The sequence below is a fragment of the Micropterus salmoides genome, unplaced genomic scaffold, assembly GCF_014851395.1.
Source record: "Micropterus salmoides isolate LMB-PRFRI ecotype aquatic unplaced genomic scaffold, ASM1485139v1 Ms_hic_scaffold_9, whole genome shotgun sequence".
Taxonomy (NCBI): Eukaryota; Metazoa; Chordata; class Actinopteri; order Centrarchiformes; family Centrarchidae; genus Micropterus; species Micropterus salmoides.
Window position 1 is genome coordinate 34,039,393 of NW_024044681.1, and position 487,913 is coordinate 34,527,305.

General features: G+C 40.3%; 7 protein-coding genes, 1 long non-coding RNA gene and 1 pseudogene across 11 annotated transcripts; 4 read left to right on the forward strand and 5 right to left on the reverse strand.

The window, feature by feature from the left end:
* Positions 1-3,113: 3,113 nt before the first annotated feature.
* Positions 3,114-12,965, reverse strand: vps26bl (vacuolar protein sorting 26 homolog B, like). The gene is made up of 6 exons (XM_038708011.1): positions 12,457-12,965; positions 9,705-9,861; positions 8,848-9,012; positions 8,551-8,726; positions 8,323-8,465; positions 3,114-6,871 (listed from the first exon to the last, which is right to left on the reverse strand). The coding sequence occupies exons 1-6, from the start codon at positions 12,677-12,679 to the stop codon at positions 6,734-6,736; spliced, it is 1,002 nt and encodes a 333-aa protein (XP_038563939.1). The 5' UTR covers positions 12,680-12,965; the 3' UTR covers positions 3,114-6,733.
* A 3,167-nt stretch (positions 12,966-16,132) lies between these two features.
* LOC119895586 (junctional adhesion molecule 3B-like) lies at positions 16,133-52,068 on the reverse strand. The gene is made up of 9 exons (XM_038708787.1): positions 51,935-52,068; positions 24,211-24,279; positions 23,988-24,101; positions 23,746-23,898; positions 22,583-22,785; positions 21,255-21,354; positions 20,958-21,087; positions 20,787-20,841; positions 16,133-19,242 (listed from the first exon to the last, which is right to left on the reverse strand). Exons 1-9 carry the CDS (start codon positions 51,981-51,983, stop codon positions 19,207-19,209), a joined length of 909 nt encoding a protein of 302 aa, XP_038564715.1. The 5' UTR covers positions 51,984-52,068; the 3' UTR covers positions 16,133-19,206.
* A 66,630-nt stretch (positions 52,069-118,698) lies between these two features.
* On the forward strand, positions 118,699-126,328 carry LOC119896169 (annotated as a pseudogene).
* Positions 126,329-131,287: 4,959 nt separating this feature from the next.
* LOC119894844 lies at positions 131,288-149,603 on the reverse strand. 2 transcript variants are annotated; one of them, XR_005442984.1, is made up of 4 exons: positions 149,050-149,603; positions 134,298-134,393; positions 133,597-133,728; positions 131,288-132,790 (listed from the first exon to the last, which is right to left on the reverse strand). It is a non-coding gene; the product is annotated as an uncharacterized LOC119894844 (long non-coding RNA). The 2 variants fall into 2 exon arrangements; XR_005442983.1 differs by lacking the exons at positions 131,288-132,790; positions 133,597-133,728; positions 134,298-134,393 and adding an exon at positions 141,180-141,451 and having other exon boundaries at positions 149,050-149,271.
* Positions 149,604-149,902: 299 nt separating this feature from the next.
* LOC119895740 (protein turtle homolog B-like) lies at positions 149,903-293,317 on the forward strand. 2 transcript variants are annotated; one of them, XM_038709038.1, is made up of 20 exons: positions 149,903-150,193; positions 182,979-183,170; positions 196,758-196,904; positions 211,354-211,505; positions 214,267-214,384; positions 223,630-223,771; positions 229,038-229,183; positions 234,084-234,226; positions 234,436-234,576; positions 234,691-234,807; positions 235,345-235,495; positions 237,596-237,719; positions 240,453-240,628; positions 241,685-241,911; positions 249,059-249,143; positions 252,181-252,345; positions 253,032-253,077; positions 268,552-270,189; positions 275,612-275,739; positions 283,830-293,317. In XM_038709038.1, exons 1-20 carry the CDS (start codon positions 150,130-150,132, stop codon positions 284,042-284,044), a joined length of 4,317 nt encoding a protein of 1,438 aa, XP_038564966.1. In that variant the 5' UTR covers positions 149,903-150,129; the 3' UTR covers positions 284,045-293,317. The 2 variants fall into 2 exon arrangements, with proteins under 2 accessions (XP_038564966.1, XP_038564967.1); XM_038709039.1 differs by having other exon boundaries at positions 237,596-237,707.
* Positions 293,318-294,614: 1,297 nt separating this feature from the next.
* On the forward strand, positions 294,615-308,634 carry cfap58 (cilia and flagella associated protein 58). The gene is made up of 18 exons (XM_038707561.1): positions 294,615-294,670; positions 295,200-295,469; positions 295,629-295,777; positions 295,868-296,018; positions 296,156-296,350; positions 297,079-297,216; positions 298,362-298,521; positions 299,498-299,580; positions 299,693-299,884; positions 300,026-300,187; positions 300,581-300,727; positions 301,574-301,714; positions 301,813-302,036; positions 302,592-302,700; positions 302,879-302,983; positions 307,365-307,484; positions 307,997-308,121; positions 308,271-308,634. The coding sequence occupies exons 1-18, from the start codon at positions 294,665-294,667 to the stop codon at positions 308,380-308,382; spliced, it is 2,589 nt and encodes an 862-aa protein (XP_038563489.1). The 5' UTR covers positions 294,615-294,664; the 3' UTR covers positions 308,383-308,634.
* Positions 308,635-313,455: 4,821 nt separating this feature from the next.
* Positions 313,456-329,667, forward strand: fez1 (fasciculation and elongation protein zeta 1 (zygin I)). Of its 2 annotated transcripts, XM_038709496.1 has the most exons (11): positions 313,456-313,756; positions 316,621-316,975; positions 321,075-321,162; positions 322,837-322,923; positions 323,737-323,902; positions 325,649-325,962; positions 327,300-327,380; positions 328,095-328,170; positions 328,261-328,326; positions 328,436-328,483; positions 328,628-329,667. In XM_038709496.1, the coding sequence occupies exons 2-11, from the start codon at positions 316,650-316,652 to the stop codon at positions 328,642-328,644; spliced, it is 1,269 nt and encodes a 422-aa protein (XP_038565424.1). In that variant the 5' UTR covers positions 313,456-313,756; positions 316,621-316,649; the 3' UTR covers positions 328,645-329,667. The 2 variants fall into 2 exon arrangements, with proteins under 2 accessions (XP_038565424.1, XP_038565425.1); XM_038709497.1 differs by lacking the exon at positions 328,436-328,483 and having other exon boundaries at positions 313,458-313,756.
* Positions 329,668-331,338: 1,671 nt separating this feature from the next.
* esama (endothelial cell adhesion molecule a) lies at positions 331,339-384,365 on the reverse strand. The gene is made up of 7 exons (XM_038708607.1): positions 383,954-384,365; positions 339,955-340,106; positions 337,832-338,033; positions 337,530-337,685; positions 336,771-336,893; positions 336,424-336,556; positions 331,339-334,346 (listed from the first exon to the last, which is right to left on the reverse strand). The coding sequence occupies exons 1-7, from the start codon at positions 384,015-384,017 to the stop codon at positions 333,815-333,817; spliced, it is 1,362 nt and encodes a 453-aa protein (XP_038564535.1). The 5' UTR covers positions 384,018-384,365; the 3' UTR covers positions 331,339-333,814.
* A 4,349-nt stretch (positions 384,366-388,714) lies between these two features.
* Positions 388,715-395,173, reverse strand: LOC119895980 (myb/SANT-like DNA-binding domain-containing protein 2). Its single transcript, XM_038709426.1, has 4 exons — positions 394,625-395,173; positions 392,531-392,786; positions 392,375-392,438; positions 388,715-391,573 (listed from the first exon to the last, which is right to left on the reverse strand). The coding sequence occupies exons 1-4, from the start codon at positions 395,054-395,056 to the stop codon at positions 390,658-390,660; spliced, it is 1,668 nt and encodes a 555-aa protein (XP_038565354.1). The 5' UTR covers positions 395,057-395,173; the 3' UTR covers positions 388,715-390,657.
* Between the last annotated feature and the right edge of the window lie 92,740 nt (positions 395,174-487,913).

The following is a 487,913-nucleotide window of genomic DNA, read 5'->3' on the forward strand; positions in this document are numbered from 1 at the left end:
AATCTCTCTTTTCTGTGGAGTGACTAGTAACTAGTAACTAGCCAGACATAGTACACAAATGAACCATTTGTAGTCACAGTTCTAGTGAATAAATGCTATTGTTCTCAGCCTAAATGGCCAAGAGCGTTTACCTCCAATTTGACTGCCAGGCTGGGCAATGTATCACCCACAGGGCCTTAAACAGAGGCAATACATTTGTAGTAATTCTAAAGTTAGATGGTAGGAACCTATGACAGGAACAGATGAGGTGTACCTGAAGGCAGCATGCAAGTAGCAAAGTGCGACTAAGAGCCCATCTGTGTTATGGGGGCTGATGCACCGTTTTAATAAGGCCTCCATCTGCAACAATAGCGAGGGAAACATAATTAAACTGTCAGAGCATACGTTTTTTTCAAGAATGAACTTCCACACTCAAAGAAGAGTCTTGGTTTTCTTACTAAACTATTGGTTAAAGCTTCTCTTAAGCTTTTAGTGTTAGCATTTAGTGTTATATAGTAAAAAAAACAAACACTGGCTCTTATGTAGCATTTATTTAGTATCACAGTATATGAAACGACCTGGGTGTTTGGAAGATAACAGCTTTGCTGCATTAACACATTGTTTAGTTTTCTCCAACAGCTTAGTGTTTGTGCTGTGCAGCTTGTTCAGCCAGGGTGCATAAACAGCTGCTGTAGATGGTCAGATGAACAATGTAACTCCACTCTTCCTACACAGTTTGCACATCATTTTAACACAAACAACTCACAAGAAAAGTGTCAATTAAGCCAGAGACAGCAGATTTAACCATGTGAAATGTTGTGAGAGATGTTGTAATCACAGATTTGAGAAGTGAGAGCTGTTTCAGTCACATGCTCATATAGATACTGTACAAAGGCAATGTGATCTGAGAGCTACACACTTCCCTTCGGAGGATGATTCAAAGATAGAACTGAGTCCAGCACATACGGCTGTGATATGACAGCTAAGTACATTTTTTGGCCCCTATTTTCCCTCACCAGTGTCACTCACACATCTCAGTTATTCAGTGTCAGTGCTCTCAACTACAAACCTCACCTTCTTGGTCTTTCATATTAATAGCCCCTGTGTCCACTAGGATGTCCCTGTTTTTTGTCAGCACCACTAAACAGAAGCTGATCCTGGATCACACTGTTGTTTGAAAAAAGCTTCTTCCTATAAAAGCAGAAATATTCGTCATCTGAAACTGAACAGAGGCTCCGTCACACAAAGAATAGGCATTAATGCAAGATGTTTTTAATGACCTGAAACAATGCTGAACAGAGGAATGGTCCAAAACACATTTTAACTTTTATCCAAGTCTGGTCATCAGTTACATGCATGTTGTCATTTTTAGGTATGTTCTTGCCTATGTCCAGCCAGAAGAAACGTCCAGCAGTGAAATAAATGACCAGCAACCACCAAATACTGACCAGTAATGGATTTCTGCACCTGCATGCTTGACTTCATTCTCTAACGCACACTAACAAACTCTGCCTGTATGAGTCATACATTTTGTACTTGCTCTTTTAACTCACATATAAAAGGTTCTGTCAGTCATGTACTAATGGCATGAGTGACTTCTTTCATTTTAATAAGCCAGTGGTGGAATGTAAGTACATTTACTCAAGTACTACTCAAGTACAAATTCAAGGTACTTACAATGTATTTCCATTCCATTTTATGCAACTTTATACTTTTGCTACGCTACATCTCAGAGGCAAATCTTGTATTTTTTCCTCCGCGACATTTACTACGAGTTAGGCCTTCCAGTCAATTCAAATTATTCATATGCTTCCTGTCTAATGAAAACCATGTTCTGATAACATGAAGGATTAAGTGTTCCTTTGAGAAGAGTCTCCTACTGCTTCAGCTAAATAAACTATTTAAGCCCCACTTGAATCAGCTGGAAAGTGCATCACCACAGAGCTGAAAACTGGCCGGTTTTTCTGAGCTCAGGAACAGCTCACTTTTTAGAGATACGATGTGACAGAGCTTTTACTTAAGTAAGGTTTTGAACTCAGGACTTTTACTTGTGTATTTTCACAGTGTGGTATTGCTACTTTTACCTGAGTTTAGGTTTAGAGGTAATGGATGTGAATACTTCTTGCACCACTGCAATAAGGTAGGCTACATGATGTACTTGTTAAATGGGTATACTGTATATTACTCTCTCGCTTTATAACACATTCTTTATTAATGTTCATTTCTCCTTTGGCAACTCAAAGGCATGCTGTCATTACATTTGTTCATTTGCACAGCTAAGCTGCGAAGCCGAAGCTGCTGCTCGGGCTGGCTAAGCAAATTTGACCAGGTGTAGCCATTTGGACATTTGCATCTAATTACAGTTATGATCCATGTGAGGACAGAAAGTAGAAGAGTAGCATTGTACTGGGGGGAAAGAGCCTTCTTCCACTGCTTTCCATACTGCTTCAATCTGTTTCAGCTTACATCCAGATCTGGCAATTGTTGCTTCTGTCTCGTCAACAGCATTTTGGTGATGTCCGTTTTTTCTTGTGCCACTATGCAACAACTCTCATCGCCCTTTCTGTCCAACACAAGGAATGACAGATGCACCATGAGATAATAGAACCTTCACTCTGTATTCCTTTTTCTTTACCAGCAAGGTTTCCTTTAACATAGGATACATTCTTTCTAGATATCGAGAAAGAACACTCATCACGATAAATCTTGTGAAATCTGATACGATTTTAGCTGTCTGCACACTGCATTAAAGCAAAAGATTTTTCTCAGGAGTGACACGTTTCTGCTTTATTTCTTCTCTTTGTAGGGCTGTAAATTTTAAATAACACATTTAACAGATGTAGCAATTGCAGGCTATCATTTTCTACATCACTAACCAGCCCGTCTTTACTAATCATCTGTTACTCTCCGATTAATGTAGGTTGGCCTTTCCTTACATAAATGATTTTATTTTTTATCCAGAAAATCTACTTCATAAAGACATTTGATCCAAACCTGCCCTCTAGTGTCAGCATTAGCTCCATGCAGTCACAACTGTACTGTGGGCATGCCATATGCCCATCAGCGTGGCATTTACTGATGACAATCTTGATGCATTTGCATAAACTAAACACGCAGTGATCAAGCACATCAGCTTTATGTACAAAGGATTTATTGTAGTGAAAGCTGCTGTATGATATTTATCAGTTTGAATTTTTTTTAAGTAAGAAAAATATGCAAAACCAACCACAATGTGCCTGCATCCATGTCATGTTAGCGAGAGAGAAGTTAGCTTGGGTTACAGATAATCAGATAGCGTCTCTCAGTTACAGTAGGTGTGAATTTCTTTGTGACTGACACACTGAGACAATAGATGTGTTAATCAGAAAGAGAAGCCCAGGAAGTTTTGTACAAATCATGCCATGCCATTTAAGATGCATTTTTCAGTTACTCCCTTTTAATTCAAAGTAAAACAAGAATATAAAATGATTCAAATCCACATTTATAGACAGGAAGATCAAATATGACATGAACATAAACAAAAGGAGGGAGGAGGGTTGCATTTACATTGTGCATTTACACTGTACATTTCATCATTCTGTCCTATTTTAATCTCAGTTCACGCTCTCTTAGATACTGTGTCTGTACCAGTACTGGCAAAAATGAAAATCAGTCACATAAAAGAACAACAAAAAATATGAATAATATAATGTTGCTTTGGGTTTCTTGAATGGTACTTTTTGTCCCTTCAGCAGATTTCAGTGAAATGGTATTGTATCGATGAACGTAACTGCCAAAATAAAGGATGTCAAGTTAGGCAAGGAAATAATGCAGAATACAGTCTATACAATTTATAGACTGTAAAAAATGATTAGGGGGAAAGGTGGGGATTTTTGCTGAAGGGAGGTTGGCTGAAGGAAAGGATCTTGAATTTTTCCATGCCCCAGATTTATATTTTATTTAGGATATGCAGAAGATTTTTGCTCAAGTTGAAACATTTTCAACTAGCATGTCTTTGTGTCAATTTGCGCCGCCTCCGTCAAATTTATGTCTAGCTGCATATTACATACACTCTGTATGCAATTGTGTGACCTATAAAATTTGCCTAATGTTCTATAAAGCGCCATTTGTTTCACAAGCCAGTGGTCACCTACAAAACGTTAAATGTACAGTATCATATAAAATTAATCTATAATATCATGCATGTTCAGCAGTCTAGTGTTCCACCAAGAGGTGAAGCAAAAATATTACAATGTTGCCTCTTGTTGGCTAATTCATAGACAGCGTTAATAACTGTTCATTAACTTTTCAAAAACAGAGAGCAGCTGGAATGCTGGGTAAACAGAACGCTCTATTTGTTATGTTTACCATAAATTTGGCAATTACCAATTCAACTCCTAATGTATGATCTGAGCTATTCTTGGTTCATTAACACATTAAGCTTGAAATCAGGGTTGAGTTGAGAAATTAGGAGTAAAAAGTGTTTTGTTTTTTTACAAGGGGAAGGGAGGGTCCAAACAAATATTAATAACCCTGGGGAGGGTCTTATCTTTTTTAAAGTACATATTTTTCATTTTATAGTATAAAGTATTTGTTTAGGGCTTTTTGGCCTTTATTTATGACAGGACAGTTGAGACAGACAGGAAATGTGGGGGAGAGAAAGAGGGATGACATGCAGCAAAAAGCCTCAGGTCGGACTCAAACCCGGGCCGCTGTGGCAAGGACTCACGCTCTAGCAGTGAGCTAGCTGGCGCCCATTTTAAAGTAAAAAGTAAAGTTTGTCCCCTCCTCCCTACCCAAATCCTTTTGGTACAGTCCCTTAATGAAAATTAAGTTTCAGAAGAGACTGTGAAACAGCTCACAAGGCAGTGATTTCTACCACCATCAATAACACGCCACAGGAAGAAACTCTAAAGCAGGAAACCTGTCACCTGTTAAGTCAAGCTACATGAATCAAAATAAAAGTGTCTTGTTGGCTGAAATCAACCCGTTAGGCTGGTGTAGCCTAGGTGTGTGATGGCGATATTGAAGCAGTTACCTGAACAGCAGTCTGGCGACCATGGACATGTTGCTCTTAGTGCAACAACAGTGTAGTAAAATGTACCTTACTGCCAGGAAAAGAAATATAAAAATGTCTGTAACTTGATACACAGTGATAGAATTAGCAAAGTTGCACAGCGTTAGCTTGTCAAGCCAAATGTTGCAGTTATAAGGACAGCAGGCTGAGTGCTGGGGTTCAGTGTTTCACACTTTGTAGGGTAGAGAAAATATATTTTAGAAAAGGAAACAAAATAAAATGGCACAGAAATAAAATCATCTACTTTGCCTGACCAGAAGCAACAAAACACCTGATTATGCTTATTTAGAAAATATACAGAGTTTGGGACTGAATTTTAGTTGCTCAATTTGACTGAGTACTGAGTAGCCTTTCTTATACATTCATTTTTTCCCCACTATAACATTTTTTGAAGCCACTTAACCCATTTGTTTAACATCATGAAAAGAGATTGTAGTGAATAAACTGATGAGCACAGTCTAAATGAAAAGAGGGTGCAGCAGTACACTGTGGCAGTTGTTCTCTAATATTGCACTAAAACATTTTGGCAATAAACCCTCAGGCACAAAGCTAACTAAGACCCCAGTCAGCCCCAGCTGCCCTGTGGGAGGCAGGACTCACAAGCATCTATGTCCACTTTGCCACTAAACACAGGTGTAATACTGTCTATATTAGATATTAAGTGATACCCGGGATGGTGAAGACAGATTTTCACTCTACTCCTGAACCCTGGCATGAGTCCACTGAGCTCATAAATGCACTGAGAGCAGAAAATAAGCAGAATGAGATCATAGTGCAAATAAGAAAGCAGGACTTCAAACTATCAGGGACTGTAAAAATTAGTGCTCACAAGTGCCACGTTTGTTTTAGCAGCAGTGGCAACACCTGAAACCGAGCCACGACCAACTGATGCATCAAACATGTAAAACCTTGGTTAAAAATCAAATTTTGCTAAAAAAATAAATTCTCTACAGTCACGCCTATTTCAGATGAGCCTTGGAATGTATGAAAATATTTTTAAGCACTGTCTTACACAAAAATGTATTTCCTTTCATTTGAAGTATTTTAAAGTCTTATACTTCTGTTTATTTTCTAATAGCCATTGCACATTTTTCAAAAGAAAGAGGCCAAAACATTTAAACAAATTAAAACCAAATGAGGAGAGCTGTTTGTTCCTGCCAAGTAAGAAGTTTGAAGGAAAGCTGGAAACACACCCGAGGCACCTCTTTGCGACACACTGTACATTCATACACACACGTGAATTCAACATATTGGTCAAACAGTATTTGCAGATGGTATTTAAGTGCATCTAATGGGTGAAGTTTGCCCCACTGAACTGTATAGTAAATGCCAAAAAATAGTTAAGCACCTTAAAGCCAATTGGTGTAGTTTCTTTGCGACACAGAAATTAGATGACACTGTCTAATCAGTCTTAATGTGGTAAACTCCACCCAGTTGGTGCTTCAAGGTAGTTAAAACAAACACTCAAGATTACTTGCAACTACAGTCTTTAGTCTGGTCTGACTGTTTGTTCCCTTGACACACACACACATAGTCATATCTCAAAGCCTCACTCACTCACACACACACACTGAAAAACACTGCAGCTCACTCTATCTCGATGCAAACAAACGGTATTCACATTCAGAAGACGCTGACAATTTCTGCACTGTGTTCGCTCGGACACTCACTACACGGGGGTGCAGTATGAGCCGGGCTTTAGCTGTTGTCCTCGTCATTGCTCTGCGGCTGGGACTTCTCTGGGTTGGAGGAGCCTTCGAAGCGCTGGGAGGCGATGGCTGCTTGGTGAGACATACTCTTCCTCACTATGTCACCTTTCCTCCACAGGGTGATCTCCTGCAACGACACAATACAAGCCTAATGATTTACAGGACGGTATAGGAGATTTCTCACACCTACAGTGTTGTGAAGGGTCAAAATGTTTACATACAATGAACAAATATTGTACTTTCTGATGGCTGAATAACAGCGAGTTTTTGACAAAATTACACCCATGAGAGCTGTTGAATGAAAACAATTCATAGTGTTAACACTGTTTTAGATATTTAGCCTATGTGCTGATGTCAAACATGTTTACCTGTATGCGCAAAAACATGTTGCATGGTTAATAATGAGATACAATATATCAGGGCTCGGCAAATAAGTCAGGCATCGGGCCAGAACATCGTCAATTTATCATTTATAATCTGTTAGATGTGCCTGTTTAGCTCAGTCAGTCAGAGCACAGGACTCTCAGTCAAAGGGTTGTGTGTTCAATCCCCACTTGCTGCTAGAATTATTTTTCTCCCCTTTCAACAAATTGATTATGAAGAGATCTTTTTACAAGTTCTCAATTAAGCATATCCAGGAGAGTGTGCCTCCCAGCGGTTGGTCCACATCAACCCATGGACATTTATTTTCATTTCCCCAGTTATCTCCAGGCAGAGGAAATTCCTGTGTTTCTCATTCAGGGGCATCAGATGTCACGTTTTCTGATGGCTTTTTTAGAGGTGTGTCAAGCAAGCCAGGGACTCTTTCCTTCAGAACTTTTCAAAGTAAAAGCTCTCAATTAAATTTTGGCCAGCTTTGGCCCCCAGCCTGCCTATTGCCAACCACTGCTATATATCCTGTGGAGGAACTAGGACTGGAACTAACATTAATGTCCCTATGGATTAAATTATTTTTAATCGTGAAGTATACATTTTTTGAAAATTATCACAGTATCTCAGAGCCCATGGTGACATCTTCGAATCGCTCGTTTTGTCCAACCAAAAAAAACAAAAACAAAAAAAAACTAAGATATAAAGTTGTTTGGCATTTTTGCTTGTAAAATGTCTGAAATGATTAAATGATTTGAAATTGAATCAAAACAGTTGCTGACAAATGTTCCTGATGATCGACTGAATCGTTGCAGTTTCAGTTTGAGCTGTACGATGTGCAGAAAAAACACATTAAGACACACATTATTGTTCCAAACAGACTATTTGTATACGTTTAAATACATCTAGGATCCGTCTGGACCAGATGTTTAAGTCTCAACCTCAATCGGATTTACTGTAATCCTGTTGAAACCATCAGGGGTATATTTTTCTAACTAGAGAAAGTTTGCCAGAGACACAGAAGACATTACACAGCTGTTTTCTTCTCCTCTTCCTCTCCTCGTGACGAGTAAACTGAACTTGGTGAGTAAACTCAGTAGAATGCTCTTTTAACCTTCAGGTAGGTGCACTGCATCCTGAGGTTTTCAGCTGAGTGAAGAAGAGAGCGACAGCTCACTAATAGAATTAACCACAGTGCAGTAAGCGTACCTGCTGTTTGAAATAGCGTCTTTCCTCCTCATCTATGAGGACCAGGTTGAGGTAGTACTTCACCGAGAACTTCTTGTTAATGTCCCTCATGGTGGGTGTCATCTCGTAGCCTGCTAGGAACAGCCTGATGGGGATGGACTCTCCTGTAGCACGAGCAGTCAGAAACAGATGTAGTGTGCAACACTGTTGAAGTTACAACAAAAACACGGTAAAAAGCCTGGTGATTACCTCTGACCGGTGCGCCGTCCATGATTTCGTACTTTGCTATGGTGTCGTTCTCGTGGTAGACGTTTGGCCCCGTGCCGGTGGTCTCGCGCTTGATGATGTCAATCTCCATATGTTTGATCTTAATCCTCACCAGCAGGAAGTAAATCTTCCCTACAATCACATCTTTAAGATGATACCTGCACGCAAACGGTATGATCTGTCAAAACCGACTCGCTTATATGAAGGAAACAGGTCCAATTCTGATCAAAAAGGAAGTCTAAGTTATTTTAGTTGATTCTTGTATAAAGAAAATCATACTTGGACTTATTGTACTCAAACTCTATGTGTAGACAGTCCTCGATCCCCACTTCCATCTTGATGGAGGAGTTGAGCTCAGGGTAGGTGCTGAGTGTGTGAACCACAATGTCCAGCTCTTTGCTGATGTCATTCAGTCTCCGGCTTACTGTCGCCCTCAGAAAGTAGCTGGAAGAAGAAAAATAAATAAATCACATGACTATCAAACAAGAGTACAAGACTGTAACACTGTAACCAGCGAGTGGGCCTGTACTGCTCAATACACAACTAATAGAAGCTGAAAAACGGAAAAATTGACAGTTTTAATATTCTTAGATTCTTACCACTGCTGGGACGAAAATAGCAACATATGCAATAATGTTAGCGTTAATACTTCAGTATATTGGGAGATACACTTTTTTGCCAAGAGTTAGACTCATACCACCGTCACCCTCATATTTAACCCGTGACAGGAGCCAGGAGACCGTTTAGCTTAGCAAAAAGACCAGAAACAGCTAACCTGGCTCTGTCCAAAGGTAAAAAATAAATCAGCCTACCAGCACCTCTAAAGCTTATTAAAATGTTATATCACATAACACAACAAGTTGTGGTTTTACGGGTAGTGGCCAAGAAAAAGCCCTGCATAAAGCCCCACATAACAGCCAAATATGGGAGTGCTACTGATCAGGAGACTTATCAAATTTAGACTTCATTAAGATTTGAGTTAGTGGAAAACCGTTTAACTGCCAACATGAATGTTCTCATGAACTATTATGTACAGTGTTGATGAATAAAAGTGTTGTGTATGGGAGAAATTTCTACTAAATCTATATTGCAAATGAATCATGCACACCACGCACAGAGCACACAGTAGAGCTTACCGTAATTTGACGTTCTGACCGGTGTAAGACTCGTAGGGTTTCTCAACATGTGTGAACTCAAAGTCAAACGTCTGTGACTGTGTGAGCTCCCCTGGCCGAGCCAAGTCTTTCACAAGAGAAACAAACTCGTGGTGGTTTCCTCTGTCATAGTATAGCTCTGGAAAAGACACATTAATAGCATCAGGCAACAACAGTTGGGCAGTTTTATAAACTCTGATAAAGCGTTTGTACAAGCATTTATGCCTTAAGGATCTGAAGAGGACAAAGTAAGAGGAACTTCCTACAGTTGCTGCAGACTGCTTCACGGGACACACTGCATTTTAATACATTACAAAAGAACTTGAGTAACATTATGTACCTTTGAAAAAATGCAAACACGCTGTAGCTAGACTGAAAGAATGATGTTTTCCTAAGCAAGTGGGTCCTGAGGCTGGCTTTTCTGACTGTGTTAAAATAAACATCAAATGGAGAAAGTGTTCCGTCTGTCTTGGAGATCATGTGTCTGAGAAACGTGACATCTGTTTTGAGGTTGTACAAGGGAGCTGCCTTTGTCCATTAATAATTTCACTTTACATGCCGCCATTGGGTGGCAGTATACATCATTACAGAGCACAATGTATGTTTTCATAGTTATGCAGATGATATGCTACTGTAAATTCCTGCTGACCCAAATGATGTTGCAGCCACTCTGTTACTACCTGTCTTTAGACAAATGAATAAATGAATGAGCAATAAGTTAAACGAGGACAGAAATGTAATCCTACTAGTCGGCCCTAAAACAAAAAGATAGATGCTGCTTTCATTAAATATGAGGTTGTAAGTCTTATCTAAGATTCTGATCCGAGCTTTAAGTCCCACATTAACAAGCCAATGAAAACATTAATTCAGAAACAAGCTAAAGTACGCTTACATTACGTTATAAATCAAAAAGATTCATTTCTTTCAAACCAACCTGATTACTGTAACAAACCTGTTAGTTTAGAATAGTTAGTTTAGATCGCTATGCTTTGAATTGACTGTAAGGTCCTCGTCCAGATATACAAAGCCTAATGGTGGATAAGACGCATGCCTTCGGTGTGAGACACCCAGGATCAGTTCCCCACTGTGACCCATCCACCAAAGTGTCCCTGAGCAAGACACTTACCCCTAGTTGCTCCTGGCTTGCAACCTCTGACATAAATAGCAATTGTGTTTTTTTCTCTCTAAGGAACACACTATCTATAGATCCAGGGAAGCTAAAAACGTGTCTCTGCACTTCAGCCTTTAACTAGCTGTGACTTTCATGATGCAGGCATGAAATTCTTTTTGCACTTCACATGTATGCACTTTATTATTCAGTTGTTTTTATTTTTCCTATGTTATTCATTACTCATTTTTATCTTTATATTATATCCATTATATTTATATTATCTTTCCATCTCTTTATTTTACATTTAAGTATGGTATTCTTTCCTGTTTTTGGTCAATGTGCATCATTAATTTATATATATCATTTTACATAGCTCTAACACAAGTAAAAGTTCACCATGTATATTTTCAACCAACCTATCAGACTTTTAAACTCTAATTGAGTTACAAACTCAATTTCACACCAAAACCTTTTGTTGTAATGAGACAAATAAATCTACCCTGCACAGCTGACCTTGTGATTTAAGGGCACACTCTGGTGACTGGTGAAAGAAGAATTCAGATCCTTGACAGGAATAACTACAGTATGTAAAAATACTCAATTCTCAGGAAGTCCTGCATTCAAAATCTTACTTATATAAAAAGTACAAAAGTCTTATGTACTTTAAAAGCAATAGTACACGTTATTTACCTGAATGGTACAAAATCTGTCAATGTTACATTTTTAATATATTGTTTTGGGTTATTATTACTAATGCATTAACATGTAAAAGCATGATGCAGCTGGTCAAAGTGGAGATAATATTAACTAGCCTACTTTATAAAGTATTGGGCAGTGTGATATGTAACCATTAATTATATTTTATAAGCACATAATGTTTTGTATGTAGAATCTTAATTTGCAATATAACTAGTAACTATAGCTGTCAGAGAAATGTAGTGGAGTAAAAGTATCAAGTAATTACAAGTATCTCAAAAGAACAGGGTCTTTTTGATTGAAGTACTGTAAATACATTATGTGGCCCCCTGGTAGAGTTTCTACTGTTGTTGTTGTTGTTACAGTAGCTAATGTGGATCAAAATAAACAAACCAACTTCAGGAAATGTACTTTGTCACACCCAACTACTGCTGCTTTTGTGAGAATCATCCAGCAGAAACGTGTGTTTGTATCATCTGAAATATTCCAGTCTGCTAACAGCACAACAGCAGCTTTTATCTGCAGCCTGCTGCTAATTGCAGTGTGTGTAAGGATAGCCCTGGACTTCAATAGGCAAGCTACTTCTCAGTCTGAAAGTCACAGCTCTAATCTGAAAGAACGCCACATTAAAAGAAGGGGTCGAAGGTCAGTACCGCAGCTAGCCAATGGCTGATGTGTCAGCTGATGTTAGCTTGCACCCGCGTTTGTCACGAGACCTGACACTTGTTACGACAGTTCAGTAGTCTGTGGTTGGCCGGTGTGAAGTGGTTCAAATGTTATTTAGTAAGATAAATGTGAAATACCACACAGTGTGAGTGTTTAGTGGCGTATTCCTCGCCTGTAGCTAGCTCCCTAACATCTCCTGTCATACTTTGGCTACTTCTGTCGGCGGGCTCAGTGTGAAACGCAGGCCCGCCAGTCGCTCACCTATCTGGCCGATAAACTCAATCTTGATGCCGTTGTGCTCCAGCCTCTTTCCCGGGTACTTGAGCGTAACGTTGACTTTCCCCGACACCGTTTCCCCGTCGTAGAAGAGGAAATACTTGTCCTTCCTGCCGTCTTCGCTTTTATGCTCGGCTTTCTTTCTCGTTTCGGCGTCATTCAGAACTATATCGATGTCCGCACTTTGACCAAAACCGAAGAAGCTCATGGCTGCTCGTCAGTCAAGCTGTCACTGGATCCTGCTCCCTGTTCTCCAAAGAAGCACACTAGTTTGTTCGCGTTTTGCTGTGAGATGTCCAACGCAAACAGCTTCCCAGATTATTGAATACTCCGAGTTACAACCGGTTGACTGCGCATGCGTTGGCAGTCGTGAAGGAAAGCTGTATTTATCAAACGGCTTTTCGTCTTTGTCTTTTCCTTTTACCTGTTGATATAAACTACACTCTCAGTGGTGGACTAGCACAACAATATATGGTTGAATGTGATCATTTTAAATGCTAGTATCTTTTCTCCTTACAATATGTCTGCACTTTTTTGGCGCAGTATCAACAGGCTGAAGAAACAACAAGCCGTATGAAGCTTCACTGAGACTTTGCTGCCCGGAGTTCAGCCTTTCAGGCAGGCGTGCCGTTCATATTCTGAACCATGTCACGATAGGCAATAGACCTCATGTGGACATTCTTGGTGCAGTGGCTTTAATATGAGTTATTCTTTCTCAGATTCTTTCATTTGATGGATTTTTAGGCGCATAAAGAGAAGTGAAAGTATCCACAAGCAGAAGAAAAAAATTATGTAAAAATATATATAATAAATGAAATCTTTAATTATCCTGTTACTGTGATGTATTTTGGGACCTGAAAAATGAAAAAGATGTTTCTCAAGTTTTAAACGTCAAAGGCTAAACAATGGCTGCTACATAGCTGTCCTTCATAGAATATGGAGATCTTGCTATCAGAATATTTTTATTGGCCAGGTATGGATTTTGAGCTGACTCATATTTACCTTCTACTTCACTGATATTTGCTTCACTACAACGTTTTCAACTCTTGTATTTCTTAACAGTTTTTATCAATTGTTTGCCCATATAATTTACATGTTTTAGTTCTTCATGTCAGACATTGACTGTCTGTCTCCATCTAAATAAAGGTTGGTGGAATTTGCAAACACCAGAGACAATGATGGAACAAGTTCTAAATATTCTATTTATGTTGTTTATTTTATCTATAACCAAAACCAAACTCATAATGATGAAATGATGATAGGGCCAAATGGATCAGGACAGTCTTTTTGTAACGTTCATTTGAAACTCTTGTTACTGGGTATGTCTTCAAGAATGTGCCAAAACACCTTCCAACACTTAACACCATGTTGCACAAGAGGTCAATTTTCATGTGGTCTATCAAGCTCATGTTAAACTCAATTTGGTGTCTGGAATCGTCACATTAATAATAAATGCATCTGTGTATCAGAATTAACATTTAACAGCGAATTTCAAATGTTCCTTGCGTCTGCTGTAGCCCAAACTTTCAGTCTTTCCAGTGGGTGAAAAAAGAAAGCCATTTTGGACACAGGTCTGTGACGGCAGTGCTGCACCACTAGAGGGCAGAGTTAAATAACAACAGGAGACAGATCAACCCCAGTGCCCTCTTCAGCTCAACTTCACTGAAGAAGGTTTTTGCATTCCTTATATTTTGTACCATACCATGCCAAATTCCTTACTATATATCATTTTATAAGCCTTACATATTATTATTATTATTATTATTATTATTATTATTATTATTATTATTGTTATTATTATAAGCCTTTTAGTTTTCTTTTTTCGTCCTAGATTTGAATTCCTGTTAGGATGGAAAAGCCTCTTAAACTTCAGAAAGGTTTCCTTTGACAACCCGTGCACAGGTCAGTATCACATTTTAAGCCAAATATGCCTAAGCAAGAGCTTCATCAGTTATTCTACTATACGCCAACAGCAGTAGTCATAGGAAATATGTGTATAGAGGAAGAAACAAGTTATTACGAGTGTGTGTGTGTGTGTGTCTCACATTAGCTCATTAGGAGGCTCCTCTGGGAACAGCTTCTTTTAACTGCATAATTAGTTCTGGTGACTTATGAAAAAAAATATTGTGATCCCTCATTTTACAAACAGTTTTATGATCAAACTTGGCAACAGTTAAATGACTCCCCTGGGGCTTTTACATTGCATGAACCAAGACCTAACAATATTCTTTCATAACAATGACTCATTTTTGAGACGGTAAAAAAAAATTCTAAATTTGTCCCTCAACAGCTTGCTGAGGCATCTGAGTGTCATATGTTGAAATTCTGCAACTCCTTCTCATGTTTGGACAGATTACTCTGAACAAGCAGAGCCCTTCTGGCTGTCTTGAAATGGCTGACACCAATTATTCGTGTGCGGTTGAGAGGTGCAGCTGTAGCCCTGCTCTGATACAGACAAACATCTTGTCAATGTGTCAGTTCATCACATCATGCTGTGATATTTTCTAAATAGGCTCCATCTTTCTCTCAAGTACGATTTTCTGTTGTCTTTATGTATTTGTTCACTTCAGCCAAATCAACAGAGAAACTGGAATGTAACTATGCCATCTATTGATATTAGCATAAGAATGATCTGAATCAGCCGATGTAACAGTGTTCCAGAGATTCCCTACCACTCCGAAGGGCTCCCTGCTAATCCTTAAAAAAAAAAAGATCACCCTGCATCAGAATGAACAGTTTGAGTCAGATGTAACTTAACTGCGGTTTCACTGGCTTTTTAAACATTACAATAATAAGTACAGGTGGTACTTTATCCCTATAAGGATACAACAGATTATTTAGTCTGAAACACTCCAATGTGTGTTGCAGAGTAACTGAAGAGTGTCACAAGTCTCTGTGATGCCATTGTTGAATTGCTTTGTACAGATAAACGCCACTGATTGTATTGATGTGGTTTGAATTTCCTTCAATCAAAAATCATCAGAAGATACCTTGAATTTACTAACACTGATTAAGCATGTAGGAGTGATAGTACATTACGGGCAGTACATACCAGCACAATTAACTACACATCTGACTTTCTAGCAGGACTGTGAGAAACTCTCATTTTATCTCAACTATAGCATCAAAGGAGGACTGCACAGCGACGAGTCAGCTGCCACTGTGTTAAATGTTTGAAAAATTTCATTTTCATTTAATTTAATCTCAATGTGAGATGATCCAGAAAGGTGTTTTTTCATCCCACATTGAACCAAATTAGAGACCCACACTTGAATAGATTTTTCTGTGAATTAAATAAAGCTGTCCACTGGATCTTGCTGCAAACTACAATATATTCTCCCTGCTCCCTCATTGATTCTAATGCTCTCTATCCAGGAACTGGCTGCCAGTTGGCACAGTACCAGAGAAGAACAAGAACGCTGTTTTCAGCGCAGAAAGTGGAAATGGCTTAACTCCCACTAATAGATTACGGCTTTTGATGCTGTCAGTGGGATATTTGATGGACTTTCATACTGAATAGGATTTCTGTGAACAGCGGGAGACTCTTGAGTAGTCGAGGAGGATTGGGAGTAGCAGAGAAATTATGAAATGACAAGACTGACAGCACAGATGCAAAATCTTTACTTCTCTCACACACACACAAAAAGCAAACACAGATGTCTCCAGTAATATTAGAAGTGAGTTTTATTAATCACAAATAGAGTGGTTCTAAAATGAACAGAAACAACCCCAGCAGGCCCCAAATGGACATTCTACTGTATGTGAGTTTGGTTCAGAAAATCATGTTTCCTTACATGATGTACTAGTCCTCAGTCAGTAACAGTTTTACAGTGCTGGATCAGTGGAGCGCTGCCATCCTTGAGTTGAAACACAGTGGTGAGCTTGGTTTAACTTTCTCCCCTAATGCTGAACACACCGTGGAAACCATTGCTCACTGCGAAGTAAATATAATCTCTATCAGCGCTGCCTTACATCTAACCAGACTACAGACACGTTCAGGACTGCCTGTGGGCTAGCTGTAAGCCTACGTATAGCTGCTGTATATGAATTCCTGTTTGTTGTCTGAGGCTGACGCTTTGCATGAACTCCAATTTTTAAAAAAAACAAAAAACAAAACGGTTCCTACTGCCTGAACAATGTCAGCTCCATTACAGCTGCATGACACCTTCATGAATACTGAGTCAACTCTTGGTTTGAGCATTGGGTTCATTTCTGAAAGCAGTTGTGGGTCAAATTCCCCCGGCTGTCAGTGTTATGAATGAAAACAGACCTCAGTTAACCAGGAGAATGGGTCTTTTTGAACGTGTTATAAAATGTCCCTGCTTTGGGTATCCATCTTTTTCTTTTGCCTAATAGTGCTATGTGTGTTTACCAAAAATAATTCCCACTATATTTAGGCACTAATATATTTCTATTCTACTTCAACGTGTCTACACCTTCATATCTATGAAAAATGCTATTTACAAATTTGCAGATACGCATGTAAAGAAGGAGAAGGGGGAAATTTGAGGTGATATCATTCCTCTCAAACGCCGTGCTTGTGGTTAAATGAATGCAAAACACAAAGCCTCCGACCATTGAGTATCATAGAAAGTGGGAGAGAGCATGGCTGTAGAGAAACTGGACTACTTTAAAGGCAGAAGGCACTTAAGAGGAATGAAATTTGTACAAATGAGCAGGGGAAATGTGTGCATCTGTGTGAGCTGCGTGACTTGTATCTCACCACACGATATTCCTGTAACAGGAGTCATTTGTGAACTTAAGCACACTTAGAAATGTTTTCTCTTGGTTCCTTAATGCAACATGTTAACTTGGAAAAAGACTGAGCAGTGTTGACAACTTCCTATGTGCAAATGATGGGCAGATCGTCTCTACCATGACTGATATTCAGGTAACATTTTACCAGGCTTGCCGATAAAAACATTCATAACATTCATCTTCTGGTCAGCATTTTTAAGACTGACACACGGATTGAATCATGACTGAATTTGCTGTTTCTGCTGTTAGGAAGCTGTTGTTCATGTGTTATGAATGACGTGACAAAATGTTACCTTTTCTCTGTCTTACAAATGGAAAGAGTTTCATGTCGCCTCAAATAGGAAATGTTTACATTTTTCACCACTTTACATATTCTTGAGAGAGAGAGAGAGAGAGAGAGAGAGAGAGAGAGAGAGAGAGAGAGAGGAAAAAAGAAATATCTATATACAATCAGTACAGCTGTTAACCCTCCAGACCCCAGCTGTATGTTACTGTAACACTCGGGTGTAGAATCAGATCTGTGTGCCTTTAGCTGAGAGGAATGAGTACAATATGAGCTTCAGTGGAACCGAACATGATTTTCTTTCCATCTAAAACATTTAGTCACAACTAAAGGTTAGAAATGTTAGATAAGGTCTACTGTACTAATCAACACACGTATTAGCAAAAACAGGTCTGTAAACAGATTGGACCAGGATTCGTGTCAGAGATTGTATATTGTGATTACTCTGGTCGATCTGACTGCAGTACTCTGTGTGTGTACTATACAGCTGGGTCTTTTTCACCAGTGTTGTTGATACCTTTTGTAATTGTAGCTTAAAAATAAGTGACTCAGTAGTTAAAATAACAAAGTCCTGATAACAGGTTTGAGCTGTCACTCACAGTAACAAACAGATCTTTCTATTCCAAATTCTGAATAGAGACTTTTACACCATGTCTACAGTATTACAACTTATCATGGAGTTTTGTTTGGTCTGGAAGGTTAACTTACAAACCCTGTCTAATAAGTATTATACTAGTATTATTATAGTGTAACACTGAACATACGTACGACAGCAAAACTCTATCCTGGACAGCAAATTCAATATATACAAGATTAACAGCAAGCAAAGAAGGACACTTAAAAATCAAGAAAATGCGGCACTGATTGTGTACAGTGTTTCACAGCATTTGACTGGCACTCTTCAAAGCCTCTATACAAAGACTATCTACAAACATCAACGTGGAAGTCTCTCACAACAGAAACTGGGCATTCCCAGCGGAGAAATTAAATATGTAAGACCGCTGATCAAGAACCACATCTTGATATGCTAATACAAGTCATTTTTCATTTGTCTTTCTTTCTTCCGATTGCAAAGGTGTAAAAGCTTACAGCTTGATGCAAAGTGGTTAAAGTGTTCCATATTTTTTTATCCACAACCAAAAAAAAAAAAAAAAAAACACATGTTAGTATTTTACAAATATTTAAAAAAGTAAACCTTTATCTATAGGCATTTTAAAATATATTCCATCAAAAATAGTCCGACAAATTTCAACAGTAGAAAAGAAATGTTATACAAATGACAAAAGGCTTGAAGCTAAATGTTTTACAGTAGAAAGATGTCATGATCGGCTGGCGGTGGAGGAAAGAGACTCCGCCGTTTCTACCTGGCAGGGCAAAGAAATGTTTCCGCTTTCTCCGCCTCGACTGGTGTTTAAAACCATGCAACGACTGTAAAGTAAAAACTCCCTAATTTAGCAAAAGAATTCAGTTGGTGGTGATAAACGTTGACAAATGAATCACAGTCCCTACATGTGTAATAGTTTTAGATATTGTTGTCCTGTGGAATCTTGTCACCTTTGGCAAACTTGAGTGGTTGGGTTTCAGCCGAGCTCAGAGCATGAACTGGGGCAGCTCTGTGGTCAGACAGCGTGGAGAGCAGTCCCGCGTGTCACGTCTTTCGCTCAGCAAAATGCCCCTCATCATCCTCTCCCATTTCAGATCACAAATGACGACTTGTGTCGGAAATCCCCCTGCAGAGAACACAGAGAAGCAATATTTAATAATTCATCATATGGCAGAAGTGGTTCCACAGTAATACAGATATTCTTTGCCATTTTCCTCCTACTCTTTAATGAAAATACTCTACACTCATATTGACCGTTGCTTTCTCTAACAGCTCAACTCTTACTTGGCAGTTTACTGCTCTACAAAACAGGAAATAGCAATAGTTTAACTTCTCGTATTATATAAACAATCTAAGTACCAAAGTAGGCGATGAGCCACATCCCATTCAGAAACCACAGTGTAGATCTACAGATATGCATTCTTTTCATCAGATAAAAAGTGCCTGCTCGACCACTCGGTAGAACTTCAAAGAAGAAGTGCAATTTTACCGACTGTGCCCCATCAGCAAGGTTTTCCAACACTGCCAGAGCTGCTGTCATTATGCCTGACTGTGTTATTTATAGCAACCATTAATTCATCACATGTGCCCGTTAACCATCATCGGCGGCTAACAGGTTTTTTATTATTTAGACATCGAGAAAGATAATCAATTTAGTTTAGACTGCTCATATTAAACAGGCTACAAAGTGCTTCACAATAAAGGATAACATGAAAAGAATATAAACACAAGGAAAATAACAACAAACAAACAACCGGACCAGACCAGTGATCGCTCAGAGGAGAGGAAAGAGAGCAGGAGAGCAGCCATGCTGGCCCAGCTTGGACTTAATTCTGCCCCTAAAGAACTGGTCTGGACAAAATGGCACTCATGTTGACCAGACAACTGAATTCAGAGACTGTTGTGCCCACATCCTTACAGAGACCTGCCCCATCAACATCCCGGATCAAGCACACGGCAGGTGGTCCGCGCTCCGAGCTGTCAGCGCAAGACTCCGGCAAGATGAGAGGAAGTGGACTCAACACAGTCAAGATGGACTCCAAATGTCAGACTGTTTATTGTGAAGATGAAACTTTCATATTATCATCTGGCTGCTGCTCTTTACATTCACCCCAGATGCAAAATCAAAAAATGCACTTCAGAGTGTTCGGGGTGTTTACGCGTATGTATATATGTATATAAATAACTGTATATATTGTTTTATTTTATATGTTACCATATTTTAATGTAGGCCTACACTTAATTATATGTTTTGTGTGTAGCATGAAGGAACTACACATTTTGTTTCGTTATGCAGCCTTGTGCTGTATAATGACTAATAAACAACCTTGTACCTTGTAATAAAATAACGATAGTTTGGAAAATTGCCGTCATTATTTGTCTTTTATAAATACCACTTCATATACAGGGAAATGGTGTATGCATGGTTTTGGTGCGCACACATCATGTATCCATCTGGCCTGTGGTGTCTGGTAGATGCAGACCAGGTGTGGCTCATTAAAGGAGCACAAAGGTGGCTCTGCCAGTTTAAGCCCATTAACCATAATTTATAATCTTTGTATTACTGCTGAATGGACGATCCTTCAGCAGTTTCAAAATGATCTATATTCTCTTTTAAGAGCATCATTTGTAAATTCTATAGGCCTATAGACCTAACTGCTATATACAAACCTCGTCCTCCGTCCTGACGTAATCCACCCCATCTCCTTTAGCTGGAACTTTGTAACTGAAAGACACAAAGCAGATCAGGGTGTTATGGATGATAGGTTAAAGCAGTGCTGGTTAGAGAGGAAAACATGTGTTTGTGGATCACGTGAATGAGAGGATGTCTTGATCTCTTACTTGTTTCCCGTCTGTTTTTGGCTGGAGAAGAAGCCTCGCTTGTACGCACAGCAGATCCCCACTGTTATACACAACAGCACTGCGACCACCACCAGCACTCCCAGTACAATCCCAACAACGTCAATATCATCTGTGGAGTTGAAGTAAGAATGGAGAAATTAAACACTGACATTTTTAGTTTACCTGACCTTTAAAGACTGAGTGACACAGTGGAGTCTTCATTGTGTCTTTAAATCAGCTCTGATGATTTTTTTCATCACCACACAGGATGCGTATTTGTATCTGTGACAAACTTACAGACTTCCATCTGCTGGGCTGGACACTCGGAGTGTCCTGCATCGTTCTTCGCTCTGCAGAAGTACTCGCCTGCATCTTCTTTTCTGACTGCGCTGAATTTCTGCAATGGACAAGTCACATGCATAAATGTGTAAATGTGATTAATGCAAGTCCAAATCTAATGCTCATACTGTCAACGTTTCTTCAGTCAACAGCTGATTATAGAAGATCAATTGATCAATTCTATTATGATCTGTATGGACTGATATATTGATGTTAAATAAAGTCAGTATAAAGTCGCAGATGTGGATACAGTCAGCACGAAGGGAAATAATAGTCCTGGCAGTTACTGTGTGTAGAGGACTGACCTTCACACCATATTTACATTCTTTATGATGGGAGACAAAATGTCATTACCAAATCAGGGGATGTTAAATATGACCGTTAAACAGAACTGGATTTCCTTGCTGTCTGTTTCTGATTAAAGAGTGAACTCAGCGGCCAGAGGTGTTCTTTGCCGATATCACATTAAATCCTCTGGGATTCAGTGAAGGAAGAGAAGAAGTACATATACTACTAAACGCAACAGTGCTGTCAGTCTTTAAGGCGACATACCAGAGAAGCTTGCTACATTACATTAGCCTTTTCAAAACTACTTTGTTGGTGATAGATGTACAGAGAAGTTTAACTTGAGGTTTAAAAGAAGATTTCTAAAATATTTACATGTATTATTGTTGTTATTTATTTTTAGGTAACAACTTGGTATTGTATGTTTCCTTTTAGTTATCCCCCCCCCCCCCCTTTGTTATGTGTATACACTTATGTATGTGAATTTTTTTTTTTTATTTATGTTTAAGCTTAAAGATATTTAAATACTGTACAACTGCAGAAAAACAAAATAATAATACATTTCACAAATTCCACTCTCTACATCGGCTGGTGGGCATTATTTCCTCACATGGGAGCGATAATTGTGGGAAAAAACATCCTCCAAACGTCATTAGTTTCTGACTGTAGACTTAAATCGTTTGTTCCATTTCAGCTTCACATAAAGACTAACTGTGTAGCGTGCTCTGGTGTGTCACATCTTAGAGGCCAGCGTGAAGCTTGATAGCAGAGTGTTGGAGGCGAGGCGCTGAGCACATCGAGCCGTGCTGGACAGCAAGCGAGAATTGAGGAATGTGCAAACGAGGACAGCAGATTCCCCTCGTGGCTCGAGCCCTCTCGCACCATCAACTGTCTCCCCAAAATATCTGCCCCCACCCCTGGGCGTCAGGCCACCGTCCTCGCTGCCCCGCCCTTGCCGCTCATGCGTGTCCTTGTACAAACACATGCGCAAGCATACTAACCAGAGTTCCTGTTTCTGCGTTGAGCGTGTATGTGGAGTTGAAGAACTTGAGGCTGGTCTTAGGGTCGTTGGGGATCTCCTCCCTGTTCTTGAACCACTGGTACTGAGACTTGGGGAAGCCCTCCTCCTCCACACAGCTCAGCTCAGCTGACTTCCCAAAAGGCACTGATTTTGGGACACTGCATTTTGGCACCACCGGCTTTACTGTGGTGACAGAAAACACATGACCAGAGTTACCATCATACCATAGTATCAGTGGTGGAATATAACTACATTAACTCAAGTACTCCACTACATCTCAGAGGCAAACGAAAAATGAACTTTTGAGACGTAGGTGGTTCTCTACAGACATATGATGATCTTATAGAATACGATGCATTGCTGTAGATTAAACTACCCATCAGGATATAGTAGTTAAAATCTGCTCAACCTTCAACATCTACAGCAGTAAAATGCAACACACATTAATGTAGCAGTAATATTATTGCAGAAACATTCTTATAGTAAAACACTGATGCAGAGCCCATTTCTGCACAATGAATACTTCTGATACTTTAAGTACATTTTACTAATAATACTTCTATACTTGTACTTAAAGGCTCTGATACTCCCACTGGTCACTACACGAAGTCTTTCTACTTCAGCTGAGTTTTTTATGTTCTGCAAGCATCACAGTGATGAACAAACTGACACATTCTTTCATGATGCTGCTGGGTCTATGTTTGACTTTGATGCTTTTAAAAAAACAATGTCACCCTGACCCCTTATGGTTCACTGGCCTGACAGCATTGACAGGACCGGACGGGTACATGATTTTTGGCCTGTGCCAAAAAACGCCACCAAAACATGCAGTGCTTGCTTTCTTTAGCACTGCAATTCAGAGCAGATGCAGTTTCAGAGGTTTCCTCTTATAGCCCAGAACACGCCTTTGCAGCTGGGCAGGTCTGGTCATAACACATCCTCGTATGTATGCCAAGGGGATGGTGCGACCTACAACACGGTTTCATCTTACAGCATCTAAAGTGTGAATCACTGAGCAAGGTCTCTCTTTAAGGGCATTATAATGACTTGTTTTCTCCATTTAGAAGAATCTTTGTCATATTTTCATATGTCTGTCTCACATGGCCTAAAACACACTGATTAATAAATGATGCAGGTAAGTACCTCTTACAACAAGGTCAATCACAATCTCATCAAATGACTTGTGGTCATCAGCGGCAGTGACCTCGCAACGGTATTTCGCTGTGTCCGATCTTGTGGCGTTGGTTATCAGTAATGTGGCAGGTTCTCTGATCATCGCTCTGTTCTCCAGGTCACCTGTCGAAGGAAAAAAAATGTCAGTAACAAATGTAGAAACTGTAGAAACTAGAAGAGACTGAAATTTGACTTTTTTTGCCCAATTGTACCTGAGATCTTCTTGTCAAAGTACACATAACTTGGTCCCTCGGTTGTTATCTTCTTCCATTCAATTCTGGGATTGGTTGTAGTAATGGACTCAATTATGCATGATAACTCAATTTCTGCAGGATAGAGAAAAATGGAGTGATATGACAGGGGAGTCATTCAAGACTGATGTGAAATAAACAATCTGTTAGTTTTTAGTGGTGGTATTTCTTCACAAGCTCTTACTGTCAAACTCATCAGTCCACGGGGATTCGTTACTTGTTTTCAGGACCACTGCTAGTGTGTTGAAGTAGCCTGCAAAACAAGAGAGAAGAGGCAATACAACATGAGACGCTCCAGAGCATGAATTTTCATGATACAGGGATGATCTCATGCTATATGCACAATACCAGCTGACATCTACTGATGTGCTGGGCTTATTTTAACACTCTCCTTGGGGATGTTTGTAACACCTTCACTCATTTTCAATTTCACAAACACAATTAAAGTGAAGCTCAATGTCAATTCCACATCACTGTGATGATTTTAACATCCTGGTGCTCCATCTTCCATTTTTAGTTGTGTTGGTCAAACCATTGTGTGTGTGTGTATTGAGGGTGGGGGTGCTGTTTCTATGCACAGTGGATAATTGCGCAGGGAGGCATGTGCCCTTTTCAGGGCAGGCTCACCATGCCAGGAGTTCAACCGCCTGGCGAGCCCTTCTCTCTCTCTCTCTCTCTCTCTCTGTCTTACTCTCTCTCTGAGCCTGATGCTGTTTCCCATGTGGGACTAATGGTGCAAAAGCACCCCCGAAAGATCTGTGTTGGTATGTGGTGGAGGGCTAGGGCCTTGGGAGGGGGCACTGCTGAATCATCCTGACAGCCTATGTCCACAAACAAATCCGCACAAAGTCACTTCCACATGAATGTTAACTGAGGAACACACTCATGAACCCTTGCAGAGACATTAAAGGATGGTCTGGCTCTTGGATGCAGGGTCACTTGTGCAGATTGTACTGTCACTGAAAATCTATGGAATGCCTAATCTCCATTTGTGGAACCTCTCTTGCTGCTAACCTCTGAATCTTAAAATAGAAAAAGTGAATTGTAACATGATTTATACCTCCTGTCATCGATTTTATTTGCTAAACATACACCTCAGCATTTAGTGCATTTAATTTACAGTATACAGGCCACTCAAGCAATGACACAACTGAGTGGTCTATTGTATAGAAATGGATTATAACATCAAGCTGACCTGGATTATGATTAATTGACTAACGCATATTTGTTTCAGTAGTCAAACTTTGGAGACAACCCCCACCCCCCCCCAATAGTAGTTGGCTTATTACTGCATAGGGGCCCAGGGCCCTTGGACCAGAACCTCTGTGTGAAGTTACAATTTCTTTTTGGAAAGTCAAACAACTACAGAGCAGAAAACAACCAAAAAGGAAGGCAAAAGGACCACAGAGACAAAAAACTACTAAAATGGCTGCAAAGAGACAAAGTGATTCCAAAGAGATGCGAAATGACCACAAACAACAAACAAACGACCGCAAATGACAACAGATGCAAAATGATGACAGAGACAAAAAACTATGGATGCACCAATCAACCGGCTGGGGACCGGTTTTCAGCTTAATCGGTGATGATTAATCGCCGCCAAGCAGCGCCAAATGTGTGCTGGTCACACTAACATTACACGTGTGCTGCACTTGACGGCGTAAGACAATAATCGGATAGTGTCACAGCTACACACATATATACACACACACACACACACACACACACACGCTAAAACATGTCGCAGGCGAGGAAGTTCTTCACTGGGAGTGAAGAACACACAACGTTTGCAATGTACACCTGCAGAGAAACACACAGAGACGCTATCTTGTATTAGGCTACGGTAGAAGAAGCGGACACGGTGGATATTTTACAAGCACGGAGCAGGCAAAGACACAGTGAACACAGCTTTCAGTGTACAGTCGCTAATTAAATCATGGGTGACAAAAAATATAAACACCAGTTGGTGCTGTCAAATAAAGTCACCAGAGCAGACAGATACAGGGAGAGAGAGGTGTAGGTGTGTGTGTCTGAAGGGAAAAGCAAGGTGTGCAGAATTATTGAAGTTGTAGTTGTCTGAGTAAACACTAAAATAAGGTGTAGAATTAGAATTTAAATGGTGAGATAAGAAATAGTATATACTACTAGAAATAGGGTAATGTATTCTTCCAAATATTTTCAAATAAAAATGACAAATATAGCCCTCCCCCTTACAGTTACATTGTCATTCAGTTTGACCTGGAGCGTTTTATATTTTGAGATGTCTGAGTGAGTAAAATGCTAAATTATTTAATAGTGTTTATTAATGAACATACAGTTAAATGGATCCAAGTCAGAAAAGGAAATATTAATGGAAACAAAATACACAAAAATGTTTGTTTACGCTGTCAATTATAGTTTTTAGAAAGAAGGAAAATCAGAATCAGCCAAAATCGGAGTCAAATGCAATCGATACACAAAAAAACAACCCAAAGAAGATAAGACAAGCAACACAGGGACACTGAATGCACACAGTACACAGGCGTAGTCTGCTACTAATTAGTGGTGGAAATGCTCATGGGCCTGTAATTTAAAAAAAATGGGGATAACCTGACCTCCACCAACTGTCATCTGGATACATAGCTTCTGTGTCTAGGGTCACCTGCCAGAGCAGACAGGGTAAGCTGATTAGCCCACGGTCTTTCTGGAGATCATGACAAGACGACAGCTTGTTTGTAGCCACTGCTGACTATCCGTGTAATAACACGCATGCAGGTCAAAAGTAGGTCACACCTACGTTTGACAATAAGAGCTCCGCCCTGAGGAAGTCTGGATTGTTCAAAGTTTGGAGCTCATGCTGGGACTTTTTATTGTTATTCATGGATCAGATACAATGTGGGTATGAACATATAAAATCATTTTCACAGGCCAATGTGATCGATTCTACATGAAAGCGGAAAGGCAACATTCTTTCTATCAAGGTTACCTAAACTATGAAGAAAAGTCAATTAAGAAACTTGGTTCTAAGCAGCCTACACAAACATCTTCCCCGCTGAAGAGTCCAGGAGCAAAACCCTGAAACCCAACCAGGGTGCTGCTGGGATCTCCAGGGGGTTACAAGTTACAACAATAAACTATTACATTATTATTTGAAGCTACCTAGAGAGAAATATAGCTCAACAGTACAACAATTTAGGACAACAATGAAACTGATTTTCTTCTTATTTGCAACTTACTGCTAACGTTAATTTAAAAAAAATCGAAATATTTGATCTGGCTTTGCATCTCAGGACATTATTTATAATAATAATAAGTTTAGCCCCAGAGCACTGAAAAAAAGTTCTTGACAACCTACACAAGTACTGTTTTCTAACTAAGACCTTTAACAAAGAATTGCTGAGGATGAGAATCTGCACTCATTTTCAGAAATGTGACAGTTGAAACAGCGCCAATCCAGTCAAAGCCTGTCACCTGTTTGACTCCCTCTCCACACTGCTTCATGCAGAAAAGCCCACACACTTCTGGCAGAATTAAAAGCTGTACACAGAGGAGGAATGCTATTTAATTCCCACAGTTTCTGAGAGCTGCTTATACTGTTAGATTCTAGATGCTAGATTCTTGTGATAATGAAATGTAAACCGTCTTCTGAATACCTGTTCTTCAATAACAGTCCATGTCAGGTAATTTTATTCATCCATGTGCTTAATGCTATAAATATGCTGTTTACTGTTCCTGCCAATACTTGTGTATGTGATGTTTAGTGTGCTGTATGTACTTGTGTAACTTATTGCAAATCTAACTGGGCCAAGTATGCCAAGAGTCCAGACTATCAGAATATGGTGTGTGAAATAGAATCCAAAGCTGATGTGATAGATGATAACAAATTATTCCAGGTGATTCATTTAGTACTATGACTTTCCAGTAAATGCAACACTCAGTTTTACCCCCCTCCCCCCCTTTTAATTCGGAGAGTATTAGTGCAGATTAGGTGCCTAAGTGAGCTTGACGTAGAGATAAAAAGCTTGAGAGGTCTGCCATGGAAACAGCTGTCCAGGAAAACACATGAGACCCCCGGCTCAAACGACTAAAGTTCATCTACGACAATAACTCAAGCAACGACACAGGAAGAACTAAACGGAAATGAAAACAAATCTTGACAGTTATTGTTGTGTGTAACAGAAGAATCCCAGAGACCATTTGGTTTGGAAAGAAGCATGCAATGTATTGTGCAGCATCATCGAAATTGTGAATTTATATGATGCTGCAGTGTTACAATGATATTTCTGACTAACCCTTCGCTCCAACGTTACACAACGGGCCACACCTGTATTCCAACAGCTTTCAGGTGGCACTGTCTTGGATATGAGTATTTTGAAAAAAGTGTTTATTGTTTTTTTTCTCTGATTACAATCTCTCTCTCTTTGAATCATCTCTGATTTAATGGAGGGGGCAGTGGACAAACAGAATTTTAAATTAGACTGGATATTACAGCAGACACTGTACAGCAAGCTGAAACAAAAAGTCAATTATTTGATTGACAAACCAACAAACAAGAAATTCAACTGCAACTATTTAAATAACTGATTCATTGTGTGAGTAATTTAGCAAAAATGCTAACATGTGCTTGTTCGAGCCGCTCAAACAATATTTACTATTTTTTTTGCTGTATTTAATCTATGATAATAAAATTATTCTCTTTGGGGTTTGGACGGTTGGACACAACTGAAGACTCTTTAGGAATTCCTGATGTCTTTCATAATTTCTCACCTTTTTCTGGAGAAAACAATCTCAATCAACACAAATATGTAATTTACTGATGCTAAGGTCTCTCACCTCAAAGCAATAACAAAAGACGTAGTTTGATGAAGTCGTGAAGCAGCATGGGATTGTGGGAGTTGTCTTCACAACCATTGCTTTAATTGCATTCAGCTTCTGCCGGTTAGTTTTCCTTCAATGGTCATCATTCAGGAGGTTTTTACCGGAAGCTGAATTATCTGCAGAGGTCTCCTCTCCAAAATAAACTGACCCCGTGATTAAAACTCTGATAACAGAAAATCTAAACGTCCAATGACTAAAATCTTTCATCCAGTTAAAATATATAGATAAAAATGGAGGTCTGGTCAATTTAGACATAAAGTTACATATTATGTCTTTAACTGAGAAAAGAATTGGCAGAATAAGAGATGAATAAAAGAAAATTGTTAGTTGCAGTCTGGTAATTTACAAAGTCTTTAAGGCGGTTCCTAATCATTTACTGGTGTGGCTGAGCGAATGAAGTGACTTCCAATATACGTAGCTTTTCATAAATGATTAAATAATTCATCATTTTCTATAACATATATATTTCATCATTTAATATAACGCTCATCCTAAATATCTGAGCAACGAATTAAACAACTGCATTCTTCTGGCTATCCTTTCACCAAAGGTTGCATCTTTTTCTAGCTGGTAGCAGTGAGAAACAGCTGGACTGTCTGGTATCTGAGCTTGATGAAAGCTCAGGAAGTGCTGACTGCGTGTTATGAGAGCGCTGTCTCTCTCCTCCAATGCGTCTGGCACATCCTTCCCTGATCATGTCGTACCCATCCTGTCTGTGTTCTTGTCTCATCTCTCGTACCAATGGAGCCAATGATAACTACCAGTTATTCTTTTTGTTTTTTTCTCTTACCCTCTGACACACTAGAACCAAGTGTCAGGTGTGTGCGTAAGATGTGTGTGATATAGATGATTAGCTTTGCGTGCAGGTGCTCAGTGACCTACATAAGCCATGCATTTCATTCCTCTGTTTCCCTTCTTCCCGTTTTTTTCCTTCTTGGTTGGACACAGCTGTGTGAGATCCGCAAATCTGCATCAAAGTTTCTTTTTTTTTTTTTTTTAATCTCCCCCCATTCTGGGCGCAGGGTTTTCTCTGTAATCTTAGTGTAATGCCCTCATAAACCCCCCACAGGTTTTACATCACTGAATAATACAATAGGCACAGAGGAGCGGGGTATTTCCTTATGCCTGCACCGTGTAATGAATCCCTCCTTTTTTCTGTTGCTCCCCCTGGGACACTGCGCTTGTTTCCTGCACCGCTGCTCGGTGAATCCAGAGAGGTGAGGCCGCTATCATAAATAGAAAGATTCAATTAGGCAACCTAGTGATATTCCCTGTGGAACACCTCCGCCTCGTGCCTGTGGAGAATATTCCCACGCCCCTTTGGAACATCTCAGACATCAAAGTCCACACACCCAGTTTCACTTGCTATCAACCAGTTGCTGTTTGAAAACTCTTCAAGTAGTTGAGTGCTGCTCGAGTGGCGGCCCTGTCAGGCTTTCTGTGAGGAGATGAGCTGTTGATATCACCCACCACAAGGCTGTTTTATTATTATTATATTTTTATTCATTATTCTTCTCACTCTGAATCGCTGGAGTGCTGTCTGTTTAATAAGTACAGATTGAGCAGTTTATTTCTTCTCTTGTCCGACAGAAATGACCGTTGATCTCAATAAAACACTCCTGCATGCTCACCAACCTGTCATATCAACCACTGACATCTCCAAGGCCGTGGCCTTCAAATGATATATTATAATGATATAACACTTTATAAAAATGACAACAGGAGAGAACATACTGCAAGTGTCACACATTTTCTGAACCACATTAAGGACATCTCACCTTATATAAGCGAGGTAGAATGAGCATGTGCATCCAAACACACACATTTGGATCAGGTGCATGGATACAAGAACATACATGCTACATATCACTGCACGTAGCTAATGTTACATGAATAACATGGCCTAGATACCACTGATATGTATTCAGCACCATGTTTCCAATTTAAACAAGCAAACCAAGGAAGCAAACAACAATTTGGCTGGTGAGGAGTTAAAGCACGCTAATAATTCTTTTCAATTAATAATCATTTCATCCAAAATAGTGTTGTGTCCAAGGTGACATCTACAAATGACTTGTTTGGGAACCTCAGAGAGATGGATAAAGACCTGCCCCTGACAATTCATACTGTGTTAAGTGGTTTGCCATGTCGCCTGTGGGGTTTCACCTGTGCATCCCTTTAAGGAGTCTCTGTTGAGACAAAGCACACAGAACCATCTTTAAACGTGTGAGAATATTTATGTGCTCCCACAAACTAGGTTTGGGTTTTTGGCACTGCACACATGAACACTAGGTTTCTGGTCACACTCGAAAGTTCAAAGTCAGCCCCGAGCACAATATGGCCTGGCCAGGAAAGGGTAATTTCCAAAGTGTTCGAAAGGAAAAGTCTAAAGGAAGAAAAAATAAAACTGTCTACTGTGCTGTGAGATTTAGAGATGGTGTCACAATGATGTCATCATGAGGATGACTGAATTAAAAGTAAAAAAAACATGAATAAACAGCCTAGCGTCATTAGCTTACTTTCACACACATTATAATGTTTTTTCTCAGTATAACAAATCTAAAATCTTTCAGTGGATTATTATGTTATGCCAAGTTATAAACAAATTCTATGTCTGTGAATCATTAGTGAAATGGGCCTTTATAGAATTTATAAAACGTGCACTGTAACAGTGGGGTAGTGATGGGAGGCAAGCAAAAAGTTCAACAGTGTATTGCTCATGTCTTGCATACTTTACCCTGAGGACACGCTAATTTCTACTGGATAAAAGTCTATGATGTCAGCTGGGACACAAAGCCTGACAAATTAATTCATAAGAGCATCACATATTACCATAAGCTTCTTTCTGAGAGACGATTACAGCCAGATCCTAGACAAAGCGTGCTCTGGTGCTCCAGTTCCCATAGCAATATTGGTGATATTTCCATAGTAACTGGATTCTCCTTCTGTCTTACTTGCAGTTTCCCTTCCTTGACAGGATCCCACCTGTTTTAGTAGCTGTGGGAGAAAGTGACCGAACAGACCTCACAAGTCTTCTTCCATGAAAACAGTAAGCTCGTGACATAATGACAATGAGAGAGAGGTTTTAGGGCTGAGCCGGCAGGGAGACCAGACCCCAGGTTGTATTGTCACAGCTGTGGTCATCCACCAGTGTCGGACTCTTCTTGAAGTGTTTGTTCAACTTTCTTCTCCCCTTTCCCTTTTTTCTACTTTTACCTCCCTAGTGTCAGTATGTTGTGATAGCTCTGTAGAAACTCATGGACACACACAAGAACTATTTATGAGTTAAAAATAAACCCTTATAAGATTGATGATTGACTGGAGAAAATACCCTTCTTTTAGTTAGAAAAATTTTATTGTGTTCTTTATTTCATTAAATACTGAAGCTTTCCACAGACTTTTGCTTCTAAACCTGAGCTGAACTAAAAAAATCATTTAAGGCACAAGCATAGGTGATTTTGTTCCTTTTTCTCATGTTAGTAGTCTATATTCACTTTATCTATTACTTGACTCAAAGAGCCTCTTGGAAGAACTGTCCAAAATTGTGTCAAAGGATGAAGTCTAAAATGCACGTGTAGAGTGGTTAAAACAAAGATCACCACGTGCCTAAATATGTAGCTGTATTAAAACTGCGCATGAATGTACTGCATGCTGAACAGGAGTGGAGTGGTCGACTAAAGGCATGGCTTGCTTATGTCGGTATTTGGGTCATGGTTTGATGGTTTCCTGTAAAGGGCAGGAAAGAAAGCTAACCTCTTCCATGCCTTACCATTTCTGTCTTTGATGTGGCTGGTCAACATAAATGACAAGGTGAAAAAATATTGATAATTTAATAGAATATTAGCAAACTATTCAAATGTTTTTTAAGGAATAGTTTGATATTTTGGAAGAAAACTGCAAATTGCAGGTGGAGGTAAAGGAGGGACGTATACATCTGCCTATGTACACAATGGCCCTTCAGCTGAGTATGGATGAAAAGCCATCTGAATACAGAAAAGGTTATCTAAAAGGTTGAATTTAAATTAAACTAAGCTAGAGACCCACGGTTGAACTAAAAGTCACCCTGTTTATCCTGAACTCAGGGTGATGTCCCAGACAGGTTTTTTTATTTCCACCAACCATTCTACCCTGGTGGATAAACTCATTCTGTCTGATTAGAAAGTTGTATCCTGGTATCAGGAGTTCATTCAAATGCACCCTATCTTTTCCAGGTGTTCTCAAACACGGTTCCACTTTCCCCACAAGGGCTCCTTGTGTATTCATTTATTCTGCATTTACATATGAGGCTGCTGCAGGCCCTGATCTGTGAGCCCAGTCAGGCTGGGGCAACCCATGTACCATGCTGCTGGTGAGCCCTCTGATCTAGGCAGGGTCAAAGACTAGGCCTGAGCCAACGTGAGGGTGGAGGGGAGGAGCCGATGGTGTCACTGAATGCCTGGGAACCTGTCACTTTGTGTCAGTGTTAGCGTCTGCATCTGGCCTGCTCTCACTTTCACCTCAAGCTAAGTACGACTAGCTCACAGGACTGGACCACAGAGTGGGAAAAGCAACTTTTACTCTTCCACCTTAAACGCAATGCCTTTTGCTTCCCGCCATGCCAGTCGATACGTTGAGCCATCACTTCACAGACTCACAAGATTCCAAATTAAATGGCTGTTCAGGAAATACACACATGTCTAACAATACTAATATATTCCTCAATCTCAGTCCACTTTAAACTGTTCTCACACGACTCAGGTCTCACTGATCTATTTCCCATTTAAGCCTTATATTCCTAATGCAATTACTACAAGACATTGCAGTTGGCATAAACAGTATCTTCAAAAGTTTTATTGTTCAGAGCGTGGATAGGTGGACTCTCCTGACATCCTAGGGCTGGACGATAAAAAGTTTAACATCTTTTGATATCAATAATTATCACGTTAAGTATCAAGTCGTTATTTCTTTGATTTTAGCTCCTGAGTGAAAATTGAAGAAACCTGATGGTCGATTGTGGTTTAAACTTTTCTTTATGGTCAACACTTGAGGCCAAACGGTGGATCACTTCACAAATCTGAGGTAGAACATTCAAAACAATTATGATCAAATCTTTGTCAACAAATATTCATGAATAAAATTAAGTAAAAGCTTTTTTCAGTCCTTTTTCCTCAACAAAATAAACATCTTAATAAAAAAACAAGTCCTAATTCGTGTATGATTCAAGTGAATAAAATCAAACATTTATTGAATATTTACTGAGCAATTGTTATATTGTTATTGAAAAAAATGATAACGCTATAATTATTGTTATTGCTTTATTGTCCAGCTCTATGACATCCTGCCAAATTTCTTTACCACTGTCACACATCAATTATTTGTTTTCAATTTCGTCACATGTTGCCAACAAATATAACTTAATATGTACTGACAGCATTAATGTGCATTGTTTACTTTTTATATAAAACTTGCAAACACATTTCCATTTCCATTCCTAAACCCTGATGTGTCAAAGTTGTATAAGCTATATAGGCACCGAAATGATTTCATGTCGACAAGTGTGCATTATATAATTGTTAATATTAGATGCTGTTTTTTAATTATAATTCTTTTAATCCCTTTATTTTTTTATATCACACGCTGCAACACTACTGACAAAGTGAGCACACAGTCTGACTGATATGCCTTAAAACGCGAGGCCGCTGTTCTTTAGCCATGTATCCTCTCATGCTGCCAAAGCTGTTCTTGACAATAAGGCATTTAGAAGGGACTGATCGTCACTGATCTTCAGTGACAATATTACTCATTCATTAAGTCATGTGAAACATCTTGGCCCTGAGATAATCAGATCCTGGTAGCTGTATAAAAATAGTACTGTTGTTTGGTGTCACACTGCCTCTTCACATGGTCCCAGCAGCAACGCATGCCAATGGAGACCTTTGTTTTGTGACACAGTTTCAGGCAGTAGGAGAGAATGAATGCTTAATTAAGCAGAACAATGTTCGATGGGTTCTGTGACTGAAGACACAATAACCATGGACCACATACACTGTGGAAGAGTGGGACTAAATCTATTGACCAAAAATCCAGTCATGGCATCCTGGGAAAACATGATACTCCACAGAGTTATATTTGAGATGCAGTGTAATTCTAGTATTGCACTCTCTGCTGAAACACTGTGCCCCATCCTCTGGCTGTCTGAATGTGAATTATTAGCAACATGACTATATCTGTCACCGACATTAATTATGTTTTACGAAAATCAAAATGTAAGAATTTAAACACCACTAGAAAATGTAACCCCAGCCCTTGTGTTTTCAATATTACCTTAAAATAAAAAATACTGTGTTCACAGTATCAGTGACAGTGATAATGTCAATGCAAAATCTAATTCTTATCACTGCTGCTATAGAAAAATCTCCCTTAATGCAATATCGGGGACTCTGCTGCCGATCTCGCTAGCTACCTGTTAAAACAAAGTGCAGCGAAGACACAGACGGCATGGAACAGCTCCAGGGTACTCCAGGTCCACTCCTCTTTATCAAAGGAGACACCCTCTTTGTCTTTATGGGCAGTCTGTTATTTAAACAAACTGAACGGTGTAAAATCCAATAGGGACGGGGGGACATGTGCTCCCCACCCCCAAACACACTTTTTTTAATCCAGCAAAGCCAGCAAGTTTGATGTATTTCTTTAAAAGAAAGAAAGGAGACTTTGGTTGATAAAAAAAATAAAAAAAACATGTATTCTGAATTACAGTGAGAACGTATAATCAGAATGTACTCCACATAATAAAGAGTACGAAACACAACGTTCATTTTCATTTATGACTTCTAAATATATATTTACAGTATCTTTCATATTTTCATACATTTCTTATATGTTGTTACTGACACTGTGAGATCCAATATTTTTCAATGTTAAGCTTATATCCCTAATTGAGTATGCACAGTGAAACATTTTCAAGTAACACAGAGTTTATTAACAATTCAACCATTTATTACATACATATTTATACAGTGTGTGTGTGTGTGTGTATTCCTTCTCCTTGTGTGTAATAAGGATGTGACTATGGCAGTAAAGACCCTGGTATATGGATAGCTGTCATGGGCCTTAGAATATTGACAAAGCTTGTTAAAATATTGAAACAGATTTCTTTGAATATTTGACACATTTCTAACTGCTTTTAAAACACCGATCATTCATCTCAATGTTGAGTGAAAACACAGAGAAAACTCATGCTGTGATTGGTGCATTGTGGCTTGTGGAATGTGGGACTTGCAGTTTTTGAACCAGTTATGCATAACATAATACACCAGCACCATATACACAACCCACACCAAGCTTTATGCAAACAAGATATCATTAAAATATTTTAACAAATAACTTTAGTAACAAGGATGTAAAATGGAACAAGGCAAAACAGTTGAACTGGTATTGAGGATCTCGAGCAGGAGGCTGTAGGCTGGTGCATAATCAATAATCGCTCTTGTTTTGTATAACGGCCTGCTCAACCGGCCCACAGAGTGACCAGCCCACCGGGATTTCTCCTGGTGCTCCCAATGGCCAGACCAACTATGTTTTGAATGATTAGCAGCAGGGGGAAAGAAGATTACACTGGGTAGTAATCTTTACTTGCACTCTATGCTCATAAATCATTTTTTCGGTTTGCACTTATCTATTTTTAGGGGCAAATGCGAATGAAATACTCAATATTTACATGTACCACTGTTCTGGCAGAATGATTAAACTAAGCGTGATAGCCATCTTAATCATAGGTGCGCGATACACTACTTTAAAATTATTCAATTTTGCGCATAACTATGCGATTCAAAATTTTACTTGTTGCTCAGCACTAGTCTTAAGCGGCTTCTCATGTCAGCGAACGTGCTAAATATCTCCGTGCACCGCTGCTGGAAGAAAGTCCTATGGCAAACATGGAAGCCTATAAGTGTAGAAACTCAGCAGTTTATGATGGTGTGGACAATTGCAGGTAATATCCTACAATCGTGAGCTGCTAGAGTGAGAACAGGTTAGCATTCAAAATGCCCTGGCGCTATTTATAGAGGCTGTCAGCACCAGCCAGAGCCCCCGCAGTCTACTAATTGGGATCCCTCCCAGGTAAGAAGTGTAAGCAGCGGTAGCTCTCCCTGCCTCTCACAGGCATCCAGGGAAACCACGACTTCATGATGGAATAATGGGCCACTCATTTTTCTAGCCCAGGTCAGCCTCTTGAGGGAGACAGTGAGAAGGCCTTGTCAAAACAGATCGAAGCATAAGGCCAAGAGGGTGAGCGGGCCTCCCCTGGCGCAGAATCTCTGTTATGCGAACAATCTGACATGCCACACATGTTGGATGTCCACATGAATAGGGGAGCTCCATGGCGTCAGCTTAAAGAAGATCTAACAGGAGGAGGTGGGGGCTAATTCAACTCAGGGCAACAGTTTTTTGGGCTGTACTTCCAGTCAAATCCCATGCTTGAATTGAAGCTGCTACCACAAAAATCTGTGTTAAATCGCGCCACACTCGGTGCCAGAATTAGCTCCTCACCACACTCTGCACAGATGGCATCAACGGCGCTCATTGCAAATGCTTCACATTCTAGTCCAGGCTGCCTGACCCCTTCCTTAATCCTAATTAGGAATGCAATTTCCACACAGGCATTTTTCAAGCATGATGAAAATAAACGTTTGTATGGCTAAGGCAGTGGCTTATGGATAGTATAATTTCATGATTGTGACGCCATTTTAACCCGATCACCAGGGCAGGGTTTTATAAATGACTACTGCTACTGTGCGCTAACCTACATCCTCCTTGCGAGTCAACAATAAACTGGTCTGATAATAATACATGGTGATAAATCCCTGGATAACATCCCCCTGCCCGTCCTTTCAACCACACACACCAAAACCTCCCCCTCCCGGTGCACTTACACCCGCACACAGAGACACACACACACAATAAACACACACATTCGATCCTCAATAGAAATATTCACCCTTTTCTAAAGCACTCTATCAGCAGTGACGCCACAAAGGATTAACCAATGATTCCTCTACAACATATAAAGATCTGGAAACACTCACATCTGCAGATATCAGGCTAATCTGGATGCTGGGATATTAACATGGGCCTTTTTTTGACCAGCCAGCAGTTCCTTTACCTAATAATGCTCATTGCCCGGCACACTGACAGAGAGATGGGGGGGGGCTGAGCCACTCTGCCGCAGCCTGCAGAGATAAACGCTCATTGTTGAATGCGTGGACGGTGAGCGTAGCTGACCACGATGAGCTAAGGCTCGACTGACAACAGAACAATAATACAACAGCACGCAGCAGAGACGTGTTGACTTAGCAGGTCCAAAAGGTTTAATCTGCCTCACTTCCTGCGTGCTCCAAGGATGCCCGCTGTGGCCTCCAAAGAGCTGAACTGAAAGGGTACTTTATGCGATGCAGCCGTTAGTGATACAACAACTTTTTATACAACTTTTATTCAGAGCTTTTTTCATGCTGTGTGTATTCTACCAACCTGCACATCTCTACAGCGCAGGCAGCAGTTCAGTGTTTATTTAATGCCTGCACCGGGAGTCCTCTCATCTGGGGTCATTGTAACTAAATTACACTAACCAACTAAGCATGAATGCCAACAGACAGATGTAATACACAACAGGAGTGTAGCCAAATGCACTCCTGTCTTGAACATTATAGCTACACATTTATGGCACTCAGGAGCATAATGTGTGAGTAGGCAGCAGGAAGCTTATAAAGTCTTCATAATAGGGCCTCCCAGCAGCATTCAGCTCAGTCATCAAGATGCTTTCAGCTCTGAAACAGCAGGCCTAGGACAAATCCCAGTATTTCTAAAGTTGACTCTAACAACAGCGGCTTTCCCACAGCCCAGGCTACTAACTGGTCTTCGGAACAGGAGCCATCTTGCATAGTGGAATGGTCTGATCATCAGGGCAAGCATGGCGTTTAGATTGACATGATGCATGTCTGATCACTGATGGAGATGATATTTTCTGAAAGTCTCTCTTTCCCAGGTTTACTAGTAATAAAATGTGTTCTCAGAGCCCTTTTTTTATTTTGAAGCAGCATGGCTTTTGTTTTTTCAACAGATGACTCAGAAGTCTTCCACTAACCTGTTCATGTTCTAAAAAACGATACATATGCCATTTGATTTAACTGTTTCCCACAGACAACGGGCTGCACAGAGATCAGGAACAGTCTCCAGCACTAGCAGCTGATGTACCGTTTAACTTCAGTGAATCATCAGGGAGGCTTCTAAAAATCAGGCTATGAGCTGTATTATAATATCTACAATATTCAGCAGAAGGGAATGCCTGCTGACTCTGTGGGAGGAAAAGGCTCAAGTCAATAGAATGGTCAAGCAAAGAAGTAAGGGTCAAACATGTTACTGCTGCAAAGATTTACTCTTTAACAAAGACACCCCCCCCCCCATAAACTATGGCAACTGGCCTGCATGTTGTTTAATGCTGTGGGAAGCACTTCTGACTGTTTCATTGTTCCTTAGTAAGCACTAATGTGGAGTACATGAGGAGGAGTGCAGAATGTAAGGTCGCCAAAAGTGTGTGACTGTGTGGGGATGACTGGTCACAGGTGAAAGGAGCTTCAACAGACATGCGTGGTTGGAGGGACTGGGGGTCACTCGATGCCTCCGCATTTTTAACACAAGACTTTAAATGGAGAAAGTGTTGGCACAGGGGCATGATTGTTTAGAGAAAGAGACACAACTTTCTCCTCCGAGTTTGTTTAGGAGCCCCTTTGGGAAGCTCTTTCGTGCTGATGTCCAAACTTTGTGGAATATGTATATTACACAGCAAGCAATTATTTATTGCTTAAGTATTTAAACCACAACAAAGCTTGAAGTTGAGAGAGCTGCAATTAAACATTTACTAATCTACACGGCTTCACAGAATTCTAACGATATTTAAGCATTCAACTTTGTGTTTTGCTGCATGTTTATTTCTCTGAAATAACTCCTAATTAAAAGGGTGGAGACGCCTGCTCTTATAACCCACACTCTGAAGACAGGCTTCCAAATTCCATTTTGCAAGACACATAACTGGGAATAAATCACAACTGTTACTCATTTCAACCGGCAGTTGTTTATGAACATTCTGTGCCTATTATGTCAAAAAAAACAAAACAACTAAAATAAATATTGAGACATCAAAGTGTCTGATTTCCAAGAAAGAATTTGCCAACAAGCAGCCCCCTCAGACAACAAATGTGCATAAAGACTCAAATGGTTTGCACAGGCTGGCTGAGCTGTGGGACAGGGAATGTTGCTTAAACAACAGCTGGGGAGGGAAACCATGTGAGGCTCCTGCTGCTGACTCCCCCCCTGCTGGAGCCGCACTTCTATCACCTGCTCAGGGAGGAATCCTTGATGGGTATCCGTGGGAAATACCAGGCAAAGGCATCAGACAGCCGAACCGCCAAACATTTCTGGCCTCCCTGTCTGCCTCTAAAGTCAACTATGCCACCACGAGTACAGTCACACAGGAAGTAAAGGTGTGCTGTACACAGTTACAGCGCAGCCTACAGGTCCGGGAAACAATGGCTAAGTTCCAAAGTGCTTTCATGGTAAGAATAGAGGACAGCTGGCGACCCCAGTCACCTGCTGTCTCTGCTTGCGTCAAACATAAATGCTCTGTGCCGTTCTCCACACTGAGCATGGCATACACGCGCTGCCCTGTTCAATATCTTGTTGATCACACTGAAAAGTATGTCATATGTGGCAATCAAGAAAGAGTTTCATGTCACACACACGCATGGAAATAATGAGAAAAAACGAGTTTGGATTGAATCTGTTTCTCCTCTTATTGCTAAGAATGTAAGACTATTTTACTAAGCAGATTATAATGCACTTTCTGGTGTTTACATGCAAATACAAAAAAACAAAAACCTGCACACATCTGGCACTTGATCCAGTAATGCAATCCAAACCTCATGCACTTTACCTCTGCCTTACTTTTGGCTGCCCAAATGACGCAGATTTTCCTGCTTCACATGCAGCATAAACGTGGAATGACTCAGCTGTGTGTAGGAAAAATTAACCTGTTGTCTAATTACACATGAACATTAGTCACAGTGAGCAGGATATTCCATCAATTAGAAACTAGTCACTTGTCTCCCTGTTGCCTCCAGTAAGGAAAATCCAGGCTGCACTTAATTCTGTGGATGTGGGCTCAGCAGTCCCAGCCCTGATAAGCCATGACTACAACTGATTGGCAAAATGCCAGGCTCAATCTGCTTAAATGCATCTGTGTCAACACTGACAAAAATACTGTATAATACAGCAGGCATAAGTGGTTCAGTCCAGTTCATTAGGGTTGTGTAGTGAGATCTGACTGGGACCTTTAGGTCGGACACCAGCACATCACAGCAGTTCTTTAGAGCTTCTCACTGAATAACGTTAGCACACTAAAAATCGCCCCAAAGGAAGCTACCCTCAGATGAGTGTTGATGATCTGAGATAAAACAGTACAGTCCATCGGTTCTGCATGAGTGATCCTTGGCGAGGGAGGGGGAGGATGGAGGGATTGGAGATGTGAGTGGGGGACTCATTACACTGAGCACTGGCTGGTGGAGGCCATGCAAAGACTGGTCAGCACAGAGCTACAGATTCCCTTTGAAAGTATGGAGGAACGCTCCACCATCAAAGATCATTGTTCTGGCTCAAACAAGATCAGGCCAGAATAAATGGCTGAGAGGGAGTTCTGGGTTCAACTTTGGGGTGGAGTGCGGTGGATGCAGGAGCTGGTGGCGTGTTTTCCCTCTTGTTCCCCACTCACACACACATATTGTAAGGCCTCGTGTGCGCACTGTAAACTTTACCCCTGCCGACTAAATGGCTTTTGTTCTCTTGCTTTCTGCTGTTGTCTTTTATTTTTTCAATAAATTATTTGTTGGCTCTTTGCTTGTGTATGTTGAATATTTTAGGGGCCGCACATCTGTGCTCTCTGTATTCTTGGGTTCAAGACTGTAACTTTGAGATGTGGCTTTGTTGTTAAAGATGAGCAAGACAAGAAGCAGAGTGCAACTAATCAACAAACTAGACAAGCACCGAAAGAACCAGGTGTAATTTTGTCTTAGCAAGGTCTTCTATTTGTTAAGAATAAAAAGTCTCCTGCTGGTGCTCCTGGCAAAATGGCTATCCCAAGATTTTTTATTTTTTTTACCAAAATTATACGCGATTCCGATTTCCTGTCCAGCAGTAGGTGCACCCAGCTTCACTATACCTAATGGGGAACTCCACTAATTTTACACATTGAAGTGTCTTTACAGGCCGTGTGGAGTACTTCTGCATGTGAAAAAAAGTTGTATAGAACCTTTGTCTGAAATTACCTCAAGTGATGTCACTCAGCAATCAACCTGCATTGAGGGTAATGTAGTTGCCAGGTTTTGAAATGGAAGAAGAATGCATCGAATAAAATGAGTGCTAATCCTTTGATTTTTTATTTTCATTTTCGGTCCTTTCTGCGTATCTTTAAAATAAGATAATATAGTAATTCACAAGGAGCAATAGAATGTGGCCATATATACTGTCTTGTTTAAGCTAAAATATAAATATGTTAACCCCTGTCCATTAAACTCAGTGGCCTGAGTTTTTTCCATTAGTTATCCACACAACGAGGACAGTTTTAAGTCTTGGAAAATCCCGTATAATAATGCTCTGTGCAGAATCTGCACATTCTAGATGGGGTTTTTTTGAGGTTACCTTTTAAGCTCTGATAACGAACATTGTATAAATATATTAATCTGACTTTGGAAGTGGAGCAGTCTTGTGAAAGGAAATGGCAGAGTAGATAACATGGTCATTTTGGGAATGACTCTGCTCCTCTACAGGATATGAGGTTTAATGTAGAGAAACTGACAATTTAGTTTAATTACAACAGCAAAACAACCCACAAAAAACCCAGGAAATTCCTTAACTCAGACGGGCTGTGAAATATTCACAGGTTCATGCTCCGTTTCTATGTAATTTCTGGCCCTTTTCTTGTTTTCCACCATTTAGCCCAGGTCAACACGGAGCACATGTAAAATAATATGCTCCTCTAAGCACTGCTGTTTGGTGGACGGTCTTGTTCACGGTTCACTTAAGTCTCCATGAAGGTTTTGTAGCTAAAATGATAGGACAGTCACAGCTTAATACTTAAGTCTCTGATCAGCACTGAGGCTGCAGCCTGGCCATTTTGAGTGACCTGTTAGAAGGATGACAAATGCCTGACAAACCACTGAGTCAAGATGAAATCCATCTAAATTGCTTTCTCCTCTATTGCTTTCTATGACACAGAAAGCAAGCAGACCCGCATGCAAAGCCCCCCCCCCCCCCCCCATTGGAGCTCAGACAGGGGCCAGCAACCATGTTACAAACGCGTCGCCTATGTCTGGCATCCTGACAAATATCTGAGGCACTTACTTACCCAAAGTATGCCCTCACACACATGTGGCAACAGCGCTGTGTACGCTGAGCTTCTACACAAGCATGATTCACAGCAGAGCCTCAAAAACACGAGCGTGATCCTTTCTGACAGAATCATGAAATTCCATTAATGCTCCTGGATATCAAGTATTTCAACTCTCTTTAAGTATTTATTCCTGTTCCATCCAACAACACTGTGAATGAGGACAGTTCTTCACACAGCTGATGAGGATGTTTTAGAGGATTTAGAGGAGGAAGAGCATTCCGCTGAAGGTTTTCATGATCATCTTGTTGTCTGATCCTTTCAACACTTGACCTAAAAGGCACTGGTGTTAAGATATCAATACCATTCAGATCAATGCCATTTGGATTACTTTCTACCAACGTTTTTTGTTTTTTTTTGGCAAGCTCTAAAACAGTGCCATCAATTCCAGTTCAATCTCAACATATTTACCACTAAGCGGCCCAGAAGGGGTAGCCGTCACACCATATGGCCAGATGGTCTGGTTACAATCTGCCAACTCTATCTGTCCAGTCAGCTGAATGCACACTGTATTTCTGACAGTACTGGTCAGCTATCGCTCTTTTCTCATCTAACTCTGTGCCAGAAAGTGAATAACTGTATTTCCCAAAATGTTGAACGATAACATTTAATATGAATACGTATGTTTGGAGCACCCTCTGACTAATACATGAACAATAAATGTTTTTGGAACAGGTTCCTTTGCTCATGATTGCACATGATTTTAACTTGATTACATTTACACCTGGAATTAATATGTCTCCAGGGTCCACACTGAGATGCGTCCGCTCTGTCCAGCTCAAACAATCAAATGTCACATCCTTCTCTTACGTGAGCTGGTCTAAAAAAGCTCTATAACAATAGACTGTATAATGACTTTCTGAAGCGTCTCTGAACCGGCTTTCCATTGCAATTTGTGAGCATGAGCAGGCAGTGCGCCCAACGCACTCTTTCAGCAGGTTCATCCACATCGCCTGTCTGTGGCGTCAAACTTTAGTTTTATTTGCAGAAGACTGACCTGTACGTATATCCGCCCTTGTAGTCGTTGTATGTGGACAGACAATGCATTTACATAACCCTTGTGTTCCATGTTGTCACAATCCGTCCCTGACCACCTCTAGAGGTGGTTTGGCTGATCGGATCACAATCTGTCCTCAATACATCTTGGGTGCATTTACACCTGTACTGTCATGACATCAAGCGCTATCCGATTGCAATCCAATCATTTTAATGCCAGGGGTAAATGGCCTCAAATAGTCAAAGTGACATTTGAATTCCATTAGGCTGCAAACACCCAAGCGCAGGCTAAGGCAGTTGCTGCAAACTAATTTAAACCAAAATCTAATCTGTGATTTATTTTTCGCGGTCAGCAGGGTGCTGTATTATTTTAAGCGGAACTTGAGATGGTGTTGATGGTGATGATGTTGACTGCAGATGATTTCATGCTAAGCTTGTACCTCATCGTACCTCAATTGTGAATGTCTCACTGGACTGAGAAAGCTACAAAGCCGATACAGGACTAGCAAGAAACATTTTACAGAGATCCACTGCACCACCATTATTTCTCTACACACACACACACACACACACACACACACACACACACACACACACACACACACAAATTAATCGCCACTAATAACTAATTTGGATGAGCACCAAGATTTCTGTGTCATGTCTTACCCCAAGCACTCTGAAGTCTCCTCACTGCAGACTGTCCTGCCAAGAATGAAGCTACTGAGTCTCTCTTTTAAGAGATGCAGACTAAGGCCCCATCCACACTACTCTGTTTTTGTTTAAAAACGGAGTTTTAAAATGGATACGATCTCTGTCCACACCAGCGTTTTAGCTGCATATCAGTGTTGATCTCTGTCTATATTAAAACGCACATCTAGCGGCTGTTCCCGTACACTGGGCATGCGCGTGCCGGTGTAAACATGAAGCAGATGGTCTATTCCCTAGTTACAGAAGATTTGGCTAAAGAATAAAGTAATGCAGACGAACAATCACACCAGATTTTTTGGGGGGACCAATAACGAGCTTGGACTCTTACTGAATGTAACACGGGAGTTTAGAGCTGCTGTGCTAGCGGAAAAGAGACTGGGAGTCATCGCAAAGTAAATACGGCGACATGCACAGTCCAAGTGCAGGCTGTAAATGTTGAGTCAAAAACTCTGTCAGCAGCACTGTGTTTCTGCTGTGAATGACTTATAAGACCCAATCAGAGAGCCAAACGTGAGCGTCTGCATCATTGTTTCTAAAGTCCTCCTTTTTAGCCCGTCTGCACTAAAACGTTACCCGGAGTTTTGAAACGAAAAACGGTGTTGGCAGGTGGACGGAAGGTTCAAACGCAGCAAGGTCTTCCTTTTAAAATGAAAACGCAGTAGTATGGATGGGGCCTAAGATCGGTCTTTGACATGGATTTCTAACCACTAAGAAACTTATATGTTTGTCCCTTTCAATTAGAAGGGTGTTTTAGATTCCTAAGCTACATTCAGTGCTTGCTGAGTCTGAAAAAGCCAGAATGTAATAAATAATTTCCTCCTTTTATTTATTTTTTAGTTAGGAGCATCAAGGTCTATGTCTCGCTCACTGACCAAGCTTCATCTATCATTTCTATGCTGTGGTGTTTTGAACCCATTTTGCACTGCCTCCCAGAGGATGCCGGTAACTCACGTCACGTCCTCTATGTGACATTTAGTGTCTCTGCTAAACTGGCTGGATTTAATTCAAACCATTAGCAGGGCCTGTCAGACAGCCTGTTTCAAACACCACACCATGTGCCTGAAATTACTTAAACTAGATGTTACATGCCGTTTCTTTTGATAGCCACATTCCCACCCCCATACCGCCTCCACAGTAGCACAGCATGCCTGACATTAACCAGGAGGGGGTGGATGGAGGTGTCGATACCCCCCTAATTACAGACTACAGGTTGGAAGAAAAAGAAATGAGCTTCAAGCCCACCTGATAACAGAGGGAGTTATTGGTGATAGTAACTAGTAATATACAAGTGGTTGCTACATTGTAGCAATAATATCGATGAGAGGTCCAGCTCCTTAGATGAAATCTCATTTCTCTTCAGCTTCCTCAACCTGTACTGAGAGGCAGGACATTATGTTCAACATGTCTGTGTACTGAAGCTGGAGAGCTGATCACCGATATCTTCTTCTTATTGTGACTGTTATCAGAGTGACAAACATCAGAGATTTAAAAAAAAAAAAAAAAAATAAACCTCTGAAAGTGAAACTCTAAATATGTATAAAAGCCTGACTGCTGTCTGTTGTGTCTCTAGCACATTCAAAATGTGTCATCAAAGCTTTTACCCAGACACTTGTTGTCTTTAGAGTTGATTTTAATATTTTAGTTTGATATATTGGCTCACCTGGGTCTGGTTCCTGCATTTAGTCCATTATGTGAGCTGACATTTAATCATCACATTTAAATGAGTGAAAAAAAGTTTCCTGGAACAGAAACTAAACGGAGGACGTTGTTTGAAGTTGTTGGAGGAAGATATTGTTGAGCTACTGTATATAAGTTTGTATATCACAGTAGATGTTTTTAATGATGGGTCCAATGGTGATGGCTGTGCCTTGTGGCTATTTTTAGACAGTAATTGCCCTTTTGTTACAGCCTGGTAAACAAAAGATGAATCCAGAGCGATTATCTGGTTATGACTCTGTGGGAGGGCAGCCCCGAGCTTTTTCCTTTCAGAGCGACAGCGGCTGAGCTACATGTAGTTCATTGCTTCTGCCATGTCATTAATGAAACCCCTAATTATTTCACTAAGCTGACAGCATCCCAATGTTTGATCGATGGCGGTCTCTTTTGACTTATTGATGTACTCCAGTATCCAGTGAACACACGAGCAGCAGGGCTGCTGTGGCGCTTCCTGCCTCCAGGGACCATGTGACCACAGATAAAGATCATCAAACAGGAAAGCTCTCTTGTGCTGCCCTAAGCTCAGGCAGACAGCAACCAGGCATCTTGGAGATTATCCTGTTGATCTATAGAGTAGCCTAAACATCGAATAATAATGCCCTGTCAAAACAAACATCCACTTCAGCCATCATCAAGAGCCATCATTTCCAAAAAAGTCATTATGCTAAACAGGATGACAATTAACTTCTTTTCCTCATGAACCCCTCTCTTGTTTGAACCTCTGAATGTTAATCTATTCAAGTTTATCGGCAAAACTTTACAAGACAAATTCCTTTTCCACACTAAGACCATTATTATATTTTCATATGGAGTTAATGGGCAGTATATGCTGCCTGGAGGCTGGTTCTTTGACATGGCAGTGTTATTGACATTTGAAGCACGCACATGCCATTGCCGTTACTGGAACGTGAGCATGTTAGGCTAGTGTTTGCCTTTCAACCTCAGCATCTGCTGTAGCTTACTGCGAGTGAAAAAATTATAAAAGTAGGCCAGGGAGCTGAATCCTTCTCTGTGTCAAGTTAAAATGGATTTCTGTCTCAGGAGATGTATCGACACACCCAGCTTGTTTTTTCAGCGCCTTCAACTAGCAACACTGCTGAGCTTTCTTCACAGCTCCTCCTTTCTGCTCCGACCTCAGCCAACTCATCAACAGGGGTCTCTTTTATCTCTTCGGAAAACAGGTGGTTATGATTGTTAGTCAGTGCACATATGATGAGAGCGTTTCTGCCTCCATGTGTTTCCTATTTGGAATGCTGCATTTGCTAACACGCACACTCAGGTTTGGGAGGGACGCAGCAGATATTTCTGGTTACGCCTGCGATGCTGCTTGAAACACCACCACCCACGCCTGCTCAGCTGTTTCGGGTCATTCCACAGTAAGGGCCATGTGCCACTTTGACTTTAGTCCATGGAGGGACTGTTGTCGCACCGATATCCACATGGCTGACTGCTGTGATAAAAAAAAAAAGATTACAAATTACCTGTAATTTTCATAAGTAATTACAGAACTCTCAGTTAGGCCCACAGTAACTGTAGAATTCCTTCCTTCCGTTCCATCTGAGCTGAGACCAAAATGACAAATGTATTACGCCGCTGACACCTCTCACTCAGGGGTGTCTGGAGAGAACGCCTGACTTGTAACAAACAAACGCTCAGCAGCAAGGGACTCCTTTCTGTTCGTCTGTCCCTGTTTTACTCTACCATTTACTGTCTCTGCAGTAAAATGTCAGACTGTATGTGACTTGCCCACAGGGGCCGTACATGCCATTCAGAGAGTGCTCCAAACATTTGCTCACAAGCTTTGGGTGGGTAAGGAAACATCTGACAACATCCACCTCCTAGGGGAGCCACTATCTGCAGTTATCTTGGGGTGCACTGACTCCTGCCGCGCCAAACGGCTACGCCACACATACCAAACAATGAAAAAAGGGCCGACACTTGGCTCTAATTTAGACAAATGTTTGAAGAGCGCGCTGGGCAATGTGAGCAGATGAGCACCCAGTTATGAGTGGGTTAGCGGACGTTCAAAGCTCTGTGAGTGATGCACTGACTTATCAGCAGAGAACACGGGGAGGCTCAACAACGTAGTGGACTGCTTTCTCCCTTATCTTATCCATTCAGATAGAGGTGGGGCTCCAACTGGATTAGGCTGACAGCCATGAGTGAAAACAAAGATAATGTCAAGTCATAAAAATGTAAATTGTCCAGGAAGAGAAATCAATCAATCTCAACACTTGAGCTGAGTCTGAACCAAAATTCTGGTATTTACTGTGAATAATCAGGTTTTCAAAACTGATATGTTTTGTTAAGATGATGATGTTTGCTTTTGTTGATCCACACAATTTAAAAAACACAGCAACAAGGTCTGAAATGCATCTCTCTCCACAGGTGTTTCTTATAAAAATCAAAGCAGTGATCTCAAAGTTTATATTTGCTGAGTACTAATCCACTTTGAGCATCTTCCAAGCTCCCACATATCTTGGCCATGCTCTTCGCAGGAGGGCTCTGGCAGATGTCCTCTTGAAGTGCGTAGCCACTTTCTTTGGAATATTTTGAAGTGAAATGGCTCAGGTGAAGCCAACAATGGAAAACGTCAATGCATTCCATTAGATCAGAACGGAAAGTCCGGTGTGAGCATGTGTAGCCTACTTAAAATAACAACGGCCCTCGTCTTTTCGCTCCGCTGACAGATGACTGGGCTGATATTTGCAGCTATGTTCAGCCCTGCTGGGTTTAGCCTTCACTTGGAATGACCAGGCTTGCGTGGCCATTAAGATGATAACTAGCCAAAGAATGTCACGGATTGAAAATAACAAGCACATCTCACAGACACAGAAACAACAAATAACACAGTGTGACCTACAAGAACAAGAAGCAAAGCAAACAACACACTCATGCCTCTCTGAATTTCTTACTTATGAAACATCAAAAACTGCATTTGGAGCAGAGCTTTTCCAAAATACAAGAAGCATCCTAATTACAGTCAGTACCTATTAGGAATCAGCGCCCATCAGTACCAAGTAGTAATTCATAGCACGGCTTGTGGCTAGCTTTAGTCTCGCCAGATTTGTCCTGTTTCTAAAGACATGGCGATGCTGGCTGGGAGCCAGTCGGCCACATGGTTAAGCCCTGTCCAGGCAAGACAAAAGATATTCTTAAATATTTGCCAGCTCACTGCCCCCCCTGAAAATGTCAATTGTGCTGCTACCATGCCCTGACACAGATTTACTCAGGGGAACATAATTAAGGACTGACTTTGAAATGTATCCTTTGAAAAATAAAAACCCAGCACACAGCCTCAAGGTATGTCAAGAGAGACAGTGTGTTGATAGTACAGCAACAGATTTCAAATAAGCCCCACTGCTATTCCTAATTAAAGTAAAGAGAATAAGCCCATTCACACACTTGAGAGATCACAGGAGGTCCTTGTGTCTGTGCTTCGCTTTGATCTGTAAGTCTGTCCTCTCACACCTTGCTCAATCTACCTCCACAGGGAAACCAGAGAAAAACAAGCAGTACATTTCATGCCAAAACTGTTGGTAAACGTAGAAGCAAAGCACAGATGCCTGGACAGAAAAAGAGAATGATGTTTGTAAATGCATTCCTAAGATTTTTAAAGTCAAATGTTTCTCAAAAAGAAATCGTTACACTTGAGTTAAAATAAAATGTCTTCTTATATATATTATACAAACGAACAACCTCCCATGCCCAAATTATCAAAACGTCTTTAAATCAATTTCCTAAATGAAAGCAGAAAACTAAAGCTATGGCCAAGCACAAGATATTTATCAGAGATGCAATGAATGGTAAATCGCTTCATTTGATGAATAATAGCCCATTCTTTTTAAATCTCAAGCAAATCTATCTAAAACAGTGTTAACTGTTTGGCTTTACACAGTCCTGGTTTAAAAAAATAAACTAGGCTCACAGTTTGGGTGCAGCTCAGAGTATTTATCAGGCTAAAAGAAAAGAGCAACGAGGAGTAAAAGGGGAGTTAAACTATCTTGATTTATCTAAAATAAATTGCTACACAGCACAGCAACAAGTGGCTTATTGCTTTTCTATAATACAAATAAACCGGCGGAGAAAATGTTTGATTTATAAGAAGAAGACGTAATGATTTAACTTTGCTATTCTGCCGAATATCGTCAAAACACGTCTGTCATTCACGTCAAAAGTATGATTTGGGCTTTACGGCTCCTGCCTCAGTATTTAACGCCAGGCTCTTACAGGTGTGCGTCTCTCGCTGCCAACTGTAGGACTGAAAAAGTGGGGGTCTTTACGGGTGGGATACTGTCACGAATTGGTTTACCGACGGCTGTTTGTGTTTACCAGCTCGGCTCCGGTGTGGTCTGAAAGGGTCCAGCCGCAGCGGGAGGAGGCTCACTGGCCTGGCTGGCTCCTCCCGCGGACAGCCTGCTTTATCCCGCCGCAGGAAAAACCGTTATCTCGCATCACTACTTCCAACATCTCTGCCATCACCACGGCTCCAAACCCGCGTTAAATAGTTAACGGCATGGGCTACGAAACTGACTTGATACATATTTAATTCACAAACACAAAGTCTCTCTCCAAAGTTGCGAGGCTTAAACTTTTGACAGAGTGAGGACAAAAAACGTGGTGGCGCAACCAGACTGAAATGTAACTTACCGCTAACTGAACTGATGGAAGAGGTGAACCTTTCGGTCAGTTAAGTTACCGTTAGTCCCGCTACACTAACGTGAGGCTTCATCCACACACTTTATTATTTTACACAAAGCTGCATTACTCCGATGAAAACATTAAGGGAGAGTAACGTTGGGCGATGGATTTGAGAAACAATAGCTGCTTAAACCATCGCTCCGCCCGGAACGCTACATTTGCGAGTCATGTTGATAAGTTGTATCAAAAATGGCGACTATATTTGACATTTCGTTAACAGAATAAATAACGATATTTACTTCACGTCGGAGAAACTGTTGTTGCTGTCAGTCTGGACTGAGTTTAACGTTAGTTGCGTCCAGATAGGGTTACTAGTTACTTGAGGCAAAATCTATTTTTTGCCTAACGCTGGTGTAAAATCTCCACCAAAGAGATGCAGAAGTAAACAGCATTTGGTGGTCACGTTCCTCGTGGCGAAAACGGGAAAAGAAGAGCCAGTTGCCGTAATTTTTGTACTTACAGTGAGTTGAGAGGAGAGTCAGGAGGTAAGCCAGACGTGTTTTCGCCATCTTGGAGTCGATGCAATGCTAGGTTTGACTGGGCGTGCATGCGCAAAGTAGCTTAAAGCGCTTTGGTGTGGACGGAGAGAGGGAGAGAGACCTAGGCAGAGAGAGAGGGAAGAGAGAGAGAGAGGGCGAGAGAGAGAGGGGAGGGGGGGTGCATTATATTAGGTTTCCATAGCTACCGAAAGCATCACTCACACAGACAAGAATTTATAGTTGACACGATGTGGGAGGCTTTTACTACTGTGGCCTTACTGTAGGTAGGCAGCAGCTGGGAGCTCAGAGGGAAAACCACCAGCCTACACTCGTTTGTGTTTTGTGAGACAGAAGAGAGATGTTGCTCGTCTCAGTCTATTTTAAAGACCACCTTCCCAGTTTTCCTTTTTAAAATGAAAGGAAAAGGGTCACAGTTATTATATGTAGGCCTATATGTAAAATTAATTAGCAGTGGGGGAGAAAAGTATTAACATCCTTTACTTATGTAAAGGGAAAATAAATGCCCCTGTGTAAAATGTCCATGTCCTCATCCATTAACGTAAAAGCGGGCTTTTACTGTTGTAGTCGGTTGAGATGGAGTTCATTTCTAACTATTTTGTATCCCATGGCAAGTAAGGATTATTTTCATTATGGATTAATTTGCTGTTTAATTTGTCTATTAATTGATTAGTTGGTTTGTAAAAATATAGAAAATAGTAAGAAATGCCATCACAATTAGCGCCCAAAGTGACACCTTCACAGTGCTTGTTTAGTCCAACCAACAGTCCTTAAAAAAGTAATGAAAATGACATAAAACGTTATTAACAGTTGTCAATTAATTTTCAGCTAATTAATTAAACAATTAATCATTTCAGCTGTACTTGTGTGTTAGTTTGAGTTATAAAGGAGCATCATACTTTTTTTTAAAGTTCTTAATATGCTTTGTATGTAAAATTCTGAGTTTATAAAGTGACCACTGCAGCTGTCAAATGATTGTAGTGAGGTGTTTAATGGATGATACACTGACAGCTCCTAAATGATAATTACAGGATGGGTTTGGGGTTCTTGCGCAGGAAAAAAAAAAACATGAATCTGTAATCTTAATATTTGCATTGTGTATATTAGGGTATGTTAAAAGTTGAGTCTGGAAGCCTGTCACTACTGTGACCAATTGCATAGGGCAGGCTTTCAATAAAATATTCACTTACCATTTTCACTGGCTGTAAATCATAGTCCTGTCGAGGACTGTAGGCCTGCTCATATGTCGGAACCCAGTGACAGGCGCTACAGCCATATCAGCCCAGAGCTGTTTTACTCTATTCACATGATAGAACAACCCCAATCTTGTAGAGTCCTGTTTTTGTCATAGTGAATATGGTCTGGCCTCCAGTTCCAGTGACATGCATTGCTTACTTCAAGCTGTTTTCTCCAACTGAGCTCTGTTATAACTCTGTGATGGCAGCTGAGGCCGCCTGAAATATAAATGGAATAAATCAAATTGTGCCTGTGAAATACAATTCAACCTGTTCGAACAGTTCCACAAAAGGCAAAAGAAGGTTATATGCCTGCATCTGCGTAGTGCAGAAATACCTAATATCCAGCAGTGTTTGACATGATCATCAATACTGCATCATTACTGCATTCATAAAAGGGAAATTTGAGATGATTGCAATACTCACCAATTACCACTGTAATTATGTCTAAATATAGAACTATGTCTAATTATGCTAGCATGAATATGAATTGTATTACATAACACATTTAAATCTGTCATTCAAGCGAGATTCTAATATGAATCAGGTGTAGTTATTTTAACCACACTGTTGCCTTAAGGTTCTGCTCTATAGGTGTGTATTATAAGTCTGTATGTGGCAGTCTTATGTGTTACAATGTTGAAAGTGTCTTTTTGGTCCTGAAAAAGGGATATTATGTAAACAACAACATGAGGGTTGTTATTCATACCCTATTCTAACCAGGTTTTTCTAAATAATTGAAATCAGGATATTGACTCAATGAGCAGACTAAATTTAGTGAGGCAAATATGAAATAAAATGCCCAAACTTTTCCCTTCCTTACAAAGAATAAATTAGAACTGAAATCTAATGTAATTACTTGAAGTAATGAATGTAATAGATGATGTAATGTTTACATCAAGGTGTATGTTTGTCAAAAGCATCTCACAATTGCAAAGTTCCATAAAAGTACATAAATGTCATCTTCAAGCATAGCAATTGATTGTGTATCATAGACACACATTGTGTGTGAGTAGCAGGGTTGGGGAGTAACGGATTACATGTAATGCCGTTATGTAATCAGGATACAAAAAAGTAAATGTACCATTACAGTACAGAAAAAATAGATGTAATCAGATTACAGGTACATTATGTAAAATCGGGGATTACTCATTACTTTAAGCACAAAGTTTCCATGAAACAGAAAATGCAGTGCTATTTGCCTCTATATGTTTTTATGTACAGTCTATGGTATAGGTACATGTTTCTGTGAAAACACACAGCTAGTGAGGGACGTGTCGCTGACATTGATTGGCGTTTACACTTGCCAGTAGTGCCGAATGTGTGTTTAGGCCTGCATCCCGCATGCAGACTCTGGGCAGACTAGTTCCACCTCTTGCTGAGTGAACCTGTCAGCTGGACCGGGACCGAGCACAGCTTCCAAGACCGACAGAAGCCAGTTTGACCATTGGGAATTAGGGGTGTGCATCTTCACTGATCTCATGATTCGATAACAATTATCAGGTCAACGATTCAATTCGATTCGATTCCTTGATGCATCATAATGCATCACCTCAAGGGAAGGAATTTCTAGGTACCTCATTACGATTATGAGGCTACGATGCGATTGTAAAACAAATAGGATAGAGATGTATTTATTTCACTATTTGTCTATTTGGTACTTTTAAAGCAAAGTTTTTGTAACAATCCAAAGTAGTAGGTAGTAATGAAATCCTGTACAGTGTGCGGGTGAAAATCATTAAGCACTGAATCATGTGAAATTTTAGTAGCAGCAGTCACTCACTCAATAGCTGCCTGTCTGTGCGAAACATGGAGAACCACACGTCTCCGTTGTGAGCACCGCACAGATGGTCCAGAGCTGCACTTCCACATTTTTCGTTCCATCAACATTACGTTATCAATTAACCTCTAGATAATGGGAATACAGTACCGAGGTGGCAACAGTTAGCGGTTTAGCAAAAAATAAAGTTATCCATCAGAAAGCTCTGTGGGTTCTGTTCATGTGATCCCGCAACCCCCCACCCAGTAATCAGATGATTTTTTAACATGTAACCCTCCCAACCCTGGTGAGTTGATACTGTGTAAAAACCATGCTCATTGCAAAACTAAGATACTATGGCAGGTGAGAAATAAAAGGCTTGGATAAAATGGGTTACAAATGTTCAAGGAAAAAACTTTGTGTCATAGAGCAACACTATAAGTCAGAAATGTTTTTGCCATTTTAGCAACTGGCAGGATAAAGCAGGGTTTAGCCTTGGCTGTTCCACTTTCACAGCATGCAGTTTATTTTTACTTTATTTATTTATTTATTTATTTGAAAGCATAATGCTGTCACTTTACACACAACGTTTAAAATGATTATAGAACACCTTGATAAAGATTTAATAGCTGTTGTTATAATATTGCATTTTTGTCATCAAATAGTTAGAACAGGTTTCATGTTAGCAACCTTAATATAGGAGCATGGTCCTGCACACCATTGCTTTAATGTGAACACAATTTGAAAAACTGCAAATTCAAAATCCACCTTCAGCTTGGAAAAGTAAGTATATGGGACTCTAATACGATGAATTTAGTATTGTGTGTCTGTTTTATATAAGGTGTCAATATGATCCTCAGCCACAATAATCCTTTGTTATGGCACACTTAAATTTGTCAGGGCAAGAACTGATAACATTTATGATGATTCTGTGCATTGAAGTGGCCAAGTAGAGGCAGTACGCACTATACTAAGTGATTCATGTTATTAATCACACCTGTGCTTTCCTGCTATGACATGTTAAAATGTACTAAAAACAGTTGTATTAATAAAATATCAAAAGCAATGTGATTAAAACTGTTAAAAACAACAAAGCAAAAACACTGAAGAAGAAACTGGAGTTCAACTTCAGCAACATCTGTTTATGTTTTTCGTTTTGGATTTAGGAGAGACCTTTATACCTGTTCTTTATTAGAACATTGTTTAATAGACACACACACTTCCTCCCAGAGTGTGTGACATTAGCACTCTGTGTCAGGGAACAGTGAGGTTTATTAATGACATTGAACATTTCAGCTGTCGACGACCTTATAAACACGTTTCTCTGGATGGTTGGGTCTGTCTGTTTACTTCTGGTGCTCTTGTCTGGAAAACCTGGTGGAAAATAACTGTGCATGATAACGGATGTGTTTTTTCTCTTCGTCTTGTCGAAGCAAACAGAATTAGACCAAAGGGCTTTCATGTACTCTGCTCCCACAGCCCATGGGGAAATGATGTAAAACTAAAAGTGCTGGTCTCTCTGTGTGAGTTTAAAATGATTATGAAGGATTTCAAGGCAGATTCAATAAGAAACAGATTATTCTTTGTTTAGCTTAAATCTATTTCAGCTTGTTTCCTGTTCCTGCGGATGTGCTGTTGAACTACTGCTCGCATGATTACTTTTGACTTAGCATTTACATTTACCTATATGTGACTTTAATTGTGTTTTTGCTCATGAATATGTATGCCATTTTGCTAAGTGTGCACAGCTGCATTGTTTGTCACGATGCTTATTTCTTGGGCCAAGTCTTTCTTAAACAGCAGCATTTTTTAAAATCCCAATGAGACTACCTGCTTAAATAAAACAGAGAAGAGTGGTTTTGCTTTAGTGACTTTGGCTTTTAAGTTTGCTATTTTTCTATTCTTATTTCACCCATTCAGCTGTAAGATGGGCCTTTGGTGGTCATGGCTCCTGCATGGTTGATGTATCTCTTTATACAATCACAGTCATCCATGGATCCATGGATCAACCAGCCAGATGGTAATATCTAAGGGCATCCCAATGGACCTGAAATTCCAGCCTAGCCAAGTTAATCCTGCACAAGGCATGGCAATACCTTCAGTATATTACTAAATTACAATTCAGTGTACAGTGAATGCACAGTTTGTCTTTAAACTGCAGGGTTATCAGATGTAAACGTTTTCCTCCATGCATCTAAAAAAGATCTATGTTTCGAAGATCCTTTCAAAGCATGAACTCCCCCAGGTTATTGTCATGCAAATTAAAGTTGGCTAAAAGTCAAGAGACTTTGTGCAGCTATTCAGAACGGCTACTATCACTGCTGCCAGATGCAGACATCACAGCCTTCAGGTCAGGCATTTACGGGGCTGAGCATGCCCTTGAAGAATGTTATTTTTTCACTGAGTAATAGCTAAAACTGTTTTAGTAGGGAGATCTTGTTTTATACATGCATCAGGAATTAGATAACCATGCAGCAAAAAATAAAATAAAATAAGCTTCACAAAATGAAGTGATGGTAACATTTACTGTTACTGCTCGTCAGCAGTTTGTCCACTCAAATATTTAAGAGATTCAGGTTTGTGTCAGGTTTGGCATGCTCAGACACAGGAAAAACAGGGATTTGGACCCAAACGTAGACACTAGGGCCGAGCAGATACAGTTAGTGGTGTTTATTTAAATCATGTGATGGTGACTTACAGCAAATGATGAGGCATGCAGTCCAAAGAATAAACAATTCCAACAACAGGTACAGGCAGAAATGCAAGAAACCCAAAAAGTACATCCAAACAAGACAGAAATATCCGGGAACAGGCAGAGACACCTGACAAGATAAACAAACGACTAGACAAAGACCAGAGAGGAAACATGGACTACACACAAACACACACACACACACACACACACACACACACACACACACAGGCAGGGTGATTACACAGGTGAGAAACATTACACATTCAGGACATACAGGAAGCAAAGCAAGAGAAGAACACCAGAGGCAGACAGCTTCAAAACAAGACAGGAAATAAAAATCCCAGAAAACTGTTGCAAAAAAGTAATTTTTTATACATTGTCTTTTTGTTCTGCTTCTCCAACGCGCTTTAATAAATCTTAACTGGATTGTTGTATGGTACAGCAGTGTTGAAATTTTCATCTCACCTGTGCCTGCCATAAATTCCAACAATAAATTTAATATGTTAAAGTTTGTGTACTGAAATGTAAATTAACCGTTTGTGTGACCAGATGTGAAATAAAGTTTGTCCTGAACACAGAGTTGTCTTATTCTGAGGCCTCAGAGGTACAAATCATACAGAGTACAGAGCAGTCTGCAGGAGAGTACAATACATTAAATGCTTTGTCGTGATACTGGGTTGCACATTTTGTATGTGGAACTTTGTTCGGAAGAAACATATTTCATCAGTGACAACCAGGGGAATCACAGGAGTCTCTTGGATTCAAGCAACTTTGTAGTTAAAAGTTTGATAAACCATTTATTTTTTTCTAATCCCAGGACAAGATTTAACATTGTTACAGCTAGCATAGCTGTAATAACAGCCTGCAACTATGCTAGCGGACCTGTGAGGCTTTTTTTAGGCACAGCATTGCTTTGAGCTACTGTAAATGCTAACTTTAGCATGCTAAAATGCTCAAGAGACAAAGCTAACATGCTGACGTGTACAGTAGCAGGTATAAATGTTTACCATGTTCACCCTCATAGTTTAGTGTGTAAGCATGCCAATATAAGATACACAAAGTAGTGTACAGTGTACAGGACAGCGTGAATTTTGAGCTGATGATGATGGAAGGCGGAGGCATCACCAAGGTTGTTACAATTCATCCTGAGTGAATGTGTGTACCAAATTTGACGGTAATCCTACCAACAGCTGTTGAGACATTTCATACGAAATCACAAATGTCGATCTCATGGTGGATCTAGAGAATGTAAATGTAAATTCTCCATATTTGTATAGCGCCTTTCTAGTCTTTTCGACCACTCAAAGCACTTTTACACTACATCAGATTCACCATTCACACACATTCATACACTGAGCCTAAGTGCTCAAACAGAAACTAACATTCACACGCATTCATACAATCCACTCTACCTCATGGACCACAGCCAGGAAAAGTCAGGGGATCATCAAATTCATTAGGCTTCATCATCTATGAACCATATATATCATGACAATCCATTTAGTAGATTGAAATATGGGTGAACAGTTTGACCTGTTTGTGGCGCTAGAGGAAAGTCAATAGGATTCATTCACTGGGGAACATCCTTACAGCAGTTGTTCAGATATTTCAGTCTGGACCAAAGGACTGACCACCTTTGGGTGTAGCTTCTAGCGTTGCTCAAAAACCTTCTGTAAAACATTCATGAACTTGCTATAGGTAAAAATGGTACTAAACTAAAGTGTTTATTGGAATATTTTGCATTGACAAAAAACTACTAGTCCAAAGAAACATCTTTTTAAACAAATTTTATGGCAAAACAAAGTATGCCAAAAGTTGTTGGAGGACTATACTTTCATAATCCGTGTAGTTGTGGGAACAGGTAGACCATGAGATATTTACGCAGCAAGTAACATAACTGCACATGTACTTCTTACAGTTCAGTTATCGCCATAGAACAATGATGTCATGTCCCGCAGTGTGTAGACAGATACAACACAGCTCAATTATGCACCGAATGCATTGAGCTTTCCAGTGTGATGTGGATGGTAAGAAGTAGAACCCTGCAACACACACGCGCGCGCACACACACATACACACGCACCTGCACACACACGTACCTGCACACACACGCACACTCACACACACACACACACACACACACACACACACACACACACACACACATCCACGTCCATACACACAACATTGCCTCTTTTGTTTTCATTGTGTTCCTTGTGTCTTTTGAATAATAGAAGTGGCTAGAGACTTATTGAATTCTCAGATTTACTTCCAGCACTACAACACTCATCCTTTCTCCATTCACTCAAAACTCAAGCTGCTGGCACTAAGCCTACATTGTATTCGCAAATGTTTTTTTCCCCTTCTTACTTATCCGAGCTTACACTTTTACATCACTCGTCGAGAATCAGACGGACTGGGGGAGCAAGAGATGCTGAGCAATGCATTAACCCAGGATTGAATAAAACAACAGAGAGGGTTTTTGAGGATCATCTCTTGCATCTTTTCAACAAGCATACAGTAATAATATGTTGTGTTAGTGCACTCTGTCGGAACATTTTTAAATTAGGATTTCTATAATAACTACTTATTTCTTCTGCTTTACTATTTTAATAAATATTAAACATTTAATAACTTTTTTTAAGGCTTTACCATTCAGACAATTTGACAATAAAAATAAAATGTCTCTCCTATGTTCTTTAAATTAGATTCATGTAAGTAGATTTTATTGTTGTTTTGCTGTTAACTTACTTACTTAAAATACTTTATTGAGGAGCAATATATGTTAATGGGGAAAATAATCATATTCACATCATTGAGGATTGATCCAGACATTCATATTCTTTCATGCAATATCTTTATTTGTTTTATAACATCCTGTTTTACAACAGCCCTTATGCTGAAATACACAACAATGTACAAAATAATAATGAAATACATGTCAGATCAGCCCACCATCCCCCTCTCACCACCACTCACTCTCCTGACATACATTTATCCACACACATACATTTCAAACTCAGCCTCAGCTGTACTGTACTTTAGTAAACTTAACTGAGTGCTAATTAAACAATGCTACCATTCCAACGCACTGTATACCTGCTTAACATTAGCATCTAGCTCAAAGCAACACTGTGCCTAAGTACAACCTGTCAGATAAGTTGAGATCCCAACGCTCTTGCTATCAGGTCGCAAAGAAGAAAACTGGAGCCTTTCTCCCTTTATTAACAACAGTGAGTGAGAAAAGGGAAATGTAACGTACTCCCATCTGCAAAACACAGAGCTTAACAATGCTATAAGTAATATATTGAATAATGATTAAAAGAAAGATATTTGGTATTAAACATGATATGATGATGATTGAAAATCAGGATATCTAGTTGATATTGAAGATGATTAAATTGAATTGATTCAATTTCAATTTAATTCAATTTTATTTATATAGCGCCAAATCATAACAATAGTTATCTCACAGCGCTTTTGATAAAAGAGCAGGTCTAGAAACCCAACAGTTCCCACCAAGAGCAGCACTAGGCAACAGAGGCAAGGAAAAACTTCCTTTTAAGAGGCAGAAACCTCGAGCAGAACCATGGCTCAGGGTGGGCGGCCATCTGCCCCGACCGGTTGGGGGTGAAGGAGAGAGAGAGAGAGAGAGAGAGAGAGAGAGAGAGGGCAAGAGAGGAACAGAGAGAAAAAGAGAGGGATGGAAGGAGAGAGAGAGGGGAGGGAGGCAGCCTACACAATATACACACAAAGGTACAGACAGTAAAGGTAATGTTGCTATAGACTAAATGAAAAATGGTAACAGATATATATAATAGTGTTAGTGATAACAATCGTAATGTTAATGATTATAATAACAATAATAACAATAGGACTAGTAACAATAATTGTAGCAGAGGGTATCAAGCAGGAACATGGGGGCAGCAGGTGACCCGCAGCCACAGATCCAGACTCCACAGCTCCAGAGCCAGAAACACCTGCAGGAAGTGATAGGAGAGAGGAGAGGGACGAGAAAGCACGGTAAGTAACGGTCTTATGACTATGAGTCATCGGGAGAGAAGGGTCAGCAAGGGGAAATGAAATGGCCAAACAAGGACATCTCTGGCCCAACTGAATTTACGGATGAACAAGCTATGTGACAGTAGTCACGTAGACAGTTAAAGGGTGGTGGCTGATTTGACAAGAGAACTAACCACAACGACCAAACCAACTGAAGAAGTTTTTCTCTCTCAACTGCAACAAAGACTTAAGACTTTTTGAGGGCTTTTGACAAAGCCTAAAGTTTCCACCAGAGTCAACAGCCCAGCAGTGGAGGAAGGATTTTCACCGCGGACTATTCCTTCCCCTCCCTTTCTCTCCAAAAAAGAAGACATCAAAATACTCAAGCTCACTAAGGTAGTAATTCATTAGGTAAAGTGTGTTTAACATCTTTAAGGTTCTTATAGATTGCTCTAGCCAACAAAATTAATTTATCGTTGGGGAGTATTTTCCTGGCCACTAAATACAATCCTAGCAACTATACCAAGTGCACTGATCAATGAGAAGAGAGCTGTCGTTAACAGGCATGGCTGGGGTGGTATTTGGCTCTAGGGCTATTCAGTCAGGTGCCATTTCAAGCAGGGTAGGTGTTCGTAAGAAGACAGTTAGAAGCTGGGCGAATCTCTTCGACACCAGCTTAAACAGTCCTCAGTTATACCTAATAGGGTAATAACCACAGGCCTAGAGGATCGGACCCTTTAAGACGGAGAGCTGGTCCAGTACTTCCTGAAAAGGGGTGTGGGGATCTTACACGTGGCACCCAACGTGGGTGCCAAGTGCAGAACCCCGACAGAGAGACTGCAGCAGAACCCCCGACAGAGAGACCAACCGTCGTTCGTGTGGAACAACCCGAGAGAGGCGTGCAGCAGAAAGGACATCTGCCAGATCACCAGAGAGGCGTGCAGCAGAGAGGACATCTGCCCGAGCGCTAGAGCGAGGTGTACAGCGGAGAGGACATCCAACTGAACACTTGAGAAGGCAGTCCTGCAGGGAAGCGGAGCTGCCTGGTGACCTGCTAAAGAAAGCCGAAGTCACCTACCTGCAGACATCCTGAGGGAGAAGCGGGGGAGAGAGCGACCGAAAGGAGCAGTCAAGCTGTATCCAGGAGCGGTGCTGAATAGCCAACCACTTTGCTACTCATCCCTGACCCGAAGCGCTAAGGGAGGCTTTGAGGAACAGACGACTCGAGACGACAAAGACGAAGGAGATGGCTACAGCGGTGGCATCAGACAATGAGCTACAGCAGCCGAACAGGATGGAGAAGATAGAAGTTCCCAATGGTGAAGAATGAGAGAACCAGACAGAAGAGTGGAGCTGGGGGTACCACACAGAGTCATGCTGTACGGGAATAGGCTCCAAACCTGGAGTTCTGTAACCCCTGCACACCTCAAGAAATATTGCCCAAGGGCTACGGCAGGGGCATCGGCTGAGGTGCCACAGATGCTGAGCCGGAGGCAAGAGACAAAGCGAAGAGACAGTGAGGATCCAGAATTCCAAGCGCCCACAGATGTGGTACATCAGAAGGCCCATAGGAAAAAGGGAGATCACTGGTGAGGAAGCGATGAAGTGGAGTGCTATGTGCAGCTCAAGAGGATTGTCTTTGTCGGGATCGAGATGAGGGATGTGACACCCAGAAGAAGGGTGGTCCCAGAAGAGTCCGTGGGGGAAATGGTGCAGGCCGTACATGAAGTGCTGGGCCATGCAGGCACCATGCCCACACGGAAGAAGTTGGAGAAGCAACAACTTTGGGATCCTGGAGGCCAGGTTCATCGTGTCCCTGGGGAGTGTGAAGTATGTGGTCAATACATTGCAGGTCATAGGGGAAAGAAAGCATTCAAGACCATCAAGACCATCACTGCACCAGACTAAGAGCCAAAGGCAAGAGTTGGGGATTTGAACAGCAAACAACTAGAGAATACTTCAGTTTTCTTCTGTGGAATTCAAGAGATCGAGCCATAGAGGGTAACCACAATGACCAAACCAACTGAAGAAGACTGAAGACTTTTAGAGACAATTTGAGGGCTTTGGACAAAGCCTAAAGTTTCCACCAGAGTCAACAGCCCAGCAGTGGAGGAAGGATTTTCACCGCGGACTATTCCTTACCCTCCCTTTCTCTCCAAAAAAGAAGACATCAAAATACTCAAGCTCAGCTATCATAATCAGGTTTTGAATTTTAGAGATTTTATTAGTTTACTTAAGTTTTAATCAGTTTAAGTTGTATGCTTGCCCTTGCTCAATTTTGCAATAAAATATATAATCACTGCATTTAAAGTACCAGTAGCAGACATTGAATTTATTTCTTCACTAAGGTAGTAATTCATTAGGTAAAGTGTGTTTAACATCTTTAAGGTTCTTATAGATTGCTCTAGCCAACAAAATTAACTTATCCTTGGGGCGTATTTTCCTGGCCACCAAATACAATCCTAGCAACTATACCAAGTGCACTGATCAATGAGAAGAGAGCTGTCGTTAACGGTAGGCATTCGGAAGAAGACAGTTAGAAGCTCAGCGAATCTCTTCGACCCCAGCTTAAACAGTCCTCAGTTATACCTAATAGTGTAATACCCATAGGCCTAGAGAATCGGACCCTTTAAGACGGAGAGCTGGTCCAGTACTTTCTGAACAGGGGTAACTCGGGATCTAACAAACCACACAGAGGTTAACTATTTGGCCAGTCTTTTAAAATTACAAGCACAGTTGTTGAGCTGTAATTGAAAGCAACACACATATTTTCTGGAAATCATTAGGGGGATTAAGGGAATATGTCAGGAAGCCATATTATTTGGCATCATAAAATGTGATCATGCTGCAGAGGCGGCTTATATAATTGATGAATATATATCACAGTATGTTGAAATTCAAACTTCACTGATCTTTACTGAGGTAAATGTGAGGTAAAGAAGATATATTTTTTTCTGAATGAACTTCACTTTAGCTTTAGCTCTTAGTGACCTTGAGGTGCACCAGGCTCTGTAAACACTACAAACTGTGACTCTGTGGTGTCCTCATTACAGCCAAACCAAGACATGTGTACCACCAGACTGCACACAAGCAAAGCCTTCTGCTGCTCTCACCCCAGGCGAGCCATTTGTTTCTCACCCTAGCCTACATCAACTTGGAAGTTCCCAGAGTAATCAAACACACTGTAATATGGTGATTGGACCCACAGCTCGGACGTGCAGCTTTTCAAATACCAGATGGACATGTTGGCCCATTTTCAGGGAGAAGGAGAGAAATCCCATCAGCTTGCTTGGCTTGAATAAGTGTCAACATTCACCAGCACTGTTAGGATCTGCAGCAAACATTTATGTTTCTAGAAGATCAGGGAGTTTAGAGTAATCCTCAGGTCGTGGTGGAGAGTGCCTTCATGAGAATATTTCATTGAGCTTTTACCATGCAAAAGCTGAAATACATACAACTTTTATTCAGCTCAAAATGTCTGTGGGCACTTAAATTGTTAAAATGTGGCATTGTTAAGTCTAGAACTGAAATGGTATGTCCACTGACCAAGAGGGACATATAGAATCATTATCAAGTGGTATACCATAGAATCTAACATTTACATGAATGTGTTTATTCATATGTAAATCTGGCGTCTGCATTTTCATCCTGCAATCAGCACATCTCAGACGTTTTTTCCTAAAATGGAAAATGATGAGGCTGATGTGAAAGTCATTTGTTTTGCAAGTATGTGGTCATGAACCAAAGTACTGGTAAAATGAAAATATTGACCATATAACTATATGAAAAGTCACATAATCACCAAATTAATTACAAATTATTCTGAGGGGACCATGAAAATCTCCAAACTTTTGTGCCAATAGAATAATCGCTTGATATTCACAGGACAATTGATTGTTGCTATGAGCTGATATCTTATTTTAAGAGTGTATATTCTGGCAGAAAATAGCTGAAAGACATTGTCATTGAACATTTTTCATGTTCAGTGTGACTTGCTAGATATGTTAATTAATCCATCGTCAACCTCTATCATGACATCACATCATGCTCTGAAACACGCATGCAGAGAAATATGACTGAGGGGAGAAGATGTCATCGTTAACTTTTTCCCCATTGCTACTCACTTCTCTGGAGTGTGCATCCATTTAATAGTCTTTGTAAAAAAGAAAAAACTGACAGTGGTTGAAGCTTCAGCGTCTCTCTAGAAGCAATGGGAAGAAATTTATTTCTATTTCTATTTAAGCAACACTGAATGAACAAGGCTGAGGAGGAGACTACAGTAAAACATGCCTCTGAAGTTGAGCTATTATTGATCGGTTCTGCTGCAAAGCCATTTCAGTGCTAATAAAGGAGCAGACAGCAGCACCGGCTGTCAAAGCCCTATGGACTTTGCTAATCCAGCTCCTTGCACAGCCAGAGGGCCCTCTGATTGATAAAGATTCAGCAGCTGAGTGATTCACTCATACGGTATGTTAACTCAGGCTGCCATGCTTTTTCGCATGATGCAGCCTCAGAGGTATCGTGTATGATGTGTGTACTCCACAGTCTTACACCAAATGTGCCAGTCAATGAGCTAAATGACCTCATTCATTTGGTAAATGTTTGGCTTACTGCTCTGACTCTGAAAGCATCCTGTCATGTTTGCACCACACATTAATACTTGAGGACATTTTGCACTCAGCAAGCATATTTTTGTGAAAAATTAAACCTTTTCTCTAGGTTTATGCCTGAGGGAGTGAAGTTGTCAGTTACCCAGGCATACGTCTGCCAGATCTCAATTTCATGTAATTTATTGCTTCTCTTGTGGTTTGCTGAGGCTCGTGTTGCAAGGTGTATTGAAATTTTTATAGCTTTACATATCATAATGTGTCTCTTTTTCCTGCTTGTGTGAAGTAATTTGACTAAGGGCGGGCACAGACAGGCACAAAATGCAACAAAGGGAGACACTTGAGTGGTTTCAGCTCACAAGACAGCAGAGGGAGAGCCACAACAAGTGAAAACATTTAGCTCCATAGATAAAATAAGATGCCGTAGCCAGATTTGGTTGTCCTCAACCTGCTCTTTGGATCAGGCCCTATGGACATCTCAACATTAAGTATGAAACAAGCAACGCAAGAACTCTGCTAACACCAAAGGTTTTAGGAACAGGTTTTAAGTACTCTGGATCAATCTTTCCATTGTAGTCCATTGTCCTTAAAGGGGCCGTAGAATGCTCATTTTCAGGTTCATACTTGTATTTAGGGTTTCTACTAGAAAATGTTTACATGTAATGTTCAAAAAACAAATTGTATTTCTTATACTGTCCACTGCTTCAGCACCTCTTTTCACCCTTTTTCTGAACTCTGTTTTAGCTCCTGTCTCTTTAAGGACCACCTCCCTGAAAGCCCACTTGCTTCTAATTGGCCCAGAAGAAGCTGCGCTGAATCAAGGCGTGGTGAAAAGGTTCACAAAATCATGCCTGGTCAAGATGTATGGCCAAAATAATTTGCAATAATGCCATGTTTACATGCAGATATATAATAAAGGCAGAAAAAAGAACAATCGCCACTGTGCTGTTTAATCATTTGTTTCACTTTGAAAAAAACGACTAATAGAAAAAAGACAAAACATCCCCCACCTGTAATAAAAAAAAGTTAAATTTGTTAATATGTAATATCTTTCCCCCACTCTTGATAGAAGAAGTACATTTTGTGTGCAGTATATTCCCCTTGGCCCCAGGTGTTTGATCTGGGTCACTGCATCAGTGTGTGCAGCTCAGCCTGTCTGTCTACCCAGCCAAGACGTGTTTGACCAGCAAACTAGACGTGGATGCAGAGACTGAAGTGAACAAGTCTGTGCTGCAAGGTCACATCCCCGCTGAAAGGTATAATTCCTATAATCAATCAAATTAATCTGCTGGGACGCCTGCTGGCCTGGCGGTTTACAGATTCGTCATGTTGTCTCCGCGTACATCCCCTTACAGAAATGGAGAAAGAAAAGAAGACAAACCTAATGTAATAAAAGCCGAGGATCTGTCCCGTCGGTGGTTTTGCTCATTACATTGCAGTAGTTGGCCAATTTAAGAATGATGGAGGCTTTTTCTATTTTGAGGTCCTTATCAGAGTCATGGAGGGCAAAGCACTCCCAGCACTCAGACGGACCTCCAGCCTCCATGAGGGGCCATGGGAGGCGGGCGGTGTGCAATCAGAGGGACCACGTGAGAGAAGATTGGTGAAGGATGGGGACAAGGGTATCTAGACAGTGTATTTATATCCCCCATGTCTCGCGTCTTACAAAGTGATAGACAGGCAAACTGAAAGCTTCTGTCACACAAAATTCTCCATGGCAGCATCTTGCCCTGTGCCCCCCTTCCCCTAAAGTAAAAACAGAAAAATAATCTGCAGCATAGAGAGGACTCTTGGATTTCTATGGGTTAATAATAGTTTTTCTCTAGTCTTAGTAATTCCCACTCAGGCCCGTAATGTCAGGCTTGGGGGAATCAAAAGCTTGGGCCAGGAAAATAAATAGAAAGTATAAAATAAATTCAGATCAAAGAAAGAGGACAGTTTTCTCAGGGGGACACAATACGTCTCAAGTAATCATTTCTCATGCTTAGCAAATCTGTCATGGAAACATCAAGTATGATGCTGCCATGCTATTATCATACAGCAGCATAGCTACTGTATTTAGCACTATTTATACTACCATCACCCCTAAGGCAATACCTTGATCTTCAGTCGAGGGCTAAAGATCTGCAAACTGAATGCGAAGTGAAAGACCTTAACACAACAAACATGTATGCATTATGTAAAGGTTATTTTCATGCTGAATTGAAACTGTGCCAAAAACCAAAGCACTTGAAATATGTATTACACCATAAACATAGATGGGAATTTTTCTAATTCATCAGCAAGGGGAGATCCTACATAAGCAAGAGTGAATATGTTTAGGCCTACAAAAGATTCAATAACACACATCTGTGTGTATGATTTAATTACATTGCAAACAAATAGAAACACTGATGGAGGCTTTCCCACATTTGTTTACCTGTCAAAATAAACCAAGAAATGAATAAATACAGGGTGCTGAAAAACATGCACCCTGGATCGCTGGAGCGTCCAGGTTGCATTGTGAGATAAAAAGCGAGATCAATAAATCACGACATGGCAGTGTTTGCATGTATAATACCAGAGAACTGCTGCTCGGTTCAGTGCACACACAGGCAGAGTCACGCACTCACACACACTCAGTCAAATAAACAAGCTAGCGGATAGAGAGTAGGCCTCAGTCATTTGAAAAAGGGTGCCAGATGGCTCTGTGGGAGATGGTCAGCGAGGATGAAGCGGGTGAAGCCCCCTCGGTGAGCTTACGTGAGATCATCCATGCGCACACGCATTCACCCTCTCGCACAAGACAAGTCATTACAGCGGGGGAGGAAGAAGACAGAGCGTATTAAAGTGAGGCACAGCTACCTTTTCAGGAAATGCCGGGTCTTTAAGTCTTTAAGCAGGTTTTGGTTTCTAAGAGCTGCATACTAGCCTGTACCACGTTCATGTGAGACAGCAAATGACTCAGGGTGGACAGACTGTAACTGCCAAAACGTAGTCATCAAACATTACCATGTAAATCCTAACTCTTTTATCACCCTGCATACGCCTTCCCTACTAACCATACTTTTTAAAACAGCATAGAAACCCAATTGCCATGGAAACCTGTACAGGAAATTGAATTTGACTCATGGACAGATTGAAAGTAATACATCTTTTACTTGCTATTTCAGAGAGTTGGGTGAAGTATCACAAGCAAGCTGTGTGTTTACAACACACCGAGTGTACATTGATCAAACGTGTGTGTCAAGCAAAGTGCTGCTGTTACTTTCACCTCAAACTAAAATGCGCCATGGTCCGTAAATCTTATACAGGGCTCACAGTAACCGAGTCAGGCATCAGGTAATGATGTGCTGCCGCCACTGCCCACAGACTCCAACAGTCCACATTACAGTGATAACCAGTGAGAAAATGGAAACTTAGGCCTGGCCTCTGGATAAATGGATTGCTCTGACAGAAACCAGAGGTGGAGAGTCCCAAAATAACCTGCACAAGTTGAAATACTCTGCCGAAGTTTAACTCACTCACTTCCCTCAACAGTACTTACATTAAATTAAAGAAGTTGTACTTTATATAAAGGAAAACATAAAGATGCCATTTCAGAGTTCATGCTGTTACTCTTTCTATAAACAAGCACATTAACAAAGAAAGCATGAATCAGAACAACAATTCAGTAATGAATTGAGCTAACTGTGTATGCTTTTACTAAAGATTTAAGATTATGTTCAAATACAATTTTGAAATTAATACCATTACTCCACACAAATTTTGCTCCAGCTACTCACGAAATTATAAAGGTGGGGTATGTGATTCTAATCCAATATACATATTTTTGCTAAATTCAGAAAATATCTCCCACTAGCTGTTCATTCAATGTGTGTATGTTGAAAAAAATTGGGCTTTTCTACAGTGTATTTTCTTCCAATATCTGCTCTTTGCAACTAAAGCATTAATTTCTTTTTTAAGGCACTCACAGCACTTGGTTAAGGTATTGTGGTTTTAGTTTAATACAGAAAAAGTCAACAGTGGCTTAAAGCATGAGACATGTTTACTTAATCAACATTTGACCACAATCTTTCCTTAACCTTAACCTATCCTTTAGTTTTCATTGATTCATGAATGTTTCTGTGCTATCCAGTTAGCTAGCAAATCTTAAGTACCCCAGACCACATGGATGGCTAACACAAAATAGCTCAGCAACTGTTAGCACATGGCTACAGTAATTGGCTGGGTAACACGTTAGTGTATCCAAGTTTCACTGTGTCAGAGAGAGTAGTAGCTCAGCTCATTTAAAAAATGACTGTTTATTGCAGTTAGTGAATGAGGTTTCGGGGGTGTCAGTGAAGTAAGCTTCAGCTGTGACAGCTCCCTATGACAGTGATTTGTGTAAGTACCTGGGACTGGCAGAGTTAGAGGGTGTTTGTTGTTCTTTCTGGCCCTAAACCTATTTGTTGCCGTCAAAGTGAGAGAACAGTTCAGAGAACTATGACAACAAAGTTAACAGGTCTTGTTTTTTTGGCATGGGCTATGACCCACTTTAGCTTTTGTACTGTCAGCTATTAAATTGCTTTCGATACCAGGTAACGTCTCGCTGTCTTCTTACTGAGAGATGCTACAATACATTTGAGAATTACTGAATTTTATTAGAACACCAAAATATTTTATACGCAAACACCAAATTATGAGCTTTGTTGCCAAGTAGTGTTTTACATATACAAGGAATTTGCTTTGGTGATAAGGTGCTACACGTAGACAAACATACAGTTGACATAAATAAATGTAGAAATATATAAATATGGAATTAACACTTATATAAGAATAATAAAAAGAATAGAGAAAAATATTTAAAAAAAGAAAGAAAAGTATTTGCAGAGAAAGAACGTCGCAGATATTTGCATTATTCCAGGTTTGTGTTGTGCAGACAAATTACAATGGAATAGAATATTGTGTGCATAAATATATAAATTGACAATATAAAAATATATAACTACTAAGATTAACAATTAACAAATTGTGTTCAGGGTGGGAGGGGTCAGGGGTCTTTCCTGCTCGCCTCTGAGTCCTGGAGGCGTACAGGTCCTGAAGAGAAGGAAGATTGCAGCCAATCACCTTCTCTGCAGAGCGAATGATGCGCTGCAGCCTGCCCTTGTCCCTGGCAGTGGCAGCAGCGTACCAGATGGTGATGGAGGAGGTGAGGATGGACTCAATGATGGCGGTGTAGAAGTGCACCATCATTGTCTTTGGCAGGCTGAACCTCTTCAGCTGCTGCAGGAAGTACATCCTCTGCTGGGCCTTCTTGGTGAGGGAGGTGATTTTCAGCTCCCACTTGAGGTCCTGGGAGCGGGTCCACAGTGGTGACTGGGGAGTCACCCAGGATGATGGGGGAGGGTGGGACTGTGCTCTTTCTAAAATCCATCTCCACTTTCTTCAGAGCGTTGAGCTCCAGACTGTTCTGGCTGCACCAGGTCACCAGATGGTCGATTTCCCACCTGTAGGCGGACTCGTCCCCACCTGAGATGAGCCCAATGAGGGTGGTGTCATCTGCAAACTTCAGGAGCTTGAGGAGCTTAAAGGGAGAAGATAAGGGGAGAAAGAATGCAGCCTTGAGGGGAACCGGTGCTGATGGTCCTGGAATCAGAGACATGTTTTCCCAGCTTCATGTGCTGTTTCCTGTCCATTAGTGTGTGCCATCATATTAATCAATGATGTGTTACATCCATCAAGAATAGACATAAAGATAAATGGTACAGATTTCTTTGAAATATGAAAGTCATTCATTTATTTCTGCGGAATGAATTGCCCCACCAAGTAATTCTAACACTGTTTCAGGCACTGCCAGTACAAGCTAAATGCATCAACAAATAAAAGATGCTAACAAATTCTAGTACATCAGCTAGTCACCGATTTTGGTGCAGAGCAGACTCCTCGTCTGAGTCTGCGTCTGACTGAGGCTCAGACATGTAGGCTGCTGCTGAGTCTTGCCATCTTGATGCACACTGCACTTTCACCTGTCAACCTAGCAAGCAGCTTGGGTGGGTGGGGCATGCATAGATACAGAATTTTTCAATGAGGGAGAAAGAGCAGATGTGCTTCCAGCCCCTTTTCAAAGTTCAGAGTTAAAATATTAATTATAGCAGAGTATTTTTACATACTTTTATAAGTATCTGGAGGGGAATAATTTGCTGTATGTCCAGCTTTAATGTGTATTATCTATACAGATTAGTCTAAAAATCTTGCCACTGCTGCTGCGAACTGGGAAACGTTCTGCTTTTCTATGGGCCTGACTGAACGCCATTCAGCCTTTTGTGTCGGATAAATTACGCTGGTCTTTTGGTCTCATCACAGAAGAACTACACATTTGTTCGAAGGGAAAATGAAAGTCAGATATCTGCTATTCCCCTGTGCTCCTTCAGCTTATCACTCTCAGGACTGAAGACCTTTCTGTGTTCTAGACGAGGCTGTAAATCTCACTAAAGCTGGATGTATTAGGCTTGTTCATTGTGAAACTATTTCAGGGTCCTTTGTGTTAAGAGAAATGGCTAAAACCTTTACTTCTGGGATGTGGAAAAATCAAACTATCTGCTTTTGTACAGCCTTCATTGTGAGCTGTGTCAGACCAGACAACATTTGGCCTTAGGGAAGCCAGTGAGTTTAAGATAGAGAAATAGTAGGAGAGACCAAACTGTGAAACCTCTAAACAAAACTCTTCGAATCACAACTCCTGCATCATTTCTGAAGTAACAAACCAATATATGATTTCCTTTTAGCTGTTAATGAATGTCTTTCAGATCTCTATAATTTGCATTTTAGTGAAAAGCATGCAGAAGACTAAAAGACTAAAATGCTCCGAATATTAGGGACAAGCTGAATAGTGGAACAAAGTAATCTCTAACAATTAATACCCTTCCTTTTGTTCCAGAGCTCTCATTTTCTTACAAAAGCTGTCCTCAAACACTTTGAAATTTGGGTCATTTGCCAGTAGTTTCTTGGCTAAGTTAATGGATATTAATGAGCTATAATCCATTTGATGTGACAGGTTACTTATATTTCCCCTCACGGAAGGAGGAATCATTCTTCCTAGGCTATGGCGAAGAGAAAATCACTATCAATAATGTGATTCGAGCTTTTTCATGCCTGGGGATATAGCACATGTAAATGTGGCTGCAGAAATGTCGTCATGGATCTCGGACTTGGAGATGCAAGGTCACTGATGCTGACAGATGAAGAGTTTGAAGTACAGAAGCTGCTGTAATTTTCACCAATGGTGGAGATGAAGCCACTGCAGCATGACAGATCTCATGAATTAAACAGTGCTCTTATTAACTGTGGTGAACCACACGACTTTCTTTCCTGCAGTTGGCTGTGATCTGCTCGGTGCCATTTCTTTCGTCCATGTAAACGACTGTTTGACCACACATCAGGGGAAAGAAAGCTTCTCCCAGCTGGACGGCATAAATAAGAGTCCTCGTGAGGGGTGTGTGTGGGGGGAGGTTGGGAGGGTATCTCCGCCAGGAGTGCAGTGCAGACAAAAACACAGGCCAGATGCATCTCAATTCCAATTAGGTAATGGGAGCTGACAGCAGGCATGAGCGAGCCACACGTGGACTCAGAGCCAGAGTGGAGGGCTGGATGGATCTTTACAAGCTGCATTTCAGAGGCTCCTTGACCCGGGGTCTCTGGGAGATGAAGGCAGGTGGTTACACTGCAATCAAAAATTAATAGTAGCAAATACAGTCCGGAGGAATGAGAGATGTGTTAGTGTGAAAATGGAGGAAGGAAATAGAAAAGAGACCCACCTAGGAAGGCGAGGAAAAAATGATGCTGGTATGAATGAGAATTTGCAACAAATGGGGCATGTGAATGAGAAAGAGGCTGCTGTGGAGGTGGAAGGAAATGGATTGTTAGCGTGAGGATGGCAAGCAAAGAGGCTTTTTATTTCCATCTTTTATGCCCTTCGTTTAAGCGCAAAAGGGCACACACCAACAAAGTTCCATGCAGGTCTAGCTGAGGATGAATGTGGCCGAAGTCCAGTGGCTTTGATTCACGAAGGTGTCAAAACAACACCAGCTGTAAACAGGCTGTTATATGTTTAAAATTTAGTGTCAGGGATAAAATGTCAGTCATCCTGCACAACCAGCCCTGCCATGCGCATTCTCTCTCTCTCTCTCTCTCTCTCTCAGACACACACGCACGCACACACACACACACACACACACGCACACACACACGCAAACACTAGCACACATAACCCTGAACTGACAGACTGAATGAACCCTTCTAATCTGCTCATAATTTCAGTCATTCAGGCTAGCCGTATTTTGCACATCTGTCATAGCTGCATCTTTTCCAATCTGTTTGCATGATGCTGGCGTATTGTAAGCATTCCTCTGTTCTACAGCACTAAGACTGTTAACTCTAAGATCATGGTACATTGTCATCTTATAATTTTTTCTGCAATCATATCACCCTTGGCTTGTTATGGTGCTCAAATGTCATCATTATTAGCAAGTCTAGCCTTTGAAGTCACTGTAAATTTCTGAATCAAATAGCTTTTCAGTAACAAAGCACTTTTATTGACCGAGTAGCGCGGTAGCTTCCACACAGTTTATGTGCGTCTGATGTAACTCGCTCTCGTGCACACACACGCACACACACACACACAGGTTTTTAGTCTTCTATTGCTACTGTGGAATGAAGTTAGTTCAATATTAACTAGGCTATATATAATCTGTGTGTGAGTGTGTATATGACCTAACTAAAAAATATGACAAATATTAAAAGTAGCTTAGATGTAACTAAGCTACTTTAGCTTAGCTCACTACATTTTCCAAGTAGCCCAACACTGATTAGGTGCTAACACCAAGTTCAACAGGCAAACCTGCAAAATAAACAGTAAAGCAACATAAAAATGGTAAAACTTACAGCTTCCAAGTTAGAAGTCTGTATCGATCCATCCTTGAGTTTTAGCTTTGAAGCAAATCCTGCTTTGTACTGGTCCCCGGTTAGAAAGCAGTCTGAAGCCAAATGGTTAGCTCACACATATAAGTGTTTTCCAGTGGTTGTGGAGACGTTTCCATCAAAAGTAAAGGTAATTCACTGGGATTCTTCAATTCCCCGGATGTAGGGTGTACCTTTGTGTTGGTTCTTGCAGGCAACATCAGAGAAAATGGCATTATTTGCCCGCTTCCACATCTTTGTGTTACCAGCATTAGCCATGAAATATGACATTTGCCTGCTTCATTTTACCTAATGTATTAGAGTAGATGGGAATGATTGAAATGTCTTTTTACCGTAAGTGTTATAATATAGGGGCCTTTGGAGGGATACAGTGATTGGTGAAAAGAATGTGTGATAGGGGTGTAAAGGTTGCTTGGACCCCCTACTTCTGGCACCCATGACCCAGGTACCTTGCAGTCCAAGCCAGGGACACCACAGAGTTGTCAGTGGTCATGGATTGAAGAGCTGCTCAGTCTTGTTGAGGTTGAGCTTCAGGTAGTGTGCAGGCATCCACTGAGAGATGCCAGCCAGACACACAGAGATTCATGCTCACTCCAGGGAAAAGACAGAATTAGTTGAGTGTCACCTGATAGTCGGGAGTGAAAAAGCCATGTTAGTGAATCACAGAGCCAAGTGACTTGGTGCAAAGAGAAAAGAGGAGGGGACCCAGAACAGACGCCAGAGGGACTCCAGTAGTGAGGCTACAAGGTTAAGACAGGTTCTCTCAAAGTTACCCTATAAGTGTGGCCCTTGAGGTAGGATGTGAACAGGGAGAGTGGAGAGCCTGAGACTCTCGGTTATTGGAGGGTTGAGTGGAAGATCCAGTGGTTCACTGTGCCAAACGCTGAAAGGCCCAGCAGGGTGACAGCGGGGAGGCTGCTCTAGCAGTGTGGAGTTCCTCTGTGGTGGCAAGGAGGGCAGTCTCCATTGAGTGGCTTGCTTTGAAACCCGACTGGTGGGGGTTGAGAAGGTTGTAATGGTGGAGATGTAAGAAAGTGGATTGAAGACAGCACACTCAAGTGTTTTAGAAATAACTGAAGAGAGACAGGTCTGTACTTAACAGCAGAAAGGTTGAGTGTGGGTTTCTTTAAAAGAGGGTTCACTTTAATCGCTTTTAGAATGTCAGGAAAACAACCCGTTATCAAAGAGGTATTGCTGAGGTGGGTGAGGAAAGGAGAGAGGGGTTTTAGTTGCAGATAAGGAGGTGGAAAAAGAGGAGAGAAGAGATTGATAGACAAGGAGGTCCTCTGAGCGTGAGGATTTCCGCCATTAAGAGAGACAGAGACTGAGAGTTTCAGAAAGGGGGAGAGCGTACCATGTGACGAAGTGGTCAGAGACATGAAGAGGAGTTTGAGAAAGGTTAGTGGGAGAGCACTTCCTGGTAAATATAAGGTTGAGTTGATTACCAGCTTAGGTAGGCGGGGAGGAACAGAGCGAGAATGAAAGATCATTACGATAATGTGTGAGCTGTGAACTTCTCTGTCTGGATGTGGAAGTCACTGAGAAGTTGGGGGGCCATCTTCAGGGATGTTCAATAGGCGGACGTCTAATTCCCAACAGTGTCTAATTTCACCTGCTAAGTAGCAGACACAGCATGACATTTGAAGGAAGATGGTGTAAAGTCCTGGGATCGCAACCTCCTGTTACAAGGTGTTGAGTGTGCGTGTGGAGCGGGTGGGGTACATCAGATTAGAGAGGTTACAGTGATGTTGGTAAGTGGTGGCAAAGGACATGAAGGAAAGACACTGAGAGACTTACTCTTTCTCAACCTTTCAAATGGTGAAACCTGGCACTCAAAGGGTTTAGTGGAATGGAAATGGATTAATTAAACACTTTTGATGCACCGCCCAAGGTCAGAATTAATCAGATGTGCAGCACGTTTGAATACAAATACACCTTCCATGTACTTTGTACAATTTACGTTTGGTAAAAGTGGTTTAGTGCAGATCTTTTTTCTGAAAATACATTTACGAAGGCCCATAAAGCTTTTTATCTTCTTTCCATATCAATGAACTCACTGTATCTCTGCCTGAAATCTTAGGACACGACTTGTCAACAACATTTTTTCCACCTTAGTTTTAATCACAGTTATTTTGCTAATCTGTGTACCTGTTATTTTTCCAGCTTGTGTTTTGCAGCTGTTCCATTTAAATATTTAAATAACCAAGATGTTTGAGTGCTGGGGTTGACAATACTGTCATGTCATGTATTCTCATCAGTTAGTGTTTTTCCAGTGTGGTTACTCTTTTCAGGCATCAATGTGCAGCCCTAATAAGGGGTCATGTACTCGATTTCCCCCTCATGCACACACGACTCAATCGGCTGAGCTCTGCTCCACCTGTCCCTCCTTTCCAGTTGCCAAGACTGACCGAAAGTCTCTACTCTCTGCCCACAGCTGTCATAAATCCCAGCATGCCTGGCATGTATGGTCCACAGGACTCTCAGGCCAACAAATTGCCTGGTTGGTTGGGTCGGAAGGAGCACGTCTCTGTAACAGAGTACTCCCTTGGCAACTTCAGTGGGCTGAGGGCCAGAAGCAGGACTGATTTGCTCTCCTACTTCTGCCTGTTGACCTCACTTATGTGTTTCTAATGTGCCAACATCTGTACGTGAGTCAGCTTTAAACATGGACAGAAAAGAGGAAGATGTACTGGCTCTGTGCCATCCTTCCAGATGCTTTGCCACAGCATGCTAGGCTCAGTATCACCTCGATTTGCCCCACTGCTTCAGCTCTGCCCCCCTCTGTTTACCCATGACGAGGCAAGGTGCTCACTGAGCTAATGCTAATTAACATGGATGGGGACTCGATTGCATCTGGCTCGTTCTGCTGTTTTTGATTTCATCAAGCAAGCTCACCTTCCCCACCAAGGTGATCTAAACAGATAATGCTTTGAGGTATTTCTTGATTTCTCCAGTAATCTCATCATGCTGCTTAAGTAATAAATCAGATGTGATGTGCAGATATGGGAGCTGATAGTGATCTGCAAAACCATTTTGTGGGCAATGTGTTTCAGTAGTTTCTGTTAGACATTATGATACTTTAAGAGAGACTTTGAAACTAAAAGTTGTGACCCTCTGTAATTCAGAATTTATTATATATATTCAAACAGCATTTAAGCAAAGTCCATTGTGTTTATGAGTCATTTCAATTGCAGATGTATTAATGGCACCTTTAGACCCTATAAATACTTTTACACAAGTACTAAGTGCAATTCTGAGTATTTTCATTTTCATTATACTTCACTACACTTCAGATGGGAACACTGAACTTTTTTCTTCACTACATTTATTTATAAGCTATAGTTAGAAGTTATATTCCGGATAAGGATTTTCCATCTAAAATACAATGTGTTATCTTTAAAATACATGCATGTTATTGACAAATCTACCCAACAGTATATAGCGCCTTTTAAAATCAGCTTCACATTGACAACATTCAAATGCTGCTTGGATGTTAATATGTCATAACTAATATTCTTGTAATGGAGTATTTTTATACCCAGTCTTCTTTTACTTCTTCTTTATTTCTCTGTCTGCAGGGTTTGTGTTGAAGTCTCCCATTGAAAATTCCAGTATGATAAATCTGCACATTTCATTAGATAAAAGCAGAGCAGAAATGTTTTTTTGTTTGTTTTCAAGACAGTAACCATATGCATGTATGACACATGGGATATCATTTCTAAAAAGCTATCCGCAGTCATATGCAAAACTATAACTGCACAGGGTGAGTGTGTAGCTCATCAGTTGTTACATGTTTACTAAAGATGGAAATGATGTATGCACTTGTGTAAAAAAAATAAATAAATCAAGCAGCAAGTAATTACCAGCCTAATTAAAAGCCACAGGCATATCTGAGATTCTTCGAGTGAAAGCAAACTCTTTCTTTTTCTGTCTGCATGTGCACAAATTTCATTAATTCTTAAGGCCTGGAAGACTCTGTACTGCATGTCTTTCAGGAAGATGAGCCATCATTAGAGTGTATATTTAATGAGGCTACTTAGGATCACAAGACCAAGCTATTTCATAATATCAGAATCAGAACCATTATTATTATTGCCAAGTTGAGAGTCGGAGGGGTCAGCCACAATATTACCTTAGGGTCCTGGAGTGATGGTAGATTGCAACCAATTACGTTCTCTGTGGAGTGAATTATACGCTGCAGCCTGCCCTTGTCCTTGGCAGAGGCAGCAGTGTACCAGATGGTGATGGAGGAGGTGAGGATGTAGAAGTGCACCATCGTTGTCTTTGGTCTCAGGTTGATCTTTCTCAGCTGCCGCAGGAAGTACATCCTCTGCTGGGCTGTCTTGGTGACGGTGCTGATGTTCAACTCTCTCTTGAGATCCTGGGTGATGATGGTGCCCATCGGAAGGACTCCAGTAGTAAAAATATAACCCTACCAGAGAAACTACTCGCATTCTCAGGCTAAATAATTTGTATTTGTCTGCATAGAGATCAATGTAATTCCAAGTAATTTTATTACAAAGCAACTAAGTGATGATCAACTATGATGACAATCAGCACATGGAGCTTATTAAGAGAAAACCACTCAGAGTGAATTCTAATTAAAGCTGCTGGTTACATAAGCTGACTTATTACTACTGCTCCCTGATGCTCATTAGCTATTTGAAAGATAAGTTCAACTTGCCTTGGCAATAATATCTCCACTGGGAGGGTTTCTTCTGTCCAAGCAAATGAACCTCCCTGACATTTGACATGCGACAAATCCACTTCAGTAAAGGACCTAATGGGCCACAGTTGGTGTCACCTCAAGCTCATTTGAATTCTAATTACAAGCAGAAATATACTAATAAATTGAGTCTGAACACTGTTTTGTATGGTTAGCTGGTCCAGTCCACCATAAAGGCTGATTGAGCTGCATCCTCATGCTCACCTGTACGAAACTGTTAGGCCGTAAAACACAGGTCCTCGTCCTATGACGATTTAGGGTGCTTTCACACCTGTAGTGCTGTTCATTTGGTCCAGACCAAGTGAAAAAAATGACCCACTGTTGCACTTTAGTTCTGGTCCGGGTCATGTTCACACTGCAGTTTTACAAACGAACCAAGAGAAGTAACCATGACTTTGGAAAATGAAGCCTAGTGCCCAAATTTAACCATAACCAATCTGGGACTACCTCATTTAGTTGGGTTGAATCACACTCTAGTTCGTTTTACCCCTTGGTGCGGTTTGTTTGGGCAGGTGTGAATGCTCAGGTGCGCACCAAAAGCGGACCTAACAAGCATACAAGACCTCCTTGAAGAGGTGGTCGAACCAACCACAGGATTTTATAATAGCAGAGATGTGATCTGAGCATTATTTCCAAAGCTAAACCACTTATAAATCCATCTGCTGACCGGAAAAAATTCATGATGCTTTCACACCAGCCCAGTGAGGCAGGTGTGAAAGCATCCTTAAACTTAAATATTTGAGCATTTTTTAAGTGGGGATACTCTACATTTATACATATACATATAAACTTATATCTGCCAAAACTAACGTGTCTTTCTCCTTGTCTTATAGGTTAGAGGTTTATCCAGAAGGCGGATTGTGTGCCTGCTCTGGGTTTTCTTTATTTCAAGTCAAAGCCTCATATTAAGAAAATGTTCACTGCATTCTTGTCCGTCTAAATTGTAGCACATTCATTCATGAGTTTTCCACTATGGAGGGTGTTAGCTTTATACAATTAATGTAGAATCCTACATTACATTTGAATTTTGTAACATGGGCTGCGGATCATTATTTTGATTTGATGAAAATTAGAAGTTGGATTGAGTGGCAAAGTATGGGCGAGTTTTATTTCTAAAGCTTGGTAAATCAGGCAAAGTAGACTGAATACACACACATAGCTTAGTCCATCTAAATTTCAATATATTTTAGCATTATTTACTTGTATTTTCCCTTTAACGTTATGATGCTCAAACTGAGAATTTATCAACAGTCAGGTAAAAAGTAATTTGAAAATCCGCAGGTAAGTCTAGAAGTACGGGGAGCAAGAAGTGTATTTTCATAAATTGATGACCACAAAAAAGTAAAAAAAATCAGCTCTGTTTGAAGCTACTATCAGGCGTGAGGTCTCCTGTAGGTTTAATCTTGGGTTTAAGGCAAATATTAGGGTAATAAACAACTTTTTAGGTGAAGGTTTTGCAAGCTTAATGTGAGATGACAATAATGGTCTTCAGGCACAACAATCTGTGTGATGCTGGACTTAAGGATTTTAGGGAGTCTAAACTGTGAACCTCAACCTGGTCAGGATTTACTAGTAGACTGTTGATACTTAGCTTATGTATTGTTTTAGGCTACCTGTTTTTAATCTAGTTTTTTAATTGTTTAAATTGTCCTGTGTTCCCCAGAATTATGGCACATACTGGGAACATAACAAAGGGTCCCATATCCCCCTGTTAAGGGGTTAGGGTTAGGCGGTTAGGGCATAAGGGAATTTAGGACCCTGGGTACATAGATACACTCCCCTTGTTAATAAGCTAAGATGCCAGCTAGCTTGCTAACTAGCGTTAGTATCTTATCTGCTTCAGAGTTTGGTATGGTCACAATTTATTATTTAGAGAGGATATATTTGCACTGGAACTGATATAAAGAGTAGTGTAAACATTATGTGCTGAATTTTTCATTCAGTAATTTGATTCACTAGTTTGTGTACGAATTAGCAAAAGTAGTTGGCTTGTAACCTGAGCTTCTCATCAGGTGACCAAAATTCTGAAATGAAAAACGGGGACATTTTTGGTTTGGTGGTCAGTATGTCAAAAAAAAGAGAAACTGTTATTATATATATGACATGAAAAAAGGGGGACAATTGCGTTTTTATAATCTGTGAAATATATACCTCATGAATATAATAAAGTCATTTCAGGGCAGAAATAACCTTTCAGTCAATAAGTAGAGGCTGCAATCACAGTCTAGCAAGCAGAATACTGCATTTTATGTGTTGTTTTGGCCCTTTAAAGGTATTTTAAGAGGTAAAAAGTACTAGGTGAGTTATAATCTGTCAACTATAACTTGTCTGAATGAAATCAAGTCATTTTGAGGCAGAATCTTCCTTTAAGTCAATAATAGAAATGGAATATTGCATTACATGGGTTGTATTTGCCATTAAAGGAATTTCAACAGGTAATTAAAGCTGCAAGCAGCGTTGGGCGGGCCCTCGCACTTGTAAGCGCGTCCGCGCGTGAGCCGGCCGAGTTGCACATTCTGGAGCTCTGCCGGTGCGGCTGTGAATTTCCTACGCGGTTCCGACACCGCATGAATGTGCTATATGTCAGTTCCTGTGTCCCCTATGTGGAGCTACATAGCACTTGCCGCTATGAATATAAATCGGTATTGGCGTGTAGATGTCTGCGGGGTGGGAGAGTTATCAAGCACGTAAAGTTTGTTTCAGATGTGACCATGTACACTGAACAATAATGTACACAAACAATAAAATAAATTCCTTGCCTTGTTGTTTATGTGTACATACAGAGGAAGAATGTGAGAACAGCACACATTTCATCGTTACTGTGTGTTAGAGCATGGGAGAACAGTGGATACTTTTAATACAGCCCACACCCCTAATACTGTGTAACTATAACAAGTAGAGAACAGAAGAAAAAGATGTTCTTTCTTTACAACTGTCTGCATAGCTTATTCATATTGTGTAATGAATGAAAATAAATAGGCCTACTAGGCTCCTCTCTACTTTGACATTTAAGATTAGCTTGTTTGATCCACCTTCATACACATGTGACATTACTGTACAACTTGAGAAAGGTGAGTTGTTTTCTGCTCCAGCCTGCCTAAAAGAAAAGCGTTTTTGGGATGAAATGGACTTTATTAGCTGCTGCAGTGCAGGATGAACTCAGAATAGACCCATTTCTCACCTTATTATTCTAAATCATGCAACGAAGAAGAAGAAATGCATAAGAAATCCTGGGACAAAATCTGTCCACAAATACTGTACAGCATGTAGTCTGATGAACAAGACTTGTGTTATAGCTGACTTGGGCAGTGAAATGTTTAATTTTTTTAATTCATGTGGTCATAGTTGTCCACAACTCAAATCAGAATATAAGAAGAAATGTTTTATACCACCTCAAGAAGGCTTCCTATCAGAAAGGTAGGAAGGTATTTCAAATGTACAACTGCAGTACTTAAATCTAAGTAAAGTAATTTCCCTGACATTTTTGTGTTACTTTACTTTTAATAGACCCATGTAAGAGGTTTTATACTTCCTGTGAGTATAATCCAATCAATCTTATTTTCATACTGTATATCCGTTGTGTAATTTGATAAATTGTGTTGTATGTCGTGCTCGCATCTCAGAGAAGACTCTGACTGCAACATGCGTCTTTGTAAAGAGAGAAACAGACAGAAAAAGTCTCTAACTCTGCCTGTCAGCTCGCTCTGCTCCGTTAAAACTGAATTTACCATACAGAATTGAATACGAGTGCACTCCAGATTTAGCTGCAGCCAGCTGACCGTGTGCTTCTCCCTATACCGCAGGTCTGTGTCCATGCATGCAGCAAACTGAAAGCACTGTCTGTCGGTGCTTCTACGTGAAAAGAGAAGGAAGACATTGCTGGTAGTATTGTCTTCAGAGTTGTTAAACACCTCAGCGCACTGAAGGAAGCCATCTGACTGTGTGAGGGGCAAGATCGTTGATGTCTGCAGGCAGAGTAGGAGCTCTCCTGTCTGACTGGTCCACCAATAGCAGAGAAGATGACCCCTTGAGACACAGCCCCTCCTCATTTGCATAGTGAGGCAGAAATGCATACAAAAATTTAAGACAGGCAGAAATAAATACCATGGGTGAAAATAAATAAGGTAAATAAATACAAAGGAAGAATAAAACAGACAAAAATATTAAAACACACACATAAATAAATACATTAAAAAATTAGTAATAAATAAAGTTGAATAAACAAATAAGATAATTATAACAAAGGTGAATAAGTAAAGGCACTAATTAAAATATATACATTTATGTCTCCTTGTATAATTTAATTACTACCTACATTTATTTATTTACTTAATTTTTTTGTGTATTTAATTGGATGCTTATTTATTTATTGAGCATTTATTTATTTCTGTATTTATTTCTGACTGTGTCAGGATCGGTCCTCCATAGCGGGGTGGGAGAGTTATCAAGCACGTAAAGTTTGGTTCAGATGTGAGCATGTACACTGAAGTTACAACAACTTCCTGTGTCATGGCGAAGACTTGATCTCTGACGCCACGCCACGGACACACCCATTGACGAAAACTCGCAAATAGCACAACTTTTCATCTTCAATGCCTTTAGAAGGCACAGCACAAATTTGAAGTCGGTCGGACTAAATCCCTAGGAGGAGTTCGTTAAAGTACGAAGTGTGTAAATCATCCAAAATTTGACGTAAAATTCAAAATGGCCGACTTCCTGTTGATTTTAGGGCATCGCTCCAAGAGGCTTTTTTGTGCGTCTGGACAAGATACACGTACCACAGAAAATTCGTGCACGTAGGTAAAACGTGCGGCGGGGGCTGCTTCGTTAAAAGTCACTTCCTGTTGCCAGTAGGTGGCGCTATGACTGTCTGTGAATGTGAGCATGTACATGTGTTCAGGGCGGGACTCTCATCCTACATGTACAGTTTGGTCCAGATGTGAGCATGTACACTGAAGTTACGACAACTTCCGTGTCATGGCGAAGAGCTGATCTTTGACGCCACGTCACGGACACGCCCATTGACGAAAACTTGCAAATAGCACAACTTTTCATCTTCAATGCCTTTAGAAGGCACAGCACAAATTTGAGGTCGGTCGGACTAAATCCCTAGGAGGAGTTCGTTAAAGTACGAAGTGTGTAAATCATCCAAAATTTGACGTAAAATTCAAAATGGCCGACTTCCTGTTGATTTTAGGGCATCGCTCCAAGAGGCTTTTTTGTGCGTCTGGACAAGATACACGTACCACAGAAAATTCGTGCACGTAGGTAAAACGTGCGGCGGGGGCTGCTTCGTTAAAAGTCACTTCCTGTTGCCAGCAGGTGGCGCTATGACTGTCTGTGAATGTCAGCATGTACATGTGTTCAGGGCGGGACTCTCATCCTACATGTACAGTTTGGTCCAGATGTGAGCATGTACACTGAAGTTACGACAACTTCCGTGTCATGGCGAAGAGCTGATCTTTGACGCCACGCCACGGACACGCCCATTGACGAAAACTTGCAAATAGCACAACTTTTCATCTTCAATGCCTTTAGAAGGCACAGCACAAATTTGAGGTCGGTCGGACTAAATCCCTAGGAGGAGTTCGTTAAAGTACGAAGTGTGTAAATCATCCAAAATTTGACGTAAAATTCAAAATGGCCGACTTCCTGTTGATTTTAGGCTATGGCTCCAAGAGGCTTTTTTGTGTGTCTGGACATGATACACGTACCACAGAAAATTCGTGCACGTAGGTGAAACGTGCGGCGGGGGCTGCTTCGTTAAATGTCACTTTCTGTTGCCAGCAGGTGGCGCTATGACTGTGGGTGAATGTCGGCATGTACATGTGTTCAGGGCGGGACTCTCATCCTACATGTACAGTTTGGTCCAGATGTGAGCATGTACACTGAAGTTACAACAACTTCCTGTTTCATTGCGAATCATCGACGCCACGGACACGCCCATTGACGAAAACTCGCAAATAGCACAACTTTTCATCGTCAATGCCTTTAGAAGGCACAGCAGAAATTTGACGTCGATCCGACTAAATCCCTAGGAGGAGTTCGTTAAAGTACGAAGTGTGTAAATCATCCAAAAATGGCCATAAAATTCAAAATGGCCGACTTCCTGTTGACTTTAGGCTATGGGTTCTTGAGGCTTTTTTGTGCGTCTTGATACGATACATGTCCCCAGAAAATTTCGTACATGTAGGTTGAACGTGAACGAGGGGCTAATCATTTCCAATTTTCAAGGTGGCGCTAGCGAGTCATTTTGCCACGCCCATGTGCGAAACTTGTAGAATACGAAATTTTTCACCGGTTCTGACATGTTTGCAAATTTTGGTGAGTTTTCGAGTATGTTTAGGCCATGTCATTTGGGCCTACTTTGCAGAAAAAAAAAAAAAAAAAAAAAAAAAAATCCGAGCAGATTCAATAGGGACCTCGCACGGTCGTGCTCGGGCCCTAAAAAGGATTGGATTGGTTGGTACACAGCAAGTTAAATAATGTAGAGTTATAAGGATAATTGCAAAAGAGATCATGGTTTTATTTTATATATAACTCAGCAGTAAGTCATGTTAATTATAGGCTGAAGTCTGTTTTCCATATATAAACAAGGATATTGGACACATGCAAACACATAATGCATCAGCAACAACAAGCTTCTATTATTTCCTATAATCATGTGAATGTCAGGCCTGGTTATGTTATAAACTGCAAACACTTATTTGGCCACAACTGTGATTATTCCGTTAAAAGAAACGTTAAAGTATCACAAAGACATACCTTTGTTATTACCACAGACAGAAAGTGATGTTTGTTTGCACGTTATGTCTGTTTGACCCAGATGCAGCTGTCGTAAAGAGACTCAGTGATGCAGCTTTAACATGCTGCACGGCAATCAGAATTCGGTGGACGACCACTTTTCGGCACAACACATGCGTGCTCTGTCCAGTCTTTCTGGACGCGTAAAATCAGATTTCAGGTCTGTTTACCTCCTACGACCTTATACAGTCTATGTTTAACACACAGCTATGATTAACACACAGTTAAAAACAGGGACATTTACGGGGACAGCTCCAGAGGGGGACAGGCCACCAAAACAGGGGACTGTCCCCACAAAACAGGGACGTCTGGTCACCCTAATGTAACTTTCCTGTCAGCAGATTAAAAATTGTGCCAGATATAGAAATAGAAATGGAACTTATTTGTGTGGAAAGAATCATGTAAACATAATTAAATCAGTGTATCATTGATTTTCAGCTAAGTAGCGTCAGAGAACATCCCATGATGCTTGATTTTCAATTGTAAAATGAAAACAACAATATGAAGTCTGTTTTAAAGACTATTTCAATACGCTGATTCATTACAGTTCTTTTCATTGATATCTTATCCTCTTTGTGGAAGTTTCGACATCCCTGAAGGCTTTTTCCTTTAAACACCAACCTCCCCCATTCCTTTCTATTTCTGTCCACAGATATTTGCCCTCTCCACGGTGACAGGAAAGTCTGTTCTTGCTACCACAACATGTAACATATTTGAAAGAGCAGTCACCTAAAGCAGAAACAGTGACCAGCCTGTGTTTTATTTGACTGAATATAACTTGGGGGTATGGTGAGGTTAGAGATGTATGATAGGTTAAGAAAGGAAGAGTGAATGTGAACAAATGTTGTGGGTGTGTGCGGGGTTGAGATTATGGAGGAATGTCGGCGGTCCAGGCCAGTCTCCATTGCTGATCTTGAGAGGATTTTCCGCACAATTTTTAGCCTCAGATAACTCGAACAGAGACTCTGTGACCAACACGCAACTACACATACCTTGTCTTTTTGTTCTATTTGAAGCAGTATCCAACAGGTACCATAAACTGCACGTGTTTGAAATGATCCAAAGTTAATTGAATAGCCTTTGTCATTGATCTCAATCACTTATTGTTTTATAAAACTGTTCTTTTTAAATATAGCTTATATCAACTGAGACCTATACACTAAGAATACTACATTCAAAACATAAGTAATTAAGATCATACTTAAATACAGAGTAAGGTTGCTATTAAAAATATTTCAATTAACAGAGACATATAAACCCCAATAAGAATAACTAAATTTGACCAATTAAAACAACATTCACCCTCAAAAGATCACACCTTTAGTTAAACCTGAACAAAAATAACACTAGGCTGAAAATATTTTAATATGTTGGCAATCAGATGGCAAGCACATAAAATATCTTTAAAGTTTGATGAGGCTGATGTTTTTCTTGAGTTCATTATAGTTTGGACAAACATTTCCACACCTGTTACATTCATGAGCAGACATTAATGAAACAAGAGGGGCAGCTTTCGAGCCATCTACATGTGGAGGAAGTATTACTTTACTAAGTAAATGTAGCAATATCACAATTTTCAAATAATCCAAAAGATGTATAATTAGCTAAATGTACACACTGTACCTGTCAGTGTTAGGTATATTATATACTATTATGGATGTCGTATTATTATTACTATTGCATTCACATATAAGCAGAATTTTAATTCTACTCACTGTGAAGCTAATTTGAACTATTTAAAACATGTTGTTTGATCATTTATTCTAAACAATGGCACGTATGTAAAGAAGCAAAGTGTGCTCAAAATATCAAAAGTAAAAGCATTCATTAAGCAGAATGAGCCAATTCAGAGGCTGATATTTATCATATATAAGACATATATTTGATGCATTAATTTGTGAGTGGCATTTTATTGTTGAAAAGGTGGAGTTGATTTTAGAGTACAGTGCTTGCCATTTAACTTAAACTTTCAATGCATGACATGTACAGTATTGTTTTACATAAGGCATATCCAAAAATCTTTTTTTCCCGCTGCATAGTTGAAGTCATCTTCCAGATGTCTATATGACTCAATCATCAAAGCTGTATATGGTATAAAGATAAGTCACAAAATACTGTCAGGTTTCTAGCAGTTTCCATGTGAACACAATGTATCCATAGGATCCATGGATTATCTGCTGTCACGTGGTACAATGCTCCAGCTGTACATCTCACAACAGTAGTAAATATAGACTACAGATCAAGAGGTGAAGGGATGTGATGAATCCAAAGCTCCACTGGATCCACTGGGCTGCAACCTTAAGCTTAGTTCACTCTCCTTTTTTTACAGTCAGGTTGACTCACCTCAGGCTAACATAAAGCTTGGTGGTCTCATTGGTATTCAGAAACTAGAGATTTGAACTACTGCTATTCTGAAAGTAGGATTGATTTTTGGTGCTAGCAAACATATACACACATTTTTTCTTTACCAGTTTCTAGGGATAAGACTTGTTATCACTCCCACTTCCAGTTGTTACATAATTTCCTTCACTGGAGATATTTTATTATTTGTTATTTCCCATGTCATAATTTCTGCCCTGATTTTTCTGTAATCCATTTTTCCCTTTATTGCTCAGCCAAGGCTTTAAATTTTACCCTGACAAAGATCACACTAGGAAGTCTGATGGAACAGAGGACACCTTTCTTTGTGAGTGGGTTTTAATGTGTTTCAGTGCCTTCCTCCACTGTTAATAATACACTCATGATGTCAAACATTATTTATATATTTCAAAGGAAAACACTGCTGCAGGGCATGGTTATATTTTCAGAAAAATCCCATCAGCAAGGCCGTGACCCTTCCCTTAATCCACTGTTTTCAGCCACTCGCAGCCTGAACGCCAGAGAGCAAAACCATGCCGCTGCTCCCCCTCCCCTCCCCTCTCTAAATACAATACTCTTGTTTTTGCTAAATGCTCAAATGACAGTGTGAGCCCACGGGGTGCATGCAGTAAACCCTGTGAAAGTGATTTAATTGCTCTGTCAGGTCAGTGGAAGCTCACAGGCTACCTGTTAGTGCAATACACCTGCCCACAGCCAAATCACTGGCAGTCAGTCCTCTATGAAATGAAACGGGGGCACCGGGGTCCGTGTAAATTGGCCCTGACAGAGGGAAGAATCATCCGGGAAAAGAGCCAGGCTGCAGTTTACTGGCAGCCAGCATTTGACACTGTGTTATATCCCTCCAGATTTACTTCCTCTCTCTTCTTTTTGCCTCTTTAGTATTATTGCTCCTGGTCCTATAAAGCAGTGCCTCACTTTAAAGCTGAGGGTGGACTGTTTGTATCATTAGCATTGCTCTTTTTCTCCCTGCAAGGTCATGTCCTACAATTTAGACGGTCAAGGATGCAGTGAACTTTTTCTTAATATGAGGCTTTGACTTGAAATAAAGAAAACCTCTATTTCCCTCCAGATGCCCATGCTTTATTAAGACATACATATTCTGAATTTTAAATTTGAATACATCATCATATATTGTAACTATATGCCCTAGGTGTTCTACACATTGTTTCTCTAAAAATATATTGATTAAAGATAAAATTTTTCAGAGGTGTACAGTATGTTTAACTCATATATCATGTTTACAACTGAAAACAGGATGCTTTATCTGGTTTGTGATGAAATGCTGCTCTCTTGTGGTGAGTCAGTGTCTGCCATTGATCCAGTGCAACATCCCAGGTAGATAAGGAAGCAGCAAGAGTGTTGTGGTATTAAATTACATAATTTATATTATTAATCCATCATATATCAAGAAACATTTGTCTTAAACATTGTATGGACATTTTCTGCTGCAGGTATGAACTTTTTGTTTTTTAAATATCCATCTACTCTACAGGTTCTTTCCACCACATTGTACTAGACAAGGTGATTCTTCTTTCCTGAAATCTACAATTGTTTCAACGTGACTCAGCCTAGAGGAGACAATCTTTTCTTTCCAACCTGTCAGTATATCCTGCCTCCCACTTCTCACCAGCATTGGCTGTGGGACCTCTGGGCTTCATGTTAGCTTTGCAGCAGCAACTGTAACTACAGTATGCTAACCCGCAACTTAGCTAACGTTAGTTACATTACTTGCTGTGTTGCTGTTTGCTCTATATCATGATATTTGTCATGGTGTAGGACTACTCCAGAATCACTTACTCCACCTTTACACTTTGATAAGGGAAGGTACAGCAGCTTAAGCAGTTTAAACAGTGAATCCTGAAATGCCTCAAACATATCAGCGATAAACATCATAAGCAAATACATGAAATTAAGAGCATAAACCGTAGAATAAATAGACCATTTATAAAACTATTTAAGAGCATGAGGAAAAAAGGTAAGCTCATATGTTTCTGCTTGTGGGCTCTAAAAATTCCTTGCGCCAGTGAAGCGAGGAAGTGGGTAAAACCGTGAAGGCAGTGTGTTTGTGAGGGTGCAATGTCCTCATCGTGCCATTCACTCAGTTATTAACTTAGTTTGAGGGGAATTACCAGTTGTGACACAGCGTTACCAGGGGAAGCCTGCGTTAAAAAAAGTTAAACAAACATGGGAGGAGCATCTGCAAGAAAGAAGAAGTTTACATGTAAGTGTATGATGCTGTTTTGATGAAAAAGCATAATTTGATTTGAAAATGACCTCTTGTCCACAGGTTATTTTCATATAATCACTTCATTCAGCAAGAACCTTCACCAGAATGTAAAAACTGTAAAGTAAAAAGTCCCAAAACCCCAATTAGGGGTCCTGTTATACTGTTTTGTACCCATACAACCTCTCACACTCTCCAGGTGACATCAAGTAAGTTTGTGAGGTTTCAGGCTTAAGGCTTTAGGGTGGTCATTGGGATGGGGCTAATGAATGTGTTTGGAAGTTGGAATGTTCCTGGAGGGTGGGACTGAGTAGCAAACTGTCACAGTACCGTCTCCAGGTCCCAGAAGAGGCCTCTTTTTTAGCTCACCCCAATCTGGGCTTAATACTCAAATATTGGATGCATGAAGGTCAGGCATACTTTATTGGGAGACCAGCTCTTTTGACAACACTGAGGAAATGGATCCATGGCAGTGTATTTGAGAGCATATACTTGTTGTGGGCATCCTATGACAAACCAGATGATATCTGAACTCCATGCAGTTTAAGGGTGGAGAATATCTGATTATGAGGACATTGGCATATTTCACAGGGATAACAAGGAGAAGCAGATGTGAATCCAGGCTGTTGATGTAAATGACTAAAGAGCAATGGGGACACTGTTTTAGAAAGCTGGGCTTTGCATTTTTGGGAACAGCTTTGACCAAAGCTTCTTTCCACTAGTTTGGAAAAATATTGTTTGGAGACATGTATGCGTGTTGTAACAACCTCCTCAGATTTAATATTATGGCATCATATTACACAGGCACCATTTATTCATGAAAAGCCCAAGAAGGAATGCAGTCAGGACTGACTGCAGAGTTTAGCTTTGACCAAGCCAGTGCTCAGGAAAGGTATAGCACCATTTGACGGCTTGTGAGTAACAACCTCCTCAGATGTAATAGTATGGTTTACTTGCTGCAAGGTGTTGCCCATCACCCTCCATCCCCTTAAGTGCTTTAACAGACTTGAACCACTGTTTGAACCACCTCATTTTTATGTATCGCTGCTTGGCACACATTTTTGTCAGTAGTTGATTGTATATTTCTGTAGGCAACTATGTTGCCGGAACAAATGTATGTCTCTCTTTTATCAGATATTTTATTAGCACAGTCAGCCAGGCAGTGTCATTGTACTCATACTCATACATAGTATGAGCCTTGTCCGGTGTTGAGGTACTGTATGTGTGGGCTGGTGATGGCTGCAGAGCGGAGGGAGGGTTCTCGTGACATCTGTCATGGTTTGGTTTTATTTTGTAACATTGTTCCTTGTGTATTTTCTGTGAGCTTCATATTTCATGTTTTAGTTTGTAGTTTAGTCTGCTCCTAGTGTGTGTTTTCATGTTTTACTCCCTGTGCTTGTCTCTGATTGTCTTAGCAGTTCCACCTCTGTGTAATTAGTTTCTCCCTCACCTGTATTTAAATGGTTGTCTGTCTTTCACTCCTTGCCAGTTCATTGTGGATTTAGTTAGTGTTGATGCATTGCTTTAGTGTTTCCAGTGTTTCTTGTGGCTTACACTCATGTTTATGGACATTCTTGTTACACCTGCACCTGTAACTTTTCACCATTGGTCGAATAAACCCCTTCAACTTACCTGCTCCATTACCAGCTGTAGCAAGTTGTAAGTTTTACAATGTGAGACAGACAACAAATGGTTTGCACTTCATTACATAATAGCCTTGCTGTAATAAAACAAATCATTAGAAAATTTAAATTAGAAAAATAAATTAAAATGTTAAAAAAAGATAAGACAAAAAGTGATCAAATATAATGTATCTTCAACTTGTTCAGTTACACACATGCGTCAGTAAAGGTATGGAAACAGAATGGACCTGACCTGCTGCAAAACCAAACTGTGGAAGCAAGCTCTCTATAATTTTTGGAAAATTGAAGAGCTTGAAGCTACTGGACAATAGATCTTGTTGCAAAACAACATCAACTCAGATTCTTGATCCAAGCTGTCTATGATGTTTCACAAAGTATGTCTAACTTGTTCTCTGTCCCTGGTGGAAGGTGGAGTCATGAGCTTGCCCCCTTTGCCTGAAGAAAGTCATACTACAGCATACTAGCTTCTTAGAACTCACCATCTCATCAGGAGGATCACTTTGAGGAAGCCAACAAGAGGATGAGGGCAAATTATACCAAGCTGGTAGAGCAATGCCGCAGCTACAGGTGGCGAACAAGGTGCGAGCCCATTAAGGCTGGATGTCGAGTGTTCGCAGCCTTGGCTGGGAGGCCTGGGCGAGGGTGTCTGATTGTTGAAAGACCTGAAACACTTGATGATCTCAGGTAGCATCACTAGATCACATTTTATTACCCAATTTATGCAGAAATCAAGGTAAGTTGATGTATGAATCATGATATGAGTTGCAAAATAGACGCACAGATATGGATCCAGATTTACAAATCACTCTGCATTTATTTGTAAATTGTGTTTTACATACACGAGTCATGAAACATTTTACAAGTCACCCCTTTATGGATTCATCCTCGGCATCAGCCAAACAGTGACCTGACATACACAACAGAGGTGAATTAACATTGAATGCTGGAAATAAATGACATCTTATTTAGAATAACGTTACAATCTGTAATGTTCCTATATTTTATTTGGATTGTTGGCTCCATGATACTGACTAGTTTGCCATTTGCAAAACACCCTATAAGGCAATGCCACAAAGCAACCAACACCAGACTTGTGGCGCGCAGCCAAGCTTTGTTTAGGTTAGCTAGTTTGCAGTCCATGCCTTGCATCACTCTTGGCTAGTAGAAAGCAATCATTAGTTTAAACAGGGTTAAACTCAGCCCCGGGGTATGGCAGGAATACACTCACAAAGAAAAGGAAGTGCAGGGATTGAATTAATCTTCCAACTACCCAGCCAGACCAGCTGGACCAATCGCCCTAGGAAGAGAGCTGTGATAAAAGCTTAACTAACGAAGCTTGGAAAGTGAGTGAGAGAGATGAGTCAATGGCCCATTTTCATTATGCATTCAGAGAGTATTTAGCTAGCAATAACATTAACAAGCTATGGTTAGCCAGCCATCCGACATTGAGCAAAAGGCGGGGTACACCCTGGACAGGTCGCTCACACATTCACACCTAAGGGCAATTTTAGAGACACCAATCAACCTAGTCTGCTTGTCTTTGGATGGTGGGAGGAAGCCGGAGTACCCAGAGAGAACCCACGCGGACACAGGGGGAACCCGCAAACTCCACACAGAAAGGCCGGGGCAACCGGGGTTTGAACTCACAACCTTCTTGCTGTGAGGGGACGGTGCTAACCACTGAACCACGGTGCCACCCCCAACAGCAAGTCAGACTGTTCTTATTGAGTTATCCACTCAAAACAGTATTTTGCTATGTTAGCTAACTAGCCATTTGTCCGCATTAGCAAACAAGCTAAAGTTAGCTAACATTAGCCAGCTAAAACCACAATATATTCACATGCTTCATAGTAATGTTATGTAGAGCAAAAGAGAAAACACTCGAGAGCGTGCATAAACGTAACATCCTTTGGATTTTCCCAGAAAAAAACATCCCAAGTCCTTTAGAAAACAGATATAGGCGGTTATAGGCAACCAAGAAAGTCGGGGAAAGGCTAATTGCTACGTTACTATTTTTTCTCACATTGACAATACAAAGTACTTAATACATGTAATTTGCTTCACATGCTTAGTTATGGTAACTTTAACATCAAGCCAACAGCTGACGTTAGAAGGTCTCATCCTACAAAAATGCGCTTTAATCGACTGCCATAAGTACATTAAGCATTGCCATACAGTATGTCACATCAACTCACATAACACATGTGTACCAGTGAGTTTCATAGCATGTGCTTGTTATCTTTCATAAACCAGTTAAGTCTTGTAACTCAGTCTGCTTCCAAACTCATATTCACGTGCTATTTTTGGTATTAAATTAATGAATTCCGTCTTTGCATGCTCTTGAGAACTTGTCATCACAGTATCTCTTCATCTCAATTACAGCTTAAGTTTCATGAACAAAGTGAAGCAACAGTGCCCCCTTGTGACAACACAACACACTCATGACAAAGATTTCAACTGAATTTGTTGCAAATGTCTATCTGTGCCGGTAATAAATTATATTGTTTCATTTTGAGACTAATGTTATTTTATTATAATTATCATTGCATGCTTGGGTTATGTTGGTAAGTTATAGGCCAGACCTATCCTGACCAATGATGATCAATACATGACAGGCTTGAACTGCTAGTATTGCAGTAGGTTTTGGAGATTCAAAATGAAATTATCTAATTTAAATCATACTTTCTGTGTTCGTCTTTGTGCTGTTCTCTGCTGCTGATTTTAGTTTTATCCTCTTCGCCTTTGGCAGCTATCCAGTGGTTTATGATTATGACCATTTGTTGGAACATATGAGGTAATATAATATGGGCTTAATATTCTCGACCCAGCGTAAATCTGCATGTCTTGTCTGATCATCCTGTAAAAATAACAAAGCTGCATGAACATCTGCACACACAAAATTCCATATCTTGATGAGCTTGGTTTGCATCCGATATGGATTCTTTAAATAAATGATTTTCAGCACTGTGTTAGTCATGAGACTGCTGATAGAAACTTAATGAAATAAGTATTTCCAAAGCGGACTATCTAAAATTAACTAACTAAATATTAATAAGTATGAGTCAGACAGTTTAGTTTATTCATGTTGTAGAAAAAATGAGCAAGATGAACTGTGATAAAACTAAAGTAAAATGAATATGTGTTTCTTCTTTCAGTCATTTGCTTTTCTGAAGAGCAGACATTTTGCATCAAACAGCAAAAACAACAACAGATCTGTCTGCCCTTCCTCTAACCTCAGTCATTAATTTAACAACTCTCTCCCGCAGCTAATTAGACACTAACCTCTGCTCCACTGTAAACCCATTTGAAACTGACTTTATTGCTGTTTGAACTCCTGTACCTGCATTACGTTTATCAGGTCATCTGTCCGCAATGTAAACATGAAAAGCAGGTTGCTTTTATTTTTAATGATTGCTGCAGGCGGAATGGCCTGTCTGAGCTGAAAACAGGTCAGGCCGACTTCTTTTAAAGATACATATTAAATATGTTTCATAATTTATGATTCCCACTGGAGTCACTATGGATTGTAAACACTGCATCCATAAATGTTATGTTTAATACAGTGAATGTAGGATTCACGTCATTGGTACATAGTCATCATCATCATCCACAGATTGAGGATTTACTTATATCCAGTTTTGGAAAATCTTTTCTCATTATTTTTAATATTTTTCTCTAAATCACTTTTTGGAAATAACTTTGAACTGCATTAACCTGTGTGAAAGTACAATACACAGTAAATTGAGTTTGACTGATAGATTGATTGATTGCTGAAGTATTCAAAATCAATCACATGTGAATGGTCCATCCCATGTCAAGGCGATAATCAATATTTTGTATTAAAAATGAGTGTTTGAATGTCAAAAGGGTCATTTATAATGAATCCATAGAGAATTATTACCTCTGAAGTTCCCCTCGGCTCCAAACAAACCGTTATTGCAGCCAAAAGTACATTTCTTTAACAACAAACACAAATCTTGATATGGATGTTTTAGATTAGTTTTTTCTTCCTTTTAAAAAAAAATTGTGACTAAGATACTAAGATAGTGACTGGGACATTTTACTGCAAGTATATATGATAAGTAATATACACGATACATCTGCAATAAGCTACTGTTATATCAGCCGATATATCAACCTGACCAAGTTATCAAACTAGCTCTATTAAGGACATATACACATTTAGTGTTTAATCCCCACTACCTGGTTTTATCTCAACTGACAAACCTCTGTCACCTGCAGCCCACATCACTTCACAGTGACTCCAACAATGTAAGACAGACAGCTGAATGTTGTCACATTCACATACTGAAAGCACGTCAGACCAATTAGCTAAACTGTTATTACATGACACAGTCTTCCCTGCATCATTTCTCACCTAACATAAGCCAAAGTGCGTAGATACTGAAGCTGTGAACACATGCTCACGCTGGCACAACCTTTACCGTGGTGTCAAAACACTGACAATGGCCACCTGGAAACTATACGGATACTAAACCAAAATAGAGGCAGTCTCTGCTTTATTCCTAATGTGAATGCTTGTGTGTTTTTACAGCCTTTCCACTGCAAGCTGTCTCTGCCTTTTGGGCATGCAGAAGCCTGCAGTCAGCGCCGCCAACAAGAACTAATGAATTAACATGAGGGTCGATCCAAGCTCAGCTGGCTTGGTCCAAAATAGTATACACTTAATTATGCTCCACTGTCCAATTATGAACCAGTAAATAGTTTGAGAAAATGAATTGTAAATTCATTCATTGAGATTCCATGATGAATAGGGACCAAATTTAAAAACTAAACCCAAGTTGATTAACTTTACATTGGTGTCTGTTGGGTCTGGCCTGACTGCAACAGTCCTCCACTAAGTTGAGACTAGGCTACAGTTACAGCCAACATACTGTAACTTTATTTGATTTAAGCCTCCTACTGGCAATATCTTCCAACTTAACATCAATACTGCAGATCTACCTCCAGACTTTTTATAGGATATGAATATATGAAGCATTCCCTTTACACTGACAATCTCTACAGATCAAACAGCTTGGGAAGTTACCCCATTTTGTTGCACTACTTGTGTGTCTACTAGGGACGGGGGGACATGCCCCCCCACTTTTTGAAATCACGTCTATTCTAACGTTGAGTCCACTTGAATAGTCTACAACACGTGGGTCACCAATGTACTGATTTTACATGAATTTGATGGCAAACTCCACCAAGCTTATGCAACGCCAGCTTACGCTATCAAGTGGACCCACTCTCCCACTGTGAGTGGCAGACACTTTGTGACCAGAGTGATAAAGTTTCTGGTAAAGTTTTGCCATAGAATTATTTTAAATGAATCATTGCCAACAACTTGTCTGTCTGTCATTAATTATTTCATGTATTTTACCATCTTAAAATGTAAAAGTTGAAGGTTAGGCGCACAATATTCTTATACACGCAAGTCAAATTAAATGGTGACTAAACAAAGTTGTTTTTTTTTTGTTTATTTTGAGTTACTGTGCGACAGAATAATCAAAATGTTCATGTGAATTACCATGTGGTGTTCAGCAGGGTTCTGGGTTAAGTAAGACAGCTTTTTCTGATGTATATTAACCACTTTTCTAGCAGACTGATGAAACTAAGCATGATGTGTTGCTTTTATATAGCTGGGATATGAAAAAAAGCATGTAGGAAAAAAATGGTATTCAAATCCTTACCCCCACTTTATTGTGCCCCCCCCCAACACTTTTCAATTTTACAGTTGATATGAGCCAATGTAGGTGGTTCTCCATCGCAGTGATTATACAGTACTGAAAAACACAGGCAGAGAGCAGAATTTAGGGAGTCCTTAACATTACCATGATATAATAAGGCAGGAAACCATAGCAACACTAGGCGGCAAAAACATTACATTACTCTTAACGCATTACTCTTAACGCACATTACCGTCCTGCTAGCAAAAAACTGGTGTTGTGTGGAATAAGCAAGCAAGAGCTCAGTGATGGATTAATTTTTAGGGACAAAAAGAAAAAAAAAGGGACACATCATAGGAGATTACTGTGTTTTCAATAGATTAGTCTTTATAAATGTAATAGTATATATATTATTTATATATAACATTAATATATATTTCAATATATATATATATATATATATTGAAACGCTGAGAATTTAATAAAAATGTAGCCTTTCCTGGCATGAAAGTGGCCTTGTGTGAACTTAAATGATCATTGGTTTATGGTCACAAATGCTGATTTACTCTTCCTGCTCATTCAGATGCCCAATGGGAATCAGAACCTGGAGATTCAGTGAGTCACCCAGAGAAAATCCAGCTCCCTTTCACTCACACTGTCAACGAAATCTGAAAAAATAAACAACATGTAGGAGCAGACGAGGGGGACAGAGAGAGGTGGGTGACTCATTCATGTTCTCCCCTTTTCACCACACAAATGGCACAGTGAACAAGGCATGTGACTGGCTGATGAGAGGTAATATCTTGATGACAATGCTCTAAGGACACACAGTGACAGGCCTCTTGCTTGCATCAGGTATTGGTGGGTGGCTGCGGACCAGATGATGTCAGAGGGAACAATGCCTGCACAGGCCGTATGGTACGTGGCGTTGGCTGGACCAGAAAGGTCATTAACGTTAGTCATCATTATTCATAGTTACAGCCCACACACAGAAATATCAGCCACTGAGTCATGTTAAGTTTCACGCTGGCTGCGAGTCAGCATGGAGCCTGGACGTATGTGTCCTGGAGATTTTATAGTTACTGTATGTACTAAAGGATGGAAGCACAACATGTTTTAGTTTTTTAGTCAATCAAAATTTTGAATTGGGGGCATTTTATAAATGGTGCATTTACATATATTAACCAAGTACATACACCGATCAGCCATAACATTATGACCACTGACAGGTGAAGTGAATTACACTGATTACCTTGTTACCATGGCACCTGGTTGGATATATTAGGCAACAAGTGAACATTTTGTCCTCAAAGTTAATATGTTAGAAGTGTATGGATTTGAGAAGGGTCAAATTGTGATGTCTAAATGACTGGGTCAGAGAATCTCCAAAACTGCAGCGGTCAGTACTATCAAAAGTGGTCCGAAGAAGGAAAAGCAGTGAACCGGCGACAGGGTGATTGGAGGCCAAGGCCCTTTGATGCACATGCGGAACGAAGGCTAGCCGATCCAACAGACAAGCTACTGTAGGTCAGATTGCTGAAAAAGTTAATGCTGGTTCTGATAGAAAGGTGTCAGAAGACACATGTACACAGTTGGGGCTACATAGCCACAGACCAGTCAGAGTTTCCATGCTGACTACTGTCTACTGCCGAAAGCGCCTGGTCATGAGCATCAGAACTGGACTGATGAATCACATTTTCTTTTACATGTTGTGGAAGGCTGGGTTCATGCATGTTGCTTACCTGGGGAACACAGGGCACCAGGATGCACTATGGGAAGAAAGCAAGCCAATGGAGGCAGTATGATGGTTTGGGCAGCATTCTGCTGGGAAACCCCTACTTTTATTTTGACACGTACCACCTACCCAAGCAAAGTTTGAAACCATGTACACCCTTTATTGGAAACAGTATAGTGGCCTCTTTCAACAGGATAATGCACCCTGCCACAAATCAAAAATGGTTCAGGAAGTTCAAGGTGTTGACTTGGCCTCCAAATTTCCCAAATCTCAACCCAGTCGTGCATCCGTGGGATGTGCTGGACAAACAAAAACGATCCATGGAGGCCCCATTTAAAGGATCTTCTGCTAATAGGTGCGTTTGACTTCATGCGGCGCTGTGCAGTGCTGACTTAACGTGATGCATGCTGGACTTGAAATAAGGAATGCTGGTGAGAAATTGTGTCTGACTTTTTTCAGTGAATTTTTTCAACCATTAGCAAGCAGTATCTGTAGGGGGCCCTCTGTTGGCCACAGGGCCCTATGTCACCGCAAAGGTTGCTTAGTGGCTCTGCCAGCTCTGCCTGCAGGTGTGTATCTGAACAATGGCTTTGCTGATTTACAAACTCATAAGTAAGCCTGGAACACATTATAGACATACTAGAGTGATTAGTGCTACACACAATGGCCACTTTATTAAGTACACCACTACAATCTATTGCAATTCAATCCAAATAATGTTCAGTTTTTTGGCACTGTCATAGAAGTGTTAATTCAACTATATTTTTTATATTTGAAGAATGCAAACACCTCAATATAATGTCAGTATAATCAGCGCACCTTCAGTATCACTTGTAACTATGACATCAGTATTAAACATGATTGAATTTACACACTTTTGCCAAAAATGTCACCAAAAACTGAACATTATAAACGTTCACTGCTTAATGTCTTTATTACAATTGCAAACTTCTGCCTTATTCATATCAAACAATGTTTGTTATTTACAACCCAACAGGGTCTGGACTGGTCATTAAAAGTGTGAAGATTACATATTCAATCCAAAAGCAAAAGACTAAATGTCAGTGAGGTGATTTATTTATTACACGTATTAAAATTAATGATTCTGAATGTTCTGAAAGTCACTGCAAGAGGTTCAAGATGTACTAGAATGCTTGAATGAATGGGAGGAATACAGTCACCGTAGTGAGTCACATTGCTGGGTGGTAGTGGGTCAGGTTGACGTATTTCTCCCACCCAGCAAAATACTCATCAGCGCCCTTCAAGATTCAATCCAGCTGGTTTCATAAGTATACAGAGGAAGCTGATGTAGTCGATAAATCAATGTTACTTACCTGAGATGCTTAAGGTAATTTTAGCCTAATGAAAACATACTTTTTATGTACACTGAACATCTAAAATATAAGCAGCATTGTAATCTAGCTGGTTATGATGAAGCTAATTTAACTATTTTAAAGCTCCTGCACACCCATGGTCCTACCCCACAGGTATTTTCACTTATTTTACCTGATTTGACCTTTTCTCAAGACTGTATACCATAGATTGTATAAAAGAAGTGGACGTAGTCATTGTGACGTCGCCTGTTGGTTTGTGGCCTGCCGTTTTGAAGCCTCGAGTTTGGCTGATCAATCAACAGGATGGCGCTTGATTTTTTGCAACCAGGAAATGCCCGGATGTGACATATCTAGTTAGCTTGCTTAGCTAGGTGCATTTGTAATTCACCTTAATTGTCAATTTAACAGGGCTGACAATTTTGTCTAGCCAACAACAGTAACTAAATGTACTCACCAGAGAATGTGAACAGCCAACTCTTAATACGCTTTTTCAATGGCGCTGGTTAAATTTACACAGTGCTGTGGGTACAAGTCACTCTAGCCTGATTGACAGGTCGCCATGGTAACGACTTGTCAATCATAGATAATCCCACCCTGAAGCATACTCTGCTTTCTGGTCTATTTTCCTCTAAATTGGACCATAATTTACTAAATGAAAATCATGTTCTGTTCTACCTGAAACTAGTGATTGAGACCATAAACTCATTAGGAAAGTGTTCTTTTTGCAACCAGAAGCGTCGCCCCCTGCTGGCCGCTCAATAGAATCCAGGTTTATGGGACCTCCGCATTGGCTTCGCGTATCAGACCGGAAGCTTTTCCGGAAGAGCAAAAAACTGGAATTCATTGAGTGGCCACTTGAGGCTGGATGTTAAAATGCCCAACTTTACAGCTAAATAAAACATGTTTACAGCCTGGTTCCAAAAATGGTTTTACGCCCTTCATGACAGCTGTGGGGGGGGGGTGAATTTTTTTTAACTCACCTGTTTAAATCATACTAAGCCTTAATGTTCCGCATTATTAGGGGCGTGGCAGCTTCGATTGACAGGTGGCTGCTGCCACTGTGACATCTAGCCGACTGCCATCTATTAGCTTGCACCAATACAGTCTGGGAGCTTTGTAGCTCAGCCTGTTTGAGCCTTTTGGACATTTCTTCATGCAATTCACGGACGAATAATGGCAGGCTGTGCGGTTAACAGTAGAGAAGTGAAATTATAGCAATAATTTCACTTATTAACAATAATTAGCAGGTACCAGTGCCAGCATACATAGCTTGTTAGCTTGGCTCGTTACGCCAGATACAAGCAGCCCCAAGTTGTGCTAATAAGTTAATGGAAGTGTGTTTTAACCGCTGTGTTTAAAGATTTAAGGGAAGTCAGCAAGAAGAGAGAAGCCAAAATGTATTAGAGAATTGTTATACATTAGGGTGATGATGTTTTGAAGTAAAGGTCCCTGTGTGAAGTTGAAGGTTCTTAACCTTTCTGTCAGTCCAAACCCTTTCGAAAATATGAATATGAATAATATGGAAATATTTTACGACCGCCCCAACCCGTCCAACCTTTGCCCAATTTAATGAATGGTGAGACGAGCCCTCAGTTGTGCTGACGGAAGTTTACAGTTTCTTGGATTGTCCGGAGACAGTCTGTCCCCGACTCATCCTAAAATAAGCCTTAAACTGACCATCATTAAGATGAAGTTCCTGGACCAGCTGGTGGTACTACCAGTGGTGTCTCCCCTTTCTGAGGGTCTCATGTGCCCACATGGATCTCAGTTTCCCTGTCTCCTGCGTGTTTGTACACTTCACACACTCAAAACAATGCCAATGCAGGCGTCCTCCGTTTGTCTATTTTTTTTAAAGCAGATATTTTTAGCAATAAAAGACACAGACCTGTGAGTTGTGATCAAGTTTCTGCTAATATGACCGTTATTACTCAGCGGCAAACCAAAGATTACAGATCGCTGGCACTATAATCTTTGATTAGACTGACAGAACAGCTGATTCGGTGGTTGCTTAGCTACATAAAAAAACTGTGGCATTTTGCTCTTCTCTAAATTCAACCAAAAAAGCCATTGCTGTGCGCCTCGCGTTTTCGAACCTGCAAAGCGCTTTCTATCTGATCGTGGCCTGATTCTTCTTGTCGTTTTATAGCGGTTGGCATTACCGCCACCTACTGGATTAAACAGTGCAAAATATTTACCCAGTTGGGTTTCCACCCAGAGTGATTCCATTCACAATTGTAATCTGTCTAGTTTTTTTTTTTTCTATTTTTGTGTCTATAGCAGCATTCTCGCGACCCCAGGTGGGTCCCGACCCCCAGGTTGAGAACCACTGTTGTTAAGTAAAGGCTCAGCTCTCAGTTAACGTTAGCTGCCATTATGTTAAACTTTACAAACGGGCAATGTTAGATTTGGCTTCGTAACGGAATCAGTTTGATTGACAGATACCATTAGGATAAGTGGCTGCACCTGAACCGGAGGGACACGAAGAGTTGAAGGGCAGAGAGCCAAGGGGGGAGCAGCTGCAGAGTTCTGCCTGCCTGCCTAGGAGTTCCATGCCTAGGAGAGCCATGCACCTCCAAGTAACGTTAACGTTACTGTTTAAAAACTAAATAACGATATACTATTCTGTTGTGGGGTTCATCGGTAGGGATGATTGATTCGAAGTGACTATTTAAGAACGTTTAGAGTCATCAATAATTTATTATTACACTTAGTAGAAGTAGCATTCCTTGAGATTCAGCAAACAATCTGAGGTGATAAGCGCACTTCATCTGTGTGCACAGCGACTTGTCTGAAAAGGACCTTAAGAGGTGGATGCATAATTCGGCAGGACAGATGTTGTAGGCCACCTGCAGATATTTACATCCACCTTTTTTGTCAGAATGTATGATCTCCTGTGAGGTGCACGCAATTCTCTGCAGGCATGCAGAACTCTGCACCTGTGGTGAAGACGTGAAGCTAAGCTGTAATTAGGGCGATGCTCCTGAGTTTTTATTTAGTGTGTGATAGCCGCTTCTAAATTTGTTTGTGGGATTAGAATTTGCAAAAAAAAATTAAATAGTACAGTTCAATAAGAAATATAAAATAAGATCTTAAATATTAAATAAGATCTGACTTGAGTAGTCAACAGGTGTCTAGCAGCATGGATTATTACTGCACCGTGTCCAGCAGCAAATGTTAATATTACACATATTAGTAAACAGTGTATTTCACATTTCCACGACATTCTTGCTGTGAGGCGACAGTGCTAACCACTGCACCACCGCGTCACCCTGTCTTCATGAATGCAAGACGAGTTAAATTTGTTAAACTATTGCTTGTGTATTAGGAATAATTTGTTATAAAACTGATCAGACTAATTATACATAAAATCACATTCCCCATTCATCATCAGTTCCATATGTTAATTGTAAATTGTGTGATCTAAACTCAACAATATTGTTTAGTTAACAGCTGGAAATGAAAATATTAAAATGGTATTTATAGGTTAACATTTTGCATATATGTTAGTAGAAAGTAAAAAATGAAAGGTTGATGTTACATACCGTTTTATTTTGACATTTCTTTAAGATACAAATGTGGCATTCACTGAGAAGTTACTCTGTTGTGAAAACCAAATAATTATCTGCACACTGAATAGTTTTGAAGCCCTGCAGGTGGTGTAATTTACTGCGACCTTTTAGAAGGTCTTGTGTGTTTAACATTGTATAGATGCACCTATTTATTACAAAGGGATTCGATCAGCACTGAGTCCTCAGAGTTTGTGACGTCACAATAAAAACCAGCTAGTGGGATTCATAATTACTTAGTGTGCAGATCATTCTTTGTTTCATCACTTACCCACAGGTTGGTTTAGATGTGCACACATTCTTCTGTGTTTAAACTAGATCAGAGCTGCAAACAAGGCACTCTTCAAAAACTATTCAGGCTCTGTTACTGGGTGTATGGCTCCTTATTTGTCGTAAAGTATAAGGAAGAAAGTAAAAATAATCACACACAGAAATAAACTGCATAATTACTTTTCAACATTTCATGTGAAACATGTTCACTTTTCAACTTATACTAGACTGATGTTCTTTAGCAAGAGTTGAGCTTTAATGTTTCATGTTTGATCATGTTTCATCTGTGGTATATGATTGGCTTTTCAGTAAGTAGTAAAGACAGGGAGCGCTAATATATATAGAATTTATTACAATGTGAGCGATAAACCATTTTTCATGGACCTATAACACAACTATGGAAAATATTTAAAACTAAAAGTAAATATAAGGAGAGAAGGCCTTTCCCCGTCTGTCCACCCTAACAGATACAGACTTCCAGCACAATAAGGAGGCTTCTCAGGTCTCTGCAGCTCTCAGGGGTACTTGACCAGGCGGAACATCTGATCCACAGTGTGACTATGGGAAAATGTGTAATAAATGCTTCAGGTGATGAAAAATATAAAGTAATGATGAGTCTTTAAAAAATAGAATATTGTGAAAATGTTCATTTTCTAATGTAAATTAATTCAAAAAGTGAAGCATTGCATCTTGATGATTACGGTTTACAGCTCATGGAAATAAAACTCCAGTATATCAAACTGTGTAACTATTTTAGAATAAAGACATTTCTCTATTGTAAATTATACAGAAATGCCTGGAGAAAAGCTCTCTAATCAGCTAATTAACTCAAAACACCTGCAAAGCTTTATGAAGCCTGTAATCGCTGGTTCTGGTGCTCACAATGAACTTTTACACTTTCTTATTTTCCTAGATGCTCCTCTAAAAGATGCCTCAGTGTTTTAATGTTGACAGTACTTTTATGTCACATAAGTGGGAGAAAATGGAACAAGGGAGACAGTCTAAAGGTTTCTGTGTTGTCTTTTTAAGACAGACAATTTAATATCAGCTGTCAAATGTCCAGTAGCCAAGACTAGTAAGTTACTTACAGTGTAAGCTGTAAGGCATCAGAACCTCAACAAGAACCGACCACAGAAAGAAAGAAACATCTTGGAACAAAATTTGAAAAGTACCTTTCTCTCTCAAGTGTCCTACTTCAGACAATAATCTCACACAGCCCTGCCGACAGCAGCAACATTAACGGTAGTTATGTACTGTAACTCCAGATTCTATGAGTATAGGCGCAGCCCTCTAAGGCTATCGCTATTGGGTTTACCAGTACGCGTGCCTGCGCAGCACTGAGTGAAGTTGTCTACGCCCACCCACGGCGTGGGCCTCTCCTATGTCCGCACCTTGTATATATACACAATGGTGAGACCTGGCCATCGACTCCCATAGTGCCTTTTCTTTAGCACAGAGAACCAAGGTCCAGGGAGGCCTTCAACTTGTAGGGCTGTGCCTACACACATAGAAGCTACCTCTGCTAACGTAGAGTGGTCTCAGCAACTCATCACCTCAGCTCCACCCATGACCTGCCTCTTTGCCCATCTGTGGTTATCCGGGAGTGATGCGCTTCAAAAACCAACGTGCGACATCACGGACACTACATCCATTTTTATATACAGTCTTCGGTGTATACAGAGTGGGCTTGATTAACTATCTCATTCTCCTGTTAAGTTTAGTTGCAGGACAAGTTACCACTTCATTCTTTATCATGAATTTACAGTTGGGTGACATCATGTAAACCCCGATTTTAAATATAAAATTAAAGTCAAAAGTCACTATAGCTATAGTGGAGTTAAAGTATAAAGTAGCAGTAATTGAGTAAATGTACATACTTACTTTCCATCTCTTTTTATATATATCTCAATTGCAAATGACAGCAAAAACATGGGTGACGAGTCAGCTCAAAACAGCGACAGACTGTCAAATCTCACAGCTATAATCTACTTTAAAATAGTAGAGGCCCCACTAAGAAAATTGCCCTGCAGATGAGACTTAAATTCAGATCTCCCAGCATGCAGTCTTCAAACACTGGCTTACACCTAAAAAAAAAAAAAAAAACACAATCCAGTGTTTGGGAAGATTATTTAGCAATTAACCAGTGGTTGCCATCTGGCTTCAGTGTACGCTGCAACCCGTGTTGAAGCTGCTGTGTTCTGAGTGCATATTCAGCTGATATGTTTACCGGTTTTGTCTAATACATCTATGAGCAAATTAGTTTTATTGTGAAATGCAACATAAGGGTTTTTAGTGCATTACAGACTCAGTGGCTAATACACTTAACCCAATACTTTCCCTGTAAGTATGCTACCTATTAAAAATGATTCACCCCATTTTAACCCCAAATTTTTATTTTTTCAGTTTTAACAGTCCAACTTTATAATCAATATTTAATTACATTCAGGCTTGACTGCTTATTCTTGTTTTCCGGATGTTCAGATCTGAATTTTATATGTTGAATTTTAATGTCAGAATTTGACCAAACCAATTTATGCACATGAATTTTGACTTGACTTGATTTTTAAGATCTGATAGAGATTGAGTTCATTTAATTTAAGCAATTTGATTATAGTTTTTAAGAGTGGGTATTTTAATATTCAGATTAAAATAAATTCTTAAAATATACTGGAAGTACAGACTAAGTAAGTCTCAGTTTTTGAAATTGCAGAACTTCAAACTGACCATTATAATTTTCAATGACAGGAATTCAGTAAGTAATACATTTTAGTGCTTAGCATTAAATTCAGTGGTATTTAATTAATAGTGATTATTCAGAAGTGACTGAATTTCACAATAAGGCATTCCGTTTTTATTAAGATTCAAATCTTTATGGACATTATTTGCCTCTATATCATGGCAAAGCTTCCACCAGGAAAACAGAGGAAAACATGGTGATAAAAAGTCAGGGCATGTCTCCAAGAACAATTCCAAGTCACTTAACACCCCTTGGATCCAGTTAAATCAATCATTAAGAAATGGAAAGAGTTTGGCACAGCTGTAAATCTACCTAGCGCAGAAAAAAAGAGACAGTGAGGGAAAACACCAAGAGGGCTATGACAACTCTGAAGGACATCCAAGCTTCAGAGACTGAGTCTAGAGACTGTGCATATAACAGCTGTCCTGGCACAGTGTTGGGGAAGTTACTGAAAATGTAATCAATAACTTATAACATCTCAGTCACTGAATAAGTAATTACATTGCTTTTACTCTTTGTTACTCTTTACTGAGGTATATTTAATCCAAATCCAGTGTCCACACAAATGTCACATTATTCTGTATTTAACATGGAAAAAGAAACTTTATGGTTTAACATGCCAGCCTACAGTTTGGAGGTAAACTAAAAACATAAAAACTTTAGCCTCAGTGGGTAAACACACTCCTCACACACCCTAACTCTGAACTTCTTGAATGTAATATCTAACAAGCAAGTAAAGAACAAGCAGCCAACACGTCCTCATATAGAAATGACAGAATCGGTCGATAGTTGATCCAAATCAACCTCTATGCATATAATCGCGGTTTAGGCACACCTTGGGGGGTTGTCAATGTCTGGTGACTTTGTTAGCTTGCGCTAACAGTAGCTAAGGTTAAAAAAAAAAGCTAAGTGTCTCATGCAGCTAAAACTACATGAAACGCTACAAAACGCTACCTAACACTAAAACTAAACACTGGCTAGCTAACAAACAAAAACATAAACTTTAAACTGACTTTGTTTCATATGGGAAATGTACTCCGGTCTCCTCCCACCCACACTAACCACCTTATATCCTACACATGGTGTTTTTTCACATGCACTTCGTCACACGCTCACAAGAGGCCATTCAACTGTTGACCTACACTGCACACAGTAAGTAAGAGATCTCTGGGGTTACCGGCAACTCTGAATGCCAGTCCCAAAATGGTCAGTAGGTTACCTATGTATGCTGTAAGACTGTAAGTGCAGAAAGTAGCACCGATCATTGTGCGGGGGGGGCTTGAGGGTCATCCCCCAATTGAATTTCAGAGACTTTGTTTCTGCATTCTGGTGACTTTTAAAGAATGAAACAACATTTTTATGTTAATTTTGATTATCAGGAAAGAATACAGAATAATTTGCCCCTCTGGTGTAAACCTGTGTGAATCTCTGGCATAAACTTCTTTCCAGGAAATTTTCTTGAGTATTTCTTTCTCTAAGGCTGCATTCAGACTGCAGGCCATATCCAATTTTTTTGCTCATATGTGATGATGACATCTTTTCCGCACAGTTTCCCACACCATCCATGGTCCATCACAAAGCCATAACACATTTTGAAACCACAGATACATATAAAAGATTTCTTTTCTACAGTGCATCTGTCACTTGACCTCCTCTCTAATGGACTTGCTCTTCTTTCCCCCTATCTTCACTCACCTGTACACCTCATTATTCATCATCCAACTTTTCCCATTCTACAGCATGACTGTGCAGTTTTTCAGTCTCTCGTTGATATGCAAACTTGTGCTTTCAGATGGAGAGGTGGGATAAGAGGATGCAGTGCAGCCCTGCACATGGAAGTGACAAAAGAGTGCTGCCACCAGGAGCGCAACAAGAGACATCTGTGTTTGGCAATGTTTGTGTGAGAGCTTGTTGCCATTTTGGGTTCCTTATTGTACTAAAAATATCACTTCAAGTTGCACCATGAAGTTACATATTAAATAGCTACTTGCTTAAATGTATCCCACCTGCAGAAATGTTGTACATTTGCATTGTATATAACGTGAAGGCATCCCTCTGACTTTGGTTTGTGTTTTAAATTAAGATTTTTTTTTATTAAAACTGGATCAAATTATTATTGTAATGTGAAAGGGGTTGCTTATAGTGACAAACCCACAGAGAATGATTCACTGCAGTTCCCCTCAGTTTTAAGGAACATTTTAGCAGCTGTAGGTTTTGTTTATGGACTGCAGCTTTAATTATTTGGTTTAGTCCCACTGCTGTCATGTCATCAACCTTGTTTTAAGCTGCAGCAGGCAGATGTTTTCAGTGAATAAACTCTAAAAATAAAAAATAAACACTACAAGCTATCTGTCCACTCTCAGGAGTTAATGTAGACCAAAAACAGATGTAAAACAAGTGGCAACTACCATGGCTGGAGGCTGAAGCCAATGCAGAAGTATCTTAAAATGCTATGCCCCTGAAAGATGGATTCTGGCTTAAAAGAAATCCCTCGCTCCAGTTGACTCCCATTCAAGTGCCAACTTCTCAGCTGCCGTGACATTTCACGATAGCTAGGCTATGTAGCTATTTAGCCTACCAGCAAAGAACTAGGAAGAGAAAAATTGACAAGAAGTGAAAGTTAATAAGGAGTTCCACTGCAACATCAGCAGAGCTGCACCTCTGTCATTTTGGACTGAAAGTGACTGGCAGTCCACTAGCTTGTTGCTCTCTCTACAGTAATAGCTACTGCTCTGTTTCACATGCATGCAGACTGAACTTGCAACCTGAAAGAAGACGGAATAACACAACATACACAGTCATGATCATCAAATCCTATTTTACACTTTGTGTTTCACAGTGGAGCTCTTTTGTTTCACACATGAATTCATACCAACATATAAAATTGAATTAAGGACATACATCAGAAAAATTGGGAATGTTTATCAGTAAACTTGTTGTGGTGGCAGCCCGGCTGACGGTGAGTGCTCTATTTACTTCTCCTTTTTTCTTGTGATTCTGCTCCTTGTGTTTTGTCCTGCCTCTCTGTGTCTCCTCCCCTGCGTGTGTTCTCCCTCTCTCTCTCTCCCCGCTTCCTGGCTCCCCCACCATGCCAGCACACTCCTTCCCCCCTCGGCCGCCTGTTTCCCTCGGCCCTCTCGCCTGGACTTCCCCTGCCTCGCCAGCTCCTCAGTCCCTGACGCCCGTGTCCCCCGGTGTTCATCTCTCCTCCATCTCCAGCCACTCAGCTCCCCCTTTTTTCCCCTCAATAAATCAGTTAAAATACCAGAGTGTTGCGTTTGGGTCCATTCTGTCTGAAACCGTAACAAAACCACTGATAGAACAGGAATATAATATATATATTAATGTCCTTAAAAGCAAACAGCAATGCTTCACATTCTATAAGATCATCATGTAGCATTGCTGTCCTGTGAGAACACGTATCTCTAAAAAGTAAACATTCATGCATTTTCTGTGCAACTGTCACAATCTTAATAAAGATTAAATGCAGGCTTATTTACAGATGGGTGACAAATAAAAACAATAGCTTCAATGCTCCTTGCCAATTCTGGTCCACAATTTGCCATTGGTGTGATATGGTGACTGTGAAGGCTGGAACATTTCAATCATATTTTCAAACTGGTGTACAGGAGCATGTGCTTTTGATATGTTTCTCCACTGTGTTATTTAGGTTTTACCATTTATTTTTCACCTTTCTGTATATTTTACAGTCTGTTAGAGTGAAATTCCATGTGTGTGCATAATTTGTGACAATAAAATCAAATCTAACCAAACATTCAGAATTCTATGTTCAGGCTTGTAGACCAATCAGCACTGAATGAAAATATTTTTTATCTTCCCTTTTTAAACAGTGCCTGAATTGAGTGACAATACCATAACGTTTACATAGTCAGTCTTGACAAACCATTTGTGTCCTCTGATAGCATTTTACAAAAATTGACCGGTGTTTGGGCAGTAGTGAAGGAAAGGCTGTGGCGTGCAATGAATGTACACACATATATTTTCTTGTCGCACATGTTGTCTGTCATTAGCGATATAGTTGGGGCTGTTGTTGCTGCTCCCGGTAATGTGGTGGTATATTGCAGTACGCGCACAGCAGCCCAGTGTACAGGATCTGTATCAATAGCTACCGCCATGTAAAAGCTTTTTCGAGCACATGGTACAGAAACACGAACAAAGTTTTTGGCAGTAAATTAGCTATCCGAGCCAATCTTCATTTATTTTTGACATAATTGTCAACTAAGTTTGTGTTCTAACCAGGTTTAAAAAATTTCATTTCCATTTTTCACCAAAAAAGTGTGTATCTTGAAGTGTTGATGACGACTGAACATGATTATCTAGGCTACCGGCAACTAGGCTACAGCAACCCACTGGCAGGAGGTCAGCTCTTGATGGGGGCTTTCGGAATGTTCACACAACTGATATGTCTTACACAGTTATTGGTTGGTACTCGTGACATGAGGTAAAAAGCTAAGCTTACGATTTGATTGATGCAAACCTATTCAAGATACAATCACAACCACAACATCAGGTACAACCAATAAATATTTCACACCAATACCTAAAATCAAAATTCACACACCTCACCTGTGAACAACTTGGATGATCAAATGCGACTGAAGACAAACAATCCAACAAACTCCTATCACACGCATGTACTCGCCCACTGAAATTTGCATACTATAAGTAGCCAACCAATTGGACAAAAATAGCGTTGTCCTCACTGCTCAGCATCCTTTTTTCTTCAGACAGACGGTGAACCGCCCACTGACCTTTCACCTCCATGGATGGAGTCGCCGCTCCATGAAGCTCGCCTTTGCCCGTCGTGCCCCGGTTATGCTTTGAATGCGCGCTTGTGCAATGTGCATGCCCACCCCATGATTCTGAATTACTACTTATTACTACAGCGACAACATTGCAGCTAACAAAATGGAGTCAACTACCACCATAAAATGACCATCTCCCAGCACAACGCAGCGTCCACTCAAGGATAAATATAATAAAGTTTTTGGGTTCAAACCATGGTCGTTATGGGCCTTTCTATGAGGAGTTTTCATGTTCTTCCTGTGTCTGCCTGGGTCCTCTCTGTGTGCTCCGGCTTCCTCCCACAGTCCAAAGACATGTAGACTAGGTTGATTGTTGACTGTAAATTGCTGGTAAATGTAATGTGGGAGTGTTAGTTTGTATATTTGTGGCCCTGCGATGGACCCCCTCACAGGGAGACCTCAGCTTGGATTTGAAACTGACAAAACCGAGCCAGAGTTTGCTTTAATCCTATTGGAAAGGTAAACTAACATTACTGCAAAGTATGTGAAATTTATTATGATTTTGTGTTTTAGTTATTGGAAGTCAGGTAATGCTACCTCACCGGCTAATGCCGACCAGCTGCTATCTTCATCCGGTGCAAAATATTTGTATGGCTTGCCACATTACTTCACCAGCTAATGCGATCCATATTACTATACTATGACTCAGGTACACAGCTACCTCACCCTCAGTTGCCATAACTTATTTGACCCACATAATATACAATGATGTAACATAATGGCTGAATATGGGCTGAAATTTGTGTTAGTAGAATCTGAATTTGAATCATTTAGAGAATTTGAATAGCTCAAATTCAATTTTTGTATTGAAAAACCGGACCCAGAACAACTGTAATCAGCTGTTAGCTGTAAACACTAGCAGGACTAAAGTTACGGGACGGCTGTGTTAAAACTATGGCACACCACTGCTCTGTAATAACATTATGCTTTGTTAAATGTCACAAAATTATCAAAATAGATATTAGTCCAGCCTCTGAAACGTTATTTGAACGACACAACACTACCAATAGGCCACTGCCATTTTTTGCAACCAGCGGCACTGGACATGACCATATTTGGACGAGAGGGTGGAGCTAATGGCCGCCTAGCTAGCTATGCACATTACACTGTGCATCTGTAATTCACGCTAACTGGCATCAGTTTGCTACCCGGAAGCTTCCTCCTTGCTCCAGAGGCGTGCAACCCCTATCTAAATAAGTAAATCTTATTAGATACGAGATAGGCTATCGATGTACTATAGCCTAGATAATGATTTTTACAAATGATCTTTTCATTCCTTTCAAAGCTGTAATATTTTCAAATGTAGCCTATGCTATGGGGCAATTATTTTTTTAATCACCACACTGTCGAGGAACTGGTTTTGAGAAATACTGCGCTACCTGCGCTTTCATCAGAAGGATCGCAACCAGTTTACCACAGACATATTTATCAGTTTGTAAAGAACTCTATAGCAAGCTACAAGCCTATATTGGACATTACGGTGGATGAACTGTTCCCGACAGCAGATGCCCCTTCACCAGCCAGACAAATTTGGGATCTAGTTTTGGTTTCCCATAGCTGGGAAAAGATGACAGGGAATGAGCCGGGAAGCCACACAACGCCTGGGAGAGAATATGGTGCTGAAGCCGGTGATGTCACAATTGACCCTTCGCCAAGCCACACCCCGAATACACATCTGGCCAATCACTGGACTCACGGTAACTGAGGTCTAATGCAATAGCTTTTTTGGCTGTATTTTTCTTGGATAAGGTCAAACGCTGTTTGATCTGTGAGGTGCTATAAGCGAGGATACACCAGTGCATCCTTCATCCTTCAAGTCTTGCTGACTGGCACGCCCCTTATTGGGTAGCAGTTATATAGATTAGACGCTGCAGCTGATCGGACTGATCTGATGTATCACGGCAGATAACATTAAACTTAAGTTTATCTCTGCAAAGTCTTATATTTGATTTGATTTATGATTCACTGTCTTGTTAGAATCTGTGTTCATTTATAGGTCTGTACAACAAAATCCCCACACACAACTTTCTTCATTCATCTAGATTTTTCCATCTTTTATTTCTCCCATCAACTTTTATTATGGAGACAATTAAAGTCAGAGAGAGTCGGAGAGTCTGTCCGCAAGAAACACGTTTTATATAATTTATCATCATTTCACTCACGTGTGAGGCTGGTCATTCCTTTGTTTAGTCCAAACAGATGACAATAAAACAAAGTAAACATGTAGAATAAGGAAAATAAAGCCCGCACATCCAGCCATCTCACCTACTGCATCTGATGGGCGCAAAACTAAACATAGCAGGAAACAAGCAGACTGAAACACTAATAATACATGGGCTATGAACAAATCAGGGAGAGCAGACTGACACTAAAAGGTTGCAAAAAGATTCTAACAAAAAAAACCACAGAGACCAACTAAAACAGGACAGACAAGCAAACCGAAAAATAAACTGTATAACGAGAACCGAACGATTAAAATCAGACAGAACAACATAGACAAAAAGACAGGACAAAACTAAAATACAACGGACCAAATAACAAAAATGATGGATAACTAAAGAGATCAGACAGGCAGTGTGACAGGTGAAGCCGTTTGTTTGGTGAGGGATGTAATGTCATCGCCAAATGTTTCACCTCTGTCCCACTGGCCGAAGCTAGTTCTCCGCTAGTACTGAATACAGTACTCAGGGAAAGGTTATTATAATAATAAAAATTATTATTAATATTTTTGTATGAGGCGTCAATCAACCCAGTCTACATGTCTTTGGATGGTGGGAGGAAGCTGGAGCACCCGGGGAGAGAACCCACGCAGATGCGCGGAGAACATGCTCCACACAGAAAGGCCTGGGACAATCAAGGTTCGAACCCGCGACCCGCTTGCTGTGAGGTGACAGTGCTAACGGCGGACTCACACAGGCGGTGTATGCGCCGCGTTACGGTTGCCGGAGCAAATCGCTGCCATTGTAGTCAATGCTTGCAATGCCAGAAGCAGCCCAGAAGCGCTCCGCTGCGCAAAGAATAGGCAGCTGGTCTATTTTTGACAGAAGACGCGTCAAACAGCACCGAGCAGATGAGCCAGGCAGGAAGTCAGACACAGAAACAGCAAAGAGAATCGATTTTCTAAATAAAATACCTTGTACAGACTCCTGATCGTATATATACACAGTTAAAACAGACCAAAAAAGAAACAACTATGTAGCCTTCTTAACCATGGTAGAAGCACAAAAATCAAGGACAACTTACCAAATCAACTAAATCTAAACAATTCAGCAAAATCAGGCTAGCAAAATGCTCTTATTCTGAAATGCTCCATGTGGGGAATTAAGCCCTGCAGGGAACTGGGGGAAAACGGTTCACAGAACGGTTGTAGAAGCCAACAAAATGACAAACAACAAGGCAACAACTGCTGAAACACTTCCAGTGTGAGTTGGCGCCGTGTTGAGGACGGGTAAAAAAAAAAACGTGGCGAAGGCCGTAACGCGGCGCACGCCAACTGTGTGAGTCCGGAGTAACCACTGCACCACCGTGCCGCCCAAGAATGACAACTTAAAATGTTGAACTATTAAATAAACGGAACGTCAACTTAATTGACCCTTTATAAACATCATCAATGCACGCAGGATGATGTGCAAACAATGTCTGTGTTGACAGACGTGCTGCCTCTCTGCTGCCTGTCTTAGTGTGAGAGTTGCGCCAAGCAGTCATCTCCCAAAATTGACATTTGAAAAGACCTAATTTGGCTCCTTGTAGAAACCACCTGCACGATGAAACTAAAAACAATAAATTCGGACAAGTATTAGGTTAACTCGATCAGCTGTTAGCCGTAATCACACAGGCTGCTATTTCCGGGATATAAATATAATGCTGACGTACAATCTCAGTCTGACATCAGTGAGACTTGTGTGTGCTGGGTATTGTGATTTATTGGTTTGCAAATTTCATTCGAGTCAATGGTGGAAAAATGACGAGCAGTAGCAGCAAAGCAGATTCAAAACACCCGAAATGCTTGACTTAAAGCGAGTAGCCTCTATTCAAGCATTCAGAAATGCACTCCCAGGCAAGCCCCACTTTGAGAAAGTACTAAACTGCCCCAGTACTTGACATGAGTATTTTACTATTTTTGTTTCCATTGCAGGGTGCTGTTACGCGGCATTCAGACCAACTGCGAATTTTCGGCTCATGACTCTTTCCTCGCGTGAGTACATTCGCTGCAGTGTTCACACACAACGCGAGAAGGCGATTTTTACGCGATAACATGAATAAACACAATTTGCGATTACTACATCTGTATCAACCCAAAGTAAACATTTTGCTGTGATTAAATAGCAATAAACGGATCAAACTGATACAACATGATGCAGATTTGTTAAACATATGAATTCATGCTTTGTCAGGTCTGCCAGCAAGACAGCAGGACAACAACTTCTAAAATGTTTGTTTTCTGAATGGAGTTTGGATCGATCAGGAATAGGCTATGCTAACTTGGTCACAGTAAAGTACAATGATAGCTGAAATAAAGTTACAGACATGTTTTCTGAACTCACCAGGTAGTTCAACCTCCTCGCTTTCTTTTCTCCAAGTAATGTCCAGTTCTGTCCGGTTTTTATATAAATATGCGGTCGTAGTCCGACAGAGCTAACAACGCTAACAACAACACTGGAACCGGATGTGCAGGGAAGCTAGCTGCTGAGAAGCCCCAGTAAATCAACGTTGAAATCCCAAACACTAAAGTAAAAAGCTAATTTTATAAAAAGCAGTTAACTCCGAGCTCCTCCCGCGAGTAAACGGCGTAGTTGTCAGAGCAGAATCCAACCGACTACGGGTGTTTATTTGTCCAATGGTTGTAGCGCTGCTCCCTGCTCCTCTCTCCCAAGTTTAGCAGCTCTCAGCCGGCCAGCAGATTTTCAGTCTCCCGCTCTGCCTGGCCCTCTCCACACAACGCTCTGAAGCCGTTGGTGACGTATGGACAATCTCAATACTAATAGGCTATCGCGACTCAGCACCATGCGACTTTCTCGCTTGAGTTGAAAATATTCAACTCCTGTTTTATTTGGAAAGTACCGTTCCTCTTGTGTCATTTGTACTTTACTTTCTGCCTTTGTGTGCTTTATCTGACTCTTTGCGCTGCCCTTATTAGATTCACCTGTGTATTTATGTATGCGTGCTCTGAACACAGAACACGTTGAACCTTGAAGCAAATGGGCTACAGCAGCAGAAGACCACACCGGGTGGTACTCCTGTCAGCTAAGAACAGGAAACTGAGGCTACAATTCACACAGGCTCACTAAAACTAGACAATAGAATATTAGAAAAACTAATCTGATGAGTCTCGATTTCAGCTGCCACATTACAACATGAAAGCATGGATTCATCCTGCCTTGTATCAGGCTGGTGGTGTGTAATGGTGAGAAAAGTTGTCTACGCCCACCCACAGCGTGAGCCTCTCCTACGTCCGCACCTTGTATATATATACATACACACACACACAAACACACACACACCGGTAAGACCTGGCCTTTGGCTCCCATTTCTCTTCAGCACTAAGCTGTCTAAAAAGCAATCATTAAGCTACAAGGATGGAGGGTGGAGGCTCTGCGGGCAGTGGTGACAGCTCTGTCGATCAAGAGGCTTCTGGGACTCATGTCCTGAAAGGGGTGTGGAGGCACAGGCCGGTGACACGGCCTGTTGTTCCACAGTGGGATTTGGCGCTGGTTTTACACGTGCGAACCCAAGCCCCTTTTGAGCCTTTAGAGACGGCGAACCTGACGTTTCTTTCGGCCAAGGTCGCCTTACTTGTGGCTCTGACATCGGCCAAGAGGGTCAGCAATCTGGCTGCCCTCTCTGTGGCTCCGTCGTGTCCCAGGATTCAGGATGACGGCAGCACGGCTGTCCTGTGCCCCAATTCTGCATCCCTTCGGTCCCTTCGGTCGCGGGTGATTACTCTCTCGGGCTTCTTTCCCCCCCCCCCATGGGTCTGAGGATGACACTACGTCCCACCTCCTCTGCCCAATGCGTGCGCTGTCCTGTTACTTGCCTGTTTATGCACTACAGGGAGCAGTCCAAGGGACTTCCCCTGTCGGCGCAGCGCCTGTCTCAGGCCTATGTCAGCCAGTGAGTCCCCTCCGGATGACATCAGGGTTAGGGTTATGAGTACTGATTCTCCCACAATAACTTTAAACTTGTTGATCAACTTAGACATTTATTAAACTCAATTTAAAGCCACTCTGTAAAAAGTTTATTCACGGTCATCACTTCATTTTGTGAACTTCTTACCTGTGTTTCCAAACAACTCATGAAACTTTGTCTTCACACCACCACCCTCGAAACATTGCTCCTCTGGTATCTCCCAGTGACTTTCTCGGCAGTCTCCTGTTTTTATCTGACATATTGGCATGAACACCAGACATAAAAGGCATGGCACATACGTGCACCGCCACAGAAGTGTGACATCCCAGATTCAAATCTGACCGTGGACCTTTATCACGTGCAATTCACTCTTCTTTGAACTATAAATAAACTATTAATAAAAAGACAAGATACAGTTGTGTATACCAAGAAAACATACACATATTAATGTAGTAACTTATATATTAAAGTAATGATTATTAACAACATGATGAGTGAATCAGAGGTGTGCAAAAGCAGAACGCCTTCTTTAAGTGTAAAGCTGGAGTTAAATTGAGCTATTTGGAGGAGCTGAGTTATGTGTCAACTTTTAAAAGGATCTGCCTCTCCCACAATCCTCTTAAAATGGGAAGAATATAAGAGCTTTACTTGGCAAAGGTAAAACCACAGTGACACCATGGCTTTCTAAAATACAGAAATTATGTAAGTCAGGTGCTAGTTTAGGAAACTAGTGTGTGGCTGTGTGTGTGTTTACGTGCGCATTTATTTATTTATTTATTTTACACACACAACAGAGTATTAACTTAACCATTTATTTTAAGATCTTTAAATAATAATAATAATGTAAGTATGTGTCTTCAGTTCGAACAAATTGTGATTTTTCACTTGCTCGCACTTTTGGCTTTCAGTGGATGAATTACAGAGGGAGTTATGTTTAACAATAATAATTTATCTATAAATAAAATGACCTGGGCTGCCGTCAGTCAGTTTACATCACATGATGATCTTTCACCCCAGGTCATCTGCGATGTGCCCTTATGGGGTTGCAGACATAGACATATATACAGGTAGACGCTCTATTGGCCGTCGGGCAGCATTCTCATGATCAAATCGTCGGACCATCGCAAACAGGGCTCGGGGGATTACTTTTCACAAGTAAGATTTAACATTACCGTACTATTGGTTGTATTTTGTGAATTGAATATTACCAGAGAGTTGAGATGGAGCAAGGATCTTTGATATTACTGTACTGAAATTGTAGCCAGCTAGCTACTGTAACTACTTTTATTTATCAAGTAGCTAGGCCACACAAGCTACACTTTAATTGTCATGTGAAATTAGCGCAACTTAAAGTATCTTCTTATGTAGTGAACTAGCCTAGCTTTATTCATGGCAGAGTAACTGATAGCTTAGCTCACTACAGTTTCCAAGTAGCTTGCCCAACACTGTGTAATATTCACATGTAATTCACCCTAACAAATGTAATATACCTCTCATGTCAGGTGTATCAGCATTCATAAATGTAAATATTCTATTATAAATCACAGGACAGGGTGATATACTTTATATAAATTGTATTATGCTTCTTCATTTTAGTTGGAAAAGGGCAGGGCTATGTCTACCTCCAGAAGAGCTGAAGAAACCCTGTCTTTGGCCTCTCAGGATTCCCAAGAAATGGCAACCTCACACCCACAACCTCAGCCTAATGATGTTAAATATTTCTACTTTAAACATCATATCATAATGTTCCGGGACATATTAAAATCTCACTTGTTTGCTGCAAGTCATATTAAACACACTCAAAATAAACCCATAAACACACAATTGAAGACACGTTGAACTTGCATTCCTGGCACACACGCGCACACGCACATATGGTGCTGGCAGTGGCTTTGACAGGTGATGACTATAAGAAAGAATGTGGGCCATAAACTAGTGGTGTCAAAGTGATGTTTGTAAAGTGAAACATTACTCAAACCATGTTCATCCCTCTTTCTACTAGGATCATGGCTATGCCTTGCCTGCTTCTCCTACCGCTCTTAAGACCAGACTCAATGAAGCCTTGGCAAGAGTGGAAAGTCTGCTGCGAGAGAAAAAGAATGCCGTGGCCATAGAAAAGAGGGCAAAGACCACAGTGAAGAGTCTTTTGGGGGGATTTGAGGGAAAAGAACCTCATTAATGAAGAGCTCAACGAGAAGCTTGAATTCTACTCCGGTAAGACAAAATTAGCAAATTCATGTACATGTTATTCTTATTCTTCTATTAAACTCCTTAGTTATTATCTGAAGGGGACTTATTTATTTTAAATCATAACATTTCAGATCTTCAGATAGACCTCATGGCAAACCAGGGCCATGAGTATACAAAGGATTACAGAGAGTTTGCTCTCACGCTCCATCTACATGGTCCAAAGGCATACAAATACCTCAGAGAGACTCGACATTTTCCCCTCCCACATCCACAGACATTACAAAGGTAGGCTTAATGTTGTCCGATTGAATTTTTGGAAATTACTGATGCAAACACGTTAAATAACTTCTTTTAAAAAATTTAACAGTTGGCTGCGTTCGGTGGATGACATGCTGGATATGCTGGAGAGGAGATGCCTGGGAGACCAGGCTAAATATGGATGTGTTTCACTCATGTTGGATGCTATGTCCATCAGAAAACATGTGCAATATAAACCACATACCCAGTCAATGTCTGGTTTTGTAGACATGGGTGATGGAAACAGTGAGGCTGATGTTGCTACTGAAGCTCTTGTGTTCATGGTGGTTGGCCTACAAGGGCATTGGAAGGCTCCCATTGCTTACTTCTTGGCAAAGTCTCTCTCTCCAGAAACACAAAGGGTCCTTCTCAGTCATACTTTGGAGGATCTGCATGCACGGGGCATTCAGGTGTTATGTGTAACATACAATGGATGGGCATGCCTCCAATGTCAGCATGTGCAACCAACTTGGGTGTGAGCTGAAGGGAGACCCACGACAGCCGCTTCAAACCAGTTTCTTGCATCCGGTGACTGGCGAGAGTATTTGTAATGATGGACGCTTGCCACATGCTTTTTTTTCACTTGAACTACAGTAAAAAGGTACACAAAAATGCAAATCAGTGCAATCCTTCATAATGACATAATCCAACAACTCTTGCCCTTGCAAAAAATTGTTTTCAATAAAATCATAATACAACTTATTCTGGTTAAATATTCATACAAACTGAATATTAACCATTTTTTACAATATGGCAAGATGAGTATGGCAGCGCTGATCTTGTACTTGATTGCAGAATGGTGAGGCAGCTGGTGAGGCTTAACTCAGGACACACACACACACAGCAAGACACTATGCAGAGGTGGAGGCCATGGCAGTTACTTTCTTTTCTCACGGGAGAATTGTATTTATTAAATACCACTGACTGTTTACTGGCTTTTACCAACCTATTGGCGCTTTAGACACAGGTAAAGCCCCCATCGTACTTGCTTTTTAACAATGCATAGGCATAGACAGCCTTCAGTGTCGCCAACGCAATTGTTCACATACTGCTGCTGACCTGCTTTTTTTTCTGCATTTAATGGCGATTGGCAAGCCAACTGCATACCGCCACCACCTGGGATGGTGTGGAACAGTAGATTGCTGCTGACCTGCCTGTCAGGTCGACATACTGCCCCCACATTCTTGCGGAAGCGTAGTGTTAATTCCTCAAGACGTTCACAACCTACGCTCCAAAGGAACGCAGGATACGTGTGGTAGCCATTTTGCGTACGCAAACGAGTAGTAAAAAGCAAGTATGTCCAGGGCTTAACTATGTTAAATCAGAAAAGACTACATCATGAGTGAACAACTATTTTTTTTTTTCGTGCAAAATGACCGTGAGAAATGTGAAGAGTCTTTGGTGATCCGTTGTGATGTCATCATATTTTAAAATGGGTAATGAAGCTGTGAGTAATATAGGATATAACCCCGAGGATCTAGATGTTAGTGGTGGCGGTGGAAGTGTACACTTGGGCCTTGCTTTGGATGGCAGGTGTTATGGTCACATCCTTTTGAGTTCTTTCCATAGTGATATCACACTTGTGCAAAGTGCACACTGAGACTTTGCAAAGCTTCCAAATACTTTCACCAAGGCCCACTTCTGTGGCCCACCAGCGTTTCAAATGAAATGAAATGAAATTAAGCTGTCATTGTCTCCTATCCTCACTGGTTTCCTCCAATAGCTTCATGGGCTTGTAGGAATCTCGAACAAACACTACAATGCCGTTCACTAGTGAGAAAAGGGATTCACTTGCCAAAACAACCCCAGTGGTGTCAGTTAGACTGAGGACTGTGAGTAACACGATAAGTGTACTTCGTTAGGAGACTCAACTGTAAGCAATGCAGAGAAGCCCCTGTATTGTCCCTGCATATTATCTGCTCTGTCTGTTGCATTACTGATACATTGTTTGATATCTATAGCCATGTTTCCATCTAATTGTCATGCAAATTTTAAGTGGACTTTTGAAATGTCGCAAAAAAGAAAAAAATAATTGCTAAATATGTGCGTTTCCATCAGGAACGAATAAACCAGGCTATGTCAAGTGTCGTTACGTCAGTAGTTGACGTTACACATGGCTATAATACACAAGACGTATGGGTTCCAAACCAGAAACAAAACCAGTCACATGAACCTGATGGCCATTGATCTTAGAAAAATGGAGAGATGTCCTAAGGACTGTGCTGTGTTTCAAGCGGGCAAGTTGCTAACAGCCATGTCTCTGCACGTTATGGGAATATCCGGTGTTATCCAGAGTTTTGCATGCCTGCCGAGAATTGCATGCACCTCCAAATGATGCTTTTAAATGCTATAATATCCTTTGTGGGGTTCATCAATGGTGATAAATTATTTGAAGTATTTATTTTATGAACATTTAAATATGTGGTGATAACCCTGTTTGATCAGTGTGCAGAGCAAAGTATCTGAAAAGAACTTTTAAGAGGTGAATGCATAATTCGGCAGAACAGATGATGAAGGCTACCTGCTGAGACTTGCATCCACCTTTTTTCTCAGCACAAATGAGCATTACCAGCCGCAAGGTGCATGAAATTCTCGGCAGGCATGCAGAACTCTGCACAACCGGTCAAGACGCCCACAGCAGAAACAGCTGATCAGTGACTTACAAGTTCGCTACTTCAGAACTTATTCGGAAAAAGTGTTTCCATCTTCCATTTAGCTATGATGTTTATTTTTGGTCATAAGTTATGAGCGTGTAAAATATGCTTGTGAGCAAATGACGGTACTCCACACGCGCAAAAATAACCTTCCCGCGCGCACGATAAAGTACTCGCGCACAAATTCAACGAGTGAGCGCCTGGCATGCTTTCAAAGGATAACTCTGCTTGCACAGTGGAATCCCGCTCGTGGAGTGGGCTTCTGTTCGCGGAGTGGTGTTTAGCTTGTGCACTGTATTTCTGCTCGCTTGAGTCTACATGACTTTTGACAATTTGGGGGCGGAAACCAAGGAGGGCACTGACCCTCTTATGATTGGTCACTTTCAACGTGATCACAACCAGAGCCCTTAAATAAGAGTATTACGACACTCCCATTGACTTCTGTCAGAACTGTGGAATGCGGAAGTGACATGTGTCACGGGGCAGCCGATAGTTCCAAACACTGAATAGTTCTGAAAACATCATGATTTATCATTGTCAGGTCTCTTGGAGAAAACCGCAAGCAAGATATATTGTTATATAATTAAGTTTCTTCTTGTTTTATTTATTTTACTGCTTAATCTCTCGTTCCACACTCCAGTCCAGTTGGTGGCGGTAATGCACCATTAAACTGGTTTGCCCACCGCCAATAAACACAAGAGAAGAAGTTCCAGCGCTGTATCCCATTCATTTTTGTTGTGTCCAACCAACCTACGCTCGCTTTTTAGACATTTTAATCCATTAACTGACCTCTTGTGAATTTAGTCATTAGTGGTATCTTATGTAGCCAGCTTTAGTTCATGTTTATTTGAAGATATTAACTAATTTCATCAGATTGTAAGTGCAGCTAGCTAACCTGAGCAACACTTCACTGGCTAAGTTACCATAAAGTTAACGTTACTCCCTGTCAGTTTGCTGACATTTACTTTAAATGTCAAGTTATAAGTGTACGTTGATTCGTTGGCATGTAAAGTTTATCTTATTATTGTTATTAGAATTATTGTAAATAATTAAAAATAATATAAATCCTTAACAGTACAGGCATCATAAAAGCATAATTCATGGCTGAGTATGGCTGGTGTATTTATTACATTAGATTGTATAGGTGTACCTAATAAAGTGACCACTGCAGACACAAGTCAAGGTTTTCCCTGTTGCTCCTCTGGGATGTGTGGTTGAGTGTGGTCACCCCATAGACTGTATGGGTCACCCAAACCACTGGGCTAGCCTGCCACCTAAACTACAACAAATCTCAACAGTGATGACCAACAAAAGCATACTTTATAATTTGAGAAACATCTGCACATTTAAATCTTGTAGATTGAAATGCTGTCTTAAAATACAGAGAATTAACATAGAATTATTTGCAGTCTAAAAGTGTGCAGACTTTTTTACTTTTTTACCTTGCAGTGATTGATTTGGCTTTTAAGCTGGATGTGTACACACTTGATCCCTCTTCTGGTATTTAATATAAGAATTTGCAACAAAGTAGTAGTACTAAATATGACCATTTTATTAAGGTGTAAAGGAACTTGTCATACAACTTTTAGTCCACTGAAATAACATGAAAAAAATTTATAGTTATGTAATATCAGATTCTTTACTGGGGCACAGAACCAAATAACCGAGATCATGCCAATGTCCAGATACAACTGGACCTAACTGTGTACTCTCACTCCTGTAATCTCAACCTCATGAAATTATTTGAGAAACATTGGCTTTCCATGTATATTATAATTATTATTAATATTATAATATTAAAATCCATGTCTTAAATGTATTAACCTTGTATTAACATGTATTAACACTGTTTCATCTCCCTGTTCTTTCCAGCAGCACCAGGCTCGTGTCTCCTCAAGAGGTGGTCTCATCTGGGGCCTACGACCTGGTTTGCTTCTGACAGTGGAATTTCCTCAACAAAAACACCCTCTCCCTGTAGATAATATATAATAAAGTGTTTTGTTGAATGCAATTGGTTGCCTTACATATTTTGCATTATTGACCAACGTCTCTCTTGACTTAAACTGAGCAGCTTCAGTTATTTGTTGATATTCACTTGTTGGGGATGTTTATGTGAATGTGTCTTAACGCAACAGTACATTAGGACATGTGATATACAGTAGACTAATTATATATACTGCATAAACAGTACGTGTGTTTTGAGGTATAGTTTAGCCTGTGTTTCGGGAAGGCTAAAGGGGTAACGTTACACTAGCCATTTTAAAATAAATTACCAAGCAGTGATTATATGGATTGTATTTAGGAACAGAGTAATTCACTCAGTAGCCTAACCATCTCTGCTGTTGCATTTCAACAGATAACACTGTTAATGCTGTCTCTCTGTCCCTCCAAAGAAAACAATCACTACTGGAAGTACAGTTAACGTAGTAATCGATGCACATTATATGAAAAGTGCTGCAAATATAGTCTGCTGTTAATGTGATGTAACGTCACACCTCTTCCCTCCAAAATTAAACACAAAACGGATAATACTGCTTCTCCGACTCCCTAGAAGAAATGCTATCATATGTAAGTATAAGGATAGTAATCAAAACACATTATGCCTTAATATTTATCCGAAAACTGCTGCAAATATAGTCAATGCTGGTGTCTGTCCCACCTGAAACCATTCAAAGTGGCTGACAGCGCGGATTGGTTGGAACTACTGAGAGCTTCATGGAGCACGTGATCGCGTGGCGGCGACATCAAAGAGTGTCATAACTCTCGTATTTAAGGGCTCTGGTTGTGATCACGTTGAAAGTGACAAATTTCAAACAAGAACGCCATATTTAGTGCATTTATTCTTTTTCGACAAAGGCAAATACCACCTCAAGCAAGCGTTATTTTATTTTATTTTAATTTTTTTTTGCGAAATTAAGGATTTTTATTTGAATTTTGCAGTTTCCATCAACCTTTTCTAATGCGATACTTCAAAATGTGCGTTAAAAAACAGTGGTGGAAACACGGCTAATGTCCATCTTCTCAAGGGTCTTTTTCACAAGGTCTGAAAGTGCTATCTAGTCGATGACTCACAGTCAATGACCGCAATGAGTCTCGCCTGGACAACATCAATGACATATCGCAGAACTACTGCTAACAACTTCTATAGTTTTTTGTTTATTAGTGACTTTGTACATGTTACTTTTTCCGGCAGTGGAAGCCAGCCGCTATGTTTGTACTATATTTAAACTTCAAATAGCATGCTCAGGTTACAATGAACTAATAGCACACCACAGTGAGTTCACTGCATTTTAAATACCTCAATAAATTATTATTATTAAATCAATGAGTGTACTCGTAAACATTTTACATGTCAGCAAAGCTAAAATAAAAATAAATTTACATTGTAATTACAGACAATAAACATTTTGTATTCAGCATTTGTTGTGTTGCACAATAGCTTCATTGCACTGGCTGTCGTCACATTTTGGATCTGGCAAAATCACATATTCCCTGAAACTGCAAAAACAGCTTGAGGAAAAATGTACTACAAGTTAACTGTCACCCTACTTTGGTATTCTAACCTTACTTTATATAACTGTAAATGTTTACATACAATGTAAATAACTTTTATATTTTGTATCTTGTCATTATATAGGTTTATGTGTGTTATGCACCAAGTAACGAGAGAAAATTTCTTTTGCTCTGGTTACTTGACAGTAAAGCTGATTCTGATTAATAAAACACAAACATGTCAGTATTTTAGAGGTAGTCTTCACTGTCATCCTTACCTTTTTATATGAAAATGTGTATGTCTTCTGTCAAAACATTGTCCATTAAAGTTTTTTGTGATCTTTTACATAATATATCTGATGTCACAAATTTCGTTCTACTGTATTACTTAGCAACGTCACAAAATCATGCCAACCATGATACTGTTCCTGTACCCATCCAGGTTTGCTAGTATCACATCTATAAAAGAAATAGGTTGCTGTGTTCATGTAGAGGAAAAATGGACCCATCATTCCTTTTAGAGACACAGGATGGGAAAGTGAATTAATTCAGTGTTTTTATGGCGATATCTTGAAACTAGAAAGTCTTGTAGCTGAACAAACAGTGTGAAGATACAACTTGGAAACTCAGGAACCTGCTGCTAGATCTGCTCACATCACACTGGCTCTCACAGGGACTGCTAGAACCATTTCACTTTGAATCTGCAATATGTCACAATATTTCACACATTACATTTTGAGAACCAGAGTTTATTGTGTGTAAACAAACTATAATTGTCACGATCCTGTCCTGAGGTGTTCTGTGTTATATTATTTTGGCCATGCGTTCTCTGTGTTTTCATTTTGGTTTCTCTGTGTCTGGGTTTGGGTTTCATGTCTTAGTGTTACTCCTGGTCTGTGTACTTCTGTGTTGGTTGTTATTTTTGCCTCATGTCTGCTCTGTGTTGTGTTGACTGTTAGTTCAGTCTGTTCTCCCTGTTACGTCTGTAGTCTGTCCTCGTTATTCAGTTTATTATTCAGCTTGCCAGTCTGTCCTGTTTTTAGTTTTGCCTTGCCTATATTGTCTGCTTGTAAATTTGCTTGTGTCCCCCCCAGTAATTCCTCTGCCTGCTTGTCCGCTAAGTACTTTGAGTTCCAGTTAGTGTATGGTCTTGTGTTTTGCATCTGTTTCCCCCTGCTCTCTCTATGCCTGCCTGTGTCTCGTAAGCCTCATGTCCCTCACCTGTGTGTCTCCTCCCAGCTCGTTAACCCTGTGTATATATCCTTGCTTGTTTCCCTCAGTCTTTGTGTTAATTCTTTGGTTTTTGGATTATACTCGTTTAGGATTTTCTGTTGGATCACTTTGTTTGCTTGGACTACTATTATTTGGATTATGGACTCAGCCACTCAGTTGTAAGTGTGCTCGCCTTTTGTTTGCTTAATACATTTCTGAACTGCACCAGTCAGCCTTAGTGTTCTGCATTTGGGTCCACCAACCTGCTCCACCACCCTTCCAACCACACAAATCCTGACAATAATGACACAAGCGTTCCGTGTTCAATGTCCTCAGATTACAGTTGACACAAAACTTTAATACCGTAAAACTTTGATTAATGGCTTTTATTTGCTAAAATCACTGAATTAACCCTGCCTATATTTGGGACATGCCTTTAAAGAGGTGGTATTATGCTCATTTTCAGGTTCAAAATCTTATTTAGGGGTTTTACCAGAACAGGTTTACATGGTTTAGTTTTCAAAAAACACCATGTTTTTCTCATACTGCACATTGCTGCAGCTCCTCTTTTCACCCTATGTGTTGTACACTTCACTCTTGAGCTACAGAGTTATGCACATGAGCAGTTCCCAGGTAAGGACTACTAGTCAATCAGAAGCAGAGAAGGGCGGGTTGTAAGAAACAAGGTAGTGTGATCCAAATCAAAGCCGCTTCAGACTGCGACCGTAACCTAGCAGATGGTATAAGTTACTCACAAGTCCACAACCACACAACATCATTGTTCCACATCTTACCATGAACCACTACAAAAATCACCATATTTCATGTCAATTTTACATAAAAATTGGCCAAACAATTTGCTCAGTAGCTTTCACATCAGGTGTAACGTTAGCATTATAGTTTTAACGTTAGCTGTGTTAGCCAACGTTTTAGTGTTGTGTCGTTCAATGAACGTTTCGTTCATAAGACCTAATCGTGTATACGACTTGGGAGGAATGGGTTGTCTCAGTGAGTGAGTCGTTCATTTTCACGCATGCGTGAAGGATCTTGGACTCTTACGTTCACTCGTCACACGGCAGCTGCATGGGCTCCGTCAGCACAGGAAACAGTCTTGATTAGTTCACGACTCTCAACTGTGGGTCTCTAGGTCTGAGTCGTTCATTTGTCACGTGACAGCTACTGTGGAGCAGGAATGAACGACTCGTTCACCGCTCACATGGGTCCTCCTCAGTCTTTCGTTCATTCTACAGGCTGAGTGACTGCCAGCGCCGGAGAATGAGAGGCAGGTCGGCTGTCAGGTAACAGTCACTGGACTGACATTATATAGCTATTTTGTTAATTATGTGACATTTTATAAAGCATACCTTTATTACAGCGCAGTTATGTTGTGCTAAGTTATAGTTTTAACACAGCCGCACCGTAACTTTAGTCCTGCTAGTGTTTACAGCCAACAGCTGATGAGAGTTGTTCTGGGTCCGCTCCACTTCAGAGCCCTGACAGGGTTCTACCGGGAGCCGAATTACCTCCGAGGTTGTCTCCTCTCCAAAACAAACAGACCTGGTCATTAAAACATTAAAACACAGCCACGTAGCAACGTTAGCGTTAGCCCTGTAAACAGCTAACAGCTGATCCGGTCCGCCAGAGAACGCAACGCAACTTTTCCTTTTTATTTACCAACAGAGCCATGCTGTTCGTGTTTGAAAGCGATGTGCTCATGTGTGTTTCTCTGTCTCTGAGCAATGAGCAAGTCTAATGTTCTGAGACTATGTTCTGAATATATTTAACTGTACACAAAGGTGTTTCTATTATTAAGTCTACTATGAGCTTCACTGACATGAAATGGGGTAGACAAATAGTAGAGTAATAGAAGTCATGTTAACATAAAGTTACTACAACACCACAATGCACCAAAACAAAATGAGCACACAGTTGAATCAAAACCTCTCTAAAATAGTTTAAACCAATACTAAATATAATAACATTAATGAAGCTAATATTTAGTACAGAACTTTTTGACTGTTATCCACATAGAGTTGAACCACATAGATGGTGGGTGTGAATCACTGAAAAAAGGTACTATTTTCATCTTGGTGACTACAATTCTTCCATTTCACTGGTAGATTCATCTGTTTGTGTGGGTTCAAGTGGGTTGAAATTAAAGCATACCAGTGTAAGTGATGGTGACCAGGATATCTTTGGAGGTGATCTCCATTTATTCTGACAAAAGTTGTGATAATGTAATTTGAGCTCTTACACAAATTAAGAGACAGGAATATATTAGCGTATTACACAAGTACACATGTTTAAGCTAGCAAGTAAAAGTAATTTAACAGAAAGGCCAAACACAGACATTTCAATGACCACTATGACGTTTAATTCTCCCTTGGAGTACAATAGCAAATAGGGACACCGAACTCACGAAATGAAATGGTAAATGGACTGTACTTACATAGTGCCTTTCTAGTCTTCCGACCACTTAAAGCTCTTTACACTACATGTCACATTCACCCCATTCACACACACATTCCTGCACTGATGGCAGAGGCTACCATGCAAGGTGTCAACTGCTCATCAAAATGCAAGTAACATTCACAAACACAGCCTCGACTTTGTGGCATTTTGTGACCACCTGACAGGATCATGCATTCTGGGAACCACCCTTTCTGAAGGTTGAACAGCAGTAAAAAAAAAAATCAGTAAAAGTATACTGGAGTGGGCATAAACACAGATGTCACATCAAATGATCAATCAGACTAAGTAGTTCCATGATCTGACTAGGAACCACTTCCTGGGGACTTGTCAGGTATTTAGTTATTAATGGGGTCAGACTATACACACTATCTGGTTTTTCAGTCTTCTGGGTACCACTTGACACACATTCAGGTTAAACTTACTTTGAGAGTCACTGAACACCTACAGCTGTCATGTGCCAAGATATTTGCTGGACCATAATTTCTGCCAAAATTCAGGTTCTGTTATGTAATTGTACAACACAATTATATTATATACTGGAAAGGTTGAAAAGGTTCAAATAAATAATTAGGCCTGTAAAGTATTATTATATTATTAGTCATCATGCTGTGATAAAGTTGCTAAGTGCAACATAAGTGTCCCTCTTATTAGTGAACTGTTTCCACACTCCCTTTATCAGAAAATGTTCTCTTCTATTTCTTCAGGATATTTCAATATGAAGCCTAGTAACGCAAATTAAGGTTAGCATTTTACAGGACACAAGTCCCAACAAATAGAAACAACAAATAGACTGAATGAAAACTTTTAATTTCAACTGCTGGAATCTTAAGGCAACTCAACTCCCTTGAATGCTTACAGGCTCTGTTCACAAGCAACATCTCACCTTTTCTTAGGACTGGGTACCACCCATGTAATGTAGACAACATTCCACATTTGAGACGTCTTACTTAAATGAACATGACGGTATGATTTAAACGTGACAAAACAAGCATTACAGGTGCTAACAGAATAGTTTTAAACTTTGCCCTTGAGAGCTGTGATTCGATTTTTAATGTAGAATTTAATGGCCAGCCATGATTTGTTTTTAAGAGCTACTTTCTTCAGTTCAAGGCACTCATAACAGTCAGTTTTTCCCAGAACATGGCATGAAGTGATAACGGACACCATGTGCTTCTTGACTGCAAGAATTTCTTCTCCCACATCCTTTTCTTGAAAGTCCGGCGACCTGAACAGATATTACAAGAAACAAAGAATGTGGCACTCAAACAGTTTTGAGCAGTCAATCTTTAAAGATAATACAGTTACAAAGTTTGATATCAAACAGACAAAGGGCATATTGATCAAAATGTACTTAATTTTGAAATCTCTAAAAAGTTAACCTCTATTTATCTTAATTAAAATTAAAACAGAGGTCCACTGATTACATTTTGACTAAAATAAAGCTAAACAAAAATTTCTAATTTCTAGTAAGTGACTATGACTAAAATGAATTTAAAATTCTTGTCAAAATTAACACTGCATACCAGTTCAGATGGGATTCGGTACCTCGTTGGTTTAAATTGTTTCGATATTCAAGTCATTATAATAAGCCTCCTTTGCATGCGGTGCAGGTGGAAAATCCAAAGATTTGTGTGTCTTTTCACGACTTTATAAAATGTACTGTTGATTGAGAAAGTCAGCAGAGCATAGGGGGAGAGAAGACAGAGAGCCAGTGTGCTAACACCACACTCTGTACCTGTGCTGTAGGGTGTGACAGAGAGCACACAGGCTCCGTGAGATACCGCTTTTCTGGATTGGGAATAGCGAGATGCATCATGAACGACTATCTTATTATTAGAGACACGGTTAGTGAGATAAAATGTGCAATATAACATTCATGTAGACCCTAGCAATAATAAATAGGAAACCTATTTCTCCAGTGCCGAAAGCATAACCAATAACATCGGAGCTTATCGGAGCTACATTTCAGGAACCCTTTCCTGCAACAATACATGTAAATGCTCAGAAATAATAATAATAATATTACAATACCTGGCAGCTTGAATTAAACTGGTCATAATTTGTGCTTGGACTCTGAGATTCATCAGAATCTGTGTAGTCCACCAGGGAAGAATTCATCCCAACTTTGTTCATCAGAGGTAAGGGTTCTGGTTCGTCTAAGCCCTATATAACATCAAAGAAAGACATAATATATAAATGAAAACACACGTAGTATGTATACCTATGTACATCAAACTGCATTTCAGAAACATTGGAATCCCACACCTACTCTTCATATTTTTCAATAAAACCATTGGCTTGGTGTCCACAATATAAAAAATAATATGCATAACTGGCAGGGCAGAATGTACTTGTGACAGTCAATTGGTATGACTAGTATTGTTTATATGTTTCCTGTATCTGACTAAAGCTTGATTTATACTCCTGCATATGATCTACGTGCATAGCTACGCCGTAGGCTACGCATGTAGCCATGCATTTATTCTTGTGCGTCGGTGTCTCATCATTACTGTGTAAATGGGCAAATCTTTGGCTAAATAGTATGTGATAGCATTTGATTTCATTATGTCTCTTCAAGCTTGCGTCGTAGTACAACTAGCAAAAGAACTCGCTAGTGATGTTTGTTTGGCTAGCTCTCGCATGTTAACTGCGACAGCTTTGAAGCGTTTTTGTTAGGATAGTAGTACTAAAGTATGAACCAGTGAAAGCCGGTAAAAGAGAAAAACTAGTACCTGTGTCTAGAAGCAGGACGATCTCTGAGGAGTCTGCTCTGTTGTTCTGAAGAAGTCGGCCTCAGAAGATTCAGTGGCATCTGATTGTTTGTCAACCTTTAGACAGAAAAGAGTCATTACTGTAATCCAATGGCTACAATATTATTTAGTTACCATGGACCCCACAATGACAAGAGACCTGACAGGTGTGGTCAGCACTAAACACTGGTCTTATTAACTTGACTGGACCCCATTAAATCACAACAAAAAAAAGAATGTACAGAATTGACCTACGCCGTAGTAATTGCAAACAAAAGTTTCTGTACCAAATATTAAGTTCTGCTTTTCTGATGCATCACATACTTATGTCATGCAATAAAATGCAAATTAATTATTTAAAAATCATGTGATATTCTGGATTTTTGTTTTAGATTCCGTCTCTCACAGTTGAAGTGTACATATGATAAAAATTACAGACCTCTACATGCTTTGTAAGTAGGAAAACCTGCAAAATCAGCAGTGTATCAAATACTTGTTCTCCCCACTCTCTCTATCTATCTATGTTCTGCTGTAGTTTTAACACAGCTGTACCGTAACTTTAGTCCTGCTAGTGTTTACAGCTAACAGCTGATGAGAGTTGTTCTGGGTCTGCTCCACTTCACTGCCCTGACAGCCGAGTTACCTCCGAGGCAGTCTCCTCTCCAAAACAAATGGACCCAGAACAACCTGGCAGTGTTTGATGTCCTCATGTTTGTTTCTCTCTGTCTGCAGAAGATTATGTGTTAATATGTCTTTGTTCTTTTCTCTGTGCTGGAATCCTTTTAAGAACTTGATGGCTTTATCCAGATTAATATTAAATGTTTAAATATTATTAATTGTGCCCTTTAAGTTTATAACTTCAGTATATTCCCAGCAAATCTCATGTTAATATATAGATGTTATGTCATGGATAGGGACGTTAGGCTACTGTATGAATGAACACTTTAGATATATACTGATAGTAATTATAATTATATATATGTCTGGTGTGGTTGTATTGTGAAAATGGACAGATTTAGCCAGAGTAGTGGCGATTGAATATTGACAACATATTTCTGTGGTTTTTATATGGTTTGAACTTGGTTGTGGCCCCATAGAAAGATGATAGAGAATGAGGTGAATAGTGCATTATACCTTCAAATAGCCCTTTGAAGTTAAAATTGTTGCCAGTTAATTTTAATGTCAATCTAATACTTGTGTCAGGTGTACTTGCATAAAATGTTGGGTAGTTTAATTTATAATACAAGATATTTTTACTAAGTCTACATATGTGTAAAATAACTAATAATTAAAGCTGTCAGATAAATGTTAAGTAAAAAAGTACAGTACTCCCGCTGAGATGTGGTGGAGTAGAAGTAGAAAGTGGCATTTAAAGAAAAAACTCAAGTAAAGTACCAGTACCTCAAATTAGTACTTAAGTACAATACTCGAGTAAATGTTCTTACAGTAACTGAAGCCACTTTTTCAAAACTGTTAATACAGTCTGCATTACCAACATGCATCTTGGCCAAACAGTTCACCTCCAAAAGTCACTTAAACCACCAAAACACTTCATCGTAGTCTGAAAATAAACTCGTTCAACCAAAACACTAGTGACAATTCTCACTTAGAAAGCATTCATTGTTACTCATAGCACATTGACCTAAAAGACACTAACAGTGAGCACTACGTAAATGATAAACTTTTATCTTTGAAGTACGAATGATTTTTTCATATAAATAACTGTTTTATTATACAAGTACAGTACAATACAGTTTCTCTCTTTTCGCTTTTGAACATTCTCTCAAATAATTTCAGAATTGAAATTCTCAAAACTACTTGTTCAACCTCCACATCATCTAGTCACATCGTAAAAGCAATTTCTCATTCTTTTGAATGAATTGCAGAAATGCAGAAATGAGTTTCCATGTCCATTATTCTCTCTATATCCCTGCATATAGTAATTTAATTGTGAAAAATAAAAAGTTGAAAAATAAACTAATTAAACTAAATAAACTAAGGGTGCTTTCACACCTGTACTTTGGTTCATTTGGTCCAGACCACGTGAAAAAAATTATACTGTTGCATTTTAGTTCTAGTCCGGTTCATGTTCACACTGCAGTTTTACAGTTTTACAAACAAACCAAGAGAAGTAACCATGACGTCATGCAGACTTACAGGTAACTTATTGATTGGACAGCTTTGGCTATTGTCATCCTACATCATCAGGAGGAAATGAAACTCAGGGTAAATGGAGTGATAGTTGCCCTCCTTTTTTAACAGATTTAAACCTATTAATCAGGGAAAATACTTGCGCTGACAAGTACACGTTAGATCACTGAACACATTTCGCGGTTAGCGGATTTTATAGTGGTTTAGCTTTGGAAATAATGCTCAGATCACACACAGATCTCTGCTATCATAAAATCCTGTGTTTGGTTAGTTTGCTTTCACACCACAAGGGAACCGCACCTGAGTGTAATTGCTGCATTCACACTAGGGTTGGGCCGATAGACGATGGCTGACAGATGGTCGATGGTTGAGCAGGCATCATGATTGTAAAACCCCGTCCCCTGATAAAAAATCACAATTTTTCACATAATACCGCCATGTGAAAGTAGGTTTTAATCACCAAAAACATTATTATTATACATTTTAAATATGCTTCGCACCTTCCTCGGAATTCTCTTCTCCCCTCACTCAGACACACTGACACACAAGAGGCCTACACCTCAGTTAAACACACCGGCTTGCCCCGCCTCTCTCTGTCTCCCCCCTCGCCCGTCTGCTCCACCTTCTCCATCAGCAGTAAGTTTTATAAAGTCGCCTAAAAGACACAGAACTTGTCTTTTTGAATCACGGCAGCAGGTGAGCCACTTGTGGGCTTGTTAATGATGCAGCCTATCAAACAACCAAACCCAACATCTGCACCCTGTGTTCAGTGATGCTTTACGTGGTCCGTGCTTGTAATGTCATAGGCTACCAAGCATTTAACCGAGTAAAGTCTGTGCGACAACACATGCGCATAAGCCCGCTATTCCCCGTGTGCACCCCCAATGCCATCGTCCATCCCGATTTTTCAATGTAGACATTGTCCGATGGAAATTTTGTAGGCATCGCCCAACCACAATTCACACCTGCCCAAACGAAGGGGGAAAACGAACTGTAGTGCGATTCAACCGAATTAAACAACGCTGTGTGACAGCACAGTCCACATACACTTCTGTTTCGCTGACTGTGCGAAGAATTTTGACAATGTGACTTCAGATTTGACCAATGCAGATTAGCAATTGAAAAAAACTAATCACTGTCCACCACTGGTAATTGTAATACTACATATTTGACTCTGTTACACATATTACTGCTGTATAATTGACTCTGTTACACCAGCTGTGACAGCTTGGGAGAAATATTGCCACCTAGGTATCATAGCCTGTGTAAGGAGGGATGGGTGGTGGTAGTACTGTAGGACTAAAGCTCTTTTTGGAGAGTGGTAACAGTGTTCATTTGGAGCAGTTAATGGTTTTTTAAAATAATTTTCTGGATATATATTGTAGTTTCATGGTAGTGGACTTAATTGGTTCTGTAAGTACAGTAAGATGTCATCTCACTGTTTCCTTTGTTACAGACTTTGTGTTAGATGCAGGCCATCTTCTCAGGCTTCTGGCTGTACATGTAGGTCTGTCCCTTTGTTCTCATGATGAGAGGTTCCAATAACAATGTAAAATATTGTCCCAATTTGTGATTCAGAGTTTCAGTATATTTATCATCAGTGTGCTTCTTTCATATCAATTGTGTGGTGACCTGGATAACATTGTGTTTGTGGTTTGGGGGGCCTGGGCTGCATGCCAGCTGGACCTTCAGCTCTCCTGGGTTTTAGAGAAAGGTTGAGTGAAGAAGAGACAGAATATGTGTGTGTGAGGGAGGAAGTCCAGCAGACAACCCTAATTGATCTCCTCCACCCCAGTTACCACCCTATCCCAGTCATGGGTTTGTATCCTCTGGGTCAGTGGTGCACAGAATTTTATATCTGTCTTCATGAAAGTGATCAAATATGGCCTGAGTTATAAGTGGAATCCAATGAATGTGCAGAATGAATCCAATGAATTAATGCCGCCTGCCACCAAGCTTTGTGTAAGATTATTGCATAACAGCATTTAGTGGCACAATAAGAAAGACAATGGCTTAAAATGACTTTACATACATATAAAATAGTTCCAAACAAGCTCGTAAAGAAAATAAATCCCAGGAAAATGCTGTGCAAGATCACAGTTCTTTAAATTGTCAAAGCAACAGACTCACTATCCCTTAGTCTCTCAGCCTCACCCTGCTCTTTTACCTCTGTTCCTAAAACTGCGACTCTCCACAATTTCCCTATTACAGCTGTTGAAGGTCTGCACTCTTTGGCACCTCAGGAGAACACAAAAACATCTGCCAGCACCACAACTACAATCAAGGCTACCCAATGCCCACCCACACTTTCTGTTTCTACTCAGTCTCAGTGGGGTGGACTGCCTCTACGCTAACATTTGCCCCCAACGGGCATTGGCACATGTACTAATTCAAGCAGATGCATGGGCCTTATCAAAACACAATCACTTTCACCTTGAGGGAGTGGCATTGTTACAGCGTTTAGGAAAGCTACAACTATCACATAGTGGTTGAATGAAGGCAAATTCACAATTTGGATCTCAGTCAAAGTGGAAGCAAGCAGTCTTCTGTTGGATTTGCCCAGGCATAACCAGTTAACACATTGGTAGCCACAACCATTTTCTCATGGATGTCTGAGGGCTGATGCAGGGAGGGAAATATAGCCATAACTCTAAGAGGTATGAAAGTTTTTTTTAAGGGGGGCTAGGTTCTCCTTCTGCAGGTGATACTACTTTGCTGGTAGTATGTCACCCTCCATGCAACATCCTGCTGACCTCTTGGTACCTAGAACTCATGGACACAAATCTATAAGTAAATTTGATGGGTGAGAGGGGCGATCATCTTCCCAGACACAACCTGAAGAACAACATGTTGGGAACAAAATGTTCAGATCACTGTTCACATCTTGGCTTCAATAAGGACCAAGGACACATGCTTTGCTATTAAAGGAAGGTCATATGAAGTCTCACCATCTGACACCTACTGAACTGTACTGTAGAACACCATATTTGCACTCTTCACTGAAACTGAGTGAAATGGAGAAGAAGTAATCATACTAAACCCTGAAATCTTAATTTCATGGCCAAGTGATCCTGAAAAGTGATCCCCCCCCACTGTATAGACCTCAACTATAATTTCTATATTTTCTATATATAATTTTAATATGTATAAATGTTTTCAGTTGAATGTACATGTACATGTTTTTATTATGTTTATACATAAACTTATGTGGACCTGCTGAGGATTTGTTTCTGTGAGAATCCAAAAGATCAGTGAGATAATTATCTGCACATACAAGTGACACATTTCACATATACACATCACATCATTTGATCAGTTGTTACAATAATATCTAAATATTAATTATAGCACCTTTAAACCCACTTGAGCTAGAAGCTCCAGCTTAAACAAGCTACTGTTAGCACTGTTTCATTCGGCTGGGTGCTAGCTATCTATCATTGTCTGAACTCTTGTCCGATCTCTGTACATGTTAGGTCTCCTCAAACCACTCACGCACTGTTTTTGCAAACCAATACTAAAATTGCTCTGTCATGTCCCTTTCTTAGTTAGCCAGTTTCACCTGTACCCCTGCCTCATCTGTTTTATGCTCTTTTGCTCCATTCCATCTGCACAAGTATGCTCAAATGTCATTCTTCCCACCGCTACTGCCATACTGTTTTGCACACCACCTGACCTACCTCTGTAATAAGATCTCAACTTGCAGAAAATGTTTATAGATCTCTGTACTTTGTACTTTTTATTTATATATAGATTATCTATTTATATATTGTGATTTTTATTGTTGCTATACCATTTACGCATACAATCTGACCTACCTCCTTGAATGGTCGGCACCTGCACTAAATGTACATAGACGCTTTATACTATGTGTATTCAATGTGTAACTATATGTTGTTCTGCACGTCTACACTTTCTTGGCCAGGTCGCCGTTGCAAATGAGAATCTGTTCTCAATCGGCCTACCTGGTTAAATAAAGGTTAAATAAATAAAAATAATAAATCACTCAGTCTTGTCTCATTGATAAGTAACTAAATAAATGGATTTTGTGTCTCAGTGATCTGCAGCCCTTTCGAGAAGTTATGTGGCTCAACAGTCATCCAGTGGAGGTGCCTCTCTAATGAATTAAACAGCTAGCTAAAAAGAAAAAAAAAATTTATGGTGAAGAAGGTATATACCAGCAAAATTGATTTTTCACAACCTGGAATTCCATAAGTTGTCCTTATTAACTGCTGATTATAAAGAATTAATAAACTATAAGTGGTGGAATAAATAGATGTTTTTACTCAAGTAAAATAACTAGAGATGTCACCAATCAATTGTCTGTTGACGAGGGCTGATCCGTCTCAAACATCTCTGCGGTTCAAATTCACATGCATGCTCTGCTGCATGATGGTTCACGTTATGCACACAGCGTCGCAGACAGTAACTTCCCACACACACACACACTAAAACATGTGGTGAGCGGGGTAGTTCTTCACTGTGAGAGAAGAAGACGGTGTTGGTATTACTATCTGGTACATTAGAAGATGTGGACATGGTGGATATCTTACATGCACGGACCAGGTGAAGCAACAGTGAACACACCTGTTGGTGCCGATGTCATTCAGTAACAAAGTGATCTTTATCATTTCAATAGGCTACGTCTATAACAACAAACCACCAAAAAATTCCAAAATGCTACTTTCACCGACAAAGACCATGCCTGCGAAGATGTAGATTCAAGATGGTTTATTGCTTATAATGGAGCTGAGATTGTATTGTACAGAAAGAATGGATCAAGTGCCGGGGGGGTGGACTGAGGGATGGGGGAGAGGGTCGTGGGATGAGGGGTAGGTGTGATGGATGAAGGAGGGGAGTCGAATCCGTAGCCGATGGATGCGGAAGTGAAGAGCGGACCGGTGTCTGCTGGCGAGAAGGTGTGCGGAACCTGTAGGAGTCAAGACCCTGAGTGGGGGAGCCATCTCTTCGTCGGCAGATGTGTGTTCCTGTATGATGAAAAAAAGATAAGGATTTGGGTGGGAGGGATGAGAAAGCTGAGTCAAAGGGAGGTGAACAGAATAGGTGTAAATGTAAATGCTCCGTATTTAAATAGCACCTTTCTAGTCTTTTCGACCACTCAAAGCGCTTTTACACTACATCTTCATCCACACACTGAGCCTAAGCGCTCAAACATAAACATTCACACACATTCATTCACTGCGGAACAGCCACCAGGGGCAATTTGGGGTTCAGCATCTTGCCCAAGGACACTTCGACATGTAGCCTGGGGGAGCCGGGATTGAACAGCCAACCCGCTCCTCCTCCTGAGCCACAGCCGCTGGTGTGCTTAAGTACTTGGTGTGCGGGAATTGGATGGGTTCAAGGCGTGGTCTTAGTTCCCGAATCTAGTGTTTAAAACTGACGATAAAAGTCACCAGAACCAGAAGAGTGAGACAGACTGAGAGAGAGGTGTAGGTGTGTGTCTGAAGGGAAAAGAAAGGTGGTAAGTAGTTGTGAGTAAACACTAAAATAGCATGGAGAATGAAGTATAATTGAAATGTTGAGATAATAAAAAACCTACAAGAAATTGGGCCATGAATTCTTTCACATAAAATATACAAATATACCCCCCATGTCCCCCACCACAGTCATTCTGTGGGAAACACTGAGCTGTGTTATACTGCGGTTTACTTTCACTTGGATTTTAAATGTACAAAAAGCTGTCCTGGGGAGCACTTTTTATTTTGAGATGTACTGTATTTGAGTGAGAGTAGGTTTTGCCTTACCTGGTTCAGTTTTGGAGAAAATACTGAAGTTATTTAATAGTCAAAGCTTTATTATGAACATACAATTGAATGGAATGCAGGAAGAATAGCCAATGTTTATGCTGGTGCTAATTGGAATACTGCTAAAGAAAGAGTTTTCTACAAAAATATGCTGTGAATTATAGGTCTTGGGAAGAAAATGGCAATAAAAAATCGGCATCAGCAGGTCATACCTTTAAAAAACTCCAACTGGTGAATCTCCAAAAAAAATAACCAATACCACAATGTAAAAATACTCAATTACAAGTACAACCTTCTTTCTAATACATGCATGCTATTTATTTTCCACTAACAAAGATATTAGTAACAATGTTTTCTAATGAATGCATTATCAGAAAGTGGTAGCCAGTTTTGTCTCTCTCCATCATCAACGTGGTGAACTTGACATTCTCTCCAGGAACAAGCTGCAGCTGTTTTGCTTCATAAAGCTTGTTGACATAAAGAAGTTGATAGGAACAATCATTTGAGACCATTTCAATTTTTCCCACTATTTTCTAGTTCTGGAACTCAAGTGTCAAAAACATTTGGATGTTTGTTTGCGTTTTGAAAACACACTATCAAGCACTTTGGGACAATAATATCAAGCCTCCCTCCAGGAGATGTTTCATCATCAGTGCCTGTAAACATACCCACATCCATTCTCTGAATCAGGCTCTACACATCATCCAACCACCTGCTGTCAAGCTCCCATTGTAGACTGTTCTGGAGTTAAGTCCAGCATATTCATTCACATATTTTGCAATCTGTTGCATTCTAGGATTGCATAATTAGTTGAAGTATTTTTTTTATCTACAAAATATTTCATTTACTGTTCCGTTGTGCTGTCATTAGTGAGAGGGAAGTTGACTGGACGTTTCAGAAAAAGTGCAGCAACACTGCGCTCTGGAATTTAGCTTTGTGTCCCTTCCTTTCCCTCTATTGTTGATTAAATGAGTAATGAACATAAGACACAATCCTTTCTGAAAAGATCCCCAGTATCAATAAACCACGACTTTACAGCTAGCAGCTCTGTAATGCTCGTGTTGCTGCCCAGGAGTCTAATTCACTATATCCCTAACCCTAACCCTTATTGAACACTTTATTGAAAATATAAGACACACTTATGTTCAAGCTCATAGTAATTACATTAAATTAGGTAGTGCCATTGTCCAGGTGTATTTGCAAAGTTTGGCTATCAAGTGCAACACACAAATCGGACACATTAAATGTTAAAATCAAATTCGGTCTGTGGCCTGGTTTTTAATTTCCCATTTTTGACTTAGGCATAAAATCAAAAAATCAAAAATAAAAGTGTTTGGGGTTGATGATACACAAATTAATATTCAGTTTGAACATTTCAAATTCAATTAAACATTGAAAACATTAACATTAAATTCAGATTAAATTTGTGCTGGAATTAAAATAACTCCAAATAGGTCATCCAATAGTTGTAGAGATATTTCACTTAAATTACTTAGTTTAAAAAAACTCATAACAGAGCTAATACTGGGGCACTACTACTGTAGTGAAAAAAAGGAAGTCTCACTGTGCTGGGTTATTACTAGTTAGAGCCATATTGACAAACTGCCACCAGTGGGGGCATTGATCCCCTCCCTGGTCCAGACTGAGTGCTCCCAGGCACATGAGAAACCTGTTTTCACATTAGCAAGCTCAGCAGGACACACAGACTTGTGGAAAGCGCCTATATGAAGTTCACTAACAACATAGCAGGCAACTGAAAATTGTGTATTAGTTTCTTTTTTAGTATGGGACACATCTCAGGCAAGAACATGCTCCTGACTTCCTACAGACTGATTCTTTCATTAATTTCTGTTACAGTGAATTGCCACAGCAAATATTTGTCCAATATATCATGATTATATTTGACACTGGTGTGGTATGTGTCTTCCCTGTTAACGGAAATGCAGTCTAACTTCTAAGTTGTAAACAGTAATATATCACTGCCTGCTGATACTTTATGTAAGACTATTAAGAGTGTGCTTTTCCTCTCAGATTTCCCCATTGTCCTTCACAGTAACACTGCACGTAATGGACTACCGAAGGAAAGCACTCTTTATATTTTTTTATATATACTGAACAGTGACAAATGGCCCATGAGACTTCTGCAACAGGTCTTGAGCGCCATTCATTAAAAAACATAAGCTATCACATGAGGTATCAATACAGTCACATACTGTTGACCTGCAGATGTTACATTTTCCATACACCATGCATATTAGTCACACATTTGTACATTTTATATGTATAACTTTTTCACTATGAATTGTTCTTCTCTAGACACCTCTTTGATTTGCTATAAACTATAATGCTGTTTCCCTAAAGTATAAGTATAGTTGTGTTGTATTCTTAGCCATGCTTGTGGCGTGGCTCTAGGGACGTCAGTGTTGGTCAGTTGGTTGGTCTGTCTCTACTTTGTTCTACCTGTCTTTTCCTCTACGCAGGTCAAAAGTTTCACTTATTTTGTGAATTTTCTCAACATCAAGTTTTCATTCAGACAATGTTTCCTAGTGTTAGCATACTAACACAATAAAACAGCAAAAAAAAAAGCAGTGAGCTTGTTGCCATGGTGATGTTAGCATTTAGCTCAATGCACCATTGTGCCTAAAGGTGATTATACTACATGGGGTGTCTGCATAGGCAAACTTGTTCACGCATATGTCCGTGCATACAGTGTGTGTGCAGTCAGAGTGGTCATAGCTTCAGGACAGCCTGATAGAGCTGCTAGTGTGTCTATAGATTCTTCATCTTGACAACAGTTTCATTTTTACCCCATATGTATCATAGTCAGTAGCCACAACCAACAGTTAATGAGTCACACCTGCCTCACCAGGGAGGAACAAAAGTCTGATTGGAGCTGAGTGCGGTGAAGAAGATCACAGAACAGAGGGAAAGCTTAATTTGAATATATATTTGCACTTCACACAGCTCTTTTAAAGCACACTGCTTGGTGTGACAGTTAGCTGTGAGATGTGGCTGTACTCCCACCACCACAGTGGTTAGAGTGGCTCTTGAGCATCAGGAAAAAGGCCTTCAGCTGCATCTGAGGCCAGTGATGTCTCTGTCAGAGATGATGACATGCTGGGGCTTGACATGCCACACCCTCCCGGCTACTTCCTGTAGAAGAGCCAGCACGAGTAGCCGAGACCTCACAGGCACTGTGAGATAAAGGAGAGATGGAGATCAAGAAATCCCCAGGAAAGAGAGGCAGTGTGACAGAGAGTGAACGGAGATATTTTGTACCTCGCTGGATGTTTGTTTGCCATTTAAAACGCTACTTTATAATATCGCTATCATTCATTATGAAAAAGAAAACAGAATAAACAAGAATCCCTCTCAAGTTCCCTACATGGGTTTGCATAATCAAAGTACTAAAGTTTGGAACAGGAGAATCCACTCAAAACCTTGGCCTGATAACATTTCTGGCCGTGTACTAAAAACCTGAGCCAATCAGCTAGTTTTCAGCTAGTGTTGTTACTGACATTTACAACATCTCACTATCTCAGGAAAGCCACCACCGTTCCTGTACCTAAAAAGTCTGCAGTGTCTAGTTTTAACGACTCCCGCGATGTGACACTCATCCCCATTCTGATGAAGTGCTTTGAGAAACTGGTTCTTCAGCACAAAGAACAACATCCCAGCCAGCCTGGACCCTCACCAGTTTGCTTTCAGAACCAACAGATCCACAGAGGATGCCATCTCCACTGTCCACCATTCAGTTTTCACACACCTTGAGAAAAACAACACCTACATCAGAATGCTGTTTGTGGATTTCAGCTCAGCATTCAACACAATTTCCCCATGAAACTGATTAGCAAACTCAGCACTCTGGGTTTAAATACAACACTCTGCAACTGGATACTGGACCTCCTCACAAACAGGCCCCAGTCAGTTCAGATTGGCGGATTCAGCTCCTCCACACTATTGTTCAACACCGGAGCCCCCCAGGGCTGTGGGCTCAGCCCCCTCCTGTTCACGCTGGACACCCACGACTGCATCCCCCGACATGAAGAGAACTCTGTTGTGAATTTTGCGGATGACACCACCATCATCGGCCGGATTTCAAACAACGATGAGACTTCATAGTTGAAATTCATAATCTGGCAGAGTGGTGCTCAGTGAACAACCTACTGCTCAACGTCAGCAAAACCAAGAAGCTGATGGTTGAGTTTAGAAAGAAGGAGACAAAGACACACACACTCCTGTCTACGTCAGTGGAGCTGAGGTGGAGCGGGTGAACAGTTTCACGTTCCTGGGAATCAGCATCACAGAGAACCTGACATGGTCATCTCACATCCCCACGCTGGTGAAGAAAGCTCAGAAACGAGTGTATTTCTTGAGGAAGAAGGATAAATTCCCGTGCGAAGTCCTTGTCAGCTTTTAGAGAGGGGCAACTGAAATCATCCTGACTGGAAACAACACAAACTGGCATGGGATGTGCACGGCCCAAAACTGCTCAAAACATCAGTGGTACCCATCTCCCGAGCATCAGTGATATCGGTGAGGTGAGGCGCCTGCGCAGATACCAAAGAATACTAAAAGACAGTACCCACCCAGTCACAGCCTGTTCACCCAATGCTGCCTTCTGGGAAGAGATGTAGAAGTTTCTGCTGCACCACCAGACTGCAGTGCAGCTTTTCTCCCCAAGCTATCAGACTCTTAAACTCTACTTCATCCTCAGCACTGCTCCAGTTATGATTTTCTATTTACCATTTTTCACAACTGATTCTTTATTAATGTACTGTATATTGTCTGCTATGTAGCGGAAGGGAGTTACAAAACTCAATTTCACTCTATAACTTGTTATTTTGTGACAATAAACCACCTACCTACCTATCCTCATCCTGGCCTTCACCATGTTTCATGTTTCTTTTTGGTTGATTTACTCATCTTTAAAATAAGCCTGCAAAAATATGTATAACTACTGACAGAAACAGTATTTATTTGTTTATGTGTCACAGATATCACTCCAACAATTTAGCTGAAATCTGGGATAATGATGCATCTCACCCCTGCACTCAGGCATCCTCAAAATGATGCCATCACATCTTTTCTGTTGTCTTTTGTGTACAGAGTCTGCCGTCCAACCGGAGACCTACAAAGCATCACAAACTGGACAACTCCTGGATCACATCTGTGCAAGCATGTAGAACTAACGTTTACTAATGGTGCAATAAATACTACAATAGATCCATTATAGTTACATTTCCCAAAAGGCCATCCATCCAGCAACAGATAGTTTCTGTTTGAACAAAATGATGTGCCTGTAACCTAGGTGTTCTTTTTTAAACTCAGGTGGCTAAAGTGGTGTGGTCTTGCTTTATCCAACTGAGACATTTAACCAAGATTAGGACATTCCTTTCCTGCAGATCTTGAAAAGGTCACTTTATTTAATCACCTTTTATCTTTACCAGACTTGACTATTGCAGTGCACTTCATTTTGGTATCAGCAGGAAAAACATCCAAAGACGGCAACTAATACAAAACGCTGCTGCCAAGTTTGTACAGTAACTTGACTAGGAGAAAGCGACCACATCACACCAATCCTTGCTGTCGGCCACTGATTCCTGTGAGCTTTAGAAGTCATTTACATGGTCAGACACCTGCCTATAGATCTTTTGAGTCCCTACGAGCCTGACCACTGTTTGAGATCCTCTGGTAGTTCCAAAATTTGGACTGGTCACTAAAGGTGACTGGACCTTTGCTGGAGGGCCCTTAAGCTGTGGAACTCCTGGCCTGGGGATCTCAGGGAATCAAACTCCACTGTTAAATCTCATCTACCTGATGGGATTTGTTGTAATTATTTAAATCATTAAATTCATTATTTCTTTTTTACTTTTATTATATGTTGTTATTGTAAAATACTTTGTAACTTCTTTTGAAATGTGCTAAAGAAATTAAGTAATAACAATATTAATAACAACAACAATAACAATAAATTATTATTTTTATTATTATTATGGCTTGGTTATTATCTCCAAGCCACTGAGAGGAAATTTTATGATGTGCTACAATATCAGTGATGTAAAAACCCACAGATTTCTTAAAAATTGCCATTAGTGGACAGGGCTTTAGTGAAGTATGTTAGACAAAGCATTAAAAGTAATTTCAATATATTTTCAGTTGTTGAGAAGAGCAAATAACTGAGATCGCAAGACATGTTGTAGCGTCTGGACGTTTATCATCATTGGGTCAGTTTTGAATGATTTACTTAACCTGTGTATAATCTTGAACTATAGACTGTATCTGAAAGGTTCATATTCAAGGAAGACATCATTCGCATTATAAGCTTCTATTTTAAGAGGTATGATTGACTTCTGTGGGAAGAACTGTGAAGGTGACACAAAATATAGAAGCTGAGAACATTTGGAAATTAAAAAGAATGGCGATTCATGGCCTCAGATAACTTCAATTACATGTAGGCTATTTGTCATTTTGCCGGAGGCTGTTGGAGCCTCCTCCTGGAGGAGCAGTGGGGGGTCCTTAGACTTGGAGGTGGAGGAGAATTGGCTCTGAAACATGACATGATGCTCTATGAGCAAGGCAGACTGAGTCAGTTGAATTTAAACTGTCCTTGACTGAATCGTGTATCAATGAAGATGAATCACGCTGAACGCAGGCAAGTTATTTGTCACAAGTATCGGGAATTGTTTTAGTCCGTGTTCGATCTCAGCTGTCTTCATGGCGAGCCTTCTCTAATGTCACACTACAGCAACCTGACCATCACTATGTCATAAAGTGAACATTTTTGCAAACATAACCCCTCATATTTCAACACGTACTTGAATGCATAGACGGCAGGGTTCTCCAGATCACCGGCTGGAGGATTCCTCTCGTTTAGTTGCGCAGAATGGTACCGCAGCTCCGCCACGGCTTCACACTCCAACCCACCATGAAGCGTTTCCTCTTGTGCTGCATTCAGGTCCTCCGTGAAAACGGGAAGATGGCGAATCCTTTTACGACGCTGAAGTTATAAACCTGCAGTTTGTCCACAGATTCCTCAGACTCACACACTCTGGTTCATGCATAAATAAACCCACGTTACCTACTGGCAAGCATTGGTTAAAAAAAAACGTTTTCATTAGGATTTGGAATATTAGGCTATATGCTACATGGTAACCACCTGTTGGATTTTGGAGATCTGTGGTTGGGACTGTGATATAGACTAATGTGGGCATTGATGGTCTCTTCTCCTTGTAATAGGAAGGTTAAGTCTTACTCAGTAATTTCTACAACATTAGATACTAGATAGGCCAACTATAACTTTTAAAAGTTACAATGTACCACATTCAGTTTTATATGTAGGCCTATTAATGTCGGACAGCTTGCTATAGGCTAATTCTTTTTGCCTCTAACTCCGCTATAAAACAGTTAGATAGTGTTTTTTTGATATTATTGTAAGTTTAAGTGCGTCATGTGTAAGAAAAGCCAATAATGAGAATGCAGGCTCTCTGTCTAGCCGCCGTGAGCACACTGAGGTGTTAACACATCCTGTGAACGCAACACCGCAGCTGGGAAACAGACAGCGCAGGTGGCCAATCAGCGGCCGGATTTCCCCCACGCCCATCAGTGAAACGAGTGCGGAGGCGGGACCGCGGTTCTCTAAAAGCTCGCGCTTGGGTTCACTGCGTCGTCTGCTCTCGTCCCATTGGCGCAGGTGATCCGTCTCAGGATGCGAGAGGAGAGCGGAGGAGAGGGGAAGAGAGAGGGGAAAGCGCCGATGGAAAAGTGTCCAGGGCTCGGTTAACAAGAAAACAGGATACCGGCCCGCTTCAGTTTGTCCTGGGCCACTCGGCGATGAGAGCCACACCGAAAGGGGCACTTTGAGATATGATGATTTATTTCTGGTTGGCAATAGTACTATGATTTGGTATGTGGCCACTTTGATAGCAAGTGTATTCAGCACCCGAGGAACGGCCGCTCAAGGTGAGTCGAAGTGCAGTATCTGTGCCCACCAGCGCCTAGTGCTGAAGTTTGAACTGAGCTTTTTTCTCTTTTCAAAGCGTTTTCCTGCATGTCTGTTTGCTAACTTTGAGTACGTGGCTCGTGTGTTCAAAATGTCACACTTTACGTCATGAAGTTCATACCTACGTGTGTGTTCATCACCGCACCTGAGCGGAGCCGGGCCGGCAAATGATGAGGGAAACACAGCGGCTCACCGTGAAACGAAATGGAACAGAGTCACGGGAACAGGAGCAGAAACTCCTTTGGTTAAACCCGTTTTTAAAGAGAACAACCTGCTTATTCCCACTGTAACATGCTGTATGATTGGGATGCGTAGGCCTGGCTTTCACTGATAAATGGCGTTATCGGAGTTGTGACGTTTCTGGCTTCGGAGTGATAGATTTTGCAGCCTATTTGGGTTGACACATTCCTCCCAGGATGTGTAAGTTTGCTCTCCTGCAGCAGCTCCAGGGCATTCTGCGGGTAGTCAAGAGGACTGCAGCAGCCGGTCATACCGAGCTGCACACCAGCAGCCAGCCTTTGGTGAAATGTAAAGGCAAATGTGATTAGGATGGTGCGCTGGTGTAGATGCCATTAAAATGCTGAGTGGATTTAACCTCTTCCTGCTGAAGCTGGGCCTTACCAGCTTTGTCCGTTAGAGGGAGCTCTCCCTGAGCCAGCAGCGCATTAAGGGCAATTTGAGCAGTTCCCAGCACACTGAGGGTGCTTTTCAGTCTGTCATCGCATGTATGATGGCTTCACGTGAGCTTAAAACTATTTTCTATGTATTGGCTTTTCTTGTGTGGAAAGGAGCAGAGCTTCGGATCCTTCCACCAAGCCCTCTGCAGCTGACCTCTAACCTGCCTGTAGAGGGATCAAAGAGCAAAGAGACTGTCCCTGTGAGGGTTTAGTGCTGTCATTACAAAGCAGGGATGTCTAAAAGTCACACTGATTGGTGTCATTCAGAGCCCCAGTACAGCAGGGCCCACCGAGAATCAGTCTCACGTTCCTATTATAAGTAGGGCTGGAATAAATTTATCATCAATGAATCTGCTGATTATTCCCTATAGTTTGGACTGAAATATCAGCAAATAGTGAAAAATTACAAATTTTCCAAGCTCAGACTGAAATATTCATCATTTTGTCCGACCAACAGTCCAAAACCCAAAGGTTCAGATTATTATCATGGAACATTAAAACAAACCAGAAATTATTCACTTTTGAGAAGCTGAAACTAGTGTCTATTTTCAGGGGATTTGTGCTTCAGTAAATGACTTAACAAAACATAAAAATGAGATCTATTAATCAAAAATGTTCCAGCTCTAATTATAAATGACATAACCCTGTAGTCAGCGGACCATCATGGGTCCGACAGGGTGTATGTTTGTATTGTGTGCAAGCTTGTCTCACATCGATGACGAAAGGGACACGTGTGGTGAGCAGGTAAAGCTGCGGCAACATTGCACTTTACCCTTAAAAAAATGGAATCTCTGCTACTTTTGCCTCCCTCCTTCTTCCCCTCGTTATGTTCACCTTGAAGAAAGCGAGGAGAGATGAAGAAAACTAGCTCACGCGTGCTTCAGCATCAGGTGATGAAAGGAGCGCTTGATGACAAACAACCTTCCCATCACTGTGTTTAACTTCTGATACTGAATCTTGCAGGTTTATATATATATATATTTCTGTTGTCCTCTTTCTGGCAGGCCTGTCTGGCTACATGGCAAACAGTTATGTAATGTCCTGCCTAAAGAGGATACACTTAAGCATCATCCGCCAAAAGAAGGAGATTTAGGGAGATGTTTTAAGCGGCTTCTCTTGTCTCTTCCACGGTTGGGACTGCAGGCAACTTGGCAGAAATGAGCACTAACTTCTGGATGGCGGAGGATGACTGCCTGTGACTGGTCTTGTTTGTGTTTTGTCAAGACTGTCCCTTCAGTCAGTGTAACTGGTAATGCATATGGTCTTTGTCCCGTGCTTTAACACATCAACGGAGCTCTCAGCGCTCTGCAGCATCCGTGCTGTGCTCGCAGACACACCAACACACACAAACACACCAGCCGACAGAAGCTGCGCAGGGCAGCATCCTTCTGGCCTAGCGCTGCTGTCTCCAGCTGGCAGCTGGCAAATGCCTCGACTTTTGCCAATGATAACCCTGGACCTGAGCCAGACTGCCCCCCCCCTTTCCGGTTTCCTCTCTTCCTCACCTTGCCTCAGCCCTTTTTCCCTCCCTCCCTCTGCTCACTTTCCCCGTCTGACTCAGGTCCTCGTCTCCCTCCCTTTCACTTCTCGTCTCCCTTCTCTGGCGCTCCGTCCTGTCGTCTTCCTCTCCCGTGCACTCGGATGAACTCGCTTCCCTCCAGGTTTCAAGTGGCGTCTCTCAGCATGGCTGGGTAGCCGTGGGATGGGAACATGGTGGGTTGTGTTAATGGAGGCTCGGGGCCCGCTCCACAGCGACCGTCTGCTGCCATACGCAGACACGCCCACTTGTTACCCCTACCCACGCACACACACAACATACACACGCGTCCCCTCAGGGAACTGTGTCTTTAACCAGCATCTGAACATATGCCCACTAACAGGATGCCTGCCCTACACTAAGTTGGACTAATTATGACTAAGCTGTGAGATAAATGCCACTTGGTTGCTCGATAAATACATATGCCACAACATGCCAAGAGGGCTGGGGGCTGATGGGGATGGAGGAGGGGGTAAGGGTGGGTGTATGTGTGAAAGGGGTATAGTGGAAGGAGCAATGGAAAAAACATTGAAGAGCATTTTGTTTTCAAACTTTAAATATTGAAACTTTTTAACCATCTCTACACTAAGGGTGCTTTTACACACAGATATATCATTAATGAATATAACAGTTATTTGCAGTCCTGAAATTTAGCCCTCAGTCCTGCACACAATCTTCTAACAATCACATCCTTTTCCTTTTCCATGAATAGAGCCGCTTCACATATTGACATTCCACGTCTCCCTGTTTTCATCCATGTGGTGAAGTTTTCATTTGTATAGATCCTCTGAGCTGATTGCATTGCGTTTGCACTTCTGTCCACCTCTGCAGGTGAACGAGTGGCTCTTGAATGCTTCTTGGCAGCATTTACACTTGGATGTGTTTTTGCTTTGAATGTGGTCCTTCACGGCGCATATTATTAAGGCTCTGTGTTTGTTTAGTGGAATGAGATTCATCTGGAGCTCTGAAGCTCCCAGAAAACTTTTGAACTTGTGTTTATGATTCACTGATGCTGTCTCCCAAGTCAGAGCATGTGTATTTTGGGTAAACTGTGTGTGTAAATGGAGCTGGCAAGGAGCGCTGGTGCCTAATTAATTTTATTCCCAGAAACTTTCCTGGTATCCCTGTTTTTTGATGATCCCTACAGTATGATCACTTAATGAGTGATCTCCCAGTAAGTGGGTGGCTGCTTGGCAAAAACAAAGCTGCTGACCAAGAAAAGGGAGACTCGTGTCTCATGTACAGCAGGGATTTAAATCCTGTGGGTGTTGAGTGTTTTCTCATTGAAGGAGCTTTCTGTGCGGCTTGAGTTTTCATTTGGAATGCTCCTTGCACCTTTTATTTATCTGATGCCAATCAGTGCTGTTAATGATTAAATGACTCAACATAATTCAATAAATAAATTTCCTCTGGACTTTGCCAGTGGAATGGGACTGCATCTTATCTGCATAACTCCCATCAGTCTATTTTTTAAATTCTATTTAGGGCTTCAAAAGGCTAATTTCCTTTCTGTAGTGTACTTGTCCTTGTTCTGTAAAGTTCAGTCACAGATGTGTGTGAAAGTGTGTATGTGTGGGTGTTAGGGCTGCCCCCGGCTAAGGATTTATATAATCGATAGGGATGCACCGAAATGAGTGTTCTTCACCAAAGCCGAAACCGAAAATAATGAAAATGTTTGCCGAATACCAAACAATTACATTCACATTTTTTCCATTTATTTTGACTTTTATTTTATACCATTGCATAAATTAAATAGTCAAAATGTGATTTTTCCCACAGGATTTGGAGAGACTATGGTGGGTGGGTCTGAGGCCCAAGAGGGTTTGGTAAAGTAAATTACATGTGTCCATTTACTTTTAATGGACACATTTAACATATTTTATACTTTCTGTGAATATAATCCAATTAAACTTACGCTATTTCAGTACTGTATAGACACCTTATTTTGAAAATCTTATTTTCGCTACCTTCGTCCTCCGCTGTCTACAAAGGCAACACTAACTGTTGGGCCTCATAAAATGAATATTAAAGTTTCCTGTGTCCCCTGGCAGCTCTGCCACTACTCTCTGAGATTTACGAAGGTTGCTGATAAACAGAAAGTGTTACTTGTTGCTAAAGTAACCGCTAACTGCGGCTAACTAGCTGCTGTTATATAATTAGCTCAGTTAGCCTAGTGGTTATGTGAATCAGCCCGGACTGAGAGCTCGAAGCACCAGTGGAGTGTTTTGTGTTTAACGTTATACCTCTACTCAAGCGTTGGAGGTTTTCAGGCCAGGGTAACGTCAGAGAGCGGCGCCAAAAAAATTGTATTAAAATCTTTAAAATGTTACAAGAACAAAATGAATCATTTCTTTGTTGTTTAAATGAATCATTAGGCTATATTGTATATCATTGATAAAGTAGTGTTATTTTACTCTTTTAAAACCAATAATTTGGAAAATAGTCTTAAAAAAACAACAGGAAAATGAATCGTGATAAGATCGTGAATCGTGATCCTGCCTGAACTAAATCGTGATATGATATTTTTGCCATAGCGCCCACCCCTACTTCACAGCCTCTCTTCAGGTAGGACTCTCACACAGCAACACTTGTCTTTGTAAAGAGAGAACCTGACAGGATAAAGTCACTAACCTGCCTGTCAGCTCACACTGGTCCGTTTCAGTGGATTTACCATAAAGGCTTGAACGGGGGTCGTGGATTTATTCACGCTCTTAAAAAAGTTTCTTTCTTTTCACATTTTTATTTACAGCATTATATTTTGAAATTTGTATCATAAAAGGCTGTATATTAACTTATTGGGAGAAAACCATTGGTTGTATGTAAAATGAGCCGTTGAGCTTCCCCATATCCAAAATGGTATCATCCTGCTTTCATAACGCCACTGCGAAACTTCGACTGTGAGATTGACAGTCGAAACAAGCTCCGCCCATCAAAGCGTTGAATCTTTGACTATTCGGGGTCAGACCTAGTGGGTGTAGGGTTGCATTGCTTCTCATTGCAGACCAGACTTTAAAGTTGAATCAGAGTGTGAAGGCTACACTGATTTCTCTTCTTAGGATTTCTCTAAGTCCAACATTTGACTTCCTGGATTGAGGTCATACATCCTGTTAAAATCAGAGGATGCGACTCAACTTAAATCCTCTTGCACACTGAGCCAACGTTAAAATTCCCTCATTTGTGGATTCAAAATCAGTTTCCCATCTTTGTTGGCACAGGGGTTGAACTTAGTTAAGAGTAGGGCTGGACCCGAATATTTGAATATTCTTATATTTGATCGTTGGGTACACATTCGATTTTCCAATTTGAGACTCGCATATTGAGGGTTTTTTTCATGCGCCTGACCTCCGCACACAGCAGTGAACGTAACTCTCCAGTTCACATCAAAGGGAAAACGGAAAGAAGCTTTCAGCTGTGTGAGAGCACTTTAAACTGAGTGATGACAGCAGTACTGTGGCACTTATGGTGTTTATTAATTTAGCAGTTGCATAATTTCATTACAGATCAAAATAGTCAGATTTTCTACATTTTAAAATTAATCAGTAAACTGTAGGCTACAACAAACAAACAACAACATAATGAACACATTTAAATAATTATATTAGTTCCATTGTAGAAGAAGAGCATTTAGTTGCTATAATAAAATGATGAATGAGCATAATAATGAATCGAGCATAACGTGTTGTTTTGTCCCTGGACTCCTGCGCGGCTAAACTATTCCCAGATTCTGGTCTGGACGTGCTCAGATCACTCTGGACTCTCAGCTACGGTTCCCCTGCTCTGTACTGCAGCCACCAACCCGGTTCGGCACACATCTATTTTTACTCTAGGCTACCTGCTCTTCACCTGCTAAATATACGATCCTTTTAACCCTGCAATAAATTCGATTAATTGCTCTTAATTACTATTGAAGCTTTGAAGCTCAAAAAACGACATTCGGGCCAGCCCTAGTTAACGGTATACATCACCTCAATGTTTTGTGCCCCATTCTGAGAGTGTCTATAAGTAGCTAAAGTACTGCCACACCAGCGATGTCTTATTTATCTGTTACAGCTCTTTAGTTATTGTGACCATTGAGCTATCGCTTTCCGTGCTGACACTAAAAGGTTTCTTTAGAGGTAGTGCTTTTCTTTTCTGTTCAAAACAATAGCATATGGTGTGTTTTGCACCTCTACTGGGCAGTCCCTGTTTTGGGAAATGTACTGCCATTACTGAAAGACTGCTATATGTTTAGTTGGAAACAGCTTATTTGTTGCTTTGGGATTAAGTTATTGGAATGTTGTCATAGAAAGTAACTTTTCAACAGTTTTGTTGTATCAAGGAAATCAGTGTTTATGTTGTTAATATCGCCCAGCCCAACTGCCAATAAAACATGTTCCTGCAATAGTGTTCATCCGTGACTGCTAATAAAGACACATGCTTTGGACACTCTGATACAGTATGCTGTGTTATTGGTGTTGGTCAGGAATCCTGGAAATCAAAAGAAAAAGCTTAATTAGAATTTGAGAATCACCATAATCAAATATAGCTTTATTTATCATTTTACAGTAGATTGTTCTGTAAAAAATGATGGAAATGATGTTGCAGCACAGTTCAAATATCTGTTTTACTTGGTATCCGTGATTCATGTATGGCTGAGGAAGGTAGACTTGGATGGTATTAGGTTATTACAGTATACCAGGGTATTTAGAAATTTAGACAGTATGACTTTCAAAACCGTTAAAAATACAGACTGTCCTCTCTTTGTTAAACTGATACAGATGCTGTATTAAGCTGATGTATTGTATATTGTATGCCCTCAACATATGTGTTCACTGCCGTGTGAAATTAAATTGTAAAAGCAGACCATTTACCATTTAGTTTTACGTTTAAATGGTAAATGGTCTGTACTTCTACTGCGCCACTCAAAGAGCTTTTACACTACATCACATTCACCCCGTTCACACACTGAGGCAGAGGCTAAGGTGACTCTGCCAGAAACGCTGCGTCACCTCTAGGGGTGGGAATCTCTAGGCACCTCATTACAATTATGAGGGCTACGATGCCACTGTAATACAAATAGAATAAAGATTTATTTTTAAACTTTTTAATCCAACCAAGTCGGTAGTAATGACATGCAGCTATTTAATGTTACTTTCTATAGATGTAGCTAATGTTACATAGCAGTATTACATTATTACAGCATTATTGCTGACCTATGTTGCTGCAGATTCAGATACAGGTTGAACTACACACTTTAAAATGCTGCAGCCACACCGTGTTCACTCCACCTTAATAGATGTGCTCTTTCTTTGTCTCGCCTAGTATAGTTGAGCAACAAGGACTGTGGATGAAATGAAAGAATATGTGGATGAATGACAAAAAACAAACTTGAACTAGCAGCCAAAAAACGCAGTCTAAAGAGATGTTAACCATATTTTGTTGAGGAAAAGGACTGAAAAAAGCTTTTACTTAATTTCACTGCATATTTGTTGACAGATTATATCTCTGTCTGAGCTAGTCCATGAAGGGCTTTAAAAACAAACAATAAAATCTTAAAATCTGATGTGATGGAGATGTGATCTCGCTTATGAGTTCCAGTAAAGAGACGAGCGGCAGTATTTTTAACCAGTTGTAGTCGAGAGAGGGAGGCCTGGCTAACACCTACATACAGAGCATTATAATAATCAAGCCGTGTTGTGATGAATGCATGTATAACCCTCTCAAAGTCTGTGAGGGATAAAAAGGGCTTAGTAAGAAGCCTAAGTTGAAAGAAACTTGCTTTCACAACAGAATTTATCTGCTTCTCCATTTTAAAATCACAATCCATTTTTACTCCAAGGTTTGTTACAGCAGACTTAACATAAGGTTGCAAAGTGCCCAGGTCTATTTGTGAGACATCAGAGGTGCCACTGGGTCTAAAAAACATGACCTCAGTTTTACTCTCGTTAAAGTTTATAAAATCCAAGGGGAAGCACATAGAGTGAAAAAATAATTGGCCCGAGAATTGAACCCTGGGGAACTCCACATATGAGGGACACAGAAGGTGAAATAGAGCCACCAAAACTGACTCTAAAATCTCTCTCAGACAAGTATGACCTAAACCATTCTAAGGCAGTGCCCTTAATCCCCACGCCATGCTCGAGGCGAGAAGTAAGGATGCTGTGGTCAATTGTGTCAAATGCTGCTGTAAGATCTAAAAGCATAAGAATTGCATAATCTCCAGTGTCATTTGAGATTAAAAGATCATTAAAAACTCTTAAAAGTGCAGATTCAGTGCTATGAAATATCTTAAAACCAGATTGGAACACCTCAAGAACACCATGTGTATCTAAAAAGGACTGCAACTGTAAAAGAACTGCCTTCTCTAAAATCTTCGAGACAAAGGGGAGTTTAGAGATAGGGCGATAGTTTGAAAGTGCAGATGTGTCCAAATTTGGTTTCTTGATTAGTGGCTGCACCACTGCTTGTTTAAAATAGGCTGGTACAGAACCTGAAATAAGACTGCTATTTATAATTTCTTGGATGTTAGGTCTAATAGTGTCCCACACCTCTTTAAAAAGGCGAGGTGAGACAAAATCAGTGGGACAAACTGAGGGTCTCAGATGTGTAACAATATTTTTGAGAGTAGAGATGGATACAGTCTCAAATCGGTTAAAAACAGCTGTGCACTCTATGGAAATGGAGGGGTCAAAAGCAGGAAGTGCGATCCTTGCTCTAATTGAGGCAATCTTATCCACAAAAAAGGGAGAAATTTTTCACAGGCCTCAGAGGATGCTACATGACAGACAGATTGGAGAGTATTGAGGACAGAATTAATTGTTTTAAAAAGAACATGAGGTTTGTGGCAATTATTTGAAATAAAATCTGAGAGATACTTGCTCTTCTCAGCTTTAACAGTTCTCTGATAATTGTGCAAACTTTCTCTAAGAATGTCAACCTGCAGATTTTTCCATTTGCGCTCAGCTTTCCTACACTGCTGTCTAGCTGCCCGAGTTAAGTCACTTTTCCAAGGTTCAGATTTGGGTTTTGAACACATGGATTTAAATGGGGCAATGGTGTCAAGAATGTTGCAACAAGTAGATAAAAAAGACGAGATTAACTCTGTATTTTGACAAGCAGAGGATCCCATAGCCTCCCTAGCAATATTAAAAGCACCAGAGAATTGCGCATCAGTGGTGGGTTTCATCATCCTGCAGATACGAGGTGGAGCGTATTGCTTAACGGTTCGATAGGGAAGAGAAACGTCAAATAAAACAGGCGCGAGATCAGAGAAGACAGCTTCGTATATGTCTACATTACAAATGGGTACACCGTATGACAGAACAAGGTCTAATGTGTGACCATGGACCCTTGTCGGACCAGAAACAAACTGTAAGGTTAAAAGCATCGATAAGATTTAAAAAGTCTTTTGCCAGCGGATTTGTAGGACAACAGCCTTTAAACTTGAAAGAAATAACGATTTGATACATGTCGTGATAATTATCGATATTGAAAGATATGAAACTTTTTATCGTGATAACATTTTTGACCATATTGTTCAGCACTGTACATTTACTGCCGGACTGAAACATAGCGCTCATTTTTTTCCTCTGCTCTGCTCGTTTTCACTGTGACTTTCTGCCGCCTGTCACTTAACTTTCTGTGGTGTGTGTTGTGAGCACACCACAGACAGTCCGGTGCTGTAATTGTGCATTTCCGAGTTCCGCTTTCTTGGTTCTGTCAACATTACATTATCAATTAACCTCTAGATTATCAATTATTGACATTTGTGAATCGATTCCGAATCGTCCATGTCCACATTGCGATGCTTCTAAAAATCAATTATTTTCCACACCCCTAGTGCTTATTGCCCATCTATTCATTATTCTATAGTATTTAAACCCAGCAAGACTTATCTAAGTAGGCTACATGCTACACATGCTACATTGACATTCGTTTTCATTGCCCTCTTCTGATTTCCTCCCGGAGTCACTATTCTCCCGATTTCCTGTGTTTCTTCAAATTAATGACAGATGTCCACTTTGTGTTGTTTCCTTCGTTACTGATTCTGGCACTGTACAGCGTGTATAAGGCCTACAACTCTCTCTCTCTTTCCAACCCAGTCAACTAGCATGCATGTGACTTGGAGAGAACCCCTCCCTGCTTTTTATACTCTAGTGAAATGTCAGGAAGGTATAAAGGTATGAAAAAATAAATGCTGTCCTACCCTAGTGGACGATTAGTGCTCCATTAATAGGAGAAGCCTTCACTCCCACTGAGCATAATGAAAAGTAGCACCCCTTTTGCCCAGTGCAAATGGCACATTTCAGAAAAAGTCACCGACCTTTTAGATGTCAATCGTTTTTTGGGCCAAGGAGCAGTGACTGGCAGCTTATGTGAGGCCCCAGAGGCCCTAGCAGCTTCCACTTTGGTTCATTGAACTAATCTGTTGGGGTGACTTGGCTGGATGAACTGATGGAAAGATTGTCAACAAGAGGTGCATCATGTGCAGTTTTTGCAGATTGTTGCAGATCCCTTTCAGTTAATATGAGCAGTATTTGTTTATGTTTCAGTTTTAATCCAGTTAACCCAGAAACCCATGTGATTCATGTTTACAACATTGATTAATGCTAGCCAGGGACAGAGCCAGACGTTATTGGCTTAACCTCAAATGTTTTTCCCATTTAGGGCAGCTATATCCACTATTTTTGTAAGCTGTTTGAGATAATAGAATGCCTTAAAACGGTTTCAGAGTGGCTCTCACAGAAACTGGGGTGATCAAATGTGACTTCAGATGTAAACAAACATGGAGGCAGACTGTCTTCGTTGGCTAGTTGCCCTTGTGTGTGCTATGTTTTGCACAGAAAAACATAGCACACACACAACGATAAAAAAAGAGAATACAACTGTACAAGAAGCGATGAACTCAGTTATTTTTAAAAACTAAATATTTAGGCAAGTGTACATATAATAAGTGTTCTGAGAGGGATGTTTACATTTTATATGCATGTAGCATAGTAGTGTAGTATGGCCATATATATTCTGTGATGCGGAACACACAAAAAGTATGAGGAAATTTGATAATAAAAATGGAAACAACTGTAAAACGTAAAATATCTACACACACACACACAGCAGATCTTGCATCTGCCGATGTGGATGCTCAAGCTCATTGAACACTTTCTGGGGGGCATATTCCGTTACAAAAAATTAAAAAGCAATTTGCGGATCAGCTTTGTAAACTAGGAGGAATGTTGCCCATGTGAAAGTATCCTCCGTCAAACCCACTTATACCGTGTGTTCAAGCAGCATGGAGGCAGTCCTGCAGAAGATGTGTGGAAAGAAATTGTCTCTAGTCAAGTTATAACCTGTTCAATAAAGGACAATTCACGGTACATGTACTGCAACAATGCACTCATTGTGAATTGTACCCTATTAAACAGTATTATTGTATTTTAATATTCTACTGTTGTAATACATTTATTATGAATTGTCCCCATAAATAATTGCACATACATTTGAATATTTATACACGTATATTTGCATGACATATCAAATTCATTGATATTAATTACCTTTTTTATTATTTTCTTACTGAATTGTTGAAAATGTATTAATCCACCCAATGACTACGCAGTCTTTCTGATGAAAAAATGTGGCAACTGGACTTGAAGATACTCGTAGACGTTTCGTCCCTCATCCAAGAGACTTCTTCAGTTGTGGTATTGCTTAAATTGTAAAACACAATTCAGAAAAATTTAAACAAATTTTGTAGAGCCCTAGATACAAGACTAAACTGTATGTACTGTTGTGGACTCACACACTAAGTAGCTTTAATAAGCTTGAAATGTTTTTTTTAATAGCCCAGAAACTGTAAACACAACAGCAGCCTGAGGCTTTCAGTTAGTAGCTGCAAGGGGTGTGCATTTCGATTTGTCTGCACCATCACTCAGTGTCCTGGGGTTGTCACTTCATTCTGTGCGGGGGAGGATGGGGTTGCTTATCTAGTATTGCCTTTCTATGTGTTTCTATGTAGTTCAGCATGGATAGATATGTGAGGAACTAAAATAGATTGTAGTAGTTAGAGATAAGTGAGTGTATGGTATACTGATCACAATAAAGTATTTCACTTGGAGCAGCCCTTGCAGCACAACACTTCAGTGTCCTTTGGCTGACTCATCTTAAAACTGTCCAGCTAGTAATTGCTGGAGCCCTTCTGCAGCAGTTCGGGTACACAGAATGGGCACATCATCAAGTGATAATGCATCAAGTGATCATGCTTGAAAGTTAGGCTAGACCCCTGGGCACATTCAGGACAGCAGTGTGGGAATGTTTTGGTTATCCAGTGGAATGGCATCATGGGATCATGTTATACCATATTACCGTTATTTAGTGTTCTTCTCTTTAGTGATAAAAATTTTTGGTCATTGAATAAAAGTAAGCTGAACCACGTATTTGGAGAATCTTTACACCCCTGAGACTCACAATGACATTCTGATGTTATGTTAAGGAGATAATGTTTACTATGCTCTGCTTGTTAGTTAACATGTGTAGATAAAACACATTTACACAAAATACTATGTACAGCTCAGACCGCTGGGAATGTCATTAGTTTTCTGGCCTGATGATGCAGAACGGGATGGAAACATGAATTTCGGAACCAAAATGAATGACAGTCCAACAGTTGTTGAGATATTTCAGTTAAAACCACAAACTTCATGGTTGTGGTAGAGGAAAAGTCATGGGATCACCAAAGTCAGTGGCACTGTGGAGATGTGTACCACATTTAATCCATCCCTAGAGACCCGCCACCAGCGTGGCTAATAATAATAGAGGAGATGACATTGTTGTTTGACAGATCACACTTTTCAACTACACCATTCATGCTAGCCTGCATCTGTTCCCATATAACGGAAAGGCTGACGTGGAATTAAAACCCCTTAATTAGAGATGCTTTGTTGATTTTTATTCCTTGTGGCATTCAGTGTTGGTGTCAAGACTGGTCTTATTAGCCTCACAGTTCAAACCGTACTTTGTAATAACAGAACAGACAAACAGCTTGCATGTTGAAATTGGGCTACTAATTGATAAAACACACAATGCCAGAATAATCAGTCCAAATATGACTGTGGGAAATATATTTCAGCTCTCATTTTTTCATGTGCAGTTGGTGTCAAATTGCATGTAGCTTAAAATTAATTACCACTGAGGTTTTGTCAGAGGGTTCACTGAGGGATAGTCCAATCAAACACATAAATGCAGCAATCTGCATACTTTTCTATAAGTAGGAGTGTATCAATAATGTCTGATGTTAATAGATCTCAGCTTCAAAATTGTCTAAACAAAATCACACTAGTGATTGAAGATCACAAGTGAACTTCAGGCAGTAGGTCACTTAATGAGAAGGTCTGTGATTGCTTAGTTTGTGCTTTGAAGTTTGAATCAATCCGCTGCCATCTTCATGTCGAGGTTTCAGCACCTCACTGCAGATATGATGAAGCTTTTTAGACAAGGGGCAAAACACCCTCAGCTATCCATTAACCAGTCCAGTAGATTGATTGGAACCTTTTTAAAAAAAAATATTACTTGTGCTCCTACCAATCAAACAGAATATTCCAACAGCCAGTCAGAGTACAAGATACTGTAGAACCAAATTCATTGGCCTACCCATCCAAATTAGATTAGTGTCTTTTGAATGAAATAATCTTGTTGTGGGGTTGTAAGGTGGAACATGTTTGTGGGAAGAAGAAGTTTGTTTTGTGAGGGACGAAATTATTTTCTTTTTCCTGGGATCTCTCATGGATTATAGGCGTCATTAGCACATCGTTCACTGCTTTGTGGGGCTGGCAGTTGGGCATATGGATAGACAGATGTACACAGTAATGCAGTCCCTGATGGGCAGAGGAAGCTTTATTTCATTCAGTCTGTAGTGAGGGCCTGTAAAGGACAGAGTCCAGGTGCATGAGAAATTTCAGTAAAGCTTGAGATGATGGTGATGGAGCAGTGGATAAGACACATGTCTTTGGTATGAAAGACCCAGGTTCAGTTCCCACTGTGACACATCCACCAATGTGTCCCTGAGCAAGACACTTAACCCCTACTTGCTCCAGAGGCGCTCTCTGAAATATATATGTAGCATTTGTAAGTCGCTTTGGATAAAAGCGCAGCTAAATGAGTAAATGTAAAGCTTCTTGCTGGTCTTAATGCCTAACTCCTTGTGATTCAGATATGGCCAGTTTAACATGTTGAAGTGGAGACGCCTGGTGTGGCCACATCTCACCATTCCATAAAAATAGCTGTGGATGATGGGTGGGTGGAGAGTTGGGTCTGCTCTGACGTTTCTTGTTTCTGTCAACTCTACGGTTCTCCCCATTCAGCCTCCAAGTATCCTGACATCTTGCAACCACGGAGCCATTGTGTGGCAGCTCTGGGGTCTCTCATGAGGCTTGTCATATCCTTCGGCCTTGTAGCGTTACTATTATGGCATTGCAATAAACCTTTGAAGTGATACTGACATTGTATATAGACAATGGTAATGCATTCTGCATTCAGTTTGTGTCTGCAGTCGAATTCAGCCAAAGTGCTCAAAGGAAAGCCTTCCCTCGAGTTGACAGTGTATTCAAAAACTGCCAGTTTACAGACATGGACACATGTACACTGGCATTGTAAGGCAGAGGAAGTACTCTGATGGATGTGGATAAAGTATATTTAGTTTATCAGACAGAGCAGTGTGGCTTGCAGTGTAAAGAAGTTGAAGCTAATATTGTGTATAGGCAGTTTCTTCTAAAATAAGCCTGATTTCAGTGCAAGTTTTGAATATAGCATTTCTGAAATATGCAATTTATACACATACCATTTAAATTGGGATGTTTCGTTTGTGCAGCATGGTCTTGTTAATGGATTCCTGCTAGCATACATCTTGGGTGCTGTCCTGTGCTTATACTTGAATGCTGCACTCTACTCTCCCTCCCCTCCCCTCCTCCCGCCATCCTGAGCTGGCTGGCTTCCTCCTCTGTCTCATTTTACAGCCTGGCCTTCTGATGCAGCACAGTCAGCTTCCTCCTCACCGACTTCTCCAGACCCATTAAACATTCATTGGATAGGGCCATAAGATACCTCACGATAGCCTCAGCTGTGCTACACTAAATTCAGCCCAAGATCTGATCTTCACACCCTAATCCTGATACTGCAAAGCAAGAGGCAAATTCTATAGACATGGCTGCATATGGGCCATGCAGCAGTAGAAAATGCATGCAACAGATAAACTCATTGATTATGTTGGTGTTTGGCGTTTGTGGAACAGTGTATGACACATGATCCCCTCACTTCTGTGTGGCAGCAGTGCTGGAGTACATGGATTGAACTTACAGCAGACAAATGACTGTTGTGGTTAGCTGTAATTGGGCCCAAAATATTAAGAGCAGCTAATGATTACCAAGTTGTTTCCTTTTCATTTATCTGTACTTGCAGAGTGGGTGTAAGAGAACATGTCAAAACAAATCCAACCAACCACCAATTCCACCGTGTCACCAGCTTAAAAGTCACATAAACCAAGTGGCACAAACTATACCGCTGTATGTCTCCTTATTGCTATAGCAGACACTTGGTTATATCTTTTCATGTGACAACACTGAAGAAATGACACTTTGCTATAATGTAAAGTAGTGAGAGTACAGCTTTTATAACAGTGTAAATTTGCTGTCCCCTCAAAATAACACATCACACAGCCATTAATGTCTAAACCACTGGTAACAAAAGTGAGTACACCCCTAAGTGAAAATGTCCAAATTGGGCCCAAAGTGTCAATATTTTGTGTGGCCACCATTATTTTCCAGCACTGCCTTAAACCTCTTGGGCATGGAGTTCACCAGAGCTTCACAAGTTGCGACTGGAGTCCTCTTCCACTCCTCCATGTCTCTGGGTAAAGCAGTGAGGGAATTTGCTTTAATTTAAAAAGCATTACATTTTTATTAAAGCACTTGAAAACATGTTAAAATACAAAATTATAGACATTAAAAACATAATATTTATTAATAGTATAATACTCAAAAACTCAGCTAGTCTTCTTCATCAGAACCTTGCATGTGAGGTTTGATCAGATTAACAATTTTAAACATTAAACAATCCACCGTTCTGATTCAAAGGTTGCTCATCTCTGGATGGTGCACATCCACCTACTTTAAACCAGTGACAAGAACACAGGGTAAAAAACCCCCCACAAATATATACACCTCTAATATGAAATAACCCAAACCTAGGGCTGGACAATATGCCATAAATATCATTATGATATTTCGATATCAATAATTATCACGATAAATATGAAATCGCTATTTCTTTGAGTTTAAAGGTTGATTTTTTTCCTCCTGAGTGAAAGTTGAAACCTGATGGTTAATTGTGGTTTGAACTTTAACTTTATGGTCAACACTTGAGGCCAAACAGTGGATCGCTTCAGCAAATCTGAAGTAGAACATTCAAAACATTTATGATAAAATCTTTGTCAACAAATATGCACGAGTGAAATGAAATAAAAGCTTTTTCCAGTCCTTTTTCCTCAACAAAAAAACATCTTAATAAAAAATTAAGTCCTAATTCGTGTGTGATTCAAGTGAATAAAATCAAACATTTATTGAACTTATGTTATATTGTTATCGAAGAAAATATATTGTGATAATAATTGTTATTGTTTTATTGTCCAGCCCTACCCAAACTTTGTCAATAAAAACATTGTGTTTATGCTGTTTATACTGAAGCTGACTGAGAAAGGATATTTTCAGGGCCTTTGAAGTAGCTGTATTCTCTTAGACAAACAGCTGTGCAGTTGTTTCAGCCCTGTGCCTATGGCGGTATTCACGACTCTCTATCATCCCTAAAGGGGTGAGGCAAATGGATCATCCTGCTAGCCTCTATGGCTGGTTTCAAGGTATCAAGTGACAACTTAGTGTATTGCTGACACGAACTGTTCTTAATCTTTCCATCAGAAGGTCGTATCACTCTTGTCCAGCTAAGAAACAATGCAAACACATGGGGCATCAATAAAGAGCTCTGGTCATTCCCTAAACTATAGTAAATATTACGTAAAGAAACACTGTGTGGTTTTATATGTGAATAATAGAGGAGGATTGCTGTGAGGAATGGAAAACAGTAGGCTTTTTAGAAAGAAGTAGAGGAAAACTTGTCTGTGTTCAGAGCAGGTAGAGTGCACTGTGGACATGAGGTGAACAGGGAATAGCTGTCATGTCTAAATAGAGACATATTAGGGGAGCTGGCATTGTATCTCCTCTACCCCCAGGTAAAATGTGCTTACTGTGAAGATTGAACAACAGCATTTTGCAAACAATACAGGATTTGTGTCCTACATATCTGCCACGAATCCTATTTTATAATCTCATTAGAGTATGTTGTTCAGGATCTGCTAGAGATGTAATGTTTGCCTTTCCTCTTCTAACCTCTTTGCTAATGAGGCATCCATTCATATTTTTATGAGTAAAACTCAAAGAATTGATTATTTCCTTATTTCTTATTATTAATTGCAATATTACCAAGTCAATATGTCGGTTCCTGTGCTGTGTTTTCGTGGTGTCCTCTTATTCAGTGTGACCTGATGCCATGACCTTGTCAGAGCAGTGACAGGCACATATTACTGCCTAATAAGCAGCTCTACACATGTGAGCCTGGTTGCAACCACGTGCAATCCCTCGAACAACCGGAAGCTTGAAAATGGCTGGTGGCTCCTCAGCCTTGTCCTTGGTAAAATCTCAAATGGATATTTGTTTATTGATTGTGGCTGGCAAACACAAATCAGGTCTGAGGAGACAGCTGGTGACTAATCGGAGCTCATATAACTAAAGAGATTTATTTCAAAACAAGTGTTCCCTCTGGTTTCAGCCAGATGCCAACTACTCACTACATAGGCTAAAAGTCCTGAATTGTTTTGAAGGCGACTGCTGCTAAATTCTAGGTTCAAAGGCAGAAGTGTTGTTAGCAGATGAGCTATCGCTGTTTAAAGAAATACTATATATTTTGAAACCAAATTAATATTGGCTTCTGTCATTTAATTGCATATATTCTACACAGTATAAATCTGCTAATGCTGAAATGGCCTGCTTGTAGACTACTCTGTTGAGCAGGAAAATAGTTCCACAGTGTTCCTGTGGCTCATTTTGACTGGTATGTTGTGCTGTAGGGAAAAATGGTCAGACATCATGTAATTTTGCTGAATTATAGCTCTGTTTTTACAAATCTGCGCCAGATTAGTTTACAAGGTAAGGCTCAATGTGGACGTCTGACCATTATGCAGTTACATTTAAATAGAGTAAATACAGTTACAAGTTAAATAGAGAAAGTCAAAAAGACTAACAGGAAAAGTACAGTTTACTTAGTGCTTAGGTGTGTATGTGCATTAGGAGTGTGTATCTAGACACAGTCTATGATCCGATAAAAAAACAATTTACTATGCAAAGACATTTGTAACGAACACTTTGACAAGTGACTCAAAGGTGAGATTTATACTTTATCAGAAGTACAAAAAAGAGTTAAGCAAAGAGGTTTAGCAAACCTTGTTTAATGTGCAGTGCACGGCCACTTCCCTGAATATTCTAATGGAAAGGGGTTACACAAGGACCCTGTCCCTATTTTGAGATAAACGTGAGAAAAACTACCAAATTAATAGTAGCATTGACTGTCCTCTTGTCTACAGTAGATATTTCTTAATTGTGTCTGTGTGTGTGTGTGTGGTGCATGGCCCACTGGTGCTGCATAAAATCTTCTCTAATGATTTCCCCCACAATGAGGCTGGGGATCAACAAAAGCACAGCAACAGCAGCGGGTTATAGTCCACAAACACAATCAGGCCAGCTTGACGTCTGACCTGTAACTGTAGTGATTTGCTTACATTAGAGAACTTACGTTGTCATGGGAAGACACAGTAGATGAAACATTTTAATGAAGAAAATGCTTAGACACGCTGAACTTTCACTGAAGTAATGTTAAGGGGGAATGCTGTTTTTCTGTATCCACATCTACAACCAGTTTAGTGAAGGATTGTGATCAAAGCTTACATCAGGCCTTAAAGTAATCTTCAGAAGCAGCCAAAAAGAACAGCCAGTGGTTTTGGCTTAAAAGAGAGGACACCAGCTAAAGTAAAATCCATCATGTTATGCAACGCCACAGATACATTTAGGCATGCATAGTCACCAGATCCTAGTTATTGAAGTTCTATTGATACAGTGTGTTTTCTGAATTGGTGATTTTTCTGGTCTTCAGAACTGTCATCTGTTTTGTAGGCCTGTTGATGCTGACATGCTGTAAGATAAGACAGCACACAGTAGTTCTTTGATTGTACCTGTTCAAAAGAGGTTTGATATAGAAAATTAATATTTGTACTCAGGGAAGCCAAGAAAGTCAACTGTGTGTTAAAGGTGCAATGTGTAAGATTAGGCCAGAATATTATTTAAATTAATTTAATTACAAACATTGTCAAAAACAGAATGTGAAGAAGTTACAGTTCTGAGGTTATGTCAAAGACTTATATTATTATGTTGCAGAGATATCTACTGAAATTTGCATGCTAACTAGCTAGCCCTGGCCCGTCTTGTTTGTCCATTTGTACCTCAAGAGGCGACAGGCTGAAAGTATGGCCCAGGTTCCACCCGTAGTTTCAGCTGGGAGATGTGGGCGAGCAACGGGTACGCTACGTTACACAAGCTCTCTTATTTTTTTTTGTCTAATAAATAAGCTGAGCCTAACATTAGCGATCCTGGATTAACTGGTATCCTGATGCTGGCTATTGGCAGTTAGGTTCCATGCCTTGCTCATGGGCACTTCAGCAATGCCCAGGAGGTGAACTGGCACCTCCCCAGCTACCACTCCATGCTCTGTGCATGGTCCATGCTGGAACCAGCCACACTCCAGTTGCCGTCTTTTTGTGCTGAGACACCGCGCCCTACAGTTCTGATCCTTGTGGCATCCACAGTAAACCACCACGGTTAAAAGTGAGCAAGTTTCGCGATACCAGGAAGGCTGACTTAAACCCAAAGACGGCTGGATAACACACTAATCTCACTTTGTGATATAACACCCAACAAACATATCCAACAATATCCAAGGTGTGTTGATTAGAGAGCCACTCTTTTTTTCTTTATCAGTGGTGTTTTCATTGAAAATAAAAAATAAAATTCTCCGTATAAAGGCAACAATTTTAAGATTTTTGTAGCAAAGGCCACTTTAGAGATTAGCCTGTAATTTTCAGGGAGAAAAACATTTGGCCTCAAAAAGCTAGACATAGAAGAGAGAGAGAGTTGGTCCTTTAATGTCTTTGAGCAGCCTGGAGCATAGAGCACATTTAGGGCTGAAGCAGTTGGACAGTACAAGAGGTGAAAGTCCTTTATATTATTTAGAGTAATCAGGGTGAAGTATGACATTAAATATGAATAGGTAACTGATGAGGTAGCACAGACCATTGGTAAGGTAAATTTATATCTTATGTTCATTAATCATAAACTAGAAAAGTCGTATTCAAAGCTCCACCCAAGGAGCCAGGGTGACAGAAGCAATGGGATTACATAGTTTAATAATAGTGTATGAAATCACATGTTTTCATTTATAAAATCTTGAATATAGAGCTCACATTTTTAATTACATGATTATAGAATGGTAGCTGCTTTCCTTAAAGGAAGTCAACCTGTGTATTTTGTAGACGTGGTATACATTTGTGTTATTGTACACAGTAGGGGTAAAGCCACAATTCACAAAAGTGACATTTGTCAGAAAAAAGTGACAAATGCTCATAAAAAGGGCAGCTGATCCATCCTTGCCAGTAAAGTAATGTTCACTTTTGGAAGATATAATTAATGGATTAGCCCATCACCTTTGGATTCAAAACATGCTAGCCAATTGTTGTAAACTGTTTCTAAACTGCATGTCTTTCCCATAACCTCTTCTTCTGTTCAGCTCAGTGCTCATGCATGCTTTAGTAATGTGGAACAATGGGTGAGAATAGAGATAGAGTGTTCACTATACCCTATGGGAGAATAAGATCAGATTAAAGATCAGAACTAACTTGAAATCAGGCCATTACCCACCAAAAGGTTTAATACCGAACTGTACCAGTTCAGTCCTGCCCAAACCAGTTTAGAACCCCCTCATACAGTTTATATGTCTCATATTAAGTATCAAGTTCATACTATTTTGTGTGTCTGCTAGAAAACGTGTACATGCTTTAATATAAAAAAACAAACAAACTTTTTCTCATAATTTCTCTGTCAATTGCTTCAGCACCTCTATTCACCATCTGTCTGAACACTCCGTGGCTCTTGTCTCTTTAAGGCCCCCCTCCCGAAAAGCTCCTTTCTTCTGATTGGCCAACTTCTGGAGGAAGTAGCTGGTATGGCGCTGCTCAAGATATTTTAGAAAATGTTTGATAGTGACAGCTCAGTCAAGATGAGAAAGCACTCAGATCCAACTGAGTGTTGTTGAGTGGGGTGGCATGAGTGCTCTGCAGTTTGTTTGTAATTTGGACATGGTATGGCAGTGGTTAAGTAATTTTTTTCTGCTGCTGTTATCTACAGCAATCTTTGTCCCACTGTTTCCCGCAGTTAGGAAAGGGAAAAAATACTGGCTCTGTTAAAATCTCTTTTTGAGTGAGTTGAAGCTCACATCAACACAAGAGCACTCCTCAAAGGATCGCTTGCAGCTTAGTACAACTAATCACTTTGATGATCTGTTTTCATTTGAACACTGTCTCAGTCATGAATACTGAGCCGTATTGTTGCTTGCTCTGGCTAAGAGCATCTGCTAGATGCTGCAAGTGTGAATGTCATGTGTATTTATATCTATGTTCTAAAAAACGGTGCATGCATGAGGAATACTGGAAGTGATGATATGTTATCATGACTTGTTCCCAGTTTCTTTATAAGGAAAACAAGTGAGGCTGAAGCTTGTAATGCAGTCTGACAGCTGAACAGATGCAAAATGTCTGTGTACACCTTTGCTGACAAGAATGCATCTCTACATAATGTGCAGTATTTATTCAGATTAGTTTTCCCTCTCATAATGTTCCAAGCTTCACTTGGAAGTGCTCCAACACTAGAGTTTGATTAGGGCTTTCTCACCTTCCCAAGTGAAGTGCATCAAGGGTGTGGATGTGCCAGAATTTGATTCAATTGCAGCATGGCAGGTGTGATAGCACCTGCCATGCTGCAAGGAAAGAAAGCAGAATCTTCATCAAAACAGCAGTGAGAATGCCAGTGAAAGCTAAACACAGCAACAACAGCGTTTTTCCCACTATATCCAGGTTTAAGACTTTTAATATTTATGTATATATGCACACAAAAAGCAAAGCATATGAACACCTATGTAATTTTAACCAAAGCCGCATAATGCAGCTGTAATACAAACTAATGTAATTTATTTGAATGATAAAGTAATCATATGTAGATTCTGGATGCTAATTGGTTTCTTGTTACTGTCAGTCATAAAGATGAAATAGAGGCTTGTTTGTCTATTATTCAGAGTGCTTTGAGTTGGTCTTGCTTCTTTGTGAGCTTTCCTGAACTTGAGTGTCAGCTGATCCACCCTCAGCCATCTGGCCCTAATTCCAACCAGTCAACAGAAGGTAAGAAGCTCAAAAACACTTCTCACAGACACTCCAGGGCCAAATCTCAGACTCTTAGGTAGAAGCTTGCAACAGGTTTCCACAAAAGTGGATGAACCACTTTCTCATGCAGTTTTAAATACATGCGTTCTAGCAGTTTCTTTGGACAGTATTTGAGTGCCCCATAAATGTTTTTAAGAATACAAATGTTTTTGAATACAAGTTTTTTTATTTTCTTTGGATTTTGCAAACTCTTCCAGTTATTCCAGGTACAATTACAGAGCTCATCGGGATTCATATGGTAGAAAAAGAAAAATGGTGTGGAAATTATCACATCTATTAGGTGAAGAGAATTAGAAGCCCAGTTTGATAATTGGTGTCAGAAAATAGTTAAATTACTAATAATACTGCATATTAGAGCAATGTTTAAATGAGACACGTCTTTAAAAAAGGAATTACATAATGTATAACAAACTGAAACACTGCTCTGCCTGGCTGTGCACATCTCCAGTTCCAAACCATCCATTAATCTGTGTCTTCATTCAGTGTGTTTAATTACTGTGGACTTTTTTGTAAACAACTGTATGTTTATGTTCAGTTTTTCTCACTGCTCTCTCGCGCTACCAGTGTTTTACTCAAAAATATAATATATGCAAATAAATAACATTTCCACTTGAATCTTAATAACTGTGCACATGGAATACTCAATTTTGACATCACGTTTTTTCTACCATGTGACCCCTCACCCAAAAATGTTTACCCAATTAAATGAATTAATTAGGAAGAATTAAAGATCGATGCCTATCTGAACTTTGCTTCTTGTCGGCCACACCATGAAATGGCCGAAGAAGCTTTGAGATATGGCCCTTTCAGTTTGACATTGCCCGTGACCACAAAGCAATCACAAGCAATGTGTTTCCATTGTAGGATATTTCTGGTGGGAAAAGAAGCAGTCATGCATATGAATGTCTTAATAAAGCAGGCATTTTGAGGTAGAAACTCGTCATATCACAGATCATACCATGACTTGCTTGCATTTGTCATGCAAAAAAACCCAGCAGCTTATGTTTTCAGAATCTGTATGTCCTTGAATGAATGAATGAATCAGTGCATTAGGTTGCTCATGGGCACCTCGGCAATGCGTGCAGACTTTCATCAACAATAAATATTACATATTATAGTAATTTGTTATTTATAATTGTTATTTTTATATATAATGTCTTTGTTGTAATAATCGGCTAGTAGTATTTTTTGTATTTTTTCTATCCCTTTCATATTTTGATTGTAATTTTCTATTCTCTATTATCATAATGAAAATCAAGATCAAGCGAGCTTTTTCCTTCTGCTCCACGGGAGGATTCTGTCCTCCCTGAGCTCGCCTTACCATTTGACAGGTGTACCGCCCCAGTCAAACTCCCCACCTTCTGTTCCTGGCTGCTGCAGTAGCCTACTTTGCCTTTCTTTTTATTTCCTTTTAATAAGTTTACTGTATGTACCAAACACCAAGGTAAACATTGAAAACCTTCTTGGTAATAAAATGCATTGTGATAACTATGAAATGTTATAAATAACAACAGTAACACATTAAATAGTACAGTAATAAAAAATTAGTACTATTTTAAATGACACATAGTTTCCTGTGATTAGTTTGAATGGTGTTCACACATGAAATGAACTGCACCAGAGTTCACTTGACAGCGGCCTGAGACCACCTCTTCCAGGCGCACCAGAGTGCGGTTGTTTGGTTTGCACCAGAGTCCGAGTCTGGTGTTCACACCTGCCCAAATGAACCCCACCAAGGGGGTAAACACTCCAAAGTTCGGTTTAACTGGACTAAACGGTCGGGGTGAACGCACCCTTAGAGGGCGAAGGGCCAAAGAGACGCCATTAAAAGAGCAGAAGAGTCAGCAGCAATATCCGTAAGAAGGAACTAGTTGCACAGGTACTGTGAAGGTTAAGGTGAATCACCAGCACTTAAAGAAGCAGCAGCTGTTTGGATGGAGTGGTTGGGATTGCTGTTGGGGGATGTATTATTTCAAATCTGAATTTTATTCAGGAATTTGTCAGGACACAGATAATAAGCATCAGTACCAAGAAAAGAGGGTCATAGAGAAAGACAAGATGAGTGGACAAAATACTTTATGGACATTTTGTTGACAGCAACACTGGTAGAACTGGCTGACCTGAAGTCTGTGTTCAAAAGTTGTGGTCTGACAGAAGCCAGAAAGAGTCACCTTGACCGATTGGCTTTGGCTGTTCGCATGGATTTACAACAAATGAAAATTGCATCCAGGATTAAAGGCCTTGTTGTCTTGCTGTCCAGACTATTTACAAATGTTTGCAGTGTCACAATATCATGGCTGCCACCAACATAACTTATAGCTTTTTTTTTGCTTTTCTCCACATGTGATGCGGGAGGGATCAGATGCCTCCGCACCCTGGAAAGATCTCCTTTGAATTCCAAATGATGAGGGATTTCTTGCTTGAGAGTAGGAGACCAGAATTGGGTCAAGTCTCCCACCCTTTAGTGTAGCATTAGTGTTTTAAGCCACCCTGATATATCTGAGGGTTGTAGCACAAGCTGACAAACACAAATGAGCAATGCAATTTCCCTAAGCTTATCGGCAAAATGTTATGATTCTTTTTTTCTCTGAGCCAGAGCTTCAAATGCACCAGTTTATACAATTCATTCTCATTCACTGCTCTCCCCAAATGGATTCTTCTTCCTGCAAGACTTATTTGCATGACGACTATACTGCACATGTTGCTTTATTGATCTAAAACTGTACTTGTCTTTGATCTCACTCAGGGGAATAGAAGCTCTTAATGGCCTATTCAAATGCTTTTAGGTTGGGAAACTATTTTGATGTTTTTTTTTAATTCCCTCTTTAGACTTATAAATGCATAGATGCCACTTTATTTTAGGAAAGGATATTATTTTTAATATATAGCTACATGCTGGGATTGGATTCTGTCTGCTGCTGCTTGTGACTGCTAGTTAAACTTCTTCTTGTACTGAGATGAATCCTATACTACAATCTGGTGAAACAAGAATGAGTGGATGGTTTGGTCCTCTGGTGACATACATGCAAAGATCAGTAGAATACATACATAAATAGATAAATACATAAATAGTAAAAGGACACCATTGTTTGCCATTTGCAACTTACGCTGTGAATGGCTGCCTTTGTAGCCACTGCATAACTTTGAGCCTCAAGTTTTTCAGTTGCAGTTGGTCATAGAGTTTAGAGACCATGTGACAGTAAGAAAGAACAGATGTTCTACAACAGTAGACATTCTGTGTGAATTAGCCTGCTTTAACTCAAGCAAGCCATGCTAGCTGTGAGGCTGTAGGGATGGGTCTGCTGGTCGGTCTGTTGTTGGCCACCTTCATCACTGTGACATTATGTTCCCCAGAGGATGACTCCTACTGACTTGTGATTTTCTGGCTTTTTCTCTGTCACCACCACAAGATTGACATTTGTTATTTTGAGGTAAATGCTTTATCAACTCTTGCCATGAAATAAGGTACAGGCATTAATGTCCACCACAGGATGAATTGATCGAGATAATATTTGTGATCATCTGATTTCTTAAATGTGTCCAGTTCTCTGGTTTATAACCAGATACCTGCAAAACTAGTGACATTCCCACCAGCCTCAGCTGCACCTTGTGTGCAGTGCTAATTATCAAATGTTATCATGCTTACATGCTACACTAGGGCTATGTTCAGACTGCAGGCCAAAGTGACCAAAATCTGATCCAGATCTGATCTTTTTACAACAGTGTGAACAGGCACATGGAATCTGATCTTTTCCATTTCGGGTTTGGGCCACTTCCATATTTGGTCCAAATCTGATACAGATCAGATATTTTTAAATGTGACCTGAGTCTGGACACTCAGGTTGGAATTGATGCGACTGACATCAGTGTAGATCAGCTGTTGCCACAGTTCTGCTGTAGACGGAGCCGCGGTGAACAAAAAAGCTCCACAAAAGCCATAATTAAACATGTGGCTCTCCTTCTTCTCTACCTTGCTATCATCTGCTCACAAATTCCCTTTCTTATACCTGAAATCCACTGGACCGCAAGCTCTCTTCTGAGTTATGTACATGCTACTTGTGTCCGTGTGGACACAGTGGAGAGAGAGAGAGAGAGAGAGAGAGAGAGATAGACTGTAATGTTAGTGAGTTGGGCAGATGCATTGTCCAGCGCCAGAAACCGTAATGAAAAGGACAGAAAGTTGTGAACACAGGAAAAAAAAAACATTTATAAGAATAACAAAGGTTTATTTTTAAACGTTTTTACATCATGTTATCTTGGTGAGGTCTCATAACCACACATAACAAATGTTAGGGATAATCTTTGTTTATGTTATGTTTTTCTGAAAAGAAGAGAAAAAAAGAATATCAGATTTTAAAATCTGTATCGGTCTTAAAAATCCCATATCGGTCAGGCTAAAGTTAGAATTTAGCTCAAGCACTGCTGCAAAGTGCACGTACAGCCTCACGGAGCCACATGTACACTTATAATCTTGTTACTTATACTGAAATGAATCCTAAAGTAAATCTGGTGAAACATTAATTGATGAATGGTGTGGTCCTCTGGTGACACACATGGAAATATCAACATTTGAAACAAAGCAAATCTAACTTCATCTAAAACTGAACCTGATTATTTGATATTTGCAGCATGTGCTCTGAATTGCTGCCACCATAGCTTCTCCATAACTTTGAGCCCCAAGATTAAAGCCTCCAGATTTTGGTAGCAGATGGTGATAAAGTTTAGAGGCCAGTACAGTAACAGTAAGAAAGAAGTAACATTCTATTACAGTACACATTCTCCCTGAATTCCTCAGCCTTTCTGCACAAACCTGTACTAGTACTACCGTAAAACCAACTGATCAGACTGACCTCTCCCATGTTGAGTTGAGCAGTGACAGATAAAGAACATGTGCACTGTGCATTATAGAAAAAGTATCATTACAGGCCCCCAACGGGTTGCGCATCACCTTGGCTTAGCGGGCAGGCAGGCAACAATATTAATACCCCATTAATTTCACACGGCTGTCGTTTTATTACCGCCACGGTTGAGTTCAACTTTGGAATAAGATACAGGAAGACTTAGTGCAGGTGCAAGAATAATCGGGTGTATGATAATGCACTGACCTTGCTATAGTCATCAATAATGCATGTTGTATTGTGTAAAAATCTCATTTATTTTTCATTTTTGTTGGCACTTAGCAGAGTGGGCCAGTTGTCACTTCTAGACAGCGTCATGATGGAGCCAGGGGACCAGCTGAGACAGGAAGGGGGAAAGCTTGAATGTATTCAGTGTTTTAAGTGCCAACACAGAGACTCAGCTGAAATAGTATGCTGGAGTGTGTCGCGTGTCTTTTAATGAGTCATACTTGTATTGTTTATTTATTGCATCTCACTGAATTTTCATGCACGGTCTCGTTTGTCACCCTGAATAAATATAGAAAAGCAGTTTTCCGCGAGGCTTCAACGTGAAAATAAGCCTGTCTGCACCGTCACATAATATTATACCGTCACACATCCTCTGTTATACTGTCACATAACAGGAAGAACGGTTTTTTTGTGACTCCCCAGGACCTGGAAAAAAACAAGGATTTTAAATTGCAGTTTACTGGATCATATGAAGTAGGCTATACCATATACACAAACATTATAATTAGATGCTCTCTTTTCCGTGCAGTATGAGAAAAGCAAGTTTTCTTTTTGCCAATCACGTAAAAAGTGCACTGACCCTAACCCTACCCCTAACTCAGACCCACAAACCAGTCATGCTTCAGTAAAAAAACAGCCATTCATTTTTCCTGTTTTTTCCTTCTGATTAGCTAATGCTAGCATTGCCATGTTAGCTACAACTAGTCAGGCCCCATCCACACTGCTGGAGACATTTTCCTATGTTTGCACCTCCCGTCCAGACTAAAACGGCAAAAACGAAGACCTAAAATGGAGAAGTTTGAAAATGCTGTCGACCCCATTTTTTGTTTTAAAACTCCGGGTAGCGTTTTAGTGCAGACGGGCAAAAACGGAGGACTTTAGAAACGATGACGAAGACGCTCACGTTTGGCGCTGTGAGTGGGTCACTGGCTATTGACAGAGTTTTTGATTTGGTATTTTTCTTAAAATATCTTGTACCGTGCAAACTCACTTGTACTGTGCATGTCACCGTATTTACTTTGCGACGACTCGCAGTCTGTTTTCCACTGCTACAGCTGCTTTTAACTTCCATTACATTCAGTAAGAGTACAAGCTCGTTATTGGTCCAAAAAGAAATCTGATGTGATTGTTCGTCTGCATTACTTTATTCTTTTACCAAATCTTCTGTAACTACGGAATCAACCATCTGCTTCATGTTTACACCGGCTCGCGCATGCCAAGTGTACGTGAACGGCTACTTTTTTCATTTTAATATAGATGGAGATCAAATCTGATTCGCAGCTAAAATGCTGTTGTGGACGGAGATCGTATTTTTTTTAAAACTCCGTTTTTAAACAAAAGCTGAGTAGTGTAGATGGGCCCTCAGACAAGGAGCCTGGTTCTCTGGTCCTGCTGTAGCTGCTCCGCCTCAGTTTGACCAGTAGAAAGCTGCTCATTTATGGCAAAGCAAAGCAAAACTGCAAAATCAAGATAGGAACAGTGCTGTGCTCATGGCCCTCTAACACCGATGGTAGTCCAGCTAGTGATGGTAGTTGATATTTTTTGCCATGTTGTCAGTCATTATTTTGACCATGGTATATAGTAACACTGCACACACACTGGCACAACTGCCCACTGTGTCATGGCCTCTTTTTAAGTGTGTTTTTAATTTATGCACAGTTTCAGTTTGAGCTTTGTAAAACCTGTGTGCGGGGAAAATTTTTTTAAATATTGCAAAAAGCTTGGCGGAGGTTGAAAAGTTAATGTGTGGTTAATATCTTCAACAAACATACATGTCATTTCCCCCCCACATTTCCATGGTATTTGTTTGTGAAGTTTAAATGCATCTCTTTTAATCATCTTGTTGATTTCTGTGACACCAAGATCTTTTAGGTTGGAAAATAAATTTTGCTCAATGGTGGCGCCACCCCTGGTTTGACAGTATATTTTTAATCTGATGATGGCTGCAAACTAGCATGACTTAAGTGTTACAGCACTCCTGGCAACAATCACAATTGCACAACAAACATAAACTCCCTTCCTCTTCCACCTTGCATATACTCTTGGTACTGTGTGTGTGTATGTGTGGGTGCACCTCAGTGGTTATACCGTGCGATGGTACCCTCCCCTGGGTCTTTGATTGTAAATGAGCTAAACCCTGATGGGTGGGGGAGCGGATGAGCGTATAAGTTCTGCTTCTGCTCTCTCGCTCCCTCTCTCTCATCAGTTACAAACAGTGAAGTCATACCTTCCAGTGGGCCTGTTTTTGTGCTGTCTGCCATGATGTCACCAGCAGCCAATCAACACGTAGCGCCGCTTGAGGTAGTGTGTGTGCATATGTGTGTGTGTGAAGGGGAGGGGAGGGGGGGGGTCACCACTGGGAAAAGCACACTTGCTCAGTTATTATCTGCTTCTGCTGGAGAGCATGAGAGCACACATGCACATCAAATCACAAATCCACAGGCTTCTTGTGATGCACACAGCCTCTCAGTGATGTAATATACACTATGTATTGTTTATAAATGTGCTATATACTTTGTGAAATTATAGGCCTACGATGGTAATGATGCATTCTGCGATATTCCATATTTGTCATTGTATCTTACAAGACCCCCGCTGTGTCCTGTTGAAATGGTTAATGTGTGCTGTACCTCTCAGCCTTGGGTTTGGGGAACCAGCCCCCCCAATTAGGCCTGATTGTGAGATAAATATCTTCTGTTAAGTGCAAAACCTAGACAATTAGTTGCTTTTTCATTTTGACCTCAGTTCAAGGTGACTGTGGAGGCATGCTTTCCTTCTGCAGCCTTAACGCGCATTTAAAAGCTCCGTCTGTCAAGTCAGGATGGATGATTTGGGTTAACACTGCCTTGAATGGATATTCAATTATTACGGCAATGTCATTTGTTTGTTCTGTTCCACGACAAGCACATTCTGGTAATTGCAAAATGGAGTGTTGTGATTGAAGTTCAGCAGAAAATCATCCTTTGAGTATTTGTGCTTTTAGCCAGCTGTTTCCTGACCTTTTTCTAGCCCAAGACATTACTGCCTTACTGTCACATTCTGCTTTCAATGGTTCTGGTGCTCATTTTCCTCCTAATGTTTGTCCAAGCACTTCTAGAACATGTGTTACTGCATCTTCCCATTTTTTTCCTCAACATAAAAAATTACACTATTTGTAAACATCAGATTATTATATACATGGTTGAATTCTATATTTGATGCTTGAATTTGAGTAGGAACTTTTCTCTAGTTAGCCAGCTACCAGACACTCTGTATAATTTTACACAAAGCGTAGGCTTGTGCTGTAATTTAAATGAAAAATGTGTCCAGGAGTTCACTGGCTCCACGTGAGGTTATGGAGGTATTTTCACTTTGTCAGGTGTCCGCGTTGTGCTGTAGAAAGAAGACACTGATAAGTGATAATCTCTTGGGTTTTTCTGTCCATGTTTGACTTTTAAAATTCTGTCTGCCTTTGTCTCCCAGTGTTAGCCACTTTGAAACATTTGGAAGACAATGTTAAATCATCTTTCTAAATGTTTCCTTCTGTCTAGGTCAGTGCTTTGGAAACATCTTCACTTTTTTGTAGGAACAATTTTTTTTGATCTTTCAGTCCATTATTTTTGATGTTGCGGGTTATCAGTGACTCCAGAAAATGTTTTTACTAGCTTGCATTTACGGTATGCTTTGCTACATAATATACCAAGACTAGTGATTTGTCCTTGCCATAGTTATTTGCAGATGTAATAGGCTAGATGAAGTCCTGTTTGTTCCTTATGCACACAACGCCTTACACTGTTTGCTTTCACTAATGAGAGGCAATGCAGGCAGTAGGCTATCACCTCTGTGCAGAAGAAGCTAGCTGCCTGCCTGGCTTCCTTACAAGCCACAAAGGGACGAGCAGTGAGTATATCTGATTAGCCTTATCGACTGGTAAAATGCTGCCACACTGAGTTTCCGCTCATAAAGCCAAGCTACATGGTAATTAGCCTGGGATCAATGTAGCCATCCAGCAGCTAGCCCACAGACACACAGTTTCACTGGCATTGCTCCATCACTGAGCTAACAGAGTGAGTTAGTTTTGTAAAAGGTATTATTGAACATAAAGCGCATTACTGTCACATTGCCTCTTTGATGTTTTCACCTGCCCACATTCTGTCAGATGAATTAGATGAAAAAGATTCTGTCGAGATAAATCACATTCATGTGCCTGCAAGCGCTGTTAATCTTGATTTTCCCAACCCATTGGCCTTGGCTCTGTATTGGATTTGTCACTGGCAGTCTTTGCCATCCTGAGTGACAGAAGTTGTTGGTTAGCACGTGTTTGTGTTATCGCACACGAACACTCATTTTCTATGTGAAACTCTGTTACTTTCTAAAGACTTATCTGTAATTTCCAACATCTCTGTTAAACTAGTGGAAAAAACCAAACTAGTGCAAAAGCTGTATTTGCTGTTTTGTGGGGCGTTGTGTGCCAGATTATTTATTGCCTGGCAACTTCTCCGAACCAAGAAATAGTCCAGCACATAACCCAGTAAACAGCAAATTGTCAGCTAGCTTTCACCCTCTATCCAGTCTTTGTTTTATGCTTAGCCAATCAGCTGCTGGCTCTATCTTCATATTAAGGTGCAGAGACATGAAATATGTGTCGATCTTCTCATCTGACTCCATACTGAAATAAAAGATTGAAGCATTATTCTGCTTTATACTCTAATCTGGAGCTCAAGTGTGTAGTCTTTAAATGGACTTTGAGCCACAAGCTGCAGATCACCCTGGACTGTTGACCTGGCTAACCTGTGAACTCTGTTACCCCAGGTGCCCACGGAGTGCGAGAAGAGCCCCAGTTTGTGACGGCACGTGCAGGAGAGAACGTCATCCTGGGATGCGACGTGTCCCACCCTCTGAACGGCCAGCCCTATGTGGTGGAGTGGTTCAAGTATGGAATGCCCATCCCCTTCTTCATCAACTTTCGCTTCTACCCTCCTCATGTGGACCCCGAATATGCAGGTAAGATGGTGAAAGCATTCTCATGCAAACTTTAAACAGTGACTTGATACCAAAAGCAACATTTCACTGCCTTCTCTAGTTAAAAAATGTCACACCTGCCTGAGGTGTAGAAACTCTAACCTCCCTTTTACTGTGACTATAAATACAAGCTCACTGTTTTGTTCACCACCTGAAATAACTGCAGTTCAGTCAGAATTGCATTTTTTAAATGAAATCATATACTTATATTTTGCCTCTCTGCTCTTATTAATTATAATAACTATAGTAATTGGTATATTAACACTAACAGTATACTGTTAACTCAACATTATACATTTTATTAATGTTATAACATCATACTATTCATTTATACTAGTTGCTGTTTACAATGTGGCCAAATCAGTATTTTTGGACTGGTGGCAATAAAACCCCTGTATTTCTTATGTTAATTTAATTTTGTTCTAGTTCAGAGATACACATTTCAAAATGTCAATATTTTGTGCATTTTCCTTGAGAATCAAGCAAGTAGTATTATTATTAGTGTAAGTATTATTTATATCATCATATCGCAATCGCAATATTGTTCACAATAATCGCAATATGTCCTTTTCTCCAAATGGTGCAGTCCTTTGCTGTATCCAGTTGTTGCTACTATTATAATAATAAAACATCCCATGTTAGTGTTTAGCTAAATGAGATGCATTTTATTCGTGATATGAGTCTTAATGAAACCAGTGTAAATATGCTTACCAAAGTGAGTCGGTTGCTGGTCATACGTCTTGGTTCATAGAATCCCATTTTGGCCACTATTGCAGCTAGTGTTTCTGTTTTGGTAAAAGGGTTTAAACAATGACATTAATCCATCACCCTCTTGACAGTGCTGTCTTTGATTAGTGGTGTGCTTACCAATGTAGACTAAAAAACATTTTTGCAAACTAATGGAGACAGCGTTAATGAGATGACATTGGAGGCAGCAGCTCTTTCTACGTCAGACCATTAATGTGATGTGCTCAAGGTGAAGTTTGCTGGTGAGGTGAGAGGGATTTTCCCCTTGCCTGCTTTTGATTTCCTTTCCTCTGATCATTGCATTTCAGAAATAATCCCCACTTCTGGTATGTGTTTGATTTAAGGAGCTTTTATCATGCATTCATTCATGTCATAACAAATTAAATGTGAGGAGGAGTCAGTGCCAGTAGCATCCACAAACACTTTGGATAATCCAAAGAGTTAAAATGCATTTGCCTTCTGAGTGTGACTTGATAATAAATATTTGATGATTATTTTTGTTTTATGCCTTGATCAATGCAGGCTTTAAGACGTTCATTAAGATAGCCATCACAGAAATACTGCAAGAATATACAATATAAAACTGATAATAAGATATGAAAATATATTAGAATAATAAGGATATGTACAAATGGCTGTTGTCTAATGAAAGTAAGTGCAGGGATGTCCAAAATATTTATATTGGATGTGCAATAATGTACAGTGTATATATACTGTACTGTAAAGGGTGAGGTTAGGGTGGTGTCAGTGGTGGCCCCGGGCCACAGCCTCCTGCCAGAGGGGAGTGTCTGAAGCAGTTTATCTCCATTGTCTTAAGGGTGTTGTGCTCTAGGTAGCTCTGGCTGCACCAGGTCACCAGATGGCTAATCTCCCACCTGTAGGGGGACTCATCCCCACCAGAGATGACCCCAATGAGGGTGGTGTCGTCCGCAAACTTCAGGAGCTTGATGACGGCTGCCTGATGCATCGCTGACGCCGTCGGCCGACTCGACATGCACATTCAGCCAATGAGAGCAGGCAGCTAAACACTTTTTACTCACCTCCAGCTCTCTCTGTAGCTCAGACAATCCCTGCTACCTGCGTCTGCTAATCCATTCTTTTCAGACTCCGATTATAGGACGGCAAGTTGTCTATTCTGAACAGCACAGCAAACAGCTGGAGGCGTACAGGATGAACGCAGCCTTGCGGGGAACCGATGCTGATGGTGCTGCTTCCTGTCCATCAGGAAGTCTCTGATTCACCTGCAGCTCAGGCACGCTCAGCTGGGAGAGCGTGTCCTGCAGCAGAGCCAGGATGATGGTGTTCCTGAGGAGTCCAGGTGCTGGGGGATAAAGTGAAGGGCCATGTTTTCTATGGATCTGTGCAGTGGGTCTGTGATGGATTTGAGATGGGAAAACCCAAGTTGCTCAAATGACTTACCACAGAGGTCAAGACAACAAAGGTCCTTTGCTTGACCTTTGCTTCTTTTGGGACAGGGATGATGGTGGATTTGATGGAGGCTGGCACGTTGACTCCAGTGAGGTGTTAAAGATATCTGTGAACACCGGAGACAGCTGATCAGCACAGTGCTTCAGGGTGGATGGAGAGACAAAGTTTGGCCCAGCTGCTTTGTGGGGGTTCTGCCTCCTGAACAGTCTCTCCAGGATGAAGAGAGTTGTCTTTTTGCAGTCAGTGGAGTCGCCCCCTACTGGCCATTAGAAATAATACAGGTTTAAATCACTTAAATCTCTTACTTGTTGGCTTCAGTTTTCAGACCCAGAGGTTCCTACTTTTACTGTCCATTGCTTCAGCACCTCTGTTCACCCTCTGTCTGAGCACTCCCCCTTCCTAAAAGCCCACTGTATTCTGATTGGCCATCTTCTGAAAGGGCAGGAACAAGCTGGCTGCTGAATTGCAGTGTGGAATATAGTTCTGGGTATCTGTAGAAAAACACATAGAACTTTATTCACTGATTTCCATCTGATCTCCAGCTGTTCTGCCTCAACTTTCTGTGGTTTACTAAGCTTCCTGATGGACTTGTTTGGTGTTGTTTGGTGGCTTGGATGATTGAAGTCTGAAGAAACAAGACATATTGACGATTTAACAATTTATTCATTTAGTAGCGTGCGAAAGAACCATATAGCCTAGCACCTTCTCATGCTGCTCACACTGCTGTGGGATGGCATCCCATTCTTCAACCAGCATTTGACTCAAGTCAGCCAACGTGGTTGTGTTGGTTACTCTGGCACGAACAGCACGCGCAAGCTGATCAGTGGGGTTGAGGTCAAGAATGCTGGCAGCCCTATGACAACGGATTGTTTGAGCAGAGAGCCATCACCATATCATCCTACAAACACTTGACTGCTGACGGGATGAGGAATGGGTCTTCTTGGGACACCCACTTCGCAGCCTGTCTCTGACATCCCCTGTTATATGTAACTTGACTATCGCACGGGCCCTATCCAGATCAAACGTGGCCGATTCTTGGAGCAGACACCAACTGACAACTGTAGCAGGGCCCATGCTCACGGGTTCTGACAATCAGGCACCTGATTTCAGAACCTGGGGGTACCAGAAGCTCAAAACAAGAGTCAAAAGTTAAAGCTGTTTGGCATTGTCAGAGAAGATCTGGAAAGTTTTCCATGGGCGCAACCCATGTACTTACCTCTGCTGCTCATATCTTACATATATGGCACCATATAAAAAGGAAATAATCAGGCTTTTTGCCAAGAAGCATTGTTACACAAAGAAATAATCTACCAAACACAAATTTCCTTACTTTCCTTCATAACCGTAAAAGCACTTTCTGCGAGACATACAGAACAACCTCCAGTTCTAGCTTGATTGAATGACCCATTTGTGTTGTGTTGGACAGTGGGGCTGAGAGCGGTGTATTCATAGTGAGTTCCATTTGTACCTAGAACATGTTTTCCACGTTACTTTTCGAGTTCTTAGTAACGCGGTCAAAATCAGATGACCAAGAGTTCAGAAAGTAAGATGGCTGCAAACAGCATCGACTGTAGAAAAAGCTGTTTTTTTAAACTTTGTATTTTTTGTGTCCAATTTCGTTGCCTATAGGCATGTTGCCACAATCCTGATATATCTGAAATACTGCGTTGTTTATTAACTGGTGCTGCTAAAATAGACTAGGTTGATGTTGCTAACAACAATAATGGTTGTTGTTGTCTGTGCTCATTTATGCACAAGGCACAGCAGCATAACAGGATCTAACATGCCGACAGAATCGGTCAGGATCTAATGTCAATTCATGTTCTGTGTTGTTCTACACATCCAAAAGGTCTCACACGCTTTCCAGGATTATACAGTGAAAATGGAATAAAGGAGCCGTCCTCCTGACGATCTGATGTTCAGTTGCTGTGATTAGATATTACGTTAAGATTGGTATCACAAAATACTCATCACAACAGAAGATAATTTAGTTTCTTTCATGTTTGTTGCCTAGACAATCTTTTTCATATTTTTTGTCCAGTGCAAGAAATACTAATTTCATAGCAGGAATTTGCTTACAGTTTCTTTTCTTTTGTGTGCCATTATCTCAAATGCAATATAATATCAGGTTTAATTATGTCTTATAAGAAATTGCAAATTAACCAAGTGGAACTAATCTCCACATCTGATTGAAAGGCAGCTGATTGATTGGCCACCTTCTGCATCAGAAAGGTTTCCTTTACATACCACCTGCTGCAGCAGGAAGAAAAATATAAGACTTGAAGATTGTGGGAAAAATACAGAAGCTTTGTATAATCTTTCTGCATCCTCACACACTTTGTCGTTTGTGATTGGATCACTGAGCACACATAACTGACAGTAAAGCCTGCTGAGTTTCAGAGCTTATGGTTACATTTACAGGATTGTGACAATAACAAAAAGAGCAGTAGGATATGAATGTAACCCAATGTCCATGAAGACACCAATAATCGCACTATGTGGGAGTATTCTGTCATGAACGAAAAAAAGTCTGTATAGAAGACTTGGAAACAAGACTGGGGCCCCAAACTGCGGACAGCACGTTTGTATCGTGATTTAGTTGGTCTGCTTGTGTACCAGTCCTCTTTGATTGACTCATTTTCCACTCAGCTTCAGCAAATTGTTTGCAAATGTGCATACTTATGAGTTATTCACACTTGGGCTGGCTTCAGTAGCATTTTATTCGATCCAATATTGAGTATACTTTCAAATTCAGATTCAGTTTAAACCTTTAATCATGTTTCCATCACCGTTGGAACCCCCCTCGGCTCATCTGAAGACCACAACTCCTATTCAAAGTTTCACAGATGCGCTCCCAGAGGTACTCTTAAGTTGGTTTAAAAATGATGTTGTGTCCAGTGCGGACTCGGATTGGTCTCTGTGCTGTTTTAAAACCCCTCTTGCTGTCATAACTTGCAACATTTTGTATTTTTCAGTCCTAAGAGACACATCACTGGCTTTAGCCCTTAGCGACACATCTCTTTTTTTTTAAAGTGCAGCACTAAAATATCTGAAGTTCTATAGCCTGATGCAGGCGGACACCAACCTCGCACTGTGCTGCTGATATTGCATCATGGGATGTCATAGGTCACAGTCAAAGCTGCTGCGATACATAGTCTTACATTGTGCCCTATTTAGATTGGGATGATGTCGAGGGTTAATGAGTCGAGCCAACCACAGGGGCAATGTCTCCTAGATACCCGTCTGCACTTGGTCTCAAACAAGCCGTTGTCTTATTCTTTATAGAGAGGAAGAGGGAGAAAGCATCCGGGAGAGTAGAAGAGGCAGACCCAATATAAAACATTTCTATGAGACTGCGAAGAGAGGAAGAAAGAAAGCAATAGAAATGAAAAATGAAAATGCAAATGGAGGGACAGAGAAACAAATTTAGAAATAGCAGGAAGTGGTCCCAGATTACAAATGTTGAATGTTGCCTATCATCATGAAAGATCTCCACACTGGTCGTGACATGCTGACATTTTAAAATGACTTGCCCCAGCAGACATTTCCTGAAGCTATTAAATCTGCTTTTCCTTTCTCCTGTCAAAGTTATGCAAAATATTATGGGCACAGATTTAAATCTAGCTCAAATAGTTCAAAACTGATCTTCTTATAACACAAATAGGGTCAACTGAGCATTTTGGGTTGTGGTTCATAAGTATGACAATAAAATAAGAAGCATATGTATAGGAATCTATGCAAGCTGATGTATATCAGTTGCATGGCCTTTGCTGAACACCATTGCAGTGGTCAACTTCAGAAGCAACCTCATGTGAAGTTGTAAATGTGGACCCAAGGCGAGTCCTCTTATTTTATCACAGTTAATGCCAGTCATGAGGACTGTGGCTCTGACAGACTGCCATGTGTTGACTGCAGGAAGCTGACAGAAGGGACAAGAATTGGTGCTAGACTGACTGAAGGATTGGAGGAACAGCTGGACTTCTGTCATAATTACTTCAGTGAACAAAAGTCCTGCTGACTGCTGCTTTTGCGGCCTTGGGGAAACTGTTCTTTCCACTTAACATTATTGTATGGACACAGTTATTCAAAGATTCAAAATTGTCCATTAATGCAGGCAATAATGGAAATGTGTCTTTCTTAACTATGAGATGAGATTTCTGACCACTATATGAATTCTACATTAACTGTTGAAGGCCCGTCAGTGGAATGTTGTTTAAAATGGCTTCTTTAACACTAACCAATATATCTTCTGTGTTTCAAAGCTGGAATATAATATCTCTCCATTAATATATAAGAATATTTTTATATTTATCTGTAAAGTGAGATGTGGTGAAACACATTGCCTGGGTGGCTGTGGTCTTTTATGACGTTTCGTGCTTTCCTAAGGCATTGTGTGTGGTAGATGCCCTGCATAGAAGCAGACATTCGCAGACATTCTAACCTTTTGAGTCTCCTCCATAGGTGCTTTTGGGCAGATTTTACCACCGAGTGCTTGTCTAGACCAGGTGAGGTCATCCTTGGTGAACACACTGATAACCCTGAAATCAGAAGCTCTTTCTTCTTCAGCTCTATTGATGTGTATGGGACCATGGCCAAACACATCCCCATCCTCCCCCTTCAGTTTCCTGAAGTCCACGATCATCTTCTTAGTCTTGCTGATGTTAAGAGAGAGGTTGATGTCCTGGCACCGTGTCACCAAGTCACTTACTTCCTCTCTGTAAGCGGTCTCATTGTTGTTGGGGATGATCGTCCGCAACCTTGATGATGACGTGGAGCTGTGTGTGGCCACACAGTTGTATGTGAACAGGGAGTCAGGAGGGGGATGAGTATGGGGCTCCAGAGCTCAATGCAGAGGATGCCCATTCTCAGCACTTGGGGTCTGCTCGTCAGGAAGTCAATGATCCAGTTACAGAGGGAGCTCTTTAGACCCAGGATCCTGAGCTTGAATTGGAGGCCTTGAGTTTCAACATCACACTTTTGTACTGGACCATGATTGACTTCCAAACTAGTTGTGATGTCACAAAATCAGAGAAACTTTTCCTATAACATGTATATTCCTACAACAAATTAATATGAAAACAGCCTTCTAGTTGATGGCAATGTTTGTTGGTCGATCAGTTGGTCCACACCTTTTTGTCAAGAGATGGGACACCTCCTAAATTTAGTTATCTGTGGTGTCCAGAGAATGAACCCCTAATATCACCTGACATTTCCTCTAGTGCCATTACAGGTAGGCCAAAACATTTTATTTGGTCAATACTTTTGGTTTTTGAACAAGTACCTGCAAAACTAATGACATTCCCATCAGCCTCAGCTGTACTTTGTGTTTATTGGTCATTAGCAAGTGTTAGCATTCTAACACACTAATCAAAGATGTAAACATGGTAAACATAATACCTGCTAAACATCAGCATGTTAGCATGCTGACATTAGCTTTTAGATCAAAGCTGTGCCTTCCGCGGCTGTAGACTTATTAATGCTTAAGAATAATCTTTTTATATACATTTTGTACTATTTACCAGTTGGCTGGTAAATACTTATTTTACCAAGCAAATATAGGGAATTTAAACACTTGAATTTTTTTGTTGTTGGTTAGTATTTCATACATGGATTGGACCTCTCAGGCAGGATGCTGATGATATTGACCAAGTGTGTCAGGCCTTTACATGCTGTATGTGAGCAATGAATGCAGCAAGGCATCGTAACAGTGTGAAGGACATCCTTGTGTTGTTTAAAGCAAAATTTGTAGTCTGTACTGATACATACTGTTGGTCAGCAGCCCCATCACAGAGTTGGGAGACTTCTTCATCTCATCACCCATAAAGTTGACTGGTGACTTTCAAAAGTACAATTTCTCACTGTTGGTTCATAGTCTTTATGATATAGCACTTTTTTATCCTGAGGTAAGCTGTTGTGCAGCAGTATCAGTACAAATTAGTAAAGAGCTCAAATATAAAAAATTGCAAAGTGAAGTGAATCACTTTCTGTTCTCTGAGGAGTTGCATGTCTGTACCAGTGATTCTCAATTCAGTCAAACGTACGAGAAGATGTCACAGATCTTGTCATGTTAGTTTGGATTGGTACATATTTCTTGCAAAATGAAATAACTACATTCTGTCTGAAATGAGTAATTACTTATCAATTTTGCCCTGCCTAATTCACCAGTAGAAAATATTGCTTTTTAGTTTGCCCACAATGGGTTTTGTGTGTGATAATGACATAATGCTACTGAAACCTAATGTAATTAGTTAATGAAAAATGAATACAAAAGATAAGGGACAGCACAGAGTGTTCTTTCTTCTGTGTCATTTTTATGCATATAGGAATGTTGGGATAAAAATATTGGAATAGTAAATGATGTATCGACTCCAAAGATTTCTATATCCTAAAACACTCACTTGTGAGAATTACTAATTGTTTTTAAAGACCCTTTGAATGTCTGTGAGCAGCTTCCATACATACTGAGAGATAGTGGTGGCATATACAGTACATGTAACTAGTTCTATCCTTCAGTGCACCAATAAACCTTCATGGGTTTACTAGCTAGCTGCACATTCCTGACTGACCAAGAGCAAATATTTGGTACTTTCTGTGGTTTTAGGCAGCTGTATGATGCATGTTTGCTGTAATTGTTTATATCATGTTTATATATTGCTTATGTCTTATTTACACCATTTTTAGTCTGTCTAGCTGCTTGGCTCCAGGGACAGCAATGTCAGCCTGTCGATCGATAGGTTGCTTGGTCCAGACTGAAATATGTTTTGGATGGATGTAATGACATTTGGTGCAAACATTCATGTTTTCTAGATTATGCATGTTTAGTGATCCCCTGAATTATTCTCTAGTTCCATCAGGAGGTCAGAGGTTTATTTTTGGTCTATAATGAAATGTCTATGGGATGGATTGGCATGGAATTTCACGCAGATATCAATGTCTCCTCAGGATGAATTGTAATATCTTTGGTGATCCATTTTAATGTATTGCCATCATCAGGTCAAAATTTTATTGGTTGTGTAGTGCAAGCTGCAAGCAGGTACAAATGGTCAGTACTTTGGTTTATGACCAAATACCTGCCAAACATCAGCCTCAGCTGTACTTTGTGTTTAGTGCTAATTAACAAATATTATCATGCTACCACGCTAGAATTAGATTGTATACTATTAACCTTACTAAGCACTAACTTACTAAGGACTTTATTACTTTTTTCCAACTTTAAATTGTTTCCCCAAAGGAACTCTTTTTCTAGTGGACTGAAAAAGCAATTGATTTTATTATAATTATAGTAAAAAAAAAGTTAAATTCTCATGTACAATTTATGTAATAAAAGATCGATACTTGCCGTTTGTGTATTGATACAGTATTGCCACCGAAAATATCGCAATACTATGCTGTATCGATTTTTTACCCCACCCCTAGTGGTAAAAGTTACATTGTCACCTAAATTGCAACTGTTCTATGTTACTAGGAAAAGTCATAATCAATCATAATACATAAACCCTTTGCCTGGCAAGTCAGACACATTTTAGTTAGTGGTCATGACTTGTGATGTACAGTCCTCCCTGCCGCAGAAATAACCCTGCCAATAAAATGTGTGTAATTAAAAGATTGAACAGCAGGGCTTAATAACAACATACTGACACACTGTCACTGCTCCACAGGGTAGAAAATAGAAAGCATACACCCAATTGGCTCATTCAGATCAAATTAAATCAAGTCAAATCTACTTTTATTGTCTAAAACACAACCGTACACAGTACAACATATAGAAAAATCTGTTCCCTGCATTTAATCCATACTAATTAGCAGCACGGTGGCCTAGTGGATATGATAATGTATAATTTATACCGTATATAGATTATTTGGGTGTTTTCTTAGACAGCTCGTTTTTCCTGTGCTCTATCTGTATAACAGAGGCACAGAAGGGCGTAGAGAGGGTTTCTTTTTTGATCTAGAGCGACAGAGAAACAAAGACAGAGAGACAGAGTTTAACATCCATATCATGATATTTGTTAAGCCTTAAATAAAAACATATTGTATGCTGCAAATTACTGATCCTGATGTACTGTAGGTCTCTTCTCTGAACATCGTCTGCAACAGCTTCACTACTATAGGTAAGAATTTCCTTGGGATAGGCTGAACATGTTTAGTTTAATTATTTGATGGCTAAACTGAATTGATTTGTCTTGAATTGAATTTGAGTTGTTACTTAAGTGATGTTATAAGGCAAGAAGAGGCTCTGTGCTGCCTCGTTAAATCAGGGGAAGCTATCTGAGGTACCAGACCAGGTCTACCTAAAAACTGCAGCACATACACACTTACATGTGTTGCTTACACAGTGCCCTATGGCTGTACCATCACAGGGCACTGTGGTTTGCTAAACTTTGTAACAACCAAGCTGGTTATCACCAGGGCATCAGTCAGCCGTTTCAAGATAAAGTATCTCTGAAAGAGGGTACCTGCTAGGAACCTCAACAAGTCTTTTGAACAACTGTTGCTGAGTTAGCACTTGTTTGTGTGCAGTACTTCACCAGCTTTTCTTCTTTGTAGATGCCTGTAGTGTCAGAAAGAGACAAATAGACTAAGAGATGGTGAATCACAGATTTGAGAAGCGATTTGTTACCACGGAGTGAGTGAGGTGAAACAACCACTTTTTCAGTGTCCGAGTCTTTTAATGTGGAAATGCCACCACACAGTCGAGCTGAAAGAATAAACTCATGCGTCATAGACGCCATAAGAACACATCAGATCAACACATTATTATAGACTACCCCTGTAGACATTATGGGGCGGCTGTGGTTCAGGAGGTAGAGCGGGTTGGCCGTTAATCGGAAGGTCGGAGGTTCAATCCCTGGCTCCGTGTCGAAGTGTCCTTGGGCAAGATACTGAACCCCGAATTGCCCCTGGCGGCTGTTCCGCCAGTTTATGAGTGAGTGTGAATGTTAGTTTCCGTTTGAGCACTTAGGCTCAGTGTATGAATGTGTGTGACTGGTGAATGCAGATGTAGTGTAAAAGCGCTTTGAGTGGTCGAAAAGACTAGAAAGGCGCTATACAAGTACGGAGCATTTACATTTACATTCACACCATCGCTGATTTTCCATCCTCCTGTGTGTGTCCCTGCAGCCGTGCTACTTAGACTGTGTCTGTTTGTCTAATGTTACAGTGGACTTGTTCATGTCTGCCATTGGTCATCTGCTGCTAACACCGCCTCTGTGAACATGCTCATGTCTGGATTGGAGAACCCTGGGTTGACTTACCGAGTTGAGCGTGACCACTTATCCCGATCCTGATTGTCAGGGTTAGTGAAGCCAGAAAACGAAAAGATATCCTGGGTATGTTGAACTTGCTTCGTGGTACAGGCCCCAGGAACTGCTCGCAGCCAAAGCAGCGGGACTCAGATTTGACAAAATGTAAACAAGAATTATATAGGCTAAAACAGACGCTGTAGATAGTTCAATAATAAGACCTTTAGGAAGTTAAGCCTCAATAACTTTTCATCAGTTTTCATCAGATAAGTTGTGCAGTACAGGATAAAGCCTGACTGATGTTACACAGCTGTTATTTCTACCTCATGGTCTGATATCCAAGCCTGGCGCCTCGGTGACTTGGGAGTAGAAGGGAGACATTTCACAAACATGTCAAACTTTATACTCATCTGGGCCTCCTCCCATTGCATTTCACAACCTCCAGGTTTTAAAGCCCCTTCTCTGTCTCATTTCTTTGATGGGTGCTTTATTTTTTGATTAATTCTGGTACATGGTTAAAATATTATGTTATTTTGCATAGTTTGCTGGCAGCTAAGCTACACATTTGTTTAAAATGTATTAATGACATAAGAAAAGAGTTTAACACAGGAAATGAAGTAGTCTAGACAAATAGAAAGTCCAGTCTAGGACCTTCTCGTTACAGGTATAAATCCAAATACAGACATCTTTGTGAAATAAACACATACAGTTACCAGCTTTACATTACACCCCTACTTTTTCACAGTCTCCACAGATTTCCAGTGCCTTCAGTGAAGTTTGAAACGTACATTTCTGTAAATGTTCTTTTTTGTTTTGATCATAAACATTCACAGGTTAAGCACCACGATGCTCCCCCATGTGTCCCCCAAGTGAAGGTCAGAATAGTACCCAGTGTTTATACAGACACACTTTTTAGTTCATGAACTTTTATCCTTGAATACACGCAGTCCAAAAAGGACATCGAATACTGTTTGGATATATTGTTTACCCTCAGACAAATATTAATAGAAGTGGAGTCAAAGGGCAGGTACTGTATGAACACACAGTAGTGGATAGAGAAGAATCCATTGATACTGTATACAGTATATTAAATAAATAGTTCACACTCAATAAGTAACACAGAGTGTCTTTGTGAGTTCCTTCCAGTCAGCTAAAGAGAGGAGACAGACATGGTTGGAAGCTGGACAAATATAATCTGATTTATAAATAGCCTAACCAGGACACACACATACTCACACACACAGGCTAGGGAACAAACATCATTTTGACTGTCTACCTTAACTCACTGAGACAGTTGCCAGTACAGCTAATATATTTACCTGGTGTGTCATCCTGCAGAGGTGATTTAGGAAGGCAAACAAAAAATTAGTCAGGAATACACACAAAGTGGAGAGGATAGGGGAGTGAGGGGATTAATGAGGGATAGCCGGGCTTTGATAATGCTGATGTTTTGAGCTGGCGTGTGCTCCCTGAAAGCCCTTTGTTTAGCCCTTATTGCCAGTCGCCATCTGTTATGATCCAGTTGCCAGATTGCCTGGAGCAACATCATCAATCCCCCCCTTTTCATCTGTAAAAGTAAATGCAGCTATTCCTGACTCTGTACCCACCAAGTCAAAAGCTGATATCTGTTCTGACGGATTGTGACTCCTGTGTAACCCCGAGGGTTCTCTGTTGTCATGTTGGCCACTTCCCACTCCTCAAAGGAAGTAATGACCTGTCCTTGCCTCAGTGCATCTCCAAAATAGACCACCACACACATGAAGATGTGGACATCTCTGCCACACTGAGGCTTAAGTGACAGATTATACTGTGAACATACAACTGCAGTTGGTATCCTACTTTGTTGTTGTGCAGATTAACATTGCAGCACTGACTGTGAAACAGGTCTTATGCACTGTGATGTTACCCTGACACCCACACTAACACACCGCAGTGTACTTTGTGATCCCTGCATATTTATATCTGAACTGCTCAAAGGTTGATTTTCTCTTTAACATTCATCTGGCGTTCTCTTCACTCCTCTCTTTATTCATTCACCTCCTCACCTGTTCCTTCCTTCCCTTAATTTCCTTCATTAAATTCAATCCACACGTCCTTCTCACCTCTCTGCGTCCCTTTCTGCTGACACCTCATCTCCTTCTCTGTCGATCAGGCCGAGCCAGTCTGCACGGCAAGTCCTCCCTGCGGATAGAGAATGTGCGTTCAGACGACCAGGGCTGGTATGAGTGTAAGGTGCTGATGCTGGAGCAGCAGTATGACACCTTCCACAATGGCAGCTGGGTGCATCTAACTGTCAACGGTAAGTACCATCAGCATGCATCATTCATACTCTTATAAGATGGAAAGACCGGTAGAGAAACAGATATGTATTCAGAAGGTACATCTGTAAACTGATATATTATTACACGGGTATATTGACTTTTTGTAAAAAATATACATTATCAAGCCTTGGAAATGATACACTGGTTGTCTTTGGGAATATTATGCAACATCTGGTTATCTGATTCTAGAGACATGAGTATGATTATAATAATGATGATAATTAGTCTTATTATTAACAGCTGTGGCATTAGCTAGTAAAGATGGGCCTCTTGATTTGATCACATCCCAAAATTTGGATTTAGACTGCCGCCATTCAGTCGAGGGCTGCCCTCCTGACTACAGGCTGGCTTTTGCTTACAGCAACCATTTTAACCGTAAACACATCTCTATCAATAACTTTCACAGCTATAAGATGTTTATGTTTAAAATCAACTGTCAAAAACCTGTCTGCTGTATTTAAATTCAGCCCCCTCCCCCCCAAAAAAACAAAAACAAATAATAGCTTTTTAACAGAATTTTCTGAATTTCTCTCCTCCATTGTCCTCAACCATGATAGAATTGTTATTGTAGGAGATTTTAATATCCACATTGATGACCATCTAACCATTTTACCTCTGAATTCATTAAAACCTTAAACATTACAAACCTGATGCAGCATGTCTGGTTTCACTCATAACTAAGGCCCCGAACTTTACCATTTACATTTACTGAATTTAAACTCCCTGTCATTGATAGACCTTGTCTCGGATCACAAATTTGTTCTATTTGAGTACTCCATCCAGGCAAACTCTCCAATTCTGAAGCAATCAGGATGTTCTCTTAAAGTTCAAAAGTCTGAAGTTCTCACCGTCTTCCCTGATTTATTTATTTGCCTAATTCAACATTAATGCATTAATGAACTGGTCACTGCCTCCAGTAACCTGTGTTACTTGGCTATAAATCAGCTTGTACATCCTGCACCACGGCAATCTCTGCCACATCAATTGAAGATTGTAAATTGTATTTATCATTTTTTTCAACAAAATCAACAGTATCAGATCCAACACTGTGCCCCCGTTCTCTTCTGACCTATCTAGTAATGTTCCAAATTTACTTAGCCAGATTGCCCCTGTTACCATGCACAATCTCAGTGAGACAGTTACTCATCTTGGTTGTGTCCTCGATCAGTTTAAGACAGCCCAGTTACTTTAAAAGAAAACCTGGCCTTGATCCATCTGTTACAAACAATTTTAGAATCCCATAAAAAAAATGACCTTTCATTGGTACTGGAAAAACTGGTCGCTGAGCAGCTCCTTCCAGGTTATTGAATATTTTTAGTACCAAAGGTTGCGGGAACATTCCATTTTAGTTCTACTCGATGTAAGCGCAGGCTTTGATACCACTGATCATTCCGTCCTCATCAATACACTTAATAGATGCGTTAGTATCCAGGGATGGGCAGTATTTATGATACATGTATTTCAAATATGTAGTTCAAATTACAAAATAGGATTTTGTAATATGTATTTGATAGGGTTGATGAAAATGGCTTCATATTTTGTATCAAAGCACTGTTTTGTATTTTGTAGTTTAAAAATACTGTATAATAAGTAGAACTTAATGATATCGTAAAAATACTGCCTCTGATTGGTGTCTACTGAGTAATATGAGACTTGTTGGGAACAGAACAGAAAATTGATCCAGATCCGAAGAATAAGGTCAAGGTAAGAAAAGTGTAGGTTGCCAGCTTTCCATCCTTTTTTAGCATAAATTGCTAAAATTCCTGTTAAGTTTTGTTGTTTGTTTTAGTAACCGAGGCGAAATAGTTTACCTTTTTACGTAATGTTCTAGCTAACTATTTGACCAGAGTAGCAGCCCTCAGAGTTAATGTTAGCTTGCTACTTTCAACTTTTGCTAAGTTTTGTGCATAAAAAAAGCGTTTCAGAGTTGTTGTACAACATTATTTTAGAATGCCACAAGATGGTGTAACTTGTTTAATGAACACATGGACCTTATTGTCATAAACAACATTGTGCTGCAACACCATTAAACAGCAGGTTGTCAACCCATCCACCACTTGTGTTTGTTGTAGCTCAGATGAAGCAAAGTAGACCCTATGTTACCAAACACCAACTAACTGAATCAGAATACAATTAGACATCATTTGCAAACTTTTAGTTAGACATTAAAATGTTTGTTACTGTAAAACTACCCTTCATCAGGGTAATCACAGGGATATGTGAATATGAGAAAAGCTGTTGCTCTCAAACATTGTGTACTTAATCAGATGAGCGAGTGTACTGGTGAAGGGATAGATCAAATAGGCTGATAGAAGATGATTTCATAGTACCTTGGAAATGTATTTTTATTTTGTTGTGGCTGCTATATTTTGTAGGTTATATTAATACATTTTAAATTAGGGTATTTGGTATCTTCTTTTTAGATACATTTTGATCTATCTTTGCCCATCTCTGTTGGTATGTCAGACAAAGCCCTAGAGTGTTTTTTGTCAAACAGACGCTTTTTGGTCTCAGTGGGTAATTAAAACTTCCTTCAACTTAATTCCGACAAAACTGAGCATCTGATCATTGGCCCTGGAAATGCTACTACAGGCGTTTTCCAGTATACTGGCCCACTCTCCCCCATGTCAACAAGCTGGTCAAATCATGCGTTTTTCCACTCAGAAATACTGCAAAAATCAGACCATAACATTTATCATTCATGCCTTAATGTTTTTCTGTCTCGATGCATTGCCCATTTCACTTGCCTTAGTCAAACTGCTCTGGCACATCTACAGCTTGTACAAAATGCAGCCAAAACCTGTTGGCTATAACGCGCGCCAAACCTTAAACCAATGCCGACTGTTCTTTTGCAGTTCTAGCTGTCATGAGCTGCTGAGTGTGAGGGAAGTGGGCCCAGATGCAGATGCTAGAGTCTCAGATGCTGTTTGATGTATGATTTATTCCAGCAACAATAGAAAAGCCCTCTGGCTTACATGAGGTAACTGCGAGAACAGTCCGAAACACAGATGGCAGTCTAAAAATGCTGCATAAATCCACACAGGGTTCCAAAATCCAAGACAGGAAACAGAAGTCCAAACGGGAAGCTATATACAAACTAACTACGAAACACTCTGAGACACCCGACATATAATGACGACACAACAGGACAATATATACTGAAGCACACCAAACTAGCCACAGGTGGGACACACTAGGAATCAGGACAGACAGGAAACAAAGCTAGACAAAAACACCAGACACAGAAAACTCCAAAATAAATCAGTAAAGTAAAACTCACAAAAACACATGAGGACAAATTTAACAGAATAAAATGGAGAACACAAAATGAATGAACAACTGCCAAAAGCCAAGCTATTACAGACAGAATTTAAATTGCCACTAACATACACAAGAAAAGGCATAACCACAAAAAACACCAGAACACTAGCACCCAGACTGTGGAACAATCTCCCCCCTCCCTTTAGATCAGCTAAGATTGTTTGTGGTGTCTGACTGAACCTCATAATGGTTGTGTCATAACTAGAAGATGAGCAAAACACTGCACCCGCTACCTGCTATGTCACAAACAGGGTCTCTGGAGAAGAGCACCAGACAAACACCTGAGTGTAAAATAAGTAACTGACACACAGTGTAAACACTCACGGGACTCTCACAGAAACTAAGACTATTCTTGCCTTCACTTGGTAGCTCAAGCATTTATCGAGACACTTAATCAGACTGCGTATGATGACGCTAGTTGCTGTGGTAACAGACCAACCCCTCAGTGTTGCTCTTGTTTGGTTTCACTTCGCCTTGCCTCTGCTCTCTCTCCAAGTGCTTAAAGGCCTCAGCCTTCCTCCTCTGCCTCTTTTCTCTTTCTGTATTTATGTCTGTCTCTCCTCGGCTGTCCTTAGTGGCTTGTCACCACATCAGATGTGAGCCGCAGCGCTTTATTCAGTTGTAGTAGTCAGGCAGTCACTGATGTACAGGACACAGCTGAGTGGTTGCTAGTTCTAAGAAGATGTTGAGGTCAGCTGTTGAGAGATGTGCCAAAAAAGGGAGAAGATTGTTTGTTGACTCATATGGGACTGAAATGAGTCCCCCCCCCCACAAAAAAACAAAAAACAAAATCATTGTCAGTGTATTGAACAGTAATGAAAAAAAAAATCAAACATGTATTTAGACATATTCCAAAATGCTTAATCTACAGAGCATTGGTATCAACAATCACAAACTGCAGGTTCACATTATCAGTCCAGTTTTGAAACAGAACAGATTGGGTGGAATCACTATGTCCTCCCTGTGGCATTTATTGAATAGGAATGTGTTTAAGATAATCATGAAGTTAAATGCCTTCTCTATAATATTTGTGGCTGAGTTTCTAGTTTTTTACTAAGATGAAAAAGACAAAGCTAGATGTCAGTGAAGGTGTAGGAAACAGCCAGTGTGGGTGGGAGGTCAATATGAGACCAAACCTACAGTATACCAATAAAACTGAAAGCTAGCTTAGTTCAAAAATAGTAGCCTATAACATGGTATGTGTTGTGGAACTACCCACTGACAAAAGATGGTTGCATGGTTAGATTAAACAGACTAAGACTCATCCTTACTGATCAGTGTATGGAATATTTGCAAGTATGCATGCAGGGCAATGGCAACCACAATGGTGAGTGTGGATGCCATTGCCTTTGTAACAGTGATGGCTAGCCATAAAAACTTTCACAGAATTCGGCTTTATCATCAAAAAGCGTCTCTGAAGATTTAAAAGTTCACATGGAGGACAGGAGGTGGCATGGGAGCATCCTGTATGACAGCAGCTGGCTTGAGTACTGTGGCAGTGTTCCGATTCAGTGACAAGCAAGGCGGGGTTGATGTAGACAAGGCGAGGTGAAATCAAGGTCCTTTGATAGAGAGACAGTAGTGAAGCGGTGGCAGGTTCAGGGGACCTGGGCCTTAGGGAGTCCCTGCCGCGTTACTGATTGCTGATGTCATCCTCATGCAGCTCCACTGGAGAAAACTCCCACCTCTGCTTGGCTGGCAGGAAGAAGCAGTTCAAGCAGGTTGTCAGCAGTGGTGTGTTCCACACTGTGGCAGATGTACTCTAGTATGTATGTACAGAATGAAATGATCTGTGGTTGTAGAACTCATGGTGAGGTCACCAAAAGCATAGTGCATAAAAGATATGCACTAGAGCCAGCTTCTAGATTTTTTGAGCAGGGCCATATCAAATATAAAAACTTCTAAAAATTATACTTCAGAATGCTTTTAAGAACTAATTACGTGGTAAAAAGCGATAAATAAGACACATTGATTAAGTGCCTTACTTAATAAGTGTAAGAGGAACATTTGATGGTAATGGTGAAGTTGATTGGTAAGCTGCCTTACCTTTCCTTACAGTCCGAGCAGATTTTGCTGGGTGAAATTGACTTGTGTGGTGGAAAATGGTGTGGGCAGGGTTAAAAACATGAACTGCTGGAGCTAGCATAGCTAGCAGCTTAACAACAGCAGTCCTCAAAGTTGTAAATCATAGGATGTCTTATCCGACATTTGTTTGTTATTATTGTCATTAACCTCTGTTGCTGTTCTTGCACTTACTACAACCACACAGCGTCCCTCCTTCTCTGCATCTTGTATTATTTCACTGTGCAGTTCCAAGAATTTAAACGATCAATATTTCCTGAATGAGAGGTCAGTCCTACCCCTCTCTCAAACTGGCTGGACTTTGGAGAGGCTCATGATTTCCTGTGTCGTAGTTAAACTGATTGAACGACTATAAGCGAATACAGCTTGCCTCGTTCCGTATAGTAATGTGGAGGAATCCAGTGTGACCGCACCTTCGCCTTCACTCTCGAGTGATCACGCAATTAATCACATACACGATCAAGGAGAATTTCACGTTGATAGGGGCAGACATGGAAGATGAATGAAAAGCTATTGCAAAACATTATTTAGAACTACTTTATTCTGATATATCGATATTCTTTTAGACAATATATTATTCATCATGACAAATTATATTTTGTACACTGAGGAGACCTTCGCAGCTCTCTTAAATTAAACATTATTTTTAAGTCGTGCAAAATTTGATTAACTTTTTTTACTAAGTTTTACTTTTTCTTTCCGTGATGTTTGGCAGTTTGATAAAAAAGAGCCCAGATCCTGTTTGGTTGAACAACTATAGAATTGAGAACTGAATGGTCAAGCCATCAGAAGGTGAAGCCGTAGATATTATGCAATCACAGTGAGCCAGTTGGTACGTATAACACTGGTGTACATCCTTCAGTAGTAAACCAGTACTACCTATCTCTCATTACCTGGGTATTAATATTATGAATGTGTTAACTACGTTAAACATGTGTTTACTCTGGCTCATAGAGTATTTTTAGGAATTGCAGTGAATGAATCTTTAAGGTTCTGTGTCCTGCCTCATACTAATGCTGCATGAAGCTCCAGCAGTGCTTCTATTTATAGACCCCCATTTGCAATCTACTTCTCTGTATCATTGTCAAACATCAGTGGCTGTCAGTGATTACTCTGAGCACTTTAGCTCTCAGCCTTGTCGGCACTGAAGAAGTAAGTGATGCATATAGATTCCGGGTGAGATGCATATAGATTGTGGGTGAGAGTGCTATATCGTGCTGATGCTTTTCCTTTACAAATTGACACCTTTGCTCCATTCCTGTGAACTTGTATCGCCCTCAAACTCCTTCCGGAGAGAGTGTCAGTGGAGAACAGGATGAGCAGGAAGAGAGGATGATGTAATTATTGTGCAAGCCATTTGCTTAAATGAAAGCAAATGGCTTGCCAGACCAAATATTGCAGAGAATTCTACTTTTTGTATTGAGTTATTGCTGTTGTTAGGTATATATCAAGTGTTTACCCTCTAAGTGGTTTAGAAAATGGATGTATGGATAGATGGATGGATGAAGCAGATCACTGTAACCTCATACAGCCCTATGGATGGCATCCCACTTCCTGGTGTCTTGGGACATTACCATCTCCTTATTTCCCTTCTAAGATGATTTAGACTCCCACTGTTTTCCTCTCTCACAGTGCAGGCCCTAATCCAGCACGAGGTGATGCCAAAGAAGCAAGGTTCATATCTCCCAGGGTTAGTCTTCAACTGCTCCCCCTAAAATAGCTTCAGCACATCCTCCCGCTGGCCATCCCTGTATTCTGCAGCAGAACGCTGCAGTGCCTGCATGCTACACAATTGCCCCCTTCTCTAGCTTTCCTCTCTGTTGGTGTCTTTCTTTCTCGCTCTTTCCCCTCTCTTTACCTCTGTCTTTCTGTCGCTCTCTGTTTCTTTACTTCCCTCACTTTTCCTTTTCCGTCTGATGGGGTGTTTGGCACTGGCAAACACACATATAAACACACTTTTCTCAGTGCAGCTTTGAGGAAAAGGAAGAAGAAACCCCCTCCTTGTCATGGTCTGAAAACAGATTTAGACATTTTTCCATGGGTTTTTGTGCCGCGCCACGTTGTGAACATGAGTTTTCTCTGCGTCCTCACAGCAGGGAATAGTCACACCGAGCTTCACCCTTGAAGTCTTGCTTGGTAGCAGAGCAGATAGCAGCCAACCTCTGACATTCCACTCCCTCAAAGCAAGGCCCTTTCTTGCCAGACATGGGGTTTCTAAGGCCTGACATGGTGGGCCCCAGCTCAGACAAAACTGGAACAACTGCGGCCCCTAACACCCCCTTGCCACCCCACCGCCCACCATGTCCCATTGGGTGATTTGCTGGATGTGAAAATGAAGTATAATGTTGCCATGTGTGAGTGAAAACCTCTGCACTACACACTTGTGTCGCTGCACTGGTGACTAGAGATGAAGCTCTGTTTTTAAGTCTGTGGTTTGTTCAAACCAACATGCCTCCAACATCAGTGCCTTTTACATTGTTGTGCTGTGTAAAAACACTCGCACCATGCCAGCTAGGCTTGAATGGTAATCACAGCTCAGCTCAGCACGAGTACTCCCAGCCAATCAAAAAAAAAAAGACCAAAGGGAATACCAACATCTCTTTTAACGTAAGTCAATCTAACGTGCATCCACAGAGATATATCAGATACATGGTTTACTGAACAATAACAACAGGCTTGTAGAATAGAGAGACCTCACAAAGCCAAGGTCATTACTCTCACATAGATAAGTATTTATTCACTTGACGTCCTGCAGTGATACAGAGGGATGGTTTTATTAAGATAGCTTTAACAGCAACAGAAACATCTTTGATTTTCATGTGAGTCTGTAGACATTCAACCAAAACAGATGTTCCCCCACAGCTCCTAAACCACGAATCCCAAGTCATTTGAAAAAAATAGTTGTTAAACACAATCAGCTCCAACAAACTCTTGTCAAAACACATCCATTTAAACTTTGATGACTTTGCATTTTAACCTAAGTCTGCTGACTGTTTAATGTATAAACACCCTTTATAGCACTGCCACAGTTTCTTCTGTGCCAGTTCCATCAGTGGAGCTCAGTTAGCACTAACAGTTTACAGTCACATATGCCACTGCTCAGAATAGGTCAATGGTATTCTGATCCCATGATGGTGATCACAGCCATGGTAGATTTATGAACCTCATCTCAATACCTGCAGATTTTGCATGGCAGGATGCAGTCATGAATGACTTATGACTGCTGTCAGTCTGCACACAGAACAGTAATTGGTAAACTCCAGATCAGTTTTTCATGCATTTCACTCATCTAGAACAGACATGCTACATAGTGTAACACACCACAATTTGCCAATATTTTGCATTATTTCCAATAATTTTAATGGGATCTGCTGGAATCTCTACTAAACTGTACTGTAGAAATAAACTTACAGAGACTTTAAATGTGCTTGGAAAAGGTAATGCCTCATGCAGTTTGCTATGATTAGTGACTTTTCTGGAAAAAATTAAAGTGATAAAATTTGAGGGATTGGAAAAACAGCAAACATAAGTAAAAGGCACAATTCACAATCCTGCTGCTTCCATCCATTTTTGCTAGTCATTTGCCTTTCAAAGTTGATAAACTAACGATGGATCTTCTGAATTCAATGCTTAATGAAAACTGGCTATCAATTATTCGGAGTTAAGGTGTCCTTGAATGCACCACTAAGGACAGTTATTAAAATAGTACCTGTTCACAGCTGCAGTTCACATGACAATAATAACAAAAATAACTTTAAAGCGACTTTCAAGGCTCTGCAAACAGATTTGCGTAGTGTAGTGAAATGAGAAAATTTGCACTGCATTATGGAAAACGGCCTGAAATATTGTTTAGTATAGCCCGACCGATGTGGGCTTTTTAAGACCGATATTGATATTTGAGGGCTTTTAAATCTCATACATACGTAAATCATAAATCTCATTCCAAAATATCAGCCGATATTCTTTTTTTCCCTTCTTTTCAGAAACATACAAATAAACAAAGCTTATTATAATGTTTTCTAGTACTTTTAACAAAAGTACAGCTGATTGACAAACTAATGTATGTAGCAACAACACTCATAACATGACTGAAGGATCTGTCTTCTGTCTGTCTGTGTCTTTCTTAATTAACCCTTCACTAAGCCCCGCCCCCCTTAGTTACTGTTGCTAAGTTCGACAAACTGTCAGCGCTGCCACTGTCTATTACTGCACTCCCCGGAGAAATATTGTCAAATTTGTTGGAAAAAGCGATCTCATAAAGAAGCAGACACTTGCAGTTGCATTATACATTTGAAGGTTGTATTCAGGCTGTCAAACTGACTCAAATTGACTCAAACGGACGTGAACCACCACATCCCCCTACAATTCATACAAAAGACAACGACATTAAGGATCAGTGTTCCTGTAAAGCTGGGTAGGCCTCTATTCATTATTACAATCATTAAAAAGCAGAACAGCAGGGCTTTATTACGTTACATTCAGTATGAAGTTAGCTAGCGTTAGCTAACTAACATTACATTAGGAACAATCCACAGCCGACATTTTTCTGGATTTGTTTTAGGTTTTTGGAAAGAGAATAAAACATACTTCTCCTATCAACCTCTCTGGGTAGCGACTGTAATTATTATAAGTGCCCCAGAAACAGTGTTTGACCATATCTTGGAAATATACAGCGAAAAAAAGCTAGAAAACGACTCCTTTTGCATTAGAGTTAATGGAGCGCAGCCATAAAAGTGTCGGACCTCCGTTAGAGCGAGTCCTATACTGCGCTGTGATTGGTCAGCTTTGTATTTGGGGCGTGGCTTAGCGAAGAGTCAATTGTCATTTATTGGTTGTTATAAACACTGATACAGATTTATCAGCAATTATCAGCCAAAAGTATCGACACACCGGTTTTAGTGTATGCAGATTGTACTGTATTTAATAGACGAAAAAATAATTAGAAAGGAAAAGACACAATTGAAACTACTTATCCAACTACTACTCATGATATTGCAATAAAAATAATTCCAGTAGATATCTACCGTAGTGGTAATATAGATATAACTAAATATCGAGATAGCTCTGTTAAGTAACATGTTTCAAATAAAATATATTGTCATTTTATGCAATGTTTATTTATCTTTAAACATAAGTCTTTGATGAAAGTCATTCATACCCTCCATCCTTCAGCAACTAAAAAAAAAGTAAAATACTAAGTAGGGCTGCACGATTAATCTAAGCTCAATCGTGATGTCCTTACATGAGATTACATTTACATTTATTCATTTAGCTGAGGCTTTGATCCAAAGCGACTTACAATTGCTATACATGTCAGAGGTCGCACGCCTCTGGAGCAACGAGGGGTTAAGTGTCTTTCTCAGGGGCACAATGGTGGATTGAACCTGGGTCTCTCGCACCAAAGGCATAGTCTTATCCATTTTGCCATCACCACCACATAACCATGTAACTTGCCACGGGATCACTGAGATAAATGCCGGTGCTCCGGTCGCTCTCTGACAGAGACAGAGAGACGTCATTCAGCTGAAGTGGTAAGAAAACTGGGTGAGGATAAGGAAGGTTTGGGTTTAGCTAGCTGACCATTTACCGTCAGCTGTATTGGTGCCTTTTGTTGTTCAACATGTTTTTCATAAAACCTTACTTTTTGACAACCGACCAATCACAGCCTGGATGGGGCGGGACATAAAGAGCCTAAGTCACTCACTTCCACTTCCGGCTTCTGGCATGGGACCTTATTTTGGAAAAATTATGTACGGTAGTCAATGGCGAGGGACAACTTATCTTTTTATCCCGTTAGAATTGAACCCTGAATTACACATATGATGTTGCTCAATTTAAAATAAAATTTTACAAGTCAAGAAAGTCACATTTTGTTGTAAAACAGTAAAGTTACATGTTGTTTTGTGTGAAACCGCTCAATGAACTACATCTCTCGTCTCGCACAATATGTCACCAACATGTTAGTGCGTTAAAGCTAGCTAACGTTCATTGCTTTCTTGCTACTAGCTAGATAATGTAGCTATGTTCCACGCAGAAATGTATCTCACCTGATGTGTTTAATCCAACGACTCACGTCATCCTCTCATGTAAGTTTTTTGATGTTAGCTTCAGTAACGTTAGCTACAGTCATTGACAGAGAAAGTTATGACGTCACATATGCGACTTTTGGGTTTGTGGTCTTTGTAATTACGCATTTTCACAGTCTTATATCTCAACAGTTTTACATCAAACTACGACCTTCTTTAATTTAAAATTTATCTTTTAAATCGACAAAGATCATATGTGTAATTCAGGGCACAATTCAAACGGGATCAAAATATTTGTTGTCTCCTGCCTTTGACAGTACAGTACAGTATTTTTCCGAAATAAGGTCCCATGGTGGTCCACCGGAAGGGGAGGGACTTAGGCTCTCTATCAAAAAAAGGTTTAATGCGCTACAGCAAACTTTCAAATGTTGAACAATGAGATTATTACGTAGCATTAACAAATTAGAGACCAATATAGATAATTTTTTCATGCACGAGCATTTAATAAATAAAAACAACTACTGGTAAAATAGTAAACTATTAAATGGAACTATAATGAATATAGTAATTAATATATTATTGTTATAGGCTACTAACAGTATACTTTTAACTGAACATTATGCTCTATATTCAATGTTATAATATTATACTAATACACTAATTTATACTAGCTCCTACTCCAGGTTTTAGATAGTGGCTCTGCAGTGGACAGATGTAGATTTAGATCCATGATGCCATTGTGCCAATATGTGCTCCTTCTAGCCGGATCCTCCGTAGAGCAACACGCTCCCCTTGTTCTGTTTTACATCTGTTTTACAAGTTATTGTTATAAATATTGTTTATCGTTTAACTTTGTTCAAGTCAAGAGATACACATTTGAAAATGTCAATATTTTGTGCATTTTCCTTGATAATCAAGCAAGTCGACTCATTCGACTCATCACACTCGTTTTGACTGACATGTGGTTGAGAGGCAGGAAATTCCATCACATTTGCTGTTTTCTTACTTTCACTCAAAATATTGAATGGATCAGTAGAGATAAATGTCTCTTCAGAAGTTGCATGGTTGGAGTGCTTTTATTGTCGCCATGTCTGTGGCATGGCAAAGCGTGTTGTGTGGAATTAGCACTATGGCCTGGCTTATGGCTGCAGATGGAACGACATGGTAGCAATTGAGAGACTACAGGATTACACATGTAAGCAGATCAGCTTCAGTTCTAAGGTGATTAGATTGAGAATATCAAAACAGGAATTATGACTGAACAAAATCTGTATTGAATCACTGACAATGATATTGACGTGTGTGTGCATTGAATGGGGTTGGTTCAGGTTAAATGGGGGTGGGGTAGTTAGAAAACACAGCTTATGTATGTTGTGGGTGGAAGACATGCCAATTGTCTTACATGATCATCCCTGATAATCTATGAGGTCACTGAGCTAAAGAGGATATTGAAAAATGGTTTTATAAAATGCAGCATGCCTGGGACATCACTGCCTGTCTTTAAAAAGAATCATACTCGATTGAAATGTAAAAGCCCAAGATGAAAAACATCCTTTGCAGTTTAGCTAGTTCAGGTGGGTTAGTCATTAGATATTAGGACATATTAAATAATTGACTGTCTATACTCTACGTATTTAATTTGTGCATAAAATTGAGGTCTGCTTATAAATGGAGGCATTTGGAATACAGAATCAGACAAAAAGCTCTGACTCTGACTTTCTCTCCAACTCCAACTTCAAGGAACTCATGGCCTTAAAGAAAGACAAGAATGCTGTTATTGCTGCAGACAATGAAATGTCAGAACTGTCACTACCTTTGTGACTAAGGGTTTGCCCAGGGACAGATGCATAGATTTTTAAAACTACAAACATTAAGGCTTTTATAAACGGCTTGTCAGTGTGTGTTTTGCATATAAATGCACAAGTATGCTCTGTTGAAGTGTGTGCACTCCCAGCACCAGGGGTAAAAGCATTTCGTCTTTATTCCTTCCTTAAGTCTTCTTCCTGCTCACTTATGTGACAAGCACGCCATTGCTACCTGACTTCCATTGTCTTATTTTCTGTACCGGTACAAATCTAAAATTGTGCACTCTAAGACGTGTGCAACCAGCATCCAAAGGCAAAGCCAGGTAAAGGTTTGCACACATGCATTATTGAGAGGTATCTTGGTAACTTGTTTGATTGGCCAGTCTCCTGCTATTATGTACACTTGGCTGGTCCTTCAAAGGAAAAATGAGTTCTGCTGCCAAGTAGTTAAACAGTAAAAGTTCTGATCCACGCTACATCCATGATTATTGACTTAAGGAATTTATAGGAAGATCTCTAACATAACACACATGTTCCAGAAAAGATTATTCTATAAATACTGGAATATTGAAAGATCATGATCTCTATAATGACACAATCATTTAGGTAATTAATTACTAGAGACATGCCCTGTGATTTTTCCCCATATCGCCATGCACGTTCATGAAGACAATCAGTGTCTTTCACAGTCTCAGCTAAGCCAAGCTATAACAGTATGTGTCACCCCAAAAAATTATTTTAAATAGTTACGTATGTTAATACAGCTAGATTTAGGTACCAGTGCAGTGTATTCATTTGTGGATGGTTGCCCAGTGCTTAGGAAGCACTGAGTAATGCTCACTCACAGTGCAGTGTGGTTGCAGTGGCAGTTCATCATCACTACTTAATAAACAAGAGAGTGCAAGAAAGTACTACAACTGTTTGAAAGTTACTAGACTGAATTATCAAAACAGATGCACAATTGCTAACATTTGCTCACTGATAACTAAATAATTTGGTTACTAAATACAGCTGACCTGTCAGTATGTAGCCACATTTTCTGTTAGTGACATGACTTTCAGTAATAGTTACAGCAGTCATGTCGGTGCCACGGGAGCTGACATACAAACTACCTGTACGTGGTCCTTTTGAAATGTTTTTAACATGTCCTCATTTATTTTTTTCCCCAAACTTCCTATCCCGTGACTCCTCAGCCCCCCCCACGTTCACAGATACACCACCTCAGTATGTAGAGGCCAAGGAGGGGGGTAGCATCACTTTGACCTGCACAGCCTTCGGCAACCCCAAACCCTCTGTCAGATGGCTGCGGGAAGGCAGCCTCATGGTCAGCAGTGCCAAGTATAAGGTATATAACTTTATAATCTCTTTATGTCACATGTGATTATTGATCGTATTACTCCTCTGGTATCTTCGACTTACTTTGTGTTCAGACTGACTTTACTGTGTGTAAAAATGCAGCATTCATTTTAATGAGTCTATTACATGGGCAAAGCAGGTGTACCAGTGCACTTCATTTACTTTATCATCATTGAGATATAGTTGTGAAATCCTGCCTCATACTATTATAAACCTTTCACCTGACACCTTCACTTTGGACTTCTGGATGATATCATCATGTTCACTGCTGATGTGAACTTACTTTAGATATAAGGGTTGGGTTTATGCCATAATGTGACTTAAACTGGTAAGCTTTTACACTACATCTAGTGAAAACGTGCATGGCTTAGTTTGCTTAAATGGTCACTTGAAAGTGTTGAATTGTATCAGCTTTATCTCTTGGGCACTCTCAAGTTTTCTGTGCTCAACCAGCAGAATAAAAGCAGAATAAAAGCACTTTCAGACATACCCATGAGTAAGAGCTTAGCATTTGAAATATGCTATAAATATATATATATTTATGTTGAATGTTTTGGCCATATGACAATATGGAGATCAGGGACATTGAGGATCTTCCAAGTGCCCCAAACAGATAGGACCTGAGTCGCATGACCTCCTCTCCACCATGGAGACAATAAAAGAGGACAAACTGCACAAACAGAGAAAGAGAGCAATAAGGACATCGGCCGACTAAACAACATCCAGCCAAGAGAGAGCAGGCAGCTACCTTTTCACCGCAAAACCCTTTTTACTCCCCTCCAGCTCTCTCTGTAGCTCAGACAATCCCTGCTACCTGCGTGTGCTGATCCATTCTTTCACCCATATTTTTCTCTTTACAATAACAAACAACAGCTGTTTCGTGTGTAGTTTCGCGTCATTTCCCGTTTCAACTTTCATGTGTGTTTTCTTGACAAAACGTGGTTTGGAGACCAGCGTCAGGTGACAGAGCCGCTGTCAGCTGGTGTAGTGTGTGACCCCTTGTCACCGATCAGTCACGTAGTGTGAACACCACAACGACTTCAAGACTCCCGTCACAGGACAGCAAGTTGTGTAGTGTGAACAGCACGGCCATCGGCCGACACTGAAAGTCGTGTAGTCTGCACGAGCCTTCACACGGAGGAAGAGAGAGACAAGAGGAAAGAATGAATTTCCTGGAGAATGTGTGTATTAGTGAGTGATCCTTTACTTTGAGTGGATCTTATTGTAAGTGGAGGAAGGTCATCTCAATCACTTTTACTTCTTATACACATACAATGACAGATTAGTTAGTTTTAGAGTTTGCGTTAAATAAGAAAAGAAGCTTTGTGTTAATAGTGTATGCTATATAGTAGCTACAATTGAGTCCTGCATGTAGGAATGGAAATGACTCCCCCACATTATATCAATTATTTAAATGACTGAACTTTTTTCATAAGAGAGTTATGTATCTAAATTTGTCCCAGTTGCAGGCAGCAGCTTTTCCCGAGTCACTAGACTATAGTGTATTTTTCTTCAGTCTTTTTAATGTACAACCTGAATGTGTTCTTTGGCAGTTTTGTCTTCAGCTTGTGTTTATTTGATATGACATGCTTATCATAAAAATATGGTGTTGTTTTTTTCAAAGCTAGTAACTACATTACCGGCAAGAAACATTCAGAGAAAGCCTTTTTCTCTGAATGTTTTTAAAGTATTCGTTCACATTTGTTCAAGTCTTAAAATAATAATCAGGGGCCCATATTAACTAGGGGTGGGGGGAAAAATCGATACACCATAGTGTCGTGATATTTTCCGTGGCAATTTTGGGGACACAATTTGAAGTTGGAAAACAGGTAATAAATTGCAGTATATCGCAATATGTTTAAAATCGCAATGATATTGTATCGTGACATAAGTATCGTGATAATATCGTATCGTGGGTCCTCTGGTGATTCCCACCCCTAATATTAACACTGAAACAGGTTTTGCTTGTTCTTTTGTTCATACTGGACTAAATGTCTTACTAATGTGCTTCCAGTGTAACTGATGGGGGACAAAATCCACAATCTGCATTCTGTACTAAATGTATTCCAAAGTTCACAACAAGAACTATTTTAGAGTATTTTTATCCATATCATCTATTGGAGGCATGTTAGTAAGGGCATGTGAGTATTGTTTTAAGATAGAGAAAATAAACTTCTTTAATGTGAAAATGATGACATTAACAAATAAGATAGATATGGAAATAGGGAAATTATTCATTATTTTGCTGTTTTATTTCCTTATCTGATGAAATGTATGAAATTAATTGTCCTTATGTTCTTTATATGTAGCTACATTCATGCCAATAAAGCTAATTTGAATTTGAATTTGAGAGAAATTACTTCACATTCAACATTACTCACTGTCCTATCTTAAGTTGTTGACTTTCTCTCTCTCTTTAAACTCTCCTTAAAGAAGCAGGGGACTTGCCCAATCAGAGTGTCAAATCCGCCCAATTGTCATTACAGTAGCCAAATTAAACCCGACTTGCTCTCAGCCCCTAAAAGTCTTGGTCTTGTCTCAGTCTCGATAAACTCTGGTCTTGGTCTTGACTTGGTCTCGGTTTGGGCGGTCTTGACTACAACACTAGTGTGTACATACATGTAGCGACTGGAACATTTTCGGTTGGAAGACCAACGTTTATGGCCCTTTGTCACTGAAGGTCCACATTAAAAGTAGACTTGAAATAGCTTATGTTAGTTATTAGAAAATGTTTATGTGTGTATGTTCAGGTGTCTGATGGGAGTCTGACGGTGCTATCCATCACCCGGGAGGACCGTGGGGCCTACACGTGTCGAGCCTTCAGTCCCCAGGGAGAGGCCATTCACACCACAAGGCTGCTAGTACAAGGTAGGAACATCTGTATGTGTTGCTGTGTCCCTAAACGTGTTTTCGCATGTTCTTTTGACAACATTATCTCATTATTTGATAAACAGCTTTGAAAACATTTGACAAAATTTTTGCATGCAACGTTTTCTATAATATCCATCAACTGACACTGACACTATTTTCTTTTTTTGTTCTTATGTCCATACTTTTGACATTTCTCTTGTGCTGACAGTACTTTTCAATGTTCAGAAATTGAGCAACTTGATGAAAAATCCTGAAGAATTACTCTTTAGAGGTTAATTTTCTGCCTTATGTTGGCAGGCATCTGTCAGCTCTAGAGAACGTGACACATTCCGCATTCCAGAAGCCACTAGCAGTAACAACTCAAACCCATGCTACACAAAGCATGCATGAACAGTATTCAGGCAGAACATATGTCAGAAATACTTATTAAGTATTTTTAGCAGCTGCTCATAAAAAGAGCCTCTGCACAGCTATTTGTGATTTTATTTTGCTCTTAAAAACTATCAGTGTAACAAAATGTTATATATTCCTTCCAAACCATCAATCTGCACTTCTATCAGCTGTCACCAAATACCACACTGAAGCTAAACACTTTTCAAAACTGAACCTAATTTATGAGAGCCTGGTACACTATTCACAGCCTTATTTAAATCCAGGGTCTGACCAGATAAACAGATGCTAATATCTATGTATGCCCTCTGAGCTAACAGGGGGGTTTCCTTCTTGGGTTATTGAACAATTTTATGCATTACTTTTCCAGTGGGTGCAATTTCTTGCACATCAACTTTCTACCCCTGGCATCGAAGAATGTCGCTTGGAAACGTCTCTAGTGTGTACACTATTTTTACCCTTTTCTAACATGGTGCAGTGCAATATGATAAATGCATTGTTGTGGGTATGTGAATGGAATGCAGTATCAGCAGGTGGAGTTTGGAAAGGTCTCAGTAACGGCCAATCACATCAGCTCTTCTCATCACCTTTAAAATGCAGCAGACAGTTTAATGAGCCCTGAGGAGAGTCCAAGGTGGCTTCGCTGAGGAAAACCGTTTTGGTGGTGCAGAGTTGCATGACAAACACACACGCATGCAAAATATAATTTCAGGGCAGCTGATGTCTATTAATGAGTTCATGTTACTTAATGATGTTAAGCAAACATACCAGACAATGATTTGCATTTAGGCTATTACAGTTGTAGAAATAAACCTATTTCCGTTATTACTGTCTGTTGTTTGTAAAATTTCAAGTAATCCTGAGGGAACCCTTTTATGTCTGTACCAAACATGGCAATCCTTTCAATTCATCTAAAGTTATTGAGATATTCACTCAAAGTTACAATATCAATGATGATTCCATCCATCGTCAACCGCTTATCCTGCGTACAGGGTCGCGGGGGCTGGAGCCAATCCCAGCTCACATCGGGTGAAAGTCAGGGTACACCCTGGACCAGTCCATCTAGACATAGACAAACAACTACTCACACTCACATCCAGACCTAAGGACAATTTTGGAGACCTAGCATGTCTTTGGATGGTGGGAGGAAGCCGGAGCACCCGGAGAGAACCCACGCAGACATGGGGAGAACATGCAAACTCCACACAGAAAGGCCGGGGCAACCGGGGTTTGAACCCACGCTTGCTGTGAGGCAACAGTGCTAACCACTGCACCACCTCCTCATGATGAGTCCTAATTCAAAAAACAGTAGGAAACATCCTCTGGGGACCATGAATGTCTGTGGAAAAATTTACACCAACTGAGAGAGATAAGAAAAGTTTAGTCTCATCTTGACCGGAGCATCTGCAGATTAATTCCAATCCTGAGATGTAATGAACTAAAATTAAGCACGATACAAGATGAATAAATCCCGTTTCTGTTATCTTCACTGCCGTCTTGATTGTTAGGGAGGCGGGAGGGACTATTCGTTGTTTGGGAGGGGAGAGGGAGGTAGGGAGGGCTTTGATTTTGTCTGTTACAATAAAATGTTTTAAATAAATAAAAAAAGTAAAAAAGAAAAGAAAAAAGTTCTAAATAAATAACAAAATGTTTTAAATAAATAACAAAATGTTCTAATTAAATAACTGTTTGTTTATATTTAAAAGGTTGGACTTATATTTGTTGAAATTCTCTTCACATCCCGACAGCAATCAATAAATCAAATGCTCTGCCACAAAAATGAAAAAAACCTTTATCTGTGTTTGTTGCAAGAATGTAAAAAGGTTGGCAAAACATTTAATTTGCACACTCTGCCCGTGCACTCACTGCACATGAACATGTGTTTTGGGGGAGTGACTTCGGAAGGAGGCCTGAAAGGAGGGGGTGGGATTTTTTCGGTTGGGTACCTTCAAAATCGATGTCTCTGGCTAGTTTCTCCAATGTTACCTACTGTATATTTACCGTTTATACAGTTAGGTCAGCTGTGTTTGACTATTCTATGCATCTTCAGAAAACCGAGACTACACAAAAAAAACTTTCTCCCCCTCATTCCACTACTTAGCATACACAGCTGGACACACAACCTGCCCTGCACTCCCTGTTCTCCACACACCTGCCCCCAGACCCACCAGGCAGAGATCCGCATTCTACTGAGTGCACTCTACTAGTTTAAAATGTGCTAAAGCTAAGTATGTCTTCTCCTTGCTGGTGTAAAACAGTCACAACTTTTGTGATATCAGCTAGCTGATCCCTCAAGCGTGCTATCACAGGCGTGTGAACACAACAGGCAGAGTACAATTTAAATAGTGTATGATGCAGTAGTGTCTTTAGCAGTGGGACTAGACTATGCTGAAATTAGATGGGGATGACTAACTGCTGCAAGGAACATTTAAGACTAGATGGGGCTTGACAATTGTATTCATACATTTGAGCAATTTATTATTTATAGAGGGAGAAAAAAGAATCAGGATGGGAGAGCCTTTTGCCTCCAGCTCTAAATGAAATGTCAGCTTCTGTAACTAAAACCATGTGTGTGTATCAGTCCACGCTCCGCTACGAAATCAAGACGCATTTAGCAACTGAGTCATTTATTGTCAACGACGTGCCGCATCATGCACACATCAGTGCTCAAAGTCACTAATTGTTTTTCCCAGCAATTGTAAGTAAACACAGTATCAAATGTGCCTGTGCAGCAACCTTAGATTTGACACGCCTCACCAAAGAGGATAAATGATAAAGCAGCAAACATGGCATTCCAGGTCATCTAATTTAAAGATTGCTGCCCCAGATAAGCACAGATGAGTGGTCATGACCTCGTCTGGACTGGGGAAATTGAATCTCGATCTCTAACTGAAATATTTTCACTGAGTTTGGATTTCCTTGTGGAAATTCAACAAAGTAGCAAACCCATGCTCACTTCATAATAAATGCCAGATGTGTGTCTGGAATAAGATACAAGAAAAAGGACTAAGCTAGACTGGACTAAGTGACTTGAAACTAGCTGACCATAAAATGCACTGACGAACCAGAGAATTACACTGAATGACTACAATATATGATCAAATTGAAGTCCCTCTCTAGTCAAAATGTGTTGTACTGATTGTTCTTTGACTGTGATGTTTGAGCTTCACTGTGCAGAATGGTGTTAGTGCAGAGTTTGACACTAAAAAGCTGTTTTCACATTCATCTGCTGAAGGGGGAAAGTTCCTCTGTGGTCATCTTAAATCTCAGTTTAACACCTGATGTACCAGCAGGATGTGTGACATGAAACTAGTTTAGAGGCTGATCAGGGTTCAGTATGCAACTTACACAAGTGTGATTTGGAGATTGAAGCCTCCGGAGTGCACACAGTGGGAATGGACTTTTCAGTGAAATAAGAGACTCGCGAGTGTCCAGCAGTTAACTTAATTTAATAAATATAAATAAATTAAATTAAATTCTGGATTTTATATGAGGGAGGAGGAGCAGATCTATATTCTTTAAAACATGTCTGGAGGTGATCTCCATTTCTTTTTTTAGCCATTTAGCTTGCAGTTAGACTCGGTCCACCAGTTGTTCCACCGCTTTGATCCAGATTTAAATCTCTGAAACTATTGGTGGATTGGCATGAACTTTTGTACAGACATTTCTGTTCCCCAGACGATGAATCCTACTGACATTTCATCTACTGTCACCAGCAGTTCAAAGATTCAAAGAACAGTTATCCTGTGAAATAGCTAAACATCTACCGAATGGATGGGCACCAAATTTTGCAGAGACATTCATTGCCCTAGAGGTTGTATTTGATGACAGTGGTGATCCTCTGACTTTTACCCTAGCACCACCATGAGGTTGACATTTATGGTATTGAGTGAAATGTCTTGACAGCCGCTGGATGGATTGCCTGTGCCTTTCAGAATCACTTGTAACCAACTTTTCTAATTGTAATTGACTTTTGAAAAAATATGCCCAATACTTTGGTTTACTTCTGGGAGTCGGTTAGATGACATTAAACATTTAAATACCATTGATTTAACACTCTGCCAAATAATCCTCGAGTGACTGGATCTGCTTTTTAATCAAGAACAATAACCAAATCACTACATATTAATGGAATACAGGATGGCGTATCATGCAAATGGTTTATAAGTGATCTCTGCACAGTGGCAGTAATGACAGTTACCTTACTTAACGTAGCTATAGCTGGCTGGATTGATGATCACTGAAGATAATCAGTGCTGTGGCTTTTTTTTATTATTTTGATTCAGTGGAAGGCACTGTAAACCTCCTCTAAAATATGTCTACACATGTTGCAAGTCACTTTGCATATGGGAAATTATAAGGCAAAAATATACACCAGCTTATTAGCTGGGTGTAAATTTTTCACCTGACCCTCTTCCCTTGTGCATTAAAATGTTTTTGTCAGCTTGCTTTTATAAAACCACTGCTTAATAACATAAGTTTCTGTGGTTTATATGTTGGTTGACAGTTGCTGTCATTCATCAGAGAACAGACAGTGGACACGTTCACAGAGATCACATATTTCCTTTTGCCACTGAGTACAACGCCAGGGCTGAGCCAGAGCGGTTGTTTGACCCGTCCTGTATAATTTACGGGAGAGACGGATTAATAGAGGTCCTCCTGGAAAGCCACTGAGCTGCAGATCAGCTAAGAGACTACTGTGCCAACAAATCTCCAGCACTCAGCTTGTTCCAAATAGGGCGGGTTGGCACACGCACGCACACCCCCACACCCCCACAGACACACATGCACACACACACACACACACACACACGCACACACATGCACACAGACACACACACTGGCTCAGACAGCAACAACACAGTCACCCAGCACAGGCCTAGTCCTGGTTGTCCTGCTAAGGGGCTGGCAGATGGAAATGCTTTGCCTGTTAAAGGATCAGGCCGTGGGCTACAGATCAGAACTAACATATGGGGCTAGCAGTTTATAGTTGCAACACTGGCTCAACTCAGCTGTATGTGTGTTTGTGTGTGTGTGTGTGTGAACACGTATGTGTGTGGGTGCGTGTGTGGGTGCGTGTATGTGTGCCTACGTATATACTTGTCTGGACCAAAAGTTATAAACAAATAAGAAGACATATTAGGATAAATGTGTGTGTGTGTGTGTGTGTGTACAGCCATCATCAGGAGAAACCATTCAATGGTTATTGTGAACTAGCCTCGTATGAATGCTGCCTCACTGCTGGATGTTGACACAGTCTGCTTGTACTTATATTTGACAACCTGGGCAGTATTCCCTTATTGGTACTGAGGGGTTTCAGATGCCAAAGAGAAGGGCTAAGCTACTGACAAGTAGTAGCAGGGGAATAATGTTTTATTAGATGCACCATGATTCTCTCTTGAAAGATTATCTCTCAAGGCAAAAAAGTGATACCAGCACACTACAGTGCCACAGTAATATGCTATAGAGTGTATGTCCGCTACAGAGTGCCTTCACTTGTGCATTTTAGTCAGTTGGGAAGCTATAGATCAGGAATTATCAACAGGTCAGAGTCTTATGATGGAGCATCACTGAAATCTTTTTCTTATTCTTATCAAATATGCTGGTATTTCAGTGCTTTAACTTTTACATTAAGAATTATGGCCATGTTAAATGTTTAAATTTGTTATTAAATGTTTATTATTTTTGAATTTTAACTTTGCACCGTTACAAATAAACTATGTTTTAAAAGTAGCAGGTGGTCACACAGTGAGAAAAAATAAATCTTGTATAGATTGGATCATTGGATATATAAAATATTCATACAAAATTTACAATATTCTTTCATCAGACAAGTATTGTTGGAATTTTAAATGTTGGCCTGAAATGCCTTACAGTACTGTAATATTACCACTGTCCTCATTAGGGTAGAATTGCATCCATTGAAAAAGAATAAGGGCCCAGGGAGAGTACTGCCACAAACAATGTGTTGAGCATAAACATCTTTGTGCGTGCTCTTAGTGCCATCTGCGGAGGCCCACACCGTGGAGGCCCACACTGCGGTGTCTCGTGGGAGTATAGACAAAGTTTGACTCCTCAGAGCAAAAGCATTTGAGTCTCTTCATTGTTTTGTTTAACCCCCAGTTGCCTCTTTGTACTGGTCCAGTCAGTTGAAGAGCTCAGAGAATGAGTTGGTCAATTAATACTTACAGCAGAGTCATACTAAGATTAGCTTGAGCCATCTTCCTGGTTCCTGATCTCTTGGCTTTACTTACAGCATATCTGTCAAAATTCTGTGTTGTTATCGGACTTACAAGCCTATGCCAATTTTGCTGTCACGTAAAAAATGTTACATTTAGTTTGAAAAAATTAAATCCACACATTAGAAAGTCTTTGTCTTGTCATGCTTGTGATGGCTGCAGAACTGCACACATTCTCTGTGTGGTCTTCACACAATGAACCAGTTTTATTAAGCAGTACTTATGTGTAGTATATCCTATTTTGGGTGGAATAGCCACATAAACACACTAAAGTGTTGAGTGGTGCTCTCATATAAATCCAACCACCTAGTGTGTGGTAAGTAGTTAAAAGAAGATTAAGGTAGAATAGTTTTTAGCATCCAGACAAAGCTCAGCTATGGTTATGGATAGTTACAGTCACTGCTAGGAAATGACTACAAATCAAGTATCATGGTATAAATATGGTCATGTGTGCAAGGAGGATGATCCATCTGGCACAGCAAGGATCACTCAGTAAATTCTCATAATCCTTTACTGAGTGCAAAAAAAGTATGTGATATGGCTCTGGGGTCTGCCTTAAAGAATTCTAAGCGGATCCATCAGTTTTAATCCCTGTGTGTCCACACAGAATGTGTTCATGGCCATAAATACCACACATGACCCTTGCCCAGTACTAACTCCTGGAAGTTCCCACTGATGGCGGTAATGTTTTTAGAATGTCCTTGTGAATGTCACTGACCAATGTTCCATGTGGACAGTCATTGAGATTTCAGGGTAGTATAGGTTCACACAGATTAGTTTAATGCTCTGGACAGTAAAATTTATATGAATATGTCTTGTGTTTTTACATAGCCTAGTTTAACAACATACTGCCCAAGGTGGACAGACAAACCTTTATACCTGTCAAGTTTTCATTGTCAATAAAAAAGTCAAAGTCAAGTTCAAGTCTCAAGGTACAGAGTCTGAGTCATGTGTCAACAGGTGCAGTTCTAGACCAGTTTTATTGAGGGGGCCAGATTGGGGCCAGTTGTTTTGTCAGAAGGGCACATTCAATCCGGGACAAAAGAGACAAAGGCAATGTAATGTTTTAGTATGTTTCATTAACAGGATCTTTTCAGTAACTTAGTTAAAGTTTTATTAAAATACATTATTAAAAAAAAAACATTCCTGTTAACTTTAGCTCAAGTTACAGTCCATTCTTTGATGCAACACTTCTTTGTAAGGCTTAATGAACAGTAGAAGCTCTAGTGGACTAGACATTCTCTGGATCCCAGTTTGTTTTTTGTATCCCATTATAACTTTTGCTAGGAAGCAACAAACATCTCCATATTCACCCCTGTTTAGTTGATTAGTCCTGATGTGAAGTATACACAAAAGTAAACACTTCATGTTAGGCCATCATCTGTGCATTATGGACAGGGATACATATTTTGGCAGACTGCATGTCCAGCCTGGTAGGACCAGTAGGCTACTGTTATTGCTATTTGTGTATGAAAAGTTCTGTTTAAATGCAATGCATTATTAAATTGTTATGATAATAATTTACCCTTTAAGGAGGGGGAAAATTCCCAGCAATTGTAAAACTATATGCTTGTTTTGTTTAGACATTCTTAATTCAGTGCAATGAAAAACACATAGTTTAATAACACGTAACGTTAACGTTAGCCTATAAAAGCGTTCTTATCATCTGTGTGCTAGCTTGCTCTGCAAAAACCTTGTTGATAAAACAAATGTAAAGCAATAGATGAAACAATCCACATGTTATATTTTTCATTTACTTTCATGAAGTCGAAAGTCCACCATCACCGTTGAATGCATGCGCACTTCCGCAGCAGGGGAACACTTTCTATCGGGGATAACTACCTTGCCATGACACCAGACAGTGGCGGTGTAACGTCCTAAAGGATCCGACTAGTTGAGACACATTTATTCCGCCTTTCACATCAGCACCATATCGTCACAAGGAAGATATATTACTGTCATTATTGTAGACTTTTCTTTCGGGGGGGGGGGGCACAGGGGGGTCCAAGGTCTGTGTTACAGGGGCACTGGCCCCTGTTGGCTCCCCCCCAAAACCACCACAGTGTGTCAAGTCTCCAGTACGTATTGCTTATACACTAAGGGTTTTTCTATTTCCATCCATTCTAAGGGTGACCCCTTAGAAAATCTTCTGTTCCCTGTTTGCATTGCAATCAAAAGAAGGTTAAAGTCGAGGGCAATAGGACTTGGTTGAATATATTAAAGTATCTTCTATTAGTATCTTCAACCAAGTCCAGTTGCCCTTGACTTTAACCTTCTTCGGATAACTATGACCTGGATGACTGAGAACCTTCACAGACAAACATTTCCATTGCAAATCTTCTTATTTTGTAACCAGAAAAAGGAAAACATTGAATAGAATATACATTTTCCCTTAATATGGCTGTTGTAGTTTTCAAAAGGTCAAAGGTTTGAATGAATTTAAACTAACATCCATTGCAGCAAAAATGGATTTCCTGCTATGCAAAATATTATATATTTTTTATTTGTTGAGAATTCTTCTAAATCCCTTTTTGACAAAACTACATTTGGCATCATGCATTTCTAAAAGTGTCTTACTCAGTATATGTTTTTGTATGTGTTCTTCTCCACAAGGCCCTCCATTCATCGTATCACCACCAGAGAACATTACAGTGAACATCTCGCAGGACGCCTTCTTCACCTGCCAGGCGGAGGCCTACCCTCGAAACCTGACCTACACCTGGTTCTGGGAGGAGGACAACGTCTTCTTCAAGAAGTAAAGTTATGATCGGGTTCATTATTGTCCATCATATCACCTCACCCTTCTGAACCTACTGTTCACCAGCCACTGTCAGGGTCCATGTGGTTCTTAAGGTGGATGTTCACTAGAGAGGAATGATATCATTTTAAATTACTAAAAATCTGCTAGGCTAAAATGCCTTTGCAATGATTACCAGGCAAAAAGTGTCAGAGTGTCAGTGACAGAAATATGCCCTTTGATGTACCAATTATTTAGCTGGCTAAATATGTATTTAAGCAATCCTTTGAAATGTAAAAATGGCTTTAAAACCCTCAAAACTCCTTTAACATGACAATGATTCATTCATTGTGAAAAACAATAATCTGCGTATTATTTAAATAATTTCTAGCAGTTGTGCACACAGACAAATCTATGATATAAAAGCAACTTAAAAACGGACAGCAATGGCAATACATGTTGACAGAACAACCCAACTGAGGCAATAGGAGACTGCATCAGTACGTTTTACTAATTTAAGATTAGAGATTGGCCCGTCCATTTCTGTCTTTGAATTGCTGAGGCATGTAAAATGTGTTTTATTGTGGAGGGATAACACACAAATCTATAGAGTAGTTCTAAAAGAAATACATAAGTCCCAGTACTTAGATAAGATTGTCCAGCTTCAGCAATGTGAGGTATTTTGATTTGACCAGGCCTTCTCTGGTTAATTCTGTAATTCCTTAAATCAGGGTTTGTAGTGACTGGTTCATGTTTCTCCGTTATGGTCATGTAGCGTAAGACAACATACAGTAAATCCCACTTTCAGGCTTTCTCGTCTGAAAGTAAATGTTTGTGGTTTCATGTCTTAATGGATGCAGTCACTTTTATTCAAAAGGCGTGACGGCAATCTGGGTCGAACAGAGGTCAAACCATTTCTGTAAAACTTTAAACATGGCCAAAATCTGAATGAAATGTCATCAGATGAATGTAAAAGCTGCAGCACAAGGTTATATAAGTAATTAAATCATCAAGTCTGGTTGGCCAATTAAGATCACTGTTACATTTAAAACTTAATTATATCTCTTTTGCTCAAAAATAATAAAATCAGTTAACCTCCATAAATGTTTTTTAGAGGGGTTAAAAAAAGCTTTAAAAAACTTGTACAACACACAGTGATAATCAGACCAGCACCCCCTCCTCCAAATTTCTGTTCATATTGCATGGATGAATAAATGATAATTCAGCAAATCATGCTTTACATACAGCATGTGAATCCCAACTTCTTGCCTTGTCATTTTATGCTTGTGCTCTGTCAGCAGAATCCTCTAAAAAGACGATGAAAGTGATGGAGAACATATATTAGGAAAAGAATACTAGAAAGAAGGGAGAGAGTGTTTTTTTAAATCCATCAGTGATGCAGCCAGAAACAGAAAACACTCCTTCATATCATAAAACTTTTTATTGCTCATTGTCATTGCTGTTTTCTAGCTATGAAAACACTTCCTCTGCCATAACAGATGCCAAATAGTGATATTGGTAAAAGTCACCTAGACCTGCATGACAAGAAGCCATAACTTTAACAGCTTGATGAAGCCAGCACAGTAGCATGATATTTCATGTACAGAAAGGGCTTCAGATAGGAGTGTGTATATACAGTATGCAGTGTGTGTTTGTTTCTGTACAAGCGTCTACATACCATTTTTTTTAGAATCTTTTTCGAAAAGCCTGCCATGTAAAGAAGAGATTAAGCTGACATGATGCTGAGCCAGTTCAGTATGATGAGTTTTTAGACAGACAGACATCTCCTGAAGATCCATGTTATTAACTTTAAAGTATCACTTTCTTACTTTGAGAGCGCACACACAGGAGGTGAGGATCAGTGTGGGCTTCAATGCAAGTACATTCAAATGAATACACACACACTCCACTCCAGCACACCATGCTTTACTCACCAACTGTTCTTGGCTGTCCTGCCTTCGATCAGGTGGGTAAAGCATGGTGAAAGCATGAGAGGAGAAGGTGCAATGTGTTTTAATTTTAATTAACTTTAAGTAAACAACTTTATAATTGAAACGCATCACTGTTTTTGTACGATGAACCTCCAGAAATGTCAGTCAGCAGGCGCATTTTCCTAGGTTGCCACAAGCATGACATTTCCACTGTTGGTGCTTGGAAGCGGTTAGGACAGAGGCAATGCACTTGTCCATTCTGCTTACCCATAAAGTGCCCCACAGGAACCAAAGCTTGGAGTGAAGTTAGGTCATGCGATGCACATTCACAGTGCATTCTGAAGGAGACAGTAGACAGGGATGAACCCAGCTCTCATGCATATGTGCATTATAGCTGGACAAAGGGGGAGCTTTTCTCTTATTACTGGCCTTGCCAGCTAAAATATTATTTTTGATAAAAATATCAAAGTGCCTTTTGCAAGTAGGATGTCTATCCCTTGAAAATTGTAAATAAGGACATGAAGGCAAAATTGACAGTGACTTGGTATATTCTTAAACGTTTAAACTAACACCCTAACATGAAAATATGTTCAACAAAATCTGTTTTATTGAATATTTTGTTGTTTTAGTATGTGTTCCATCTTTTAGTAGTCTCACTTTTGTTAAACAAAGAGATTACCTAAGGATATGGCAAAACAGATAAACTCTCCCTGCCAGTCCTTCAAAAGTATATTTGTGGCGTTCAGTATACACGACCGCTTAAAATGAAGGACTGGGTTTTTTAATTAACCAAAAGGATATATATATCTGTAGCAGACAATTAGATATCTGAAAGTTCCATCTCTAAGTTTGATCTGACAGCCGGAGAAGAAACAATGCCTGGAAGTGATGGAAGTCCAGTTATTAATCTGCTCCTTTTAAATCCTTTATCAAATGTTTTAAGGTAGTTTGTTTGGTGGGGAAGGAAGCCATCTCCTAGTTAGAAAAAGAACAGTTTTTATTTCACTTAGCATCATACCTAAACCACGTTCATTAAGGGATTCGTTGGATGCGGAGTTTAACAAACCAGGTATTTTACCAACTTGGAACCAGATCCAAAATGGAACCTGCTATCCCCACATTGGGGTGACCAGGCAGAAGTCTGTTGGTGAAACTTTCACTGAGATCCTCATCTTGTTGTCAAGGTCCAGGCCCTCCAAAGAAACACTACAGTAGCCTCTGTTTTGCTCATGATAATTTACACAAGGGATTAAAGGCTCACTGATTAGAGCAGATAATCACAGTCAATACAGTTGTCAAAAGCAGAAAAACTGTTACCAATAATAGATTAAAATAAACCAAAAAGCAATGGGAGGATGTAATAAACAAGAAGGAAAATATCACAAGTGCCACCATAAGTAAAGCTAAGGATGAATTAGATGACGAAATGCAGTCCACTAACACCACAAAACAAGCGGCTCCCAGCACAACACAGACTCCGACATAAACTCCACGTAAGGATACAAACAACAATAAAGACCAAACGAGATTCAGATGATGTTGAGTGAAAACAGTCAACATCAGAAATGGAGAGAGTCATGTTAGTTTGGCAGCTATTGCTATTGCAGCTATTGCTTCCCTGTTACAAGAGAAAAGGTCTGTGCTGCAACAATCCTAAAACTTAACTTAATCCAACAGAAAAGAAACAAGTTTACATGTCACATGTTGAGTCGAGATCCCAAAACAGGCAGAAAGATCCAACATAAACTGGCAGAGAACACACAGACAGGCAATCAAGCAGGGAGGACAGTTATGCACAGGTGAGACACATCAGGTAACCAACAGGGCAGAACACACACACATGAGACAGGGTGATAAACAGGTAGACTCAGACAACTTTAAAACAAGACAGGAACACAGACTGAAACCAGCAACAAGAACACAGAGCAGACAAGGCCAAAATAATACAAACGCAGATAGACTCAAATCAGCATCCTGACAGAATGTTTCTGTCTTTTAAAAAACAGAAATCCATATTGTTTAAAATCTTTTTTTTTCAGAATCCTCTTGTTAGTTTGGTTGAAAAGCCACAATCATGTCCAGTTTGCAAAGGATCTCTGCTTAGATTAACTTGCTTTTAATGTCCTTAAATTCTATGTCCAGAAAGCAGGAATTTTGTTTTGCAAAAATTATCCTGTGAAAGTGTATATTGTCTTGCGTGACCTTGAAGGTAGCTTTCCAAAGTCTGGAAAAATAACCATGATAATGTCATTAGGGTTTCCTCGGTTTAAACTTGGAGATTACATTACAAACTGCGAGGGTCTAACAAAAGGATACTATTTAATGCATTATGGGAAATCCTGCAATCCTGTGCTTCCCTGCACTAAACAGTGAGTAAAAAGGCAATTCCATTAGGTCATTGTAAAATCAGCTAAAACAGATCAAAAACAAAATCCCTTAACAGCCACACTCTAACCCTATTTAAATGGATATTTCTGACAGGATTTTGCACTTGAAGCTAGTTTCAAAAACATGACGGGGACTTAGTGTAGTTTTCCAGAGGTCTACACATACATACTCCATATCTCCATAATAGTAGAGCACCTTTTGGAAGAGAAAAATAGGATTTTTGAAGTATGAATGGGCTGCTGAAAAATCTGCAGGCACTGTGCGTGATGCTAAGTCAAGCATGAACCAAGATCTCTGTGATCCCCTTCTTCTGTTCCAACACAAAGCCTAAAAGCTGGATGGTTTATAGTGGTTTAAAAAGTCTTGGCATCTGGCAAAGTTATAATTGGTATTGGTATCAATAAATCCATCAACCTCATACTGATATATTCTAATGATTTTGTGTTATAGGGCAGTAACTAATAAGCAGGAGGGAATACATTTTCCAGCTGCATTTGAAGCCTGTAGACTTACAGTTCCTCTGCAACCAGCCATTCTGCTGTGAATCATAAATCAAGCTGCATGCAGAACATCATTCATGTGAAAGTCAAAGCTACACATCCACTGGGATATGAGCAAAAAAGGGCAAGAAAATGTGGCACTGGCCAAACATACTGCCGTCATCTTCATAGAAGTCTTGCATCATGTAGTATACATGTACATCTATCCATAGATATTCTCTCATCAGGCTATGACTTGTGCTTCTGGTGACTGAACATATATGTTGAAATAATACAAGTTTTCAATACTAAGAAAGAGTTTTTATACAAAACCAAAGCTTCAGCGTGGGAGATAGCTGTTACAATGTGTTTAGTACATATGAATCTTATTTTTAAAAAAGTCTTGAAGACAGATTACACGATGTCAGATAAAACACACTGATCTATATTCCAACATTAGCGTTTCCCTTCTCTTAATTTTCACAGTGACCTAAAGCGCAGAGTCAGTATTCTTATTGACGGTTCCCTCATCATTGCCCAAGTCAAGCCGGAGGATGCTGGGAAATACACCTGTGCTCCTAGCAACAGCCTGGGCCGACCACCGACTGCCTCTGCCTACCTAACAGTGCAATGTGAGTGTTCTGCAAGTTTTTACACTTTGACTTTTAATTTGTTATTTGTGCTAAACTTTAGAGTCTGTCCTGGTACATTGTAAGGGTTCCTCTTTATGTCCGATTGTTTGGGTCAAAGCCAAGGCCACCTCAGCTCTGGAATACTAATACCTAACCTAACCATGGCTGAGGTACAAAGGAAAGAAACATGGCAGAGCAAGCAACTGTATGCAATGTAATATATCATAAAATATGACTTAGCTTTATATTTTTAGGATAATAATGATGCAAAAGTTTGTTTTCCTTTATGTACAAACGGTGTAAATTGTGTTTCAGGTGTACTGTATACCAGTCACCCCCTATTGTGTGGTATTGATACTGTTTAAAGGCAAATATCTAATCCTACAGCCTTTACAACACATTATAATGTGATCTATTACTGGTGATATACAGTGAGTGCTACTAAAGCATTCAGCCTGTTCAATCCACACCTGACTCTGACTCCGACTCTCTTTTAAAATGCATACTTCATGAGAAGAAAACAGCCTAGTTTTTTATTTATCGATTCATTCATTTTAGGCCTACAGTGAAACCAGGAATCTCATAGCCACTCTGGGAGCTTTGATCAATCATTACAGATACCGTACACAACAACACAACATATTTGCATGATTTAAACAGCTGAATGTGGAACAAACACTTCAATAAGCACACCAGAGGAAGCTCTGAGCATGACTGTGAGATGGCCGAGTGACAGACATCAAAAACGCTTTCAGTGTGGTCTTGGCCTTTAGACTGAGGATGAAGAAGAACTTTTAGAAGAAAGATTGGTCTCTTGATCATCACTTTAAGTATAATTGTTTTCACTGCCCCATAACAAAATTAGCATGATTTCCTGCAGCCTGCCTCTCATATCTGGCCACTGAACTTGCCATCAAATGTAGAATAATTAGACTTTAAAATAAACTCAGACCGCTCCAATAAGAACTCTGTTGCAACATCACAAGGCTTCTGTTGAAGAAAGTAGGATGTACAGTAGCATTTAAGACATGCTAATATGGTCTTTTGGTATATTCTACATTAAATATGACTGTCTTGACAAATTATAGTAGTAGCTCAACAGTATGATGTTTGACATGACTAATCCTTATCTCATCTCAGAGATGGGACCCCAGTTCTAACCAAAAGGCTTATCCACAGTTGGAAGTTTCTGGTCTGTAGCAGGACCGTCTACTCTGACACTGCTGTAGAGCTGCATGTCTGGAAACCGTCTGATTTGGTTGGAAAATGCACTTGATGCGTCCTCTGCATTGTGGAATCGATTTGGACTCTCTAGCACTCCACCAGTCTCCAGGCTAACTCTGTTCCACCTCTCAGCCAAACACCTAATCCCACCCAAACACCCATATGCTTGCTCATATACGCTGAGAGTCGGCTACATTTTGCATATGTTTGCTTTCTGCCTCTCTCTCCCTCCTGCCTCCTCTCTCTCCCATGCCTCTCCCTTCTCTCTCGTGTCTCATTTGTACTCATTTATGTATATATATTCATATGCACACCAACACATCTCTATCTCTTCCTCCCTCTGTCTTCATCATGAGTTGCCGCCTCCTTTTTCTCTCCTCCCGTAAAACACTCACACAGTCCAGCAGTCACTCCGAGCTCTGGAAAGATGACGCCTGGTGAATTTGTCACATCTGGCTCTTATGTGGAGCAGACAGGCAGAGGCAGGACGAGCTCCCAGACTTTAGCCTCGTCGACCGGTTGACCGGCCACTGGCAGTAGTCAAGGCAACAGACATTTTGCATTCCCTCGCTCTCCTGCCTCCTTTGATGGCTGTACATTAGATTGTGTGTGTGTGTGTGTGTGTGTGTGTGTGTGTGTGTGTGTGATGAACAGAGGCAGGCAACACCATTTGTGAGAGGGGTTGGGGAAGTGAGAGAGGGGGATTACATCATTGCTCTAAGAGCAGGGACTTTTCTCTGTCAGACTGCAGAGGGCTCTCTCTCTCTCTGTCTTTCTGTCCTATTCTTTCCTCTTTTTATCCCTCTCTGAGTTCTCAATTCTCAATCTCAACATGTCCCCTTTTTTTCTCTTCTGCCTCATTCTGTTTAAATCTCTCTCCCACAGTCTCCTTTTTTCTCTGTCCTCCCTCTGTCTTTCTCCCTGAAGTGTCTGCCAGTGAATAACTTCCCTAAAGCATCTTGCAGTGGGAACCAGTGTGTCGTGAGCGATAGGGCTGTCTGAGGGCTATATTTAGAAACTTGGCTGATATTCTTGTCTGTGGTGCTGGTGGCGGCGCTCCTCTGGGCTCTTTGTGGCAGAGGGCTGCCGGGCCAGCGGTTAGGACTTTGGAGGACAGCAGTTGTAGTACAAAGTTGTTTTGGCAACAGTGCGGTCAATCGATCTCTCGCTTAGTTTCAGTCCCTCTGTTTCGCTACGTCACGCAGTCGTTAGCTCACTCGTTCACTTGCTCACTCTCTCATCTGCTCTCCTTCGTAGAGTCAGATGAATGCCTTTTGCCTGCTTTACTGTGTTCACAGTCACACTGCCTCATCCTCCTCTCTCCTCCCCCAGCGCCTCTCTACCTTACGTCATCCAGTCACATCTCTCTCTCTCTCTCTCTCACCTGTCCTCTTTCCCACGCTCGGTGCTCAGCCTCGCTCGTCCTACCTCTATCGCTCCGCTGAAAGCGCTCGCTCCTCTTCACCCCTCCTTCTCCCCTCACTCACACCATTTCTCCTCCTTATCAACCGGTTCCTACTTTGAAGATCGCCTGCTTGACCTCATTTGGGCACCACGCTGTTCTCTCCCTTCTTCAGAATTCAGGATTTAGGAAGGAGAGGTTTTAGCCCCCACTTCCCTTCCTTCCATCTCTTAGCTGAGTAAAGCTACCAGATGGACTTTTTTCTTGTGTGCCTGTCTTTGCCCAAAGGGTATAACTCGACCATACTAAATCCCAAATGTATAATACTTAAAATACAGAGAGAATAATGTGAACTCATAGCCACTAATTTGGAGCAAATATAGCAAATATATTAATAAAACTCAAACATGTCAGGGCTGATCTGATTGGGCTGAGGCAGGTCAGGTATGGATATGATTTTGATGTATTGTCTGTAACTAAATGGGACAGTAGTTAAATGTGGTCTAAAATATTTATGTTAAGGATGCTCACAGAGACACATCAATCTTTGGACACCCTTTTGATTAGATTTTATGTAATACTACTTTGTTACATAGTGACATACTGTTAAAAAGCTATCTACACCAGAGGGAACACAGATTCTGTCATTGTAAAAATGTGTTGTCTGGTTGGTCTGCCAATTTGGACCAGACTGAAATCTGGATGAATTGTAATAACTCTGGTAATCCCCTAAACTTTCCTCTAGCTCCATCATCAGGTCAAAATTAAAATTATCTAAAACTTTGGTTTATTACATTACATATATTTAACTGAGGCTTTCATCCAGAGCCACTTACAATAAGTGCATTTCAAGCATGTAGATACTAATCATGCAAGTACATCACCATCATCAAATATGCTGAACTGCCTTGAATGCTACATTTTGTGCTAGTTGGCCCCATCCAAGAACAGTTTCCTAAATATTATTATTATTTTTGTACTATGGGCTCGTATGAGTGTGCCACGTCAGATTTAACAAACGCTCCTAACTAAATTTCTGAAGTTAATTTAAAAGTTTAATTCATTTACATTTGACAGTTTTACATGGATTACAGAGCTAGTAAGAATCACTTACTCTTTATTCTTTTTCACTGGCAAGGGCGTCACTTTGTGTTGAAAAGTGGTGGGGACATAGGGACTCAGATTAGATATTCTCAATGCGGAGATATATGATTTTGGAAATTTTGATCTTTAAACACTTCATTTCCGACATTCTGGTGAAAGTTTCTGCACCAATGGTGGAAATGTTTTTGTAAAAGGAAACACAAAATTCAGGCGGCAGGTGACATTTCAAAATATATAAATATAACAGAATCTAAGTCAGTGCAGCTCTCAGGCATTCTGTGCTGCTTTCAGATCTGTTTCTCCTGTAGATCAACTTTTCTCGTAATATCATCCCTGCTGAGGCAGTCTATCCTACTCTTTTGTCATGTTCACAGGGAGAGAACGGAAAACTTGAAAAAGAAACTGTCAAGAAGTTGTTATATTGCATGCACGTTTTGGGACATTTTATAATCAGATTTTTTCAGCTTAAGTTACTGTTTTTGGACAATGCACATTTCTTCTATATTTTAATTACACTGCATGTTTTCTTATTGTGCAAATAAACCTTTCTAAAGGCATTTTGATTTGTTATTTAACTGCAAGCTATATTTCATTTCATTTTTATTTATATTTGTTTATTTTTTAAACAAATTATGTTAAAAAGGTGGTGGGGACAAAATCAGCCTTTTATTAAAAAAGTGGTGGGGACATGTCCCCAGTGTCCCCAGTGTAAATGACACCTGTGTATTGGTTGAAAAAATGAACAAATCATGAAAAACGGTGTTTTAGAGAGGTTCATAGACTGTGTATGTGTGCCTTCACCAAATGAACTGCACATTTTAATTGCTCCACGCTCTGGAGCTATTTTAGTCATTTCATTTATTTAGGCATCAAGGTTACTTTATTTAGGTTGCTAAAATCTTGCTTGGTTTACTGTATGTGTCGTCGTGTGCACAATGCTGCTCTTTTACTTTCAGTTCAGGAATAAAACTGATGTGCATGGGTGTTCATTGTTGAACGACATGCACTTTGCAAACACCAGAGACCAGCTGTTCTCCACAGAAATTCATTATCATTTTTTTCATTCTTCATTCTGTGTGATATCCCACTCTTCACTACACAGCTGTTACAATCACTAGGTAGAAAGAGATGTTCGGTCAATCGGTTCACTCTCTCTGTGTTTTTCACCAGATCCTGCCCGTGTGGTAAACATGCCATCTGTCATCTACGTGGCCATTGGTCTGCCCGGCTTCATCCGCTGTCCTGTAGATGCCAATCCCCCTGTTACTCTGGTTAAGTGGAAGAAAGATGGCCTCCCTCTCCGGATAGATAAGGTGAGCTGGAGCCGTGCTGTAGCTTTGGTTCCGCTTACTTTATCCTGCCTCAGACTGCATCATTTCTTCGGTTGAAGCTTTGTGTGGTTCCATTTTTCAATTCCTTCTTTCATTTCAGTGTGCTTCTCTATCTCTTATTTGAGTGAAATATGCAGTCACCCTGGGTTATGCTATTCCTTACGCACAGTCCATGACTTCTCCATCCACAGTACCCTGGTTGGAGCCAAATGGACGATGGGAGCATCCGTGTGGCAGAGGTGACGGAGGACTCTCTCGGCACCTATACCTGCATGCCTTACAATGCCCTGGGTTCCATGGGATGGTCCCCTCCCGCTCCCCTGGTGCTAAAGGTATGTCCATGGTCACTGTGCAAATGATCCCAAGATAGCAAATCAGCTGTTATGCATGCAGGAGGCAGTGCCAGACCACCATCAGTTTTTACTCACCTGTTTTACCCTTGGCAGGACCCTCCCAAATTCTCAGTGGTTCCTGGAGGGGAGTACAGGCAGGAGGCTGGGAGAGAACTGGTTGTCCCCTGTGAGGCAGAGGGAGACCCCTTTCCCAACATCACATGGAGGAAGGTAAGATATCTTCCACACTCTACACCCCACTGCCTATGTTTATAATTTGGCCACTGAATTTCCGGTGTACAGCTGTTTTTTAACCTCTACTTCATATTGTTGTGTGTCACATTGTTTTCCATTGAGAACCTTTTGATGCTGAAACCTGCGCCTGTAGTGGGTGCTCAGATTTTAATTACTCAAACTACTGTATATAATTTTTGTGTTTTTAATCACATTTTAATGATGTCTATAAAATATGCAATGAAGCGAACATATTAGATTCTCTCAATTGTTTGCTTGATTAATCTCACTCACTGACTACTCTGATTAGCTATTGTTTTTGTCTTCCACTTATGAAATTCATAATTCATCATTCTGTATAATTTGATACTTTAGTTAGATATTTAAAGCAATATTTGCACAACATCACATTGCTATTTTGAACAGTTGGTAAACTCTCCCTGATGTTGAGTTGAGTTTTGAATTGCATGTTCCAACTTGTCCGTCTCTGTTTTATTGTCTGACTCTGTCTTCGCTTTTCTCGGTGGACTGCAGGTAGGGAAGCCCAGTAAAAGCAAGCACAATGTTCTGCCCAGAGGCAGCTTACAGTTCAAGTCACTCACAAAGGAGGACCACGGGGAGTGGGAGTGTGTCGCCACCAACGTTGCCACGAGCATCACTGCCAGCACGCACGTCCAAGTCATAGGTACCCAACATATACATACAGATAAATGCATAAATACATACATTACATCAGAATCTCTTTCTGTAACAAGTGCAGTAACTGACTATTCACTAACACCCCACACTGTTGCTACGACTCTTAAGCTTTTCATTTCCACATGGCACATATTCATTTTACAATGATTTGGCTTTTCAGTAATTTGTGGAACAAACGTTCTTGGATTTTAAAAAGAGAGACAAAAGTAGCTTTGCCCCCTGAAATGTTGCTGACAGATGTTATCGACTGTAGCTAGCTAGCTAATTAGTGGTGCTGCTTAGTAGTGGATATTTTTTGTCTTGATTAACCAAGTAGTGTCTCCAACAGAACACATGTTGGGAACAGATGCTTGTAAGTGTGTCTGCCTCCCAAACCCAAAGTGGGACCTGATTCCACAGGAGAGGAGCTTGATAGCAGAAGGCTTTGGCTCCTATTCTACTTTTGGAGACTGTAGGAACCAAGTAATACTTTTCTGGGAGCACAGTGTTCTAGTAGTGTAATAAGGTACTATAAGCTCTTTAAGATGGTGCCTGACTATTAAGGGCTTTGTAGATGATCAGAAGGATTTTGAATTCTATTCTATTCTAAAACAGGAGAAATATGATCTCTTTTCCTGGTTCTTGTCAGTAGACAAGTCTTACGAGACTTATTTAAGCAGCCTGATAATAAGGAATTGCAATAACCCAACCTAGAAGTAACTAAAGTTTAGTTTAGGACAGTTTAGGAAAGATTAGTTTTTCTGCATCATTTTGAGACAGGATGTTCCTGATTTTTGCATTATTACGTAGGTGAAAAAAGTCGGTCCTTGAAGTGTGTTTTATGTGAGAGTTAAAGGGTCAAAGATAACTCCGATATTCCTCACAGTGGTGCTGGAGGCCAGGGCGATGCCGTCCAGAGAGACTGTATCTTTAGATAATGTGTCTCAGTGGTGTTTGGGGTTTGAGTTTAAAATTGCAGGTTTTTACGTCCTTAAGGTATGCTTGAAGTTTAGCGAACTGATTGGTATAATCTGGCTTAATGAATAGATATAATTAGGTATCATCTGCATAACAGTGTTTCCATAGGAAACATACGTAAGGTGAACAGGATTGATCAAAGCACAGAAACTTGTGAAACTCTGTGACTAACTTTGTTATGGAGGACTCATCGTTAAAATGTACAAACTGAGATCGATCTGATAAATAAGACTTAAACCAGCTTAGAGCGTTTCCTTTGATGCCAATTATGTTCAAGTCTCTGTAATAGGATGTGATGGTCAGTGGTTTTGAATGCAGAACTAAAATCGAACAAGACAAATACAGAGACGAGTCCTTTGTCTGATGTAATTATAAGGTCATTTGTAATTTTCACCAGCGCTGTCTCTGAACTCAATCCTTTACATCTTGAAAATCCTCAAATAAACTATTGTCTTGTAAGATCTGATTGGCGACAGCTTTCTCAAGGACCTTTGGGAGAAAGGTTAGATCTACACTACTGTGCATTTTTACATTTGCCTAAAACTTTTTTCACAGTACTGTAGGTCTATAGTGGAATAAACTGGATCAAGAGTGAACGTTTTAAAAAAAATGTTTTATTATTTATTATATATTTATATATTATTTATATATTTAAATGCCTCTGGTAAATGCAGTCACTGGGACAGTCTGTCCTGTTGTCAATCATTGTCCTTGCTGACCACTCTACTTCCTCTCTGGGTGTGAGCCAGTCAAATCAGAGCAATACAATGACTGTATTGAACTGGCTACTGATTGGTTTGCTGTTGCACTGGCTTACCTAAACAATGGAAAGGGTAATGAGCAAAGTTAAGAATTATGGCTGGAAACATTTACTTTTGGCAGGTAACACCTACAAAAAAATGTAATAATAATTTTGGACACTTGACCATTATTCAAGATTACATAATTCATGTAACCAAAATTATTGTTTTTCTCATTTTATTTATAGTTAGATTTTCTGGCTGCTTAAAAACAAATTGTTGTGTCTAGCTCACAGTAAATGTATTTGACAAGTAAAATTAATGTACCGTATCAGAGCAAGGCTACTCAGTGACTGCTGTGCCCTTGTAACAAAACATTCTCACTGCAGGTACAAGCCCCCACGCCCCCACCAGCGTCCATGTGGCGGCGTCTTCCACCTGGGCCAATGTGTCCTGGGAGGCGGCCTATGATGGAGGTTTCCAACAGACATTTTCAGTCTGGTATGGCCATGTGTGAGTCATCCCAGCATGCTTTGCTTCCTGCTTTTTCTTCGTCCAATACTTCCTCTGTTATTTCTCAAAATGTCTTTTCCAGGGTTGTGTTCAGAACAGTTGTGAAAAGGTAGAGATGGAAATACATGGAGATCCAGTGTGAGTGAGTTTTCATCTCTGATCTTGGAATTTCTGGAGGAACGGATTAAAACAGTTGCAACTAAACTGAACATGACCCAAAGTTCTCTGTCCTTCTGCTGCTGCTGCTGCTTTGTCGCTGCTTCACTGTGAAAAAAGCCTAGGTTGAAATGTTTCATTTAGTAATTACTTGAGATTTTAGCCATGACCGGTGCAGTATAACCGTAATCATACTGATGCGATGCGTGTTAACATACCCTCAATGTGTATAAAATGTGGAGTGAAAAACATAGGTGTTCCTCTGGTTGTCATCTTACTGCTAATCATGGGTCAGGTGTGTCTAAATAAATACACTATACAAATACACGTATTTCATCTTCTTGAAGGAGTATGAAGTAGTTTTAACCCAGGTCTATAAGGGAGCTGTCTGCAGTTTGGCTGATAGGTGTGAGCAAAATGTCTAAAAAAAACCCAGAAGTTTGGTGGATTTTAGCAGAGCTTTCTAGGACATATGATCAAAAACAGGACAGTGACAATATATATAATGTCATTATAATCACTAAAACAGATTCTGTCAATTATTTTACCTTGCTGCCAAAGTGGATGCATTTTCAGTGTGGGTGTGCTGGTTGATTTTGAACAAACTCCTCTTAAAGAGTTTTGACTCAGTTGAGAATGTATAGAACCTTGTGAGGTGATCTAATCTCCATAAAGCAGGAAATATATTTAATAAATGTAACAGCTGTTAGCAATATGTGTTGCAGACGCAGATGCTTTTGTTTAGCTGGTTCTTGAACTGAAGAGTTGGATGCAGTCTTTATTTTAGCAGTGTCTTTGTCATTGTCTGTATATTTCACCCACATTCAATAAAACTGTGCAGTTTCAGCAAACATGTCACTGTAATGTGATAATATCCTAATATCATTGTCAGATAGCTCAGTTGGACCCTGTTAGAGAAATACAGTACTGACTACAGTCGAGTTCCACCACTATCAGTTTGGTCTCTTCCTTAAGCTTCTGAATGTGCAGTACACCTGCTCATGAACACATATACACATGCAAACCATTAAAAACAAAGGAAATGAGCTGTAACATTCTGCTGCACTGTTCATATGCAAAATAAATACTGTGTGAAGTCATTGTTAGGTGATCAATCATTAGACAATTTCGACCAATCATTTCAACAAAGTATAATCCAGTAGTACAATCATTGAAAACAAGTCACCAAGAAATTGCTGGTCTCTTTGTTGCATTTCATGTTGTGTATGATCAACTTTGATTTCAAGGGTCTTATGGATTGCTTTAAAACATAAAAGTAGACTCTTTACAACGTTAAACAAGAGAGTGATACTGTTCTTTATCACAAACAGAGTGAATAGCACCATCCTATATGTCTTGGATATTATTGAATAAAATACTACAGGGTACTATTCTAAATATCTAACAGGAAATTTCAATGTAAGCAGTGACACACATGAAATTTTTACACATAATTAAATCTTAATACATAAGTTATTCAGCTGTTAAGCATATCAAAATTGGATCAGCATTACTAATTTTAATGGAGGCCTGCTTTAGACTGATTGTGCACTGTGCAGCTGTGTCATATAGGGGTAAAATTATACATTTAAACAACGGATAAGACTGTATCAGCAGATACTTTATATTAAGGAACAAAAAATATATATTCATCAATAATATATTGCTACTAGAAAACTGTACTGTGTGCAGTTCACATTAATCTAGCTATGTTGGTGAAATCAGATAACCTCAGTAGGTGATGTGTTGTGTGTTACATCAATCTAAACATAAAGGAACTGCTTCACTATTACTCCAGGCATTTATAGTAGGAGTTTTGCATAGCTGCTGCATGTGTACCGTTTTCTGCTGTATTTGGTGATCAGGTCAGGCATGGCAAAAAAGCAGCAAACTGCAAAGCTGAGCGCAGCATGGGCTTATTACCATCAAGTGAAAGGCATGTTGTGATTAAAGTGAACGGTCAAAAATTCATAATGTTTAATTTTACAATTATGATGGAACTAGACCTGTTGCGGAAATGATGTTATGTTACATTGTACGGGTGCATCTAAATAAATTAGGATATCACAGAAAAGTTCATTTTTGTCTTTTATTTAATTCAAAAAGTGAAACTTTCATATTCTAGATTCATTACAGTATTAAGCCTTATCTTGATCATTACGGCTAACAGCTCATGGAAATCAAACATCAAAATATTAGAATTTTAGAATAAAGAATTAATAATACAGAAATTTCAACCTTCAGAAAAGTTCAGAAAAAGGTAAATTTACGCGCTCAGTACTTTGTCGGGGTTCCTTGTGCACAAATGACTGCATGCAACGCGGCTCGGCATATGAACTTTTCCATGATATGCAATTTTTTTGAGATGCCCCTGTAATGTGCAAACTGTGTGATAACAATGATGCTGAGAAAACACTTCCCTTAACTCTAAATTGTGTCTTTGTACAGACTTTTTTACATGATCAACATGAAGTTATCTTTTAACTCAATCTAAAACAAAAAGGGAAGGCACTCCCATTATCTTTTTTCATGTCTTTCCTGTCTGTCCGCTCATCTCTCATCCTGACTCCTGTACAGGCTGAAGAGGGAGCATTTAGGTCCACATGACTGGCTTTCCATACCTGTGCCTGGAGGCCATGACTGGATGGTGGTGCCCGGCTTGGAGCCAGAGACAACATACCAGTTCAGTGTACTGGCCCAAAACAAGCTTGGCACAGGCCCCTTCAGCGAGGTTGTCACTGTGAACACACTAGGTGAGTATACTCACTACCGCTCGACAAAGGGATCCAGTAATGAAATGGCTAGAAAGCCTCTAATGTTATTATACAAAAAAATCACTCTGTGCAAGACTACGACTTCCTGGATTACTATATTCAATTTTAGAAGGAGTGTAAACCTTGATTCTCATTTGCTCTCTAACATTTTCATATGAATAATATGTCTCTAAAGAGGGAAGAACAATGTTAAACATCTATGTAAAATCACCAATGTAATATGAAAAAAGTAGATAAGTTAATTTAACATTCCAGATGAGATTAGTGCTACAGTGTTCTTTTTTCGTTGTTTAGCCAACATTCAGAATTCATGTTAATGGGCTACAATCATCAGCGACATTATGAGCTCAAACTTTCATTTGCTACAGCTTGTTTAGACACTGTTCTGACAATGCCCTGTTATATTGTGTCACAGATACTCTTACTGAACATTTAAAAAGAAAATGCAGTTATGTTCTGTCCACTTAAAACTTTTTTTTTTCTGGATAAAGTTGGATTATCAGAACACGAATGTAAAAGACACTATGTAAAAGCTTAAACCAGGCTTTTGTTGAATCATTGTGCCTCATACAATTCCTTACAGCAGTAAAAGGGACATTTATTATGTATAAATGAAGGTGTCACAGATTATTAGTTAAAGATAAGTGACAAGTGAAAATTGGGATAACTATTCACGCTTCATCGCCTTCTGTGTCAGCCACAGAGTAGAAACAAAGAAGAGAGAGCATTTAGCTCAGGGACTGCTTGTTGTCTTTTTGTCCTTTAACAGCCGTAAAGGAGGAAATATGAGCTAATATGAAATGTTTATGAAATGACCTTGCAAGGATTCAGAGTTGAATTAATAAGATACATGTGAATTTCATGCTTCTGTCAGAGATGCATTTGGTATAAAAGCTTAATCACATCTGCTCACAGTCTAGTTAAGATTCAAGTCAGTGTTAAAGTGTCAAAGGGGGCTGATCATTGGTGGAACTGCTCCCTGAATATATAACTGAGTCACTCACACACATTCTCAACCCTAATGTGCTCTTTCAGTATTTCCTATAAGTACCCCTGAACCATTGGTGCTGCTTACCCCACCACGGTGCCTCACAGCCAATCGCACGCAGCAGGGAGTCCTGCTCACCTGGATCCCGCCTGCCAATCACACAGCACCTATCCAGCATTATGTCATGGAGTTTCGCCTAGGGGAACGATGGGAGGTCTTGGACGACAGCATTCCTTCTGGGGAGACGGAGTTGCTCGCCCGAGACCTCATCCAGGTAAAAGAAAGGACTGTGGACAAATTTGAGTGCAATCCTGACGGTGCATTCCCACATAACAGTTACATAACAAACAAACAAATAAAGCAACAAAATTGCAAATATAAGAATGTTTGAGCTAAAAAATGAAGGTTTTAAATATACAAATGCAAAAGTGTGTTTATTAATAAAACAGTAGGTACAGTACCAGTAGTTTATTGGTAGCAACTTAGATATTTCTCTCCCGAATCTTTTCACATTGTTAAATTGCTGTGGCCCTATGTACAGATTGTGCAGTTAATAATATACAAGATACACTGAAAATGGTATAGTGGAAATGTAAACATCTGTGCATTGTTCTTAGAATGTACTAAAAGTATTACAGTGCTGATAGTCACAGTTCCCAAACAGTCAGTATCAGTGTTCAGTTGGCAGTTTTCAGTCAGTACTTGTCATTATTCAGTTCTGGTATGGCTCTGGTGTAGAGTTGTTCTTAAGTCTGTTCATGATTTGATTGACCTGAAGCATCTCCCAGGTAAAACAGATGATCTCCAGGCGATATGTCAAAAATATTATATCACGATTTATTTCAGGCAGGATTACGATCTTCATGATCTTATCACGATTCATTTACATGTTTGATTTTAAGACTATTTTGTTTCTAAGTTATTGGTTTGTTGGTTGAAAAGAGAAATTATTAATCGTATACAGTACAATGTTGACTAATGATTCATTCAAACAACAAAGAACTGATTAATTTTGTTCTTATAACATTTTAAAGACAGGAAGGGATTTGTTGCAGATATTGACTGCAATGTTGACAGAGTAGCCGTCAACTGCGTGTGTAGCCACAGAAGTAACCTGATAGACAATGTGCACTGTAGCACGATACTGACGATCTCTTTAAAAAGGCAGATCGTGGAGACATTTTAATTGTTCACAATCTAATATCGTAATATCACACACCTCTATGTCCAGGGTGGTTAGTATGTTGACTACTCTACTGATGCAGCATGAGCTGAATAAGTCCTCCAAGGAAGGAAGTGAGCAGCAGATGATCTTCTGTGCAGTGTTGATGACCCTGTGAAGAGCTCTCCTGTCCGATGCTGAGCCGCTGGCAGAACACACAGAGATACGGTACATCAGTACACTCTTGATGGAGTAGTGGTAGAAGGACCAGCAGGTTATCAGGCAGGTTGTTTTTCCTGAGGATGAGGAAGTTAAGTCTTTTTTGTGTCTTCTTGTCTGCTGAGGTGGTGTTGGTAGTCCAAGAGAGGTCTTCAGCTATGTGTACACCAAGGAACCTGAAAGCAGGGACCTATTCGACACAGTCCCCTTTGATGTGTAGTGGATTGGGGTCTCTCTGGTTGGGTCAGAAGTGTAGAGAGTGAGAAGAGAAGGGGGGCTCAACACACAGCCCTGTGGCTGGGGCTGAGTTTAAGTATTATACTAGACCTATATCTGACAGTTCCAGGCTTTAGAGATGTCTAGGATGTAGTTGAGGGTTAAACACACCTTTTAGTTTGCAGATTTGAAGTCACACAGCACTGAAGATGTAGACTGAATTCTTGATGATTTAAAATAAAACCACGGTATACCGGACCAGGCAGTTAGAAATCCAGCTATTACCTGGTCTTTTAAAAGTCTTAAAATTATCTAATTATTGAATTTAAGGAGGTTAAGGTTGGTTTGTCGAAATAAACAGCTAGTGGTGCTAAATCTCCAGCCAGTGCTGTTAAAAAGACCATGGTTGGAGATGAGGGTGTCACAAGATGATGTAATTAAAAAAGCAGCTGTCAAACCTCAAACTGTGAAAAACTGTGTCAAAAGCACAATGAAAGTATGGTATGTATATGTTATGCATATTCCATGTTTTGATTTGAGGAGGGTTATAGTCTCCTTATCGCTCCTCACAGATATGATCTTTTTTGCAAATTACAAGTGCATATGAACAGAAACCCACATTATGATTCTGTTGTTTTTGAAGGCAGCCTTGTTTTAGCAACAAAAAGTGGCTGTTATTGTAAAGCATTTCACAAGAATATGATTATAATCACCAAAAGACATGCCATAAAGACATACAGTATCTCAAATGAGTACACCCCTCACATTTATGTAAACATTTGATTCTATCTTTTCATGTGACAACACTGAAGAAATGACACTTTGCTACAATATAAAGTAGTGAGTGTACAGCTTGTATAACAGTGTAAATTGCTGTCCCTTCAAAATAACACATCACACAGCCATTAATGTCTAAACCACTGGCAACAAAAGTGAGGACACCCCTAAGTGAAAATGTCCAAATTGGGCCCAATTAACCATTTTCCCTCCCCGGTGTCATGTGACTCGTTAGTGTTACAAAGTCTCAGGTGTGAACGGGGAGCAGGTGTGTTAAATTTGGTGTCATCGCTCTCACACTCCCTCATACTGGTCACTGGAAGTTCAACATGGCACCTCATGGCAAAGAACTCTGAGGATCTGAAAAAAAGAATTGTTGCTCTACATAAAGATAAAGATAGTCTAAAAAGATTGCCAAGACCCTGAAACTGAGCTGCAGCACGGTGGCCAAGACCATACAGCGGTTCAACAGGACAGGTTCCACTCAGAACAGGACTCGCCATGGTCGACCAAAGAAGTTGACTGCACGTGCTCAGCGTCATAGCCAGAGGTTGTCTTTGGGAAATACACGTATGAGTGCTGCCAGCACTGCTGCAGATGTTGAAGGGGTGGGGTTCTGCATGGCTGTCATCTGAGAAGGAAGCCTCTTCTAAAGATGATGCACAAGAAAGCCCGCAAACAGTTTGCTGAAGACCAGCAGACAAAGGACACAGATTACTAGAACCATGTCCTGTGGTCTGATGAGACCAAGATCAACTTATCTGGTTCAGATGGTGTCAAGCGTGTGGTGGCAACCAGGTGAGGAGTACAAAGACAAGTGTGTCTTGCCTACAGTCAAGCATGGTGGTGGGAGTGTCCTGGTCTGGGGATGCATGAGTGCTGCCGGCACTGGGGAGCTACAGTTCATTTAGGGAACCATGAATGCCAACATGTGCTGTAACATACTGAAGCAGAGCATGATCCCCTCCCTTCGGAGACTGGGCCGCAGGGCAGTATTCCAAACACACCTCCAAGACGACCACTGCCTCGCTAAAGAAGCTGAGGGTAAAGGTGATGGACTGGCCAAGCAGGGCTCCAGACCTAAACCCTATTGAGCATCTGTGGGGAATCCTCAAATGGAAGGTTGAGGAGCGCAAGGTCTCTAACATCCACCAGCTCCGTGATGTCGTCATGGAGGAGTGGAAGAGGACTCTAGTGGCAACCTGTGAAGATCTGGTGAACTCCATGCCCAAGAGGTTTAAGGCAGTGCTGGAAAATAATGGTGGCCACACAAAATATTGACACTTTGGGCCCAATATGGACATTTTCACTTAGGGGTGTACTCACTTTTATTGCCAGCAGTTTAGACATTAATGGCTGTGTGATGTGTTATTTTGAGGGGACAGCAAAATTACACTGTTATACAAGCTGTACACTCACTACTTTACATTATAGCAAAGTGTCATTTCTTCAGTTGTGACATAAAAACATGCATTCACCATAAAAAATGACGTCTCAGTACACACAATACACTGTCATAAAAAGTGGCTTTTTTCTTATTTGACTAAGGTGTAGTTAAAAAGACTAATACCAAAAAACGTCTGTATTTTTCAGTCAAGTTCTCAAGTCCTCATAGTTTTGTCCATTTGACTATGGTTTAAAATGGCTTTGCACTCATCTGCCTCCATTCTTCATCTTCCTTTCATTTAGTTTGTCATCTGTGTACTCTGTTTAGAATTAAGAGAAGACAACAAAGTCAAATCTTCTGTTGTTTCTTACTATTTGCCAGCATGTACACATGTTAAATAGACAAATTGCCAGTGTATGCTGATGTACAAGCAGCTGTTTGGTTAGCCAGCTGGTTGTCCTGGAAGGAGACGTGTGCAGTTAGCCACAATAGCTAATCCACTGGGATAATTTCTGTTTACTTTAGTTTGGATTAAATTTGATGTCTGTATAATGTTGTAAGGAGCCAGTTTTCCATATATGGTCATTTGCTCCAGGCATAGAATGCCAGCCACGCCCACAAAGAAAGTGCAGCCCCATCTTTCTAACCCAGTAAACACCTCAGTGTCTTGGCAAATGAAGACAATGAGCTTGGGGGGCTTAAAGAGGCAGGAGCATCTACAGCTTGTTTCAGACAGAGGCTGAAATGAAGGCCTGCATAAAGAGCCATAATGAGATTTATTTATTTTTCTTACTTTTAATCATGCAAAGCTACCATAGAGTAGTCGCAGAACTACAATATAGGGCTGGAAATGCAGTATCAGCAGGTGAAATGCAGGTCAGCGGAAACAAGTTATGAACACTATTTGTCATATCGTCTTTTAATTTTAAATGGTTAACAGTTAACAGTTGCTTTACATAGCAACTTGAAGAACCTATGTTAGTCCAGCATTTATTCTCTTTAAGTTCTGTTTTGGTCTCTACCAAAGCCGGACAGAAATCTCTGGCTGTTTAGCTGCTAAATGAATGCTAAATTAGCCAGTCGCTAATTATGTCTGTCTGGCGTTTAGTGCTGATCAGGTGGGTTGCAGTGGGCCTGCTGCAGCTGAAATTAATGCTATGAGAGCGGTGAGAGTGAACCAAAACATTAAATACTGTGTGCCAGACAGCTAAAAAGTGAACTGAAACTCACTATAAAGCTACGTAAAGCTGAGGGGAGCTGATGATTCTAGTTATAGTTCTATGTAGGTTCATTACTACGAGTGACCCCTTTCATGCAAGCGACAATGTTCACTTTGTTATTTGATACACTGTTCTATAAAAACATCCATTACAGCTGCTTTAAGGAGGCTGTGTGTTGTCTTGTTTAGTTCCATTTTCCAAATCTCTGCAGCAGAAGCAATGATTCCAAAGTTATCGTAATCCATCGTCAGAATGGACACAAATGTGACAATAAGACACAGTCACAACATTTTTCTCTAGCATCCCAAAGATTTTGATGTTCTTGCTGCATCATCAAGTCAAACCTCTCCAAAACAATATTTTGAGCTACATGTTACATCATTTCATTTAATCAAGTCTTTAGAAATCATGTTGATCCAGTTAAATTAATTAATTAATTTAGGTTTTTCCTGTCTGATCATTCCCGTCTGTATTTATGTAACAGTTTCCCACTGTATTCTACTGAAGGTGTAAGAACAAAAAAAGAGGCCCCCTCTGTTTCACAGTGCACAAACATCTTTTAATTAATACCTCAGTTTTCAAGTAAATTTAATCGGGTATAATATTTGCACATGTACAACACTACATAGTGACTGACATCAATTATGTTGCTACTTAAGAAGTTTGACTTCTAGTTTTAGATGCACAAGAATTTCCAAATGCTGAAAGAATTGCCCTCCGTAATGAGCATGTCAGTATGAAGAGATCTCAGTTCTGATACTATTGAGGCCTACTGCAGGCAAAGTTGATTTGTTTTTCAAGGTGTGCTAGTAATGCTCTAAATTAAAAGTACCCAGATCAGATTCTTCTTATGTATAATGATGGGCTGCCATATCCTCTTTGGTTGTCATAGTAACAATGCAGGTGTGTGTGCACACGCTGACTCACTTTCTGACCATCGCTGTGGAATTTACTGCATGGCATTTCGTGTTTTTACTTTTTCTGTTGCATGTGACCTGCAGAACACACACGCTTTTATTTCTGCAGGCGGCTTGTACTGAGCACAGAAATAATAGTAACTGAAACATGAAATTAAATACAATGTAATACACTGTATCAATATAAATTATAAATACCATGTGTTTTTTTTAGAGGACAGTGAAATTCTTGGAGATATTTTCTCTACAGCAAAGGAAAATCTTATGTATTTATGAGTTCTAACAGATCTTGCTCATGTCAGCTAATTGTCCTGCCGTGACATGTTTGAGCTTCTTTCTTTAATCTAACTACCACTTTCAGCTTCATGCAGATGCTTTTATCTCTCCTTTTATTGCACAGCAAACACCCACACACACATCTCTCCAGCTCTCTGACCACACACGATGCACCTAGCTTGTATAACTTTTTCACTTTTGCAGCTGAGGTCATTTGACGAGGGGGGATGCTCTGTTTGGTTGTCTGCATGTGTATTTGTGTGAAAGTATAAGGTGTTTGGTATCACACACGTCTCCACATTCAAATCGTCAGTCTTTTCTGATGGTGTAGGAAGCTGTCAGTTCAGTCCACAGCACAGTGTCGGGCCAACAGTACAGAGAAGTAGGTATTGCACCCTGCTGAAGTGTCCTTGAGCAAAACACAGCCTGAATCTCTGCCAGCTCTACAGCTGCTGTTCTGTAGCTGACCCTGCACTGTGGAGAGCACAGCCAGCACCAAGTATATGAAAACCAGGTTCTAAAAGGCTTAATTTGTCTTTTCATCATGACCTAGTCATTTATCCATCTTGAGTAAAAGTAATCATCCAATATGATATTCATGTAATCAGTTAATTTGCGGTCATTCATTTTCTATTGAGATTCTTGTCATGTTTTGTATATGTTTCTTGTCCCTTCTTATACATATTGTTCTCATCACCGCATAGCCTTTTGATATAATTATGCTATTGATTTTAAAGATAATTTGCTTCCATTTATTAGAGTTTATATCATTCAATTGATCAGTAAACTATGTCATCCAATTTACCTTAATTTGCTGACAGGTTTCTAACATCTTAAAAATGATATTAATAAAAATTGGGGGGCCTTGTCAGAGATGTGAGATATCCTAGTGTAGAGCTACAGAAGAGTGGTATGTGTGTAAAATTGGTGGTGTCAAAATCAGTTTGCAGCACGTGACTTCTGATGTTGAAATCTACAGTGCCATTGGTGTAGGAACGGCACATTTTTTACCTCAAAGTTCCAACATTTTATTAAGCCTTTTAAATCTCAAATTGTGGTACTAAAACTAAACGGTAACTTTCAGTGACTCAGCTGCACTATTTATTTCCAAAGCATTGGAGGCTTAGCTGGCTGGTCTTTGGAGACACAAACAGAAACCACGGCCTGATTGAACCGTTCTGACAACAGGCATGAGATCCAGATGGTTTACTTCCTGAATGTTTATCTCTTTTTTCTCCTGCTCCTAGGAGGCGTGGTACGAATTCCGTGTCATGGCCGTCATGGATGAAATGATCAGTGAGCCTAGTAACGTAGTGGGAGTGTCCAGCACAGGTGAGCCAGTCCATCACATGATGCAGTATAATTTCACTTGTGGTCATTATTAACAAAATCAGAATATAAAATTGCAAATAATGAATGTTTAAGCCACACATAACACAGTATATATGCATGTAAAATGAATCAGAGACTAAGAAAATAGGACAAGCCTCTTTGAAACACTGCTCGCTGCCTTGAATTTATAGGAGCTTTTCTTGTCAATGCTGGGATTCAACCCGACAACCTCTGGCAGTAACCTGCATCTCTAACCTCAGGCAATCTTAACATTTCTGAGGGCTCTAGATGTATTGCACACGCAGCAACTACAACTTTACATTTTGCCCACTCAGCAGTATTCAATCGAAGCTCACTTTACATGCCCACTCCTTTGTACCATTCTGAAGAGTATGACATCACCGTTCTGCCTGTCTCCCACAGATTGTATCGGGCTGCTTTGCGCTAAAAAAAGATTCAATAAAGACTTTTTTTGTTGTTTTGAATCCGAAATTAAACTCCTCAAAATGTGATGTCACTCCTCTGCAGAGGTCACTGAGTACACTTTTGGTAAGAGCAGCTGTTGGCAGGGTTACAGAGAATATTTGCTCTTGAACCCTTGGATCTCTGAAAGCACTCTGCTGCCCCCTCCTGGTAAAGGTGGAACTCTGTGCTATGTGGTGCTCATTTCTCTGCTGATATGGGTCATTGTATATGTATTCATTTGAGTGCTGTCTCTACATATTGCCAGTCAGTATCATATGTAAAACATGATGGATACACCACGTCCTTCCAAAGATGACAAAGGTGTTCTTTGGCTCATCAGTAGTGATTTTAAGTAATGTTACTGGAGGTGCAGTACTCTGCAGTTTGCTGTGTCATGCTTCGCTGCTGCACATAAGCCACTCTAACAAGTTCATAACAGAGGTTGACACATTGTCCCCCCTGGTCCTCACTGAGCGATTCATTAGCATGTAGGTCAGTAAAATAAGTCCAGCATTAATTACTGAGGACAGTTCTAAAAGTCGGTAGCGCTATGCTTATGTTGTATGAAACATAACTTAGTGACACTAAGGTTTGAATCCTAATTCAAAGTCATGTCCAAGTTGACAAGCTATGGGCACACAGTAAAGGAGACCAGTGTAACAGACTAATATATCTGCCAATGCTGTCCTTTGTATATAGCCTCATTTCCACTGCAAGGTATGGCTCGGCTCGGCTCAATTTAAGCTGACTTGCTTTTGGTACTAGGTACTTTTCTCAATTTTGTTTTCCACTGCAGACAGTACCCCTTCAATGTAGGCGGGATTCTTAGCTGATCGTTATAGCAACACAGCATGAAACTGCTGTGTCGTCATCTTCAACGCGACACAAACACACTGGTGACGGTTCCATCTTAACAATTAGTGGTCTGCAGTGTTTTAACCAACTTTAAGTATCGGCACAGCTCGCTTAGAACCTTGACCAAGAGTAGTTGAGGTTCTCCATCAGCTATTGGAGATCCTAAAACAATTCTAAATACCAAAAAAGTATCAGGGACCAGGTATTATCCGCACTTTTTGCCAACAGAGAACGGTTCCAAGCATCTGTGCATCTTGCAGAATCAGTGGATAATAGTAGTTTGTTAATAATGTATTGGATTCCCTGAAATTTTATAATTATTGTTGATTTTGGAATTCTGTACATTCATTAAGAGTTTTCCCTCTTATTTCCCCAGAGTTAATGCTGACACAGCGCTAAAAAAAAAAAAAAAATCTGTTAATAATTTGTAATAAATGGGGGAAATTTCCTCTCTGCTCACCTTAAATCTCAGTTTAACACCTGATCTACAAGCTGGGTTTGTGTAGTTTGGAAGCCAGTCATGGTCCAGTCTGAAAGTTACATAAGCGTGATATGGAAACGAGAAACCTTTCAGTGCACTTACAGTGAGAGTCAGTGAGGGGAGAAGTACTCTGATCTAAGTATTACAGTGTAGCAATACTCGATACTCATTCAAAATCTTAATGTAAAAGTACAAAAGTATTGGCATTAAAAAGTAACAAAAAGAACAGTACTCATCATGCAGAATGGCCAAAATCACAATAATGTATCATATTATTAGATTATAATTATTGATTTATGTGTTCATCACTTGTGTACGGTATTGCAGCTGGTGAAGGTGGTGCTAATTTTAACTTACATACTGCTGGGTAACTTATGAATCCCCTGAATCTGGAATGTAGTGGAGTAGAAGTATAAAGTAGTATATAATGGAATCAAGTAAAGTACCTGTACTGTACAACTTCCAAAATGAAAAATATTTGCATATTCATAGATCCTGGATTTTTCAGTGAGGGATTTGGAGTAGATGTAATTTTAGGGTTTTTTAAATATTATTTTAGGTTTTATTTTAACTAACTACTAATTACCTGACTAATTAACTACCAGACACATTCTTTTTCCAAGTGAGTATTTTTATATGACTTTAAACTAAAGCTGTAGCAGCCAGGCAATCCAGTGCACTTGTAGCTTCATCTTTTCAGCAGAGTTTATTTTGTGAGTAAACAGTTTCTTACATTGTAAAGCTATGATTACAGATATTTGTGGGGGAAAATGAGTTTTCCTTTCTTGGGCCCTTCTAAGGCTCCTCTGCAGGAACTTAGCCTGCTATTTATTGGATGAGGCTTCCCTAATTTGTTGATCCTGATTCAGTTTCTCATATTGTCAAATAGCCACAGTGTGTTCTTGGAGGAGGCGGTGTGCTCACATCTGCGTGGTAATCTCATAGTTAATATCAGAGCCAGAAAATGAATGTTGATATTTATCTTGGGGAGGGCTGTATCAGCTTGATCAAGCTTGACATTTGTTTCTTTACTCTATTTGCTATATCTAACAAAGTCTCCTCTGTTAATCTGTCATTTCCCCCAACTCTGCACCTACATACAGTATGTCAAACTGAAACTGTCATGTCCTTGTTTATTACATCCTTTTCTCTCCCCATCACCACATCATCATTTTGCTGTTACACTGTCACTTCAACCGGCTTTATGTCCCTGACTCTTCCCTCCTCGTCTCACAGACGTCTTCCCTCCTCCAGAGATGGTGGAGGAGCGTGGACTGGCACGACCTGTGGTGGCTGGCATTGTGGCTACCATCTGTTTCCTGGCAGCAGCTGTCCTGTTCAGCACGATGGCTGCCTGCTTCGTCAACAAGCAGCGCCGACGGAAGCTTAAGAGGAAAAGAGGTGAGGGGAAAATCCCGACCAGTATATCTCCACAATCGCTAAGCCAATTAAGATTCTTTCATGTTGTACGGTAGTATTTGGCACTTCATGGTGTCTTAACATTAGCTGTCTGTTTTTATCACTGTATTCATTTTTTGTACAATTATGGAAAAACCTTACATTACCTAACATGTACTTTACTGATTTGTGTACTTGTACTACATATGCTTTATAGGACTCATATCCTCTCAGCTTTCACTGCATATTCATCAATTTAATTGTTTGACTAAAAATATAAGCTGTATAAGTGTCTTGATAAGCCATGGCTATAGTTAGACAGTAGTAGTAATTGTACATTCAGTATATTTTGTTGTTTGCATTTTATTGTTATCCTGTCACACCATTTCAAATCTTGCCTTTCCACTGATGTCATCTTTGGGGAATCAAGTTTTTGTAAACCTTTTATATAAAACAAGAAATTTCCCCACTGTAAATATGATGCATTTACACTGACTCTAACTTTGGTTTTTGCTCTTTGCCTGTATGCCAGGAAAGAGGATCTAGTGCTCATCATGAACTCCTTTATTTAAATAGTTCTGAAATGACAGGCAACTTTGCAGTAATTATTATACAATTATACTTGAAATATATGTATCTTAATCTTAAATGGCAGTAATTGTATTTTCCGTGTTTCTCTTGTCTTCAAGACCCCCCTCTTTCGATAACCCACTGCAGGAAAAGCATGGAAACTCCGTAAGTGGCCCCTACATGGCACACAACACTGTTTCACTGTTTCACTGCTACACTGCACAGTACTCTACAACAAACCCATAATCCAACAGCACACAAGTTAGGATACATTGTGCTTAGTGGTCAGCTTGCCAGACCATCCAACACAGACATAGTATTCTGTCATCCAAACAGAATTCTATTCAGCTATCAAAGCAGATACTTTATTTATGCAAAGTTAGATTTAAACAGTACATTTGTAAGCGCCCCTTAAGAAATATATATATATACATATATAACTCAGCATCAAAAATGTCTCTTTTTCAGGACACTGTATTTTAAAGATAATTGTGTAAAAAAACAAACAAATAACTTTACAGAACTTTATTGTAAAGGGTGTAAACAATGTTTTTCATGCTTGTTCAATGAACCATAAGCAATCAATGAACATTACCTGTGGAATAGTCATTGAGCCAGTAACAGTGTACAGACAGTATCCAATTAAGGTCACAGTTATAAAAACTATATAAAAAACTAAAAACACTAAAGAGAACTCTCTACTGACTCTGAAAAACACCAAAAGAAAGATGCCCAGGGTCCCTGCTCATCTGCCTGAATGTGTCTTAGGCATGCTGCAATGTTGCCAGGGCAATAAACTTCAATGTCTATACTGTGAGATGCCTAAGACAGCACTACAGGGAGACAGGAAGGAGAGCTTATCATCCTTGCTGTGGTAGACCACATGTGACAACACCTGCACTGGACCACAGGGCCTCACCACCACATGAATCCACCCCCTTTTTTTTAATTAGGTGACGCAACAAGTAACAGGTGAAATACTTAATAAATACACAAACGAAAAACAGTTTGACATAATGGCATATTAAAGATGTTCAATGGCTGTGTGTGTGTGTGTGTGTGTGTGTGTTCAGGAGGTAGAAAATCAGGGGTGGTGTGGGGGAAACTGAATCAGGAAACGGGGAGAGTAAATGCTTTGAATTGAGCAAAAAAAAAGAATAAATAAAAGGGGAGATTATAGAGAAGAAGAAAAAGAAAAAGAACAGAAAGAAAAAAAAAATGAAGCAGAGCTAAATACAAAAATATTATTAATAATAATTATAATAATAATAAAATTAAATTAAATAAAACATCTCTTCCTGCCTGATTGTTACTTTTGAGTTTGAACCCCTTTGTTCAGGGGCACATTTTTCCATTTCTGTTACTCACATGTCTGTGAAACTTTGTTCAGTTTATGTTTTAGTTGTTGAATCTTTTTGTGTTCATACAAATATGAACACGTTAAGTTTGCTGAAAATAAAAGCAGTTGTAAGTGAGAGGATGTTTCTTTTTTTGCTGAGTATACATATATACAGGTGCTGGTCATATAATTAGAATATGATCAAGAAGTTGATTTATTTCAGTAATTCCATTCAAAAAGTGAAACTTATAATTTACTTATAAGTAAATTATTATTTATATAATATATATATTATAAACTTATAATATTAACGTATAATGTATACATTCATTCCACACAGACTGATATATTTCAAGTCCTTTTAATTTTGATGATTATAACTGACAACTAATGAAAACCCCAAAATCAGTATCTCAGAAAATTAGAATATTGTGAAAAGGTTCAATACTGAAGACACCTGGTGCCACACTCTAATCAGCTGATTAACTCAAAACACCTGCAAAGGCCTTTAAATGGTCTCTCACTCTAGTTTTGTAGGCTACACAATCATGGGGAAGACTGCTGACTTGACAGCTGTCCAAAAGACGACCATTGACACCTTGCACAAGGAGGGCAAGACACAAAAGGTCATTGCTAAAGAGGCTGGCTGTTCACAGAGCTCTGTGTCCAAGCACATTAATAGAGAGGCGAAGGGAAGGAAAAGATGTGGTAGAAAGAAGTGTACAAGCAATAGGGATAACCGCACCCTGGAGAGGATTGTGAAACAAAACCCATTCAAAAATGTGGGGGAGATTCACAAAGAGTGGACTGCAGCTGGAGTCAGTGCTTCAAGAACCACCACGCACAGACGTATGCAAGACATGGGTTTCAGCTGTCGCATTCCTTGTGTCAAGCCACTCTTGAACAAGACACAGCGTCAGAAGCGTCTCGCCTGGGCTAAAGACAAAAAGGACTGGACTGCTGCTGAGTGGCCCAAAGTTATGTTCTCTGATCAAAGTAAATTTTGCATTTCCTTTGGAAATCAAGGTCCCAGAGTCTGGAGGAAGGGAGGAGAGGCACAGAATCCACGTTGCTTGAGGTCCAATGTAAAGTTTCCACAGTCAGTGATGGTTTGGGGTGCCATGTCATCTGCTGGTGTTGGTCCACTGTGTTTTCTGAGGTCCAAGGTCAACGCAGCCGTCTACCAGGAAGTTTTAGAGCACTTCATGCTTCCTGCTGCTGACCAACGTTATGGAGATGCAGATTTCGTTTTCCAACAGGACTTGGCACCTGCACACAGTGCCAAAGCTACCAGTACCTGGTTTAAGGACCATGGTATCCCTGTTCTTAATTGGCCAGCAAACTGGCCTGACCTTAACCCTATAGAAAATCTATGGGGTATTGTGAAGAGGAAGATGCGATACGCCAGACCCAACAATGCAGAAGAGCTGAAGGCCACTATCAGAGCAACCTGGGCTCTCATAACACCTGAGCAGTGCCACAGACTGATGGACTCCATGCCATGCCGCACTGCTGCAGTAATTCAGGCAAAAGGAGCCCCAACTAAGTACTGAGTGCTGTACATGCTCATATTTTTCATGTTCATACTTTTCAGTTGGCAACATTTCTAAAAATCCTTTTTTTGTATTGGTCTTAAGTAATATTCTAATTTTCCGAGATACTGAATTTGGGATTTTCATTAGTTGTCAGTTTTAATCATCACAATTAAATGAAACAAACATTTGAAATATATCAGTCTGTGTGGAATGAATGAATATAATATCCAAGTTTTAATTTTTGAATGGAATTACTGAAATAAATCAACTTTTTGATTATATTCTAATTATATGACCAGCACCCATACGTGTGTATATATATATATATTTTATGTGTGTGTATATCCTGTTGATACCTAAATGACAACTTCATTACTTGTGAATGAGCATTCATCACATTTGGGATGTGGTAGGGGCAGGTTTGGTTATTTTCAAACATATTTTGAAATATTAAAGATATTAATATTACAAAAAAAAATTCAATACCGGTCACCACCCCGGAATCAGGGACTGATATCCAAAAGTGAAAAAAAAAAAAGTGGTTTGCCCACCTAGAAATGCCAATATTTAAATACTATTTTACATTAATCAGTTGGACAGTGAAGGGTGAATCTGAGCGCTGACCATCACAACCAGCTGTTGTTACAACTTTGGCTGTCACCGACTAAGGATTTACATAGTGGAATCAGAATCTTCAAGTCCTGCCTATTGTCGATTGATAGTCGAATCGTGTGTTTTTGTGCACGGCGATTGCGGTGTGGGGTTGTGGCTCTGCTTAAATCTTGAGAAGCTGCAGAGCTGCAGTCCCTAGTCATTCAACTTACACTGTAAATTTCCAGCTACACTGAGGCTTTTTAAAGACCCCTTTTTCTCTCTCTCTCTCTCTCTCTCTCTCTCTCTCTCTCTCGCCTGTCATTCACCGGTCTTGTGCAGAGTTTTTGGTTCCTCATGGATCTATTTGAAGTAGCCGGCTATTTAAAAACGATAAAATATTCTTTGTGTGGTTCATCAACATTGATAAATTATCCGAAAGTCCCGCGAGGTGTGAACTACTCAGCACAACACCAGTGAAGCTGGAGCTTGGTCTCTTCAGCAAGTGTTCCTCTTCTGTCACTACACACATACACACTACGCCTACACGTGCGCACTGACGACCCAGGGTTAGGGTTACAGTTCTGGATTTATTCACGCACTTTTAAAAACATTTATTGAAAGTTTTATTCTTTTTACATGTTTATTTACAGCATTAAACGTTATGAAATGTATAATGTAATAGGCTGTATATTAACTTAGTGGGAGAAAACTGGTAGTTCTATGTAAAATCAGATGTTGAACACCCCCATATCGCCAATGCTTGTTTCACTGTGAAGCTTCAAGATTGACAGTTGAATCAGGCTCTGCCGTCGAAGCATTGAATCTTCGATTATTGGGGGTCAGCCCTACTATCTATCTATCTATCTATCTATCTATCTATCTATCTGCAAAGGTAATAGTGGGCTGAAAGATACACGAACAGCACTGGTTTTCCTCCAACTTGTCTAATTTTTCTAAAAACATAAAAACTGAAATCAGAAAGTATTGATTGCATGACAACACGCATAGGCTAATGTTCCACAACTCCGAGGCAACAAGATGCTACAGAGCCACAGCTGTGCAGCTCTCATCAGCAAATGATGTTGCCTTTGATGGTACATGACGGGAAGGATGTCTCATTTCACAAAATGCATGTTTCCATGATTTCTCCTTCCATTCCCCTCTTCTCTTCTTATTGGAAGGAACTAAGATGTGAGGGGAAACACCAGGCCAGTGAGATGCATCTAGAGGAATTTGAGTTGCATCAGTTGACTAGTGCTCTGGGTCTGGGAATGTGGAATTTTGGCCATTTACCTTTAGAGTCAGTTAATGAAGAACTGTCTCAAAGTGCAGTGGTCACATCTTTACTCATTTTTTTTACTAATACTTTTTTCACGTCTCTTGCCTTTATCTTCCCGATGTTGCTTCAAGCTTTGTCTCTGACATTTCTTTCTCACAAATCTTCTCTGTGCCTTAATGTTTTTTCCCATTTCTGTCTTTTCCCTCTTAATCATAATATTAAGCAATTGTCTCAGATTTTCTGTTGCTTTTTCAAACATAACTCTTATTTCACAGGCTTCCTGCTTACCTCCATATTCTCCCCACTTCTTACTTTCTGATCTCCCCACTTCTACAGGAGCCCACTTAGCCTCATTCCCAGCGTCGAGCCCTACTGGGAGGGGCCGGACGCAAGCAGGTACAGGCCCCAACCTTCCAGTCCTCTGTGAGTGTGCCAACCATTGTCCCCCTGTTCTTGCACACTGTATACACCCCTTGCACTTTGGTTCAACCCAAGCTCCACAGACCTGGCTGCATGCTTCTGGCCAAATGTCCCCCAAGGCAAAAAATACTGGCTATGGTCATTTATTAATGAAAATTGAAGGATCTTTATCATCAGCAGGTGTCGAAAAAATCCAAGTTCAGTCCTGATTGTTCGGGGATTTTCAAAGATTCAAAGGCTCAGGGAAGGATCATCACTCTGCTGTTTGCTCTCAGTTTAACACTTATGCCTATTCAGGGCAGCAGGAGTAGAGAATGGAACATATAATCGTCACTTTCATTTCATCATTGCTGGACTTGTTGTTGATGTTTCAGTGAATGAATCACCACTACCATATATTGTTTTTTTTCTGTCACTATGGTACTATTCACACAAGTATGTGGTCATATTTCATCACTTACAAAAAACACAACAACCTTTTTAGTGGCCAAAATAAAAGTACAACAAAAACATGTAGAAAGACACATTCCGCATTAAAATACATTATATTCATATGGATAACTTTGGATAAGATTTTCTTCTCTATTGTTAAAACACCTTTTACTATCATGCACATTGTTCCTGATTGATCATCGCTAAAAAATTTGCTTAATATGCATGTATTGTTGTTTATTTTGCTCAGTATATTCAAATTCAAAACTTCAAAATCACCACCCTAAAGCGTGAGACTTTTACTGTATGTGACCTCAGTGGGATTCTTTGCTTAGTTAGTAGCTTAGTTCTTTACTTCAACAAACAGAACCACAAAGGACCACTGCAATGATTACAGTATGTACAATAAAATACTGTAAAATACGCTACATGATTAACATCCATAATTATTGTTGTAGTATCAGTATGAGGATCCCTTTCTGGCTGCGAGTTGCCAATCAGAATCAATACCACTCTCTTGTCTGTACACTAAATATTAGGGCTGACCCCTAATAGTCGAAGAGTCGATGCTTCGATGGGCGGAGCCTGATTCGACTGTCAATCTTACAGTGAAGCTTCACAGTGAAGCAAGGATCATGCCGTTTTGGCGATATGGGGGTGCTCAACATCTGATTTTACATAGAACTACCAGTTTCCTCCCACTAACTTAATATACAGCCTATTATGCTGTAAATAAACATGTAAAAATAAAACTGTCAATAAATGTTTTTAAAGTGCGTGAATAAATCCAAAATTGTAACCCTAACCCTGGGTTGTGTGCGCATGTGTAGGCATAGCGTGTATGTGTGTAGTGGCAGAGAACACTTGAAGAGACAGAGCCCCAGCTTCACTGATGTTGTGCTGAGTTGTCCGCATAATTTATCACCGTTGATGAACCACACAAAGATTATTATACTACACTAATAGACAGAGGTGTGGACTCGAGTCACATGACGTGGGCTGGAGTCAGACTCAGTCACAAAAATTATGACTTTAGGCTCGACTTTGACTTGAACACCAATGACTGGTGACTTCACTTGGACTTGAGCCTTTTGACTCGAGCTGACTTGACACTCCACATGCCCGAATATAAATGATGATATAAAAAACTGTGCAGCGCATCAACATAGCGCGGTGCTCAATTAGACTGGAGCGTGTGGCTTCCTCCAGCAAGTGGGAGGGCGCTCTGCGATCTCCTGTCCCTGGCCCTGTATGCACCAGCGACCCACTCCCTCTCCGGTACCTACAGTGGGTTGTGTAGTAGGCCTCTGGCTGGATGAATTTTACGCATAATTCATGCAACAGTTGGGGGCCTGCAGCTGTTGCATAAAGCTGCTTCCACCAATTATAAAACAAGTTAATTAAGATAAAACGATAATAGTGCCGTTTTGTTTTATTAATCCAGCGCACCCCTTTTCTTCACAGCTGAGCCGCTTGTCCCTCCCTAAGAGGTGTGTTCAGTGTTGCTTTACCTGATCGGATCTTGTAAAATATCCACTGTGTCTGCGTCTTCTAATGTCATAGCGATTTATAGGTTTCTGTCACTGCATCTCCCGACAAAACACCACGGTTTTATTTCAGCATTCTGTAACGTAACTTCGTCAACTCGAAGAGTTCACCTGTCACTCCCCTCCGTGTATACACACACACACACACACACACACACACACACACACACACACACACACACACACACCTCAGTGACCCATCCATCACCCAAAGCTGTCAACTTGGGGGAAACTGCTGCTGACGTCCTCTTATAATGTTGGATTATTGTTCCTTATTTTAATGGGCTATATGGGATTTTGTAGTAATACATACATAATAGTTTTTAAAAAGAAAGTATTATATTTTAGAAGTTCAATAGTTTAATGTTTCCTAAGGCAATGAGTAATCCTGTTAAATAATTGTGATCTTAATATTGGCCAAAATAATTAGCAGCCCTACATGAACATTTAATTTAATTCATGAAAAACATTTGTTGTGTGAAACTGCACCTCTGCCTTCTTTCTGTACAGTCTAATGCTTCATTCAATACATTCTTTTTATTTTTAACTTATAAAAACTTTTGAAATGGTTTTACATTTGGTGAAGTGCGTTATGACTTGTTTAGGACTCGAAACTCAAAGTTTAAGACTTGGACTTGACTTGGACTTGTTGGTCCTTGACCTGAGACTTGACTCGGACTTGCCAGTCATGATCGGTCTGGACTTGGGACTCGACTTGGGACTCGACTTGGGACTTGAGTGCTAAGATTTGAGACTTGACTCGGACTTGTAAAACGATGACTTGGTCCCACCTCTGCTAATAGACCCGCGAGGAACCGCGACGTGCATGCAGTTGTCGGCAGCACAGCACGCGAGAGAGAGACAGAGAGAAAATGGTTTTCAAACAAATTTACAGTGTAAGTTGAATGAATAGAGACTACTCAAGCTTCTCAAGATTAAAGCGGATCCACCATGTGTAACCCCCCCCCCTGCGCTCACAATCGCCGTGCACAAAAACACACATGATTCGACTATCAGTCATCAGTTGACTATAGGCAGGACTTGACGATTCTGATTTGACTATGTAAATCCTTAGTCGGGGAGCTATGGCCAGGGGACAGTTAGCTTAGCATAAACACTGGAAGTTGAGAGAAACAGGTAGACTGGCTCTCATTACACAGTTTTTGCATGGTTTAAACAAACAATATGACATGTTTAATTAATGAGCTTTTGGCCTTTGGAGTGAGTCAGGCTAGCTGTTTCCCCCTGTTTCCAGTATTTATGCTAAGGTAAGCTTAGCATAAATCCCTTCATATTTATCGTAAGATAATAAGATAATAAGGTAATAAGGTTTTGATCTTCTCATTTAACTCTAATGCTGTCAGCCTCTAAGATCCTGTTAGTCAACTACATATAGTATAATAATAATACAATGTATGGACAGGCTATATGCATTCAGCAGTGGTGCCCCGCCGCTTTCTGCAACACTCAATGCTTGGTTAGCTTACTCTCATCGTTCTATACAAAACATCTGCGTGACAGATGCTGTTATAACAGTGTAACTCCTGTAAGGAATCAGGAGGTGCGTAGTGAGTGTTTGATTGTCCGAGCAGCAGAAAGTGATGGTAAACGCGAACGGAGGAAAATATTCTGCCAGTAAATGTACGGTGTTGGTTACAGTGTGTCGGCTTCTCAAGACCAAGAAAAGTCTGTTGTTTCCCACCTGCTGAAAAAGTGAAGCGCTAAGTTAGCATTTCAATTCAATTCAATTCAATTTTATTTATATAGTGCCAAATCACAACAACAGTTATCTCACAGCGCTTTTCATAAAAGAGCAGGTTTAGACCGTACTCTGTAAAACTTCCCCTTCAGACTGAGCTGAGCAAGAAAGCTTCAACAGCAGGCTGCGTCTTTTGGCTGCTATGTAACTTAACATTAGCTCAATAGAAAGTAACTGGTAGTTGTATTTTATTACTGCCTACTTGTCCAATATTGAGAACATCAGTTACAATCAGAGAGGAAACTGGTGTAGCCTGCAGCTCTGTCCTGTACAGACTGGTTCAATTATTTTTCAAATGAAAGAGTGGTTGTTAGGAAAAGAAAGGACGGTGGTGACTGGAGGAGCTGAGGTTTGTAAAGCAAATTAGTGATGCAAACTAGTCCTTTTCAGCTAATGAGGAGACGTTTCTTTTTGGATTTTAATGTGCAAATAAAATGCATCTCAGAAGGGAGGAGGTTTCTCATGTTGCACAGAAAAGGCAAACATGAACAACCGTATCTATAACGAGGTCATATTAACAGGGTTTTAGGGGATGATGTCCAAAACATGCTGTGCAATAAATGTTAAATCACTGTGGAGAGCATCATAACCAACCAAATAACTTTCCCCAAATCTAAAGTTTGTAGTTCCTCCCCAGTAGACTGATCTTTTGCTGTTGGTGCTGCTGTTATTATCTGCTCTAGCTTTTCCAACTCTTTGTTCAGACATATGCTGAAACTAATGGCACAATGTGATGTGAAATTACATATTTGTCATTGGAAAACGTAAAATTTTCTTGGGGGAGGACACCCAAACCCCCCAACACCATGACCACCAACACCAAAACATTCACCTAAAGCTCACATTAAATTGGGAAATCGCTGAAGTTTTAAACTATTCTGATGTGCATTGCATGCTCATGGACACAAGAGCAATACTGCGGAGACATGTTGTGTTGGGGTTTTATATTCAGACAAAAATTTTGCTTCACCACCTATAACTCCATCCTAGGGGAAACACTGAACGGTAATTAATTTATTGAAACAGCAATGTCCCCAAGACAGATGATGAAATAAAATCATCATACACTACATGACAAACATTCTGGATCTTTTAAATGTAAGGAATATGCTGTATATAGAAGATTTTGTCTGAAATGAATATCTAAATCTTGAGGGGCTTTTTTTCAAAGAAAACTTGAGATGTGTGTTCATTCACAGTACTTAACTGTATGTGTTAAAGGAATCGTTTGATATTTTGGGAAATGCTCTTGGCAGAGGGTTAGATGGAAGATCAAAGCTACAGCCATTAGCTGGTTAGCTTAGCTTTGCATAAGCCAAAGACTGGAAATAGAGTGAATCAGCTAGCCTGGCTCTATTCAAATGTAACAAAATCCACCCACCAGTACTACTAAAATGGGTAATTACCTTTGTCACGCTTAAACAAAAAAGATATAACGTTTTCAAGTTTAGAGGTGCTGGTAGCCTAATTCTGTCACCATTGGATGCAGCTAGTCTAGCTTTTCCCGTTTCCAATCTTTATACTAAGCTAACTGGCTGTGGCCAGTTTTCCATACAGATATGATAGTGGTATCCATCTTCTCATCTAACTCTCTGCCATAAAGCGAATAAGCATTTCTCCAAAATGTTGAACTTTAACACAATCCTTGTTTTCTGCATTGAGCACAACACTCTGCGTGTGCTTTGTGACTATATCTATGAGAAGGCCAAAATTGAATACTTCACTTGCACATACATCCATAATGTCATTTGTAAGTATGTATGTATGCGCACGGTTATGTATGTATATGTGCAAGGTTAAGTATATATGTATGCGCAAGGTGAGTATGTATATATGTGCACGGTTATGTATGTATATATGCGCAAACTAGTATGTATGTATGAGCGAATTAAAGTATTAAAGTATGTATTATACGTACATTGGTTAATGGTCTGGGAGACCCGGGATTGATTCTCACTCACTGCATTTACGTTTAGGAGGAAGAAGAACGTTTTTGAAGAAGGAAGGAAAACACTTTGAACCTGGAACCTACGGCATGAAAAACATTTTCACTGCCACTGCACCACACAACCACAAAAGAGACTATAGTTAATTCACCAATAAACCTTAACAGATTTTGCTGTCAACATTTCATAAGCATTTACTGATTTAGCTGTTGCTTTGATTTGATCAGCTCACAGTCTGTGAATGGCAGATTCTCCTCACCCAATACAGTGGGCTGTCACAGGAGTTAAAACTGCTCTTTCTGCATGAAGAGCAATGACACATGCAGTGAGTGGGAATTGATCCTGAGTCTCCCACAACAAAGGCAATTGCATTAACTACAGGGCTACGCACTTTGCGCATATATACATACTTAACCTCGCGCATATATACATATTTGACCTTGCGCAGATACACACCATGCACAAACATATATACTCAACCTTACGCACACATACATACATACTCACCTTGCACATACATAAATACTCACCTCGCGCATATATACTTACAAATGACAGTATGGATGTATGTGCGAGCGTGTATGTATGTACTGTATGTGCGTGACGGTATGTACAGTATGTATGTGCAAGCAAAGTGTACAATTTTGGCCTAAGCGGCTTTTCATATGCATCTGTGGTTTGACCTGTATGTCATCTTGTCCTTTCTCACTCCTTTAAATAACTGTTTTACCTCTGAGTGACGTGAAACACTTTCATTTTGACACTTCAGAAATTATACTGTAGACTTCACCACTATTGCTTTCTCACCCAGATGCTGTCACAGTTAATTTTCTTTACTCTGCCTTTTACAGCAATTGACTTTGTTCTGTTAAATGAAAGTTAAGTGTTTAAATTGCCAATCCGCATTTTTAGTTTGTAAAGATTACAATATCAGTGCCAACTACTGTTCATGACAACATGTGTAAGCTTATGAAAAACATTGTCTGCACTCACAATTTTATCTAATTGTATGATGGTCAAGTACATTTGAGGGACCTTTATTTTTACAGCATCATTAGTAATCAGTGAATCTTCTTTCAGTGGTCAGTTAATGAGGCATTAATTGCTGTGTTGCCTTAATATTCTTTCTGTCATGATACAGCCAGTTTGAAGAGCATCGGCAGTACTTCTAACTGTAATGTGTACTAAACAAATGAAGGGAATATTCAGCTTTTTACAGCCTGTATTTTATAATTCTGGCCACTATTCCTTTTGGTTGTAGTTTGCAAATCTTTAGAGAAACAGGGACGTGATAGCATCATCAGCGACAAATTAATAATTATTTTACATTGTTTTCCAAAATAAAGTAATCAGAAAGCTTAACCTGTTGTCTAAACTAATTCATGAAGTTGAATTAAGATATTATACCCAATAGGAATGATGGTCAAATCTACCAAAATAACAAGAAATGAATGATTAGATAAATTGATGATTGCCACATTGTATGAGCGGCCTATAATGAAAATGCAGCACGTTGTCTTTTAAGACGATGATGTGCTTCTGTTACATTATAAGTATATTGTTACTCTAGTTTAGGACAACAAGCCACTTGATATTCAGTATTATTTGTCTTTGTAGCTTTATAAAGCAGATGTAAGTTTTCAGAGACCATGTCAAAGAAGGCATTACAACCTGGCAATATCTGGAATATCTATTATGTAACAGTGTTTTTCATTGGCAGCTGGCTTGTGAAGACTATTTATTATAAGTCATTATAAGGTCATTATAAGCACAACCTTTGTTATTCCACTCTGGATTGGCTATATATTTCATTTTTCACTAAATAAAGTAATTGTGGCTTCAAAACAAATCATGGTTTTCATTTCCTCCTTGTGAGAAGACATTGTAAAGTCATTAACAAAACACATGTCTCTAAATAGAAACAAAGTTTCATATCGTCTCCTTTAAAGTGTGTCGTGTATTGATCACCTGTACTTGTAAAGTCTTTGATACCACCCAGAATTCTCACCCTCAAAGCTACAGAAAAAGGCAGTTGCCCCAATTGTGCCATCTCTATCTTTGATGATAATTTCGGCCTTACAGTCAGTATCACTTTAGTGATACTCAGTATGATGATATGGTAATAATCTCACTCTTCTGCAGGTGTGTTGGATAAAAACCTCTCCATCCTCACCTGCCAGTTATACCTGTCTGGCATACTAGAGTGTTACATTGCTGTTGATGGCAGTTACTATAACCCTATTGCTACAATGTACCATTTTCTTAATCAGTTTCTGACTGTGAGCAATGGGGTCCTACATGAACACATGATTTTCTGACAAAGGTCGACAACTTTTGGTTATTTCACTTTTGTCTCTGCACACTTCTCACTGCTTTGAAATTGGTCTGACCCAGTTGGAAAAATGTGTTTATAAATAAATAAATTAAATAGTTTTTAGTTTGTTCACTGTCAATTAGATATAATCAAACCACACCACACCCCTGGAGTACTGATAAAACAGTTTGACTGTTTAACCCTCAATAAATAATAATAAATAGTTTTTAATTTTTTATCTTTTTTAGTCATGAATATTTCATGTTTTAGAAAAATACTTTCAGGGGGCTTTAAACATGAAAGTCAGTTCTTTGTTATTAAAGTCATTATTTAATTTCAAATAAAGCTTTGGCTGTTTCAGATGTAGTTGGTGTGATCGACCTGATGTGCAGACTCTCTTTTCTTCTGTATACTTCGTTAGACTCTTTAGTGTAGTTCAGTGTCTTGTTTAAGCCGACTCCTTACTTGTTTTCTACTTCTTACTGCTTTTTTTGGAGGTTTGTGACTGACCACTAAAGGAAAAAGCAGTTCTTCAAAATGTATTGATCGAAAGTTAACAAAATTATTCTGTTTTTTACTTTCAACAAATGTATCAACAATTTTTTACTTAAATCTGTGTCCCACTACTCACAGTGATGACTAAACTATTTCATTCCTCCTCTCTTTCAAATATAAAAAAAACTCCAGAGCTGTTGTCCTTCCTCTGATGATAATGAGGCCTAATGACCTAATTAGGATGAGGAGGGAACTGATACAATTTCCCAATATTTTAATAATAACAGTTATTTGAAAAAAAGAAAAGAAAATAGATCACCTTGTTTGTCCAACAACAATAAAATAATACCAATCAACTACAATGGCTTCAACAGGTGGCATTCTACGCAAGGTATCGAATTAAGTACTCCATTGGTATCGGTATCACTTGAAGGGTACTGGTTTTGGTACTGGTGTCTTTTAAAGGATACCCAACCCTAGTGGGTACTAAGAAACTAGTTTGTTACTGTCAGTTTCTCTCACATCTTTGTAATTGAATGATGTATAAAAAATATATGTTAGAGATTCATTCTTGTCCATCATTTAGTGTGTAGTTACCTCCTCCTTGTGTGCACCTAACTGACTACTAGCACAAAACTTGCATTTACAAGTGTTGTGTCCAGGTTAAGTTCAGTGGTAGAATATAACAAAGTACTGTATTTAAGTACAAATTCGATGTACTTGCACTTTACTTGAGTATTATAGTATTTTCTTCTTATGCAAGTTAACACTTGCCTGAAACATTGTACTTTTTAATCCTTTAATTTTCTGACAGCTTTAATCATCATTTTTACTATTTTAAAGGCATATGAGAAAACACATGAAAATGTAGTAGTACAACTGAAATGAGTAGTCAACTGACAGAAAATGATTTACCAGCTATTTTGATAATCGTTTAAGTAATGTAGAAAAAACATTTCACGGTCCCAGATTTGCTGTTTTTTAAATATTAATTCAAGTACATTGTATTTTTAACAAAACAAAGCATTGTGAATATGTCACTTTGGGCTCTGGATAATTGTGATGAACATTTAACACGTTTCTGATTTTTCTTACAAACTAAATAATCAATTAATCCATAAGGATTAATCCATAATGAATCCACCTCAACCAACTAAAATCAACTGTGAAACATTTTACATGCACTATAACAGCCACATGGGGCCATTTCTCTGCAATGACTACTTTTACTTTTGATAAAGTAGATTTTTGTGATTATATTTATATATTTCAATGCAAGATTCATACTTGTAACAGAGTATCTTTACAGTGGGGTATTAGTACTTTTACTTACTACTCTAGGAGGTAACTATTTTTTCCACCACTGGCTAAGTTATCAAGTTGGTGGCATAAAATAACGAAGTATAGAGGCACATGATGTATCCTTTTCCCGTGCTTAGCTGTGCCAGAAGAATGTAAACAATTGATGGATTAGATGATGCAGCAGCAAATGCACATACACTGCTGACTGGTAGGCAAAGTTCACAGTATTCAGTATCAAGGGGAAGCAGAGACTGGTTATACATATACATTATTCTTCTCAATTTCCTTTTGGTAAGTCCATGTTCGTGTTCAAGAAATTGGAGGTTTGTGATTTTTGTATCAGTTTATGCAGATGTTGCAAATGACACACAATGGGGACCCAGCTTATTTAGTTACGACATTTCATTATTCATATTTGTGGTGATTGAAAAAACAGACTTTTGTTACCTTTGTTCACTAATGACTCATGATCAAACAGGTGTTTTAAAGTAGAAGTCATATTCCTGTAAGTGCAGCAGTCATTAATTACGCTATTAATGAATTATTATTACTCCTTCTGTCAGGTATGTTGTTTATTTGTGTTTTATTGTAGCTGGGTTTGTTGGATTTGCTTTGCGCCGAGCACTGAAATTTTTGAGTTGTTGAAAAGTCACTTCTTCTGTATTCTTTTTTTGCAGGTCATCTTCAGGAAAGGTGAGCCCAGAGAGCATTCATTCAAAGGCATCTCCGTCAGAATCATCTGAAGATAGTCATGACCAGCGTGGAAAGAAACCACCCCCAAGTCCAGGGAAAAAAGAGGAATTGTCTTTATACATGAAGACCAAAAGAGCAATAACAAGCAAGAAGTACAGCATGTCCAAGCATGAAGCTGAAGCAACAACACCCATTGAACTCATCAGCCGAGGCCCAGATGGACGCTTTGTCATAGATCCCACTGACACAGAAATGTCTGTTAAGCCCCGTCGAATCGAGGGCTTTCCTTTTGTGGAAGAATCAGACCTCTATCCTGAATTCCGACAGTCGGACGAAGAGAATGACGATCCCAGACCTTTGCCTCCAGTTATGGCCCCCCTTCGGCCTCACCAGATTTCCCCCATCTCAAGTCAAGAATCCTACCTGCAACCTCCAGCCTACAGTCCTCGTTTCCAGAGGCCCTTTGAAGGTATGACCATCATGGAGAGCAGTCGGCTCCAGGCCACAGGGCAGATCCGAGGCTCACTCCACCACAGGGCTTTCTATGGCTATCTAGGCCACCCTGGGGACCATGATCCCCCACCTCCTTTTTACATGCCTGATACCAGTCCACTGAGCTCTGTCATGTCCTCCCCTCCATACCTTGCTGAAGGTCCTTTTGGTCACCCCATGATTCCTGAAGAAATGGGGGAGGCTGATTTCCCACAGTATGCTGTCTCTGGTTTCCCACTTCCTCTGACACTCACCTCTTCCTCTCGTTCACCGGAGATTTGGCAGGGACTGGATTTTACCTTTGCAAGTCTGGAGGGGCCCCAATTTATTTTTCCACCACATCACCCTTTACATCTCCGCCACGACTCCCCCTATCCTCCTCCACCTCATGTTCTTCCCCTTAGTGCTTTCCAGCCCTCCTCCCTTCCAATGCCCACTTACCCAGCTGTCCTGCCACTGGAGGCCCCAAAGAGCCACTCAAGCAAGTCTCCCAGCAAGGCAAAGCCTCATGGCTCCCCAGCCAAGCATTTAGCTATGCAAGAGGCACATTTAGGGCAGCTAAGACACACAAGCCACGGTATGGGTGTGCCAGTTTTGCCTTTCACTGATCCAATGGCCCATATTGTCCCTAGCACATTCAGTAGTCTGGACACACGATGGTTTGAAACCCCCCCTCGTTTCAGTCCGAGACAGGCTCGTAGAATGGATTCTGGCATGCATCAGGTGGTTCTCCAGCCCTCTCGACTCTCACCCCTCACCCAAAGCCCCCTTAGTTCTCATGAGGGCTCCCCAGACATTGTAGTCCGTCCACGGCCACGTCCCAGCATTGTCCAACCTCCCATACCCCCAGAGATGTCTGAGATTACCCTCCTCCCTCCTTCCACAGCCAGCTTCTCAAGGAGATCTTCCCCATCCTCCTCACCTGCCCTAGGCCAGGGTAGCAGGAGATCAAGTCCCAGCTACCGTTCCCACATGGCCTTTGCCACCTCTGCAACCAGCTACCCAGCTTCCCAGTCCCCGTCACCCCCCATGGAAAGCAGCAACATTTTTGGGCAGATGCCATCTCAGAGGAGGACAGAGGAGGAGATCCTTCCATCTGAGCCCTCTCCACCCCAGTTGTCAGCTTCAGGGTAGGTGCATTAGGCATGCAGAGAGGGATACCATTTGAGTCATCTGCCCCAACCCATATTGCTTTGATGTGTGAAGTTGCTGACATTTTGGTTACTGAAGTGCTGTCTAATATCCATCAATTTGGCAATTTAGTTGTATAGTTTAGTTTTTGCTTTTTTTCATTTATTAACACTTTCATTTGAAAATCAAAACTTTAGGGTTGAAAGAAAACCATTTTGTTGTGATTCATTTGATCAGCTCTGGAAGTTTTCAGTTTATTTTCTATTTGATCAATGCTGCTTTTCATGTCAGACATCAAGTTAGAGGTATTCACCCATTGAATCTGTGAAGCATTGTTCCAAAATGATCACCTTAAAGAATACATTGTATTTTCCAGCGAAAAGTCCAACAATATAAAATGTGAAACAAATTATTTGTTGAATTGACAAGAAAATGCATTTGCTTCATAGATGACATTTCAGACCTTTTGGGGCTACAGTCCATCCGGATGAAAAATACTATTGCCAGTGTGCTGTGTAATTTGTTTGGCACAAGCCCCTAAAAGCCTGGGAATCTGCAGACATCACCACAGGATCCCTTTTTTTTCCATCTGTATCATGCGTTACCCTGCTTTCACCTAACAGGAGGAATCCCATAATATTCATCCAGTTGATTCCCCAGACAAAACAAACACCCATTGTTATGTCTAGCTCCAAGCCTTTGAAGATGCCTTTATCATGCGGAGGGATGCTTTAAGAAGAGTTCATCTTGGCAGGCCCTGCGGCCCATCCTCGGCCTTAGTAACCTGACTGCATGACCAATTCTCCCTTACCTTCCAACCTCTCAGATTTTTTCCTACTCTACTTCCCCTTCCCTTTCTGTAACCCTCCTCTCCCCAACCACCTTAATTGCCCCCAGGACATCCCCAGGTCTGACTACGAAGGAAAGGTTCTTGGGCAAAGTGTGTCACAGGGCCTGTCCGCTTATCATGTACTGCAATGTCTCCATCATTATGAATTAGGGGCAGTATGGTGGTTCTTGATGGCTCCTGGAGTCTTACCTGCTTTGTTTTTGATTGATCTCAGCTATCTGGGCAGCGTTGTTGTGACCAGGTCCTCTACACCGCAATAGGTAAGGGTTGGATCCATGTCTGAAAGGGGGGGGTTAGCAGGTGGGACTTTTTGATCACCTCGTCCTTTAAAGGGGAATACAAGACTTTGAGTCTTTGTTTGATTTGTTCCTTCCTTCAGTCAACACGTGTAATTTATTTCATTTCTTTTTCCTTTTTCTCAAACTGGCTATGCATTTTAAGTTCTGCAGTCTTCAGTACATTATGCATTCTGACTGATATGCATATGCCATATGTAAGCTAAAAGATTAGGTCAGGGATGTATCACTAACATGATTTCATGCTTGAGTGGTTTGCTAACTGACCACATTCACATGCAAATATTTAATCTGTTAATAACAAGGTTAGGTTAGGTTTACACATAAGTAAAGAAATAGTAATCTTATCAGCCTCAAATCAATGTAACTATTAATTCAAGCAGTTATTGGTTACTTGGTTCACTAGTCTGAAAATGATTTTGGCAAGGGTCACCTTTAGGTATATAATACATTTCAGGATAATATTTGGTGCAAAAGCCGAAGAGGCCAAACTGGACAGTACTGCAACTGAATACTTACAAGCTTCAGACATGTTTCTACGCACAAACACCTGTAATCTAGAGATAAAACCACATTGAAAGGCATAATGAGTAAGATTTGTCAGGTGCATTTAATTCAAAGTTGACCTCTCAACCATTGAGACAGAGAGACCAAGCAGTGGTTGTTGAGCAAGCTAAAGGGTGAATGAAGAGAAGGAGTGGTGTTAGCAAGAATAAAGCAGTAATTCAGAGAAAAAAAAACTTATTTTGTGACTGTTTCACAGTGGTTACGTTCTAAAGCACACATTTACACAGCATGATTGTCAGTGCAGAAGCAAGCCCTTAAAAGGTCTGCTATAATTTGATTACATTTGACAGTGTACTGTAGTTTGATGGTTGCTCGGCCCTCTACTGACTTCTCTATTGATTTCTCTATTTGCTCTGCCCCGGTGCCCTGAGACAGATCAATGCGCTCGACACCCAGTTAGTTAGCAGTATGCCATAATTGACCAGGATGATTGGTGCTTACCTGCCTCATCTAACCTTGAATCAATGCGAAGAACTCAGCAAACTTAGCAAACAATACTGTCACAATCTAACGTCAATTCAAGATATCATTATGGATAAGACATGCTCCTTCTGCTTCACTCCACGTGGCTCAAGACACCTACTCCACCTGCTTCAGCTGCGGTTCACTAAAGCTTTGTGCTCGAGCACGCACAGAAGCTTTGCTCAATCCATTATCTGTTGCAGTATTCTCAGAAAGGGGTCATACAAACAAAATGTTCTGTGAAGGAGCAAGAAGTCAACAAGTGTTTCGAGAAGACCTCCAAGGACCAAACATGGCTGCACGCTCTGCTATAAAGCTTCTCAATGCTGAGGATGAATTGTCAGTAATTGTAAACACATATTGTGGACATACTTTATCCCCTTTATACCATATCCCTATAAAGAAAGACATTTTAGTATAAAGTTTTCTCAGCAAGAAGGTCGTGGTTTCAAACCCTGGTTGCCCTGGACTTTCTGTGTGGAGTTTGCATGTTCTCCCTGTGCGTGGGTTCTTCCCAGGGGTCCAAAGACATGCGAACTAGGTTAATTGGTGACCTTAAATTGTCCTTAGGTGAGAGTGGTTGTTTATCTGTATGCCTTACCGCTTTTTCATATTAGCACAGCTGTAAGCCATTTCTCCCATTGGCCAGCTTCTTCATTATGGTATCAAATGCTGCTCAATCCTGTCCAATTTCGTATATGCTAATGTCTAGCGAAGCCTTCTTGGGAGGCTCCTTTGCCCCTCTGACTACGAGACCGAGCTGATTGCCAAGGAGATTGTCAAGAATTACAATGAATCCCACTCTAAGGCGGCAGCCTTTCTCATGATGTCTCCGATCTTTGCTATCAACTGTGAGAAAACCATGTGCGCTACATACAGTAGGTCAGACACAGACAGGTTTAGGTGAGCCATTTGATGCTCAAGGAGCATGAGTGGGGAGCGCTCCTCAACATGCCATTCCTCCAACTCACTATTTGGACTCAATGTCCATCAAGATGTTAAACTGAACCAGTTGCAACAGGTAATCTTGACCTCCTCTTCCCACTCACTCTAAAAATGTGCCTAGTAGTGGTTTGGAGGACCAGTCTCATCAGGCCAGAAAAAAATAATCCTAATAATAAAGGACCACTCATTACTTCCTTTACCAATAGCGAAGTCCATTAGACGGCCACACACAGTCATAGAACTTGAGTTACATCCTGGTAACGTAGATATTTCATTATAAAATGCAAATGTGCTGTTCTCAGCATGTATGATCTCCAATTTATTTTGGTGTCTTGTGTCATTCTGTACTATATAGATTATTACAAGGTGTGGCATACTATGTATGAAAGGGTCATCTATGTGAACCTTCACATAGACAGTCTTTATTCTCAGATGATCACTTTCTAAAAATTTAGCACTCTCCTCAAGCGTGACACATTTTGCCATTTATATGTCACAGATGCTTGGATTGTATGGCACCAATTGAAAATATTTTGGACCCCAATCTCCAAGAAATATTTTGTAAGATTGGCGTTATGTCACATTAAGCTGTGTGTCCACTGGGAGCCATCATTCACAGCTCTTTTTTTGCATTAACAATAAAGCTGATATGCTGTTGCATGTTCTTAGCAGTGACGAAAGCTTAGCATGTGTGAAGTTCTCAGTGCACCAGATTCAAGAAGTTAAAAATATTCCAGCTTTTATCAGAAATGCACCAGATTCCTTGCAGGGTTGAACAGCAACAGAGCAATATCAGGAGCCATGACCAGCATTTCCTGCAAGTATCTCTTTAGCCCAAATAAGTAAAAGCAGATTCCTGGTGGACACATGGCGTTAATCCCTTGTATAAAGCATCTGTATAGAGCATGAATCAAACCATCTACTATAAGTATACAATTGCACTTTGAAGTTTGGACTGCAGAACAGTTCTCACTGCTATGTGAAACAAGTGTCCTGCCAAAACAGCTTACAGGCTTCTTTTTATCCTAAGGAACAAATATTTTTCCAAGGGCTTGCAGGGGGGTAGGGGAGCACACAGGGGGCTTCAGGACCCCCTTATATTTGAGTGAACTGCCCAATGAAGTGCTTTTGAATGTATTCCCCTTTAAAGTCGTGTTCCATGTGCAAACTGCCATGCATGCCATCGCTAAATATTGCTCCTCCGTTCAAAAAAAAAAAAAGGATAAAATTCTATGGATAAATTCTTGTTACATTTGTTGTCCTAGTGCTTCGCTTTTCTTTGGCTTATTTTTCATTATGTGACTGTTCCCGAGTAGTCATTTTCCCCTCCCGCCATCTCTCCCCCTGTCAGCATGGTGAAGCCCATTGTAGACAGTATCCATGTCTATGAATACATATTGATGATGCTTTGTTGCTCAGCTGTGATTCTCCCCCTTTACTAACGACCATCGGTTTCTCTCTGCAGCCACGGTGGGAAGATGGCCTCTCTGTAATGCTAATTGTTTTCTGTGCCTTGAGAGAACCAAGTGTATGTTTCTGGCAGAAATCTGTGGGCTGCCAAGTCATAAGTGCCTCCATGAATGGGGGGGAGGTCTGTAGATGCAATCATGAGCAGCTGGAAAATATACACTCCACACCAAGGGAACATTTGTACCTGTTATTTTCAGAGTGTGACGGACTAATTTTTAAAATAATTATACAAGATGCAAACACATCATTAATTGTAAAAGTCTTGCTTACATTTTTGTTTGTTCAAATTACTCTTCATTTTTGGAGAATTTTCCTCTGAAATCAACAGTGCAAGTCTTTTAATGTTGTATCTTCTCAAAAACGTAACTCACTGTTCTAATCTACACCATGAGGTAAATAGATGGTTTCAGGGATTGTGTAACACTTTGCTTTTTCTTTGAATGAAGATTGTTTGGATCAATTTGAGCAAAATATTTTAGAAGGGCAAAGAAATTTCAAGGTGCACAAATTAAAATACCATCTGGACTTATGAACTAAGTTTGTGAAACATTATCATCAATAACCTAACCATAACTCTTAGTATATCCAGATGATGTACAAGGTTTTGATAATAGAATCACATTATTCTTCAAACCTTTAAAAGAAATTACTTGCTGGTGTCTCACATTGATCCTTTGACAATGTGCTGCACCTCTTGCTTAGCACGAGCAGTGCTGTTTTGAGATTGTGTTGGTTTCTGGTTTTGTTGCGCTCCGTAGTGCACAAACACAGTCCACTGACCATGTTTGGCCTGGAGTTACCCGTTGTCCCCTTTCTCTGTTCTTTATCCAGAAAACGTCGAGGTGCGCCGAGTGCCCTTTCAGGGTCTGAGAGGATTGATGCACTGAGATACCAACGTATTAAAAAGGCCAAGAAGATGACGATGAACAACAATAACTCCAAGACCAGAAAGAAAGCAGGTGTGAACCCTGTTCCTTTTTATAAAGTAACATTTTTTAAACTTACAACATCACGATGACCTCAGGTAAAAAGCTTTTTTTTTATTCTAATATATATTCTTATGATTTGTGTTAGCTACAAATGACACATCACATGCATTTGTGATAGTATCAATACCTCTGCCAACAGAGTTAGATAGTTGTTACATTTCTTCCCCCCCGTCTGTGTGCCCGTAAACTGATGATTTTGCACAAAACACAGAAAGGTTTGAATAATAATAACCTTTCGCAGCCATTTGCCAAAGAATGGGTTTAATGTAATATAATGTTTATAATGTAATTCCAAATTGTTTTGTAAAAACCATCAATGTTGAGTGTCTGTCAGACAAAGGAGAAGCAACACTCCACTATTGACTCAATTAAACAAGACGTAGCCAGTGATTTTGCATTACAACTCCACAAAGTGGAAGAGATAGATTAAGAGAATGATGAAACTAAAAGCAGCAGAGGCCAAGCTATCCTGACTAGTGTTGTTCAAGCTTAAAAATCACTGGAACCTACATTTCTCATAATGCTACTCAGTAACATCTTTCATTAGAACCCCCTGCTTTACAAATGCCCACTTCACCTACAGTTTGTGATGCAGAAGTTCTATTGAAGATTTTGACTTTCAAACCCAAGGTAAGAAGATTACATCATTAGGTTTATTTTTTCAACCTTGAAGGTGGGAAGTTGAACTTATGTGCCATAAAGAGAACTGGATACAGTGTTAGCGGGGCCGGGCTTTGTTCATTCTTATGAAAACTGTACATTTTGCCAGAGCTTTTGTCAAATGAAGACTAAAGAGGATAATAGAGAAATATGGTGATGTACATTATAAAAACGTAATAAGTATGACATTTCCTTCAAAATCAGAATCAGGTTTATTGCCAGGTACATTTTCACATACGAGGAATTTGCCTTGATATAAATTGGTGCTTACAGTACACATGAACATAAATATAAATATAAATGTATAAAAAGTAAGGAGATCAAAAAATGTACGAGTATACAAAAATTAGAATACTATAATACAATGCCGACAAGTATGTGCAAAGATTCACAACCTGAGCATAAACCATACCAAGTAATAATGTAATAAAAGTAATAGGCTAATTTATTGAATCCAATCACATCACTTTGCAGCTCATATGAAATGCCACATAAATATCAATCATGAAGGAGGGCTGCTTGATTATGGTAAAAATCATAATCACAATTATTATTTTGAGATCACGATTTTTTAAACAGGATTTCTCATTGACTTTGGAAATTGAATGCTTCATTTTATTTATTATATGCATTACCCCAAAAATCCCAAATAGCCAATGAAATGAGAAATAGTATCCAACAACAGTGTGAACCGTTCAACGATGGTGTTCTGTCAGGGGATGCAGTGACTTGTGAAAAGTATAATATATATAGTATTAATTATATGTAAAATGTTGAACTATGAGAAGAGGAAAAGTCCGCTAGCTGCAGGCTCATTTATGCAGTGTGAGCTAATAATGGTGAGTATATGTAAATGCTCCGTACTTGTATAGCGCCTTTCTAGTCTTTTCGACCACTCAAAGCGCTTTTACACTACATCTGCATTCACCAGTCACACACATTCATACACTGAGCCTAAGTGCTCAAACGGAAACTAACATTCACACTCACTCATACACTGGCGGAATAGCCGCCAGGGGCAATTCGGGGTTCAGTATCTTGCCCAAGGACACTTCGACATGCAACCAGGGGGAGCCAGGATTGAACCGCCGACCTTCCGATTAACGGCCAACCCGCTCTACCTCCTGAGCCACAGCCGCCCGTATATCCCCTGTCATCTTAGCTCCAGATGAATTAAACATCACCGCCTGTTTGATTTGATTAATTTGATTAATTGCCCAGCCCTACCATGAAGTTTAAAATCATGAGCACATAATAACACATACATTTAATGCAGCACTTCTGAACAAAAGTAACAAAAGAGGTGTGGTGATGCTTCAGCCCCAGTCTTGAAGGCCTGCTGTAATGCCACCTGAAATCACTGTGTTTGCTGAGTAAATATTCTTCGTGTAATATTCAGTTCAGATTATTAAAGACCACTTTTAATTGGCATGTTAGGCATTTCCTATAGGGCAGATGCCCTATAGCAAAATGGCATAAATTCAAATGTAGCGGGTTTGTCAACTTAACATTCATTCTGTGAACTCTACCCCAACATAGTTTAACAAAAGGGTTGTTGTGTAAGATTAGTAATGTTGTTTACAGCTATCCAACAAAGGTTAAAATCAAGGGCAACTGGACTTGGTTGAAGATACTGGAAGACGTTTCGTCCCTCATCCAAAGGACTTCTTCAGTTCTGACTGACTGGCAGGGAAACTCAGCTATTTAACCTCAGTGGGGTCGTTGGCCCGGGTCATCGATACCGCTGGTTCGTTAGTGTTCCTTGTTGCTGTGACGACAGTCGTTACAGTCGTTAAGACTACCTGTGGCCAAGACTGAACGACCATCGTTGGTATCTTCACCTGAGGCCAATAGGTTAGGCTCCTGTCCTCTTCAATGTGTACAGCGCAGTCCAGGAAGGCCAAACTGTTGTTGTGAACATCTTCTCGTGTGAACCTGATGTTACTGTCCACAGAGTTGATGTGTTCTGTGAAGGCTTGCACTTCCTGGCTTTTAATTTTGACCCAGGTGTCGTCCACATATCTGTACCAGTGGCTCGGTGCTGTTCCTCTGAAGTAGTTGAGGGCTTTATTCTCCACTTCTTGCATGTAGATGTTTGCCACAATCGGGGATACTGGTGAGCCCATGGCACAGCCATGCTTCTGTCTGTAGAATCCACCGTTGTACTGGAAGTAGGTGGTGTTTAGACAGAGGTCGAGTAATTTGCAGATTTGGTCAGGGCTGAGGCTAGTTCTGTTGTCCAGGGTGTTGTCTTGTGTTAGCCGTTTCCTAACGGTTTCTACTGCCTCTATGGTGGGGATGCAGGTGAACAAAGAAGTCACGTCATAGGATACCATGGTTTCATCTGGATCCAGTTTTAGTCCTCGAACTTTGTTTACAAAGTCAATAGAGTTTTGGATGTGGTGAGGCGTGTTTCCCACCAATGGAGCTAAGATGGTGGAAATGTGTTTGGCAATGTTGTAGGTGACCGAGTTAATGCTGCTGATAATCGGCCTGAGTGGGGCTCCTTCTTTGTGTATCTTGGGTAGTCCATAAATGCAAGGAATGGCTTCTCCAGGATACAAACGGTAATATTGTTCACTGGTGATGGTGTTGTCCTTCTGTAACTGTTGTAGACATTCTATGGCCTTTTTCTTGTATCCGCTGGTTGGGTCTCGTCTCAGTGTCTCATACGTGTTTGTGTCCATTAGTAGTGTGTTGACTTTGTTCTGGTAGTCAGCTGTGTTAAGTACTACCGTGCATCTTCCTTTGTCAGCAGGTAGGATAGTGATGTTTTGATCTTGCTCAGAGATGTCACAGCCTTCCTTTCTTGGATGGTGAGGTTGGAAGGGGGTGCCTTCGCATTAGAAAGGGCTGCAGATACCTTTAGTCTGAGCTGTTCCGCTTCTGTTTCTGTTAATTTGTTTTGCAGATATGTTTCTAGTTTGTGGTGTATGTTGTCCATTTCTTTGTTCAGGGCTTCAATTGCGAAGTGTATCTGTCTCACTCTCTCGTTCAGTAGCTGGTGTTGTGCTTTCTCCAGGATTATTCCGGCTCTGTGTCCTTTTACTGTGGAGCCTAAGTGTAGGCTGTTCGAAATAAGTTTGTGTTGTCGGCATCTCAGGTTGAATCGTAGATGGTTCCTGTAGTCTGCAATTTTCCTGGCTGTCCTTTCATACTCCCGTACCAATCTAAGAGTGTTCATCCCAAAGTGATAAGCAAGATGTCTATGAAGACTCAACAAACGTAACCTATTGGCCTCAGGTGAAGATACCAACGATGGTCGTTCAGTCTTGGCCACAGGTAGTCTTAACGACTGTAACGACTGTAACGACTGTTGTCACAGCAACAAGGAACACTAGCGAACCAGCGGTATCGATGACCCGGGCCAACAACCCCACTGAGGTTAAATAGCTGAGTTTCCCTGCCAGTCAGTCAGAACTGAAGAAGTCCTTTGGATGAGGGACGAAACGTCTTCCAGTATCTTCAACCAAGTCCAGTTGCCCTTGATTTTAACCTTTGTTGGATAACTATGACCTGGATGACTGAGAATCTTCATAGACGTTGTTTACAGCTAATTCCTACCCTACTTATGCCATTTGACTTAAAAATAATTTGCCTCTTTTTTTAGGTACCAGGAGTGAAAAATAGTCATCCTCAATATTTCTTGTGTTATAGATTCAGAATGATGAAGACAGTTGCAGATCCGATATAAAATAGGATGTGTGCTCTACAGGATGATTTTCCTGGAGTATCTTGTTTTCCCCAAATGATTTTTAGGCATTCTATTATCTTAAATGGCTTGAAAATATGCTGTAAATGTGAGCATGCCCATAGACCCCCGTAGTTTGGGTTAAGCCTGGGTTATGGTTACAACATCCGCCTCTGCAACTCCTTGTAAACTGAACTTCATGAGAGTGCAGTGGCAGGTGTGGACCCAAACGCAGACAATGGCGAGAAGGTTGCAGTTCAAAATATTTATTAACACAAAAACTTATGCTTGGAGGTTTGCACAGACCTCCACGTGCCTGCCAACGGTCCCGTGACTCCTGTTAGGTACCGTGATGAAATCCTCAGAACCGTTGTCAGATGGGGTCCTGAGTTACTCCTGGTTTAGGACAATGCCCGGCCTCATGTGGCCAGAATGTGTAGGCAGTGCCTGGATGACAGAGGCATTGATGCCATTGACTGGCCCTCATGTTCCTCAGACCTGAATCCAATTGAGAACCTCTTGGACGTTATTGATCAGTGCTTCTGAGGCTGCCAAGTAGCACCACAGACTGTCCAGGAGCTCACTGAAGCACTGATCCAGGTCTGACAGGAGACCCCCCAGGACACGAACTGACATCTCATCAGGAGCATGTTGTTGGGTGTGCATGCAGGCATGTAGTGACACTGCTGAGTCACGTTATGAGTTGCCGTCGCGAAAGTCACGCAGGTTATATCAGCCTGTTATTTGAATTTTTTACTTTGATTTTTGGTGTGATTTTGAGTCCAGCCCTCAATTGGTTTGTGATTTTCAATTTCATTGACTGTTGTTAGGTCATTTTGTTCTCAACAAATGATACAATATACAGTAAAGATTTTGAACTTCCAACAATTTTGTTTTAGATCTGATGTGTCATTTAAATGTTCCCTAAAATGTTCCCATCAAGTCCTGCCTATAGTCGACTGATAGTCGAATCATGTGTGTTTTTGTGTGCGGCGATTGCAAGTGTGTGTGTGTGGGGGGGGGGGTTGTTACACACGGTAGCTCTTTAGTCTTGAGAAGCTGCAGTAAACAGTAAATTTCCAGCTAAACTGAGGCTTTTTGAAGACCCCTTTTTTTTTCTCTCTCTCTCTCTCGCCTGTCACTCACCGGCCTAGTGCAGAGTTTTGCGTGCATGCCATGATGCCGACAACTACATGCATGTCGCGGTTCCTCGCGGGTCTATTTGAAGTAGCCGGCTATTTAAAAACGATAAAATATTCTTTGCGTGGTTCATCAACAGGGATAAATTATCCGAAAGTCCTGCGAGGTGCGGCACAACACCAGTGAAGCCAGGGCTCTTCAGCAAGTGTTCTCTACGCCTACACATGCGCACTGTCGACCCAGGGTTACGGTTACAATTTTGGATTTATTTACACACTTTAAAAACATTTATTGAAAGTTTTATTCTTTTTACATGTTTATTTACAGCATTAAACGTTGAAATGTATATTGTAACAGGCTGTATATTAACTTAATGGTAGAAAACTAGTAGTTCTATGTAAAATCAGACGTTGAGCACCCCCATATCGCCAAAATGGCACGATCCTTGTTTCACTGCGAAGCTTCGACTGTGAGATTAACAGTTGAATCAGTCTTTGCCCATGGAAGCATCGAATCTTCGACTATTGGGGGTCAGCCCTAATACATACACTCACCTAAAGGATTATTAGGAACACCATACTAATACTGTGTTTGACCCACTTTCGCCTTCAGAACTGCCTTAATTCTACGTGGCATTGATTCAACAAGGTGCTGAAAGCATTCTTTAGAAATGTTGGCCCATATTGATGGATAGCATCTTGCAGTTGATGGAGATTTGTGGGATGCACATCCAGGGCACGAAGCTCCCGTTCCACCACATCCCAAAGATGCTCTATTGGGTTGAGATCTGGTGACTGTGGGGGCCATTTTAGTAAAGTGAACTCATTGTCATGTTCAAGAAACCAATTTGAAATGATTGGAGCTTTGTGACATGGTGCATTATCCTGCTGGAAGTAGCCATCAGAGGATGGGTGGTTATTTCAGTCAAAGTTGCTCTTCTATCAGCTTGAATCAGTCGGCCCATTCTCCTCTGACCTCTAGCATCAACAAGGCATTTTCGCCCACAGGACTGACACATACTGGATGTTTTTCCCTTTTCACACCATTCTTTGTAAACCCTAGAAATGGTTGTGCGTGAAAATCCCAGTAACTGAGCAGATTGTAAAATACTCAGACCGGCCAGTCTGGCACCAACAACCATGCCACGCTCAAAATTGCTTAAATCACGTTTCTTTCCCATTCTGACATTCAGTTTGGAGTTCAGGAGATTGTCTTGACCAGGACCACACCCCTAAATGCATTGAAGCAACTGCCATGTGATTGGTTGATTAGATAATTGCATTAATGAGAAATTGAACAGGTGTTCCCAATAATCCTTTAGGTGAGTGTGTGTATATATATATATATATATATATATATAAGGCCATAAGAAGACTGCCAAGACCCTGAAACTGACCTGCAGCAGGGTGGCCAAGACTATACATGGTCTGGGGCTGCATGAGTGCTGCCGGCACTGGGATGCTACAGTTCACTGAGGGAACCATGAATGCCAACATGTACTGTGACATACTGAAGCAGAGCATGAACCCCTCCCTTTGGAGACAGGGCAGTGTTCCAACATGATAACAACCCCAAACGCACCTCCAAGACGACCACTGCCTCGCTAAAGAAGCTGAGGGTAAAGGTGATGGACTGGCCAAGCAGGGCTCCAGACCTAAACCCTATTGAGCATCTGTGGGGAATCCTCAAATGGAAGGTGGAGGAGCGCAAGGTCTCTAACATCCACCAGCTCCGTGATGTCGTCATGGAGGAGTGGAAGAGGACTCCAGTGGCAACCTGTGAAGCTCTGGTGAACTCCATGCCCGAGAGGGTTAAGGCTGGGAAATAATGGTAGCCTTAGGGGTGCCCTCATTTTTGTTGCCAGCGGTTTAGACATTAATGGCTGTGTGATGTGTTATTTTAAGAGGAATGCTAATTTACACTATTATACAAGCTGTACACTCACTACTTTATATTCTAGCAAAGTGTCATTTCTTCAGTGTTGTCACATGAAAAGATATAATCACATATTTACAGAAATGTGAGTGGTGTACACACTTTTATGAGTTACTGTATATAACATCAAACGCTGTCAACATATAAGAAGTGTAGAAGTGCATCAAAATAAGCAATATATATGTATTAAATATTTTGATACATTTCTTTTATGTTGTGATTGAAGTTTCAAATGAAACAGTATGTTTATAGTGACATAAATATTATGCCATACATCTACCAGTCCCATTCTTTAAAGTATAGCATATGTGTTCAGTAGGGTTCTGGGTTTAACACACATGTATCAATTACTTGTTGAGTTGCAATTGGCTCAGGAGGTAGAGCGGATTGCCAGTTAATCAGAAGGTCGGTTGTTCAATCCCTGGCTCCTCCAGGCTGCGTGTCGAAGTGTCCTTGGGCAAGATACTGAACCCTGAATTGCCCCTGGCGGCTGTTCCACCGGTGTTTGAATGTGTGTGAGTGTTAGTTTCAGCATTTACATTTGACTACATGATGTGCTAGTGGGATTATTGTGCAGAATTGCCTGTAAACTTTGCCGGTGGCAATGACCTACCTTTTATCTCCCTTCCACCAGGTGTCTCCACCTCTCAGACCCAGCAGGCCTACACCTCTCAGGTACTCCAGCCCGAAGAAGCTCTCTACCTCCGCAAGAAGAAGAAACGGCCCATCCTCCATGACCCATATACTCGCTTTTCTGCTCTGCTGTACCGCCGAACACCCCGGGAGGACCAGAAGGCTATTTTGGCCAGCATGGACAACATAGACCTAGACCATGCCACCCTTCTCTAAAACATGCAATATGCCCCCATTCCAAAATGACACTAGCTACACACCAGATAGAAAAAATAACACTCAATTAAAGATATTTATTAAGGGTAATGGCACTAAATTTCAGCATTCACATTTATAGTGTAGCTACACCCTTGGTCAGTTCAATCTGCAGTAGTAAGCATTCTGCCATGTTCATGAGCTAATCTGTGATGACAAGAAATGTTTTTAGAAGAATCCAAAATCAGAAAAACCCACAACAACTTTTTTTTCCAGTAAAAAAGTCCAGATTAATGTTTGTGTCTAAAATCTGGTCCCAACATACTGTCACCGTCAGTGAATAGCAGCAGCGGTGATTGGTATGGCATCACCGAGTCTTGGTTCTAAGGCTTTCCCTCTGAAATGTTTTTTTAAAGTTATTTTTCCAACTACTCATTGGGATGCCCAAATGCACAACAACGATCTGTGTATGCTTAAATCAAGTAGTATTCCCTTTAAAAAATGTATTTAGACTTTTAGCAATTCAAATCAAAATGATAGCTGCCACAGTTTTGCAAAGTTTTACTCCAGTGCAAAAAGATTAATGCAAAAAGAGCCAATACATGATTACCAGCTCCCACTTTTTTCTAATAAAAAAAAACCCAGGTTTCCTACTCTAGTGTTCTACTCTAGTGCTTCTCCAGGCTTGGGTCATGTTTCTTGTGCCGAGCCAATCCCCCCCATAAAAGCCCTGTGGGTCTCCGTTTACAGCACCTTCCACGGGATCCTCTCCGCCAGCAACGTCTCTTATCTGCCGAGAAACTCGCCTCACAAATGTGGGTGTTCTCACTCCCTACCAAGTATACCTCAGAGCACAGGACACGAGACCACACCACCACCAGGATCAGCAGCAAAACAAACTAGCCTTTTTCATCTCTGTAGTCATTATTGTACTTGCTTTTTTTATAATGATATGTTCTAGTTTTCCATTCTAATATGTACTTCTTTAATTTGTCTTTAAATGATAATTCTGTCACATAAGTGAAGAAATTCACCGTCAGTCATTTCCTCATCTTTTCTGCTCTGTAAATGATCAGGACGAGAACCCTGAACTACTTTACTTGGCCTACAAAATGAATTATTAATTAACTTTCACTAAATGTAATTTCTTATTGAATGGATGTCATTCAGTAGTAAATCACACAGGGTTTCACCAGGGGCTTACTGGGACATTTGCATTTCACACACTTGACACAAACCATTAACAGGCACAATGAACAGTGGTAATAACTTTCAGTTATTCTATATAAAGTAATTTAATTGCTCCAATTAACCACTCTGCCTTTAGCTTATCATAACTCATCAGTTTGCACTGGAGCAAAATCTTGTCCATTTCCTTTGTGTACATCTCCTCCAGTTCTTCTACTTTAGGTAGTGTAGAGGGTTTAAAATCCTATTCAGAAAGAACAATAGTTATGCCAAAAACAATTTAAATTTAAATTCAATACAATGATGTGTAGTGGAGGATAAGATTTTGTGCCATAGTAGGCTATATGATAGTATTTATACATATTAGAAGGCATAAAAAACAATATCTTTGTTTGGCCTTAATGGAGCTTCTGGGTGGTTGCCTGCTTCGCTTGTGTCTAATTTATATTTCTGTTTGATTTTTTTATTTGCATGTTTGTGTGTGTGTGTGTATGTATGTACCTGCCTCTTTTGGTCATTTTCTATTCATAGCCTTTTGTCTCTTTTGTCTTGTCATATGAAATGGAAATGCTGAGAGTACAGTCATACCTAAAGAAAATAGTATGTGGCATTGAAGGCAACACAAAGTGAGCCAAAAGTTTTAGTTGTTTACATGTTTCTCAGTTTTACTTTGAAAAATTCCAGTGATTGAGATGATTAAATCTGCCTGTCTAACTGACCTGGACATGTGGATACTAATGAGCTAAATTAATTTTATTGGATATGTAAAGGAAGTGCCATAACATCAGAAACTCACCTCTCATATTACACATGCTGTAGCTCAGTCATATTTTAGATTCAACAAAGAGTGAGTGTGTACTCCCAACAGCTCAAACTTTTGTTGCTGTTCATTTATTTATTTTTCAGTTTTGCTGAAAAGGTGCTCAGTTTCTCTAGCAGATATATTCACTTGTAGATGTTGCGGTAACATATCTTGAGCTCCTAATACAACATCAAAGCAGTGTCCATGTTCTGCTGAATTGTGTTTGGAGTGGTATTGCTCAGAGGTATGTTAAGTGGTGATGTGCAGATTTTATGTATGTATTTATTTGTGTAATGTTATATTGTGATTTTGAGCAGATTCTGACACAGCTGCAACTCCAACATAGTCTTCTAAATCAACCACATTTTAAGTGAATAAATTCCATTGCTTTATTAAGATATTTCCACAATAAATTCTTGCAGAAAGAGCAGTGTCAAGGTTTCAGAAATGCTGCTCTGACTTCTCTCATTTTTTGGTTTTCAAATTAATGTGGAGTGAAAAGGCGATGTTTTTTCATGTACATCTATTTAATATAAATATTTATAAGTCTCCTGAGAGCAATGATCATACATGAATAGGCAAGCAAAAATTATTTTAAAGAGAAGTGTCTTAACTCACGACCATATCCAGTACACTGGGGAAAAAAGGTCCATTTATGCATCATACAGATGCAGGTTGCTTTAGTTTAGTAATTTTATTAAAGAAGCTAGTGCCTTTATTTATGATGGGATTATTATGTGTACAAGTTTGTCTGCAACTACTGTATCAATATGATGATTTATTGTGGAAATAACTTTGAAATAAACGTATTATTACCATGCAGAACTTCAGTGAAACCACAGTCTCCACTTCCAAAGATAACAGAGTCAGCATGAATAATTTCAGTGAGAATGAAGTGGCATGAAAATGCACATAGACCACGAAAATCACTGATCATTGATGGATTCCCTACCACAACAAACAACAAAAACATATTAATGAGAGCTACTGTCCACCTCTGTGAATGTGGTGGTAATTAAAGACTTCACAGACAATACTTTTGTTAACCAAGATAAAAGAGAAAGGAACTGCCATGTGACCAAGATTGTTTTTACGTTCTTTCTAAGGCTCTGACTGATTGTAGTGACTGAAATGTATCAGTGAAGAAGTCATCTCATCATAGGTGCTTGAGCAGTGGTGTCAAACAGAGGCTCTTCTCACAGCCTAAGGTGCTAAGGAAATCATAAAGTGATGCTGTACTAATGTTTGATCCTTCCATATAATTGAATACAAATGCCACTTTCATTTTCACAACTGTTACTGTTGTATTGTTGTATTTTTGGAACTTTTTATATAAAGAAATGAGAAAAGGCTGCTCTGCTGCCTTTGTTTAAAATAATCTGTGGTTAGAAGGTGCTTGTTGGAGTGGTGGTTGGATTCAAAATCGCACTGACAGAGAAACAAGGACCTCTTCTTCGATATTATGGCATATTTAAATAGAGATATTTTAAAAAACTGCAGACGCTCTGATGCATAATGTTCTACAAATCAAATGTCTAATTGTTGCTGTTATAATGTGTTATCATTGTTTTTATGCCATTTATAGAAAGGTATTTGTTACATAGAAGAAGAAGAGTACCATAGTTTCCTTTTAAAATAACATTTTGGTTTATTGAATGTTTCACTGCAGATGTTCTGATGTTTGTGTTGCTGTGTGTCCTCTTAGCAGAGCTCTGGAGAGAATTCATTGAATGAATGAAGGCACTAGGTTTGTTTTGTTGAAAAACTTCGGCAATGTACTTTCTAGGCCTGCATGAGCGAGGGGACTGAAGTCATTGCATATAACAGTGTCTGAAAAGACAAGGCAAACACTAGGGACAGTGTGCTTGCCATCAATTAACAATGAATTCCCCAATTAGGACTATAATGATTTAGTCTTAAACATTGCTAAGAAATAAGCAAGATATTAATGTTAGCTAAGTATGGGAATCTGACATGCCCTAATATTGGCAGAGCATTTCTAACAAATTCTTACAAAACAATCACTATTTCCTATCAATAATATAAGGTTTAAGAATGGAATCAATATTAGTTATCAGTCATAGAAAAGTCCTGCAACTTCCTTTAAAACATTTAAATCAAGAATTTAAAACAACGCTAAATCTTTTAACAATAATGATAGCGTGTAATGTACATACTGTACTGTACCAACATATTGTCCCATTATATTGTTCTGTTGATAAATTAATTCATTGCATACATTGTATCTGCTAAATCAAAACTGCTGCATACACTGAACATATTGTTCGATGTTGTAATTATCCTATATTTTAAAGGAAACCAAAACACTGACAGATGAAATTTGTTGATATAATTAGTCTGTTTATTGTAAAATGTAAAATAAGAAATTACATAATAAATTAAAATTGGTCAATAATATGCATGCAGCTACAGAAATTAATCTAAAATATATTCACTTTTTTCAATATGGAAAAAGTTTTATGTAGATGCTGCTGTGACTGTTTGAGAGTGAAGTCAGAGAACTTAAAAATAGTAATGGAAATAAAGAGCATGAGCCTATACATCACCTCCAAATTGCATTGGATTAACCACATCCAAAATGATAAACTAACTCAACTAAAGCACTGAAATGTGCATTGCTCCATACATAGTGAAGGTTCAGTGGTATGATATTGTTTTTATATGTTTTGATTGAAACTTCAGTAGACCAACTTAGAGAAAACCCTGGAAATTCAAAAGACAGCTCTTCAAACCAATGGTGGTGGGAAATTGTGTGACTGTGCAGTTATTTCATCACCAAGGGCTTTAATGAGACTTAGTGAAGTAAAGAGTTTGGGAGCTGGATGGGTGAGACATCTTAATAAGCCTGAGGGAGGTCCAATCCTTCCAAAAAAGTACTGTATACCTCTTAATGTGCCACTGAGAAATATGTCCATGTACATAGTGTATAGTAAAAGATATTACTTGCATGGTATAAACATTTGAATGCTACTGACAAAAATGGGGGATCAACACTGGGTAGCTGTTATGTATAAGAAAAGCGTGACAGTGATCTGTTTAGTCCCGAATTTTGAAGCAAAAGACAATGAAACATGCTGTCCTTAACTGAAAGTAGGTAGTAAGACTTTTAAATGGACTACAAAATACTGTGGTGCATGGGTAAAAAACAAACAGTTCAGTAAAACAACCTAGTGTGCTGGCAGACACAATCCTAATGTTACTCTTGACAAATAATGCTGGTGTACTCTTGTTCTGGCTAATAAGGAAACTTTTAGGTTCAAATTTTCAAATTCCACCCTTCAGGCAGTTTTGCCACAGTAGCGTTGAGATGCAATAATAGCACATGCCATGAGGTTAGATAAGTTCAGTGGATTTGAAGCCGTTAAAACACCCAGAATTGTTTGTAGATAATTTGGTAATTAGGGCAGGTAGATTTGCTCTTTACCACTTCTGTGATGTCTATCAATTGATATTTTTTATAGTACATTAGTTGAACATTACCTCACTAACTGTAGTCTGGAGTGAAAAGAAACAAGTCCATTGTGATGCTCTTTTTATAAAATGCAGTCTCTGATTCACACATGTACTGTAACTTTGTCACGAGCCCCTAATAGTGCAACACATTTTGAAATAACAGTTATAATTTGCAGTTGATGGTACAGTACAGGACTCAAATCCAAATAGCACAGAATTAGTTATGTTTGTGGCGTCTGAAGAAAAAACGAACTATTTTTCTCATTAAAAGACTATTTGTAAAGAAAATCTCAGTACTGTATCACTCTTGACTCTCAAGCTGAGGAGAAACTATAGTCTGGCTTCGGTGTCATTTCGCTCTGGCTTTACATATTTTAAGATGCATAAAGAGAGACATATCGTATTGTTGACTTTTATCCCATATGCTAAGAATAGAGAATCTCTGGTGCTAACACATGCCAGGCAAGTCAAAAGGTTTTGCTGCTTTTTTACTTATTGGACCATATTTAGTTGCTCTTGAAATGCATTCATTGCAGTTCACCCAACACCTAAAACTTTCATATCGTTTTCCTTATATAAAAAAAACAAACAAAAGAAAATCAAGCAAATTTGAGCCCAAATTACATTACATCACATTTAAATTTATTCATTTGACAGACGCTTTTATCCAAAGTGACTTACATTTAAGGAATAACATACAAGCATCAACACAGCATCAATACAGTAAACTAGCAATTTATATGTGTTGTCATATAAAGTTTGATCATATCATTTGGATTCCTGTAAATAATTAGACATACTGGTATTTTGACTCATGGTCAGAAGTGACATACTGCTCCCAATATTATCTTAACATTTTGGCCTTGAACTGCAGATTCATTCAATGATATAGTGCAGTGTAACACATCACAAATGACTGCTCTGTCTTTCAAATGAAACAGCTCATAGGCCAGTAAAATGTTGCAATTAACTTCCTTTATAATAAAAGTAGAAGTCCAAGCATAGGTTACATAATCATATTTTCACCTATCAGACTTTAAAAGACTTTCAGTGGGTATTTTCTTTATTGTCAAGAACATTGTTTAAAAGAATAATGGATATTATAGTAAATACCTCCTCCAGGAACTATAGGCAGAATCACAGGCAAAATGCTTGCTAAACCGAAACAATTGCTAATTACAGAAATATTATCTCTTACTGACAGGAAAGAGTCATTGAGATAGATAACTTCTTCTAAATTAAACTTTAAACAAAGCAAAGCTAATATAGCTAAGCTCATTTAATATGAGTCTGTGTGTAATGCAAAACACTGCAGATACTTGCCATCAGTGTATCGATAAAACAACTTTTGTCCAGTCTCGAGTGAACAAAAAGGCATTACAGATTTCAAATTTGAAAAAAAAAAAAGTTTCTTTACACCGTGTAAATAATATCTCAAGTAAGCATACCTTGTCTTATATATTTTTTTGTAGAAGAAAATATGATGCACTTCAACTATATTGAAGACTGAGTGGGAACCGTGTAGTGTAGGGTCTGCTTCAGTGACACATTATAACATGATGTAACAGACCAATGTCTACAGTATATGTGAGTGATGGAAATCTTCTAAATGCTAGAAATTAGTTTAAGAATTTGATATTATAGAGCCAGGAAATATAGAGACAGTATATCGTCATGGAACCAAAATGGTTATATGAGTATATATTTGCAGACAGTACTTGTTCAAGAATGTAAGAATATATTCTATTATTTTTATATCAATGTGTTGCTTTATACTGTAGCAATGCAGAATCTTACACAAAGAAGATAAATATGACGTCCGTCTGAGGTTTTCAGTTGTGTACAAAACAAAAGAGAATGGTGCACCAAAATGGCTGTCACTGTACTGTATATCTCACTGTCTATTACTCAGAGACTCTCAGAGAAAGATACAGCAAACTAGTTATTATAGCAACGTTCATTGGTGTGAATAGCAAATGTAATTGTTAAATTATTTGTGGGCCATCATCGCTTATCATTTGTTCTTTTGAGGACAGTGATTTAGCTCCTCGCTAGTTTTTTCTTTTTGGTTGATTACCCAGCTGGCTTCTGCAGTCACGCATTCATCTTTTTGAAATATTTTTTGGCATGAAAGAATGGAATCATTAGTGCTCTCTTGCAATCTGTATCACTGCAGAGCACATAAATATAAATGTATAATCATCTAATTCAAAAACTGTGCAGATAGAAATGTTTCACAGTGTGTATTTACAGTATGTATGTAACGGACACAGTGCTTCATGATGCTGCTTTGAACTGACATAAGGGGATCCAAAATGTTTGCTTTTGGTTATAAACACAAGCATGTGCAAGTTAACACGATGAACGCTCAAAAGGGGAGGTTGAGCATTGCAGCAGCTGCTAAAAGTTACTCCAGACATTGGAAACATTGAATTCAGTGCTGTACATTGCCAAAAACACGCCATATACATTCTGACAACTGGTGCTATTTAAAAAACATCTGTGGTGCTTTTTTAAGTTAGTTATTTCCTTGCTTCAGACAAAATGTAGCTACACAATCCTGTACTGTACTGTAGGTTGCTGTTTGGCCAGTAAGTCATCATTTTACCTGGTTGGGTCATGTGTGTAGATGGTTTTCTTTGGCTGCTGTTGTTTCAGGGAATATGCAGATCAGATAGGACTAACATTTTGAGTGGCAAATTTTAAAGCAAGGAAATTTAATAGGACATTCATTTGAATACACGTGTCATAATGATTTTCTTGAGATTGAGTTTACAATTTTCTTGTTAATTTTGGTCTGAACTTCACAGTGCTTCAAAGTCTAATGTATTGGTGGTTGCAAATAGTATCCACACATTGTGTTTGGTGCTGAGTGAACAGATATGCTCACCATGACTTTTTATACGGTATTCATCTTAAACATTCAAATCCCTCTATTGTCTTTCTATCAGGTCAAGTAAACATATTAACTCCCCCTACAGGTACCCTTTTATTGTACAGTGTAGACAACATCAACATGGTGTGACAGGAGGAGGTGAAATTAAGACTTCCACTCACCTTTAAGTCAATAGAACTGGTTCTTCAGCAACAGACCCCAAAACCCTCATTAGATAAAGGTTGTTGCTTACAAGGGACCTGTAGTGTTACTATGTTTGAAAGACCAGACTAGAGAAAGCATCAGAATATTGTCTTATAAAGATGCTGTTTAAAACTAGTTTAAAAAGTTTGCTGCGAACACTCAACTCAACTTTTTGGAGCCTCTATACATGCAAACTTGTACAAGTTTTCAAGTACAAGTTACATGAAGCTGATTATCTCTTTTCTTTTGATTTAATCACAAAATGCAATACAAGTGGAAGAAGAACAAACTGAACTCATTGTCTCCTCTTAATTGTTCGGTCTTCCTGAGATGCGTAGAACTGGTTTGAGTTACTGTTCTTTGTTATCATGACCTTCTGAAAAACAAGAACGTGTGAGTGTGTTCAATCTTAGTTACAGGCGTAGACAACTCAGTACCTCAAAATGTCTCTTCATGGAAATCTCTAGTCCAGAAATGTAACTACAGTTACGACAGTTTTTTATGTTCACCATTTCTGACAAGTCAGTGCTCATTATGCTTTTTATATTTGTTGGCACAAACACTAAAAAGAATGTATGGCTATTGTAATTCCTGCTCACCCCCACTCTTCCTAAAAATTGAAGCTTTTAAAGCAACTAAATTGAACTGTCAGTTTTTTGTATTTCAAATGTCTTGGTATGCTTGTTGTAGTTGTATATTCATAATGGTGTATATTACATCAGTTTTTATTTATTAAAATGTTTAAATTTTCTAAGATGACTTTTCCTGTTATTCAGAAAAGTGGTCATTATATTTTTTAAGCACTTATATTTAAAGATGAAGAGTTATTTCATAAGCATTTTGTTTAAGCACCATATCAGTATTTTCCCTACTGTTTCAAGCAGCTATTGATCTCCATTAATTACATTTCTGTATATATAAAATAAATGAGCAGATTGCATTGCACATTGCATAGGAATAATGTAACTATAACAAAAACATCAACTAATTGATTAAAATATCTAAAACATAACATCATGATCCAATTAGAACTATTGTGTGATAAAGCATGCAAAACCATTGATATGGTGCTTTTAAAGCAATGTCCATCAACATTTAGGTTAGTGAAAAAATGAGGTAGCCTACTGTTAGGAACATGAATTTCTAACTTCTCATCTAGCTAGCGTCACCACCAGGTCAACATTTCAGTTTGTCCCAATGATATGATCAATACTGTAGTTTATGACCAAATACCTGCAGAACATCTGATATTCCCATCAGCCTCAGCTGGATATTGGGTTTAGTGCTACTTAGCAAATATTAGCATGCTAAACCTGATAAACACTGTGCTAAACATGCTGACATCACAGCAGAGCTGCTCATAAGTTTTGCCTCTCAGAACTGCTAGCATGGCTGCAAACTCTTGTTTTTATCTTGTTTGTAGTGATACAGTACTACTGGTAAAAAGGGTAAAAGTTTAGCTGGCTATTATAAAGAAAAAAGTTATTAATCAGAAGTGTATGGTATACAGTAAATATACTATATTTTTGGTACAGCACAGCAGACTGACAGAATTAATGCTGAGAGAATAAAATGGAAATTGTGGGCCCCGCACTCCTTCCTACCATTGCTATTAGGTATTAAGGTATTATCTTGTTTGCCCATTGTCCTCCAAAAACTGTGCCTTGGACCTGACATGACATGCTGGCTCACAGCCATTGCCAACAAAATGGTATTATGTTGATACATTTATGTTAAATGTCAAAAGTTTTTATTCTAAATGTGGGTCTTGTGTTGCCCTGCTCCTGTAGTCATGTCCTGTAGGCTAAGTTATCCCTTTCCAAATGAATGAATGAAATTATAATTTTCTGGAGAATGTCCTTGGTAGGAGGACTTTGTAAGACTGGTTCCACACAGTATTTTAGCTAAAAGTACATTGTTACTTCTTCCGCAATGCATGTTGTTCCAGTACCACTTTTAACCCTGCAAACAAGCGGCTCCTTCTCTCGCGAGATCAGCGGTTGCTTAGCAACCGACGTCAACAGCGCTTGATAAAGCTAACACCAGCGCTACGCTATCTAAGGAGTCACGAAGTTACATTGACTTTTCAATTCATATAATGGAGGTAAGTGCTCTTCTAAGGCTTTTCTCTCTAAATGTTTACAGGGCAACGTAAAGTTGATGTTGTTTTGCATTATATATTCAACACACCGCTGGTTAAAATGTGGCAAGTTATTGTCAGCAAAATACGCGTAAGTTAACTTAACTGTTAGTTGAAAGTTTCTAACGTAACGTTATATAGGCTAACGTTAACGTTAGACTGCGTGGAAATAAACTATTAGCATGTTCGCTTACGTTATTTTCACTACTGTGCAAATCTGTACCTGTAATCTGTATTCACTTAACCTACTGTAAGTTAAATTGTGAAATACAAAGGCAAAGCCTGAAAATTACCACTAGATTAAGAGTTATGTAAGTTTAGTAACTTCGGGTGTAACATTAATAACTGACACATAACCTGTCTGTTATTTATATTTGGAATCCCCCTTTTCACTGGGACAGGTCTGGGGAGCAGGTCCAGCCTGTTCAGCCCAATCTCACTCCCAGCCTTCACACATATTCACCTGCAGTCTGTGGCTTTGCTGTATTTCCAGGAGACAGGACCAGTAAGAGAGGACATGTTTGAGTGCTTGGAGGAGTTCCAGGTGGTCCTCAATGAGCTTGTTGGGGACAAGAGTATGGACAAGGTCCGGGTGGAGTACGAGAAGCTCATCCATGCACTGAAGAAGGCCAGAGAGAATGAGAAGAGGCTAATGTCCAAATGCAGAGAGCTGAATGCAGAGATTGTGTCCACCTCAACTAAAGTTGCAGCTGCCCTGAAACTGTCCCAGGAAGATGAGACAACAATTACTTCACTAAAAAGGGTAAATTATTTATTTGTATGTGGTTGTTTTTTATGCCCCTTTTTTGGCATCATTTGAAACATAGAGGTTTTGTTATTTGGGTGATGTTTTATCATTTGTCCATCAGATTCAATTAACTCAACAATGTTTTGCAAAACAATTCTTTTGCTTTCACTGTAGGAGCTGGATAAAGCTTGGAAAATGGTAGATGCTGCTCATGATAAAGAGAAGAAGGACAAAGAGACCATCAGGAATTTAAAAGAAGAAGTTTCCAACCTAATCAAAATGGCTGAACAGAAAACTGGCTTCTCTAAGGACCAGGAGCAGAGGTGATTTGTCCTCCTCCTCATGCGCTAATGATGTATTGTGTGGATACTGTAGATAAAGTGGATGGAACCAACTGTAATCAGTTTTTTCAGTGATCTACTAAAAATGAATGAGGAGTTGACCAAGGAGAGAGATCAGCTGCTGATAACCATGGAGGGTCTGAGAGAAAAACTAAACAAGGCCGTCATAACCCAGCAGGAGATAGAGGCCCAACGAGATAGTGCCTTAGAAAATATATCACAGGTAACTAAGTTAAACCGTTGGACTGCTAAATGCAAACTTTTGTGCCAAAGCAATACAATAACCAGAAATAGGAAATAAAATGCAATTAAATCTGGAGCTGATGCCAACGTGTTGCTGCTCTGTATGTCTAAATGCAGCTCCAGCAGGAGTTCCAGGTACAGCAGAACGAGATTTCCCGGGAGATGAGGTTGAAGGAAAAGCTGGACAAGGAGGTGAAAGAGCTGCACACCAACATAGAGGCCAAGATGGGGGAAATCAAAGCTCTGAATCTGCAGGGCCAAAAGGCCAAAGAGGAGCAGCAGAGACTGGAGCAGCAGCTGAAAGAGCTCAAGGTGAGCAATGGACTGGGACACTTAAGCTGATGATACACAGAGCAACTTTTAGAGCAATCGTGCAGGGCAACGTTGTCGTCAGTGTTAATGAGTAAAGATTACTACCGTAATCCCTTTACCCCACCACTCCGCCACCCGCCCCGCTGCTATCTGTTCAAAACATAGTCGGACTTGCCACTAGCAAGATTGCTCAGAAAGTTGCCCCGTGTATCATCAGCTTTAATGGTGTAGTGTTTAGAAAGCTCACTGCTATATTTTAGAAAAATAGATGATTGAAGGATATACAGTATATATACATATTTGTTTTCTTTATCCAAAATGTAACAGTTTATTTATACATATGTATAACATTTGTGTATATATATGTATATGTATGTATGTATTTAAAAAAGGCCTGGGATTTTGAAGGTTCTGCGCAGTATCTTAGTTGTTCTTTGAGGATATATATATATATATATATATATATATATATATACACAAAAATAGTAGTTATAGCTTAGTTATATGTAGTTTTATTATCTTTTGGATTGAATTGCATATATTGGAAGTTCTTTATGATATTAAGTTTACATAGTACAGCAGGGAAGCTACTAGGTATACAAAAAACACTATGTCTGTTATTGTCAGTGTATATTTTATTATAACATTGTCAAACCAGTGTCCATGGAATTGTGTGTTTAATAAACAGAATTTCATTACACACCTCATCCCTTCTCTGACTGTGACAGATCTTGAATGAGCGATCCACCAAGGAGCTGGAGCAGATGCAAGTGAAGAACACCAAGCTGCAGCAGGAGTGTGAGCAGCTCTCATCACTCAAAGAACGTCTCTCTTTGGAAAATCAGCAGAACACAAATGAACTCAAGGTACAGGTTGATCCACTGATACACATACACACCTGAGCAACAGAGACAGACTTCCACCTCTCAAATAAACCTGTACTGTATATATAGATATACTGTATAGATGCGGGATTGGTTGTGTATGTTAGCAGTGTTTGCGTGTGCCTGTCCATGCATGCTTTTGAATGTGAATGGGATACAGTGATAAAGTAACAGAACTGATAGTGAGTTCACACTGTTTATGAGAGGTACTGTATATGTACATTTTAACCCTGATTGCTAAGTCACACAACATGGAGTTCTTCCAGAGCTGCTTTTCCACTCATCCTTAGGTAGGCAGGTTTCTAGTGCGAGTTCCTTAGGAAAAAAAGGTCAGAGTTATATTTATTTAGATTTTTTTAGACAAGAATGAATAATATTTGACATTTTCCTAATGATAATCCCCTTGTGGAAACCAAAACACTGTACAGTATAGTGAAAAAAAGGTATATATAAAAAGGTTACTCCTCACTGATCTATACATACATGAAGTAGCTGAAGTTGGACGGTCCTGAAAGTGATTATTTAACATGCAGCATACAGTGACTAAATCAGAGTAGAGGTAAAGCTGTGTAAGCATTACTCGGCTTACCTTCAGAAATATTTTTTTTCTCTGATTCTCTAAAGAAAAGTCATGTGACTAGCACTTTTCTTAGTATTCTCTCAAATCTGCAGTAGTGGAGGATACTTGAGACTGGATGATGGTGTGATTCTGTCCTGTTGAACCACATGGGGGCACTGCCCTGACAGTACGTTATGTAATGAGCAAGCCAGAAACAGGTCTACTACGTCTTGAACTGTATCATATTCACAAAAAGCAAAGACAGCAAAAAAGAGAAATGCTTTTTCTTTTTTAAGTACTTGTAAACAGTTGTGTTAAGGCTGTGGTCAGACAAACCTTATTTGAGTTATAGAAGGTACAAGGTGATTTATTTATCATTTTACAACACAGGGTTGTTTAACTAGGTGAATCTTAGCCTTATGCTACAACTAATGTAGAAAAATTGTAGATGGGTGAATGAATAATAAGTCATAAAGTAACATCTGTTATCCACTCTCCTTTTTCAAAACCCTTTCCCATCCTCACTACTTCTGTGTAATGCTTCAACACCTCCCCTCCCACCTGTCAGATGAGAGAAGAGGAGGTGAATCAGATGCGTCAGGAGATTACCAAACAAACAAAGATGAGAGAAGCCATCCAGAAGAAGCTCCACCAGATGGAGGATCAGAAAGCTGATGTGGATGTGCAGAGGGAGACACTGAAAGCTCAGATCGCTGGTCTGGAGAAAGGTACGGGAGTTTGACGTCAGCAGATATGTTGCTGCATGCATTTTCACTGCTGCAGCAGCTTTGCAGATGAATTCTGTCGGTCACAGATACCTCAGTCCACAATAGTGCAGCATAAAGCCACATCATATCACATTATATATCGGTCTCCCCATGGTGGAGATAAAGAATCGTCCCTCTCTCTCCGTCACCCCTCAGTCACCTCTTGGGCTGTTGGCTGCTGGAAGTCCTTGCAGTAATGTTGGCATTAAGCAGTGGTGGGGGAACATCAGTCACCACCATGTGGCGACGCTGCAGCTCATCAAGCAGCCTGTCAATAAACACCAACTTAGATTCTCTGTTAATAAACTATACCTACACACTAAGTTATTGATATGTTCTATCGTAAGACTAAAATATGTTATTTATATTTGTAGTTAGCTAAGAAAACCAAATGATTTTATCAGCAGCAGTGTTTAACAGTCAAATAAGTTCATTTGTCATTGTTTAGCCTGTAAAACACTACAACTGCATCAGAAACAACCTGCTCCAAATACTTTTTTTCTGGCTTTCTCTGATAGTACATGGCCGTAGTTTTGTCATAGACACACACATGCACTTGGAGAGTGACATGAATCATCTTCTCTGTTCCCAGTCTTTCTCTCCATCACTGCTGCCCTGTCTTTGTCCCTGTGAACTCCTAAGTAATGACAGTACAAGATAAGATTGGATGATTACAGGCTAATGAAAAATCAGTGTGTGAAGTCATGTTTTAAACCTATTATTTTGTTGAATTTACTGCATAAGCATGCGTGTTGAATGACTGTGTTACATCAATTTCTCCTTCCCCTTCCCCTTCCCCATACCATATCATCCCTCAGTTGCAATCTCCAATTTTCCCTACCACACCCATAGATGGGCAAGAAATAATATTAAGCATAATGTACAGGCTACATTTCCAGATGTGTATAAACATAAACAAATCTTTCTCCTTCCGCAGATCTTGAATCTTCCCAAAAGCAAGTTGAAACTGACAGGAAAGCCATAGACGAGCTGATCCGAGAGAGAGACATCCTAAATAAGGTATAAATGTTTACCTTAGGTTCTTGCAAACTAGAAATACTTGTATCATTCAACAACATAAATAAGATATATTTACTGTTTCTGTATTTGTGGGTATGGTCCCATTTAATAGAACATGGTCAAAGCTGCACAGTCAACTGAGAAACAGCAGAACCTTGTGAAGCTCCTGGAGCAGGACAAGAAGACCTTGGAACACGAGATCAATGGATACCGCCAGGAGGCCCAAAAGCAGCGCAAGATCATCCAACAGCTGGAAAAAGAACGTGACCGCTACATCAATGAGACAAGCAACCTCATGCAGAAGGCAGGTTATGCAGAAGAGCGAGCTTACTGAATGTTATTATTTGTAATATATAGTTTAAGTATAAGTTATTTATCAAAACAAGGTTGGGAAACCTGCTATCAACCTTGGCCTGTCTGAGGGGAACTGTTCTCCCTTCCACAGGTCCAACAAAAAATGAATGACATTGAAGTAAGAGAGATGGAGATATTTGATTGGAGGAAGAAGGTCACTGAGGCAGAGTGCAAGCTCAAACAGCAAGAGAACCTGCTGGAATCTGTTGTGTCTGAAAGAAACATGTACAGCAAAAACCTCATTGAGGCTCAGGTACGAATGACGTCTTCTCGTCGTCCACAGCTGATCGTCAATTTTTTGAAGCTTGCCAGCGAGTCAGCTGCATCATGCCAAAATGTATTACACCAATAGTTTCTAGGACATGGAAAAGTTATGACTGTGAGAGTCTTTAATTTCTTGAAATAACATATTGCACTAGGGATTTTTTCAGTCATTTTACTCTGTTTTAACTAGTTTAAAAAGATGCCTGAAGCTAAATATAGTCACTTGTGTCCAGTGTTATTACCAACCCCTTTCTCACAATTTCTATTAACTTTGTGACCACTGGTTGCACTGGTTTAATGTATGTGTTTAATATATGGTTTATATAAGCCTAACTTATTTTTTCTTCATTTCTTTCCCCCTTCCACCGTCTGTGTTTCTCAGGAAGAGATTGCAGAGATGAAGAGGAAGATGAAGACCATGAACAACCAGGTCAACCGATTGAGAGATGAGATCACTGGAAAGGAGCTGGCCCTTACCAAGGATCAGCAGGAACACAAGCGCTTAGAGAAGGATAACGAGGCCCTCAAGGTACTGCAGCCTGCCTGATTGACCCTACGCTAAGCCACGTCCCGAACACGCGGCTGGCCAATCACAGCTCAGTATAGACTGTGGATTGTTCACAATATTTCTTGACAGTGGTAGCGCCGTGAAAAAAGTCTGACAGGTCTCACAGTTGGTTGGACTTAGCAACAGTAACTATGGGGGGGCGTGGCTTAGTGAAGGGTCAATTGGTTCTGAGTTGGGTGAGATTTTTGAGTTTCTTATCATCATTTAGGTTTTTATTACTTAGCCCTTTTAGTAACTTTAGGCTTGGAAGAATGGTCCCCATTCACATGTTGGCGTGTGTATCGTCTGGTAAACCCCCGCCCCCATTCACAACCAGGAAGAGTAACTAGTATAAATTTGTGTTTTAGTATACTATAACATTAAAAAAAATATAATTTTTGTATAATTTTAATAAATTTATAGGTTACACTTTATCTGGATAGTCTGTCTACAGATAGTAGACAATATTTTTCTTATATTACACCCCTGTGCTAATGTTAGTGTATTCATTATAATTCCGATAATAGTATACTATATAGCTTACCACTAGTACAATATTGATTCCAGTTGGACAAAACAGCAGTGAAATTTTTGAGGGTTGTTTTCATTCATTAAGTTATTGAGTAAGAGAAACTGTCTGCAGTGGTAGTTAGTCTCTCATTTTTTAATGCTAAGTTGTAACTTGTCAACAATCATAACCATTCATGCCGAACACCAAGTTCAGCATTTTGAAAGTTTTCTGTAGTGCATCAACCATTTTTACTGTCCCACCAAAAATTAAAATGTAGAATGCATGTATGTGTGCACCCACTCTGTGTCCTGCTACAGGCGGAGCTGCAGATGATGAAGCTCCAGCTTGAAGACACAAAGCAGCGTGTTGACAGTCAGAAAGCAGAACAGCAAAAACTGCAGAAGATTATAGCTGATGCTGATGCTGAGCAGATCCAACAGAAGAAGCAACTGGAACAGGTAAAGAAATAGAAGGAGGCAGACAAGATCAAGCAAAGAAAGAGAAGGACAAACAGAGGCTTGTATCTGATTATTTTGTTGGCGCAACTTCTCTCAAGGTGATAAGAGAGCGGGACAACCTGGGCAAACAGCTGCTACGCCGCAACGATGAGCGCACGCTGCTGTGTGAGAAGATCAGGATCCAGCAGTCAATCCTGAGCAAGGGGGACTTCCACTACAACCAGCTGATGGAAGACATTCGCCTGCTCAAGCTGGAGATCAAGAGGCTCCGGCGCAAGAAGAACATTCTGGACAAGACTGTACCCAACACAGAGGACCTGAGGTAAAGGAGAGAAGAGGGCCTGAGCAGGATAAAGAGAGAGTTTGAACAAAGACAGCTTGCGTTGAATCACTCTAAGAGAAGAATTTGAAGTAGAGAAGAAAGGCAGGATGGAGAAAGAATGAGGTGACCTAGTAAGTTTTCAGAGTAGAAATGTACAGTTCAAAAAAAGCTAGGGCAAGGTGGAGAGACATCCAGACTCTGAGGTAGGAATAACTTCTTTTGAACCTCTAACTTAAATAGCAAACTCTCTATTAAAACTCCATAGTGTCTATAGTAAAGCTTTGCCTTTTAGACTCCAGTCAACCCGTAGTCACTTCATTAATTCATCACCTTCATTTTAATCTTTCATAAATGTATAATTTTGTATCGTGATTTTTACACAACCAGCTAAAAGAAAAGCAGCCCATTGTTTTTGCTAGTATTTTCTGTCTCTTCTTTTCTTCATTGACTAAAATTAGCTTACAGTAATTGTGGGGCAAATTTAGTATATTAATTGTGAAAGTAAATGTTGTATGTGAGGATTGTGTGAAATACCACTGGGTTGTTGTGTTGGAGGCGGGAGCTGTTCCACCTGCAGAGGGAGCTGCTTAGAGAGAGGACGAGGAACAGCATCCTCGAGGAGCAGCTGAAGCCCATAAATATTCACAGATGGAGACGACTGGAGGTGAAGGACTTGTTTAATAGTGTCCGTGTGGATTAGCTGTGGATAAGCCATTACCAGTCCTAGCCTGTTGTATTTTCATTTTTAGTCTTTGTGAACCACCCTTCAAGCAGGGTAAACCTCATTATTCACAAAGGAAAAGGTTAGGTCATTAACATTTTTAAATGACTCTCGCTTGCAGGGCAGTGACCCCGGCAAATACGAACTCATCCAGAAGATTCAGTCCTTACAAAAACGACTGATCGCCAAAACCCAAGAGCTTGAGGAACGGGAACTCCTATTACAGGTAAACATTTGCCACACTCTCTCCTCAGTGTGTTCTCACAAGCACACACACTCACTTTACACGCGTCTTTGCATTAGTCTTATCCCCGTGAGGAAGCAATGTGACTTCTTCAAAAAGGAGCTGGTCAGTAAACCATTACCTCTACCACCAGTCTGTATGTAAGTGCTACAGTAATCGTTGGCACTGCAGCAGCCGACTGCTTAGACGCCAACGGTGAGAGACAATTCCCGTCAGGTACTAGGTAGACCTCAAATGTGTCTTGTAGAACAACACAATAACAACAATAAGAGATTATTATTAATTCTACCACAGGAAAGAAAGCTGGACCCATTCAGAATGTTTTAGTGTTTAGCTAAAAGGATCTTGTTTTGAACTGACTTTAAAAGCTTATTAGAGGAATTTGATTCCTTTGATAGCTATCGCTTTAGTCCAGTGGTTTTGGAAACATCTTCATAACTATATGTTCACCATAATAATGTTAATTTAATCTATTATTTACTATTTACAAATTGTTTATTACTTAGTCTTATTACTCTGAACAAAATTATAAAGGCAACACTTTTGTTTTTGCCACCATTCCTCATGAGCTGAACTCAAAGATCTAAGACTTTCTCTATGTACACAAAAGGCCTATTTCTCTCAAATATTGTTCACAAATCTGTCAAAATCTGTGTCAGTGAGCACTTCTCTTTTACCGAGATTATCCATCCACCTCACAGGTGTGGCATATCAAGATACTGATCAGACAGCATGGGGATTGCACAGGTGTGCCTTAGGCTGGCCAAAATGTACAGAGCAGATGGCAGACAGCGTGTATGGCGTCGTGTGAGTGAGCAGTTTGCTGATGTCAACGTTATGGATCGAGTTGCCCATGGTGGCTGTGGGGTTATGGTATGGGCAGGCGTGTGTCATGGACAACAAGCACAGGTCCATTTTATTGATAGTATTTTATATGCACAGAGATACCATGACGAGATCCTGAGGCCCATTGTTGTGCCATTCATCCACGACCATCACCTCATGTTGCAGAATGATAATGCACAGCCCAAGCGGGAAGCTTCTGGCCTGAGACGAAAATCCAATGCGGACGTCCCTTTAACCTGCATTCTATTGAATGGCCAGCGGGGGGCGACTCTTCTGGTTGCAAAAGAAGTCCGGTTCCATTAGAAACAATGGTAAAATGACCCTACTTCTCAGCTGATTTATTACCTCAGTAAACACTTCCCTGATGAGTTTATTGTCTCAATTGCTAGTTTCAGGTCTTCTTTAATACAACACGATGTTTATTTAGTAAATTATGGTCCCATTTAGAGGAAAATAGACCATAAAGCAAAGTATGCTTCAGGGCAGGATTATCTATGATTAACAAGTCGGTACAATGGCGACCTGTCATTCAGGCTAGACTGACTCATACCCACGGCACTGAGTAAATTTAACCAGTGCTGTTGAAAAAGCGTATTAGGAGTTGCGTGTTCACTTTCACTGGTGAGTGCATTTACTTTTAAGCCTGTTGTTCGCTAGACAAAATTGTCAGCCCTGTTGAAGTGACAGTTAACGTGAATTACAGATGCACCTAGCTAAAGCAAGCTAACTAGCTCCACAAACGGCCGTTAGCTCCACCGTCTTGTCCAAAAATGGTCACGTTCGGGCACTTCCTGGTTGCAAAAACTCAATATGGCGGCTTCAAAATGGCAGTCCACAAACCAACGGATGATGTCACGATGACTACGTCCACTTCTTATATACAGTCTATGGCACGGTCCCATGTTGCAAGGATCTGTACAGAATTCCTGGAAGCTGAAAACATCCCAGTTCTTGCATGGCCAGCATACTCACCGGACATGTCACCCATTGAGCATGTTTGGGATGTTCTGGATCGGCGTATACGACAGCGTGTTCCAGGTCCTGCCAATATCCAACAACTTCGCACAGCCATTGAAGAGGAGTGGACCAACATTCCACAGGCCACAATCAACAACCTGATCAACTCTATGTGAAGGAGATGTGTTGATATGCCACACCTGTGAGGTGGATGGATTATCTCAGAAAAGGAGAAGTGAAATCTAACACAGATTTTGACAGATTTGTCAACAGTATCAGAATCAGAATCAGCTTTATTGCCATGTATGTATACACATACGAGGAATTTGATTCTGGATTGTACATGGCTCACAATGTGATTACTCATACAAAAACACAAAATCACAATAATAAAAAAATAAATAAAATCAGACACAGACTTCAGGGTAGATAACACAAATATACACACTGAACAAAAACAATATAGACATTGACAAATAGTGCAGTGAGCAGAGTGCAGAGGATGCAGGAGTATGTACATGTTGGAGGTGGATGTGATATACAGGTACATATATATGCATAAATGTACACATGTACATAGTGTAATGAAGCATAGTGCAAAGGATGCTGGAATAAATAAGTATAAGTATTTTGTGCAGGAGTTATGACTTGAGGTAGGTGGATTAGGTATACAGTATCTACAATATGACAATATAACAGTATGAACAGTACTGAAATAAAGTGTTACCCAGTGAACAGTGGCTGATTAGAGACAGAGTTACTGGGTTATTGCACAAGAATTGTTGCTGACACTGTGAGTCAAAAATCAGCTGTTCATCAGAGTGATGGATGGTGGGAAGAAACTGTTCCTGAGTCTGTTGGTTTTGGCGTGCAGTGCTCTGTAGCGCTTACCAGAGGGGAGAAGCTGGAACAGATTGTATCAGGGGTGAAATGGATCTGCAGTGATGTTTCTTGCCTGTTTCCTGACTCTAGAAATGTATAAGTCCTGAATGGAGGGCTTCAGGACCCGCCTTTTCAGGACCTGCCTTACTCTGCTTCTGATTGGCTAGTAGTCCTTCACTAGGTACTGCGCATGTGCAACTCATGATAAAGATCCAATAAAAGTGAGGTGCTTCACTCTGTAGCTAAAATTAAAGATGGTGAAAAGAGGAGCTGCAGCAATGTGCAGTATGACAAAAAATATGGTGTTGAATGAATGAAACCATGTAAACCTGTTTTGGTGCAACCCCTAAAGAAAATGAGGAACCTGAAAATAAGTATAATGTGACAACTTTAAAGGATAAGGCGGTTGTTGTTACAGTTTACAAATCCTGTGAAAAGTCCCAAACCAACAACAACAGTCCATGAAATTATATATTCAGCCATGAATATGTACATTCATCTTGCTGTGTTTCCTCGAATCAGCAGAAAATTTTATGTTTTCCAATGAGAAATGTGTGATTTGACATCATATTGGGCCATTATTTTCACCATATCTCTGAACAAAAAGTTGGAAAAGCTAGAGCAGATAATGAATAAACAACACCCAAAGATCAGTCTGCTGGAGGAACTACAAACTTTAGATCTGGAGAAAGTAATTTGGTTGGTTCTGTTGCTCCGCAGTGATTTTACAGTGATGGCACAGCATGTTTTGGACATCACCCCTAAGCCTTAACGGCAGGAAAACCCTGTTAATATGACCTCAGAATCATTATAGATACGACTGTTCATGTTTGCCTTTTGTGTCTTCATTTTACAGCTTCTGACATTTATCTGTAGACATTAATGTGAAAAATAGGCAACATGAGAAACCTCCTCCCTTCTTAGGTGCATTTTATTTGCACATTAACATCTAAAAAGAAACGTCTCCTCATCAGCTTAAAAGGACTACTTTGCATCACTAATTAGCTTTACTAACCTCGGCTCCTCCAGTCCCCTCCGTCCTTTCTTTTCCAAAACCACTTTTTCAGACTGAAAACTGAAAAATAATTGAATCAGTCTGTACAGGACAGAGCTGCAGGCTACGTCAATTTACTCTAAGTTTTTACCTGATGTTCTCAACATTGGACAAGTAGGCAGTAATAAAATACAGCTTCCAGTTACTTTCTATTAATTGAGCTAATGTTAAGTTACATAGCAGCTCTGTAGCTGCTGTAGAAGCTTTCCTGCTCAGCTGCGCAGTCTGAAGGGTCACTTTCTGCCGCTCGGACAATCCAACACTCACTACGCACCTCCCGCTGATCTTAAAACACCATCTGTCACGTATTTCTGCATAGAATGAGGAGAGGCAGCGAGCCAAGCATTGACTGCTGCCTTGCTCGCACAGTGTGCGAGTGAAAACATTTGTAGCGTATAGTTTAATGATCGTGGGAAATTTTAGTAGTGGCAGTCGTGATTCAAATATAGAGGATACACTGTCTTGTAAAGAGACTCCATAGTTTCCTAAAACAACTATTCGCTGTAGCAAACAGGAGTCAAACAGGATGGATTAGTGCATCTGTTGGGGACTATTTTCATCTGCAGATTAAACTACGTTTCATACTCTAATGAGTATTTGGTTATCTTCTATTTCCCCGCCAAGGAAAAGGAGAAGCTGTATGTGGAGCTGAAGCACATTCTGGCCCGGCAGCCGGGTCCCGAGGCTGCTGAGCAGCTCCAGCAGTGCCAGTGGACGATCAGAGAGAGAACTAAAAAGCTCAAGGTCATCCCTCACATCCTTTTCTTACCTGTCAAAGCTTATACTGTATCTCATGTTTTTGTTTTCTTGTTTTCTTGTGTTTTTCTTGCTGTAGTCCACTTCTTCATGTTTTCTCGTTTGACACCATCAGATTCTGGTTTTGCCAAGTCAACTATTTCTTTCTCTGTCCTTCACAATCCTGTGTCCATTATACATTTGAAACACTTGAGTAAGTTGCCATAATACAGTATGGCAAGCAGAAGTACCAGACTTAATCTTATCTGTGTTAAGGTGTTGTCAGATATACTTAAATATGAAGACATTTAGGTTGATATTTATTTCAGACAGTTCATCCTTTCAGTGACATGTTTTTTCAAAGTCAAATGATCCTCACCAGTACAACTCACTGTTTAAATATTTTTTAAATAACACATACATATCAGAACAGATGCAGCACCTGATTTCAAGTAATACATTGTACCTGTTTGCTTCTCTGTGTTCTATCACAAATTTTGTTTTTTCCTCTGATTCCACAGGTGTTGATAGCAGAGCTGAGAATGCTCGACTCAAAGATGAATGAGTACAAAAGTGAGAATCAAAGTTTAGCTAATGAGCTAGCAAACATTAAGAAGAAGTACCTCTTTCAGAAAAAGCTTCACAGGTGAGATTGATCTTTGCATCTTAGCAATCGGGTATTATTGATCTGTTCAAAATGCACAATTCATTTTATGCAGGGAGCATGTACACTGTAGCAGTTAGTGATAGTTCTGTTTGCTCTCTAATGTCCTGGAGCTCTGTGTGTCTCATCAGTGAGCAGAGGACCAAGACTAAGGTGGAGCAGCTGGAACCCCTGCCCCAGCTGAGCAGCAAACCTCATTTCACCGGAGGAGGCTTCAGGATCGAAAACCCCGTGAGAAGATAATGGCCGTTATGATGGAATATTTTATAATCCATCTGACACATTATCAGCACCTTTTTATCCTGTATTTTACCTTTATGCAATCATGAACTCTCTGGTCAATACTTTCACAATTTAGATGGATGACATGTATGACTTACAATAATGGTAACTTAATGATAAAAAATACTGCTAATTTCATTTGGAGAGTCCGAAGGGTGTGCCCCATCCCTCCCATCATACCAGGATATATATATATATATATATACATTTTCATTTGGGGGTGTACTCACTTTTGTTGCCAGTGGTTTAGACATTAATGGCTGTGTGATCTGTTTTGAGGGGACAGCAAATTTACACTGTTATACAAGCTGTACACTCACTACTTTATATTGTTGTAAGTTTCATTTCTTCAGTGTTGTCACATGAAAAGATATAATCAAATATTTACAAAATTGTGAGGGGTGAACTCACTTTTGTGAGATACTGTAGATAATCAGTATAAACATTTTGAGCAACACATCAAGTCCCTATCAAGTTTTTGTTTTTTCCAGCTAAGAAAATGTTCAAAATTAGAGTCTGTTGTCTCTCAATATGTTCAGCAATTAGTTATTTATACCTTTCTCTCATCCTGAACAGACTACAATAACTGTACATCACAAGTAAAAAGTGGTAAAGCACAGAATGAAACAAGTTGTGTCTTCAACAACAGTCATGGGACAAACATAATGTATTAATAGCCATCTTAAGCAAATGATTGGCTCTATAGGGGGGAATGATCAATCAATCTGAAACTTTGAAGAAAGCTCCATATAAGACCATATTAGTACCATAGAAAAACATCACTCCACCCATAAATATGGAGAGGTTCCCTCCCAACAAATCCCAAAAACTCCTTTAGGGAGTGAGAGGAGTCACTGTGGGAATCACTTTCTGTAAGTCTTATAAGTCTTCAAGTTCCAAGGCCACAGATCCAGCACAAATCTGTTGGGGTTCAATATTTATAACAGGCTACTTAGTTGACTGTGATAAACCATATACTCGAGTTCAACACTCGAACATTCAGGATCTTCACATTAAAAGAAAATGCTGCCCAATCAGGAAAGTGTAGCTAAACTTTTTGTAGAGGATACAGCATACTGAGAAGAGAATATCACATCCTTCTCAATAAAATAACCTATATTGATCTCTCATGCTTAGAATATTATTATTATTATTATTATTATTATTATTATTGAGCACTTATCAAAACAAAGCACAAAGTGCTTCACAGAGAGAAAGAGAAGACAAGAAAATCACAGTGAATGATAAAAAACATGAAGGGCAGAATAAAATACAATAATAATAAGAAATAACAAATGGAAATGTTAAAATAAAAACAGTAAAATAAACAGGCACTTAAAAGACTTACTTCATCAGGCCGGTTGTTCTAGAGCCTCAGGGCCCTGACAGCAAACCCCCGTCCCCTTTAGTTTTCAACCTGGACTCAAGAAGCGACAGGAGACCCCTGCCTGACGATCTCAAATTCCGGAAACGTTCGTAAGGCATTCTCTCCAATGCCAGGTTAATAAAAAGTATAGTTTAACACTCTCAGAACTGGCATGTTCTGCCAGCTATCAAATCCCTGAAGAAATGTGTGCTCAACTGACGCTCCACATAACAAATACCAAAAGAACAGTACAAAGTTTACCGACTCAGCCAACTACTACGAGTCTGCCTGAGTTTAGAGAAGGCTTTGTGCTGCAGTTTCCTTCTGGTCTCTACCACTACTGTGATCTACTGTCCTGTACGTTGACTAGTCCTTCTCTGAGAGCAGCAGTCCAAAAGCTGAAGGTTCCATTCTTGGATTTTTGACACTGTACTACAAAGGCAGGACTAGAAGGTCATCTGACAATGGCCTGCTGTTGTCCCTTAGTCAAAGTGTGTAAAGTAATTTTCTTTGTTTTCAGTGACTTGTAAAGCACTTTAAGAGGTTTGCATCAGAAAGGTGCTCTGTGAATAAACATTACTTTTTTAACAATAAGTGCATTGCTTGATATTTTATCAAAAATCCTAAAATATATGCTGTTAAGAAGCCTTTGACTGCAGTATATTTACTGAAAAGATGAATTAAAGAGATCATGTTACTTTTTGTTGCTTTTTCATGTCTGATATTTTAGATAAAAATTCACAGATTTCTGAAATGGAGGGAAAGACAGAAATGAATTGTCTGCACCAGAAATGTCATCATTATGGAAATATTGCCTGTATTTGCAAACTGCTCTTAAAGAATAAAAAATAGGATTAGTATATGACTATCACTTAAACCATTAATTACCAGTTACGTTATGGCAATAATACATACTTATTACAAGTATGGAGGAACCATTGAGACACATTTTTCCCAATCAGGGCCAGAGTTTATGTTGTATGCAGCAATTGAACATGTGATAATTATCTTTCAATCATCTGGAATAAAAGCCAGAGACTTAATGGGAGCAACTTCAAATGTCTTTTTATCAACACATATCACTCTGTATCTATGCCCTCTATTGTTCAGTCGCAATGAATGCACATGCGTTGTGAGTCACAGTCCTGAGAGTACCCAGGGGTCAAGGGTTAAAGTGCGGTGTTCTCTTGAGCAGGTTATTTACATTATGTCCCTGACATCACCACTAGATGTCAGCAAAGTAAAGGCTGACCAGTCAAGACAAAAATACTTTCAATCTCCTACTATACCTTTGAAATACGAATAAAAAAAAAGTATTTGCACGAGCTACTGAATCAAATAATTATCAACATCTCATTCTGTTGATGGCAACCAATTAAATCACCATGATTCCTGGTGATCTCAGGACTTCTGGGTGTGTTCTTTAATCTCAATAGTTTAAGTTATCTTATCGTCTCCCATTGACAGGTTACGACACAGACAAACACAAGTAAATGATACAAGAAATCTGTTTGTTTTTACTCAATGTTAACGCCAAAATTGCTGATTGTGTCTTCAAATTTACTAATTGTGGGATTTAAATAGAGAAGATCTTCCTTAAAGACTGAATTCAGGGCAAACTGTGTTCCTGGGTGCCCAACTACTGATCCATTGTTTAGGCTTCCTTGAAGATCAGCAGGTCGAAGGTGTGCACACTGAATCTGTTTCCATCCAAATACAGGTGTGTCATTATTTAATGTCTACAAATATTCACATTATTTGCTGTGCACATACTGGATTGACATGTGGTGTATGTCAGTGCATTATAGCTGCTTTTATTCCAACTATTTATTTACAATACTCATAGCTTATGTATAATTTGCTCTTGTTAAACTGAAATAATCAAATTCAGGTCCTGTACTGTGCCCCACCTCCACAAATCCAGCGCATTTATAGCCAACTCTGGTGGTGTTTACAGTAGTTGAAAAGGCCTACAAATGGAGAATTCCCTCCTCCTTATCCCTTTCTGTTGCTCATGGAGTAATTCCTTAGCCAGTGCAATTACGGTATAACCATGGTAACCGGCGCCTGTGCAGTGCTAGGCTGTGTGAGCTATGTTGCCGTAGTAATGAGAGGCCTCTGACAGGCCAGATCTCCTTTCTCCGCGTGTGTGCACAGTGTGCTCTGTGATATGAGATTTCATTACGTTGTAGTGTACAGCATCTTTAACTGAGCAGGCAGGCGCAGCACCTCCTGTGCACTGACGTCAAGTGGCTGCAGCTTCTGTCTTTGTCTTCGCCTGTTGTATCTGCTTGCCAATTTCTAAAAAGATGATCACTATTTTGGGAGGACTGTATCCTCCCAAATTTTTTGTCCTAACTGGTTAAAATATGTTAAGGGAATGTGTGCATCATGAGTCTTCCTCAGTGAACCACACCCTGGCTGATTACTTTCTCAATTCTCTCAAAGCCATCAGGCTGCAAAAAGCTTAATCTGTCACAACTGCTCATGTCTCAGAGCTGGATGTTCTAGACCTCAAAGATAGCCATATTATAATATTTCCCAGTCTGAGTGTGATAACATATGAACCGTTACATCAGTGCATGTGTTTATACTTATGAAGCCAAGGCTTTTAGACAGGACATCACAGATTGAAACCAGGGATTATGCAGATTTTGAAGCACAGGCTGTGAAGGAGGGATGGGTTAGCATCATGATAATTTGACATTTTTCATCAGCATCTTTTTTTATATATTGTCTTATATTGATAGTATTGATTTTCAAATGTTTAAAATTGGCTGTGGTTTATATATAGTGTATATACAGTATGTAGAATGCATATGATTTTACTTTAAGAATTGCCTGTGAAATAATGTAGTGAAAAGCAATCAGTACAGAGGATCCTCAGGTAAAACTAACTATTATATTTCAGTTCAGTTACATTTTATTTATATAGTGCAAATTACAGAAGTTATCTCGTTGCACTTTTCATAGAGCAGGTCTAAAACGTTTTGTGTGTAATAATCTTAACAAGTCCCACCATGAGCAAGCAGGTTTGGGTTGATGTATATCCTCCTACTTTATCAATGTAGTATGAAAAATCACCATCAGTGTTTCCTCACAAGATATTATCCAATGTATCGCAACGAACTTCAGCCTCCCCTCAGCCCCAAAGCATTTCCTCTTACTGTAAATGGATTTTACTTGTTCTCCCCCTTGTTTCTGTTCATTATGTTCTTTTTGGTTTCTGATAGTTGGGTGGGATGGTAGTATGGAATAGTTTTATTGTTTCAAAGTAGGAAAGTAAAAAAACAACAACATTTACTTTTTATAAGCAAATACAAGCTTGATTTCAGTTTCATGTTCACAGCATGTGTTAAATGCTGTATAGTGTGATTTTTCTTCAAAATAATACATTCTCTTCGGGATATGATATGATTGGAAGACCTGTGATATAATAAATAGGATTTAATGTACAAGGCAGAAAGATAAACAATGTGCTACTTTACCATAGAAACATCTCCATCCCCCAAACCTCCTGCCCCCCCTCTTTCTTCTCTCCTCATGAATATTGGGGAATTAATGCGTGCAGGAAGAGAGAGAGGGAGGGAGGAGGCAGGGACAAAGGGAGAAAGAGAGGGTGGTGAGGGAAGAAAGGGCGGGGGGTGCTGATTTCGTCAGAGGCCTGGCAGTGCGCAGGCTCGGTGTGAGCTGGGCTGGCTGCCTATTGATTGGAAAACAACGGGCTGTGGGAGGACAGATAAGGGTGGCTGTGGGCTAACGGGTGAGGGAAGGGATACAGACCAAAGCTCAGACCACGCTACAATCTTTACCTCCCTGATTTCTTTTCTCTCTTTCACCCTGGAATGAATAAGCACTGCTGCTTATTGATAGGTTTTCAGCGGAGGGAGGCTTAGGCTCAGATTCTCCTTGTCTGAGAAGATCCTGCCTACACACCAAGCCAGAACAACAGCGGCACATCTACTGCAGGTAATCTGTCTTCCTCCTTTACCTATCATCCTGCAGTTCATTCTTCCAGTGCTGACCTCTCCGCGGTCCTCGCTGTGAATTATCTTCCCACCATTCTTGCCTTGTAACCATGGTTTCCTCCATCTCTCCTTCCCTCTCCTCTCTGCTCTTCTCTCCCTCCCCCACGCTCCTCTTTTTTCCTCCCTCTGATGAGCTGATGACATGCATTTGCTTGATTTCCATTTTCGCCATGGCCGCCTGAAATTGCATTTGAAGTGTAAGCCAATTCAGTTATACTCGTGTGGGACAAAATCAGAATGATTTAACAGTATTTACAATACAAAAATGCTCATAATCCTGCCTGGAATCACAAAATAGAAAATACTAAAATATCTGCAATGGAATAGGTGTTCCATTTGTTGTTTGATCGTGTCGTTGTGGTCATTCCTCCCACAATGAAATGAGATGAGGGATTAGGCTCCACTGCATTAACCCCTGTGATTGGCTCTTTTCATACCTGCATGCTTGTTGAGATGCACCTGAGACCACGGCCACTCTGTGTGAAGGTCACATACAGAAAAGTCTGAAATATCTTGAACACCTCTATACTGCTGTCAGATCTAATGTGGATGCTGATTTCATACCTCCCTTTTTTAAAAACAAAATATCCCACTTTTCCGCATCAATTTATTTTCAATAGAAAGACCACAGCAAGACTGGAAAGTGCTTTTAGGATACTGAATTTGTGATTCTTCACCCTGTCAAATTGTCAAGCAACTGTGCATCAGAGTCCCTGCGGCAAGGTTAGAGTCAGCTACTAATTTCCATGTCCATGTTCCTTATTAAGTAGTCCAAATGAGCATAATTGGATCTGTTGACAGACACAAGTTGTCAGTCACTGTCACATAAAGGGGTGATTTATTCCTCTGCTGCAAGGATTTATTGAGCATGGAGTAATTTTTTCAGGAGAGCAATTAGTGTTAAGTCAAAGACGAAGAACAAAAAACCAAACACAAACAAAGAAAACACACACCAGGACAGAGAGGAGAGAGCAGATGAGATCCTGAAAAACAATATCCGGCTGTTGACGAAGCAGCACTTTGCTGAGTGGTGTGATGAGGAGGAAGAGGCTTGCACAAGCTTGTTTTTAAATGGACTCCTCTGTACTCACCCACTTACACCAGGCCACGGTCCAGCAAAGGATGAAATTTAGGCCTCACTGCTGTGATTACACTGCATCAGACAAACTGACTGATGCACAACGTCTTTTACTGACGGCAGGATTAAGTCCTCCACAAGAATGAATGCTGCGTCTTTCTGCAGGTTTGCACTCATTTACATTTGACATTTCTTCTGTTTCATAAAATAATTTAAAATTACTGTTGGCCTTTTGGTCAGTATGAGCTCCAGTGAAGTGTTTTAGAACATTATTTTATTCATATACTGCATGTACAGTCAAATAAAACTAACCATCATTTTCTACAGTTACTGAGAGCTGCTTTCTCTTAGTGTATTCCATTTCTGTGAACTTTAATGATAATTTCACCTAGAATTCTACAAACAAGCTGAACTAAGTATCAACCTTGTGCAATGAATCATCATTTAGGGGTAGGGTATTATATATATATATATATATATATATATATATATATATATATATATAATATATATATATATATATATATATATATATATATATATATAGGTATATATTTGTTGTTTTTATTCAATCTGCCATTGCACAACATATACACACAGCAAAGACCTGGAAAATCAAAATTACTTTTATAGATCTTGGAATGTACTGATTTCTCCTCTTTTCTGAGACTGTATGAACTCTTTGTCTGTCTACTGTGGGAAAGACCAGTTAATTAACTATAATTATTTAAGAAACTGAGAATGATATCTGTGTAGCAACTTCATATCTTTCTGAGACATAGAACAAACTGATGAGTACTTTGGACACAATTGCACCAAATTTAGCTTGAATGCTTTTGAAGGGAACATTTGAAAATACCACATCTTGCGAGCACCAAGGTTTAACATTATTCTCCTCAATGGTGTGCAACGCTGCCTTAACTGACAGACTAAACCAAATAAGGGACATATTCGAATTAATATAAAAGACATCAAGCTCCCAGTCCTCCTTATTCATTGTCTCTTTGTAAAGTGCTACGTTTAGGTTTCTTACCTTTTCCAATATATTTTGAAGTCAGTTTCTAAAGTCTGTCCTGTGAGGGGTATCATTGTGCTGTGCAAATGTATCCTTAGAAGTATATACATTTTTACAAACGATAAACATGCTTCCATAGAGACTAGAAGAGTCTATTGCTCTAAATCAGAATAATTCTTAGAGTACATTACAATGATCTGGCACAGTTTAGTGAAGGATATGTCTTTAGACTCATATTTATCATCAAAACCCTTAAAGGAACAATTGACCATCACAAAATGTAATATATTGTGCACTTTGACAAATTTCATGTCCCAGAATCTTGGAAACCTCATCATTTAAATCCCAGTAGAGGTACTTAATTAACTGTGGTTTACCACTAAAGCCAACTGGTTAGGTTCCCTTTGGGACCTGGTCCCCTTCTGGCACATCTACCTCCACCTCCTCTTTGTCTAGACAACATGGTGCCATTCCACATGAGGTGAGGCAGGCGACATTTAGATAAATCCTTCTGGGATATTGGCAGATCTAACAGATGGGACAAAGATGGACTTCTGTGCTTTGTCTGATCCGATCTTTTTCGTTTGCTGCCTTGCATGCGGCCTTGCCTCATTAAAGGAATGCTTATGAAACTTTAAAAAGTCAGTTTTATAAGCTGTTTTAGCAAACTCAATGCATTAAACACTATATCACCACCACTCTGATTGTGCAGGGCTCACAGATCAACAGACAGGGGACACCATGGAAGCCCCTCTTGTGTGTTTGGACGAGGAGTTTGAGGACCTACGGCCCTGCCACATGGATGAGCTGGACCACCCGGCGCTAAACCACTCCTCTTACTCCACCACCACCACCATCCCCCTGGCCTCCATCACCCGTGAGGACTTCTCTGAGCTGGAGAATTTCTCTGAGATGATGAGCTTCAAGTCGATGGAGGACCTGGTCAACGAGTTTGACGAGAAGCTCAATGTCTGCTTCCACAATTACAACACCAAGACGGAAGGCCTGGCGCCCATACGCAACCACTCACACAACCAGGAGGATGAGGAGAGGCTGCAGGACGAAGAGTGAGTGACCACAGTCACAGTAATCTAGTTTTACAAAGTGTTCTTTGCACAATTTTTTTAGTTTTTAGAACCTTAAACCTTGGACTACAAATTATGTGTGCTTACTATTTGAATTTTTCAACATGCAAAATGCCTCATGTTGCATCTGGGCTGTGTGATGCGCCCTACTTGCAATCAGAAAAATAATAAAGTGATGGAAATAACCACAAATATAGTGACATCATAAAATGCCAAAATATCTCTCATCACACATAAAACAGAACCTCTTCCTCCAGCCCTTTATGTTACACACTAGCCTTCTCATTACGCTGCCTTTAATGCCATTCAGTGCACACTCTCAAGCCAAAACAGGGGCTCAGCAGCATGCCACACATGACAAAAGCCAAAATATTTCCACACACAGACATCCTAAACAACCCGTCAATCAGGAGCACGACCCCACCCTCAGCTCCACAGTCGGGCTGCATGCTGAATTATTCAACGTGCAGTGTTGTACGCCTCAGTTGGCTTTGGCTCTGGTCTGTTTCTCCACCAGCTGACTGCCAGATCTCCCTCCTTTTGCTAGCAGGCTCTGAGGCGGAAACACACACGTCCTCATATGAATCGTGCTAAAAATAGTCAGACTGTAGGTGTAAGAGGAGAGCTTTTGGAAATGAATCACATGATTTTGATGACAATATCAAATTGCTGTTAAAAATGAGGCTGTTTTGCTGAATAGAGCTCTGACTGATTATTGAGCACACAACGCAGTTGTGGGTAGATGTGAGTTCTAAAGTAGTACACTAATCTGCATGTTATGACCAAGACACAAGCCGAATGTCATACACTGATTTGTTTTGGCACAGATAAGGAAACCAGTAGAGATAATGTATATTTCAGTCAAACATAACTGTCCCAACCTCCTCCTGAGGTTTTATCTCATTGTTTCTCCGTTTTCATAACAATTCCTGCAAGAAACCATCCATGCTGTGATTTCAAGTCTGTCATTTACTATTTATATATCTTAGTGTCACTTTGACACAGAATACTATTAATGTACTGTTATGTTTATAACTCAGCTAGTGGTGTAGTCTAATTTAAAGTGACTCATTTAAAACTGGAGGATTTTACAAAAATAATCATCAACAATGTAAATCTGCTGTCTGGTTGAAAAGAGTCGCACATTTTGGCCTAATCCCTGCAGTTGCCTGATTAGAAATGCAGATATATGTAAGTCCGACAAGCTGATGGAGAAGTAGAATATCAAACAGAATGATTCTGTGTCTGCGGGCCAACAAACACAGCAGCACAGCTTTGTAACATGGTGTTCCAGTTCCTGCTGGCCAGACAAACTGTGTCCTTGTGTTATGCATGCAGTAAGTGCTGCTCCTGGGTTGTTGTGGTTTCCACTATGGTTATTGCTGATTTGATTTTTAGAAATGTCTTTTAATGAGGTGAGTGTTTTTGTATTTAAAGCGTTCAGAATAATTTAAAGGAAAATGAAAAGTTTGAGGACATAAAGATGAGGATACCAGTTTCATCATTGTCCTTCACACATAGAGCTACAGCCAGCAGCCTGTTAGCTTAGCTTGGGACAAAGACTTGAAACAGGGGGAAAAGCTAGCCTGTGTCTGTCCAAAGGTCCAAAAAAAACCCTGCTAACCACTGCTCCCTGCCACGAAATAATAACTCCCTGTAAAACCACAAATTTTCATTTTTGCACTTCGGTCTTTGTATGGAGTCAGAGATGCTCACAAGTCTTTGAGCTAGAGTCCAAGTCAAGTCTCAAGTCTCTCGTGGTTATCACCTGCTGCGTTCAATCCAGGTTGCTAATAAAACTGCATAGCTATAGGGAATACTGTAACTGTAACCTGTTTTTCATTTACAGAACACAGGCATGTAATGTGCAATGCAATTATTGACGGCTTATTAAATACTGTAAGTCAACACACTCCCCAGTCTCTTAAATTCAGTGTAATGTTAACTAAATAAAACTGTGACGTTGCATAATCAACAATAAACCTGTAACCTCTTTCTAGCCAACAGTAATAATTAATTTGATGGCAGCCACCGGGACGTAAATTATTACGTTAAATCGACCGCCACAAGTTTGGCAAGTAAACAAACGCTCATTTATCTTTTCATAAAAAACGAGAGTCGGAGTAAACCTCCCGTAGGTCGTAGCTGAAGCAAGAAGCAAGCTAACGGTAGATGGCCAATGCTGAGATAAACATGTTAACTAATCTCAGATTACTAACCTATTTTGCGTTCGGCGCTTCTTTGTTTGGGTCTTGTTGTATGAAGTTTTAAAGCCAAAGTTTATGACGAATGGCGCAGCAGCTGCGGTGTTTGTTGTTCTCTCTTATGTGTGGCCGGGCGCGGCAGATGCTAGGCAGGTATAAACATTGTTCACAAGTCCCGCACCCTGAGTCCGAGTCGAGTCTGAAGTCTTTTGAGGACGAATCTCAAGTCGAGTCTGAAGTCACCGTGTGTGCGACTTAAGTCTCATCATCTCTGTATTTAAGAAATGGACATAGTCATTGTGACGTCACCCGTTGGTTTGTGGACTGCCGTTTTGAAGCCTCGAGTTTGGCCGATAGGGCGCCGCCATGTCGAGTTTTTGCAACCAGGAAGTGCCCAGAAGTGACGATACAGCTGCACTATCGGCAGTGTGTGGAGCTAGCTAGCTTGCTTAGCTAAGTGCAACTGTAACTGTCGTTAACTGTCATTTTAACAGGGCTGATAACTTTGTCTAGCGAACAACAGTCTTAAAATTAAATGTACTCACCAGAGAAAGCGAACAGCCGACTCCTAATGGCGCTGGTTAAATTTACACAGTGCCGAGGGTACGAGTCGGCTCTAGCCTGATTGACAGGTCGCCATGGTAACGTCTTGTCAATCATAGATAATCCCGCCCTGAAACATACTCTGTATTTTAAAATAAATTGGACCATAATTTACTAAATGAACATCATTTTGTATTGAAGAAGACTTGAAACTAGCGACTGAGACCATAAACTCATCAGGAAAGTGTTTACTGGGGTAATTATTCAGCTGAGAAGTAGAGTCATTTTCCCATTATTTCTAATGAGCTGGACTTCTTTTTGCAACCAGAAGAGTCGCCTCCTGCTAAATTTTCAATAGAATGCAGGTTTCAGTGACTTCCGCATGGGCTTCATATTGTAGACTGTAAGCTTTAATTCTAGCTCACTATTGAGAGCTAGCTCACATTAAGATGTAACAGCTATTTTACATGCTACATAGCTGCTTTGATTGTTTCTTAAAAACAAATAATTTTTCTGTTCAAATTTATTTGTATTACACTGCTAAATTATGGTCTGAATATATGAGGGCCAGTGTACAGAATGGTGTCATCCAATTTATTCAACTTTCAGGAAAACATTTCAAAAATTTTAGCACATAATTAATCAATTAGTCCATTTTTATTTTCCCTCTGTCTGGTCAATGACAACCCTTTTTATAGCTTAGTTTTCATCTGCGGGTTAAGTGTATTGAAACTTTGTCCCTGTTTATTTGCCTGTGCATGCAGCCATGGCATGCAGGCATTGCTGGTGAGGTAAGCTGTTGGCTGAATGGTGTCCACTGTGTGTCCGGGTGTGGGCAGTGCCACTGGGAGCAGGGCAGCAGGCCTGAGCCAACCTCTGAGTGGAGGAGACAAAGGAGACTTCTCTCCCAGTTTTATGTCATTCCTCCTCAGACAGACGCTTGCACCGGGTTGCAGTCAGAGACAACGAGCACAATGATGTGAGAAGCTTTATCTAAATCTCTGCTAAGGATACCTTTTGCTGAGTTGTAAGCTGTTTTTCTTCTGTTGTGCATTGTTCCTCTGCAGCCTCTGGCATTGACCACCGTCATTGACTTGCCACATTGAAATATTGACTGATTTGCAGGCTGCTGAAGACAGAACTGTGTAGATTGGAGATAAAACAACACACTCTACTTGAATGCTTCTATATAACTGTCTAACTACAACATTTGTGGATACACCAACTCTAAATAGTAGACAGCCAAAAATAGTGTTTTGGTGTTTTTGTTTTGTTTTTCTTACTTAAAAGTTGCTTACATGTGTGCATTTATGTGTCTTTGTGTTGTTTTGCAGTGTGTGGGATGCTCTAACTGACAACTACAATTCCACCTGGGACAGCCCTAACTCAGAGGGACTCAACGGCAATCTTTCTGACCAGGAGGTACATGACACTCCACATCTTTCATTTCTTTCATTTGGTTAAGAAATGTGCTTTTTAGAGAGGCGGATTTAATTAGGTTTCTATAACCTTTGGGCACATGTATAGTGAACATGATTTCATTTAGCTGACAAAGCTAACATGTCTTATTTTAAATTCCTGTTTGTTCCTTATTCTGACATTTTTGTATTTGGTTTACATTTACGTCTTTGAGAATAGCTGCGTACCACTGCTATGAAACCATTTGACTGTTATTTCAATCAACATCCTGTACAGAGTGGATGGTATGAAACAGTACATCAAAAGCGACTGATTCTGTGATTTACTGTAATCTTTATCTACACAGTGTATGCTCAAATGAGCATCGTTTATTAAAATTGAGGTCTGACCCAGAAAACATGCGCACAACGCCAAGGAGGGATAAGTAGTACTCTTAATCTTTCTACTGGCTACAAATAGTCTGTAACACTAAATTATCAGGGAATATATGATTCTGTTGTTTTGGTTTAAGATATCTGTAAATGAAAGTATCAGCCCAATGTGTCATTATTTGTCACTTTGAGTTGCTAACTGGTCCATTCTTTCTGAGACTTAATCTCATGCTGACACTTGAGGACACGCTTGACCAATCTTGACTGCTCTGCCATTCAGCAGAGGTCTCCCTCTTCCTCCCCACCCTTTATTGGCTCTCACATGCAACTGCAGGCACTTAGCAGTCTAGGCCATGTTTGGGCTGGTCAAGGCCAGAGCAGATGTTGTTGTTGTGAAAATACATTGTAGTGTTGATATTCAGCTACATCCTGCCTTCAGTCGAGTTGTTGGAATTGTCACTAAGTTTAAAGTATTATAGAAAAATATTTTTTCTGTGGATACTTGAGCTAAATGCTAATAGCAGCATGCTACTGTTCCCACAATGACAATGTTAACATGCTGATCTTTAGCAGGAATAATGTTAAATTTATTTACTATCTTAGTTTAGGGGTGCCACAGAGGGGAAGTGGTTAGCACGGTCACCTCACAACAAGGAGGTCTTGGGTTCAAACCCTTGGTCTTCTGCACACAGGAGATGGGGGTTGACGATGGATCTTGGTTTAGCATGTTTGCTAATCAGCAGTAAACTCAAAGCACAGCTGAGGGCGATAGGTTTGCAGGTATTTGGTCATAAGCCAAAATGTTGGACAAATTAAAAACTTGATATGACGATGGTGCTAGGTGAAATGCTGGGATCACAATTGTGATTACAATTCATCATGAGGGAACATGAAGGTCTGACCCTAATTTAATGGCAGTCCATCCGGTACTTGAGGAGACATTTCACACAAGACATAACAATGGCAACCTCATGGTGGCGCTTGAGGAAATGTCGGGCATTTACCAAAGTTATAAGGAAACATCGTCTGGGAATGTCTGTACAAAGCCAGTCTGCACAGACTAGTATTACCATTCAGTATACCACACCTTTTAAAAGTGATACTATATCATGTAAAACATTTCAAATATTTAAGCATTAGTCTTTTAGATAAGTGCAATCCCAAAATGATTTCTCCTTTCCAGACACTGATCAAGTTCTTTTGGAAACCTATTGTGGATTTAGTTTATTATTCCAATGCAGATAGGCAGTGTTTGACTCATGTTAGCCTCTTTTCTTAGTAAGACATCCTGTCTCACATTCTGTAGATCCACGAAAAAGAAGAGGAGGAGATGAATGAGAAGAATGACAATGCCAACTGCCTGAATGAAGAGCCGCTCATCACAGCCGATCAGGTGTGTGTGTGTGTGTGTGTGTGTGTGTGTGTCTAAGATCAAACAGCAGTTTGTCTTTGTCCTGTTGATGTGACTTTTCTCAGTATGGCGCTCGGGTCTTTGTTCATCCTTTACCTGCCACTTTTCACACAAAATGCGTGTTTGCTTAGAATCATTTAGTTTGATGGAATTACCGGAATCTTCTTTTAGGTTTTAGGGAAGTACGAAAAATCTAATCTTAGCAATGCTCCTGAGTTTGTAATATTGCAAAAAAGGGTTTAAACAATCTTAAGTAAAGATTCAGAGACTAGCCTTGGATTTTTAGCTTCTTGTCTGATGGATTTATGTACAAGTACATCAGCATATGATCAGTGTAACAAAAATTGAAAACAGTATAGAAAAGCCTCTGTGGAGCCCCAGAGATCACTTTTGACATTGCTAGACGTGGCATTCCCATTTTGATAGCTCATTGTCTTCCACCCAGGTGATGTTGTGTGTATGTGTTTGTGTAGTCTTTTTTGCATGCATGCTGCTTAGGGAGAGGCTCTTTATTGTGTCCTTAAAAATAGTGTTAGACTGCTATCATGTTATGCATACAGGAGCTTAGACAGATGCTTGCTGAAACTCCTGCAGCCTGTGCAGACATCAATAATGGATTTAAGTATTATATGTACACTTATAAAAGAGGCTTTTGGCATTTTAGTGGCCACACTCTACTGATAGATGGACTGTTAGATAGATGTGTGTGTACTTACCCCAGCCTACTAATCTCTTTCCTGTTCATCCACTCTGTCTCACTATATTCTTCCATCTGTCTCACTCTCTCTCTTCAAGGTCATTGAAGAGATAGTCGAGATGATGGAGAACTCTCCGGATCCCGGCGAAACAGAGGAGGAGGATGAAGAGGAGAGCAGCCACTGCTCCTCCAGGACCAACCCCTCGCTGCTGGAGGAGATCAGGCAGCTGTCACAGGCCTCCAACAACAACTGCTCCTATGAAGGTAAATATTCCATGTTTTTATGTTTTTTCTTCAAATGAATGCAACTTCCCAACTGACACTCGAGCATCAGTTGTAAAAAGTGATTTGTTCACTGCTCCAGAATTTTCTCAGCTGGTCTGGGATGTGAACAGCCTATAAAACATCAAAACATTGCTCATTGTAGACTTGCTTATGGAAAAGTGATTGTTTTCTGGACAAAGCAACTTCATTGTGATAGGTGATCAGTCTAATGACCCTTTATGTTACAATTAATGTTTCTACTTGAAGCATGTCGCTAAACACCAATAAAATACCAAAGGTGAGACCCCCAGCAAATGAGTGGACATGAAAAATATAAGATCCAACATGAAGGCCAGTTATCATAAGTACATGGACAAGGACCTGCACCAACTGCAACTGTATACCCATCATATGTAATAAGTAGTTTACTCTAATATTCAGATCTTATTTTTGGGGAGAGATTGGAGAGGTATGCGTCAGTTCGTCATGTTCATGTCAGCTCAAGCCCACACAACAGCTTTTGACTCACTAATCCAGATGGTTAGATTAGTCATCTTATTTCAGCAGGTCCATAGGGAGAGTTCAAGAGGGCAAGGTGTTCTCTGCCATAAGGCGCCCTGTGGCCGAACATATTGGAGATCCATGTGGTTCCTCTGTCTGTGTCACATTCATTTGGCCTGAACTCTGTGGGACTGGGAGCTGAACACGTGTGAGGCAGAGCATCTTTTGTTTCACACAGCTGTGTAAATAAATCGATTTGTCCAGTTTTTTTGGTGTGTACGGTGATCGCTAGCCTTTGTTTTACATTCACGTTTTAGGTGTTTGGCTTACATAGTCAGGGTTTTTAGCTTTTTCACCAATGGTATTATGTTGTTTTTTTGTTTTATTTTTGCTTCTTTCTCTATGTTTAACTATTCCCTGAGATTCTTGTTGTACTTTATGTGCACATATGAAGCACCTTGCACCTCTGGTTTTGAAAGGTATTGTTGAAATAAGTACTAACTTGTCATCAGATCAAAAGAGCTTTGGGGAAATTGGATTTTTTCAGAGGGAATGGATAAAAATGCGACAAATAAAAAATTTTAACCATTAAAATATGTAATTTACATTGTAACACACAACTGGCTTGAAGTCTTTTAGTCCTATAAGCGGCTGGATAAATTCAACATCAACATTGTAGTAATAAGCACTGTAGGATTGTCCATATACTGTATACTCTGTACTGTACATGAACTGTAAACTGTAAATTTATTGGTATAATGATAATAATAATACAAATTCAAATATGATTACTAGAGAAACATGAAAAAGCTTGATACAAGCATCTTTTTCTCTCTCATCTTAGGAGGGAACATCACTGTTGCATTGAAGTGTCGCTTTGTCGTATTGTGTGTTCATGAATTGTATGCAAAGTGACAAAGGCAATGCTTTCTCTCAAGGGGTGAAAAGCAACAAATACTTGGGGAGTGAAAAATCCAAAAGTAGTCAGCTGTTAACATCTTTCTTGATCTTTTGGAAATTAATGATACTGCCATAGCGTTGCAGAAACCAAATAGTGTTACAATAAAGTCTGAGTCGACACACTTTTTGTGTTTGTTCTGCTTGAGTCTGATTAACTCTCACTTTTGCTCTTTTGCTCAAACAGTAAAAAAGTAACTGTAGCTCCTCTGTCTAAACCTATGGGCAAGAAATGATAGTTTTGCACATAATAAAATCCAACTGTCCCTCTCTCCCCCTGTTCTGCAGGCCTGAGCCTGATGCCCAGCTCAGCGCTGGTTGAGCTGCTGCACCGGGTGGAGGCTGCCATCCGCGAGTTCTCAGAGGAGCTGGTCAGCCAGCTGGCTCGGCGTGAGGAGCTGGAGTTTGAGAAAGAGGTGAAGAATACCTTCATCACGGCCCTGATGGAGGTGCAGAACAGGCAGAAGGAGCAGCGAGACAGCAGCAAACGCCGGCGCCGGGACAAGGCCCTGAGCCTGCAGGGGGGAGGGACGGCATCTGTGATTGGAGGGAATACAGGCTCCACAGGCCACATGGAGAAGACAGGGAGCATGCCTGTCAAGGTGAGATTTACCTAGGGATTTGAAGGTTTTTGACTTAAAACTTTGCAATTGTACATAATCAAAATTGGATGTCAAAGGACTTCTGTTGCCTCTCCTTGAAGATATGCCAACATCCCCCTGCAGTGGGTTCTGGGAGCCCCAATAGAATGCAGAATGTTGTGTTTTCCTGCCGAGCGTTGCCTGCAGTAGGGACGTGAACATTGTAGACCAATTGATATATTACAGCACCCTAGTTCTCACCCCGTCACATGTGCTCTCCACAATGTTCTTATATTCACACAGCTTAGGCGCAGAACAAACTTGTTTAGGCGCTCTCACAATGGGCCAGATTTTCAAAGGAAATGGTATTGCACAAATGTGTGCTGCGGTTTTTGTGTGGTCGCACTTCTCAGACAGTAGCTCATTACATGTTCAGCTCCAGGACAGATCCTGGTTGTGAACCTTTAGATGCACCAGTGAAGGAGAGCTCTTCAGGCCAGTTATACAAGCCTTAATTTAATGCACATTTCTTTTCCTACAACAATCTTCCTTTTGGCTCCTAAATCCCTTCTGCTCTGTGTTTACACCTCCTTCTCATAGAATTTCCCCTCAAAACTCAGAGTCGCAAATAGCATGACCTGTGCACACATGTCCAACGGAGTACAATCAAACCCTTTTAACTTCTCCTCCTGATATTTGTGCGATCCTCCCTTAAAGGCATTTGCAATGAGGAGAGAGGTGCACTTTGTAAACACTGCACAGATCCAGCCTGCTGCATCTGCTTGATAAATACAGCTCATGTGTTTTGGCCAGAATGTGTCATTTCTGAAGTAAATCTGGTCCAATGTATATTTCGACCATTCCAATATAAATAAGAGAAAGTTGAATCCTCCTTACAGCTCTTCCTCTTCCCTCCCCTGACTGTTAGCATAATGGATCTCAGGTCCATTAGCCTCTATCTTCCAGGAAAGTGGAAGTGACCTGTTGTCTGCATACAGTAACAGCCCAGTCCAGTGTACCCCTGTACTCCAGTAACAGAAAAACAACCTAATGGATTTTCCCTCCATGCATTGCAGCAGCAGCGTTTTTATCTGGTGACTGCGGTGTACCTGAGGCTGCATTACAGATGGCTTAATGATGCAGATGCAATATAAACAGTAAAGCTAATTGTATTTCACGTCGACGTCATGTTTGTCAACAACATGGTTTGTGTGAGATGCTGAAAGGTATGTGTTGGACTTAAACAAAAAAAAAACTCTTGATCAGACTTAAAAGTCTAACACTTATATCAAGGAACTGATCATCAGTAGCTTGTAATAATGGTCTGTGTGTGTGTGTGCCCTGGTTGTGACCTGCAGCGTTTCAGCATGGAGGGACTGTCTAACATCCTGCAGACAGGCATCAGACAGACATTTGGAAGCACGGGGAATGAGAAACAGGTATGGTCAAAGGATAGTTGGAAATTACGTTTGTTGGTCAAATGCAGAAATGAAAAGCTTACAAATCAATTCAGCATTTTGTGTTTCTCAGCAGCTCATAGTTGAAAATAATAGTTTTACTCCAGTTTTTGTAGGCCTTATGTAGCAGGTTCCAGTAGTGTAGTGTTGTGGTTACCCTTGTGTTTACATTTAGCTCACAGACCTCAGTCGGCATTAAAGGCTTAATTGCAGTGCGCAGACTGACAGTAACTAACTTCTAAAGGAATTGTTCGACATTTTGGGAAATGCAAATATTTTTTTAGCTGAGAGGACTGATAACCCCTCTCATGTCTGTGTACTAAATGTTAAGCTAAAACCAGAGCTTAAAGCAGCATAAGGATTGGCAATGGGGGCCAGGCTACATGTATTCATGTGTTACCAGTCTTTAAGCTAAGCTAAGCTAAGCTAAGATAAACTAAGCTAAGCATCTCCTGGTTCTGGCTTCATATTTAACAGACATATATGAGAGTGGTAACAATCTGGGCAAGAAAGTGAATAAGTGTATTTGCCCAAATATAATATAAGTTCCCAGGTTAAGTGTTCCATTAACACCAGTGATAGAAAGCTGCTTCTGATTAGCTAGGACAGAAATAGAAATATCTAATCATTACATAGTAACTTGAATGTTACCTATCCTAGTTAGGTATTACCTCTGAACCCTGACTCCGTTTTCAGTATCTGAACACAGTTATTCCATATGAGAAGAAAGGCATCCCTCCATCTGTTGAAGACCTGCAGTTGCTCACAAATAGTGAGTATCCAGCCCAGAACATCTGGACCAAAAGGCAAATAATAATTACTGGCTTGTTGAGTTGATACACTTTTTATTTCATCCACCTAGTTCTTTATGCCATGAAGGAAGACAGTGAGAAGGTGCCTACACTGCTAACTGACTACATATTAAAAGGTAAATACAACAACACAAGTTTGAATCCTTGTTTCAACAACCAAGCTTTTGTTCACAAAGTGCTTTTGGTGAACTGAACAAAACCCTATTGTTCTATTGACTTGTATAGCTTACCATACAGTACAGGGGAAGACAAGACAAGACAGTGAAGATACCAGTATGTTATCAGATCTGAATATTGTTTAGTAAAATCTGTTAATGCGAAATTTCTTCATTTTGCTACAAGAATTACAATATTAAAGTAACTTATTACTTATCCTATAGAGACTTAACATTATCATCCACTGTTTTTCCACTCTAGTCTTGTGTCCTACCTAAAGCACCGACAGGCCAGGGGCCACAGTGTGACAGAGAATTCTTCCCCTGAGGGCTTTTCCAACCCTCCTCGCCTCTGGCCCAAGCTGCATGACCTCTCCTCGTTTACCATTATCAACCATGGGTTCTCCTCACCATCGGCATTATTGTATTCACCTCAACTATGACAACTGCCTTTCGCTGAGCTCACCTTCTCCCTTCCTGCACATTAAGATCAGGCCAGCCCCATAATGGCCGCCATCTGAATTGTTAAACAAGTGGGACGGCCAATCCCACTTTTGAAAGGACTTCACTAATGGAGCATGACATGCTACTAAATATCACAACATCACTTTGGTACAGGGATACAACATTATCATTGCTTTCTGTTCCTTAATTTCTGTAGTTAGTTTCTTTTTTACATTCCTTTGTTTCTTCTAAAATTCTATGTTGACATAAACTGACCTCTTTACCACTGGGTTCTGTTGATTATTGTGTTCATTGATTCATAAGGACTACACTGTATAATAAACAAAATGCCATACTGCATCCATACATTATCATCTCCCTGTGTTTCAGATGAAAGCAGTGATTCATTTGAATACAAAAGCCATGCACCTTTTTCTGCCAACTTAGTACTGTAGTACCATGTGAATAAATAGAAACACACAACTATTACGGGTGCAGTGCAGTGCATTACAAAGCTTTTTTTTAATTTTTGCATCACTATCTGAATATCCAGTGCTCTTCTGACTTTTTTGACATTTCTTTTAATTTGTATCTAAATATTTGATATAAACTCTGTTGCTGATTTTCTACTTTTATTTACTGTGTCATCAGAGCGACAAGCTTCTGTGCATTCCACCCTGTTCAGCCACATGGAGGTGTACCACTGAGTTTTCCTTGGATCTATCATCCCCCGATGAGATGAGCTTATCTCAATAATGGCGTGCATATTTGCATATTAGCATATTTATGACTTCCTTTGCGCCATGTAGGTGAATGTAACATCGCTAATTGCAGATTCTAATAAACATTCTACCCTAACGGTGTGTGCATTTGCTTCTTTCTGTCTTCACCTTTTTAGTTTAGCAGGTAACATGATCAATCAACTGTGACAAGACTAGCAAGACCAGCTTTAAAAAAATATATTAATGATTTAGGTTTTCACAAAGGTGTCTTTTACACTGGGGACGCTGGGGACATGTCCCCACCACTTTTTGAAATGGCTGATTTTGTGCCCACCACTTCTTAAAAGCATAATTTGTTAAATAATGTTCTGAAATATAGCTTGCAGTTACATAACAAATGAAAACGAGACACATGAGAAACAGATCTGAAAGCAACACATTCTATTTTATATTGAAATGTCACGTGCTGCCTGAATTTTGTGTTTCCTTTTACATCGTTCTCTTCACGCCCCTAATCTGAGTCCCTGTCCCCACCACTTTTTTCAACACAAAGTGACGCCCTTGGGTCTTCAGATAATGTAATGAAAAAATCACCCCCCCCAAAAAACACAGGAGAGAAAGACTTTTCTGTTTCTTTCTCACTTGCCACCTGGGACGTCTCTAATAATGTGCCATATAATCAAAGATCTACAACAGGCATGTTTTAAGATTTAAAGACTTTGCTTTGAATAAATATTTGTGTTTGTTTTTATACCAAAGAGTTTAATTACCTTCATTCATGTAAGTACATCTGCCACCCCCACTGAAAAATCCTGAAAAAAAGATATGGTTCAATTCAAAAGTTGAACTGCAGGACACAATATGTCTCCTACTTAAATGAAAATTCCATTTCAGTATACAGTCCAGTCCATTATGTGCATTGGGGGCTTCAGGTTTCCATGTCACACTTGTTTAAACACGTAAGTTGTATACAGAACCGTGATTCATTTCCAAACTGTGATGTCACAAAATTCAGCTGGTTTCATGTGGAATCTCAGGAAGCGGTTGCTTTTGGAAATGAGTGAAACAGAGATGAGCATCATATTTCTGTAGTCAGCCTTTGCATAACAAAAACAACATGGCTTCATGTTAATATGGTTTCAGGAATATAGAATTCTATAAGGACCCAGACCGACAGGTTTCTGTGTGTGGGCTCTAGTGCAGTGGAAAACTAACTGCCTCTTAAACCTTATTGGTAGATCCATTCTCCCTCGCTGTCACCAAGGTACTGATTTATAATTATCTATCTAATATCCTTATACAGCTCCATTATTGAGCATGGGGCATTTGTCCGAACAAGTAGCCTATGGCCTAACTGCACAACATTGCCTTGAGGCAACACAGAAAATCACAGTTTAGGAATGTACATTGAAATAATGTGCATTAAACTGTTGCTTGTGCTTGCATGCTTGTATTATTTCTAACAAGTAATTTTAATTTAAAAGTGTTAAATTTAGATTTATTTTACCCTCTCCTGGCACTAATTAGCAGGTCTTGAATGCAGAGATTCTTCCTCTACAACTTCTCAGGTCTTAGCCAAATACAATCAACTTGCTGCCCTCTGGTGGTTGACGTTAAATATCAGACGTGCTCTAAGAAGGGGCAACAACTACTTTACATTACCAAAATATGTATTCAGTCCTACCATTAGTATTTGAAATTAATTAGGATAATTGCTTTAGCATAAAAACTATCTTTCAGTTGTGATTGTAACTACTCTGAGTAGCTTTGGGAATCACACACACACACACACACACACACACACAACTGATCATTTCTCTTTTAATTGAAAATATTATACAAAGCATTTTCCATGAACATAAATATGGAGGATACAAGTGCACACTGCACATTAATGTCCACAGTTTAGGCCTAATGTATAAACAAGCACAAGTTTGGCCACCAGTTAATCCACAGTAGTTATACAATCCATCGTGGTTTATAACTCACTGACAGTGAGCACTTCTGTCACATTTACTATTTATAAACTCTGCTCATGTGCTTTTATACATTAATGTATAAAAATAAAGGCTTGTCTTGAATACATTTCAATGTTCATAATGTACAGTTTTTAAATGACCCATTCAAATTAAAACGAGTGCATAAGACTGCATCATCCTCACTTTCACTCCTACTTTCAACTTCCCACATGAAACCTTTCCATTTTCTCTAATATACTTAAAACAATCTCAACAAAACTATCAAAGCGTGAAGCTACAGCTACCACTTGCTTGCACATTTCGCAGTCCAGCTTGTGTCACACAGATAGCGATTTTCAGAAATGGTCTATAAAAGACTGCTCTTATGTTTCCCTTCAACATAATCAAGTTTCACGTGATTCATTTCAGAATTGTGTTGTTAGTCTGCCATCGTGTGCACATTTTAAAAAAAGCTCCAGTGTCATTACAATGCAGCAGAATAGACAGTATGATCACTGTCATTATACGTATATGATGTCGTCCAAATCCAAATGATATTTAAATAAGCATTTGTGTGACTTGAAAGTGGACAGAATAAGATAGAAAAAAGCTATTTAAATAATACATGGATTTCATTGCTTAAGTTTGAAAGAAAAATCCATTTGATACCACAGTTCATGTTCTGTTCTTGAACCAATCAGTGCACATGTGCTAAGATCATTAACGATACATTCTGAAACTGCAGTAAAGCCGTTTTGAATGCAAAAACTAAGCTGACATTGTTAACAAGGTCGGTGACTGTGAGTGGAGCAGTCTTTCAGAGAATAGCGCCTCTTCTGGCATACAGCTGTAACAGATATCCATAAATACCGACTGAACAAAGATCACAGCAGTGTAATATACCATCTTTTTAAATTCATGACATGCCAGATATTTAGTTTTTTAAAGGAAACTAGGTTTGAGCCAAAAGTATCAAGCCATCATATATTTGGGACAATACTCTGAAGGCTGTTTCCAATTTCCAAATGTACTTTCCCAACATTAAGGGGGAATGGTTTATCTTTCTCACTTTCTCTTAATAGAAAATGGTAGAATATCACTAACTAGGCACCTGCAAGACTCACCATCATATCAGTGATGTTTAGAGAAACTCATATCTGATTCAAGTTACCAAGAAATCTGGTCTATAAAAAGCCTAAAGCCTGTAGCTTTTGGCAGTGAATCAAACTGCATGTCATGTCGATTTAAAACCTCACTGACCTACACAAATAATCTACAACATATAAAGAGAGCATGTTGACAGACATGTGTTATACTGTATATCTTTGGTTCAGTATCCACTGTTGCAGGTAAACATGTTCCCTGTATCATTATGTTCCATACAGGCTGGGGCCAGCACTATGCTGTTAGTCACACATTTAGCAAAAAAATAAATATCATATTTACAATTTCAATGCAGCAGGCAACTTTTAATTATTACAACTCAAGTGTGGACTGTATTAGCAAAGTCACCATACTGCACTTCTGTGTATAAGAAGCTTTAGCTAATCTGTGTTTTAAGAATTGAGTCTAAGAGCATTTATAAGCTGAACCACCACAAAAAAAGGATTAGGAGACTTTATCATATGTATAATGTTGTCACATCTTTCTTTCTATAACTCTGCTGCAGAGATGTACTCATTTATAGATATTAAATCACACCCAGTCCTCACGAACTTCCCTTTAAGCAACATCATCATCTCTGAACATCACTCACATAATGTGCTTAAACCTGTTTTGGTCTTGATAATTCCTCCTTTAGGTAGTTTTTAAGTAAAGGTGATTGATGAAGTACAGCAGACCCGCAAAACCCTCATCTTACTTCATCTGTGAAAATTCCAAACACATGAATGCCCCCACTGATGACATTTGCTATTCACTTTGTGGAATCAGTATGACAGGAGCAAAGAAAATATAATACATTTAAAATCTTAATTTGAAAAAACATTAGAAATGCATTGATGAAGTAGAAAAGAGGTTACTGGATAAATGTATGAAAATCAAATCTATACATAGTTTGCAATGTATACAGTGCATACAGAATATAAAAGACTTAAGTATACTTAAAGCAGCTAAACAGTCTGTGTCTGAAAGTCTTGCCATGAAAGCTTCTTGGCGCAAAAGCAAGCGTCAATAAATGAATTCGACCTTTTCTACTGCAAATCTTTGCTAAATATTACATAGTTCCCTTTAAAAAGAATCAGCAGCTGGCCCTTTTTGAGCGTGTAAAGGGACAGTATTTCACTGTTTATGTCATCAGCACTGTTTTGCCAGTGCTGGCAGACATTAGACCAGAGATCCAGCATGATTCTGTGCAGGCACCATGATGGGCACTCCTCCCATTCGGGCGATGTTGGAGGCTGTGACTGTGGAGGTGGGCAGCGGTGGTGGGGAGGGAGCGGCCTGGAGCTGCAGCTGAGGCTGGCTGTATGTCTGCGGCAGCGCCTGAGCCTGGGGCAGCTGGGTGTAGCGCTCTGGTCTTGGTAGGGAGCTCCCATTGGTGCTGGCCTCAGAGGAGACGGGCTGTCCGCGTGGCATGGTGGTATTGTTGTTGTAGCTGTAGTGGGTGGGGGTGGAGGCGCCGTGATTGCGGGAGGGTCGGTAGCCGGCCGTGCTGCCCGTGGCGGTGATGATGGAGGCTGTGTCTGAGGAGGGGCGCTGGGGGTACTGCTGCAGGTGGTGGTGGTTGTTGTGGTGGTGGGAGGGCTCTTTGTGGTGTGGGCTGGACGCGATGGAGGACAGCGTGCCATTCTTAGAGATATCTGAACCCATGCCACTCTTAGCCCAGGACACACGCTTGGGAGCCTGGGCGTCCTCCCTGGAGGTGGACAGGACACACAGTCAATTTACCGTTTACACCACACACAAGAACTTATAGCGAGACTCTACATTTGACAGAACAAATAACAGATTCTTCCACTTACAGAAAAAAAAATTATAGCAACTGACACACCCTGAACACATTTAGGGGTCCTGCTGCTACAGTCTGAGGCGACTTGGCCTGGTGTGACCAGTAGCTAACAAACGTAATAGCATTCAGTTAAAGTGCTAATTCCTCACTGTAAAAATACTCAAGTTAGTAAAAGTACTACATTGAAAATGTTAGTAAGTATAATCATGAAAATGTAATTAAAGTAAATTAAAAGTAAAAGTAAGAGAAACGTCCCCTCTGACTGTTAAACTATTATAAGTTATTTCAATAGATTATTATTACTCATGCATTAATGTAAAAGCAGGATTTTACATTACATTTACATTGTCATTATGAATTAATCTGATAAATAAATAAATTTAACTGAAGCTGTTCGATAAATGTTGTGTACAAAATACAATATCTCCCTCTGAGAAGTGTATTAGTAGAAAATGGCATGAAAAGAAAATACTCAAGTCAAGTACAAATACCTCTAATTCATAGGAGTCATTTACACTGGGGACGCTGGGGACATGTCCCCACCACTTTCTGAGATGGCTGATTTTTTTACTTTTTTAAAGCATAATTTGTTAAAAACGTTCTGAAACATAGCTTGCAGGTAAATAACAAATGATAGAAAATAAATAGAATTTATTTATTTGCACATTAAGAACATGCAATGCAATTAAAATATAGAAGAAACAAATGTGCACTGTCCAAAAAAAAAGGAACTTAAGCTAAAAAAAAAAGCTACTGATTATAAAATGACCTGAAAACGTGCATTATTTTATTTGTTTTATGTTCTCTCCCTTTGAACATGACAAAAGAGGAGGGAAGACTAAATCATGCCTACATTTGTAGCCTCAGCAGGGATGATATTTGCTGCAGAGTTACTGTTACACTTTTAGCATTTATTTTCAGCTTGCAGCTGACTAGTACGAGCTTCAACTCTTTTTATTTTTATTTTTTACATATCCTTTTCCACATGGACATGACACCCTACATGTTGCAAGAAATCACTCCTGTTATCACTCTTATTTTATTATGTCTAATGTGTTTGGTTGCGTTGTTATGTAAGCCCCTTATAATTCCCATCTGTGATTACTGGTTGTGAAGATTTTTGTTTTTGTGGGACTAGAGCTGCAAAAGATTAACCGATTGGCAAATTATATTACAAAACATTAAACGAGCAACTTTTTATAATCCAATAATTGTTTTATTAATTTAAGCAAAAATGCCAAACATCTGCTGCTTCCAACTTGTGTTGGACGTCACCTTAAGCTCGGAAATTAAATGAACTTAAATTCTTGGAAATTATAATGGCAATTTTGAACTATTTTCTGATATTTTATAGATTTTTTTTTTATTGAATTGAGAAAATAACCTTCACAGTAATTGATAATGAAAGTAATTGCTAGTTGCAGTGGACATCTTCAGAGTGGGCCAATCTGTCTCTTACTTCTTCCTTTTCTGAATATTACTCTTGGCTTTTCCTTGTACGGGTTGTTTTTGTCTTTCTGTAAAATTTGCATAATGCAACCAGAGCCAACTGTTTAAACCACATATGGGACAAGTTTTTTTCACTGAGCTCTACCTTACGGTTGCTGTAAGAAGCAGCAGGTCGTTGCATTTTTCTGGACATTAAACAGTTCTGCCACCAGGGAAAATGTATTTTTAATTACCTCAAAAACTGGAAACCAAATAAGACTGTAGGATAGCATCAGACAGCCTACATGTAAACACATGTTTTGGAACCTTTCCACTATCTTTTTTTAAGAATATTTAATTTTTACCTGTACAATCCACACTAGAACATGAAAGCAATCTTACTCCCCCCCCCTTTTTTTCAAATAACAACATAAAAGCGGCGTGAAATAACATATGGTTACAGCTGTATGGAGGATCTCATACATCAGTGGGTGAGGTAATTCCAGAGCAATACATAGCCAGTGGTGAGGGCTACTTGGAGACAGCGGCAACTCACTTGATTTCGTTGGCCATGTCGTCCTCATTGTCCCTCCGCCTCTTCACCAGAAAAACGAGGCAGATAAGAAGGAGGAAGATGAAGCCAATCACTGAGCCCACAGTGGCACCAACAATCATCCCCACATTATTGGCTGCAGGAAGAATCATGGGACACACAATTATTACACAAAGGCACATACGGCTACATAGCGTACATATTGCTTTTGCGAATGGTTTTTCTGTTAAACAAAAGCAACGCATGCAACATGCAAACACTAGCTTAACAAAGAACAAAATTCCACTTTCTATCATTTTCAAAATTTTCTTTATGTTTGACGGCTGCCTGTGTTTTCGTGTGCTACGTACAGGTGACAATCTCCAGGTTGATGAAGCAGCTCTCTGACCCGGCTGAGTTGCTGGCCGTGCACACGTACTTCCCTGACATGTTATGGCTCAGGTTGTTCAGCTTCAGAGTGCCGGCCTTCTCATCTGAAAGCAGCATAGAACAAGGAGGGCAAGCGTGTATGCATACACATTATTCCATGTGTATTTGCACACACTATTTGCTCATTACAACACAAAATCAGACTGTAGATGCATCCATTGCTTTGATGCTTAAGACTTCGGGCATTATGAGTATGCTTTTTTTGCCATTTTATTCAGAATTATACTGTTGCTTATGATGAAAGACTACAGACAAAACAAAACTCCGCTCACAGTCAGTCCTTAACTAACATCCCTGCATCCAATTTGAAGAACTCTACTACTGAATGAAACTATATTGCTCAGCTTTTTCTGTGTCCACTAATTTTATTGAGTAGCTAATTTAACCAAGTCCAATTTTGTACAAATGAAAATAAAAAAGAATTCAAAGAAATTAAATGTGAACTTTGTAACTGATTATACCAAATATATGAAATATATAAGGCAGCAGGATTCAACATTACATAAAAAAAAAAAATCTAAAATAAAAATTTTCCTGCAGAGACTAAGATGTGATAAACACCGTCATACAGATTTCTAGAATGAAAATAATGCAAAAAAACCTTGTTCAACTTGTGTTGCAGATACACACATCTTACTTCTAACAGAATAATAATAATGGGTTACTGATTATCCACTCACTGAGCATGGGTGAGAAGAAGACCTCAGAGATGGGACTGGTTTTCCTCCACTTGTACAGAGGAATGGGCTTCCCAGAGCTGGAACTACAGCTCAGAGTCACATTTCCCTTCAGCACTGGCTTCCCTGATAGAGAGCACTGAGGAACAGCTGGAGGGACTGAGACGAGAGGATTACAAAATGTTTATTTTGTTAGATTATACAACATTATGCCTGTAAGTCAAGATATCAATGTAAGAAGTGTAACTATATTGCAGGCAATGCAGGTGAAGTAAATATCTCTTTTATCAGAATCAGTGTCTTACCCTTCACGTCCAGAAGGAGCTCAGCAGGGTTGCCAGGATTATCTGGACTGATGACCTGGCAGACGTAGCGTCCCGAGTCGGACTCCTGGGTGTTGTTGATGTATAGTGACACGTCGCGTGAGGGCATGCTGGTGGTGAAACCTACACGGCCCTTAAACTGGGAGCTGCCCACACTGATGGAGCCTTTGGTGTAGGAGATGATCTGGACAAGAGAACACATAAAGATAAATGAAATGAAAGAAGCTTGTGAGCACACAGTTCAAGTAGAAGTATAAATCCATATTTGTGCACAACAGAGGAAGCAGTTTCATTGACATCCATGTCAATATGATTGCGTTTGGTGGTTATTCTGGGTAAAAAGAAGGGATTTGGCAGTTCTCAAACATTTGGTGGAATGAGTAACATGGAACACAATTTGGACCCCACTGATAAAGTCCACCCATAGAATCATTTGTTTCCCATTTCTATCAACCAAGGGTTTTAAAGACTTGTACTGTATTACCAGTTTTGGGTTGGATTTTCCCCAAATGGGATGTGACACAATGTGACACGTTGTGATGCTGCAACACAAGTTAGAAACTGTTCAGGCAGAACTAGTTAGATTTGCTATTTCTTAATTTGAATGGTTACTGTAGTAACACACACAACAATATTTAAAAGACCAAAACCAACAATAAATGAATCCTGCAAACTGTGTGTGTATCAAGGCCTAACATATCTTATTCCCATAGAGCTCTAAAACTACTGTTGCACTGGGCGACACACATGTTCCTACATTACCATGAACAAACACATTATAGTACAAACATGCATGTCCTGCTCCCTGAAATACTCAGCAGGGCACCTAATGTATGAAACATTTGCTGAAAGCAACAGCACTATTGTATTTATTTTAGGTAATGTTTGCTAAAAATTACAATGCGAAATTATTAAACGAATGAAAGTATATTGTGTATGTCTGTATTCAATAGGAACCAACGGGAGAGCCACAGTAGCAGAGCAGGAAAGTCATAAAGTATTGAGAGACGGACTGAGACTTTGTTGGTTTTGTTGGCAAAAACAGAACTAGATAATATCGCCAGCCTCATGCTTTAGGTTGAATGAAGGAAGGACTTTATTAAGTGCATGGGCGCCAGTTAGGTGAGATGTGAGGCACAAAACACCTATATGACATACAGGAAAAGCAAAATTCATGAAATCTTTTCCCAATATAACTGGATGACAATATTCTGTAAAATAGATTTCAGAAAATATTGTAGTTTGGAAAAACTGAACTGGTTTTTCAGTTTTCAACTAACTAGTTAGTTTGTCAGATGGGATTACCTCACATTAGCTGCTGGACTGTGTACCATGCGGATGGCGGTGCATCCCAGTAACGTACACATAACGCTCTACAGAGTTTGTGGCATCTAGGTTTGGCATTGATGTAGTGAGAGTTTGTTCTTTTTATTCATCTTTTTGGCTCAAAATGCAGAGTGAGACATTGGCTGGCTGGATGGGGAAAAAAGCCTCATTTTTAATCAACTGTGTCTTTCCCAGCTCCCTGAGTTCTCTTTCCCCTGTTTTCTTTTTGATTGTGATCCTCTTTTGGGTCGTCCATCTGTACAGCCCAATAATCTGACCTAGGCAGATATGAAAGCTGAGCCACGGCCAGGTCTCTAGATAATGTGCAAAAAACAAACCAATACAGGGTTGAGGAGGGTAGATGGTCAGCTGGGCTTGTTACGCAAAACCCCTCTTCTTCATTTCATGTTTTACAGCAACAATGATTTCATAAATAATCTGATTTGGTAAAAACACATTTATCTTTCCTAACGCAGAAAAACACACACACACTTGCTACAGTACGGTGTATTAAAGCAGTAGAAGAAATAATAATACAGTGCTTTAATGAAAGCTTTAAGCCTTTTTTGTCTTGGATTAATTTCTAAGGGTTTACAAAGGAAGGGCTTTGTCAGATTAACAGTATAAGAACAGGCAAACATCCTTCATAACTGTAATCCCAGCTATTACAGCCACAGAAGGCAAAGTAAAGAGATGTTATTGCTGAGCTGTAGATACTGTAGTATGTTGCGTATAAAGAAATATGCACAAATATCACTTTTCACATGTGACTTCCGTACCAGCTGGGTGTTGTTAGAGACAAAGTTCCAGATGATTGTGTTGGTGCTCAGGTCACTGCCTGGCGCTGGGCTGTACGAGGCCTCCAGCTTCACCATCTGACCCTTGATCACTGCCATATTGTTTTGGGGCATCTGGATCTCGGCCCATATTCCTATGCGGAGGAAAGAGAAGCAGAAGGGAAGAGAAGGAAAAACTGTCAAAAAAATGCTACACGACATACTAAAGGACAAGATGTAGCAGTGGTATTGAAATCAGCTCATTACTGCAAAATACAAGCATCTCTAATAACGTGAGCATTTAGTTGATTACTGCATTCAGTCTCTCAATACTCGGAGGCTCAATGGCAGAGTAAAATGTAGTGTGCTTATATGGCCAGAGAAGGGCAGCAGAGAGCCAAGACCCCTGTGCTACTCACAGAAACACACGTGAAATGCACCTTCTGCACGTTTCCATTTACACATTTTCTGTTGAAACATATTCTAGGTGATGCCCACTTTAAATGTATTCGGTGTGCCAGGAGTGAAGAAAATGACCTGCATTCATTCAAGCGCACAGTGACTGTGTTTGTTAGTTTACGCTCCAGGTAAATTAGGGTTGTGACATTGCCTCAAATGAATGCCATTCAATTCATGCACCAATCCCTCAATTCCCTCCTTTGGTGAGACATGATTTTGCTTTGGATCATGTTGTCAGTTTACAGAAAGTGCACATCTGCCCTTTTACTTCTCTGTCAATCCTAGCAATCATAACGAGATAATTATTCAGAGATAGCATAAACGAAGATGAATATAGGAGGAAGGTGACACACACACACACACACACACACACACACACACACACACACACACACACACTCACACACACAGCAGTGTGTTCCATCTATTTTCTTCTCCATCACTCTCCCCTCACATAGCATCTCCTTTGGTCTCTTTCTCTCTCATCTGTAACCTTTCCGCCTCTCCCCTAGACAGGACTTCTCTTTTTCGTTCACACTCTTCTCCTCAAATGGTATTCCCTTTAACAAATCCAACACTGAGTAAAGGTGTACCCGAGTCGTTTTTGATCAGTCTCACATGGCTGCCGTGGCTGAGTGTGTATGTGTGTGTGTGTGTGTCTGTGCATCAGAAGCCATGCAATGTAGAAATGTTGCAGGTGTATGCACATTTTTTAAAAAACATGGGATTTCTGTGTAAGCGTTGTGTGTGATAACCAGTGACATGACCTCCATGTGAATACTAATGCAAAAAGATGGAAATCTAGCTAATGACACCCACTTACATGTACAAACACTCTTCATCCACTACACTGCACTCCAAAAATAGAGATTTTAAAGCCACATAATATTTCTACACACACGTGCCACGCATGCTGTATTAACCTACTTCACTGTACTGCAACATGGAAAAGCAAGATGTTCCTACTAATTAGCACCATCCTTTGGGTGTCACAATTGTCACTAACAAGAATATTTCTCCATTCACAGGAAGTGATGCAATCAAATGTAAGTGCAAGGTCCAATCTAAAAGTGTGAAGTAGCGTTCTGTTTATGCTCAACAGTGATAGCTGAACCACTTCACCACCTCTGCACCAGCTAGACACTACAAAGAAGAAACTTGGTCTACTAATGTTACGGTACATGACTTCTGGGTGCTGAAGTCCTCAGTATTCAAATAGTCGCCTCAGGCCTGCGGCCATTTGGGGCCACCAACTTGCAGAGCTCCTTACTGCTTTAAAGTCACAATGAAACTGCATTTTAGAAGTGCCCTCCTTACTGATCTGTGCTTCCTCTGAAACAGAATATATAATAATAGAAAGAAAAAAAAATGATGTGGTGTAATTTAAACAAAATTGTAAAGCTCCTATTGCTATAAGTTTTTATATCCAGCTCCTGTTCTTGTTTTTTTGGACACTTATAGTCAGCAGAAACAAGCTGTGAAGACAAACCTGACATGTTGTCACTTTTGAAGCTGATATGGTGAACTTGTTAGCAAAAAGTTGCGTATATTTACACATCTAGCGGAAACGGAGCAGCATTATCAGTCATCTCCCAGAGCTCCCCGCCTGCCTAATGTCATTACAAAATGGAGACATTGATTCCTAAGTTTAGAGCTGATGAAAAGTGGAAAGATATTTTGTAAGTTAAAAGACCCACAGGTCCACCTCTCTTTTAGCTCTGTTTTTGGTCTCTACCAACCCGTGAGGGAACGATCTGTCTTTTTAGTGCTCCACTATGTTTAGCAGCTAGCTGCTAAATGTGGCTGTCGTTTGGTCCTGAGCAGTGCATAGTGGGTTTTTGGAGCTTTTCTCTGAAAACAGCTGCCCGCTGTGGCCGAAAACAAGGCTATGATGAGGTGAGAAGCTGTGCGCCAGCCAGATAAACAATGAGCTGAAACTTGCTATTCAGCTCCATAAAACCAAGGGGGAGCTGTAGATTCAAGTGATAATTCTCTGTTCAGGTTCATCACCCCTTTTACATTTCACATTGTTTTCACATTGTCATTTGATACATTTTTCTTATAAAAATAGCAATTATAGCTGCTTTAAGCAAATATAATATCCTAAAAAGCATCAAAACTTATCTTGACTTGTCTAATTACAGAAAAAAAAACTTGGCTCAAGAAGATTTGCTTTGGAAATGAGATGACAATCTAGTTTTCCCCTGGTTTTAAGAAAAGCCAGCTGTAAGATTCAATATTAAATTAATAATCTAATTTTATTCTCATAACATTTTCTTGGCACAGCTGAAATTAGAACTACAATGCACTGTGTCCTAAAGAGATCTCTAGTGAGAGTAGGTGTAGGTATCATTTTCTCTGTCACTGTGGAGACGGATGGAGCTGACAAGTGACAGCGATGAGAGAGACGGAGAATGTGTAGGCTATACTCCTGCATGGTGTCTAATAAAGAGTCACGCCAATGAAGACATCACAGTATAGACAGAGGTGAGGAAGGAGATGGATGAAAAAAAAGAGATAAACAGTGGAAGACAGAAGGGTGCTGAAAAGGAGGAGAAGAGGACAAGAGATGGAAAAACAACAAGAAGAGATTCATCGTGTCAGTTGCTCTTTAGAAGATTTGCTGTAGCAGTGAGAGGCAGTCCTCTTATCTGAAGAGGTGCTGACTGATGGATGGATGGTTGGATCAGTGGACATGTAGAGATGACAGAAAGAGGCTTAAACATAAACGCAATGAGTCACTGTGAAGCAGCTCTCTGATGATTGCAGTAAGCCTGTAACACACGCCACTGAGAGGCTGCTGTAAGTCTCAGAGAGAAGCATGCCTGGATGGAGAAATGGATTTACTGACAAAATAAGAATCTCTGGGACAAAGAAGATGCTATGAAAGACAGCACAACGCAATCACCAACCTGCAGTCTTCAAGCAGCAGCGAGTTGCTTGGGGGTTTGAATGTTTGGACTTGCAATGTTAGGTCGGTAAATCACAGGAAGAGTTCGACATTTTGGGAAATACACCTATTTATTTCTTATTGAGAGCTAAACGAGAAGAGCGATAGCACTCTCATGTCTATATGCTAACTATGAAGCTACAGCCAGCAGCCAGTTAGCTTCACTAGCTAAAAGCCTGGAAATAGATGGGAAACAGCTCATCTGGCTCTGTCACAAGGTAACGCAATCCACCAAACAGCACCTCAAAAGCTCACTAATTAATACACCATATCTGGTTAATGTATTCTGTACAAAAAACCAAAAAAGTGTAAGAATAACAAACTGTGGTTTTATGTGGGGTTATCTATCTACATGCTCCCCCTCTGTAATATCATGTGAAAATACGATGTACAGCTCCACCGGTAATCTATATCCCAATCAGACCTGGTGAGCAGTCTAACATTGCAGCCCTTACCTTGCTGAAATAAAACACTGGATGTCAAAATTTGATGTCACTGTCCCTCAGCGAATAGATTTCAAATCATGGCAAACTTAGGTGAACTAGCAACTTATGCTAAGTCCTCAGCCAGAAGTCTGAGGATGGTTTTTGACCAGGACTTGTGTTTTGAACCCCACGTAAAGAAAGTTGTCCAGTTATGTTTTTGTCCTTTAAGATATATATAAATAAACACCTGTCTCGGCCAGAAATCAATTCATCGCCTCAAATCAGTCCAAAATGCAGCAGCTTTAGCATCCTTTAACTGGCTGCATGTTTCTTTTAGGATTGATTTTAAAATTCTTCTGATTATGTTTACAGCCTGGCATTGGCTGGCACCTTCATATATCTCTGAGCTTTGATCCCCCTATGAGCCAAGACGCAGACTGAGATCCAGTGGTAGGGCGTTGCTAGCCATTCCTAGGTGAAGGCTAAAAAACAAAGGAGACACAGCCTTTGTTGTCAGGGCCCCTACACTCTCCCTCCCCGCTTTCATTTCACTTCTTAAGACACATTTCTACAAAAAAGCTGTGGTGCGTATAAAATAAAATGTATTTTTATATTGACATGTTTATGTTTATTTATTGATTTTAAATCACTATGTGATGCGTCATTTATTTTCCCATTCATTTTACATTGACTTGTTCTATGTTTCTAATATTCTTCATTGCACACCACTATGTTTGATATTAAATTTTGATTTGATTTGTCTATGTTCTACATTGATTGCTTTATTACCTATTGAAAAGTGCTGTGCAAATAAATTATTATTATTATTATTATGCTGCAGACTATATCATTATATCAATCAATAGTTTAATCTAACTTCTGTCAAGAAAGCAAATAAGCATATTTCCCAAAATGTGTCTTTGTGGGGTCAGACGGATTTAAGAGGTTCAGTTGCTGCTGATGAGTCGAGCATTATTTTGTTCTAAACCTGCAATTTGTGACCTGCAGCGTGCACACAAGACTTCCCTGCGGGGATCACCCAGACTCCAACATTTCATCAGCGGAAATGGGCCAAATCTTCAGCTCCTCATTAGTGTGGATGGGCCGCTCTTCATGATTTAGCCTGATCAAGCGGGTGTATCATAAAAAGTGCTGCTTTAAGAAGATTTCCTGACAGAAATCCTCCCTGATTCTGATGAGAGTGCACCCCACTGGAGGAAAAGATGAATGAATGTACGACATGGAAAATGGAGGGATAAATAGAGAAACGAACAAGGCAACGGGGATCACATTCATAACATTCACTCTTCACTCTTAATTTGGTCAGTGAGGCTTAATCTCTCCCACTGTGGCAGGTCTGAAATACACTCTGCATGCTTCATGATGACTGGCTTTAAATATTCCATGGTGACTGATGGGAGGGCAGATGGGAGTGAGTTTGTTCGCTATGAAGAGAATGAAGGGAGTAATGAAGTCTGGATGGGTCTCACTGGCGGTAATGGGGTGATTTCACTAAGTCTGATTTAACAAGGTGTTTCATGGTTAGGTGCTTTTATTCATCTTTCTGCCTTTACAGGTAAGCATGCACTTTGATATTTGGAAACATGATAGTAGGCTTAAAGCAGTGGTTCCCAAATATTTCGTTTCTAACAGTTTTAGATTTAATATTTATATATCATTTCATAATATGTTATCAGTGTAAAGTAATATTAGCCCATTCTCAGTTAATCCAGCCAACAGGTGCTCTGCAGCATATTTAACTTGAAATAAATAAATTAGGGCTGGGCAATAAAACAATAATGATAATTATCACAATATAATTTTCCTCTATAACAATGTAACAAATGTTCAGTAAATGTTTGATTTAATTCATTTGAATCTCAAACAAATTTGCACAAATTACCACTTTCTAGTAAGATTTTTATTCTGTTGGGTAAAAGAGACTGAAAAAAAGATTTTATTGTTGAAAAAAGAATGTATCTTAATAGTTTTGAATGTTCTACCTGATGTTTGTGGCATCAAGTGTTTGTCATGTTCTGACCATTAAGAATAGTTTAAATAGTTTACCACAATTAACCATCTGGTTTCTTCAACATGCACAAATCTGCCTTTAAAATGGGGAGAGATTTGAGTCACATCAGGATAGCCACACCCAGACTGGCCCAATGTGTTCAAAGCAGTTCTATTTAACAGGCCAGGATATTACACAGAATTCCACTATAAACTATTTCCTTGTAGCAAAACAATAAGGTTAGCACATAATGTCACTGAGAGCGACAATTAAATTAGGCTATTTCACTGGAAAACAACTAAATCAGCCACATATTGTTCATGCATAAGTAGGTGTTGGATTCAGTTTGAAAAAGCACAGTGTCAAACATGTCGCTCCAGTTATAATGTTAAGGACCCAGTACAGAGCAAATGTATGGATAGGGCATGAGCCAACATGCCAGTGTTGAAAAAATCATATGAAACTGTCTAACTTGACAGTTGAGCGCATGAACGTCAGATCCAGTGTATTTTGTACACATGAGTTGGTAGGCGTTCTTCTGAGTGCTATGGAGGCACAACAGAGCCAGTTCTTCCCCTTGATGAAAAGAGTTTGCTGCGTGTATATTTCTGTATGTGTAAATCTCCTAATTACAGGAAACACTTCAGATTGAGCCTGTTTACAGGCCTCACTGTAGATAAAGCAGAAGCCAAGCAGCCTTTGATGAGAGTGACCTTAACTAGAGTCTTTCATAATAAAAAGATGGGTGGAGTGGGACAGTCACTTCCTCTGAGAGCAGTATCAGCCACTTTGAGTAAACTGCGAGTGAGGTAGAGAAATAGCTGGGAAATGAGAATGTCAGAGGTAAGACGTTGCAAAGTTTCTTTCTGCATCCTAATTTGAAATACATCTGAGCATAATGTTACGTACGTAAACGTAATACGTAAAGAAGAAGCTTCGGAAAACATCTAACTCTACAACAGCTTTATTAAAGAACGAGAGAGAAGAGACGAGAGGAAAGAAGGGGGAAATATGATATAATCTGGATGATCAGCAGTCAGAAAGAGTTCAGTGTCACAAAGAAGTCCCCACGGAGAACAACTGAGTCCTCTCTCTGGAGGCTGGGGGGGGGGACGGGACGCCGTGCTCTCTCATGGAGATAAACTACTGAGCCAACTCTTGGGACTGCATGTCCCAAATATCACTAGATCTGACTTTGTATCGGTGCTTCTTCTGTCATCAAAGTAGGATAATATATGGATATATACTCCTATCAGGAGTTAGCATCATAGATGTAGATGGATGTCTGTATGTAGCAGTCTCATGTTTGCCAATATATCAAAGAGCTTTCAGGCTGATGGAAAGGGTCATCTAGTCTCAGAAAATACAGTTCCAGAGTTATTTCTCGCAGACAGATTAGTGTAGTTGTTTGTTTGCCTAATCAATAAGCTTTGCTTTCTTCCTTCGCAGGTGGTGTCAGATGTGCATAAACACCTGTCTCTGCAAAATGGCAAGTGACTCCAGGTCGACCTACCTAGTACTTAACACTTACTTAGGTACTGTCTGTGTTAAATTGTTCTCTACCCCTAATAGTATGGCTATGGCCCTACGGCTGCACTGGGCCATATTTCAATTCAATTCAATTTCAGGATTTTTCTTTAAAAACTGGAGGTAGCAGTTGCTCAGAGGAGGCCCTGATGCGTGTCAAGTCACCGAGGCGCCAGGCTTCAATTTCAGACCATGAGGTAACAGTGGGTCAGCTGTGTAACATCAGTCAAACGTTATCCTGTACTGCAAAACTAATCTGGTGAAAGTGATGAAAGTTTTTTGAGGGTGTTGGTGGTGGTGGTATAGTGGATAAGACACATCCCTCTGCTGGGAGAGACCCGGGTTCGACTCCCACTGCGACACATCCACCAATGTGTCCCTGAGCAAGACATTTAACCCCTTGTTGCTCCACAGGCATGCAACCTCTGATATATAAAGCAATTGTAAGTCGCTTTGGATAAAAGCGTCAGCTACATGAGGATGAACTTCCTGAAGGTCGGATGACTGAACTATCAACAGCTTCTGTTTTAGCCTACAGAACATTCGTTTACATTTGGTCAAATCTGCATCATGGGAAGTCCTGCTGCTTTGGCTGCGAGCAGTTCCTGTTCACACTGTGCACACAACAATCACCTGGATTACTTTGATACTGAGGAACAATCAGATTGTGATGATTATGAGACAAGATCTGAAGTTACAAGGAACTCCTTTTTTATGATTTAAAAACAGACTTTATCTTCAGTGGACATCAAAGACCTTGCTGTAAAGAGTGAGTTCTACTGAGGTAGCAGTGCGTGTATTGTGTGTGTGTGTGTTTCAATCTGCTGAGGTATGACTAAGAAGTGTGTCCATCATGTGGCATGTCAGTAGTGATACAAACATTCAGATGTTGTTCATATCTGTTCAGAACACATTATCTTTTCATGTCCCAACAATACAGTACACTTGTTTACATCAAATTAAGATTTGAACTTTCCAGCTCACAGATGGACTACCTTCCCTCTTGTTTTGTTGCACACACATTCCCAACCAGTCATCCCATATGATAGACAACATGTTCTGTACATTAGTTAAGCTTTCACCTTCACAGAAATCTCCTTCCTATTACTGTATTATTTAGTCACACCAGTAACATCGCACATCCACAGCTGTAACACGTGCAGAAAATACATTTACTTTCACCCTTTGCCTCTAACATGTAAAAGGATGCATATACAGTTCATGAATATTTAACAGCACATGTTAAAAACAAACTAACCAAGTATTGCCCACAGATACAATTAAATGAACAGAAACATCCGACAGACAACATGTAGTGCAAATATTTCCACCTCATAAAACTGAGCATCCTGTATAATTTATTTTCAAAATGCCAAGGTATCCTGTTATTTAAGGGTTATTCTGACACAGACCAGGCGGCCCGGAGCAAAAATTAGCTGTGTTCCCACCTTTCCTACAAAACAATAGCTATGCTCCAGTCACCCGCACACACTCACACACACACTCACACACACACACTGTACAGCTTCTCGTTCACATAGAGGGCTCAGGGCTGGAGACCAAGGCAGACCTCATCATCTGATAACTGTGCGATTGCTGTTCCTTCCAGTATAATTAAAGGAGAGACACAGCGGTGGGACTCTTGGAGAGAAAAAAGTGACGTCTCTGTCCTCAAGCTGCAAAACTACCAGCCACTCATCAGCTGGATACACTATGAGAGAGAAGAGGAGGCTGGAAGTGTCTGCTTAATTGGGGAACAGAGATAGTGTGAGGCCAGGAGGGTCAGCAGTGTGTGTGTTTGTAGCTGTAGAAGTGTGCACGTGTGTTCAAGCACAAGATTTATGTTTATGTACATGCATATGCTTTTCCACCTGTGATACACATCTCCAATGCTCGGCCGTTTCCTTCTCCAGCTGCAAATGTGACTTGGGATGCATACTGAATACTTTTCTGTCTGAATTCATCCTTTACACTGACTATGGAGGGACAAGTCTATAGTTGAGTTGTTCATTGTGTGAAAGGTCCTGTTGTCATTGCACATTGTGTGAGAGCATGTGCAGTATTTATCTTGGTCACAATAGCAAAGTTTACATACACATAACTTTATGGCGATGCATTGAGTGACCTTTACTGCTTACATGCACCATGCACAAATAATCAGAATTTCTTAAACCATATATTTAACCATATACACTCACCAAAGGATTATTAGGAACACCATACTAATACTGTGTTTGACCCCCTTTCGCCTTCAGAACTGCCTTAATTCTACGTGGCATTGATTCAACAAGGTGCTGAAAGCATTCTTTAGAAATGTTGGCCCATATTGATGGATAGCATCTTGCAGCTGATGGAGATTTGTGGGATGTACATCCAGGGCACGAAGCTCCCGTTCCACCACATCCCAAAGATGCTCTATTGGGTTGAGATCTGGTGACTGTGGGGGCCATTTTAGTAAAGTGAACTCATTGTCATGTTCAAGAAACCAATTTGAAATGATTTGAGCTTTGTGACATGGTGCATTATCCTGCTGGAAGTAGCCATCAGAGGATGGGTACATGGTGGCCATAAAGGTTGTGCGTGTTGTGGCTTCACAAATGCTTTGCTGCATACCTCGGTTGTAACGAGTGGTTATTTCAGTCAAAGTTCCTCTTCTATAAGCTTGAATCAGTCGGCCCATTCTCCTCTGACCTCTAGCATCAATAAGGCATTTTCACAGGACTGCCGCATACTGGATGTTTTTCCCTTTTCACACCATTCTTTGTAAACCCTAGAAATGGTTGTGCGTGAAAATCCCAGAAATTGAACTAATAATCCTTTAGGTGAGTGTACTTTATGCTGTAGACATGTTCAACCTGTGGTAGAAGTTACACATTTGTGTTCAAAGTCACCAGACTCAGTTCATTTCCTGAAGAACTGAGCTATTAGGGAATCTTGGTGTTTTGTCAGCAAGGTCATGGAATGAGTATTTATCGCCACTGGCCATTAGCCAATCAGATGTTTGTTCTTCCTTGTCCACTGGTATGATTTCTTCTGCCTGGCAAAGAAAATGGATCAGAAGTTGATTGCAGCTTCTCAGCTTCTCTTCTTCTGTTTGTGCTAGCAGCATAGAGACGGTAATGTTGGGCTGCCAATAGGCTGGTCCAACACTTTGGTCCAGACTAAAATATCTCATCTAGATGGATGCCATGAAATTTTGAATAGATTAACTGGCACAAACTGAAAACGTATTCAAAATGACTTTTATGATCCCCTGACTCTATAGTCTAACACCGAGTCAACTGCTTTTATTGACTCCATCAACCGCTGCTCCACAACTTCTTGTGGCTTTCAGAACATCAGCATGCATCTGTCCATTTCACCTCACAGTATCTTTACCTCATATCTCTCCCTCTGTACCCAACTCCAACCCAACAGTAAGGGAGCAATTAAGTTACTGCCTCACTCATTTTTAGAATTGGCTTTTTAAGGTAATCATATAAAAATGTATGGAATATCAATCCTACAGGTTACACTTTTTTAATTGACCCTACAAAACATATTGTCAAGCAAAAACAATAAATTAAACATCTGGACTATTTGTATGTGATCACCAAACAATGTCTGACTAATCAGTTAAATCCATTATTGTGGTTGTGGGTATGGTCTGGATAAATGCCAGCCTCCTCACTCCTCCTCTACTGTGTCAGTTCTTAAAGGCAACACCTACGCAACAAAAACACATAATTAGTCTGCTCAAAACCAAAATACAAATGTAAGCTGAGCTTTTGTACCACACACAATAGAGTGCAACACATCAACACATCATTTGTACTTTAAATACATGGTTATGTGATTTATAATATTATCATATTATAGTGTTCACATGAACCATGTCTTACTAGCAATATTGTCATAAGTACATTAGAGTGGGTTTCTGTAACAAGCAAACATGCTCATTAGTGCTGAGAAAGATGGCTCTATGGCTCCTGCAACAGACACATTCCTGCATAACATGATTCTTCTTCTCATATCTCTGTTCTCATAATCGTATGCAGCAGTATTCATGTGCCAGCACCATGTACAGGTTTCTGATAGCAGCTGAGCCGTTAGCAAGAACAGAGCACTTTGGTTAATTGGAGCTTCCTTCCATCTGATCAAGACACCATGGGAACTGATGGAGACGAGAAATTACAGAAAATCTGTCAATTGACAGAGCTTGAGGCTCTCACTGAACACGGACTGCTGATAAAAGTCACCCTCGTCCATCCAACACCATCAGTCTTATCAAGCGACGGAAACAATGGCACCTCAATTCCAATCCAGCTTTAGACAAAAAAAAAGAAGAAGACATGCCCGCAGCCATGGCACTAACTTAACAGCAAAAGTCTAAAGCCGTTCTGCTCGGGTTGATTAGAAGTGGGACTGGGCAAAAAAAGAAGCAAAAGTTCACATCCTCTACAATAAATGAAAGACAACCCCACACTCCTCTACACACCCACATGCACACTTCCTCTGCATTGTGTGGATAATGGCAGGCAGGAAAAAGCTGGGCCTCCTGATAGTGCTGTGATGGCGCTTTATTCCAGGATTAGCCTGTTTGTCTTGGTAGGTAGTGCTAAAGTAAAGGCCAGTAGACGGGGTCAGGCAGGAAGTAGCCCCACACTGATGCACCACCAGCCGCTAACACACTCTCTGCTGGCTGACTACTCCCACATTTGAATACTGACTCACTGACCTTCACTTGTGGGTAGTAATGTTGTCAGCACCTTACAGGTAATGTTAGCTAATGTTAGCTTACAAAAGTCATTATATCTAATGTCTAAAACTCTATGGAGACATCAGTGCCTCCAACAAGTTACCAAAGACCTTGGCCAGGTAAGACTGTTCTAATTGAGATAACCATGGACATCTTACCCAGGGGCGTAGGACTGGCGGAGGGGGGTGGGGGTTGGGGGTGTAAGGGGAGACATGTCTACCACTATTTACACAAAGCATTTGTGATTTTAAGCAGGTGATCTTGATAACTATATATATACTAATAGCTGTGGTACATGGATAAGTAATAAACAACTACAACTTTAAAAGTACAACAGCTGAAATCAATTGTGCCTAGTTAAAAGCGTCTGCGTTTGGGTACTTGTATGGACTGTGTTTGTGCTCTAAATCAGTGTCATTTTGAAAAACATGGAGGTGTAGGGCAACCTATCCTGCGTTTATTCAAAATCCCAGCAGCAAGACACAAAACCGTCATCAGCACATTGAAAGCACAAAAAGACTGCAAACAGTAAGTGTGGTAAGGATGGATACGACTGTATGGTGTCATACCACAGAGCATTTCACACACACGTGCACAGATCCAGTAAATGTGATTTGACCAGCGAGACGCTGACAGCTGTGGAGATGATACGGACAGATGACAGGTGACACGGACATCATTGGATTGTGCTGATTTCAGCCCAGGGTTATTCTACCACGTTCCCCTTCTCCTACTACTGGAGTGTGACCTTACATGAATGTGTGTATGTGTGAGAGACACACACAGAGAATGAGTGTGTTGACATAAAAACCCACCTTCAATCTGGGAGCCGGGCTATCATTTCTCCACGTTAATCAAAAGATGGGAAACATTATGGTATGACTCTGTTGTGTCAAGGAAGATGGACGAAGATGTGCTGCCTCCAGTGGCTGACTGTGGGTGTGGGTGTCAGTGGAAGCCATTAAAGAGATGTGGGGACATTGTTGACAGGCGGTTAAGTGAAACCAGGAGAGATGGGACTCTGTGGAGGTGAGTGAAGTAAGGACATCTGCAGTGTATGATCACTGCCTGTAACAGCGACATACATTGATGACAACAAAGTAAAAAGTAAAGCGTGTGTGTGTTTAGTGGTGTGTTATCCCAACATCACACTTGATCCACAATGCATTTGGGCTGCTACCAGCTGAGCGCAGAGCTCTGAGCCAACCCAAAGCCAGGCGGAGGCTCATCAACATAAACTCTCATTTTAACTTGGCTGATTCTCTGACAAAACACTTTCATCACAAAAAGCTAAAAGAGGCACGGGAATTGAACCAACCCTCAGGGAGCAGCGGGCTGTAGAGCTATGCGCTTTAAAGACTCAAGAGTGGAGGAAGGACTTGATTTTTGGAGAGATGAAAGCAGTTTGTCTCGCAACGAAGGAGCTGACAAGGTCCATAATGACGCCATTTGATCCCCCCATGGTGCAATGCACACCCAGCGTTCGGTCCGCCTCCTTTCTCTCAGAATCAGCATGAGCAGATGTTGATGTTTGCATGGTTAGCTCAGTGTGTGTATAGAAAATCCACCAGCCTTGTTATGCTGATGATACACGGGGCAACTTTTTGAACAATGCTGCTGGGCAATCTTTCTAGTGGCAAGTCCGACTACGTTTTGAACGGATAGCGGCGGAGCGGGGCGGGTGGTGGAGTGGTGGGGGAAGGGGATTATGGTAGTAGTCTTTACTCATTACCATTGACGGCAACGTTGCCCTGCATGATTGCTCTAAAAGTTGCTCCGTGTATCATCAGCGTTAGGGAGAAAGACCTCTTGATTCAGGCGTGTGAATGTATAGTAAAGACACGCTCCTCATCATAGTCTGAGTCTAACAATCTTGATTGGATTTTTCCTCCAAGTTCATTTAATTTCCCGAAGGGTCTTGAGATTCTGACAGCTTTCCTCTTATTAGGATTTGTAGCATCAGTCTTATTTTAGGTGTTTCATTAGGTATTACATATCTTTTAAGATGTAACTCTTTGGTGTTGAAAAATGGGTTTTTCCATAATTAAGAGCCCAGTCTTGCATACCCTTGAAAAAGGTGAGGAAGGAGAGAGGAGGACGTTGCTTGAAGTCAAAGATAAGGGCTATGCAGTGAGAGAGGGAGAAGCATTCATCTTGTTTTGACACAAAGACTGATAATGTATAGGATGGGGAGGGGTCGTCTGCCGTGTAGCTAATGCTAATTGAAGATGTCAAACAGCTTACTATGCTAATTTGACCCGAAATGCCAGTGATGAAAAACTGTAGTGGAAACTTTCTAGCTTGAAGAGTGCACTCAGTAGAGTGCAGATCTCTGGATGGTGGGTCTGGAGACAGGTGTGTGGAGAACAGGGAGTGCAGGGCAGGCTGTGTGTCCAGCTGTGTATGCTAAGTAGTGGAATGAGGGGGAGAAGGTTTTTTGGTATAGAATACCAATATACAATATACAATATTATACTTTGCATACATCTTTCTTATAAAGTTGTATGCAAAAGTTTTTAATAAAGTTTTTTGTCAGATGCACAGATGCATGTAATGTGATGTAATAATGTAAACGAGTGTGCTGGGTTCACCTAACTGTATAAACCTAATAAGGAACCAATAAACGGGATGATGAGTCCAAACTTCTGAATTTAGACATTGTTATTTATTTAAAACATTTCATTGTAACACACAAAATCAAACCTCTCCCTGCCTCCCTCCCCCCCTTCAAAACAAAGACGATTTGAATCTTACTCAATTGTCCCTCCCGGCTCCAGTCAAGACGGCAGTGAAGATAACAGAAACGGGATTTATTCATCTCGTATCGTGCCTAACTTTAGTGGATCATTACATCATGATCATGATTGGAATTTATCTGCAGATCCTCCTGTTCAAGATGAGACCAAACCTTTCTATGGATGTCAGTTTTTGAGCCAGTCCTAAGTCCTAAATGTGGCCTGCAACAGACTAGGTAAGCCTAGTCTTCAGCCTAGCCGAAATGCCTTTTGCTTATGTTACATGTAACACATCGTAAAATGGCGAATACTGCTGAAAAAAAAAGTGAATCACCGCAACCTTGTACATACAGTCATAAATAAAAAATATTATGCTGATGGTTCCAGTAGGAAGTGAGATTAGCTACAAAAAGATGCACACTGGCACATTCACACTCGACCAAACGCATGATCCCTGGGGACAGCAGCTTATGTTTGGCTTTTTTCCCAAGTGATTAAAGAAACACATGTACTTTCTGGATCATATCATCGCTGTGGTAGACAACAGATGAGACAATGACAATGAGCCCTAAAAAAAGAGATGCGACCACAAAACACAGCATGAGTTTTTTAGAAAAAAAAGTCACTTTGGGGTATGAGAATGGAAGGTAGTGGACCAAACCACTGTGAGACATATGAGTAAGGAGGACATCATCTTTTAAAACTTAAAAAACACATTGGACTCATAGTAGAGAACAAGAGTTGTTAATAGCCGTTTGTTTACCAAATACATTGACTAGAGGTTGACGGACAACAGCGGTTATATTTAATTGTAATGATTCAGTAGAAGTTGGTAGGGACATGTCCCATCCTTACTAAATTCTACGCTGATTTAAATTACACTTTCAGAAAGTTTTGTGGTTTTCCCACTGCATGTCACAGCACTTCAGTGGTGCTCTTGGTAAAACATACAATACACATACACACACAAACTGGAGTCTTTACAAAAGGATCAAGCCTCTTAAAGCGGATTAGCGGAGTGCAAATACAGTATGTTTCAGTTACAATCTTGTAACAATTAGGTTTAAAAACTGAGCTTTCAGCAGTGGAGAAGAAACTGTCCTAACTCTGAATATGTGATGTCTTACTGTGCAGCTCAGTCAAGGACAAAATAGTAAAAGCTGTCATGATTACTTTGGAAAGAAACTGAGCTTTAAAGGAATTGTGTGACATTTTGGAAAATGGGCTTTCTTGCAGAGAGTGGATGAGAAGATCAGTACCGCTCTTATGTCTGTACAATATGTACAATGAAGCTGGAGTTGAAGAGATAGTTAGCTTAGTTAGAGACTGGAAACAAGGGGAAACAGCTCTTCTGCCTCAAAAAAGTACAAAAACAGTAAGAAGAAATAAAGTTGTGGTTTTACGAGGGGTTATGACGGGAGCAGTGACTTCCTTGCCAACTGGCTTTTCCCCCATGCTGTCAGTCTTTATGCTAAGCTAAGCTAACCAGCTACTAGCTCCAGCTTCATATTTAACAAACAAATATGGTATTGATCTTCACATCTAACTCTTGGCAAGATGGCAAATTAGCATATTTCCCATAACATTCAGGTAAGTGTTCAACCAATAGGTGATTGGGTCATGTTACCTTCTGTGATGCCACTTTTTAAAACAAAACGTCTTGCTTTTATGCTCAGTAGCAGCTCCTAGGTTTGACCTGAGACATTGGACTCTTGCTTCTCAGGTTTTTGTCTCTGAGAGGTGAGAACAAGACCGAGAAGGTGAAACAATCTCAAGAGAAACTAAGAAGAGCTAACCTACTAATTATATATGTTGCTTCAGCTTTGTGACATACAGAGTGATGAGCTGACTGATAAACATTCAATCAGTTGTTACATCTATCAAGTCACTATACCGTACCAGGGCGCCCTCAGCATCCTCTGATAACATCCTGTCTTTCCTTCATACAGAAGACATTGCATACCCTAATTAGCAAGCTCATAATCCCAGAGAGAGCATGTGGGGGTGGGGGCATCAAAAACAAACAAAAGAGGTCTCTGAGGCGGGAAGTGACAAGCAAAGTTCACTGTCCCCAGAGGAAATGGTTATTTTGCTATTTGGTCTCTGATATCCTCTCCAGCCTCGGTGCAATTGAAAATGTTCTCTCTTTGTGTCCACAGTGGAGCTGAGTTGAAAAGGAAAAAAAACACCTGAAGATGAGCTATTAAATCAGTGTGGCTGGGATGTTTGCTGAGTATTAGCCTCAAGAGACAGCTAGAAAACAGAGGAGAAACAGTCCCTTGAGTATTCATGACAAGCTATCAAAGAGCTACTTGTAGATGGATTATTCAGAGGGACATCCGTCTCTGATAAAGCTCAATCTCCGAGCGGTGAGGAATTGTTTATGGAAAAATACCAGTTTGCTCAGTGTCAGCTCTCTTTTGGCAGAGGGCCAGATGTGACCACTTAGACCAAAGATAGAAGCAATTGTCTGTATTAAAGTAATATCCAAATAGCCATCTAAAGTTTATGGTACTCTTTACAAAAATCATGTTTTTGTATATTGCAGCGTGGAAACAGGTTTAAGATGGTTTATCCCTTGCTGGATTCTTATGAGAGAAATTCAAACATGACTGCACTATTGACTACAATGCATTTTTTATGACCAGTAGTTGTTATCACCAGCTGAAAGGGAAGGTAATAGTTTGACAGTGGTGTTAAAGTACAGTACTTAAGCAAAAGTTGAGGTACTTCTACTGTACTTGAGTATTGGCATTTTATGCTTCACTTGTCTACTTCACTGCTACAGTGGCCTTGAAAGCTCAACACAGCATTTAGAAAAAAATACTGCAAATGAGAAAACTAAACCAAATACAGGAACCGACTGCCAAACGCACAACCAAATACATAAAGCGCAACCAGATATGGAAATGAGCCAAAACAGTTAAATACAGAAATACTCTGCAAAACAGATTTGGATTTTACATAAAACATATAATCAGTTAATAAAATAAAAGGCTCTGTTATGGATTTCACTAACCAATCATATACAGATATTGCAAAATAGGTGCTGTGATACGCTGCACCGTTAAAATGTTACTTATATGTTAATGCATCAGTGATAATAATTCAGTAGTATATGATAATATAACACACGGAAAAAAGGGCCGCTCTGCCTGCATATTTACCTTCATTTTCAACTCTTGGTGTACATTTTACTTCTTATATTTTAACACTTTTAACTGGGTATAATTTTTACAGTGGTACAGTAGAAAGTATCTAAGTACATTTACTCAAGTAGAATACTTGAAGTACTTGTACTTTACTTCAGTCTTTACATTTTATACCACTTTATACTACTTCACTACAACAAAATGTTGCATTTTTTACTCCACTACTTTTCTTTAACAGCTTTAGTTACAAGTCAGATCAAGATTTTACATGCAAAACAAATAATATATAAAATAAATAATTAAATTTAAAAAAACTACCTCCACCTCAACCAATTACAACATTTAAGTACTACAGTACTTACAATGCATCAATACACACGTTTAACCTTACAGTCTTGTTTAGAAACAGTAAATCAGACTCATCAAGCCATAACACACTTCTGTTGCACTCTGGCTCCGTCTGCATGCTAATAACAGATGTTATCAGTGTCCAGTGGATTTTGTGGTTGTCACAAATAATTTGGAAATAAACATAAAGTTTGTTACTTAACTCTGTTGACTGTATAATGTTTGAAGTCAAGAGCCAAAACAGTTTGGTCTGCAGTGAATGAGCTCAGGAGCGAGGTGTGGTCATATCATAATGAGTGTCCCTGGCATAATGTATGCAAAATGTATAATAATAATAGCAATTGTGCCACATAATTATATGGTTGCATGTAGTTGTTGTGGGTGGCCCGCCGGGGGGTTTGGGTCAGTTTAGCTTGAACAGCCGTTTGTGAATATAGTATAGAATGAAGCCCTGGGGATATAAACTATATTTATCCTATAATTATTGCTACTGCTGGAGAGATTGTAATTATCCTACTACAGCCCCAATCACCTTCATAAAGCCAGACATTATCACACTTATGGCAATATACACAATAGTGACACTAATCACAATACAGTCTCAGCACTTTATTATTTTATCCTCTGTTTGCAAAAATATTTTGAGTTGTATAATACATTGAAGTCTATGGAGGGCCATTCGTCCCATTGCATTTAGAACTCCACCTGTATACAGTGCAAAATTCAGATTATTTTTACACTGACCAACTGCATATAAATTCACTACAGACACAATGTGTTTATAAGTTATACATCATAAGGCAGTAAAGCCTTTTCAAACCCCCATTTTCAAATTTCCAGTTTCACCTGAGTTTTCATATCATTTGAAAGTTGTCCAAAAATCAGGCCAATCAGTATCAATTACACGCATATTCTAACGAAAATGCTTCTCTAGTTTTCAAATTAGTACCTTCTGAGTATACTATTCAATGTCTAAGAGATACACAGAAAAAGTGGCTGAATGCAGATAAATGTCATCTACTCCATTTGCTGAGCACTAGCTCCTGCAGTCTAACAGAGGCTTCTGTTGTACAAACCCACTTTGGGGTCATAGACGTCCTATTTTTCCAAAAGAAATTAGTCATTACTCAGAAATGTTTATGTAGCTGGCATGACTGCAGCTTCCAAACTGAAACACAGATTTCACAGGATGTCGTATTAAAACCAAAATATTTGTTTGGTTTTTTTTGCTTTGTGTGTTTACAGTACATTGAACACAAATGAATCAATGAGTCATATAATCACACTGGACTACAAATGTCTAAACTGTAGATTTGTGATGGATACAATGCTGCCCAAAGTGGAAAATAGAATATACGCCCAAGAACGTCTGGTCAGCTATGAAAACTGATGACATGAACAATTTCAACCATGACAACAAAAAGATTTAGGCTACAGGTCAATTTTTTAGCCATATAGGTTTTTCATTTCATATTGAACATAATTAAAATCACCAAATAGTGCATCCCTGATATTATGCCACATTAACTGTAGCCTACAGTATTGGCATTATCACTGTAAATCCAACACATGTTCATATATATTTCGGTTTAAACACAGAAGGATATGTCTTGCTTTAGTCATTAGTATGCCAAGAAGAAGCAAAAACATGATTGCATTTGATTTCAGTGAAAAACAGTGTGAATGCACACCATATTGTGTGTGTGTGTGTTTGTGAGTGCATACAACATAAAAGCATGCGGACAGAGGTGTTGGCATTGGAGCCCTTCTTCTCATCTCTACTGCACTCACAGATGATTGGGTTAGATGGCGGAGCGGTGAGGACTCTGTGCTAAGCCTCAACACTCCTAATCCAATCAGTGTTCAAAGGCAGTGCTAAAGGTAAGGCTCCCCAAAGAGACAAGCACATCTGGCGCTGGGGTGAAGGGATTGTAGCAGCAGATGGACTGGGAGTCAGACACCTGCATACAGTGACACTGAACTGTGCACTGACATCCACCTGCTAACACGTGTAACTAATGAAACTTTGCTACCAGCTATAAATAAAAGTGAATAACAGTAAACATGTCAATTAAACGCACAGTGATATATATTAGCTGCTATGCCACAGTTAAGACCAACAGCTAAGTTGCACTGCTGATCAAGTAAGCTGTCAGCCTGTAATCAGAAGATAAGGAAATTAGTTGAAATAAAATTATTTGGATGAATGTTAATTTTTTTTGTTAAATGATAACAAGAGGAAAAGTCTGCAGTCAAGCTACCAGTTTTGTGAGGCTGTCCTTGCAGTACAGCAGTGCTTTGAGCTAAATGCTAATGTCAGCCATGATGTTGTGGTGTTTAGCATATATAAGCTAACATTTACTATCACAAGGCATCAGAATCAATGGATAACTGATGGAGTGAAATTAAGTTTGATCTCAGCTTTATCTTTTGCTCATCTTGGCAGTGTATTGTCTTTCTCTAAGGTAAAGTTAAAATATTCTTCAAAATCAAAAGACATTGCCAAGGATTCACATGAAGAAGAAGAGGTCAGTGGGAAACAAAAGCAGAGAGAGGGTGCTCCATTACAAAAAAACAGGCAAACAAACTACTGAAACAGGGTTACAAAGAAAAGAGACACCGTAAGAGAAAAACAACAGCAGAAAAAACATCCCATTCAACAAATGTCTGTTAAAGTAGGTGAAGTAATGTGAACGGTGATTGATTTTCACTACAAAAAGCCTCTCTGAAAAGGTAGTCATCCATGGTCACACTTTGGAACAAAGGATTAAAAGGTCAGAGATAAAACCTGTGCTCTAAAATCATAAAGTGAACTCTGAGAGCAACAGGTAACCTGTGAGGCTATGTGAGTATGGGCGAGACGTGATCTGTTCTGTCAGCATGAGCAGACGTCCAAGCTGCTGTGGCCTGAACACACCGATGATGGGTGAGGCAAGAATAGAGAGCTGTAAGAGGCAAAGTGTGACTGACTTTCCCCAAGATTTCACAATGAGAAGATTCTTCTTTGAATGAAACTGTCTGCATTGGTCAGCATCAAAGAAAATTATAGAATGTTTAAGTTCTGGCAGTTTGTCAATTTAAGTTAAATGTCAAGCAAACTATTTTAGTGGCTTGAAATGTTGTCCTCCATGCAGGTAATGAGCAAAGTGAACTAAACATCCCTATCCATTTCAGTAGTCACATAGGAACAGACTGTTACACAAGTTGCTTCTCCACACAGTAACACTATCTTCACTTCTCTGTTAAAGCGATCCTTAGAAGCAGCTGGTGTTTGATGCAGTCCCGGAGCAGCAGTAAAGACCGCAAGACTTTTCCTTTCCAGGTAAGAGCCTCTGTTTTCTAAATCAAGCCATTGTGCGCGCCACAGCCTGCTCCACTACCCAGAATCCCTCAGGACAATAGACAATGGGGTCCGACTCCAGTTACCAAGCACCTGTATACTCGTGCACATAAGCAGAAACAGGAGACAGCGAGTCACACACACACCCCATGAGTTCAGACCCCCCCCCCCCCTTCACCTTCACCAGCTACCACAGCAGGGATCCAGTTGCAGAAAGGAGGGGCATGGTGTTGCCGTCACACTGGCTAAATGAGCAATCCCTGCTCGATGAGGTCTAGCCCACTTTCAGTGCAGAAGCTTTCCTGCAGCTTAAAATAACCATCACCCACAAAAGGTTACGGAATATTGATCTGTGCTTGCTGAGCAGCTGAGGTCTCTACCACTTAGACGTGACACAGGCAGCAAACTCCACATTCACTTCTCCATACGTCATTCTTCACCAAGTCTCCCGGATAGGTTGTTTTTTCTCCACCCTGTTACTACAATAGAGGCTGTTATTCACCAACAGCCTCCTGCCTTTTGTACTGAGTTGTGAAGGAGACAAAATGTATTTATTTATTTTGGTGGCCAACCGTTATCGGTGGGATTGATCGCTGTGGGCTGGAATTGGTGCTGGATGGAGGGGAGAACGACGACAGGAAGGAGAAATGTACTGGAAGGCCTTATCTGGGAGAGCCAGGCCGCTGTGACGGGAAGTGGAATGTCAGGAGGGGAAAGAGGAAGTAGGCTAGGATGTAACGTGCAAACACACACATACAGTCAGGCGTGCACAAATACACACATCCAAGTGAGCACACGCAGACACGCAAATAGCCTTTGCTGCGTAATCGGCAAAGCTAGTGAGATAGACACCTCCCATCTTTCTCCTGTCTCTGGGATTCCAGTTTTATTTCCTCTATCTCCTAATTCTTTTTTTTTCTCTTCACTGTCTAGCTTCCTATTTCCTTTAGTCTTTATCAGCAGATTTTCTTAATATATCGAATGGGGGAGCAAATAGGGAAATAGCAGCATTATGGTGCTCAGGGTCTAGTGAATATCATACACCAAGGTTGTTGACAGAACTGGGTACAATAGTGTTCATGGAAGAACTGTAGCACAGGTAGAAGTCCTATGTCCAAGTCAAGCATTCAGAACACCTATTAATTTATTATTATTATTAATTATTACCTTTTATATGGCTACTTCCTTTCATTTGTCCAAAGGTATACAGTATATAGTAGAGTATAGAATAATAGTTGTCATGCACTAGTCAAGTTTCCTTCCACAATGTTAACAGAATTTCCAGAAAATCGACTAAAGCAATGTCAGCGTCCAAAATTTTCATAATAGTTTTAGTATTTTTAAGTGTGAATCCAATAGTACGTGAAGTACATATTATTTCAGGGTAAATATTACAGTATACAATACTGAACACTTACATATGCCACAATGTAATGCACTAGTGACAACAACAACATAATGTACCGTAATAGCGGATGGTGAGTAACGTTAGCCTCAACAACGCTTCAATTTAAGTAAAAGTATAAAGTATAAAGACACTTTGCTAGGCATAACATTAATATAGTTTTTAGTTGGTTCATCTTTGGGTCACATTATTGTATGTAGACCCACTATTGTGTTTGTAATGTCAAGCTAAATTATTCAACATTCAGAGGCTAGTGTCAGTAACGTTAGCGTTATGTGACAAATATTTAGCTAATTTACCCAAATAATTTAGAAGGTTAATGTTTCCTCCCTTCTTTTGCGTATTGCGTAAGTTTATATGAATTAATGTTGATTCCGTAGGGACAGATGAGCTGACTGAAAACTGATTTGTTGGCGAGCAGTAAATGTAGTGCTGCCATCAAAGGTTTTAAGTAAGAAGCAGCTGTTTTCTTTCAGGGTTGCAGCGGGTCCTTCAGTGTTTGTCATATAATATATATGTATTTATAATTAAAACTTTGCATTTCAGGTCTAATAAAGTATTATTGTTTCAAATAAAAGCACTTTTGATTTGATTTATTGATCAAATGCTGTCGGGATGTAAAGAGAATTTCAAATATAATATGAATGCTTCTGAAATAAATTGTATATATAATAATATTACTTCTGTGTATGTTGCATTTCATTGCTGTGGATGTTGAAGATTGGGCAAATTTTAACTACTTTATGTACTGTCAGGAAGTGTAATCTACAGCAAAGCATCATATTCTATAAGATCATCATTTGTATTGTCACTGTCCTGTGAGAACCACGTATCTCAGCTTTGCGATGATTTTCTCAAGCAATTCATCCTTCATCCTAAAGCTGTCAGACAAAGAAAAAGAACAATATTTGCCTCTACACTGAGTGTTTTTAGTTAAACTCCACCACTGATACACACGCACATAAAATGCTCCTTACAGAAAATAAACAACTCAGGACAAGACAGAAATAAGACCAAGTGCCTCTCAGGTGAGTGGGTCTGAGTAATCTGGATGAGCAGTGAAAGACTAACTGCATCCTAGTGGCAATCAAAAGCTTGCATCTTTTCTTGTGTTTTCAGCTTCATCTCCACCTCCTTAAAGAGTGCTTTGAGATCTGGCAACGGCAACATTTTGTAACACACACACATCTTTAACCAGACATGGCCTCAAAAGATTTCTTCTAACAACTTCACAGCTTCCAGCCCTAATCTGGGTTATTTGGCAGCGAAGGATACTGGATGCTGCAAGCTTTCACAGTAGCAGTGGCATAAAGCCGGAAGAACACACACACACAAACATCCACACATCAACACACACACCTCTCGCTGACACCCCGGCGTCTGTTGGCATTTGTGCCTGTGTGCTGGGCTGTCACTTGCAGTGTGAAATAATGCATGGGCTCCAGAGCAGGGCCTCTTTCTCCCTCTCATTCTCCTGAGTGGCCTGACAGCGAGGGCTAGCTTTGTCACTGGAACCAGCTCGACTTACAGCCCTCCTCAAACCAGGATCCACACCACTCTGGAGACAGGACCAGTTAATGGAGCCCACTGGGTTCCATTTCCATAGCTCAGTGAAATGAAGGAAAGAGAGAGAGAGAAAAATGGAGAGAGTAAGAGGGGGAGAGGGTTAAAGTAGACACCAAAACAGCAATCTGTGAACACACTGCAATTTGTGCTGACGGGGCAGGAACAACAATGACGCCTGACAGCACCATGTGATGAAAATAACAACCACCATGCATAATGCAAGACACTCTCCTTCCACTGAACCAAGCACTCTGGACTCTCCAGGACGTCGCTGTCCCTACTAAAAAGCCATTCTCCATTGGGGACTTATAGTTTGTGCATCTCCCCTCATAGACAACGATCGTCCAGAGGCGGGGTTGTAATTATGTGATGGGCGCTGGTGATAGCAATATCCTGCTCCAGCCTCAGATCTGAGCTGTTCGCACTTGATCTGCCCAGTGGGTCCCGAGGGTGGCAGGAATTACCCTGTCATGTTGTTTAACTGTAAAACAAACAAATCAGCAGTAGATACTATATATTGCTTCCAGGTCAGAAATAAGTGGACTAAGGCTGTTTCTGTTCAGCGTCATTCAATTTGACCATTTTAAGCTGAAATCCAATAAGGGGAAAGATACCCCACATTAGGAAAATGTCACTGGATGCATGGAATGGAATCATTTCTATGACTCGACATGTAGACAATACAGTCTCCGGCTGGACATAGAGAGAAACAACTTCCCAGCTCGCCACAGAAGATGAAAAATGGGTTAGAAGGGCAGCAAACAAACACGAGCATTTGTCTAGCAGTGAATAAGTTACTCTGGCATGGTCTTGAGAAAACAACCACCGTGTGGCGTGTAAGCCAGTCCGGCCAAGCACTGAGGTGGGAAACGAACACGCTGGGTCCTAGTTAAGGGACTATGATTCAAATGGACATGAGGCGGCCGCCACTCCGCGCGCTGCGAGGGGCTCGGCTGAAGCAGGGAAAACAGTCCAAGGTGCTACTGTAGGCTGGAAATGAGCTCTTGTGTAAGCAACTTCATCCTGTCCTCTGTAAGCCCCATCCCCCCCTCTGCACGCACACACACACACACACTTAAACACACACTTACACACATCTTTGAAGCATTAATAAGTCATAACTCAGATGTTTTGCTCTCCTCTACACCCCATCTATCCTCATTTACAGAGGTGCACAATCAGCTAAGCTGAGGTGAGTGGCAGGCAATGTTTCCTCCTTCACCACAACAGGGTAACAGAGGTGTTTGTGTGTATCACGTAAAGTGTGTGTTTACGGTTGGTGTGAACTTATGCGCGTGCACGTATGGCATGTCAATGCTGATTACACTGTGTATGGAGGACTCACTGGACTGTTTCTGCCTTCCCGGGTGTCTGACCTACCTGCTCTCATCAGGTTTCATCAGGGCTGGACTGCTCACTTCATTTTAGGTCTTTACTGGACATTAATTCCCATTTACAGCTCCAAATGGATTTATGTTACGGGTGCATTTCTTGCAGAATTCTTACTTGCAAATGTCCGAAAACTGTGAAAGATGCCAATCACATTATCCTAGAGCTCAGGTTGACATTGTTAATTGACTTAATTTTTCTGACCAACAGTACAGTTTGACATTTTTGCCTGAAACATTACTTAAACAATTTATCATTTATCCGAATAGTTAGGAAAGAGAAGAAAGGGAAGATTCTAAGTCTCTCTTGAATGGGTTCCTGAGAAGGATAAATAACAGAAAATTATTTTGTTTAGCCAGTTATGATTACATGCTGTTTTCCCCAATACAGCAAGAGTGAACTGTTTGTGCGTGTGTGTGTGTTAGTTTGTTCTGTCACACAATGTTTTAACAGACATCATAAAGTAGTCACCTCATTACTTACGTCTAACACACACACAAAAACACACACACACAGACAGACAGACATGGACACACATACGCTGCTGTCTGGTGCTTTGGCTTTGTCCGCCTCTCAGATTAAAGCTACCGGGCTAATTTGCTGCTATGTCGCAATTCCTACATAATCCCGCTCTAATCCTCCCCCACTCGATTAAACAGCCAAATCTCCAGCTCAGTATCTGGCTCTATCTGCTGCACTCTTCATTTGTACTCCACTTTCTCCCTGCCCCTCCTGTCTCTCTCTTTCCATGCCCTCCCTTCCACCTTTTGACTCTTAACTAAATCTTCTTTATCTTCTTTGCTGTGTCACAGTTTCTCCACTGTCTTTTTTTATTTTTATTTTCACTCATTCAGTCCCATTGTCCCCAAAATTGCTCCTGTAGCATCTTTCCTCTGGCTTGGACACACCATGAACTGTGTTTCTGCCAAAACAGCTCGTGGGCACCTTCAGCGGTGCTTGAGATACCTTTAGACAACTAAGTCCAGAACTCTTGATGAACCACCGCTTTTTGATCTATTTGAAGCTCTAACTTGGTCTAAAAGTGGTCCGTTATAAAGCCCTCCTTTATAGGAAGTTTGGAGCGCATTTTTCAAAAATTGTCTTTGAGAAAAATCCTACTGTAGGTTTTGGAGATTAGACTTTCACAAAGTTAGTAGTGTGTCTGCTCAAAATTGAAGAAAGGGACTATGAGGAGTTTCCTCATCATTTGGAAGAGCAGTAATCATTTAATGGTAAAATTTGTTTAGGTTCAAGTCACAAAGCCGTCTGGCGGCCGTAGGAATTATGACTAGGATTATAACTGATTCCCCCTGTCAGGAGCAATGCAGGAAGTCAGGTGACGTCAGGTAGAAAGAAGTTGGGGCGTATGGATGGGTCAGGAATAATTTGACTTGTTGTGCAAAATACTCAATAAATCAAAATACGCTCCCAGTTTTCTTTGTCTGGGAAGATGTCATCGACAAGGAGTCAGTGAGATAAAGGAGGACGTTTACATCCAATGTCAAGGATCATCCTTCACCATCTCCCTCTTGGATCATCACCTGTTATCACATGATTGAAATTCTATACTTGGGTGATCATGTGATCAGTCATCTCCATGACAACTGAACTCCATCTGAGGATGATGTGAGGAGTTGTTTAAAAGTTCTTGAAGGAGATTCTTTCGTTAAATTAATTCAAGACTTGTAATAACATTTTTGAAGCAGTCCTTGACCTTCACTTAAGATTGTGGAGAATCTTGTTTTCCATTGTGCAACTTGAAGAAATTTATGCATGAGCAATGGCAGCTGTAGGCTACAGGTGAAATGGTTTCTGAAGCGCAGCACTGAGCATTAAATAAAAAATCCAATAGGGCGAGCCACCTCCACCTGTAAGTCCATGTGCTGGATCAGGAGACCCAAACTTGAACCAGTCACTGTGTTGCACCTATTCTCTTGTCAGAGGTAGGACCTTAGTTTGTATTGTGTGGTTGTATCGTAGACATGAAGTTTAGCACAATTTCATCACCACAATATTTTTTCTACACAGACTTTTTTATTTAATTGTGTTGGCAGTTTATACACGGTGGATATTTTTGAATGTTGAACCCACCACTGAGTGTTTATAACCTTGGGCTGACATCACCTCACTGAGTTCAAGTTAAACTAGGCTGGGACAAATCAACCTCAGTGCACTCACTCTCATTTAGTCAGCTGATACTGAGAGGGTGGAACACAGGAACGAACACACACACAGAATTCCCTTGTGAAAGTTAATCTACAAACAAGGAGAGGACAGTGGACGCAAAGTCTCTGGATTTTCTCTCCGATTAGGGATGAGCCAGTACCCCACTATCTGTTCAACAAATTCAATTATCTGTATATCTGCGGGACTAACTAGAAGTTAGTTATTTAAGCCTGAAATTGGTATGATCCAGAGGTTGCTATGTTTATTAGACTGAATGATTTCATGCTAACTGTTAAAAGTTTTTAGAGCAAGAATAGCTTTTGTCAGCTGGTTCACAAGGTTCATCTTCTCATTATCAATACCTACAGCTGTCCTTCAATAGCTAAAATCATGAGTGCTTACATTGTCAAGAATGTTGCCCATTAGAAAATAGGTAGTTGACTGGAAAAAAAACCTAAAACTGTGGACGTACCCCAGCTATTTACATAACCCATTCATCAAACACAACAGGGAAGATAAATGAGCCATCCATTAGTGATAACAATCAAAGATTCAAATTCTGTGTGTGTGTGTGTGTTTGTGTGTGTATTTCTGAGCCTACACATTTGTATCTGTAGGGGGGTACACAATACACCAGAGTGAACATGTCCACGGTCTTATCACAAGTCTTGCATGTTGCTTGTACCAGTAATTGATTGCATAACTCCTGTTCTAAGCTTTGACGGAGGAACATAAACAAAAATCTGATGAAGGACAACAGTCTAATCAGCATCTATCCTCATGAAAGCAGCGGGCATTCCTTCCTTGCTTTGATTCTACTTTGTATTCTTGAGGAGCCACATGTGGACCACAGTTGAGGTCAGTTCACTCTAAATTAAATATATTCAAAAATGATGCTGCAGTTGAGACTTTCATCTTTTATAGATTGTGTATAACTCTTTAATGGCTAAATTAAATACAATTTAGTTATATGCATTCAATTCCACTGTTACCAAAAAGGTACACATCATCAGTAGAGTTGGCTGCACTGGATTTGTGTGCATGTGTGCGTCATTTTACATGTTTTGAATAAAAACAAGACAGATGTAGTAGTTTTCTGTAGTTAAATATTAAACTTGTGTGGAAATAACATACAGAAGAATAAACAGTATGATCAATATGGTGGAGAATATTTAAACCTGCAACCAGCCCAGCTGCTGGTGACTCACTCAAATCTGCAAAACTGAAAAGATGTACTGGCAGATTACCACTTTCTGTGTGGTATTTTATTTGACATCCTATGACTGATGCGTCGTGTTTCAGGTATTATAGATGTCCATCATGTCTCTCCTCTCAATCAGCAGCTGTCAGTACTTTCTCTGCATTTCTTCTTTGTATCTCCTTACCCCCGCAGGATTGATTGATTGATTGATTGATAAGGAAATGCTGGATTTACATGATAAAAAAAACCAAAACAGTGTAAATTCTTAATAAATGCACCTTTGAATGTACAGAGAACGTGCAACCTCACTCTTGCTACTGGATGCTGTGTCCCTTTTTTCCATATAATGTTTTTTTTTGTTGGTTTTGGATTATTTTAAGTGAAGAAATAAGCTGTTTTACGTTATTTTCTGCGCCTATGGCCTGTCGCGTTTAGCTGCTCATCTAAACTTTTAGCCGAGGCGAAGGCACGCAGTCACATCAGTATTTTTCATACTTGAACCACAACAGAAAAATGCACAGGTAAGGGTTAGGGTTAGACGCTATCGATTTGCATTAAGGTAGCATTAAGGTATTTATGCTTCCTTTTCGACAAGGAAGCATAAATCGTCGGAACAGATACACATACTGTATGTGCAAAGGCAAAATACAACACATCCACTGCCGATTCAAGTATACTGAAGCAGTGAGTTCACATTTACATCAAAACATCAAAGACAGGTTTCAGCCAAAATTGTTTTTTAAAGTAGGTGGAAAATGATGTTGCACTTTCCCTAATGTACCACAGCACTGACTTCTATGAAGCTTTTTTAGTCATCCCCATGTTGCTTTGATGACTCATATAAAAAACCTTGTTTAAAGCTGACACTTTACAGCGTCACTGATGTGGCCATGCTGTCGCCATTGTAATTGTGCCTTAGTTACTTTATATTTTAAGTAGTTTTCCATCTTGTTTTTTATACTGCCTCGACAAGCCGACACATTAGCAGTGACTGACATGGAGAGACATGGGAAAACAGTTTATAATGACGAAGCCATGCACGGTTCTGTCATGTGGCTAGTTGTGACTGAGAAAACGGCTGCAGCCAGCAAATACTGAATAGCTGAAGAAAGTGAGTAAAAGGGGGGTGGTGGGGGAGAGAGAAAAGAAAAATTGTGGTTGGCACTTGACATCTTGGGTCTATTTTTAACACAGGGAGGAGGTAAAAGACAGATGAGCGACAAGTTTCGGCGGTTAAGGGGAGTTCTGATCGTTTCTCCTGCGCCTCGCTGTGTGATGTCTTGCTCACTGACAGGTAATGTCAGGAGGGAAGATGAGACAGAAACTAGTATTCCTCTGTGGCTTCCGTGTGCGTGCCAACGTTGTGATTAAACTGAATCTGTAAAGTTATTTTCCTGATTGTGATAGAGGAGGCGAGGGCGGGGGGGGGGGACTCGAGAGAGCGATTACAGATCAGACATGGCTTTCCTTTTTTTCCCCCCAGAGAATGTGTGTTAAAAGTGAGTAAGGGAGTTTGTGTGTGTGGTCTGGATATATGGATCTGCCATCGTGATTAAAGTGTTCCCATCGAGGGAATTGGCGGGATTGTCGTGGAAACAGTATGTGTGTGCACAACAAGAGGAAGGGAGAATGAAGTGACTGCAGTGCAGGGTCTCCAAGAGGGACACAAAACATGTAGCATCTAAATGAGGATTTTCATTTAATATGACATGGTGATGAAGACATTTAATAAGGCCTTTGTGGGCATGTATGTACGTACAGTATATATGTGCATGTCAGTGTGATCTACACCATCTGACAGGATCCCTCCTAGCACTACCTCAACCACCAATGTCTCATTTTTCTTTTCTTTCACTGACTCAAACCTACATCCCCGCATATAGGAGTTCAAGCTTTTTGGGAATACAGAAATAGAGTACCAAGAGGTCAATTGCCTATGTAGATTGCCTTCAGGACGTCATGCATACATCCACACAAACAATCCACCGAGTGAAAATATCTGCACAAAAAGTGAGCACTTTGCCTAATTACTCTTTATGTCTGGGGTTAATGGGCTCTCACGGAAGGCTGGCCTCGGGAAATCAGTGAATGTAATGACCAGTCACTAATGAACGCAGAAAACATCAATGATGATACTCGACTGAAAGGCTTTCTGTCTGTTTGCTGCTTTCTAAATTTATTTTTTATTTTTTTTGCCAGAGTGGCTCAGCGAGACTCTGCTTGCGACATTAGAATAATCTGTCGCTTTGTGGTTCAAGTGGCGAGCATTTCCACATTCCCAGTTCTGAAACAGAGTCAGCAATAAGATAAACTGCCTCAAACCCGGACTTAATCCTGATAGATCCTGTTTGGCATTCAGTTGAGAGACTTCCACCTCTTCAAACACACATGCAGGGGAGATTATGGGGGCTTTCTGTGCCTCTGCTGTACTGTACATCAGAGCCCATGTACAGTGGTACTGCTGCTTACACATACATGGGATGACAGATGAATGAAGGAGGAGTAATGTGGATTTTTTCTGGCAGTGGGGGACACAGCAAAGGCAACAGTGACATTTAGGAGGAGGCTAGCATTCAACAAAGCACACATCTTTCAATCAACGTTTTTTAGTTAAATTGGAATTTCCTGTCTTGTTGCATGACAGTCTATATGCCATTGTTCTTGGCTAGAGAATCAGAAAATACAGTTTGCGTCATATTCACTGCAAGGAAACTGAGCTAGCCTTTCTGTGGGCCATAGATCCTTGGTGACTTTCACAATTAACAATGGTTGCATGTGAGGACAGCTGGACCCGAGCAGCTGATACCAGTGCCTCGTGAGGGGATTTACTGCAAGGGAGGACAGAAATATACCCTGAATGAAACAGCCCCTGACCAAAAGTTACAACAGAATCGGTGGTTTCAGGAAGTTCCCCAAAACGATATTTGTTTACATTCAAGTGACAAAGCCCTCTAGGAGCCTTAAGTTTTGTGAAGGGAGCAAAGGATGGACTGAGCGACTGCTTTCACTACATGTCCTGTGTAGACATCATTTTACCAAACCTTATTGTGGCACTGTCACAGAACACAGATTTAATTCCCAACTGTGCGACAGTAACAGACACTGAGACAGAGATAGGGGGTCAGATCAGAAATTGCTTTTAAGTGTCCTTCCACAGGGCACAGACAAGCAATGTATTTTGTCACTTAATTTGGAGGACTTGTGGTGGAAAAGACTGCAAATTACTGTCCATTTGTGTGACAGAGTTTGTTAAAAGCACGCTGGCAATTCATCTAATGAAAACATGTTTTCTCTGAGGGCTGCTGTCACTTGGGCTGAAAATGAAGAAAGAGAAATCCAATTATGACAGTGTTGGCGGAGATCCCCTTGCATATTGAAAAAAGGAGCACATTAGCAGCATATTAAAACATGACTGTCTGTGGGAGAGCGTGCATTAGCCAAGAGAGAGTACAGGGAAGGGCAGCGATGTGGGAGATATTTTCAATAAATAGCAATTATACTGTATATGGTGAAGCGGGGTGAAGATGAGGGAGAGAGGTTTGGGGAGTTGCACCTCTGAGCCATTATTGGAGATAATGACATCAACTGAGCTGTCGCCGGAGCGTAGTTGTGTGTGACGGAAAAATAGATAAGAGCTTAAGAGCTTATAATTACATACACCACCCAGGGAGGGAAAGGGCCAGGAAAGAGAGATAGACAGAGAGATGGAGGGAGAAATTATTTGAAAGAATAAACACATAAAAGTCTGGGGCACACACACACACACACACACATATGCTGGTGTAACAAAGCCCCCTTTGCTCCAGCCCTCCCAGCTGACCTGAGACACTGATGCTGATGAGATGCTGGAGCTGCGGCCCTCAGGAGAGATGGGATGAAGGGAGAGGAAGAGGAGGAGGGTTAGATGACAAGATGAAGATGAAAATAAGAGGGCAAGGAGAGAGAGGACACAGGGAGATGTTTATGAGCAGAGAAGGATGGAAAGAAAACAGGGGCTATGGTGTATGAATGAAGAGGAGGTACAGGTACATAATTGAGTCTCTCAATCAATAAACAGTAACAACAAATGTTATTAATGAAATGGCTTGCGGCGCAGGAGGGAGGATAAGAACATTTAATGCAGTGAGTGCTGAGATGACAGGAGGTCCTGCCCTCTGGAAAATCACCGACACAAGCTGGTGAAATAATGTGATCGGTAGAGCGGCTACTTTAGGACTTGAGAATGCAGCAAACCCTGACTTAACCTAGTCTTTCATGAAAGGCTCCACTTTCATTCATATCTCAGATCACGTAGGTGAGCTGAGCTCTGGAGATTCTGGGACAACTGCTATAGTTTGCAGAGTGCCTGGTTGATCATCTAGAGACTTGGAGAAGTATTTCACCTCAGACTAAATACTATAAAACTGTGCTTTTAAATTGGCTGGATCAATAGTGCTCTCATTCATCATGATACAAGGTGTGGCGTGTGAAAGTGTGAACTGGCTGAAATGCGTGTGTCTCACGGTGAATGCGTGAGACTTGAGAGCCCTGGTGATACCCCTCTTATCTGTCCATTATACAGCCAAAAGACTGTTAGCTTGGCTTAGCATAGCATAAAGATTTGAAACGGAATAAGCCGCTAGCCAGGCTCTGTTCAAAGGTTAAAAAAGGACCTACCATCACCTCTAAAGTTCAGTTATTAACACATTATATCTTGTTTGTTTACAAAAACCAAAGTGTTAAAACAGCAAGGTGGGACTGCTTCCATTATTTATGCTAAGCTATCAATCTTAGGTATCGGGACAGGTGGTTTGGGGTCCTTTGCGCTTTGGGGGGTCGCGGAGAGCCCTGGCTACTGGGGGTGGCAGGTCTCTGGGCACCTCGCAGGTTTTGTTGTTTTCAGCAGTCTTTGACACTAAATTGCTCTGTGCTGCGTGATCATTACTAACTTCATCCTTAGTGCTCCTATCCTCTCACTTTCAGCACAGCCAAGTTCACAGCAATTCAAGAAAATAAACTAATAGGAGTAGGTGTGTGCCCATTGAACATGCTGGTACACTGGCAGAAAGCCTGTGTGTACTACAATATGTGTATTTCTCATTCCTGGGGTTGACACATGGAATTCTGGGAAACGTAGGAAATCACTAAGTAGTCATGGGACGATTAAGAAAAGTCAAACTGCCAAAGAAATTGTTTCCAAGCTCCATCAAACATATACGCCCTGGAGAGCATTGAACATCATACTGTAGATGAATGATATTTAGCAGTATCCAGGGAGGGATTTTACCTTAGCGGTGTCCAAACCATACTTGCGCCTCCTACTATCTTTCTAACAGTGCTTCTTCATGTTTAACTCCCCTAAGAATGCCAATACAGCGATAATGCCCTAAAGGCCTCAGCTTAATAGTGTGATTATAATGACTTTTTCCACATAGCTGCCTCCTACCAGCATCACCTCATACACAATTACTCCGCCTGGACCACTGTAATTATACTTTTACTAATGCTAAAGACATTTTTCTCAGCATCCTGAGTGCTACTTGAGTTGCTGTGTCTATGACAAAAGGACTACTTTGGACTACTTTGTGTGCGTCCACATAGTATGTGTGTGCATGCAGAAATATTGTATTAGCTTGATACACTATATGACCACGAGTTGTGTCCATCGCACAGGGTAAAATGTGTAGTTCCTTCATGCTACACACAAAACATATAATTAAGTGTAGGCCTACATTAAAATATGGTAACATCTAAAATAAAACAATATATACAGTTATTTATATACATATATACATACGAGTAAACACCCCGAACACTCTGCAGTGCATTTTTTGATTTTGCATCTGGGGTGAATGTAAAGAGCAGCAGCCAGATGATAATATGAAAGTTTCATCTTCACAATAAACAGTCTGACATTTGGAGTCCATCTTGACTGTGTTGAGTCCACTTCCTCTCATCTTGCCGGAGTCTTGCGCTGACAGCTCGGAGCGCGGACCACCTGCCGTGTGCTTGATCCGGGATGTTGATGGGGCAGGTCTCTGTAAGGACGTGGGCACAACAGTCTCTGAATTCAGTTGTCTGGTCAACATGAGTGCCATTTTGTCCAGACCAGTTCTTTAGGGGCAGAATTAAGTCCAAGCTGGGCCAGCATGGCTGCTCTCCTGCTCTCTTTCCTCTCCTCTGAGCGATCAACGCACCCGCCCTGGCGCCTGGTCCGGTTGTTTGGGCCGGGTGGATCGTGGTCTGCTGCTCTTTAATCCAAAAACCACGTCTTCATCTTCCATTGACTGTATTTATATCAGAGGTAACGGAAGGCCGGAAAAAACAGATAAAACACAAAAGTGTAGCGCAGTTTGAAGGAGCTGCTGCTTCTACAAGCGCTGCCGGTTGCCAGCAAGAGACATCGCAACCAGTATAAAAGGCTGTTTAAATGACCCTCATCATCACAATGGTTACTTTGTTGTTGTTAAAGCAAGGGTACGCAACTTATTTCAGAAGCATTTTTTCAACTCTAGCTGTCTCTTGCTAGTTTCACCCCATTGCTTACCCCAGCTTTAAGAAGTAACTCAATTTCTTGCAACTTCTTGTCAGTAGATTATCAAATCAATTCAGTGTTTCCTGCAGCATTTTATAGTATATAATAAAGAGCAGCTCCACTAACAGTATTAAATATGTGATTTTTTATTAAATTCATATATTAGCTTATCAAGCTTCAGGGAAAATTTGCACTTCATCACATATACTGATCAATAATCCCATCCTTTCTTTGCTGTATTCATCAAATTCATCCTCAGCTCTGCACCATGTAAAATAGTTTATTTCTGTATATCATCGTATAATTTTGGTACATATTGTTTGTTTTTTGTAGCATAAATGGAACTACAAACTGCATCTCATTTACAAACCTGTTGTAATATGATGACTAAATTTACCATTAATGCAGGGTTATTCAATTGTCAAACATACAGTACTGAATTGAACTACTTACACTAACCTGAGTGTGCACTGAGGTCAGCAGGTGATAGATTGATTGATGACATTGTATATTCACTACACAGTAATAAATCAGAGCAGCAAGTCATATTGTTGAGAAAAATGTCAGGTGTAAAGATTGTTTATCAGATGTATATCAGATAACTGATGCAAGATTGCGAAATGCGAGATTCGGCTGCAATGACACAACCACAATTCTCACCCACATTCTAAATGAAATTGGAAAAAAAATAGGAGAACTTGCCACCTCTGCTAACCAAACTCCTGAGGGGAAACCCTGCAGTTAATGGTTTTATAAATGACTACATGCATGAACACAACAAAATCACAAATCAATGTCACTTTTATTGTTAAGGAAAGCAAGAACCTATTGAACCTTAAGAACAGGAAGGGCATACAATGAAAGCTTTTCCATTTGGATTCAGTGACGTAAGATGGTAACATGCCTATTACTGAAACTACTCTGAATGTATAAATAAGTGTCAGTCATGAAAGGTCAAATTTAGTGGCTGTTCCCTATGGTACGTCAACAATCAAAAATAAAGTGTTGACCTGTTTATCTCAAAGAATAGCTCCCCGAGGAAGAAATGAATAAAACGATACAGCAGCTCACAAATGGATATTTGATTTGTGGAGTGTGATTATGAGCTGCACAAACACTTGAAGAAAACCAGGATTATGTCAATGTCCCTGAAGTCGTAAGTGCATCAGGCTCTAACCCCCACCCCCACCTAAGTACCTCCAAGTAAGAATAATTTAACACAGCCTATCTTGTCTAAGCTCATGCCCTCAATTCCCGTCTGTCCACAGCTTTATTAACTTTTTTTTGAAGGACAGGTCAGAAGGATATGTGGCTGCGGTTGTTGTTGACTTCTGCTTGCAACATCTGTCAGCGGCACTGGGAGCAAGCTGCGTTTCCTCACAGCAGTGGTATCGTCTTGGCGAACTAGGAGGCAAGACTGCCATGTAGCCTTTAGCAATATCAGCGATCTTTTAACCCCAGTTGTGGTAACTGTGGTCCCCTGTGGGTTGAGAAAATTCTCCAAACTTTGACCCTTTCAAAATTAATTAGATGCCTTTGAAGAGTGTTCAATGATAAACGACTTAGTTTTTTTGCAAGCAGACATTTTGAAATAACATGGCTTTCAACAAACAAGCAATATTCTACCCCCTTCCTGTTCTCCTGAGGTTACAGGAAAAAGGTTACACACTAAATAAAACGTTGAATTACTATGACTGATTGTTTCTCTAAGTTTGCAAAAAGGTTCTGCTGATGCTATCTGTGGTTCCTTGTGATAACGTGCTTGAAGGACCGTCCGCAACACAACACTACACATAGTTAAACCCAGCTCAGATTTCAGATAACTGCACTGCCTGACATGACAGTACAGATGCATGGAGTTGTAGCACCACGTAGGAAGATATACGATTCTCATCATCTCTGACTACGCTTGTTTCACCCAAGAGCTACAGTGGATGCTAACTTAACATTTAGTAATGTTCTTATAATGATCAAAAAGACTAAAAGGAGTAGTCCTGTCATTCCACTTGTGTTTCCACTGTGATCTGCAAGCATGTTTAAAATACAGGAGTAACAGGCCGCAACTGCAAATTCTGACCATCTGGGCAGGTGTCAGCTATTCACATGAAGCTTTATCCTATAATTGGGATCAGTTCTTGAAGTCAGTGGTAACTGAGCGGAGCACCGAGTCAGTGACCCATTATTAGTTATTATTAGTGGTTACTATAGAGTTACATAGTAAAAGAGGTTTGACATCAGCACTCTGAGAGTACAAGGAGAATATCAAGCAGAGCTGCCAGGCTGGCCTTAAGAACCAGCTGATAAGCCTCCTGTGGCTCTCTTGGCTGTAAATAATCATTAGCCAGTGTATTGAAAAAAGCCTCGCCACAGTAGCATTACAGGCAACCCTAATTCAGCAGTAGCGTATGAGACCGATTGTGTGTGCAATTCGGCTGCACATGCCATTATTATGTCCTGGGGCAAATCCTTCAGAAATCATGATAATGATAACGTATGTATAGATATACCATATATATTTATTTATATCCATAATGCGTTGTTAGAAACTATTATTGTCTGTCTGTAAATGGATAGAAGCAATCCTCAGCTGGGAATAACTCTGGTTATGTAGCCCATATGCAAAATAATACACAAAACCCTGTTTTACTGTCCCCCAGAGATTTCTGTCAGAGCTCGCAGGCATCCAGGCATCAATCACTCATGGGGGGAAAAGTATCAGCACCCATATACAGCCACTCTGCACATGTGTGTAGGCTGATGTTGGATTCTTCCTTTTCAAAAGAGGGAGCTGGGAGGGACATGACGGGACAAGGAAGAGAACGATGATATGAGGAAGTATGTGCGTCTGTGCCTTTAAGAGTCCCCAGGCCAGGGCTGAATGTTGGGAAAGTCGCCCATTGCCTTTCTCATGACCCCTAAGGGAGGCCTTTTTCCTTCTGTGTCCATGGATGGAGATGGGACTTCAGAGAAAGCCCAGGAAAGGGACAACCAACGTATCTGCCCATCCCAACGTGCGTGTCATGGCTAACACCGAGACACTGCTTCTCACTGAATGAGAATGTCTGCATGTATTTACAAGTGACAGCAACTCATCAACACATCTCCAGGCAGCAGGCTACTAGTTATGTTACTCCTATGCCACTTTCCCACAGTTTATCTCATGTTGAGACTAAAAATATGAATGTTTGTGTATGCTTAAAAATAGTAGTAACTCAGTGAATGTGGGGCAGGAGTTGCAGCTTGTCAGACCTCTAATGGTTGGTCTGAACATGGTCTTTGGAGGTCAAAGCAGCCTTTAAAATATGCAGCTAATACCGCAGTGCTCTACATTCTTTAATCACAGCATTAATCCTGTGAATGTGACTTTAATTAAGGTAATATAATTAGATTAAGGTGTTTACACGACCCCAGGCTTAATTGCAGTGTTTTTAGCATAAAACTAAGACTGAAGTATTGATGTATGTGGCATTAGAAAAAAGACTGAAACGGAGAAGCATGGCAACATTTTTTTAAAAAATTTGTATGTCTCATGCACAATGATGGCTCCCTCTTTACCCATTACTGTGACGTTGAACCTTCACTAATCTCCCTTCAGGTTCTTGTTCTCCTGGGCCTTGTACAGAGTGCCAGTGGGTGTAAATACATGGGATTACAAGAGGCATTGGCACACTTGCATGGACTGACGATTGGACAACTGCCTCGCCGGAGACTGAGAGGAAAAAGTGCATGTTGTATTTCTGTGTCATTACGTATGTACTAATAAATCCCTCAATCTCCTTCCTCAAATCAAAATTGTACCAGTTACCGGGGACACATACATGAGGACTGCGGGCTTGAAACTGCTGTAATCCCAGCTCAAAGTGGAAAGGGGCTTTACCGCACATCCATTGGTATTATTCTAAGAAATAGGCAATTAGAGATAAGGGCATAGTTGTAAGTTGGGCGAACTGCATTCCATGGCCCTTCCTCAGGCAGTCTTAATGCTTATATATATATATATATATATATATATATATATATATATATATATACACACACACGTATGCAAGGCATTACAAGTAGAAACACATTTATAACACCGGCTAAGGATATATTAAGGATGTGTGTTGTCAGGGTAACAAGGGAGGTGAAACGGGAACCAAACCATTATCTCTTTTATTGTGCCAATAAAGCTTTCTCAAAGCATTGTCATTAGTTATTCAACATTTCTTGTTACAAGCTATTTTTCAGAAAACTTTTAACAAATGCTTTCAAAAAGTGACGGGGACAAAATCAGCTTTGCAAAAAGTGATGGGGACATGTCCCCAGCGTCCCCAGTGTGAATGACACCTATGTCCACATGTATCTCAAGATATAATACAGCAGATCTGTTTTCTATACAGTATGCACCCAAAATCTTCCGTAAGTGTGAAACTGGGCTGAGATCTGGTGACTGTAAAGGCATTGTATTCACATCATTAGTACTCACCAAACATTCACTGAGCCCTGGTGAACAGAAGCATGTGAATTTGTTCAGCTTTATTTTTAAAATTTGTCTCCCGTATGCACATACATACACAAATATCTACATATATAAAGCATGAACATTCATTATAAACCTTGGGAACAGTGCTTTAATATTTAATATTAAATATTTAACATATAAGGTATTTTGTAAAAGAATCTACAGTCCAGTGTATATAATGAACTTGTCACTTCCAACAATGTCCAACAATGAGGAACAGTCCTGCATTCACGATCAGGGAAAAGATATTACCAAGGTCACATCCTTACACATCCTTAATATATATATTAAGGATGTGTGTCGTCAGAGTAACAACAGGGGGTGAAACGGGAACCAAACCATTATCTAGCTAGCTCAGCGCAGAGTGATTAAATGTCTGAGACAAACTGAGCGGGTGGATGGGCATCCCTGTACCTTGTGGGCATGCTGTCATAAGGAGATGACCGTATAAGGACATCAAAAATTTTCAAAAGTAGCTACCGAGGTGTGCAACCTCTGACATATATAGTAATATGTTATTATGAACATCTAACATTATATATATGACTGAAAATAATCGTTGAGCATAATAGGTCCCCTTTAAGACCTGTTTTGTTATGCCATAAGTGGCCTTGTGTTAAATTTATACAAGTAGCTAAAAATAACGCTTGCAATCCTTTAATTCACTACTCTAAATCACTGAGAGTTGCCACAAAAAATCAGCAGTGCAGCGCAGCTTTTCTCTCCCCCAGTCCCAATAGAGCCTTTGAAGCCTGCATGGATCGACCTTGTTAAATAAGTAAAGTCCATTGTGGGACCCACCTGGAAAACAAATGAAGATGTTCTTTTGCCAGATGGTGTGTCCAGAATAGAAGAGTAATTGTACAACGGTTGGTTGAGAGATGGCTTAAACATCGTTGCCATGAACAACTGGCCTGATAAAGGTTCAAGATTACAACGTGTGCTCCTGTAAATACTTTCACTTCTCACACATGCACACACGCCACTGAAACACAGCGTCTGGAATGAAAAAAGTAGCTCTTGTTCCTAATCAGGGAGTCCAGATAAAATGAACCAGGGTCTGAACCAGAATTAACACTAGAAAATACTAGAAAAAGAAAAAAGTCTCTCTGTGATTCTTGAGTTGACTTAGGCTTATAAACAAATGGAATTACGGCAAATTAACTTAAGCAATTAGAATATAATGCATAATTAGACACACTGCCTATTGAACGTAGGCTAATGTAATGAAATTAGCTGATCCAAACACGTCTTAACTGAAACAATTGTAATGGGTTCATGTGATGTGTGTGGCACGGTTAACTATTAGGCAAAAAAAGCTTAAAACAAAAAAACCCAACAGCTGGGAGGAAGCACAGAGGTTTGTTAACATAAGAAGAGAAACAATGGACTGAATATTCAAATTCAGTGGTTCGCCACATTAGTTAACTCAAATTCTGACACACCATTGTATATTTTCAGCCGTACTTCCTAGAAGTAATGTGTGTGTAACTTGCTTCCACCTGAACATTGTACCAGGTACTTACTTATTCGTCTGTTTATGGGATTATCACAACTTTTTGTGAGTAATCAGCTGATTATTGTTTTGTTAACTTAATTTTTGGCAACAGCAGAAAATGCACATCACAATTTCAAAAAAATATAGCCCAAAAAAATATTCATGTAACTATAACGTAAGACAAGGAAAAGCGTCAGAATATCACGTTTGTTTTATATATATATATATATCGTTAAAAAAACTTATACGTGACCACAGTCATTTATTAATTTCTTTTGATGTGGACACACTGATTTTTGACTGAAACACCGAATGAGGTCTTATCTTGTTTGTCAGAGGACATTCACTCACTTCCTGCTCTAACGCACTCAGCTACATCAGGGACTCAAGGAGCGCTCCACTTTCCTGTTGCCACGGGCTGCTATTCATGAACATTTCCTCTCTGTATCTTGACCACTCAGTGTTTTCAGGACACACCTGCAGGGCGATTGATGGCGAGTCAAACGCTGAGGTCAAGGTCAGCTCCTGTGGTTGTATTTTCCTGTTGTACCCCACTGTGACACTGAATCACAGCCTGCTGTTAAAAGTCCAGATTAGTCACTAGGAGACATTACAAGCAATCATTCCTTGAAATGCCTTAAAGGCATCGAAACCATAATGTCGTCACTGGGGGGTGGGGGGGTGATCTGCGTGGTAAAATGGTAGCATTTCTCAGGTAATACCCCTCCCTCGGGGTGTAACAAGCAAGCCTGAGATTGTCTGTGTCAGCGCATGTGATTGTTTTGGCAACAGCACTGAAATGCACACACAGCTTTGGGCAGCCAAGAGCAAATTCCGGCAAAATGTGAAGCCCCTGCTCACGTTCATGTCACACAGGCCAAATGAAAGTCACCAGCCTGTCTGTTGGAACTAATACGCGCTCACCTGAAGCAGATGAGGCCCCCTAACTTAAATGGATATTTCCTGTTTTTCCATATGAGAGTATTACGGTTCATGAGAAAACAATCTAAAAGTGAATGAAGGCCTCAAAATTCGTGACCAGATACATATATGAACTTACACCAATTCCTTGTTGCTATTTAATTAGGATGACTTTCTGTTAAATAAGAAGAATGCACCTTTATATCACCTCCAGTCATGCAGTCTGATGAAGACGAATTTTTAGGAAGGGGTCATACAAAATTTCTCTCAAGAAAACTATCTGACTTACCTATCTTTTGAAAAAGCCTGACAAATTGTAGTAATCTTTTACCGTAAACTGTAAAGTGATGCTCCCCTCTACATAACACTGTTAAATATTTTTACCTGGATTAATAATTTAAAACTTGTCAATCCTGAAACATTTGAAAAATACTCATGCTGCTGTACCCTGCCCCAATTTCAAAATCAAAGAGATGGCAGGGGGAAAGTAGGCTGCGTGTACTGTACAGCTATCAGAGAAAGTAGGAGTTTAATACATTGCTAGAGAGAGTGAGGGCTGAGCCAATGTTGCAGCAGCTATAAAGGGATTATTCTTCCCTGGAAGACATAATCATGTGTAACACACTTGTTTCAAATCCTGTGAAAAACAAACAGGTGTTTCAGCTTTAAATCCACCCCTTCATCCTCTGGCATGCATACAGGAGAGAACCCCCAGAAACAGAGTTTATCTGCCATTTCCCCATCATTATTAGGTTATTAGGCGATGGTGAGTAATGTCAGGATGGCTTCAATATCATTCATCTAAAAAATACAATTCCTATGTTGAAGAATGGATTGTCTCGAGATATTTTTAAAAGTAGGCTAAAAACGGACAAAATAATTGTACTTACAGGAGACAAACTATTGCCTTGATTTGCTGATACACTGAGAAAATGTGGTTTCAATGTCAATAGAGTTGCTATTACTGCTGAATGACCATAATAATCAATAATCACCTTATGAGAGATAATTAGCCCGAATTTAGGTCCAATATTTGCATTATTTTAAAAATAATGTAAGCTATGCGAGGTGTATTATGTGGTGTGGGGAAAAAAACATAAATACACAATTATCAATAAATGAATTAAGGTGTGAACATAAGCCCTTTACTGACCTGAGAGCGCCAACAGAAAGGTGTATGAGAGCAGAGTAAGTTTCCTCGAAGTATAGACCTCCATGGTTGATGCACTTCTCCGGGTGTAAATGTCCTTCACCCAGCTTTATCTATGAGCTGTGTTTTGCCCCAGGCGAAGCTCTTCAAGTCTGCCAAGTGGTTTTCCTTCAATCTCCCAGCAGAGACGCTAGCCGGGGATGGTAAGGGACACTTCAGGTGAGCCGCCGGAATCCTCTTTTCGGACTTTGCAGCGAAAGTCAAGTGTAAACTGGATCACCGGCTCCCACACCGAGGGTCTTCCACGACTCTACCTCTCCTCGTCTTAACACTCGGCTGCATCTGCAATTCCCTCCCTATCGAGACCACAGCGAGTACAACTCTGCAAGTTGTCATCCTGTGTCACCTTCCTGAGAGAGAGAGAGAGAGAGAGAGAGAGAGAGAGAGAGAGAGCCGTGCCACCTCAGCGAGCGAGCTGGCATCAAGTGTGCCTCAATCTTAACCACAAATTCTGGTTATGAGCTTCAAAATAAAAACCAATATTTACGTATAGTCCTTTAGTGAGCGTCGTGTGACAGTCCTGTCTTATTTTGAAAGCAAACTTGACTGACATCCGTTATTTTGCCCCCCCTACATTTCACAGCTTGCCGGGGGTACACCTGTCCTCCAGTTCTCAACGCAGGTACAAAAGCTACCTTTCGATATAATTCTGCATATAAATCACCAAATGAACAATGGCAGATTACTACAAACACAAAACGTGTGATAAGCTACACTTACTGTAAAACATGATTGCATGGTTCAAAACAATTTGCAGACATGTAGGCTATGTCTTTTCCCAGTGTTCCTCAAAACGCTGACATAAATTAAAACCCATCTCAAACACAGCGGCACTGGGAGCAGCACAAAACACCAACAATCAAATTCCCTTTGTGAATAGAAGATGATGATCAAGCTTCATTTTTGTCAAATAAATGCTACCTGTTGCAAACAACAGAAAATAAATCAATTGATTATAAAACAGTCCTAAGTCCCATAAACACCCTCCTAAATTCAAATGTGTGGCTGCTGACCTGCTATGACCTGAATTTGGCTCTAAACAAGTTAAAGGTTTCATCAAATTCCAGGCAGGCATAGGTGTGCAGCTTGCCAGTTTCAAATAGCCAGGCTGGCTCAAGGTTTTTCAACAATAAGCCCATTTCTAAACCTACACAACTAAACCTCCATCCTTTTCCCAGTCTCCCTTTGGAAATCTTCAGCTCCTGTTCTATCATGTGTGAAGAGGTGTGGGTCTGAAAGCAGAGGAACAGACTGGACTCAGCTTGACGTGAATTCCCAAGGTGAGCTCACCCCCCAGATGTAAAAATATGGACTGACCTGTGCTCTCTAAGGTGGTCAGACCTCTTTATTTCATTTCCTAAGGTTGCCCTGTTGCCTTAGCTACAAGGCTGAAGCTAATGCAGGAGGACTGCTCAATTATGAGAGGTGAACATGGGTTATTCCTGTGATTAAATCCAAAGAAGCAGGGTCCAAGCCTTATGGGGATGAGATTTTGTTGTGTTGTTGTAAATTGCACCTGGGCTTCCAGCTGAAATCTACAGCATTCAGGGGAAAGCTGTCAAAACAGGCCTGTTTTTATTTTGCTGCAAAACTAATTTGAGCAGGGCAGAGAGGCTAATACTGGATTCTGGACTAGACTGCTACTGCAAACTGCAAACTGCAAACTGCAAACAAACAAAACAAAGTCTGGTAAAATGATGAGCAAACCTGACACCTGGAGGCCATATTGCTTCTGCCTATTCATATCTATCTAAGGACACCTTAAAGATGTTTTATTTCTTTTCTAATCATTTTTGTTTTTCTCTCCAAAGAATAGAGAAAATTCAAGGGAGTGTGTGCGCTAAGTGGCAGCAATATACAGTACATGACGTATTTCCCCCTGATCTGACATCTGATACTACCCTATGTCCATATCCTCCTTATCAAACCATGGAGACATTACTCATGCCAAGACCACCACATGCAAGGGCATCACTTTGTGTTGAAAAGTGGTGGGAACATCAGGGCTCAGATTAGGGATGTGATGACTGTACACTTAGCTCATGAGACGTGACCATGCACACCACTGGGTTCACAGGAATAGGACGAGAAAATATTTTAACACTATTTTGAAGAAATATTCAATACTGAAATATATGAGGAGGGGTCTCTCCTAGAAGGTTTTGAGCATTAAACACTTAACTTCCTGTATTCTGGAGACATTCTCTGCACCAATCTGTGGTGGTAATGTCTTTATTTATATAAAGGGGAACACAATTCAGGTGGCAGGTGACAATTCAAAATATTACAAAATAATACAATATAATATATTTACACTGCATTGCATGTTTTTTTTTATTGTGCCAATAAAGCTTTCTCAAAGCATTGTCATTAGTTATTCAACATTTCTTGTTACAAGCTATTTTTCAGAAAACCTTTAACAAATGCTTTCAAAAAGTGACGGGGACAAAATCAGCCTTTTCAAAAATACTCACCTAATCATTCACTGAGCCCTGGTGAACAGAAGCATCTGAATTTGTTCAGCTATATTTTTTAAATTTGTCCCCCGTATGCACATACATACACAAATATCTACACATATAAAGCATGAACATTCATTACAAACCTTGGGAACAGTACTTTAATATTTAATATTAAATATTTAACATATAAGATATTTTGTAAAAGGGTCTACAGTCCAGTGTATATAATGAACTTGTCACTTCCAACAATGTCCAACAATGAGGAACAGTCCTGCATTCATGATCAGGGAAAAGATATTACCACGGTCTCAACTACAATGGAATAAACCATGAATACGCAGCTGACAGTGTTTGTTACTGCTATTCAGGATAATAAGACTGCACTCCTCACAGGCTGTAGAGAGGCAGGGCTGCTGAAGCGCAGAGGAATTTCACAGGTCATGTAAAGATGCCTGGTCATTCAACACAAGCCTCTTGTGTAAATTGCAGCTGGACCACCTTAAAGACTAATTTGCAAATATTTGTGACTCACCTGTATCGCTCTATTCTAAAAATGAACAGTAGCATTTGTATGGACTGTGGCCAGCCCAAATGCTTTGCTAAAATATAAGAATAAAGCAGATGAAAAGAACAGCGTGAGAAAGTATTGTTTTACTGATCGGACAGTCTCAGATTATAATCTATATGAAATCTATATAAACATGCATTAAAGTATCATTGGCTAATGGCGGTTATCATCACTGCCCTATAACTGTAGAACCAGAGACCTGCTTACTGATCACTTCTTCTGGACATACTGCAGACATTTTATTCCTAACAAAAGGGGCAGTAAACACTACATGCCTTTCTGTTTGTTTTGGTGTCTTGGTGCACAAACTGTGAAACATCTAAACCATAGATTAATTGATTCTATGTACTTCTTATAATGTCACATATTTGTTCAAGTCCAATCATACTGTGTTTGGATGAAGTGAGTGAAAAAAAGATATTTGTTCCAGTTCCAAAGGCTAGTTTCTGAAAGGTCAGTGGTGTTGTCTCTCTGCACATACATCACAGATATACGCAGTGTCAGTTGTGGCTTCGCCTCCCTCAGAGGCACCTTTGAATTATTAGTCAGCTCTCTACATCTGTCTACCTGGGTTTTTTGGGGTATTAATGTCTTTCAAAGCAACAGATTTTATTTCACAGTGACAAGAAATGTGTTTCTACTCTACCATGTGGGGATTTTGAGCAATAGCAACCTATGGCCATCTCCTGGCCACATGGACGAATTACATCTTCCAAATGACTCATTCAGCTACTGCAATTACATTCACAGAGGTTTCAAATGACACAGTGGTCTACCCATTCACGACTTCCTAAGTGGAAACAGGTGTGCACCTGCATTGAACTTCAGTTGGGTGCTCTGCCTCTAAACAAACAAACAAATAACAACCAAAAACTTGTTGGCACTGTGCTGATTTGAGCTAAATGCTAACGTCAGCATGCAACTGTATTTACAGAGACAATGATAACATGCTATGTTGGAGGTATAATCTTTACCATTTTAATTTAGTGTGTTAGCATGCTAACATTTGAAAATTAGCACTACACACAAAGTACAGCTGAGGCTGATGGGAATGTCAATAAATATGCGGGTATTTGGTCATGAACTTCTAGAAATTTTGACCTGATGATGGTGCTAGACAAGAAGTCAGGATCATCAAAGTGATTACAATTCATCCAGAGGTAGACATGAATATCTGTGCCATCTTTAATAACAATATATTCAATAGTTGATGAGAAATTTCCCTCAAAACTGCTAATTAAAAAAGAAACCTGCTGGTGGGACTAGAAAAGTCAGCGTACCAGCAAAGTCAGAAGGAATCCTCCTCTGTGCATGGAGCATGGTATTTCAGTCTGGACCAAAGTGGTGGACTGACAGGCAGACTTGCTTGCCCGAAACACACAAATATCACCTCATGTGTTGATCTTTGGGGTGACAGGTTTCTACACAGTCCATCAACTTGGTGAACCTGGAGGTTGGCATTTCACCACTGCATTTTTTTTTGTCAGATGAATCTACCGGAGAGTGTACATAACAATCTACACATTTTAGTATATAACTTTGACAGTGCATAGCATGACTGATATGTAAATAATTCTGAATTTCTAAAGGCACATGTGACATCTAGCTGTGTCTAGTCTAGGTACACTACTGTACTGCAGCCAACCCTACAGCTCAAGCAAACACAAACCCATGTTCACTGTGTGGCAAATGACAGTGAGTGCCCCATTTATTGTTTTTCAAACATGTAAACATACAAGACGGTGACTTCAAAACAATCACATACGAGACATGAGGTCAACCAATAAAATATAAAATATCATATTTATCTTTATATACTGTATACCCAAACAAATGAACATTGCAAGTTAGCAAAAGCTGGAATGCTCAAGAACAACAATATTCTTAAATATATATAATATATATATAAGGTAGATTTCATATACATATTCATACTTCTCCATTGTTTGATTCTTCTCTACACAGTCTCTTCCTGGCACATTGCACATAACTTCAGGAATCATGTCTATAAAGTCTTCAGTTTGATTCTTAGTCAAGGATGAGTAAACCTCTGCAGCTTATAGTCTTAACTTTACTAGAAGTTGTAAATCAGTGCTCATAGACTGGTTCATACCTGTCAGCTAGCAGACTACCACAACCACTGGCATGATTATGTGTTACCTGCAATACTGGTGCATTTAAATGCCAGTATGTGGGAGGAGCTGGTAACTCATCAACACAGCCCCACAGCTGCAGCTAGAGATGCTCCAAAGTACTGGCCAACAATAAACATGAGCTTACTGTTTATTTACATCCCAGTGATTATCCATATCAGTGATTTCCCATTTTGGCCAATACCATGGCACCAAAAACACACGAGAAGTAAATCAAAAATGTCCTTACAGGTCTGGCAGCATTTCAGAATATTTAGCAAAGACAAAATTCAATGTCATGTACTACAGGTTTGCTTGCAACTCTAAATGCCACCAAACTATTCAAGCATTTGAGTGTACATTAGAGCTATAAAGGACCATGCCAGAGTGAGCAAGAGAGCTCAACAGATAGCCAAGACAGCTTAAAAGGTGCGCTTCATTTGGTTGTGCTGGCGTGCTGTTTTTACGTAAGGGCAAGGGTGGGAACCCGGGTTAAATGGAGTGTAGGCGGCATGTGAGGCAGCAGGTACGACTCTCATTCAGCTGATAATCAAATAGCAGCAGGTGGAAGAGATGCCGTGATAAAGGTCAATTTAATCCCTTTACAGTGTGTACGTGTTGCAAAGACACATCAGAAGCTTTTCTATTTGGATTCAGCCACAGTCAGCTGTGTGACTGTATTATTAACATTGCCATTGGCACACTTGATATTTTGTTTACTTGCTGCACAGGGCTAAATACAGGTTGGCCCAAGCGACAAGTGGTGTTTTGTGTGCTGAACTGAAATGAAGTGGAAGCCCAACCAGCCGGTCGGGGGTTTGAAGCGCACCCAGTGTTCACACTGCTGGATAAACAGGTATCACTGGTCTATACCTTCTGCACATCACTGGCAAATACTAATTATTTGCTTTTTCTGCCTAATTTGCATGGAAGCATCTCTAGCTGCCAGTTCCACATGCAAAAAATAAGGCATAAATCAGCCGTTACTCTTAGATGCTTTGTGAGTTCAGGTCCAGACCCCAACAGTCAAAGTAAAGGCAGTTTTAGAAAATAAATACACGCTATGGTCCCTGCGCTGCCTTGTTTGCTACATCCTACTGAGGTAGACAGATGCATACTGCAGTAGTCACCTTGCCAACCCCACACTCCCTGATGAGGCAATATCTATCTACATTAAACAAGCAGCAGAAACCTTTTTAGTGCACATTAGCCTGAAATAATAAGTACATACGTCTTGGATGTGGCAGCTCTGTAATACTAGCTACTACTGTTCCCATATTTAAACACAATACATTTGCCATATTGTGCATAGTCATTCTTTTTAGACTTCAGTAAAGCTGAAAAGGCTGCAAAAAATGGCAGACTCTTGCACACACCCATGCTATAACAGACAGAATTGGTCGCCTCCCATGTTGCCTTACTGGCTGTAACACTTGTTAATTATATCTTTAGTCAATACAAATCTGAAACACTTGTGCAGTGCAGTTAAAATGTTTCTTTGTTGTTGTATTTCAAGGAATAACCAACAGCAGTTTCGAGGCACTCCACCAGAGAGCCTGCTGAGAGGAAGTCCAGCTCCACCTCTATGAACTTTATGTAAACGGCAAAATGCTGAGATGAGTCTTCACCTCCCTCACCATCGTGACTCGGGACGGCACTGCGGCAGTTCTCCTGCAGGAAACGCGTCACGGTGGAGGGTCCGCCGTGGACGTAGTGTTTGCCAGAACCTTGAAAGTGCTGGAAGAGACACTGCTGTATGGTCCTATCCTCAGCTATGCCTAGGTAGCAGTAAGTGACTTTAGCCCCAGTTCTGTCACCTTTCCCTGCACCTTCTCCATCAGCCTGACTTTCTGCCCCGTTCTCTGACTCCCACTGAGGTAAGCTATGGTCTTCAGCCTGGGGAGAGGTCTGAGCGGTGTCGTTAGAGGACAACATTGTCTCGTAGCCAATAGCGTAGAGTCCATATGTCTTGGGGATGTCCCCAGGAAGGAGGTAGTGGGATGTGCCTTTGCTGCAGCCTGCTGCCCTGGACTGAGATACAGGTATCCAGTCCACCTCCATGTGCAGCTCTAGGCAGCGCGCCTCACTGATGGTAATGTCCAGGAACTTGTAGTAGACATTCTTCCAGTTCATCTTCTGAACTTTGGTCATGATGATGCGGCCCTCCGGCTTCTCTGGGTTGAAGTACTCACGAAGCCTCTTGCCCAGCGGCACCTGCGAGCTGATTTCAGCGTAGTGGTAACGCACGTCCTCTCGCCAGCGCGTGTTGTAGCCCACGCCAAAGATGGCCAATTTGTTGGAGAGGTGCAGCCGTGAGAACTCAGTCCACGTCTGGAAGTGCTCCCATTTCAGCTGCACTGACTCAAGGATACGCATCACAGTCTGCATCATGTCTCTTTTTCTGCGGAGAACCCAAGATACATACTAATGACAAAGAAATACAACACGCTTCCCATGTTAGAAAGTGCTTTACAAGCAGTGACCTTGTTAGCCTGTGTTTGGGAGCTACAGTGACTTAAAATATTTCTGTTACCTCTGCCCAATTTACTGCTTTTTGTTTTCGTCTGGCAAGCCACCAGACAGTTACAAGAGCTCCGTTTTAAAGGAACAGCAGCCTCAGGTAATATTTGCATATCTCTACAGATGATGAAACTCACATCAGCTTATAAAAAACAAATATGAACTGTCAAATGATCTTTCAGTCACTTGTAATGCCTTTCACACAGTATAGGGACTAGAGTGCAATTTTAAAACAAAAGATCACCAAGAAGTGAAGTGGAGATTCTTTGTGCCCTATGTGTTGGAATAGAAAGATTCTGACTTTGGCGGCTCCCAGTGGTCGTATGGAAAAAGACACTCTGGCAGACAGAACCAAAATCTAACCCATTTCCTAGAACCATCATAAAGCAAAGATAATCTTTGTTCCATTACATGTTTATGGACTAAAGTCAGATGCTTTTGAGATACAGGGCCCTGTGTGTTTCAACTGGCGGATTGAGAAATAATTGGGGAGAGATAACTACAACAAGATTTTTGCACATTGCCATTCAGAATAATGTCGGACAAATTACAGTGTTAGCTTTTCAACAGTAACATGCAATGATAATGGCTGATTCACAATTTACAACACAAAGCTTTATATCAAACACATTCTATTTACAGAGACAAAAGGAAGTCAGCATTCTGGTTCTGGTTGACTTACTGGGTTTGTTCTGACAGCTCTGCTTGAATCTGCAGGGCTCTATTTTTAGGCACCTGGATTTCTTCTAGAGAGAAAGCAAACACACACATATTAGTTCAAACCCATTATTTCTGTGTCTTTTATTGCTGTCTGTCCACTGCTTGCTAACACACTCACCAGTCTCCATGTCTCCCTCCTGGAAGGCTGAGTCCAGCACCTGGTTGCACCAGTCCTCCTGGGAGAAGTCTTCCAGGGTGCTGCCATCAGACTCCATTTCCTGATACAGCCCACTGCTGTTGATCAGCACCGGGGCACAGCTCTGGGAGTCCCAGCCTCCCTGACCAAACACCTTCTCCAGCTGCTCTATAGTGTAGCTGCTCTTCCTTTTGCCGATGCCATGCTCCTTCACACGGCTGTAGCAGCGCCGCAGCGTCTGTGTGTGACGGGAGGATAAATAAAGGATTTACTCAGCTGTTGTTCTAGTCACCTTTGTTGGGACAGTTGCACAGTACGGTGATTCACAAAGGTTCACTTCACGCTTTATTAGTCATGTAGGCCGGCAAATCGGGCCACACTGCGTGTGTGAGCAGCGCATGTGGTTCAAGGAACGTCTTTCTTTTCATTTCATTTTAGCGCCCATGTTAACAAAGTACAGTCCCATAAATATAAAAGATAAGCTAGAAGTTGAAAAGTCTCAGGGAACGTTATTCTTTCATTGCCCTCAGTTTCAAAACACAGTTGTCTGAACCTCCTACTCCAGAGGGCATTTCCTCAAAGAGAGGAGCTGCTGGGTGAGAATCATCGCTAACAACGTTCAGAGCCTTTCGGTGAAGCCAAACTTTATTAATTAAAGAGATGGATTGGAAGGGGTGGTTTACAACAGATGTGTAAAACTGGGCCTCTATAGCTTTCCTTGAATCACCAAATTTCCTGAGCTTTTGCAAAAATCTATGGTGAGCTTGTCTGATGAAATTATAGAAAAGTCTTTCACATTTTCCCACTGATTTCAAGAGTCTTTCCCCCCACCCTCACCTCTCCTGAAGCCTTCAGTCATCAAGTTAAATAAAATAGTTTGCAACTTTGCTCTTTGCCCCCCACTGAAAAAATGAGCATCTATGAGCTGATGAACATGAAAACAGTTGTGTTCTTGTGTGCATCATTCTGCACAGTGAAGCTCAAACAACAGTGGGGGAGGACTTTGTCTCAGCTGTCCTGTTAACATATAGAAGACAGCAGTGCAGCATAGCTCTAATCACTGTTTCTCACAGCACCTCGGTGCTGTATGTCAGCTCTGCCTCTGTTCACAACAGTAGAAAAGAGGGTGTGTTAGGCGTTTACAGTTACAGCCTCATGTTGACCTGCATGAGAAGAGCTCCATGCAGTGAGGAACCACACATTTGGAAAAAAAGAGAGCTATAATATTGGATTGGAGTCTAATTTTCTGCATCAGAAAGGTGCAATTTGTCACCACTGAATAGAGCATTGTGTCTTGAGTGCTGACTATATTTTATGCAATGTGGTTAAAGAACCTGACCTCCTGCAGGACATAATTATTATATATTTTCTTAAATGTCATTTTGTGTCAAAATATGTCACATTAATATGTGGTACTGACACAAGCTATGGCTGTCCTTTCTGGTGACAGGTATGAAACTTAAGTATTACCTAATCTGTCTATTAAATACAGGAAGGTGACTGAGTTATGAAGTTTTAATTCAATGTTAATTTTACACTAATAGAGAACAAATTCTGGGTCCTGGAGCCAGCAACTTAATTGCAAATAACACAAATTTAATAATTTGGTCATCACCTTAATGAACTAAATAAAAATATTTTTTTTTCCACTGAGACCCTTTGTCATATTTATAACAATATCTGGATATTACTTAGCATGATGTGTGCTGAAAACACAACATGCAGAGTAGTACAAGTAGGGCTACCTGAGTGTAGGTGGGATTAACGTTACTGCAGACCTGCTTGAGAAGTCAGGTGTGCCAACAGACAAAGCGACACCGGGGGCCTGCTTCATACATCGTGGGCTGTAGCTCACCTGTATCGGTGTGTTTTAGATGTGTCAGGTGAACAACAATGAGACTGGATCTATTTTTGTCCTACGTGTGCCACAACCCGCACTGAACCCCCCCATCAGCTGCAAGACAGCCACTGTTAGCACCTCCGGCTCAGTCTCAAGGCTACGGGTAACGTTAGAGGTCCTGGTGATGGAGGATGGACATGTTACAGCCATTGTTGTGTCCTCACAACCTCATTTACCTTCATCCTTTCCCTGCACTGGGACGGGGTCCTCTCATATCCGAGCTCCGACAAGGCTCTGGACACCCGCTCGTACATGGCAGGACCGGGGGCCTTACCGGAGAACACGGTGCCCGCGACCTCCAGCTGCTGCATCCTCGCCTCCGTCAGCCTCTCGTTGCCCCACACCGCGATGAGGGCGTTCGTCTCGGATGGGGTCCACGACATCCCTCGGCAAGCCGTGAAGCTGTTGGAGGAGGATGAGGCCGCCGTGCGGCCCGCGGTCCCTGAGCCCACGTTCAAAGGCGAGAAGCGGTTAGGTGTCGAGGGATTGGAGTGATATTGATTACTGTCACTCAAATCCTCAGACTCAGGTGATGGCAACTCGGTTTTCGGTATCTTTAACGGCGTCGATATCTCTGGAGAATGCTCCGCGTTACTGGACGCCGCCATGTTGCCTCTGTTGCTAAGGGGAGGGGGAGGGAAGGTGACGTTCGGGGCTTGACGGTGGCAGGGAGAAAAATACGGCGTGGACACTAGAGTTTCCAAGGAGGATCCGGGAATTTGCTTTCAGGTAAACAAGTTTATAGCATAGACTGTAGGTTTATAGTTATATAGTTATTTTTGCGCCCGGAGAGACAGACTCTCGGAGAATGAGCCCAAGGGACAGTCACTGCTTTTGCCTCGAATGGCTCTGCAGAGGAGTCCAGGGCGGCAGACAGCCATGCAGCATGGGAGGATGGATCATTTATGGATTTAATAGACCATTTAATGTAGTAATAATGTTGGGTTTACCTAATTTATAGATTTTAATATGCTGTGAAAAAGGCCTCTTTAGATTAGGAAAAACACAGGTGTTACCTGTGGTGGGAAGTAAACTAGGTAAATTTACTCAAGTAACATGTTACTGTTCTGAAGTGCACTTTTTAGGTAAGGTCGGCCTACAGTTTGTAGCCCACTTTACTTAAATATTTCAGTGTATGCTACTTTGTACTTCTGCTCCTCTACATTTCAGAGAGAATGTTTTACTCTCCTTCATTTGTTATAAAACATGAGTAGTCAAAATCGATGTTTTATTGTTTTTACTGGATAGACTAAATGTCACCAATACACCAGCATCTGGCCCAACAATGATAAAAAAATTGTTTTGTAGGTATACTTGATGGTAATGGAGTTTATTTCCTGGAAAACAGTGTTTGAACCCCCCCCATCCTCAACCTGAAGGAGAAACCAGTATAAATCACTGTTTGTATTTAATGTTATAATAGGATATAGACTACTAATATAGCTTACCACTATAGGCTACAATACAGATTCCATCCATCCATTGTCAACCACTTATCCTGCGTACAGGGTCGCAGGGGGCTGGAGCCCATCCCAGCTGACATCGGGTGCAAGGCGGGGTACACCCTGGACAGGTCGCCAGTCCATTGCAGGGCCACACATAGACAAACAACCACTCACACTCACACCTAAGGACAATTTAGGGTAACCAATCAACCTAGCAGACAACCAGGGTTTGAACCCACATCCTTCTTGCTGTGAGGCAACAGTGCTAACCACCGCACCACCGTGCCGCCCTCAATATAGATTCCAGTTGGACAAAACAGCCGATAAATTTTTGTGGGTTGTTGTCATTCATTAAATTATTGTGCAAGAAAAATGCTCGACATGGTAGTTCGTCTCTGATCTGCCAATGCTAAGTACTAACATTCATGCAGAACAACGAGTTCAACATTTCAAAAGTTAATGTGGTGGGGACATAAGAGCTCAGATGACACACTTGGGTCACGAGAACAAGATGGAAAAGATATTTTAACAGTATTTTGAATAAATATTCCATTGATAGACTATAGAAATATAGTCTATCAATGGGGGGTCTGGCGGTCCTCCACCAGATGACTTTGACTATTAAACATTTAATTTCTATACCAATTTATGGTGGATATGTTTTTATTTATTTGAAGGGAAACAAAAATAAGCTGGCAGGTGACAATTCAAAATATAAAAATATAATGGAATATAATGCAGTAATCAGCAGCTTGTTATTTTAGCTTAAGTTACTTTTTTGGACAATGTACATTTGTTTCTTCTATATTTCAACTGCATTGCGTGTTCTTGTTGTGTATTGTTTCATTTATTATTTAGGTGAGTGTCAGCAGCCAGAGAACATGATATGGAGAGGGCAGAGGAGAGTAACGACAGCTTGTGAGAAGTCCTGGTACGCCAAAGAGTAAAATGTTGAGGTGCCGGTACTGCGTACCGGTGCATACCAGCCCACTTCAAGCGCTGCTGGAAAGCGATTTTAAAATGTTGATGACTCATCCTGCACTCAGGGCGTGTAATTTAACATCCAATAAAAAGCGTTCTCAATTTTTTGACGCTACTGGAGCAGTGTTTCTGAGTGCCGGCCAGGGCTCACTGATGGTAAAACTGGATCATATTTGATGGAGAAAAATATTTTCTAGTTCTTTCTCTGATGTCCCCCGACTGCCCTGCCTCAACTATCTGTGATTTATGGAGTTTGCTGATGAACAGATAGCTTTACTTGTTGCTAAAGTAACAGCTAACTGCTGCTAATTAGTTAATAAGTTAGCTGTTTTTATTGACTGGACTGGGAGCTCAGGACACTGGGAGAGTGTTATGTTTACACCTGTAATGTTACTCAAGCCTGGGAGGTTTTCAGGCCAGGGGTTTCAGTGTTTCCCACAGAATGACAGTGTGACTGTAATGTTTTCTAACATTAACATATTATTAGCTAGGCTCCTTACATGCTTGCTAATAACTTTTTTAAGCTGGGTCTCCGACATTGACAGCGTTGTGTTGGACAGATTTGTGCTGCTGTGTTCATGAGGGAGACGGCGCTCTGCAATCAAATACGATTTTAAATAGGCCTAGTAAAAAAAAAAAAAACAGCAATCTGTGGTGGTCAGCGTTGATATTGTGGCGGGCCACCACAAATAAATAAACGTGTGGGAAACACTGGGCTTTTTGCTGCTAACTATATCTATCTGAATCAGTAGTTAGCTTGGTTAGCCGTGCAGCTAGAGGTCCTATTAGCTGACTAGCCTCGGGGTTCCAAGAGCCAAACCTGGCAAGAAAACCACCTCAGTACTGTATCCCCTGTTGTCCAACTGGCCTCTGTTGGGTTTGGAGGATGTGTTCGGTACTGGCTGCCGTGTTCACTCTGGACGGAGCTATTGGCTACTAATACTGCAAATGTCAATCAATATTTGTGACCCTCCCTATCTTTGTTTTTAACAGGAAACACATACATATACGGAAGCAAATAGCTCTCTGCTTTCCTTTTCGTGGGACCTTTAAAATAACCAGTATATAACATTAAGTAATTATATCCAGTAATACAATGTAGGCTATTATTCATATATAACACATGTTGATGCATGAATGCAGTACTTTCACATGTAATGGAACATTTAGACTAAGGTATTTCTACTTTTACTTAAGTAAAGGATCTGAATACTTCTTCCACCACTCAAATATTCAAGTAAGACATGCCAGTCACTCAGACAGTGTACTCTATAGTGAGCAGTTCATTGTCGCTTTTCTTCATCACTGACTGGTGGAAGGTCGCACAATGCTTATTTTCCTATCTTTAAATTGAGAAGCACTGCACTGCAGGATTAGTAGCAGAAAGCATTCTAGATGCCATGGACTCTACATAGTACTACTTTTCTGTTTAATTGTTGGATTTTTTTCAGGCACTAGTGCCTAAATGTAATATAATGGTTTGCTAAATGATTTATTAAATACACATAGATATACTATACTTTATTGTCAACATGGGAAAATCTTTTGTTTCAAAGATGCCAGTTGATAAAATTATTATTAGAGTAGACTGTTTTTTGTGTGTGTGTGTTTGTGTGTCTCCATGACCAGCTATACTGAGACTCAAAAGAAGTCCTTGTTCAGATGTCAAACATGAAGCATATCAAAATCTAATTTAATCATATCACAGCACATAAGAATTAATCCACAAAGTCTAAACACAGACTTCCTCTGTGTTGTCCAACAATCATCACCTGTGAATGAGACCTTTTATTGGATTTTTAGTGTGTAATTGGTCATTTGATGTCATTGTTTACTTCATCTTTTCCATGACAATGTTTGACTTGGCATCCCTCAGGGACTGCAAGTCTGCTCTGCCATCTGTCCAGTGTTTGGCTGTGTGTGTGTGTGTGTGTGTTTGTGGTCATTGGGGCCCTGACCTGGCCAAAGGAACAGTAAGACCTTTTTTGTATGAGGTCTATACACTAGCTGTCCAATAAAGGTCAAAGGCAGGAAACACTGACAAAAGTCTAACCTTTACATGTCAAAACCGCAGCTGTCAATGAGTTGTCATGTCTGCTGTTAGGAGGAGATGAAATGTGCAGGAAATACCTTGTAACATTTTCCTTCTGATTGCATTTGGACTGGATGAACTTTCTGGAAGTGTGATATTCAGTTTGTCGTTTTGTAAACAAATCACCCTAAAAGACCAAGACCAAAAATGAGTGTATCTACTAACAAGGTTCGTGCCTGTTTCCAAAGCCTGATATATCTTATCCCTCTGTACCAGAAAACATCAAAAAACTATTAAAAATACAACACACGCCTTGGTTGCACTGCATTGTATTGTATGTCAAGTCAAGCCATACTATTCAGTGGAAACACTGTAAATGAGCCACATGTTCCTTCATTACTGTGAACACACACACTGCAGTATATTTTCAGTCAATGCCATAAAAGCTGTCCTGCTGCTGTGAATACTCGCTACTGCACCAAATGTGGATTCATCTGCACCTGAAAATAGTCCCCTAAATGTGCTAAAAACTGCAATGACCAGCTGTTTTATGAAATGTACAACATTTGCAGGTTGGCTTTATGGATGGAAATGTTGGTCTGTGTGTTGGTCTGTCCACCACTTTGGTTTACTGTTGGGTGGGTTGTCAAGGAATTTAGACATTCAATATCCCCAGAGGATGAATCCTGCTGACTGTATACTCTCTCTACCATGAGCTGAGGCAGACAGGCAGCTTATTCAAACACCAGATAATCCCACCCAGATGCAAAACGGAGCACTTCAGACACTCATTTGTGCCTACTGACATCAGACAGTACAACAGCAGTGGAGAACGCAGACTGTGCCATCACTTTGATCCTCCAGCTTTGCTTACTTTAACAACTAGGCTATTGGGTGAACTGTGAGGACATTTTGAACGGACATTCATGCTGCCCAGAGGATGAATTCTTCTGACTTTGATCACAAGCTTTCCTGTAGCACCACAGGCTGGGAATAGTTGTCACTTATTCAGTTGAACCGCTTTACATCTACTACATGGATTGGCACAACATGTGGTATGGACATTCATCATTCACAGAGGATAAATCCTAATGAATGAAGTGACTTCTAACTTTTCCTCTTGAGGTTAATATTTTTGGTTCAGAGTGATGACCTGAGTATGCTAACATAGTAAACTAAGATGGTGAACTTCAATTACTTACTTACTTTTTAAACTTCAGCAGGTCTGCAAGTCATTGTGAGCATGTTAGCATACTGATGTTAGCATTCAGCCCAAAACACAACCTGCACAATTAGAGCTGCTGGTGTGGCTATTAAGTGAAAGTCTATATTCACGGCTGCAGATATAGATGTAACCGGCTGCCCCCAAGAACATACTGCACTGTCCTGACTCGAGTCAGCGACCTTGGGTACGGGAGGCGGACACGCTGACGAGGATGCTAAAATCCATGGGCACTAGCGTTGGTCGCCAGCGTGTCTCTTAAGGTGTCTAGGAGTGAGGTTTACTCACTGCACAGCCTCACTGGCTTCCGTTACGAGACATAATGTGTCTTTCTCTAAATACTGTACACACACTGAAGAAATTTATAAACACAACACTTTTGCTTTTGCCCCCATTCATCATGAGCTGAACTCAAAGATCTAAGACTTTCTGTATGTACACAAAAGGCCTATTTCTCTCAAATATTGTTCACAAATCTGTGTTAGTGAGCACTTCTCCTTTGGTCTCAGACGATCTTGGAGGTGAAGATGCTGGATGTGGAGGTCCTGCCTGGGCTGGTGTGGTTACAACCGGTCTGCAGTTATGAGGCCAGTTGGACATACTGCCAAATTCTCTGAAACACCTTTGGAGACGGCTTGTGGTAGAGAAATGAACATTCAATTCACGGGCAACAGCTCTGGTGGACATTCCTGCAGTCAGCATGCCAACTGCACGCTCCCTCAAAACTTGCGACATCTGTGGCGTTGTGCTGTGTGATGGTACTGCACATTTTCGAGTGTGCTTTTATTATGGCCAACCTACGGCACACCTGTGCAATCCCCATGCTGTCTGATCAGCATCTTGTTCAGACAGCGCATCTGTGAGGTGGATGGATTATCTCTGCAAAGGAAAAGTGCTCACTAACACATATTCTGACAGATTTGTGAACAATATTTGACAGAAATAGGCCTTTTATGTACATAGAGAAAGTCTTAGATCAGCTCATGATGAATAGGGACAAAAACAAACAACAACAAGTGTTGTGTTTATAATTTTGTTCATTGAACTTTGTCTTAACTTACAAATAAGCAAGGCATTGTGTATCATGAAAAATATATATTAAAAATGTTTTTAAACATTTTTTAAATAAGTTTTTTAAATTAATAATTAATTTCATCCAAATTCTTGGTGCATCACCTCTTGCTCAAAGTCTATATTAGCTGAGATGTTAGAAAACTGTGCCTTGCCCACTTTTTTCCACTGACAGATTCAAAATCCATAAGGTCAAGTCTTCTGTGGCCTCATTTGTGTTTTAATATTCCTGAAAGCACATCTGAACAAAATAGTGAGGATCTGTGTTAATCTATGTACCATCAAGAGACGGCCATTATGTTCTAGGGACATGTACAGACATAACTTAAAGTTAATGAGATGGGACTTTATTTGCACATGTTCAGGACACTGGCGTCACCTTTCAGTACCAGCAGCTTTGCTGACGCCTCATGAATTTCAAGTTTGAGAATACCTTCTTTTGTAATTAGAGAATGGCTGGGATCATAATCCTGGGTTTATCGTCGTCAGAGGGATGATTTGCTTATTCATACTGTAATTGATTGCTAAAAGAGTGGATTTGATAGAGATGGAGGTGTGAGTACCACATAGTTGTGTTTTGCTGAATGCTCATTTTCTATTGGTGAAGTGTATACTTAATAGTGTTTGTGTTGCTTAATTTCTTATGGGAAGGATGTTTTTGATTGTCCATGTAGATATGATTGGCTTGCAGATAACTTTTTCATAGCTTGGAATCTAGGCTTCTGTGAAAGGAGGTCTAAAAATCAACCTTTGCATTGCTGAAGGCTACGTGATTAATTTTCACCTTTAGTCAGTTGATTTATTTTGTCTCGATGCTCATCTTTGATTGGGCCACATCTGTTACCCATGAGCCTCAATATTAATGACATTGCCAGTTATGCCCTCAAGTGTTTTCAATGAACCGTATCTGAGTGCAGTAGCTCTAAACTCATTACTTTACATGTGAAGTGACACGATGATTACAAAGGTGAAGTGCGGCCTGTCCGCTTAAGTATTCCCCCATCAGATGATCAGGTAAGCACCTACAGGCCTTTTTTTGTTACGTTCAAGGTGTTAAAAGTTATTTGACAGACACATTAAAGGTTCAGTGTGCAAGTTTTAGTGATATCTAGTGGTGAGGGTTGTGAATTGAACCCCCCTCCCCTATCCAAGCAAGGTGTATAGCTTGTATAGATGTCATCAAAAATTGAAGTTTCTTTAGATAGATATATTAAGAAATTATATTTACTTAATTATTCAATAAAACCATGTTTCTTTGAATATTATTGTTACTTCATTAATAAATAACAGACACATCAAGAAATGAATTGCTACAGGATGTCTCATACTCATATTATTTTACATCTTGGGAGGGTTGGCTCATCTGAACATACCAAAGTAAATGAAGAACATCCCAAAAACTATCACATCTAGTGCATCAAGTATGACCGCTGACAAATAACAGGACAATGTAGGCCTCACTGTTTCTGCACCATAGTCCATTATAAACCACATAATACCTGAAGTTTACAAAGGCATTGACTGGTGAGGATCAAGGCTTATTCTGCAAATCTTACCAAAACGTCTTTTTAAGTTTTTAAAATACAACAGAAACACAAAGTAGTACTGACAGCCATAATTTCAGCTTGTGGTAAAACGGTGCAATGTTTTTAATGGGCATTTAGTATGTGAATATACAAATTACACATTTGTGTGCGCGGTGCCTAATCAATATCCAAAAAACACTTTTTTTTAATGCAAATCGGAAAGTATTCATTATTAGTCACTTGATAGGTACACAGTCTTTTTACATATCGCCATTAGCAGTAAAAAGAAATACATGTTTTCCACCAGGGCAGTAAAATGTGAAGCTTAGCTGCTGATCTGAGCTTTCCTGCTGCATTACCAATAATATTCATCATCTGTCTCAGGAAGGTAAGGGCACATTTCTGTCCACGTAACAAAGCCATAACAGAAGCTGGAGAAGTACTACATGAAATTTCAATCCAACTACATATTTTTTCTAACAGCGCAGTAAAAGTTTAGCTGTTTGATTTGAGCTTCCAGCTACATTTTATTGCCAATTAGTGATCAGCTGATTGTCTCAGGAACATAATCAACAAAGCCAAATCAGAGCACTGGAGAGAGAGTGTAACTACATGAAATTAATCCAACTAGCCTACATATTTTACACCACAAGCCAAATCCAGCGCTGGAGAATAAACCAATCCAACTAACCTTGATTTTTCTACCAGGGCAGTAAAAGTTTACCTGGCTGATCCTTCCATGCTCTAAGCTAACGTTACGGTTTTATTTACCGATCAGCTGATTGTCTTGCTAACGTAACCGGCGAAGCCAACCCACAGGCTGGAGAATAAGTAGGAGACATGAAATTAATGCAATGACATATTGACAGGGGAAACACCTCATCTCTCTCTGTGATTATAGCCAGCTTCTAGCTAAAGCTATCAAACAGCTCTGACAAACATAAGTTAATTACCGGTCCATCAGACAACTTCAGCACCGCCTTGAAAACATCTGTCCCACATTATCTGGGAATAATCTGGGAAAATCCACATCCGTGATTTCTGTCGTGGGCTGTTTGTATCTGTGTCTGGCTTCACGGTATAAAGGCTGTCGGCTCTCATGCTAAATAACACGTGTGCTCCTTCATTTGTCCAATTGTCACTTCTCTTCTTACTTCTAATAAACCAGAGGACTACTCAGAGACTGTTTAGTATTATTATATTATTATTATTATTATTATTTCCTCTTCTTCTTCTATGGACGCATTTAATGTAGTGACAGGCATCGACACTGCTGGAATTATACAAGAAGAAGAAAGCCGTGATGACAAAACGCGCTCTGTAGCGCTGTTTGTCCATCGTCGGCTATTGTAGAAACATGACTACAGATACAGTGACCTCCATAGAAGGGGGTGCCCGCGGTGTAGATAGAAATGGCTCATTCTAAGGTAATAAAACATAGCGGTTCATTATGTAAGGTCCTTTATACACCACTGAAAACATAGTTATGGATATTATATTGCGTTTCTGTCAATAGATTCTCAGAAATATTACACACTGAACCTTTAAAACAACATCTACAGATACAGAAGCAAATTCTTGTACATACTCAGGGTCTTTTTTGTAATGATTTCTAGACTGCAGCTGCCCAATGTGGCCCTTTTTAGTACTCAATGGGAATGTAATATTCATTTATTCGGGAATGGTTTAACACCTACACTAATCATATTCATTTCTCAGGTTTTCCTCTCAACCCTTTTGCATCTCAATGTGTCTCTGGAAGGATTCAGCTAAAACTGCACTTGGCAATGGCTAGAAGCAACATTTTAGAAATTACATACTTATTTTTTAATAAAGTGGATAGATTGCATAGTTTGTAGATTTTACACACAACTAAACTTTACAACATCATCTGTAAACTTTCTTGGCTTTGCAGTACAGTGTGTTCTTGAATCATCACATTAAAAGCCCATCCAACATCAAAATGGTGCTAAAAGCTCTAAAAACAAAACATTATGCAGTAAAATAATGTAATTGCTAATGCATATTCATATACATTCATATTTTTTTAGACCCACCCCCTTTGAACAGTCTTTGAAATGGAGCCATCAGTTTTAGACAAAGCTTTTCACATCCTGCATCAATTTTAGTGTCATCTCATCCCCATCATCTCAGTACTCGACTGGATCATTACCAGATAGGTGTGAAATGACCATTATGTGGGCTGCTTCCTTGATACTGATTGCAGTAGACATGTCATCTTAAGCACATCAGGCTGAAAACATCAGTCATGATGGAAGTCATGTCCAACCCCCCACCTCCATTTTTACCAGATGGGGAAATCACCCCAGGACTAAGTAAAGAAAGCAGTTGAAATAGTTGAATACTTTGTAATTTTGAACTTTGTTCTTCTGCTGTAATCTGTTACTGTACAGGGCTATCATAGAAGACTAAGAAAACCAGCAACAATAGGCCTTAATCACTGTACCCTGGTGGCCTAGAGGTTTAACAAACTGAATCACAATATGAACGACTAGGCTGCTGATCAAACTTATCTGGCAAAAGATAAAATAAAACCAGGCCTGGACCTTGCCTCAAACCAATCCTTTCCTGTTCTCTGTCTCCAGTTACACTTCAGTTAGACTTCACACATTTAACAGTTAAGCAATTTAAGGAAGTTGCGATACTTTGCTCACCTTGCTAGTGGTACCCAGAAATGGGGACTCGAGTTAGAGACTCGGACTCGAGTGTGACTTAAGTCGCACACACAGTGACTTGAGACTCAACTTGAGACTCGTCCTCAAAAGACTTCAGACTCGACTCGGACTTGAGGTTCAGGACTCGTGAACAATGTTTATTTTTTAGGAAACGTCTGATGAGCTTGCCGTTATTCCCTCCCTCTGTTACCTATAACTTGCGTACATAACACGTAGCATCTGCTGCGTGCACGGCAGCACGTGAGAGAGGACAACAAACACCGCAACTGCTGCGCCATTCATTCACTCTGGCTTAAAAACTTCATACAACAAGACCCAAACAAAGAAGCGCTGAATGCAAAATAGGTTAGTAACCTGAGGTTAGTAAACACGACCAGCTCAGCACTGGCCAGCTACCGTTAGCTTGCTTCTTGCTTCATTTACGACCTACGAGAGGTTTACTCCGACTGTCGTTTTTTATGAAAAGATGAATGAGCCTTTGTTTACTTGCCAAACTTGTGGTGGTCGATTAAGATAATCATTTACGCCTCACTGGCTGCCATAGCGTTAATTATTACCGTTGGCTAGAAAGAGGTTACAAGTTTATTGTTGATCATGTAGCCTTACAGTTTTATTTAGTTATAATTTTACACTGGTTTAAGAGTGGGGGATGTGTTGACTTACAGTAGCCTAGTTTAAGCTGTCATTAATTGCATTGCACATTACATGGTTGTGCTCTGTAAATGAAAAACAGATTACAGTATTCCTTATAGCTACGCAGTTTTATAAGCAACCTGGATTGAATGCAGCAGGTGATACAACATTCGTAATAACCACGAGAGACTTGAGGCTTGACTTGGACTCTAGCTCAAAAACTTGTGAGCATCTCTGGTGGTACCGTTGGAGCTAGCTAAAGAGGAATCCGAGGAAGAGGCAGATGTCCACCCTCACCATGTCAAGTTGTCCATCTCTCTTAAAAAAGTCAGCAAACATTTGATTTGTAGGAATTTGGTGGAAAGTGTAGCTCTTTCTCCTCCATGTTTATCTCTGATGTGACACAGACACGGACATGCCTTGGCCTTCAGTAGCCTAATTGGCCACTGACAGCAATGAGAGAGTGTGCTTGAGAAACAGTTGAGAGACGAGGGATCAGTCTAAATATAAAATAATTGTTCACCTTATCAGTCACATTTCTAACTAATAAAGGCATAGCAACTTTACTAATAAGTAAATAAATCAGATTGTACCAATGCAAAAATATTGCAAACTAACATATTTTAATTGAGGCAATGCCGTTGCACCAAGGCAAATCAGTGTACCAAGCCTAATTCAAATACCACAGTAAGGCAGTAGACTGCTGCTGGAGTTTGGAGCGACTCCCTGTTGCAGTTTGATTGATAGTTACAACTTTTAGTGCCTGTTAGTGTTAATAATTGTTTTGCATATTGATATTATCACTTTCATCATCTCCAGGTCATTTCTTATTTCTTCTACTCTCATGATAAAACATACAAACAAGTTGGTAGATCTCATGTTGTATAAATAATGCACATGCAGCATCAACACAGTAAGTAAAACACCTCTTGATTTCATAAGTTTTCAGCTTGAGGTAGCCTCGAGCTTCATATTTTAAGAAGATAATGAAGCGTAAATTGAACCTCTACTGGATACCTCCTACAACAGTGTGGTCTGAAAGGTCTGCGACACTCAATACTTGAAAAACTCAAAGTATACCAAAGCAATATTCTTCAACACTACTTTGTTGCATTTCATTCACCTCTGTCCCCTCATTGCCTGTCAACTCTCTAATAAAGGCACAAAATACTTAAAAGAATGATTTAAATGATTAATCAGTTATCAAAATTGTTACACAGTAATTTGTTGTTGATCCACTAAACAATTTCTAATATCAGTACTGTTATCTTCAGCACACGTGAAGTAAAAAGCAGGATACACAATGTAAGCATGTGTTTGATGTCTCTGATTACATTACTCATTAGCACACAAAATGAGGTTCTGACCAGTTTGAGCCTCAATGCAAGTTCACCAAAATAAAAATGCTTTTTTTTCCTTTGGTGTACTTACACATCACTGAAATATGTGACATCATAGAAGTTTCCAAAGTTCTATTGCTAAACCCTTGCAGCAAACACTGAATGAAGGCGTTCAGCACATCTCTGGAATTTTCCATAGGACAGTTACGTTGGATTCTCCCACATGTCCTCAAACAAAAGAACCCCCATGAGTCCCCCGTTGACTCTCCTGATGCTGAAATTCAAACGCCTCTCTCATCCAAGCCACCCCAATCAGCATTTAGCTCTTTAACTTCCTGCAGCTGCTCCTTGCCCCCCCAGTGGATTCACCTACCCTGAGCTAACCTCCCCCGAGCGACAAGGGAGCCCAGGTGCCATCACTGAACGAGACGTCGGGTAATTTGGCTCGACACGGCCTAACACACACAAGCTCCTTATATCAGAGGCAGTGAGGGACTCTGGACATTAAACACTGTCTCATTAGGTTTATTTGGACGAGACGGCAGAGCTAATGAGAGGTGGTGTAATGACCAAAAACATCTGATCTCCACCCGATCCAAACAAAACATTCAGGTAGGGCCCGGGGTCAGGGCCAAAGTCATGTCATGCCTCCCTGCCTCTAAAAGAAGGGGGGGGGGGGCAAGTGAGGGAATCCAAGTTCAAACACTTAGGAGAAGAATGGGAGTGACGATGCTGCGTACTTGAGTGAAGAGCTGTTCTTTGTTGTCTTGATGCTTCAAAGCTCATCCAGCCATACTTTTTTGGTGGGTGTGAATTGGGTTTAAATGAATGGGGCATTCTCCTTGTTTGTAAACTACCACAAGAATTAATTTTAAGTTTGTGTTAATCAAAAAAGTACCAAATATAATCTCCTCCACCTCTTTCAAAATCTGCCTTCTGCATTCTGCAGATGCTGCCTTGTTTGTCAAGACATTTTACATGATGGGGTTGGGGGGGAATGATATTCTAACCAGTGCAGCTGAAAGTTTTTTATGCCACCCAAAACGGTCGGCAGCTGGGTACCATTACCCAATTAAATCGAAATATCACAGACAGCTTTTTGAATTAGGGACATTTCTCAGCTCATTAACATCTCATGAATGTTAAGCCAAGAAGCAAATAATTGGTTGGTGATGATATAGTTTGCAATGTCATCACATATGGTATTCATAAATCACAATCTAAATGTGGTGCTTTTGTTTTAGTTGTTTGATTTTTATTGCAAGACAGCACATTGTGATATTTTATGCAGAGTTAACATGGCAAACAGATGAACTTCATTTTAGAAAGCGCTTTGGTTATGCTCTCCAATCAGACACCGCCATTAGGTGTGCCTGCAGTCAGCAATATGAGAGGGACTGTGTTGGTTTGCAATTCCCCAAATGTCAGGCATCAGTGAAAAGACAAAGGGAAACAGTTGACATAAATGAATGAAGGACTGCTAATGGTCATTGCTGTCTCTCGGTTGTTTCGGGAGGGGGGATGATTCATGAGGTGTTGGAGGTTGGAGAGATGGACTCAATGACAGATGATTGTTTCTCTTCATGTTGGAGAGAAGTCCTGAGATCCCCCCCACCACCACCACCATATCCTTGCTGGACCCCAGGTGTGGAGCAGCTGAACCATCTAGGCCTCTTGACCCACAGCCTGTCCACAGCTCAATACACCATTAGCCTCTGCAGCGGACCTGACCAGTGTGGCTACTTCACTGTCTACTGTCCCCTCTGATAGATACACTAATTGGTACCTACTACAGGGAAAGGTTTTACAATGGAGCAGTGTATTAGTTGTTCATGTATCAATGGGTAGGACTTTATTTCAGGAGTCTGTAATTTTCTGAATGATTTCCATGAAGTTTTGTGTAAAGAAATAATAATTTGGTACTAATTATAGTGCACATGCAGGTCAGTTGTATGGCAAGTGACGTTTGCGGCCCTGTCTCCTAGAATTATGTTTATAAAAAACTAATTTGCAACAGTACATACATTTTGTGGGAAACAAAATGCTGACCGTATTACATTTAGCCGTGTATCACATTAGAAAAGGTTGATGGAATCAGCAAAATAAAATAAAAAATCCTTAATTTGCTCGCTTGAGCTGGTTTTTGCCTTTGTCAAAAAAGAAAAGATGGAAACACTTTTTCCGAATAAGTTCTGACGTAGCGAACTTGTAATTCACGACTGATCTGCTGTTTCCGCTGTCAGCATCTTGCCTGATATTCCTATTATGTGCGGAGACATGGCCGGTAGCAACTTGCCCGCTTGAAACGCATTGCTGAAGATCTCTCTCCATTTTTCTCAGATCCATGGTCCTCAGGTCCATGCAACTGGTTTTGTTTGTGGTTTGGAACCCATTTGTCTTGTTTATTACAGCTGTGTGTAGCATCAACTACTGACGTAACTACGCTTGCTGTAGCCTGGTTTCTTCGCTCCAAACCAGCTGATGGAAATGCACCTAATTCACATGGTCCGTTGTTTTGTTTCTTTTTTGCAATATTTCAAAAGTCCACTTAAAATTTGCAAAACAATTGGATGGAAACGGCTAATGTCTGTTAACATAATGAGAAAATGTTGCTAATTACTTGGCAAGTCGTAAAAATGTTTAATGCTTAATGTTTGCTTACTGCTAAAATGTTGCCGTTAAAACATCTGAAACAGTTGGAACAATATTAGTCGTAGTTTAAGAGGCAGTGAAAATACAAATACATAAAAAAGTTGAAACAGCAGCTGTGGCATAACGGAAGTGCTAAAAGTAGTTGATTTTTTAGGCTACTTCCATGCTAATATTTTTTCATTTTAAAATCGAAAACAATCTCCAAACACAAGAGCGTTTCAGCATAATTTCAGAAATAGTCTCGGTCAGTACTAACATGCTGGAAAATGCCACATTTACATTAATTTACACTGGGCATGCACATGCCAGTGTAAACAGGTAGCAGATTATCTAATCTGTGATTTCTTAGGCTACGTTCAAACTGCAGTCCTGTATGCTCAGTTCCGATTTTATTCCCAGATCCAATTTTTTGTTTGACAGTTCATATTTTTGCTTAAATGTGGCCCATATTAGACTCCAGTGTGAACTGTCCGCGGCCTGAAAGTGACCCGCATGCGCAGGAGAATAACACTGTCATACAGAAGTAAACAGAGCCACAAATGTTAGCTCCGGTTAGCTCATACTTGCTAACACTCCCAATTTTCACTGACTCCTGAACCTCTGAGTCTTTGGCCTGCAGTCTGAACGTAGCCTTAGTTGCATAAAATACTACCAACAAAGAACAGCAATGGTGAAAAGTAAGACCAGAGATTTCTTTGCTCTGAGTATAAGGCGGTCAACGGCGATATATTGTACTGGGAAAGACACAAGAAGGATGAAATCACAAAAGGTGTGTAGCCCTAGCTATAATGTTAGACAGCTAGGTGAGCAATGCCTGTAATTGATTATCTAGGTAGTCAAGGCTGATGTAATTTGTTTTCTTCTGGAAAAGTGTCACATGATAGAGGCGTGATGAATCAGGGAAGGAGACATCGTGACTGATAAAACCCTTACAGGAAGAGAATATGGGTGTCTGAGAGTCATCGTTTTCAGAAGTCTTCATTTCCACCTGTCCAGACTAAAACACAACCCTGGAGTTTTTAAACTAAACCAAGCTCAGCAGCGTTTCAGTTTTAGGGGGTTAAAAACACAGGAGTAGTGTGGATGCCATAAACTCAGCAAAAGTTATGTCTTTTAAAATGGAAACCTATTAGTGTGGATGTAGCTTCAGTTTAAGTGTAAGCACTGAGGACAGATGATAAAGCTGAACTAATAGAATAATAAAGTCTAACGGATGGTGACTGGTGAATAATGAATGACGTGAATGTACTTACTATTTTCCCTGTAATTTGTCTCAAATGACATACTGTAGTTCTTATGAAGAATCTTCCTAGGAAATGATCAGGGAATTATTGCTCATAAAATAAAGTGTTGCTGATTAATAATGTCAATGTTCATTTTTAATGTTACTGCTGTGGTGTTAAGACAAAAGATTTGTGTATTAAAATGTGATAAATTATTTGTCTTTTACACTGACGTAACACATTTTGCATTTAATTTGTTCATATCTGATATTTTGTTGCAAATAGTGTCTATTTTCTATAAGTATTTAAAGTTTACTGTGGCATTCGCTCAACAAGGTGAAGTTGTATTAGAGTAAATTAAACACAACACCATTTGGATTGACAGACTACTTATATCTTAAATAAAGTCCAATATCAGCTTCATATTATTGGCATCCAATATATGGTCAAATCATTTAAACAGCCTTAGTACTTTTTGTGAGGTATCAAAATGACATAGTGACACAAAATGTATATAATCATGAAACTAATGCCAGACAAAATTGGACCATTGGTTCTACGCTTGAAAAAAGGTCCAATGAGAAGCTGACATGGCCTTGAATGATTCTTAGTCCTCATATCTTATGCTTGCTGAATACATTACGCAGATGAGCAAATGCTGTTATATACAATTCTAAATTAATATTCCCCACAAATCCCTCTAAGGACTATTTTGAGACACGGCACCAGGTAAAAGAAAGGTTCTGATGTTCATAGTAAAGCCCTCCTTAATGTGACTAAAATGAAACGGATAAGATATATCAGTTTTGACCTTCATGTATCAAAGACCCCCTCCCTTCCCTGCCTGCACACTACTTGCCTGTCAGCACTTCTCAACTGATATAAACTCATATGAAGTGTGCACCTGGCGTGTAAAAAACACAGCACCACTCTTACTTATCACAGCTCCTGTCATCTGCACTTGTTCATGGTCTTGAGATGATTTATCTAGGAGGGAGGAATTATTACAATATGGTTGTTTTTGTTTGACAACACATTTGGATTATATAGTTTTCATATTATGGACAACAAGGTATGTTGTATCAGGGTGGATTTTGGTGTCATGACATGTCCCCACAAGGTTAAAGGCCATTGGCCAAATGTCAGCAAACAGAGGAGTCCAGGCAGATGGTGAGCTGTGTTTCAGTTCCTCTGTTTCAAAAAAATTGATCCTGTCAAAACATCTAATGAGCTCAGATACTAAAGTTTATGCTTGAAACTGTGCAGCTGTGATAATAATGATAATAAGTGATAATAAGGAATTTCTGCTGAGGTGATTTAAGATTTGATCTCTAATTTTTTTTAAAACATAAAATGCAAGTTTCCAGAAATCAATTTAGATATAACACAAAAGGTCACCCTGACACAACAGACCCTACAAAAATGGTACGAAACCCCCCCGGCAGGATAGTGTTGAATCACAGTAAATAAAAAAAAAAACAACCTTCATATAATTCCTCCCTCCTAGATAAATCATCTCATCTCATTTATACATTGTTTTTTGTTAAGGTTTTAACATGTTGACCAAATAAACTTTACTTTAGAGGTTATAAACTGACACCCCTAGACATATATTACGCCTATAATCCATTTGTTAGATAAAAAGTCTGTGACATAGCAAGATTACCTGAAAGAAAAGGGTCACAGAATATCAAAACACAGCCGATGCTCCCCTGATGACTCCAGGAGAGCAGATATCCATATCCAATTTAAAAGAAACTAGAGATGACACAGACTCTGGAATAATGAAGCAGAAAAAGGTATGTGACCGTCAGTTCATATGAGTATGTGCATGCATCTGTGTGTGAGTGATGAGCGGCGTGTGTGTCAGTGGGGCGTCCCTGCTGTGAGCCTAATTAAAAGGCATTGGGTGCAGAGGGGGCTACTTTGGCACCCAACTGAGTCCCTTTATATCCCTGCTTCCCTCCCTCTCTATCCTCTGCCTTTGATTACCATGGAGCACTAATGCCCCTCAATCGCAGCCGCACATGTGACCCCTCTGTGGCTAAGAGGTAGAAAGGAAGATGACAGAGAGCATCTTTCTCCCGGCTTTATTGTGACAGCTGAGGGGTGGAAAGTCCTGTTTCACTCAAATGTTTTGTTAGGTTGAAGTGAAATGACTATTCTAACACAAACAAGGTAATTATAAGCTATTGTTATATGCATCAGTAGTGTTTCATTGGTAAGTCATGTGCCCAGCATGTTCATATTTTCCTTTCAGGCTGACACATTTAATTTCAGCTGTCTGATCATGGCTTATTCTCACCCAGTGAGGCCTCGTTTTTATTTTTTCTCCAAAAACTTATGTAGAAATTTGCCAATGACAACTTTTAATCAATGACAAAGTGGGACTTCTTATGTCTGTGTCATCTTGCACCCCAGTCAGAATGACACGTGAGGTAGAGCTGTTCACATGTCAGACTTTTTCTGATTGACCCAAAGACAGCTTATGACTCGGGGCTTTCCACCTACCTCGTTTGGTCCGGACTTTTCAGTTTGGTCCGAACCAAAAATACAGGCAACGTCGCCCGGACCACAGTCTGGACCAAACAGATGAAATTTGGTCCAATGTAAAGAGTCTCGGTCGGGATCAAACTGAACCATGGTTCGGTTCGGGTGTGAAAGCATTTTTTGGATGGTTCGAACTTTCAGACCATTTACAGGAAGTTTGGCATTTGCCGTATAAACCGGAAACAAACATATGCACAGGCAAATGCATTGAAATAAGGACACAATTGTCCTGTCCGACGTTATAATGTTTGCACATCAAGGATGTTTAATTGCGACTAGCCTTCAGTATAGTTGGTGCTTCAGGTAGTAATGCCATAATAATAAATATATAGGGGTGGCAAATATGCATATGTTCATTTTTATTAATTCATTCTTGTCAAAGATACCCGCTGAACTGTTTAATAAACCAATCAATGTCAAGTACAGGGAGACGCAGCCCACATAGATGATGACCACAGGACGCAGGTCTGTCATGTAAAGTCCTTTAGTGGGATCGCAGAATTGCAGTGTGAAACCACACCAAAAATGACCGAATGTGTCAAAATGTATCAAAACATGATGTTTGGTTCGGACCTTGATGCGGACTTTCAGGTAGACTACCTTAGGGGCTGACTGAAACTGAACCCTACATCAATTTTACACATGAAAGTTTGTTTCCAGGTGTTGGGGAGTACTGCTGTGTAGTTCAGATGCTGTCTCTTGAGTCAGTGTCAGTTGGGGCTGAAGACTACACGTTTGAAAATGATGTTGCATTGTATCTCCATTTTTAGATTCCATGTCTCCAAATGGTGTAAACATGACAGATGTACCCATGGTCAGTGTTTTCTATTCATTCTGGAAGGGTTAAACCAACTTTTCCAAACTTTTCTTATTCCCAATTGTTTTCATAATATTAATTATGCATATTCAGATCATCTGTATTTCTAGATTACAGTGAATATTTAAAAATATATTTGTTGGTAATGTAAACTAGACTGTAGTCTTTTTTAACGTTATTTTTTTTGAGCTATTTCTTCTTTTCATTTTACGTTTGGCCCCACTAAAGGCGACAAGGGTGTGTTGCTCTGCCGTGCAGATGTATCAGAATAATTCCACTCTTGCTGTTGAAAAACAGTTTGAAGTCACATCTCATAAACATCAGATACACCCTGACTGTCATCCTTTTGACTATGCACTTATGTACTGTTTACCAGGCTGTTCCAGCCCAAACAGGATGCCAGGCATAATGAAACAGAGGCCTTGAGGGGGGATCAGCTGCCAATAACAACCCCTTCCACTTCCACATGCACAAAAATACATACACTTAAACACACACTGTGGCCAATTTGAGTTTATCCTAGTGTGGAGTGAGGGATGTAATCCCTTGCTGTAATTGCATTCGGGAGGTTTCTGAAATGCTTAATACACCACTGAAGCCACTTTAGCAGTGAAAGATGCTCTCAGGTCTCTCCAAGGTCAGTGCTTGACAACATATGTCTCTCTATTCCTTAATCTCTTTATTCCCAAACAAGATAGCTAAAATACATGCATCAGGGCCGGTAATTAGCCAGCCCCTGTGATGCGCCTCTTGATTTGAAATCATTTGAAATGAGCAGCTGAGTCGGGGAACAATGGTTGACATATAAAAATTGACTCAAGGAGAGAGAGAGAGAAAAGGAAAGAAAGAGATACAGAGAGGTGTGGAGTGAAATGTGTTTGTTTTCCACTCAGTACTTTTAATTTAAGTAGCTTTCAAAGAGGTGTAGGGATGAAATTGGAAGGGTTCGAGCCTGTCCTTGGCAGGAATTAGTGTCTGTACTTTGAAGGGTTCACCATTCTGTAACTTTGGTACAAGAGAGAAGGGTGACTTTGACAAGAATGACTTTATTTTTTGAAGAAACGGTCGTTGCTTTGCAATGTTTTTATGGTGATTTTGCATCAGAGAGGCATGCTTGGGCAAGACACCGAATCCCCCTGAGGTCCAGGGCAACACTATGGCTCAGTTTGAGCCTTAAACTCCATACTTTTTGTGCACATGTTCCATATTCAAGTGATAAACAAATATTCTTTCAGACATTCCAAACCCTTCACCTGCTTTTCATAAGACATGTTTCTCCCCTCAGATTTTCTGGTGCTGCATTTCCACAGTCTCTTTATTGAGTCCAATGGAACTTGCAACCCCTTTTGTTACGGTGTGAGGGACCCCAGATGATGCCAGACCCGGGTCATCCATCACCCCTGTCAAAAGTCCCCACACCCCACATCCCAGCATGCATATTCACAGGAGCTGGTGTCCCGTCTGAGGAAACCAAATTGTCCTACCCTGTGTATCTCTTTTCCTAGTCAATATTAAAATGGGCTAATAAAGAGGGGCAAGATTCCCCTGTGGTAATGGCTCCCCAGAGACCCCTGACTAATTAAAGGGCTGCCCCTTCCAATGAACAGTAATCACTCACAGCTTTGTGTAGACAAACACGTGAGCTTTCCATGGATGAGCAAACAGGGGATGCGGGTGTTTATTGCTAAGATTTTAAAGAGATAACGTACTCATTGGTATTAGGTTGACAAGATCTTTACTTCCACCAAAACTTTCTTTTGCTATGAAATAGTCTTACATCGGTCAGGGGGCACTTGTAATGAAGTACCCTGATTATATGAATTCAGGTAAAAGCCACAAGCTTTCTTAATTTCACCCATTAAATATAATAACAAAATATAAATAAAGGCAAGTGAGGATTTTAACTTTAGTCAACTCTAACTTGAGCCTGAAACAGATTTGTCAGATTTTGACATTTTGACAGTGTGATATAATAAAGATTTGTAAACCGACAGTAATGTCAACGTTCAATATTTTGCTTTTATATGCAATTTTTATTAAAAAGAGCTTGTCCATTGACATTGTCATTCTCTGCTGCTAAAGAAAGAAAAAGAAAGAAAACATTATCCTGAACAATTTAAGAGGTTTGCCAATTCAGGTTTTCCGAATCTTGTTCAAATGCCAACAAAGCTAAAATCATTATAACAAAAGGGATAATCTGTTAATTTGTTTATTTCCTCAGGAAAACAAACTCTGTATTTAAATGTATGAGTCTTTCTCTTGAGGCACTTTAAATCAGTATGTGATTTCTCTGTTTGGGCAGGGCCTGCTGTGACTGGTTGAGTGAAACAGGCTTTGCTCATTCAGAGATGTTAGAGTAATTGTTGTCATTGTGCTACTCTTTTCATGTTGAAAAGGATGAACAATGGAATATAAAGGACAAAAAAGGGACAGAAATCTTAATGCTATTGAATAGCAATCATGAAGAAAATAGCCATATTAACAGTACTATATATATAGTACTACTAAATTACAGTACTTTTGCATTAATATGTAGTAACTAACTCATAATTCTTCACAATGATACCCTTGTGCTTTAAGCTCTGTGCACCTTGTGATTTTGTACCAACTGGGACAGAGTTGTGGTCACCCAAAAGTACCACGCTCCTGCTACCACTACTATCTTACTCATTTACTGCAACATATCTTCCATATTGTATCTGTATGAAAGAAGGATGACACCACCAGGCTGATCTTGAAAGCTGATCAAGCAGCAAATCTTAACAAGGCTCTTCTGATGATCTCAATGAAATGCTCAGTGACTTAATTGCATTGTGCCAGCCCAGAGAGAGTTTGGCCTGTGTCCCTCGGGGGTAGGGTCTACAAAGAGATACGCCTTGCCCCATGAAGACACGTTGTGGTTAAAGTTGAGCCAGGTTGAACTTTTATGGCGCTGCTGGACTGGAAGTCAGTCTGAGTGCAGCTTTAGTTTTATACATGTCCCATACTGGTACAGAATGATGCATTAATAATTGCATCAGAATATATCTATCTGTCTCTCTCTCTCACGCTCTCTCTCTCTTTGGGTATGTGTGGGTGGATAGTTAATGTTGAAGTTTAAAGTCCATCCTCACAGTTTTTCCGGGAGACTCCTGTTTTTTATTGCCCTCTCCCAGTTTTCTCTATGAGTCACAATCCTCTAATTGGGATTCTCATAAATTGGAATAAAATTTATCCTGATTCATGAGAAATTTTCACACCTTTTCATAACCTGCATTTTGGTTATGACATCCTGTTTCTGGCACTGTACAGCATGTATAAGCCCTACGACTCTAAAGTTCTACTGTTTCCAACAATAGCTACACGCACCTCGTCCTCCCAATTGAGTAAGAGAAAAATGGAGTACTAAGAAATACTCAAGCAAATTTCAGACGTCCTGGAAAGAAGTTTATGCCAGAGATTCTCACAAGTTCACGCCAGAAGGCAAAATTATTTTCTATTCTTAATGTGAGTATTAAAAGTAATATAAAAATGTTGTTGTGGTGTACTTATTTTTTTGTTATTTTCATTCTTTAAAAGTCACCAGAATGCAGGAAACAAAGTCTCTGGAATTCAAATTTATACAGGGGATGACCCTCAGACCCCTGGCTTTAGTTTCCTCCCTATTTTTGAGGTCTCAAGGTTGGCAAGTATGTAAGAGTCACAAACATCCAATGACAGCATCTGAAACTTGTCCAGTAAAAAAGTATGTCTGGTGTGGCCTCCAGTCATTGTAAACCAACTTTGTCTGATCTCAGGAGCCTCTAAATGAAGGCATGGCCATTAGAGCCACTGTCATTTCCTGTGAGGCTAACAATTAGTCCTTGCCAGCAGGCCAGCCGTGCTAATGGCTTCAGTGTGAAAGATGTGAGAGCATTGGTACTATAGTGGCAGAGGAAGGCCAGTGGGTGCCTGGAAAAGAGCCACTCATCTCTCTGCCCTAATTGCCATGAAAACTCCATCTAGTTGGGTTTATGTAGTGGCAGGGGGGACTGGTGCCCTTTGAGAGGTTTTGTTAAGCTGGCCCTGGGATCTCTTGCTCCCCTAACCCCCCCCAAGGGCCAGAAGAGGTGGGCTGCAAAATGGACACCAGATGGAAGAAGCATAACAGAGAAGGAGAGCTGGAGGAGGAGGGGGTTGAGCATGGAGCATGGTGGGCGACTTGGCTGGCTGCATGAGCCTTGTTGTTCTATGTTGTACGGCATATGTCAAAGTATTATCTGAGATGACTGTGAATGAAGAAGGCTGTGTTGTAAACCTTCTGCTGAATGTTTACACGCACAACTCTTCCTCCTAAAAACAGTCCCTGTAGATTTATCCCACATTATGAAGTTGTGTTTAATGAAAACAGAAGCAAAAACAAACCTCTTGACTTTGGCACACACGGTACACCCACTATGTTATTCCAACCAATTTTCTGGGGCCTGACCAGTGATGGCACAGTTAACCAAGCAAGCCTGTGCATTTGCATCACAGAGACAGTGGTGAAAATAAATGGATGGGGACTAAATTGAGAGGGAAAGGTTGACAATGGCTCTGTCTTGTTGTGCTGTCTGTTAATCATTTCCCAAGCCCCTCTGGCTTCAATAAAACAGAATAAAAGAATATAAAAGAACAATTTGGGCTGCCCCAGCTGTGAATAACCAACCCATCACACCACACAATAGCCCAGTCACGCTTGCAATAATTCAGCTTGTGATCTCAGACACGCCCCTCTCTCTTGCCACATCTTTGTTAAAGTCGTCCGTCAGGCATATCATTTTCCTCTCCCCACCCCTCCTGCATGGCCAGATGGTTAAAATCCATAATTCACCACCAAAAAAAAGCCCCTTGGACCCCCACTTCCACATCTTTTCATGCTATGACATTACGCTCACCATTGCTCATTATTGGCCTGCAGTAGCCCACCCCCTTGGTTAATTAAGCTCAGCTTTGTCGAGCCGACTCGCAATAGCTTAGCAAGCTGGGAGGAGGTCCCAGCACCTGGGGAGTCTACCTGTTACAGTGCCTGGCTCATCAGCCTCACAGAGAGGGAGAGGCAGGTGGAGATGGAGGGGGGGCCCAGCTGGCTTGCCCGCACTGGCACTTAGAGGAGAGGAGGAGTGGTAGCTGCTGGTGCGTGATGCAGTTGTTTTAGGATCCTTGAGGGCATTTAAAGCAAGGCACACCTCAGTAGGTGTGTATGGAGAAAGACATTTTCCATTTTGTGTGTACACATGTTTATTTAACTTGCTAAAATGTACTTTTGTATCCCTCTCAGGAAGAATAGGCTGACATCATTGGACGACAGCAAACGTTATGGCTCTAATACTATTTGCCACCGCTGTGAAATCTCTTTTAGCTTCATGTATGGTCAGTGTGACTGGACATTCTGGGAACACTGGAGCCTATTCCTCCCCCTCAAAGTGAATGTTTTTAGCCCACTGTAGCACATAAATATTATATAGGAAAACATTTCAAAGATGAGCATGAAATTAGAGAGAAAAAACAGGAGCCCAATGCAATATCCACACAGAAATGTAGAAGAATAGTAACGGTGGCACTGGTACAGATATAAATGAAAATGAACAATACTACTAATAATGATAGCAATATTAATGATACTAATAATAGGACTAATAATAATAATTGTAGCATCAGGGTGTTGAGCAGGAACACGGGGGCAGCAGTCAGCCTGCAACCACAGATCCAGACCCCACAGCACCAGAGCCAGAAACACCTGCTGAAAGCTATGGGAGGAGAGAGGAGAGGGACGAGAAAGCACAAGACTACGGGGCTAAAAGTGAAGTCAGTGACATTAGCTAGTGGGATAAGAGTGCATACAGGTGGAGAGAGAGAAGACGAGAGAGGTGCTCAGTCCATCGTGTGAAGTCCCCAAGCAGTCTTGGCCTATAACAGCCTAAGCGAGGGATGGTTCAGGACTCAGCTGAGTAGAATAGCTCAGTAGAATGATCTTTATTGTCATTATATTCAGATATAATGAAATTCCGTCTTCTCTCTATGTAGGTAAAAAGATAATGCATAGTGTTAATACGGTAAATCAACTAAATAAAACAAGTAAGTAACTAATGAATTAAATACATAAATGAGCAGTGCCCTAAAAACAGCACTTTAACAGCTTACAATAAAAAAACATACAGTGGTATTAGCAGCTTAATGTTTTACAGCTTAAAGTGATATTTTTAAGTGCAATTTGAAGACAAATTGGAGAGTCTAGTGCTAGCATGAGTCCCAGTCTTTGATTTACATGGGTGTCTCTGATATGAGTGTATTTGTGTGTATGTGTCTGTGTGTGTGTGTTTCACAGTCCTTGATGTATGTGTGTGTGTGGGTGCACTCCCATTCAGCGGTTTGAACAGGGAATGACCAGGGTGTGTGATGTTCCTGAAGATGCCAGTCTCTTTCTTCCTCCTTCGACTAGCATAGATGGTCTCCAGTTTAGTTTAGTCCAGCCCTAACTATAAGCTTCATCAAAGAAAATCTTAAGCCTAATGCTGCCTAACTATGTGGCTGCTTAATCGTACTGTACGTACTATGTACACCATTATGATGACTACAGGGATGTTGGAGCAGTGTGCAATTTCTTGGTTGAGGGACACAGCATGTGTTTTGCATGTTTTTTGTATTTTTAACAGCAGATACTGTATATGTGTCCAAGACATGTTTCCTTCCTTCACAACAACATCTTATTTATGTTATGTGTTATAAGCTCTGTAAGTTATGATGGTGCCTGACCATTAAGGGCTTTGTAGGTGAGCAAAAAGATTTTATATTCTTTTCTGGATTTTATAGGGAGCAAGCGCAGAGAAGCTAATACAGAAGAAATATGATCTCTTTCCCTAGTTCTTGTCAGTACATGTGTCACAGTCTTATGGGACTTATTCGAACGGCCTGATGATAACGAATTAAAATAATCCAGCCTAGATGTAACAAATGCACGGACTAGTTTGTCTGCATCATTTTGAAACAGGGTGTGCCTGAGTTTTGCTGTGTTATGTAGGTGAAAAACGGCAGTCCTTGAAGTTTGTAATATGTAGGAGTTGTGCTGGAGGCCAGTGCGATGCCACCAAGAGTAACTATTTCTTTAAATAATGCATCTCTGAGGTGTTTGGGGTCAAATAAAATAACTGAACATCAGAATTGCAGGTCATCCTGGAGGCACATCTGAGGTTTAGCTAACTGATATAATTGGGTATAATCTGCAGAACAATGAAGATGTATGGAGTGTTTCCTGTTAATATTGCCTAAAAGGAAGCATAAAGTGAACTCAATTGGTCCAAGCACAGAACCTTGTGGAAATGCGTAACGTACTTTGGTGTGCATGGAGGATTAATTGGTGGCAAACTGATATCGATCTGATAAATAGGACTTAAACCAGCTCAGAGCGGCTCCTTTAATGCCAATTAAATGTTCCAGTCTTTGTAATAGGATCTGATGGTCAATGATGTTGAATGCAGTACTAAGAGTACAAGTAAAGAGACATGTCCGATGCAATTATCTGATGCAATTACAAGGTAATTTGTCATTTTCACCAGTGCTGTCTTTGTGCTATGATGAACTATAAATCCTGACGGACCTGTCTTGTAGAAAGTCACACAAAAGCCACACAGGGTGCAAGAGACAGGTTGAAGGCTTGGATGAAGAAATCATTAAAGTTAGTTGGTTGTTATGGTTATGGCTTTTAATAGATGAAGTTAAATTATCATTAGATTTCAGATGCATCAGATATCATGTTGTGGAGAATGACAGCAAACATGGCCATAACTCTCCAGGTGAGTCCTTGTTAAAGCACTCATTAAGCTGTGACTGACGCTTGCCATTGATTTTCGCCATGAATTTGTGGCCTCTTTGAAGTTGGCTGTCCGCTGCGCACAGCACTGTGGGAAAGCAATCAAGCTCAAAAGTTTTCTCCTCCTTCAAATTCTGCAGCTGACAAATAACTCATCTTTTTTTTTATAGCTCCAATCAATATATCGCAGACCTCTTCACTCTTGCAACGCAATATTTTCTCTCTCCGACGCTGATTGGAATGAACTCTAGTGTTTCAAAGGTCCACACACACTGATTGTGAGAATGTGAACCAATCTCATTGAATGGCACAGGGTCTTTTTCCAGGCAAGTCACATCAAAGTCTCGCTGCAGCGCCGTGCACAGGGTCAGTCTTTAACGCAGGACTGGAGGAGTCCTAACCCGAGGGAGCAGACATGGTCCTGGGGCTTACTAAAATTACCACCTTCTATTTAGGTAGGTGGGGATGGTTATAATACTAATGCATATTTAAATGAGTACTTTGCATTTATCAGCATTCATCTGAAAATAAAATAGTGTGAAAATAAGAATAGAATGAAATTTATATGAAAAGGTGTGTGGAGGGGAATTCATGAGATGTAAATGTCTGATAGGATAAATGACAGGTCCGTCTTTGCCTACTTAATATCCGTGGGGTCGTGGCTAATTGTGCTTTTGTTGTGCAATTACCCAGAGTTTGCTCAGGGTTTAGATAGTCGGGGTGTGGGGTGCGGCTAGTGCTTTGTTTAACTTCCTTCCCTCACGGGCCTGCATTCAACTTAGGTCTCTGGAGATGAGATAATCCCTTGACTAAAGCATATTGGCTCTGTCACTCCCAGTTACGCTGCTTGCTATATGACTATTGATGAGACGAAACAGATATAGATGACACACAAGGATTTCTCTTGCTCTTAAAGGGGCACGGTTGTCTAGGTTTCAGCCATGATAGCAGGCAGTCCAAACGCTTTGAAGTTGGCTTTGAAGTTATGAGGCAATTGGAGGAAATGAGGAAATTGTCCGCAGGGTTTCCCGGAGAGCCAGTTTGTGAGAGGCATGAAAGGACACAGCGCCCCAGAGGGAGACAGCGGCCATTTTGCTCAGGGGGCCCATCCTTCTGGCCTGCACACTAAATGTATAGGACAGAGGCACCAATTATGGCACTTTGGCATATGGGCAGTGGCAAGCACCCAGCTCTAATGATGGACCCTGCCAACTGCTCACCGACCAGGTCAGCGGCAAATAATATTTATTGCCAAAAAAAGAAAAAAACCCCCAATTACTGCCACCTCTTTTCCTGATGGCAATTGTGTGTCAGTGTATGAGATGTGTCAGTGCAGGAGGCAAAGACTGAGGGGAGAGCATCGCACACCTGCAGCCTGGTTGGGATGCTTGATCTGGCGGCTTGCCTGCCTTTAGCCCTCCACAATCCAGCTGGGAGAGAGGGGTTGGGGATGCATCCGGCTGTCTTTGCCCCAGCTCAGAGGTTCCCAAGGGGGTAAACTGCAGCAGCAGACCCCAGAAGTGCACATGACCAGACCCGGGCACAGATGTTCCACCGTGGCGCCGTGTGGCGTCTAGTGGCACATCGCTACATTTCTGATGGCCGTCTGACTGCAGGTGCTGGCAGCCATCACGTCTCGCTGCTCAGGACAAGTCAGACATTAACCACACTTCATCTCAGCTGACACCCATCCAGGGGAATAGGACTCACACCCTGTCATTACCCCGACAGGCAAAGCAGCTGACATGACAGTGAGTCGCTGCAGTGAGAGAAAGAGTTTTCTTTGGACATGGCATTCAGAATCAGGACCCCCTATACCTTTCTCATGAACCGGAGGTAAAGCTCACCAGGCAATAACACAAGCCTACATAACGGTTTTCACACTGAGAGGAAAAATTAGCTCATATATGTAGTAGTTCACATTTTAGACAGGAAATGTTCTTGACGATAAGTGCAAAAAACACAGGGAGATTCATAAAACATGCATGGGATGGAGAGTTCTAATTCATTCTGGTTCTAATTCAAGTTTAATGAATTTAAAATGGTCATTGCTTTAGCATGATATGACACAGATCCTTCATTAAAGATGCAGTTGCTTTTTTGAAAAGTTGCAAGCAGTTTTATCCCTGGAATATTAAAGTCCCTGTGTGATCAGTAAATTAAATTGACAATCAAATTGTCTTCCTTTATTAGCAGTGATGTTGGAGTGCCTCTGAGCAAGGAAGTTAACCTAGAAGCTTCACAAATGTCCAGTTTATGGAAAGCTATGGCTGAACTAGGCAGCTTCAAGGTACCTAGAATATGATAAAAAGTTTTATGTTTGAATGTACTATGAAACAGTTCTAGAGAAATCCATGCAATTGCTGCGGACTTTAAGAAAATATGTGGGACTGCTGTGCTCTCTCGTTGCTTTAGACCAAATCGAGCTCTGTAAGCCAAGGAAGCTCATGGAAATTGTAAAATTGTTTCATTAAATCAGAAAAAAGTCTGTTTAATACTCGTGTCTGGCAGCTTTTTAACATGCAAGGTTCTGTCAATAGATTCGGGCTGCGTGCTTCTCATTTAACAGAGACTGACTCAGAAGCACTGTGGGAAAGGAAAATGGGTGATGAGAATTCAATTGTGTTGATGTTCTCAAAACTGTTTCTCACATATGAGAAAGTTGGCTATCATCCTCCTATCTACCTTGACTTTGTATGGTGAACTTTGTTTCCCAGCTCAGGATGTTGTAATGTATTGACCCAAACAGGTCAGTAAAGGGGAAGGGGAAAAAATAGCAGTCACTGCATAGTGACTCACATGGTGAAGTTCACAGCAATACATGTAATGGCAACTCCTTCTCTTTTTAACAGAAACACAGTTCTTACTCACATCTGATGTATTATACTTTTATTTACAGCACTGGCCCATGTGCCTAAGTACAGCCTCACAGAGCCGCTAGCATGTAGACTTGTTAAGCAGTTGATGTGCTACAGTTGACTTAGCTAGCCAATTTCATTTTCTTTCTTTCCATTTGCTTCAAAGTAGCCTACTTGTTTTCCAGTAAGTCTAAAATTCATGTTGCACAGCCAAAACTGATGTCCTGAGTAATAATAAAAACCCTAATCATCAAAAGTTTACTAGCGATGACAAAAAACACATTTGTAAAATACATTACTGTGGCGTTAATTATTCATTATGCTTGTTTTATTTGAAACTTAGAGCACTGGTCTGATTCAGGATCCATCCAGATGAAAATAATTTATGTGAGTTAAAAAATAGCTACTAGTGCTGATTCAAGGAATCACACTGATATCAAAGAATACTTCTTTTTTTTGTAAGACCTGTGTGGGAATGTTAAAAGGATTTGATCTCGTAATATATTGTCCTAGCAAGACAAAGACATCCATCCAACAGGATGTTGACATTAATGACCCATCTGCATCCATCTCTGCATTAACATTTGTATGAAAGGCCAAACACTCAGTGTCCCACCATTCATACGTCTGTTTGATGGATTTGCATGAAATTTGGTTTCATGCTTCAAACAGAGGTCCTCATTTCACTGACAAAACAAAAGGTCACCGTATAGCTAACCGCTATTTTAAACTACAGTCACACTTAATTAGCGAATCGTTGCTTACTAGATGAAATAATATTGAAAACAAGGGTGATTTTACTAACTAATACTACTATTGTTATTAATATTACTAACTGCTTACTCTCAGTGTTATTATATAACATACCAATACTATAGATAGTAAAATTATCTGAACAACAGGTAGATAAAAGAGCATATGATGGTACAAACAACTTTAGAGAAAACATAATGAGAAATAAGAAGCTGTAAAGACTGGACTTTGAACTTTGAAATGGTCAAAATGCACCATGTTTACTCAGCAGCACTGTATTCACCAAGAACAGGTCCATCATGATGACATATTACATCGCTGATGAGTCTTTACTGAGAATTATAGGTGGCTGAGGAGAGAAACCAGGGAGAAAGCAATCATACACATAGCTTTGTAGTGGCACTTCAGTGCTGCCTCATTATTGCTGGTTTATGACAGAAAAAATAAAAGGCAATTTGGTGTAGAAGATAATTGCAACAACATTATCACCATGTGCACGTTATGATTAGTTGTCTTCTGTGTTTCTTCCAACATCTCATTAGGGTGAGGGTCAGGTGATGGCAGTGTTACATGCTGGCTCATTTGTAAGGCAATCCAGACTCTTCGCATGGATATGGGTCCCAAAAGTGAATTCATCTGTCTCTCTGTATCTACTTGTGTCTCACCTATAATACAAATAAAGTCTTCCCACACAATGTAACCTGACTCTAAATGGGTAGGGGGGGGGCAAGGCGTTCCTCTCTCAGACTGTTAATCACCCTGCTAGAGACCTGGCTGTGGAGGTGGAAAGTCTGCTCTTGAGGAGATTGATTGAAGAATTACTGTGAGTGTGAGTGTGCATCCGTGTGCGAGTGTTTGAGCCGCTGAAGAAGTACAGAGCACGTTGAGTGCTGCAGTCATGCTGTTTTAAACAGAGACACGCACAGCTCTCACATCTTCTCACATTACTGAAACACTTTAAAGCGTGTCCATGTGCAATGCCTTAAACAGACTGGCAAGATAGCATGACTCCCACACACAATCCAGTCTGTCAGCAGCTATTGATCTCACACAACTCGCCTCCCTTCCATACCATGCCCATATTGTACGCTCATCAGCGCTGTATGTGTGGACGTAGCTGGCACAGATGCCCCATGAATGGAAGATCCTCTTCAATGAGGGGAGACCGGAAAGGACCCGAGGAATAGGGCACGGGACAGGGGTCGTCACGGCAACTTTGTCGATGGGATGGCTCCCATTGTCACAGTGATGAAGCAGGAGGACAAGCTCCTGATGGGGGACGGACATCGTTAATAGGAGTCACACTGAGGCTGTCAGCGGGGCGTCCGGGCGCCACATGCGACTCTACTGCTGCAATCGCACGTGCATGTCAATGATGATATGTAGACCTTGCATTAGGGCTATAGCATGCTTGAGCATTGATTGAAGGCATGTGTAAATTGGTTTCATCCATATGGAAACGCACACACAGGCATGCACACGCTTATGCAGTCTCCTAAGTATACAGTGGGTTGACAAAATACCTGAGACACATTACAACACAGCAGCAGCAGTCATGGCAGTTTGGTAAAGCTCATAATGGTGAGCTTTTGGAAAGTGAATTGAACAAAAGCCATCATGAGCTTCAGCAAATTAATTCTTAATGCAGAGCTGCTGATGTACGTGTTTCTGCTCTTTTCTCACATGTGAAATGAATATTATGGCTTTAAAAAGTAACCCCTGCTTTGATGTTTTTGGGCTTTTTTCATTTATTTGGCCTTCCTTAGTTTAAATTGCAAAGTTGTTTTGCTGTGAAAGGCAAAGAGTGAAATGTTAATTTTTTTCTTTACTGTGCCTCAGTATCAAGATGCTTTCTGGCACAAAAAACTGTGGACCCAACTCATACATGCAGCCAGTCAGTTCCTCCAGAGACAAGCCGACTCTTATCTTTTCTAATGCAAACTGCAATGTGTTGGTGGAAAGTGTGAAAGTAGATTTTGGATTTAGAATTATTGTCATTATTGTGCCGCTAGGTAGATTTGTTTTCACTGCCAGTACAACGCAAAAACATATGGATATGAACAATACATAAACTCTTCACGTAGACACAAACAAACACAGCGTCAATTGACTTGGTGGGAGTTTTGCTTGTCTCATGTTTGTTTGTCTAACACATACTGTACTGACCTGTGTGTGTGTGTAGTCTGTGGGTAAGACAGTAAGTCTACTCTCCCCTTTTTCTCCTCCGCCCCGATTGAGAGCCTCCTGGGATGATTATTAATCTAATAATTAAACATTTATTGCCAACAGCACCTGCTCTCTCTCTCTCTCTCTCTCCTGTGGACCCCCCCCTGGGACCCCATCACTGAAAGAGAGAGAGGAGGAGAGCAGGAGAGGGAGGGAGGGACACAGGAGGAGCCAGAGGGAGGGGTTGGAGAGAGGAGAGCAGCAAATCCGAAGGGGTCATCATCACATTGCTGGATTCTTTTACACTGGCGAGAGGCAGTTTTTTTGTGTGGTGGCAGACAGCGTGTGAAGTTATGTGATCCCAGAACAAAAGAAACAAGGAGGAAGGAACAATCCGATGCTGGGAAGGAGCTGGAGGGAGTCACAGCGAGGGGCACCCCACCCCACTCTGACATCTACAACCAACTAATCAACAAAACTTGATTTCTTTGAATCCACTTTTTCGCCAAGATTGATCTTTTTTTGTCAACATTTAAATTTATTTTTGAAACCTTTGAATCAGCTTGGGATCAAAAGGACATCTCTTTACAACTCCTCTTTATACCAAGTGAGGAGGCAAAGGAGATTCAGCAGTGGACTGACTCCCACTTTTAAAAGGACAGATAGATAGAGAGTGAGTGAAACCTAAAGGGGGGGGGGGGGTGCAGGTCCCTCTGCACGGCAAGATGCTGCGCTATCTGATCAAGACCCTGCTGCAGATGAACCTGTTCACTGACAACATCCGAAACTCGTCCAACAGCAACGATCTGTTCTTCAACGCCTCCCTGCCCTCATTCAACAGCTCCCTGCTTGACTGGGGAAACTTCACCGGCTTCAACGGTAAGCGCAAGGAATTTGCTTTTGCATCCTCTCCTCCATCCTCCTCCCCTGTTTAACCCCCCCCGCCCCCCGTTTGTCTTTGCCTTCTTCTCCTGACAGTCTGATGCAAGAGGACACACGTTTTCTTGAAAAAGACTGGAAACACTTACAAGGGAGTGTCTTTTGTGATGGTAATGTGGAGTTGAGCCGGGGAGGGAGTTGAAAAGGGAAAGTGGAAGGAGTTGTCATGAGAGTAAATCTCTGATTGGAGATGAATGGGTGTTTGAAATCAGAGGAGGTGCTTATGACAGATTAAAATCTGCTGCTCTCAGACCACATATACTGTCACATGCATAATGAGTTTCTAAGAACTTATGGTGACAGTTATGAATTATACAGTAACATTACTAAAAGCTGATTAGAGGACTACGGATAAAGATAAAGTCCCACTGTTTAAGTCCCTTGCTTCCTGATTTTAAGATTACTAAAGCTAAATTGATGTAAGTCTAAATGAATTAAACTAGGAATAATTGGAAGACTTTAAAATTGGGCAGGATGATCAGCCCTCCATGTCCATCTACAGCCACGACTTGTGTCCTTGAGCAAAGTATTGAACCAGTACTTGCCTCAGTACAAGTCCCTCTGAAGATTACTGTCAGAAAAGAGTCACAAAAGGTAAACGGATGAATTCAGCACAGTGGTATCACACACTTGCCAGAGTGTTTTGTGGGCTGTGAGTAAAATGTGACAGAGAGACAGTATTACCCAATAACACGGTCTATTTTGCAGAAGCATGAGCGGCACCCTGCTTGCTCGGTTAAATGAAGCTGTCTGCTGTCAAGCACGACGGACTGGATGAGCTGTCACATCTCCTTAACTTTTGCCACTGGGCTTCTCTCTTCCTCTCCGTCAGTGATAAAGCTCAGTCTCACAGCACTTGTCTTGGTTTTGCTCCGGGTGGAATTCACAAAACCCTTGTTTTTTTATGGCTGTGTAGGGAATTTTTGGTTTTTACTGTGCTTCTGCCCAGGCTTATTATCATGGTGTAATGAGACGTCCCTGCTGTGCTTTGCTCTAACGTCAGGGCTGTATATACTGTATACATATGTAAGTGTGTGTGTGGTTGTCTGTGTGTCTGTGCGTGTGCGTTTGTACATGTGTATAGGGTAGAATTAAGTCAACAGATCATCTTGATGCCTACTATAATGAGCACCCTATCTTTGTCTCCATGTCAGTGCATACTAACGAAAGCAGCATTCAGCCACACACACACACACACACACACACACACACACACACGCCTTGTGTTAATATCTTTGCAGGGATCCATCACTGACATAATGCATTCCCTAGCCCCTTACACCTGACCTTAACCATCACAAGCTGTCGGACCCCACAAGTATAGTGGAACTCTGTTTTGGATCCCACAAATATAGTAAAAACACACACACACACACACACACACACACACACACACACACACTTCCTTCCTTCCTTCCTTTCATTCTGCCTTTCTGTCTTTGTTTCTTGCCTTTCTTCCTTCTTTCCTTCCTTCCTTCCTTTCTTTCTATCTTCCTTCCTTTCTTTCTTTCTTTCTTCTTCTTCCTTTCTTTCTGTCTTCCTTCCTTTCTTTCTTTCTTTCTTTCTTTCTTTCTTCTTTCCTTCCTTTCTTTCTGTCTTCCTTCCTTTCTTTCTTTCTTTCTTTCTTCTTTCTTTCCTTCCTTCCTTCCTTCCCTCCTTCCTTTCTGTCTTCCTTCCTTCCTTCTTTTCTTTCATTCTTTCTTTCTTTCTTTCTCTCCCATTTCAATTCCGAGTTGATTTCTCAAATATCCAGCTGCTTCCCAGCTTGTGTCCATTGACTGATGGTTAAGAGTCAGTGAGTGGGGTACTGTGTGCCCTCATTGTGCTGCCTTGTGTGGGTGTGTATGTATGTAGGTAATTGGTGTGTATTTTGTCACAGAGGGGAGTGAGGTTTGCCTTTTGATGAGTGGACATGGGCGTGAGGGGTAGATTTGATTTGCTTCTAACCCTAACCCCCCCCCCACCACCACCACCTTCCCTGCCTGTCCTGATAACCAGCTTCAAGCAGCAGCAGTGTTGGCTGTATCAGTAATGCTGACTTTATAGCTTCTCTTTCACTGCCCTCACACTTCTATTTCTTTCTTTCTTTTCATCCCCTCTCTCATCCACAAGCTCTAATGGAGTGTAGATTGAGCGCTGTGTTCACCCCGAAGATCTATAGCAGCCCGATGAAAAAGTAAGCATGAGAGGCGAGTGGGAACAATGAATCTATTGAGAGGAATCTATCTGGTGCAGAGCAACACAGACTGATCGGCTGAGAGATAGACGTGCCTCGTGCGCCTCTGGCTTCATATTCTGTGACATATAAGCATAAAGTTCTACTAATCAGTGATCAGTGAGATAAAGTATAGACACTTTCTCCATTGTAAACTGGTGACAAGAAAATGGATTGACGACATGGAGAGAATGAAAGGCAAATAATGGCATTTAAATGTCCCCCTGCTACAGACATCAATATCGCAGTTTCTTGACAAAAAGCATATCCAGCTATTTTACTATAGGTCCATTGTCATCTTTGCCTGGATTTAGATTGGTACCCCACATATTTTTATTGCCATAATAGAGATTTATTTCACTGGCCATTATGTGCTGATTCATCAGCGGGGTTGCTGTTGGTCAAACCGTGGGTATCCAGGCGAAAAGCTCAATAGCAAGGCAGTGGGCGGACAGCTTGTGTGGGTCGACCTGGGCCTCAGAGGGAGGCTCACTGGGAAAATCAATGCAGCCCGATAACCAATTTGGGAAATAATGGACAATTCACTCCAACACAGCACTATAGTGGACGGTCGGAGCCTGGCAAGTTTATCTATTAGTTCTCTCAGTCGTTCGCTTTCTCTCTTCCTTTATCGGACCTTTTCTGATTTCTCTATTGACAGTTTCTTTAGGGATTTATGCTCTGCAACTGACGCATGGGCACTGACTATTACCTGATTATACCTGACCAGCAATGAAGGTTGATTAAAGGGAACTTGGATCTCGGGAATGTAAAATGAATGAATTAAAATGAAAAAAGTCATTGTATGTTTCTATTGACAATTATCAATTTCTGTCTATGGACTGTGTATCTGAAAACAAAAATAAGTGAACTTCTTTACAACTTTAATTTCCCCATATACAGACCCTGACTGTGCACAAGTTAATTGACATAATTACTTTCCGGGAAAAAAAATATAGATAAGATATATAAGAAACACATGAGAGGGGCATTTTTACTTTATGCAACTATTAAGTGAATTACTTCAAAATGTCTGTTGTGTGATACAGCTACAGTAGAAATGACAGCCCAATTAGCTTCTCTAGCTTTCCACCCACACACCCTCCTCTCACACGCTCATTTGTGCTCTGGATGCAACTTCTGGCTGTGATGATACATTCAAAATCCATAATAGACTGCAGAATCAATAGGTGCTAAGACACGTGCTCTCAGGTGCACTCACCAGAAACAGAGCTTTGAAGAAGAGCTTTGGCTTGTGAAGGAATTGATTAACATTTTATATCAAGTCAATATATCAATATATCAAGGAGTCATGCCACACAGAGAAGCAAGGTTTAGCAAGTTCATTTTTTTTCTGCTTTTGTTCGCTGAAAAATGGAAATTACAATTACATTGTCTGCTGTTTAATCAATAAAACCTCAGGTCAAGTCCATCTTTAGGATTCTGTAGATGGAAATTAAGGAGAGAGAAAATAATCAATATGATCATTTCCACATATAATTGAATAATAATTGAATAATATTTTATTAAGTGTTCATGGAATGATTGTCAGATGAACTGATGTGTGTGTGTGTGTGTGTGTGTGTGTGTGTGTGTGTGTGTACAAATACTCATAGGCATCTTTGCATTTAGGCAGCTGGAGATGGCGATGTCTGCTGCTGTTGTATGTGTGTGTGTGTATGTGTTGTAATTTATGGGTGCTAATGCGGCCATTTGTCCCTTCATGGAGGTCAAGTAGGCTCCCCTTTGCTCTATTCACCATAAATCTGCCAGGGAGTCATTAACGCTGTGTGCATGTGTGTCTATGCGTGTGTGCATATTTACAAGCTAATTACTTCTAAATATTTCAATATGCAAATCCCATAAAGGTGCCCCCCCCCCCCCAACACACACACACACACACACACACACACACACGCGCACATCAACCAAAAGTGATTTTATTTGTGCAGAAGCAGAGCTGCCTGCAGAATCTTTATCAGTGCAGAACAGTTATTCATACAATCAAGGCTGTCCAATTTGCACACTGCTGGAGACATGCTAAATTCAAAAAGAGGCTCTTGGGACTGAAGGCAGCCACCCTGGTGCCCTGACGCCCACCAGGAGCTCTGAGAGGAGGGTTTAACTTCTTTTACCGTGGAGCCCTGAGGTGGTTGTTTGGTCCTATTGGTGCTTTCAGGCTGGAGCCGTGTGAATCCAGACAGTATCTGCAAAGGGCTGTGGACCTATAGCACAAAATTATGCCAACTAACTAGAGCAGGCATTGCTCCTACTAGATCCACTACTTCCTTGCTGCTGTATTCCTCAGGTATGCACTAGGAACGGCTGGCTGTAAGAAATGCATTATTAATTGATTTCTAGGGAGCATTTGGGAAGCCAAACATCTTTATTCGTAGCCCAAGCCAAGCACTGGGAACCACCAGTTGTCTCCCCTCCTACTCACCTCAGCTTAACTCTGCCATCTCCGAAAGCCAACCATTAGTCAACCACGGCTGTTCCGTCTCTCGGTAACTCACATACACTTTAAACGTGGATGCAGAAATGAACGGAGATGCACAAGTCCACAGGAATGCAGACACAAACACTGTTTCACCTTTGGACCCCACGCTTCCTGTCAAAGCTGGTTCCAGCTCCAGCGTGACGTCTGGATCATTAAATGTGACCTTTTTCAGCATGCTGGTGCTGATGCTGGCAGTGTGGCTATGGCTGGCACTTTGTAGTGGGCTAGAAAGAGAATGTCTGATGACCAAACTATGGCGGAGAGCAGGGGGTGGAGGGATTTGAACCCCCCGCAATGGTAGCATCCAGCCAACACAAAGCCACTGTTCTGGTAGGGGAGAGTTGGGACTTTTCACACACAAGCCTTGCAATGGACTCTCCCATGATGCTCAGTGGACCTGTTTTTGTTGCAGTCCCTTCATTGTTGAATACCAGATACAATGTAAATCAATAGTGGTGATCACTGAGTAGTACACATTTGTCAATTTGTTATGAAGACTAAACTTGCACCTGCAACTGTGTAACTGCCACTTTCTTTATTCTTGATGCCTTTTATTCAGCTGACGTGTTTTTCAAAATGTTGACAGGTGAATCTAAGTCCCGGCAATTTAACGTGGTCACCTGACGTTGACAGATGAATTCAATTAACAACCTCTGTATCTGTATCATCTCTGATATGAATGGAAGCAACTGATGGTGTAAAACATCAGTGCACTATGGTCCAGAATAGTCAAACAGGTCATCAGCCAACTCAAGTGTGGTTGCAAACGCTTCTCTCAGTCACATGCATCCTGTTGACACAGCTACTGCATGAACATCATGTGAAAAGCTCTATATTTTATTTCAGAAAGTAGATATACAGTATATGGTGGAGTATTTGTGGACTATGTGAGAAAAAGTTATTCTCCTCCATGATATTCCATGACATCACATTCGATTTATGTTTCTGTGATGGTACCCCAAATATAATAAAGCATTTGGATAATTAAGTCATTTAGAAATCATCCCTATTAGGGATTTAAATGAATCAATACAATTTCAAATATGAACAGATGCCACACACACACTGCAAGTCACTCTCTAGAAATCCTTTTAGAAATCACAGAAAGAAGATGCTGATTTTGTCTCATGATCATCAGATTACTGCAAGATCTTTGTTTTGAGGATCAAAAGTAATCCAGTTGATTGTCTGCACAGGGACCGCTAGTAGCACAGACATTCAGCGACACTCATCCAGATAAAGCTGTTTTAGTACCTACCTATGGTATCTACATACACAAGCTGATGTTACAGATACAGATAGTAGCTTTACGTAACACCCCTAGTCCATATAGAACCATATATCTTTTACCAAAACAAAGAACCCCAATGGGAAGGTGCTAATAGTTTTTATGTTGCAGTCTGCAGTCTGACCTGTCGCTGAAGCAGTTATGTTGAGCTAAATGAAGGGATGCGGGTGGAAGAAAGGGGAACAGCGGATTATAGTTATAATTGATGTAGTGGTAAGTAAAAAGACGTCATCATCATCATCATCATCATAAGGCAACAGCCAAGAGTAACAACAAAATCAAAGCAAAAATTTTAGCAAAAATGATGATTTGTGAAGTAAACCCTCTGTCCTATTCCCAGTCACATTCGGTCAAACAAAGATTACATCCTACTGTTCTTATTTGACAATTTTAGGAATCTTCAGCTGTGTCTGTCGCTCTCTCCTCATCTGTTTTATTCTCCTGCCTCTCTGTCATTCATCGTGCATTCCTTTATCCTCCCCCTATTTCACTCTACATTTGCCCACTCCCTCTGTCTGCCTCACTTCAAATTTGTTCCAATTCGCCTTGATCTATCAGAATGGATGTTGCATAAATAGCATCGCCACATTGTGTGAATGCACAACCAAAGGAAAATAGAAAATAAAAGCTAGTGAGTGCCTTTGTATCTGTGTGTATGTATTGGTGTATGACAGCATCTTGATAATGAAGGATGCGAGCCACTGCATATTCACCTCTTCTCTTTCTCCACCCATTCTGTGCTCCTTCACCTTATCCCTCCATCTGCACCTCCCATCTTTCCCATTAAGAAATGTCCTCAGTCTCTTCCAGGAGAGGATGAATAACATCAGGCGGTGCTCAGCAGTCCAGCTAGGAGCCCAATTACCGTCAGATCATCTCAACGTATTTTCAGCCTTATCAGCTTGAGCCTCCTCATCACGGTTTCCATCAAGCACCGGCCTGCTGCACCCCTGATAAGGTTATCATCCACAATTTCACTTTAAAGCCCCAATCTGTAGCTACAGCATGGGGTCTTCTGTTGAATCATTGCCCCCCATCTACTAGCTTGAATGGACCATTTGAGCTTTTGTTATCCAAACAGTTCCACCAAAAGTTTTTTTTACTTTGCAAAAGTGGATTTAGATTGGGTACATTTTTATCTAATGTGTGAGATAAAACACTATTTGCAGATACATCTGAGATTGTTATGATACCAAAAAGACTTACTCATCATTAAATAATATTCAGCATTAGAAACAAACTTTATTCTTTTTGATTCTCCAAGCAAATAAGTATATCTTTCACATTAGGCCTGTTCAAAAGACATTTTTTTTTACTGTGTGTTCCATGCTTAGCCCCTTGTGTCTCTGATAATATGCAGAATTATGTACATAACCGAGCAGGAATGGAAATTAGGCAGCATCTGTGGCAAAGATGAACACTGAAGGGGAAGGAGGAGAGAGAGGGAAGGGCAGGAGAAGCTTCTTTGTAAGCAGGAGAGAGTTCTGCATATGGTAATAGCAGCTTGGACAACTTCCTCCATCACTGAGAGGATTTCTCCAGGTGGTGAGCACAGCCAGATTGGATGGTGATGAAGATATAAGACGGTGGTGATGTTTACTCATAAGGTGCAGTATACGAGCAGGGATTAGTATCATGTATTTGCTTAACAAAAAAAAGAAGAAGCATGGATCGGGGATATGAAGGAATTATAATTGTCATTGTGAATTGTTCAATTGCCAGACTGTTTGTGGGAGGAAGAGTTGAGGGAAGCCACGGAGATGAGTGTATGATAATTCAGTTTTGTTCCTGGGGCGGCCATTCAGGTGGAGTGAATGAAAATGATGTTCTTTTATGTTCCCTTTCAGTTTTTCACCGAGAGAGAAGCTGGCTGTCTTCATCCCATTCTGCACTTTAGAACCATTTCACAAAAGCTGGTTTATCACCATTTTCTTTTCCTTTTGTTCTCCTACAACATTTCATACAGATCTGCTTTCTTAATGGCATGTCCTGTGCTCTCTACTGAGATATAATCAGCATCCAAAGTGAGAAAAATATATTTAAAATGTGTCTCTTTCACGGAAGAGCCTGTCTGTTCATTTCGAGTGACAGTCTTTCCCTGTCAGCTATGCCAGAGAAATTCTATGCATAGCAAAAAGCAGTATGTGCCATCGTTCTTCTATATCATTGGCTGACTGTGACAGAAATACAGCTTTCTAGCTAACGTCCTCTCATTTATCAACATGTTTCACCTCGGCACCCATCGAACAAACATCTAGTTTACCAGCATCATTTTGCAGGCTAGCTAACTAATTAGCTCGTCAACTGTAGCACAACAAACAGTTGAAAAATTTACCTGCAAATGTCGACATCAGTCAGTTCAGTTGCTGAATGGTGTAGTCTGTATTGTTTGATACCACTACTGACAAAATACTGTAATTTCTTAGCTTGTAAGCTGCAGTGAAAAGCACATTTGTTGACATTGTGTTTCAGTGCCTCTGCCGTCTGAGCTCTCAGTCAAACACATTCAGGGGCTTGGAAGATTAAGGCCTGGTCACACCAGCATTTAAAACAGCAAAATACATCATCATTTCAGTGGTTCACTTGCTGGGGTAAAGTAAATAATTGTGAACTCTGACAATGGCAAATTCACGCCCTTGACCAATAGCAAGCCATCTTGACAGAGAGCCAGGAAGTCCAGAACAGAGGAAGCTCGTAATTTCTTAGCAGTGTTTCACCAAAGACAAAGGTTTGCACAAATGAGACAAGTCATGAGACAGGAGTCAGTGGTACGTATACATTATGTCTTTTGAATAAAATGTGTGTACTTATTGTCCTGTTAGTGACCAAGATAAGTAACTTGTATATGCATTTTGCTGTGCCACTTTCTGATGTGACCCAGCCTTAAAGCAACTGTTTAGATGCATCTCTAATTAAATTAAAATGTAAAAACATTAATAATAATCTTTTGATTTTTTTATTTTAAAATCGCAAAAAGGGGTGACTTTTGGAAATTTTGTTGGACTAGCCAAGATCCTAGAATATTGCATATAGCATTATTAAACATTATACTGTAAATAAAACCGACTGCAGTGAAGCCTCTGTCTTACTCTAAAAACTTATTAGTGTTTTTCAAAATGAAGACAGGAGTTATGGAAATAATGATTTTTGTTTACAACAATTAAACAAATGTTTTAATGGGTTAATGACATTAAGATGCAGAATGTTTAAATCAATGAAATCACACAACGCTTGCCTGCACACTGCAAGCACACAAGTCAAAAAAACAGAGCTTTGTCCTCAATCGATGCCTCCATAAATTATCCACACTTTCTATTCTCAACAACTCCCGCTTCGGTATGTTAAAGAGGCTGACTGCACCATTCATCTGGGAGCTCACATACACGGAGGAGGTCAATCAACATGAGGGGTTAAGTGTGCTGATGACTCAGGGGTCACCAAGAGAGGTCGTAACCCTTAACCTAATCTACAAACCCCCTAACCCTTACAACATCTTAACTGAGTGAGCGTCCTCTGTAGATTGAGTGTGATGACACTGTCCTTTTGTTCATCACATCTGCCCTGCACCATTGCTATTCCAGTCAGTGCAATTACTTATGAGTAAGTGTCAGTACTGTCCACTCCACGGCACATCTATGCATTCACTGTAGCCACATGTAGTTTGAGTGGGATTAAAAAATGTAGCTGAAAGGAAAAGCACTGATGTACTTGATATAAAATGCCTCTGTCATAACTAAAACATTACTTTCCTGAAGTCAGATGTTGCATCATGATCGTGGGCGAATAGTTACATTTGTATGCATAGCATTTTCCTCTTACGAGTAATGACTTTTTGCCTATGTTAGACAAATGGAGTTAAAACAGGATTGCTAAAACTGGATGCTTTGAAATACGTGGAGTGAAGATATGAAGTGTTTTTTTTTTTGTTTTTTTTTTTAAAGTGAATTGATTTCAGAATCTGGTTGTGGTTGTACAAGTGACTGGACTGTTGGTGCAGTAAAATTAACATTTGAGTGGAAGGACTTGGTTACATCCCACATGCACACACAAAAAAATCCACACACACGGCAATGCTTACACATGTCAGTGTCAATATAGAAAAATGCACATGTAGCTGCCTCTGTATTATTTCTTTCTCTTACACACACACACACACACACACACACACACACACACACACTCACATGCACACACGCATCATTATACATATAGTCTCCAAAATCTATTTCACATCACAATCCCCCTGCCAATTATCTTTTGAATCCATTGGTGGGAAAGAAATGACAACCCTGCAGTGTCAACACAATTGGTCATGCATGCCTATGAATACAAAGATATCAAAAAAGTGTGGCGAGTCCAGATCATGGTGGCTTTGTGTCATATACCATAATGTGTTCTCCTTCTGTTACCTTGAATGTTTTAATCATGGGTGAACATGCCCAGACGTGTTATGCTCAACTCTTTTCATAAATGTTCACAATTATCAACAAAGCTGCAAAATAAGTTATTTTTTTATTTTCTACTTTTTGTTTACATTATAATTTCATTTACATAATTTAACAAATTCATTTTATTTGTATTTTATAGTTGTTTATTCCTACTATTTCTGAGCTCGCACAGAAGGAGATAGTAAAGCATGCCCTCTGTATGGCTCTGAATGTTATGTTTCATGTTTTTATTTGAAAACACAAGATTCCACCATGCAATATATATTTACTTGAAACTGCCAAATTCCTTTGTTTAATGACATTTTTTGTTGAACTGTATCATTGTTTCCTTCTCCCTTTGTTACACTTGTTGTTGTTTTTCTCTTTGCATCTAATTGTAGACTCTTGTATAAAGTAATTACAACCAGAAGAATGACTGCTATTTTAATAGTTGCTGTACTGTTAACAAAATTCATCAATAGGCTCATTCCATATGAGATGAATACAGAAATGAGATTCAGCAGTAACCCATCCACTGTATGATTTGTTCATTATTATTTGATGCATGATCTCAATTTATGCTTCAGTGTATCTGTCATGCCACATGCCAATATTGATTCATTAGCTGTTACTGTATGTGTGTGTGTGTGTGTGTGTGTGTGTGTGTGTGTGTGTGTGTTTGTGTGCGTGAGTGTGTCAAGAGAATGCTACCCATGGGCTGCAGCAGAAATGATCACGAGGCAATTACTGAGTAAACACTAATTAATCAATACAGTCAGTCTGAGCCCTACCCTGACATGCCATCATCCGTGTGAATGGGTGATGAACACAAACATACACACGTGCACAAGGCAAAAAAGCCCATAATTGGATTGAACAGAGAAAATATTCACTTCTCCTCTTTGTCCATTTCCATTCCTCCTAATTATGTGCTTAGAGTGATGTCTGCAGAATATTCAGATTTTGACATTTATGACAATGTTGCCTGTGTAGGCTGAAGCCACATATGGACAACTAAATGTAAAAGTCAGACTTTGGGCTAATTAAAGTTACTGTAGACTGTCAAGTAAATGCCATTTGAATTTTATTTGATTTAAACTCGTGAAAAAATTAAGTCAGACAAATATTTGATAATATAGAGATATTATTAATCATTGTACACCAACACATTAGCATGACTCTCTGAACGACAGGCTATTTTGCTTTGGCTTCATTCCTACTTATAGACTACTGAACAAACAGGCAGAATCCTCAGACTCAAGGAGTCTGAACACAAAACAACAGTAAAGGTGGTAGTGGTACAGACATCAATAAAAATAAATGGTAGTACTAATAATGATAACATTATTAATGATAATCACAATATGACTATGACAACCTTGGCAAATAAAACAAGATTCCACTGGAACTAAGTGAGACTATATGTCATTTTATAATTTGAGTGAACTGACCCTTTAATGGTATTTTTATATTTTATATATCTACTGGTCATAACAAGTTTTTACCAGTAAAAGGTCATGCTTATACAGTATGTTTGATCACGTTAGTCACCAGCTAATGAATATATGTTCAAGTGTTAGCAGTCAGTTATCAGTTAGAACGACATAGATGATGGTTGTGTTTGTTGTTTTCATTATGTAACAGGTCGGTTTATTGAGCCTGTCGCTCAAAAACTTTGCATACTCCTTCAATACTGCAGCTCCAATTTAATGATTAACCTAATCTTCAGTTACAGACCAGGATAGGTGGAGGAAATACCTGACAGGGTGATCGTGTCAATAAACACTTGTTGAGCATGTCATATGTAAATAGCCAAATGAAAAGATAAAACCAGACCGTTACTGAGGATGACGACGGTGGGGGATTTTCTTGAACAATGAGGCCAGTTTGTATTTTACAGAGGGGGTCAGTAAACACACAACCTGTAAAACAGATCATGTAAGAGTAGATGAGCATGGAGGATCAGAGGGGGACCAGCTGCACTGTCAGGTTACATTGTGGATTGATACCACATAGCCATTTCTCTCAAGGAGCGAATGATGACTCCAGTTTCAGCGAGATTACACTTTTCTGAGGGAGGAGCAGAATTTTAAAAGAAAACTAAACACAGTGGTTTTCAAGGAGTCTTTCGTGGGTTTTAAGGGAAATACGGAGTACTTTCATAGGAAGTAGTGACATAAAGCTGTGAATGGAAATATTTCATTCTCTCCAACTCTTCCTCGCTTTATGTTCTAATAAAAGAAAGGTTCACTTTTCCCCTCTCACAATGTTGTGCTTTCCGTGTATGTCCTTTTTTTATATTCTGACTTTGCTACCTGAAATATATGTTTATAGAATATACTTTATGTTCATATATAGTATCCTCTAAATCTCAGGATAATGATGTGGATTTTTGCAATCTATTCATCAACTTGCAGACTTTGTGGAATGCCATCAAAATGCCACATTACAATAAATTCAGAATGATGATTGCAATCAATTTTATTTACATAGCTCTTTTCTAAACAAAGAGAAGTAAAATCAAACAACAAAAACATGGAACAACCGGGTAAAGGTGGCTTTTAAGAAGCGTTTTGAAAAGATGCTGCGCATTTCATCAGTCTGAGATATTCAGTAAGTAAGTTCCAAAGTGTAGGGGCCTGGACCTTAAAGGCCCGCTCACTCTGCGTAAGATGAGGTGAAACCTGCTGTAGATCATTGGAGATTGCCTTATCAGAAAATTAATGAGCCTGAATGCTATCAGTAAAATCTTAAAATCTATTCTGAAATTCACAGTGTTTTTCTCCATCAAACAACCAAAAAAAAAAAAAACTCCTCATGGATGTGGATGCTTTTGTATTTGGTAACCCTGACATGGAAAGAACAGAAGACCTCTGGCCTTACACACTGACATATGAATCATCACAGGACATGAACTGAAAGAAAGATGAACAGAGGCAGGATGAGTGACTGTAACAGTACAGAGGGGCAGAAACAGCGTGACTACTTGCACAGAGTGTGAAAAGTGAAGTGAGCGTGTGGCGAGGGCCACAGGGCAACAAGGGAGACTGACATTTTCAGGCACTTTAATAAGTGTATTAAGATTGGCAGCTCTACTTGCCGTTCACCAGCCTGATTACCATAAAGCTATTTATTAGGCTGATTTCCCAGACTGAGTGGAGAGAAAGGAGCGGAGGGGGTCGGCGACATGGGGGAAGGCTGGCAGAAGGTTAAGGGCATGTCGCCATGGAAACAGACTGGGCAGGTAGCGGGGAGTGAATTGGAATAGTGGACGTCTGTTTACAGGTGGAGGAGAGTCACAGAGCGCGGGGGTTAGCGGTCAGAGGTGATTATCAGTTCCACTGTGCAGACTTTTAAATCACTGTGGGGGGTTTTCATAATAAAAGCGAGATCATGGCGGCATCTGTTTTTGTGAAAGGGAATTACGCTGTGACTCTTACAGGTGGGTAGCAGAGCTCCCAATACACCCAATTTACTATTCGCGCACACATTTCACATGCAATTAGTCTCATTACAGCAGCTTAACATGCACACAATCGCAACTCTAATCTATGGACACCCCCTCACACATGCATGAACACTTCCTGCAGGTCTTCATTAGCACTAATCAGATTCTTGCTGCTGCCCACAGCGGGGGCCACTGACACCTCTTTGAGTGCAGGCTTGTCCACGCTGCTCTAATACTGCTCACATAATGAAGAGGAGAAAAAAAAGCACAATGGCAAGTGTGTATGTGTGTGTGTGTGTGTGTGTGTGTCCGTGACAGCCTCCAATCATTCCTTACAGTGCAGCCATTAGAACCCACCACCTTGCCCTGTACAGTAACATGATGTGTAAATAGGTTATGTATAGCCACACAGTGTGAGGGCTGAAAACAATCAGAAATGCAATTCTCCAAATATTGAAGTTTATAATCACATGTTACACTATGTACTCCTTGTAAACACTTTATTTCCATAATTTCTTCTGGATACATTCCCTTCAGGGCAGTGATTATGTGGTTCATTTAATCATGAAGAAGCTTATAGGAATAGTGTTTCAGATAGACATTTTTATCAGCTCATAGCGTACAAGGTCAGGTGGGAGTGTGGCTCATGAACACAAGACATTCATATGCTTTATGCAAATGACAGGTCATTAGATAATCTCATTAGAACTATCTTTCAAAAAAAATGTCTTATATGTCCAGGACACATAGATATAATCCCTACAAATACAGGGCTGTTGTTGCACTGTGAATATGCATGCGCATGCTAATTCTCTGCCATTACCTTGATACCACTTTAAAAGTTGAATTATAATTATGAAGCCAGAGTGATTAACAGCACACATGCATTCAGTCTGTTTTTTGTTTATTTTATAATGATGCTCAACAGCTGCCACTAAGTTATTATGACTAGTGTTTCTGTCCCTATTAGTCCAGGGAGAGCTGAAAAGGCTCATATTTAGTGAGCAGGTTTCAGAACAGATACCAGAAGTTTGCATTATTTAAATACCACTAATGTATGGATAAAGAACCTAGCGTGACTATGAGCACAGAGACATAGAGTCATGCAGGCAGGAGACTGTAGCATAGTATAATATTAATATATTACCAATTAGTTATTATTATCATATTATTATATGATTTGGAGGAATCCCTTTAACTGGTTCTGAAGGGAGAGCTCCAAAGTCCAAAGATGATGTCTTCAGGGTCATTTTTTCAAGTCCAAACTGATATTTTTGTTCATTCTAAACTGAAAGTCTGCGTTACATACTGTGCAGGGAGGGTCTAATGGTGAACGGACTGTACACATTCACTCCTGCCATGGATGGAACATTCGTACACACACACTCAAGGACATTTCAACATGCAGGCTGGAGGAGCCAGGGATTGAACCACTGGCCTGATAGTGATGACCCGCTCTATCCTCCTGAGCCACAGTGCCACACACCCCCTGTGAAATATGCTATTATGATGCATTGTGGAAAGTGTGAAATATACTGTTTTATGGAGCTAGACCCATGCTAATGCACAGCACATTTCACACAGTTTCAAGCCAAATAAACACAACATGAGAAAAAAGCAGATAACAAGGTTTTAAGTCTGCTGTTAGAGGAGGTCAGAGTCAGAAGCTCCAATAATAATAATAATAATAATGATAATGATAATATTTAAGTTCTAAAAGTAACGAATGGACACAGATATCGTCTACAGTTTGTCTATAGTTTGAACCTCTCTCTTACTGTATAATGCATTTGACAACTCTAAACACCAGGCTGAAGACCTTCACCTTTTACACACAGAGTCATCCAGGGAGAGTTTACAGGAAGGTTACTTTGTTTACCTCTCTCTTTCCCACTGGTCCTGTTTAGCTCATGACTTATTTATAGTAATCGATGCAGCTGGATCCTTCTGTTGGCCGTGGAACTGAAGCAGCTGGCCTCCTGGCTGGACTTTGTGTGTGTGCGTCTGTAAGGGTGTGTTACCACATTAATATAATACACTTTTCTACATTATTTTGACTGGCCCAGACATATATTATCAACGTCACATTGACACCATCTAATTCTTGTTCCTTGACTTTGAATTCACTCACATCACTTGCACTTATGTTGCATTGGACAAAAGCATCTGCTAAATTAAATAAAACATCACATGATCCAAATAGCACCTAATATTAGAATCAATTTATTAAGAATACATGAGTTGAAATACATAGACTGCGATGGATTGGCGACCTGTCCAGGGTGTACCCCGCCTTTCGCCCGATGTCAGCTGGGATTGGCTCCAGCCCCGTGCGACCCTGTGCGGTTGACGATGGATGGATGGATGGAAATAAATAGTGAAGGAATTATATCACCACATACCCAGAAACAATAAGCTATGACTAAATAGGAATGACTGAAAACAGTGGCTTCCAGCTTGACCTATTGTCTATGAAGTTTCTCAGTCATCCAGGTCATAGTTATCCAACGAAGGTTAAAATCAAGGGCAACTGGACTTGGTTGAAGATACTGGAAGACGTTTCGTCCCTTATCCAAAGGACTTCTTCAGTTCTGACTGACTGGCAGGGAAACTCAGCTATTTAACCTCAGTGGGGTCGTTATCTCGGGTCATCGATACCGCTGGTTCGTTAGTGTTCCTTGTTGCTGTGACGACAGTCGTTACAGTCGTTGAGACTACCTGTGGCCAAGACTGAACGACCATCGTTGGTATCTTCACCTGAGGCCAATAGGTTACGTTTGTTGAGTTTCCTGGGAAGTGATGAAAGGACAGCATTGTAAGTGGGGGATAAGTGGTGGCGTAGACCCCCTCCCCTGTTCAATGACGGCTTCTCGACCCTGGTATAGATGCTTCCTTGACACCTCTTTCAAACCATCCATCTTCTCTGTCTAAAATGTGCACCTGGTGGTCCTCAAACGAGTGTCCTCTGTCCTTCAGATGTAAGTAGACTGCAGAGTCTTGACCTGAGGAGTTGGCCCTTCTGTGTTGAGCCATGCGTTTGTGTAGTGGTTGTCGTTCAGTCTTGGCCACAGGTAGTCTCAACGACTGTAACGACTGTCGTCACAGCAACAAGGAACACTAACGAACCAGCGGTATCGATGACCCGAGATAACGACCCCACTGAGGTTAAATAGCTGAGTTTCCCTGCCAGTCAGTCAGAACTGAAGAAGTCCTTTGGATGAGGGACGAAACGTCTTCCAGTAGCTTCAACCAAGTCCAGTTGCCCTTCATTTTAACCTTCGTTGGAGAGCTTGACCTATTGGTTACTTACATGTTGGTGTGAGATCATTTAAAATGAATGGTTGCAAGGAAAGGCTGTGTGTTACTTTAAGTTTTAACAAATACGATGAATGAACTCATGACTTCATTTCAAAACAGTTCCATAGCCTAAAATATGCACGTATCGACATTTTTGTCTGAAATTTTAGACACGGACAGCTTTATAAACGCTGAATGTGATCTTATGTTCAAATAAAACCAGGTGAGAACAGCAGAGTAAGACAAGCAGCTGCGTGAGGCTGACCTCACCATTTTGAAGACGTGTTTCCTGAAGTCCTGAAAGGGGTGATATCATCGCCTGATATCACATCATCAGACCTTGTGCTGCAGCTGTGCTCACCTTGACACAAAGGCACGAGCTGCTTTGTGAAGACTCTCTAGGTGGCAAAGAAGAGCGCGGCTGCACAACATGTCATGAGTCAGTGCAACGTGACGTCACCTCTCATGTACGCAAACACAATTGATGCCTGGCCTTGGGTTTGTTAGGAACAAAGAGAGACACTTTTCCCAGCATCCTGTTCCAAATTTAAATAATTACTGAATTTAAAAATTCTGGCATGAAAGTAAAGCATCAGTTGTTGGCTGACGTTAGCTGTATTGCACACCGCTTACCACGTATTGTTAGGATGGATTCATCTCAAATTTAAAACAAAGTTGTGAGGCCCTCTGGAAACAGTTGAACCTGAAATAAACAGCCTCCCTGCTACAGTGTAGGCTACGAGCCAGTCGAGAGCATTATGTACAAAAGCAATGCTTGTGTGATTGCCAAGGTGTTTGGAATTTGTTGAATTCAAAAACAAACATGAAACAAAATGCCAATATTTTAAAATTTTGAATCAACATAATATTATGTATTCATTTCTTTATTCATTAAGTGTTATGTTTTTCATTCCTTTGTTCAGTTACTTCACTATGCACATGCAGATGAAGGCAAAATATCAATGTAATGTAATGTTATTTTTCAGTGAGGCTCTAAAACCAACACAGTTTCCTTTTTTCCCAAAGTTTAATTTCAGCAAGTGATAATATCTTCTGTCAAGGTCATTTCACTTGAGCCCGGTTTTTGTTTCTTGTTAGAAAATGTCTGGTATGGTGCTGATTAAACACGTGGAGAGAGAGAGCTTTTCTTTTGTTTGTTTGCTTCTGACCACAGGTGTCCTTATATAGCAAGTTGTAGGAATATGAAAAAGACAGAGAAGAAAATGAGAACAGAGTATAGATTAGAAATATGTAGTGAAGAGAGGAGTATGGAGTCACGTTGCAGTCCCTCCGGAGCGCCTCCTCCAGGGGAAGCACAATTAGGATGCGTGCCACAGCATTTACGCCTCCAATTAGCAGCAACCTCCCTACCTGGGGAGCAAAGAGGATCGACAAAGGCAGGGTTGGGGAGGTGGCAGGAGACAGGGTGTGTCTCTGCTGTGCCCTTTCATACCCTCTTTTCAGTCTCTCCATCCACAAGCTTTGCATTTGAAAGAGCTGTGCCAGTCAAAAAAAAAGCCCCTGCACATGAAAGCAAATGTCAGGGGCAAAGAGCGTCTCTGACAGAGCCTCATCAAAGGCAGAGGACTATTCTGATTTTGAGAAACAACAAAGGTTTTTTAGCATCCGCAGTCAAAATCCGCTGTCTGAAGTGGTTAACTTGTATTTAATTTGGATAATGGAACAGAGGAACAATTATCAGCTTAGATTAGATAACTTCTTTTTGATGTTTACAGTCACTCTAACTATGTGTTTGTTAGGGTTAGGGAAAAAACAGGATGGTTCGGGTTTAGTCACAGAATCTGAGGGGTCACAGAAATTGGTGCAGCGCCGGCCCTACTGAAATGCTAGTAAAAAGGTTCTGATATATAAAGAGATGCAGTATACAAGAACAAGGGCAACCTCCAGTGGATCACAGGAACCTCTGATATGCTGTCAGTCACTTGACTTTAAAATCAAATGTACAATGTGTTTTTTTAAGTCCTACCTACTTTTACCAAATTATTTTTTAAAGTAAAGGAAAAATCCAAACTAAGTTTGACAATAATGTAATATTTTATATTATATTTTAATTTAGGCCTACATTTAATTATATGTTGTGTGTGTAGCACAAAGGAACTACAAATTCTGTTTTGTCATATGCAGCCTTGTGCTGTATGACTAATAAACAACCTTGTACGTTGTACAACTTTGGGGTACTGCTCTGCTCTAAATCCTACCTAATGAGTAGACCTGACTAACCGCATAATACAAGGCTAACAGGACAGGCCATCTTTGACCTATGAGGTGGCATACAGACTTATTTAGTTTCTTAAAATATTATTCACATACTACTGTTACTTCAGATAAAGTCACGTACAATGTTGCAAAAATATTATAGTATGTAGCATGAATCAATGTAGGTCTATGGTTCCATCTAGTGGCCTGATAGGCAAAGCTCACTCTAGCGGCAAACTATATAATTTCCCTGACCTTTTGGTAGGTTTATCACTGCTTCTTCGCTCTAAAGTATTCATCCCTGTCCTGAAAGCATCTTTAGTGTGTTTATTTAGTCCTTGACTAATGGTCTCAGTATTCTTCTCTTGAACACGTTCATTACGCCTGATGAAGAGCTTTTGAACAGCTGCTGTGCTCGTTCATGAATACAGAGTGAGCAGGAGGGATAAGGTCCCTTGAGAATTCCCTTGGGGATATCACCCAGCCAGACCGTCCTGTCACTGTAATACTCGTATTAAACACCAGATGTCAGCAACACATCAGTGATGCTTCTACTGGATGGGTCTAATCCATGCCTGCATTAGAACATAAAGAACCAGATGTCATGAGGCAGTATCCCTCCAAAATGATATATAAATCATTTGAGTGTCATGTACTCTCACAAAATGAGTACAAAACGGGCAGGAAATCCAACTTAATGGTTAAAGTCTTTTCTGGGCTTCATCAGAAGAGAGAAATGGGTGACAACATTTAAGTTCAGGTACAGATTTTACACATTTTATGTGTGCCCTCAAACTATAGTGAAGCACTGCAGCACACATTGTTTAAAACATTAAAGTTACTGAAAAGGCATGTTATACATTTTAATAAGTCATATGTGATAAATCAACTGTCATACCCAGTTGATATAACATACATGATTTATTAAAATTTTGTAAAATCTCAGATTTTAAGCCAGTAAATACAGACAAAGTTGTCATAACTTTGTGTCAATCTTTACAGATCAGAGGGAACATTCAGCATCTAGTTTCCTTTCACCTTTGGGTACATCACTCTAGTAATTTCTCTTACTGACAAAAATCACCCATTGTTCAACTAAAACCAGTCAGACTGTTTAGATTTCAGTGGAATAGGATAATAGATTTATGGTCTTTGTTGCAGCTTAGAAAGCATGAAAGGATGTTGTGTTCATGTTCAACCACCAGAGGGTGACATATCTTAACTGTTGTCATCAATAGAAAGTAAAAAGGAGCATTAGATTTGCCTTCTTGAGATGTTAGCTGAAATCTTCGTGTCTTGTGCTCTTAGCTTCACAGTGTGTATATTCCGCTCACCTATTTATCAGATGGTGGTTTCCTCATTCATTTGTCTGAGGTTTGGTGGGTTTTGTTGGGTGGCTGTGGCAGGTGAGTGGGCGTCACTGATCTTAGACCCCCTCACTGAGACAGACATACATACCTTCATCCATCACTCTCTCTGGCACACTGACACGCCCCCTCTCCATCTCTTATGGATATGTGTGTTTGCGGGGGCGGGCCCACCGTCCTTTCCTTGTGGAAGGTTGAATGTATGTGTTTGCACCCTCAGCACTTGGTCCATTTATGTTTTATGCAAAGTCTAAATTAAGTGAAGGACAGGACATAATAGCAGCAGTTTCAAAGGAAAACTGTGTGAAAATCCCAGTTTACTCTGAATATCTTTTAGTCACTCTTCAGATTTATAAAGAGGTTTATTCATTCAAGCAGTGTGGATGTAATTAAAAAGGTAGTTTAAAGAAAATGATTAGTCATACTAAATATTAAAGGATGACTGGACAGAGTTCAAGTTATACTTTTTATCACAATGTGGAGAAAAATATTTTATCTTTCTTCGCTACTTCTCTGGGCTGATTGCAGGTATTCATCACTACAACAAGCAAACAAAAAATCCAAGCTGTGTCCTCCTATTATTAAACTCAATGTGCTGGTGGAGGGGGTTCAAAAAACTGGCTATGTTTGGAGGGATTCTTTAACTTCTCATTCTAGAGTTGCTGCTGCATCCTTATTAATCTAAACTACAACTTAAAACTAAACTTCCAAAAGATGGGAGGCAGATAAACACACCATATGTTCACACACCAAATGGGACACCACTGAAAACTCAAACGAATCCCCCAGATTTACAGCAAGAAAATCTTTCCAAACAAGTCTGCAGAATCAGAGGAGAAAATGAACAGCTTTGTGTTTTAACTGATCGCGCCATCTCAAAATGTAAACATGTTCTGTCTCTGTGCAGATGCTCTTATGAAGCCTCTTTCTTTAGAACTTTCTTAAGGAGGTGCCCCAGTGAAATGCAGAAGAAGTGACAGCTTGTTGGCTTGTGAGAGCCCAGTATGGTTTGTTTTGGTAATGTGGGACGTGCAGATCAGATGTGCAGGTAATTGCTATAGCTGAGCAGCATCTGCCATCAATGAGCACCTCGGGGAGACTGGGTGCATTCCAGCGGCATCCCCTTCCTCAACCTCACTTAAATTAATTAACACCTCAGAATCTCTCCTCTTCCCTTTTTCACTTTCATTTTCCTCCTGCTCTCTCCTCTGCAGCCGTCCCACTTGCAGGTCTTTTACCTTTCTAAATATATCTTTGCCGTGAGCAATTTTGCCTTCCCAACCCCCACCATCCATTGATTCTCCTCTGGCATTGATCTGAAATCCACTGTCTGTGTGTGTGATTTTGTGGGCTTGTGTATGAGAGCATCTGTGCACCTCTCTGGTTTTGTGTGTATGTGTATGTGTGTGTTTTTTTTTGCGTAGGCGTGTGTATTATGTGTGGGTGTTTTAGGTTGAGCAAATGGATTTTTGTGCTTTTGGATGGTTCTCGTGTCCCTGTGGGTCTGCTCTCAAGCTCGCATGCTTGAATGTAAACCCTGAGAGAGTCTTTAGACTCTGACCGCTGGCCTCTTATTTTCTTATTTTAGCAGGACACTTCTTTAAATCAATGTCAGTATTTTAAATTTTAGCCTCCCAAAACACAATAGCTGTTTGCTTAGCACATGAAAAGAGCTGCTGGAGCCAAAACGCCTTTTATCTCACAGTCAAATCCCATATCTCCCCTGTTTTAATTAGAGTATTTGTCATTTTAATCACAGATAAAGTTCTGCCTGAGTCAGTTAACCAGTATATTAAATGATTCCACTTTTCTGTTCATATAGAAAACAAAAAGTGAATATATGATGCATATGTTTGGAGGAACTACAGTATGTACCACCATTATTTCATTAACACTGTCTCCAGGTAAGAGTGACAGTGAAACAAAAACAGTACAGGAGAATAGGATGAACTTCCCCCCTCACTGCTTGGCTAGTTGGGGATATCGAGACCAGACACCGAAGGAAGAAATTCGTTTGTCCCCCTTTCCACAATCCTCATCACAATCTTGTCTGAGAGGCAATCGATGCCCAGGCAATATAGTTCTGATATATGCGGCTGCCAACAGGGCGTGATTTATGTCTGCTGTGCTGTGGGTATGCTGCATGCACTTGTACTACTGCCAAATTTCCTCACAAGAATAGACTGATAAGAGAAATGAATCTGATGTGCACATTGTTTGGCTGGTGCTCATTTTTGTAAGGTACTCATGTGGAGTTAGGGAAGAGGTCCATGTTTGATGATAGTGATTATCATTAGTTTAACATTTGCTCCGTTCCTCTTCCTTATACTCCTCCTCATGGTGTCTCAGCACAGGCAGCATACCTGGAAACATCAGGGCTCCTCTTCCTCTCTGCAGAACAAAACATTTGCCAACATTCAGTCTTCTCAATCAACAGCAATGGCTGTTTGGTCACAGTTCCATCGTTATCTAATGGTGTCAGAGGCGATGTATTGCTGCTTGGTGTCAGTCACCTGCCAGCTGCAGGAAGTAACAGAATACACTGACAGGAAATCATCTTTCAAAAACCTGGTACAAGACTTATTGTTGTGTGGATCTTTTATTGACGGCGTCTGTGTTAGCTGCAGCAGTTGTACATTTCAAGCTGGCTTTGACACAGTAAAGACTGTCAAATAATCAATACAGCATGCAAACACAGCCCAGGATGTATTGAAAAACAAACAAAAAAAGAACTGGAAACAAAAACAAAAGTAAACCGAACTCTAAAGGTATTCTCTTTTGAGGTTATGTATGCAGTACAAGAGAAGGAAAGTCCATCATTTCCTTTTCATTCTGTGCAGCAGGTAGGTAAGCTGCTCTTATTAATGGAGTGGGTTGTGTCTTACAGAGTAATACTTCAGTTCCTGAGTTATCCTGTATTCACACTTTTTTTTGCAGCAGATAAGTTATTTGTTCCCTGCTAGAATTTGCAATCAGAAACACAGTTAACTGCCCTCCTATTTCTGCTCACAATTGGATTACTTCCAGTTTGACTCCAAAATCTATACAGCACACACCTAAACAATCTATTGTAAGCTAATTTACAAAGACTGTAATTTGCAGAACGCAATTATCACACACAACCGTCATCAGCAATTATGTAGAGACGAGGGGAATCATCATACGCTCTTTCATTTTACAATTGAATTGTCCTAATTGCAAATCTATTAATCAATGTCTCAGGCTTTAGTGATAGCCTGTTTTCACTGTTATTTGATTAGTGTTTTTGCAATAATTGTGACAAATTGGAGTTTCCTTTTGGGTAATTAGGTGAATCCAATTTGGCTCTTACTGGATGAAACAAAAAGCTGGAATCATCTGACACACCCGAAACTGTGCTGACTCTGTGACGCAGAGATTTCGTGGGTTCAGTCCTCTCTCCCGTCTCTTGCCATGTGCTGTGCATTCAAGAAGAATTCACCTTGTTAGTAAGAATGACTTTAATGAATTCATGATACTCGTTCCCAAAGTGCAACAGGTCAAGCAGCTAAATTAGTCACGACATCAGCAGCAGAGCATACCGTTTCACGTTCTACTTTTTTGTTTTGCTACGTTGATGAAAACCCTGGACTCCATCCCTTCATGTTCAGTTACAGCGCTTTCACTGCTTTGAGACTCGCTGTGTGCATGTGAGAAAAACAGATAATGCTAATGAACTGACCAGGTGTTCGGCGTAGGATGCAGGATACAGGAAGGACGGCAGTCATGTGTCCTGGGCTCAGCCTTCCTCCTCCCCATCTGTGCATTCTTCTTTTACATCCTCATGAATCCTCTGCCGCTTCTTCCCCTCCAACACCAAGCAGGAAACAGAAGGTCTCCTCTTCAGCCATTGTCTGCGTCCATACTGCTGAAGAAAATCCAGCTCCTACTGATGCATTTCTTATCTATGTATAGTTTTAAGGATGCTTTTCACCATTAACCAGCAGCCAAAGAGACACTTCCTGTTTGTTAGTTGGAGGACAACACTGGATGAATAACATCACCTTCTCTGACCACTCCTATTCAGCCTGGAACACATTGTATCCCATATCATTTTCTAGAAAAAAGGAAGAAAAAAAAGAATAAAATGAGCTTTTTGAAAGGTATTAAATTCCATAATAGATCGTCTTCCCACCACAGAGGTGGTATGTAGTGGATGCACAAATAAATCAATACAACAAAGTGGGCTGTGTAGGGAAGAGAGACAGCGGGCTGAAATATTAACCAAGCGCCATAGGAACACAAGCCAAAGCCTATGAAATAGAGAATCCATTATGGGCAAGTCTGGAGTTGTCTGTGGAATTGGATTCAGTAACAGGAAGGAGGGGGCGTAATGCCCGTTCACCGGTTTTATTGAGAACTCATTGCACTGCAAAATTGAGAAGCTGCTATCGATCAGCGACTGTACAGAGAGGGGAGCGCAGACTTAGAAACAGGCTGCGTTTACTAAAGTTATTTTTCTCCGTTCCCCTCAGGCGCTGGATGGAAGACACCCCTCCTCATGCACTTTTGTGTTTATGTGTTTTTCCTTTATAATCTTTTCTAACCATGCCATGAACTTTTTAACATCGGCTGTTGCTGACTTTCCATTTCTTCTGTCAGCAGTCTTTCTTATTCTCCCCCTTTCTTCCTTGGCCACATTTCCTCACATCTTGTGCTCTGCTACTCTGGGTTTCCGCAAGTTGCATCAAGCTAGATAAAACATGTTTTAAGAGTTTTTCAAAGCCAATTAGAATGGAATCTGGAACCTAGATCTCTGTGACAGGGCCACGGACCTTGTAAAAAGAATTTAAGAGTATACTCCATCCTTTAGAGGAGCTCTGTGCACCACTGTTTTCCAGGGTTTTTTATCTTGTTTGGAAATATTGTGGGTATACAGCCTACCATTTGGGTATATTCACTGTTTTCATAGTGTCTTCCTGAAGAAATGCCTGAATAATATTTACTCCCTGTAGCCCATCTATTATAATAGGGCTCTAACTCTCTGACATCTAGTTTTATCTTCTAATGTGAAAGTATGTTGCTTTCGTTTGTCTGTTGGCTAAAATGGTTTGTGAGTGAAATGTGCTTCATCCGACTGTAACTGGAGAGTGAAATGGAGGAAAATACGGAAAAAGAAATCATAGACGTAAAAGTGAAAGTCTGACATCGCTTCCTGTTTTGATTCAAGTCTTAGGAGGATGCCGCATAACAAATAATAAAGCAAAGACTGTAACTTGTTAAAAGTGCAAACGGAAAGAATGAGCTGCACTTCTATCACACAGCAACTGTGCTGTAAAGTATAGTCTTCAGAAAGTGAATCTTAGTGCATGTCAGCTCGCATCCCTCCTCCACACCCAGATATACTATCTTCTCTGCTCGTTCTGTCCCTATTCTGCCCGCTAAGCCCCTGCCCTGATAATGACTTTGGAAATCCCCAGCCACAGGTAGTATCGACACTGCTCTACTGAGAGCACCTGAATACTGCAGTCGCTCTTGTAAAGTTAGATTGCATGGGGGGAAGGTGAAGGAGGAGAGCGAGTCTGAGATGAGATGAGGTGGCAGTGACCTCATTCACAGGAGGAAGATTGTAGGGTGGCGTTGTTGCTGAGGTCAGGGAGAATGCTCATCCCCTGGATGTACACCCACATGATGCTCGCACTACACTACAGTAGGATTTGTTACTGCACTCTTGAAAAAATTCACCTTTTGTGTCTGCAAGTCTTCACATGGACATGGATCCTGGTTTAACAGTTTAAAGATCTCATATTATTCCAAATCCTTCTAACATACTTCTTTTAATATGCCAGCCAGTTTGCAGCTGATGGGTTCTTGTAACAGGCTTTTAATGCTACAGAATGAGACCTGAGAACAGCATACAGACTAGATGAGACAAATGCGAATGTCTGCATTTGAATGTGTAAATATTTTTTGGCCCTGTGATCACATTTTCTGTTTTGTCTTTGGTGCAAGAAGTTCTCTGATGGCAGAGGTATGATTGTAATTAAAAAAGGACAGGCATTCTTTAATTAATAAGTGAAAGCTCAAAATAAAAGAATACTTCTAATAACATCCAAATAAATGTTGTCCTGACAGGATGAAACTCTGTTGCTGTTACCAGGGCGGCACACTCCGGGGTGAAAGTTTCAGAGATCATCAATGCTCATACAAGTGAGAATTAGTGTGCATGACTCCTATTTGTTGGAGAATGCAGAGAGTGAAAAATTAATACAGAATCAGCCACAGTCATGTCATCTTTCTGTGTAGACCTCATTTGGATAAAAAAAGCTTGTTTGACAAAAATCACTAGAGATTATTAAATATAATAGCGAAGTCAAAAGCTGCCCTTAATGCTGCTAATATAAGTCACACACTACTGCAGATGAAAGTCGTCAGTCAGATAAAGAACGAAAATGTAAAGCCACATTTAGCAAATTTAGCCTCTAGCTACAGTTTGATGGACTCTTAACGTCCATTCAGAACCTTAGCCCAGCAGTACAGTATGTAGAATTTCTTCTTCGAATCCCACTTGGAATGGTCACTGTGGTTCTTTGTTTGGATCAACTGCTGTCTGTTTTGCTGTTTAGCTTTTATGTTGGCTGCAGTGGACCAAGTTGAGCAGGAAATCACAGGGATACAGGTCCCACTTGGTCCAGCTGCTTACAGCAATCTGTGTGTGTGTGTGTGTGTGTGTGTGTGTATACTGCCAGTGGGCAATTTGATTCAGATTCAGTGGAAGTGATGCTCAGACAAATTGTTGTTTTCCCTCATGTTTTCCCTAAGCTGTGGTTCCATTATTAACAAGGGTGAGGTATTAAATAATGTGTGCCAACAATAGCACGGCCCCCTAATCGCCTACTACCTACAGTGTGTGTTGGTCTTTCAGCCTGGCTTCTCGGGGTTTGCTACAGAAGCACAGCTTCAATGGACAGGAAGGATTGCGTGCTCAGAATACAGCCGAGTGGATCGCTGTTAACACAGAAATACAGAGATGTACAGCTGAGTGCACAAGCAAAAGAAAAGAAAAGTGACTTCCTAAGGAAATACTTTAAAGGAAAATGAACACTAGATAGATAAAACATATTTAATTTGTTTTCCTTATCATACCATATCTTATGTAGTAAATAGCATTACAAGCATTATTAACATTTTATGGTTCTGTTTAGGCACTCACAGCACTTGGTTAAGGTGACAGAAAGATGGTGGTCTCAGTTAAATACCGAAAGATTAAGTTGTTAAGTGACTTGAAGCATGAGACTCATATGGTGTTTACATTATTAACATTTAACCAAAAACTATCTTTCCCTTGGCAGTTATAATGGTAGAAAGGATTTGCTCACCATATCTACTTATCTTATCTTGATGTATATATATAAATATATATATATAGTATCTCACAAAGTGAGTACATCCCTCACATTTTTGTAAATATTTCATTATATCTTTTCATGTGACAACACTGAAGAAAGGACACTTTGCTACAGTGTAAAGTAGTGAGTGTACAGCTTGTGTAACAGTGTAAATTTATGCCGGTTTAAAGAGGTGGTATCATGCTTGATACTGTTTCCCTCTCCTTTATTGAGTTAAATACCTTTTTTGTGCATGTAACAGGTTTGCACAGTGAAAAAGTCCAGCTCAAAGGGAGTTCCCATCTCCCACAGAAAACTCTGCTCTGAACTGTAGTCCATCCCTGTGACGTCACAGGGATGAAAGGGAAATGTGCCTCATATAGCCTAATGCTCGCCAAGTGGCTAGTCCGATAACTACTAGATAACAATAGCTAAAACGAAGCACAGGGTGAAAAGAGGAGCTGCAGCAATGTGCAGCATGAAAAACAAACAAACAAACAAACAAACACACAAACAAACAAACAAACAAAAATATATATGGTGTTTTTTGAAAATGAAACCACGTAAACCTGTTCTGATGCAAGCCCTAAATAAGATCTGAAACCTGAAAATAAGCACAATAGCACCTTTTTAAATTCTGAATAAGTCATAACTGATTGTTTAAGCACCAGACAGATCATGTTTACTTTAATAACATTTAACTGAAACCACAATCTGTCCCTAACTTCAACCAAATTGCTTTTGTTGTCTAAACATAATCCCACTCAATGCAAACCTTCTACTTCTACTCCCTGCTGCTCTTTCTACAGCCACCATCCACCCCAACCACCTTCCCATTACTTTTGTGCAGTAAATAATCAAAGCACTTTCTTCATTTTTAAAGAACATTGCTCCTGAATATAACCAAGCAGCAATTACATTTCCTGCGAAAAGTATCTTGCAATACAAATTAGCATCTAAACAATTTCCTGGGGATAGTGTTGTAAATGGTTACAGGTTAAAGACTTCAAAATTTGTTATATAATCTTGGACAAAGTTGAGCAAGCGCATGTTCAAATCCCAAAGCACACAGTAACAGATGATAGAAATTTCCATATTGCCCCTGTAAAGTAATTTATGCACTTGTGCTTTATTAAAAGCGACGTGGCACACTCTGCATCTGAATGACAATGCTCGGGCCATGTGTTGGTCCATCTGGCCGGGATCCACAGACATACAGCACCATGCTTTGACTTCTTTAAATGAAATTATAGGCGTCATCTGACAAGGCAAGACGTGCACTCTGTGTCACCCCCAGTAATCCCTCCCCACCCAAACATTATTTTTTTGCTTTTTTTCTAGGCTGTCTGGGTCCCTGTTATGGCTGTGCAGGGGTCACTTCACTTTCATTTCCATTCATGCCAGGAAATGAATTGTAATTCCAACCGGCCATGCTGCCTACACATCTTTATATGAGTTTGTATTTTTCCCAAATCAGGTGAAAAATCAGCCAAAGGGGTGAGATAATTTCAGCTGTTTGTAATTCAAACTAATTTGTTCCACAAATTAAGTATAGGAGATATCATGTAATTTAATGTAATTTCTGAGTCTTAATGAGAAATTTCCTTAATGTATAAACCGCAACAAAGAATTTGAGAGGACTTAATTGCACCGTTTTGTGGTCTATGGTCTAGGTGGTTTGTGGATTTGCACAAAAGGAGGGGTTGTCTTTGGCTGCTGGAGATGTAGTGAGAGCACTGTCATATGTCATACTTTATAATATTCTCTCATTAGTGTGACTCTATTAGCATGACGTCCAATTACAAAGTTATCAGGTAATAAACTGCATGAGCCAAAGCCCCTTACAACAAAAGCTGACATGGTTACCCTATCACAAGCTGAGATCAGCATTTGTGTGGGAGTTTATTAACTGTTAATGCCTTTAATTAGTACACAGTATTACCCATTGTATATCACCCACTATAGAATATAGGATATCAACATGTTTCATGTTTGAGTGCAGCTTACCTTTGTCTGTGTGTGTTTCTACCACGTATAGACTTGAGTTCTGTGACTTCAGCAGGAGTCCGACTCAAATCTGAATTCTGAGGCAGACTCAAATTGACAAATCTTGCAACTCCACTTTAACAATTGTGACCATATTGTGTTCATGAGCAAGCAACAGAAGCAGTGTATTCAACCATATTCACTAATATCTCACTAAACTAAACACTGGAAAATACCAACAAGTTTCTATGGATGCTTTGTTTCCACGCCCACAACTTGAGTAGGCTCACATTATCTCTGCATTCCAGATGTCCTCAAAAGGTTTTCATGGGTGATCACAGAAAACATGTGATTGGCCGTTTGTTTGTCATTGATGGTGAACTAACTGCTGTTAAAGATAGCATTGCAACCTTATAACATTGTGACATCATTTGTGCAGCTTCCACAAAAGGCTTTATGCAGCTTCTTATACTCCCCAATACCTGGAAACACTTTGGTGTATAAAATCTTTGGAGATCCCCTTTAAGTTGTTGTTTCTCTTGAAGGACTGTGACCACGGTGAAGAAATCACTTCAAACCTGTTGTGGAGGGACTTGTGACTTGCTAAACAATGACTTCATCCCACCTCCGGGTTTCTACCTCTGTGAATTAACTTAGTTCAACTGAAATATTATAATTATTATTATTTTCAAATGTGCAAATGTTGCCTGCAAGAAGTATCTGCACAGATACACTTTTACCAATACCAAATGACAGCTGAATAAGTGAATGGAAAATATAATTGCTTGATGTGACTCAGTTCACCTGTTTTCGGCAGCTTGATTCTCCTGCATTCCAGCACTTCCTGGATCAGAACAGATGGATTATCCAGGACCTGATCACAGAGGCTGATCCTCACTGAGGCAATCAATCAAAGTCTCTCCTATTCTTCTCTTTTTCTCCCCCTATCCTGTCACCCCTTCTGTCTCCTTCACCTCTACTGAGCAGGCAGTGTGGAAAAGAAATAAATGAAATGCTGGATGGGTGGTGGATGCGAAGACTGCGACTTGTTTGTCGTGCCACTTTCATCTCTCCAGGTAGTCTCAAAAGCACAAGAGTGAGGATGCTGCGCAGACAAGACGGCTACATGTGGACAAACAAACAGTCCCCATGTATGTGTTTAGAGGAGGGGAGTAGCAGTGAGATCTTACCTAATAGAGATTAGATAATTCTACAGACAGATTTGATCGTGTCTGGGGTTTTATATTCCACTGTCTCTGTTAAATAATCTGGTGTTTCAGGGTTGATTTGTTTTCTCTGGTGCTCTGCCATCTTAGAGCGTGCCAGCTAAGCCAGAATTGATTCTCATGCTAATACATTACTTCTGATAGGCAGAGCAGACTGGCTATAGGCTGGACTGTGGGGTCACAGCGCTAGGTGGCTGGTAGACCGAAAATGCTAATGATAGGTTGAAGAAAGATATTGGAAAATAGAGAACACAAAAGCTGGAATGTAACACAAACAACAGAAGATGAATCAATGTCTATATGTTCCAGTAGGTGACAGGTTGAATATTTTCTATGTCAGCTTTCCAACAGATTAAACTCATTATGAAGAAAGAAATAATACAAAGTGATAGAATGTCAATATAATTGGCTGGAAGCATCAGCTTTGGAAAAAGTAACAAATAATGTGGTCAGCTGCAGCAAACGTGAAATAGTGAGAAGAACACTAGGAGGGGCCGCATTTAAAATCTCACACTGACCAGATTCACTGTCTTCATTTTAAGAACACATTCCACACATTCACAGCATGATTCATAATTCTATTGTGGGAATCAAAACAGCTTAAGCTCTCATTCTGTTATTTCTGTTCTGCTTGGAGAAAAACGGTGGGGAATGGCTTTTGTCAGCCTATCACAAGTTGCTTATCAGAGCTGCATTGAATTGAAATGAACCACAGTCCCACAACCATAAACACAGACACAGGGCTCCCCGCAGGCTTTGATTGTGGCTTGTTTGAAGGAGCCTGAAGGGTTAATGCCTTTCGCATCTGATGGCCAAAGGAAAGGTGGGGAAAGGTCATTCCTTTTTGGTGGCAGCTCATCAGCTGGCTGCAGGAATACACACACAGGCCACACACAAACATAAAGTCCACAAACAGCAGGCAGAACCAGAATAAATGTGTTCAAATACTGTCCCTGTTCTAATATTGACTGTTAAGATTTGTTTGATGGACTGTATCCATCGCATATGTGTGATCTTTGTTTTTTTTTTACATGTTCTGAAGCTGAATTTTCAACACAAAAATGCCTGATGTGTAAAAAGCAAATTTGTCACCTTTCTCAAAATGTTGACGAAAAATCCATGACCCACACTGTAATGAGACGGATGTAAAGTAATGAAGGGAGGCAACAAACCCTTGGTCTGTTCTTACTAATTCACACACGATGCACTAAGCAATCATGCACATCTATAAAGAAAAACAATACTTCCAGATAAAGAGCTTCCCATAATGTAGTGTCAGAAAAGCCTTTGTTTGGGTTAGATATCAAATGTGAAATGCAAAAGGCTAGCATAGTAGAGGTAGAGCCACCTAACTACTCAATAGTACATCGGAAAAGTTAAACAGTACATTTCTATTCAAAATAAACTGTTGATAAGTGCTTGTTTTTTACACAGTAGACAGGCCCACTTGTTGGACCTGCAGTCACCAGGTAACGGCTAATTTGTTATTCATGAAAAACCACTTGGATAAAGCCGCCCTCGGCTGCAGCAGCAGCTTAATTGTCCAATTACGCTAATGGAAGACCATCTCTTTGTTCACTGCGGCCATATTGGTGCTGGTGGAGGTGATGGTGGTGGGAGCGTGTGGGAGGCAAAAAAGTAAAGGAAACAAATGTACATGGACACACAGAGACACACACATAGCAATTTTATTGATGTCTGAGTTTGAAGGAGGCCTCCATTATGCTTCAGAAGATTGAACGGAATTACTGTTTGTGTGTTTGAAGTGTTCTGACAGCGACGGTCGTTCGTGGGATTGCTGGGGCTTTGGATGAAGTGCAAAATATCAGTGAAGCAGCTGGAGAGGGCTAATGAGGCTAGCAGGGGTTGCTATCTCCATCAGTGCATCACTAGCCTGAGTCAGGTAAAACTGGAGGAAATCAACTGGAATTAAAAACAGCAGCGCTCTCTGGGTCAACCTCACAGCTCCCTCTCCACATTTATTTTTCCACTTCCATTTTTGCCCCCCCCCCCATTTTAGCTGTGGGTTTAAAGAAGACCTCTCTTGCCCTTATCCCTGAACGTCCTGCTGCCATGTGCTCCCCTGTTCCTGCTACAAAAGAGTATTTTGCAGATATTAACATGGTAATGATTGGCGAGGGACTCCACAGGCAGCTGACCACTGGTTTTTAGTCACGGTCAAAGGGAAGCAAATGAAAAGCTACCTGCTGGGCCTTGAAGTGAAGAACGGTGTACGTGAGGCTCCGCTGTGTGATTTATTATAGTTGCTGTGCATGCACGAATGTGTGTGTGTGAGAGAAACAGAGAGAGGGGGAAGACTCTATGTAGTTCATTTTAAAGAACTGTACAACACTGATGAGAGGATGCAAAAAAATACAATATTGTTTGCGAAGATGTCAGTGTCTGTCCAGAAGTCCATACAGGAAAGAACGACACAAGTCTATCTTAATATTAAACTCACATGCCCATATTTAAAATGTTATTTGCTGTAATAATTCCTCCTGTCCAAACTGGCTATAAAGAGATGTGATTCCAGTGGAAGAGATGGAGGCCAAAGTCCACAGTCCTCGTTCTTCAACAAGCTAATATGAAGCTTCTGCAGGTTGGGTTGGACACTTCAAGTTTCTATCTTCCAAAGTTGCTTTGACTGAACATTAGAATGCATTTTTGCATGCATTTGAATTTGTCCCCCATCTATTCCACACAGTAGGACCAGTTCAGGGCCATTTTCATCAAACCTCTGATCTTGCTGGGTCTCGCTCTGAGTGCCACTGATCTCTGGTGTGTGTAGGCAGATGCAGAATGTGCAATATCTCAGCGATCAACTTGTAGATCATCCAGCCATTCAACCTTCATTTCCATACTCAACCACAGTGCACAGCATATGGCAGAACATAATTGCAAACATTCACCGTTTGACCTATACATACAGCCTGACATTTTCATCCTGATTGCCACGTCAGAGCTACAACCTTAACGAGCATGCAATGCAAAGGTACACATGCAACATGTGAATCAGATGACAGGACGGAATTTCTCAAATAAGCTCAAAACTTAAGAAAAACAAACACTTCATGTTTCCTTGCACTCTGCCACCAGCCACTGAGTGTCTAAATAAAGAAATTACAATTCACCACACTTGCCATGCAGCTTTATAATTGGCAAGCGTACCGACGGGCCTCGTGTGACAACTGTTCTCTTCATTAACATTCCAAGCTCATATTGGTTTAATATCATCACAGAGCTGTGATGGCGATCCACACACAGTCACTGTGAAGTCCAGGCCTCTAGTTTTATGGCCATTGCTGCACAGCACATGAAATCCAATTAAGGCAATGAAATCAAATCAAGGCGGGTACATCTGGATATGCTAATTTCTAACTGGTTTGCTGCTAAATCTACTTCTTTCCCAAAGGTCATTTTTTGACATGCCTGTAGCGTGTTACCGTACGTTTCTCCAGCAGCCCCCCAAGGACATCTTTGTGGGAAGTAATTTGGCTCAGCTCTGGGTTTTTATTGGCCAAATTTCAATTAAATACAATTACAGCCTGTTTTTAGTAATTGAATGACACAAACGGCAGCTCTGTGCATATCAGAGTGTGGTCTCACATATGGCTGCTTTGTGTGTGTTACGTGTTTTCTGCATCTGCTTCCATGCATGAACATGCGCACTATGAAAAGACAGAAAACTTCACTATACAGCCAAACATCCATGTGACATAATTCACATAATTTAACAAGTAGTATCAGTTCTTATTCGGGCTGCTCTAGTTGTGATCTACTTTTCAATGCGCACATGCTCATTTGGGTCTAATATTTTAAATATAAAATAGATCTGCACACACATACTGTATATACACATAGATATACACTCCTATTTTTTTATCCAAACTCACCAAAATAGCAAAAAAGATGTGTGCACAGCACGATGATCTTGCTCCAGGCCACAGTCACTATTCATCCTCCTTCAGCAGAGACAGACAGACAGAAGACAGGAAAAGAGGATGCCCTGTAAGAATGAAATATTTATGCCTTCTCTCTTGGCCGCTGGCCTTACAAGGTCATCTGATGCTTTTCATTGTTGGAAAACAGCCTGACGGCTGAGGCAATTGAACCTGAAGAGATTTCCACCTTGTCTTCACACAAATTAAACCCAGGAAGCCATGAGTCTTTGTTGCGTGACCTCGATACACATTGTTACCTGCAGGGAAGGAGGGATGGGAAGGGACAGACGCAATGGAGAGAAGGAGGGAGAGATCTGGTTGTGAGAAAGAGGAGCGCTTTACCTTCATTTATATGCTCCTGTGTGTCTGTGGCATGGCTGGTATACACGGGTGTTTGTCTTGGTGTGTGTGTGTGAGAGAGAGAGAGGCGTTCTATGTGTTGGGGTGTTTTATGTGAGTTGTCTCCCTCATGTTGAAGGACAGACACAATCGATAGAAGCAATCAATGTTGCATGAAGGCTGAAGGGAAGACAGTTACTGAGGTTCCCCTCTTTTTGTCTGCTGTACTACACACACACACACACACACACACACACACACATACAGTAATGTGTCCCAGGGTTCAAAGCAGCTCAGCTAGTGGTGTCTCAGTAACCAAATGGCTGTTCTTCATACACATCTACAGCAGTACGTCTTTGTGAGGATGATTGCATTTGCCTTCGTATCTGACTACAATAATTTCCTTTCATTTCTCTCCCATGATGCCTTTCATCTTCCCTACCCGTGCACAGACAGATAGCCCAAAATGAACAGCTGATTACAGCAGAGGGAACATGACCCACTGTTCTGCTGGTCGCTGTGCTCGCTGCCTCACGCTGCCAGCTGTTATGTGTGCAGCAGCATGACATGGAGGTTGTAAACACACAAGGTGCACAAGTTGACAGAATTAGCTAACAAGCAGGCAACAGAAAAATAGTTGCCTCTGTTATGCAGTGCTTAACTTATTATGGTTAAGCAATTGGAATTTCTGAAAAACTGACTCAAGATGAAAAACAAACATTTATGAAGATGTATGAAATGTGTTGAACCTCATGACCAAAAGTGAAAACAACATTCCTGAAGACGAAACATACATAAATCCAGCTTAATGCAGATTCAGCAATGCATTTCAGTCAGCCAGTTCGCTCGGTGTGGATGATTATGCGAATGTAGAATATGTCCATCGTTGATGTTTGATGTCTAGCCTCTCATTCGTCACTCGACACCACACGAGGAAAGACCAGGCTCCGCAGAGCAGGGAGTGATGATTATATAGTCTAATATAATGTCATAACCCTCATGAAGGTAGGATTCATTGCAGGACTGTTGTTTTTGACTAAATTAGGTTTAAGTGTAAAGTGGCATGTTGCAGTGAGAAGAGAATATCATGTAAGTGCAGCAGCGGACTTGACAGTACAAGTGTATTAGTGCAGTAGTCTCTGGGAAAATAGAAACAAAAAAAATGTTGAGAGATCATTTTAAAAAACCCTGGATCCACTCCAAAAGACTAAGCCTGTGTTCTCCAGGTTCATCTGAAAGTTTTCATAAACTAATACAGTACCGGCTGCATGTTACATTCTGAACTCATCACTCGACAAATTCTTTCCGGACTACAGGAAACTAATGCTCCCATCAGTGTAGTTCACACTGGTGCAACTTTTCTCTTTAATATTCTGAAACTGTTTTATTTGACTCATTAACCTAAACTGCCCTTCAGACACAAGTCTGAGCTGCAAGTGCATACTGGAGCTCAGCTTTACTGTAAATAAAAGAAAATAACAATGCCCACCAATGTGGAAATGGGCTGTATGAGCCCTCCTGCTCCTTCCAATAAGGACATACTCCTCTCAAAGTGTTTATCCACCAAAGGATGGAAAAAAGAAGCAACCTGGACCCGTGTCTGTTTAAAAAACAGCAATCTAAAATATAAAGGGGCCTTTGCTCATCAACTTTAATAATTCAGGAGTGAAGACTTTGAAAGCTGAGAAAAATTGACCACAACTTTAATTTAGATCAAAAGATGAAAGACAGACCTCTGTTCTGAAAAAGCATTGCACTGTTTGAGCTATATTACATTTGGCGCATGAAGAAACATCATGTTTTGACTTGATAAAATAATCAATGACTTTCTGCAACGACATCTCTAAAAATGATCTTTTGAATGCCTTGTCGCACACTGCTGTGCGTTTCAGCATTGCCTCAATGTGTTTCTGCATGCGTTAATTGACGGGCGGATTCAGTTCATTTCAGCAAAGTGAGTCATTTGAAGACAAACAGTGGAGGAAAAAAAAAGCTCTGAGCATCAGTTGGGGCGACAACTATGAGGATTTTTCTAGTTTACAATCACATTGGTGGCCTTTCATGCCACTGAGCCCTTCAGTTTTCCACATTTCCAGACGAATGATACTCAAAAGCTTACTTCCACTCCCACGTAATTAACACATTTTTACCACACCAACATTCCAACCCACTTCAGGCGACGTGCCCGTGCAATTTTAGAACGACACAAGCGAAGGCGGCGAGGGGAAGAGCTTTGTGAGACAGCTCTCTGATGTTGCTGCAGAGCGTTTTGCCGAGTTTTTTATTAGATTTAGTCAGAGTGCACAGACTGTGTGAAAATGGGCCGCTTTATGAGCTCAACGTCTGTGCCGCCTCGCCCAACAAGCGTGACATCCGCCTCGGCTCCTAATGTGTCAATCTCACCCATCTCAACAACAATCCTGTACTTTGTTGGACATTTCTTTTGTTAGATTAGCGAACAATTAGCTGAAGATTTGTGGATTTGTTTGGTGACAGAAACTGAAATGAGAAGGCACGATCCCTTGCTGTTACACATGACAGCAGGAGTCTACTGAGCTGACGGAGGTTTTGCCTGATGGGATCAAAACACGTTTGAATTTCCTCAGACGTAGGAATTCATGTCTATAAACAATGGGGGAAAGAAAACCCTTTACATTGTATAAAGATATGTTGTTGCTTTTGCACATATTGTTTGATGTTGATTAGGAACAATCGGGGCTGGGGATTTGAGTTTGAGGCAAAAAGGGACTTTTAGGAATGCTAGAATTAAAATGTTGTGATTGATGAACAAATTTGAAATCTAGTGAAGAAGTGAAGAAAATTGCAGTAACTGCCTGGTTAAACAAGTGAGTACCAATTAAAATGTACTAGTAATGATAAAATTATGCAAATTTAAAGGCTATGTTAAGTTTTTTCCAACCTGGACCCTATTTCACTGTGGTTTTGAGTCTACGTGACCATTTGGGATTCCATTTTTTAAAAGTGGTTCAGTATTGAGTGAGTGCGAGCAGAGCAATACAGCACACAGTTTCTGGTTTAACAAAAAGGAGGTTACTCTCTGTAGGGATCCTTTATATAATGCTAACAGACAACAATCTTAGCCTGTCCGCAACCAAAAACAAGCACTTTAGAGGACTTACTTTGATGGGGCACAATTGCATGTAAGGATTACGTTGCAGTCTGTCTCGCTGACTGCCGCGCGCTTGCTTAATATTGGACCATTTTCAAAGAATGTTGTCCCAATTAGTCACATAGACACAAAAACAAAATAAGGTCCAAGTTGAACTGTTCATCAGTTTGCATGTCTTTAATCTCTCAAAATCTTCTGTACAGGCATACAGAAAAGAGATAAAGCAGTGTAAAAATGTGTTGCAGCGTAACACAATGCAGACACTGAATGATAAACTGACCAGGTCTACTGCAGGACAGGAGCTCAGGGTCACCTAAGCAGGGCAGATGTTTGCTGACATGAGGGTTGAACTCCGGTTATCAGGTTAAAAGACAGCTCTTTAACCACTAGACCACCTTGTTTACCCTAACACTGTCCGTTTCCTGATGTATTGTGGGTGCAGCAGCTCCAGGCTTCACACCAGGAATTGATAAACTGATAAGAGGCAGCAGGTTCCTCTGGCTCAGAGTGGGAAAGACTTTAAGATTCCTAAGTAATAATTACAATATTCTTCACCATAATTATACAGAGGGTCATTTAGAGTTTCTTTCTAAATTAGACATTTTCTGTGTATTTGCACAGATTGACCACCATCAGTGGAAACAGCAAAGAAAAACACTTGCACAGACTGCAAATACAATCCTTTCTTTTTCTTCTTTTTTTGATAATAATCAGCACATTTTGACAATTCATACCATTAGTAGCTGCAAAGACAGCTGCCTCATGGCCTTTGTGTAAGTCACTGTCATGACTTACTGTACAATATTCTCTCGTCCATCTCCATGACTGGCATGTTCCCCTGTAAATTGGGGACTGACTTACTGCAGAAGGACATTTTGGAGAATAAGAATTAATGTTCTATTTCGTATGATCATTTGTAGCATTATTTCTCACTTAAAACTAGCAATACACAGTAGATTGGATTGGATTAAAATTTGATCAAACGTTTTCATACTTCAAACCCTGAAGTGAAAATTAGTATCCCCGGACAGATAGGATGGGATGCTTTGTTCCTCTGCTTGTGAACCACAGTTGCAGTCTAAGCAGTGCCAATACTGAAAATGCACTCACGGCGATGTGTGGTGCTATTGGACAAAAGTGTCAACCCGCTGGCAAATATTACAGACATGCTAGCACTAAGAAGACACACGGAAAACCCACATCAAACCTCCAGCTGCAGTAGTGAAATAACTGGAGGAGGTTTTGCTGCTGGGAAAAAAACAAAGGGGAGGTGGGGTCTGTTGTGAAAAAGATAATTGCATCTTTTAATTGAATCCCTGGGTGATTGGAATAAAACCACCCTTCGCCTTTGTTTCTTCCCTCTTCTATAAATTAGAGCAATGCATTCTGGGATATGATCATCCAAGAGCTTGTGTTGTCAATTCAAATCCATACCTCTATCTCATTTCTGTCTCTCTGCTTTGCTCTCTACATCATGTTCGTCCTCAGTTCATGCATTCGTTCACGCCTCTTTTCTCCCATGTGTTCTCCGCTGTCATTCTCTCTCCTCCCGCCTCTAGTCTCTCCACGCGGGTGCATCCCTTTGTTGTTTACTCGTCTGCGCTGTCATGTCCCAATCCATCACAGAGCAACAAGTCACACTGCCTCTTCAGATTCTCTTCTCCTTTGTTTTTCTTGTTTTTTCCTTTCTCCCTTCCCGGTGTTTCCTTCCCCCTAGCTTTACTCTTTCTCCCTCCTACTCAGTTCATGCCCAATTAGGGAGATTCCCCTTCTGATCAATAGACACAGCGAGATGCAGTAGAATGACAGCGGATGTGTGTGTGCGCATGCATGCAGAGTGGATTGTCAGTGGGTTATACATGGAACCTGCTTAGCAAACAGATACTGCATGCATACACGCACACCTTTGTTCTTGGCAAATAGCCTGCTTTTAACTCCACATGCAACTTTATTCTTGCATGACACAACAGATTACAGTGACTTTAATTCATGTCTGTATCAGCTATTAGCATGCTATATGTTGTTGACTGTTCATAACTATCACCACCAAATGGCACATAGGTGCAGCTGTGTGCTGATGCAGCATCATATTCTAATGCAAAGCAATTTACGTGTGATTGTATTTTAGGGGAAATTAAGCATATTGAAGACCGTAGAGCAATTAAGGGAGAAACAACTGCATGATAAGTATGAAGCGATGAAGCTGAAATGTGATGATTCACATTTAGCTGCATAATCCATCCATTGTTTATCCAGTAGTCTTGTGAACTTGCCAATGTGCTCTATGCTGGCTGACAGGAATTCAGATCCATGAGTCTGGCACTTTTCTACAAAGCAGATCAAAGTGGGTGGGTAGGTAGGCATGATTTGTGCCTATGCAGCTTCAAATTAATGATTGTATCCCATAGCCTCACTCAAACAAAGCCTGTTTCTCTCACTGTATCCACAACTAACAATACATTTCCCCTAATTTCCCTCTTTAAGGCTGACGAGGGACAGACTCTGTCTCAAGGTCACAGCGGAGGCAGTATATTAAAATTTAATCGCAGTCATACACAGATTCAAAGTGAGCTGCGTGGGGGAATTAAGCAGCCAAGGAAAATCATAAAAGGGAGGCTGTATCTAATGAGTCAGGAGTGAATGATGTGAACATGTTTACGTGCCACTGATGTGAGAGCAGAGGGCCCAGGGCCGTGAAGGGCCATCTGGGGCTCCGAATTTGACAATTACACTGAGCGCTGGCCACAGGCACATTCCCTTTGCTGCTGTTAAAGAATGTAAGTGTGTGCGCGTGTGCGTGTGAACGTGTCACACATATATGTGTGTCTCTTGTCGTCTATTTTCATAGAAATCCCTCATAAACTTGTTGGAAAACAACAGCCAATTAAAATATCTGCAATCTGTATGCATAAGCCTCAGCCAATTTATCCAGGGAGCCTTCTGAAAGCACAATGTTTCCATATGCAATGTGTTCGGGCTTGACTGTGAGTAAGCATTTGCTATGCACAGCGTTGGCAAGATAGAGTTAAACAAAGCTACAAAAACTAGCCACTGTACACAGGCTCCAGAGATCTGCAATCCCAAACGGCTCATTAGCTATTCTGGGAGCAGAATAAACTCCCCGCTCAATTAATGAGTAGGGCTGGATATATATTTAGTTATGTGGCATCACCTTTTAAAGTTAGACTTTTGAATACTGGCAAGTGTATTTCACTTTTAGTCTGCAACTTACTTTGTAATTGATTTATTCCTTTGACACTTGCGACCAGTTATGACAGCACGTGGCCTGGGAAAACAGTCACAGGTTTTGGCTTGACATGTAATCCAGTGATCATCACATGTGGACACACACGTGCTTCTATTTGTGCAGACATAATTTCAAATGTTTATCATGTTTTCCCACTTTTTCCTACATCACATGAATCATTTGTGTACTCTACTTCTCCTTAAGTGTGTGTGTGCTTGCAAGTGTGTGCTCTGCCCTGGAGTCTTTAGGCTGATTACTGCATTGCCTGAAGGGAGCACACCATTGTTTATGTTATTTATGAGCTTCTTTTAATTGGGCTGAGAGCAGCGAGGCTCAGTCAGAGCCATGCTCCTGTTGGCTTAAGCGCAGTACTCCGTCAGTCCTGGAGGCTGTGTGGAAGGTGAGGCTGTAATTAATGGAATTTATTTCAGCATGTTGTCGGTGGATTAGATTCATGATGTGACAGTTCACGAGGACCAGCTGACTGTCACACATGAACCCACCTTATTTGCAGCTAGTTTTATTTGGAAGGTGTGTAGTAAATTTGCGTATTTTTTTCCATTGGCTTGATGCTTGCATTTGTGGATGTCTCTATTAAAGAAAGTGTCTTGCACAAGGCCTTACCTTGGCTACAGACGTGCCCTGAATCAATACCAATGAATGAATAACTACTAGTATCTCAGTTAATTTAAAGGTTTTGTCAGAGCCCTGGTCTCATTCTGCATTCGTGCCGAGCCCTGGAACACAGGGGAAATTAATATTATAAAGCCTCTAAAGTGAGTAGCTTGAAAACAATATCTAAAGTAACCAAAATAACTCGGCAATTATGGATTATTTTCTTCAGTTAATTATTTTCTCAAGGAATAAAGGTGAAATCATCAATCTTTTTTAGGGACAACATTACAGGTGAAATAATTAGTCAATCCATTAGTTGATCGACAAAAATGAATTACTAACAATTTGGATAATGGATTAAGTCATTATATAATCAAAAACTCCAATCATTCTGTAGTGCAAGCTTCTCTGTGTTATTGTAAAGGGAATATCTTTGGGTTTTGGACTGCTGGTAAGCAAAATAAGTTCTTTTCATTTATGACAGTTTTTTTCACATTGGACTTAAATATTCTGTTGCTTGTTGCTTGTATGTGTCATCCTCCAGCTCGGGTCCTCTACCAGAGGCCTGGGAGTTTGAGGGTTCTGCGCAGTATCTTAGCTGTTTCTAGGACTGCACTCTTCTGGACAGAGACCTCTGATGTTTTACCTGGAATATGCTGTAGCCACTCTCCCAGTTTGGGGGTCACATATATATATATATATATATATATATATCATATATATATATATATATATATATATTCTGCTCTAGTTCATGGTAATCGGAGCACTGGGGGCTGTGACCCCCAAACTGGGAGAGTGGCTACAGCAGATTCCAGGTAAAACATCAGAGGTCTCTGTCCAGAAGAGTGCAGTCCTAGAAACAGCTAAGATACTGCGCAGAACCCTACCTTGCTGCAACAAGGCGCTGCAGAGTCGGGTGAGAAGTCTCTGTGTTAATCACTATGAGCGACACCTTTCACATGCACAAGTAGTCTTGTGATCCATTGTTAATATAAAATTATTTCCAGTCCCACTTCTCCATCTCACATTGTTTAATTACCGAGTCCTGAAGAAATCAAGCTGTCCAGTATTTCACAAAAAAGCAGAATCATTGGTTTTCTTTGTGAACTATAAATTATTTTGTGACCCCCTCACATTTATCTTTTGAATCTTAGGTGGATTCCAACCCCCAGGTTGGGAACCTCTGGCTTAGCTCATTCACAAGTATTGAATTCCAGTGGCTTTATCAGTTATCAGAGAATCAGCTCATTGTTTGCATTCTGAGATGCCTTGTTTTACACTGTGGTTTGAGTTTTCTCACTCAGCCTCAGTTTGGATCTCAAAATGGAGCCCGGCTCAGGAGACACAGCCAGTCATATCCTAATGAGTTATTGGCAGACCAGAGCTGCTTTGCCCGTCCAGAAAGAAAACACTGGCAGATAATTGGCCAATTTCATAGCTGGGATGTTTTCTCTGGCTTGAGAACCCGTGAATTAACGAGCTGACCAACACAATATCATGGGTCAGTTCTGATGGAAAAAAAGACAAAAACTGATGATGCTCTACATCGCTAATGACTCCTGTCATTAGCAGTGGGAGCTTTGCATTGCCACAGTCAGCTTTGCCAGTGTCCAACAGGAGCTGCGCTGGCTGTTTTGATTGCTTCACTAGTTCGATGGGGTTAGTCAAGTGAGAGGCTGTTAGTCAGTCTCATAACTATGAAATAAATTTATAATATTAGCAATGAGTTCCCTGTGTGTCTGATGAACATGATGCAGTTCAGAATCTTTAAAGCATTGTGCCAGAAAAGGACGTTTGTTGACAATGAGGGCTGCAACTATTTGCAATCATTATTTTCATTGTAGATTAATCTGTTGATTATTTTTCTTGATTAACTGATTAGTTGTTTGATCTGTAAAATCTGTCATATTAGTGTTTCCAAAAGCCCAGGATGATTTAAATGTTGGGTTGTGTCCACAACCCAAAGATAGTCAGTTTATTGTCATAGAGGAGTAAAGAAACCAGAGCATATTCACATTAAAGAAACTGGAAACAAAAAATTACTCACTGATTAATCAAATTGGCAATAAATTTAATAGTCAACAACTAATTGATAATTCAATTAATCGTAACAGCTCTAATGACAATCCAGGATCAAGGCGAGGTTTTACTGTTCTCTTTTTCTGACTAAAGTGAAAATAACATTTACTGCCTGGCATATTGGGAAAGAAAATGCCTTCCTCATGGTAACAGTTTCACGGTTAGCTGCGCAGTTTAGCAGCTGTGGGTGCTGGCTTTGTTTCAGTCAGGATCTGGGGCCTGACAGTAAGTGATTCAAATGAGTGGTGGCTCTGACATAAATCAATGCTTTGCTGCAATGAATGACTGTTTTATCTTTTAGACATGGCAATGTTTTACACTTCCGTCATGTGTTAGTCACAATCTGCCTGCTGCACTAAATATGTGTACAAGCTTTAGAGTCGCTCTAGGTGATGCGTGTGTAAGTGTAAACTACTTTTGGTCACTGCCATTAAGGCTACCTCTGGAAAATGCGAGATATCTTCTGTTAGGATTTGGTGCTGTATAAATAAAATTGAACTGAATTGAATGCTACTGGTTTGAATAGGCAGTGTTAGTGCAAGTATGAAATGGGATGTCATGGGCACTGGGCAGCTGGTGCTGTGCAGTACATGGACTAAGTGCACTTGAGCCTTCAGCATGAACAAAACAGGGTCAAAGAGATCAGCCAGCTGAGTGTTACAGTCTTTCATCTTGAAAATCCCAAGGCACCTCTTTTCTTCACACTCCTTAAGTTACATTCAACAACTTTTCCCCCCTTATCTAGTCAGCAGACCTGCAAAACAAGTTACCATAAAATCACAATTCATAGGGTCCATTTGTGCATTCACTGAATGTGAGTGTTCTCAAAACGTCTGGTGTTTTCAAAACATTGTTGAAAGCATGATTTGGAAGATAAATCCAGCAAATGTTGTGTAGATGTGTATAGCAAAGAATACACAGTGCAACATCCATGGACTAATTTCCCATGAATCCCTGTTTCACCTGCACCAGGTCAACTTTTTAAACTCCCACTGCTTTCTTCCTTTTCAATGCTAGAGTGAAAAACAGCTCTTAAGATGCATCTCATCTCAGCGCAGACCATCTGATGAAGCAAACAGACACTGATGGTTCATTTACACTACTGTGCGCCCACACGGCTTGGCCTCCGTACAACCAATGCTCTCATGACTTGTTCACAGTTTGCTCTGCCATTTTTATCCATTTATTCCATCCCGCTGCAGTGTGGAAACAATAAGGATGGAAAATGCCTTGAACGCATGCTGGCCTTCAAAACCTCTTCTCATGCATATCCATGTTTATGACTTCCACTGTACATTTATGTGCATCCATTTGTCTGCAGATACATTTGCTGTTGTTGACACTGACCTTACTTATCACCAAGAATGATGCACACTGAGGGCTTCTTTTCCTTCCACCAGTCTAGCAAAAGTGTGAGCAAGTCCTGTTCACATTGTTGTTTTATGCTCCAATGGGCATTGGATTTTAAAGTGTCATCTAGGCCACTTCCAGAAGTAGGCCTAAATGTTGATTGAAAGTTATGTATGGTTTTATTGGTGAAGATGAACTATGTGATGCTTGACAGCCAGATATTAAGTTTTGAAGACATGATTAAGTTTACAAAAATACATTTCTAACTTGTAAGCGCTCCCATGAAAAACGTCCTCATTATGAACCAGTTTGAGGGTATGCATCAGAATGAGGCAAGATTTAATTGGGAGGTCCTCATCAAAATTCTTATCTCACTGTATATCCATCCTATTCTGCATTCATTCTGATTCCTTAATGATCTGTGCAGTGTTCCCACTCCCTTGGAAGTCACATTTATGGGATCCACCATGCAAGCTTTCTACCTCAGTGTATGTTCTGCCTCAAAATGTTAACCAGACTCAATAAGGCACTAAATGTACAGACAGTGCATGACCTTTCTTTAGGAAGGACAGCTCTCCTTACGCCCAGGCTAGGTGGTTTAAAGCACATGAAATTTGTTTAATTAAATGGTGAATGGTGAGCAGTTTATGTTTTGAATCATAAAATCAGCTAAACTGAAATACTTTAAGCTTTAAATGTGCATGTGGACTGTAGCAAAACGTCTGCTGCTTTGATGAACCCTGTCTGCCCTCTGGAACACAGACTGGATGTGCATACACTGTCATGACCATAGCCACAGGACTCAGGAAGAGGTAATGGAGTGTAAATAATGTGCCACAACAGTTGCCTGAACAGCTGTAAGGTTGATTGATATCAGTTGTTAAGTTTATTGAGGATGCTATTGTCAACCACTCCCGATGCTGCACACAACAAGCGTTGACCCCTACGAACTGCTTCCTGACAGACTCACGTCTTTGCTCTTTGGCCTGTCCACCTGCTCTAAAACTCAGTCAAACAGGTGTTCATGCCACTTAGTGGTCTGACAACCTTTAACACAGTCTGTTTAACAACTGCAAATAGGTCATTACCTGCGTGAGCTTTTGGTAGACTCATGTCTTGACATGAGTTGCTGAGTCAGAGCTGCTGTTCCGGGTAGGTCTACCTATAACAAGGCAGTTGTTCATGACAAATGTTTTTGGCCGGGCTGGCAGCATAGTTATAGGGATGGCAGGGTCGGTTGGTCCAGCACTTTGGACCGGACTGAAATATCTCAACGCCATAAATGGGTCAAACTTTTATTTTTATGTCCAATACTTTGATTTATGTCCAAATACTTGCACAACTAAGGACACTAGCACTATACCCAGCTGTATTTTGTGTTAATTAGCAAATGTTGCCCTGCTAACATACACTCATAGTAAATATTATCTATTTAACATCAGCATAGCATGTGGCTCAAAGCACTGCCTACATACAGCACAGAGGCCACGCTAGTGCAGCTGTGGATTATAGAAGCATCAGGGTTGCTGTTTCCCATCAACAACATTAGACAACAATACAAAACATGTCACACCTCCCTGAGGGACGATGTCAGGTGACGTCTGCAACACTCATTGTTACACTTAATGCGTTAACCCCCCCCACACACACACACACTCCCAAATATAACCATTATTCACCCCTCGTGGTCCAACCTTGCGTGCAATTCTGTGATGGCCCACATTCAGCCTAACTTCAACCCAGCTGACTCCCTCAGAGTGATGGGCAGGGGGGCTATTGTCTGATCAGCCACAACACTCAGCAAGGTCTGCAATGGGAGTCACCCCCACAACAGTGTATTGCGGGCTGCACGTACTCCCTGGGGTCATGCCATGTCCCCGGTCATGCTGGAGATGTCATAAATAAAGAGAGACAGTGGAGAGAGAAAGAGAACAATGAATCCCCCCCGCCCCGCTTCCAGCTCTGTCTCTCTTCGGTGTCAGCCATCGGGGACGTTGTAAATCAGAAGGCAGGGGTGAGAAGAAACCTGAGCCGAGAGCAAGGTAGTAAGGCAAGGAGACATTAAAGTGAGAACCTGGCTTTCTGGGAGCCTGGCCGTTCCTGTCATCATTAGGGAGCATGGGAGGCAAAGGCAGAAGAGATGATGAAGACAGGGGGGGGTGGGGGGTACACATTCTTGGATGGACATTAAAAAAAACAGCAAACATGAATACACGTGTAGTCCCTCTCGTGCTTTCTGTGTCTCCTACACTGGAGTGCAGGTCATAAATCCAGGTTGGCTAGGTTTAGTTCTGACAGCGCTGCCACTGGGAGACAAAGGTAATCCAGCAATAATTTTCAGCGAACAAGGGATTTTGATTTGTACCCTGTCAGGAGGGGGGAGAAAGCTGAATTCATCTGTGAAGGGCTTTCTTCCAGTGCAGCGCTGCCTAGCCTACAGCCAAGCAATGTCCTTGCATTCACGGGGATAAAGCCATCTCTGACAATGGTAGAAAAAAAGAATTGCTGATGGAGAGGGAAGCGGCTGAAGTGAGGCAGCGATGAAAGGGATAAGACAGTGTGTGTGTGTGTGTGTGTGTGTGCGTGCGTGTGCATGTATGAGTGCACCTTTGTGTCTTTTTGCTTCTGTGTGCCTAACTGCAATCCCATTGCCATACCAACCACAATCACAATTACACATCACAAAAAAAGATGCATTTATAGGAGTAAAAGTATCCCACACATGTAATGATCCTGACCTTATTTATTACTTTATACTTAGTTGACCTTTGAAAGGACACTCTGACACCCTGGCTGTGTTTACGCAATATAACAAATAAAAGGAGAGAGAAGGGAAAGGAAGATTAAAACAAATACAGAATCAATAAACACTAGATCATCAACCTCCCCTGATACAGCCCTAAATGGTTCCTGGTTGATATATTGTATGTTCTCTCCGTTCTCTCCGTTCTCCACTGTTTACTAAGGCTGTCAAGGTAGATTTACTCAGTATTATCCTGCTCTTGCTGACATTGATCACTGTCCCTCTTGGCCCCAGGTATATCTCTCTCTTTTTCAGAGGTAACTTAGCCTTGTGGAATGTTTCACGCCCCTCTCTCTGACCTCTGTGAGTGTTTGGACTTGGCTCTCACCCATCATCTCACATTTTCCCCTTGAGGTAGTGAGGCTTAACCCTGACAGCCAATGAAGAGGGTCGAGGAGGAAAACCAGGGCCACTTTTCACTGGTCTCTTTACATTTGCTCACCAGACAGGGGAAGGGAGTTATGAGGGGAACGCCAAAAGGCATGGAATCGAGCTCTGTGTAAAAAGAGAAAGCTCCTCGAGGGACCTTTAAGGCTTACTCAGACTTGAGTTGTGAGGAGCTTCTATAGGACTGGTGAGAAATCACGCTCCATTGGTGGTTTTCAGCACTGGTGTTTTTCATTTTATGGATTTGTTGTGTGAATGTGCATGGAGCTCAATGTTTTACAGGTTTGACCATTACAGTGTAGCTTCTCACTCTAAGGTTGAACTTCATACAGTGGAAAGAGAATGTAATGCAATTAACATATCCAAAATCAAATCCAAGCACAACAGACTATCCAATCTGACTGTAATGACTGCATTTTTTCAGTGCACAGTTTCTCTGACAGAGAAACAAATAAATTAAGTTATGTGAAGAAATGCAAGGCTCAAAGTGGGCTCAAACAACAGCTCTATCTTCTTTACTTTCACTCATATGGTATATACGTACAAAGAAAATAATTGCAAAATGAATGTCCTTGCTTCTTCATACTTCCCAGACATGGGTTTGAACCCTGGTTGTTACCAGATGACAGTTACTTTATTTAAACCATGACTGTGATTTTATGTTAGTATAGCTTATTGTAGCTGTCAAACTTGATAGCTCGACCCATGCACTGGAGGTTAAAAGCCATTCAAATGAATGGCTTTTAACTTCTGTGCCATGTGTTGAGGTGAAACTCTCATGTAACAAATACAAACCAACATAACAAAGCCAAGCAGGAAGTAAAACAAATACTAAACCACACAACCACTGAATGTTCTCTTTTCAGTTGGCAAGGTATATTCTACTTCAGTGTTTTAGACCACAGCACCCTGAGCCACCCAATCCGCACAAATGTACGCATACACAAACAATTTTACATTTAATATTATCACATTAGTCTTCTATTCAATTATATGAATCAAATTTTTTGTGCGATTTACAAGCTCCTACCGTTTCCTACCGAGTATAATTCACAGCTGCCCATGTGCATTTGTATGTTATTACATTACTAATGATCAAAAACTAGCAATTTGCCAACTTTGCTAACAAAGCAAAACATCAAGCTAGTGCAACAACATAACATATTACTGATTAGTCCAACTGATAGAAGACCCGCTCAGCATCTTCTGCAGCCTGTTTTAAGAAGCTCTCGCCAATGTCCGGGAGCGTCTTGCTTTGGTCATACTCTTGTTCTTAGTTTCCTCCATCGACGTCCTCTTTGGTCTCTTTGCCTCTGCCATTAGCTAACATTATGTCCATACGCCACTCTCCACCAGCAGCAGCATAATGTTGCTTAAAAACTTGGACGGAGCCAACAAAGCTAGTCACCAACTGACACATGAGCACTTACAATAACGTATACCGTTAAGTTTGTTAACATCAACTCAAGATTTATAGCGAACAGCTAAACCTATGTCTGTTAAATCTGTGGCTGACTTTGCTTGAGTTGACAACTTTGCTAACACAGGCAAACATCAAGAGCAACAACACAAGACACAGCAGGCCAGCTAATAATTTATTACTGACTAGTGCAACAGAAAGAAAGCCAGCTCGGGATCTGTCCTGCATCCTTTCAGCTCTTTTAGCTCACGCCAACAAGTAAAAGGCAGTCTGATATTTACTCTTCTCCAGTTGCTTGCTGATCATTCTGTCTTTTTCTCTTCCTCCCTTCCTGGAATAACGTCTTCTTTAGACTCTTCGCAGCGTCTGCCATGATATCCATACTGACAATACCGAGCTAGCTTCTTCCAAAGAACTTACATTCTACATTCTATACCTGTTGCTACTTCTTATAGCTTGTTTGCTAAAGAGTCTTGTTGATGTGGTTCAGTAAAGCATTACTCTTTTCTGTTCTGCGAACAAAATAGAGTAATGCAGAACAAAATAGAGTTTTCAATCCTACGCGAAGCTTCCGCAGCCCGGAGCGGCAATGATAATGACATCAGTCAACATGATTAAATGCTCCATATTTGTATAGCGCCTTTCTAGTCTTTTCAACCACTCAAAGCCCCTTTACACTACATCTGTATTCACCATTCACTCACATTAATACACTGAGCTGCAATTCGGGGTTCAGTATCTTGCCCAAGGACACTTGCAGCCTGCAGCCCGCCAACCTTCCGATTAACGGGCAACCCGCTCTACCTCCTGAGCCACAGCCTCCCCGTGATTAAAAATCAGTGTACCATCCTAGTCCTGGCCGGTCCTGTCTTGTAATACCACTTGTACCTCAAGAAGGTAATAGTTAGTCACTGAAGCTCTGCAAAACACCCAAAGCACCCATAAGCGTTTCCTTTTGACGCTCATGTTAACCAATTGGCCTGTTCAGACAGAGCGAGGTGGTGTAGGTACAGCCCAATCTGGCAAGAAAACACACGGATAATCTACTGTAAACGATATAGATTATATGTAAATGATCTGATTCTGATCAATTATGAAAAATGCATCTCATGCATTCATTACAATGCAATTCATTGTTGCAGAAGAAGCGAAGCGATTCAGGAACACATAAAAAGCTTAATATATGAGGTTATTATAAAGATCAGATCTAACGTTGAAATAAGGAGGAGGTGAAATGCTGCCTCCAATTTATTCGGAGCCAGGAATTAGACAGTTGCATATTAAACTGAGTTTTTAATATTGTGATTTCAATATTGTTTTTTCTTCCGTTTTTAGTTAACATAAGTTAACATTTATCTTAACATACATTTTTAATGTTGGTGAAATGTGATTAAAAATACACAATAAATGAACAGTGATATGATAAATCTTGCAGCACCCTGTCCTCAAAGCTCCAGGACTCCCACTTGGGAAACCACTGTGCTACATCATGACTACACTAGCTATTTGTGTTTCATTATGAAATGGCTATTATAAACGTCATGCCACTACACTATCATTTTAGATGCTGCTTTTCTTTTCCTGACCTGACAGCCAATGCTTCCTTTGGAATGCAAGACAGGTACATTGTAAAGCCATGTTGTCAACATTAGGAATACAATAAGCTGGAAATAGCTCTTCCTCCTGGTTCTCTGTGAACTGCTCACAAAGCAAAGTGTGTCTTATCTGAGCGACCTACAATACAAATTAGAAACACAGAGATCCGATCCTATTTGTACTTCTTGAAAATGTTTAACATATCTATGTGCATTTAAGGATAACACCAGAGCCAGTAAGGCCTTGGGGTTGGCTAAGGACCAAAAACTTCTTTGTAGTTGATATTTGTTTTCATTTTGGCACTCAGAACCCACCCAACTCAATCTCATCCCACATCATTTGTAGAGGATGAGCTTATTTTGAAGCTTGGAAATGTTTTCTTTAGAAATTTCTACATGCCTGGAAAAGGAAATATTAAGCTGACAGATATAATATTGAATGAATTGCAAAAAGTGCAAAAAATAGATCAAGCTCTGTACTTGCAACAAACCACTGTGATATTGTATGTACCGTCAGTATCTCACTATTTATTGCCATCTCCTATTAAAATGAGAACATCTCTCTGCCGAGAGTGTTATTTTCCTTTATTAGTTCCATTTTCAATACTACAAATAGGTTGGCTGAGTATATTCATAGTGTAATTACTTTCCCTTTCCAATTTGGCAGACACAACAGCTCTGTCTGGGAAATATAATGGACTATTTTGCATCAAACACAGCAAAAGTAATAACAGAATATTAGCTTACCACTCAGCAGGAGTCCAAACGAGATGGGGTCAAATTCAATGCAGGAGACAAAAGCTTCTGGTATTTTCTGTTCCCAATCAATGCGTAAAACACAGCATCTTCTGATCAGTGTATGTGTGTGAAAAAAAATGCTTGCTGGAAGTGGATATGATGAAACAAGGGTATGAAATGGTGAATTATATTGGGCTTGCTATCTCCTTTCCGATTTCAATCTCACAGATGCTATTTTCATTTTTTTTATTTCATGTGGCTTTCCCCTCACGGCCTGATAAAGTCAGTTAGCCTACTGCAGATCCCTTCATAGGAAAACAGGTTTTGCATGCCATTCTTTAAAAAGCAGTCCTCGATGACAAGGCTTTGGGTGAAAAACCTCTTTGCATGTTGCACATGCTAATTAGATAGTTACAATGCCTTCACCGGTTGGAAAACCAATGCACGTTATTGATCAATGCCTTTTTCCTCCAGCCCGTGGCATTCCCTTTATTCTTACTAAAAGTAAGGCATCTCGGGCAAGGCAACTAACTGCTAGGCTTGAATGGCTACTGCCACACACCAAAATAGCTTGTATGAAAGGCCAGGGCTGCCTGTTAACGCCAGGTGAGAGCTGGAATGGAGCCAGAGTTGGTTTGTAGCGCAGAGACAATTTTGTTCAGGCTATCCGACGGCTTTGTCTCATTGTGTGTGTTGGAGGGAACGCCATAATTGCCCTCCCCCCCAATCCCCGGCAGACTGGGAGAATTGGAAGAGTCATTTCATCTCTGAGGAAATGAGCGGATGGGAGCTCTGTGGGGTGGGGAAGCAGAGCAGGCTAAATTACAGAGCAGCATGGTGTTGCAGCCAGGTGTATACTCTGACCCTCTGTCCTGACACCACTTGGAGCCTGAGAAGAAGGCTATTTCCAAGAAGATGCACATCTTCTGCCAGACACTACAGGGGTGGACACAATAGCATGACATCCTGTACAATATCATGCAATCCAATACTACCTTTGTGAAGATGATATTGTCCAGTGAGGAGACAGAGACATCTTCTATCCAATTTTGTTCAATTCCAAATATCTTGTTAAGGTGTCCAATTTACAAAAATGAAGCAAAAACTACAACCTTTGAAAACACATTTGAAAAAGTATATTTGTATTATTTCTTAGACGGCATAGACTGTTGGTCTCTGGTATTGAAGACAGATGCCTTGTACGCCCATCCATCCACTAAATTATAAAAATGTACATATAAGAAAAGTGCTATCTTTCCTTCTGGCAGGTGACAGTCATTGTTCCAACAAGTCCTCCAAATTAACTCTAGAACGACACATAGAAGCATTTTCTGATCTGACAGTCCCTATCAGCGATTTGTTTTAAAAATTGCTACAAATCACAGATAAAACTGTTAAGGTTTGTTTAGGCTAAAAAGCAACTTGTTTAGGGTTAGAGAAAGATCATGGTTTGGATTAAAAGAACTACGTTCTTGACTGTTGGTAGAAAACTGGAAACAAACAGCTGCCTTTTTGTTGACACATCCAACCACCCCATCTTCACTCTAACTTAACCACCAGACGTTGCTTGTGAGGTAAATGTGAACATAGGCTGTAAGTGTAACAAAGAATGGTGTTGTGTCTCTACTAAGGACAGCCTTCTAAATATAGGAGATGTATACATTATACATCATTTAGAAAATATTGCATTTGTCCAGTAAAGATTTTATAAAGCAAAGAAGTGTATTTAAAGACCTTTAGCAGACCTATTTTTCTCCTATGAGAGCTGGTATCTCTGTGATGGCAGTGTGTTGATCCACAGAACACCACAAGTCAAGAAATTAATGGGTTAAAAAAGAATGTAAAGCGCAAGCCACCTGTGTTACCATATCCATCTGTGTTCCTAGAGACATACCCAAGTGAGCAATTCTGGGAGATTGTAGAGTGACACCATTGCTGTAATGTATTCCAAGTTGCACTGAAGCTCCTCTGGTTCAGTGCCAATGAAAACACATTCAGGATTCCTTCATGTCCTCATCATCTTGCACAAAAATGCTAAATCGTGGTTGGACATTCAAAATAACCACAAAATCACCCTTTCATAGCCAATTTTATTGTTTGTTATTGGCAACCCACTCAACTGCTGTCTTCAGAGAGAGATCCATAGAGCTTATGGTGTGCGTACCAAATGTAATCCCAACTCATTACAAAATACAATCAGTGGATGAAACCAGTTGAATGGTTAAACCCCAGTAGACAGGAGGTTAATGTCGCCGTTGACACTCCAATCTGCCCTTCTCATCATGATGTGTGGTGGCAAACAGACGGAGGCACCCCAGCCCACTCTGTCTTCATATACCCATATCAATTTGTAGATTTGCAGAGTGTGTGTGTGTGTGTGTGTGTGTGTGTGTGCGCTTGTGTTTGGAGGGGCAGAGAGCGCGTCTCGCTTCACAGCACCAAAATTAACAGGGGGCCCCTCATTATAGAAAAGCAGGAAAGACAAAGAGGTCTCGGTGAAGAAGTGGTGCTGGAGAGTCGGATTCTTACTCGACCAGAGGAGAGAGTGTGAAGGAAACAGGGAGGCATTAGATGATATAGCTACGTATGAAAGAGAACTCCAGGCTGAATACAGCCCATTGGGTCACTCACATTTCCTTGCATTCATACTGTGGGACTGAATCCAAGCTGAGAGAAGCCAGCAAGAGAAACAGGAAATTAGTTGCCCCCTTAATAGCAGCCCTGCTTTACCTTCTCCCCTTCTTTTTTCTCTCTTCATCCCTCAGGGAGATTGGGTAACGGCCAATCTCATTGAAAGGCAGATCAATAAGGAGATATATTGTCATCTCAATGCGCCACCCTCTTAATCAATTAACCGATGATGGAATCCATCCACTGGAGCCTCTTAAAGGGCCCGTCCTCCCATTACCAGCTATGGGTCGAAAAAGGTGGTGGCATAGAAGAGTCACATTACTAGTAATCGGGGGGGACAGGTTCACATGACTGGCTATAGATACAGGTGAGACGCATTTAATGGAATTTTAAGGTGGTATGTTTTCAGTAAGAATCAAACAAGCACAGTCCTAATGACTTATTATCCGTGCTCTGTTGTATCTGATATAGGGACACATGCATTTGACTGCATGTGACTCTCAAACTCTACAGGGTGCTTACTGCACAGTATGCTGGTGATGCTATCTTAATACACTGTTATTTTCTGCTTCAAGCTTTGGCAACGGGATTAAAGTGGCTATAACCACATAATAGATGTTCCATCATGGTCGGCCATGTGGGGATGGTACAGGTGCTTTAAAGATGAACACCACACCGTGTCTGAGGTGCAAATCAGTGCTCAAGGTCGATGCAACTAAAAAGAAATATTTTAAGCATTTGCACATTTATTCCGTGCACTTAACACATTAATTCACAGAAAGCTAATCTTTGACATCAACAGCCATGGGCGTACACATCTGTGGGACTTTTTACCTCCTCGACTTTATCAGCTCTAATTGTTAGCATGCAAAATTACCTCTTGAAAGCTCCCAACCAGATCAGAACTTCCATCACTGTTGTCCATACATGTTAAAGATTATTTATACCCAGGAAGGAAGTATTTCTGGTAAAGGATGTTGGCCATTTCTTTGTGGGCAGAACAGTATATAATTTCACATGGTCTTCAAAAAATAAAAGGTTCTTGTTTGCCGACTCCAGTGAACAAGATGGCCATTGTTTTTTGTGGTTGAGATTTTAGGCTTTTTTTTAGCATGATGTAGCTATCCACATTTCCTCTTTACACCACAACTTTACATTATGTTTGCTTTGCTGATTTATACTTTTTTCTTAAGCACTATGCCCAACCATTTGCCAAACACAGCATTGCCCATTTCAGTCAATTCTGCTATTAAGAAAATATTGTAGATGCTTTTGTTGATATTCAGCACTGCTCTATAGTGTTATGTAATGTTTATTGGTCCAGGGTGTGTACAGTGACTACCTTGATGCAGAGTATATGAAATTGTTACCAAAAATGTGTTCAAAACAGATAACAGCAATAAATGGAGCGATTTATACTTGTTTAATGAAAACCTCTAAGGTCATGTATTATTCCATCCTTAGAGGTGAGGAGGTGCGTAACATCTGTAGGAAACCCTGGACAGCTCATGAATCATGGAGCTACAGGTTTTAAACTAATATGCTGCTATAAGGAAAAGGATAGAGCAAATAGATACACACTTTTTCAAGACTGTTTCCAGGAAATCCTTTATGCGGATCCCTTCTAGACATTCATTTGTCTTAAAATGATAGAGCAATAGTGTGGCTTCTGCATGAGGAGCATTAGACAAACGGTAAACAACTAAATGACTGTGCAGTTAACTGAGGACTGTCTCATCTTGAATTAGTTACACGTTTGCAATCACTCAGTTTTTTTTTAATCACTGTTGGAGCTGACACGCAAAGTGATATGTTTGTGTAAGAAGTCCAAATTACATACTGAGCTGCTCAGTTGGTCTCCTCTGCAATTGAAGTTTGATTTCTGGGGAAGAGGTGGACACTTGATATTGCTCTTTCTTTTTATGGAAGCATTTCATCAGTGCTAAACAGTGTGGAATAATGAAATTGCTTGTAGCAGCAGCCAAGAGATATAAGCAATCCAGAGGTCAGGCATACGTCATAGTCTCAATTCACTTAAAGTCATTAGTTTATTTATGAACATGAGCCCACTTGCTGAATGCATTACCCAAAGAATGCAAGATTTTGCTGAAAAAGATGATACGTTTGTCTTGATCTTTGTTTGTTTCATGTTAAATTTCAGGCGTCTCAGTTGATATGTGGTAATTAACTGTATTAACATAAAACATTTCTAATAGAATTCAGAGGATTTATCAGCTGGTAAAGCTTTCAAACACAGATATTCCTGTAATTGTTTCAGCAAAAACTTGAAAGGCTTAATTTATTATTTGTAAATTCCAGAATTTTACTTCAAACGCTGACGTATAAAAGATGAATCCTGAGCGAAGGAAATGAAAACTCACTGACCACTAACCTTTCCAATAAATTACTCTATAGATCATATATGTTGTCTTTTCATACTGTAGTGTTGCCAAGAAATGTTATAATGCTGGCATTTCCCAGAAGCTGAAGAACTTTATATTACAATGAAATGAATGGCAAAAAGCCAAGCCTTTGTGCCTGGAGAGGGCATAATTCCATGATCGGTGGCTCATCTGCAAGTGTGCAGCACGGCACCAAACCACCCTGATGGGCTGTCATTGTAATTCAGTACATAATGTGGATAATTAGTCTAAATTCATAGAGTGCTTGATTCCACTGACAGCTACGCCAAATGTTTGACGAAGGCACCAAAGTAGCAGCATCAGTCACAGGCGAACGGAAATGCATTTAGTGGAGGGCCTCATCATGTTTTATTCAATCACAGAGCGATGCTCAATTAATCAGTTTCTGCAATTAAATTAAACATGTACATGCATAAAACATGAAAGAAATATCAGGGGTGTTTAAGCACTGCTTGGTGCTCAGTGCTCCTGTTAACCCAAAAAGAGTGCATTTATTCTCAGCCCTCTACAACAGGCTGTGTGACTTTAGTGATGAGGAATTATGTCTTTTTCACCCAATGTTAAGAACCCTGTACCACAGAATTTGTAAAATTTCATCTTAGTATGCGCGGCTTGATGCATTCAACCATCCAATGCATTTTTATAAATGTCAGGAGCTGTGTGTTTACTAGGTCTGTCTGACCCCTAATATTTATTCAGCCCAACAGCACTCTGCCCAATCATTCCTTATTGC

Coding starts and splice junctions, on each gene's coding strand:
- vps26bl (XM_038708011.1), bottom strand. CDS start 12,679: ATGAGCTTCTTCGGTTTTGGTCAAAGTGCGGACATCGATATAGTTCTG. Junction 9,013..9,704: donor GGTCAGAACGTCAAATTACG/GTAAGCTCTACT, acceptor TTCTTCTTCCAG/CTACTTTCTGAGGGCGACAG. Junction 8,466..8,550: donor GGACGGCGCACCGGTCAGAG/GTAATCACCAGG, acceptor CTCGTGCTACAG/GAGAGTCCATCCCCATCAGG.
- LOC119895586 (XM_038708787.1), bottom strand. CDS start 51,983: ATGGCGAAAACACGTCTGGCTTACCTCCTGACTCTCCTCTCAACTCAC. Junction 23,899..23,987: donor CTTTGACAAGAAGATCTCAG/GTACAATTGGGC, acceptor TTCCTTCGACAG/GTGACCTGGAGAACAGAGCG. Junction 21,088..21,254: donor AGCCCAGCAGATGGAAGTCT/GTAAGTTTGTCA, acceptor TCAACTCCACAG/ATGATATTGACGTTGTTGGG.
- LOC119895740 (XM_038709038.1), top strand. CDS start 150,130: ATGATTTGGTATGTGGCCACTTTGATAGCAAGTGTATTCAGCACCCGA. Junction 223,772..229,037: donor GACAACGTCTTCTTCAAGAA/GTAAAGTTATGA, acceptor TAATTTTCACAG/TGACCTAAAGCGCAGAGTCA. Junction 249,144..252,180: donor AGTGGGAGTGTCCAGCACAG/GTGAGCCAGTCC, acceptor CTCGTCTCACAG/ACGTCTTCCCTCCTCCAGAG.
- cfap58 (XM_038707561.1), top strand. Junction 297,217..298,361: donor AGAACACAAATGAACTCAAG/GTACAGGTTGAT, acceptor CCCACCTGTCAG/ATGAGAGAAGAGGAGGTGAA. Junction 302,037..302,591: donor CCCAACACAGAGGACCTGAG/GTAAAGGAGAGA, acceptor GTTGTGTTGGAG/GCGGGAGCTGTTCCACCTGC.
- fez1 (XM_038709496.1), top strand. CDS start 316,650: ATGGAAGCCCCTCTTGTGTGTTTGGACGAGGAGTTTGAGGACCTACGG. Junction 325,963..327,299: donor CAGGGAGCATGCCTGTCAAG/GTGAGATTTACC, acceptor TGTGACCTGCAG/CGTTTCAGCATGGAGGGACT. Junction 328,327..328,435: donor AACTGACTACATATTAAAAG/GTAAATACAACA, acceptor TGACTTGTATAG/CTTACCATACAGTACAGGGG.
- esama (XM_038708607.1), bottom strand. CDS start 384,017: ATGGAGGTCTATACTTCGAGGAAACTTACTCTGCTCTCATACACCTTT. Junction 340,107..383,953: donor CTTTCTGTTGGCGCTCTCAG/GTCAGTAAAGGG, acceptor TCCTCCGCATAG/GAATATGGGCCGAGATCCAG. Junction 336,557..336,770: donor CAACCTGGAGATTGTCACCT/GTACGTAGCACA, acceptor TTCTTCCTGCAG/CCAATAATGTGGGGATGATT.
- LOC119895980 (XM_038709426.1), bottom strand. CDS start 395,056: ATGGCGGCGTCCAGTAACGCGGAGCATTCTCCAGAGATATCGACGCCG. Junction 392,787..394,624: donor AGTGCAGGGAAAGGATGAAG/GTAAATGAGGTT, acceptor CGTCACACACAG/ACGCTGCGGCGCTGCTACAG. Junction 392,439..392,530: donor GGAGGGAGACATGGAGACTG/GTGAGTGTGTTA, acceptor CTTTCTCTCTAG/AAGAAATCCAGGTGCCTAAA.